Source organism: Poecilia reticulata, chromosome 7, assembly GCF_904066995.2.
Source record: "Poecilia reticulata chromosome 7, P_reticulata-male-v2, whole genome shotgun sequence".
Classification (NCBI taxonomy): Eukaryota; Metazoa; Chordata; class Actinopteri; order Cyprinodontiformes; family Poeciliidae; genus Poecilia; species Poecilia reticulata.
Window position 1 is genome coordinate 21,097,037 of NC_088836.1, and position 567,364 is coordinate 21,664,400.

Genomic DNA, 567,364 nt, shown 5'->3' on the forward strand with positions numbered 1-567,364 from the left:
GGGGAAAGGGGCAATCTTGGAAGAAAACCTGTTATAAGGTTGCAAAAGACTTGATATTAGGGCATCTTCCAGCTGAACTGAATGGCGCGGGTTTAGGTCAAAGCACATATATTTGTTGAAATGGCTCATTCAAAGTCAAGACAAATCCAAACGAGGATCAGTGGCATGACTTGATGTTCTTCACTCTGTCTGAGCTTGTGAAAGTTTGCAAAGAAGAATGCTCAAAATGTATCCTCTAGATGCGTCAAGCTGATATAAACATATTCACAAAGATTTCAGCTGTGATTTTAGCAAAACATGGCTGTGCTAATGACTATGCAATGAGACAGTGTGTATTTACAATACAGAAATATGCATTTTGAATAAATAAATAAAATAATAATAATAATAATAATAATAATAATAATAATAATAATAATAATAATACAAAAGGCTAAGAGTTGGCTCTTTTCCAGAGTGAGGAATTCTCTATAAGTTACTTCACCTTGCTCTTTTGATAAAAGTTGTACTGGAACAGTTTGCAATTTGTGTTTTTTGTGGGCAGTTCCATGTGATGAGAAGTTCAAACGAAACCCGATTAATCCGCGGAGTCGTGACTTGTAAAAGTTGCAAACCCCTGCACGCTCGTCCTATAGATAAGACTCAGGGAAAAAACAGGGTGATCTGGCGAGCGCTGAGTAGTGCAGTGAGTCTGATGCAGTGTGGGAGGGAGGGCAGCATTCAGCTGGGTAATTTCTCCCCATCAGAGAGACAATGTGACTGACTCCCATCTGTCTATTACTTCAAGTGGAACATTGTGGGCGGTTTTCCCAATCACACACACAAAGCAGGGGGGAGAAGGGGGCGTTTCATAAGCTAAATATGCATCCCAGACAATAAGCATTTGTTTAAAATTACATAACAAATTACTAGCTTCCATCACGGGTGCAGAGGATGTACTATAGTGAAACTGCAGATGGTACAAATGTGGCACAAAGAACATTAATGCATATTTTTACTTGCCGTTCCTACATTTTAGTCCCTTCTCTGCCCACTGAAAGCACGGTCTGCCCGACTGTTTCAGCACTCCCAAATCAAGTGGACAGCAAACATGAAAGTTGCCAAAAAGCATCTCTTCCCCATCTCACCCATTATCTGTTCCCAACACTTACAATGACGGCGTGCAATTCTGTAAATATTGGCGAATATTATATTTGTGTCAGCTTTTTCCTCGATCACAATGTCACATCTCGTGCCAAGTTTAGAATCTCGGTCGGCAACGTCTGCATCAGGTTTATTGATTAAAGGAATTGAAAACCATCACAACTGAATAAATACATGGTTTGCATGAAGAGCAAAAGTTTATATACTTGTCTCAGTTGAAAGCTTCAGATCATAAAACCTTGACTATAATCAAAATAAATGGAAAAAGGTTTTGAATTTATCAAGGGTAAAAAGTTACCCATACCAATGAGGTCCAGGGTGAAAATGTGATCCCCTCCTGGTAAATCATACATCAACTTTTTGAGAGTAGCCCTAAATCCCACTCAAGCCTGATCACTGACAGATAAGTTCAGTATAGAAACTACTTCCATAGCCTGCATAACAACAAGTATGCAAAAAGATTTCAAAATACAACAAATCATGTTCCGACCGAAAGAAGTTGTTCATCAGGAAAGGGTTATAAAGCGACTTCTAAGGCTGTTGGACAGAAGAGAATCACAGTGAGAACCATTACCCAGAATATTATATTAAACAGTATCCAGGATGTTGCTAACGAGCCCAGTATATCATCTCAGTTCATCATGTGCACTTTGATATGCAGCAGGACAACACAGCACCAAGTTCTTCTCAGAATGGCTAAAAATAGGTTTTGAGCCATATGTTATGTATCTAAACTCAGTTTCTTAATACGTCTCGTTTAATAGCCCAAATTTGGCTAAACTAAAATTAAAACTCCCTGTTAAGACTACTGCAAGCTTAGACTATTGAAGACTAGTTAAAACATACCACATAAGTCACATGAGTACACAAAAGAGAAAATTCTGCAACTTTATTTATAGTAAAAATACTTTAGATACATACAATCTGTACAGGAAATCTCAAGAACTTCAAAAAGTCTTCTAATGGAAAATAAAATTAAAAACCAAAACTAAAAGCAAAAACATGAGGAAAATATGACGACTGCACAAAAAGTGTGCATGTGCCAGGCTTTGTTTTTATTTTTTACATACAAAATAACAGATATTTTTTACTGTAAAAGGAAAAGCAACATTCATTTCGTTTGCTAAATTGTGTGGCAGATTTATTTTATTATTTTAAATGCTCCAGAAAATAAGGAGAACCATTTAAGTTCAGACCATTCTTTTAATAAAATCAGTCACTTTGCTAAATACTGTTAGGAAACAAATAAACAAAAATAACATAAAAATGTGTTTGCATGACAAATCCTTTTACTACAGTGTTCACACCATCAAGAGTTCATGTGAAATGGCACTGTTGTGTGTGGCGTGGTACAGATTTGCTGAAAATAAAAGCTGAAGGCAGGACCCTGAAGGTTTGAGGAAAATGTCAGGACTATTTGGTGATTAGTTAAGTCGGCCTGACCAAACAAGCAACCGAGAACAGCATAGCTTCAGTCTTCAGACTTCTAGTCTTGTGGATTTCAACCCTTTCATCTATAAACTCTTACCTGTGGCCAAACAGATGTTTACAAAGTGTTGAAGTTCATATGAAATGCTGAGGCTCATCGAAAGGCCATAAAAGTGAGAGCTTATGTTTTCTTTCACCACATCCTCGCCCGGATCTCATCGCTCACCCTGCAGCTCAAGTTTAGTTTTTTTTTTTCCTATAGAAAATTATATCATTTACAAGCATTTCTGTTCGTCCACACACTCACTGTGTTCAGTACAGTTTTAAGCTGGCAGTGCTCCAAGTAGATTACCCGCTGGTTTTCTCTTTTTGGGACTGATCCGCTGCAGATCAAACGTCTGTGAGGAGGAAATCGTGACATCTCCTCTGGATCTCTGCTCTTAAGATGCTGATGGCCCACATCCTCACTCGTTCAGGGATAAGATGATGTCATCCTCAAGGTCAGAGTTGTCCGAGCTGTCTGTTTGTTTGATAGACAAACACAGATTCAGAAATTGGGAATAGAGATTTTCTGCTGAGTAGGTTAGTGGGAGAGGGCAGAAAGTGCCAAAACGGCAAAAAAAAAAAACACGCCAGCTTAGCGAGATGACGTCGTGGTTTTTGTTTCCCTCTGCAAATTTTGCTTTACTTTGTTGAGTTTTGGAATAAACTCTTACTAAAACAGGAGTCTTCCGGCTGACCAGAGAGGAAGGAAACGACGAGCACTTTAGTTTTCCTCAATTAAAACTTTGCATACATTATTATAAACTAGCCAGAAAAGCCTTTTAAAGTTGGATAGTAAAGTAATTTTAATATTTCCGCAACTATGTTACCCTAAAGTGAGTCCTCTGAGATGAAAACTTAGTGATGCGGGACTATGGATCTTAAAGTAAATAGCTAATGTGTGTAATTCTCCAAAAAACAAGCTTTTCCCCTCATTAGCATGAAATACATGGCGAAAATCCTCCAAGCTTATTAACGTTTCTTTCTTATTGTAGTGTTTGCCGCATATGTTGGTTGTAATAGATCTTAATATTGACGGTTTACAAACCAAGGCTAATTTTTCTAGCAAGATTGGTAATTTTTTCTTACTTCTTGTTAAAACATATAATTCATGGAGGGCTCTAGAGAACCAGAGGGAGGCTTTTCCTGAAAACGTCTAAATTAATCCAAATTAACTGTCAACTATTACAGCAGCAGCACAGGGATTATAAAGCAACTGCTACTCTTTCAGATTAAGGGAAGAGCAATAGAGTTCGGCATTTCTGCATCTTTTTTGTTCCGTCAAGATCCAAATCCAATTTATACATGAAACAACTTAGGGCTGCACAGTGGCGCAGTTGGTAGAGCTGTTGTCTTGCAGCAAGAAGGGTTCTGGGTTTGATTCCCGGCCCCGGTCTTTCTGCATGTTCGCCCTGTGCATGCGTGGGTTTTCTCCGGGTACTCCAGTTTCCTCCCACACTCCAAAAACATGACAGTCAGGTTAATTGGCCCCTCCAAATTGTCCCTAGGTGTGAGTGTGTGTGTGCATGGTTGTGTGTCTCTGTGTTGCCCTGCGACAGACTGGTGGCCTGTCCAGGGAGAACCCTGCCTCTCGCCCGGTACGTTAGCTGGAGATGGGCACCAGCAACCCTCCCGGCCCCACTAAGGGACAAGGGTGTAAAGAAAATGGATGGATGGATGGATGGACAAATTTAAAAGTGGATGTACAATTATCCCAACATTTCAAAGACAGAGAAACCAAAACAGAAACAATGAAATAAAAATGAAAAATTAAAAGGAATATACCGACTTAAGGCCATTGGGAAAAGAAATGGTTTCAATTACCAATGGAATGGTTTTAAAAAGACTACAAGAGAAGCTGCCCGTCTAATATTCTACGACAAAATCCAAAGAAAAACAGACTTTCAGTATCTATTGATCGTTCCTCGCGGTCGTCCCCTTATAAAATCAAAATGAAAAATTAGAACAAGAGATTAGAAACAGCTAACTTTAAAGGTGGCTTACCGTTGTCGCCGTCTAGATCAACATCATTATCAGAGTCATCATCATCATCATTGTCGTCGTCATCGTCGTCGTCATCACCATCTTCGTCGTCGTCATCTCCGCCGTCGCCGTCATCTTCGAGAAGACGCGCAACCTCTTCATCCGAAGGAGAAAACTCGTCATTCCCATCGTCATCATCTTCGTCTTCGCCTCCGTTATCGTTCTCCAGCTCGGCGATGAGAGGATCCGTGTCGACGTCGTCGTCCGAGTCGTCGTCATCGTCGTCGTCTTCCTCCTGATCATCGTCCTCCTGAAAACACAGAAAGACAAAAGGTAATTTTTCCAGTGCGTGAAGAAGCAGAAGAGAAGCTGCTTGCAGATTACAACATAGTTAGAACCTGGTCTTCCTCATCCTCCTCCTCTTCCTCTGCAAGTCGCTGCCGCCCGACTTCGTAAAGTCGGCACACGGTGTCGGTGTTCACAGAGTCTTGGTTCTGCAGGACACGAGGATGAGGTTTATTTAAATAGTAACTTCTTGAGCTGTTTTATGAATAAAATATTAATCATCAATTATTTACCTCAATCACAGCGAGGTAGCAGTCTTTTGTATCTGTGCAAAGGTCAAATATATTCTTCTTGACATCAATTGTGGCTGAAAAAGAAAAAGAGCATGTAAATTTCCACAAATGTTACAAGAGGTCCAAAATATAAACATTGTACTGCAGTGATTGAGTAAAACCAACAAGTTTCACCAGGAAAACTGATTGACCATTAAAAAAAACAATTAAATTTTTAAAAATTGGGAAAGATCAGCAGATGTTAAAAAAAAAAAAAAGAGAGAGAGATCTTACCAATTGGTTTGTAATCTGTGGCATTGAAGGTCCTAAACGATGAACCAAATGGACTTTTCATTTGCATTTCCATCATATCATCTTCATCATCTGCTTGCAACATTGCTACAAACACAAAGAGCCACAGAGAGCAACGGTAAATGAATGAACAGAGAACGCTGGTGAGCCACATTTCTGGCTTCTGAGTGCCTGAAACGGTCAGGCAGCAGTCAGCTCCATCTCTGCATGCCTGCGCCTCTTCCAGTGAGGGGCCGCTATCCTGTGAAAAGGTGCTTATTTTTGATGCCAACATCAAGTAGTCTGCCTACATGGGTCAGACTTACAAGAGCTTCAAAATGCGCGTGCACACACGCACCTCTACAAGCTCTGTTCACACCTTTCCACAAATACACACAGTCTAGGTTAGCTTGATAATTACCAGTCTTTCAAACAGCCTCAACAATTTCACACGTGGACTGGGAGCAGAGTTGTACACTTCATGCCAAACACGCTTTTTACCCTTCCATCGTTAAATAACTTATGAATTTACCTCCGTAAATGACTGTGCCGCTATTGTTGAAGACTATCCTGCACTGGTCCAGAGCAGGAACCGTGTGGAGGAGGTGGAAGGTCCGCAGGTCCCACTGAGACGTGCGGTTAAGAAACATACCGTTTGTCTTCAACTGCGTCTGCTACAAGTTCAGCTACACTAAACAACGATCACGTGCCTCTTCATGTAACCATCTACTGGGAAATAACACTCTTAGTGGGATAAATATTTAATGCTAAGCAGTAAAATAAATACTCATTCATCAACTCATCACTGGAACAGCTTCGGATTCAATTACCAACGGAATTATTTAATATTGCGTTCACACCAGTGTCTCTAGTGTAAAGCAGGCAGTTATTGAGATCTGATAATGCTGCAAATCCTGTAATTTTTATTAAAAAAACAAAAATGTGCATCATCTTACTGCAGCAGCATATCGTCACAAGGAAAAATTTTGATGAACCCAACAGGGTGTATTTATTCACTGGGAAATGATTCATGTCAAAAAGCACATATTTTTATAAGAATTCATGGGTATCAAAATTTTTTAAAGTTTGTTTAATTTAGGATTTTTCCACAGCTTTTTATCAGTATAGATGTATTTTGCCCACAGCAATATTTTTTTTAAAGAAGAATCATATATAGGTTAAAGGATCTGAGAAGATCAGCATTTACCATCGTCTGAAAAGTGCATAAATAATAGATATGGGGGGAGCGGGGGAATTAAATGTAGTTACAAGTTCCACCTCATGCTTGTCATTCAGTGTCTGAAGGATACGATTTCTGTGTTGATGATGACCTCCTGGCCGTTGGGATGAAACACCCCACTGATGTTCATGTTGAACTTGTCAAACTTGTGGATGGCCTGAGCCGTGCGTACGTCCCACAGCACGCCGTCGTTCAGGACCAGGTCGTCTGTTGGGTTGAAGGTGGCGCAGTTCCTCTTGTAGTTGTTGGCCAGGTCTGGGTTGTTGAGAGTCAGAGTAACCTGACCCGTTTGTATGTCATAAATCTAGGAAAAAGGAACGCTTAAAGTGAAAACTGACGCTTCAACTTTGTAATGTGCGTCTTTATTTTAATATTGTGAGGCTATGTGGATAATATGTGAAATATACATACGCGTGCTACGTGTTCTTTTGTCCCTATGACACGGTCTTGTGAAAGCTTGCTGAACTCCACATAATGGTCACCCAGGAAGGAATGCCTGGATGCAAGGAGAGCAACATTTAATCTAAAACATAAAGAATAAGGCTGAGCACTTAAAATCATGTAGTGCCATAAAGTCGCTGCAGACTCCAAGAAGTGGTTTATCCGAGTTCAACCGTTTGAATAAATGAATCCAAGCGAAAGAGTTTCAGAGACTGAAGACGGTAGCTCTCGGGCTGTTAGTGTGCATAATTAAACAACATGTAGTGTGTCTGTTAGCTCCTTTTAACAGAATAAAGCTGCTGTTGCACTGAGAAGAGAGGATCCAGAAATAGAGGAACCAGGATAAAAGAGAGGGAAGTTAACTCTGCTGACTGACATTAATTATATGGTAATGATTTGGGCAATTTTAATCTCCATGAAAGTGCAAGTTCTTTTACGAGGAGCATATTCAACACACGGAGCTGGGAAATATACTTACTTCATGATGAACACAGATTTCATGCCCCACAGTGCAGAAAGAGGGTAACTCCACGAGGCTGAAGTTAAAAGCAGAGAACCATCCTAAAAATGGCAAAATATGATCAGATTTCACCAATAATTACTTTTATAGAACAAACGTGCATCTCAAAAAATAAGAAAATCTTCAAAAGTGTTTTTTCCCCAGTAATTCAATTCAGAAAGTGAAACACATTGAATATCCTTACTATACACAAAGTGATACACTTTTAAACATCAACACCAAATTAAAATCCAAAATTCAATTTCTTAAAAACAATTATTGTAATTTCCAGACTATAATTCATACTTTTCATAGTTTTTCTAGTTCTACGATTTATAATCGGGTGTGACTTATATGTATTTTTTCTTCTTCGTGAAGCCTTTTTTGACTGATGCATTAAATGTTGATTCACACTGACACACATGGACCAAGGAGTTACTCGCAGGTCAAAAGCAAGATGTCCAGAGCTGGAGGAACGGGTCAACAGATGGGTGGGAGGACTGAAGTGTCAGGTGGGGCTTATTAATGATGCAGTTGTATCTCTATGCCTTGGTAGTTGTCTAGGAGATGAAAATATATGGCTTTGCAGGTGGGGTTACCGTTTCATGCAACGTAACCTCATTACGTTTGCAAAAAAAAAACAAAAAACAAATCTAATTCCCATAAGCTGGGAGATCAATGGATAAGCTGCTTACAGACCAATGTAACATTTTTATAGCCAGTCATGATTTTGGGAGCCATGACATCCACTGGTCCACTGTTTTATCAAGTGCAACGTCAACTTGGCCATCTACCAGGAAACTTTAGGGGAATGCTTGCTGATGAACTTTCTGAAGATTTGATTTAGTTTTCCAGGAGGACTTGGCACCTGCGCTACAAGTACCAACACAGCTTTAGTGACATGAGATTTTTTAAGGTCTCAGTAGAGCCACCGGTTGGCTGCAAAAGCAGCTTTGACCATGCACTCAGTCCATACACTGTAAGCCTTATCCAATGTTCTCTAAATTCTTTCGTATGTAAGCCATAACTCCCAAATTAGCAGAAATAAATACTTCAAATATATCACACTGGATTTTTTTCAAACTGATCTACAAACATCAATCAATTTTTCAATTATATTTTACTTTCTTGAGCTATAGCCGTGTGACATCAGATTTCTCTACAGACCCGTGACGGCTCCAGGTGAGTGATCGCGGAGCTGTGACAGCTGTAGCTAGCTTCCTCCTGGCCTGTAAACACGTTGTAGAGCTTGAGCTGGCCCGTACAGGTCCCGAGCATCAGGAACCGCTCACGAGCTGAGAAGGCACAACACGTGAATCCGCTCTCGTCCTCATCCGCCTCCCTGAACACTGAGATGGGACGGAACCTGGACAAACACAGAAACGGAGAATGTCGAGAACGGACATGGAGGGGGGTCAGCGAGGAAAGAGGAATGACACCAACCTGCTGAATATGAGATGTCTGTCAAAGCATCCTCCGTCCACGCCTCCATATTTTGGGTATATAACTCTACGAGAATGGCGTGATGTGAAATTGACGGGCGCCTGTCGTCTTTGTTTGGGCTCAGGGCATTGGTGGGGGGTGAAAAGAGAGAAAGGTGGGCAGGTTGCGACAGGGTTTTTACAGCGGGCGTGCTGCTCCCTCAGATACTCTGTGATAATACTGTCCAAGGCAGGAGGAGAAGGTAAGTGTCTGTCAAACTGCTTCTTCATGGCTGGACTTTGGCTGAAAGCCCCATGATCAGACTTCTGTCGAAGCACTCGGTTCTTTTTGCAGTTTATGGCTCCGCACGGCGTCTGCCGATCACGAGAGAAAACGATGCGGCCGATCAACGGCGAGCCGTTGCTACAGTGTGGGGCAGACGTCGACGGCATGGCGCTAGAAGGCGGTCCAGCCGACTGTGATGTGGAGGGGCGTGATTGTGGATGGTTGGACGGCACGGTGGATGAGTGTGAGGGATGGTTTCCGTGTCGTGAGCCCACACCGTTGGCCAGCCGCGGAGTGCGGGGGAGCGTAGTAACGGGGGAGGCAGCAGGGGGAGGAGCAACAGCAGGGAAAGAGGAGGTTGAATGTGAACAGTGAGATGAATGTGAAAGGCATGTCATGGGCAGATCTGCCTCTTTTGTGAGTGTGTTTGCTGTGTCGTGCAGGCCTTTTGCCACAAGGTGGTTTCGTATGAGAAGCAGCAGCTCCTTCTCGGGGAAGGTGATCTTGGACTGAGCAACCACGTTGGCCCTCTGCAGCCACGCCAGAGACACGTCCGTACCGATCAACAATGGCTTCCCAGAGATCCTTTCCATCAGCTCCGCTGCAAACTTACAGAACTTGACATGTTCGCTGCGTTTGTCCTGGAGAACAGGCTCCTTCATGAGCTGCTGGATGTGTCCGCTACTGAACAAAGGCAGCTTGCTGATGATTTGTCTAACAGAGCTGGAGCGAGACAACCCCACCAGCGCTTTGCAGGCAAGAGCTCGGATCTGATCGGCATCTGTAATGGGCATCTTGACAGTCAGCAGGGACAGGAGCACCTAGAGGACAGACACAAAGTGTAAGTTTAAAGAAATGCCTGAAAGTGCTTTCTCATAAGGATATTGCTTAAAGGAGTTGGTAGCAGAAATCATAAGCTTTATCAACACTTAGAAAGGTAGCATGCTCTATATCTAACAGCTCAGAGAACAAACTAATTAAAAGCAAATAAACACTTCAACTTTATTGAAGTGTTTATTTGTACCTTCTACCATATGGGAAATGCAAAGATATTTCATTTTATAAAGCAAATCTTTTTTTTTTTTTGCTAATGAGACCCATTGGCAGATTTCATTTACTAATTAAGTGACCCCTAATGCAACTGATTACACTGGTTTTTCTTTAGGGGTGTCAGGGTAAAGGGGTAGAGCTTTCATATATATTTTTAAGTTATTTTGTAATTACTTTCTAATTTTAATGATAAGAATCTGGAAACATCAGAGATGTGTCAATACTTTAACAAAGCATTTATTCATAAAAGAAATGCAACATAGATGTCAGGTGAGCTTTAAATGTACCTTGATCCCGTTGTTGGACTGCACAACATTCCACATCTTGGTGAGCACGCTCTCGTTGGCCTTCGTCTGCTGCGGCAGGCGGCGACGGGGAGTCCCCGCGATAAATTTGCCAATGCTGGACATGCGTTTGTCCGGCGCACACACACAGTTGATGACGACCTGCAGAGCCGACTTCTGGATCTCTGCATCATTCACAAAGACTTCTCCCTCCGCCACAGCCAGGACTATACTCATGCCTAAGACAAAAAAATATATAAAATAAATAAATGTTCATGCACATTGCTACTTTTTTAAATAAAGAGATTTTTGTTAAAGGGCTAGAGTTGATTTTCTTACTATAATACAAAACACAGTTGCTTAGCAACCAACAGAATAAGGAAAATCTAAAAGAAAAAAAAAACTAAGATTACTGGCAAAACAAAAGTAAAACTCCCCTTTTGGCAACAAGGTTATAGCTAAGTGGCTTAGATTAAATCATCCTCTAGGGAAACTTACCAACAGTAGAAACGGTGGATCCTCCCTCATCCAGCACTGCAACAGGTTCAGACAACAACAGCTGCGTCTTTGGAACGACTGTGAGGATACTCAGGATGTCGAGGGCGTATCGTACTGTATCACTCCTACAAGAGCAGAAAGCACAACTCAAGACTCGCGTTCAAATACGTTTAGCGAACGTTTAATGGGACTTGTCAGTACCTGCCATAGTAGGTCCTCCAGTCACAAGCGATAGAAATGAGCTGCAGGAGAAGCTGGACACAAGACAGCTTGTGAAAGACCTCTGCTGGTTCCCAGTACAGTCTGAGTGGGCCGTATTCGATCAGAAACTCCATCATTTCCACCACCTGTTCACGGCTGTAGCTGACCGCCTGACGAGTGAGGCAAGCACACAGAATGCCAAATCAGAAACCATCTTCACAACTAAAGCAAATAAAAGGAGATGCGAAAAATTATTTTTATTCTGATGCACAAATATATCCTGTTTACCTTGTAATATGGTTGTGAGTGAATGGGGGCACCTCCCTCTGTGCGCTGCAGAGACTGCTTCACCTGCTCCACCTTGATTGCCAGATGGGCCTCGAAGTACCTGCGCAGAGCCATGCAGGTGTGCTTGGCTCTCTGCCTGCTGGAGAAAATCTCATCATCGCTCAGCAGCGCTCCCTGGTCCTCCGGATTCAGGATCTCCAGTGTGCTGATCTGAAAGCAGTTCGTCCATTCCAAACTTTAAATCTATTCATTTTGACATTGTATTGGCTGTTTAGATGTCAATATTTTCGTCACATGGCACAGATGAGTAGGTTTGCACAGTTACGATGAGGACAGAGGGGTTCTTTTGCTAACCAGATTGACGAGCCGTCTAAGTCCGTCCTGCTTGTCGAAAAGCTCGAGGACGGCCCGGAACGAAAAGGAGATGGAGAAAAACATGGTTGCGTGGCAGCAGCCTGATGCATGCGAGCACTCCAACAGCCACAGCGTGTAACCAACCACATCTGACAAGACGGAGTGGGGCAACATGCACACCTTGAGTGGAGAGAGCACAGTCCTGAATACAAATAAGGACAGCAACAAAGAAAATAATACACTGAACTCTGCAATACTGAGTAATGCTGTGCTGTTTGGATCTCTGTAGCATTTTTGACACGTATAATCGATATAAGAAAACAATACCACTTCAAAAATAACAATTTTAACAGCAACCAAAACATAACCACTTTGCGCTTGGCTCCTATCAGCCACAGGAGTATGGCTGCATAGTAAGAAAACATTCCTGAGCTTCTCAAAAGCTACTGACTCGCTCTGCCAAAATGCTGCATTGACAGAGATACTCCAAAATTAAGCTACTTCAATTTGAAACACTTCTGAGTGTGTGGTAATCTCCTTCATACCCTTTCCATTGCGTCCTGGTTATAGGCGAGGTAATAGAGGCACAGTGACACTCCTGTAGCAGCCATCGAAGGTCTCGGGATTTCCAGCAATTTCTGAACGCCTCCATGAGCAACAAACTCTGCAGCGAACTTCTTGTGTAATAGTAGCGAAGCCAGATACTGTAAGAAGGGAAACTGTTTGAGCTTAAGGAACATCACGCTGTTTGAGTAACAGGAAGAGTCAAAGAAAGAAAGGAAGATTTACCTTCAGAGCCTCAAAGGTCAGCTGGACATCATTGGTCTGCTTTAGGTCCATATAGTGCATGAGGAGCTCACGGGCTCCCATCTGCATAAACACTGCCAGAAGCTGCAAACCATAAAGGCATAAACAGCAATAGTTTGCCACACTTTAAAAATGTCCAAAAATGGTTTTAAGCAACATATAGTTAATTCCTTGAACCTAAACAATTATGTAGCTTAAATTATTCCTGTCATCTGAATTATCAAGATGGGAGGCTGACACCTGCTGGTGACTTTGCAGCATGACAGCAGATACATTCTCTGTCTATACAAAATTATTTTTACTAAATTTATATAAAATAATTAATTGTGCTCCACCATAAAGAGTATATATATTAAAGGTGATTTTGCTTCCATTCATGCATGCAAATACGACCTCACCTTTCAAACACTGATATTTATGCGTTAAGTGAAGAAGAACATGATAGTTTGGAACAAGCTGTAAAGTCCTATGCTCATATTTGAATGAGACCAACCTCCTGATACTCTCCTAGAGGTGTGAGATACTGCAGGATGAGCCTCTGCTCAATCTCTGGGGTCAAAGGGTCCAGATGGTAGTTGTTGCCAATAACCCAGGGACTCATCTCCGACCAGCTGCTGTTGGAAAGCTCGCTTAAGTTCCTTTCTGGTTCCGGCAGAGAGAAATTCAGCTTCTGTTTTGAGGTTCTGGCATTGTCTCTCTCCATCCTCCTCCGCAGGTAGCCGCTGCCATCAGACATGCCCGGGTGTGTCATTGAACCCGGGGCAGACATGGGCTTCATCATAGTTTTAACAGCTGAGCTGGCACGGCTGCTCGTCCTGTGAGGCGAGCTGAAACGGAATGACAGCTCGTTTTCAGGCTCGGCGCTTGTGAAGGGAACTTCGGCGTCTTCTTGCAGCCCCACTGCTTCCTTTTCGTCTGCATTTTTACATGGAGAGAAGGGCTTGTCTTCAAAGCCACCATCAACAGCCTCCTCATCTAAAGGCAGCAAAGGCTCGCCGAGAGTCTTCCTGGGGCTGGGTCGTTTGATTTCCCGTTTGTTCTCAGCATCCTTATCCTGAAGCTCACGCAACCTGTGCAGCATCAAAGGCACCTGTAAAAGTAAAGCACAAATAATAACCAAACCCACACTAATCCTTATGAACAAACTGTGGGGCAAAATATCATTTGTCTTTCACTATAAACTTCTGAATTATTCATCAATACAAAGTGACATAAGAGACTGGGGACACCCCCTACTGACCAAAACAGAGTTCTCCTCTCTGTAGTTGGCAGCAATGTCCTGGTTCTCCATGGCGCCCGCCAACAGGCCTGTGGCATAGATTCGTAGAGGCTGTTCAGCCTCCTGAGCCCACTTAAAAAGTCTTTCAACGATGCCCTCCTGAAAAACACGACACACGCAATATGGTGAATAATACATAAACCCAAGAAGATCAACACAATGAATCATAGAGAAAATACAAAGCACTATGTTAGATTGTATATGTGATGTTTGAAGTGTTTTTGTGAAATAACTAAACGACGATCCTCAAGACAGAGGATAGTGGATGACCCTCCATATATTCTCTATACAGAATGCAGCAATCTTGTAGATGACATGAAGGTCATCAAAGCAAGCAGTTTACAAGTTTCCATCAAATTCTTAAACAAAGCTGCTTAAATTAAATACAAACAGGAATAGCTCAAAGTGTTTGTGTATTGGATGTGTGTAATACATTTTATGTCTGATCCTCTATGTTTACTGCATAAAGAGGGGTCAGTGTACAACTCCAAGGTGAAAACAAGGGGGATAGATGGGTTCACAGTTATGAAGAATGGCAAAAAAATTAAAACTGGTTAATCAACATGCCATGATGTTCCTAAAAAACTTAGAAACACAGCGGAGTGCTGAATACAGTTATTTGCTTGTTTGTTTGTTTTTTATTACTGTTTATTGCAAATTGATGTGAAGTGAGATGATGTCATCTCTTGCAAGTTTGTGTTGTTGTAAAAGTATCAAAATGCACAGGTTACAATCCACAACACAATTTCCTGTGGGGACAATGAATTATGTTTTCATTTATTCTATAGTTGATACAAAAACTAAAAAACAAAGTCTGACATCAGTTTTGTACCAACTTTGATAAACAGCAATTTAAGATAACTTTCTCTAACCAGGTCTCCAATAAGCTGAATTAACATTAAGAAGTTGCTTTGATCCCAAGATCATAATCTTTAATTTTTCATAGAAATTCACAAATCTAGACAATAATCAAATCACAATAAATGGAATAAAAGGTAATGCAAAGCTTTCAGACACTAATATACAGTCAAATTATTTTTTATGTCTGCTTTTAAGACTTCTATTTAAATGTATTTTCCTAACTCGTTGAGGTAGTAAGTTAAAAGGAAAAGGGAAATGAAATAAAATGGTTCAACAGTCACAATTCTACAAAATGCGACTTTTCAAGCAAAATAAAGGCAGTAAAATACATTATTCTGGGGTCTGGCAAATCCTGGAATTCAACTATGGGAGTATGAATTAAAAGAATCAGAAGGGACAGTACTAAAAAGTATTAATGAAATTTATTGACTTTGATTGCTCTCAATCTCACCATCTAAAAATAGGCAAAAACACTGAAAACAGTATAAAAATTAAAAAGACTTATTTTTAGTTTCAGAGAACTGAAATGTTTAAAAGTTCAGCAAAATATGAAAAAAATACACCACAAACACACACAAACACACGCACACAGACACAATGAGGGTAGATGTACTTTACCTTTTCTTGAAAGACCACGGCTGTCTCCAGCCCAGGCATGATGTTCTGCAGCAGGCGACAAGCTGCTGCATTTAGAGAGAATTCTCTGCTGGTCATCACATAGCTGTTCACCAACTATTAAAGGAAACATTTACTTTGTTTTAAATTAACTTCTAACCATTATATTAAATGCAGTTAAATATGGCTCACTAAGACAACTCAAAACTACTGATTAATGCTTACTGTATTCATGAATTCATCATTTTTGAACAAGATCTTCAGAAGATGCCCTAACATGCCTTCTGGATCAGCTCTCCCTAGTGGCCAAGAGAGGTATGTCAAAAACATGCAGAATATTTAAATCTGTGGAGGACTTGCAGTTACAAAATCTGTTTTCCTCTTTCTCATACCAGGATGTCGATCGTCAAAAGGGTCAGGGTCCGCTTTGTGGTACTCTTCTGTCTCCTTTTCAACAAGCTCCGAGATTCTAAAGGTCAATAGAAGTCCACCTTAAACACTCTTAAAGACCCTTTGATTCATTCTAATAGTATTACAACTCATCACATACATCAGACACAAGCCTACTACTTACTTTGTGAGGATGTTGACCAGCTCCTGTGTGTTGCCTTGCTGCTCCCTCTCCCACTGTTCCAGCAGAGCAGTCAGCTCTGCCTTTGAGTCCACGGAGGCAGATGCTGACGCCATGGTGACGCAACCTGCAAGGATAAAATGTGCTCAAAACATGTAAAATACCAGGAATATGCATTTAAAGTGCATTGTACATTGCAGAAGAACAAAAATCAGGAAATAACTTTATTCCCATGTTATATTCTCTTTCTAGTTTCCAGGGATTTTTGGAAACTTTTTAGAAACAATCTACCCTACAACTGATAATTCAGGCTATAGTAAAAAGTAAATATTGAGCTAATTTGAGCTACAATGAAAATGTTGAATCTCCTTACTACCCGATGCCCTCAAAATCAGTTGCCTTATAACTCCCACTGTAATGGAAAAATCTCACATAGAACAAATAAAGAAAACACATGGGTTAGTTAATGAGTGGCTGGGAGGTTCAAAGATAACCAGCTCAATGATCCGCGCAAATTACAATGAGAAAAGGTAACCCAGCAGAAAACGTTGGACAAGCTTTCTTGTGGTTCCTGCTCTTTTCACATTTTCAAGAAATACCGTTTCACAATAGCTCATCTGCCGTGAAACTACCCCCTACTTTAATTTCCATAAAGGACGGAGATGCCCTTTTTCCGCTTGGCAGTTGAGACGGTCTCCATTCTTGGTCTCTGCACTTGTATTTTTGCATGCTTTTTTAAATCTCCTCTCACTTCCTGTTTTTGTCATGCATGTTGTCCCAGTGCTGAACATTTCTTATCAGGCATTACTGTTTTGACATAACCTGCTCAAAGTTCCTCTGCTGTTCTCTTAACAGTGATCTTGGTGGAGGTTTCTACTCAGCGCTACTCAGTTTGATGCTGAAAACGCGAAGGTTACATAAACACAACAGAACATGTTGACGGTCTCACGGGAAGTTCTGCCAGCTGATGTTTGCCAAAAACAGACGCAGCTGATCAGCTCTTCTGCTGCAGGTGCGGCAGTTCTCTTGGGAACACAACCGTCACATTTTTTGTCAATTTCGCCTCTTTTCTTAAAATATCAATTAAGTATACAATAATTATGAAACAACAGTCCCGATACTTGCCATGTATCTCTGTGTATTGTTTAATGAGGTATTGTTTATTTACAACGCAGCAGGCGGCTGGAAACGCCGCTCACTACTGCGATGTTTGGCTGCTTGAAAACTGGCTAAACAAGAGAGCTAACCTCATTATTGTTACAACCACACTTTCAAATCACAACTTTAACATTCCGTCACAGCTCTGTGACTCCTCGGAACGTGCATCTTATTTCATAGAATCTACAGAATATAAGGACCGGTCAAATCTGCCTGCAATGGCACATACACAGCATTACAAGGTACTAGCAAGAACCTGGCTATTTAGCCAGCATGCTAACTTTACCTCGTTTTTCCTCTCAGTTCTTGCTTGGTTTGCCAAAGTTACACCGAGACTCAAATCCACCGACACAAGCCCCAACTTAATTATGGTTTGCCGAATCTCAGCGCATCGATAGCCGTCTCTCAGGCACTGCTTTATTTATTTTTATTGTAGCTTTGAGTGCACGGTTTGTTAGCATTATAGCGAACACGTTCTTCGCGTCATATCACAGGCGACTGTCCACCGTTAATGACGAATAGTGATGGGAATTTCTGCACTTTTCCGAGAGCCGGCTCTTGTGGCTCGTCTCCCAAAGAAGAGCCGGTGTTCTTTCGGCTCCCAAAAGGCTCTTTATCATCGCCAGCCCCGTATTTCAGTATAACTTGGGAAATAGAGATGTTTTGCATGACAAATAATTTTTACATTCAATGAAGCCTTATACTTTCTTGATATTATGGATTTGTTCTGCGACAAAAGTACACATTACTTTTGTATATTTTAATCAAAAACAAATGAACATTGCAAACAAATCTAACAAAAACCCATAACATCATTCTTTTCTCTTTCATTTTCTCTCTCCACTCTCCACTCCTATGGTGTGCTGTTCATTGCACTGCTGCGTTTGCAACCCCGCCCCTCATAATGTATAACGGCTCTCAGTGAAGAGCCGGCTCTAATAGCCGAAACGTTCGCGACCGACCCATCACTAATGTCGACACAATGTTGCAAAAATAGCCTTCATTTTAATGCAAGAATTTTAATATAAGCGTCACAATATTTTCTTAGAAATAGAATTTTCATGTTGCATGAAATACATTGTTGTAAAATATTTGCATAATGTTTAATGGAAATAAATCTCTACATTTAGAATACAGGTGCCAGTGACTGTTAGAGCACATTTAAATTGATATTAAATGTAAATTACTTCATAAAGATCCATCGACTTACATAAATGCAAAGTAATACAGATTAAATCTTATTTTGTCTCCAATAATGTGGTGCTCTTTATTTATTTTACAACAAATTCTATCACAAACAAAAGTAGAAGATAATCTGTTAAATCCATCCAAACAACAAAACACAGACAACATAAAGATTAACATGCAATATGCCCATGAATTTGTACTTTGCTGGGGTGGAAAAAAGACAAAACAGATACTTTCCCAGCCTTTAGTTTTTAAATTGTCAGTGCACTTCATAGTTGTCTTTTTCTTAAATTGTCTCACTTTGTAATGTCAGCGCAGGAGGTTTCAAAACCTTTAAACTAGTAGCCATCATTAAGAGAAATAGTGTCATCACACATTTGTATCAACATTAATACTGTCTTCTACATGGTGCGCAGATAACAAAATGGTCCCTTTAACCTGGAAAAATTATGGACTTGTTAAATGACCAGACAGTTTTCCAGACTGCCTAATTTAAACTTTGATCAACTTTGACGGGGTGATGCAGCTGGTTCACAACTGCTGCCTCAGTTGACGCTTTTTCCAAATTATTTAGTTGACAACAGTAATTTGACTCCCTGTTCAAAAATGTATCTATGTTTTAAAAGATTTTGTAAATAGTTGATTTCTTACATTTGGTTATATAATCAGAATGCTATGTTAATCTCAGTTACATTACAGAGCAGCAGCAAGTAGCAGGATAGTCATCCGTATGAACTTTGTACTCATTTCCGTACACAAAGTAAATATACGTTTTTCCTTTCCATGTATAGGTGACCTTTGTGACGGGGATCAATTCAATGGTTTGACGCTGCAGACAAAAAACAAAACAAAAAAATGTGAACATTTTGCATGGTAACAAACCTCCATTGTGTGATAACATCTTTGAATACCTGTTGTAGGATACGTGATGTCCGTGAGAACTTGCCCTGATGATCCCCAACAAGTCGCTGTGCAGCCTGCACTATCGTAGGGTCTGGGAAGCCCATGACTGGATACACCTGTAGAGAGTATTAAATAAATATTGTTGAAGTGGTGTCACGGTTTAAGGGGCATGCACAGACATTTGTCAATGTAAGTGAAGGAAATACATTCAGTTATGCTTTGAGAGCTCCTGGTGGTTTCCATCACTGTCACACAGGATGCAGTTAGTCTCGTTGCGAGAAGCTGTTTGACAACTTGTTTTTCACAGTTTTGGGACAAGTTGCTGCATGCAGAAGATACATGACTTACATGGCCTTAGCTCTAAAAGGGTGCAGTATGTGTCTAATATTTAAAATTTTGTTGGCTTACCCTATAGACATACGGTTACGATAAAAATAAATAGTGCACTGTGGTGTCTATAGTGAAAAACGTATTTGCTCTGTTTCTTCTGCATTTGCCTGTTAACAGACTTCCATGTTCTAGAGCAAACTAATGTTATCAGTAACAAAAAAAAAAAAAAAAGAGAAAATACAAAATGTACAATTGCTGCAAAGCATTTGTGTTTATTTTACATTGCTGCGAAGGCATTTTGACGCACCCATTAATGTAGAATTATTTTCATTTAGCCAGTTTGAGGTAAGGTCATGTCACAGAAACGCAATTGGAAATAAGGCTGGACTTGGATGAGGCAACTCTAAAACATAAATTTTCTTTTAGCCATTCAGAGGTGAGTATATATATATATTTTTACATACATCGTATTTTCCGCACTATAAGGCGCACCTAAAAACCTTCAATTTCCTCAAAAGCTGACAGTGCGCCTTATAATCCGGTGTGCCTTATATATGGACCAATATTGAGCCACAACAGGTCTAGCACCTACGGTAAGCAGCCGCCAACTTCATTTTCGGCCGTAGAAGAAACAGCTCGTGGTGCATGCTGGGATAGTTGTCAGAACGCTGGTTTGTAATCTATTAATAAAGTTTGACTGACCTATCTACCTACCGACCGTCTAGAATCAGGTCGTCTGCAGGTCATTTAGCACCACGTTCTCCACGAACATGCTGTGCGTGAACGGAGAAGGGTGACCATCGTCCGGCCACGCCCCGGCCCAGTCGCAGAAGGCTCTCCTTGCAGACCCGAGTCGGACTGTTCTGTTGACATTCACTTTAGTTCAGCTCCATCTAGTGGATGCATAACGTAACTCCAGCCTCTACTCTAGCGTCTTTTCTGTGCGCCTTATAATGCGGTGCGCCTTATATATGAAAAAAGTTTTAAAATAGGCCATTCATTGAAGGTGCGCCTTATAATGCAGAAAATATGGTATCTATAATATATATATACATAAATATATATAAATAAAAAGTAAATAAGATAAAATAACCACTACATGCTTCTCAACTTTAACCAACTTAACCATGTCAGTATTATCATTTCCATCGAGTTAGTTCTGTACATATGCGTGTAACGAGGAAAGAGAAATAGAGGGGACCTCCAGCAAAAAAATAAAATAAAATGAGATAGATAGATAGATAGATAGATAGATAGATAGATAGATAGATAGATAGATAGATAGATAGATAGATAGATAGATAGATAGATAGATAGATAGATAGATAGATAGATAGATAGATAGATAGATAGATAGATAGATAGATAGATAGATAGATAGATAGATAGATAGATAGATAGATAGATAGATAGATAGATAGATAGATAGATAGATAGATAGATAGATAGATAGATAGATAGAAAAAGTAAACAAATGCTAATAATAGTAGTTAATCTTATATAGAGGGAAAGTTAGTTTGTCTTGAAAGCACAGGGAGTTAATAAGTTTTAATAGCTCTATAACAACATCCATCAATGAAAAGATTAATTTATATCAGGCAACAACTTCACCTCTTTCTAAGACCTAAATACATAATTTAGCCTTTTTTTTTTTTTTTTACAAAAACAAAATAAAAAGGAGAATTTACCAAGTACTGAGAGTCCCTGAAGAGCTCCTTGCCTGACACTTGACTGAGGTTTGACACCTGAAGACCGCTTGATTGTTCAACAACATAATTGTCAGAGTTGTTTGTCCTGCAAGCACAAACACAACTGATCATTTTACAGCATCTTCAGACACTGGAACCACCTCAGATAACTCCTTTTAATATAGAGGAGCCTTCTGTTGTAAGGTGACCAAGGCTGAGCTTGGTCACCTTACAAAGCTGCTTCTACATAGAATCTCATGTTTTTGGCTCTGAGCCCTGCTCCCTGTGAGGGTTAGAATACAAATGGATCAGGAAATCAAGAGCTTTGGTAGATAAACATGGTTAACAATACTCTACCATTTCACAGTGAGGCAGATGAAGACCAAAAGCTGCTGTTTTCCTTGACATGTGGTACATTGCTTTGATCCTTGCCCATGACATTGTGAACAACTGAAACAAAGCAGAAACTTTCAAAATACAAATGCAGCATTCAGCAGAGTTCTTTAAACATTCCCCATTGTCTTAAAGTCATTAGGAATAAAATGCATACTTTTCCCTCCCTCTTCCGCTGCAGTGATGACATCGATCATGTCCATGACGAAAACCAGATCCATTACACACCCAACACACTTTCTGTTGAAGAAAAAAAAAGGGAAGAGAGACACTCTCATGTTACATGATAAAAACTTCCAGTATTTCCTAACCGAGTAGAAAATACTTACATTACCAGAGCCTGCACAGTCTTTGCAAGGTTTTCTCCCCATTCCTACACAGTCATGGCAAGGCTAGAACAGCAGAATAAATTACACACTTGTCATTTAGAAACATACACCAGGTAGCATATATTCAGAATGACACTAGGTGGTGTAATAAAATATTCTTTTGATAATTAGTGAAACACCAAGTCAATCAGAGAAATGTGTATTTGTCTTTTAGGTATTTATTTAGACAATCAGATTAACTTCAAAATCGTCTCTCCTCAGAGGGCAAGCTAGAGACAGAAATAGGGAAGGAAGGAGAGGAAGAAGAAGTTAAACTTAACACATACAATTCTCTTTAATATCTTCTTCAGTCACATACACAGCAGCTCCGATCCAGCTCCCACATCTCAGGAAGTCTTTTTCTCAGGCTTCTTACAAAGAAACACCTATTGCCCTCACCCAAAACCCAGTTCAAAGAAGTTTTGCTAAAGAAGAAAAAACCTCCCTGAAACCTTTGTTACCATAAGACTAAAGAAGAATCCAAACTTAAAGAATTGTATAAAAATACATGTGTAATGATGTTTACAGGGAAAACAATTTTTTTCCCCATCATGCATGATTTGTGTAGCTTACCTTCATAGATGAGGTGTAGGGAACTTTCATTTTCTGTTCCCCGTCCACAAAAAAAGTCGGTGCTCTGGCCGGAAGGTCCCACGGTCCTGGAGGGTGCTGAACATAGGCGTCCACTGGCTGGCCTGATCAATATTAACCAATATAAACTGTCATATGGGTCAAAACATTATGAATTAACAAAATAAACAGCCCCGAGTACTTAATTAATAATCTGTATACTTTTACACTTTTTAAATTAACATGACAGAATGTCACATTGTGAGCTGCAAGAACCAACAGCAGGAATAGTGACAAGCATCTATGCATTTCCCACTGCTCTAATGGAAACTTGTGGTTGACCAAGTGTGGTTGGGCAAAAAGGCTTCTTCCTTGCTTCCTGTGTACGTGAACCACTTTTGTATTGTGTTTGTGTGGTGGTGGTGGTTTAGGTGTAGGCTGTTGATCCAACTGTCACAATCACCCTATTAATTTTTTTGAAGACATTAGAGGCAGAAACACACCGTTGTATGGCTCATGGCTCCACTCTGTAGACCTGGATTCAGTAAATGTTTCTAGGCGATACTGCAATAAAAAAAAAAAAAAAAAAGAGTAGTTCATGGAAGGAAAAATCTAATGAGCCACATCTGTTCACTTTTATTCAGTTCTCACAGCTTTTTTCAAAACATTTCTAAATTACAAACCCTCTTACCCTGTAAGTATTGAATGACTCCATGTTGATGATAACACCGTCCTTTACTGGCGCAGAACTGTAGCAACATTTGCTGGAAACATACAGGCTAAAGGCATCTCTGGCAGTATCTTCACTTATAGACGGGATACTGCAAGCAAGAAGCAATAATATGCAACATGTCACACATATTGGAATATCTACAAATTAACTAACAGCGGTCTTAAATATCCTAATCCTAATTAAAAGACGGGGCATGGTGTCAGCATTACCTCCAGTGTGGCTGTTCAGGTCCAGGTGAAGGCTGGGGGACTGGTTGAGCAGGCATGGGAGGTGGAAGAAACCCACCTGTAACAAAAATTAAAAGTCCTTTCAGTGAGGTTTCTTACTTTATTCAGGAAAAGAATATTTGACCTCAAGTGTTATTGTCCAAAACCTATTGTAAAGGAACAGTTTTCATCTATCTAGATTCTATTACCGTTTCTAAATCTCCAAAAGTGTTTGTGAATAAGCAGAAATGGATATTGTGAAATAATTGTGAAGCAACTTAGGAACCATTACTCTTCAGTGTTATTTCACTCCAAGTTATATCCAAGACTTTTATTGCTGAATATATTTAACTACCAGTAAATTCAATAATCGGGTCACATTGTAGTTTAATAGACTTTCTGCAGATTGCTTATTTTATACGAGTCACCACCAAAAAGGCAAACAGTAGAAAAAGCAGTAACATGTCCCATTTAATTTTTTGTTGTTGTTGCAATTATTAATGTGTGAAATTGGCAGGATAAGCCTCACTTCCTCCGTAATATTTGTCAAGAAAGTTTTGGACCGCTCCCTTCAGAGTGAATACAGTTGCTACCGTCTTTATCTTATCCTATCCCTCCCTCCGGTCTTGTCTGTCTGGACAAGATTAGCATTTTTCATTTGGTTAGTATAAATTTCCTAGAGTTTTCTCAGCAGTTATGTTGTTTTAATGTTAAACTGATGAAAAAAACAGCCATCTCTTTTTCTTTGCTCTGTTATTTTCTTTTGCTTTCTATTTATGCATTATCACCAGCAATTGAGACTATCATTCTTTTGATCTCTCTCTCTTTGTCTGTTCATAGAAGGTACACGTGACCCTTTCATTCTGTGTTTAACCATTTCTCTTTCCTAAACGTAGCCACTGTCATACCTTTTTGTGTGCTAGTGCTACCATGTCATTAACAATATTAAGCTTATTTGAAGTCAATACAATTGTATTGCTGGCTCAGAGCTTCTTAGTGTAATCACGTTTCTTTCCTAAACGGAACCTCAAAAAGAGTAATTGGCCTTTTAATTTGAAGGTATTTTTATTAACTCCTCTTGTAAAAAATTTGGAATTGAAGAAAGGTATTGGTATATTTGTACCAGATGTAATTGTGCTTATCGTGTGAAGTGCATTGACATAAAATTTCTTTTGACCTGGCACAAATTAAAAAAAACTTAAATCTTAATCATCTGTAATTAAACATATTGTGTTACTATGTACATCTTTTGTTGTTTTTACTTTAAAACTCTTGTTTATGAATTATGAACAATAAGTTAGTGGGTCGGTATATCTTACTGTACCTCCTCCCACCACCGTCCCTTCATATCCAGGCATGTTGTCAAACATGCCAGCCGGAGGAGCGCTGGGGCCCGGATGCTCCCCGACAGGTGGGGCAAGCATTGCTAAATCAAAAACAGGAACGACCAGTCCAGTCAGAAACAGACGCAAACTTTGAAATAAGATACATATTGTTGTTGCTTTTTAAGTTTTGTTTTTATGTAATACAATTCAACACAACAACACAGCAAAAGAGGAAGTCAGCTGGCCATTTAACCCATGTCAGCAAAAGTAATAGAGCTTGAGATTTTCAAATGAATACATGTTCCTTCATGTCAAAATCCTCAGATAATGTGACTTACCGTGCCCTTCGGTTATGGTGTTCATTCCTACAGATTTCTGAAACCCAAAGCCTGACTTATCTGAAGCTTCCAGGTTAATCTTAATCCCTCAGTCTAAATAAAAGTGAGAAACTCGAAGTTCTGAAATTTAAGCAACTGCAAAAACATGTTGCCACCCATCTCCAGATGTTACGTCGACCTAGGTTACTACGCGGAACTCACTCATACAAAAAAAAAAAAAAAAACTCGTCTTGTGCTCAGGGTGTAATAGAAATACAGGTTTGTAGGAGGTCATACCTGCTGGTCCCACTGCTGCTGGTATGTAACCTGGGTTGGCAACGCCGTGATTTTGATGCTGACCGTAGCTGAAACGCGTAGCGGTAAAACGAAAAGTTAAGAAGCTGTTTAACTTTTGCTCTAAATCGAAAGCATGAAGCGACCCTCACCTCGTTAAACGCTGATAATCCATTTTGCGAGAGCGCGGTGACAACTGGATTTTTGACCGATATTCTCTCTGGATTTCTTTTCCTGTCTCACCCAGCTGTCTGCTTGTTGGTTCCCCTCCTTTATTCGCCCCTAACTATTACTGCGGTAGTGACGGGACCTGATATCCGGATGCTTCGCAGGATCCGAAGTCTTTTTGAGTGGAGCTTGAAGCGAACGGATATATTTGGGTGGGATTTGTATTTTTTTTTGTTTGTTTGTTTGTTTGTTTGTTTGTTATTATTTTACTAATATATAGCTGTTTTAAGGGTTTATTTATGCTTTGGCAACTAGGTTTTTCCTTAAGAGACCGACAATAAAAAATAAATTGATTTTCATTTCAAAATAAAAGCTTTGACGTATGAGATTATGTGTATGTATTCGCATATTTGAAGTGATAAAATACAAAATAATAGGCAAATTAAAAAAAATTAAGATTTAGACAGCCCTCGACTTACCAGTTTAATATTATATTGGCATGGATTAACTATAGTCATTATTAAGCTAACATTATGCATGTAACAGAATTACTCGATTTACACGGTTTGTTTGAAAGAAAATTGTACAAAGTTGTTTTTGTTTTTTTTTTTTTGCATTTGATTGTGTCACACCGTGCAGCACTGCTCCGCTGCACGTTTCCAGCTGGTGTTATGCACAAAAATAACAGGTGTGGCAAACATGTAGTGTAGGTGTACGCTCATGCTGCGTTTTAAGACGTCTCAGACAAACACGGTCAACAACAGATTAAACAGTTGTAACGACCGAAAAAAGTACATATGGAGGAAGTGTGGGGGGCAGGGGACATTACATCTCCCTCGTACCCCTTACATCCATGTATTCTGTAGGGCCACGACCAGTTCGACATGGACACTGGCCCTTATCTAGCTGACCTGATCCAAATGAAGCTTCATGGGTTTATCTATCAGTAATACGTCCCGCAGCCGAAGCTGTGAACTAAAACCGTGATGTAACTGTTAATTTATCAGCCAGAAGAACCATTACGTGAGCGGCCCGAAGATTGCCGAATTCTCAACACAATCACGTGGCCACCCAAAAGCAGATGTGACGTCACCGGAAACGAAAGTTATGTTGACCTGTTACATTAATTAAAAAAAGACAATACACCGAATGAAGTCGAAATTCAAGTTCGTAGCTCATAACCTACCCGCTGTTCCTGCCGCGGCTGGCATGTAACCGGGATTGGCGATGCCATAATTCTTGTACTGCCCACCACTGAAATTAGAAAAGTGAAACTAAAATTTAAGCAACAGAGTACTGTGAAATAATAATAATAATAATAATAAAATACACAAACAATACTTGCCTCATTATAGGCTGAGACTCCATCTTTCGGTCCTATGTCCCGCAGCTGAAACAGGAAAAAAAATAAACCGCGTCCTAACAAGAGCTGTGACCTACTCCCGATGAGGAAATGTCAGACAGCTCATCGTCATGTGACAACAAAATGATTTACCTTTAATCACACCGCAAGACCGTTTCCCACAACTACCGCCCCTTAAATCTGACACAAAAAGAGGAACTTTTATAAAGCAAATCTGTGAAGTGAAAAGGTGCACATAGCAGTCTTCACATCTGATCAGGAAGTGTAAAGAACCATAGGTCGAAAGAGGCCGACAGGAAGATACATCTTAGAAATCCTTCTCTCAGTTAGTTAAATAAATAGTTTTAAATAGTTTGTTCTTGCAGATAAAAGATATCAAGCCAAATATATTGTTACAATTTGACAACAGGAAATTTCAGCAGCAGCTAAATTTCAGTGTAGTATCTCAGATGATTTTTTTGTTTTCTTTTGTTGTTTTTTTGTCCAGTGGTTTAGCCTGTGGGTCACCACATGGAAATTGAAAGTTATAAAATCAAAGCAATCTGCACATCTTCACACAATGACTGAACCAGGGGCTTCTCAACTAAAAGACATCAAACCCACAATACCAGAAAGAGCTGGAGCTCACACACCGATCAGTCTTCAGCTTTAAACTTCATGAAGACTAGAAAAGGTATGTCAGTTGCAACCAGGTCAAATTTTACATGCCCCATTAGCATGTCCAGATGATTGAAATGGCACTCTGTGAACCACTGTGTAATACTGATGAACTCTAAGGGGCTGATGATGATGCTGAAGTCTGTATCTGATCTGAAATGTATGATTCTGCCTAAATTAAAACGTTTTGTTTTGTTATTCTTCTGGGAGTCTGGAGAAACATTTGACCAGTTGTAGTTCAAAATCTTACATGTTTAAACTGCTCAGACATTCTGGATTGTATACTGAACACATTTTTGTAAACACAGTTTAAAATAATTCTTAGTGAAAACAGAGACAAAAATGTTTTTTCAATAACAGATACTATAAATAAGACTTTGGGATCTGTGGAAAATATATTTAGTGTTTTCAAAAGTATTATTGAAATCCAGTTTCACTAAATTAAATGAAGGTTTTTTTTTTCTTTGTATAGATGGGCTTTAGTGGGTTTTTGGATTAAGTTGTGTGGTGCACCTGTGAAACATCATTTCCAAAGCTAAAATTTTGTTAACACTTAATAAAAATATTAAAATTAGCTAAATTCAAAGTCATGCATCTATAATTATAAACTTCTTAATACCTTACATACTGCATGTTCACACCAATTATGTACCTTACAGCCATTGTTGAACAAAGCAAATAACACTGACACAGACAGTTGTGTGCATGTTAATTTACAATTAATTTTTCACTTAATATTGAGATTTCTTCTTACTAATTGCTATGATTAGTGTTCTCCAGACAGGACATTATGTTCCCACTGAACATACAGAACACTAACTGGCACAGACATTATGGTGACACAAATAAAGGGAAGTAGAGAAAGAACAAATGAATCTTTTATTGTGATGCAGGGAAGTTTTAATGGACTGTTAATGCCTAATTGAGAATGAATGAAACAGAAGTAAAAGCGAAAGACAGAAATCAAAAAATAAAAGTAAGAGTCTATTTAAAAACAACTAATACAATTTTAAATCAACACCTCTGAGTCTTTCAGATCCAACACTGGCTTGCAGTTGTTCATCCTGCAGACTTCCACAGGAGCCCACCACAGAGGAGGAACTTAACATGGAACTGAAATGTCCACTGGATGACTCACACGTTTACCTTCACAACCCAGACTGAGATTATTGTGTTAATTATGATAATCAGTAAGGAACTTCTAATTTGGCAATGTGAAATGCTGTGACAATTGTCACTGTTGTCAATTTCTTGGTCTTAGCTGAATGTATAACCGCCAATGGCTCACTTTGTATTGGTGCGCTGCTTTGGATCAGATGTTTGACGGATTAGGGATCAAAGCACGTCAGAGGACGGCCTCTCTAAAGACTAATTTGATGTAAAGCTAGTTGAGGTACTGACTGGCTCAATCAAACATAAACCAATCCATGATTATGTACCTGAACAATCTTACGATTTTAGCAGATTAGCTAAAGATGTTATTATCAGAGGTGAAACACAATATAGCTGTTTGACCGGAATGTTGATTGTCATGTCTGAAGAAAAAAAAAAAAGAAAAACAGGCACTGCTAAATATATTTCAGCTAATTGCAGCCCTACCTTTAGTTTAGTTTCATACATATGGTTTGAAAAATTATTTTAAAATGAAACGTCTATTTTACTTGTGCCGAAAAGAGTTTCCTGTTCTTCACAGAAAAATACATCACCCATAAGGCATTGCCAGATTTGCGGAAGTCCTTTTCTTTCTTTCCGCCGTCGCCGAAGTCCCTTTTGGATTTAGATCGGCGGGTGAGTTGAGAGAATCTAACTTAATCCTCATGAATTTCGCCATCATCTTGTTAACCCAATGTTGATAATTTGTTATTGACCTCCATCATTTACAGGATAGATCATATTAGCAGTAATATGATCGGTTTTGTGTTGAATTTGTCCATACGGAGTGAAGTGTTGCTGTTGAAGCGGCTGTCCGGCTAGCGCCCAGCCAAGGCCAACTTGTAGCATGGCTTATAGACAGCATAAAAATGTCGCCAAATTTAAACACTGTCGATTAAGTATTGTTATTCTGTTCATCTCATATATACAAAATGTTCAATAAAAGCAGTACGGCCTGCTACACAGCCGAGCAGTCCTTCGTTGTAGCTAGCATGCTAACGTAGATCAACACGTTTAATTTGACTCACTCCGATGGGAACGCACACTTAATGTGATTGTGAACGATTGTAGGTTCATAGTTTGAAAGCATTTTGCGTTTATCATAATTTATATTCTTAGTGCTTCTGCAGTGTGCTGTTTGCACACCGGTCAGTTAACGCTAATAGATGATCATATAAATATACACCTGTCCTGAGCTGACGTTTTATTCTAACCTTGCTTTGAATTGTTTGTCCACAGTCATCATGGCAGCCCTCAGGCCCCTAACAAAACCCAAGATTGTCAAGAAGAGAACCAAGAAGTTCATTCGCCATCAATCTGATAGATATGTCAAGATTAGGGTAAGTGTGGAAGGCAGGTCTTACACAATTTACAATTATCTCTCTTACTAAAGGTGAGATATAGTAAGTAAGTGAGATATATTCTTTTTTTTATTTTTTTTACGTCTGTTAACAGCAAAACTGGCGCAAGCCCAGAGGTATTGACAACAGGGTTCGCAGGAGGTTCAAGGGTCAGATGCTGATGCCCAACATTGGTTATGGTAGCAACAAGAAAACCAAGTTCATGCTGCCAACCGGGTTCAAGAAGTTCCTGGTGCACAATGTCAAGGAGCTGGAGGTTCTGATGATGAATAACAAGTAAGTTGATCCAGTTTACAAGCTTAGCTGAGAAATGGCAAGGGTTGTTCTGGAATTTTTTTCTTAATATATTAAGATAAACTTAAAGATTTTACAGTTTGTTTTGCACAAAAGCTTTACAAGGTTTGTTAACTAATAATTAGGGAATTTGTTACACAAACTTTATTGGGGCCTTTTCTGATAAGAGATGATGTTTTAAAGAAGTTGAGGCGGTATGAGATGGTCGTGATGATTTTTGGTAGAGGCACATATTGCAGGGAAGACTGACCGTCACAGCAAAACTCCGATTATCATGTCTGAAATGTAGTTTCTATCATTGCTGTGTTTTTATTGTTTTTTCTTATGGTCTCAGATCTTTTTCAAAAGGTTTAAATCAGTGCTGTACTAATAATGTATTTGTGCTATAAAAGTTTTAGAAATGTTTGTCTTAATTGAAACAAGACCTTATATAACTAGCAAAAAAATAAGCAAATCTAAGTTTATTTCAAACATAATAAAAATGATTAGCTTAAGTCTTACTTTTTAAAGTGTTCTCACATTGGAGTTGTCTGTTAGGTTTATAATGACCACAAACTTTGAGCAGTTTCTTTATGAGGAATAGGGAGAGTAAAAATACATTTTCATTTGTATATGGGAAGATAAAGTCGAGGACAAGTCACATGTCTGAACTCATCCAGATGTTTGCTTGAGAAGGTTCATCCAGATGTGAAAGTTCCTAATTTAGTTCCCATACCAGCATAGACAACGTTGGATTATATACATTGCATTCATATAGCACGAGTTCCCAATCCTACATGAATGCAATGTTTATTAATTGTTTGTAATGAAAGCATTGTCCAGCTCAAGATGGAATCCCTAATTTAGTGACATTGTCTTTATTTCACTTTAGTAAGCAATTTGAGAAATAATAAAAAAATATATATTAAATAATGTTATTATAATTTCCTTATTTATTGTTGTAGTTCCCTAAGCCAGATATTAAAACATTAATAACCACTGTTTATTTGGAAGTTCTGTAAATATCTGATTTGTCTCAATTTATGACAACTTATTGTGGAGCAACATCAGAACATGGTGTTGAAATATTGTCCTGATATTAGCCATTTGGCTTTACACCAGTTTGTTCTTTGCTGAAAGTTTCTCATTAGTATTTCAGCAGTAGATTGTCCTCGTCTTGCACTGTAATCCTCAGTGGTGTGTTTTCTGCTCCTGTAGGACTCACTGTGCTGAGATTGCCCACAACGTCTCTTCCAAGAACAGGAAGCTGATTGTGGAGAGAGCAGCTCAGCTGGCGATCAAGATCACCAACCCCAATGCCAGGCTCAGGAGCGAGGAGAACGAATAAACTGGTTGTTCATAATAAACTCTTTAAAATCAAAAATGGCTTCTGGATCTGTTGCCTTATTTCTTCTACTGCAGGCCTGTTTTGTGGGTTTGCAAGGCAAACAAAGTTTTAGACTAAATTATGCACATTCAGTTTGAAAAATTTTCTCTTAACTCAGGCTTGGATAATTCTTCAACTTTGGGTGACAAACACAAGCTGGTTCTGTGTGAATGTAAAAGCTCAGCTGTTAAAAATAACGGCTGCATTGCACATAGTAAGAGAGAGGTAGACTTGTGTGTGTGTGTGTGGCACAAGCTTTAAAGATAAGAATGGTTTGCTTTGGGCATAAACTAAATGGGTGAGTCAGGTTTATACTAAAAGGGACTTTATTTTTGAAACTTATGGTTTGCCAAAATTAAAGTCTCTTAGTCATTTATTTTATTAAAGGGCATGGTCACAAAAAATACAAGAAATAAAGACTTGAACTATTTTGATGTTTTTACTTTCTGAAATGTGTGACAAAAATATTTAACTTTTTTTTTCTTTTTTAGATTTTCCTGTAGTGTGTAGTGACAACAAGCTTAAGTTTTTACAATTTTTGGCAATCATAAATTGGTGCTCTTATTGCCTTTTAAAATTAGGACATATTTTTTGTTAATTTTTTTTAACCCAGCAGTGTGTGAAATGAGAAATGACACCTGACGCAACCTTTAATATCAGTCTTTATTTTTAGGGCAACTGTCACAATAGCGGCAACATGGTGCTTTATGTCAAATAAAACAGGAATGACAGCTACTGAGCTAAACGAGGCATCCTCGGAAGGAAAATTATTAAACATGGGTGATGTTATTTTAAGAATAACATCAGTAAAAAAAAGTAAAATTCATTTGCTTTTAAAAGCATCAATAGTCTGCCTCAGAAAGTGTTATTTTTCACATCTCGGAGACACTGGTGTTTTTAGCTCTTATTTGAGTCATTTGTCAGAGGGATTTGGATTGCTTGTGAAATAACAGATCTGAGAAATTTGTGGGACTCAGACGAGTAATTTGTCGGACAAGCTGTAATGACGGTACATTTGAAGGGTGAGCAAATCATAAAACCATTCACCATGTATGCCTGTTAGCTACTTTGATCTGTTGATTCTTTTACTCACATTTGACTTCAGGAAAATTTTAGACAAATGTAACTCAGGTAAATGCAACAGCCATTTTTTTCACATTCCTTTTATTAGGAGAGGAAAAAATGTTACCCAAACCAACCAATGCAAGAGTATTTTTTTTCTCTGTGCTACCTCAAAGTCTTCAATTGGTGGAGAGGGATAAACAGTGTAACTCCTGGAAAGTCCTTTGGTAGAAAGCTTATTACCGTCAAGATCCACTGAATATCTCCAAGATTGAGGGTTGTGTGTATCCTTGGATGACATTTGTTGCAGAAATTCACCATCAGATGGCATCTGTCCTGCATTTGCTCACTCAGACTGCGCATTGTTTTACAAGGTAGAACGCCGAGTCCCTGCAGAGAAGGTTTCCATTGCATCCTGGCAGGCAAGCTGTGCCCCACGGCCGTGAACTCTCTGCCATCTGCTCCTGCAAAGCTGACATTGCCAGAGATGTAAAAACACAACATTTAGTCCGCCGGTCGGCTTATAGCTGCTTAGGTTAGGAAGAAACAGACTCAGAAAGGCTGGGGGGTTGGGGGGGTGAAACGGAGCGTTGCCCTGTTTGAGAACCTGCACCTGTTTGTGGAAGACTCACCTGACGGGACTGGATGTTCTCCAGAAAAGGAAAGGAGAGCACGTGAGCAGCAGGGCAGGCACAGGCTGCAAAGCGAGGAGTAGGACAAAATCCTGTTTTTGTTGTTTTTGTTCAGAAAATGAACATGTCAGCAAGGGCAATGTTTGGAAAAGGGCACCTCGACCCCAAACAGCTTTCATTCGCCTTTCCTCAGACAGATTCCCTGAGGAAAGGCAGCCGGTGTGCTGGAGGAAGGAGGAGGATGTTCTCTTTTTCACTCAGATGTCGACTGGGCATCATCAGAGGGAGAACCAAAGGTAAAACAGATGAGGAAGCTTTACCTGTAGAAAATTGCTGTTAAATCACCACATAGATTTCACTAGATTGTGTGTATTTTCATAGATATTAATCAAAAATTGGTGACGTTTCTTTGCATGATTGTAACCTGGGATTTACCACTTAAAATGTTATTAGGTTGTTTTTGAATTTAAGGTGATTTTTTTACCCTGCCGTTTCCATCTGCATCTGGAGCTGACTGCCATAAGATGGCAGTGTGGTTGGTTTGATCAGGAGAAACCAGAGATTGCGTCAATCCTAACTAGAGCATCAATTCAAAGTAAAAATGTTAACTGATTACGGATGAATTATGCTACAGTATTTTTTCACCTCAGGTTTTACTATAGATTGAGTTTAATCAACTTGCTCTCTGAATCAATGCTATTTGTTCCTAGGGGATTTTTCTTTTCTTTTGTCCAACACTGTTTCATCTCACATTTCTTATTATACTGCAGGAAATTAATTAGTTTCGCTCAAAAAGCCTACACTCACACCCACTGTAAATGGGGTATTAAGGACAACAGCCTCTAAGGAAATTGTCTAGCTAATGTGTACTGTGTCCACTGGAACGTCTGCGAATTATGCTGCTAGTTCTTTGTGATCACTTACAAAATCTGTTAAAGGAAAAAAAAAAAAAAGTGGGACGACATATTTCCTCAGCGCACAATCTGAATTTGTTGGTGTTGCATCTTGTGCTGTCATCTAAAATCTCGGTAAGGACAGCACTTTGTCTGCACTGAACCAAAAAAAATGAGGCAGCGGAGGTTCAGAGGGGTCGCCCGTGGGGGTCAGGAAGCGGCAGGCGCTGGGACATGTGTGCATGACAAATGACCCCATCTGTGTTTGGGTTCGGAAGCGTCACTGGGTCGAGACTCACGAAGAGGTCCTCTAAACCTTCTCTCAATGTGGATGCTTTTGATCTTTACAAAGTTGCTCAGGTTTAAGTGTTGCATCTCTTCTCTTTAGGATATGATTTATTTACTTGCCCATAACTTCAATGTGAATCTGTCACCAGTGTGGCGGCTGCTCTGTACTTAAAATCAGTCTCTACTACTGCAAGGCATGCAGGCAGCTGTTCGGCACAGGAATTTTGCATATGCATGTGTGTGTGTGTGAGAGTGAAAGAGTGAGAGAGACACACACCAGGACTGTGAAGGTGCACGCTCTATAATGTGGGTACAGGATCTATGTGAGAAAAACGTGACACGGAGTCTGACAGTGAATGTGCAGGTGGTGTTAATTGTGCCGACAGTTAGGCGTTGTGGTGCGCGCGCCGTTGTGTCGTGTCTAATCTCAGTGTGTGAACTGTGCATGTGTGAGAGGGTGGGATTCAGGACTTGGTGGGATAAAGTGTGAGTTTGTGCGTGTCTGTGTGCAGAGGAGGAAAGGGGTAGGGAGGGGGAGTGACTATCGTGTGTGGCTGCCTCACTGAGCCCCTCTGGCAGAGAGGAAGAGAGGATGAGCAACCGCTGAGCAAGAGAGAGAGAAAGAGAGAGAGAGAAGGGTTATGTGTGTGAGCTCCTGTGAGTGTGTGAGCAGGGCATGAGAAAATCTCTGCCAAACCCACGAACCATTTGTAAGAATAGCTGGAAAAACGGGGCCACAGCGAGATGCCAAGAATAGGGCACAAGTCATCCCTCTCCCTGCTATGGCTTTTCACAAACATCTCAGCTGATCTCAGAGGTTCCACTGGTGAGGACTGCAAAGGATTCATCCTGCAAGTTTAAAAAGAAGAAGACTGGGAGACTGTTTGGAGGGGCGACATTAACCTTTCTCTTAACAAGCAGCATGGTTGAAGAAAATGTTGGAAGTGGAGAAGCAGAGATGTGTTCCGTGTCTCATGTGAGCGCCTGAGACCTGGACTCTCAGGTGAAACCTCAACTCTTTACACACTAAGCTGAAGATCAGCTTCCAGAGGAGCTGCAGCCATGCTGTGTGGTCTGAGGAGGGACACCAAGAACAGCATTGGTAAGAGGACCCCACTTTGATCTTTAGGGTCTGTAGGAGGTCACTGATCTGTGTTTTGTGAATGAGCATTCCTCTGCGTCTTTCCGTCCCGCTGCAACGCCTGGTCAGTGACTTTGATGGACTGGAACAGATTTAGATGTGAGAGGACTGGGCCACCAGCTCGGCATAACATCTTACTATGTGTAATTAGAGCAGAAATAGCAACATAAACCAGATATGGGGCCGCCCACTTTTAAAAATAAAGTTTTACATGTGAAAAAAGGATTATGATTTCAGTGTCATGTCTGGCTTCATATTTAACCCTCGTTCCTGTTAGATATGAGACGGATGTCACGCAGTGCCCTTATTCAAACCAGAAGTTAATTAGCTCTATTTATTTATAAAGGAGGGATCATGCTTCTGCTCAGCCTCTAATTATATAAGCATAACTCGATTCGGCTACAGACTGGCAGACAGATAGATCAGTGCGTTATGCATTGTTGTTGGGGTTGTGTGTAATCGACCCTGGCTCTCGGGGTTAGTGGTGGTTATTTTAAGCTGGAGGAGGATTGCTGGCCGACAGCTTGATGGTATAGTAACGTTCGGTCACGTGCAACTCCATTGGCTCAGTGCAACCCAGAGCTAATGCTGCCTTTTGACAGAGAGGACAGCTGCTGGATTGTCAGGGCCCCTGGGAGCCTACATGGTTACTCTGCTTTTGCCTTGCCTAAAGTGTTTGGGATGTGTCATTCACTTTGCGCGCGCGCACGTGTTCAAAATCAACTGTTTGAGCAAAGGATGTGGGGAAACAAGTGAAATACCATCACGGATGTGTGTGTTCTCTACATCACCATGAAATGTGAATGCAGTGGAGATATTTTTGTGGTTGAGGGCTGAGTCATGCAGCTGCTGCAGCGGCTAACGTTTTTTTTTTTTTTTTTTCAGTACTTGTAGTTTCACACAGCTGCCCGAAGGTTTCAGATCACTGAAGGTATGATGAAGGATCCATACCTCTCGGCTGTCTGAAGGTTTCAGCTTCAGCTGGACAGATGAAGACAGTCACTGTAGGCAGAGATAAAGGAGTGGACTTGATGTCCTCTGGCTCCTTTTTTCTAGGATTCAGGTTTGGCTGATGGACACAGAGAAGGGCTAGAAACACCCATAGTTTAGTTGATGTGGCATTTATTTTTTAAAACTGATGAACTCAGATTTAATGAGTATTCTTTAAAAAAATTAGTCGTTTCTGACCTCTTGGTTAGGTGACTGGGCTTCGACCTTGAACGTTACTCATGAAATTGTGCCCTCCAAAGGTATTCACGCCCTGATCTCATTACAGGTCTACGACAAAATGTGATTTTTTTTATAGAATTTTGCATAAAAGACTAAAACAAAGCAAAGCGATTGCTTTGAAGTCAAAGGTAAAGTAGAAAAAGTAGGAAAGATAGAAATCAGAAAGGTTTTAAGTTCAGATTGGATGGAAAGTGTCCGTGACCATCAGATTTCAAATCTTTTCACAGTTTCTTAATTGGATTTTAGTTGGGACTCCAGCACACGCTTTGAGCTAAATCATCCTTTGTATCTGTAGCAATGTGTTTAAATTGGTCATCCTGCTGGAAGGTGAACCTTTGCCCTGGTCTGTTGCAGCCAAACAGGTTTTCTTCTATTTAGCTCAACTCATCTTTAAATAAACCCAGAGCATCATTCGTGTCTCATCGGGATTAAAACATCCCCGCAGGGTGAGACTGCCACCGTCACTGTTTGTATCTTATTAGTTTTTTTTTTGTTGTTTTTGAATTTTTTTATTTAGTGGAGATGGTGTGTTGAGGCTTTATGTGCACTGTTAGTTTTCTATCTCATAAAGCATATTACACATTTTCCAACTGATCAATTTTGACCTCTTCTGAGAAGAAGAGCACTATTTTCTACATGTCTGCAGTGTGCTATCTATGGTTCAAACTTTAAAAATGACCTTTTATGACTTTCTTGCCATCCAGTTATAAGGAAGAGATTAGTGGAGTGCAAAACTAATAACTGTATTTCACTGCAGTTCCTCCAAAATTACAGTCAGCCTCATAGCTTCTTCTCTAGAGTAACATGCGGTCAGCAATTGTGCCATACTCTTCCTATTTTCAGAAAAAGGGTTCAAAGTTTGGGTTCTTCTATTAGAACCTGATCCTGCTTTAGCCTTTTCTACAACTTTATTCCTGTCTTCTATGTTCGTTGGTTTTTCTAGGATAACTTCATAGAAAAGCTATAAACTGAGATTAAATCAGTTTAAATATTGCGTGTTAGGGGACTTCTGATGTTAGTTGCTTCCTCTTGATTTTCTGCAGGGTATCAATGGGACGAAGAAGCAAATGAACACCAAATTCTTGACTTGAGTGTAAAAATATGTTGAAAACCATTTTCAACATATTTGAAAGTGTTGAAAATGGCTGAAAATGAAAATGTTCCTTTCATTGAACATTCATGCAGCTCTGTGTCAGTGGATGTAATGTGACAAAATCTGGAAAAGGCTTAAAGGGATATTAAGACTAAGCAAGACACTGTAAGTTATGAAAAAGGTTGTGTTTTAGACCTTTGACAGCATTGTAACTCGTGCTTACAGTCATTTGTTCCCTCTTTAAAATAAAAATCTGTCTAGGCTTTTCTTCAGGTGTGAAGAGTGATGTTTAATCCCTGCTGGACACCTGAAAAGGTTATCCATAGTGGACTGGATTACAGAAGCGCCAAGTCAGTTTCCTCAGCAGCGTGACTGATAATATGGTTTCATTTCTGTGTTCAGGCTCAGATGGCTGGGGACTGACTCTGCTAATTTGTGAACCTTGTCAGAAATGGGCCCCAGTACGGGTGAGAAGTGAACAAAAATCTGTTTCTCTGCTGAGCAGATTGAACATTTCGCTGCTTTCCATAGCAGCTGCTGTAAATGACATGCAAATGATCATTTTCTCCCCATCAGTCCATTAACTGCGTGCTGTTTCCATGCCCAAGTGGTTGCGTACTTCAGCTCTTCTGCAAATGTATTCTTGTTTTTGAATGAATGCCTTTAAAGACTTTTTTTTGTCTGAATCACTGCTGCAGTACTTTAACTCAGGTTAAAGTTCAGAACACTGAGGTGTGGGTTTCTGTCAGGAATAGGCAGTCATGCTTATTTGTCTTTCTGCTGCAGTCTTTGCATAACCTCCTACACCTCCCCGCTGTCTCCTCAGATGAAGGACCATACTCCAAGGGGAGCAAAGAGACAACTGACCAATCGCATTCCTCCCGGGGGCGAAGCCTTTCAGGTACATTACAGTCAAACCTTACTTTGTTTCATGTGCTGTCTGAGTCACAACCCTCTTGGGTTGACGTAGGGTCAAGAGGATAAAATCGCATGCAGTCTTTGTTGAAATTTGAATTATGTGCCTCCAGTGGTTTGCTTTGTCTTTTGATGTAATAAATGCTTAGATAAGTTGGAAAAAAAATGCACTTGTGGCATACCTGTCATGGTACTAAACTGCTGTTGGCATGATGGACAAAGGGGAGATTTACCAGCACAGCACAAAGTGGACCACAAGACAGAATGAGTTCTCTCGTGACACAATGAAAACACACATCAATTACAATTGTTATTTCTTTTTCTTTCTTCCCTTTTTTTATCAATGTAATAACAAAATTGGGCTTTAAAACTGACTTTAAATCATGACTAAAATAGGTCAAAACTGTTTACTTAATAAATTGTCAATGTTAAATAAATTATCAAGCTCTTGGCAGTTCTCAAATTAAGTAACCAAAACATAAGCTGAAACTCAGCATGTGGCAATACATAAAAACTAAAGGCAAAATGTTAAAGCAGAATCTAAAATCCCAGCAAGCTCAGTATTCTACTGCTTTCAGGAAAACGTTTTATGCAACAATTTAAAGTATAAGTCTCTTGTTTATGATGTAACATATGTTCCGTAATGGACGATTTGTTTAAATGTGTCTGACTTTTGCACTTTGCAACACCTCGGATCCTTTCTCTTTAAGAAATTTTGTTCTTTTCCTTGAAAGCTAAACCAAATCTTGGTCTTTCCATCACATAGTGATAGTTGGGTTTTTTGTTTTTAGCTCAAAGTGACAAAGAGCGTTATGTTCAGGTATATCTGTCTCTGTCTCAGCTACAAAAACAACATTGTCAATGAAGTCATCTGGTTTGTTCAAATAGTACTGCATATTAAACTATGCTATATCTTTTTTGTAAATAAGCAAGAGTTTTTGCTGCAACTTCTCCAAACAAGTTGTACTTGTTCAGTATTCTCTACTCGTACTGACATGAACTTAACATTAAACATCTTGTGCGGAGTTTTATTTGTATAGTGGATTGCAAAAAAAAATTCATACAGTTTCAAATTTTTACCATTTTAAAACTTTAAATTCATAACTTAAAGTTTTAAAACTTTAAGTTATGAAAGTTTTACTGAGATTTTATGTAATAGAACAAAGCAAAGTAAAACATAATTGTGAAGTGGAGTGAAAATGATACCTGGTTTCAAATATTTTCCACAAAGTATAAAATATGAGAAGTGTGACATGCTTCACACACATCTGGAACTGAAATAAGCTGGTGATGATGTTTGTAACAGAGTCAGACAATAAAAAAAATATTCAGAAGTTTTAGCAGCTCACAGAACATAGTGCAACTAAACATATTGATGTCCTGCCAGTTTTAGAAGATCCCCTGTTCCATTTGTGGATTCTAGTAATTGCATTGTTTCATACCATACTTTTTAGATAATTGGGTACCACATTTATCTAGTGTACATCGTAAGCAATAACCGTACAGAAGCTATAACCTTCTCTTCCCTTCTTGGTGTGGTGTTAAAGCATCACTATTGCTCCAAATCAACAAACTATGAAAATCTTTGGCTTTACAGCTTTGCTCACACCAAGTGTGGTATATCAATCCAGAGTACTTGGGGAGTAGCACCTTGTTGGTTTTATTATTCAAACAAAATCAGCATGACAGTTATTAGTTTTACAAATAAGCGTTTTTCTTAAAGAACTATGGACATACTTGCCACCTTGGTGTTCACCTACTTTTGCATTTGCGCGTTTTTTTTTTATTTTTAAGCTCCTTACTTTCCTTCAGATTTCCACATGATTCTCTTTGCGATGCGAAGAAACAAAGAGAAGACAAAGTAGCTGGAAACTGTTCCCCGTGGTTGTATCTTAGAAAACATTTTCCGAAAGATTCAGAAAAAAAAAAAGCCGTTCCATGCCTCACAGACAGGGCAGCTCTGTCAAGCAGAGGCTAATTCTTTCTGTGGGTCTGTGCCTGCGTCTGTATCTGTCAGCAGAGGAGTATCGAGGAGTGACCACAGTGGAGCTGATGAAAAGGGAAGGCAGCAGCCTTGGCCTCACCATCTCCGGAGGCTCTGATAAAGATGGCAAGCCTAGAGTGTCAAACCTACGGCCAGGTGGGCTGGCTGCCAGGTGAGATCTGTGCTCTGTGATGTGCTCTGAGCCTGGCAACGCCAGCAAACCGGTCAGGCATCCAGCTCTGCACACATGTTTTAATGGCTAAGAGCTGTGTCTAGATTGCTGCTATTCAGAATGTTTTATTAGCCTTCTTCTTATGCGAGACATTTCTTCACCTAAGACAAAAGCTGATATTCATTTGTCAATTAAGACATTTTACAAGGTGGTATGGTGGTTAAATCATTAATAAAGTATGACTAAGTTTTTTCAGTGCTAAAACAGCAGATGTTAGCCAGAGGGAACTTTTTAAAGTAAATAAGGTTCATTACCATCTGAACCTTATTGTTCAGATTATAATGAAATATTTTCCTCCCAGTAGCTTGATAAATTGCATCGTTTTCTGTGAACACAAAACAGAAAGATATTAAGATGTGATGTTTTCCAAAAGTCGTCAAGGCCAACAATACAAGCATGTACTTCCATGAACTGAAGTCTTGGATTTTCTCAGATATTCTTGTTTTCATCTGATGCATGAAATTTATATAGATTACAACAAGTCGTGTCTAGTCTAGCTCTTCATACAGCAAAAATCACACATGACTCTTTGGAGTCAGACATCTCCAGCAAACTATTCTGGACCAAACCTAACAGAACTTAGCATACATCAGAGCAAACATGCACACCTTTCAGAATCCTAAAAGCTCAAACATGACAAAGAAAAGATGTTACTACCAAAAAGTATTTAGACCAGGAGAGAGAAACAGATTAAATGCCATGCAGAGTGCAGACCTGCTCAGAGGCACCTACTAAGCACACATTTCCCATTGATAGCGTTTCATTTAAAGCATTAGAAAACTCATTTGATTATTGTTGCTCATTTAGAAAGTGCTGAAGACATTCACATTAAAACTACCTTTTAGTTTGGATTTCTTTTTCTATTTTATCTTGGACTTTAGATGTTGCAATTTTTAGCTGTACAAATAAAATTTACTTATTTACTGTTTTCAATTTTAATAAGTCCACAATACAGGTAACACAGATTTCTATATTAGAAATCCTAATCCAAGAATCTTCTAGCCTTCTGTATATACACTTAAGTAGCATGGAAACGATAAATGTTTTATTCAAAGCCTGTTACTTCTACCTTGTTTGTGGGTGGGGTGAGGGATGGTGTGTCATCCTGCATGACACTGATGTGAAGAAAAGAAAAAAAAACACCCTCAGTTCAGCAAGAATGACACAATCCTTTGAAAATGTCCTGGCCAAAATATGTCATTTCTTGTCATGTCTAAGGGACACTATGCTAATTCTGCCAAGCAGCTTGTCTTCACACAGCTGAGTTCACGCCTATGTGAAAGTACCCGCTAATTTAACGGGTGGGGACACGCTGGGTCAGAACGTCTACGTGTGTGACGGGACTGGATCATCGTGACCCTGCTAAGCTTTGGAGGCTTCTCTGTCTGCTGTCACGGCTGATTGACAGGAGCCCAAAGGGTGAGAAGGGCAAGAAGGGCAGGACATCTATTTGATTAATTAGCTCTCCAGTGAGCGGCGCGTTGACTCAGAATGTCAGACGTGAGACACCATATAGTCATCTCTGTCAGTGTCAAAGAGGGAGAGACTGTCAGTCATCTTACTTCCAAATCTGTGTTGCTTTCTACACAGGTGTCCTTCTATGTTTGCCTGAAGAGATGTTAAAAATCACATAACTGAGTTCCAGCTACAGCTCTGGTCATATGCTAACATAGACTCACCATAGGCATGAATAGTATATTCATTTTAAAAGCATCTTTTGATTTTTGGCATAATTCATGCTAGATTGGTGCCCATTTTTATGCTTATAAATGACAGAGTTGATTTAAATTGGCTGGTTTATAAATTGGGTTGAGATCGGGGCCATTCCAGAAGCTTAATGTTGGTCTAATTTGGCCATTCCAAAACCAATTAAGGTGTTAGGATAACCATCCTGTTGGAATACCAAAACATCTCCAAGTTTTAACCATACAACTGTTCCATTGAGGTGAACCTAAATAATTTGAAACCAGTGCCCTTCCTTATTCTGACACTTCCTTTGCGTGGTACACCTGCACAATTCTAACATAACAAGATCCAAAGCATGATGCTGCCAGCACCATGCCTAAGATTTGGTGCAATGCCTCATAGCCACGGTGATCTTGCAGCAGAACCTTCTTTCTTGGTTGGCACCCTCTTATTCCATTCTGGTGTTAAATTGACTTCAAGGCTGACATTGTTGTTTCCAGCATCTTTGAGTTAATGATAGAATGGTTCCTCGAAGATTTCCAGTTGTTCCTAAACATTCAAACCAATTTTATTTAATGTGGCTGTTTTGGTCAGCTGTTGGCCATTTTGGGATTTTAAAGTGGACGATTAACCCAAGCATATGTTAATAGCAGCTTTAAGTCATGCATTGTGGAGTAAAAGCTGGGCGTGTCTTGTATTGTCTTTAAATCAGAGGACTGGTTTGGTGGAATGATGGTAAACATTTGCTGGCATTTAATTAAATGTAGTCCAAATGTGCAGATGTGGACATTTTTGAGTTTGTGTAAATGTGATGTGCAGCTTTCTGCTTTCACCAGTGAGTAAAGGAAAGCTAGATGGCCTTAATAGTCTGTTGTGGCTCTTAACAGGAGCGACCAGCTGAATGTGGGCGACTACATCAAGTCAGTGAATGGCATCAACTTGTCAAAGCTCCGGCACGATGAAATCATTAGCCTACTGAAGAACATCGGGGAGCGAGTCGTCCTGGAAGTGGAGTATGAGCTGCCTGCATATGGTGAGAACAGAATGAATAAATAAATCTAGATGACAGCATAATGGAAAAAGTTGTTTTTTATATATTATTTTCAAAAGCAAGACTGGAGTATAAAATCCCTCTCACATGATTTTATGAATTTACAAGTAAAATCTGTTGAAATGGAAAAAAGGAGCACAAACAAACATTAACCTATGTACTGTATTCATTAAACTTAGCAAAATATGACAAGCACTTTCAAAAGAAAGAGTGACCCAAATCCCATCTTTGTCGCTGAGCAAAGATGAGATAAACATTTTCAGACCAACAAAACAAAACTAAACAGACTAGGAAATTATGCCTTTCTTTTAAAAGAAATCATCTTAATGTTTTGAGTCTGCAATAACTTTCCAATTCTACAAAAATCCAACTATATCCCCATTAAAATGCAGGTAAAAAAATATAATCATAATTAGAAAATATATATATTTTTTTCTTTTGGAAAACCTAATTTCAACTTGGAAATTGTTGCCCATGTGTGGGGAAGTCACACCAAAAAGTAAATTATTTTCTCTCGAAGCAACGCCATGTTGTCAATATCACACTCTTCAAACCAACACACAGATTTGACAGCTTTTAATTCCTTCTTCTCAAGTAAAATCTTTAAGAAACCATGAACATTGTACATTGTACAAACAAAATAAAATGATTTTCTAAGCATAACAGAATTCAAAACTCTTGAACAAGACCCAATCACACCATTCTGTTTGCAGACGTGGACATTTTCTGCTTCTATGTAAATCTTTCTTGATTTTCTCTTTCACTGCAGTCCAGAGTCCGTCGGGAGTCATAACTAAAACCATAGAGGTGTTTTTACACAAGGAGGGAAACAGTTTTGGCTTTGTCATGAGAGGTAAGCCAGTTGGATGCAGCTGTTTGCTTTTTCTTATTTTAAGAACTTTACAATGTCCAATACAACTTAGAACTTTTAGACTTATTTTCTCTTCCATTTTATAATATTTTCTTGGAATCTGTTTTGAAGGAGGTTTCCATGAAGACTGGCGAAGGTCTCGTCCTTTGGTGGTTACCGGTGTCCGGCCCGGGGGTCCAGCAGACAGGTCAGGATGTGCCTGATGATGTGCTTATTTATAAGGGTTGGTTGTGTTTCACCTGGTTTCTGGTGTGTGAGATTATCTGGGAGGTTTTGCATGGATGAGTCCATTAAAATTAAAGAATGTAAGCATTCATGTGTACAGAGGCATACAAGCTAATGACCATTTGACTAATTTTCTTGTTTTTATGCATTAAATCAAACGTCACAGTGTTCTTCACGTGGAATCTAGCGTTCATTATTAATGCGGCAATGAGTTTTAAAAAATCTTGCTGTGCATTTATATTGCAAAAGCCCAATTTTTCTTTCTCAAAGACTGCACAAAATTGTTGCTGCAACACATGAAGAGCATGTTTAACACAGAAAGGGCAGCGCTCATCCGGAGGCTAATGCAGCCTTGCACTTTTCTCTATGAAAAACTGAGAGCACCAAAACGGTGGAGCAAACATAATGCTGCATCAAAGCCTTTATGGCCATTTATCATGTTTATCCTTTGTCCCACCTGGGAGGAGATCCTCACTGCTTAATCATTCAGTGTGACTGCTGCGTATACGCTGCTGTGAGCATCATGGCCCGGTTTGGTAGGTTTTATTTTCCTTGTTTATGTTTGAGGGGTTTTTTGTGTTTGTTTTTTTTCCCAGAGAGGGCACGCTAAAGGCCGGAGACCGGGTTTTAAGCATAGACGGGATGCCTTTGAACAGAGAGAGGCATGCTGATGCGTTGACCATGCTGATGCAGAGCGGCCAGGAAGCTCTGTTCCTGATCGAGTATGACGTTTCTGTCATGGGTGAGTAATCACACACACGCACACACACACGCAAACACACGTAAACACACACATGCACACACACACACACATGCAGAGAGCATGTGGAGGCATGGTAGGGCAGCGTTTCTCTGAGGGCTTGGAACCGTTTGGGCGCGTGGATGATTGTTGGTGCTGGAGACGGCACCAGGGGAGCAACATGAACCTGAGTGCGCATTGATCATAATGGTACTAACAACACAGTTGGACTTTTGAAATTATCATAAATTCTTGATGATGACAAATTAATCAAAAGGCAATTTGAGAAACACTGAAAGCAGTGTATAAATCTGTGAATGCAGGTGTTGGTACACTTCCAAAAAACAGCTGACTGAAATGGGAGGGTAAAGACCGTGTTTGACATAGATACTCCAGAAAAGCAAATATATCATTTTAGCTTTTGATGATTTTCCAAAATGGATTTTATTCCTAATTTTCTTCTTTATACTGTAGGTTTTATTTGACTATTTTATTTCCTTATCCATCAGAGGAAAATCTTCTGGCTCACAAAACATCAAGATTTAGATTCATTCTGTATTTGCAAAAGGATAAAATGTACATGACAATTGGTTATCTTATCCTATTTTATTTCTTTGTCATGTTTCTTGTATATTAAGTCACCAATATGTCAGAATTTATCTTTTATTTTATTTGTGTTTATTATTTTACTTGAATTATTATTTTATTGTTAATTGTACTTTTAATTGAAAGCCCACAAATGTGTCATTTTATGATTTGTGGAAGATACAGAATTCAATAAATATTTTGAATTCTATTGCTTAAAACTTTTTTTTTTTTTATTGTCTGGAAAATTATTGAGTTTTGAAATAAAAAAAAGGCAGTTTTTTTTATGCTGAAACTCCAGTATGATTTTTGCTAAGCATTTGGTGTGACAATATGCTGCAATGCTTTGCTTTGCATCCTTTGCAAAGCTTCTGATGACTGGGATTCAGCTTGACATTTTTCATACAGGCATTCACTAGGCTGCCTCCAATCATCATTGTTCCAGCCATGGCGTAGGAAGCGGGGGGACATGTCCCCCCCAATATTGGAGAGAGTCACATTCGTCCCCCCCAATAATTTCACCTCAGTTGCGAAGAATTAAAAAAAATCTTCCACTCGCATGCTTTTATTTTGAAGGCGCACAACAGCGCATTAGCATAGCGCTTCCTCCCCTCTCTGAACGGCTCAGAGTAAAGGCAGCAGCAGACGGAGTCAGAGAAACTCCGTTTGAATGAGGTAAACGATCTGTCAGGAAGTTTGCCATCAATATCGCTCGTTTATAACATCTTGTTGTCAAGTTTATTTTCATATATAGAACTAAATTTTTTTGGTTAAGCGGTTTTAATTCTGGAATAGTCACATGTCCAGAATTTTACTGCTAACTTTGTTTAAAAGTTAGCTAGTCTAGTCACAATGATTTAGAATGAGACTGAAAAAGCAGCGAAATTAGATTTTTTATTATTTAAAGTGAGCAACACCTGATCATACTCGACCACTTAACGTGTATTTATATATTATATTATATTATTTTGATATTTAGGAGAACAGCAGTGCTAGAATGATGTTGAAGAAAGGTGAAGAAGCTCTGGTGCGGTCTTCATTTAGTTTATTGAAATATGTATGAACTGTTTTTAATTTTTAAATAAGCTAAATTATTTTATTATGAGAAGATCAGCCAGGTGGAGTTTCAGAGTGTGAAGATATAAAAATTATATTAATTAATTATATTAATTATATAAAAAAAATTATATTACAGGAGACAATAAGAAAAGTGCTTGAGGAGAGGTTTAAAAATAAGCTAGTGAAAATTTTTGCTACACATTAAATAGAGTTGAGATGTATAATAATACATCTGAAAATGAAGTCGTTTAAATTCTCATTCTGTATGATAAAAACATACTTTTTATATTTAGTTCACATTCTGACACTGTACATTACTGTAGTGTCTGTTGTAAATCCATGAATTCATGCAGGAACATCAGGCTGCAGAGAGTCAGAGGGAGGCAGAGACAGAAACACATCAGTAGATATTTCAGTTAAATGTTTGCTGCTGAAAATGACAGGAAAACAAACATTTAGGCTTTTTGCTTCAATGTTTTTTATGGATCATATTTGGTAAGTTACTGAATGCAGGGCTGGAAAGTGAGACTGAGTTAACAGTGAGGAGCTAAGGGTCTGTTAGACGTGAAAAGTATCCTTTTTATTTATTTTGTAAATCAAATTGTGGCACTGATGTAGAGAGTTGTTCAAGAAGAACAAAACTTGTTTTTTAGATTTTATTTTTGTTGGTCAAACTGCTGTATTGTGTTTAAAACTGCTGAATCCTATTTTATGAGCTGTTTTCTACTTTGGTTTTAGAAAGAGGTAGAACCATTTCAATTACCAGTCAATTTATATCAGTGTATTTTGACCAATAATCAAATGTCTTTTGACCAATAAGATATATCAAAATCTGTTAGCCTGTCTGTGCTACCAGAGTATTTAGCTTGCTAGTTGTGAGGCAAATGCTAAAGTGAGTGTTCATCCTGGAATCCTGATTATTGGATTGTAAATAGTAACGTGTTAGAATACTTGTTACTGAATCAAGGGTCAGATTAGAGTAACGCATTACTGATTTGTTGATGGCATAATTGTTTGACATTTCTGCTCAAAATATTTACTGATCTGTCAGGTTTCCGATATGCGTCACCCCCAATGACAAACTCGTTCCTACGCCCTTGCCTAAAACACTCTAAAAGGCAATACCTATTATTACTTACATTAGGTTTGTTTGCTTTACTCAAGTCTCACTAAATTGTTTATTCAACTCAAGTAATGTGAGCAATGTACATGTTTGGCCTGAGAAAAGTACAAGACTACATTATTTTGAGTAAACTGGATTTGACTATTTTTGTCACTGGAGTGAACGCTTCAGCTCAGTGGTGCGCATGCGCAGTAAAATGCGGGAAGATTCCATTGGAAGAAACAGGGCTTCTTTAAAGGTGAGTTATTTGTCTTCAGTATATTTTCATGTGCCATGTATGCCTTTACTACTCGCATATATGGTTACAGTTTAGTTTTTCTTTGAAAAGATGACGCATAAAAGTCTTTTCAGGCTAATATGCTAATGTTAGCATTGGCTCATGGGTCCAACATTAGCTAAAACTGCCACACCTTTTACTTGAGAGCCTTTAATGTTTTTGTCCATTGTTGTGGAAAAAAAACTTACCAAACACTGTTCAGGTAAAATCACTCAATCAGGTTTATTTATGAATTATGCACAATACAGAGAGATTGTAGGACAATCAATCATGAAGCAATTCTGGATGGAAAGCTCTGCCAGGCAGAGACGACACATGAGTCTTTTACACACATTAAAGTTAATTTTAAATTGACTTCTCTTATGTGTAGAAGAATGAAATTCTAAACTCTTAAACATCCTTAGGAGTCAAACAACTAAGAATGATCATAATTAAGCTACCCAATTTCATGTGTTTTCTAGGAAACCCAACAAAACAAAAAAATTACATTAGTGCAGTGAAGGTATAGATAAGTGTCCGTTCAAAACCCAACAAGAAAGCGCAGATTTTCCATCTGGAAAGTAGGTAAAGCGTAGAAACAGGAACACTGATCGCCTGCTCAGGAGGATTTGTTACCTCCTGTCATAAAAGTATAAATCTTCTCTCTCTGCTTCGGTCACTCGACAGTGGACCAGCAATAGTTCTTTGAGTGGAGAGCTTTTCAGAAACATCCAAACTAGCTGTTGCTCTGGACATTGTCCTCTTTGGTGTCAAAAGTTGAAGTACTTGATACTTGGTAGAGTGAAGTTTTGCTGCTCACCCTGGTGCTCTGTTGTTTCAGATTTAAAGTCGTGATCTAGATGGACATTACAGACAGGTCGTCCTTCACAGTGGTTGATGTGGATTCATGTTCCTTCCTTCTCGCCCCTCTCCCCCACTTGGTCTCGGCGTTGCTGCAGCCAAATCCTCCCCGGTCTCTTTACTCCGGCTTCCTGTCAGTCCAACTGGTTCTGGTGTCGGATCTTTGGGTTGTCCAGATCGTCCCTCAGGAAATGTCCATGTTGTCCACAGATGAAACAAGTGTCAACAGTTCAGAGTCGTCTTCTCTCACAGTTCTGAAGCATGTTTAGCTTTTCTTCCTCTACGCTGATACTGGACAGCAGACCAGCGGAGGTTGTTAAAGCTCAGTCTCACACAGTTTTCAGTCCAAATGCCCAACAGAAGACTGACAGTTGTCCCCTGGAGGTGATGGAGGTCTTTTCTGTCTTCTTGATCCTCCAGATCTTCTCAATCATTTTCATCGGCTGGTTTTGTTGGAGGGACATCATCTGGTCCATGGGAGGACAGATGGGAGGAGTTAAGGTCAGAGGTCAGATGCACCGCGTGAGGCTCAGACAGAGAGAAAGAGAAAAAGCAAATAGAAATCAATTAGGGTCTGTTTTGTCATTTTCCTTGTTGTTTTCTATACATATGAATCTTATTTTAACCTTTTACGTGATCATATAATTTTAGTCATTTATTATCCATCCAGTATTGCTCCTTTTTGTGGAACAGTTTGTCAGAGAAACCTGAGGGCTAATTGTTCCCAGATATGTCTAGTCTCCCTAATTACCCTCTGTGTATTTAAGCCCACCTGTTGTCCCTGTTCTTTGTCAGACACTTGTCGTATGTCGTTCGTTGTTGACCTTTAGTCAGTCTACTCAGTCTACTCAGTTGGACTGTTAAGTCCTGAGAGTCTGTACAATTAGTCGTCGTCAGTTGAACTGTTTGTCCTGAGTCGACATTAGGTCTAGTTCCAGCTGCTCTGTTGCTACCGGTATGAGCTTAGCCTCAGTTTCTGCCGTGCTGCAAGTTCCTGGACTGTTGTGAGCTTCTCATTATTAAATATTCATCATCATTCATCTATCTACACCCTGGGCTTCGTCTGCGTTTTCTCTCACCACCTCACCTCAACTTCAGTGTCTGAGTAGGACAGCCAGTGTCGGTCTCTGGATCATAACAAACAAAAAACATAACAATGAGAAATGGAGCGAAGGAATACATTTTTACTACAACTCTAACAAGCCTCAATTACTGAAATGTAGGGTTTCAGAGATATTAACACTTACATAATCATTTTTGGAGCTTGAATCTTCGAAGAATCCATGGAGGGATCGGGAGGTGGAGGTTAGGCTGACGACTGGAGATTCATCCTCAACCAGACTGGTTCTAATATAAACAAAAATGCAATAAAATGATTAAAACATGCTGCAAAAACTAAGAGATGAGTGTTTACACACAGATAAGCTTTCTCTGTCAGAGATCATGTTGCTGCAGTTTTATATTTGAATCAGCAGCCACAAAAAGTTATTTCGAAAGATTAGACACAAGACATTTACCGTTGGCAAATTTCGCAAAAGTTAAAATCTGAAGTTCACTTCGTGGCACTTGGTTACCAGTAAACACACTCATCTCTTAGCAACAGATTAGCAACAAAAATTGTTGTTCAAAAAACATAGGATTTCTTCTGCGCTCTCTCAGATGTTTACTTTATGGAACTTTATGGAACTTGGTTACCAGAAAACGCGATCATCTCTTAGCAACAGATTAACAGCGTAGCAACAAAAATTATTATTGATAAAAAAATATGTTTCTCCCGCTCTTTTGAAATACCACTTATTTTACACTAACAAGAATTGTGCAGTTGGTTAATTTTGCAGAAAAGGTAAATTTTTTTTGGCATTAATGGCAAATGTATTAAACACACATTCAACACAAAAGTAAAAATCTCGATTTATACTTCGTGGCAGTTCGTTACCAGAAAAAAACCCGCTTATCTCTTAAAACCAAATTAATAACAAGTAGTTTATAAAACAAAAGCTCTTTCGAAATAACGCTTACCTGATTAGATATAAGACATTTACCTTTGGCAAATTTTGAAAAGGTTAAAATCTGAAGTTCACTTCGTGGCACTTGGTTACCAGTAAACACACTCATCTCTTAGCAACAGATTAGCAACAAAAATTGTTATTGTTCAAAAAACATAGGATTTCTTCTGCGCTCTCTCAGATGTTTACTTTCTGGAACTTGGTTACCAGAAAACGCGATCATCTCTTAGCAACAGATTAACAGCGCAGCAACAAAAATTCTTATTGATAAAAATATAATGTTTTGTTTTGAAATACCACTTATTTTACACTAACAAGAATTGTGCGGTTGTGCACCTTAGCAACACATCTCTTAGCAACAGATTAGCAACAAAAATGGTTATTGTTCAAAAAACATAATATTTGTTCTCTTTTGAAATGGAGTGGAGCGGCAAAGTGAGAAAGATGGAAAAAAGAGAGCAAGGAAAAGCCAAAAACTGGACACATATTTTGTTCGTCGTCTTGGAGATGAAGCGGAGTTTTTTGTTGGCAGCGATTCAGACCCGCCAAAACTGCCAGCCCAGCCAGGGAGCCAGGATAGTTACATGTAGCAACTCTAATGTTAATCACAATGTGTGAGTTAACTGATTATAAACTGTACCAGCTCACCTGCCGAGCTTTCATCTCCTTTTGACTCTCCTGAAGGCTGAGTTATAGTCGCGGTTGTAACAGTTGGCGTTTTTGAGCCAAGACAGCGGTATGGCGTTTATAGTTAAGGTTTACATTGGAGCCGCCTGGGAGAGCAGCGCGCGTGATCCGCACCGAGTTGCAAAGATCCAGAGATGCACGAGGCGCTGCGACACGCTGCGCATGCGGCGGCGTCAGCTCGTGCCGCTGCGTGTCCGCTTCCACGCGCACAATGAACCGAGCTACGTGCTCATGATAAATTAAAACAAATTCAATAATTTCCATTGGCATGATTTATCACTTCTCTTTTTATTTCTCTTTCTTTCTACAAAAAACTGTATGATAAAAGCTTTCAGGTTGGTGCTTTGGTCTCAGCTAAACCTTTTTTTGAAGGACATTTTTATTTACAAAGACTTCAAAATTCATTTTTTTTGTCATTTGTTTATTTATTTTGGATATTTGAAATGGCTTCCAGTTGCAATGTTAAATGTTCATTATAATTTAAAGTTTACTGATCTTGTGTTCTTGCATTATAATTTTGCCATTAACATTTATTACTTTAAAATGGTCTAAAAACAACAATAATATTGTTTATCAAAAATCAAAATTTGTTATTGTGACAGGTCTACACACATATGATATATAGTGTAGTTAGTTTATTGCCATGGATGGCATAGTTACTTTGAAAGAGTAATTTGATCACTCAATGAAAAATTCATCCATCATCTAGAAAATGTGCATCTCTTTTCCCTCCATCGTTTACGTTTGTGTCGCTGGTGTTACATATGTAACTTATCTCCCCAAGGAAAAAGAAGAAAGCAACAATATGTGTTTTCTAAAAATAATCACAAATGCTTAACTTGGATACGTAATTTTAATCTGATTATTGGATTGTAAATACTAACACGTTAGATTACTCGTTACAAGGGGTCAGATTAGAGTAACACGTTGATGACACCATTGTTTGACATTTTTGCTCAAGCTATTTACGTATCTTTCAAGTTTTCGATATGTTTCCCCCCCAATGATAAACTTGTTCCTACACCCTTGGTTCCATCATTTTCTTGCTCTCATTTAGCCCTTTATCGTTACACTACCTCAGCCATTTTCTTAGAACTCCAAAAATGCTGAACCACATATGAGCTGAACAAGTTAATGTTGTTTTTATTTGACCATAGCGTAACCTTAGAATAGTCAGGAGACTTTTTTTTTTCTCGTCCTCTGTTTCAGTTATATCCTCATATTTGAAGGGTTTGTCTTGGACATGGTCTGCAGATGATGATGTTATGCAATGTTTAGTTTCTGATCTGTCGCAGAAACTTTGATTTCCTCTGACATGTCCAATGCTGAGTCTGTAGCCCTTTTCTGTCAGGTTTCCACAGCGACTTTATCCATATAAATACTCAGACAGCATCCAGTCTCTACTGTTGTTTTAGAAGGTCAGCCCCAGCAGTTCAGATTGGAGCTACCCTGATTTATAGCACACTGCTTTCTATTCCTGTGTTTTTAACTGATTTAGGCGAATTGTTACTCCTTCTTTTTAACAATTATTTTATTTGTTCAGTATATTCTGGTTTGGACACATGGAGAGAGGGATCTTAAAATAATTTGTTTTTGATTTTCCAGAGTTTGTGTTTTCTCTCATGCTCTCTGCTCTTCAGGTCAACCCACTGTTTGGTTTATAGGATTTAACTCTGGGGATTGAGATGGAGGAAAGTTGGCAACCTGTTTTTGATTCTGCTGCAAGATTCACAATGACACATTTAAGTTTTGTGGTACAGAACAACAACTAAAACTTAGTTAAAATACCCCAGGTGGTTCATTATTCAATGCATTTGGAAAGGAACCAGGCCCACAGAATTACAGATCCACCACCCTACTTAATATGGGATAATTATATGCTTTTCCATATAATTGTCCTTTACTTTATAGCTGACACACCTGGACTGTTTGTTCCTGAGAAGATATATCTCAGTTTCATCTGTCCAAATCACACGGTTCCAGGTAAAGCCCCAGGTGTGTTTAACAAACTCCTGATGTTTACTTTTCTGGTGATAGGACATCACAAATGTAACCCCCACTTCCCCCCAAACAACTGGTTGTCACTTTCTGCTGCAGTTCTCTAAGTTTGGTGATATATTAATATATTTTTAGTGTGAGAATTTGCTGCTGAAAAAATAAAGAAACGTTTCCTATAAAGGTTTTTACTTACTAGTTCCAGCTACTCTGGACGACGCCGTATGCTTCAAATACAATTTTTATAAGGTTTATTATCATTTTGCAACGTGATAAGATATCTTCTGCAAGCTGTTTGTGTCTGTATGTGTTTGTAAGGAAGCGTACACAAAAATGGCTGTTTCCATTAAACTTGTGGGAGGAACTAATTATTTCTAAAGCACTGAGTTCTGTTTGAAAAACAGAAATTATACGGAGAGTTTATGGCATGCGCTTTAATGTACTACATAATTTTACCTGGAATGTGCCTTTGTAACACCTTAAACTTGTTTCTTTATTTCTGCGTGTTCTGGTAAAATTAATACTGTGAAAGTGAGTAAAAACATGTTTAAATCAGTATAACAGCGAAGAGTGACCCCACTTTAATCGGTTCTGTTAAGCAGCAGAATATGCCACCACATACTAGAGCTCACAACATGACTAAAGGCCTAATTATAACCTCCATTTGGTCATGGTGACTAATTCTCAAGATCACGCTCTTTGCTCTGGTCTGTGCAAACTAGGACAGGTCACTAAGGATAGTTGGCACATATATTCTCCCTTTGCACAAAATTTAGGATTCAGACCTTCTGCTGGCAGATTAATTAAAGCGTGAAATCATTCCCAGCAATCATCATTCCTTTTTGTACTGAGTACAACAGTGATTTACTTGCAAAAGATTACTACTTATTATAAAGAAAATGTGACATGCCTTTGATTTGTAAGCAGTAGAATAGAAAAAACTGTGTCAAAACAGCAGAAGAGAAATTTTGTTGAAAAGTATTTCCTCATATATATGACCCCTCAGCAACACCAGGGTAAAGAAGCAGTCCAGTGTTTTGTAGCTTGGATGAAAATTGAAAATCTCCACCTGAATCTGAGCTTCGACAAACTTTCACAACCTGCTTTCCAACAAGCTGGAGAATGCTTCTTCATGAAGGTTAAATGTGGGATCCCACATTCTCTGGTTCACTTTATTACAGTCTTTGTAATAAATAAATAAAAAATACAGTAACACATCTTAAATTCATCCTGTGAAAATAATGTTTTTTTCATTTACTGACAAAGCTGCTAAAATGTAGTACATTTTGACCCCTAGCTCCCTAGAAGTCACTAAATATTATTCAGATAACTTATGTTTAGGCGTGGATTGTTAGGGGCCTTAATAACTCGTAACTGTAATCCACACAAGCTCTGAACTGTGATAAAAACACAAGCATTGTTTTTTATCACAGTTCAGATTGTAAACCATTTTCCTTTTTTGCTGAATCTAAATCAACTTTTATTTTCTTTGTGCTTATTTAGATTCAGTAGATCTGTGTAATGTTCTGCATGCTTGTGTTGTCTGTTCCAGAGGCAGTGCAGCAGGCCTCGGGCCCTCTGCTGGTGGAAATAGTGAAAGGTCCTTCTGCCAGCCTGGGGATCAGCCTCACAACCACAACGTACAGAAGCAAGCAAGTCATTGTTATCGACAAGATAAAGCCAGCAAGTGTGGCGGAAAGGTGAAGCAAATCTTCTGCATGTTCCTTCTATGCAAAGTGTCTCTTGACAAAGCAGACATCCAAATGGAGTCCGAGTCTTTGTCTCACTCTCAGATGTGGAGCGCTTCATGTGGGAGACATCCTGCTGTCCATAGACGGGACAAACACTGAGCACTGCTCCCTGATGGAGGCAACACAGCTGCTGGCCAGCACCTCGGAGAATCTCAAACTTGAGATTCTTCCAGCCAGTCAGAGTAGACTTCCCATCAGGCCACAAGACACAGGTATGCCCTGCGGGTCACAGAAACCCAAATTTATCGTTCGTTTGTTTTTGTTTTTTAAGAAAAAATGAAGAAAAAAAATAAAAGAAAAAAGATAAGATGTAAGCAAGAGCCTGCAGCTTCTAGTTATTTACCTCTATTTTTTTTACTGGTGGTATTAATAAATTTATCTGGAGTGTAAAATGTCAAAACATTCTGAAAAGAGTATGGCTACCCCGAGGTGAAACTCACTTAAGCAAATTCATGGCTGTATTCCAGCTACTTTTACAACTTTTCCTTTTTACTGTGGCCAGGTTTTTAGGAACATCTTTTTTTTTTCATTCTTGTAGAAAAGCAATATTTTAAAATTGGAAAGAAATTAAATAACCAAACAAGTTTCATACTTTCAAGAGTTTTATGTCTTCTGGCTCTAAAGTATAAAGATTTAAGAAAGACAAAAGGCGGTTTTGTAAAATCTGTCCTATTTTTAAGCGATTTATGATTTTCTTTGGTTTTGTCATGTTGTCATGTGCAAGTTTTCCCCCCAAATCCACGTCACCATGCATACAGTGACCACTCTGTTCTTTGCAGCGTAACATGCAGCATTAAAGGGTTTAGCTGTCTTTTTTTCAGGCTTTCTGAATCATCTTGACTGCGTGTTTTTTCTTTGGTATGCTCATGGCCCTTTGCTTTGCTTGCACACTTGCATGCTTATTATCAAACAACACACAGATAAGCTTTCTCTGTCAGAGATCATGTTGCTGCAGTTTTATATTTGAATCAGCAGCCACAAAAACTGCTGATGTGATGGATCACACTAGGGGAGAAAGCTAAAAGAAGGAAATAAAACCGTTGAACTCGTTCCCAGATTTTACTTCTTTCAATGTTTCAGCGTAAACATTAAAACTGAAATTTAATAATTTGCTGTTTTGAATATGATCAAATTTGTTTAAAAAAACTGTGATAGATTTTTAGGAGAATAACTTTTTTTATTTATTTATTTATTTATTTTTAAATTCATCTTACAAGATTACTTTTCCTTCACATTTCAGTTCTCCAGAACCGCTGTAAAAATTGGTATTTTGAGATCATCAAGTCTCAATAAAAACTATTAGACATTTTTTATATGCAAACCACATGTTTGGAAGACATCCCATTAGAAAACCCTTTTCTCTACTGTCACAAACGTAAACATGAATTTCCCCACTGTAGTTCTATCCTCACAGATAAGGAAAAGTACTTCATTCTCACTTCTAGGCATGGTGGAGGGTGTGTGATGCTTTGGGCTTCTGTGTCAAATGACAGGTTAAATTTTTCTATGATAAGTTTTTAAAAAAAATCTTTTACACATTTTTACTAGAGGAGCCAATAAATGAGAGAAACAAGCCATTCATTACTGCACGCAGATTAAAAAGATCTAACATCACTTGGAGCATGTGAGATGATAATATCAGCTTGAGCTTGTTTAGGTGGATGTTACGCTGTAGATATAACATCAGATAAAGGATTCACGTGGTTCTGTTGACAACCAGTATGGTAACAATGTAGGCATGTTTTCTGATATTCGCTTTCAGTAACTACTCATCGTTTAGCAAGTGTGCTTTTGGGATGAAACAATTTTCACAGCTCCTCTTCTCTTGGAGGAGGCATGATTATAAAATGCAATTTGTTTAATCTTCTCAGACGATTTAATGAGGCTGACTGAAAGATTAGAAGACATATCTTTCCACCCACTAAGACTGAAAGCAAAATATCTTGAAAAGAGTGCCCTAGGTGAGCTTAATTTAAGCTGGCAGAGTCGGGGCTTTTCAGGCTGATTTGAGCTACGTAGATCTTGGTTTCTTGAAAAGGCCCAGAGGTTCTGCTGCATGTAGTCTGAATACGTATGATTGGATTTAGCCAGGGTCCTCGAGTATTGCATGCATGCCAGGCGCCAGTCAGCAATCTCTCGATAAGATACTTCATCCATGCAAGCAAGCTGTCGGAGATTAGACTTTTCCAAACGAGGCGGCAAGGATGAATGTCAAATTTGTAACTGAATGACTGATAACAGCTGCCTGAATCTGGAAGGAGGGGGTAATTATTGGGGTGAGTGTCAGACAGTTGGTCAGCTCTTTTTTCCTTTGATCGCTTCATGAATGCAGCCTGCCAAAAATGCTCAGGTTTTCCACTTGTAAGATGAAACCATTTAACATGAACCAGACTCTAGAAATGTGAATTTAATCTGCACAGGGGGAATAAACACTGACACAAAGCACTTTTAGCACCGCCAATCAGACGCAGAGACATAAACTCTGCAGTAATACCAATCAGGCCTTCAGCTGTACTCAATCAAGGACGAGTTGCAATCCTCCAAGCAGTCAGTCAGCAGGACTTTCTGACTGTGTTCAGCATGCTTACTCCCTTTGTCAGAATGAAATGATCAAAAATGATCTTCAGTTTGAAATCGGCTCTGTGGAGCCTGGCCAGCAGAAGTAAGAATTGTTTAAAAATATTTCTGTGATTTGCCAAAAAAAAAAAAAAACTGTCTGAATGATCTGCAAATACATTAAGGTCCAGGATTCAATCAAAAGTGTCGGGTAAAACGCATTAAATATCAATTACTGGTTGCTGGCGTATCCTCCGGGCGGAGATTTAAATTTAGACATGAAAAGCAAATCGTGGTGGTTTCCAGTGGATTTGGATTTTTTTTTTTTAATTAGTCATCTTATTTTAATGATGCATGTGCTTCTTTTTGTTCTTGTTGCTGCAGTTAAAGTACAGAAAAGCAACCATCATCACTGGGACCAAAGCAGCAACTACTGCCATCCCCCACACGCCAGCCACAGCAAGACATGGAGCAGCCCGAGCCACCCACACAACCAGCAGGACCACTGCAAATGTAAGTTATCACTTGTGACAGCTCTGCTGCTGGCAGGGCCTCTTTCTTGGCTCTTTAACAGCCCAGTTATTAAAACATTTCTCCATGACTACCCAAATAATGGTCACAACCTTTTTACTTTTTCACTCCATTCTACTGCTGTAGTGATTATTTTTTTCTGTATTATTTTCTTTTTACTGCTGTATCAGCCCTTGTCTTTTGTTTCAGCAGCTGTGAGCGCCGGCTTCTCCCCTTCATCCACAGCCACCTCCGGCTTCAGCAGCCAAGGTAGCAACACTCTGCCCTGCCCCGTTGCCCCTGTTGCTCCCACCAGCCCCCGCAGCGCCACTGGGAGGAGAAGGAACAGGAAGAAGGACCACAAGAGTTCATGTAAGATAAATTATCTCCTTTGGTGCTACAATAAGAGACTGAGACTGCTAATTGTTTCAAAGCAAACTTAAAACTTGCGTTTTTGTGCTTTCAACTTGATGAAATGTAGTGATTTGAAAAAACATGCCCCATCGGCAGCAGTAATGGCCGATAAGTGTTTTTCTATCACTGTGAAGAGATTTCGGCCCAGTCTTTTTCAGAGAAATGTTTCATCCACATCGAAAATAAACTAAGTTCCTTCAAAACTTTATTTTTCCAGCACATTATTTTTTCTTAAGCCATCCATAGGTGAACTTCAATTTTGGATCATCATCCTGCAAAACAAATAAAATGCAGCTGAAGTTAAAATCAAAAACTGATGGCCAAATATTCTCCTTTAGGATTTTCTGGTCAAGTTCAGAATTCTTGATTCCATCAATTATGGAAAGCTGTTCTGGCTCTGAAGTTGCAAAGCAGTGTTATGCAGACAGCAGCAAACTGTCTGCATAACCTTCTGTTTCTGAAATTCTGTGTTAGTTTTGTGTCTGTGTTCAAACCCTTCAAAAAGTCCCACTTTTGTGGAGCAGAATGTTTTTCCAAAAGTCTTGGAGATCTTCTGGCAAATAATTAGAAAACGGCTCTTTGTGATCTGTTTGGGTCAATAATGGATGTTTTTTGAAGCACTTTGTGTCCTGTGTATGAAACATTCTCAACGCACAAGGATCGACTAACATATTTAAATCCAGGCCTGCATTTACAACACACACACACTCTCCTGTCAGTTTAGTAGACCATCTGCTAAAAGTGACGTAGTTTCATTTAATAGATCCTGCATGGAGTGAAATTCTAGTCAGCTGTCGGGTCTTATTAGTATATTTTGCAGTTCAGAGCCTTGAAGTGCTTACACCGAGGTGTAAAAATGGATTTATCTGAGTAACCTGAGCCTCGACTCGAATAGACTCAACTGATTGTTGACGTAAGCGTGACTGTGACTCATTCACTTCCTATTCCCATGCCACTGAGCCAGTGGGTGGTTGTCTGTTCTCCTCACCCTCTCAAACCATCTCCAAAGGTCCCTTCCTTTGCTCCATCTCTCTGCCGCATTTCCAGTGGTATCTCTACGTGACGTGTCCTCTCTCTGTCTCCCCTCTTCCTCAGTGTCCCTGTCCTCCAGCTCTGTTGGTCCTGGGGGGCAGATTTTCCACGTGGAAACGAGTGAAGTCCTCCTGAGGGGGGACCCACTAACTGGGTTTGGGATCCAGCTGCAGGGCGGCGTGTTTGCCACAGAAACGCTGTCTGCACCCCCGGTCATCCGCTTTATAGAGCCCGACAGCCCCGCAGAGAGGTAACCCAGTCAGACACCTAAACGGAAATCAGGCAGCAAACACGGTCACCTTTATCTGAAGGGCCTCAGTTTCTAATGGGGGAAGAAATTCACTCACTGTGTAACCGACAGTCGTTCAGCTGCGGGCGTTTAATTAGGACGTCGGCTGTCATGTATCTAGAGTGATCTGTCATTTTAAGTGCAACAAATTGAATCCCTGCCTTAGATTGTACATTAGTGGATGATCATTACTGGTGGAATGCAGCTAAAAGGAAATCTCTCTAACTGGAGTGATGGAGTTGTCCCAAACAAAAGTATGTTTATAAATGTAAAATATTTTAAATAATTCAGTGACTACTGCCAACAAAATGTAAAGTTTTGACGTACGGTTCCCTGTGGAAGTATTCATTCAACTTGTTCACGTTTTGTCAGTTTTAAACCACAACCTTGCATGCATTTTACAGACATTTTATTTATTAAACCAACACCAAGCTTTTGCAGTGGAGAGGTCAAAATTGATCACTGGTCTTCAATGTACTTGACAAATCTATGAAGTTTTTTTTCCCAGCACTTCCAAAAAAAGTGAAAAGGTATGATTACTTATGAAAGGCACTGCATGCAAATAATTTTGTCTCAGCCTTGCATATCACCGTTCAAGATGCCCAGCTCTGATTTGGCTTGCCTGGAGTAAAACACTTAAGCTCATGGAAAGTGGTGGGAATGTTGTTGTTGATGATAAATGCAGCTCAAGGGAAATTTGAGTTAATCACAGCCAGCTGAGGTCATTGACATATTGAGCAATAATACTGCAATTGGAAATGTTTTTTCTGACGCAAAATAACATTGTAATGCGAAACATTAGGTTAATAAATGTGTCATTCTTATTCTGCTGTTCCTTTTGTCAGAGGTTTTATATGCAGTGATGTGAGAAAACGGGTAGAACAAGAAAGGTGTAATTGGGAAATAGAATCAGATTCTATCAACAAAAAAAAGCATGTCTCTTATCCTAACTAAAATGTGACTTAAATGACATGCATTTCTTTTTATGTTTTTGTAAAGTTACTAGAAGCAAAAAGACATTTTAGTTTCTTGTTTCATTGTGTTTTCTCAAGGCTTTTGTGGCATTTGTAAGCACTAAGTGTCTCCTGCTGTTAGACCGAAGCCCAGAGCAAGCTTTAAGTTTTCCAAATCAAGCAGAGAAGTATTGTATGTGACTGAACAAACACACTGTCTTCATGCCTGTATGTCACAGCCTGCCTCGGGTGTTTCAGAGCTGCTCTGAGGACTTCTGCATTTAAAGATGTTTAAAGGAAAACGTGGCTGTATCAAATGCATATTCATATTGACCTCCAGGGAAGAAAAAAATCAAGCTTGTCTGAGTATTGAATAATTTAGTAATCTCATTACCTTTGCTTGGATTTGAAATTCCAATGTTTATGCTTTTGTCTTTTCTTGTAGGGAGTATTGGTCAGTTTGTGTAAACACAAACTGAACACATTTAACGGTATGAGCTGGAAAAACTATAGTTAAAGATAATATTTTTGTTCTGCGATTAGTGGTGGCCATTGAAGAAGTTTAATTTTCTGCCTCAACATTTTTGGCTTTAGTCAAATGTTTTGGATCACTCATCGACCCAATAGTGACTCGTGTTCACTTTTCTAATAAAGGCCAACATATTTTTAAACAGTTTTTAAGAGATTATTAGTCAATTCATTATTGTCTGTGTTAAATTGAAAAGAAACCCCCCCAAAAAACATGAAGTATAGAAATGCTTGTTGCATTTATTTTAAACTGATGATTTAGGGTACCAATAATTGCATCATCAGCAATTTAAATTTTTCTTTTTTTATATGTGTGATCCCAGAAATCTAATACATTTCAAATGTCCTGATCACCAAAGGGGAAGAGGGGTCACAGAATAAATCTGAAAGGACAACAGATGGCTGAAGGCATGGAAACATCTGCTACGTTTCATTTTTCCAGCTATGCTGCCAGCAGCTTCGCACTGTGAACACTGTTGGTCAGTGGTCATTTGTTAATATCAGGAAGTGTGGTCATGCAGGTTGACTCCCCTTGTCTTTACCGGGTTCTGTTTAAGGTTGGAGAAATGGTTCACTGAATAAATCAGTGATACATTAAACACAAAAAGGGGTTCTGATGCCTCGTCTTCATCGTCCTCCTGGTCGAAGGCAGAATGAGGCGTATTAAATCAGAAAGTGGCGCACGGTGCTGTGTAGTTAGCACACATCTTAAATGAGGCCAGTTTATAGAGTCTGTCCTACAAGACTAATGATGTGTGTGTGTCAGCAGCGCGGGGCCATGTCCCCCAGGTCCTGTAACATGATTAGTCCAGAAGCAGTTTGACATGAGTGACTAAAGTACAGCAGCCCTCTGTGATTTTAGTGCCTCAGCCTCCAGTGCAAGGTCAACGAGCTTCGGTTTTCAGTGAATTAATTTCAGTTGACAGCATTTAACGTTTCCCACACAGTTTGGGGTCTCTGTAATGGTGTCATCCTGTTTCTGCTCCCCACCTCCTCCAGACATCAGCGCTTCCTTGGTGAGATCCATTTGAAGCTGATGTAAAGATACCAGAAAGGTGTTCACGCCTGCTCTGTGGGACTCCATTTGACTTCATACTTTCTGCTTTTAGTAACTGCTCTGATGTGCAGGGCTGGAGCTGCAAGACCTAGTCTGCAATAAATTGATCTTCACCACAGTTTTGTATCTGCTGCTAAAATTCTTATCTTGTTGCTTTGATCGTGACGTTTATGTTGGTAGAGGTGAAGAAGAGGAAGGTTGGACTCTTTACTAGCTCTAAGCGAAGTAAATGAAACCCTAGCAGTTTTTAAAAATTCAATTCGTTTTGATTAACAAACTGATCGTGAAAACTCAGAATAGTGAGTCTTTTTTTGTCAACAGCAGAACACCAGAGGAACAGGCGGTCATGTAGTTCCTGTTGCTGCCACAAGAGGAAGACAAAATCTATGTAGAGGACACGTATAACTAACATGTTTAATTTGACTAATGTCTCAGAACATACTAAATGACATTAAATGGTGTGGACCTCAAGTCACCATGATGTACAATTTATGCATTTCATCTTTTTATGAATTGAAAATTATCTCTGCCTATTTACAAATATACCCGTTTTTGATATTTATAACTGCACTTTTTACATACTGCTATTAAATAATTTTCCATCCTCCTCTGTTTATTTTTAGTTTATTTCCTCATTCATCCTCATTTCTCAAAATTTACTATGTATTTTGTAGTGTATTTTATTTTAACATTTTTGTGTTTCATCTATTTTTATTGAAGTTTCTCTTTTTATTTTCATTTAATTATGCTCTATTTGATTTCTACATAGGCTTTTTTCCTGCTTTGTCTTTAACATATTTTTTTCTTCTATAACATTCATTTGATGTAATAAATACATATGTTTTTTTTGGTACATAGGTGTGGACTGTTGCAAGTTGGAGACAGAGTGTTGTCCATCAATGGGATCCCGACTGAAGATGGCACTCTGGAAGAAGCTCATCAGCTGCTCAGAGACTCTGCTCTGGCAAACAAAGTTACAGTGGAGGTTGAATTTGATGTTGCAGGTATAACCTACTGAAAAATGTTCACGATAAAACATAAAATCTTGTTAAACTTCACCTTTCTGTTTTTTTTGTTTTTGTTTGAATCCAAATTAGAGTCTGTTGTTCCAAGCAGTGGCACTTTCCACGTCAAACTACCAAAGCGGAGAGGAGTGGAGCTGGGCATCACCATCAGCGGTAGGTCTGAGGGACTGTCTGCAGGGGGCAGTGTTGCTCAAACACACTACATCACTTTCAAGTTGTGGAGTCTGAATTCCCTGATCCATAAAACTGAGATTTGTGAAAACATGGAGGCACATAGCTCATTACCTCTGAATAATGCTGGTCTGTACCAGTGTCCTTCATTAGGACACTGTTACAGACCAGTGTCCCAACAACAAAAAACAAAAGAGAAAGCCAAGTTGCCACAGAACGAAATGCAAAATTATTGATTTTTCAGAATCTTGTCTGTTTTGTGCTGCTACATGAAATAAAAAATTTTTCCCCATTTTTACCAGCAAGTAAGAAACCTGGCAAGCCCCTCATCATCTCTGACATCAGGAAAGGAAGCATAGCACACAGGTGGGTTCCATCATGCATATATTATATTTACATTTCCCCACAGTTGGATGCTGCGGGTCACATCAGAGACAACGTTGATCAAGGTTTACACTGACTCGCTCATGGACCAGATAAGATATGTCTGCTGTGTAACAGAGGCCTAATAGGATTGAGCCATCATAACTAGATCAGCAGGGCAGCTACATTTCAGGCAGGGTCGGGGTCGATTAGGTTTAGGGTGAGGTTACGGTCACCCCACAGATCCCACTGAGGCTAAGAGGATTCTGCTGATGCTGCCTCTGGTCCAGGTTAATGGTTGTGATCATCTTGCTCTTGGTTGTGTCTGCTAGAACAGGCACTCTGGAGCCTGGGGACCGGTTGCTGGCCATCGACTCTGTTCGCCTGGAGAACTGCACCATGGAGGACGCCATGCACATCCTGCAGCAGGCCGAAGACATGGTCAAACTGCGGATCCAGAAGGACGAGGACAACATTGGTACAAGGATCGCCCTCATAAAATATTAATGCTCAAAGTAAACAAAAAGAGCATTCCTCCAGTTCATGATACAAGATCTATGGCTGTGCAAAATGTCTTGACTTCATATTTCTACACAGTATAAAGCAACTTGCTGCCTTTAAAAAGCCCTATTTGGACAAAATGTTGGTGCAAAGGGCTGAACAGTTAAACAGGATCAAGAATAATGTAGCAATAGTTTAAAACCGATAATTTAGTTGATTCTACATACCAACGCAACGTAGTGTATAATTGTGAAGTGTATGAATAATCTGCATTTGTATTCAGCTCCCCTGTAACATTGTGATGCCTATACCTCATTGCAACAAACTTCAGAAATAACTTGATTAGAAAATATTTCACCCATGTGAAATTAAATCTTTAGTATAACACAATTGTTTTATGAAGGACTTTGTCACAGAGCCCAAGGAACAGAAGCAGATGGGTCAGGGATAAAGTCAGAAAATCATTGGCTTTTACAGTACCCTATTTAAACACAGAGCACTGTCTAAACCAACCCCCAAAAATAAAATGGAGGCTGCTACAACTGTAAATTTACAAAGACATGGCCATCATCAGGAGAAGCAGCTGACAGGACCATGGTAGTTTTGGAGGAGATGCACTGCTCAGTTGGGAAGAATCTCTCAATCAGACAACTGTCAGTTTTGTCATCCACAAATCAGACTTTGATGGAAGAAAATTGTTGTTGAAAAGAAGACTCATTTTCTGGCCTTCATGCAAAACCCCATGTTCAAAAACCAAAACTCATCATCCTGAAAACATCATCCCCTTGTTGACGTGAGGTGATGACGGCATCATGCTGAGGCTGCCTCCTTCAGCAGATGAAAGATGTTCAAGGCTTATGTGAAAATGTTGGCAGAGGTGGATTGATTTCACAATAAACGTTTAGCCTTGTATCTTTCTCCTACCCCCCCAAAAAATCAGTTCTGATCTTTGTGCTGCTCTCGCATAAAATCCCAACTAAAGACCCAATGTGGCTAAATGTGAAACTGCTCAAGGGGAATGAACACTTAAGCAAAGTACCGTATAATCAAGGTGTCAAGCTTTTGCTCCCACCTTTGGTCTTGGCACACTTTAAAGTATTTGGTGTAAAGGATTATAGTCAGGCTATTAAGGTTTACAAGCCTTGTTTGATAAGGATCTGTGCGTCTGTGTTTTATTACACATTTACAAGGAATTTATTACACATTTTATGCACCTGAGGGTATTGTGTGCTCTTTGCTGTAGATGAGCTGGAGATGTCAGGCTCCATAATCTACACGGTTGAGCTGAAGAGGTTTAACGGACCCCTGGGCATCACGATATCTGGCACAGAGGAACCTTTTGACCCTATCGTCATTTCTGGCCTTACCAAGAAAGGTCTGGCAGAAAGGTGAGCAAAGAGCAGGTGTAGGAACATGTGAAGCTTGTTTGCTGTTGCTGATGTTTTTTGTTTTGTTCTTTTTGATAACAAATGAGATGCTTGAACAATAGCTGGCTGGTTTCTTTCAACAACAAGAAGCCTCTTTGTTTCTGTGTCCGATCGCTGGCAGTCTGTCAGGATTCTCCAACCGGCTCTGTTGTCGCTGTCTGGTATAATCTCGTAACTCTTTCCCCTCTGCCTTCCTGTTCGTGCAGAACCGGGGCCATCCACATAGGAGACAGAGTTCTGGCTATCAACGGGGTCAGCCTTAAAGGGAAGCCTCTGAGCGAGGCCATCCATCTGCTGCAGATGGCCGGGGAGTCCGTCACCCTCAAAATCAAAAAACAAGCTGACCGTATATATCTCATTTTTTGAATTATTTGCTTTTCAGATGGAAACTGTTAAATTTTCAAATGACTAAAATGAAAAGTAATTTAAAAGGATTTAAAACAAAAAATAACTTGATTTGTGGGAAATTAAGATGTCTTGGAATATAAATCCCTTTGATTCTGTGTTTATGGAGGCCTATTTGGCATCTCATACGTTTCTGCTTGCGTGTCTCTATTTTTCAAAAATCTATTTCCAAAGTTAACTCTCAGGTTTTCAAAAATGACCCAACACGCCAAGATGTTGGCAAACAGACATGAATGGAAACAAAAGCAAACAAAACTGTTTAAAATTAATAATTTCAAAAGAATTATAAAGAAAATGATCTTACCCAAGTAATTGCGCTGCTTTTTACTCCCAGAGTCTGACTGTCGGCGGTCGGCGGACAGAGAAGGCGGCTTTCTGAGCGATCCAGAGGATGAACTAACAGACTCCCAAAAAACCAGCAAACTCTCAGAGGTCTACTCAGCCAATGTTCCCAGCATAGACTCGGCCATGAGCTCCTGGGACAGTGCGGCGTTTGATGCAGGCTACATTGGCCAAGGTGGGTGCTTGAGGACAGGACAGTGGAAAAATATTTACCCCAATATTAAATTCTTCTGCTTTTATTCTTCTAGGCCACACACACACACACATTTCAAGTCATCAAAGGAATTTAAATGTCAAAGATAATCTGAATAAACCCAAAAAGCAGCAGTTTTCAAAGAGAGCTTCAATCATTTATTATTGAATAATAAACTGTGATTATTTTTTTTAGTTTAGGCATTAATTTCATCAGTCACAACCAGGCCTGATCACCTCTAGACATGTAGAATTGACAAATTACTTAAACAGAACATGAAGCAGACTAAAAGATTTTGTTTGTTGGATATTGACATTTGTTTGATCTGAGACATTTATTTGCACAAAAGAGCAAAAATATAAAATCTGTAAGAAAAAGGGGGTGGGGGAAATCTAATTTTCTTTCAGGACTATATCTGCACAAAACATCTGATTTACTCCTAAATCCACTTGACTGGAGGCGCCCGAAGCACAGAAGTCACACCCCCTCCAGCTCTGGAGGTTTGGGACTGCAAGCAGGGCTGTACGATGGAGGATTCACTGAGGATGAGTGGGACAAGATACCTGGGTGAGTCCTGAGGGCCGAGGTTATGTTTCCAAGCAACTGAGAAGAAATGTCCTGTTCAACAACAATGTTCCAATTATTTTTATTCATTCATTTGCTCTCTATAAAAGCATTTCAGGTTTGTTCTTGTTGATGTTAAAACTTAATTGTAGCAGTGAAATGAGAAGGCTAAATATTGCTAAGCTTTCATAACTGTACTGCAAACTACGAATAAATATTTGTAAATCAAAAAATGCACTGAATGCTGTTCCACAGTTTGAAAAATGTGGACATTAGCAATGGGTTGTATGATATTTAAGCGACATCTGCAGTACCTGGAAGAAAGTTTATACCTTTAGGTTGTAGTTATCGCAATATAAGATGCACTGATATTGCTGTGTTGAATCGAATCAAATAAATATATTGCGTTTTACACTGGCAGTCTGTAGGAATCTTAAAGTTCCCTCATTGTCAACATCTGTGTTAACGTATCTTTAGGTGGTGATTTTTATGTTGTTGTTGTTTTTTTTATATACATATTTTCCTTTGTTTAAAAGATACAGTTCTGGCCACATCAGAAAAACCGGGAAATTTAATGCAAAGTTTTCAGTTCTTTCAGAAATAAACACACGCTATTTCATCTATTTGCAAAAATGCTCACTACTACAACCATTTAAAAACAATTTCAAATTTGTTTTTGTGCAACTGAACTCTTTATGCTTTCTCCCATATTTTAATAGTCTACACAGGTTCTGAATTAACTTTGGTTCGGTTGGTAGAGTCGTGGTGGTGAAGTTGTCTGAGTACTGCTTCCTCTTATTTACCTCCCTTCATTCAGGGAGGGCTTTTGATTCCAAGTTGTCTACTTATTTGCATACTAGTGCATCTTCTGGAGGTCACACAAGACTTGAGTGGCGAGTGAAATTTTCTCATGATTTCAAAGTAAAGGTTTGAAATCAGCCGAAGTAAACGGCCAGTTGCACAGATTATTTTTGACATGGGGTGAGGGTTTTTTTTTTTTAAATGGTGGTAATAGTGAAGACATGTGCTCTAAATCTTTACAATCAATTGAAATACACAAATTGAAATAATGACTTTAATTGGCTTGTAGCTTTGATTGTTTAACAGAGAACGGTAACTCTGATCAGAGCCGTATTCTTTGTCTAAACATGTTTTTTGTTGAGAGAGCTCTCTGCACCTGTTTTGTCATGTTGCGTGCATACACGTTGTGTGCTTTTCCAATCTGTCCTTTTTTTCTTCTTTCTCAGGTATTCTATCTCTGATCTGCTTTATTAACTGTTCGCAAGCTCTCTGGTGTCACAATCAGATGCCCTGTCATCCCTTATCCACACAAAATGCAAAAACATGTTCCTCTGAAAGCAACTAAAAGACTTAAGGATACATCTGCCTCATGTCTCCTCAAGCTTGACCCTTTTGAACTTGTTGCGTTTCTTTCCTGCTTTTTTTTTTTTTTTCCAAATCTAATCGGACTCCTTTCAGTCCCTTCCTGAGCCAATTTACAGTAAAAAAAAATCAACCTTTTTGTTTTTCCTTTAATGTTTGGGGCTCTCCAGTGCAGCAGCCAAAAGAAACTGCATTTCCCATGCTGCTTTTCTATGCAGCAGTCCCCTCCAGACTGTGCAGGGCTGCTCTTATGTTATGGTTCCTGCACTGTCATAGATTCGTCAGCCCCCCTCGCTGCCATGGCACGTTGAACAAAGACGACAGCTTCTGGTCCCAGGCTCTCCAGGACCTCGAGACCTGTGGCCAGTCTGGGATTCTCAGGGAACTGGAAGTAGGTGGCCTCCATCTGCTTTGTCCTTCTGATTCCTCGGGCTTATCCCAGCTTTAATGAACATGCCTGATGAAGCATTATGATAACCATCAGTGAGTAATCTCTTATTAAATCTGACAAGACAAGCCGGGCACCTGCTGCCAGATTGACCAAGGAAAGGTTTTACACAACGCCTCAGCTGCTAATCTGCATACTAGGCTACATTAGGAAATGCATGCATGCTTCCTTTATTTGTTTGTTTTTTGGTTTACTACATCGTATTGAAATAATTCCTGCCCATGTCGACTCTTCCAGGCCTCTATGACAGGGAGCACACTCAGTCTGTACCTGGAGGAGACCAAGACCAGTGAAGACTCAGTGTTGCGCTCTGAGATTAGTCCAATAAAGACGGAAGGAATCCACGGCAGGTCTAAAAACAAAAGCCTGAACATGTCGACAGGAGCCAGAGATGGATCATCCAGGGCCAAAGGGGACCCCTCTGACATTCTGTCCCCTTCATCCCTGGCACTGCAGAAGGTGAATTGAGGATGTGTGCCTCATCCACAGTTAAAGAAAAAGGCTTAATGGATGTTTACTTCTACAAAAAGGCTTCATAAGATGTGATAATACTGGAAATGTATCGTATAGCGCACTAACCCGAGTACTTTTATCAGCTGAATTTAAAACTTTGTTGGTAACACTTTATTTGAAGGGGGGTGAATAAGGCTGACATGACATAACACCTGTCATGAACATGAATAAGCCTTCATGAATATTTATGACTGTCATAAAGCGTCATTCAGTAAATTGACACTTTTAATACAAAGTTGACATTATTCAAAATGTTATGACAACTTGACATTGACCAAAAAATCATTACTGATATAAATTTGTTATAAAATTAGGCAACTTTGTTATTAAAGGTAAAGTTTAACCAGTAATGATTTCTTGGTTAATGTCAAGTTGTCATAACAAAGACATTTTGAATAATGTCAACTATGTATTAAAAGTGTCATAATTTACCGAATGACGCTTTATGACAAGTTATAAATATTCATGAAGGCTTATTCATGTTCATGTCGGGTGTTATGTCATGTTTATGACAGTGTCATGTCAGTCTTATTCACCCCCCTTCAAATAAAGTGTTGCCACATTGTCTTTAACAGAGTAACTATTGCCAGTATTAGACAATACAATAAATATAATTTTTTAAAAATCAGTTTATATGAATATTTAACAAGTACCCTATAAATTAGATTTTCTGCATTATGAACCAGGTCAAGTTCTGAATCTAAACATACTATGACCCAAGTCCCTCATGCTTTGAGGCCTAATATAAATAACTCGTACAGCACAGATGCTGGCTACAGAACATCACACGTCTGCCTCGTTTTTACACATTTTTCCAAACAGAAAACGGGGGAAGGGGCATGCAAACATGTTTCTGAGACGCTGCGCTGTGCACATGTTTTTTTGAGCCCACTTGCTGATTTCCACACAACCAAATGTTTTCAGCGTAGCGCCGTCTTAGACCCACTTGTCTCCTTTACTTCTTTTACAGTAACTGAACTATGTGAATTGCTGCCCTGTCTCCTCCCAATGACAGGACAGCAGGATCATCAGAATCAACAAATTATAGAAGCAAAGCAAACAGACTGGTATTACAAGAGAAGAGTCGTGATTATTAAAACATGTTCCATGATTTGGTTTGAGACGTTGCTGGGAAGGAAAAACATGAAACGGGAAGCAACCGTACAAATAAATAATGATGCTAAAGTAAAATGTGTTCGGATCAGAATGTCCCCATGATATGAAACAGTGCTCAACATCGCCATGCAAAATTCACAAGACACACGACAGAAAATGTTGCACCGGGCAACGGCTCACACACACAATGTTCACATTGATTATATTTTTTTAAAATGACAAACTGCTTTTAATATGGTTAAAAAAAATACATTTGCAGCTTCACTTGAAACTGCACACGATGCACCAGCAATTCTCTCTGACACACCTGTTGCTGCCTGACTTAGGTTATCTTTGGCTGGCAATAAAGAAACACATGACTGTCCTCCACTGAGTAATAATCTTATTTGGAGTTGATACAACTTTTCTCATGTCATGGAAAGTCATCTGAATGCCACCTTTGTAGCGGCTGTTTGATTGTGGATGAATCTGCCGTTCTTCCAAAACAAAACGCATAATTCGGAGGCATAAAGCCGTGGTTGCTCCAGCTGTTTAGTGTTTCCACATTGGCTAAAGACAACAAAGTGTTATTGTCAGTACAGGGTTACCATTTAGCCCAGTGTCCAGTGACGGGCAGTACACGGTCAAATTTGTTAAATTTAAACATTCCATACGGCTTCATATGCACGTGTGCAACTGTAATCGTTTCTTGTTTGCAGGTCTCTCTAAGGAAGGATCCTGAGAGCCACGACTTTGGTTTCAGTGTATCAGATGGGCTCTTGGAAAAAGGAGTTTATGTCAACATGATTAGGCCGGACGGCCCAGCTGAACAAGCTGGTCTGAAATCTTATGACCGGATACTTCAGGTACTGTTTCTCTTTGAACAGGTTAAAACTGAATGAGGGGGGAGAGGGAGCTGAAATAACTTGTTGCAGAGCTCATTAGAATAATCTGTATGCTCTGCCGACATACTTACTCAAATCATGTTGCTTTTAAAAGTAAACACTGCCCCATTAAACACAGAAGGGAAAAAAAGCACCAAAAATTGCTACAACCTGCGTGTTTGGTTGTGTAGGTGTGTGTGTGCACTTTAAACTATACTGAGAAACAGTTTCACTCTCTTTCAGCATTCTGTCATCTTCAGTAATATGCCTGTCGGCACATATTAACTCGGCACCATTTACTGTTTGTATCTCCATCCACGTCGTCAACAAGCCCGGTCCCACATAAAGCGGAGGTTCTCATCATTTGTGGTGTTTGCTTCTGCCACAAGCCGCTTTAGCGTTTTACATATATATGTTAAATGCATAATCAAATTGATAACTGAAAAACTCAAAGTTCTGATGTGAAACTCTGTTTTTTGCACTCTGAATATGTGCTACTAGTTTAAAAGGGTTTGAGAAGCACTGCGCTGAGCTTTAAATCCCAAAGAAACAACTAATGAGAAAAACTTCAGGTTTAACGGGTTAAACAAATGCAAAGTAGAATGTTAATTGGTGGCTGTGGTCTTCCAGGTGAACCGTGTGAGGACCAGGGACTTGGACTGTTGTCTCACTGTGCCTCTAATTATGGAGGCCGGAGACTGCCTGGATCTGGTCATTAGCAGGAATCCACTGGCAGCCGTTTACGTGGAGCTGCCCAACAACTGTGACGACCCCTCGAGCTCGCTTCTCTGCTTCGCCAACTACAGGACCAACAGCATCGCCCTGTGAACATCTCTCTCTCACTCAACGTTACACGACTGTTGCTTTCGGTCACTGCTGTGTTCAGATTATTTAGTTCTTTGGAGACTGAGGCTTCAGAACAGAGTCCCCCATCACTCCGTCCCTCCTGTCCTCCCCCGGCCCCCTCCTCGCCAGAGGCGCAGCCACATGGAGGGTTATATAACCGAAGAGTCATTGCTTCTGACGGGGGCCAGGACGTCAACGCACATGTCTTCACTCTGCAGGATCGCATGATGTGCACACTCACAGCTAAAGATCTAATATATTTTAACGTTCCTGTTGCCACTGGTTTCATCTTTCCACAAGGAATGCATTGGTTTATGTGCATGGAAAGCACTGACGTAGAGACACCAAGTGTTGGTGAGATCAAGGAACATTGCACTTATTTGAGTTATTTCAGCCATGAGTTGGCTCACTGCCTTGGTTTTCTGGCCTCTGCCCAGCACTGGCTGCCCTAAAAAGCGGATGAGCCCTCGGATAGTCCTGAGCACTCCCTGACACCTGTCGTCAACTTTATATTTTAATGCCACAAAAACACTTGAGGTCAATTGAACCCGTTTATGACACTTGAATTATGATTATGGTCTGAATTGTTTGTGTGCACAAATGATTTCTTTTAATGTTCACTTTTTTTTTTTTTCCCCCAATATTGGCTTCTGTCACACATTTACAAAGATGTGAATCATGTTAATTTTGCACATGTTCAAACACAGTTTACTTTTTTTAAGAGTTCAAATTCAATTTTCACAATTTGTCTGCACAATCTGCTCTTTCTAACATGAAACGCTAAGGATGCAAGCTGTATTCAAATCCTTATCATTTTCTATGTTACAGGGAACTTTGTGACAGTGCACTTTTTTAGTTTAAAAGTAGGATGTGGTAATTCATTCTTTTTGTAATAAAGCGAACGCACTGATCTGAAAGATTACGTTAAGTCATGTGGTGGCTGGTGTGAATATGTTGTTAGTGTCCCATTTGTAGCAGCCTCAGGCAAATTTATAGTTGGGTCAGCTTGTTTCAGACTTCTCATGCAATTTCATTCAATGTCGAGGCCCGTTTTAAAAGTCTTAGTATTGCAACTTTTTTGTAAACTGTAAAATTCATTATAGTGTGCAGTGTTTTTTTTTTTAAGGCCTATAATGTTTCAGGATCTTTGTGCAAGCTAACCTGAATGTGTTTCTGTACTTTTAGTTTTTTAATTCCAAATCTGTGAATTTGTATGTTTTGGTCAAAATGACCACTAATATTTATTGGATTTTAATTTGGCAAGCAGTAGTTCTTTTTTAATTTATTGTAATAAAGTTACAAAACTAATATGTGTCCAACTTTTAGAAAGTGTACTCTGTGACCCAATTATTCTGCAGAGCTGAACCGAATCAATTTTTCTTTTCTTTTTTTAGCCAAAAATGAATGTAATGATCTTTGTTCATGATTCAGTTATGTTTACCTACAGTGAAACAGTTTTGCAAGAAATATCCTTCAGTTGGCCAATTACAAGACAACTGTATTGGATTTATAACAAATGTAACCCACTTAAAACCAATTTAATATATTATAATCACAGTTGGATTCAGATGAAATTGAAATCATCCAGTCATAAATCTGTTAATTTAACACCAGTTGCCAAATCCTTTTTTCACTTGTATATTTCAGTCACATATCTCAGATTATTAAGTAATGAATATACACTTGAATCTAAAATGATTGGTTTGTAGCGTTTACAACTGTGAATTCAGTTGTAAATGTTAACTTTAAACATAAAAGCTTTAACCTTGGTGAAAGAAACTTTAAATTTTTTCTTGTACTGCAGTTACGGGGCAAGATGAGGCATATGCAGGACGACTCCAATACATTATGATTCATGTTCACAGTAAATTTGAACAGGATTAATTTGCGCAGCACCACATCCCTTCAAAGCATCTTTCAGAAGACTAAAGGAACAAAAGTAAACAAAATTGCATCAAAGACAACAAATGCACTGAAGTAATCTAGGATTTAATAATCGCATACAAAACATGCAAATTTCGTACAAACAGTTATGGAACAATGGAAGTGAACTAAGACAATCTTTAACCTTCATAGTAAAACTGCCCTACTAGTACAAGGTTTCTGCACAGCTCAGGTGTTTGGGGATTTGAATCAGAGCCAAAGAGCATAGAAACTAAAGACTGTCTTCTCACTTTTTCTTGTCATAGAAACACTCAGCAGGTTTATGTTGAGAACAAATGTCTAAATGCAGTGACACTGGTGTAACATGACCCATTAATCTAGTGGTGGTTAGGACTCTGGTAGCATTTGGATGAGCAGCAGCTCCTGAAAGGACTTTTTTTGAAGAAACCATTTGAGACACAATAATATAATTTAATGAAGGTGAACACACCCATAAACTTTTCTGTGTTTTTTGATGGGAACCCTGTGCTCTGGTGGTGGTTTTGATATTAATAGACTGATGTACCGTCTGAGATGGATTCAGGAATGTATGCCACTTGTTTGTTCACCCTCATTAACTCCTTTCAAGTACTGATATCGAGATCTTGTTTTAAAGCAGAAAAGGAAGAAGCAAACCACTTGCCTTTTCTGCTTTAAAACAGAGAGTAACTTCTGAAGCTGGTAAGTCTGACTTACCAGCTTCTTAAAATTATGGATACATATTTTGACTGACTGTGGCTATGTAATATATAAAAAAATACAGTTGTGTTAGTGTGTAGGAAGAAATGTTGCAATATTTGATCATCAGAGCTAGGGCGAGCATGTATACATGTTGAATAAAAGTGGTCCACTTTGTTTACTCAGATTAAAAACAGTCTTGGTTTATCAAGTAGAATCAGAACAAATTTAAGAAAATAATCAACAACCTCATCCCCTTTTCCAGGCTAACAATCAGAACGTCATGGCCAACTGTATAACACAGAAGTTTTAGATGCTTGAGATGACCCATTGCAGCTCTATAAGCAACAGTGTCTATGTTTCAAACAATATGTAATACAGAGTAAAGAAAGCTGCACACAAACAATCCAAGGAAAATATGTTTATTTTATCTACATAGACATGATGCAATATGCATCTTGGAGGGGATAACTTTGAGACAAAAAGAAATGCTTTGGTACATCAGAGTTTCCAAGTAGCAAAAGCAGCAAGAAAACGCAGTGGCTCTTGCACACGTTTGAGGAAAACTTTTTTTTTTTTTTTTTTTTAAGCTTTGTATCCAGTTGCATCAGCCAATCAGTTGTAATTATGTATTTTCAATGGGCAAAGGATGCAATTTATATGTCATTGTTGCACACTGAAGAGGTGCAGTAAAGATTCTAGATAGTCTATCCTGGAGAAACACATTTCAGTAGATTCTGTGATGATGTTCAGGTGATGCACAGTGAAAAATTGTCAGAAAAAGGCATATGTGAATTATTAACAGTTTCAATTCTAAAACACAAACACAGTTTAGCATCGCAGGTTACAATCCAGATGTCCTGCCAAGCAAACCTGCTACTGAAATCAGCAAAATGGAGATAACTGTCAGGTATTTTAGAATAAAAGTAACATGTCAAAACGGCGTCTTCTCAGATCCTACTAATGATTTTTTTTTAAATCTGAGTATTTGATATAGTCCTACTCCGTCCTGTCATTATTTTTAGCGGGCAGAAAACTAGATGCTCTGTGTCAAAGTTAATATCAAAACGTTAAAAGCTAGAAACATTTCCTCTTAAATAAGAGCAAATTCTACATTAAAGGTGATACGACATAAAGTGCAAAGAGAGGTTTCAATAAATGCACTGGGGCTGGACTAAGTAGTCACAGAGGCAGGACACACGTACTCTAAAAACACCTCTTCCCTTTCCTCTTCACTTTTTCTTTCTCAACTCTTTTTCTCTTTATTTTAAAAAATATTAGACTTTTTTTTTTTAGGCTGGATCTTTGTTTGAACGAGCCAAGGCCTTGTTTATCCTGTAACTGAGGAAGGAGTTTATGTCCCGTATTGTCTCTATTAGGATCTGAACAAATGAAGTCTGAGAGCATTTTGTACAAGGAATCACAATCACGCGTGAACGATTTAGATATTTTCAGTCATTTTTTCAGCTAATTGCCCACTTTGTTACTTGTGAGTCATTTCCTGTGCCTTCTTCGAATTCCTCATCTCCTCGGAATCTTCAGAAAAGTAGTAAACATTGAACAGGTTCTATTTAAAAATACTGCTTTAACTGAGATCAGTGCGAACTACAGCAACAACATTTGTAACATCAACAATATCAGTAGAGTAAAAAACAAATTACAAGAGAAAAACAATTATAACAATAAAATATATCTCTTTTTAATAGAAATCAAACCATGGTATCTCTAATACGAATATATTGGACAACGTAAACCTACCCTTATCAAAGTTAGCAAAATATAATAACACAGTAAGCACATCAATCGTATTCCTCTCACAGAGAGCGCTCACATCATTGTTTCTACAATGGTGTGGGTGGGCTTGATCAAGCCATTGTTCCCGTTCGGGTCCAGAGGCTGTGTCAGCTCGCTGCTCTTCAAATTGTACTCTTTCGGGCGAGAGCTCACGCCTGACTTTGCCGGGGCCGCCACTGCCTTGATCCTCTGGGGAGGGGGAAAAGGAAACGAGACATTAGGCTAATGGTCGTCAGAAACATGGGCCCCTTCAAGGCTCAAAGAGGCAGCTACTGAGTTTGAGACGTCAAACGTTTTTGGAAATTAAAGACTTGTTAGTTCAACACTGATCAAGACATTTTAATTTACCCAGACAACGATGGATACGTCTAAGAAGGTCTGTTTGAGATGAGTATCTAACAACAGAATGTGACTTCGGACCTATCTTACCTACTTATATTTGACTGATTCTCTTCCTAAAACCAAAGAGCCAGAGATGCAAAACATGTTGATTAAAATGATACTTTAAAATGATATGCGTAACTATGATTGATTTGCTATTGAAGCCAATCAATCAGTCTTGAATGTAACATATTGTAACTTTTGATAAGAAGTTTATATAAAAAGTTGCAACAAAGAAAACACAATCATGTGTTCACTTACAGCCTGCCATATTTGGGTCTCTGTCTAGCTTTTAGCTTTGTTAGAACTTTTTTCTGTCTTGTTTCAAACTCTGTTAATTTCTCTGATTATTAGTCATTTCCCCCCAACTTCCTTTGTTCAGGTCATGCACCCAACTGCATTACATGCTACTAATTAGTTGAACCTGATTCTCTTGTCACCTAGTCACCTTCCCAGCAGTTAAAAGCCAGTCAGTTTTGGTGTCTCTCTTTGCAAGACCCTTCCATTTCCCCTCAATGCCTTTTTTTAAACTCTGTTATCTATGATTCCTTGTTGCCTGACTACATCTTTTAAGCCAATATTAGACTGCCATTTTCTTGTTTCTTGTCTTGGATTCTATTCCACCGCATTTTATACCCAGATTCTGAAATGGGCTTTCCTTGAATTAAGCTTTCTATTAGTTTTCCATTGAGTTGAGGAAACTTTTGGATTTTGGAATCTGTTCAAAACCACTGCAGATGACATGTTGCTGTTCTTTGCACATACTGTACAGCAGTTGTTTGGAAATTATTCAAGCAGACTGATGAGTGACAGCTAATCTGACAGACTCTTTCATCCAGCGTCCTGTAATATCTCTCACAAAAAAGCAAATGGTTAATATCTGATAATATAGAGTTGCATCCTATGGATGTTAATATACCACTGTGAACAGTAATTAACAGTTTCAAATTACTGAAATCAGCTAAACCGTGGAGAGTCCATCTGATTAGCTGTTAGCGTTGTTCTACCACCCTGGAGAATTTTACACTTTCTACTTGTAGGTGACATCTTTCTACCTAAATTAAGAGAAATTTCAGTGCCCATAACTTCACAAAGTATCGCTTGAAAATATATATATATTTCCTTTACTATATTGTTGGAAGAAAAATATCAAGACAGCATATCCATAGTTTGGGGATATTCATAGCCTGTGGTGGTCAGGACCTGCAATAAGTGGATCTTAAAATAAGGTGAATCAATATTCTGTGATTGGGTGGAAGAATCTCCATATAAAGCCTGAAGTCTACTAGTGGCTAAAATTAAACAGACTGGTACTTTTGTAGCGTCAGCATCTGTAATGTTGTGAAGGGATAACAGCAAATTGCTACATAGCATATAAACTGCCTGATCAAGCTTGCTTATCGCCTGCTGACTCATGCTGACTGGCTACTCGTAATGCGGGTTAATCATTTCAAAATTCACCATGGAAATTTCCACTTAGGAATCAAAACATTGCCTTATGTTCTAACTATTACTATAAAATATGATGGGGCCAATATTTAGAAACGGAAAATGTTTTTAAACAAACTTAATAGAAGCTACAGTGATTGTCTTATGAGAAATTTAAAATGACATATTTTTACACTATTTCTTTAAAGTGTCACTTAGAAACTCAATCCGCTCACCTCTATGAGAGGTCCCTCTGACTGCAGGATCTTGATGACCATCACCATTGGGATGCAGATCATAGAGGCCAAAGCCAAACACCAGCCCAGGCCAATGGCCCACTCGGGATATTCGTACACCTTGTTGTAGGTCAGTGGTTTGTACTTTACCAGGGAGAAAACAAAGCAACCCTAAGAGAGAGAGAGAGAAAAAAAAAACATGCTGCCATAAGCAGAAGCTCTGTAGCCTGTCAACATCTGTAGATGAATCCACATGGTTGAAATGACGTAATATTTGTCTGTCTCACCATGCAGAGGACAGGAGTGATGATGGTCCAGCTCCATTTCATCCATGGGTTTGGTCTGTAGCCAATCATGTCCTCGACTGCATCGTAGAAATTATCAGCTCCTAAACGGTGCAAAGAAAAGGTAATAAGCCATGAACATGCTGTGTGTTTCTGCTAAATAACAAAACACCAGCTGACATTTCTGTGCATTGTTTCTGATCACAAAGTGACCTTCATGTCGACATGCAGAGATTAGCACATTTATGGACCCTTATCTCTGCTGTTTACTATAAACTGCAGCATCATTTTCCCTCTAGATAATGTTTTGAATATATAGGCTACAAACAGTCATGGGCTTGTCTCAGGAGGTTATCGGTTATCTTCTCAGGGTGAACTTGTAATGAAGCGGTGAAGTCACCTGGGATGAACTTACTGTCTTTGACCAGTGAGCTAAATGTGCTTGGTTGTGTTTACATTTTGTTGGGTAAAATTGTAATATCTTTTATTTGTTAATTTTATTAAATTTGTGTATCTTTGCGAAAGACTTAAAATTAAATATTATCAAATAAACCACTCTAAATTCCATAATTGAAGACGTTTTGTTAGACAAAGCAAAAAAAGTTGATCTTATCGTAACGTCCAGTAAAGTGAACAAATACACTAAAATACAACAATTACTTCAAAAGCATTTAAGTTAATAAAACATAGAGCACATTTTTATTTAGGCTGATTCCTATAACTGGACCATAAATTAATCACTCATTCACTTTTTTATAATTATTTGTTTGGCTCTTTGTTTTATTCAATATAAATAGTCTTTTTTGTTTGTTAAAATAAAGATTAAAGCAATTTATCTTAGAATAGCAGACATTTTAAGACGTGAATTGTAATGTGATTGGTGAAGTTGGAGTTTGAGTGTTCAACCTCTGAACTTGGAAGCAGATAACTTTGAAAAAAAAAGAAACATCATTTTCCCTCCAATGATACTGACAATTTGCTTGGTTTGGCATTTGTTTGTTTAATTTGGCATTAGAGATTCTTTATATTTAAATCCCAATGGACATTTTTGTATTTTGGTACTTTATGCCTTTTTTGAATGTTATGCAAAAGTTTTTTGCTATCATGTCTTTTGATTAAAAAAAAAAAAAGATTTTTCTATATGTAGTACAAAGCTTAGTGACAATGTTTGTGAGATTTAGTTTTTGTTAACAGAGAGGAAACTCTGAGGTGCTAGCCCCAGCCTAGAAGGGGTCCATCTTTATTCTCATTTCCACAGTCCTGCAGTTAATCTTACTTATTGCAGACATGTAAAACTCCCTCAACTTTTGTTAGCCATTAGGGAACTCCTTCCGGGCTTCTTAGCCGACTCCCGTAAATCAGTACATGAAATGATGCTGATACAGTCACTTCCACTTACCATAAACCCAGGCTACAGCAATGCATTCGAAGAATGCAACCCACAAAAGGCACACACCACTGGCTGCATAGTAGTCAAAGAGCTGAAACACATACATGCCACCCTGGAACAGACAAAAAGCAGCTTTAATTACCTCTTTGATATATGCAACGGGGCAAAAGGTCACAGAGATAAAAAGGGATGTAAAACCATATTGAGAGAGAAGTGGGGAGGTGGTGTTGAAAGTAGGACATGGGCACTTTGGCACCTAATCAATAGAGGGAGAGTTCAACAGGTGCTGGGATGTCATTGAAGCCCGTAAACCAGTACGGTGGAAAACAGCCCTCCAAATTTTTCCATTCACCCATGAAGTTTGTGAATCATCAACATAGCGGGAGGGAGGCCATATTTGGCTGCAACGATGCAGTGAGTAAGTAAGGATTGAGATACACATATTCTGTACATGACAAGTTAATAAAATGAGGAACCTGAAGCACAAGTCTGATCATTAGGCTGAAATAAAGATCGTCTCATCTAGTCTGCCAGTGGAAATACAATTTACTGTAATATTACATTTCCGTATGAATCAAAAAGAGTGCTTTTGATTTTGTTTTTTAATTACTTACCTATGATTTATTTATCATACACTCCTTCACTTTAAAAATCTTTACAAAATCATCTTCTAATAATAATTGTAAAACCTTTCTTGTCCAGTCTAACCAGTAACCATCTTCTACTATCTTACATAAGATACAACACAGTGAGCGAGTGTCGTAAATGAGAGACAATTTCATGTCTGAATGAAAAGAACAGGAACTGCTTTTATGCTGATAAGCTGTTTCTGATAAGAAACAAACTGATACGTTTTTTTTTGCGGCAACACAAGTATCTCAGCAGCGAGGCAGTAAGATGTCAGGTATAAATTAAGTTTTTGTTCTGAAACGACCCAAAGTCCTTTTATACCTTGTTCAGTGTTCTGTGTGGTCAATATTATCATGCTGCGGCAAAACTGAACCGATCTTTTGTGGGAAACCCATAACAGACCACAGTCTGCTTATGTCACTGAAAAATACACAGCAGCTTTCCTCTACTCCTGATTACAAGAGTAAAATATTTGTGAACGAGACTCACTATGAATCTAAGCGCGACTTGAGTCTTGACAGAATGAATCCGAGTTTTGAGACTGTTCACCGCAAGTCTAAGTCAACTCACTCGGGTCACCGTCTGTGGGATGACACTTACTTTCGTTACCATTGCGAGTCCAAGGAGATAGCTTATGAGACACATCCCTGCGATGAAGATCTCTCTGCGGTAACCCTTTCTAAGAACGGATGGATAGAGATCCACGATGGATGTGATCTGTCCTTCCACTTCAACAAACTGTTGGGACAAAGACTGCAATGAAGTTTTCAGCAAACACACAGATTAGAGGAACAAAGCTGTTGTTGTAGAGCTGTAATGACAGTTTAAACAAACTCCCCCCTGCAAACATGGTTTGCTACAAAGCATGTCAGGAGATAAGAACAATGGATCAGTGTCTCAGACCACTTGATTGCTGACTTTTCTGCTCCAGTGTGTCGTAAACTACTTATTATCTAAACAAAAATTCCCAGAGGGTCTTGATGCACAGAAAAACATAAAATCGGTGGAAAATACCAAACAAAACCCTGTTTGCAACAGTGGCATGAAAACACAATATGTAGCATTCAGAGCTGCAAATCTGCATGACGTCCACCCACAGACAGTCACACACAAACACACACTGGGCCCAATTCTCCTATGAAAATAGCTGCACTTGCATGAGCATTTACATGCACTCAAATTTAGAGCATCGGTCTGATCTCGCTCTTGGATGACCATGTGCAGGACTGACTTAGTACAGGAGTAGAATTACACTTGGAGGCAGGAAATGCGATACAGCTTGAGAAGCCCTCGGACACGCATTTGTGTTTTGTCAACTTGGATTATCTTGTCCTAATCAAAGCTCAGCCTTTGCATCAAATGTGGAAGATTCGAATGCCTGTCAACGGGAGGAGCTTTACAAACAATATGTCTGGTGGAAAAGGTTTGTCAAACTTGCATATATATTCATTGTATATGCGATCACATCAGTGTGTTAAAGCTGTTTTAATCCTTCCACGGTGAAGTTAAGCAGGGCAGCAAAGTGCATTTGTTGGAGGATCAGATATCTGAAACCTTAGCGTGTTAGATATGAATCAAAGAAACACTGTGTGCGATTTACACTTCGGTCCAGGATGAAACAAGCTACAGGACCTCAGAGGGGCAGGCGTTAAACTCTGGGCACCAAACCAGTTTAACATAATTATTCTGCTCACTGTCTCCAATGATTGCAAACACCCTGACCTGGCTGTCGAGGCCCAGCAGCAGCAGCATGATGAAGAACAGGATGGCCCACAGGGTTGGCAGTGGCATCATGGACACAGCCTTAGGGTAGGCAATGAAGGCCAAGCCAGGACCTGGAAGGAGAACAGAGTAGGGATGGGGAGAAGGGGGCAAAGGACAGGATTAACACTTCTATCTGATTACAGGCTGGACTAATTACATGACGATATTTCTCTCTGGAAATATGCATTTTCTTTGACCAAAAGCATTTAAAAAATATGGCCTCTAGCATCATTAAGAAAAAAATCATATGCAAAATAAGACAGTGCTTGCAGGGGCTCTCCATGTCAAAGTGTCCCCGACATGTTAATGTACATTAGCAACACAAGCCAGTTTTGTGTTTTATGCCTTACATTCTGCATAATTTTCAACACTGGTATCATGCAACAATTATCTAATGCATGCTTATTTTTAACCTCTTCTCACAGTCTAGCACATAAATTATTGACATTTATGACTTTCTGTGCAACATTCCTATGAGTCATGGTCTCTCCTGCAGGGTGTCATCACTGCTATTCAGTCTGAACATTAGTTCACCTTTGTTGCACTTGACATTTGTCATTTCCTGTGCTGCATGCTGGTACTTACTGTGAGCAATGGGAATGAGGAGAATCTGATAAGGCACAACTTAAATATACCACTTCAACAGCATGTTGTATTTAAAGCATCAGATACAGAGTCAGCAATTGAACCTCATTTGAACAGACAAGCAACAAGCACATATGTTTGCTTTCATTGCAAATTTTGTTCATGTGCTTTGATGTGTAGATTACAAAGAAATCACAAGATTATTCTCATCACTGGCAAAATTTGGTTGAATCTCAAAGCCAGTGTATTTAGGCGTAAACAACATCAAGCAAACTTTAACACATTACCTTTACAGCTCATATACTGTGCCTTGCAAAAGTACTTGGACAACTTGAATTCTTCACATTTTGTCTCGTTACCATCACGAACTTCAACGTATTTTATTGGCATTTAAAGAACAAATTAAACTGGAAATATGCATGTTTTGTCATGCAAATCTGAAAAGTGTAGTGTTGATTTGTAGTCAGCCTCTATGTCTCTCTCCTGTAAGTAAAGGGAGTTTAACTTTAAGATTTGCACGTATTGAGACTAAAACTTTGTGAAGTAGCTCAAGATCAGTCAGATTGCAGGAAGAGCATCAGTGAGCATCAATTTGAGACTGTAAAAACTGCAATTGTACTGCGTTAATTCCACCAGATTTTATTTAGGCGTATCACACTAAAATGTAATGATGCAGGCTGCTCTTCAAGTTTGTAAAAAATTTTAAAACTATGCATCCTTTTTTGTTCCACTTCACAGTTAAGCGCTATTTTGTGTTGGCCTGTAACATAAAATACCAATAAAACACGTGAAAAATTCACTGTTGTAAAGCCACAAGTTGTGAAAAAGTTCAAATTGTTTGGACGGTTTTGCGAGGCACTGTAGAAAATACAGGAAGACAGCAACAGATCCAGTAGCATCCACCTCATTAGATCCAAAGCACAATGAAAGAAATAGGTTTACGTAGCAGTGCTGCTGGTCCAAAAATATCAACCTGAGGGTGCAAGTTCCCATGAACAGCCAGATTCATTCAGTTCAGAGCCAATCTTCTTAGCAGTGTCCACTGGTCAGAAGGATATGGAGTTACTAAACTGCACAAGCAGGATTATTGTGGGACAAGCTGATGATGACGCTCCTTATTTGCAGCAGTTCATTGTGTAGCTTAAACACACAGCAGTTGACCAATGAGATGTTGTTTGTCCTCAGTAAACGGGGAACAAGCCATTTTATCTTTGAGGGTTTTATTCAAGGAGTGTGCAATTGCCGATACCTGTACTTTCTAGCGTCATTGTGTCCGAAGCTGTGACAAAACACTACGGATTACTCTCTTTTTTTTTCTCTCTCTCTCTCTCCTTTAAATTCGCCAAAGAATTTTCCATTTCCAATTGTCTAATTGTTTGGGTTTTTTTTCTTTCGGCAGCAGCGCCCACCATCACTGCTGCCATCACACTGGACCCTCGTACCTGACTCTGCCACATCGGCAATGTCCACCCCTTGCTCTTGTGCCATGAAGCCCAGGACGGAAAATATTGCGAAGCCAGACACAAAACTGGTACCACTGTTGAGGCCTCCCAGCAGCAAACAGTCCCTATGTCACACATATGTCATGGAGGTTGTTAATGAACACAGGTGGAACCGAAGTTCCCATTTTCTTTTCAAGCAACCGACTCTCTGACAGAGCGTCGCTGTCACTATCACAGTCCTGCTCCTCCCAGCAGAAACCCAGCTCACCTGTAGCAGTTGTATCTGTACTTGTTGTAGCTTCCCAGGGACGTCATGGCGCCCAGGCAGATCGCGTAGGAGAAAAAGATCTGGGTTCCCGCATCAATCCACACCTGATGGGACAGAAGAGATGTATGCCATTAATGCGATGGGAGGGTATAATGAAGTTCTCTTGGGTATCAAGATATGATTCCCCTAGAAGATTTTAATATAGACTTGTGTGCCACGCTCTGCTCCTAAGCAGCCAATTTGGTGATTTTAAAATGCTCTTTAATAGGATCTGTTGTCTTTTTTAGAGTAAAACCTTACACTTTTACTTTTTGCCCTAAACTTTGGTCATTTTTGAAACACAATAGGCAGTTGTGATTAGGTACCAGGATTACATAAAATAGCACAGTTCAAAGAAAACCTGTTGAGCTTTAGAAAGTCTTGGAACTACTGATGAATGTTATTTCAAAAAGATCATAAGAGAGTGTGGCTCCTTTAATGGATAATCCAAAGAAAACATTTTAGCACAGTACTGTCTGTTATTCTGTTACTTTCACTTCCTGCTTTTTTTCCAGCTGGTTTTCTTGTTATACTTGTTTACACCTTATCAAAATGTTTTGTTCTACTAAGAAATTTGCCCCTGTATTGTTCCTTTTCTATGCTGTTTTGTTAGAAAGATGTGTGCTGAAAACAAACCTCATTTTTGAACATTGGTTTGTTTGGACTTTGTTTGAAGTCATTGCTTGTTTGTGTGTTTCTTTTTCTTAAGTTTCATAATTGCTATGCCTATTTTTATGCCTGTTGTTGCTTCTGACAGCTAATTAAGTGGCGCATGTGCGCTGCTCTTGTCAATGCCCCCATGGGCACTGCCACTTCCCTGAATTTTAAATTTACAGGATCCAATCCAGAAAAAAAAAGTAAGACCGAATTTCAACATAGAAAGTGGTTGGGCCCTCGCCAGCCTCTAGTTCAGATTGAATACAGCTGCAGTACATAAAATACTGATCACTGTGGGAGTAAACTGTTTACATAACTAGCACCAACTCTTCTCGGGTGTGATGTCATCCCAGATCTGATATGAGAACTTCAAAGAGGAATCAAACGGTGCATAAAACCAAGAATGCCCCAATAGATTGTCCAGATATCAGAATCTTCCCTTGAATAACTCTCTTCTTTTGATTAGCTATCAGTATAATCAGTATAGTAATTTTTCACTTTTTAAAATACAAAAAACTGAAAACGTCCTCCATATTGGTTGATAAACATTGACTTTCAGTATGCACTGTGATGCACTTTTTGAGTTGAATGAAAATCAAATGGAGCTTAGAGCTTTGATCAATAAATATAAAAAAAAAATTATTTTGTATTTTTTCTTTTATTTATCATTGTCCTTGAAAAATAAGCTGCTGATCAAATCTAAATTGGCAGATTAGCCCTAGCAAAAGATATTCATACCTCTGAGGACGCATCAGACTAGAACATGTCTTATAATTTTGTTGCAATATATTTCTATTTGTTTCCAGTTTTTCTGCTAGGATGTAAGAGGAACTGCGAAAAAAAATAGTATAAGAATGTACAAATGTTTTCATTTCCTACTCTGTAAAAAAGGTTGCATTAACGTCCATCTCTGATTATAATGGGGTGTGTTTGGAACCTACCTCTGGATCCTGGAGACGGGTCACATCTGGGTAAAGATAAAACTTTATGCCCTCAGCTGCTCCGGGTAGGGTCACTCCACGCACAAGCAGGATGATTAGCATCACAAACGGGAACGTTGCTGTGACGTACACCACCTGCACAGGACAGAGACATTTTTTCTTGCTGAAAAATCTCTTCAAAAGACAGTCAGGTAAACAATTTTTAGCATACAGGGGCATGGATCATTCAAATATCTTATTTCAAGTTCCCTGATCCACTGTTTAACCCTTTATTTTTTTCTTTTACCTATGCCTCTGTGCCCTGTAATTAGCTCTTATGAAACTCTACACTTCCTCAACTGGTGTTTGGTCAAACAGTTTTATGGCTGTGCAATCTACTAAAGGATTTAGAGGCTCAAACAGCTCTTAAGTTAATAATTTTCCTCCTGTCCACCATAAATGTATTTCTTTCATCCAGACAGAATAGAAAACTGGACAAATCAGTAACACACATCTGTTTACACTGAAGCCTGACTGATGAAGAAGTAGTTTTCAGGACAACCTAAGGGTTGGTGTCTGATTGATCTTGTTCCCCAGCATGTTGTCTTTTTCCTTTATCAAAGCAACTGTGTTTTCTTGCTGGCAAGGGTACAAAAAACAAAGACCAAACAGCATCCAGGCAACACAATAACTATAGGAAGTGCGTCCACTTGCTTCAGCACTTACTTTCCCAGTGGACTTGACCCCTTTCCAGATACAGAAGAAGCAGATAACCCACACTGCCAGGAGACACAGGGCTAAGTCCCACTTTAGGGGCCCAATGTCCTCAATGCCGGTGGAGAGACTGAGGACGTTGCGTCTGCAGAGGAAACAAGGGTTCAGGACAGGTTAGCAGCAATCCAAGAGATGTGACACAGCAGGTGTTATTTTTAATAAACACTCAAGTATGTAGGTTAGAGTTAGAGGATATAACGAGAAGCTATAAGTAGAGGAAAGGATATCAAACAGGCACATGCCTGTGTTGTTCAGCAGCTCTAGCGTAGGAAACAACAGAGTGTAAAAGCCTTTGAAGCTGAAGCTCCTGTCATATTTAGAGGTGTGAGGAAGGAAATACAAAATCATATTTCATGGTGGGAATTTAGTGTAATTTGTTGCAGGTTTTAGCTTCATTTATGACAATATAGGGCTGAAAACCGAGAACGTTGCAGAACTACGTTGTGCAAGAAATGAGCCTGACCAAACATGTTTACGCAACAAAGATACAGAGGCAGTGTTACTTCAGTTTATTCACGTGCGTGTGCATGCGTGGGTGCGTGCGTGTGTGCCTGCTCAAGCTGAATACTCACTCCCAGAACTCGGTGACTGGGGAAGTAAAGTTAGTAATGTTGGCCGTCAGCCAGAGGGTCTTGTTCTTGCGGATCGTGTCCTCCACACAGTGTTCCGTGTTCCACGGCTGCTTGCATTTCGCCCATGGAAGCTCGGGCTGAAAGCACTGAAAGAGGTAGTAGAGTCCCCAGGCCAAGATCACGATGTAGTAGATGTTCAGAAGAGAGACGATCACGATAGAAGCGTAGCCGATACCTGCAGGATTTTCAAAGAAGCATTTCCTTATTTAAAAAAAACCTGCTGGGAAAAAATGGCACAGGATAAATCTGTGTTTTAAAGCAGCTTTTTTGGTACTTTGATATAGACAAAGAAAATGTGAGAAGTGTGAAATAAATATAGATACAGTTACTTCAGTAGAGTCCCCATTAGCTACTGATGGGGACTCTACTGTGTCTATTCTACTGAGTCCCCATCAGTAGCTAATGATGGGGACTAGCTTCAGAGCTAGGAAATAATAACTTTAGTCACAAACTTCTAATGAGATAAACACCTTCAGGTTTTTCACCATGAACCATTGACTGACTGTCATTTATCAAATGCTTTGTCGGCCATAAAATAAAGCAAATACTTAGAATAAGGAGCATACGTAATTCTCTAAGAAGGAGTTGTCCTTTCCAAGAAGTTACCTGTGTGTCTTGTTTTTTTTTGTTTTTTTTTTTACCTAAAGCCAACTTCACAACTTCTGGAATATTGCTGGAGAGTGTTTATTTATAATGCTGATCCAAACAATGATCTGTGATATCAAGAGGTGCAGCCGGATGAGCTTTATTTAAACTCCAGCAGCTGGCTGTAATAGCCAACTAAAAACGGAGGTAAATGTCCTCAGCTTGAATGGACTTTCAACTGTAGCGTCCTTGGTGTATTTCTGTTATTTTTAGATGACTTTGCTTCAAACCTGAACACTGAACTCCCCAACCAACCCCCCCCCACCCGACCCTATCTGTACTCATCCACCACTCTGGAGTATTTTTAAACTTATCTTCTCCGTCACCCCCACACCCACCTCCTCATTCCCGCATACCGATTGCAAACTGATGAATAAGTCTGTGCCGTGGCAGGTGTGCCTGCACTTGACTTTGTGTAGAGGAGCTGTGGGGGAAGAGAATCCTGGATTCCCAGTGTGCTTCGAAAAATAAAAACAGGAAACACCTGATTGCTTGCTTCAGTCTTTCTCCATCCGTAAGACACAGTGCTGTGAAGTTTTTTTTTTGTTTTTGTCTTTTTATGCAATGTCTCTCATGTGGACATGACTAACTGTGTCACAGCAGCTAATGGGGCGTGGTGTGCTGCTACTGCTTCTCTACAGCTGTCCCTCAAAGTTAAAAGGGGCCACATAAACGCAGCAAGAGGACAAACAGTGTGCACAAGGCACGTGGCAGTGTGAAATTCTCACAGTGTGACATCCGTGAGTAAAAATACCGCAAAATACAATTTTGCGTTTGTGCTCTTTGTAGTGAAACGCAAGTAAAGCAATCTGATAGTGACTGGCTAATTAGTTGGGTTATCTTCTCACGTAGCTGGCCTGCATTCAACAGGCAGGTTGCTTTTAGTGGGCGAAAAGTCATTTTAAGACAGTGTTCCTTTAATTTCCACCCCTTGAAATCAAAGTCTTCTTTCAGCCAGCTGACTCACCAACAGGTGGGGGAGGGGCCGCTGGATAAAATTGTCCTTTTCTGACATTGACAGAAGCTTAAACCTTAGAAGCAATGTGAAACCATTGTTTCCATTCTCGAATAATTTGATTAATCATTTCAACTGGGCTTCAGAAAATGCAGTATTTATGATTCTACCAACTGAAACTCCATTGACTTCTTGTTTTTTTGGTTACTTAGGATTGATCAGTCTCTGTTTTGTCCTTATTTAACCCAACTGTCCATCTCTCCACCTTAATTTCACAACCAGACAGAAAGCAATGTCGTCTTTTGTCTATTTAACACAAAGGATTGCTCAAGGATGCAAAGAGGAACAAGGGAAATTGAGCCAAGAAGATGCATCACATGAGACGACGGCTCTGCAAAGAAATGTTGTGATTTATTTAGCTAACAGTTCTAACTATAAACAACATCCGTCATGTTCAACTAACTGAATTTAATCTATGCTTTGAACATTAATATGGAGCAGCATTGAGAAAAAGGATGAAGAATGAGCGCAAGATGAGATTGTCCACATGTTATATTGTGGTCTTAGGTTAATTGCCTTTGGATCAGTGGTTCTTAATCTGGGTTCGATCGAATCCCAGGGGTTCGATGAATCGGTCTCACGGGTTCCGCGGAGCCTCTGTCGTGGAGGTAAAGACACACTTGTGTAAAGTCGTGATGACGCCCCGCTTTGCTATCGCTTAATGCAGAGGATCACGTTACATTGCTTAGCCAATCAGTGCTGCGGAGGAGCAAGGAGTTCCACTCTCAGCATGGATTTGAACTTGTGTCTTTAATTACTTCAGCAAAGCTCAGTTTTCACCAAATTCTGCAGCTTTCGGTGTACTTCTAAATCTGCTCCTTAGTCGCATCTTTTCGGGGCTGCTACTGCTTCTAGTGGTGTGGAGGTGGTAACACAACTAATATAATTACATTACTAAATCGGAATACCACAGTCTTTATTACTTATTATAAATTTTTCATTCTCTTAAGAATGTAGAGCTAATTAAATGATGTAAATAAAACCTTAAAGTGGTTCCAGTTTCTCTCGATGGCCAACCTGTTGAAACTGTGGCAAATTTTAAATACCTTGGGTCGTTCCTGGACAGTCAGCTCAACTTTGCTGAAAACACTGACTATATTTTGAAGAACTGTTCTCAGAGACTCTACCTTTTAAGAAGACTTAGTGATCTTAGGGTGACCCAACTGGACTTTAGTTGGGTCACCCCAATGTCTTGAATTTGGGGGGGAAAAAACATTTTTTTATTTATCACTACAGAAGAGATCAGTGAATGCGCATATGAAACTGGTGGGTTCGGTACCTCAAAAAAGGTTAAGAACCACTGCTTTAGAGGTTTCACACAAGACAACTTTAGGTAAAAAGTTGGATTCATATGAATGGATGTACTGAACCAATTTTTTGAATATCACTAGATAGCCAGCTAAAGGGACACATGTACATGATTGAGTTTTCTGTAGGTGTGGGTATGTTCATTTGTGTATTTGGACCAACCAGTAAAGATGGGGCAGAGCTTGGCCCAGCAGGTTATCCCCCCCTCAGAGGTGTACTGACCGAGTGCCACCTCCAAGAAAAACACAGGCAGCCCACCTCCGAAAAGGAAGATGAAGTAGGGGATGAGGAATGCACCTTGGAAAACAACGGGGGAATGATGTCAAAGTAAGCCATCTACATCATTACTTCTGATGAAACCCCCTAAAGTGCAACTTGCATCTGAACCTACCTCCACCATTTTTATAACAAAGATAAGGAAATCGCCACACGTTTCCTAATCCAACAAAGCCTCCGGCCACGGACAGGACAAAGTCGAGCTTACTGGCCCACTTCTCCCTCTGAGGAACTTTTCCTTCAGCCTCGTCCTCAGGTCGGGTGCCTGGGCTCTTTCCGGGTGAAGGTTTGAGGGTGTCCTTATGGAAGTCCTTTAGGCATTGGAGCTTCTCTTTTGATGCCATGCTGGGGAAAACGAAAGGAAAACATGCTAAACATGGAATCAATGAAAGGAGACTCAGAGGTGAGAGGGATAACAGCAGACAGGGAGCGGCATTAACACAGATAATACTGTTCCCTGAATGCCTTGCAGCATGCTGTGTGAGCACATGAGATGCAGAGTAATGCTGGTAATCTCTCTAATCTCAGAAACCAATGCATGAAGGTCATTCAGACGGAACATTGAGAAGTTTGAGACAGAACAAAAGCGAATCAGCAGAATATAATTTGGCCATCCTTCAAAAATAACACCATCTCACAATGAAACTGATCCAAAGCATTTTCTAGAATATTATTTAAGGTATTCAAGTCAGGATAATGTGAATGAGGGGAGGAAAAAAGACAGGCTTTTAGTACCTGGCCTGAACTTGAGGGGAAAATATCTCCTGCTCGCAATGAAATATTCCTCCCACATCCCCAAAGCAGTGGCTGCTTTCAGGAAGCTACTACGGCTTAAGTTCACTTTAGTGTTTACATTGTAAATCGCCTTTCCAAGAAAGACGAGCTTCGTTATTCCTGACCAGGGTGTCGGATTTCCCCACATGATCCTGACAAGGGAAAGAACCTCAACAAGAAGAGGCAAGACTGAAAATAACCAAAGTTCTCAGCTCGAGTAAGGAATAAAAGAGGGATGCAAAGGTTATATTCAAGGTTTCTTTAGAGAGAAACGAAGCAATGGAGACTTCCTTCTCTTTTGTCACAAATACAGAAGTCAGCAGAGCAACACTAAGTGCTTCCTCTTAACTCAATGTTTACCACCAAATGAATGTCAACTCCGGAAACTCAGACAAAAGAGCACATTCAGAAAAGAAAAGCAAAACAAGGAGATGATCCAACCATAAACTGATGATAACTTGAAGCTGCATTTCTATAAATAGCACAAAAAAATAACCATTCAGTCAAAAAGCAATTATCCCCCCTCTCATGAATGGACACTTTGACCAGAAAACCAGCTCTCACATTCCCACCGGGATCCCTGTGCCTCCTTGGTTAATTGGCACTGCGTTGCACTCCGTGTCCCGTCATTTTCAGGGATTTCTCCCTTTTTGTTGTGCATGACAAGTCAACTCGAACTGCTTTGCATTCTCAAACCTGCTTACGTAACTGGATCCGTTCTCGCACAGACTCTGCTTCTCATCCTGTTTGCTTTCCTCCTTATCCCTTTCTCTCCGTTTCCACTCGCCCTGCTCAGTGTGTACGCCTCCACCTGCCTGCTTGCCATTTGGAAGCTGTCAGAGAAACCTTAGTACAGGCCATCTCTGTCTGTGACTCAACTCAGATTTGATTCAGAAGCGGATTTTTTTTTTTTTTGGAGCGTACCAACAGAAAGACATTAAACTGCTTTAATTCTTTCTTTCAGTCAAAGACAAACTAAACATTTAACAAACAGCATGAACAATATAATTGAACTGCTTTTTAATTTAGGCTATTTTTAACTTATACAAGTAGGAAAATGAGCACATGCAGACTCAATAAAAATGCAAAAACTTACATTTCCTTCATGGCTGCGACTATGTATAGTGATCCTCTCTCTCAGCTGTCACCATTCCTCTGTACTGAATGCCTTTATGCACACATGGGTCACAAGAAGTGGAGCTGACAGCACAGCCCGCCCCTTGGCTAAAGACAATTAAATCCAAAGTAGAGATTGGACGCAGCCGTACTGTGACAGTCAACCCAGGTACCAACGTAGGAGACTGTAAATTTCCACTACTCCCTACCCTCAAACATATACACACACACACACACACACACACACATGCGCACACACACACACAGAGTGGTGGTGTGGAGGCTGGGTGAGTGAATGTCTCACAAACAGACACACATACACACACACTTCTTATTCATGTTGAAGACACAGAGGACATTTCAGAGGAGAAGAAGGGCCGAGCTGCTCCTTTACTGTGGGTGGGCTTTGATTTATGATCTGCTGTAAAAAAGAAAAAAAAGAGGATGCCCTGAGAGTTTGGGTATTTTCTGCATATTCTAACAAACAGAAACAGAAACACAAAACGTTCATATTAAACCCTTCCTTTACGAGGCACAGTTATAGCAATGTCAGTTTTTTTTTTCTTCTTTATCCGTGCTCTTGCGACATGTGTTATCTAGGAAATATAAACAAGGACTGTATCAACTTATAACAAAGCCTAATACGGTAATGTGTCCTCTCTGTTTGTCCATGGTTACTGCTCAGAGAGTTCACAATGGTTGTCTAAAGGCTGCTGACATGTAGCAGTCAGTTAACAGCTGAAAGATTCCTCTGCAGGCAAGGTTAAACAGGCGGCAAAAAATCAGCAGAAATTAAAGCTTAAACACCTCTAAATCAGTATGTGCCCAAGTCATGGCGTTACATTGTAGTGGAAAAGTATTTACCGCCTTTGAGCTTTTCCGGGGTTTTTTTTTTTCTCTTTAGTGCTTCAGATGATCAAGCAAGATTAAAATCAGAAAACACGAGTAAACACAAAATGCGGTTTTCAATTATGACTATTTAGCAACAACAAAAACCTGTTTATACATAATTTCTTTGTGATTTAGTAAATTGTTTTGGAAAGCTCAGGAAAACTTTACAAGTCCATCCAGGCCTGAATGTTGCCCGACCTGGAGCAGTGAAATACCTGTTGAGCAGAACTTGTCTTACACCATGAAATAGGATGAAGATCTTAAGATGCAACACATCATGTGAGGAGCTGTAAGAAATCCAAGGACAGATGGAAAATAAAAAGTCCTTGACATCTATCAATCTGGAGAGGCCATGGCCATTTTTAAGGCAGTGAACCACAGCGACGCTCATTATACACAAACGAAAAAAACTTGGCACAGAACCACTGCCACCAAGGTTTATGGGACTATTGCTTCTCTATACAGAACCAGGTTGATTTGAATATATTTATTCCTTTAGTAAATTAAATCATTTTTGAAACATTAAAATTATAATTCTTCTCAAAGGCTCAAGCTTCATAGGCTGGCCCCTGGGAACTATTTGTTACACACCTCCAGCTGAAAAAAATCCATCAAGCCTTGAGGGGTTTACCTGCTGGGGGAGCGGATTTGGGTTACCTGCCTGTCAATCATACAATGAACACACAAGACCAAACAGAGGCCGGAGAAGTAGGTTAAGAGTCCACCACTCATCATCACATATAAGCCGGTAAATGTCTTACTTCATCAGACCTACTTCCCTAAGGTGAACAAAACAAACGTTTATCTCTGTATTTATCACTTCTGGTTGTGAAACTACATCTGGAAAAACACAACCAATACTACTTATGTATTTCCTCCACATCATGGTCTGAAGTCTGAACACACTAAAACGGTCACAGCACATATTTCAAAAGGATCAAACACATTCAAGGACTGCTGTCTTATCAGGTATAAACACAGAGAAGCCTGGTTCAAAGGCCAAACCGGCGCTTTTTTCTTTTTTTTTTTTTATTGCTGAAACGTTTACTTAAGCTGGGCTTACTGAAAGGTTAAAGCATGTTAGTCTCTCAGCGGAAGTCCGACAGAAATGAAAATAAGGGTCCAGTAAAAGACAACAAAACTGTTGCCATCAGCACGAAAAACGCACATCCGCCTGCAGTCATAGCAATGCCCAGATCCGGTTGGAATGTCACACAGCAATGGGTTCAAAGACATTTTAAAACATTAAGCAGTTTTTAAAGTTATTTTTCGTATTCTAAGTTATACCCCACTGCTCATATGATGTTTCATTGTTTGCATATGAGACAGGACAAGAATCAATGAACACAAATATGAGGAGAAAATGCATGTGTTATTTATTAAAATGAGTCAAATTAAAATCATTCAGACACACAAGGTGACACATAAACTTTCACATTCATTTTGAAGTGAAGACATTGCACAAGTGAATGGAAACATTTACGTAGATCATTTGCATGGTGGGCCCGTCCACACTCTTCAGATCCACAATCATGTTCTGCCTTCCTTACAATGTAAACCTGCATTGTACATTTTAACACTGTAAACAGTGTTTTTATGAAGCGGCCAACCAATCGCCTGGAGTTTCTGTGGTTTCACCCACAGAGAACAAAAGACCTGTCAGCACGACAACTGCCTTCTGACGTTAGGGGGAAACAGGAAAGTGACTGGGAGGCAAAAAATGCAGGTTCAAGCACACTGTGCTTGTTTGTGCAACAAATCTCGAATCTAAAGTAGTTGGGCAATGCATGAAAGTTTATTTAACTTACAACAAGTTAGAATAGCAGGTAGATCCCCCCAAAAAAAAACATACATGATGAGGAAATTTATATTAATTTCCAAAGACAAACGTGCGGTCCACTTAGCCTCTGCTTCACAAAGCTACATAACTTTAGCAAAGTATTTGATTCTTGTTTACATAAGTAAGTTTTTGTTTCTCACCCTAAAATTCGACACAAATCCCAATTGAAACATTCAAGCATCATAAAAATGATTCAGTGTTTTATGTTGCGACATAAAACAGACATCCATTAAGCCATCGCAGTTTGTGAATCACTTTCACACGGCTTACTGATTCATGACTACAGGTGATTTTGTGTTGTGGAAACATAGCGATGTGGTTTTTCCTGCATACGCCACCTTGAGAGCTTTTAGGACGTAGGAGTCACTGAGTAATCTTTGACCTAGGACCAATGCATGCTAAGAGTATTTTCACCCCACATTTTCGAAAACCTAATTTAAATTCAGCAACTATGTTAAATTTCTTTCGGAACTCAGCAGAAACATCTATCGTATCCATTTGGGAGTGAATGTTTGCAGTAATGTCAACAGTATTGTAGGCACAAATATTTAAGTTTCTCTCTGGGTAAGTTAACTTCTTAAATCACCTTATTACTAGTTAGTCAACATCTGTATAATTTATTTTCAGTGTGTCACCAGGTAAGTCAGGAATAAAGCTGAAGAAAACCTTAAAAAGTATTTAAAAACAATGACTTACTTCATCATGAACATTTGTGGGGTTTAACATAAACAAAGATCCAAGGACAGTGAACAAAGCCGACTACTGTTGCTGCTTCAAGTCATGTGACTAGCACAACATTTTTCACTTGACCCATGCAGGAAGGATCCAGGGTTACCTACCTTCCTGAATTCTGATGTTTTAATGACCTTCTCTTATTTTGTACAACAAATCGTAAAAGAAACAAAAACATCCAAGGAGTCAGATATGGTTATTTCTCAACCAATGGTGGATTTACCAGGTCCAAGTCTTTCGTGATCAAACAGACACATTGTGGACAATGTTCAAAAGCAAGAAACTTAATTTATGTTTATTGCAACAAAAAAAGTGGAAATTTACAATTTACTAAAGCTGGCACCTGCCCTATATAGGCCAAAAACACTGATTCCTTTTAATGTCTTCACATAATCAAAAAGATCTAAGGGATTACTTTAAGTTTATCCCCAGTTCTGTTTGTTTAAACAATATTATAAAGAGAAAATCCGAATCCAAACAGTCCACTTATAAAGAGTCTATTATGTGTGAAACCAGACAGAATGTCGACCCAGCAGTGTCTCAGAGACACAAAAGCTCTGATTATTAGGCAAACATTAGAATGGAAGTTTATGAACTAAAATTAAAGAAAGAAAGTGTTAGGAGTCTACTTAGAGTCTGAGCCTATTAAAGAAGGTCAAAGTGTAACTCACCGAATCCCATGTACTCTGAGTCACTCTGTATGTGTCTCAACAAGATTTCTACTGGAAACTTTTGACTGAGTTTCATCAACTCAATAATTCCTTAAAATGAATTTTTGTGGTGAGTACATGTTGCGTAAATGTAATTCCTGTCAAACCTTTCCAGAAGTCTTGCAAACAGACATTGGTTCAAGGGTTTTCATTTTAGTGTACCAAAATCAGACCAAAGTTAACATTGTACCTTTCATCCTCAGCAGATTAAGTTAAAGGATGTATCTGTAGATTGTTCAGCAGTCCTCCTTTTTGTTTACATCTGAAGAGTTCGAGACCAGAGGTTGACTTGGGACAGATTTAGCTCGTCTGTTCTCAGAGGTCTGTCTAAGGGCAGAACAGTCACATGGTGACTCTGTAATCCTGTCTCACATGCAGACACCGTTGTTATCTCTTCAGAGCTGACGATGTTCGATGCCAGACATGCTGGTAAGCATGAGATCAAACCATCCACAAACACTGAAGAAGGAGGGAAAACAAGGGGTGGTTGACGAAGTAAAAATGTATTAGATCCGCATCTGATGGACACAACTTTTAAAGGCATCCGGAAGATCCCGGAATGCCGTGTTTCTGTGACGTAATGCAGGTTATCTTTACTAAGCTTTGTCAGAGAACCAACTGTCTTGGACAAAGCTGACTAATGCGACCACTGCTCGCTTGCTCGTCTTTGCCCTGGCTGCTAATGCTCAAGAGAGCATGTAAGGCTTAATCCCATATTACCGTGGCTATGTTAAGTGTAAGGCACTGACAGTGACACTTCCAAAGCAGAACCTAGAGGAAAGCAAAGAGATAAACAGCATACCAGCTTAATAAACATGAGCTTGAGTCAGGGTTAAAGAAATCTCACAGGGTTCTGGTGCTGAAAGGATGCGGCAGTAACATGATGGAACCCTCTCTTTTTAAAATACTGTTACATCTTTACAGGGTGAAAAACATACCCTATAACATTTCCATGGATGTTAGTGTTGAATTTAGTCTTTTCAAGTAGAATTTGTGGGTTGCTGTGTTGTTGCTATTGATTATGACTATTATTAAACTTCAACTTAAAAAATTGGGTGAAATGAAGTAAAAGTAGAGTTTACAAAATAAAATATGTTCTTTTAAGTTGTGCATCACCTGAATAAAATCATAATTTTTTTAAACAAGACTTTTAAAATATATATATCAGATATTTATTTAAACAGCAATAGAGATGATGCCATGATGACATTATTTGCAGCAGTTCTCTCCAAAAGTGATATTGTATATTTTATTTGACATTTGTCTTGCACAATTTTCTTACATGGATTAAAATTTTTGGCACAACTAAAATACAATTTATAACTTAATTCTACCTACATTAAATCAGCAAATATTAATGCTCCACCGATGGTTACAGAGTTCAAATAGCTCTCACACAACAACACGCTTTTTAGATTTTAGAACTATTTTTTATTGAGAAGTTAATATTTTCCTAACTCATGGCCCCATTACATTTGAAAAACTGAAAATTAAACATGAAGATGAACAAAAAGAAATTGATATTCTATATATGTATGTTACATACATCCACTGTGTCTTGCAGCAGAGCTCATACTATCAACTTTCTGTCTGGCCTCATGTAGTCATTTCCATCTGCTCTGGTATCTTATGAACGCTACATGTGAGCTACATAAAGAGGGTCACTGAGATGAACATGTTGTTGTGCAGGAGAACAGATGGTGTGAATGACACAACTCTGCATGATGTGTGCACGTCATCAGGGTACTATATGTGGTCGGGAGACTAAAACCAAGTCAGACGGAAGAAACTTATGGAAAAAGAAAAAAAAAATCAATGGAAAGAAAAAGCTCTCCTAGATGGAAACTAAAATGAAAAAAGCATTTAAACTTAGCAAGTAAGAAAATATGTGTTAACTCCATAACTTCTCAAGGACATTTTTTTTTTTCCCCCTTAAACGGTACCACATTTGCAAGTAAAAACATAGGTTGAAAAGCAGAGTTCTCGGACAATACCAAATAATTAATTGCGCTATCAGCTCTGGTTTGGTTTCATTTAGCGGAATGGATGATTAAAAAAACAAAGCATATTGGCAGTTTAACAATTCATTGGTTGGTACATCGCTGTGCTGCTTACTCTTCATCAAGCAGGACGCCCAAACTGATCGTTCAGGTGAATAGTAAGGTTGAGGTCAGGAAAACAAGCAGGTTCCATCATTGCTTCCATCACTGAATTCTGGAGGTAGCCTCTGATAAGACCTCTGTCTGCAAGGAGCAAGTGTTCACCTCTTTGGGAGTTTAGTCTTTAAGTGTGGAGTCATTATGTACTTAAATGGTTGAAGAATCTCATCTTGGTGCAACTCTGTATCGACATTCCCTCCAGTAATGACAAGCCTTGTTTTTCCAGTGAGGTATTGGGGGGGATTTGGAAAGTTTTCCACAGATAAAACCCACATCCTCAACTCTGCTGCATAATCCATAGTAAAACATGTATTTTTCTTGCAACTGCTGCCCTATTTCAGAGGAATCAAACAGACTTTCCAACTGTGCAAGATGTATTACCTTGAAACATTGTTACAAAAAGAAATAATGGAACAGATACAAATACAAATCCTTACTTTTCGTATTAAGAATATGACGTTTTCTATCTTTAACTCTAAAACTTTTCCCTCTGAAGTTTACTGTAGTTAGTCACAGGGTTATGACTCAAAGCCAAGAGATCATTCCCCTTGTTTTCTTCTTAAGGTAATGTATTAGACGCATTACAGGGGAGATAAATACGGGCCATTGTTCTCGGTGAAGAAAAGGCTTTTAAAAAGAAAATTACTGCTTGGATTAACATTGTATTTCAAAACACAACGGGCCATTAAGAACACATCTTCTTTTGTCTATGGTGGGAGGATCCACATACCATCATTACTGTTTTAAATTGTCTGTGAAGTTAAACCTTTACACATCACTGTGTTGTGGATAATACAATTACAAAGGGCAAAAAGGGGAATTTGATTAATCTCCTGTCAGAGTACTGGTTTTGGTGCCGTGCTGACTATGGAATCAGAGTCATGTTAAGGGAAAGCATAGTGTCATCTGGATGAGCTGGCAAAAGAAAGAAAAACAGGCTACCCCAGAGCACTGCTCTTAAGTACAGCCCTGCCTTCAGCTCCGTCTCAGTTTAGCATATTAGTAATGCTAATATGTTAATCAAGACAACCCAGCTAAATATCACTACAGGGCATTTGACCTTATGTAAAGATGAGCTGATGACAGGGTTAGAGTTTAAGCTTCAAATACCACTAAAGTCATAAGGATTATATTAATTAGGGTTGAAAGGAGTCAGCCATTCATCCAGCACTCAAATGTTCTTCATTAGGGCCACTAGGGCATACATTAGACTGCTTATGCAAGAGTGACTTAAACAACTGTAGAATATTTATCTAGATGTATAGTTTTACCAGTAAAGTGTTGTTAATTCATACGCTTTATATATAGTGCCGCTCCAAATTATAGAGTATAGGCGCATTTAAGTTGTAGAAACATCTTGACGATCATCAGTGAAAACATCTTCATTTTATGCTTCATGGTAAATTCTGTGAGTCATTACATAAATGTGATTTCTTGGTTTTCTACTTTTAATTCATTTGCAAAAACATTGTATAACTGGGTATTTGTTTGAAGAATTTAAAGGAAAGAGATTAACGCATTTTGGAATAATCTGTAACATAACAAAATGTGGACAACGTGAAGTGTGGGGAAAACTTTCCGGATGAATTATGAGTGTATAAAATCCAGGTACGCATGCTCTAACTACAAGTATTTATGAAGGAATACATTGAAATTAAGTTTATTTTGCCACCAGGTAGTATGAGAAGAAGAATGATGGCACTGCAGCAAAATGTTCAATGTGAAATTGTGCTTGGGGAAGCAGAACCATAAGACCTCGTCTTATGGTTTGCTGAGGTTTGAATACTGTTTCATTGAAGGTGCACTGCTCCCTATGAGAGAAAATAACACCTTCTATGGCATGCTTTGGATGTTTATGGTTCTAAATAATTCGTACACAAAATAAACTTTAAAACATCATCCTGTTCAAATTATTTTTTTTACATAGGATCATTGCAGATCCTTAGCAGAATATGACACTTCGTTCTGTACTATTTCTGCAGCTGCTGTTCACACATGCACTTACCAGCGGGTGATTCGGTGCTGAAAATGTGGTCTCACAGCTGGAAACTGGAACATCTGGGAAGAGTACAGAGAATGCTGCACATGATGTAGACAGTGTGTGGTGGATATCCCAGGCCTAGACAGTTCAAATCAGGGTTATTGTTGATGACAATACCAGATGCACTGGAATATCTCCACATCTGCAGCAAGCAAATGCAAAACAAAACTTAAGTCAGAGAGATACCAGTATGAAGGGCAAATTTACCTTCCTTCACAGTGCCTCAATACAGAGAAGAAAATACAAATAAATAAGAGAACTAAATCCAAAATGAGTGGAAAATACCAAAAGTATTGGGTCAGCCATCAAATGGTACAATTCAGGTGGCTGTGTACAATTACAGAGTGGTCAATGAATGCAAGGATCAACCAGCACTATGCATTGTCGCATTGGCTCAAGAACAGTGGGTAATTTTCCGTGAACCCTTTGAAGTTTGCAGCCAGTGCACAAAGCAAAGTCCAGTAATAGAGAGTTTGGTGTGGGAGAACAGGCCTGCGCATTGTCCTACTTTCAACTCTATAAAGCATCTCTGGGATGAGTTGAACTGGAGATAGAAAGTCAGCTCCGCTTGTCCAGCATCAGTGTCTGATCTCACAAATGCATTTCTGAAAGAAAGCTCAGATATTCCTATAAACACTCCTAAGCTTGGTGGAAAGCCTTCTTAGAAGAGGTGCAGCTGTTATAGCTACAAAGGTTTAAGTGACATCATTTTAAAGCCCATGGATTAAGAATGGGAAGTCATTCACCTTTATATGTGTGGGATGCAAACACATAATGTGAAGAACAAATGCATTACTGCTCTTTTTTTTTATCACTTACAGTGATAAAGGCTGCACTTCATGTCTAAAACAACTGAAGTGATTCTGTCAGCAATTAGTTTTCACACCTCGCTTGGCTCCTCTCAGCCTTGAGGTTTCTTTTGAAGTTGTGAAGTCTTTCAACATTGACTTTAAAACAGATTCTCCAAGGGAAACTGAACAACATCTAAAGCATAATGTCTGCTTGTCTGAAGCAGGATGCAGCAGTCCAGATTTTCCCACCCAAGAGTAAAAACAAAGTGAGTGGCTTAGCAACAACTGTAAAACATTTGTGGAGGAATCTCTGAGTGAAAACTAATTGGATTGCTTATTTCTTGTAAGCATTCAGCAGGCACAGGCTGGAAGCCAGCAGTTTTGTTTTCTATAGGATGGCGACAGTTTTGAACTTCACCGTAATTTGTCCTAACAGCTGCTCCGCTGCACTGCTGTGATTTGAGCTCATAACACAGGGGGCTCCATTAAGCTGATGTACAGCTTTGTTATTGCCTCCTAGAGTCTTTGGAATGAGCCTGATGGAGGCTACATGGGTGCAAGAGACAAAAATCTAGAGCAAATACGCAGACCAGCATGCATACCGATGTGAGCAAAGACATGCATGCAGTCACTTAATTACATCCTATCCTTCTTGTTGCAGTGAACTTGTGAAGATTGTGAATGACTGTGAAACGACTCCTTTCAGACAACATTCCCACGAGTCCAGAGTCCTGGCTGAATAAAACCCTGGTTCACAGAGCATGGTGAAGTCTTACATGCAGCCACTCTACTGAGAGGAAGCCCACAAGCTTTGAAAGAAGATAAAATAAGAAATGCTGCCATCTTCAGGCTTCCTATGGAACTCCTCCCTGAAGGTGAAGCTATGTTGCATCAAATCTCCTTTATTATTATTAACAGAAATGCACAAAGTTTTTGACTTTTTTCTTTGAATCAGAATTGTTATTTTGACTCTGCAAAAAAATGCAAACACAAATAAATTGCAACTTTAGCATCTAGTTCTTATTTTTAAAACTGATTAAAGTTAATTACATAATTCTTCCCTGAAAGAACAGTAGAAATAATTAAAAGCCTAAATTTAATTATGACAGTCATGCTGACAATTGTAAATAAACTTCTAACCAGTATAGTACGATGAATGTCTAAGAAACTACTAAAGAACGCGATTTAGTCATTTATGAAACCAAATAATACTTATGTGTGTAATGTAAGTTCTAATGCAAGACCTCAAGAAAATATTTTTACAACAGGAGATAACAAAAAAAAAAAATAGACAGCACTGTTCACAACTTTTATTTTATTTACTTGCTACACACATAAGGCAAAATGGGTTTGCTGGAAAAATAAGCTCCATGTTCAGCTGAAGCAAAGTGCAAGAGTGGATTAGAGGGTGATATGTGTAAAGATACCAGAGGGAATCCCATAGTTGAAGCAGTGAGGTGAAGGAGGGCCACAAAATACTTTCAAGTAACCACAAAACACAATTTAATAAAACAGAAGACTAAGAGGATTAGTAAAGGGAGGAAAGATATTTTTTTAACCACATTGTTCTGAAATGTGAGAATTAGAGCAGTACATGCTCTCCATGTTGCCTCTTTAAAGCATTAAAATATAATTTCTTGAAGTTTTACATGATACACATGAAAAACGTTAAATTAAATCTAGCTGCTGCAGATCATTTTAATTTCATGCATGAATAATGCAAAAGTATTCTGTTATTAATATGTCACCCTTCTTCTTCTTCACAGCCAATCTCAGAGTTTAATGTCAGTACAAACCAGATCACTTTCCTCTTGTTTGGTATGGACTTCCTTTGAAATGAGCTAAACTCCCCAACGACTACCTCCGTTCACATACGGTATAATCTGTGCCATACGCTGTAAATGAAATAGAACCTGTAAACATAAAGATGCATATGTTTTTCTTCTCACCTCACTAAAGATTCCCTCCAAACACGACCGTAACATTTCTGCACCAGATAGAGGAATCTGATGACCCCCGCTCAGCAGTCAATATTGATGCTGGAAAGCAGCTCCTCCAGAGCCTCCAGCTTCTGATTGGCCTCCTCGATGGCGCTGTACGTCTGCACGTTGCTGGCGATGTGGAAGCGGATGTCGTCCACCAGAGGGACAGAGTCCGTCTCCTGTCGCTCCTCCAGCGACGCGGCGTCCTCCTTTATCATCTCTGCAAACTCGTCCTTCTCCACCAGCTGTGGACAGAGGTGGCAGGTACACAGGCGTGAATGCATCTGGAGGAGGAACTGGATGTGTCTGACCTGAACATCTAGACCTGATCATCTAGAGCTGATCATCTAGAGCTGCGCCATAATGACATCACGTTTCTATTTTTATATTTTTCTGTTTTACCTCAAGTAATTTTAGATTCGTCATCATTTTATCTTTTTCTCAGTTCCTATAGTTGTGTGTTGCTAGCATAGCACGTTTGTTGATTGTAAAACTCCTGAATATTTTGGAGAATTTGTCTCTGTTCATTCCATTCAATACAGACATGAAACCTCCCAAAGCTTTCATATCCAAAAAGATTGAATGCAACACAACACAAATGGGGAGGGAGAAAAAAATGACCGTCAGCTACTTCAGACCTCGCTAAATGAATCAAGGAGTAAACATTAGAAACCACAGTCAGTAACACCCAGGTTTGAAATCACAGGTAGCTGAGCCACGATGAGGGTCACACAAAGACACCAACCCGCTCAATGATCTTTGCCATGAACTCAGTGCACTGATCCTCCAGCCGAGAAAGGCGGAAGAGCTTGGCTGTCTTCCACATGTGCAGGACGTTGTCCTCACAAATCGCCTTGGCGAGCGTCTTCCCGCAGAGACGCTTCAGCCCCGGCAGCAGGTACATGTCAGCCACGCACAGCACATCAAACACGCTGTCCATCGTCAGCTGGACGGGGAAGAAGAACCGATCAGCGTTAAAGATGAGCGCATTAAAAAAAAAGTGCTGACAATCCCGCTGAGTACAAAACATCACTGTTGTTTTGAGTAAGAACTCAATAAGCCCCAGACGTTTAATTATTTATCGTGGTGGTAATTTAATAAACGATTTTTAAACTTTTCAATTAATGCACTAAAACAGATACTTTTCCTGAAAAATAAAATCCTATGTAGAAAATGGCATTTCTACACTTATATTTGTCTGATAATAAAATTGGGTTGATGATTTAAAACGTTTAAGCCAGAATAAATGGATCATTCTTTTTCTCAACACTTTAAAAGCTTCCGACTGTGTTCACACACACCTCTGTGTCATCAGTGTAGATGTAATACATGACGTGAATAAAGACTTCATTTGAGATGTTGTGCAGCGTTATCACCGGGGTGCTGGGCTGCGACTGCAGCTGCTCGCCCTCGCTGAAGTGATCCTCCAGTAAGGCCTTAAAATAATCACTGCGCCCGCAGAAAAAAGCCTGAAGACACACATTATGAAAATCTGACATTAACAGAACAATAATTTTAAGGTTTGGATTCATGTTTGTGGGCTTTGAAATTCCTTACCTTGTGACATAAGAAATCAAAACCCTCCACTCTGAAACAGATATCAGGGTAAGTAGGGAACAGATCAACCCTGTTAAAGGGAAGTTCACCAAAACCAACCTGGGGCAAAAAGAAAGAAGAAGAAAGAACAGTATGTAGTAGTAGTTGTTCTGTGTTTAGCATCGGGATTTCACTGGGTTTAGCGTCTCACTCTTAGTTCAGTGGGCAGTGCACAGTCTGCTAACTGGGCCATCTCCTCTTGGAGCTGACAGGTGTGAGGCTCAAGGCTAAGAACTTTGACACAGGTTCCAGGCTTGTTGGACACTTCAAAATGGCAGGAGAAGAAAAATATTATAATTCCCTGTGAACCACAACAATCAAAGCTCCAGAGGAGAAAAATAGATAAATTAGCAATATGAATTATGAACTACACAATGCAGATATTAACTAGCAGTCTTACCAAATTCATAGACCTGTTTACATTTATTCTCCAGTTCTTCCATAAGGTCTGCCATCTTGCACTGCTTGGCGAGTCGCCTGCAGTCTTCCACCAGACTTATATCAATATCCATTCGTCCTGTAACATTAGAAAACAACTAATAGAGTTCACACTTTTTTGTTAGGCATTTTTTAAAATTAGTCTAAATAGAGTTAATGAGGTTGTTTTATATTTATTTCAGTCTCTATTTTCTTTTGTATTAAAATATAGCATAGATGAAAAAAAAAAAAAAACACTCACCGGTATAAAAATATTGAAGAATTGCTCCAAAGGCTGCAGGATTGATCTAAAATCAAAACAGTTTTTGTTCCAATTAAATAAAGTTTATTACTTGAATGAGACAAATTTATTTATTTAAGTAAAATTCTAAATTACCAAGGGATGTTTGAGGGTTATAAGATTCTTTCCTTTCCATTTTGTCTCAAACATTTCAGTGAAGTACTCTGAACGTGCGCTGAGAACACATCGGTGAGCTGCAAACATTTGTCCATGAACCAGGAACTTGACATCACTGTGCTGACCTTGCTCTAACAACCTGAAGGGAAACAGCAGGGATATGTTTTCTACTAAACTGTTTTATCTTTGCAAGCTTTAACAATATATTAGTGGGGTTTTTTTCCCCACAGTTAATACCCTAAAAAAGAGAAAATCTTCACACTTACATGTGTAGAAAATAGTTAAAATCATTGCGCTGCATGGCACGGACGCTGACGCACTTGTAATCTTTGAGGAGGCGTCTGATTGAGTCATTCAGGGAGCCATACACACATCTTTCACCATCGAATGTGTTGGCTTCACACTTGGCCCCTGGAAGTAAATCCACATAAAAAAAAAAAACAGAATCAAAATGTAGAATCCTTCAGCAAACATCCTTTTATTATGAAAATCTCACTTTATCCAGTGAAAATTCAATTTTACCACTAGCCAACAGGTACTGGACCAGCTCCTCGTGGCCACAGAGGCACGCATAATACCTGCAGGAAAAGCAGCTCTTTTTTTAGGATACTGTTATGATAATGCTTTGTAGTAAATAGCATTAGATTAACTGCAGGTCTGCAAACAACATACTTACAAAGGTGTGCTGTCCCATTTATCTCTCACATTGAGGTCCACATCCCTTTGTTCAACAAGGTACCTTAAAGAGAACCATAAAGCCTGATCTGTGAGCATATTCAATTTTCCAACAGTCCTTACCCTCCGTTTTAAGGGAGGGAGGGGCTTTATTTATAGGCAATAAAACAAAAGAATTTATGAAAAAAATGTATCTGAGACAAACAAAACAATACAATAAATGCAACAAAGCAATATTTCTTTGTATTTTGTTTGAAATGTCTATTTTTATTTGTACCACAATTCTGGAATTCATTTCTATAAATGTAATTTCTGTATAATTATTGTTATTATCATCATTATTATTACAGGTAATGGTCACATAGTTTATTTTTTAATGATGGTCTTTTTATATGGTTTACAGTATGGACTAATTTTATCAGGAGAAGGATTTAATATTCAGTTGTATTCAATTTTGTTTATTTTGTCTGGATTCTTTTAACATGGTCGCAAATAAAGTAGTTTCCAAACGACACTAGACAGTAAAGTAGTACTAAATCCATATTCCACACTTATTTTACCCATAAAGTAAAATTACACATTGAATAAAACAGTAATAGTGACTTAGCTGTGCACGTTTTTAGTATTCATCTGATGGGCGAAAATGTATTTCTAGTTATTTATAAAGCTCCTTAAAATAACCGAAGGTCCACAAAGTGCATAGACGATATCAAGAAATCGATACGTTACAGTTGAAATAGACAAATTAAGATAGTTAGAGTAGGACGTGCAAAACGCTTAAGCAAATAAATGTTTTAAGACAAAAACCGAAAATGTATCTTATAGAAAAGGACTTAGTGCTTTATGTCGCTGCAAAGTACATCAATAGCAATATTAAAGATTTTGACGTTAAATATTGCACACACAAACTCTGACCTACAAACGTTAGCCTGACAAGCTGGGTCATCGGCGCTAATGTTAGCAACCTTCCGCTTCTGCTTCCGAGCAAAACATCGTTTAACAGCAGTTAGCGGGACAGGACAGGGCTAATTATTACTTTTTATTTTATCGCACATCTATGTCAGGTGTCAGTCTGATGAAGCAGATGCTTGTGAAACAATGTTTATGCAAACCAAAACGACGTTAGCCGCTGGTTACCTGACTCTACAAATGTCGCCCTTTCTGCAACTACTAAACAAGTCGTACACATCCATGGCCGCCTCGGAGTTCTCGGTCCTCTGAAATGCATTGAGACGGCCTGTCTGCCGGACAGGTGGGTGATGGTTTGGTGTGGCTGCAGGTGGAGCTCGAAGGACGAAGAGAAAGTTGACAGTGTCTCACACCTTGTTGACAATTCGCCGCTGCAGCCTTTTCGAAGCCTCTGTGTTTTCGTTAAAGGGGCCAGTCACGTGACTACCAAGCTTACTTCAATTGACTTACGGAAATGTATTAACCCGAGAAGCCGAGACAATAACAAATGTGAGATGTGTAGTTAATTCTACGGTAATGTTACAAATGATTTCGAAATTATTGTACCTTTTTATTTAAATGCTAACACAATATTTTTTTGCGAGAGTTAATTTAACTTACCGAGTTTTTTTTTCTTTGTAATTTGGGAATATTCGAACTAACTTGTGTAGCTTGAATGCAGCACATGTCAATGCGTTCAATCATCCTCAAAACAAGATTTAAAAACACAATTGTGCAAAGACAAAAAGATATATTTATAAAATATTGGCTATTTATTGCTTAAATATATTTTCCTTTTTTATCTTTATTTTTTCTTGCTGTTTTGTAAACAATTACAACTGAAAGTGATCGGAACATTATGCTCAGCATTTTGTTTGGTGACTTACAGCAAAAGTGTTAACTTCAGCATGTTTTATGTGGCCAAAAGATGTCCCAGCAAACACATAAATTATTTCTATGTTTTACTTACAGTAAAGGAGCATGTTTAAAATAATTCATGGTCACTGGCAGCGGGAAGACTGTGTCAAGATTATCAAGAACATCAGGCAGTCTTAGAGAAAATCAGTCTTGGGAAATAATGGATGTTTCAGTATGACAATGATCCAAAGCGGTTGTCCTGTCTTAAATCTAACATAAAATCGGAGGAGGGAGCTTAGGGTGATGTCAAAGTGATCTGCAACTTCGAACACCTGAAGCTCATCACCAGAGATGAATGGATAAAACTACCAGTGAAAACATTCACAAAGCTAGTCAGCAATTATGAGAAATGTTTGGTTGCTGTAATAGTCATGGCTATCATAAAACTTTAAAGACATGACACTTTTTGCCCAAACGTGAATTAAAATATATTTGTATCTTTTGAGAGAGACTAGTTTCATTTAAAAATATGATTTTATTTATTTATTTATTTATTTATTTATTTATTTATTTATTTTTTGGTTTAATAATACTTTTAAATCTAAATCTGCCATAGGAATAATTTTGGGATTAACTGTATATTTCAACTTTGCAAGCCCAGTTTATGTTTTAATACTTTAAATCAAACACCCCGTGACATGTATTTACTTACAGTAAAGGCAATCTGGGAAGTACCTTTGTAAAGCCAGTTGAGCATTCTCTAAAAAGCACTGAACAGACAGCAAGCAAACACAGAATATAAAAGTAAAACATCTGAACAAAAATAATAAAGAATCAGAATAAAATACACTAAATAGCCAAAGAAAATTACAAACAATTTGCAAAAACCATTTGAACACATGTGTTCTGGCTACATACTAAATGAAACAGTGGTATTTGAAATCTTCTAGTCACTTCGTTCATTCAACTGAGGCAAGTTTCTTTTTCAGATAGGAGATCTGAAGCTGAAGCTTTTCTCGCTGCAGCAGGAGGATTTCTTTCTGCAAGCTCATCACTTCATCCTGCAAACTCCAGAGAATACAGGGAAAACATCACTGTGATTAGAAAATTGTGTTTTTATTTTTGCTTTTCAGTTCAAATGCATTTACTATTATTACTGGCTTTTATTATCATTTATACTATTAAGTCAAAGTTACCAAATGTATAATCAGTTTAATTTACTTTAATTTATGGGTTAGTCGTGGTCAGAAAATACGAAAAATATGATCAGTATGGCGACAGTGAAGTGCTGTCACATCTGACTGAACACAAAGGCTTGCTGTAGCAAAGAAATAGAAGCTTGTTAGGCAGCTCATTTAGTTCCTGGAAAGGCTGCGTGGAAGCAATGTAAAAAAGAAACACATCACCTTTACAATTAGTTTTCTTTGTTCATTTCTACGTAATAACCTGCGGCAGCAAGTTGATTGACAACTACACCATTTTCACAACAAGCTGAATCAATCGGCAGGCATAAGAGCCTGGTATGAAAGGCCCCACTTCAGTACAGAAGACACACAGAGTAAAAATAAACAATATGCATATTTTTACTGCAGTGCAAAAAAATTAAGAAAAGTTTTTTGACAGATGAGCAATAGTTCTTATTATGAGCAATGTCCTTTTGTTCTGCTCAACTTTTATCTTCTTTACAACATTTTGCGCCCAAAATAATCCCTTTCTTTTATGAAAGTTTTTTAAACAAGATAAGGTCTGATTCCCCGAGACTTTCAATTCTTTGATAAATCATGTTTCTTTGACTGAAATCATTCAAACATGGACCTAATCTAAACTATTTTTTTGCCTGCTTCATTGAGGGTATCCTATTCAAGAAGTTCAAGCAATAACTTTGAGTTTATAGCATATAATGTGTTTTTATTGCCCTCTCATTTTCTCTGTAGTCTTTAAGTTAAGTAAGGCTAAAGCATTTCCTTTAATAAATACACTTTCGCTTTAGGGAATACTTTTTGCTTAATCTTTGTATTTTTAGTAGACAGACGCAGAACCTGGAGGAACTGGCTTTTACAATCACTTTGGACCTGTGGCGTTACCTCCAGTCCTCACAGGCCAGTGTTTTTGTGTCTATTAAATTTAAGGGTTAATTTATATCCATTACATGTCATCACGTTCTGCAGGGAAATGTGAATAACCTATTCGGTGTGTAGAAGCGGAGAAACAACTAAACATACAGCACAGCTGCCCTCATTTGGACAATGTGATAACACAATGATCTACATCTATCCTCAAATTAATTAATGCAACAACAACAACTTTTAACTGAACACATCACAAGCCTAAATATTTTCCAAGTTAAAAGACACTCCCAAATTCCATGCATATTTGAACTGCAGCCTCGCCCTCAAGCACTACTGCAGAAGTTCAGAGGAAGCAATCATTAAGTAAATATTCATTTAACTTCAGTGACCTTCCTTTTAACACTTAGCAGTTGGAATAAATTACAATTAAATTGTTACCTGTTGCAGCTCTGCTAACTGATCCCGTAGCGTTTCCACGTCTTGCCAGCCAGAAAGGGGACGCACTGATTAATTTGACCTCAACCAGATAAGGAAATATTTAAAATGAAAATCTTTTCCTTTTAAATATTTCCTTATTTAAAAGCTTTTCCTTTTAAATATTTCCTTATTTAAAAGCTTTTCCTTTTAAATAAGTAAAAGCTTATTTAAACTCACCATATCTCACCATTTTATCTGTCAGGTTAAACTTTTTCTGGAAATTAAGGCCTTGGCAGAGTTTGGCACTGTGGTTGCCAGCAGATCATCTCCATACACAACGATCCTGCATAAGAAACAAGGTTTCTTAATTAAGCTTGGGGATTGAAGCTTGTGTTCCAAAGGTACAATGCCTTACTTATGTAAGCTCTGTAAAAATAAACCTTGCCTGTCGTAGGTGTGATTATTTGTTGTCGCTGAAGTTGTATCCACATCATCAGCAATTAGCCAGTGGAAATTTCTGTCACTGTGTATTTGAATGTTTTGCATTTGCTTGTCGGTGACAGAGGCACCGTCTGCTCTGAAGTCCCCCAGGATCATTACGTTCTAGAAGTAAAAGCAAATAGAACCATTTCTTGCAGAGCTCTATGAATTATTGATGCCCTCTGAAATTTACATTTTATCATATTACAAACACAAATTTCAGTGTGCTTATTGGTTGCTTTTGGTGATAGATCAATCTGAAGTAGTGCATTGTGAAGTGGAAGAAAAAGTGAGACACGCAACACAGAGATGAAAAGTGTGGAATGCTATGGTGATCAACCACCTGTCCTCTGATTACTTCACAGAATTTGACACATCAGTACTATGTGTACTGATGTGTCAAAATACATGGTGGATTTTGGTTTAAGGTTCTTGTCCCAGATATCTGACTCATTTTAAAAGCTTTTGCTGCCTCCGCCTCTTGTTTGTTTTCAGATTTGCCCTGGTTTAGTTACATTCACTTTTGTATCAACTCAAACCATCTCCCCTGTTCATGTTTAAGGAACATGTCCCCACAGCATGATGCTGACACTTAACAATATAAACTACTTCCTGCTCAATTTAGAGTAAAGTAAGTGGATTAACATAAATTCATACAGTGCTTTCTCGTTTATTGAAGACTCATTGAAACGAAACCCGAAGTTCGGGTCAGACTCAGTTAATAAATCTAAACTCTAACTATGCTGTGGCTAGCTGAGGCAAGTGAGCAGTGGGTTCGTTTTAACCGACCTCACCTGTTTGGCCTTTTCACAAAACAAATGGAATTTATTTATTTATTTATTTATTTATTTATTTATTTATTTAAGTTACATTTTTCTTGAGTTTTAGAGCTGTGTGCTACTTTGTCTGATACTATTACATCATAGAATTCCCAAAAAGTTTGTGGCTCACTGATGTGAGGTAAATCTCACATCAGTTAGCAGCACTGACATGATGTGGCAGAGTTTGTGTCAAATGAGCTCATGTTCTTGCATCGGTTTTCCATTTGTCTCTGACCATTAGGAAGACATCATACAGCTCATCCAGTTCTTTCTCCGAGTCCTGTGGTGTGGCACGAACTGGGATCAGCACCAAATCCTTCAGCACTGCAACAAATACGTAACATTCATGAAACTGCATGTGTGTGGCAGGAGAGAGCACAAACCTGACAAACCTGCTATTTCTCCCTTCTGTTAATACGGCAAAATAAATCTCCTTTACTCAAACAGGAGAGACAGACGCGGTCGTGCAGCCGTGACTCAGACAAGCAGCAGACTCCACACCGAGAGCATTAAATCTTGGAACTCTGACGCACAACGCTGCCTGTTTGTGTTAAAAGACGAGCTGCAGAAGCTGACCCGTGTTGTGAGGCTTGAAGTAGAGAACGTAAGGCTCCCTTGCAAATGCATCCACATTGTTCTCATGATTGTCTTCATACTGATAGGAGTCAATCAGATCCACCATGTCATCCCTGGAAGTTGAATAAAAATGTCTCGTTTAAACAGCTCTGTGTCGCGGCGCTGAAACAGTCGAGATGGCGACGGCATTTACCTGTGGAGAACCATAAACTGCTCCTTGTATCTGGTCCTTCCCAGGCGGGCGCTGAGCTGCAGGGCGTAGTGGTGGGACGTGTTCACCCTGAGACACCCTTAAAGGACGGCCGGTTATTTTTCTACTCTCAAAGGCTTAAAGTGAGTTTGGTTTAAAGGGCAAAAATAAAAACATACAGTCGCCTGTTCAGTTCTGCCAGGAACAGCTTGATGGAGGCCCCACTCACATCCACCACCTCCAGAATAACTATGATGTCATATCGAGACACGATCTATAAAAGGCGAAGACTTCTGTTACATTACAGGATCTACAGTGGAATTAAACATACTCGGGCTCTGACTAATGTGTGACATTGACAGTTTTTATTTCTTTCTTTGAAGGTCTTCATAAAGCATTGAAATGCTATCACTTAATTAGCTTGAAGGATTTTCATTTTCAGATTTAAGACAAGATTTAAAAGGCCCTTTGTAAACATAATTGTGATTATGTGATGAGTTGATCACAGGGTCCCTGCTGCCTGATAAAACACGTGGAGCTTCTGAAAGCAGCCATGTCTGATTTTTTTGTTACCTAAACAAGAGTTGACAGGACATCTACGTCTGAGACTTTAGTCACTCCAAACCTCTGTGTGTTGAATGAAGCAATCTTCATGTCTGACAAGAAAAAGGGAAACAGTTTTCTAAAACATACATTTAAAATTATGTTTTTGAATCCCTAACTTGGATTACCTCTGGTAATGTACACACACTATATAAATGTCCTATCCTCAGCAGCAGGCAGTACTGGTCTCCAGCATTAATTTGTATACAATCCCATGAGAAACCTATGTCTCTACTGTTTTTTTTTTTTCAAAGGTAGACGGATGATTGGTTTGTCACCATCACGAGGACAAGAGGGATAATTTGTACAGAGCCAGTACGTTTTGACAGCAAGTGGTCAGACAGGTTATATTGTTCAGTTGATGGTGATTAAGGTTGGTTAAATTCAAAGTCACTGTGCAAAGAAGAAATGGTAAAAAAGAAAGTAACCTCACCTTCCATCTTAAAATCTTCTCAGTGCTATTAAACTAAGTCTAGACAAGACAGTAAATGTCAGTTCACACAACTTCACATTTGACATTAGAGTACTTTGACCAAATCATCACCCATTCACCACCATGCTTCCTCACTGGTATTGCATTAACCCCATCTGTGTGACATATAGAAAACTGACAAAACCTCAGTTTTTATAGAGGTGCTTACTCTTCCTTTTGCCAATTGAATCAGCTGTATTTGACTAATATTACTTGGTTACGACTTCCTACTTAAATACTGTGAAAACAGGAGGCTGCGCTGCAGCTTTTCATTTTTAACAACACACAGTGCTGTCGAACAGCCTTTGCCCTTTACATATTTTTTTTGTTTTTCTTTTCCATTTCACTCAAGTGTTTCACATTATCAAATTATAATATATTATATTTTTATTATATTTTATAATATATTTTTGAAATTACATATAGATAACCCAAGTAACTACAAAATTTGGTTTTGGAATGATGGTTTTTATTTTTAATTTTATTTGATTTTAAATTTTTTGTAAAAGCTATCTAAATCAACCTTTGTAAAAATCGAATAGCTGTTTGTTAAATCATAAATTTCCTCTGATTGACCACATGATTGATTGATCTTTACTAAAGATAAGTAAGATATTATTTGAAGAGCTCTGATCAGATCTCAAGCCAGCCACATTAAAAAACTCGCCCTGAATTAAAAAAAAAAAAAAAAAAAAAGCAGATGAGAATTAAAGTCGTTGAGATCCTTCGGTAAGTTAGGATTACAAAGATGCTTCCAAAGCTTTTGGGTTTCATTGAACCGTAAGGAGAGCCGTTATCTACAAATAGAGAAACACCAAACAGTGGTGAGCACTCAGTGGATTGGTTGGCTGAATGTGACCTATTGAAACATTCTAGTGTGACACAAGAAATCACAGAAGCTGCCACATCCGCAACGTCATGAATGCATCTAATTACTGCCTTGCACAACTGATGATTTGCTCCTTGTTTCTGAATTGCAATGATTCTTTCCATATTTTTAAGGTAGTTTGCCTTCTGCACATACAAACTGGAATCTTACATATGAACCAGTCAAATTACCTCAAACAACACCTGGCCTTCAAATTCTAGACAATGACCATGCAGAAAATCCTCCCAAGGCCACATTCTATTCACTCATAATCCACGTTCAGAAAAGACACAAAGCCTGGGCTCAACAGCCATATAGTGGAGCTAAATGCTTTTATTTTGAAAGATAAACAAATGGAAGCATAAGAACTGAGAAACAACAAAAAATGCTGCCCGACTGCCATGGCAGGAACACATAAACAAAGGGGATCTGGCACAGTGCAACAGAACGTATGGACGTATAGTGAGGGAGATAATAACACGATGTGCGATAATAAGTACCTGAGAGCAGGGGGGAGGAGAGCAGGAAGCAAAACTTGTTGAGAAAAAACAACACAAACTGTAACAAGAACAAAGATCTGCAATGAACTGTTTCACAAAACAGGTCAAAACCACAAACTTCGTCACATTTTGGGAGGAACTGTCTGCGAGATCAACATATGAAGTGGAAGGAAAATACAATGTAGTTTTAAGACTTGTCTATACTATTATTCTTAAAGCAGTGCCTGCATTTTTGTCAGTACTTTGTAGAACCACTTTTAGTAGGGTATCTGCAAGTCTTTTGAGATATCAGTCTATCAACTTTCCTCATCTAGAAACTGAAATTGTTGTCCACTCCTCGGTGCAAAACAACTCGAGATTATCTTTAATTACTTAACCCTGCTTTAGTTTTCTCCACAACTTTATCCATGACTTGTTGTCGCTGTGCACTTTTGTCCTCATGAAGATGTTTTTCAGCAAAGTTCTCCAACTAACCTCTGAGGCCTTTATTTGCACGCGCATGTATGCTGACGTTAGGATTCACACAAAGTAATTCTAACCACAAACCTTGAGTTAGTGGATTTTATTTAGGGGTATCAGAATACACGACAGAAAACGTATCTGATGCATGTCGAGATTCGATATTATCACTAAGTATTTTGTAAAGAAAACACTTAACAAATCAATAGTGAAGAGAAAGAGCTTGAAGATGTTAAGATGCCGGAATTCCGAACAGGTTTAGGGTGGCGTGCGTGAGGGCTTCATTTTGCTTAAGCCATCAAAACTGAAAGGTGTGTCTGAAAGACGATGTGTCTTTCTGTGTCTTTTATCTTCGAACCATAACTGGATTTGTTGAAAGGGATACGTCAAGAACAGAAACACGACCTGCTATCAAATTCCCTTTTTGTTCAAAAGAAAGATGCTAGATAATTTTTTACAATATTATTTAATCATTTAATCACCCTTTTTGCAGTTTGCTGTTCACCACCTGATGTTCATAATAACATAACCTTCTTCATCTTTTTTTTTTCCAACAGATGCTTTCATATTTTTCTTATCTTTATAAATCTTAACACACTTAGTGCTTGCATCCAAAATACACTTCGAATGCATTTAAGATTCTAAAACCAGAGTTGATGAGCAAGATTAGATTACAGAGGAACAATTAGAAGGAAACATTTTTACAGCCGGGGTAGGTGGGAGTAAAACAAGTGGCAGATGTCTGACTGGTAAATCTGCATTCATGCAACTTCACAATCACACCACACCCAGGTCTTTGCTGTATAAAGTTGTGAAAACAGATAAATGTGCACAAGAGAGCTCCAGCACCTCCTGAACTGAGCACAACTTCCAACAGGAATCTCATCATGAGTGTAAGGATCAAGAAGAACAGGAAATCTGGACTTTATTTCTCCTCTGTAGGCTTCACCAGCAAGTCCATGGGATCCAACCCGGTTCGCAAATCCAGCACCACAAACAATGTGGTTCCCATTAAACCTGTCACCATAAACAAGAGCCTCCTTACTCCTCTGAAGACCGACATCGATCCTGAAGTCCAGGCTCGGCGTACACAGGAGAAGGAGCAAATTAAAGGTCTGAATGACCGCTTTGCATCACACATCAAAAAGGTAAGGGGGAAATTCTGCTAAAAAAAAAAAAAAAAATGTCTCCCATCAAAACCTGTTTACAGATTTTTAAAAAATCAGTTTCACCCTAAAAAAAAATCTGCAATCAATGACTGTTCCCTTGGGGGTATGACCAGGAGACTCATTTCTCTTAGCTACTCTTCAAAATGCGAAAGATGGGAGAACATGCCATCAGCGATGGTTACAATTAAAAAAAAAAAAAAAGTAACCCTGTTTTTCATTTTTACAAATCTGTAAGAATAACTTATTAACTTATAACCAATATTACAAGCCTCACAGCGGATATTTTAGAGTTCAAGAACAATCTTCCCGACTGGATGGATCTGCGTTGTGTTTCTGTTCCAGGTCCAACTGCTGGAGCAACAGAACAAGATGCTGGAAACCAAGTGGCAGCTCCTGCAGAGTCAGGCAGCCTCTTCCTCCAGTACTGAGATCATGTATAAAGCCTTCATCGCCAACCTGCAAAAACAGCTGGAAGGCCTCCACAGCGACGGCAAGCGTTTAGAGGCGGAGACGAGTACCTGGAATGTTGCGCTGGACAAATTCAAATCAAAGTGGGACATTTTTGTCTGTGAAGCAGATTTCAGTTGAAGAGATGTAAGATCAGCACAAGTCACAAGATATTTGTGGTTGTTTCAGGTATGAAGAAGAGACCAGCAAGAGGAGTGAGTCAGAGATTAGCTTTGTAGAACTCAAAAAGGTAAAAAATAAAAAAAAATCATGCAAATGAAAAAATATGACATTTTTCATTTTTATGTTTGTAAAAATTATAACATTTTTTTGGAAATTGCAAAACATTTCAAACACATATTACTGACTAAAAAGTCATTGTTTCTTGGGTCACCAGGATGTGGATGCAGCATTCAACTCTAAGGTGGAACTAGAAACCATGTTGTCAGAGCTTAATGAAGAATTCAACTTACACAAAGCTGTTCATGATGCTGTGCGTAACCTCACTTCTTAACTAGTGAAATTTATAGGGATGTGATTTTTACTGGGATTTTGTTTTATTTGTTTGTTCGTCTTTTTTTTATTTTCTTTTTTTTCAAATAAAAGGAGATGAGAGAGCTACTGGGCAGCCTGAAGGACACCTCCGTGGTGGTGGAGATGGACAACTCCCGCAGCCTTAACATGGACCAGATTGTGTCTGATGTTAAGGCTCACTATGAGGAAATTGCTGCTCAGAGCCGTGAAGAAACAGAACGTTGGTACAGGACAAAGGTGACAAAGAGACTTTTTTTTATTATTTCATTTTCTTTATGCTTTGGCAAACATTTGAGAAAAATATTAACATAATTTCAGAATTTGCACCACTAAAAATGGGAGTGGGGTGGTGGGATTAAAACTATCTTTAACATCAGTACATTTTTCTTTTTCAGTGTGGCATCATTTCTAAATTAGTTTGGAAATATTTGCTTTTAACAAAACCCATCACAATTACTGACACCCCTGACATCCATCCATCAATTTTCCTACACCCTTGTCCCTAGTGGGGTCAGGAGGGGTGCTGGTGTCTATCTCCAGTGAGACATTTCGGGCAAGAGGCAGGGTGAACCCTGGACAGGTCACCAATCCATCACAGAGACCCCTAACAATCTCTTTAAAATAAACTTGTGGTTGGAGCATTTTATCAATGGTTGGAGCATTTTCGGCACTCCACACACTGTGAGCAACTTCACTAAATGAAGAACAAACATGGAGCCAAAAATGCACAGTCTGTTAAAGTGATTATTTCTGTTTCAACACAGGTTTTGTCCTCTGATGTTAGTTTCTATCTGCTGAGCCTACAGAGATATGTGAAGGTCAAATAGACACAGTTAGCACTACATATTTTTCTCTGGAGTACTTTGCCCTGTTCTAACATACATATACATTACTTACTGTAGTAGATTAATATGTTTTTTTATATATAAAAATTAAATAATTTTGAAAACTGCTTTAATTTATTACTTTGTAAAAATGTTATTTGTTTGTATGAATATTTTTCTTTTTAGTCCTTAAAAATCCCAAACTTTGGTAACGTTTATTAGATAGACCTTTTTCCACTGGTGCTACTCATCTGATATGATAATTACTCTTTCCTTCTCTTCAATCTACGGCCCACGGATACCAGTTTGACCTGATGACAACCCAAGCAAACCAGTATGGTGCTGACCTGAACTCCACCAAGGTGGAAATAGCAGAAATGAACCGGCTGATCAGTCGCCTGCAGCATGAAATTGATGTTATAAAACCACAGGTGAGGAAGAGAGGACTGCTCTCTGTCTCTGTCTTAAATTTAAGGATCTAACTAATTTAAAAAGACTGCAAAACCAAACGCTGTCTGTCAGAGCTTTTAACCACCATATAGCATTACATATACGAAATCACACTTTTTTGTTTAATATTAATCCTTCGGAGGCAAATATTAAAGAACAACATGTCGTTTGCTAACAATAGAGACTGAAAAACACACGTTTACACCACTTTTCTATCTTGTACAGTGTGGCAGCATTCAGAACAGCATTAATGAGGTGGAATCAAATGGGGAACAAGCTGTGCTGAACGCTAAAAACCGCATCAAGGGCTTGGAGAAAGCTTTGATGGAAGCCAAACACGCCATGGCTAAGCAGATCAGGGAATACCAGGAACTTATGAACATCAAGCTGGCCCTGGATATCGAGATTTCCACTTATATGAAATTGATGGAAGGAGAGGAGGACAGGTGAGAGCTGCTAAAAATCTATCCATTTATAATTCATATCAGTAATTTATCTTTTATTTAATTTTGGATCTATTTTTATGTAGGTTTTCTTTGCACAAGATCCTACCTAAGCCAGAAATATATACATATTTTTTTTGTTGCTTAACTTATTATTTAAGAAATTATTCTCATGAAAACATGAACGTCAACATACTTCCAGTTTTTACCTTAGATTAACGTGTAATGCAATACTGCCCTCTTGTGGCGAAGATCATAGCACGTCGGCATGTCAAATTATGTTACTTCGTGGGGAAATTTGGGAAATGTCATCAACGATGTTATCATTATTTTTAATAATCGTTATCACAATTAAAAAATAATGCAAAGTCCTATACAATACACTTAAACATGTTTATGTGTGTGAACAAATGTAAGAAAACTGTGGAATGAGCACAATAACACTTGCTAGAGCAAGTCATTTCCCTCTGAACCAGGTGAAGGTTGCAGTTCTGTTTGATGTAGGGTGAATTGAGGAATACTGGGACATCAGCTGATTTAGACCAGGATGAGTAAAAATGCATTTAATCTTTAATGCCCATCATTTGCATACCTGTCTGCTTTTTCATCACCAGATTTGGACAGAAGACTGTGGTTAATATCCGCTCAGCACCCATCAGACATGTGAGCTCAGAACCCATCAAACATGTGAGCTCAGAACCCATCAAACTTGTGAGCTCAGAACCCATCAAACATGTGAGCTCAGAACCCATCAAACATGTGAGCTCAGAACCCATCAAACTTGTGAGCTCAGAACCCATCAAACATGTGAGCTCAGAACCCATCAAACTTGTGAGCTCAGAACCCATCAAACATGTGAGCTCAGAACCCACTCAAAGTGAGTATGAGGGCATCATAATGTGACTGCACTTTTCAACCATTTTTGACCTCTGAAAACATACTAGTAGACCTCTTATTTGTCTGTAATCTGCCTATTTTCTCTTTCTGAAAAAAAACCCCCAAAAACTAACAAAAAAACAAAAAACAAAGTCCCTCGAAGCAGCAATAAGTTATGTGTGTTTCACCTGTTTCAACATTCTCTTTCCGGGCAGCTAACCATCAGCGGCGGAGGTCAGGACCGATTCTCATCAAAGTGGTAGAGACCCATGACATCTCATACAACTAAAGCAGAACAGACTGCAGCGCACAGGCCACCCGCATCCCCAGTCTTTGTAACCCACACTGATAAATAACATCAGTGGAAAGAGTCGTCTGTATTTGTTTGTGTCTCATTGTGTGTCGAAACTCTGATCAACCTTCACAGCCTTGAAAATAGTTCGCCCTGAATTTTCCATCTGAAATAATGAAAGAATATAAACTTGCCCATGCTAAGGTCCACTGCCACCGTTTCCTTTTCATTGCTTACTGTGTGTGAAAAACATTAAACGAATTTAAAAAAAAACAATTCTGTGTGGAGTAGGTTGTTATATTTTACTTGCTCAGTTCATCAAAAAGAAAATGAAGCAAACCAGCTCAAATATTCAGTTTTTAGATGTTATTGTTGAATGAAATACATCAAATCACCATATCGACACCATAAATTCTTAATAAAATTAAAGCAAATCATAAGCATACCCCTCAAAATTGACTTCCCTTGAAGTCAACTTCCCTTGAATCCTCTGGATCTTGGACTCATCTATAGCGGGAACCACAACGAGAGGCTGTTAGTTGATGTCCACCTTGAAACCAGAGGGGCACCAGTTCACAAACTGGGTGATGTACTTGGTTTTGATGTTAGCAATGGCAGAAGTGACATTTTGGGGCACCACATGTGCCTGTTGTACCATGGAGACACACATGATTAACTCAACACACCTGTGCTATTGTTCAATCTGAATAATAGATTAAATACTATGAACACAAGCCTGGCCAGGAAACTACAATTCTCATTCACTTTCTGAAAAAAACACTGTTTTTAAGATTTACTTCTATAAACACCCCATATACAGAAGTAGAACTAACGGAGAGTGTGAAAGACCAAACCTCCTTAAGGTCCAAACGTGTAATTTATAAAGCAAGGGACTGGGGTTTCAGATAAGTATTTCAAGTTAATTTTCTTTTACACTCAATCTAGTAACACTAACGTTGTTTATAAATGGATTTATTTTTTACAGCTGACAATTTCAACATTAGAAGCAAAAAGAGAGAAAAGGTGCGTGTTGAAGTTCTTTGCTTGTAAACTAGCAGCGCATTACTGTCACTTACTGGTTTGGATTGAGGGAGAGTAAAAGAACATCCACCAACAAGACAGTTCCAAACTGCATAGAATGATCTACAGAGAGGGTCATCACGCCTGACCGCCGTCCAGGAGGCCGAGGGTCAGGAAAATGGACGTTTAAATTTCTGCAGACTCCGCTCATCCTCAATATAATGCGTTTATAGACTTTTCAGTAAGTTACTAAAACTTTAGCACCTTTCAAAATAAAAATCCCAAATGCTTCAACAAACAAAATAATAAATACACAAAACATTTTTAATCAAAAGGAGATTTAAAAAAAATATAAGTATGTGTTTATATTTTAACTATCCTAATCAAGGGTGTAGGAACAAGTTTATCATTGGGGGGGACACATATTGGAAACTTGAAAGATCCGTAAATAGCTTGAGCAAAAATGTCAAACAATGGTGTCATCAACGTGTTACTCTAATCTGACCCCTTGTAACAAGTAATCTAACGTGTTAGTATTTACAATCCAATAATCAGATTAAAATTACGTATCCAAGTTACGCATTTGTGATTATTTTTAGAAAACACATATTGTTGCTTTCTTCTTTTTCCTTGGGGATATAAGTTACATATGTAACACCAGCGACACAAACGTAAACGATGGAGGGAAAAGAGATGCACATTTTCTAGATGATGGATGAATTTTTCATTGAGTGATCAAATTACTCTTTCAAAGTAACTATGCCATCCATGGCAATAAACTAACTACACTATATATCATATGTGTGTAGACCTGTCACAATAACAAATTTTGATTTTTGATAAACAATATTATTGTTGTTTTTAGACCATTTTTAAGTAATAAATGTTAATGGCAAAATTATAATGCAAGAACACAATCTGAAAGATCAGTAAACTTTAAATTATAATGAACATTTAACACTGCAACTGGAAGCCATTTCAAATATCCAAAATAAATAAACAAATGACAAAAAAAATGAATTTTGAAGTCTTTGTAAATAAAAATTTCCTTCAAAAAAAGGTTTAGCTGAGACCAAAGCACCAACCTGAAAGCTTTTATCATACAGTTTTTTGTAGAAAGAAAGAGAAATAAAAAGAGAAGTGATAAATCATGCCAATGGAAATTATTGAATTTGTTTTAATTTATCATGAGCACGGAGCTCGGTTCATTGTGCGCGTTGAAGCGGACACGCAGCGGCACGAGCTGACGCCGCCGCATGCGCAGCGTGTCGCAGCGCCTCGTGCATCTCTGGATCTTTGCAACTCGGTGCGGATCACGCGCGCCGCTCTCCCAGGCGGCTCCAATGTAAACCTTAACTATAAACGCCATACCGCTGTCTTGGCTCAAAAACGCCAACTGTTACAACCGCGACTATAACTCAGCCTTCAGGAGAGTCAAAAGGAGATGAAAGCTCGGCGGGTGAGCTGGTACAGTTTATAATCAGTTAACTCACACATTGTGATTAACATTAGAGTTGCTACATGTAACTATCCTGGCTCCCTGGCTGGGCTGGCAGTTTTGGCGGGTCTGAATCGCTGCCAACAAAAAACTCCGCTTCATCTCCAAGACGACGAACAAAATATGTGTCCAGTTTTTGGCTTTTCCTTGCGCTCTTTTTTCCTCACTTTGCCGCTCCACTCCATTTCAAAAGAGAACAAATATTATGTTTTTTGAACAATAACCATTTTTCTTGCTAATCTGTTGCTAAGAGATGTGTTGCTAAGGTGCACAACCGCACAATTCTTGTTAGTGTAAAATAAGTGGTATTTCAAAACAAAACATTATATTTTTATCAATAAGAATTTTTGTTGCTACGCTGTTAATCTGTTGCTAAGAGATGATCGCTTTTTCTGGTAACCAAGTTCCAGAAAGTAAACATCTGAGAGAGCGCAGAAGAAATCCTATGTTTTTTGAACAATAACAATTTTTGTTGCTAATCTGTTGCTAAGAGATGAGTGTGTTTACTGGTAACCAAGTGCCACGAAGTGAACTTCAGATTTTAACTTTTGCAAAATTTGCCAACGGTAAATGTCTTATATCTAATCAGGTAAGCGTTATTTCGAAAGAGCTTTTGTTTTATAAACTACTTGTTATTAATTTGGTTTTAAGAGATAAGCGGGTTTTTTTCTGGTAACGAACTGCCACGAAGTATAAATCGAGATTTTTACTTTTGTGTTGAATGTGTGTTTAATACATTTGCCATTAATGCCAAAACAATAACTTTTCTGCAAAATTAACCAACTGCACAATTCTTCTTAGTGTAAAATAAGTTGTATTTCAAAAGAGCGGGAGAAACATTATATTTTTTTATCAATAATAATTTTTGTTGCTACGCTGTTAATCTGTTGCTAAGAGATGATCGCGTTTTCTGGTAACCAAGTTCCAGAAAGTAAACATCTGAGAGAGCGCAGAAGAAATCCTATGTTTTTTGAACAATAACAATTGCGTTTGCTAATCTGTTGCTAAGAGATGAGTGTGTTTACTGGTAACCAAGTGCCATGAAGTGACCTTCAGATTTTAACTTTTGCAAAATTTGCCAAAGGTAAATGTCTTGTATCTAATCAGGTAAGCGTTATTTCGAAAGAGCTTTTGTTTCATAAACTACTTGTTATTAATTCGGTTTTAAGAGATAAGCGGGTTTTTTTCTGGTAACGAACTGCCACGAAGTATAAATCGAGATTTTTACTTTTGTGTTGAATGTGTGTTTAATACATTTGCCATTAATCCATCCATCCATTTTCTTTCACCCTTGTCCCTCAGTGGGGTCGGGAGGGTTGCTGGTGCCCATCTCCAGCTAACGTTCCGGGCGAGAGGCGGGGTCACCCTGGACAGGTCCATTTGCCATTAATGACAAAATAAAATAACTTTTCTGCAAAATTAACCAACTGCACAATTCTTGTTAGTGTAAAATAAGTGGTATTTCAAAAGAGCGGGAGAAACATTATATTTTTTTATCAATAATAATTTTTGTTGCTACGCTGTTAATCTGTTGCTAAGAGATGATCGCGTTTTCTGGTAACCAAGTTCCAGAAAGTTCCATAAAGTAAACATCTGAGAGAGCGCAGAAGAAATCCTATGTTTTTTGAACAATAACAATTTTTGTTGCTAATCTGTTGCTAAGTGTAAAATTTAACTCTGTAGGGCAACACAGAGACACACAGGACACACACACTCACACCCAGTGGTGGAGAAAGTACTCAAAAAATTTACTTAAGTAAAAGTACAAATATACAGTCAAAAATGTACTCAAGTAAAAGTCAAAGTACCACATTTGTAATGTTCAGACCTGAGGACCCGAAATTTCAGTCAGACACAAAGTAAAAATCAATAAGGTCTTTATTGAGGACCAGGTATAGGGACGGGGAACCACGAGCAAGGAACAGGAACCTCTGAGGACAGAGAAACAGGTTAGAGGGTTGTAGGTAGGAGGGGAAGGCCAAAAGTCTGTAAGGGAAAAGATCACTAACCTTCCTGGTGTTGTGGGGGATGAGGGATCCAGGTAGCACAGTGGAAGAGACAAGTGGCACACCTAGGGAAGGACAGGACTGGGAGGCACAGGGTTTAGGACAGGCAGGACCAGACAAACGTATCTGAGGGTTGGGCGAAGAGCAGTGGTCAGGTCACGGAAAAAGGGTCCAGTACTAGCAGGCAATCTCAGGCAGACAATATCCAAGGGCGAGGCAGGAGGCAGAGGTCAAAAGGCAGAAACAGGGTCGAGACCAGAAAACAGAAGCCAGTGAAGAATCCGACGTGGGCAAGGCAAGGCAGGAAAATCCAAGGGTCAAAAATGTGTTCGTGATCGTGGTCAGGTCAGGAAGAACGCTGGATATCTACTCACTCGGTGGCTTTCAAAAATCTGGCACCGTCTGCCTGCCTGAGAGCTGAATATAACTGCTGGTGAACAGGTGGAAGGCATGAGTCTGATTGTGCTCCAGCGCAGCAGCATGCAGGTGAACCAGATGAGCTTGATGAGGAGTACAGAGGAGAGAAACATAGCAGGCAGACGGGCCAGAAACATGACAGTACCCCCTCCTAAGGTCCGGCTCCCGACGGACCCTTCGGCTGATCAGGATGGAGGCGATGAAAGTCCCTCAGGAGAGACTTATCGATGACAAAACGGCCGGGAATCCAGGACCGTTCCTCTGGTCCATATCCCTCCCAATCAACCAGGTACTGGACGCCACGTCCCCTTCTCCTGGACCGGAGGATGTGGCGCACTGTGTAGATGGGATCCCCATCCAGGAAGTGAGTGGGCGGGAGAGGTTTGGGGGCAGGCTCAAGACGAGGTAAGGTGTAGGGTTTAACCCGAGACACATGGAATGTGGGGTGGATCCTCATTGAACCGGGCAACTGTAGACGGACCGCCACTGGATTCACAACCTTGGAGATGGGGAAGGGACCAATGAAACGGGGTGCCAACTTCCGACTCTCCACCCGTAGGGGGAGATCCTTAGATGACAACCAGACCTTCTGGCCAACACGGTAGGTGGGTGCCTGGACACGGTGCCGATTAGCAGATCTGGACTGCACCTCTGACATTTTGATCATGGCCCTCCTGGCTTTCCTCCAGATCCGATGGCACCTCATAGCTGCAGCGTGAGCGGAGGGGACCTTAGCCTCCCTCTCTTGAACAGAGAACACCGGTGGCTGGAACCCATGGACAGTGTAGAAGGGCGAGAGACCAGTGGAGCTAGAGGGAAGAGCGTTCAAGGCATGTTCCACCCACGGTAGGTTGTGTGACCACCTGGTAGGGTCAGAATCACAAAGGATACGAAGCTTGGTTTCAATCTCTTGGTTAGCCCTCTCGGTCTGTCCATCAGTTTGGGGATGGAACCCAAACGACAAACTGACAGATATGCCAAGCATGGTGCAGAACTCCTTCCAGAACCGAGAGACGAATTGAGGTCCTCTGTCCGAGACAATGTCAGTGGGGAGCCCATGGAGGCGGAACACCTCCCGTGCCATAATCTCCCCATCTCCTTAGCAGAGGGGAGTTTCTTGAGGGGACCAGATGGACCATCTTAGAGAATCTGTCAATGACAGTTAATAAGACAATGAAACCATCAGAGCTGGGCAAACCTGTGACAAAGTCCATGGCGATGTGCGACCAAGGGCGGGATGGGATGGGAAGGGGCCGCAGTAACCCTGAGGGCGGGCGACGAGACGACTTTGCTTGGCAGCATTGATGACAGGCTGTAATGAACTCTCTAACGTCCTTGGTCATGGAGCCCCACCAGAAATAAGGCCGGACAATTTGTAAGGTCTTGCTGATGCCTGGATGGCAGAACAGGCGGGACTTATGGCAGAACTCGAGTACCTTGGGGACCAGCTGTTCTGGGACAAACAGCCTGTCGGGAGGGCACGAGGCTGGAACCAGAAGATCACGGGTAGCGTCCCTGACCTCCTTCTCCAGCTCCAACCTGGTCACAGACAGCCTCACCGAGTCTGGGAGGATAAACTCCTCTGCATAGGCGGCCCCCAACTCAGAGGATTCATGAATTCTGGACAAGGCGTCCGGTTTTATGTTCTTGGTCCCTGGCCTGTAAGAGAGCGCAAAATTAAACCGTCCAAAAAACAGAGCCCACCTTGCTTGTCTGGGGTTGAGTCGTCTAGCTGCCTTCAAGTACTCCAGGTTCTTGTGGTCGGTCCATACTAGGAATGGTTCTTTGGCCCCCTCCAGCCAATGTCTCCATTCCTCAAGGGCCAGCTTGACGGCCAAAAGCTCCCTGTCCCCCACATCATAGTTGCGTTCAGCACTGGATAAGGATCTAGAAATGAAGGCACAAGGATGAATACGACCATCAGCGGTTCTCTGACTTAGGACAGCTCCAACCCCAGTGCTGGAGGCGTCGACCTCCACAATAAATTGTCTCGCAGGGTCAGGGGACCGGAGAACCGGAGCAGAGGTGAACAGAGACTTGAGTCTGGAGAAAGCCTCCTCTGCCTGCTTGCTCCACATGAACTGGACCTTGGATGAGGTAATGGCATGAAGAGGAGATGCTACTTGGCTATAATTACGGATGAAACGACGGTAAAAGTTTGCAAATCCAAGAAATCTCTGTAACTGTTTGCGGTCAGTGGGAGTGGGCCATTCCGAGACTGCTGAGATCTTAGAGGGATCCATGATCACCTTGTTGGGAGAAATTATGTAGCCAAGAAAAGATGTGGTGGAGGTGTGGAACTCACATTTCTCTGCCTTTACAAAAAGATGATTCTGGAGAAGGCGAAGAAGAACCGACCGAACATGGTACTTGTGGGAATCCAGATCCTGAGAGTAGATAAGAATGTCATCAAGGTAAACAAATACAAAGTGCCCAACCATGTCCCTCAAGACGTCATTGACCAGAGCTTGGAAGACTGCTGGTGCATTGGATAGCCCAAAGGGCATGACCAGGTACTCGTAATGACCAGTGGGAGTGTTGAACGCGGTCTTCCACTCGTCTCCCTCCCTGATGCGAACAAGATGGTATGCATTGCGCAGGTCTAATTTAGTGAAAAACTTGGCCCCTTGGATCTGGTCAAAGGCAGAATTCATGAGGGGAAGGGGATACCGATTCTTAACGGTAATGCCATTAAGACCCCTGTAATCTATACAAGGCCTTAGAGAACCATCCTTCTTGCCAACAAAAAAAAACCCCGCACCAGCAGGAGAAGAGGACGGGCGAATGATACCCGCCTTGAGAGAATCCTGTACATACCTCCTCATGGCTTGGTTCTCGGGAGCAGACAGTGAATACAAACGCCCCTTGGGGGGTGATGTACCTGGAAGGAGGTCAATGGCACAATCATAGGGCCTATGGGGGGGGAGGGCTGTTGCCCGGGACTTGTTGAACACCTCCTTCAGATCGTGGTACTCAGGTGGCACTTTGGATAAGTCCGGGTAAGTTTCTTCGATGGCATTGTCTGGAAGGGAAGGGGTACAGGCAGAGAGCAAACAGGTAGCAGAGCAAGACCTTGACCAGCCCAAAATTTCCTTGGCCTGCCAGTCAATGTGAGGATTATGCTTGTTAAGCCATGAGGCCCCCAAAATGATGGGCAACTGTGGTGAGTGAATAATAACAAAAGTGATCTCCTCCTGATGATTACCCCCAAGCGTCAGGCTGACCTTCTCTGTGATGAGGTTTGACCGGCTAATATGATGTCCATCCAAAGCTAGAACATTATGGACTGATGAAGTGTGGAGGAGCTTGATGTTGAGGCCCCTGGCATAAGATTCATCCATGAACTCTGTATCAGCTCCGGAGTCAATGAAGACTGATACCTGGTGGGGAATGGAGGAGACCACAAGGTTAGCAGAGAAAGAAAATGATGAGGAGATGGACAACATGTTATGGCTCAGTAGAACTCCCCTATCCTCTACTGAGCCTGCCCTTTTAATGGACACTTGGCCGCCATGTGACCCTTGCCTCCACAATAAAAACATAAATTAAACTGCCTTCTGCGACAACGTTCCTCCATGGAGATCCTTGTTCTCCCCAACTGCATCGGCTCAGGATCTGGTGACTCTACTGAGGGGAAGGAGAAACTTGTGGATTCGGACCGAGAACCTGAGTGACCAAATGGGGTCGATGAAACCTCGTTGTGACGTCTCTCCCTTCTCCTCTCAGCGAGGCGAAGGTCTATCCTGGTTGCCAGATCCTCAAGGTCCTTGAGGGACTTGGGGTAATCTCGAGTGGCCAATTCATCCTTGATATTTTCATTAAGACCTTGCATAAACACATCCATTAATGCCTCTTGGTTCCAGCTACTGTCTGCAGATAACAGGTGAAAGTCAATGATGTAAGAGGCTACACTCTTACCCCCCTGTTTCAAGGATAGTAGCCCCCTAGCTGCCTCCCTCTCAGGGAGGATGGGGTCGAAAACCCTGATCAGTTCTTTAGAGAATGTAGAATAGGTCAAACAGGAATCTGATTCATTCTGCCATTCTGCTGTCCCCCACTGTTTAGCCTTACCGGACAGAAGTGAGATCACAAATGCCACTTTGGAGCGTTCAGTAGGGAAAGAGGAGGGCTGCAACTCAAAGTGTATCTCACACTGAGTGAGGAACACACGGCACTGGTCAGAGTCTCCTTTAAATAGCTCGGGAGGGGTCAGACGAGGCTCCTTGACCACAGCGGGCTGAACTGCAGGGGCTGGTTGGGGAGGTGTCTGTGGCTGTGCCTGGTCAGGAGGAGAAGACATGTTACGAAGCGTGGAAATGATTTCATTCATGCCGGTATTAAGGCGACTGATGGCACTCTCAACATTGCTGCGCCAATCTTGTGCTCACGAAGGGTCCATGTTTGGCCAGATTTTTCTGTAATGTTCAGACCTGAGGACCCGAAATTTCAGTCAGACACAAAGTAAAAATCAATAAGGTCTTTATTGAGGACCAGGTATAGGGACGGGGAACCACGAGCAAGGAACAGGAACCTCTGAGGACAGAGAAACAGGTTAGAGGGTTGTAGGTAGGAGGGGAAGGCCAAAAGTCTGTAAGGGAAAAGATCACTAACCTTCCTGGTGTTGTGGGGGATGAGGGATCCAGGTAGCACAGTGGAAGAGACAAGTGGCACACCTAGGGAAGGACAGGACTGGGAGGCACAGGGTTTAGGACAGGCAGGACCAGACAAACGTATCTGAGGGTTGGGCGAAGAGCAGTGGTCAGGTCACGGAAAAAGGGTCCAGTACTAGCAGGCAATCTCAGGCAGACAATATCCAAGGGCGAGGCAGGAGGCAGAGGTCAAAAGGCAGAAACAGGGTCGAGACCAGAAAACAGAAGCCAGTGAAGAATCCGACGTGGGCAAGGCAAGGCAGGAAAATCCAAGGGTCAAAAATGTGTTCGTGATCGTGGTCAGGTCAGGAAGAACGCTGGATATCTACTCACTCGGTGGCTTTCAAAAATCTGGCACCGTCTGCCTGCCTGAGAGCTGAATATAACTGCTGGTGAACAGGTGGAAGGCATGAGTCTGATTGTGCTCCAGCGCAGCAGCATGCAGGTGAACCAGATGAGCTTGATGAGGAGTACAGAGGAGAGAAACATAGCAGGCAGACGGGCCAGAAACATGACAACATTAACATTTTACTTAAGTAAAAGTAAAAAAGTACTGGCTTTTAAAAATACTTAAGTATTAAAAGTAAAAGTACTTGCTGAATATACATAACCTAATCGCTAATAGGTTAGCGATTAGTGTGCCGATAGTATTTAATTTTAATACATCAGAAATGTGTCATTGTAATAAACAATGCCACAGATTAAACATGTTCTTATTGTGTTTATTCTCTGTAACAGTTTAGACTTAGATATGCGATTCAATGAATCATAATTTCAGGGATGGAAACATCTCGTCTCCTGTCCTAACATAGCATGAACTTTATTAGTGACATTTATTTAGAAAGAAATCCAACTGAAAGGGGATGTAAAGAAGGTGCAGGCGGGCTGGAGGACATGCAACCAAGGAGCCATGTAGCAGAGTTGTAGTCAAGACCACCGAACCCAAGACCAAGACCAGCGTCCTGCGCTAAATGACACAATAAAATTAAGTTTACCAATCAAAATTGGTTCTCAGATTGATCTGAAAGATCCACATTCCCATAAGAACACCAAGATATTAAATAATTAGAGCTGACCAGTATCAATTAAAACTCATTTCATTCCGTTTTGCTTTCATCGCTATGCTACAATCCGCAGAGGTCTCCTGGTATCCCTATAAAAATAACGCCCTGGGCGGTTGCCCATATTGTTCATGCCAGAAACCTCAACTGCCTGTACCATTAAACCATGAAACATAGCAATTAACGGTAAACAACGTTCAACTATGAACACTGTCCAATGGTGCAAGAAGTAACCAAGCAGAAGGAGCACCGTGACTGTTCTCATCCTCCCTCCTGCTGCAACGTTTGCCACCATGACAGGAGACGAAATCAATCAATGAGCATGCTCTGCGTTCATACATTCAACTTTTACTTATTCTGCGAATAAATAAATGTGTGTATGTACACACACACACATACGTGTCGTGTCCTCAGTCTGTTTTCAGTCAACACCTCCACACAATAATTCAGTGCAGAGTGACAACTTTTTTTCATCGCAGATGCAACATGTGTCTCTGTACAGCTAGCTTTGGTAGCATCACGTCCACAGATCTTACCTTTCTTTAAGCTTTCCTTCCAAGTGACGCTAAAAGTTGGACCAAGTCCCACCGTCTGTGAAAGCGAAGCGCTGCTGATTTTACATGTTGCCATATCTATGATTTATGCAGCGCTATTATATAACTGACGATCAGACAAGACATCTCAGAGGAAACCACTGCGCATGTCTGGAGCTCCGCATGCAAGTAAAGGGGGAGGCGATGGGTGACAACAGACACTAAGTCACGTTATTGCTTGGATTTTACGGCGCCACCTTAAGTTCCTGAACTTCACATTTTAACGGACAAAAAGCTCAACGCGACTTGGATGTAACGAGTAACGAGACAGTTTTGTAGAAATGTAGTGAAGTAGAAAGTACAGATACTTACTGTAAAATGTAGTGGAGTAAAAGTAGAAAGTATCCATTATTAAATCTACTTAAGTAAAGTACAGATACACGAAAACTGTACTTAAGTACAGTAACGAAGTACTTGTACTTCGTTACTTCCCACCACTGCTCACACCTAGGGGCAATTTGGTGAGGCCAATTAACCTGACAGTCATGTTTTTGGACTGTGGGAGGAAACCGGAGTACCCGGAGAAAACCCATGCATGCACAGGCAACAGCTCTGTGCAGCCCATGTGTGTGTGTGTGTGTGTGTGTATATATATATATATATATATATAATTCAGTATTAATCATTATTTATTTGTGTTTGACATATGTCAAAATGTCAACTTGACTTCATATACTATCTGGTGAAACATACCATAGAAGCAAAAAAAAAAGTTGTTTTGTTATTCAATCTTATAACTGTATCTGTTATGCGTCTCAGATCACAAAGAAAAAAGCCAAATTAAGACGACTAAGGAGACAGAAAATGCAGAAACACTAGGGCTGGAAGACATTGTATGAGGCCATTTAGGAGTGTGTCCTAAAAAGAAACACATTACGAATCTGAACTAGATGAGTTCATATTCTTTGTGTCTCTAACAGTCAGTGAGTCAGTCTCAGTGAAACACAGAGGTAAATTTAAGAGATCCATTAACTTAATCACTTTTTAAGTTTTAAGTATTTTAAAGGAAAAACCGGAGCACCCGGAGAAAACCTATGCATTTATAGAGTGTCTCCAACACTTAGTGAGCGAGAGACAAAGGTAAATTTAAAAAAAAACAAATAGCCTAATCAGTTTAGGCTATTTTTCTCTCAATTTCCGTTACAAAAATCTTCCCGCTTGCCTGTTTAAAAGGCAGGCCGGCCTTTCAGGCTTCCTTTTGCTAGGGGGTTTTAAATTTTCTTGTGCTGTGAGGTTAAACTCTGACTTGAACTCTGACCTACAAGAAAAGATCTTCGATTATTAACTGGCTGTATTTGGGGTAGCTGTAATTTTTTTTTCTGGATCGGTGGTTGAGGTCTTAATTGTTTATTGTTGGTTTGTGTTTTGACCTTGCTGTCTTCTGTTGGTCCTTCCAAAGACTCGTTGCTCTCTGTGGAGTCCTTCAAATTCTCGTGTTTCATTTTCTCACCTATGTACAATTCTGTCACCTTAAGCACTTGGTCAGTGACTTTCATGTGATTTTCTTGCCTCTTCCTGTCTTTGGTTAGAACCTTAATCTGAGAATTTAAGGACTCGTTTTCTTTTTTCAGGTCTCTGCACTCAGCTTTTGTTTGGTCCAAACTTTCTCTTACAGCCACAGCCTCTCTCTGTGCCTCTCTCTGCTGCTCCACGAGTTCACTCACCTGCCGTTCTTGTCTCATCAGATGTCGCACTATTATCCTGTTTAGCTGTTTTTCCTCAGCTAACATGTTTTCTTCAGTTAAATCTATCCTTGCTTTAAACTTTTGCTCGTTTTTATCTATGGCTCCCTCCATAGAAGTTTTTGAAAGCTTAAGAATTTCATTTTTCTCCTCTGCCTCTTTCAACTGCTTTTCCAGAACTTCTACCTTCCCCTCAAGAAAGCTGCGCTTGTCTTTTTCTCTCATAATCTCATTCTTCATGATGATGTCGTCGATCTTTCGGGACATCTCAGATTCAAGTTTCTTCATTTCACTTTGATGCTTTTTAACCTTCACTTTGTATGCAGTGATTTCAGACATCATTTGCCTTTTTTCTTTCTCAGCCTTCTCAGCTTGCAGTTTTGAGACCGTCTCGAGGATTTCTAAAGAGGTTTCAAGCTCTTTGACTTTATCTCTGTAGTGTTTTACCTCGTGTTTTAGCTTTGGGATTTGCCGAGACTCCAGGTTTTTGTTTTGCTTGCGAAATGAGTTTAGCTCTTTGGCGATTGAATCAATATGCTCAATTTGTTTATGAGCTTTTTCCAAATCCTCCTTCTGTGTGTTCATACTCCGTAAATCGCATCTTTCTCTAAGCTTTTTTAAACAATCCATAACCAAGGTAACCAATTCATCTGAAGTCATTTCTTTAACTTGGGACTTGGTTAAAGAATCAGTGTCAGTTTGCGACATTTTGACTGTCCGACCGATAAAAAGCTACGAAGAAATGCTATGTTAAATCCAATATGGGAAAACCGTGCTGCTACTTTAGTTCTGCAAGGACATTCAAGGCATCTGTTTCTTATGACATCACAACACTTTGACATCATCTGATTACATCAGTGGAATAATGTAATGTATGCTATGTTGCTAGGCAACAGCAAAGCCAGCTCACTTTCCAGCCTCCTGGCTGTTTCTACTTTATTGTAGAAATAGCCAAATCTTGCAAGCACATATACTTTTTATACAGTATCTTGAATGACTAGGAGTCAGTGATTACACTAAGAGAAAGAATAACACGAGGTTACAGAATAACATGAACGTTACGTGACACAACAGGTGATTATTAGCAAATAAAGGAAGCCTAATAAACGGAATAACTGGAATTATTTTCAGGGTCTCAATCATTAAATAGATTAATGTCAAAAACCAACAGGACAAACTACTACAGAGCAGAGTAGCATTCTTTGTCTCAATCATTTTCACAGAGTTGAACAGAAGTTAAATTTCTTCAAGGTAACATCAAAGGTTGGGGTAATTAAAAAAATTATATATTACATTTGTGTAATAACATTTGGCCGTTCGAGGCTGCTTGCAGAATTGGAATATATTAATGATATATTCCAATTTTGTGTCCAAAATATAAATGCCAAATTTAATATTATTGTAAGTCAAAGTTGGATTATTTAATTTATTAGTCAGCAACCAATCATGAAGATCTTTCCAAAATTTAGATGCATAACTACAAGAAAAGAATAAATGTTGCAAAGTTCATTAACACTGCTAGTTCTTAGTCCATCATGTTTGATAAGAACTAATCAAGTTCTGTTCACACATGAATGAGATGAACCACAAAAGCATATTACAGAACCAAATTATCAACGACTCATATCAATGTAATGAGTACAATTTGGACCCAGGACGGGAACCACAACCCAAAGAAGGTTAAACGTTTCTAATTACAAAAAAACAAACAGAATTTTGTTGTTTGGCAATAGCATTTTAACACACACACATGCACACGCACGCACACACACACACACACACACACACACTTCTCCAATGATCAAATCTCGCCATCGGGTAAGGGGACGATGTCCGCAATCCAAAGCTCAGTAGTCAGGTAAACAGTCCAGGTCAGCAACAGGGCAGCCAGAACAAATCCAAAATCTATGGGGACAGTAATCAGGGTTCAGGTAAATGAATCCAGGACTAGGGTCAGAGCCAGAGGTAGATAATCTGACAGAGCAGACAAGAGTCAAGCAAAGGTGTATGCAGCTAAAGTGGTGACATCTTACACTGGCATTAAAAAAAGAACTTTGGCATTGAAAAATATCATTGTAAAATCAAACAATAAAAAATATTGTCATTGAATAAACAAACAGTGAAGATCCTGCAATACTCATTTTTACGCTGCATTTTTTTTTTTATGTGAACATTTTAATGCCACTAGAGATCAATAACAGAATACCAACACTAATACTAACAACAAAAGACTTCTGTAAACCTAATATGCCTTTCAAGAGAATAATTCATTGTTCCTTTGCTCCTCCTTGTCCAAATTATGGCTGCTGCTACCCATCATGCAATGCGCTCTGACATTGATTCTCAAGCTCCAAATTAATTTATTTATATAGAATACCTAATAAAAGGAGTTTTCTCAGTAGAGGTTTAAGACCTTTCACCTTATCTTATAATGACAATTACAAGACAACATTTTAAAATCGATTTGTTATTGTTTCACACATATATAGCTTATATGCTTACTTTTATACATGTACAAAATATTAATATGTTATATATATTAAATGTTATCAATTTAAGTCACAATAAATTTTGAAGGATTAGGAGGAAAAAGTAAAGCAAAGAGAACCAAATGGGTAAAATAACAGAGCAGCTCAAATGACAACTAGGGAGACAGAAGATCTAGAGTTGGGTGTTACATAAGTCCCTGTTCCAAATTACCTTCTAGTCACTTTTCTGGAATATCATCTGTTTGAAGATCCGATGTTGCTTCTGCCCTTGCAAGCCTTTGTCGCGCTTCTCCATAGTACTCTTTAGAAAATAATTTTAAAAAAGTATTAAAACACTGGTAAATCTCACGCTCCCATTTTCATTGACCAAACAAATGGCTAGTTGAGACCTAAACACCAGACTTAATGCTTGTCATGCAGTTTGCTTTTTTCAGTCAAACTATGACAGAATAAAACGCTTTAAAATATCACTTGCACAATAAAACAAACATGATTTTAAAATATTTACTACTATGCCTTCATTCCATTTACAAAAAAGCTTTTATGCCAAATATACTGAAACCACATGGGCCCCATTTCTGTCCCATTCCCAGTTAGCCCACAATAATGCTGAATAGAGTCTATACATTTAGCCCAAATGGGCTGACAATATGGGTCCCATTTTAGGTTAAACATATGGGCCTCATGTAGTTAGCCCAGACAAAACCCATGCCCATTCATCATTACCCATCTAGCCCACAACACGATTCAATGCAGTTTCATTTAAAAAAAAAAATGCACCTATGCAGCCAAGCCAGCTTGCATGGGATCCAGCCATGCATGCTGGATTAACTGGATGAGAAAGATTATTAAAAACCCATGTACACAGAATGAAAGCTAAGTAGTTACTCTTTATAAATAATGTAAGTGGTTTTATCGTGTCAAGATACTTTAAAAGTAAAAGCAACCTCTGCTAGCAACGTAGATTCATTAGTGAACCGATTTTATTCTGCCGCGTTGGCGCTCAAATTTACCGGTGGAAGCAGCAAACAAGATTGCGCCGCAGCGTATTTGAAAATGATGTGACCCAGAACAGTTTGAAATCGCTCTGCATCCAAATATTCTTACCTTAATGATGGCAGATGACTTATTGTGTGTGTGTTTTAACAATATCAAAAATAATTATCACCTAAAAGCAAAAAAAAAAGAAAAAAAGAAACAACTAATTAGGTCTCTTTTGGGGTACTACGGTCAACCATTACGAGCAACATATTTTTTAACTAGCGATTTAAAATCTCTCCCTAAAATTTGATACTATATAGACAAAACAGACAGAAGTGTACTTACAGATTATTTAGTAGAACGCCAGCCAACCTGCAGACTCCACGCCAACGGACTGATGAAGAGACTGCGATTTTGAAACCGCATATCCATCCGCAGTTAACAATTGTACGTTTTCCAAGAAACATAAGATTAATTTTGAGAGTGCTACAATGGTTTAACAATTGTAAAACCGATGTAGCACTCACGAACGTTCTCAATTAAAATAAATAAATATAGTCGTCCGTCCTTATTCAAATGTGGTTTGGAACTATTTTCTTTAGTGGATGTGTAAAGTGCCTACTTCAATTCACCAACCTTTATTGGCAACGGTGCCAGAGAAAAATGAACCAAAAGGTCAAAAAGATTATTGAAAAAAGATATAAAAATAATCATTAATAGAAATGTTACGTTTTTTTTATTTTATTTATGCTGACAACTTGGAAAATGTTTACAAATGAAAAAACAGATCCTCATAATTTTACTGTTGTCTTTCTCAATTGATGAGCTTTCTTTTATTTATTTTCTAAACATTTATTTATTTTAGTAATATTTTTCACGATGGTCTGATCTGAACTATTTCTCCAAATAAGAATTAAGTCCTGCTGTGAAAAAGCTGCAATAAACACTTTGGATGTCTGAACATCCAATTGATAATAAAATAAAATAAAATTAAATTACATTAAATTTAAAAAAGAAGCAAGGACCAAAGTCCACTCTGAACCATGATCTATTTTGAGTGAGCAGCAGAAGATTATGCACATTTAAAACAGATAATGTCGCAAAAACATTATAAGACATCTGGACTGTTCTAGTGTAGAATAATAAAAAGAAAAATGTTAGGAGTTCAAAGTGTAGCTTGAACAATACTGAACTGGTTTAAAAAATAAAGCATTGAAGCATATTTTGGTCTTCTGGAAGCCTAGTGTCATGTCGGTGTTAGTAAATGAGCCAGACACAGAAATCATGGAGTGAGCATGTTTTAGGTTCAAATACAATACCTCTTTATGACCTCCAAGACGAAGTCACCATCCAAGGACAGCTTTTCATTTTGTAGAAAGAAAAGCTGTACCTTTTATCAACTCCAATACAGGCCAGCTGAGTAACAATTTCCTTAACTAAAGGCCATCAATCTGACATCTCGGGTAATTTTTTTCAAAGTGTTTATAATCTTGCTCTTGCAGCTTTTGTTTTTGATATATAGTGAAAAGATTGTAAGTGACAGGGTTACCACAGTGTCTAATATGATTTTAAAAATGTATTCCCATTACCCCACATAAAAAGGACCAGGGTCTACTTTTTCCTGTCCAGGTCCAACTCATATAAAAATGGCCCATGGTTATCTCATGTGGGTTCAATGCGGTCAGCCCACATGGGCTTCCCATGTTGGGCCCATGATGCTGAAACTATACGGGCCCCACATAGTGTTGCCCATTTCTGTCCCATCCCCAGTTAGCCCACATAAAAAAGGAATGGGGCCTACATACCCATGCCCAGGTCCAACCCATGTATGGTCAGCCCATGTTTATCTCATGTGGGTTCAATCCGGTCAGCCCACATGGGCTTCCCATGTTGGGCCCATGATACTGAAACTACATGGACCCCAGATAGTGTTTCCCATTTCTGTCGCACCTCCAGTTAGCCCACAAGAAAAAGGAATGGGGCCTACATACCCATGCCCAGGTCCAACCCATGTACGGTCAGCCCATACTTATCTCATGTGGATTCAATACAGTCAGCCCACATGGGCTTCCCATGTGGGGCCCGTGATAGTGAAACTATAAGGGGCCTCAAAGAATGTTGCCCATCTCTGTTCCATCCCCAGTTAGCCCAATAAAAAAGGAATGGGGCCTATAAACCCATGCCAAGGTCCAACTCATGTACGGTCAGCCCATACTTATCTCATGTGGGTTCAATGCGGTCAGCCCACATGGGCTTCCCATGTTGGACCCATGATACTGAAACTATATGGGCCCCACATAGTGTTGCCCATTTCTGTCCCATTCACAGTTAACCCACATAAAAAAGGAATGGGGCCTACATACCCATACCCAGGTCCAACCCATGTACAGTCAGCCTATGCTTATCTCATGTGGGTTCAATGCGGTTAGCCCACATGGGCTTCCCATGTTTGACCCATGATGCTGAAACTACATGGGCCGCACATAGTGTTTCCCACTTCTATCCCATCCCCAGTTAGCCCACATAAAAAAGGAATGGGGCCTATAAACCCATGCCAAGGTCCAACCCATGTACAGTCAGCCCATACTTATCTCATGTGGGTTCAATGCGGTCAGCCCACATGGGCTTCCCATGTTGGACCCATGATACTGAAACTACTTGGGCCGCACATAGTGTTTCCCATTTCTATGCCATTCACAGTTAGCCCACATAAAAAAGGAATGGGGCCTACATACCCATGCCCAGGTCCAACCCATGTACGGTCAGCCCATACTTATCTCATGTGGGTCCAATGCAGTCAGCCCATGTGGGCTTCCCATGTGGGGCCCATGATACTGGAACCACATGGGCCCCACATAGTGTTTCCCCATTTCTGCCCCATTCACAGTTAGCCCACATAAAAAAAGGATTGGGGCCTACATACCCATGCCCAGGTCCAACCCATGTACGGTCAGCCCATGCTTATCTCATGTGGGTTCAACGCAGTCAGCCCATGTGGGCTTCCCATGTGGGGCCCATGATACTGGAACCACATGGGCCCCACATAGTGTTTCCCCATTTCTGCCCCATTCACAGTTAGCCCACATAAAAAAAGGATTGGGGCCTACATACCCATGCCCAGGTCCAACCCATGTACGGTCAGCCCATGCTTATCTCATGTGGGTTGAATGCGGTTAGCCCACATGGGCTTCCTATGTAGGGCCCATGATACTAAAACTACATGGGCCCCACATAGTATTTCCCATTTCTGCCCCATTCACAGTTAGCCCACATTACTGCTGAATGGGGCCCATACATTTAGCCCACATGGGCAAGCCCATGTGGGTCCCATTTTAGGTTACCATATCGGTCCCATACAGTTAGCCCAGATAAAACCCATGCCCACTCCTAACCCATGTAGCCCACATTAAACCCAAGTGGGGCCCACCCATGCGTGCTGGGTGGGTAAGAGATGAGTGTGTTTACTGGTAACCAAGTGCCACGAAGTGAACTTCAGATTTTTACCTTTGCGAAATTTGCCAACGGTAAATGTCTTGTATCTAATCAGGTAAGCGTTATTTCAAAAGAGCTTTCGAAATAACTTTTTGTGGCTGCTGATTCAAATATAAAACTGCAGCAACATGATCTCTGACAGAGAAAGCTTATCTGTGTGTAAACACTCATCTCTTAGCTTTTGCAGCATGTTTTAATCCTTTTATTGCATTTTTGTTTATATTAGAACCAGTCTGGTTGAGGATGAATCTCCAGTTGTCAGCCTAACCTCCACCTCCCGATCCCTCCATGGATTCTTCGAAGATTCAAGCTCCAAAAATGATTATGTAAGTGTTAATATCTCTGAAACCCTATATTTCTGTAATTGAGGCTTGTTGTTAGAGTTGTAGTAAAAATGTATTCCTTCGCTCCATTTCTCATTGTTATGTTTTTTGTTTATTATCCAGAGACCGACACTGGCTGTCCTACTCAGACACCGAAGACTATCCGATGCAGTAGAGGAGCATGTTGGTGTCTCTGGCCAAACATCACCAGCAGCCCAACAACCTGAAGACAATCTGCTAGTGAGTGGACATCTCTTTGGTGGAGTGCAGAGAGGAACTGTCTCTTATCAACAGAAACATAAACTGGATAAGAAATGATGGATCTGAATATCAGGTTGGTCTGTTATGTACTGTAATATCTGGCAATCTAGCTTTTAAAAGAAAATGTACTCTATTATATTACACGAACTGCATGCATTGATACAGTCTTTACTTTCTCCACCTTGTACTTTGAACAATTTTCATGCATATTGTATTGAAGAAAAATGTATTAAGCATGCTGCATTTTATATTGCACAGTTGATGTTAGACCGTTTAATAAGCAATTTGTGAATGAAAGCGACATGTGAAACATGCACATTATTCCACGTTGTAAAGTTTTGTAATTATGGTGCACATTTTGAAATAAATGCATTTGAGAAAATCATTGCCTCTTTATTAAATGTTTATTTTCCAAAGAATTTTTATAAGTTCAAACAATAAAATACCATTTAATAGTAATTACAAATAACTCATATGAAGTAAAAAAAAAAATACTCTGTGAGAGTTAATATTAAGATCTAACACTGAATTAGTGTTAGTAAGTGTTAAATTATTAACTCCAGCAGATTTGATATTTGACACTTTATAAGAGTTAAGGTACTAACTCTCCAAAACGAGTTAAATTAACACTTTCTGGTGTGAACCCATATAGACACTTTAAAAGTGTTGAAATCAAATCTGACAGTGTTAATCTGGGCCTGCTGGATTTGCTGTGTAGGTGAAACGCTAGTTAAAATCAAACCTACTTGGAGATACTCAGACAATGTATATATATATTTATTCATATTTATATAAATTCCCTTCTCACCCTTCCGCAGGTGGACTCTTTCATCCTCTGAGCTCGGGTCCTCTACCAGAGGCCTGGGAGCTTGAGGGTTCTGCGCAGTATCTTGGCTGTGCCTAGAACCTGACATTTTCGAACTGAAATGTCCGATGCTGTTCCTGGGATCTGTTTTAGCCACTGCTCCAGTTTGGGGGTGACTGCCCCGAGGGCCCCGATGACCACAGGCACTACCACAGGTCCCTGCGCTCCTCGGCCCTGTAGACGCAGGGTGAATCCTAGCAACCTGCGGCCTCTTTGCCGGGAGCACCGGACGCCACCTGATGGTGTAGACTCGCCGATTTCTGCCAGTATCGGTTTGGTAAATGCCAGGTTGCTGACAAATAAAACTTTCGTCATTAGGGATTTCTTTTCCTCTTATTGATTGGATGTTTTATTAACAGAATCATGGACAAGTGGTTTGGTGACTCTAGCATTTTTAATGAACTTGTACCGTGGAACTGCGTCTATTTTAATGCTTCAAGGATGTCAGGGTCCGGTGGAGGAATAGTGACTGTTTTTAAAAGCAGTTTTACTTGTAAACAGTTGCCTCTGGCCTCGTTTAGTAGCTTTGAGATCAGTCTATTTGAACTCGGCAGCTCTCACCCTGTGCTGTGGTCTATCGGCTACCGAAGTACAACAAAAACTTTATAAATGACTTTTCTGATTTCCTGGCTGATATCATGCCAAGGTATGACTGAGTTCTTCTCATTGTTGGTGATTTTAATATTCATGTCTGTCGTCCTACTTCACCTATGGCTCAGTCATTTATTAATGTTACCGATTCTTTTAATTTTGTGCAGTCTGTGACTGGTGCTACCCATGAGCATGGTCACAGTCTTGATCTGGTTTTATCTTATGGTCTACCAGTTTGTAATTTAGTGATTGGTGACTCATTATTTTCATACCATATGCCTGTTTTATTTGAGATAACGCTGTCCTGTGCTAAAGCTAAAGCATGCGCTGCAGCTCGGTTCCACCGTGTTGTTAACCCTTCTACTGCTAGTCAGTTTTCTTCTGTTTTTAATCAATTTATTGGTGTATGAAGTGCTTCATAAATAAAGTTGGTATGGGATGGTATGGTACTGTGGTCTTCACCTTCCAGGCCTTTTCCAGTTCCTCTCTGAGGCCCTGGTATTTCTCAATTTTCTCGTGCTCCTTTTTCCTGATGTTGTAGTCACTTGGTATTGCTACATCCACCACAACGGCTTTCCTCTGTTGTTTATCCACCACCACAATGTCCGGTTGGTTCGTCATTACCATTTTGTCTGTCTGGATCTGGAAGTCCCACAGGATCTTAGCTCAGTTATTCTCCACCACCTTTGGGGGTGTTCCCCACTTTGATCTTCCAGTCCATATTCTGCAGATGTTTCTGTACACTATGCCCGCTACTTGGTTATGTCGTTCCATGTACGCTTTCCCTGCCAGCATCTTGCACCCTGCTGTTATGTGCTGGACTGTCTCAGGGGCCTCCTTGCACAACCTACACCTTGGGTCTTGTCTGGTGTGGTAGATCTGAGCCTCTATTGCTCTGGTGTTTAGGGCCTGTTCCTGTGCAGCCAGGATGAGAGCCTCTGTGCTGTCCTTGAGTCCAGCTTTTTCCAACCAGTGGTAGGATTTCCTGATATCAGCCACTTCAGTTATTTGTCGGTGGTTCATCCCATGTAGGGGATTGTCCTCCCATGATGGTACCTCCAGAACCTCATCCTCTGTTCCCCATTGTCTGAGACATTTATTGAGCACATCGTCTGTTGAGACCTTGTCCTTGGTGTATTTATGGATCTTGGATGTTTCATCCTGGAGAGTGGCTCTCATACTCATTAGTCCTCTGCCTCTTTCCTTGCGGCAAGTCTCAGGGTGCTGGATCATCAACGCGAGCCATCCCGTCCTTCCAAACAGACTCCAGGATGGTGGCTCATGGGATCCTCCCGGTCAGAGCTGTCATGCACTCCCGCGACATCTGCCCCCGACCTGGAGTCAGTGAGGCACCTTCTGTGGGGGTGCAGCGCTGCTGTGGACCTGTGGGCTCCTTGCAATTCCCATACTTGCCAGCAAGGGAGGTTCTCGACACGCAGCTAGTGCTTCATGGAGATGTGGCTCACCCTAGCCATCATATGGACCTCCAGAAACTTGCTGGTAAGCAGGCGCAGGCAGATCCCCCCATCCCCCGTGGCTGTCATCCGAATGGTGGCAAAAAAAAGAAAAACATACAGAGCTACAGCTGGCGCGCCTGTAGCTCAAGGACACAGCCACAAAGAAGAATCGCCTGTGCCTCTTTGGACGAAGGAGCCGGCGCTCCACGGACAGAGGTCCCAGCAGCGGCGGCCTGGCTCTCCGGGTGAGGCAGGTGGGAAGGAGCAATGGGGGAGGAAAGCCCCTCTGAGCACCATCGCTGTTTGGAAGAACGGGATGGCTCCAAACTTCAACCAGACTGGCCACGGATACGACTCAAGAATGCAGCCACCAAAAGTCTCCTCCTCTACATGGAGGGCATCAAGCTGTACGCCAAGAGCGAACGAGACATCGACTCACTGATCCGCACCACCAGGACCTACAGCACTGACATTGAGATGTCATTCGGACTAGAGAAGTGTGGCGGATGATTACAAAGAGAGGGAAGGTCATCCACACAGAAGGGGTCTCACTCCCAGAAGGAACAATAGCAGACATTGAGGACAGTTACAAGTACCTGGGAATACCACAAGCAAATGGCAACCTGAATGAAGTCACAAGGAAAGGAGCCACAGCCAAATACCTCCAACGAATAAGGCAAGTCCTGAGAAGCCAGCTTAATGGCAAGAACAAGATCTGTGCAATAAACAGTTTAGGGCTGAAACGATTCCTAGAGTGATTCGAGTACCTCGATTATTAAAATTCCTCGAGGAAAATTGACCTGCCTCGAAGCTTCTTTAATTTATGTTTTATCATTTAGCGCACCGTGTTTCAGCCGGAACATTATTTGCGTTGAGCGGAGCTCTGACTTCCGCCTCTGAGTTGTTGACGGAAGCTACGTGTTAGCGGCATAACGTCCAATCTTCAAGTTCGGCCTGCGGGGATTTTACTGATTGGTGATAATTCCGGGTTTTCATCGTTTTTGTGAGACCAATAAACATCCTTAAACTGACCGGCGCGATGCCGGGAGTTCGGCAGCCTTTCTGCTCCGGAGCTGCTGGTTGAACGGCGGGAAGAAGCTGAGGAGGATTTATACAGGTGAGCGGAGAGACTGAACACGGCGGGCGGCTGAGGGTTGATGCTTACAGGGTAAGAGCAGCTTTACGGACGAACCGCACAATAAACTTATATCATCCCGGTCTGAACAAACGGGAGACAGAACACGGCTGGTAGAGGAGTTTCTGAACGGAGGAGCCGTAAATATCCCGTATCGCTCCCCCGGTCTACAAAAAAGTAACTGGTAGGGAAGCTCAAATGTGGAAAAAATAGACTGATGTTGATATCCGATAGTAACACTGGTGTTATGGAAGATTTACCAATATTTTATTTCATAATTGTTTTTATCCGATTACTCTATTAATCGTAAGAAAAATCTATAGATTACTCAATTACTAAAATAATTAATATAATAACAGCCCGAAAACAGTTATGCCTTACCAGTAATCAGAGACCCTGCAGGAATAATCAGCTGGCCAAAGGAAGAAATGAAGACCACCGATGTTAAGACACTCGGAAACTACTGACCATGCATGGAGGGTTTCACCCCAAATCCAGCATTCTGACTAAACACGATTCATAGGGAAGGTAAATAAGGCAGGTGATTCCTTGAGTTTTCTAAATTGAGCGAACCAAACCTTTTTGCAATCCTAAAGACCTTTATTGGAAATAAATGCCCTTCTTAGAGGACTAAGAGGCAGAGCGACCACAAAGTTGATTTGTTGGATTCTGTGAAGACGTTTGCAGTCTAAAAGCATATGCCACCCAATTCAAGAAGAATGGGTCTAAGTGGTTCCAGCACGCAATCTTCTCCTCAGGGTGAATTGTTTGGAATTAAATGCTGAACATAAATTTTTGTTATTAAATTACAGGCCTTAATATGTTTAATTTTTCTTTCGTGTGTTTGAATAAATAAATTTAATTTTTTTTTCTTAAAAGGATCAATCAATTAATTAATTTTATTTATTAGGGACTCTTTCATACTAAAAGCAGCTCTAAGTATCATGAAGTTGAGGTGAGGTGGTGAGAGAAAATGCAGACAAAGCCCAGGGTGTAGATAGATGAATGATGATGAATATTTAATGATGAGAAGCTCACAACAGTCCAGGAACTTGCAGCACGGCAGAAACTGAGGCTAAGCTCATACCGGTAGCAACAGAGCAGCTGGAACTAGAGCTAACGTTGACTCAGGACAAACAGTTCAACTGACGACGACTAATTGTACAGACTCTCAGGACTTAACAGTCCAACTGAGTAGACTGACTAAAGGTCAACAACGAACGACATACGACAAGTGTCTGACAAAGAACAAGGACAACAGGTGGGCTTAAATACACAGAGGGTAATTAGGGAGACTAGACATATCTGGGAACAATCAAGACGGCACAGAGGCTCACAGGGGAAAACAGATCCAGACACAGAAAAACCTCAAAACTAAATACACAGAAAAACAGATCCTCACACTAAGAGCTGTACGAACAATTAGCCCTCAGGTTTCTCTGACAAACTGTTCCACAAAAAGGAGCCGTAATACTGGATGGATAATAAATGACTAAAACTATATGATCATGTAAAAGGTTAAAATAATATTCATAAATATATACGTATAGAAAACAACAAGGAAAATGACAAAACAAACCCTAATTGATTTCTATTTGCTTTTTCTCTTTCTCTGTCTGAGCCTCACGTGGTGCATCTGACATTTGACCTCAACTCCTCCCATCTGTCCTCCCTCCCATGGACCAAATGATGTCCCTCCAACAAAACCAGCCGATGAAAATGATCGAGAAGATCTGGAGGATCAAGAAGACAGAAAAGACCTCCATCACCTCCAGGGGACAACTGTCAGTCTTCTGTTGGGCATTTGGACTGAAAACTGTGTGAGACTGAGCTTTAACAACCTCCGCTGGTCTGCTGTCCAGTATCAGCGTAGAGGAAGAAAAGCTACACATGCTTCAGAGCTGTGAGAGAAGACGACTCTGAACTGTTGACGCTTGTTTCATCTGTGGACAACATGGACATTTCCTGAGGGACAATCTGGACAACCCAAAAATCCAACACCAGAACCAGTTGGACTGACAGGAAGCCGGAGTAAAGAGACGGGGGAGGGTTTGGCTGCAGCAACGCAGAGGCCGAGTGGGGGAGAGGGGCAAGAAGGAAGGAACAACATGAATCCACATCAACCACTGTGAAGGTCGACCTGTCTGTAATGTCCATCTAGATCACGACTTTAAATCTGAAACAACAGAGCACCAGGGTGAGCAGCAAAACTTCACTCTACCAAGTATCAAGTACTTCAACTTTTGACACCAAAGAGGACAATGTCCAGAGCAACAGCTAGTTTGGATGTTTCTGAAAGGCTCTCCACTCAAAGAACTATTGCTGGTCCACTGACCAAAGCAGAGAGTGAAGATTTATACTTTTATGACAGGAGGTAACAAATCCTCCTGAGCAGGCGATCAGTGTTCCTGTTTCTACGCTTTACCTACTTTCCAGATGGAAAATCAGCGCTTTCTTGTTGGGTTTTGAACGGACACTTATCTATACCTTCACTGCACTAATGTAATATTTTTGTTTTGTTGGGTTTCCTAGAAAACACATGAAATTGGGTAGCTTAATTATAATCATTCTTAGTTGTTTGACTCCTAAGGATGTTTAAGAGTTTAGAAATTCATTCTTCTACACATAAGAGAAGTCAATTTAAAATTAACTTTAATGTGTGTAAAAGACTCATGTGTCGTCTCTGCCTGGCAGAGCTTTCCATCCAGAATTGCTTCATGATTGATTGTCCTACAATCTCTCTGTATTGTGCATAATTCATAAATAAACCTGATTGAGTGATTTTACCTGAACAGTGCTTGGCAAGTTTTTTTTCCACAACAATGGACAAAAATATTAAAGGCTCTCAAGTAAAAGGTGTGGCAGTTTTAGCTAATGTTGGACCCATGAGCCAATGCTAACATTAGCATATTAGCCTGAAAAGACTTTTATGCGTCATCTTTTCAAAGAAAAATTAACCTGTAACCATATATGCGAGTAGTAAAGGCATACATGGCACATGAAAATATACTGAAGACGAATAACTCACCTTTAAAGAAGCCCTGTTTCTTCCAATGGAATCTTCCCGCATTTTACTGCGCATGCGCACCACTGAGCTGAAGCATTCACTCCAGTGACAAAAATAGTCAAATCCAGTTTACTCAAAATAATGTAGTCTTGTACTTTTCTCAGGCCAAACATGTACATTGCTCACATTACTTGAGTTGAATAAACAATTTAGTGAGACTTGAGTAAAGCAAACAAACCTAATGTAAGTAATAATAAGTATTGCCTTTTAGAGTGTTTTAGGCAAGGGCGTAGGAACGAGTCTGTCATTGGGGGTGACGCATATCGGAAACCTGACAGATCAGTAAATATTTTGAGCAGAAATGTCAAACAATTATGCCATCAACACATCAGTAATGCGTTACTCTAATCTGACCCTTGATTCAGTAACAAGTATTCTAACACGTTACTATTTACAATCCAATAATCAGGATTCCAGGATGAACACTCACTTTAGCATTTGCCTCACAACTAGCAAGCTACATACTCTGGTAGCACAGACAGGCTAACAGATTTTGATATATCTTATTGGTCAAAAGACATTTGATTATTGGTCAAAATACACTGATATAAATTGACTGGTAATTGAAATGGTTCTACCTCTTTCTAAAACCAAAGTAGAAAACAGCTCATAAAATAGGATTCAGCAGTTTTAAACACAATACAGCAGTTTGACCAACAAAAATAAAATCTAAAGACCAAGTTTTGTTCTTTTTGAACATCTCTATACATAAGTCCAACAGTTTGATCTACAAAATAAAAATGATACTTTTCACTTCTAACAAACCTTTAGCTCCTCACTGTTAACTCAGTCTCACTTTCCAGCCCTACATTCAGTAACTTACCAAATATGATCCATAAAAAACATTGAAGCAAAAAGCCTAAATGTTTGTTTTCCTGTCATTTTCAGCAGCAAACATTTAACTGAAATATCTACTGATGTGTTTCTGTCTCTGCCTCCCTCTGACTCTCTGCAGCCTGATGTTCCTGCATGAATTCATGGATTTACAACAGACACTACAGTAATGTACAGTGTCAGAATGTGAACTAAATATAAAAAGTATGTTTTTATCATACAGAATGAGAATTTAAATGACTTCATTTTCAGATGTATTATTATACATCTCAACTCTATTTAATGTGGAGCAAAAATTTTCACTAATTTCTTTTAAAACCTTTCCTCCAGCACTTTTCTTATTTTCTCCTAACCATTACCCTTATAGTGTGGAAATAATTAAAAAAAACATTGAAACGTTGAAAGAAATCAACCTGACATCAGTCTTCACCTGTTCTCCTTTCTGGTTTTATTGAAATTAATATAATTTTACATCTTCACACTCGGGGCTGCACAGTGGCGCAGTTGGTAGAGCTGTTGCCTTGCAGCAAGAAGGTTCTGGGTTCAATTCCCGGCCCCGGTCTTTCTGCATGGAGTTTGCATGTTCTCCCTGTGCATGCGTGGGTTTTCTCCAGGTACTCTGGTTTCCTCCCATAGTCTAAAAACATGACTGTCAGGTTGATTGGCCTCTCCAACTTGCCCCTAGGTGTGAGTGTGTGTGTGCATGGTTGTGTGTCCTGTGTGTCTGTGTTGCCCTGCGACAGACTGGCGACCTGTCCAGGGTGTACCCCGCCTCTCGCCCGAAACGTTAGCTGGAGATGGGCACCAGCACCCCTCCCGACCCCACTGAGGGACAAGGGTGCAAGAAAATGGATGGATAATATAAATACATTTTAATGTATTGGTCGAGTATGATCAGGTGTTCCTCACTTTAAATAATAAAAAGGCTCATTTTGCTGCTGTTTCAGTCTCATTCTAAATAATTGACTAGACTAGCTAACTTTTAAACAAAGTTCCCAGTAAAATTTTGGACATTCCAGAATTAAAACAGCTTAATCAAAAAGATTTAGTTCTATATATGAAAATAAACTGACAACAAGATGTTATAAACAAGCGATATTCATGGCAACATTCCTAACAGAGTTTACCTCATTCTCTGCTGCTACCTTTACTCTGAGCCGTTCAGATAGGGGGTGGGGAGAAGGGGAGGAAGCGCTCTGCTGAATGCGCTGTTGTGCGCCTTCAAAATAAAAGCACGCCAGTGGAAGATTTTAAAATTCTTCGCAACTGCGGTGAAATTATTGGGGGGGACGAATGTGACTCTCTCCAATATTGGGACATGTCCCCCCCCGTCCCCTCTCCGCTTCCTACGCCTATGGCTGTTCTCCTAAATATCTAAATAATATAATATATAAATACACGTTAAGTGGTCGAGTATGATCAGGTGTTGCTCACTTTAAATAATAAAAAGGGTAATTTCGCTGCTTTTTCAGTCTCATTCTAAATCATTATGACTAGACTAGCTAACTTTTAAACAAAGTTAGCAGTAAAAGTTTGGACATGTGACTATTCCAGAATTAAAACAGCTTAACCAAAAAAAAATGTACTTCTCTATATGAAAATAAACTGACAACAAGATGTTAAAAACAGGCGATATTCATGGCAAACTTCCTGACAGATCGTTTACCTCATTCAAACGGAGTTTTTCTGACTCCTCTGCTGCTGCCTTTACTCTGAGCCGTTCAGAGAAGGGAGGACGCGCTATGCTAATGCGCTGTTACCTTCAAAATAAAAGCATGCGAGTGGAAGATTTTTTTAATTCTTCGCAACTGAGGTGAAATTATTGCGGGGGCGAATGTGACTCTCTCCAATATTGCGGGGGACATGTCCCCCCCGCTTCCTACGCCCATGATCCTAATTGAGAGCCAAGTCAAATTCCTTGTTTTTGTGCACAAATTTGGCAAATAAAGCTGATTCTCATTCTTCTACAAGTGAAGTATGACATCAGCTCTATTCAAATGAATCCCTCTTTGTTTCCCCCATTCGAAAGTAATACTAAAACACATTTTTATATTTTTCTTTTGCGTTTCTTTTAGTCTAAGCTCAACTGCTGAAATTGATTCACGCGTCCCGTATCATTTGTCCTTCTTCTCTTCCCTTAGCAACGGAAGGCTAATCACATGATCAGGTGGGGCTGCCGACGCTGTTGGAGTCGACCTGTGAAGAAAAAATCAACCTGTCAACAACACGTTCATTCTCGGACACATTTGTGATCATAAATGATCTCCCCCGGTGACTAACGGGTTAGTACGTGTTTATGTACGAGTTGAAGTTGTTCGTTTTCGTGCCTCTTTGCGCTGTGGGAGAAACAAAAAGCAAAGCAAAGGAATATTAGCCCTGTTATGCTAACATTTTACTGCTGTCTTTATATGATGATGAACATTAAAGTTAGACGCAATACCAGATTGAAAAGGGACAAATGGGTTGTTTTAAAAGTGAGTTAGAGGCCCAGGTATTGTATCTTGTATTACTACACGCTAAAAGATGCTGTTACCGTGAGGGATGAATAGTGATGGGGAGACAGAGCTACATTTAGCTAACTGATAGATGAAAGTACAATAAAAACCTCTGTCTTAAATACATGCATGCCTTTTTAAACTTGTATCGTTTTGAATATAAATTCATTTAAATCCTTACACCTCATTCATAAAACTGCTTCTATATGATTTTACAGTTGTAATTATCAGGAGACTTTAATTATGTTACATTTGAGACGGTTTTAAATCTGGACGGTTTTTTTGTACTTTTATTTAGCAGAGGTGGGTAATTAACTGCGTTTACTTGATTAACTCTTTGAAAAAGAAGCTTACGGCACAGTATTGTTTAACTTTTACTCGAGTAATAACATGATAAAGTATAGCTACTCTTAACTGAGTAAAACTTCTGCCTTCAATACCCACTGTAAGTAAATTCCCTTAAGGTTTAACATGCTTGCTTTGACCTGAAATGGACATTGAAACATGCATAACAGCAGAGGAGAACAGAGTCCCAGTACTTACAGAAATGTAAGAGTAGCACTACTTCATCATATTTTTACTCAAGTAAAAGTAAAAAGTCATTCAAGAAATTATTCATGTAAGAGTAAATAAAGTGTTCTGTAAAAAGGTTACTTACGTACTGAGTATCTGATCAGAACATCTGATTTCATATTTAAACATTTTGTCATCAGACGGACAAGAACTATAAAATTCTGGTCTTTTAAAGGGGGGGAGATATTATGTAAAATTGACTTTTTACATGCTGTGGTATTATTCCCTCATCAAAAACATTCCTGGAGTGTTGCTTTGATTCTTTCACGCATGTTTGAGGAATCCTTGAATCTCATTTGGGGTGCCTAAGAACACTTGCCCTCACAAAGCGCCGCCTATTTTCTCAAAATCTCAGACTGAACTTTTCAGAAAGTCAGCACCTAAAATTTTTCATGAGTGTGTGTTTCGGTTTGGCACCTCAGTTTGCTTTGTTTCTCTGCAGCTTCTGGATTTTCTCCGCTAATGTCGTTCTCCTGCTTCAGGTGTTATGGAGCTAACTGAAGGTAGAGTACAAACCCTGTGACATGTTGGCCCAAGCAGAATCATGGCACCTCGGACCTCCTCCTAAACATCACAAGCTCGTACTGTCGTCATGGCCTCCAGCTATGCGCCGCCGTTTGAGGGCACAGGTGAAGTAAAGGAGGGCTTTCTCTGCCCTCTGTGCCTGAAGGACCTCCAGTCTTTCTACCAACTCCAGGGTCACTATGAGGAGGAGCATTCAGGAGACGATCGGCATGTTCGAGGACAGCTCAAGAGTATGTACAGTAGCAGATAATCTTAGTGAAACTGTGTGAGTGAATGGTTTGAACTGATTTCAGTTGAATTTGGATCAATTTAGATTCCATATAACTGTGAATTATCAGAAGTTGTTATATAAAAACGGCATTCTCTGACAGCAATGCTTTTGAGTCCAGAATAATTTCAGTTGTTTTGTCTTTGTTTTTGTTCTTTTTTTGCTGTTTTCTATACAGTGTGGCAGAAAAAATGCTGAAATATGACCATTTCTGTCCCATTCAGATTTATTTTTTTCCCCTCTTTTATTGCTATGTAATTAGATTTGGTTCAGAAGGCAAAGAAAGCCAAAGACAAACTGTTGAAGAGGGATGGAGACGACCGACCAGACACCGGCAGTTATGAGTCCTTCTACTACGGTGGGGTCGACCCATACATGTGGGAACCTCAGGAACTGGGTAATACTCTACTTCTGTAACATTTAATATATATAAAAGTGCAAATAAAGCAAAAAATAAAGGGACAATACACAATTGTTTGAATTTGTTACATTTATTAAGTTTTTCTGCTTTTATTTTCAAACACAGGAGCAACTAGAAGTCACCTGGACCTGTTTAAGAAACACCGGGCAGCGCGCATCGATCATTATGTTATTGAAGTCAATAAGCTCATCATTAGACTGGAAAAGGTTTGCCCAATAAATATTGCAAATTGCATATTTTACTTCCTGCTCTTTTCAATTTAATAACGCAACTATTAACTATACAAAATCATGTTTCAGTTGACGGCGTTTGACCGAGCCAACGCAGATGCTGCTAAAATTAGAGGTCTGTCTCTTTAAACCTCCAAAATGCTGTGGGCTTTCTGTCAGTCTGAACTTGTGTAGCAAACAAAGGATTTTCCTCCTCTTGTGCAGCCATTGAGAAGTCTGTGGTGTCCTGGGTGAGTGACTCCGATGTCCCCTTCTGTCCCGATTGTGGAAACAAGTTCAACATCCGAAACAGACGCCACCACTGTCGGCTCTGTGGATCCATCATGTGCAGGAGGTGCATGGAGTTCGTTCCCCTGCCTTTGGCCCGTACGTAGCAACACTTTGAAAATCTGAAGTCGTGTCTTGGGTCTGTGCTTTTTGCTATCTTTCTTTACACATTTAAACAGAGAAGCTCATCAATGGCACCCGAGAAGCTCTGTGTGTGCCTGGAAGCCCCAGTCAGTCCCAGTCTCCTCCAGCAGTGGGCGGAGGCAGTGGGATGGGCTCCAGGAGGGGCAGCATCACCAGCTTGAGCAGCGTAGCGTCCATTTTGGAAGAAAAGGATGATGAGAAGATCCGCTGCTGTCACCACTGCATGGACACTCTGCTGAAGAGGCAGCAGAAGTTGGAAGAGAAGGATCACGTTCCAGATATAGTGAAACTTTATGAGGTAGGTGGAACCACTGGAGCGCAGCTGATTCTCTTTGAGTTCCTTCCTGCCATTCATCGTTTTCCTTTGAGGCTTCCTGCTCACAGTCCTTGTCTTCCTGTCAGAGACTGAGAATGTGCATGGAGAAGGTGGAGGAGAAGGCTCCAGAGTATATTCGAATGGCTGAATCCCTCAAGTAAGCCCCATTAGAAAGTATTAATAAAAGAAATGATAATTTATTTGAAAGAAATGTAGTCTCACTGAATTCTCACCCTATGCAATTATTTGTGTATTTTTTCTTTTACTTTAAATTTGCCAGCAAAAATTCCGCCTGCAGAAATTCGTTGTAAAAAATTAATTATCAAACTTGTCGCAGTCAGAGGTGCAACTCTTAATAGCTACAGTAACTAGCTACCTGTTTGTCACATAATCAAAGTAGCATAATTCAATTGGCTAAAAGCAGTTGGACTGATTGTTTTGGCTTGAGTCACTATAAAAATCAGAGCATTTGAAGACAAGTTTTTGCTGGTGAATTTCTGCAAGCTAAATTTTTTGCTGGTAAGTTTAAAATTGTAAAAAAAATCACCGGATAAACATTCTGTACCATTTACTGATACTTTTTCTTCCATACATTTGTGGCTTAATTTTATTCTGAAATGACGACGATCTACTTCCTCCTTTCAAAGCGCCGGAGAAACCACATACAATCTGGACACTGCTGGAGGACTGAGGCTGGAAGTGCAGAAATACTACGAACTCATTGATGCTCTAAGGTACGTGCTGTTCGTGACAGAGGGTTTTTACAGCTGAACCAACTGAGAGATTAAACTGAATTATTTTCCTCTCAGTAAGAAGATTTTAACACTGGGGACGAAAAGTGAGCCGCAGCCACACCCGAAGGCGCTCCAGCTACAGAGGATGATACGCTACACAGCCACGCTGTTTGTCCAGGTGATACAGGGTGGATTCACACCAGCTGTGTTTAGTAAACACGTGCATTCACACACGTTTACCTAGAACACGTGGATGCACAGTTGAGCTCCGATGCGCCTACAAACATAGGTCTCTCTCCAGTTGAAGTGAACTCTGGTGCGGTTCAGATGCATATGCGAATGCCAAATGGAACCTCCAAAAGCAGGAAGTAAAGTATAGTGCAGGGCATTCTGGGTAAATGTAACCTAAATAAACTTGTGTGTCTAGCTTTAGCGGGAGAATTGGCTTGTGGTTTTACCGATGACAAAGGAGAAATCCTAAAAACCCAATTTGTGTTTACATTTCGTGAAGAAGGACAATCTTGCTTCACTGAAGGAAACACTGAAGAGGTTTCCTTCAGCCTAATTGAACAGTCTACCAGACTATCGCCATAGCGAAGACTCTTTATGAATGGAAAACATTCACTCATTTTCATTTTATTTTTTGGTTGTTGTTTTTCCAGGAGAAGCTTTTGGGGCTGATGTCTTTACCCACTAAGGACAAATATGAAGAGCTGAAAGAGAAGAGGAAACAGGACCAAGAGAGACGACTCCAACAAGAGAGACAGGTAAGATTCTCCACCTACTCCTTTATTTCCTTTCTCTGGGATAACAAGCCGCTAAATATTAAATATCTCCCTGGACAACAGGTGGCCCAGGAGAGTCTGAAAAGGAGGCAGGAGTATGAGAAAAACCGCCCACCGGCTAATGGAGAGCTGCCGCAGGCCTCTAGAGCCCCCCGCATGACCAAGGCTGGCGGCTGGCTGCCCTCTGCTGACTCCGCTCACGCTCGCAGCGAGCTGGAAGACCCCCTCTTGCAGCAGATTGAAAACATTCAGTCATTCCTCCGTCAGGCGCGTGAAGCTCAACGGACAGATGAGGTCGCCATGTTGGAGGAGAACCTGCGTCAGCTGCAGGATGAGTATGACCAGCAGCAGACCAGCATGGCCATCGCTCTCTCCCAGAAACTGGCGCAGGAGGAGAGCTTGCAGCAAGGGGAGCTGCAGCGCCTGGAGGAGAGGGAGAGGGAGGGAAGGGAGCAGTGGGGCTCCACTTTTGTCTCCACGCAGCCGTCCTTCACCTGGGAGCCCTCTCTTGATATCAACCCAGCAGGAGATCACCAGGTGGAGTCGGGGGTGGAAACTACGGCAGAGATCCCGACTCTGAAAACCGAGGCCAGTCCATCAGCCGTCAGAGCCCTCTCCTCGCTCACACCTCTAGAGGATTCTCCTCCAAGACTAAGGAGCTTAGGGGGGCACATAACCCCGCCTAGTGGTGAAGGACAGAGCAGCACTTCCCTTAACCCTTTCGAAGAGGAGGACTCCACTCCCATTGAGGAGGATCCATCCAATCCCTTCTTTGAGGACATCAAGAAGGAAATTTCCAACGGCAAGAAGGAATACAACCCCTTTGAAGAAGACACAGACAGAGAGGACCAACAGGCAGAAACTGCACCGAGCAACCCGTTCGGGGAGGACGACACAGACGCAGGTAACCCCTTTATGGACGCCGCTGGGAACTCGCCCGAGGCCTCCACCAACCCCTTCGACGGGGACGTCGACGACGAAGCTCTGCCCGACGTGGACATGATAGAGGAAGAGCTGCTGCTCCAGCAGATCGACAACATCAGGGCGTACATCTTCGACGCCAAACTCAGCGGGCGACTCGACGAGGTTGAGCTCTTGTCAGAGAACCTCAAAGAGCTACAGCACACTCTGCAGGAGCAGAAGAAGAAGAGGCACTAACACACCCTGGCTCCGATCACCTGCTATTTACCAAGTTGTCTGAGGCTCGCACACTTTAGGAATGGTCAACCCTGTTTACTGCAGTTTGGATGAAGTCTGATCCATCACACGTTAATTAAAAATGTGTACCTAGAGTTACGGTCCCTAATTTTCTAACATCTTTTTAGATCATTTAGGGTTGCATAGGGCTGAGCTCAAACCCATGCATGAGCTTAAATTACAGAGTAAAAATGAATTTGTACAGGCACACTTACGGAGTTGTAACAATGCAAACACGAACAAAGGAAGACAGCAGAATGTTATTAGAATGAGTTGGATGATGTGGTTTAGTTCTTCAGGTGAAGCTGTGAACAAAGTCCAAAAGTTTTAACTCTGCCTCTGTGCATTTCCAACGGCGCCAAGAACAACACTGGGAGTGAAGGGTTAACTTTTAGGTCTGCAACTGTAAACGTCTTAAAATTAGAACCCAAACCCAATAGGTTTGTATTAAGAGTTAAAGGTGCATTACATCATAAAGTCATTTTTACGTGTACATGCTAAGAAATTTAAGCTTAGAACTGTTTTTTTTTCTACAATAACAGTGACAGAAATAGTTGGAAATTAAAATCTGCACTAATGATTTCTTTCTGTTAATCTAAACTCCAACTGTGTCTGAAAGTTTTGATCAAACGAATTAGATAAACTGCTTTTTATGCACTTTGCTTTAAGGGAAAAAAAAAATCATTTGTGATTCCACCTAAAGCCAACAAAGACAAAAAAAAAAAAAAATCCTGTCCTACTGTGACCCGACAGGGTGAGGTGATGTTTTGTTTCGTTTACGGTGAGCCTCGTGTGGCTGGACTCGTCTTCCCGCTCTCCCGGTGCATGTCATCGCTTTCGATTTTCAATCCAGAGTTTATCAGAACAGCTCACTCGTCCTGCGCGAACTTAACACAACAACACTGTTTAGCAAGGAACACTGTAGACGGCCGTTAATAAAGCGTCAGATGCTCAAGTCTCCGCGTCTAGAAATTATGATTATAGAAAAGTTAAGACACTTGTTAGATGTATGCTAACACTACATGAATGCCAGCAGTATTATGATCCAGGGCTGCTATGTTTGCTCCAACTTGAATTTGTTGTTGTGCTTTCCGTCAGGTTTTCCATTTTATTCACGTTCATCTGCTAAACTGTAACATCTGCAGATCATGAGAAACCTGTGGCAGAGATATTTTTGTGACGTTGTGAATTCCTTACATGTATGTTAGCAGTTGATTTTAGTTTTGAGGTAATTGCAACATGCCTACATTAAAACAAGGAACTGCACAATGATTCACAGCCATCACTTTCGTAAGAGGAAGTTTCTTCAACACAAATAAATTCATCTGTAACAATATTTTGTGATGGGTTTTCTGTTTTTTTGCTAACTTTGTTTCTAATCTCCTGGCAAGTAAAAAATGAAAATAAAAATTACATATGTAATTAATTAGAATGTCACTGGATGGGTTTTATTTCAGAAAAATTAGGTTTCAACATGAAACGGGTATAGACCCATCACAACCCAACTTGTGTGTTTTAAACATTCCTGCCAATAACACAAGATTCATTCTCTTAAAACATAAAAATAGAGAAATATTCAAGCTAACCCAATCATGGGGATTGCAGTTGAAATGAGCGCTCAGTAAATAGACATCCTCCACGTTGCTGGAAAGTCGGGTGGAAGGTAAAAGTGTAGTAGAATAACTTGCACAGAAATAATTAAAGCCTTGAGAGAATTGTGACGTAAAGAAAATTCAAGAGTCGGGGGAGATTGGAAAGGTGAGAACTTCAGCTGGAGTCAGAGCTAAATCTGTTTTTGTGGGAGTCACACCTGTACCAGAGAAAATGAGAAAAATGGACTGCTGCAGAGTGGTACAAACTAATCTTTAAACTTAATTTAAAAATCAAAGTCTAGAGAACACATGGAGAGGCACAGGGTCTCAAGATGCCTGAGGTTCAGTGTGAAATTTCCAAACTTGGTGATTTCAGAATCATGTTGGAACATTGTGCTTTTTCTAGTCCAAAAACTAGAAAGTACCAGGAAGTATTGCAACGCTTCGTGCTTCCCTCTACTGACAAGCTTTATGGAGACTCTGCAGGAAAGTTTAGAAACACCAGAATCAACAATGCAGAATAGCTGAAGGCCATTACTGTAATTTGACACAAATATCAGCATGTAGCAAACTTATGTTGGTCATAACTCTTATTTGAATTTGTGAAATAAATTCTTCTGATATCCTAATTTACAAAGATGCACATTATGACTAGATTAGATTAGATTGAAGGAGTTCTCTCAGAGCAGTGGAGAAATAACTTTGACATCACTAAATGAGTACAACAGAACAGCAGATGGGGGTTTCTTTGTTTCCAGGATTGGCAGGATGAGTCAATATGGATTATGCATGTGTCACACCATCACTTGCATACACGAGACTGAAAATCTTTGAGTGTAAAACTTTATCCCAGCAGTAACGCAAACATACATATTAACCTGCACAGAATTTCACATAAATTAGCTGTTGACAGTTGGATGTTAACATGTGCATTGATGAAAAAAGTCTGTGTGAAAATGGTGGAGCAGATCATCGTGTGTCAGTGCGATGCTGCAGCTTCTGGCTGGAGCATATGTCCTTTAATATAGCCATCACAGCCAGATAAATGTCCAGAGGAGATGGAAAAGTGAGCCGCTCGGCCTCTCAGTCCTGTGACTGTGCCATCTTGGCTCTGTATTTGCCCGTCATCTCCTTTGGCAGCGGCTTGGTGCTGGGACACGGCACTTGGCCCGCCACTTCACAGATGCACTCCCTCAGACAGTACTTCTTTGGGCCGAAGTTGGCAGGGTGGGATGCCTGCATCTCGGCTTGAGCTTCAGCATGCAGCACTTCACTACAGAGAGAGGAGAGGAGAGCAGAACAGCTGCATTAACAGGCTGCCTCAATATGAGTTGTTTTTTTTTTTGTCACGTCAGAGCTGAATATTAGCTTTTGTCAAGGCTGATAAACTGAGTGACGTGTGCTCTTGTCTTCCCCATCTTAAACAGTAAATACAAACATAAGATTATCACCCACTTCTCCAAAGCTCTCACGTGATCCATCTTAAATCTTCCCTTTAATATTAAAATATACATTTATATGAAGCCTTTCGTCTCATCTTCAGTGCTTGTTCACATCTGTAAATAAATACAAACTCATAGCAATTGCATGAACACCTTTGAGTGCCATAAAACACCATCCATACTTACTCTGATTTACCCAAAATCTTCTTAACATGCTGTGAAATTTGCTTGCAGTCCTTTCCCTCCACATCCACCAGGACTTGTTCACCATCATCTAAACAGAGACGGAGTCAACCTCAAAGTTAAGACGGCATCTAAAGCAATCCTTCACCAACATGAGAAATCACACACACACCCACCCAGGTAAAACTTCAGGAAGGGCGATGGTGTCATATTCTTGAACATCATTATTTGGACCCACGGATTCTTGTACTGAATCTGCGGGATGTTGAAGAACACAAACTTCCTGGAAGACATAAAAGAAAGAGTAAACATCTTAAAACTATGCAGGACCTTATATAAATTGTAATACTGCCGATGGATTAAACTATATGTGACTGCTGCAGTGTAATGTGGCTGTAAACCTAGTGCTTGTGTGATGCTAAGCCGTTAGCTCTGACCTTGCTCCCTCGCCGAGCTCTCCATGCGTGTTGTAATTCACGGTCATGATCTTCACCTTCTTCTTAAAGATGATGTCGCCCTTCTGGAGGTATTCCAGCGTCCTTCTGATCGGATACCTCCCTTTCATAGGCATGTTCACCTATTTACAAATCAATCTTATTTGGAAATCACACAAGCACACATACGCGGTGCTTGACGCAGTTTGATGACGTTCCGCTACGTCAGGTAAACACCTCGAGCTGACGGTACTTGTAGTTTTAATAAATTCGCAGTGACATCACTTATTTTCCCCTTTTCGTCATACATTTTGCCACCGTTCTTCAACTTCACTGTTCCAACTCACTTGAATCAAAATGCTAAATTGCCTCCTTAGCATATCAGCAGGTTTTGCACAGGTGTGTTGGAGAAGGTAAGCATCCAAAAGTTGCAGGGCTGTGGCAAATGACTTGAGTTGCAAACTCCTGGCTTATGAATACTTTTGCCAAATTAATCATACTTCTGAAACTTTCAATTAATACATTTTGCTGCAAGCATAAAAATAACATAAATCTCAAACTACTTCAAAGAACAACATCAGGCCTGTTGCATTAAATGAATAGATGTTTATTTTAGTTGAAATAAGAGGCATTGCTTCAGAGAAGCTGGCCTTCTACTGGAATGCAGAAACAAGAGTTCAAGTTGTTAACACATTTGATTTATATCAGTGAGGTAGAAATGTAGGGTTGTAACCATCTTGGGAAATAAATGTTTAAAATTCACCATTCAAACTTCTGGAGACAGAAAAAAAGAACAGAGTAGATTCACATAGTATCAAAAAAATGTTAACCAAATGATGCCACAAAAGAAGAATGATCTATGCATCTGGAATAGCTGCTAAAGCCACAACATTTAAATCAATATTTCACATACTGCATTTATTAAAATGTGCTTAAGCAATTTCTTCATGCATGACAATGCACTATAAAAATGACAACAATGCTCCTTATTAGGGCTCACAGAAAGATTATAAAACCCTGTTTAAAAACAACATGCGCTCATTTTAATGTCCGTTACATGTACAAATGTTGTTGTCATTTCATCACCGGTGCCGTTTTAGAAAGAGTCTTTTCAGGTTTAAAACCAAAACATTACAACTGATGTTCATGAGACACAAACCTGGCTGACTTATGTACATCCCCGTTACCATTCATGTTGCTGTGGATGTTTATTTAAACATATATGCAAGAGGGTAAAGCCAATGCATATCTCAATGCTGTATTCAAGACATGAATGCATTCAAGGCTGGCTTTCCACAGAATCTCATTGTTTTTCAATCAGGGATACCTGCCCAAAAAGTACTTTAAGTACACTTAGTATGCAACAAGCAAATTTGTTCAAAACAAATGAATGTTTTCAAAAAACATACAAAATATACAGTTTTAGTCAGCCCAAATGCAGTGGAACACCACAGAAGCTGATTAATGTGCAACAAAATACCAATGCAAACATAAAGTGTAGCATAGCTACACATTAGAAGGAGTTTTAAACCCAAAGCTTTTAAATAATCGTCTTTAAAACATTCTAAATTGATTGAAGACAAAGATAGACGTGAGTGTGTGTCTACAGAGCTGTAACACTGATGGGACAGAAGGACAAAACATAACTGATTGTCAATAAGGAAAAAAAGAGGAGGAGGTGATTGCACAGATTTTAAAAACAGCCCAAGTGTACCTTAATAAATGCATCCACATTCAAATACACCAAGAAATGTCCTTTATGGTTAAAAAAAAAAAGACAACAGCACTGCTCAGACCAAGGCCTTCTGCTAGGAAGCAGGTTCAAACACATTTTCTCTTAGAGGACCAGTTTAACTAAAAATAGTTTTGAAGATTACATCTCTGTGAGTAGGAAGCTCATTATCAACTCAGCAAGCCTGAGTGATGCAGGATACAAGAGTGTTAATATAAAACAGATGGAGCGGTAATTAAAATAGACAAAGACAAAGAAAGGAAGGAAGGAAGCTGGCAAAAAAAACACTAGGGATGCACTAATATGAACATATGAGCTAATATCAAAATCCGATCTTAATATAGCTTTTATGGCCAATAACTCATATATTTGCAGATATTACATACATCACATATATGTATTTCACTTTCCTTTCGACACCTTGAAAAAAAACAGCCACACCGCTGACTTCACCAGAGCTTCTCTGCTTCAGGTAAACTCATCACAATCCTGCGCTGCATCGCCATCATTGTCACATGACAAAGTTCCTCCCCTTCTCCTCCAGAAACAAATGGCAACAAGATGAAAATAAATCTTGTTGCCATTAGTTTTTTTGTTTGTTTGTTTGTTTTTTTAATCAGGTTAATGCTGATTAAATTAATAATGTTGACAGATACTGATGATAGCACCCAAAACAATTGCTGGGAATGTGAAGATTAGTGTGCATTTCGATCTCATATTCAAATGATCACTTATACTACAATGATGGAAAAAGAATGAGAACAATTAAAGGAATAAGGGTTAGTAATAACAGCTACAATTTTTCTCAGTATAGAGCAATAATATCACTTTATTTTCTGTTTTTCTAATATTATGCTGCCCGAGTGTCTTCTATGAGTTACCATGGTGATAGATCCAGGTCAGAAGTGAAACAGCTTCATCTTAAACTGAACCTGAAACTAAATTTACCTTGATACACCTGCTTCATAGTTCAGGCCAACGGTATGAACATGGCTGATCTGGGTGTAAGTGTCGTAAAATAAACAGAATAAGTTAAAAGGCCTCCATTTAGATTATACGTAACAACTGTGAGGCTTGTTAATTGGCTTTTGTTAAAATACTTGGACAAAAACATCAAAGAAATAAAAAACAAACATACAAAGCCAGTTTATATATATTTTGATGTGAAAGTGATTTTAAATTTCTTGGCTATTAGAGACGTTTGTGTTTGAGTCTGAAACTTTTGTCACAAACATGAAACGTACCGACTGCAGAAGTGCTGGCAGCAGAAAAAACCAAAACAATATGATCCTCCTGTAGGTTTACATAATCTGAAGTTTACATTTCAGGCTGTGTTTGGTATTTTATTTGACATTTTGGGATCGAAGGCTAGTACTCAATATTACACGCATTTGATCAACATCACAGAATGTAAGGCTTATTTAAACATTTGACAATGAGGATCAAAGTGCTCAATGAAATGTGAAGAAAATATTAAAATAGACAGTTGAGAAGTTACAGCTGACTGAATTTTTTTTTTTTTTTGCTCATGTAGTTAAGAGCGACTCACAGCATGAAGTGCAGAAAACATTCCTGGTCATCCTGGTTCTCCAATGCCATGTTACGCCAAATCCGGCAAGTAATGTTAGAAAACAAAGATTTGTAGTTCAACTACAGCCCTCTAGAGACCATGTACCTGAAAATGAGATTTACAAACTTAACTGACACTTTTTAGGTCCTTGGTGTGTTGTCATTCTGTCGAGTCCGAGTCCTGGCTGTTGTACTCCGCCGTCTCCATCTTGAGGATGTAGGGAATGATGCTGTCAATAGAGACGTTGCCTATCAAGCCAGTGAAGAAGAGTTCCTCTGTGATACTTGAGTTCATTAGACGAAGGGCAGGCAGACGTGTCAGGATGCGCGTTAGTCTGAGGGAAAAAAGATTATTTTAGTCAGATTTTGTCCAAAATCATCCCTGATGACTTATTTCAGTCAAAAATACCTGAACAATTTCTGCTTATATTCATGAAAGATTAGGTCAGAACCATACACAAGCATAAATACAGTACACCTGAAACCATGTCTGAGGTAACATTATTTATTCCCTTATGTTGACTCTCTTATTTTAAAATGGGAGCAATAATAATGACTGTAGTGAGGTTGTTTTTTGACATATTTCTATATTTTATACATCTATTTGAAAGTGAAGGTATGAAGAAGCCAGTCTGGTTCTGCTGAATGATTCTTGTTTGTTCTGAGTGACCAGATTCACTTTTAGTTTGTTTACTCTTGAAATAACTCATGCCATGAATTAATATCATTAACTGACCTGTATGTGTCTTCGGGATATGTTTTTTGCACATAGTCTTGCAGCTCCATGAGGGCTTTCTCTTGGAACTTCTCAACCTGGCCGCTGCTCTCCACACCTGGGTGATCTGATCATCAGAAAAAACAACAAAAAGAAAACAACTGAAATCTATAAAAAAAATAATAATAACCTGATTGTGTAGGTATTTTATATATAAAAAAATATGGTTTAAAGTAAGTTTCTTGTATTAAAGATAGTTCTCACCAGGACTGAACAACACAATAGCCTTAAGGTAGGCGTATTCGTAGCTGTCGGTCTCCAGCCGTGTCATGCTGTTACAAAACTCCTGGAACTTCCAGATGTGCTCCATCACCTGCTTCACCCTCTCTCCAGAAAGTTTGTCTGAAAAGAAAAAAAAAAGAAAAAAGGGAAACTTCTAACATTTCTGTATAGATCCCATGAAACAAATGTAATCATGGAGTTCAGCAGGGTCCTGGGCTTGGATTTCTAGATTTAATCTTATAATGTAAGGCTTTTGATGAGCAAAAAATGAGGTACACGGCTAAGCTTTTTGTATGAAGCCAGGTTAAGTTATTGTAAAGTTAGACAATTATGCAGATTTTACAAAAATAAAAGGTCTAAATGACTTGATTTTATACTTTGACATTCAGATAAATTTTACATGTTTTTTAAACTGCCCAAGTAGAAACAAGCTGTCAAATATTTACAGAAATAGGTTTCTGGGGCTTCCTGCTTTCATCTGGAAATGGTCACCAAAATAAAAAAATAAACAAAGTGATGCAAGACTTATGCATCTTCACAATAACCTAAAAAATGTGGAGTGAGTGTGGGCCACACTCATCTGGTAGAAATGATTGCATTATCTCTTCAGCATAGTATCAACTACCAAAGACCCCTGTTATTGACAAATGCATTTAAACAAGGCATGTAGCAGCAGGCAAACATCTATGACATGCAGGACAGTGGGGCCTGTGCAGCTAGGTTGGAGATCAATGTTACAGAAAATATTGCATCTTTCAGGCTTGTCATCACAGAAACAAACTTCCCAGAATATTAATGTTTTAAGCTGGCTGATAATCAGGGGCACACACTGTCATGTTCATACCTGGGGAATGGGGCACACTACACAACTCAGAGGCTAAGACATGCAATATGTTAGCATTTAGTGCAAGCAACAACAGCTACAATCTAATAAAAATGACATTTCTTTGCTCCTGTTTTCATGTTTGTGTCCTACTGTGAGATGATGACGGGGTCTTTGGTCCATACCGTCCTGGACGCTGCTTTGCAGATGGTTGATGATGGCAGCGAGGATGGTTGACAGGTTCATCACGTGAGCGCACTGAGCAAGACCCAGGATGAACAGCTCGTTCCAACAAGCTCGCACCAAGCTTGTATTTGCCTCCTGACTGGGAAATACATAAACATGTAAGACATACCACAAACAAACAGGAGGTGGCAGCATTGCAACATGACAGGGATAGTTGACAGGGAAACTTTTGTTGTGCAGATTTCTTTTTCTCCCCCACCCAAGTGCTGAGAATGCAGGAATGGAGCGTGCCCAGTGCATGGAGAGGAAGAGGAGTCTGGACGCCGACTCACAGATGTAGTGTACATTCAGATACTCGGGCATGGGGCTGGGCATGGTCAGCTGGAGCAAACAGAAACAGGAGCAAGAACATTAAAACCGGAGTTATGTTAAAATAACATAAGAAGTATGGCTGCTTGATTATCTTTGCAGTCGATTATTCTGTTGATTATTTTGACGATTAATTGATTAATCGCATTTTTAAAAATTAGCACATTCTGCAGATTTTTCATTTGTAATACGTTAAAAGGTGAATGTAAAAATATTTTCAAAGAAGGGTTTAATATTTTAAGGACATTTATACATTTTTTGTACAGTTTTGACTTAAATCCTGCACTGAATATGTTGTTCTTTCAGCAAATGTTTTGTTTTTTGGAGTATTTACATTGCAGTTAACAATTAATTGATTACTAAATTAGTTAATGATTATCTCAGTAATCAATCCATCGCGATTGATCAGTTCAGTCCTAATAAAAAGCGAAAAAATCAGTTTTGTTCTGATATCCTCCTGACTACCAGGAAAAATAATATTGTCCAATCACCATTTTTTTTAATCCCACAATCTTTGTAAGGTCATTGCTATAGATTAAGGTCTGAAAATATTTTTTTGGGAAAAAAAAAGTTATTATTTTTTAAATATGATGTGTCCACTATAGAGGACAATTTTTCAACTTTTAAAAACTACAATAAAATACAGTCAAAATAATTCATAGAATGTTTTAATATGCTGCTAAAAGACTTATTTAGAATATTCCAACTAAATTTTAAGCCAAAATTTGCACAATAAAAAGTTTTATGCACTTACTCTGTCTCTTCCCATAAAATGTGTTATTACTGATGAACGCCCTTTTTATGAATTAGAAAAAGGTACGTACAAAAGTCCCACCCCTGTGGTATCATTGAAAAGCCCTAAATGTCCTCTCCAGATACCAAAAGGAATTAATTCAGTAGAATGCAGAGGGTGGTTTAGAAATGTCCTCTACAGAGGACAAAAATGAACTACTGATAGTCAGGAGGATATAAACAATTAACCATTAAGAATCATTTCAAAAACCATGTATATGGTTCGACTCTTGCCTGGTGTCTACATCAGCAAAAAAAACAAACAAAAAAAAAAAAAACACGACATTGCCAGCCTACAGAAGAAGACATTTGTCATAATCTCAGAGTTTATTAAAGGTTTACATGCGTCCTCTTTTCCATCTCAGTGGCTTTAGAAGACTCCCTCCACTCACCTTGAAACCAACATGGCTGTCGGTGAGCAGCGGTCCCTCCACCTCAATGATGGGCGTCTCTTGGTCTCGTCCAATCAGCTGGATGGTAGTCCCACTGACACACTGCAACTTCTCAGCCAGGTTCTGTTCTGCCCCTGCTTCAGGTGGGTTGAAGACTTTGGCCAGAGTGTCAAAGGCACTGCATTGAAGTACACACACACCCACAACATCTTTAACTCAATTAAGAGCATAATCTATAGCAACAATTAATTAAAAAAAGAGAGATTTCCCTCATTTTAAACTACTAAATCTAATTACAACAAAACCATACAAATATTTCCTGAAGGACCTGAGATGAACACGTAGCTAAAATACTTTGAATATGACCAACTGACCGTGTTATCTCGCTTGCAGACTGCTCCTCCTGCTGGCTGTCGGAGGTATCACCATTGTTCAGGCTCTCTTTCAGGGAGTCGCTCAGGTTGGCAAGTGATGTCACAACATTGGCGAGCGTCCCCAGGTTTCCGTGCTCAGAATCCATCTTAAGCAAACACATAATTCTCACATTATGGCATCAACTTCAGCCAAAAGACATTGATGCTGGAAGTTATTCAAAGAAGCAGAGAACAGCGTGAGGCAGCAGAGCACCGTGTGTCTTTATGATCAGATGTACCTTGGAGTCTGTTGCCAACAGCAACGTCCCATCAGCCTGAATAACCGGCTGCTGGATATTAACCAGCATTCCCTGGTCCAGCAGGCTGGATCTGTACAATAATACAATGATAACTTGAGTAAATACAAAAAAGCAGTTTTCACATTATGACTTCATTTATTGCAAAGAATCGCTAAGAATATCCAAACCAACGTGGCTTTATGTAAAAAAGTAATTGCATGGAGGATTTGGATAGCTTTTGTTTCCTTATAAATAGAATGATCTCTTAGGTTATCATTGCTAATTAATTAATAATTGTTTAAACAAGACATAAAAAAGAGACATTGATAATTAACAAAATACTTGTTTGCAGCGCTCTATATGAACAGGTCTCATTTCTACTGACCTGGAACCATCTGTATCCGTATCAGATATAAAGGTTGGCGTAGCGATGAGTGGGCTGTTGAGATCCTTGCGGATGTAGATCTTCTGGGTGGAGGCAGCACAGTTGGAGTGTCTTTCTCGGGGAACAACGTCGATGGGTTTCCTCTCACTCTGGACAGCTAAACATTTACACCAAGCAGAATGTTGTTACTATTGTTTTTCTTTTTTGAGTAATACAACAGCTACTACTACTACAGATAATAATAATGACACATGACAAGTCAAGAAGAAATTGATCCTCAGATATTTTCAAGGCATAAATACAGTGAAAACAATTAAAGATCAACTGCAAAGAAAGTTAGTGCTTTTATCAGCAAAATGGCAAAAAGACCTGGTGGGCTCCTGCTTTAAAATGTCTTGGTGGTACCTTCACAACTAGGCATTTACTAATCACTCTCTTAGAAAGTATAAGTAAGAAGAAAACAATGTTGTTAAGGCTCCCTTAATCCAACTAATTACATTTGTTTAACTGAAACAATATTTAAGGGCTCAATCTGGATGCAAACTCACAATCAGTTTTCATCCCCATCTTAAGGCATTTTCTCAGCCGGCAAAACTGGCAGCGGTTGCGGTGATGTTTGTTGATGACACAGTCCTGCTTACTGCGACAGCTGTAGGTGAGATTTTTCCTCACGCTCCGCTTGAAGAAGCCTTTGCATCCCTCACAGCTGACAGCTCCATAGTGACGCCCTGAAAGCGCACAGAAGTGTTTGAGTCCTGGTGCCGACAGAGTGAAGCTGAACAGCCGAAAGGTAGAGTACCTGAAGCTTTGTCGCCACACACCACGCAATATTCCACTGGCTGAGATCGACTTAGATCTCCTGACTGTCCCAACAAACGCTCCATTGACACTGGATCTGTAACGATCTGAAGGGAAAAGGCAAAAGCAAACTCATATTTTACAAATTTCCCCTTTAAATGGTCCACATAAATTAAAAAAACAGTAAAAACATTCAAACAAAGGATGTGCCAGCAGATTTCTCAACATTATGGAGCAGGAGGGTATATAGTGGAACAAATGTACCTGTATCCTTCCCGGCATCAGGCTGTCTGCAGCTGTGAAGATGACCTGCTTCGAGTTGTGAGTCTCCGGTGAGGCCAGGATAACCTTGCTCGCCCCTGAGCTGTCGGCCGTTGTCAGGATGAACTGCTGCTTTGAAGCACTGGCCGGGTTCATCGCTGTCACGATCTGGATCTTCTGACCCGTCTGCTGGTCGGTTACAATCTGAAGAGTCCAGGGGCAGAAGAGGGAGGAAGAAAACCTGTGTGATTATTAATGTAAATAAGTAATAAAAGCATAGAGATATGTTACATGCAGTATCTGCATGGTATTGCACTGTTAATTCGATTACCTGTATTTGCTGTGGTGTTGTGGCAGGCTCTGCAGAGATGACCCGAAAGCACTGGGGAGACTCACCCATCACTGGATCTGATGGAGAGCATGACCCCTAACCCAGTTAAGCACAAATAATTTTTTGTCAGCTAGCAAACACAAAAATAATTCTTAAATCTGGAATTCATAGAAACATTATTTCCGTGGAAGTATAGACAAAAAGTATTGTGGAGTGTTATGGATTCATAACACTTTATGAATCCATTAAAAGAATTTGACTGTGTGATGTGAAACAAAACAGGAAGAAAGCCTTTTTCTGCACACTGACCTCTGCCTCATGCTCAGAGTCTGATTTCTGCTGAGAGAGCAGATTCAGGTTGGTCGCCATGATCATGTGGAGTCATTAGTGAGGTCTGCAGAGGAATGCAAGAGACTTTATTCAACAACAGGTTTATTTATTTTTTTATATAATCCAAACTAAACTAGGGTGTGACATATGGGTGTTTTATTTCATAAAGGCTGATAATAGTTTTGTTTTGAACTTGTTTCTGAGCGATCATTTAGACTAAATTACACCAGCTATGAGTTCCCCCAAAAAAGGTCAAATGTGAAACTGCAGCAGTTTTTTTGAAAGATACTGACCCACTTTGTGGCTATTCTGAACACATTCAGTACTAAAGCTCAAGGCGGCCAGGTTTGATTCTATTGGCTCATGAATATACAGGAGTATCCCTCTGCATCAAGAGACGATTGACATTTTGTTTTATTTTTTTTACCCTTAAAAGTCTTGATACAAACAGATGAAAACACAGAGTAACAAAGTAACCACTGCTGCTTTTGCAAGCATTTCTGATATATCAGGGGCCAATGGAACAAAACTCAAAGAATATCTTTGTGTAATTCACTTTCATACCCCTTTTAATTTATCCTCATTTGGTCACATCACAACCTCAAAGTTGGGGAAAAAACTGTATAGGATGCATGTCACCTAGAATAAATACTCATATAGTTATTATTACAGAGAAGATATTACAAATTCTTGCAGATGAGTAAAGGAAAAGCCATAGAGGTGGAGATATTTACTGAAGACTAGTTGTAATCCTCAAAAATCAATGTGAGGTTCACAACGCATTTCCACGTCTTATTAAGTACAAAAAATGTTCATCATTTGCGCCTTTCTGTAATCACATATTTTCATTTTTACACCTTTACATAACCTTTATTAGTCAGCGTTACTTTAACAAAGACTCCAGCTGCAGCTGATTAATGTACCTGCAGTGGTCCACAGGGAGGAGCGTGAGGCTTCATGTTGTTTACAGATTGGCTGAACAGTTTGTCCATCAGTAACTTCACTCCAAACACAAAACAGAACAAAATGGAGAAGCTGGCGTTTGGCCAACATAACCGCAGACGTTATAATTGGTATAATAAAACGTTTTTCTTAATAGGCAGTGGAGTGGGTGACATCTAATATTCTCATTGGAGATGGGGGGAAAAAAATCATCTTTTCCAAATAAATCTCTGACAGACATTTCCATCCACTCGTGTCAGCTGGATGGCAAAGGTAAAAGGGTCGAGTTCATCCGGTGTTAGCTGCCGCTGCTATAAACCAATGGTAGGCTATGCAGCAGCAGCTAGCGGGGTCTGCCTCTGAGATTCACAATGCAGGGAGCACAACAAATCAACAGCGTTGTCATGTAGTTAATAATCAGCTAAGGTGTCTGCGCCGACAGCCAGACTGCGCGCAATTTGTTTCTGTTCATCCCCGGAGTTATTAAAGCACCCGCGGCCGGACAGGAAGCTAAGCAGCTAGCTGCTGTTTGTGACCCAGCGCTGCTTCTTCATAGGGCTTTAATGCTTCCAGTCCAGGACTGACACTCACCTCAGAGGGCCGCCGCTCTCAGCTTTAAGGCGCTCGGTTGTTTTATAAAAAATAACAATTATTTTCTTCTGTTAAAGGTCATAGTTCGTGACCCCCGCACCAACAGCGCATTGATGATGATGATGATGATGATGATGTTTTTTTTTTCCCTCTTCTTCTTCCTCCTCCCTCTCAGTCCGCGTGCCTAAACCCCCCCACTCCAAACCTTAGCGCGAGCTAGACAGCGTTGACGTCATAATGTCTGGGGACTTGTCAAATTATGCGTATTAAAAAAATAACGAGATAAAAATAATTTCAATGTAGGTATTATTTAGCTTTCTTGATAGATTTCTGCGTGTCATTGTGTGCGTGAATGGTAATGACTTATTTCATTGTAAAGTGTCCCTGAGTGTCTTGATAAGCGCTATATAAATCTAATGACAATTTGTTTTGTTTTTTTTGTAAAATTAATGTATTTCACCTTGTCATGTTTTCTGGTTGTGATAAATTATGATTACATGAGTTACAGTTAATTATAATTTTTGTATGGTTTTGCACGCTTTAAAACTCAATCCGTATTCCCTTATGAGTTTAAGGACAATGGCCATCACAAAACCCTGACGTTGTTGGTATCTAAAACGGTGTGTGTGACTAAGGCGGTCTATAAAGCTAACTGAGTTACACCAGTTCTGTCAGGAGGAATGTGCCAGAACTCCAGCAAACTGTGAGAAGTTTGTGGAAGGAAACCTGAAAGGTTTGACCCACGTCATCCAGTTTAGAAGACAATCACCGATGCTAACCAAATTTGAAGAAGGTTACAAAACAATCTCTAAAACATTTTCTTGCTAGGTTTTCTGGCTGGCATTTAGCGAATAGAAATAATTTTTGGTAATTCTAAACAACCTAAAACCAGAGAAATTTGTTCAGATTTAACTTCAAAATGTGTATCTTTATATGGATTTTAACTGCATTCATCATGATCAAATATGCTCAGATTGTTTTTCTTAGAATTTTAACTTCAGCTTCCCAAAGGATTTAAATATTACACCAGATCAGTAAGAAAGAAAAACATTCTGTCTGTCTGTTTTTCCAAGTATGTACTATACTGTTTTGTACAGTATATACTTACTTGCTTGGGGCTCCTTTTTGCATAGATTTATGAAATGCATCACAGAATGGAAGCAATCACTCTGTGGTCCTGCTAAAGTGTTAAGGAAGCTCCGGTTACTTTGTCAATGGCTTTTAGCTCATCTACATTGCTGGATCTGGCGTATTTGATCTTCCTTTTAACAATACTCCATATATTTTCTATGGGAGTTTGGTCAGGTGAGTTTGCTGGAAATACAGGTCCTTCTCCAAAAATTAGCATATTGTGATAAAGTTCATTATTTTCCATAATGTAATGATAAAAATTAAACTGTCTTATATTTTAGATTCATTGCACACCAACTGAAATATTTCAAGTCTTTTATTGTTTTAATACTGATGATTTTGGCATACAGCTCATGAAAACCCAAAATCCCTGTCTCAAAAAATTAGCATATCATGAAAAGGTTCTCTGAACGAGCAGTTAACCTGATCATCTGAATCAACAAAGTAACTCTAAACACTTGCAAAAGATTCCTGAGGCTTTTAAAAACTCCCAGCCTGGTTCATTACTCAAAACCGCAATCATGGGTAAGACTGCGGACCTGACTGCTGTCCAGAAGGCCATCATTGACGCCCTCAAGCAAGAGGGTGAGACACAGAAAGAAATTTCTGAACCAATAGGCTGTTCGCAGGGTGTTGTATCAAGGCACCTCAGTGGGAAGGAAAAAGTGTGGCAGAAAACGCTGCACAACGAGAAGAGGTGACCGGACCCTGAGGAAGATTGTGGAGAAGGGCCAATTCCAGACATTGGGGGACCTGCGGAAGCAGTGGACCGAGTCTGGAGTAGAAACATCCAGAGCCACCGTTGCACAGGCGTGTGCAGGAAATGGGCTATAGGTGCCGCATTCCCCAGGTCAAGACACTTTTGAACCAGAAACAGCAGCAGAAGCGCCTGACCTGGGCTACAGAGAAGCAGCACTGGACTGTTGCTCAGTGGTCCAAAGTACTTTTTTCGGATGAAAGCAAATTTTGCATGTCATTCGGAAATCAAGGTGCCAGAGTCTGGAGGAAGACTGGGGAGAAGGAAATGCCAAAATGCCAGAAGTCCAGTGTCAAGTACCCACAGTCAGTGATGGTCTGGGGAGCCATGTCAGCTGCTGGCGTTGGTCCACTGTGTTTTATCAAGGGCAGGGTCAATGCAGCAGCTATCAGAAGATTTTGGAGCACTTCATGCTCCATCTGCTGAAAAACTTTATGGAGATGAAGATTTAATTTTTCAGCACGACCTGGCACCTGCTCACAGTGCCAAAACCACTGGTATTACTGACCATGTATTACTGTGCTCAGTTGGTCTGCCAACTCTCCTGACCTGAACCCCATAGAGAATCTGTGGGATATTGTGAAGAGAAAGTTAAGAGACGCAAGACCCAAAACTCTGGATGAGCTTAAGGCTGCCATCGAAGCATCCTGGGCCTCCATAACACCTCAGCAGTGCCACAGGATGATTGTCTCCATGCCACGTCGCCTTGAAGGCTGCAAAAGGATTCCTGACCAAGTATTGAGTGCATAACTGAACATAATTATTTGAAGGTTGACTTTTTCGGCATTAAAACACATTTCTTTTATTGGTCGAATGAAATATGCTAATTTTTTGAGACAGGGATTTTGGGTTTTCATGAGCTGTATGCCAAAATCATCAGTATTAAAACAATAAAAGACCTGAAATATTTCAGTTGGTGTGCAATGAATCTAAAATATATGACAGTTTAATTTTTATCATTACATTATGGAAAATAATGAACTTCATCACAATATGCTAATTTTTTGAGAAGGACCTGTATTTGTACTTTGTAAGTCTAGACAGGTGTCAAGTCCTGCTGGAAAATGAAAATTTGCATTTCTACAAAGCTTCTCAGTAGACACTAAAATTGATTACTAGGCTGTTCTAATTTTGGACTGCATAAACACAGTGGACTAAAACCAGCAGATCACATGGCTCCTCAAGTTACCAGACTGGAAACTTCAATGAAAACTGGAAACTCGACCAGCATGGATTCTAAACCTCTCCGCTCTTGCTACAGACAAAGCGCTGTTTGGACCACCGAGCACCAATTCAGTCCCATTTCTCCAAAGCTTCAATGAAACACTGCTGACCATCATCTTAACTGGCTTGCAACAGCCCATATCCTGTAATTGTCTGTCCAGGATGTGACCCTGTGTGTTTTCACAAGCAACGGCAGGTCATTTGTGGAAAGTGAGGACATTTTCTGGTCGTCATTTTTTATTTACTTATTTATTTCAATTGTACTGAGCTCTACCAGTAAGGTTTAGAGAGGTATGGTGTGCATTATGTTTCGGACATGTTTAGGAATAAACTTACAGTTTGGGAAAATGTCTGGGTATAAAGTTTGTATTTATTAGTTTTATTTATGTGTCAGATATGTCACAGCTGACACCAGCCCATTTTTAGGGTGACATGGTTGCATGCAATTATAATTATATTCTTCTTCTTCTTCTTCTTCTTCTTCTTCTTCTTCTTCTTCTTCTTATTATTATTATTATTATTATTATTATTATTATTGTAATTATTCTACATGTGTTCTTTATGTGTGTAGTGAAAGTTAAAAAGAAAAGATAAGTTATAAAGCCTTACAGATAGATTTAAGGATAAACATAAATGCTTACTAATTGAATAGAAATTTGAACGAGTACTTTTTTCATGAAATGTTTTCTTTCAAAGTTAGAAATCAACCATATGCAGTTTTTACCGATGCATTTCAAGTGGCCATCTTTTTTTGTCTTATAATGTAAAAAGATTTTGTTTGTGTTGAATTTCAAAGAATACAATGCAGTGGGTCCAACAAACCTACAATGGAGGAGTCCCCAAAATATAAACACCACACAAAGGTTAGTTTATTTTTCTAACTGCTTGGCTGTCATTAATTAACCACATGGGATGTATCACATTGGGTGCAATGTATCCTTAACGAGTTTTTTTTTTTTAATCGACTTTAATAACTTATCGGAATGGACGTTTAACCAAGGAGTTGACCTTGAAGGATGTTTTGAAACAAGAAAAACTGACAACCAATCTCTATTTATCATACTCAAAAATAGCCAGTAGGTGTCGCACAAAGTTCAGGTGTAAGGATGACAATAGGCGAACGCGAGACCTTCAGTCATATAATGCTTTATGAGTAATATCCGCATACTTTTTCATCAATCCATTTTTATTTATTTTTTCATCTTTTTATCGGTGTTTAATCCGCTTGATCTGCTTAATTCTAAGTGTTGTCTTTACCGGACTCCAAAAACGACCAGTAAACGTTGGATGGACGTTTTCTGAACCTTCAGTACATGATCGGATGGATATTAAAATATTATCAAAAACTGGGTTGGTGCGCCTCAGCAGGATATCGGACGTCCCATCAATTTGTGGGGGAGAAACACTGAAGCCGTTAAATCAGCGGACCGGTTCACAGATTTGCCATCGGCCGCGCTACCTGACCTCACAGCAATAAAAAACAGCAGTAGAATCTGCTGCGAGCCGCTGCCAGATCGACCGCTCCACTTGCGCATCTGCACATCCCCCCCAAATCAAAGACAGAAGGCTGCAGCAGAAACGAAAAGCTACCGGCGCTGCCGCAGAGAAAGGTGGAGGACAGTGCAGCGGACCCAGAGGTGAGGACACGCCGCAAGAGGAATGCGTCTTCAGTTGAAGCAACTATAGGACTGGAGGGGGGTGTGGGGGGGTGGCAGCGAGAGGACAGGGATATTTCCTTTGTTGTTGCTTGCAACACTAGCAGCAGCAGAGAAGGTGATGATGATGGTGATCATGGTCGGAAGGGGATGTTGCAAGCCCAGGTTAGGAAAGCGCGGAAACAGGACGGGGATCTTTCCGTCCCTGTGCGGGATCCTGGCGTGCGCCGCGGTGCTCGCGCTGCTCTTCCTGGACATCATTGAGACGTGGGTCACCTCGATGGGCATGAGCAGGGCGGTGGAGCCGCATGTCGCCATCGTCTCGCCCCAGAGCCTCCCCCCCTCCAAACCCGAGGAGTTCCTGCTCATGCCCAGCCCGCTGGTGTGCCAGCGCGCCAAGCCGTACCTCATCGCCATAGTGACCTCAGCACCTGCCAATCAGCGGGCTCGTCAGGCCATCAGAGACACCTGGGGCGGACAGGTGGAGGTGCGGGGCCTGCGGGTCATGACCCTCTTCATGGTGGGCGTGGCCTCTGACCCCGGCCTGGGAAAGCTGCTGATAGAAGAAGCCAGGGAGAAGGGGGACCTGATTCAGGGCCGGTTCTTGGACTCCTACTCCAACCTTACCCTGAAGACCCTGGCCATGCTGGGCTGGGCCCGCAGGTTCTGCCCTCAAGCTCACTTCTTGGCCAAAGTGGACGATGACGTCTTCTTCAATCCCAGCGTTCTTCTGCACTTCCTAAACAAAAGCCGGAACCCTTATGAGCAAGGGGACTTGTACCTGGGTAGAGTCCATCTCCACGTGGCCCCAAACCGCGACCCAGACAGCAAGCATTACCTCCCCTCAGGGGCCTACCCTTTGTCTGTGTTCCCCGACTATTGCAGCGGCACAGCCTACGTCTTTTCTCGCTCTGCATTGCTCAAAGTTGCCCTTGCAGCATCAGCATCGCCTCTGTCCACTCCTTTGCCTCCCGAGGATGTGTTTGTCGGCCTCTGCGCCTATGCTGCTGGAGTGCGGCCCTCACATTGCTCTCTCTTCTCCGGGGGTCCACCTGTGCCATACGGACGCTGCTGCTATCAAGCTATGGTGTCCGTCCACCAAATCACACCCAAGGAGATGCTGGACTACTGGAAAGATGTCCATTCATCCCCCACCTGCTCATGGCTGAGTCAGCGAGCTTCTCTGGGGATGTGCAAAGTCAGGGCGATGCTGGGCTCAGCCCTGGGCCTGGAGAAATGACCGTGACCGCTATTAGGAGGTTATAGGACTCACTGGCGCTCTGCCTCGCACAACTGTTCTACAAGCTGTGAATCTACCTGCACTGATAGCATTTAGGCTAAATGTCATCATTAGAGCTTTATTTTTATAAGAACATCGATTTTTTTTTTCTTTTCCTCCTCAGAAAACTGGATAATTTCAGATTTTCTAAGTCTTTGTCTCACAGCATCTAGCTTTGACAACATGCAGCTGAGAAACAAATATAAGCATGCTGCTTATATTGTACAACTGCTCACGATGAATGCACATGAGAAATGCTTTCAGACGCCGCCGTCTGAGTCCGATATCAAAACGCCAAGACAAGCAGTCTGTTACAAGCTGCTTTAATTTAGAACTTAGTCTAAAAGCCTAAATGCATGTTGCTATTGCAAAAAATAATAGCATTAGATTCAGTTCCATCAAACAACACAAATGAAGTTCACTGGAAAAATACTCCAAAATAGAAGTTTAATTTATAACATTTATTGTATGTATGACATTTAAATGGTGGCACTTAGCAGACTGATAAAAAAGTGAGGTTTAAATGATCAGTTCCAGTGACTGAAAAGTCATTCATCTGATAGTTGTCTCACAAATGAAGAGCGGCACTATGCTGTTAACGGTGAAATAATTTCACTAAGGATGCGCTACAATTTTGGTGTGCCTTGTTAATAAAAATAAATGTTTATTATGAACTGTAGGATGTATACATTTCCTGGGTGTTTTTCTTCTTTTTCCTCACTCAGGAAACGTATGAATCAAATTCTGGCACCAATAAACGATCACATGTGAGATGAAACTGGTCTGCGTATTTTCCTTTCATCCATTTTCTTTACACCCTTGTCCCTTAGTGGGGTCGGGAGGGTTGTTGGTGCCTATCTCCAGCTAACATTCTGGGCGAGAGGCGGGGTACACCCTGGACAGGTCGCCAGTCTGTCGCAGGGCAACACAGAGACACACAGGACACACAACCATGCACACACACACTCACACCTAGGGGCAAGTTGGAGAGGCCAATCAACCTGACAGTCATGTTTTTAGACTATGGGAGGAAACCAGAGTACCTGGAGAAAACCCACGCATGCACAGGGAGAACATGCAAACTCCATGCAGAAAGACCGGGGCCGGGAATTGAATCCAGAACCTTCTTGCTGCAAGGCAACAGCCCTACCAACTGCGCCACTGTGCAGCCCTATTTTCCTTTCAGTTTCTACAAATCAACAAGATCAAATAATGCTGAGTGATTCTGAAGATAAAGCTCCAGGTAACAACTTAACCGTGACCAGACTACGGATGGCATCAGTCGAGCTTAGAAAAATAGCTTCAGGACACATAATACCATGATTACCCAAAGGCATAAACCCTTTTGTAAATAATTAACTATAAATGCTTCTTTGCGTTCAGAATAAACAGTTCCCAGACAAATAACTCAGAAAATGCACTTAAGTTTCTTTATCAACATTTTGTTGTGGTGAGGTTAGCTCTACTGACTTATTCATTTCAAGTCTTTCATGCAGTTGTGGTCAAAAGTTATATAAATAGATACATATTAGTTTGGGCTTTTGTTGATCTATTTCCTCTGCTTCTTTTTCTTGGCTCACTTATTTTTTCCACATAGAGACAGGTTGATTTGGATAGCTTTTCTTCACTGAAATGAAAGTATTTATGGGGAAAGAAAGTATTCTTCCTTGCATTTACACAGGTTATATCTCTCAGACCAGATGCTGGTGCCTATCTCCAGCTAACGTTCTGGGCGAGAGGCGGGGTCACCCTGGACAGGTCGCCAGTCTGTCGCAGGGCAACAGAGACACACAACCATGCACACACACACTCACACCTAGGGACAATTTAGACAGACCAATTAACCTGACAGTCATGTTTTTGGACTTTGGGAGGAAGCCAGAGTACCCGGAGAAAACCCACGCATGCACAGGGCGAACATGCAAACTCCATGCAGAAAGACCCTGGGCTGGGAATCAAACCCAGGACCTTCTTGCTGCAAGGCAACAGCTCTACCAACTGCGCCACTGTGCAGCCCAGAAAAACAGAATAAACACATAAAATGTGAAGAAAGTTCTTCCTGGGTCTATTCTTCTGGGCATGTTTTTGAGAGAAAGTGGGGCTTTAAAACTTAAGAACACAGAGCCTTCTGCCAAGCATGCTGGTGGCGGCATTATGCTGTGATAGTCATTCACTATCTCTTATTTCACTGTAAGGTACATGGAATATGAAAAGAGACAGATGAACACTAAACACATATATATGTGTCAATGCTTGAATGTGTCATAGGCGCCAGACAGTGTTATTTTAAGAGTTCCGCTTTCAAAATCCCCACTATGTTAAAACTGTCAAGTGGTTTACCAGGACAAGTAAACCTACAAGTCGTTTACTTACAAGTAGTTAAACCTACAAGTAGTTTACTTGTAGGTTTTAATGAGAGGAAGCATTAACTGCCAATGTATAAAAAAATCAGCAACTCCCTAAAAGGGCAGAGATGATGAGAAACTACAATTTATACAACATAAGTTTGAAAGGTTTCCTTTCTATGAGCTTGCAGGCATGGTTCTGGTTCAGAACTGTACAGGAAATTACAATATGCAAAACTTATGACTCGTCTGTGCCAGATAAACATTCATTTACTGTAACTGATCCAAGCAGACGACTGTACAAGTTTTGCTTCCAAAGCATTTGACCAATGTGGTGAAACCTGTTAGATTACCCGTCAGAAGCCTTCCAAACTATAAAGACGTGGAATTCATCACCATAGACAGAAGTTCAAAATGTCAACATAGACATGCAAAAAAACAGTTCAGCTCTTATAAGGTTTTGAATACTAAAGACAAAAAAAGTTTTCAATTTGTCAATGATGAGGGTAGAAATGTTTTGTGACATGCAATATTTTTATAGCAAAACTTGAAAAGCAGCTATGCAATTTTGATACCGCCTACTTCAGAAGTTTCAAGTCTTTTAACATGACTGTCATTTCCTAACAGATACAAACTTATTTTAAACCTTCCAGAGGTGTGAATCATGTTGGACTCACCTGAAGCAGCTTACAATTTGATAATTTTCTGTCAAAAATCTAAAGGAAGTTTTAGGTATCTGTTTCATAATATTTAAACAGAATCCAAAAGGCATTTGTGAATTTAAATGGATTTACAGTATGATTTCCTTGAATGTCGTTATATTCTTGCATTTATTCCTTTAAATTGTCGTCAAGCAACTCTGCACAACAGTCTGCTCATTTTGTTTCTATGAAAATATTAAACAAATTATCTCAGCAAAAGAACCACAACTGACAAGGTCAAACATGCAGGGAAAGTTTTTATTAGTACTAAAAGAAGAATCTGGGTGACTGCTGCCATCCACCACATGATCACAAACAGGATGTGCTTTAGGCTACAGTCAATAAGTAGCGCAGACCAACCGGTGCTCTCAACATTGATTTCATGAACTGTTTCCCAACAGAACCCAGGCCAGATGTTGCACCATGTAGCTGCTCACAACACCAAGAACTTCTGCCTTCGATGTCCCCACAAACCACTGAGTCCTAAGAAAAAAAGTTTCAACGTGAAGGTCAAAGATCCCGCCCACAGAACTTCACTGCGTTTGAGTTGCACAAAGAGTCCTTTTCTATTTTTTGAATCTGTCCAGAGCAGATCTTTTTCCAGACAGTGCTGCTTTCTTCTCCTTCATCCTGTTTCGCTCTTCCTCCAGTTTCATTCTGTCCTCCACAGTTTGTCTGATAACGTCCTGCAACGGCCAGCAAGCAAACTGGATTATACACACGCTGGAGAACAAGTAGGTGGTTTTAATGACATGAACAACATCTACAAAAAAAAGGTGATCACAAAAATTATCCTTTGATAATGAACAAGAAATTTAATATTGTTTGATGGGTTCTGTTAGGTTAAGAGGAATAAGCCCCAGATTAAAATCCCCTTACCTCAGCTCCCAAACAAAAACAGATGTGATGGCTTTCTTTAACACAACGTAACACAGTAAAAAAGGACTTGGGACGCATCTAGATACAACAACCTTAAAAATATACCCACCTCTTCCTCTTTTTCTACATTTGTTGAATTACAATCACAAACTTCAGTGTCTTTCATTGAGATCAACACAAATCTCAATGATTTGTGTTGATCTGCATAATTGTGAAGTGGTAAGGAGCAAATATTTTATTTATTTCTAACATCTAAAAATCTGAAACGTGTGGCATGCATTTGTGTTCTCCCCCTTTACTCCTGTACCCCACAATTAAAAGTAGGTGCAACCAGCTGCACTCGGAAGTTGACATGCATGTCATTTAAATCTAGCTATTCTGGGGAAGTCTCAATAAAAACTTTCCACATTGTTACAGATTCCGTTTTCCACTGTTTGACCACTTATGTACATAGGTTGATGTTAAAAGTATAAAATGCCAGTAACTGTAAAGGGAGGAGGGAGACAACAGGAGACAGAACAAACAATGGAACGATATATTTAATTATGGAGGGGTAGTCAAAAACATAACAGCCAGAGCTGGAAAGCAATTTCCTTTTCACTTCACAACTATCCACTATTTTGTTGACCTATCATAAAATCCTGCAGAAATACTTCTTAACTGTAAAAATTGAGGAAATGTTACAGGGCCGACATTAAGGAACTGCTTACCCTCTGGTCCTCATGGGCCACTTTCCTCTTCCGCCTTTCAATACCAGCAGCAGAACTGCGACCTTTTTTCTTATGTTTCGGAACAAATTTCTCTTTGCCAAGTGGATCAAAGCCCTGAAAGAGAAGGCTTACACTTTTACAAACTGCACATTTTACACCTTCAGTGCAGCAAATCATAAATTTTTTTTTGTTAGACATGCATCAAAAAAAAAAAAAAGTCAACCAACTGACCAAAGCTTCGACTCTGTCTTGATGCCTCTGCTCAAAGGTAGCACGATCAACATGACCCAGCTCTGAGGGGTCCAGAGTAATGAGTTCAGGCTGAATCTTCTCCAGCAGAGCCTTGACCTCCCACTCCTGCCTCTGCTTTGCACTGCGGTATGGATTTGCATCCAGACCGTCAAAGTTAGGCTCACCAGCCCCTGTGATCGGAAAAATGGGCAAAAGCACAGTAAACAAACAACAATGACTTCAGAATTTTTTCTTTAAATAGAACAATATGTCTATTTGTATCCAAAATAAATAAACTACGATGCTATTGGTAAAAAATTATAAAGTTATTTTGTGCTGCAAAAGTGTTTCACGCTTCATCAGACTCCAAATAATCAAAGAAACAAGTGCAAAGTTTGGTCTTTACACTTTCTTATTGTCATTGAAACTTTGTACTAGAAAACTGCATACATGAAGGCAAACATCTTTGCTCATAAGAACCTAGGAGCATGAGCAATAGTGTTTTTGTCGTTTGACCACAGAGATTATGCAAAACCCCACTGCAATGCTACCAATACCCTTCTAAAAACAGATTTTAGGTTTCAAAAGCTTTCTGGTCAAATGTTTTAATACTTCCTGAGGCCTTTAGGGTGTTTGTGCATAAAAGCTCAAACACCGCAGAGGTTATGTTGAACTGAAAGCTACAAAGATCAGCTGACCTGGTACGAGCATGCTGGTGAAACCCTCTCCATGTCCAACTCCGAGGACATCCTCAAAGGGACAATAGCCAAGTCCCCAAACTGAACCTCGCACCCGGTGAGCCATGTAGGGTTTAGTGACTGGTGTGCTCCAAACATCCCTGTAAACCTGGAGGGAGAGACTAAAAAAAGTTACCAACATTCACTGGAAGGATTTATAGATTACTTCCTAAAACAAAAGAAAATTCAAGTTCTGAAAACATCCTGCTAAATAATCCTACTCCTCCAACAGGAAACAGAAATATTTAAACCAACTCCACCAACTGTGATAAGAGGAATCTTCAGATCTAGTAAAAATTATCCCAGCAGATTAATCATTACTATAACATCCTGCAACATGTAAAGAGATGTATAAACAAAGAGGAGGTGTGTATAATATTGACCAGGTGTGGAACAGAAAGTCATACAAAAATGCAAACTTGTGCACCAAATTCTTGTTTTAAGAAATTATTGTAGCAGTTTGGAAAAAGATTTTAATCCTGTAAAAACAGTTACAAAGCATCAATAAAGAAAAAAAAACTACTCTTGGCTCTGATTGGTTGCTTGTAGGAGCACTTTGAAGAGGCAAAGGAGCGACATTTATTCACAGATCATCTGTCTCTTCTATGCTGTCACAACACAGAGGCAGTTTTGACAAATATTTGAAAGCATTTCATTTATAAAAATTACACACTGCAGCTTTCACAGACCACTTCTTAAAACGCTGCCGTTTCCAACCCACATCAAGATAGTGAAGGCCCATTTCCTTGCACTCAGACCGCTATCTCTGCAGAGCTTTGCAGACAGTCACCTGAACAATGTCCCCTGTGGCTGCAGACAGCAGTCCTCTCTGGCTCAGAGACAAACATGAAGCTCCAGTAGGAAGGAAGTAGGACCTGAGAGGCTTGAAAGCTCGGATGTCAAAGACTTTCATTTTTTTATCCATTCCAGATGTAATCATGTATCTGCCGGAAGACACAAAAAAAAGCCCCGAAAGTCATCATGAAAGGTTGCTCTCTAAGCAAAGTTACAACATTACAGTGCAGATTAACATACTGATGGTGTAATAAAAAAAATCCAGACAGCACTCAACTGTCATCTTAGTTTTTTTGTGTGTTGTTGCTGAACAATTTTCACATTTGACAAATTGTTGGAGCAATAAAGGCAAAGCAAAAATACTTCTTTTTCTCTAAAGAGAGCTGTCAAATATAAATGATGAAGGAATAAACAAGTATTAAACACAAAAAGAAGGCATTTAAATGCCGTTTCTATCGCAGGTATTGTTACAAGCATTTACAAACTTTAATTAAAATTTTTTTCGACAAGAAATCAAACAACTTGCACGTGACTCACGTGCCAGTTTTATCCACAGTGACTGAACGGACGCCACCCTGGTGACAGAGCATTTTGACCAGGGCTTCTTTCTGATTGGGTGACCAAAGTGTAACTGTGCCGTTGGGGTGGCCGAGGTGGATGACAGCGTTGTGAGGGTTCTGGCACATCACATCAAGCCGGCCGGTCTTGGTGCAGATGGCTGCCACCTCCTTTCCAACGGACACATCCAAGTACTGCAGGAAGCTGGTTGCACTCTGCAGGCAAGAATGAACAAACTAGAATAATTTGTGGATAAATGGGTTCTAACCAATAAGAACATCCATTAGAGACCAATTCTGGCATAATAATGGGTAGGGGATGCATGAGAAAATTAATCTGAAGAATCACCTTGAAGGCAAAGTATTATGTATTTTAAAGACGTATTGTGCCATTTTATAGGACAATCAAGTAACTATGTTAGCAATCAGTTGTTTTGTTTTTTTTTTTCATAAAAATGATGTATCTGTATATATCAAGTATGACTTCAAAGAAGTTTGACTTGGTAATTTGACGCCACTTTAGAAGTTCTAAGGCACGATGATAAGTGATGCCAAGTGTGAGGAATCTACTGAATTCATGCAGCTCCACAGTGCATGAATTCACACGCTGCATGTTCAGAGAAAACATTTCTACCTCCACTTGGAGCAGGCCATTTGGATAACCATCTGGCCAGACATCTAGCCAGACATCTGGCCAGACACAGCCCCAGACACAGCGACGCTATAATTACATTTTTGAGCTGCGCTCAACTCTGGCTATCAGTGACAAAGCAGTTAAATTAATCTTATCATCACCTTTATCACAATCTCAAATCGTTGCACGAGCAAACAAAATTACCAAGACGAAGAAGTTCGGTTGCTCATAAAATAGCACAGCAGGACGTTTTATCACCCAAACTTTTATCCAATCAGATTGCTCTGAATGCTTGGTGCTCGCAAACGACTGTCACTGTGCTTGCATGCACAACACACTCTCCTGCTTCTCTTGTGTGTGGCAGAAAACACCAATCTTGACAAAAGTTAAACAAAAACAGACCGATGTCTCATCAAATCAGAATATCCCTTGTAATCACTGTATTGAAAATCAGTTTTATTCGGCAACTTTGTGCACACAAACAAGAACTTTGACTTCCGTTCTGACATCTGATGTGAGTCTAGCCCGAAGATTGAAATTCAATTATTATATATATAAAAAAATAAATAAAAACAAAAACAAAAACAGCGCTATCTTTTTTTATTAACTGGAATTAATTGTTGCTTGCTCTAATTTTTCTGCATGTGTTGCTATGGATACACCCGTTTCTTCTCTAATGTGTATATGAGGTGTATGAGTAGTGAGTACACAAGCATTATTGACAGGGCTAAGAACCTCCTCCTGGCTGATTGGTTGTTTCTGATCAAGGTTTGTACTTCTGCAGTTATCACCGGGAGATCCCAGAGGAGCTAGATTTTTTTCACAGATTATCCGTCTTATATGATACTGTCACTGCATAATGACAGTTTTAGCAAATATCTCAAAACATATTTTTATAAAAGTTACTCTCTGCTTACGCTTTAGCTGGTTCACCACAATTTAGCCAGCCACAAAAACTAAGGCTAGCTAGCAAGGCCACCAATGACGGTGGAAAAACGATTTTTTTCTGTAAAGGTAAGTTGTGTCTCCGCCATTAGCAAATTTAGAAGCGAGTACACAAGGTTGTTTGACAAAACTAACACACTCCTCCTGGCTGTGATTGATTGTTTTTGACCGGGTGTTGTGCATTTTTGTAGACTACAAAAGTCGCACTGGGAGGAGATTGGCTTTTTTCCCCCACAGATTATCTGTCTCATACCATACTGTCATGGCAGTTTTATTAAATATGTAAGAAACATATTTTGTAAAAACTACGTACTGCACTTGTAAGGAGGGAGAGGGCCGGGTATTGTGCAAAATCAACTTTTTTAAGCTTCGTGTTGTAATGTTATTGCATCATACCAAGAGTGTTGCTTTGAATCATTTCATGCACGTTTTATAAAGATTTGAGCCTCCCATGGCAGCTATTCGGGTGTGCCTAAACGCTTGTGGATAGGAAGCACTTATTCTCAGTCCTCATCTGACCTCCCACTCCACAGAGCACCCCTCCCCCACAAAGCGCCACCAGACTACTGTCAGCAGCAATTTGCAAGCACCTGGTGGAACAGCGTTTGTTGAGCTTATGCAAACTAAAATGTTCCTAAAGGATGTACAGCATTATGGGGAAGACTGTGGTGATGACGTGCTGAAGAAAAGGGTCGGAGGTTCCTAAAGAGACAGAATTTCAAGGCAACCATTCATCCTTTTGCTGTCACTTTACTGATGAGGTCTTTGTTTTATACTGTATCACTACGTCACTGTTCTGTAATCCTATTTCTCCGCTGTCCTTTCATGGTTCATGTGGCTCTGTAACTACCCTCAAGATGGATAAAGGATGTAAAAATGGTGGCTCAACTTCAACCACACCATTTAGTGGTAGAACCAATCAGCTTAAGCCATAAAGAACACGTGCAGATCCCTGTATGAACATATGAAGTACACATTCAAAAGTCAGAAGGAGACTTCTGACCACAATTGCCTGATTTGAGTTAATGAAACTCTTCAGTCAAAATTCAAGGACTCAAATTACTTTTTTCAACATTATATTCAAAACTCTGGCTTTGTTTAGACCTTGATTGGGAAACTGTCTTAATGGAATGAAGTGGAAATTTACAGTGTTCCTACACATTTTCTAGAACAAAACTTCATATATTTCCAGGCTGATTTTTTTATTCTAAGCATTCTAGTGTGCATAGCCTTATCACTGATTGTTTTTGAGAAAGGGGAGACTAAAAAAAGTCATAAATATAGCAACAAATTGGATAAGTTGAAACAGTGCTTCTTTAGTCCTGATCACAGCTACACTCACATCCTCCGTCAAGTCATCAACTCAGCCATGACTCTTCGCTCCGCCCACTTTGCTGGAATTTTCCAAAATTTGCCAAGGTCAGCGCTTAGCTTTCAGAGGGGTGTTAGTTACACTTTAAAGCACAATTTATTTTACTTTGGTGCCTTTATTCTAGTGACAGCCTAAATCCTGATAAGTAAATATTTAGGGTGGATGTAGTATACAAAATTCACGTTTTGCATGTTTTTTTGTTTTTGTTTTTTTACTTCCAGTTGGGTCTTAGCTGCTTCTAAAAACAGTGCTTACAAAAACCCCATCCCAGTCAGTTAATGTTTTTGATGTCTGCAAAGCTTAGTCAGCTGGTTTTACTGCTGTATGTGTTGTACAATGTATGCAGGAGAATCATCCAGAAACCACTGGCTGCATTTTTGTCGTTTGTACAGGAAGATCAACTTCTGCTTTTCAAAAATGTAAGGTTGAATAATTGTGCGTCTCCTTGTAGTCATTTTCATGTGCAAGTTTAAATGTTGAGTTGGGGGGCGTGGCCAGCAGCAGCACATCTGGATTTAAAGTGACAAGAGGCCCTAAAACAGCTCATTCTGAATGGGGCTCAAAATATCTAATACCTAAGAATGATTTTGAGCAAAGAAATTGACATACATGTTTTGTATAGCCTAGACTAGAGGTGTGCCGATCGATCGGTCACCGATCATAATCGGCCGATCTTTGTGAAAAAGTGCATGATCGGTGATCGCTGATCATTGGCTCTTGTTGCCGATACCGGTCACCTGCATCTCATTTCGCAGCCTGCATGTGCAGCTGGTCTCCTCTGTCCTTCACACTGCGCAAACGCGCAGCAACAAATACTAAGCGATGTGGAACTATAACGCACTGAGTGAATGCGGAAGTTTGCGTGTTGCGGCAGAAAATTGAAGCACGTCAAAATGCATCAACACAATGAAGCTAATACGACATAAAAACAATGCCATACTTGATGGAGTTTGGCTACATTGAGGCTCACTGCAGTAAAAAAGACATATGGAGGATCAGATAGCAGGTAAAGCAGGTAAAGCAGCGCACAGCTACAAACACTCACCCGGATTAGCATGACGGTCAGAAAGCTAAACAAATAACCTGGAAAATTATTTAAGTCTTCAAGCTGCGATGTAAGACGCTGGTTCTGATCTCGCTGTTGAACCGCTGCTACGCGCTACAGGTAGTAATGTTTCACAGACGGAGCTTCGCTTCTGCTCCACCTGGTAGTGACTCTCACACCGAACCTCTGTTTAAAGCTGCAGCATCTAACCTAAAAAAAATACATTTTACATACGTATTAAAACTTTCACTGTCCTAACATAAGACAGATAATCTCTAAAGAAATAATCGATCTCCTCCCTGTTCTGCATAATTACTCCGCTCAGTCAGAAACAGCCACTCAGAACTAGCAGTAATCAGCTAGCCGCAATGCTATCAGGAAGTTTTCATTCAGTAACTCTGGATTGTTTATTGTAATGGAACCTGTATTTGCCTTTGAATGTTAAGTTTTACACTTGAATTTTTTTGGCAATGTTGAGAGGTTTTATTTTGGCTCTTTGCATTATTTAGCCTCTTCAGAGCCTTCATATGTTATCAGTCTGTTAAAGATTGTACTGCTATTACAGATAGCAGTACAATTTGCAGAATGCCTGTTTTGTTTAGTTTTCTTATTGGAAAAAGTTATTAAAAACAAGTTTTTGTCTAAATTAAGGTGAATTCATGGTTCCTTTTTCCACATAATGTAACCGGTAGTGTTTATGATAAATTAAAAAAAATAATTATTATGTGATTGGTGTCGGTGATCGGTATCGGTGATCGGCCCTCATGGGTGATCGGTATCGGCAGGAAAAAACCTGATCGGCACATCTCTACTATAGACCATTCATAACCTGTTAGAGGAAGTAAAATAGGCCAGCTATAAGATAAAAGTTTGCTCTGGCAAATTAAAAATAAATCCACTACATTTATGAAGCTTTATTAGACTTTTCCTTTAGAAAATAGAAAAAGGAAAAACAAATCTCCATTGATCCAGACAAGGACCAACATATAACGCTTAAATAAATGATGGGCAAGAGGTTAAACTCACCGCTGTAGCCAGGAGAAAGTGGTACGGGAGGAACTGCATTCGTAAGACGTCGTTAAACTTACGAATGCAGTGCAGCTCTATCCCGTTAGAGTCGTAGATGTAGAGCCACTTCTTCTGAGCCACAGCAAACATGTGTTCAGTGTGGAGCCACCTAAGGAAGTGCAGACCAAACTCTGTAAGACTCAGAAACACACAATGTGAATATTCGTGCACAGTGCAAATGTTCTTGTTTTCCTTCTTTAAACTTACTTGACATCATTGACAGACTCCATGACGTTTAGTTCACACACGAGCTTCTTGGACTGCCAGTCTACACAAGCTACATGGCCTCTCCGTCCGCCCAGCAGCAGATGGCTGAAGCAAAAACAACATGACACCATGAACATTGATCGGGACGCGATCAGGACGAAGGAAGCATCATGACTTTCAAATTCCAACATGAAACCAAAAAGCTTTCTGAAAAAAAAAAGTATGCTAAATTTGATTTTTCAAAAAAAAAAAAAAAGATTTTTTTGTCCAGATGTTTCTCAGCATTTTTAAATAAAGTATAGTGTGCCAACCATAATCAAGTAGTCCAATCATAATTAATTTTATATGCAAAAAAAAAAGCATTTTCCAAATGTAAATTACATTTGTTTCTCTTGTGAGAGCTTTGAGGTGACAAATACAACAAACAAAATTTCAAAGTCGAACATGCTTGAGCTTTTAAAGCAGGCGTCATCTGTGTTTCATGATTAGTATGCTTGTGAACTAAAAAGATGCTGAGTTGCTTAGTTTAAAATCTCATGGTAGTGAAAGGAAAGAAGTGAATATGAATCATAAATACCTGCATGCTGACAACTAAATTGTCAGCAGCTCTTTTGTTACTGTACCTGTTCATGCAACATAAATCATGTCTCATAAATCATAAGCTCAACAGCGAGTATGCATGTCCATACTCACCGCCCTGTTCTGCTGTAATCCAGGCGATATGGACCAAACTGACACAGTTTAAGATTAAAATACTGTAAAGAGAGTTAAAAAAAAAACAAAAAAAAAAAACAAGAGTTAGCAGGAATCATCCTTTTTGCAAATATGGTTTGGTGCAATAAAATGTACTGTACAATGCAAATGGGCATGGCACATGGGCAGAATAATTTGTTTTACATTTTTATTTCTTACGTTTGTTTCATTCTATTTTATTTTGTTTTCTTTTTTCTTGACTGTCTTTTCTGTGTGTTCAAAATAAATAAATAAATAAATAAATAAATAAATAAATAAATAAATAATTAGTGTGAAAGTTGTGAAGAAGCATAAAAACACTTTATATTCTCATATGGCTAAATTTAATTCTTTAAATGCACTGCAATCTTAAATCATGTTCATTTCTGAATGTGAAGAAAGTAGAAATTACTCACTTGTCTTTTTGACATTTAACAGAGAAATAATGATAAACAGAACTGACCTAAAACAGGAAACATTTAGGTTAATTTAATACCAGACTGTGAGATAAAAAGGTTATGCTTTTTTATATAGAATATGCAAATATCTGGTTTTTAACTGTGTGACTAAAACCAGATACTCGGTTTTGTAGGCGTTTTGTTTGTGTGTAAAAAGTCTCTTTGCCATTGAAGTGTCAAGCTCTCCAGTGCCCCCTAGTGACTCTTAAACTAAAATGTTTACAGTATATTTTGGCATGATGGCAATTTATTATTTAAAATGTTTACTAATATTTTACCCAATTATTAAATCATTTCCTATTATTTAACTTTATTGAATAAAGTTAAATAGTCTTTTCGTAACAAGCATAATGGTTTGATGAGTTATGGTATATAAACAAATTATGGTTATCTACTACAAACTTCTACATATAAAAAAGAACTTTACTTCTGCAGTGTCTTTAGAGTAGTAGTTCATGTAAAGCCTTTGTACCTTTGCTCCAGATGTAATGTCCACAGCATCAGCGATATCCTCCTGTGAGATCATGCACGTATCCTCATCTTCATCTCCTTCTAAAAAGCTGACATCAGACAGAGAAATGGTTTAAAGTGAAATGGCTTCATATAGCTTTTTTTTTTTTTTTTTACAAAGTAGTGCATATTTTCTTCCAAGAAAATTACCCTGCGTCTTCTGGCAGCAGGAGGTCAAATCGAGCGGCTTGTTTCTGGGCCATTTCTGAAGCTTCCTCTGAGCGAGTGATGATGTCCTTCAGCTTGTAATGATGCTGATGAGGCTGAAACGACACCAGAGAAGTACAGAGATGAGGCACAAGGACAGCCAGCTGCACAATGTGGAATCAGTTTGTGCACAAAGGTGCTTACCTTCTGAATTTTGCCTTGAATTTTGCCTTTTCTCTTGAATTTCTCCAGCTTGTGTTTCGGGATAGGAGCAGGCCCATGGAAAGGGTCGGATTTCTGAAAGACAATTATTTACAAAGTTATAAAATTATGTCTTTATAAATTAAGACAAAATGGGAGGTACAAATGAAACAATAGCGTTTCAGGATGTTCAGTTAGGCATAATCTTTATTGTAAATTTCAATCACTAGCAGCTTTTTCCACGATATTTATGGGACAGTTGAGTAATAAACTGATGGCAACAGCCAGTCAGTAAAAAGATTATAATAACTTACTTAACTACTTTGCATGTATATTGCAAATTGATTGTTACTTGTATGCATTATGCAAATTGCAAAAAATTGCCTAGCTAAGTATTAGCTTATTACCTAAATACCATACACTCAGACAGTCTATGTCCGTAATATACACTTGTTTAATGTGACATAAATGACAAGAGATGATAAAGAGATGACTAAGAAACTTCAACAGACATCGGCTAGAAGCAACTTGTTCAATAAAACCTTGTTGCTGAGATAGAAATGTTACCAAGTCTCTCAGCTTAAATAATCCAGAAGCAGATTTGTCATTTAAAACGGCTTTTGTTCTTCAAAGTAAGCCCGTTAAACCAATAAATAAATAAAAAATATGGATAAACAACATATAGAGTAGGACCAGCAGAGATTGTCGACAGTTTTTTTTAAAGCAAACTTTAGAGATTTGGTTGTTATGGTTTGCATTTATTCAAAGTTGCTAGAAAGAAAAGTTCAGGCAACTAATTGCCTGTCACAATTTAGTGGACTGCCCTGTCCACTAAATTTTCCAGACCTTGTCCAACATTTGTGCCTGTCACAAGACAGGCAATTAGTTGTAAAGTTAATGAAGGCTAACTTAATAACGTAAACCTAATATGCAATAGATTTTAGCCCTGTTAAAATTATCTGAAGGCATCATTTCAGCCATCTATATGTCAGTCTGATTTGATAAGAAAAGCAGAATGTTTCCTCCAGAAAGGAATGGTGCTTGAAAATGTTTCTTGTAAACTCCAGTGACATAAAGAAGCCACTTCTTTCTAAGAAAGTATTAAATACTGACTTATATTCTGCAGGGATACGGTTGTTTAACCAACCAAACTATAAAAAGACTGAATGCAGATTCGGGCTTAAGTTGGAGATTCTGAACAATCAGAAGTAGTTTTTTTCCCCCTCTCGATAATACAGTTGTTTCATTTATTCCTGTTACTGCAAGAATGCAGAAGACCTTGAAGAGACATTTTTCTCCAATGAATCCCCTTCAGACTGTTTGGTGGCATCTAGGAAAAGGCTTGTCTGGAGAATCAAAGGTGGATGCGACCAGGAGTCCAGTGCAATGCCCATCCTGAACATGTCCTAAGACAAATATTGTCAAATATCCAGGAACAAGTTAGTATAAAGTTTTTTTCAAACACGATGGAGCTGCACTCAAAAAGCCAATGGAGTAAATCAAACAGACCAGACAACCTCAAAGACAGAGTTTAGCCCAGGAGATAGATCACCTTTATGACAGGGTAGAACGAGACAGGATTGATGAAGAAAAGAAGTCGCTGTTAATAAAAACCACTTTGCATAAACTTTACTGTATTCTCAACAAAAGGCATTAAAACCATGTAAACATCATCAAATGTTCCAACATTGAAGCAGCAAATGTGCTTCACACACAAAAAATTAAGTTTTTATTTAATGATGAAAATAACTATGTTTGGCTAACAAATAATTTAGCAGTTGTATTTAATCCTGGTAAACTTGACCTTCACCTGAAAAAAAAAAAAACTTTAAAGAAAAAACTTTTTAATAATGTCCTTTTGTTTAGTAAAGTTTGAAAATGATTGTTGAAATAAAAGCAACACCTTCACACGTCCATTCAATTTAATGAAAATCCTACCAGAGGCAGTGTAAAACTTTTAACACTGTTGTGATGGAAAACCTTAAGTGTTGTACCACCAACTTGAGCGCTGTTGCAGACCAGACATCCTCTCAGAGAGACATCACTCCCCGAGCAGCGCAAACATTGTAGTGTAATAGTTTGGAAGAGAGTAATTGGGTTTGAGAAAAACTGCCCTGTCCACTAAATTTTCCAGATCTTGTCCAACATTTTTGGGATGTACTGGACAAAAGCTTCGACTTACTTCACAGTCTACAGGACATGTTGCCAACATGTTAATACAAGAAACCACAGCACAGGAGGTACAAACAATTCTGGGTCTACTGCTTATGTTATTCTTCAGTATTAACTATTAATAATGTCACCTTCTGTAACAACAAAAACTATTTATTTGAAACATTTTTGCACACGTTGATGATAAAAGGATTCTAGATGGGCTGGATCTCGGTCAGTTTTTCATGCTCTTACCCCCGATATGACTTTCTTCCCACCGTCCGGCTGTTCATCTCGCTTCCTTTTCTTTTTTATTGGAGTCTGTTGCCTCTTCTGCTGCTCAGGTTGTCCTTCCGTTTTGTTGTCATCTTTCGTTTTGCCTTGTGCCCCCTGCCAGTAACGAACTGGACGCTGATGGAAATGACCAAAGAGCGGCAGTTTAACAGCATTAACTTACAACAACATACAGTTTAAAGCATTAATTTCAACACTGAAACGGGGCCGGCAGGGTGTAATTTGCTGCTATTGTGGGGTTTAATACAAAAAAACCCTCAAAGAATTCAAATTAATTCATACCTTTTTCTTTTTTTCCACGTGTGAAACATTCGCATCTGCCTCGCCGGGAGACGCCATGTTTGTTGTGTACGTTTTTGAAGTTCCGGTTGCGTCACTTCTGCTTCATCACTTCCGGATTTCTTGTTAATAATTTTTCTATTTCTTGATTTTTATTTATTTATTTTTTGGCACATTTTCGCAAATATATAATCCTTCGAATTAGAAGAGCAGAATATTGTAAATAAATTACATTCTTTATATTTTTTTACATTAGATCCTTGCCAAACTTACACCCTGCTTTACTTACACTCCACTATTCACAAATTAATGTTGCTTAGATTTCACATGATTGTCGTAAGGTTTTTTTTGTTGTAAACAACAAACCTTCTACATTGAAAAAATATTAATACTTTAAATATTTTAAATATTTAAAAGCAACACTATTATATTAATAGAATCTAATTATTTCATTTTTAAATGATTCTTTCATGGGTTGTGTTGTTGAAGAAGGGCCAAAATACAAATAAGAGCTTGAAAGTAGTATGGTGAATTGATAACTTTAATAATAAAAATGAAAAAAAAAAACCAAAGGCAAAGCACAGAGACAACAGGAAATGAAAGTAGCCAGGAAACAATGGGAAAACTAGTGAAAATAAATACAGAAGAGACATGACATCCTGACGTGGGAACAGGTGAGTGTAATCAGGAGGATGTTGAATAGCTGTGAGAAAGGATTGAGAGAAGTTAGCTTAACACAGATAACACACAGGAAAGTTAACTAAACAAAATGCCTAATACCATGATAAGAGGATAAACAAAAACACAAAAATAACAGAACACAATAAATAAGTAAGAAACTCAACACCTGGAATAAAGTATACCTTACTAACATAAATAACCCCAGAAAGGATCAGAAAACAAAAAATAGTTCCAGTATTGATTTAAATAAACTGCATTTGAGTTATGCTCAGTTTTTGTGAGAAAATAAAAAAAATTTAGTTTTTCATGCATTCTTCTAAATCTGAGCACATATTTATCTACCAAAAATTTAAGACATTTTATTGATCAAATGTCTACCTTAATATGTCAGAAGACATGAAGTTTTAAATGGCTTTTTCAGTTTGTGAACGTCACGTGTAACTGAGACAACATAAAGGTAAAAGTTCAAACATGTTGCAATAAGGAGTGGCTGGAAGTTGAAGCCTATTTAGGAAGAGCGACTATGCTAACAGTGAAGAGTTATGTAATTTGAAAAGCAGAGAACAGATCAGCTCTCCAGTACAAACAGGAAACTCCAGGAAGGAAAAGCAGACTGACTCCAGCTGCAGCATGTCTCTCGATTTCAGCAAGGTATGTGATTTCTTCCTGGTTTTCTTTGTTTTTCCTTCTGCGACTTCCTCTTTGAACATTGCAATCTTATGGAGTTCAACTCTTTTAAGCTCTTAGTGCTCTAGTGAAAAGAATGCTTATTTCAGGATGTTGCTTTAAATGCACACAGGACTGTGGGTGGATTCAATGGTTTCAGCAAAGAGTTGCTAATCCCACTCCATTCTTTTCTCAGTGCCTCTAGAGCTTTCACTAAACTATATAGCCTCAGGCGTTCTCACTGAATACTACACAAAACATTTGATCCAATTGCTTCCTTAAAAGAGTTCTTTTTTTTCTTTTGTAAAGTCTTGAGTTTCTAGCTCATAATGTGAATCTGACTCTTCCTCATCTTTAACTTTTACGGTTTGATGTCAGTTTTTACTTTCCTTTATCAAAGATGGATCTGTCTTCCCGGCCAAAGCTGTTTGATTTCCATGGAGTCGCAATGACTTCCATTTTCACAGAGAACTGGGAAAATGTCCAAAATTTTCAGGCCAGACCAGAAGATATACTAATAGCAACATATCCAAAAGCAGGCAAGTCTACATAATCTTTACATGTGTTTTATCAATCACAGATTTCTTTCTTTGTGTGCGTGTGTGTGGTGTGTGTGTGTGTGTGTGTGCACGTGCGTGCGTGCGTGTGTGTGTGTGTGTGTGTGTGTGTGTGTGTGTGTGTGTGTGTGTGTGTGTGTGTACATGTATGTGTGTGTGAGTCAAATTTAACAGCTGAGATCATTAATCATATCCACCTCTCTTTGTCTCCTCAGGGACCACATGGGTCTCCCAAATCCTTGACTTGCTGTATTTTGGCAAGACGTCTCCGGACCGTCTGACTTCACTCCCCATCTATGAGAGAGTGCCTTTTTTGGAGATGACAATCCCAAACTTGGTGACAGGTCAAAGAAAAGATGCATTCTTTATATATAATAGCCTCACTTTCAACTTCCAACTGCAGATAATAAAACATCGTAATCTGTAGGACTTGTTTGTTTGTCACTTCAGTTTGATGTTTTTAGTGTGTCTTATTTTTATTTTATTTTCTTTTAGCTTAGTTGGGCTTCCTATTTAGTGATGCTTTTATTTATACCGATGTTTTGCTGCATTCATTAGTTGTTTCCCAGGTGTTTCTTTGCAATGTCATCGACCTCCGACCTCCCAGTAATATCCTCCCCATTATAAGTAGCCCTTCTGGTTTTGCCAGTATTGTCAGATCAATCTGGTCTGCACTATGCTGTTTCAGCACAGATTTTATTCTTTTACCCCCCTGATCAGTTTACATTTTTACACATGGACTCTTGTTGTTATTGAATAGGCTTTTTGTTTTTGTTTCACTCCCTCCCGTCAGTGATTTGGTACTTCTCAATAGAAACCTGACAGAAAGGTTTAAGCAGCCCACACTGAGAAATTAGTGTAAAAGGCAAAGCAGCAGAAGAGGACATCTTTATGTTTGTATGCTTATACAGGAAAAGACCAAGCAGATAAGCTTCCTACCACCCCTCGACTCATCAAAACCCATTTTCCTGTGCAATTTGTGCCAAAGTCATTTTGGGAGCAGAACTGCCGGGTAATGTGGCTTCTCTGTTTGCATTGTCTTAACATGACCACAACAAGTTGAAATACTGAACAGTGCTGGTATTTATTTTCTCACAGCAATGGTAAATTATTTACAAACGTCTGTTTCTTTGGTAGATGATCTATGTAGCCCGCAATGCAAAAGACAACATGGTGTCTTATTACCACTTCGACTGCATGAACAATGCTCAACCTGCAGCTGGAGACTGGAACAGCTTTTTCCAGAGATTCATGGAGGGAGACAGTATGTATGAAATCATCGCCTTCTATGTGTTCATACTGTACTGACGTCCATATTGCAAGCCTTTCCGTCCGTGCATTCTATGTACCTGCAAAAGAGACGCCAAACATTGTTAAAAATAAAATATCAATATCTTGGGTTGGTTGAAAAGGTTGGGTATTAATCTGATGTAATTGGCATCCAGCATACAGATGACTATTTCCTTTTAATTCTATACATTTTTTTCCACAAGTTTTGTCTGTATTTGGCTTATTTTTATTCAATAAATGACAGAGTCATTTTTCTTACTTTAAGATGGTCTTATAAGTTCTTTAATTTAAAGAATGTGCATTTTCTTCTGGATGATATACACAATTCCTCCACCATAAACCTGTCTTCTACTGTTGATCTACCATCCAGTGGTGTTTGGCTCCTGGTATGACCATGTGAACAACTGGTGGAAGAAGAAGCAAACCCATTCAAACATCCACTACATGTTCTACGAAGATATGATTGAGGTAATTTGTTTAAATCTCTCACAGATTTCTCCTTATTTTACACCTAAGTGGTGATGAAGCACAGATGACTTCTGATCATGTTTGCAGGACACTGGACGGGAAATAGAGAAACTCTGCTCCTTTATCGGGTTGTCTCCCTCTGCTGAGGAGAAGGAAATGATCAGAACTGGAGTGCAGTTTGACAACATGAAAAGGAACAAGATGGCCAACTACTCCACACTGCCAGTCATGGATTTCAAGGTGTCTCCCTTCATGAGAAAAGGTTTGATGAATAAGTTCATGTTGTAAGAGATGTCAAAATCAACTTCCAAACACCAGTGCAATCAACTTATGCCTGTATTTCTGCAGGAAAAGTTGGTGACTGGAAGAATTACTTCACTGTGGCACAGAACGAAGAGTTTGATGCAGACTACAAGAGAAAGATGAAGGACCCTACCCTGCGTTTCCGCTGTGAACTCTGACGAAAAGAGATGACAAACATGACTGCAATGAAGAAAAATGGGACTTTTATTATTAAAGAGGAATAGTAATGTAACTTGGAAATGTAAAGAAAAAATGGACATAAGCCTATTTTGTACTAATTTTAAACAATATAATTATTTTGTAATATTTAAATAATAACCATCACATTTAATTTTTTAGATTTTAGAATGAATAAAAATATTACCTTTCCAAAGGAGAAGATGGCTATATTTTTTTCTATGTGACGTTAATATTTGTAATTAACTTCAAACAGATCTTATAACTATTACTGGGACTACTATTACTGGGACTCTTATTGTCATGCTGTTTTGGAAATTATGTACAATTATTCCATCAAAAAGAAAGTGATAAAATCTGTAGTTCTTATTATGTCTATTTTTAAAAATATTACTCGGCTCTTGATCATTTTACTTAAGAGCCACTTCTGCCTCGGGAGCCACAAGTTGAAGACCCGCTGATCTAGAATATGAAATTAAAAATGTTAAAACTATCATGTTTTTTTTTTTTAATATATAAATTTATGAAGTTTGAAAGACAACAAAACTCAAATTCAGTTTTGGTAAAACAATAATCAGACAAAACAGTTCTGTATTTGTTATAATCTAACAAAGTAGCTGCTTATTGAACTCATCAAAATCTCTAAGGAAAAACAACTTGTGCAAGATGAAGTTATCATGTTCAGTTATTCAAATTCAGGAAGTAGTTGGGACCAATACGGACAACTGTTGATTTAGTAAATTAACAGTATGAATTTAATCCTCAATGGTCAGTTCTTTCTATCACATTACACTTTCCTGTTCCTAAGTTGTCTACTGATCTGAGTCTTGGTATATGGCTGTGTGGGGTCTGTGAGAGTAAATGGGTGAACTTGGCTGTAGTGGGAAGTGATGTGACTGTTTATTCAGTTCATTTACAAAGAGGAAACCCCCACACCCCCATGGAATGCTAAGTAAGGAAACTGATGATGAAAGGTTTAAATACCGCTACTTTGGGAGAAACACAAGAAGCTAGAGAGACCACAATTAGAAATCTAAACATGAAAGAAAGGTGGATAAACTCCAACAAGGAAACATAAGAGAACAGTAAGAGCATGACAGGGTTGAAGAATGGGTCAAACAGCTAACAAAAAGATGACAGTGAACCTCAGAAAAGAGAATGACGGAAAAACGAGAAGCAAATCAAGGAAAGGGGAAGACAAATTATCAAATAAACTGTGATCTGCAAAGAAACAAAAAGCGAAAACCAAAATAAATGAATGAAAGAATAATACCAAACCACCACATGAATAAAAGCCTGAAGATTCATGGCAGAACTATTTCTTAAGCAAGAACATCAGACCTTGTTTGAGTCACCAAGACAACAAATGCTCTATTGAAACTGAGGAAGTTGTGCAAGATGTCACCCTGAATATTACACAACAAACTAATCACTTTAGTTCAGAAGATTCTCATATGACTACACAGTGAGAAATTGCCATTTTAACGAGGTAAGTTTGCCTTTATTCTACTTAAAGATGAACACATAATGTCATAGTGTAAATGAACTGATGAACAGGAATATCGAATGACAGCTTTGTAAACCAGCTGTGTGCTCAGAGATAAAAATCCGAAAGCTTGGGTCACACACTAAATTGACCATCTGGAGACTGTTTGAGAATGAGAATAACCAGACACTGCCAGCAACATAGTGCAAATGATCAGAAGACAGAGCAAATTTTAATTAGGTTTTATGTTACATTAACCACGTTCATCTGTTTAAATTAAATGAGTGTGGTTTAGAAATAGTCTAAATGAGAATGTTTAGAGTTTAGACATTAGTCTTTATTATCCCTGGGAGGACATTTGTTTTCATAAGATAGTACTGAGTCTTGAAAGACAAAGAAAGTGTAATTAATGAAATCATAATTTGAAACTGTGTATTGTAGTTACTCAGATTATTATTATTATTATTTTTTGTCTAATCTTAATATGATCATCCAAAACTGTTACTCGTGTGTTCAAGTTCTGGTTATTTGCTTATGTCTTTCCATTTTAATGTATTCCTTGTGTTGGTTCATTTTTTCTCATTGATTGTGCTTTGATCTAGTTTAGTGTTACTTTTTGTTTATGTCAACTTCAGGTTTTTCCCCCTAAATTCTCTCTGTTTTATCAATCTGTCACCTCTTTCCTCAGACTATCAACTTGCTGTCCTTCTCAGATGTTTCTAATCCCCTGATTTGCTTTTTTTCCTGCACTTTCATTCAGCTGCTTTCCTTTGTCATCTGATTAGCTATGGTCTCTTTGTCGCTTCTGCTTCTTGTTTAAATATTTTTCTGTCCTCACTGGCTCCTTCTGTGTAACTACTTGTATTCCTATGTGTCTTGCCCTATATGTTCCCTGCTGTTCTGTTGAACTCTAAGTGGTCTCTTTTAATCAAGCATTCCTTGACAATTTGGAAGTCTTGTTTGCACGTTGATCCTGCTTTAAACTTACAATACACAACAGAAACATTTAATAAGAATGACAAAAAAGCAACAGCAATATAAATTTGTAGACGAGCAAAAAACTTCTCACAGCATTATTTGCTTAACAGATGTTCTTAATTTTGGAGTTCTACTTTTTGAGGATGATCTTTCACTGCTGAATGTGGCCTGAAACATCTCTATTTATTTAAGACATAATGAGAATAAAATAAAGCTTTATTGGTATTCATAGATGGAATTGCCGCCTCGTCCAACTTTGTTTGACTTCCATGGAGTCTCCATGATCAAATACTTCACTGACAACTGGGAGAATATTCAGAGCTTCAAGGCAAGGCCAGATGATATTCTAATAGCTACTTACCCTAAAGCAGGTGAGCTCAAGTAGCTGCAATAATTACTTTGATTTCAATTTATTATATTTATGTTTTGTAATTTAAAATGTTTCCATCCCAGGAACCACATGGGTTTCCTACATCCTGGATCTTCTCTACTTTGGGGAAGCAGACTGTCGCTCTTCTATTCCCCTGCAAGAAAGAGTGCCTTTCCTGGAGATCAGTGTGCCTTCTCGGCCTAAAGGTTTAATCCTAGACGACACACACATTTGTACATCTTTTTGCATTATAATCCAATTGAATCTTTATTTTTGTGGGTTAAGGATCTGTTGTCAAAAGGATTTTTTTTTTTTTTTTTTTTATGAGCCAGGCTAAGCTGCTGAATCTAAACATGTCAAGTTGTGTATGTCATCAACTGCAATCGTATCCATCTCCCAAGGTAAAGATTTGGCAGACCAGCTCCCTACTGTTCCTCGTCTCATTAAAACCCATCTACCAGTCCAGTTTGTGCCAAAATCCTTCTGGGAGCAACGCAGCAGGGTAAAACGACGTGCACAATTCAGGAAACCAGCAGAAGAAATCTAAATTGTTTTTTTATGCTTTAACAGATTATATATGTGGCACGTAATGCAAAAGACAGCGCGGTTTCCTATTTCCATTTTGGACGTATGAACCGTGTTCTGCCAGAACCAGGGGACTGGAGCTGCTTTCTGCAGAACTTCATGCAGGGAAAGAGTAGGTACAACGTTAGAGAACCACAATGTTAGAGAGCCACTGTAGAATATATAATTTCCATCCAACATGTTCTTGGCAAACACCTTCTGTGCTTCCAGTGGTGTTTGGATCGTGGTATGAACATGTGAATACCTGGTGGGACCAGAAGCAGACTTATTCTAATCTTCACTACATGTTCTATGAAGACTTGATCGAGGTAAGGGGAGTTGTGCTTAAAATGGCAAGTAGGCCTGCAGTTTGAAATGGCCTCCTTTCCATTTCTGAAAGAACAGCTGGATTTCATGCTAATGCAGTGTTTCTCAACCCTGGTCCTCGCCGCCCCCCTGTCCTGCATGTTTTAGGTATTTCCATTCTGCCACACACCTGAATTGTACCTCTTGGTGATTTAACAAGTTTCTTCTGTACTTGATGGTCATGCAATCGTGGAATAGAGGCACATCTAAAACATGCAGAGCCGGGGGGTGGTGAGGACCAGGGTTGAAATACACTGTATTTCAACCCTGGTCCTCAGTCTTTTAACTCAGTCTTTTGATCCTGGTGTGTTGAACAATGGGCAAATCCTTTGATTAAAAATGACTTTGTAATTTTTTTCCCTTTTAATGTAATTCATGATTTGTCCTACACACAATTCTTGCAATAATTGTACTTGACTTCAGTTTCTTATTTTTAGCATGTTGTCTCTAATCATTTTTAGGACTCTGGACAGGAAATTCGCCGACTTTGTTCTTTTCTGGGCTTGTCTCCAACAGCTGAACAAAGGGAACTTGTCCAAGCTAAAGTGACATTTGACAATATGAAACAAAACAAAATAACCAACTTCTCCACTATCCCAATGATGAATCAAAGTGTATCTCCTTTCATGAGGAAAGGTCTGTAAAAAAAATTTTTTTTGAAGATCAGACATTTTCACTAGTTTTATCACTGATTCAACTCTTTATTTCCAGGAAGAGTAGGAGACTGGAAGAACCATTTCACCGTCTCCCAGAATGAACAGTTTGAAGAAGACTATAAGAACAAAATGAGGAATGCTGCTCTTGTCTTTCGCAATGAAATTTAAGGACCTTGTCTAAAGCCTCACATTGTTAGCACAGGAAGAAACTCCTGTGGAGTTTTCACCTTTTCTTAATGTACTTTGTTTTCTTTGCACTTGATGCTTCTGTTGTTGCACTTTAGGACTGAGTAAAATGAATGTGAAAGAGAATTTAAATTCTTTCCCCGTTTCTCCTTTGAGCCAAATAAACATCAGATAAACTGGAGACGTTTTCATACAATGTCTCAGAATTTAATGTTGCAAAAACCCCTGTCTGACGTGAATTCTCACATTGCTGCATATTAATTTGACATTTAAGTTTCAACTCTTAGCACAAAAGTTACTTGTGATTCTTAGTCTCTGTTTTTATTACTTTAATAAGATAATGAACCATTTCGACAATACTAGCACATTAACTCTTTATTTGCTTATTGTGAATATCTGATTTAGACAGATTATGCTTCCTTATGGTTAAAACGAGTTGTACCACAGAAAAATAAAAAGATGTCAGACTTATCAAAAAAAAAAAAGTGTGTTCATACCTAGCACAGTTCGGAACTTAAAAGGTAGTGATGGGTAGAAGAGGCGTCATGTATCGTTTCGACCCATATCAAAACAGTCGATACTGTGTCACTGAATTCTGATATCTGCTGGACATTAAAAATTCCTACAGGCAACGGAGTGATTTGATGACCTCGTCTATACAATAAGATTTAAGTCTTTGCATTTTATTGATATTATATATTGTATTATGTCATATCTTCAGTTAAATTTAAAATATATTTGGTATACAGTGAATAATAAATGTGAACATGTAAAGGGAAAATTTAAGTGAATGTGTTTGGAATGAGGATGCTTGTGCGCTGTTTTTTGTTTTTTTTGACAAAACTTCTCCTGCTGTAGGAAAAAAATGAAGTAAACACTACATTTACAGCGAACCCTTGTTTTTCACAAATTAATACTGTGCATTGAAACCAAATAACAAAACCTGTTTTCAGATCAGCGGATGTGCGTCTGCATCAATCGGGTCATTAAAGCGTCTCCTCCAAGCTGCCCCGCCAGATTCACAGCTGCAGAGCCATGGATCTCGTCAAACGCGCCTCCGGTCGTGTTCTGCGCTGCCTCTGGTCACAGTTTTTCCCCCAGCTGGCATTCAAAGCTTCAGTTTCCATCTCCTGAATGGCTAATCTGTATTAAATACCTTGACTTTATGGCACTCAGGTAGAGAAGAAGCGCGGAGACTGTTTTTTACCAATCGGTCAATCAGGACGCAAAACACTGGGGGAAAAAAATGCACAGAAAAATCTGCGAAGCAGCGATATCGTTAAAGGTGAACCGGGTTGTAGCGAGGGTTCACTGTATATGAAATAATTTATAAAAAGCAACTGAGTAATTTGTAGAATAGCTGTAAATCTGAGTTTATCTGGGTGTATTTGGGACTTCATTCTCATGCCTGGTCTCATAATGCCTCAACATTGAAAAGGTGGATTTATTTAAATAAGACAGTTTAGTCAAACATGCGACACTCAACCTGCAGAACATAATATGAAAGTAAACCAAGAGTCAATTTCAGCTGAATTTGGATTCATATAGATCAAGTAGAAACTGACAAGAACCGGATGAAACAACAAAAATGAAAACAAATGTATTTTTCAATATAAGATCAAAATGTGGTCCCACGCTGCGGGAACCTTTCGTTTGAGGCTGCTCCATAGTTGACGCGGTTCCGTAAAAGATCAAGAATTCCTTTGGGAAATGCTTTTGACAGCTTGACAGATTCGTTTCCTTATAAACACAGTGTGGCGCGTTAATGTCATTTCGAAACAGTTCCTCTATCGGTCACGTGACTTGCTGAAACCAATACGCGCACCGACACGGGGTTTGGTCTGTGGGCTTGACACATGCGCCGGACCCATCACTAGTAAAAGGTTAATCTTTGTCAACCACTGAAAAATAGATACTTGTGTCAAATCTTTGACATTTTTATGGTAAAATATTATTGAAGGCAGAATACCTTTGGACGCTGATACAACCACCTGAACTAAAAAGGACCGGTTCTAGATAAGGACCTAACTTTGCTTAGGAGCCACACAAGGACGAAACATTCAGGTCAGCTAACAAATTTATAATGCATTTTTAAAGGAGTTTAGATGCTTTGTAAGCACTACCAGGTTATTGCATTTTTCTTTTTAGTAATGTACATGTAATTTGATCGTCACAATTTGCTGCTGCTGGAAAGTGTTAATGTATAGTCTTAACAGCCATAATGTCAGAAGTGTTGCGTGTATATCCTAAATCAATTTCCATAAAGCCTCGTGTTTCTGTCACTGTTTATTGATGCAGAACTGTTCTGGCCAAAAATATTTTATTACTTTATAATACTTTTGCTTTATCTCTTCCAAAGTCCTCCACTTAAAACAGGATGGGACAGGAAGCAAAGCTGTTTCTTTTTTTACTGTCATTTTTATTGTTTTGTTTTTTGCATAGTGTCCTAGTATTATTTTCCTTAGCCTATTTTCTTTCAGCCTATTTTCTTTCAACATTTTATTTTCTTAAAAGAAATGTAAGCTGTGACTAGACACTTCTAGATATTTAAAACTTGTGAAAATCTTTACTTGGTCTCTTTTTGTCCTCTGTCGGAGCAACAACGGCTTTGCAGGTTGATGTTTGTTCAAAACATTCAGTTTGTACGGACTTCATTTGTTTGCATATTATAGAACATGTACTGTATCTTTTAAAACTCAGAGTGAATTCATGAAACTGAAACTGCTCATATTTTAATCCAATCTACTTTTTTATTTCACAAGTTGTGTAGCATTTCATTAAAAGCCGTTTTCCACCATCTTACTTGGTGAAGCAAATGTCTTAACATTTTTTTTTCCTGTTTTCAGGGCTTGGTCTGATTGTTTCCAGTGCTAGAACAAAGTTTGTTTGTTCCTGAAAGGTTTAAGACACACCCAGCAGATGGAGTTACCAGCTCGACCTACATTGTTCGACTTCAATGGAGTCTCCATGACCAAATACTTCACTGACAACTGGGATAATATACAGAGCTTCAAAGCAAAGCCAGATGATATTGTGTTGGTGAGCTATCCCAAAGCAGGTATTAGTCATAGTTTTATCTTTGTTTCAAAGTCCATTTGCTTTTGTGCTTAAGTTTGCAACATTTTATCTAAATGCTATGCGTTTTATGGCTCTAAGGAAACACATGGGTCTCCTACATCCTGGACCTTTTGTACTTCAGCCAAACATCACCTGACAGAGAGAACTCGGTGCCACTTCATGAAAGAGTGCCATTTCTGGAGATCAGCATACCAGGGTTTCCCTCTGGTATAGTTCTCTAAAACATGACTTAATATATAAATGAAATTCTAACTTATTTGTTTTGTTTTTGTTTTTATACAAAAAAATACATTCCTTTACCAGGAGTGGATGAACTGAATTCAATAAACAGCTTTCCACGCATTATCAAGACACACCTACCAGTCCAGTTTCTTCCCCAGTCCTTCTGGGAACAGAATTCCAAGGTTTGTTTATTCCAAATACTGAGCCGTCCATAGTTATCTTCTGGAAAAACAGGACACATAGTCTTTTCATTTATTATTTCACAAGATTGGAGCAAACAGGAAGAAGGATCTTTGACAATTTCGCTTTTCACAATCTCTTTCAGATCGTCCAAAATCCTGAGTCCTCTCCTATTCTAGCTTCTATTAATTGCAGCCAGGACTTTTTTTCTCTGACTTGTTTGAGTACTGCTGAGTATCGTTTCTGAGTTAATTTGACCTTTGTGATAGCTTTTTTTCCATAAAAATAAATTATACTGGATATTTCAAATAATTCATGATGCATCTAACAAGGTTCACAATGATATTGGAAGAAAAACAGAATAACAGGTTCCCCAACTAATCACATTTTTTTAGAATGGGTTTATGGGTAGTTTCCTAAAGTGACATCAGAAAGGGGAAACCCAATAGCAGAAGATCAAAAATACAACTTACTAGATTTGCCTTGAACAAATGTTCTGCAGTTAATTAAGGGGTTAATGTCCTCTGGGTCGAGTATAGGCTCTCGCTGCTTGTTGCTGAGAATCTTGAGGGGCAGCACTGCACTTTAACCCAACACAGAATCTCATTTTCTCATTTTAACTAGCTAGAAAGACCCACCTAGGGTAACATGTTCGTACTGCCGCTGCTGCTAACAAATTGGTACTTCTCCCTAATGATTTTTACTAACATGCGAGGACTATTTGTTGCTTAAAAGTTCAAAGAAAGTTCATCTGACTAAAGCAAACAACTCTACAGGCCCAGCAGAAATTAGAAATTATCTCTGCTGGGATAGCGGAACAGAAAATGGGTTTTTCCTTCCACACTTGCCAAACAATCAGTAGGTATGTACACAGCATTTAAAGATGTTACTTAGATTTGGTGGCCTCAAGAGGCTACTCATTGTTCAGTGAGTTTTATACTGCTTCCTACTTAAATGTACTCACACTAAAGTACCTTAAAATTAAAAACCTTCAGTTATTTTTAGTGATATTATGCTACCACAATCTAAATTTATTGCCAGACTCCCCTGCATATAATCTCTCTTAAATCTGAACTTTTAAAAATACAAATCTACATAATGTTTATCTGATTGCAGATCATCTATGTAGCCCGCAATGCAAAGGACACAGTTGTATCTTATTTTCATTTTGACCGCATGAATAAGGCCCAGCCAGAGCCTGGAGACTGGAACAGTTTTCTGCAGAGATTTGTGGATGGAAAAAGTGAGTAGCAAACTAATGGGAGGAGTAACTGAAAACACAAAGATAACTTTACTGCTTGTTATGTGACTTTCTGACTCCTTTCAGTGGTCTTTGGTTCCTGGAATGACCATGTGGGAGGCTGGTGGGAGAAGACAAAGACCAGATCTAACATCCTGTACTTGTTCTACGAGGATCTCATTGAGGTGGGTGGTGTGTCTATATGTTTCATTTTATCAGTTTGTAAATGCAAGCACAGCATAAGAGGGGCTTTTTCTGGTAGGATACTGAACGAGAAGTCAGCCGGATCTGCTCCTTTCTGGAACTGTCATCCAGCACGGATCTGAAGAAAGAAGTAACAGAAAAATCTCTCTTCAACAACATGAAACACAACAAGATGGCCAATGGCTCAGCCGATGAAGTCTTGGATTTCAAGATCTCACCTTTCATGCGCAAAGGTCAGCTGTATTTCCCCCCCACTGTTTGCAGTAAAAAAGTAATCAGTGAAGTAGAAATTAATACCACAATCATCATTTCTTCATTTTTCATTTTAGGAAAAGTTGGTGACTGGAAGAATCATTTCACTGTTAAACAGAATGAGCAGTTTGATGAAGACTATCAAAGGAAGATGAGAAATACTGATCTCCACTTTCGAACGGTTCTGTAACCGCCCAGTAACAGTATCACCACCGGACGCAAATAAAAACAATCATAAGAACTTAAGGATTTTAGGTTTTTATTTAAGTTCATATGTGAAAAGCAGCAGGAAATACATGAACAAAGAAGTTCAATGAGCAAAGTAAACAGACTGCACTGCACAGGGAACAATATATGTATTTTCTATGGCACATACTGCTTCACGGGACAACCCTGAGGGAGCTGGAGGAACCACAGTAGCCAATTAAACAAGTCCTCGTACAGTGAAATAATACCGGCTCATTGGAATGTCGACGGCAACAAAATACGCACCGCACTGTTAAAAAAAACTCAACAAGCATCTCACATCAGTAGGAGGTACTGCAGGTCAGACAAAAGTAATCAGAAAACGAGTGATGGATCATCTGCAAAGAGGAAAAAAGCATCAGGAACTAGACTTACTGACAATATCTCTAAATTCTTATTTGTCAAACAATACATACTGAAAATGCAGTGAGATCAAAAAATGGATTCAAAAGAATAAACAGACTATACACATGGCTCAACAAACATGTTTTGTATGGAGAGAAACAAAGCAAAAATCTACATCCAACAAATTTAGGTTATCTAGACACTTTATAAAACTTGCAATAATATAACAGTCCTTTCTATATCAAGTATCACCTCACAACTTCCTGTTCATCTCAACAGGTAAAATCATCTGCACAGCTCATGAGCAATATCTGTGCTCAGGTTGGAGTCTTGTTAGTTCAAGTTCACAAAGCCTGAAAGTATAAAGCACACTTCTTTACCCTGTAAGTTTAGTTCAAGATGCTAAAATTGATGCTGAAGAAAATAATTTATGTCTAAAAAATATGTTGTTTCGTTCACAAAGTTAAGAACATTTAGACTATAAGTATACGATTGTGAGCCAAAATCAAACTTTTAATTTATAAATCTGGTGTTATTTATACCCCAAAGTGACTGGACAGTTGCAACAGAACAGGGGTGCATTAAAAGCAACACACATTTTCAGGTTTAAACTGTGTAACATGTTTTTTTAGTACACTTCACTTGCAATAAATGACAAAAGTAGTCACATAATTTTCCATAGATAACTTTGCTATCTGGAATTATATAATCAACTAAACTTGGCTGTGTTTTATAGTAATCCGCATTGAATTGGTCTGTAAAGAACCGCATCTGCAGCTAATTGTAAAACTTGATTATGCCTGGTAATTTGGACTGACTTGAATATAAACTGGAAGAAACTTGACTTAATATACTTGGATATGGATTGGAGATCCTTTTTATGACCTTTGATGGGAATTGGTTCTTTATAAGTAAATTCCTGGGTTTACATGAGGCAGAAGGACTGCTGATGACTAACAAGTAGTATATTGGCTAACCTGAGTACATTTGACCCACTAATTTATGTATGCTGGCCCCTTTTAAATAAATTAGAAGTTCAATCTAATTAAAAAGATAGGAATTTATTGTCTTAGTGGCACTTCCAGTTACTGTGTTCTTAGTCTAACAAAGTTATCAATGTGTGTGTGTGTGTGTGTGTGCGTGTGTGTGCGCGCGTGTGTGTGTGTGTGTGTTTTGACATTATTTTTGCATCTGAGGAAGAATTGAAGGCAAATCCATCCGTCCTCCGACTTTCATCCATCAGTCAGTTTGGGGGCTAAAAATAGGCTCAGAATGGACACTTATGAAACATAAAAACTTTCTATCTGTGCAGAATTTTTTCTAAACTTGAAAAAGTATTATTTTTAAGGCAAATTTATTTGACTAAAATGTATTTTGCCGATACCTGTGAACTCAATTAAAAAAAAAAAGTCTGATCCACTCCAACCTGAGCTTTTAGAAATACCACTTAAGATTGTCCTTCACAGTAACAACTATGTTTCAAACACAACTTTATTAATGGACGCTAGAAAGGACAGTATTTACATTGTGACTTGTACATTTTATCTCTAAAAGATAGTAAAATACTTCAGTCTAAACAGTTAAGTGCTTTGTCACTGACTCGGGTCTAATAAGTGTTTTGAAGTTCAAGCCAAGCCAGTCCTTTGTGTTGCAGCCCTGCAAAGCTGTGCAGCATATAATTCAATACAACTGATCTGTTTAAAAATCTGATTCAGATTCTGCAAAAATGCACTCAAAGGCATTGATTATTAAATGGGTGGCATCCCACAAGCATTGCTCTGCAGCAGCCTAAGATAATAAAATGCATCAAACTCATGGGAATTCAATATGGTATCTTAAACAGCTACTATCCTCAGCAGCATGGGAGGCTTCTCTGGTTGTTGTTCACTGCCTGTAGCTTTATGTAACCAGCTTTAACTTATAAGACAAAACAAACGAGTACAACAGCGACAGCAAGATAAGAGCTTACACATAATCTGCTGCTGAGTCACCATGATACAAATGCTAAGACCCTAGAGAGAGAACAGCACAGGAACCAGTCATGATTATGTATGGCACATCTTTACATAACAAAAGAAGTTAGAAAAAAAATTAAATAAAATTTACAACCCATGATATGCTTAGGAATTCTTTCAAGGAAACAAATGGGACCGTTAACACTTAGTCACATTACAGGAAGTTGATCATTATAAACCACTTTATTAATTTCATATAACAAAAGGAAAATTACCACCTTCATCACTAATCTTGAGTACATCACACAGCTGCTAAAATGTTTCCTCGTCCAATCTAAGTCTGGTCCCAAAAAAGTTAAACTCAGAATTACGTGTAAGTGTGTTTTCACTTTGCAGCCCAGATCCTACTTTGTTGGACCCTCCTGTTTTACCCCGCAAGTGTGTTGCGTGCGTTTGTACTGCAGCGTATTAAACAACATTGTTCATTCTGATGCTGACAGGTTCAATGGAATAACACTAATTGAAATCTTCTTCATCCAGTATCTGGGAGAGAGGCTTAGGTCACAAAAAAGCTGGAATTTTCTGCAATACACGTTTAATAATTTTATCACAGCCACTACAAATTATAACTCATGAAAGCTGCTCTAAACTTTGTCAAAAAGTGCAACGGTGTCAAACTAAACAAGTCTTGTCTACTCAGACTTTACCCATATTTGGATCTGACCAGAAGAGAGGAAACCAAGCTGTACTTGGAAATTGGAATTTCAAGGTCAGTCGGAATAACAAGAATGTCTCCTAAAGTCGGAATTTCAACACTGAAAGTTGTAAGGCAAAGAGCAAACCTGCTGTGTGCATCCACACTGTAGCGGAAGTAACTGGTATAAACTTTGAACTAAGCACTTCTGGATGTATGCATCTTATTAACCCAGTGGTACAATAAGTGCTTTAACTTATCTACTTGTTAAAATGTTAGTATTGTGGTTCAGAAAAATAAAATATTGGTATATTATCAGCTTGCATTTCTAGTAGTAGATGTCACCAAAACAAATACTTAATAACTTTTGTTTTCCAACTTGCAACTAGAAAGCTCTGAACCTGGTTATGATTTCCTGCTCCGAGTTCCAGCTTCAAAGTCAGCTAGAACACCGGTGTATAGCCCGGTGTCCTATGTAGTTATTTCACAGTGGCTAAACTAACAAAAGAAAAAGAAAAATAATTCAAAACTAAAGATTGTAACCCATATTTTCAAAAACCTAAATCATTGAAGGAGTAAGAATAACACATGCTTAACAGCAGTCGCATGCCTAATTTCTATGTAACCTAAAAACAATTTGTAAAACACACATCACAGATTCAAGTGTTTGTCTCAAACCAGCTTTGTCTTTACAGATGAACAAATGCAGTCAGCGCTTGGTAGAAGTCATTTAATTTATCTTTCCGTTAAGATTAGCTGATTCTATTATAGTATTTGAATATAAGAAAACACTGATATACTCACTATGAGTTGCCATTTATCTATTTTTTTTCCTACCAGAGGATTTCTTTCTACTTTTTACCCTGCTGATAATGCTCTGGCTCTTGCAGTGGAAATGATGGGGGTGAAAAACAAACTGTCCTGGTTCCTGGAAAAGGTTCTTGCAGTGGAAACACAGCGTATGATAAAATTATGTGAGTGAAAAAAATGGAAAGAGCTGTGTGGGTAGTGTGTCAAACATGTCGTATCTCGCAGTTGCAGTAAAATCCATTCACCTGGTAAATTCTTGAAACAAAAGGACTTTAAAGATAAAGGTGATGATCTTAATACAAATCACCTACATTTTCTATTAAACTGGTTCTTATTTCTAAGCCAACTTGAGGAAGTCTGATCAGATCTCCTCTGCATTAATCTGAAACAAACGTGTGAAAATCTGAAATGCAGTCACTGGTCTTCATGTCCATTGTGTGGTTCAAAGGTCTATAATTTCACTGCTGACACTGGCAGAATCATCATGTCGTCTCACTTCCAGGTAACTGCGTGAACCAACGGGTCTCCCAGCTCTTGCTCGCGCCCTTTCAGAATCCGGGGTGATAAATGGCCGAGTGTCATCCACGCCATCCTCACCCAAATTCCCTGTAGATGTTCTGGAGGGGCGAAGCGACACTGGGCAAGACACTGATGAGGGAACGCTGACCATACCATTCCCAGCCCACCTGTGACCCTGGTGGGATGGCGTGGGTGGAGCAGTCACCTGCCTGCTGGGTACACTGCTGAGAATGCTACCCCCCAGAGGCATGGAAGACTCTGTTGGGGCTTCGCTGCTCTCAGAAAGCAGCTGAGGATCACTGTTCCTACGAAGCCAATGCTCCTGGCTGATCCCAGAGCCCGGAGAAGGAGTCTGGATTACAGGATGAAACAGGCTCCCTCCTGTGACCAAATGTTCTCTGTGCAGAGCCTCGTCAATGCTGCGAGTCAGGTCAATAGGGGAGGGTGGCCGCAGGTCAAATTCATAGAAAGACAGAGATGTATCTCTGTCCTGATCCAGGCTGCCACTCACTGAGCGATGTGGAGGTTGACCCAGAGTCTGCAGTCTCAGCAGGGAGCTGGTGGAATCCTCAGATATGCCTCGGTCCTCAGGGTGGCCCCCATGGTTACGTCCATAGTTACTGTCTTTGACCAAGCGCGGTTGGGCCATATTCTGCTCATGGTCCTGGTTCCTAATAAGACTCTTGCTGATATCAGCTCCAGGTCGCTCTTGTCCAGCCCAGTTGTTCGGCACGTCTCCTGGTCCTCCCGCTCCCCCTGTTCCTCCTCCCACACCATTACTTTCAGACTTTCTGCAGGGTTTACCTCTCAGACTTTGGACTATCTTAGACCAGCATGTGTGTCTTTGAGGGGAACCAACAGACTGACCAGGAGTTGGGGGATCCACTGTGCTGCCATCTTGCCCTCCTTCCTCCCTTGCCCGGCATGTGACGGGCCTCCAGAACACCCAGGATCCCATTAGTAGCAGGAAAAAACCCCAGGTTAGTTCCAGCAGCCGAGCCCAGAAATGCACCAACCACCATCCCCAGCTGAAACGCTTCCAGTCTCCTAACAGTCCATAGAGCCACAAGGTAGCGTGGACATGCAAACCGCAGCATAATGCTCCAAGAACTGCACAGACTGCCAGCACTCTTCCCAGAATCACTGCTGTTTTTTGGCTCCCTGTCCAGGTCTTCCTCCTGGCCTCAACAGGAACACTGTGATGGGGAAGAGCAGGGTAGCGTATACGTGGAAATACATAGCAAAGATAGCCCAAACAGATACCCAGACCCCAACATAGGGACAGGACCTGTAGAGTTACTGGTACTACAGGAGACAGAGCTGGAGACAACAGATCAGCAGCTAACAGTAGTGTACACTGCAACACAGTAAGCACAGCCACCAGAGGGGGGTGCTCTAAGGTTGGAGGTAACACACTGACTCCTGCCACCCTCAGTGCAAGAAGTACTAGGGACGCCTGGGCCCACACCAAGAGGTGAAGAGGCAGGTTGTAGAGGGCCGTAACTGCTGTGCGAGGGAAGATGCCTCGTGTCCTATAAGGGTCGAAGAAAAACAGAACTGCCCTGAGGCCTCCAGCCAGAAACAACAGAGCATTGGCAAGTCCAAGAGCCCCACGATGAGGGCAGTTCGCTCCAGGGGACAGAGTCAGGCCGAGGGCAGCTCCAGCAAACAGGAGCAGGAAGAGGCTTGCTGTGCCGTAGACATGCAGTTCCCAGGCAAAAGCCAAAGTGCGGCTCAACTCACCCCAATAAAGGAGTGTGCCATTCGTAGAGGGAATGACACTTGGAGATGGGGCTGGATTAAAAGTGGAGTGTGGAGCTTGCTGTGGATATCCCAACAGAACAGAGCGGTTCCTCTCGTTCTGATACGTGGGGCCAAATCTGGGTCGGATCACAGGAACAACACCGGTTGTAAGAAGTGAAGAGTCCCCTGAAAGGTAGAACATGCCTTTGATTAGTTTTTTTTTTTTTTATCACAACAGAGAAATGTTCAACTGTCTTAAAGTAGAAGAAATCAGTGAAAGAGCATGTAGTACCACTGAGATCCACTAGAGGGGTGCAGATCACCATCATAGAATAATACATCAGCGAATAGAAACTAAGATGCACTGCTAAAGGTCTGTAATGCAGTGCTTTCAGAAAGTATTCATACCCATTAGTTTTTACATTTTGTCACATCATTCCGACCACAAACTGCAGTGTTTTAAGATTTTTATGTGAGAGACCAAAGTAGTAAAAAACAAAAGCAACAGGAAAACAATTTTTTTTCAAATTACTTAAAACTCTGAATGGGGCTAAAACATGCATGTTATTATAATATTCATAAATGCACCCCATTGCTAGCAACCAGCTGAAGAATCCATCTAGTAAATACTGTAGATGTGGGTCATTTAATCGCAGAATAAATCCAGCTGTTATGTGTACGCCTTGGAGTTTTTTTGTTGTTGTTTTTTTAGAGAACATTAATGACCAAACAGCATTATGAAGACCAAGAAACACACTGGACAGGTAAAAAAGATAATGCTGTGGAAAAGGTGAACTAAATGCATAGAAGTAGGACTGTAAATAATGATTGTTTTAGTAATTATTTAATTGATTATTCAGACAGTTAATTGCTTAATCAGATTTTTAAGATTGGCAAACTGTTGATTTTTCTTTAAGCCTTTTTTTATACAATATTAGAAATGCAAATATTTTTTTACAGAAATTGAACCAGGTGAAGGCAAAACTTTGGCCCTAGAGAAGTTTTGGGTAGAACATATTTACAGATGAAGATTTTTTTTTCATATTAATAGTGAAATGTATAAATGTTTTGTGCAGTTTTCTTAATTACTGCTCTCAGTATGTTCTTTCAGCTAATTGGCTTTTTTTTAAGTCTATACTCCACTTAATGATTAATTGATTACTAAATTAGTTGACCATTATTTCAATAGATTGGGGTTGTAATGCCACAGAAGCTTAAGTAGTATGTATTCAGAGGTCTGTAAAGAAAGACAAACCATCAGTATACTGTAAAACCTATCTCTAAATGAATTTTAATGTATTTGCATCAACTAATTTTTTCCTACTTCTTGGTGAATATAGTGTTTATATCAGAAAACTATATTTGGTCAAATAAGAAAATTCCAAACCTTGACCATAGGTTGTCATTCTGAGCAAATAACCTTCAGGGCTTGTATGATGCACTAAAAACAACCACGGAGGTGGCCAGCTGGAATCACTGATGAATTAAATTTCTTTCTGAATTCATTTGGTCATTCTTGCTAGTAGGAATAGCTGAAATTCAGAGTAACTGTGTGGCTTAATTGATATTATACAATTAACAAGAACATATTTATTATGCAACACAGCACAGTGTCACAATAAATTTATATCAGACAAGCTCTGCACACATTCAGAGATTACCAGAATGCCACATGGGACAAATTTGCATCTCTCTGTTTATAATTTGCTCATTATGACTCAGGCTCCTGTTTGCACAGTGCTCATAACTTTATCCAACTGGAAGAACCTGGAAACACCCAAGTGTATTATGATCATATTTAGTGCTAAGATTTCTTCTAGTTTTCATTTTAAGGAAAAACACAGAGAATGTAGCCATGAGAAAGGTGATCTTATGAACTTTAAGCAATAGGATATCTGTCTTGATGGCTTCATTGTAAATCATCTTCAGCCATTTTTAACAATAAGATGATCAGTGGTAAAACTTTCAAACCTCTAGTCACTTCTAGTACTCTTTGCCAGCCAGAAGACCTCCATAAAACTGACAGAGTGATAAATGACTCACTCCCACATAGGTTTCACCCTTTTTGTTTCCTCCCTCCTTCCATTGACGCACTCCTGAGCCTCACAAAGTAAAAGCGCTTTGTATACACATCTCAGACACGCTTCTTTATTTACATAAAGGTATGTTTTACTTCCTTCAACATTTTTTCCCCAAACTGGGATGAGATCCAGACACATTCCAGATGTGCTGATCACATTGCACAGCTGGGCACACTTAGGCTTACCTCAACCCTTTTGTTTTCTCTTTAAAACTGGCACTTTCATCATATGTCAGGAAAGAAATAAAATATCAAATGACCCTGTTAAAAAACTAGTTACAGGTAGGAAAATTCACACAAAAGCTAATGCTATGTTATCATACTAAAGCATAGCAACGCATTGGTTGAAAGTAAAATATATATTTTTTTTTTTACCAAGATTGTTGTGACAACAGACTGAGAGGCTCTTTTGATCATAGTAATTCCATCCATTCAGCCTTAAAAAAGGCTGGAAAACTTTAGCTTATAAAATTTTGGTAGCATTCTGGACAAGGATATTTGAAGTCTCTCAACAAAGGATAAAATCTAAACTTGGTATAAGTCATATTAGTGTAAGCTCTTCTAACCTCATATCCTTTGGTATTAATTCCAGAAGTGGTTAAAATATTCCACTGGCAAATAGTACAGTCCTTCAGTAGGGTGGAAATGACATCAGTTTACATTGTTTATTGGTCTGTTAAATCGAACAGGACTTAATATAACTATGACTGTATACATCAGTTCTTTATCCTGTAGCAGACATTATCAGATTTACTTTTTATGGAATTGTCATGCTAATCAATGAGAAACAAACATTCTACCACATGTAAAGCATCCAAAAACATGGAAATAGACATTACACTGGTCTTGTGGTTATATATATTTTTAAGCAACATACACTTATGTCCAGTAAACTGTTAAGTGTGATATATTTTAAATGGAGAAATATATTTTTATGCATGCAGGTGTTAAGAATGTGCACTAGAAGTTATAAAGTTAGAGCTGCAGTTTAATTGTTCCTCCCATTTGAAGTCCTTTAAATAAAATAAAACTAACACAGCGGTGCCCCTCTCCCAACTTCACATTCTTATTCAGAAAAAAAAAACAGATACTCATTGTGTGAAAACTAAAGGAGTGTCACTCATCACAGCTCCTTAGAAATTACATTTGGCAAGCATGGCTGTTAAGAAGCAGGAAAACAAATGAGGTGGATTCTCAAGAACTGATTATGTCATTCGGGACATGTCACTGTGGAATACTGTCTCTGCTGCCCACATACTGTCATCGCTGTCATGACAGTGATGAAACCATTATGCAGCAACAGTCCTCAGTCAGAGGCCTCTTCAAATTTGTTGCAAGACTGACTGCTTCTGGAGATTCATCCTGCCCACAGCATCACCAATAATCCCAGCAAATCTTTGAAAATACTTGGATATGAGTTCCAATAACAATCAATTCCCCTTTCGGATAAATAAATTATTTTAGATTTTTTTTTATACTATAAATTTATAAATCTAAAAATAATGTAATGTTAAAAATTCTTTCAGCAAAATTAAATTCACTGGTAGTTGATATTGTTTGTGTTGCTATTATAACCATCTGGTTAGTTGGGATCAAAAAGCCCTTTCACTGGTACTTGGGGAGTCGGAAGCTGAAACGGTTTGGAAAAAATTGCTCTGAAGTAAACAGATGAGGGGAAGCTCTTTGTCAAAGTTACTGCATTGTACTGTTTGTCACTCGTGTATTGTGGTTACCGAGTAAAACATAAATACATCTCGTATAATGTTTAGTCATTTCATGCTCATCAGACAACCCCAAGTGCCTTGGACTAAACTGTGTTGTTCTTTTCACACTAAGCACTGCTGCTCTTACTTCCTAATATGGGTTTAAAAGGGAGACACTAACTTTGACTGAACTGAACTTCAAGCAAAAAAAAAAAAAAACAGCTGTAAAAATGATCGGCTAAGAAAAACGTGGTTATGTTACCAGTAATGCCTCCCTTTAAATGTGCTGTGACTGTCTCTTGAGCTCCATGTGTAATGTTCCTTTATTTATTTTTTACTGTCTCGCCTGCCTTCATCTTTTTCTCTCTGCATTTGGCTTTCATCCCCACTCTCTGTTCTTTATATACCTTTCTTCTCCCACACCTTCCCCCTCTCTGTCTACTTTCTCCTTTGCATTACTTCCTCTGAGACCCTATTTACTTCCCTCTTGCCCTTTTCCTTCAGTCCTACCCACCCACTTCCTCTCACCTCCTGCTCATACTTTAGTCGCTCACTTTGTTGACCCCAACTACAGCCCCCCTTTCTATGGAAAAATGTGTCTCCTTTTTCCTTTCCTTTGAAGCCTTTTCCAGTAAAAAAAAAAAAAAGGTTCCAGCTGTATAAATAATTATTTTCTGAATGATCAGAGGACAAAGGAAACTCTGAAAGTGGCTGTAACTCCAGAATACATAGATTCGTGTTTCTTACCTCTCGACGGCACAGTAGTTCTCGATGTATTTCTTCCTTTTTCTGCTGTTTTGACACTTTGAGTTGTAGCTGTCCAATCAGCCTCTGGAGTAAGTGGAAGACCAGTTGTAGATGTGTGGGTTTCTTGTTCTGTTGAACTGTTTGGATTCGGACCAGCTGGGCTTCTGTTTGTGACAGGTTGTGCTGCAGTCTGTGGCTTTTTATCAGCAGAGCTTGACGTGGGTTTGGGAGATGTCACAGCAGAGGAGCCCTGCTTTGGCTGAAGTTGGTCACTGGAAGGGTGATTTGCTGCAAGTGTACCTAAAAATGGAGGATAATATATTTTGAGACATTGAAGTGACATTTAATCCCAACTTCAAAAAGCTATGAAACTGTTACATGCATATGGTGATAGCGCATAACATTATGACTAGTGAAAGGTGAAGTAAAAAAAATGTTTTTTAATTGAAGATCTTCAGGTGTTTACCAAGTCTGCAGCATGGGCAGCCAGTGCTCACTTATGCTGAGTCAAGGTTGGCCAGCAGATGAACTGCTGTAGCTTAAATTGCTGAGATGCAAATTCTGGTAGAGAAAAGTGTCAGAATGCACATTCTGTTTCATGTGATATTGCAATTCCACCCCACAAACCAGTTGGGGTGAAATTAGTCTTCTATAATGACTCAGACCTCTGCTACTAATCAGTGAGGTGTTGATATCCTGAAATTCCCCAAATCCCAATTTAATCCAAACCTTCCTGAGGTGGGCAAACAAGTCTGATTCATGGAACTCCCACCTCACAATTTGAAGGACCTAAAGCAGGGGTGGGCAACTCCAGCCCTGGAGGGCTGGTCTCCTGAAACCTTTAGATGTTTCTCTACTTCAACACACCCGAGTCAAATAATGAGGTAATTAGCAGGACTCTGGAGCACTGGACTGCACTTAGGAGGTGATTCAGCTATTGGATTAAATGTGTTGGACCAGCCAGACATCTAAGAGTTGTAGGACACTGGCCCTCAAGGACCAGGATTGCCCACCCCTGACCTAAAGGATCCCTTGTTAACATCTAAGCAAGGGATCTAAGTCACAATTGATCAATTTTGTCTGATCAATTTTGATGCCTCAAGAGGCCAGAGATGTTTTGGCAGCAAATGGGGAACAATCATTAGACAGGTGGCCATAAAGATATGCTTCATAATTAAATATCTTACCAGTTAATTCCACAGCCTTAGGTGTTTGTTGTGTTACTGTAGAGGTTGCAGTGATGGTTGTCAACCAAAACAGGCGAGTCTCATCATTCTGATAATCCAGTGATGGCGTTTCTTCGTCCTTAACTTTGGAGGTCATGGTCTGTGCCTGTGGTCGATACTGAGCCATCTCCTCAGCAACTGTTGGCTGATGACCAGTTGATTTCTCCTCTGCCAGGGCTCTGCCTGATCCCAACCCTTGGGAATCAACATCCTCTGAGCGTTCGATTGATCTCTCTTCTGCAAGACTTGAATGGGAAGGCAAAGTGGGAAAAGGTGGAGATGTGGCAGCTTCTTCCCCTTTTAAAACCTTGATGAATGTTAAACTTGCTGTGTCAGTCCTGGGTCTTGGGACAGTTGGTTGGGTTGCAATTTGCCCCCTGGTAAAATTCTGTGGAGATTGCGTAAAAATTAAAGATGGGTTGAGCTGTGTCGTTGGATGGATCATCCGATGCCCCTGCTCCACTGCATTCAAAGCTGTAAACCTTTCCCGGATTGTTACTCTGATGGGAAGATCGGTGCGTCCTCTGGGAGGCAAAGAAGGCCAGAATCTAATTGTCTGCTTGGTAGGTGAAGGTGGGTTGCTAGGCAAGTTCAGAGTTGAGAAGGAAGAGGAGGAACCAATGATGGTCTGTGCACCGGATAAATGGAAGAAGAATAGGATCAAGGTATGGAACAGGAGCAGCTTGAGAGCCATATTCAGCAAGGAAGCAAAGTGAACCTTCAGGGAATTGGGGCTTATTTGTCACACCATTCTTCCGCTGTTGGGGAAAAGGAGAAAATAGTTAATAACTAAACAGAGATAATTACAGAATTAGGTTTAAAAAGACAGATCAGTTTTTAATTTATTTTATTAGAGTAATTTTAACCTTAGAAATGCACACAAAGAAAATGTCCTGCAAGTGGAATTGGGTGATCTTCAGTACGGTAAGCCGCGATTGATGACCGGCTGTTTAAAAGACAAACAGATCTTTTTCTGATGTGAGAGAGGGCATAATTTTCAGTAGGTGCCAGGAAGGCTGAAGAAAGGACAGCAATGTCACTCTGTTTTATCTTTATGAGCTTTTATTTTCTCATGGCACATAATGGATTTGGATATGTTGGTAGCCTTTTGGAGTGAAGATAAAAATTTACATTCTCAAACGGAGAGTGCAGTTTTGTAGTGCTAACCATGTTCCTTATGTATGTTGCTAAAAGTATTTTAAAAGTCACAATTGATCAATTTTGTCTTTGCAGGTTTGCAAGTTTCTCCTTTAACCTCCTTTTTATATGACTGGTCATTTTGGCCAAACATAATTCTGTTCTTTGTTTCTGAGAGCATTTGCAAATTGTAACATGGTTTGCTATGTTGCTTTAGGAGTGATGGTTCCACCTTATACCGAGTTGCCTTTCAGGCCATGTTGGGACAGGATTCATTTTATTATGAATGACAAAGCATCAGCCAAGCTCTTCCGAAGGGGTTTTGGTTTTTGGGTTGATACAAACATTTTGCGCTAAAACATGTTGACCTCTGGGATACACAACACGTCTCTCTCCAGAAAGCTGTAAAGGCCAGACATTTACATGGTGTTTATACTTCTGTAAGTTTGTTTGAACAGATGAAAGTGGCACCTCCAGCTATCTGAAACTTGTACTCAAGAATGAAACAGACTTGCGGAGGTCCAAAACATTCTTGATTTCTGTTCACCTGGTTGCTTTTCTTTCCAAAAAAACACACAAAAAAGCATAGTGTTTGGAGTGTTGTTTCAAAATACATCTATAAGGTTTGGGTGTACTTCTTAAAATTCTCTCACGTTATTCTGATATTTAGCAAGACAGGAAAAAATCTTGGTAATTCTTTCTGACTTAAAACAGGAAAAGGCCAAACTGGTCAGACCAGGAGAAAAAAATAATAAGGTCATGTAGCTTTTGTGTTTGTGAATATCTGGTTTCAACTTTCTGTGGTAAATCAAAATGACAGACCAAATCAAAAATGAAGGGAGTCACAGATGGTTTCAGTCAGTGACAGATGGGTACAATAACTTTTTTCCTCCTATCTGTGCCTTAAAAGGTTCTTTGGGAAAATATCAAAATTATTTCCTCCACATGTTTTCTCTGTGTTTGCTTCTAAGTAGGAGGGCTTATTTTACACGCTATCTGAGTCGTGATGCCAGAGGCTGTGAGGCTGACTGTCGTATATCAGAGAGCCAGGTGACATGCAACTCCCCCAGGCCCTTGAGGACTGTGCATTCTTAGAAGTGATCGAACCAAACAACTGCCAGTAAAATCCCGCAACACCCATCTTTTTGTTCTCCAACTTGCATAAATCTTTCTCTTTCACGTCAGTTTCTACCTATGACTCAGAGTGGGAGACAACCTTTGGGAACAGTGTCGCCACAAAGTAAAACTTCAGCTGAAAGGGAAGGGGAAGCTCAGAAAATAGAAATCAGTGGCTATGGGAGATTTTATTTCGCTGCGAATGAGTCACCATGCATCCATTCACATCCATGATGATTAGACCTCAGAAAAGTCACCGTAGTCACACACAAAGGCTTCCAAATATGCTTAAGGAAATCTGTGTGAGTGTATGGAAAATGTGTCTGGGAATGTGCAAGTGAGCATGCAGTTTATACATGCAAAAAAAAATCCAGTTTGAAATTCTCTACGCATGCTCAGGAAATCTAAATCTTGTGTTTAGCGAGCCTGTACAGTGGCGCACATGTATTCCTGTAAACATCAGTGTGTACAGGAATACAACTGTTAGAACATCTCACTCTCCACCCACTCACAGTAGCCTCAGTGTTTATTTTTTTCCTCTTTCAGCTACCTCTTCTTCTGTCTCTCTATTTTCAAAAATAAAATGCCACCCCTTCCCCCTCTCTTCTTCTACCTGGTTTTTCAGCTGCACAGCTTTGCATGGTAGATAACATCCAAATGATAGAGGCAGAAGCAAAATAACTGGAATGCAATGCCAGAATCTGCTGATGTGGAAGTGGTATTTTGAAAAGAGAAGAGAAAATACAGATAGAGAAGCACAGAAGGTGAAAGAGGCTTGATGTGGCTGATAGTAGAGGGCACAATGAGGCAAGCTGATGAAAGCGAGGAGACCGGCAATACAATTAAGACAGAGAGAAGTATGGAGGGATGCAAATATAGAACCGCTGATGGGGGAGTCTGAGAAGCTCGTTAATACAAAGTGACAGAAACAAAGGCAGATATTTCATAAAAGTAAGACATGGACACATGGAAACTACGCAGCAGGGTGAACTGGTTTGATCAGTTTGATCAGTCCAGGACATTATGCAAAAAGAGAGAAACTGCATCACAGTTCCATATGCAGGTGTGCATTCTCAACTTACTTCTTTGGTAATGGAGTATGTTACACTATTTCTACCTAAATGCAAATGATTTGAGTGTAAACATATGGTCAGTAATATGAGAATATGCTGAGACAAAGCAGAGATTGTTGAGAGAAACTCTTGGTTGCTATTTTTGAAATGTTGTCACAATTAATCAATCTCTTTTCCAGAAGCTAAAAACAGAGCAGAATGTTCTGGTCCACTGGACCAATACAAATAAGAGTGAATTTAGTTTCAGCTCATCCAAACAGTTTGAATTTGGGGGGAAAAAAGACAAATCATTTCAGTCAGGCACCACTAATCAACCTTCCTCATGTCTGCTTCAGTACGCTGTTGAGCAAACGTCGTTCATTCTCTTGACCCCGACACATCTGTGCACACTGCAGCCAGAATCCCTCAAACAGTGACTAAAATACGCACACACAGGCTGGCTCACAAATAGAAATTACGTTCCTCTGAGACTGTTCACAGGGGGGGACGGCAGATGGGTGCATGGCCCGAGTATTTTTATCTTTGTAAAGCCCAGAGGGTTCTCTGAGACTCTTCACTCTGAATTTAAAATGCATCATGGTGAGCATGTCGTCTGCATGCCATCACTCTTACTTGCACAATGCATGCCTTGTTTGATGCAGGAAATGCCCGTGGATAAAATCCAACTGTACAGTAGCAGGCAGCAATCTGGAGATTACTATAAACTCCTAGCCCACGGTATATCCTGGCTGTTATACAACCACATGAGTAAGTGCTGCAACAGCTGCTACTAATCAGTTAATCGTCGCAGCACTGATGTCATGTCTACACACTCTTGTTGTAATATGACGAGTGAATGCACAAACTTTCCATAAGAAACCTGGGAGGCATGTGTGTGTGCGTGTGTAGATGTGGGTGGGGCGCACACACAGTAATGTTTCTGCAGAGACTCCCTCCTACTTGCAAACATTCATTTTCTTTTTACCAGATTTCAGACAGGATGACAGAGTGTGAAGTTTCCATTGGTTTGAGTGATTCTATCTGTCTGTTGGCAGTCTGGGATCAGTCTTCTTAACTAAGACCGATCCAAATGCTTCTCATCAACAATTTGGTTTAGATTTATAGTGAAGGTTTGAGGACAACACAGCTTTCTTAGCACAGAGTACATGAAGTACCAACGCGAAGGACAGAAAGCCGAGTCATGGCTGGAATCTTGTTTACGTGGTAATTGATTGGATGGCTCCTGATTAAAATCTCAATTTTGCCAATTGCAGACAGCAATTTGGCAATTGCTTTGCACAGCTGCTGGTGCTTAGACCTCTACGACTTTCTGTCTCCTTCTGCTAAAGGTTCAGACTTGATTTTATGTGTCAAAGACCAGCAGTGTTTTGGTTCTGCTAGTGAAATTGGGAACATTGGAACTTTTTAAACTAAAAACATGTGTCTTGGGTTGATTGAAATGTAATTAATTTTTTTATCTAAACTGTCAGAAACATGTGGAGTGCAATGAAGTATGAAAGAAATGCAAATATAAACATTAAAAAAGGCAAGCCCAAACATGCAATTTTCATAAGTAGGTCATTTTCCAATAGTTCTGTTAGTTAATGGTCTCAGTCATCAGTGAAGAATAGAGATGTGCTAGTCAAGCTTTTCTTGGCTGATGCTAATTTCTGGTATTCTTTCAGGTGCCAGCTGGGATTTAGCAGGATACACCACAAAAAAGTAAAGAGTAAAATAAAAGTTACTGGTTCTTGATTTGAATATTTTGATTTTGTATAAAACAGAAAATTAAGGAATTCTAACCTTGTAGTGAAATAACTTGAAACATAATTACTTGGACTTGTTTTCTTATTTGTTGTAAAGGTGGTTCTAACAAGCTTAATAAGGAGGAAATTTTGCAACGTTAATTAAAGTAGAAAGAGTCCAAAGAGCATATATAAATATGACAAAAGAAGTGGTGAGAATCAGGCTACAGAAAGATGACTTTCTGCAGAAACGGGGCAGATAGGTAGAAGTTGAGGGGATTGTGAAAGATGATGTAATAACTATGTTGGGAATACAAAGACATAAACATATATGGAGCTAAATGTAGAGGGTCTCTGTCCTCTGTGGTGTATAACCATAAAGCATTACTGCTCAGCCATCAGCAAGCTGTGCAGATGTATAACTTGTTTGTACTTCGTCCTGACTGGAAACGTGGGTGGGTGTGTTAGGAAGTGAATGTATGTGAATATGTGGGTATGTGAGAAACAGGAAGAAAAGGGAAAGAAGGAGCATGTGTGGTTGTGTTGGAATGTGAGTCACGGGGGAGGTCCTTCCATTAACCGTTACAAAATTCCACACCTTGAAATAACACACGGTTTCCAAATAGCTCCCACTGTATCGCCTTACTACCAGTACAATAAAAAAAAAAAAAAAAAACATGCCCTTCACTATTTTGTTCAAGTTTCACTGTTAGATCTCGAGACATTTGAGCTCCTAACCTGAAAAATTGATTTTCCAGAAAGTTTTCCAGGTGAGGTCACAGAATATAAGTGTCAGACCAAACTGATCCATCTACCACCAGACGAGGAAGATTGTTAAGAAGGCCTCCCAGTGTGAGTGTGTGTGTGTAGGGAAGGTTGGGGGGAGTCAAAACGTCAGAAATCGACCACACAGGAGATGTTGAAAAGAGGCTCCAGAAACAGTTCCGCATGTTTTTGATCATTGATGGAGAGGATGTTGCAGTGAAAGGTGATGGACCCCAGAATATCTCTAAAGCTCATCGGGGAAGTGAGCCACTGATCAAAGGCTGCGACTGCAACCAGAATATTACAGATGCACCAATTGATCAGCCAAAGACCAGAATCAGCCAATTTTCCCTTGACCTATCATTATTGGATATGACTTCCACCATATCACTCTGAATTAAAGTGAAGTGGATCATTATCCACTTCATTTTAATAGAATTGTTTGACTTTGATAAAAATTTAATTACAGTTAACTGCTTCAATGCATAAAGGGGAATGCTTTAATTTTCTGTTTAACAAATTGTCTTCCCTCAAACAGGAGACCTGCAGACAATTTCTTTCTGTTTTATATGTTAAAGTTGTCAGCAAAATCACGTGACTGGAGAACCATGGAAAGAAGGTTCAGCACAAATTTTACAATCTTTTCAACCATGTTCGGACTGATGTTTTAATTAGCTGCCGCGCATTGCCAGAAACACACCCTGAAAGATAGCAAGTCTGCTGACTTTTTGAGACGGCTTTTGAATCCCACTAAGCCACAAAGACACTTTCAGGGAAATAAATTACAGGCATCACAAGTCATAAACCTTGCAGACTACAGAGAGTTAACCACAGCTCTGCTTGAACCCCAGACTCTCGTATTGTTGCAGCTGGACGCAATAAAATTATGTTGAGGTTGCAAACAACTTGTCAGTAAATGAACTGTTGGCTGATAAAGAGAAGTGATGAGCATCTTTAAAATGTATCAGACATAATAGAACTTGGAATAAAGGATATTTCTATTCTATTCTTTTATTTTCCACTGTCTTCTTTAGGGTTTTGTTTTTAGAGAGTTTGTTCCTGCGACGAAAAGTACTTTCTGTTCATCATGTCAGAATAAAAGCCTTTGAAACATTAGAAGACAGTGAAATTAATCATTTGTTTGATGCCAGAGCCTTAGTCATAGTCATAAGTCATCTTTTGTCATATTACTCCCTTTTCACTACTTCTTGAGTTGACTTCCTCATTATGACTTTATGTAAAATCTTACTTAAGATCTTCTAAAAGTTTTAGTGTCAGATTTGGGTTGTGGTGCTTTTCTTTAAATTAAGGTAATCTGTCAGAACTCTCCTAGATTGCAGTAGTCTGTAAAAGTTAAATTGACAATAAAATTATTGTGGGCATCTATCAAATATTAATAGCCTCACAATTCAACAAGAACATTTTAAAAATCCTTTTATTTTTCACAATTCCAAGAAAAAATTGGAAATAAACTAATCAAATAAAGAAATGAAAAAATGTGCCAACATTTTTTAAAATGTATCTGCAAGTGCAATGGTAAATAACACGCCCAATTCAGTTACTTATTTCATGGTTCCTCTTTGGCAATGTGCTATGACTTAGTTTAATCCTTCAGGTGTCTGAAAGGGAGTTTCCTTGGACTCCTACTTGTACCCTTTTCATCTGAGAAGAGATGGGCACATACATTTCCTTGTGTTTATTTTGGGTTAGTATTAATGAAGGAATACATTCAAATTTCATGTTTTAAATGGGAAGTATTTGTCCATAGCTTCGCTGTGTTTCAATTGTAATTTGACATGGCTATATTTCTGTGATCTGATTAATTTTTCAAATTGAAGTTCATTGAGCATGCAATATAAACTTGAACTTGAGCAATATACCTTTATTGAAATTGTGATTTCATTCCTTTATATTGTAATGAGTCAAATTCAGAAATGGCCAAAAGGTTTCAGATTCTAGCACTGTAACTGGTTAATTAGGTCCTATATATTTGACCCAATAGTGTAATTTGATCTGAACTATGATAATATTGATAATATTGGACTCACTGACTTTGATATTGACAGACTAAACTCTACGCTGAAATAATTAAATTAAGAAACTATTTGGCGATTTTCTATTTTTTGGCTGAAGTGTGTACTTTATGCTATATATACGTAGGTATACAATGATTTATTCATTTATGGAAATATGACACTTTTGATCCTCCACAATCTTCCACTGCTCAGTTTTATTAGCCAATAAATTCCAAGCCATTGTAGCTAAAAATAAACACTAACTTCGTGTAACCTAAAAATAAGAACAACAAACTTTGTTCTTCAGGACTTTACAGCTTTCATTGCACTTTGCGGGTAACAAATTAGTATCAGGATACCGTTAAGTATTAATGAGAGCAACGCCGTTACTGTCCTAACATCGATGGGGGCGCTTTTTGCGGCACAACAACGGGTGAAATTTGTCTTGTCCAGCCTTTCCCTGGCGCCCTTTAGGATGAAGATTGTGCGACTACTAATCAGGAAATCATAATAACAATAAAAAGCTGAAGCCTTTATCAACCACCACTAAATGAAACCCAGGTCAGTAGCGTGGGAACCTGAACCTGAACGGTGAGTCGGCCCGGCACAGGTAAAGGCAGCGTCACTACAGTATCAATGCGCAATGAATCCCCGCATAGCGGCTGCTACGCAACTGTCGGTGCCTGGAAGACGTACCTGCAGCGCTGTCCGGTCCGGATCCTTTCAGATGGCGTCTGTTGCGGCAGGCTGGGTAGGGGGGGGGACTAAGGCATTCTGTGATAATGGCAGAAAAATGTAGTCTTCCTCGTTTTATCCGAAGAATATAACCACCAGGGCTTCCTCTATGTCCAGCTATCTTCTACTATCGCTGCCTCTTCCCCTAACCACGAGCTACTGAAGGGATATACGCCCCCTCCGTCCTCTTCATCTCTCTCCACATCGCTCCCTCCCTCTCACTGTTTTTCCTCACAAGCGGATAAACACGACTGCTTTACCTACCAACCGGTCGCCTGACGCGGCTCTTACGCAACAGCGGGCGGATACTTCTTGACTGTCGTTTCATATCTACCTGTTCATACAATAGAACCGAGGGTACATATGATTGTCATCATCAAACTGAGCGTAGAAACCACAGTCCAGATTCTTAGCGGCGTTTCTTGGAATCTAAATTAAATTCGTGTTTTGAGTATTAAACCTGCACAGATACTTTATAGATGTAGATATTCCCCCGCTCCTCAAGGAAAAATATGCTCTGACAACAAAAGCACATCTGTGCAACGAATTAAAAAAAAATTAGCACTGTAGAAAAGAACATGGTGATTAAAAAATACAATAAAGAAAATGGCAGATTCATCTTTCTTTGTAATTGGGTTCTTGACATCATCAAAGGTTCAACAAAGTTGCTGCAGGTCAGTTTAAATCTTGCCAGTTTGTACCCATTTTGTGCCCACATCTTGCCATTTCATGGTGTTAGTCAGGGGTGAAAGTAGTTTTAAATTCTTGGGGGTACTATGAAAAAATTACCATAAAAATGTATGTATATATACTGCTCAAAAAAATAAAGGGAACACTTAAACAACACAATATAACTCCAAGTAAATCAAACTTCTATGAAATCAAACTGTCCACTTAGGAAGTAACACTGATTGACCGCCCCGCGATTTATTAACTGATTAAGTCGTGTTTCAGATTGTTCTTGAAAAACGAATCAGTCACGGCTAATTAGTGGGTGCTCTCACCGCTGCACAGTGAACCCACTGATGCTTTACAGCAGACAGCCGCTCCTCTCTCTTGCAGGTTGCGTAAACCCGCTAAATATTTTAGGGGTACGCAGTACCCCCTGACTTTCACCCCTGGTGTTAGTGCACAAGAAATTTTGTACCAATGCAATTAACCATTGTGTTATAATTAATTTCTCTTGATACTTAGATATTTTAACAACTCACATGATTGGATAATCATAAAAGGCTCAAATTTCCCCATTCATCCATTTTCTTACACCCTTTGTCAAAAAAAAGAAAGAAAGAGAAAAGAAGAAGAAAAACATGTATGTTGGCATACTGGTCACTCTAAAATGCAATGCACATGAGTGATGGTAGTGTGTCAAAAAATATACAGCCTTTATTTTTTATCAAGCAACCAACTCCAGCGGTTAGCGGTCAACAGACCAAGGTGCAGCACTCAATGATCCCTTTCGAACATGCTGTATTGAGGATTTTCTGATAAAACTGTGTGGAGTCAAGTTTTCTCGGCATGCTTTATCAGGACTTATCCAAAGTTTGTCAAAGACAAAATCTGATACATATTAATTGACCAGTTGCACCATTTCTGGGATTCCAAATATGCATTCCTCATAAATTAAGTTACATTGTTGAGTATCCAATTGCAGGAATAGCTGGGAAAAAGAGAAATTGAGAACTGTTGGTGATCAAGAGGAAGAAGCATTGATGAAAAACTTGCAAGATGTCAGAAGGGAACAAACAAATCCCAGCAAGTGACTAGAAAGAAGCAGCAGTATAAATACAGAGTGTGGCGAGTGTGGACAAAGAGCAATTAGGTCTAAACAGTTAAATGCTTTGTGACTATGTGGCCAGAGGAGCTGAGGAAAAATACGTACAGGACAGAATAGTAAAACAACCAAACATAAAACTCTAGAATCCAAAATACAAATAGAACAAACAGAATAACAGAAAATTCTAATTAAAAGTTCAATGGATCAAGACAGTTGTCTCAACATGACTGGAGATCTTTGAAAATGAAATTATGACAGTTCCAGTCTGCACTAATTCTCTTCTCAAACCACTGTAGAGGACTTTATTGTCACCAAACTAACTTGAAATCCATGCAGCATTTTCAGCTTAAAACATGCTGTTACCAATAAAGATGAGAAAACAATGGACTCAAATGAACTCCGATCATTTGCCAAATGTAAACATCACCAGGGGCTTGTAAATGTGACAGCTTGTTTGTTTTTGGTTGGAAGTTTTTGTCTTGACTAAATAAGAACAATTTATATCCAGCGGAGCCAGTCTTATTTCTAATGCCATGGATATGTGTGATAGTGTTGTGCAAATTAATGTTTGTAAGGGAAGGCACCCAATTTTGTTATAGTCTATGTATTTTTATTATACGTTTCACTATTATTATTATTATTATTATTATTATTATTATTATTATTATTATTATTATTATTATTGTAAGGATGTACTATGAAATAGCAAAGCAAATAGAAAGACTTACATTAGCATTTTGTTAAATTTTGACTAATTTAGCTGAAAACTCTAGCCAGTAGCTTGAACGAGGGATTGTTTGTGCCACAGGCACAAGGACAGTAAGATGAGTCCAGATGAAACAATACTCTCACTCTGCTGTGCTACGCCCCATTCCGGGAGTGTAGAGCGAGAACAAGCCACCTTGAGCCAAACTGAGAGAGTTTCCTCATGCTGCACCTTGGCTCAGAGCCACTCTGTCATGCTTCGTCTGAGTGTTTCTGTTTTTACAATAACTTCTACATTTTCTTGTCTGGACACGCTGAAGGCAGCAGCTTTGCTCTGATTAAGCCTTAAACGCAGACATCATCTGACAATGGCCGTGGGTGTGGATTCAGAACCAGACTACAAACAGGAATGATTCCCAGCTCCTAAAGTTCTCTTTTGTATTCTTCACTTTCATCAAACCGACTGGACCATCGAGCTGAGTCCTAAAATAACCTGGGTGGCTCAGAGGATTGTCTTAAGGCCATTAAATTACTACTGAGCCGGCCGGGGTCACTGGAGGCTTTGAGCAGGTGAAACAGGAACACCTTTGGATGGTAATCACATTATTGTCCATAGATTATGACTAACATTGTAGCCGCTTGACTAACAACACGCTGGCAATGGATTTAATGCCAGAAATGACTGTTAAGTTAAAAAATGCGAGAGACCTTTTTGTTTCGCTTTTTCTTTAAGAGAAAACTGTAACATGAGAAGAGTGTTGACAGCTGTAACAAGATTAGAGTAGCAGGGTGTTAAAGAGGGGGCTGGTTCTAATAAGAAGGAAATTGTCTAGAAGAGCTTACTTACAGGAGTTTTAAGGATTTTCAATACCATTAAGAAACATTTATTTAAAAAATTACATTTTGAAATGTATAATTTGAGGACTAATCACCCTGTGCAACAAAATAAAGCAGCGGTTATATCCAAAGAAAAATAAAGTCCTATAAATACCAAAAAATGGTTTATTTAAAGACGTGCTTTGTTTAATGCTTCCATTTGCTTTGGCACAAACTTTTAATCATGACTAATAAAACGCTAATAAGATTGTTCAATCTTTTATTGAGAGTTCAAGTTTTGATTTCAAGTTAATAAATTTGTATGTTTCTTCGTCTATCAGTCAGTGAAATTATTGAGCCTGCAGCATACTGACCTTTCCTCTTGGCATGATTCTCTTTCTCTTGCTATCCTAAAAATTTGAAGAATAAGATACCAATAGACACAGTGTTATTTCTCTAAGAGAAGTCTACATTATTCTGAAATCAAACAAGAATTGGGAAGGATTTACTACAGAAACCATCTGTATATATTGGATAAGAAGACAATCTTTTCATTGTAATTTTTCTGAAATTAAATCAGACATATCTTGTGTTTTGTTAAAGATACATCATGGTAAAATCCAGCAGCTTTGTATTTTGGAGTACCATCTTCAGAGGTATACCTATGATTTAGAATCCACTGTTGGTGATGAGAAAATTGGTTTATATTTCAAATATTTTTCCAACAAACGTATAGCTTGAGGAACGAAACACAAAATGTTTGGCCCAAGTAATAACATTTAAAGGTAAACCTGCTAATACAGAGAAAATGTATGTAAATTTCTGTTTTTAGAAACATTAATAAATCTTTGACATGTTCACTTATTTTTGTGGCACTTAGTTTACAGAACTAATTTTGGTTATTCTAACTGACGTAGAACAAAATAAGTTTAGTCTGATTAATCTTCAGACAGTGAGGACAAAAGGTACATGTGCATTTTTATTTGATGTGTGCATCTTGTTTCAACTGTATGTCTGTAACAGCTATATTTCAGAATTTGGTCTCCGTAATATTATTTTCCCACAGTTTAACCTATTTCAAATCATTTTACATCTTCTTGGCTACAACTCTTTAGTCATTCTGTTTGCTGTGGCTAGGCCTGAGGCCCCTTTATTTCTTGGGCTCAAAGAGTTAATTTGAACTGAATTTTAGCTGGTTCAAACGCAACCATCCTCCTTAAAAATATGAGCTATTGAGTTTTAATCCTTGGCTGAAAAGCGAGGGCCCCTTCAGGTGGCGTATATTATTATCTTTTTTGACAAAATAAGCCGCTTTTATTAAGAACAGCTTTGCTAGCGACCATCTACACACTTCAGAGTCAGAACAGTTTGAGATCTGAAAGATCCTTGGCAGCTCTGTGCTCTCAGTCTTTCACTTTGTGGTTTCCCTTCATCCTACGGAACAAAGCACCCCGTCTTTGGGCCCCAATGAGACCTCCATGTGGGGACCACCTCCCTGTTCTGTCATCACAGCTGCCTGTGGAAGTGTTAAATTTCACCACATCTAAGATGAACCCTTAAGGTTTTTGTCTGTCTTACAGTCATATGAAAACATCTGACACTGCTGTGTAAACAGACAACAGAAAACAGAGACTCGTCCTTTTATTGGTAGAGTGAGGTCACAGTTAGATTACTCACTAATCATTAATTGTGACATTTTTTCCCCATCTTATTGATAACTGCTGTGTCAGACTAAAAAAATAAATAAAGATTAGCTTTCCTTAAAGAAAAAAAAAACTTCCATTTGCACTTGAATGTAACATTTGCATTGTGAACAGAGTATTTTAACAACTTGAGGCCTGATAATACATCTTAATATTAACCTTAGTGATAAACAAATTAGGCAGAATATAATTGAATAAGTTTAAACTTCTTCCCACACAATTTTACATTTAACTTATGTTCTTAAAATACTGTGTTTTAGCAATAATAATAATAATAACAATAATAATAATAATATCCAAAATTTTCTGACGTATTTAGATTAGCTAATACATAAACACTAAACAAACATTTGATAGTAGTTTTAAAATATTTCTAGTATAGGCGTAGGAAGAGGCGGGGGGAACATGTCCCCGCCAATATTGGAGAGAGTCACATTCGTCCCCCCAATAATTTCACCTCAGTTGGGAGGAATTTTAAAATCTTATACTCGCATGCTTTTATTTTGAAGGCGCACAACAGCGCATTAGCAGAGCGCTTCCTCCCTTCTCTGAACGGCTCAGAGTAAAGGCAGCAGCAGACGGAGTCAGAGAAACTCCGTTTGAATGAGGTAAACGATCTGTCAGGAAGTTTGCCATCAATATCGCTCGTTTATAACATCTTGTTGTCAGTTTACTTTCATATATAGAACTAAATTTTTTGGTTAAGTTGTTTTAATTCTGGAATAGTCACATGTCCAAAATTTTACTGCTAACTTTGTTTAAAAGTTAGCTAGTCTAGTCACAATGATTTAGAATGAGACTGAAAAAGCAGCGAAATTAGCCTTTTTATTATTTAAAGTGAGCAACACCTGATCATACTCGACCATTTAACGTGTATTTATATATTATATTATATTATATTATATTATATTATATTATATTATATTATATTATATAATTTAGATATTTAGGAGAACAGGCTTGGTTTTAAAGGAAAGATGCAACAAAATGATTTTAAAAAAATCTTTAAAGCTTAAATAAAATACTTTTATCAAGTTAAACTATATTTTATGCATATAAAGCCTAACCTTTATCCATACTGCAAACCATAATAAATCTAAAAATAATTTTTTTTGAAAGGCCCTTTTTTGCATATGACCCACTTTCAAGAGAACTTCCCCCTGAACAGTGTATGGGTAACAGGTCCCATACATTTTAGGGTCCGCTACAACAAAACATCCAAGCTGTTGTCAGCTTCTGGAAATCTATGGAGATCTTTCCGTTTCATGGAGGCTCTGATTATAGTGCCTCCAAGTGTTTGTAGGCAGCAGCAACACTCATGTTAGAGAAAGTAAGCAGTAAGATGTCCTTTTCACTGAATCACCCCAGAGGTTACAACAAATGTCAAGACACACGTCTTACATAATGTATAGGCCACTGTTGTTTTGCTGTCCTTTGTGCCTTCACCAACATCACTGTCCCTACCTTCTGCACACACTGACCTATCCCTCCTTCTCTTTTTTTTATTTTTTATTTTTATCTTCACAGTGACTCTGCCTGAAGCAGAGACGCAGCTTCTGCCCAGCTGAAGTGGAGCGGGGATGAAAGCTGAGTCACATTCTCATTAACTCGCATGGCTGCACTCTGCTCCACAAAAATAAAACAGTCCTATGGATGTACGACACGCACATCCACAGATGAAACAGCCACACACATAGGCCTCCGCTTGCTCGAAGACACGTCAAAAAACATTTCTCACATTAGAGCCTGATGGCCGTGCAGATCTGAAAAGAGTCCTTATATGAAGGAAACTAAAAAGTAGCTCTGTCATTCCTTCACATGGACATCAAACCTCTTAGACGGCCATGCTGTCACCAGAGACAGTCACAGCAGCCCTGAGAACTGACAGCAGATAACTGCAACCCCTGCTATAAAAAGATCAGCTGACACAGTCTGAAAGTGCCTATAGATAAACATATGGACACCGAATCACTCAGCGAGGATGATTGTTTTTGAGCTAACAAACAGAAATACTACTCTGATCCAGGGAATGCTCTGCGGCATCCTGTGGGCATCTCCAACATGCCTTCAAACACCACAGATTGTTCTTACAGCGATTAGCCAAGGAAGCAGGCAGAGACAATTCATCCAATGAAAGTGTCAAAAAGCTGAATAAACCACATGGACTCTCTGTAATAATAGAGATCAATCTGTGCTGCCATCTAGAGGCCAATTTTAGCACTGTTAAAATTGGCCACATTTGAAAATGATTTAATTCTAGTCTGTTTCAAGAACTTTTTGAACATTTGAGTTGAGAACATTTCTTTAAATTTAATTCTGTTTATTTATAAAGTTCCTCTTTATAGAAAAAAAATAATAATCCAAGCATCCAGTTCATGTCTAAATACATAGAAATAGAAATTAATTTAATCCAATCATACAGACACATTCAAATACAGTGGCGTACATTCCATTTCAAAGCTAGTTATAATACAATAACATCAAAGACTTTGGAGCCTCTCCTCCGCATCGAGTAAGCAAATCGCAACAGTGGAAAAAAACAACCTGCTTCACAGGAAATAATGTCCCATGACCGACTGGACATTAAGAATAGCCGAAGCAGAACCCGCAGAAAACAAACAAAGAAACAAACAACAACAACAACATTTAACTTATGTTCTAATAATAATAAAACAATAAAATAATAATATAACATTTTCTGACGTATTTAGATTAGCTAATACATAAACACTAAACAAACATTTGATAGTAGTTTTAAAATATTTCTAGCATAGGCGTAGGAGAGGCGGGGGAACATGTCCCCCCAATATTGGAGAGAGTCACATTCGTCCCCCCCAATAATTTCACCTCAGTTGGGAGGAATTTTAAAATCTTCCACTCGCATGCTTTTATTTTGAAGGCGCACAACAGCGCATTAGCATAGCGCTTCCTCCCCTCTGAACGGCTCAGAGTAAAGGCAGCAGCAGACGGAGTCAGAGAACTCAGTTTGAATGAGGTAAACGATCTGTCAGGAAGTTTGCCATGAATATCGCTCGTTTATAACTTGTTGTCAGTTACTTTCATATAGAACTAAATTTTTGGTTAAGCTGTTTTAATTCTGGAATAGTCACAAATTTTACTGCTAACTTTGTTTAAAAGTTAGCTAGTCTAGTCACAATGATTTAGAATGAGACTGAAAAGCAGCGAAATTAGCCTTTTATTATTTAAAGTGAGCAACACCTGATCATAACAAATTAATTATATATTATATTATATATATTATATTATATTATAATTATATATTTAGATTTAGGAGAACAGGCTTGGTTTTAAAGGAAAGATGCAACAAAATGATTTTTAAAAATCTTTAAAGCTTAAATAAAATACTTTTATCAAGTTAACTATATTTTATGCATATAAAGCCTAACCTTTATGCATACTGCAAACCATAATAAATCTAAAATAAATTTTTTTGAAAGGCTCTTTTTTGCATATGACCACTTTCAAGAGAACTTCCCCTGAACAGTGTATGGGTAACAGGTACATTTTAGGGTCTGCTACAACAAAACATCAAGCTGTTGTCAGCTTCTGGAAATCTATGGAGATTTTCCGTTTCATGGAGGCTCTGATTATAGTGCTCCAAGTGTTTGTAGGCAGCAGCACACTCATGTTAGAGAAAGTAAGCAGTAAGATGTCCTTTTCACTGAATCACCAGAGGTTACAACAAATGTCAAGACACCGTCTTACATAAGTATAGGCCACTGTTGTTTTGCTGTCCTTTGTGCTTCACCAACATCATGTCCCTACTTCTGCACACACTGACCTATCCTCTTCTCTTTTTTTATTTTATTTTTATCTTCACAGTGACTGCTGAAGCAGACGCAGCTTCTGCCCAGCTGAAGTGGAGCGGGGATGAAGCTGAGTCACATTCTCATTAACTCGCATGGCTGCACTCTGCTCACAAAAATAAACAGTCCTATGGATGTACGACACGCACATCCACAGATGAAACAACACACATAGGCCTCCGCTTGCTCGAACACGTCAAAACATTTCTCACATTAGAGCCTGATGGCCGTGCAGATCTAAAAGAGTCCTTATATGAAGGAAACTAAAAAGTAGCTCTGTCATTCCTTCACATGGACATCAAACCTCTTAGACGGCCATGCTGTCACCAGAGACAGTCACAGCAGCCCAGAGAACTGACAGCAGATAACTGCAACCCTGCTAAAAGATCAGCTGACACAGTCTGAAGTGCCTGTAGATAACATATGGACACCGAATACTCAGCGAGGATGATTGTTTTTGAGCTAACAAACAGAAATACTACTCTGATCCAGGGAATGCTCTGCGGCATCCTGTGGGCATCTCCAACATGCTTCAAACACCACAGATTGTTCTTACAGCGATTAGCCAAGGAAGCAGGCAGAGACAATTCATCCAATGAAAGTGTCAAAAGCTGAATAAACCACATGGACTCTGTAATAATAGAGATCAATCTGTGCTGCCATCTAGAGGCCAATTTTAGCACTGTTAAAATTGCCACATTTGAAATGATTTAATTCTAGTCTGTTTCAAGACTTTTTGAACATTTGAGTTGAGAACATTTCTTTAAATTTATTCTGTTTTTTATAAAGTTCCTCTTTTAGAAAAAATAATATCCAAGCATCAGTTCATGTCTAAATACATAGAATGAAATTATTTAATCCAATATAGACACATTCAAATACAGTGGCGTACATTCAATAAGCTAGTTATAATCAAAGACTTGGAGCTCTCCTCCGCATCGAGTAGCAAATCGCAACAGTGGAAAAAACACCTGCTTCACAGGAAAGTCCCATGACCGACTGAAGCAGAACCCGCAGAAAACAAACAAAGAAACAAACAACAACAAAAAAATAAACAAACGTACTGATTCAGCTCTTTACATGGTAGAAAAGGCTGGAAACAAAAACGACATTAGAAATGTATTTTCGATCAATGGTATACAAGCTTTTCTGTTCAAGTGGATGAGACAAGTGGTTCAATATATACAGATCCATTCAATGAACTAGAATATCACTGAGAAGTTTATTTTTTGAGTAACTCCATTCACTAAGTGAAACACATTGTGTAGCTTAATTACACACAGACTGATGTTCTCAAGTCTTTATTCCTGTTAATTACGATGAAGCTAATGAAAATGCAACATTTGTGGTTCAAATATTATATTAAATCAATAGGTCTTAAAAAGCGTACCTTTATTCTGCTTACCTTAAATAAAAAAAAAACAATCAACCGGGCTTCCTTTGTAATTACTAGATTAAACATATTTTATTATCATAATAGTTTTGTCATTTATTTTAGTTTTTGAGTCCTGATTCCAACTTCAGGACTCACCATGTTGGACAATAAAATCAGTTCTAAAGACAGAAAACTCAAACATATTCCCACACAAAATGATTACAGCAAATACAGTATTTTTTTCCAGTGCTTTTTGTACTCTGTAGAAATAGTCTAGTGCAGCATTAATGAGCTTTACTGAGTTTGTGGCTCATAATGACCACACTTTTAATATTAAAATTTACAGGCTCATCATTTTTTAAATAACTATATTGTAAAACAATCCACACTGTATGCTTCCGTTTCATAGTTCTAAAGTCATAAAAGAGCACAAATTTTATAGTACTAACCCTCAGATTAAAAAAAAAAAGAGAGAGATCATATAACCATGAACCAATTTCCATGAAGTTCATGAACAATAATTCCAGTGCATGTCTGTCTTATCTGATCAAAGATCTGTGGTTTCACACCTCTTCTGTCTTGACGGACATCTTTGCCTTCTTCTCACGTTCCGACTTAGGTTTCCTCTTTATTTCATGTCCTTCAAATTCTCTTTTTATTTTTAGCCCCTCGCACTCTCCTTCGCGCTCTTCTTCGTTCTGTGGCTGCTTTAAACTGGTCATTTCTTTGAGATGCTGAAACTTCTTGAGGTCAGCACAGAATAAAACCTAAAAGAGGCAAATAAGTGGTAACAGCAAATCCACAGTGAAAGAGATGGAAACGTAGTGGATGATGATACTTACTGAATGGGCCCAACCTGCATATGGGCCCCACAGCTTTTTGAAAAAATCCCCTGCAGAGAAAAGGTTCATTAGATATTTTGTTTTTGTAGGAGGACAACTTTAACAAAGTGTGGAAAAACCAACCTATATCTCTGTGAACTTTTTCTGTGAGGGTCTTTTGTCCGTTACCAGAAGTGTACTTATAGTCCCGCTTAGCGATCTGCCAAACATGTGTGTCCACAGGAACGGCCTCACACTTATCCAGACACATCAGACAAACACAGTCTGCCACCTACAACAAATGCTATTATTACTTCATGTCTTAATATCTGCTCTCCAAGTTAATATCAATTAAATGTAAGGATCTAACATGTTTGCGTTCTGTCTTACTTTGGTGCCAACTCCAGGGAGGGTTCGGAGAGAATCACGGGCCTCCATATACGGGACGTTTCGTAAACCAACAAGCCACTGGGGCCCGTGCGTGTCCAGGATCTGCTTAGCGCTCTGCTGAAGGAACCGAGCCCTGTAGCCAAAGCCCAGATCCCTGAGACGTTCCTCTACACCACTGTCTGCAGATCACAAGAGCAGCATATATGAAATAAGAAACTGTGAAAAAGAAAAAGCTGCCGAAAAGGACATTATGAAATACTAAATGTGGGTACGACAGACAAAAAGCACCACAATAAAAAATACTGTTCAACAGTGGCTTGAAAAATTTGTTACACACCTTGTACTTTTACACAACACCTAACCCTAATTTCTTTTTTGGGAAACAAAACGTATACTTTTTTTCTGATTCATCTGCAAAATGAGAAGTGTTTAAAAATAATGTGATTGTGCGGGTGTAAAAAGACTTTGTCAATCCTGTAAAGGGCACGCAAATCCTAATGCAAAATTTTCACACACCTGCCAATGCGGACAGTGTCGGAAAGTCATGGTAGGAAGTTTGATCCAGCTGGCAGAGAGGGCTCCCCAGAGCCTGACACAATCTCTCCACCATGCCCTGAATACGCGAGATGTGGTTGTTGGAAGTGCAAATGAAGGAAAAAAGGCATTCTGTGGGGTCCTGACGCAACATCCGCACACCTGCAGAAACACCAAGCAGTACATTTTAGATCTGGTTCAATTCACTGTGAAACAGTACTATACATGCATGAACAAACACACTAACCTGTAAAGATGTCAGAAATCTTCTTGAAGTGAGAGTCTGCTGTACCCCACTCCTTGTATAGATCCCCCAGCTTCACGTGCAGCTGGAAGTAGTCTCTCAGCATCTCTGCTTCCACCTCAGAGTGGTGTGAGGCAGTGACAGACTCTGCCCTCAGAGAGTCTTCTGAGCTGTTTTCTCCACCAGCTCCACCCTGGTTTGTGTACACGTAGTACCAAAGAGTGTCTTCTGTTTGAGTCAGGGTCCAAACACGCCCCCCTATGACTCCAGTCCAGTGCCCATCAGCAGTTTCTCTCCAGCTGTGAATTAATTGAATGGAAAAACACAGGAATACGCGTATCTTCCGGTTCATTTAATGTTATGAGTTATCTGTAGACACTCACCGGAAAGTTTGTCCACAACCGAGGACGAGCTCCAGTCGCAGCTCCGACTTTGCGCATGGCAAAGATCGCCACAATTTAGCCCCTGAAGACAGCACCGCATGTTTCGCCATACTTGTTTGGAGCTAAAAGATGCCTTAACTGACCGATAAGCGATCTGTAGTAAAAACGCATTGATTTGTCGGCATGCAACCTGCAGAAAAATGAAAAGCGAATGTACACATAGCCATATGGTGGATTCACTCTTTACCCGTCAACCGGCAAAATCTCCGGGTGACTAGTTTCAAGGGAGGAGTTTCTATCCTAGATAGAGGTGGAAGCAGGTGGGAAATGGACTCACCCTAAATATTTGAAGACCACACACCGATGAGGCAATAAGATAAAAAGGCACACAATTACCACCAGTTGACTTAATAATTATTTGTTTACTATTTTGCTGCCCACAGCCCTGCTGTGACACGGACTCCCCTAGATCTCTCAAAGTTGTATATGATATATGGCACTAAAATCAGTAGCGGAGCCAGAGGGGGGGCCAGTGCCCCCCCTGTCATCTGATTGGCCCCGCCAATGGCCCCCTGATGATTGACATGTAACAGCACCAGGTCATTCCTGTACATTATTTGGAATCATTCTAAGTCAACCTAATATCTAAAGAAGAAAAACAATAATAAATATATAAAAAGAAAATGTATAAAACTTTATATAAGTCCATGTGACATAGATAAATAGATTTATATCAGGCGCTATACCAGCCTCCTTTATACTCATAAAAACAAGCTGAAATTGTTCTCCTGGATGTTTCAGTTACGCTGCGCTGTGGTGCAACTCAAATGCTAAAGCGCTTCATACCTGGTGGTGATGGTAAAACACCAATAAGTTATTTATTGATCCTCCGCAAAAAAGAGAAAAAAACCAAAGAGGGGCCGACAATGTTCGTAGTTTGGAGCAGAGGTTGCGCTAGAGTTTTTTCGTTGTCCGTCAAAGAAAAAAATCATTTTATTTCCAATTTGTAGTCATCAAACGACTACAAATTGTCATTTGATGACTATTTATATATATATATATATATATATATATATATATATATATATATATATATGTATGTGTGTGTGTGTGTGTGTGTGTGTGGTGTGTGTGTGTATGTATAATATATATATGTATATATATATATATATATATATATATATATATATATATATATATATATATATATATATGTGCACACACACATTTAAAATTTTGCCCCCCCAGAGGTAGTCCTGGCCCCCCCCTTGACCCCCCCAACTTTAAAAGTCTAGCTCCTCCACTGACTAAAATGCTAGCAGCAGTTGTCAGGAGCAAAACTATAATGTTACTTACAGCCAGTAATTGAACAAAGTTAACGAATATGATGAATATTATTATGAATTCTGGGCTCAGGTGGTGCACAGATATTTTGTATGCATTTTGGACCAGATTTTTCACAGCTTTGAGTTTGCTTAGATTGAGTGCCGGTTTCCTCGCCGGCTGATAAATGGAGCGGAGCCAGCTAAAGGAGCCATCAAAACTTTCACAGAGTTAACACAGAAAATGACGGACAGAAAATAAGTTACCCTGCGATGGAAATATTCACACATGTAAAAAATAAAATAGAAAAGAGCGCTTTTCTGTTTTAAAATGATCTCTCACGAAAATAAAATTTTATTATATTACAAGTTTCTGCTAAATAGTGACTGAACTATCAGTCTGATGCAACGTTACTCTAATTCTGGAAGTCCCTCCCTCGCTGATGTCAACAAACAGCTCATTGGTTATTAGGCTTACATAGCAAGCAAAGCTCATTCGTAATTGGTCAACTTCATGTGTGGGGTTTGTGCCCTATTGGCTAATAATTTTCTAGCGTAATATTTTTGGTTTGCGTTGGACAGGAAGTCTCTCTTTCGCTCTTCCTCTGAGGAGACAGACAGTGTGCGGCGGCGTTGTGTCTGCGTGGTCTCGATTTTTAAAGAGGACTAATGGCTGATACTTTGACACTTTTCACCTCGATTGGGCTCAGCGAGCAGAAAGCGAAGGAGACACTGAAAAATGAAGCTTTGAGTTCTGCACTAAAGGAGGGGATTATTCAGGTACGAGCTCACCGGTGCAGCTGGGATATGTCGCTGCACCGCAGACCAACTTTACTCATTTTGAAACTAACTAAGCAATAAACATCAAGCTTAACCCCTGTGTCTACAAATGGGGTCCAACCGACGGTACACACGTAAAACGTGTCATTTGCCACAGTCCTCGCACGCGCAAGGGTTAAATACCACTTTCGCTTTACATTTTGTATGGTTAAAGCTTATATTTTTCACATTATTTAATTTTGGTGGAGTCCTTTCTCTTTTTTCGACTGCTACTTTTAACTGTGACAGAGCTGGAGAAAAGGCAACAAATTTGATAAATTTTTTTAACAGGCTCAGCGTGTCAATGGGGCAAATGGAGTGGACAAAGCCATGGGCACTTTGCTGTACAGTATGGCTTCTCGCCTTAAAGACAACAAACGCCTGGTATTTCTGTCAGACTGCATCGCTCAGAGGAAAATCTGTACAGAACTACAGCTAGCAGGTAATTTCTCACAAAATTTGATATGTACGATGAAGGCAAAACCGAATAATAAACCTTAGGTTGATGTTGACTGCTTCCTCAGTTATGTTATCTATATTTTTTGCAGCTGCTTTAGACTTTGTCAAAAGTCATCCCGAGGATCCCATCAGTCAGAAAGAGTTTGATGAAGCATGTGGTGTAGGTGTAGTCATAACACCGGAGCAGATTGAGGATGCAGTAAGTGCATAATCTCCCACTGATCTGAAGCAAAATGCCTCACAAATACAGTCATGCACTCTTAGCTTTTTTGACATGTCATCACATTACATCCAACACAAACCATTGCATAGAAGCGGAAGTAAAAAAAAAAAAAATTCAAAGGTTTTTACAAATGAACTCCTGAAATTTGTAGTGTGTATTTGTGTTGAGCCTCTTCTAAATACACTCACAGGATCAATTACCTAAAAGGGTAATTTAATTAGAAAATATAGTCCATCCATGTGTAATTTAATTAAGTGACACATTAAGTGACATTTAATCTTGCAGCATTACAAAAACCCTAAACATGCAGCCAGCGTCACAAAGGATTTCAGTGAGTTAAAGCAAGTCGTCCTGACCGTCTGGACAAGAAAAAAAAGACAACAAAAAAAGAAACAAACAAAAAAAAATTTTTTTCTTGAATTGAACAGTTTGGTTAATTATCACAAATTACCATTCCAGTTTCTAAGACAGCATTTTGAAACTGGAATTGAGCACACAATTCTCAGAAGCATAGTTTGTACATGATGCACTATAAGTAAGCTAATAAAAAAATCACATCCTTACCTAGCAATATAATGGCAATCTCTGATCCGTCTCGTAAAATTGATTAAATCATAGTGGCAACACATGCTGCCTTACAGGCCACATTTATTGTCTTAGTGACTTCCAAAGCCTGTCGTTATCATTTCCTGTTCCTCAGTAGACTATTGTAGTAATTTTATTGCATTCATTAAAATGTCCTAGTTAAAGTCCAACTGATAGGAAACGTAATGCTTAGATACTTTCCATCCAGCCTCACTGAGCCTGAGCTGATTCACAAAGAGGAATGGTCTAAAACTTTAATCTAGCTGCGCAAAGCTGGAAGAGACACAACTCAGGAAAACTCAAATCTATAACTTGAGCAAAAAGTGATTTTTTTTTTTAACAAAGTTTTGTGACTGAGGACTAAATAAAAATGCATGCAACACTTTTAATATTTTTACTTACAAAACCATTTGAAAACTGTGTCTCAATACTTCCACTTTAGATTTACATGGTAAACAATTTACAAACACAATAGTTTGTGTTTTTTACTATTGCAAAGTGGTGTAAACCTCTCACTATGTGCACCGGCCATGGTGTGTTGACTGACAGTGGACTGTCGCGCAGGTTGAGTCTGTCATCAAGAAGCACAAGGAGCAGCTGCTGATGGAGAGGTATCGCTTCAACATGGGATTGCTAATGGGTATGATCTCACATTTGGTTGAATATTTTCACAGCCAATACAGCAGAACAGACAGGCAGAATGTCTTTTTATCTGTTGCAGGAGAAGCACGCTCAGCTCTGAAGTGGGCCGACGGGAAGGTGATCAAAAATGAGGTGGATGTGCAGGTATGCATGGAGGAGGAGAGGGTTTGCTTTAATTAAATACGAACAGGTGACATTACACATTACTTTTGATCTTAAAGGTCCTGCACCTGCTGGGACCCAAGACGGAGGCGGATCTAGAGAAGAAACCCAAGGTAAGAGAGCTGTTTCATATGTGAGGGAAAGTTTAAACTGCTCTCACCTGAGCTGCTTCCTGCTATGATTTCTGGTTCTGTGTAATCGCTGAATCCTTCATGCTTTGTTACGCAGGCACAGAAAGCAAAGGTGGCAGAGAATGACGTGAAGGCAAAGAAAGAGGAGGTGTCATTGAATGGTGAGCCGCAGCAAAGCAGACAAAAGTGCATTGAACTGTTTCTTATGTGAGCGTGTTTTTTTTGTTTGTTCATTTATTAAGGTGATGGAAATTTTGTGGAAGGAAGATCTCTAATGGAGCAGCTGAGAGGAGAAGCACTCAAGTTTCATAAAACAGGTGAGAGAAAAACTTAGCATTAAGATGAAGTAGCATCTTTTCTTGTTTTTGTTGTTCTTGTTGTCAACATTAGCATTAGTAAAATGCATGTCTCTTTTTTCAAGCTGTGACTGTATTATTGTACTTTAGTAGTCTGGACACTGCAATACAACAAACTGCACCAGGTCGAGATTGGATAAAATATTTTACTTTCTTTGATTGATAATAATTGATCATCTGCACAGAAAAGTCACATCTTCTTACACATTCACAGATTACATTTCTTAGAAACCAGTCAAATCTCTCTCTGGTGCATTAAGGTATTTTTCTGCATATTGGTAACATTAAACGATGTAACACAGGGTCATTTATTTATAGTCTGACCTTTTACTTTTATCGTTTTCAGGAGAAAACTACAAAACCGAGGGTTATGTTGTGACTCCAAAAACAATGGATCTCCTTCAGAAACACATTGAGTTCACAGGTGGACAGGTACAGAAAAGTTAAAATATCAACATAAAATGAAAAGTTTTCATATCAAATGATCTGAGTGACTGAGTTTTGCCTGCTTTAACTGCTTCAGATCCGTACCCGTTTTCCACCTGAACCCAACGGTATTCTTCACATTGGACATGCTAAAGCCATTAATTTCAACTTTGGTTACGCCAAGGTACATTTGCCTAATTTACAATCTGTTTATTATTTTCTGTGAAGAAGTTTTCTCTGAATCTAAGCTCTTTCTGCAGGCAAACGATGGGATTTGTTACCTAAGATATGATGACACCAATCCTGAGAAGGAGGAGGAGAAGTACTTCACTGCCATCAAGGACATGGTGGAGTGGCTGGGTGTGTTTAGTTGATGTTTTATCTGATTATAGTGTAAGCATGATGCATCCATCAGGATTCTTCCACCATCTGAAAAAGTCTGGAATGTGATTTAAGTGTTTTTCAGGTCTAAATAAGTATGATAAAAGAAAATTGATGTATGGAAAAACTTTAGACTTTCTAGACTTTATTCCCTATCTTGTTGCCTTCCGTCAACTTTTTGTTGTCAACCCTTCGTTTCGTCCCTGTTTGCTTCTTTGCCTCTCCTCCTGTTCATCAGTCCGTTTTTTTTCCCAGGTTCCATACTTAAAGGCCTGACCACAGTCACCTTTGTATTTTTTAATTGCTAAAAGTGACTCAGACCATGTGTAGTTGAGATCTGGAAAAGCAGGAGATTTTCAAATGAATATTATGTGCGATCCTTGTATTATAAAACCGGCTCCTAATCAGCGCAGCTGTACCTCACAGGTTACACGCCGTACGACGTCACGCACGCGTCGGACAACTTCCAGAAACTCTACGACCTCGCCGTTGATCTGATCCGCAGGTAAGCGGGGGTCGAGAACGTACACAGGGAGTTTGGTTTGACTGACGGCTGGATTTCTGATCATCCTGTCTGTCATCAGGGGCCATGCGTATGTGTGCCATCAGAAGGGTGAGGAGCTGAAAGGCCACAACGTTCCTCCATCCCCATGGAGGGACCGACCCGTCGAAGAGTCTCTGGTGTTGTTTGAGAGGATGAAGAAGGGCATGTTCGCCGAGGGAGAGGCCACGCTCCGAATGAAGATGGTCATGGAGGATGGGAAGATGGATCCTGTGGCATATAGAATCAAGTACACGCCTCATCACCGAACAGGAGACGAATGGTAAGAAACCATGTTTTAGTTTTTATTTCTTTAACTCAGTTTGAATCGATTAACTTTTTTGGTTCATCTTCCTCTTCAGGTGTATCTACCCCACCTATGACTACACCCACTGTCTGTGTGACTCTATTGAAAACATCACCCATTCTCTGTGTACCAAAGAGTTTCAAGCCAGGTATACCAAGGTGTTTGATCTGTATGTAACTGCTCTTGGCTTTGGTTTGAAGGCATCGGTTTGATCAAGTTTTTCTGCTTTTTCATAAACGTTTTTAGGCGTTCCTCGTATTACTGGCTGTGCAACGCTCTGGACTTGTACTGCCCCGTTCAGTGGGAATACGGCCGCTTGAACCTCACCTATACCGTTGTGTCGAAGAGGAAAATTATCAAACTTGTTGAGACTGGCGTGGTCAGGTGACGAAACAACTCTTTATTTATGTTAAGATTTAATTTATGGGGGGTTTTTTTCACTCTGGTTCTTACCGATCCCCTTAGGGGAAACAGAGGGAGTTTTTTTTCGTCCTTTCGCAATACATTTGCTCATACACCTTGGGATTTTTGTGTGTATAGTCACAGGGATAAAAACAATATCAGTTCAAATTGCAAACATATTGTGAAAGAAGGCAGGTTTTTATATCTTAAAAAAAAACTGCATGCCTTACAGACATTAATAAAATATTTTGCAGAAAAGAAGCTTTTACACAAATTGTCTTTGAACAAAAGACAAAATAGCAGATGGGTTCTAAAACCACCTGCCTTTAGAAAATCAGTTGGTATTTTCTGAAAATTACAAAAAGTTACTCTTCATTATTTAGGATGTGCTCTACATAACAAAATGTTAACAAACATTCTTAATAAAAATCTGCTGAGTGTTTAATTTGTTGAATTATTTAAGACTCGAGGCTTATGATATTGAAAGTTTTGGGTATAAATCACTTCAAACTACTATATTCTGGACTAATAGAGCAAACTCTGCATTACACTAAAAGCCTTGTGTTTGATTTTGGTTCCACATACACTTTGTTGATTTTTTTATTTATTTTTTTCCTTATACAGAGACTGGGACGACCCCAGACTCTTCACTCTGACTGCTTTGAGGAGAAGAGGTTTCCCTCCTGAGGCCATCAATAACTTCTGTGCACGCGTATGCAGAGTGGAGGGATTTTGATCTGCTGCACAGATTGACAATGATTTAAATGTAAAAGGAATATGCTGTCGTGTAATTGTAACTGCCTCTGTTTCAGGTTGGTGTAACCGTTTCCCAGACGACGACAGAACCTCATCTGCTGGAGTCGTGTGTGAGAGACGTCCTGAATGACACCGCTCCTCGTGCCATGGCGGTGCTGGAACCCCTCAAGGTCACCATAACAAACCTCCCCAAGGACACAAAGGTTTGTTAAATTACTTTGAAATAAAGAATACATGTGCTAAAGATTTAAAGGTTAAGTTTAACCTCACTGCAATGGACTGGCAACCCTGTCCAGGCTGTACCCCGCCTCTCGCCTGAAACATACGCTGGAGATAGGCACCAGCACCCTTCTGGACCCCCACTAGGGACAAAGGTGTAAGAAAAAGGGTGGAAGTTTAACCTCATTAAGTAATCAGATTGCTGTTGTCTTCACTCACAGATGGATGTAAGGGTACCAGACTTTCCTGCCAATGAATCCAAAGGCACCCACACCGTTCCATTTACACGCACAGTATTCATTGAACAGAGCGACTTCAGAGAGGTTAGAAGGATGATAAACAAAGAGCTCCAACAATATTTTTGTGGAAGTCTTTCATTGTGGACTTATTGATTATTTATTTATTTTTTTGCAGGTAATGGAGAAAGGTTACAAGCGTCTGACTCCAGAACAGCCGGTTGGCTTGAGACATGCGGGGTATGTCATCTCTGTCCAGAAAGTTATCAAGGTAAATGTCAAAGTTATTTCATCTAATATCACTGTGATACAAGAAATTCGAGAAACATTGAGTCAAAACCATTTTTAGGGAGTTAAAATTGTAAGAACGAGGTGAATCCATTTATGTTAAACCAGCCACAGGTTGCTGCTGGGACCATGGTGCCTCAGCTACATATTTAAACTGCATTAGTGCATGTTTTTCAATGCATTTTTAAGATAAGATATCTTTACCTATGTTATAAATCACATGGAATAACTAGATTTAAGGCACAATTTGTCTCAATTAAGTATGTATTAAGTTAAACATGAAATGATTAAGTGTAAAATTTAAAAGTAGAAACAAGCAAATATAGTTCCACACATACCCGTCATTCTGATTTTTACCAGTGTTTTTAGCTTCCAGGCAAACATTAGTTTTGGATAAATTGTTAAATCACCACATGGCGATGAAGTTATTACTCAATAAGTCATCTGATTCCTCTCTGCTTCTCAGGACTCTCAGGGTAAAGTGGTGGAGCTGGAAGTGACCTGCTGCAGCTCAGACACTGCAGAGAAACCAAAGGCTTTCATCCACTGGGTCAGCCAGCCGCTGGTGTGTGAAGTGCGTCTCTATGAAAGACTGTAAGTCAGAAACGACTGCCATCCACAACTAAACAACCTGTGATTAAAAACTCAACTGAGAAGTCTTGCCTGCTTTGCAGCTTCCTGCACAAGCACCCAGAGGATCTGTCGGAAGTGCCAGGTGGCTTCCTGAGTGACATCAACCCTGTAAGTCTTTGGCGAGACTTAAAAATGCATCTTCATCATTCAGTGGTTAAGCTTTGATTCAGGAAATACACTGGGCACTTTTTAGATTTATTCCAAACCATGTATACTTGTCTTTCTGATTCACAAATGCTACTTTGTGTTGGTCTTTCACATAAAATCCTACTGAAATTCAGTAAATGTTGTGCATGTGATAAGATTATATTTGTAGTAGGTCAAAGGATATGAATACTTTTACAAGTTTCAGGGGGTTTACTTGAAACTTATCTTCTCATACTGTCTTCTCCAGAATTCCCTACAGGTGATCAGCAGTGCCTTAGTGGATACCTCAGTGAAGGGAGCAAAAGCTTTGGATAAATTCCAGTTTGAGAGAGTCGGTTACTTCTCCCTGGACCCCGACAGCTCAGCTGATAAGGTACAGTTAAACTCAAATCAATTTTGAAATGCTTTATTTTTATCTAGCTAGCAGCTATTAATATAGGTCTTTTAGATCTATATTAAATGCATACACACTATAGTGGTAAGACATGCTGTAATGTGGTTTTTCTTTCCATTTCAGCTTGTTTTTAACAGAACTGTCACACTCAAAGAAGACCCAGGGAAGATCTGATTGATTTAAAAAAAAAAAGAGAAGCTGTGCTTATTCCCCGGAGCCTTCAGATACTCGACCACTGTGTTTGTATCACTTATATTGGAACATCAGCGAGGACACAGGCAGATCTGACTGAGACTGCTTTAAATGATATGCCTTTTCTTATTGCTTTTCTTATTTTCTATTCAGCTCTTCTCATGTATGTCTCATGTGACTGGTTCATAAGGAAAGCAGCAAACTCTGAGGCTGCTCTTTGGTCTGTCTTACGGTTTTACCAGTCAGTGTTAAGAGCCCCTTCAAGATTTGTGTGTCCTGCTTTTTTTGCTGCAGCAGTGACTACCTGTTATGTGGGTACCTGTAAGCAACTTTGATAAAAGGAAAAAAAGGACTTCCTGAGCAAATTTTATTATGACTGATGTTTTATGTTAAACATAAAACATCAGTCTCAGTCTCAAATGCCATATTTGATTTTTCTAACTGAGGTGGTACCATCCCATCTTGTGGTTTTTAAGACTCACAGGGGTCCTTTGTACAGCAAAAAATAAAATGAATATGACAAAACTGTCTGCATTTATGATGTAGTGAGCATGTTTCTCTGTACATGTAAATGGCCAGTAATACTGATGGTTCTTGAATATTTATACTTGCTAAAATGGTTAGATGTTAATGAAAAAGTGGGTTACCTTTTCACATTGTATTGCCCAAAGTACAATGAGAGACATTGTTTACTAATGCCAAGATAGGCTGAGCCTTTTTTCACTATAAAAGTAAACTTCAGACAGTGAACTTATAAATTCTTTAAGAAAAAAGCTTTTTGAGGGTGGAGTCAGACCTGGAAACATGAACAGTTCCAGTAAATGAGTAAGAGCTTTGCCTGCTGCAGAACAAATGACATTATTATTCCAGTGATTAATTTAGTCACGTTTTCAAAATCAGAAGTGATTACTAGAATAAACGATGAGGGCAAGCCCAGGTGATTATGTTATTTAGAGCTGTAGAGTAACTCGTACTGGTGTGTCTGACTTTTTTTTATTAAGTGCACCTAAATATTTAACTGTGTGATGTTCTGAGTTTAACAATAACGGCTACAATGTTTAACTCTGTAGTCTATATTGGCAACACAAATCATTGATAAAGTGTTTCTTTTAAAACCGTTTGAAGATATGAATGGAATAGGTTCACGGAGGCAGTGGTGGACCACCATGAAGACACCTGCTTTACATCACCACTTCTTCCAAGCTTATCTGAATCAGGACAATACTTTTAACTCAAGTCATCTGATTCTTCTCAGGACTCTTTTCAGGCAGCTCATGAACTCTGTACTCCTGGATAGATAAATGTAGCTAGTTTACCACTTTTTCGACCTTCATTCTCATTATAGCAGTACATAAAACCACACTATAGTATAACTACTACTGATGTAAACAATGATTCATCACATACGGCATCAGAATAACAGTTGTATGGACAGAGATACTTTTAAGATGAGATTTATATGAGCACAATAAGAGCTCATATAAAACCGTAAACATTAAACAACGTGGGATAACACCATGCCAGACTGACGTGCGTGGGAATTAACTCCCACCTGCCCAGAGCTTCGGAAGCCCCAACTAAATATTCGGTGCATCTCTCTGGCACCACCTTAAAAGATTCAGATGCCAGTGAGCCACTAGGAGCGTCTCTCTGGAAGAACTGTGTTTTAAGGTGGAACGATATCTGCACCATCCCGTCTGCTTTTCTGCTTGTACGAGTCGCCTTTAACAGATTACAATGCAACTGAAGATTCTCGCGATGTTACCTGTCAGAAATATCGCGATAGCACCCAGGAGTTACAAATCGGTAGCCTATTGGTTTGAGGACGCTGTTGTAAGATGGCGCCCAGCGGAATATGAGTCTGGTGGGAAAAAAAAGGAAAAACTACAGCTAACGGAAAAAGTAACCCATTAGGTAGCTGCTAAAAACATCAACAGTACTGCGCCGTCCAGCTTATTGGAGGAAAACCGTTGTGGACGACTAAAACTTCGAGCTGTTAGAGACAGGTAGCCAATATCCATGCTAATACTAGCCTGTTAGCTTTAAGGTAATCAGAGAAAAAACAGTAAAGCGCAACTGACGTAGGATGGTTTGTCAAGAGCTGATGTTTGAACACACCTTTAATCTATTGCGAACCAACTATTGTCATCTGAATGGTTGGATTTAACGCTCGTTTCCAACAACACAGTGATTGGCTTTATTTTGCAAACCACACGCGGCTAGTTAGCAATGCACCTGGCTAACCTAGCGCGTTGTGTAATCAACAGCTTAGTTAGGGGCTGTTCAGACAGGTAACAATAAACATTACAGTAACATAAATCCAGTTTTAAGCGTGCCCGTTTCATCCTGAGTATGTTGCCAACCCAAGACTGCTGCATTCGATTTGGAAAGTGACCGCGCTTTTGTCCCAGCTCGTTTACACTCAGCCGGAATTAACCCTTTCCTATTACAATCTCTCTCCGTGCAATCACCAGTCATTTAGCTTTGACTGCGTCCGACTGAAGCCGGTGTTGAATGATCTTAATGTAGTCATTTATTTTATTTATTATAATTTTAATTGAAATTCAAAATTTCGCTTTATATCTTTTGCTCCAGGTTTCCATCTCATCTAAGTGATAACAGTCTGCAGCTATGAATAATGCCATGGATAGCAGCAGCTCATATGAGGAGCTAGTGAGACAGAAAGCTCGGAGCATTCCTCAACATCGTATGAAGGAGTTCCTGGAGTCCTTGGCCAGTAAAGGTCCTGATGCTTTGCAGGAGTTCAGCCAACAAAGTGGAGACACTACAACCACCACTACAACAACTATGGTTTACCAACAAGAGACCAACTGCATCTATACAGACAGTACAGAAGTGGCTGGGTCGCTGTTGGAGCTGGCATGTCCGGTAAATGAAGTCTTTGTGTTACACCCCCCCCCCCCCAATGCAGACTCAAAAATGTGTGTTTTATATACATATAAATTGCATGCATATAAAGAATGCACATGATTAAACTTCAAACCAGATTATATAGGTTAGTGCGTCAACTATGTATTTTCATTATATCTGTGTGTACAATATTCATGTAACAATAATCTGGTTAAAATGCAGCATATGCTACATGTCATGAATTCAGAGTGCATTCATTATGAGTACACTAGCATGCAAATTGTGAATTGGTTGCATGCTTGGCTTCATGGCAATGGATGCACACACTTGACAGGGATAATACCCTGCAAGATTTTTTTAAGGTTATCAAAAGAGTTGGAAGCATCTTAATACTAGAATAGAAAAATGTGCTTTTATCACAACTGGTATATTTCTCCATGCTGTGAAGAAAAACGTTGCAATTCTGATTGACCATTATTGGGCAGCCGTAAAACATTATAAGAAACTTGAACATTTAATGGCTTTATCACAAACGAAAATGTCCTTTGTTTTTCTGTATCTTAATGAAAACTAAACAGAAGCCATCATTTTTTTAGGTTAGGTTTGAGATAACTTGGACAGTATTCTAAGGCCTTTACCTTCTTGTAGTTGATTCTTTTATGTAGAACGTCAGCATACTCCCTAACACCTCTTAAATTTAGTAAGTAAATTGTCAAAACTATCTTTTTACATTTTTGTCCTCCAACTTGCCAGAGCCCCGTTTCTTTCATAGTTTTTTTTTGAGAATTTCATTTATGCCTTTTATTATAGCGCTTTTAATTTACTGTGGTTCTTTATTTAAGAATATTATCTGTAGCTGTATCTGGTATCTGGGACTCCAGACGCAGTTGATGGGTACCGGTGGGCGAAGCGGCATGCAGCTCGGGTGGTCGCTGAGGAAAACACTTGGGCGTGGGAGGAGTTTGGAGAGGCCATGGAGACAGGCTTCCTCACGGCTTTGAGGCGATTCTGGTCCACCATCCGGCGTCTCAGGAGGGGGAAGCAGTGCAGCACCAACACTGTTTATAGTGGGGATGGTGCGCTGCTGACCTCAACTCGGGACATTGTGGGCCGGTGGGCGGAATACTTCGAAGACCTCCTCAATCCCACCAACATGCCTTTTGTTGAGGAAGCTGAGCCTGTGGACTCTTGGTTGGGCTCTCCAATCTCTGGGGATGAGGTCGCCAAGGTGGTCAAAAAGCTCCTCGGTGGCAGGGCCCCGGGGGTGGATGAGATCCGCCCGGAGTTCCTTAAGGCTCTGGATGTTGTAGGGTTGTGTTGGCTCACGCGACTCTGCAATATCGCATAGACATCGGGGGCAGTTCCCCTGGATTGGCAGACTGGGGTGGTGGTCCCGCTGTTCAAAAAGGGGGACTGGAGGGTGTGCTCCAATTACAGAGGGGTCACACTCTTAAGCCTCCCTGGTAAGGTCTATTCAGGGGTCCTGGAAAGGAGGGTCCATCGGATAGTCGAACCTCAGATTCAGGAAGAGCAGTGTGGTTGTCGTCCTGGTCGTGGAACACTGGACCAGCTCTACACCCTCAGCAGGGTCCTGGAGGGTGCATGGGAGTTCGCCCAACCAGTCTACATGTGTTTTGTGGACTTGGAGAAGGCATTCAACCGTGTCCCCAGGGGGGCCTTGTGAGGGGTTCTCCGGGAGTATGGGGTACCGGGCCCTTTGATACGGGCTGTCAGGTCCCTGTATGACCGGTGTCAGAGTCTGGACCGCATTGCCGGCAGTAAGTTGGGCTCGTTTCTGGTCAGAGTTGGACTCCGCCAAGGCTGCTCTTTGTCACCGATTCTGTTCATTACCTTCATGGACAGAATTTCTAGGCGCAGCCGAGGTGTTGAGGGGATCCGTTTTGGTGGCCTTAGGATCGCATCTCTGCTTTTTGCGGATGATGTGGTCCTGTTGGCTTCATCAGACCATGATCTGCAGCTCTCGCTGGAGCGGTTTGCGGCCGAGTGTGAAGCGGCCGGGATGAGGCTCAGTGCCTCCGAATCCGAAGCCATGGTCTTGAGCCGGAAAAGGGTAGAGTGCCTTCTCCGGGTCAGGGGAGTCGTCCTGCCTCAAGTGGAGGAGTTTAAGTATCTGGGGATCTTGTTCACGAATGAGGGAAGAAAGGAGCGGGAGATCGACAGGCGGATTGGGGCAGCGTCTGCCGTGAAGCGGGCGCTATACCGGTCCGTCGTGGTGAAGAGAGTGCCGAGTCAAAAAGCAAAGCTCTCGATTTATCGGTCGATCTACATTCCCACCCTCATGGTCATGAGCTTTGGGTCATGACCGAAAGAACGAGATCACGGATACAAGCGGCCGAAATGGGTTTCCTCCGCAGGGTGGCTGGGCTCTCCCTTAGAGATAGGGTGAGAAGCTCGGTCATCCGGGAGGGACTCAGAGTAGAGCCATTGCTCCTCCATGTCGAGAGAAGCCAGTTGAGGTGGCTCGGGCATCTGGTCAGGATGCCTCCTGGACGCCTCCATGGTCAGGTGTTCCGGGCACGTCCCACCGGGAGGAGGCCTCGGGGAAGACCCAGGACACGCTGGAGGGACTATGTCTCTCGGCTGGCCTGAGAACGCCTTGGGGTTCCCCTGGAGGAGCTGGAAGAAGTGGCTGGGGAGAGGGAAGTTTGGCCCTCCCTTCTGAAGCTGCTGCCCCCGCGACCCGACCCCGGATAAGCGGCAGAAAATGGATGGATGGATGGAACAGCTTTCTTTCTTGTATAAGAACTGTTCAGGACTCCGAAATATTAAAGACTCTCCTTTTGATTCAGGTGGAGCTTGATGTTACTACTACATCGTTTTATATCTGTTCCACGTGAATTTTATTTTCATCTCTACTAGTGAATTATGTTGGTGAATTATGTTGTATGTGTGTGTGCTCCTAAGTGACTTTGCAATTTAATTAGTTATTTATTCTTGATCGCTTCTTACTTTGAAGTATTTTAGTGGTGTTTGTTGTTTAAATACTGCAGTGCAGTAATTAAATCCTCTACAACTTTATTTGTTTAGCTCAGGGTTTTCAGATGAAGGGCAAGTTATTTTAAACTTTTAGGTGCCTTTCTAGTCCAGCACAGCCTTTTTAGTCCATCTCACCTGAATTAAATAGCTGAAAAATGTTTGCAATTTCATGCTATGTCAGATTGTACAGATTTCTGCTAATGACATTCGTATTTGATTCAGGTGTGTCGAAGCAGTCAGATGGCTCAGTTTTTGTTCACTCTGATTTCTAATGCGGAATACAAAATTACCAAAATGACTGCAATATATACATATGCAATTTTGTTTTGAGAGTGCTTCTTATAAAACTGAAAACCTTATCCTCTGTTGCAGGTTCAGGTGCAGGTCCAGCCACAGCAGCAGCAGATGCAGGACTCTGCATCGCAGCAGTCTGTTCAACAGAATGTAGAACAACAGATTGTGCAGGTCAGAATCTGAATTTTGTTAAGAAAAACATATTGTCATCTTATTCAGTTTGATAATATCATGTTTCCGCTTAATGTCCTGCTTATACTAATTGCACAGGTGCAAATTCAAGGCCAGCAACAGGGTCAGATGCTTGGCCAGGTTCTCCAGGTACCCGCTGGTTCCCATCAGCAGCTGCAGGGCATTACCACTGCACAGCTGATTCAACCTGGGGAACTGACAGAGGAACAGCAGCAACAGGTTTGTCCATAAACTATTGGTGCTGGAATGATGCACATAGCAAAACGAGGCAGTAAACAAGTTGGGACTTCATTCACACAGCAAGTCTTGATTCTCAATTCAATGTTTTTTTTTTTTCTTTTTCTTTTTTATGAATCTGAGTATTAGTATTTTTTCTTTGCTTTGTTTTTTTTTTCCCATAATGGCTAGAGCTATTGCAATGAGATCTTGTAATAGCACAGCAGTGTAAAACACAGTAGGGTACTAGAATTTTTTTTTTTTTTACTCATTATTACTTCTGACCTTGTGTTTCAGCTGCAAGCCCAGCTGGTGGCAGCTGTGGCAGGCGGGCAGCAGATCCAGATCCAGACGGTGGGGGCCCTGTCGCCCACTCAGCAGCAGGACGGAGTGGAGCGGAGGTTGATGGGAACCACGGTTGCTACATCCCAAGCAGCAGGGGTCCTGCAGCCAGCTAAAAAGCGTAAGGTGGACATGCCCATCACTGTGTCGTATGCCCTGCCTGGTCAGCAGGTAGCTACAGTCTTGGCGATCCCACAGGGTCAGGGGCAGCAGCAGAGCTACGTGTCGCTGCGGCCAGACCTCCTAACTGTAGACAGTTCCCACCTTTACAGTGCTACTGGTACGATCACCAGTCCCACAGGTGAGACCTGGACCATTCCTGTGTACTCTGCTCCTGCTGGGTCTGGGGGCCGTGAGCAGGTCACACACATTGCCATCCCCCAGGAAGCTTACGGGACGGTACAGGTGGCAGGGACAAACACTACAACAATGACCACAATGCCGACCCAGGTCACCATTGAAAGCGACAAGCTAAAAAGCCCCACTAGTCAAAGTCAGACTGTGCAGGCGGTTTCCAGCATAACGAGCTCCACCGGGATGTGCAACCAAGAGGAAGTGGTTCACACGCTGGCTGCAAACGCGCTCTTCCCCGCCCAGCTGATGAACGGAAACATCCACATTCCCGTGGCTGTGCAGGGCTACTCCAATGCCACACAATCCATTATCTGGGACCCCCAGCAGCAGGTGCTGCACACACAGGGGCTGACGGGGCAGGATGGACAGCCACTACAGGTAATTACACAGCATCCTTTCATCCTGCAGGTGTTTTATTTCAGCTCAGTGGAAGTTTTTATTTTTTTTGATTGGCTGTTTTCAGGGTCAGACGGTGGTCACAGAAGTAGATGGTCAAGGTCAGCAGCAAGTGCAGGTGCAGGAGCTGCTTCTGCCTGCAACGTTGAAGCCAGAGGAGGGGCTGGACGTGTGGCGACTCTGGGCTCAGAGGAAAAATGCAGAGCTGGACAAATCGGATCAGAACAAACTTGCTCCCATAGGCCGTGAGAGACCATGCATTTTACTTAGAGTTAAAGTGACAAACAATAATTGGTATGAACAACTTTTCCCCATTGTGGGACAGTAGAGGATTTTCTGTTCCTTTCTCAATTGGCATTTTTCCTTATGTGGTGCATCAGGACGTCAGGCGCTCCGTTTCCAGGAGGATCTGGTGTCGTGTGCGGTGGCTGAACTCTGCATGGGTCTATCTCTGATGACAGCAGAGGCTCGGGGGCTTGAAGGAGAATCATACGAGGCGGATGTTCTTTATTATGTATTTCTCTGCATACAAAAGGTCAGTTACACTCTTTCACCCCCAAAACTCTCCGTTGATCTGTAGCAAGTTTTAGTTAACACAGAAAAGAAATTCAGAGCTTTTAATTTGCATAGTTTACAGTTGAAGTTAGAAAAAATAATTATTTAGTTCCAATAATCTTAAAGCTAAATTTTACTGCCTTCCCAAACAGGAACTAAATGAAAGTTTCTAAAGTGGATGTTGACATTTTGATTGAACTCTAGGGCTTGTTTTATTTGCCCTGCTAAGAATCTCTGCATACAATAGACTGGGAGTTAATAGCACCATTGATGATCTGCTTCTCTCTCTTCCTCCTGCAGTATCTGTTTGATAACGGTCGAGTTGACGACATTTTCTCAGATCAGTACTATACTCGTTTCGCTCATTGTCTTCATCTAATCTTGGACCCCTGGAGGCCGTCGGTTCATCCTCTAGGTACACCCATATATTTATTTTTTTATTTTTTGAATTTGCTGTGTTGCTCTGCATAAATTCCCTACACATCACCTGTTCCTGCAAACCTTTACAATGAGTTCCAGCTGCAGGTGCAATAGTTTTCTAAACCTACCAGCTCTTCATATTCTGCTCTTTCCCTCTTTCCCCAGGATATGTTATTCCCAGTCATGTAACAGAGGAGATGCTGTGGGAGTGTAAACAGCTGGGAGCTCATTCTCCATCAACACTGCTCACAACTCTCATGTTCTTCAACACAAAGTGAGTTTCAAAGCCCTCCAGTATTCTGATGGTTCTGCAGACACTTTGCTAACAAAAAGGATTTTCTTCATTTAACGATGCATGATCAAATGTCGATCGGTTTGCATTCGTCTACTGCATATCTTTAGTAGTCTGCCTCACTGGTTGATGTTGCTCTGTTTTCCAGGTATTTCCACCTAAAAACAGTGGATCAGCATCTAAAATTGGCTTTTTCAAAGGTGTTGAGACACACCAGGAAGAGTCCCAACAATCCCAAAGACAAGAGCACCAGCATACGGTACCTGAAGTCAGCAGAGAGGTTCATAGGACAGAAAGGTAAGAGGATAAACAGATGTTAAAGTCCTTTTATAATTGCATAATATGATTCAATTCTGCTCAGCATTTCTCTGCTTCCATTCAGTCTGTTGACCAGTGGCCTTAAAAAAAATGTTAGTGGGATTTTCACTCTTTTTAAAAGTGCAGTAGTACTCTCTTCTAGACTGTGTAAAAATCCTGCTTATTATGTTTACTCATGTATGAGGTAATCAGTAGGCCTGTCACAATAAGCAATAGCTCAGTAATAAAATGCATGATAAATTAAAATAAGATCAAAAATGTCCATTTCCATGATTTATCGTTTTCTCTTTTTCTGGTAGAAGTAGTTTTTGGTAGAAAAACTTGTACTTGGGCTTTCTGATTAAAAACAAAAAGTCTTCAGTTGGGTGCTTTGGTCTCAACTTTTTTTGAAGGACAATTTTGTTTAGAGACTTCATATAAAAAATTTTTTTTGTTGCTGTTTTGTTTATTTCAGTTACATGAAATATCTTCAATTTCTTGTGTCAAATGTTCATTAGAAATGAAAATGTATTTATCTTTAAGAATGTATTCTTGCATTATAATGCCATTAACATTATATCACTTGAAAATGGTCTCAAAACAATATTATCGTTTATCGCAATAACTTCTGCGACAAACATGTGTATAGAGCTTTCTGATAAAATCCGAGTTGCATTTCTCCATGGAGAGTAACGATGACTGTTGTTACTTTTCGTTCAGTGACAGATGACATGTACTCGGAACAGCTGGAGGACCCTGAGAACCCGCTGCGCTGCCCTATCAAGCTCTATGATTTCTACCTCTTCAAATGGTAAATAGGAAGCGACTTCTTAATAAGATTTAGTTCCTCTTTGAGGAGCTGCTATTATTAAGTAAAATTACTAGTTGGTGTAATTGAAAGGGTGTGAAGATTCTGCAGTCTGCGCTGAAGTGTCTTAATTTGCAAGATTATTGCTGTTGGGAATTTAAAAAAAACAACCCAAAAAACATTGATGCTGAATAATCTAGCTTCGCCATCTTTTAGAATGAATATTTATTGGACCCTAAAGACCTGAACCTTATTTGGTCAGGACTTTTGCAAGGTCAGAAAAAGTAATCTCATTCTAGGTCTTAAAAAGTCTGAAATACAAACTCAAGTTTATGTCTTAAGTTCGCATGTTCTATCAGGAATGCAGCAATGGGGAAAATTGGGGCCAGTGTTTATCTGATGGTAATATAGCTGTTTTGGAGGATAATAGATATTTGAGATTGCATATTTTTTACTAATGTTAAAACACTGGAAAAATGGACTTTTCCAATATGTTAAGTGATCAACATCAGTTAATACCAATACACCGTCCACTCTTATGTTCAGTCATTAATTGTTTCCTTCAACTTCTAACATGTTGCTTTGAGAAACAGATATTTTACCTTCATCTCTGAGTTGTTGCTCTTGCTGAATGATTTTGGTTTATTATGTTGTTCCAAGGCTACAAATGCCGAGATGAATGAAAGCAATAAATTGCTGTCATTCAATGGAGCAATCAGCTGTCCATGCAGATTTCCTGAAAATGCCGCTCCTTAACCTCACTAGCATACATTTTAATTGTAGTTAATTAAAATGATGTTGTATTTTTTTTTTTTTTTAATTTCCCCATTTCCAGCACCTCCATCATGCAAAAGCGTCTTCAAACGTCAGTTCAAAATGTTTAATTTGAAATCATGGATATTAGTAGGTGACTAAGACCCATTGTCTATAATGATTATGTACCTAATTACATACCCTAAAAAGCTGTTTAAGGTACGTAGCCGTGTGTAAAGACACTTGAATCATGTGTTATGAAGTTATTTTTTACTTTCCACTTAGGTTTTGCAGAAACTCTGTTTGATTAAGGAAGTAGCTTACAGTAACTTAAAGACTCACCCAACACTCAAAGCCGGTGTTGGGAGAACCTAAATGACTTAACAAGAGATCCACCAATCAAACTTTCCCTGGCTGTTACAGATTGTGACTAGTACCATTTTTTTATTTTATTTTATGGAAATTATGCATGAGTAATAGGCAGGTTCCTCAAATGAGGTTCTGATTTTGTTACAACAGAAAGTGAATGGGTAACAAGGATATCTCTATTTATGCTCCGAAGTATAAATAACTATAACCTTTAATGTAACTGCATTCAAAAAGTGCATCAAAACAGACATTTAGAGGCGTAAGATGAGCGATTTTAGTTTAGATTTTTGATGAATGGGAAGAAAAATGTTTTTTTATTCCCTAATGTAACATGCAATTCTGAAAGATGGATAGTAATATATTAAATCAAGCCCTCCCTCCTCACCTCTTCCTACTAGGAACTGTTTTCTTTCAGTTTGTGTTAAGAAACTGACATTTTTGACATTTAAATAAGTACACCCATAAAATATCCTCACTCTTGTTACCGTTGTGTGTTTGTACAGTCCTCAGAGTGCTAAAGGCCGTAACGACACCTTCTACCTGACCCCGGAGCCGGTGGTGGCTCCAAACAGCCCCATTTGGTACTCGACACAACCAATCCCCCGGGAGCACCTGGAGCAGATGCTCGCCCGAATCCTTGTTGTCCGTGAAATCCAGGAAGCGCTTAACATGTCGGAGAGCATGCACTAGTTGGACCTGAATAGAAGTAAAAACAGAAGGGACTCCTCCTGTTTTTATCACCCAGCCTTTGATAGCTCGTCATGAGTAGTTTGCTCTTCTCACTCTCCTCGTTTTATTTTCTTTTGGGGTGGCATGTATCTGTTTATATCATGTGCCGGCCTACCTTGGACATAAACTGTAAATACACTTAAAAAATCAATATATAGGGAGATTAGTCTCATCGAGACAGTCCCCTTTTTTTGTCTTTGTTATGGCCAAAGGATGTAGAGTCTAATAATCTTTTAGTGGACCTAAACGCTAATTTAAAAGTTATTTTGACTGTTGGTTCACTTCACCAATAGTCTGATATAAATGTTAATTTTCTTACCTGTTTTAATCTGTAATATATTTCCAATTGTCACCATGGTTGGCCTACACTATGCTGCTTTTTCTTTCCCTATTTGTTGTTTTATTCCTTTGTCTGCCTTGATCACTGTTGAGTCTCACAGTGAATATCTCAGTGGCATCAGAACTGTATATTAAAAAAAAAAGACAAACTAGGTATGAAAAAGTCTTTAAGTTATATACATTTTCCTTTCTTATATCATTTTGTTTGGGTTGAGCCTACTTATTTGGAGATGCTGAGCTTTGAGATTACCTACTTAAGAGCACACTCTGTTGGAGCTTGGTGGTATTGAATCACATTAGTACTTAAATCCTCCATGGATTTGATTGCAACAGGCTGGCACCGCCTAATTTGCAGCTAATGGCACTTGCCACAGGATAAAGGTGTGGCGAAAGGAGGACTTGGACTCTGACGTCTGCTGAATTCTTTATCTCTTGAGGACGTCAAAAACACAAAGACTAAAGAGGGATCCAATGTATCATGTCCACTGTACTCCATGAAAGACTTAAAGTGGGTTAGCCCTACATGTTCTATAATGTATAGTACCAGTAGTTTCTCCATGAACTGCAATGTGATTCAGTCATTTAAGGAGAATGGCAGTGCCTGTGTGTTTTTCAAACATGACCTTTTTTGTACAGCCACTACACCGTGTGTCTGCCTTTCTGTTGTCACCTCTGCACCCTGATTGATAGTGTTGATTGTGTTACATGAAAGAAATGCACAGTGGACATTTTTTTTCCCCAACAGTTAATAAAATACATCTCAGCAGTCTTTGTCACCAATTAAGGTAAATAATTAGCTCTCTAGCCGCTCCCACCTGGAATCTTTGCTCATCATAAAAGGTTTTTTGTCAGTGACCTGATAAAAAGCCTCTGCCTGCAGTATTTTTATTTCATGCAGCCTCCTTTTCTCATGAATCAAGTGATTTGCAGAATAACAGGTTTAACCTGATGAATTATTCCCTCAGTTCTTCCTCATGGTTACAGTACAAACTGCTGTGTCTTTGTTGAGAGCATTTATCTGCATGTCAGGGCAGTTCTGTGCCTCCGGGGCCTCTCGTCACACTGCATACACAGCGTTGCAGCTTTAGTCATTGCCAACACTCGTATAAAGCAGCATCAAGAAGCCCCCACTCCCCCCCTTTTTTACATCCAATGAGATGGTCATCAGTTCTTCCATGCCTTTTTTCAGAAGATATCTTCAGGCGTTTTGTGAGTTTGGATTCATCTGTGATAAGGAGGGTATTAACCTCCTCAGTAGGTTCCCAGGTTTAAAAATCTGCTGCAGTGTGTTCTGGGGTTGGGCTGCTGGAGGTTTCTGTTGAGAGCTGTGTCGCCTCCTCCTCCGTGAGCTCTGAGGTTGATCGTTTTTGTGTTGGTTAGAACTCAAATCCGGGACTTGCATCTGTTGCCTGCTGAGAAAGGAGATGTCTCATTCAGTCCTCCTGGGTTGCCTCATAATACTGTCTTTCTGCGCACAGTGGGGACTTATTTCTACATCCCTACCTTGCTGATGCTCCTCCGCTCAGCCAGTGTAGCAGACAGTGATGAATAAATATGTACTGGTCCTGAATACACACAAAGGAATGAGCAGGTTATGAAATGGCTTTGTTTTGTTTGGATGGCATGAGTCAGTTAAGTACACAGTCTATAAGTAGCTCAATTATACCTCCCAGTAAGGTTAGTCATCAAAATGTTTGTTTTAAACTCTATACAGATTAATTTGTGCTATATTTCTGGTGGTTATTTAGTAATAACCTTTTGATGATTAGAACTTGTAGTTAATAAAATATTCGTTTTCTAATAACTTGAATGGGACAAAAGTCAGTAAAAACTAATTTTTGATGCATAGATGTCTGCCCACCAAAAAGTATATCTACATACAGTAAGGTTTATGCATAGTACTTAGTCTGGGTACTGTTTGCATAAATTGCTCGATCAGTCAAGTGTGGCATGGACTCAGCCTGTGGCATTGCTGAGGTCATAAGTAAGTCCAGCTTCTAACCTTCAGCTTATTTGGATTGTTTGGTCAAGTGTTTCTCTTCTTGACAATACTTGACAGATTCACTGTGGGATTCAGGTAAGAAAAGAAAAACTGGCCAATTGAGCGCATGGTCTTTGGCAGATGTGAAGTCCTGCTGGAAAATGAAATCGATATCCATAAAGCTTGTCTGCAGAGAGGCATTCCTTCTAAAAGTTTGTGGTACGTGATTGCATTGCATGTCACGTGGCTCCCTAAATATTCACCAATGTGGAAATTTTGCGATGTACCCAAAGCATCTTGGATTGTGTCTGTCTCCGCTCTTCCTCCAAACTGTTCGATTCTTGATCTCCTAAGCCAGTGTTTCTCAACCTTTTTCAGCCCAGCGCCCCCCAGCCTTTATCCAGGTCCCTCACCGCCCCCCCCCCCCAGCCTTTATCCAGGTCCCTCACCGCCCCCCCCCCAACCATTATCCAGGTCCCTCACCGCCCCCCCCAACCATTATCCAGGTCCCTCACCGCCCCCCCCAGCCTTTATCCAGGTCCCTCACCGCCCCCCCCAGCCTTTATCCAGGTCCCTCACCGCCCCCCCAGCCTTTATCCAGGTCCCTCACCGCCCCCCACCAAAGAATTTGCAGGCTACTTTGCACTGACCATTATTTTATCATTAATATTACTATCACTATTGTAGATGTTTTGATTTTTATGCTTGTTTCAGTATTTATCATCAAAAATAATTTCCCAGAGAACAAAAAAGTGATGGGAATAGAAATTAATTTCACAGGTGTCTAAGAAAAATGCAATGAACATTCAAGTTAAAATCTATAGGCCTAACAGCAGCCAATCAGAGTGGAAATAATATTCTTATTCTGTTCCATTTTTTAGTTGTTAAATATTCCACAAAATGACCAGATAAAAGATGTTCAACATGCCAGTTTAAACTTTGAACTATTTGCAAACGACTGAGCTCTGCAACATTAAACCATGGATAGAACTGTAACTACATTAATCATAGCTCTTCTTCTCTTCAGTGTTCCTCAGTTTCTGGTGGTGCAGCTCTGTGCTGCCTTCAGGAGAATGGGACATCAGAGTATCATCCATAAAATTTCACCCACATGGCATTTATTGTGCAAACCAGAGCTTTCAGTGGAAAAACAAAAGTTCCAGGTCCTTTTAATGCCATACAAATATGAGACAGAAACATGGATTATATCTTTATATAGACCTTTATATTGATTATAGATTAATAGTTCTACTGGACAGAAATTACAAAGAACAAATCTGGTTCTTATTCAAATCCTAATGAGTCAAATTGAAAGTGTCATGAAGTCATCAGCCTCATGACATCAACACTGATATGAAAAATAATATTGAAGAAATAAATATCCATCCATCCATTTTCTTACACCCTTGTCCCGCAGTGGGGTCGGGAGGGTTGCTGGTTCCTCTCCAGCTAGTGTACCGGACGAGAGGCGGGTCACCCTGGACAGGTCGCCAGTCTGTCGCAGGGCAACACAGAGACACACAACCATGCACACACACACTCACACCTAGGGGCAATCTGGAGAGGCCAATTAACCTGACAGTCATGTTTTTGGACTGTGGGAGGAAACCGGAGTACCTGGAGAAAACCCACGCATGCACAGGGAGAACATGCATACTCCATGCAGAAAGACCGGGACTGGGAATTGAACCCAGAACCTTCTTGCTGCAAGGTAACAACAGCCTTACCAACTGCGCCACTGTGCAGCCCCAGAAATAAATATATCAAATCTAATTAAAACATAAATAAGTGATGTTACTTACTGTTATGGTCTGTAAGATATATTTATTCTCAGTACTAGATGTGGTCTCAACAAACCCATGACATTTCAACATTATTTTACCTTTTATGTGGAAATAGTGTCTGTTTATTCTTGCCATTCAGTCCTCTGTATTAATTATTGCTCGAAAGGTCTTGCCATACCAGTTTATTCCTCTGTATTTACTTTAGTTCTTAGTTTATTCTTGCATTTTGTTCTTCATTCATTTCCATTTAGTTTCATTTGATTAGTTTTATCCTATCTTGGTTTATTGCTATGTCCACTTTAGTTTCTTTCCTGTTGCTAGATTTATTTTATCGTTTATTGACGCTCACCATCAGTAATATTCACTCATCACCTGCTGCGCCTCCGAATCAGCATGTGTTTCACATCATGTGTTGATTTTTTCACTGTTCAGCGTCGGATTCTCTGTTTTTATGCCATAATTCACATCTAGTTCGTCGCTCCGTTTTATGTCCCGCTTCTCCTGTTTCAGAGTTTTGCACAATGTGCGCGTCTTTTTTTTTTTTTAGCCCCTAAGGTGCAGGGCGGTCGGGAAGCGTATCGATGGGGAAAAGGCAGACTGACATAAACCTTTTAAAACAACGGAAACAATTTCTGGATTCTGATTATTGAAATTTAAAAGTGCTGTGTTGTTCTATTACCCCCGTTTCATGCCGGACCACTTACAGCACCGGTGTTAACGCTATAAAATGAACGCTCTCTATCGTGGTATCACCCATGGAGGGATTTCTTTATTTCTTTATTTAAATGTGTTCATTTTTCAGAGGGATACTCAGTGAGGGTGTCGTGATTTTAGCTACCAGTAGCAGGAGAACGGAGCTGCGCCAAGAAGCTAACAGAAGCTAACAAACACTGAATAGAAGAAGAAGAGCTGCCATCGATACAGTTGCAGCCAAGCATGTTTTAATGTTACACAATACAGTTTTAACAAGTTGCTCAAAGTCTAAACTGGCATTGTTGTGCATTTAAGGTGTAAAGTTTACCTTTAACCAAACGCCCCCCAAAGGCATCCCAGCGCCCCCCTTTTGTAAAAATGTCCACCAGCGCCCCCTGCCGTCCTCTGACGCCCCCTGAACCGCTATCCTAAGCCCAGGTAAGACCTCTCTTTCATTGTCTTTGGCTCAGGATTGATTTAACACAAGAAATGCAAAAGTAGCGATTTATGTCTCGGATATAATCTGTGTGATGCCTCTTGAAGCTCACTCAAGCTCACTCTAATGGGATTTGCATCACAGTCTGTTCAAGGCTGTAGTTATTACATCAGGCACAACTTCAGCGGAATAGCTGGTAAGTGAATAATAAAGGTGTTGCGGGGCTCAGTCAAAGCCTAATCTGAATGATACTTTCCATTTGCTGAACACCGTATATTGAAAGTTCCCAATATTTATAGAAAGTATTCTGTGGTATTAAGATTTTGACATGTTTACTACTCAGCCAGAGGTTTCTCTTGACCATCGCCTCTTGCTTGCTAAGATTAGGGGCTGTTGCTAAGGTAACAGCTTGACTCAATTGCCTTGGTTTCCTTGGATATCTTTTTGAGTTTGAACCTAACTAGAATCTGTTTAACTGGATATAAATTAGATCTGCTTGCCTTTTAAAATGTTTAGACAAGATGTTTGTTGTGAATTATCAAGTTATCGCTTTAAAATATCCTTATAGCTGTGTATTTAAGCGATGTTAAGTGTAGACTTACAAGTGTCTGGACCATCGAGATCCGATGCAGTCGCAGGTCCCTCACAGCACCTTTGATGTCAGGTGGGATCCCTCTCATACTCAGCTGCATCAGCCACAACAACGTCACAAACGTCCCGGACCGGCCGATGCCTGCACTGAACCACAGAAGCCGAGCAACAAAACTGTCAGAGTGAAACATAATTGATTCCAGACCTTATATTTTTTGAAGTAGAAGATGTTAAATCCAGAAGTCACACCTGCAGTGCACCACAGCTGGCCCCAAGCGAGGCAGAGCCTCCAAATGCTGCCGCACATGCTCAGTGAATTCACACAGAGAAAATGGGTTTGCGACACTCTGGTCCGGCCAGAACGGGTAGTAGTAATGTGTGATTATCCTGTCGTCTGGCAGGTCCCTCTGAAAAACAAACATTTGTTCTGCCTATAAAGTAAAACGAAATCAGTTTAAAGGGAAAAGGAAGAGCAGGCATTTCTCTTACCTGTCGCAGGTTAATGGTAGTAACAAAATAATCTGGACCCTGTTTCCGAGTCACTGTTGTTATTTGGAACAGCCCATGATAAACTGTCCCTTCCTCCAGAGACCAGTACTTTTCACACATTACCTGCACACACACAGGCACAGTGTTATGTCAAAACTTTGTTTTATTTCAATCAATCAATCAAGCCATCAATTTTAGCTATAAAGCACCCTTCCTGTTGGAGGCAGCACCCTGGAAACGCATAATAAAGGGTATTTCTAAACTGGGTTTGAACCATCCAAGGTCACAGTTGTCAAGTAAACTGAAACTGGTGGGATACCCCTTTTTCTCCCATCTCTCTAATAGGGCTGGTGGATATTAAAAGCGATGTACTTTCATCTTTTCTTCACTTCCCTGGACTAGCCAGGGAAATCATTGCTCATATTCTTTGCTTAATTTCTTAATAAAATAATAATCAAAATGCATTTTGATTCATTCTTGATTGACTCAGTGTTTCACCTTAGGTAAGACTTATTTCCTTAACAGCAGTCAATGATGTAACACAGTTGGAGCAAAAATTATGTGCACCCGTTTTAAGGTTCAATGGTCTTTTGCATCAGGAAGGAAATTTTAGAGCCAAAAAAAGAGACATAACTCAGTGAACCACGTAGCTTATTTTAATAACGGATAATACATTTTTAGTTGTCAGAATAACAAGTTTACTTTAGTTTTTAGGTTTAAAACATTTTTCTTCAGAGATTCAATTTTTAAAGAAAATTAAGTTAGAAAAGTACAGTTTGCAAAAAAATAAATAAAGCAGAAAAACTTAAGCATTCCTTACACCAGATGTGTCATTTTTTATGAAAATGTTGTGTATTGCAACATTTTCATGCCTGGGAAGCATCTTTTTAAATTATATTTGCATTTTAAAACATTCAATTATTTTGCTTTTTTGTCCAAAATTATTTGCATCTTTTATTCTTATTGATTAAGATCCACACACAACTCCAGAGTTGCAGGTTGCAGACTACTGCTTCAGTTTCCATGCTTCATGTTAAAGTTCATAAAGATAAAATTGGAAACAGACAAGTGTGGCTTGCTTAGAATAGTTTCCAAGGGTAAACTCTTCCGTGTAAAAATGAATTTGGCTCAAGTTTAAAACTAAGCCTAGTATAAAAGTACAACTTAAACCTGGGAAGCACACATGAGGGGTGATGATTTGGCCTTGTTTTGTACCTACAGGCGTGGGCTGGGTGCTTTAAGTTGACCATGATCTCCTCTGTATACCAAATATATTGTAGAGTCAAATCTGACTGATATTTTGGAAGGTTCAAATGGTGTTTTTTTTTTTTTTTTTTGCCTAGGAACCATTATAAAAGCCTAAAACAAATAATGTGGATCACAGATTGTTTTTGTCTGGGTCTTTCTTTTGCTCCTTCATGGTTGCAGAATTTGCAATCATGATAATGGTGCAACTTGTTAGCCTAATGTGAGTGGGTGGATTGAGTTAGGACAGAGGCAGGCAACCAGAAAACACAAGTAAGTGTTTCCTGAAATGATGCTGCTGCTGCTGAAAGAAACTAATCAGACCCTCCTTGTTTGTCCTGATACATAATTGCTCCCCCCAACAGAGTGTTTCAGGTTTGAGTTTCTGCTAAAATAACTAAGACCATGTTTTTGTTGATTTCTTTTTTTGTTTTTAACAAACAAACTGGGGTTTTCCTTATGTTTTTGAATTTGGGCATGGCTAAGTTAACCAGTTAGCATGTCCCTGAGGTAGAAGCAAACAAGCATCTCACTGTGTTCTTTTCTCTGAGAGCGGTCAACATGATGATTATGCTGACGTTTTGCTCCCAGACCATCCTCCAGAAGTCAGCTAAAGTGTTGGATATTGGACCTTGGGTGCAGATGAAGTCCCTCTCTGATCCACCACCCTAAATGCAGACAAACGGATACATAAAGAGATGATGGGGACCCCAGTGAAGATGAAGATGTGGGAAAAGTGACGCAAACAAAAACAAAGAATGAGGACAAGAGAGAGCTCTTACAGGGACAAAATTTGCGTTGATGTAATCAGAATTTGGGTTCTGGTTTTGAACTGAAAGCCTCACCCGACAGTGATCATCTGTAATAAGATGGAACAAAAAAAATAAATAAAACATGTCAAACATTTACAGACACGCTTATAGTAACTGGAAGTAACGTGAGATGCTGTCCACTCACATGGCAAAACGCAATGGTATCTGTTTTTTTCTCTGTTGGCCTCCAAGCTGCCTGCTCTACTGGGGAGATCTTTCCCAACATCATTCAGCTCCTGCTGAGAGTCAGCACCATAGAAACAGGTCATACACACTTTATAAACCATAGATCTGATGTATCATTTATCTTTGTAGTAGTTACCCTAAAGGCCTGTTTAAAGCCTCGGTTGTTATTGGATGCCAGTTTGCTGCATTGGAAATTAAAGTCCTGCAGAATCTGTGATCTTGAGAATGTCTCCATCCTTCAAAAAACAATTTTATTGCATTCAATTAAGTCTGGCAATATTTCCCCCAATCAGACTTAAGGATGAAAAATAAAATTCATACATCATTTATTTTTTATCATACTGAACGTCTTTTCCGCTAAAAACTATAAACTGGATGATATGTTTCTAATTGCAGAAAACATGAGTGCTTTATTTTGTTATTTTCTGTTCTTAAATCTACTTAAATTCCCTACTGCTGCCACATCTGCACCACATTTATGACTAAACCACGGTACTAACAAGAGTTTGTTTAAAATGGAATTTTTACATTTTACTGACATAATACATACGCTGAGAGCAGGAAACGATACAAAAAACAATACAAAAAAATACCCAAAACGTAACATTTTAAGAAAACATTTGGAACCCTAGTAAGATTGTTGTCAAGCTTACCTCACGTCTTTTCCTGAACACAGTCTTGTCCTTTAAGTATAAACTCAGTGGGGAGAGTTTAAAGCTCTGGATATGTCGTCAGTGCTGATCGTGTGAAAAATCCCAAAATTTCAAATGAAAAGAGTAAAAATTGATTATTTTTACAATTATGAGTCATTTGGCCGTCAATCAGAAGTACACCAGATAATAAAACATTATTTTTCTATGTTAAAATGAATAATCCAGTCCAAAGTAATACTCTCCTGTGGGAGCTTCATTTTGACAGAAAGCTTTTTTTTTGCAGGAGGAGCAAAACCAGACATTCAAAGAGAACAATTAGCTGACTACTCACCTGACAAGAAAGAAAACCTGCTCGATCAAGTTCCTAACCCCAGACATCAACCAGCAGAGCAGCTTGAGCGTGGTGTGGCTGCATCATGTTTGCGTCAGCCATCGGGCCCCAAAAACAGTCATTCACAAGGAGAGGACCGCGATCTGAGTCCGCCGCTCTTCTCAGGCTGTCTCAAAGTTCCCAGGTGGTGCATGGCAATGCTGCCTGAGGCACGATTATACGAAACATGGGTGGGGATGGTGGGCGGAGAGAGGAGCACAAAACATCAGGGGAGGGAAGGAGGTTTGTGAAAGCCTTGGCTCTTATTTGCACACGAAAAAGTCAATCCTTTCTGTCTAGCAAAGGGTTCTCATCAGTTCTAGGAAATCCCTAAACATCAACTTCCTTTGTTCTGGACAATTTGTATGGAAGATGCGTGATGAGTTTATGAATAGAAACATCACCGGTGTTAAAAAAAAAGAAACGTGTTGCAGTAAAATGAAACAATACAGATACATAGAATATTTTCCTGCAACATATTAGAACAATTCGCAGTAAAAGATACCCACATCATGATGCTGCCATCACCACGTCACACAATTCACGAGGAGAGCCCTGAAATCTTTCAGACGAACAATTGGAAATATTCCCCGTATTATGTTTTAATGGGTGTAAAGACTTTGCCTATCATTGTATATCATTTAACCATTTTTCCTTTAATACCCTTTTGTAAGTGAGTGCTTGCATTAATATACATATTTTTACCAGTTCTGTAATTTGGTGGATTCAAACTATTTAGTTTAACTTGAATCCAAATTCTGCTCCAAGGATGCTACAGCCAGTTATCAGATTTTTGACAAAGGGTCAAGGTTAAATTGGGAAGCCTAAAAAGCAAAAGTCAGTGGGAATTGTAAGGGGACAAATAATTTTGTACCCTTCATATTCTTGTACTCTTGATGAAGTTAAGAATATGCAGCAGAGTGAGTTGTTAGCTAATTTTCAGTTTCACACCCTAGTCCATAAGGTCATGACATAAAAAAAAGAGACATCAGTTTTAGGAGCCAATTAAACAAAATTTATTTACCTCAAAAATAACTTAAGAAACAAATATGCACACTTATGAACCAGTGGTGTACTTTGTGGATGTTTGTGAAATGGGGATGGCATAAAATGCTGTATGGCATAAAACATAAACCAAAATACAACCTGCATAGACCAAAGTAAAACCAGAGGGCTGCTTTCTAGGTAATGGGTTCTGCTTGAAAAGACCCGGAACACCGAGCCTGATAATTCTCAGTCAACACCTGACACCTGGGCACTCCCACCTCACAGTTAGGACTCCCGACAGGTTTGGTCTTGACATTATGCTAATCAAACAAAAGATTGAGTACACTACGCAATACTGTAGTGTTGAAGAACCTTTTTGTAGTTTTTACTGCCGATAAAATACGCTTGTAATTATTTTGTAGACATGTGCTTTGTGGAAATGTTCGTGGCACATGAAAAACAGCTGCAGTGTTGGGAGCTCCTTTCCAGAAGTTACTACAGAGAAACGCAAACCGGTCCAACAACATTCAGGAAGCAAACTACACCACCCTTATTCTCAGCCTCACGGTCACGCTGTGACAACGGAACAAAAACACATTAATCAAGTCAAACGACATGCTGATCATAGTGGACATGGTGGCGTGCCCTCTGCACAGTCCCCCACTTCTTGTTTCGCTTTTGATAAGCTCGTGTCACCGAAGCCTGGCTCTGATTGGGCAAGAGATGAAAAAGGAAGTAACAAGCGTCGAGTTATTTTCCTGCGTATAAAACGATAGAAAAAGCGAGGTGCGGGACACGAAGGGGAACTTTTTTTTTTTTTAAACTTGTTCAGGTGAAAGAAATGCCCTCCTTTGGTTAACTTATGGCGAGTGGAAGGTAGAGATAGATAAGTTTGACTTTTGCGATGGATTAATATGAGAAGTCACATTTTCTTCCTGCTCGGCTCGATTCCAGGGAAAAAAAAAAGTTTGGACTTGAGCTTAATGAGCCGCGAGCGTGCAGAAATGGACCATGCACGAGCTCTAGAAACACAGGAAAGCAAGGTAAATGAATTAATACATAAATACAGTGACGGGTACGCATTTAACTCTTAGCTTTGTTGGGTGTACACAGTGATGAAGCGTTTAAGGTTGTGGACCTGCCTTTACTCTTTAGAGTAATAATAAACGCGGTGGTTAATGGTTCTGTCAGGTCAGGACGTCAACAACTCTAATGGAGTATTGCTGTGCATGATGGGAAGGACAGTGTAATAAGGATCACACGAGGGCGCCAGTGAGCTTCATACACATCGATTACTAAAGGTGGAATGATTTCGTGATTAAAAACATTGGTAGAAATATCTAAAGCATACAAATACATTTGAAGTCGCTGACAAAATTCACATAAATGACGTGTGAGGTCTTTGCTCTTTAGTACTGCTTTAAAAATATAGTTTATCACATAATAGAACAAAATATTTATTTTAAATTAGTGTCACTGTTTGCATAATTGTTGGTATTTTGTTTTGTAGTTGAAAAAAAATAATAAAAACTTTATAATATTATTAATCTATTTATTTTTTATCATTTTGAGATCCCAGAAAATGTATTGATTTATTTTTAAGCTATTTATTTATATTTTTTAATCCAGTGTTTTCTCACTGGATTGTGTATCCCCAGTTCTTCATCTACTAAAATTGAATGATTTATGAACCTCTTTACTTTTTCATTGAACTGTGAATGTTATCTTAGTGTCAGAAAACGAAATGAAAAGTTTTTAACCTTTAAAGTTGAATGTTAAAGAAGTTTAAATGTGAAAACATTTTTAATCCATTTCCTATCAAAATGTTTCCTACCAGTTGTAATTTTTCATCTTCTACCTTCACAGGCTGACAAGAGGCTGACTGGCAGCACTGCTTCTCCCACCGAGGTACAGCCCGTTGACTCAAAATGACCTTTTTACACTAAACGATTCTGTAATTTTAGTATGTGTGAGGAATTATTTTATGTCTCAATACAGATTAAAAAGAGGCCAATCAGAAGAGTGAGAAGTCCATCTGCACCGAGAGCATGGCTATCCAGGTCTTACAAACCAAAGCTTGGAGGGAATGTCTACAAGCCTCGGTGAGGCTCAAAAATATATTTATCAAACTATTATATAATCTATAACGTATATATTTGTAACTAATTCAACCTAATTTCATTTAAACGTCTTCCATTATGCAGTATTCCAGGAGACCACCATTCATTTCACAAAGCTGGTTTCAGCGGTCAACACCACCACTACCTGAAGCAGCGGAATTACGTCCATCACAAGGATTACCCTCCACCTAAACCTTGGCTGCTCGCACTGAAGGAAAAGGAAAAGGAGAAGCAGAGGGAGAAAGAAAGGCCGAAGGAGAAAGAGAGAGAAAAGCAGCATCACGAGCAGAGGGAGTGCATTGAGAGAAGTTCACCTTCAAAACAAAACAGTAGGTTTATGTTTGTAGCGGACAAAATCAAAGTCACACACATCTCATACATTATATGTCACTGCAAAACCAAATGTATTAATCTGTTCATAAAATAGCCCATAATAGGCCCATTCAATAGTTCATACAAGAGATTCACAAATTTCCCAGTGATTCTAATGATCTTATTTTACCATGACCTTTTTTAGCATCAGTGAATGCATGACAAGGCTCTTCTGAATTGAAACTGTGTTTTCTACAAAGACATCTCAGTTGTTCACTCAAGCTACCAGCTGGGCCAGTAGGAAGACGATGTCAGCAAATAGCTGGAAGGCTGAACATGTTGCAGAATGGTTTCTGTGTTTTGTCTTCCACTGTCAGACATTTTAGAAATGTTTGAACTTCATAGTTATTGTAAGTTTTCTCATTTTGCAGCAAATGCATGAAGAAGCTGTCATTTACAGTTAATCATTTATGTTAATCACGTTAATTATAAAAATAAAGTAATAATAAAACTGGGCCGCACAGTGTCGCAGTTGATAGAAAGAGAGGCCAACTGCTGTTGCCTTGCAGCAAGAAGGTCCTGGGTTCGATTCCCGGCATGGGGTCTTTCTGCATGGAATTTGCATGTTCTCCCTGTGCACGCGTGGGTTCTCTCCGGGTACTTCGTCTTCCTCCCACAGTCCAAAAAACAGGACTGTCTGGTTACTTTGTTTCTCTACATTCTCCTTAGTGAGTGTGAGTGTGTGCATGCATGGTTGGTTATCCTGTCTGTCTCTATGTTGCCCTGCGATGGACTGGTGACCTGTCCAGAGTGTATCCCGTCTCTCACCTGAAACATTCGCTGGAGATAGGCACCATATGTATATATATTTATTATATAGCTGGAATGTATGTCCTATCATCAAATGCTATAATAGGAAACATCATAGCAATTACAATGTATTAAATCCTGGTACTCTTGGCCTGTTACAAACCATTATTTGGTGACTTACATTGGATGAAAAAAAAATTGTTCACTAAAACAGACCAATGTGACTAATTGCAGTATGATAGGTTACCACTAGATGGAAGTGTATTCAAGTTAAGGAATTTATCTTGTTTTCTTGAGCTCTTTGCACAACAAACATTTGGAGGCAGTTGCTTGTTGTATCTGCTGGTAGGTAGGTAGAAACTCTAGTAGCAGCAAATCAGAGTTACATAAAGCTGATCAGAAAGAAACATTTTCCTGCTCTCAGTGTATGTATTATGTCATCAATGAGCTGCTTGCTGGCCAGCTTTTTTCCTCCCTTTGAACAGTGTGGTGCTGCTTTTTTTTCCAGACACATCTGTTAAATTCTTAATATCTTTGTGGTCTGTTAGTGGTAGGAGTTCACAATTTATCAGTAGAGGGTGGTATGTTTCCATGGTTGTAACACTGAAAATCCACGTATCAGATTTTTGCTGGTATAAACTGGTGCTGAGTATCTTTATCTTCCCTTGCACACAGCCATTTTATTTGTGCGCACACTGCAGCACTGTGGAGGTGTGTGTTTGTGCATGTGTGAGTGTGGAGCAGGTTTTTTTTGTGTTCCTGAGTGATGGTGAGATGATGGTGACTCATCGCTGATTTGTGTGTATATGAGAGTGTGAAAGATGAAGAGAGGGAGAGATTTACCCGCAGAACATAATGAACCATAACAAAGCTACGGCTTTACATGGGAATACTGCATTCCAGCACTGCAAAGGCTGGCAGGTCATGCAAAAATCTGTATTGATCTCAGATCTCAACGGTGGAAAAAAATAACAAGAGGTGGAACATCGGTTCAATAAAAAAAACACTTGTAAATATGCAAGGTGTTTTATCTTTTTTAGTGTGGTGAAATCTCTCGCTGTGCCACTGAGCTGACCTTGTGGTTTGTGTGTCTTCCAGCTTCTAGGCCTGTCTTACCAAGGTCCACTTCCAGCAGAGACAAGGACATGCAGATCACTGTAAGTTCACAGTCAAAAAATCTGCTCCATCCTTAGATTCACTTAAAAATTTATATTAAAACCTTTAGAGACCCATCTTTAATTATTGCCATTTTTTTCCTTGCTAGATGTTTATCTAAATATGTTTTTTTTAACCACAGTTATTGATTTATTATTTGTTAGCATTAAATTAATAGAAGTTCTGATACAAAAAAGGTAAACTAAAAGCTTAAAAACTGAAGCCCAGCTAAAAAAGAAACATTAGGAGGTCTGTGAATATGAATGTTTTTAGCAAACATTCTTGTTATGGATAGTTTTATCCTCTGGTCCTTGGAACAGTGTCAAGAAAAAACACTGTTCACAGGATGTTCCGTAGACTTTTAAGTGACCTTTGTTATGTCCACTAAGTTAAATCTTCGTGGTTAAAACAAGTAAAAAATTACTGCAGAAAAAGTTTCTTAAAAGCTTACACATAACAGGAAAGTAAGGCTTCACAAAGAGCTCCATTTTGAAACTTGCAGATCATCTTTAGGAACATTTAGAGAAGACTCCATAAAGGTTCTCTTAAGGTTAGTGAAAGTTTTTTTTTTTTTTTTTTTACAATATAACATTTAGAAAGTATTTGGAGGACAATTCCTAATAGTTTCCACAAGATTCTTCTTTGAAATTCGGAACATTTAGAAGCAACATTCACTGAAAGTTCTCTAAAGATTAGAAGACTTGTAAGGTTTGAATGAATGTTCTCTGAAGATTTTACACCTTCAGAGAACATTCACTGATATCTCCCAGTAAAACATATCCTTAAAAATGATACTAAACTGTCAGTGAACATCCTTAAAAGTAAGGTTACTGTTTGCTGCTGGGCATTAAATGTGGCACATTTTGAAAGTTTTACTACACAATTTTTATAAATATTCTCATTCTTGGTTATAAAGTATTCTTAGGTTTGTGCGTGTTGAGGGTTTTATCTTTATTTTGATTTTACTTTATCAAATCAGAAATATAAAAGAGATTCTTACTTTAAACACCGGGATCAGCAAAAAATGAAAATGAATAGTTACCATTCATGTTGTAGCAAAGTATGTCATTAACTGATAAATATGATTGTTGATTGTTGTCATCATCATCAACCTGCTCTGAAAAATTCTTTCTTCTTTAAGCTAAAAAGCCTTTACATTTTGTAATTGTTAAATATTTATCCTTTCATATTGTTGTTAATTTATGCATCCAGCAAGCATCCATACATCATTAACAGATTCTTATTTTTTGTTCTCCAGACAGGAGTGTAGATCAGAGGTTTTTTTTTTTTAAGCTTTAATTGAAGCGGCTCAGGTGGCTGAAATCAAAGGATTGCATGGTTATCTTTGCTGATGTGAGCACAGCGTGGAGCGCAGCTGCACGTGATAAGCTGCAGCTGGTTGCTGCTTATAGTGAGGCTGAAATGATGAGAGCCAAGGCTTTTTTTTTTTAAAATACAAAGATATTTGATAACGTATATTTTTGAAGATATTGTTTTTCTTTTTCTAAAATGTCTCTTTTTAGAGGAAATGCACATGAGCAGGAATGGTTAATGGTTCCCTGGTTGAAAAAGTCAATGAGATTGCTTCACTGGCAAATCAAGATTGGAATTATACACATAACATCTGACTGATTCAATTAAACATTCAGATCTTGAAAGGCATCTGTAATCAAGTGCTCATTGGTTTGGTGGTTAGAAGTCCTCACATAATTAGATTTTTTTTCTGTTTTCACTATCAAGATCTGACATTCTTACTAGAAGATTTTAATGAGAAAATTTTTAGATGCAACAAATGCAGCTTCTAGTTGTAGAATATGTTTCCTAGTTTAATATTTATTAAAATATAAAACTTTTTTATTGCTTAACATTTTCTTCTTTTTTTTTTTTTTTACTTACTGCGTTGAGCTTATATTTGCTCATACATATGGTTTAATGTGCTGTCTCAGTTCTTTTTGGATTATGTTCTCAAATATGACTAAAATACAGACCTTTGGTTTAAAAAATAAGGTTCTTATCAAAGTTGCAATTAGAAATCCAGTGATATTTCCTTCACACCTATATAAGTTAAGGTGCTTTCGCACTGCACGGAACGGTACGGAACGGAACGGTTCCGAGCGTGTTCGCATTACAACTTGCGACAGGTACTACCCGGCCGCGTGTAACCACAAGAGCTGTGGTTCCAATCATGCCGGCCAAGCGGTTCTGCTTAGAACCAGCAGCTTATTGGCCGCTGGTTGTCATACAGTCAGACGTTGATTTTCCGTTGACAGCTGGGTCTGACTAAACTGTATTTTATTTTGTAAAGAGTGCTCTATTCAATATGTTTATTATTAGTTTTAATTAGCAGTGGATTCATCTCAATATAGTGCAATCACCTGGTCTAATGATGAGGTTTTTTTTTTCCTCTGCTTACTCGCTGATGAACGAGTGCAGCCGGCCGCTACATCGAAACCATCGTTTAGTTTCAAAAATAATGACGTCCGGTACCGCTTCGATGGCGCCCTCAGTGTAATGCGAACACAACAGAGCCGGAACCGTACCGTTCCGTGCAGTGCGAAAGCGGCTTTAGTTTTCAAATGATCTTCTTAAATCATTAATAAACCTTAATCAACCACATTTTCTGGGGAAATCCAAGTTGATTTTCATTTGTCAGAGCCCAGCCTGACTACTGCCTCGCCAGTTGAATAAAGAAGAAATCACTCAAATAGAACCCACTTCACAACATGAAGTAGGCCAGGAGCAGCTCAGCTGTTGACAGTTTTCTGGCCAATCACCGATTGCCCAATTAAAATGGGTCCGATTTTGATCGACAGTGAAATGTAGCAAGAATATTGCCGAGTTGGAAACTGTGGGGTGACTATTGTTAATTGCAAATGTGCAGACATGACCTTGTGAGTGGGTGGATTAGATTGGCTTCACATGTAAGTATTGGCTGATCACAGATTTCTCAACATTTAGGATATTAGGGCTATTTTATCTGCTGACTGATTTATTGGTGCACCCCATTTTTCATAACACTATAGTTTAGAATCTAACATAAAATTAAGTTAGCACAAGTCTATCTCAGTTTAGACTGAGGTAGAGTGTCCCTGCAAATATATTAAAGAACATGTAGTTTGTTGGTAGAGTTACACACTGGAAAGTGTGGGATTTAGTGTATTCACTTAACTTTAATTTAATTAAATATTAAATTATTTAAGAAATTGGATAATATACTATATGTGCATACTGATCACTGATAAGAGCATTCCATTTTGATCACTGAGTGATTTATTGGTTTATTTTTCATTATTTCATATTTTTCCTCTTTATCACTCTTGATTTATAAAAATTGTACACCCAAGAGAATCTTGTTCTCTTGATGAGTCTTTTCTGTTGCTATTCACGACAAATTAATAAGATAAAGATTCTGCTTATTGAATTTGCATATTGCAGTTCCTTTTATGGCCTGTAACTTTGTGAATATGAGGATGGGTTGATGAATTAGTCTTGTAATTTTTGCATGAGGAACACAAATGAACTACTTTCTTGGTAAAAGAAATCTGCTTCGAAGCATCATGCTATCTCAACATTCATGAGGAGGCGTTTTACAAAGGACTGCAATCAAAGCAGGCCTTTATGAATATGGTGTACAGTACTGGAACAAGATTCTTTGGACAGATGGAGCCAAGATGAAACCTGGACCAGAACCATCTGAGATGAAGAGTAAGGAGGACTGAAACGAGAGATTACGATCCAAGGATATAGTACATCATCTGTTTAACATGGTGAAGACTGAGAAACGCTTGGGACTTGAAAGAGCTGACAGTGGAGTTAGATGATCTGTATTTACAGATGATTTATCTGTTAGGAAAAGCATCCGAATTTATTTTCAGCTCAGATTCAGGAAAGTGGTGCAAAACTAAGAGGTTGGTTGTTCTCCTATCAAGCCCAATTTGGATAATTGTGGAGGTTTATATGTAAAACAGAATCATATGTGGATATTGATGCTATTACAGATTGTGTCTGTGCAATCTGCAGGTGGATCTCTTAGGTCGAGGTGGCCTGTGTTCTCAGAATTGGTTTGTTGAGTGCGAGGCGAGATGCAAAACAGAGACAATAATCATCTATTTTGAATGAAAGGCACAGCAAAAAGGCTGAATGAATGCAGTGCTTAGAGGAATGAGGAAAAGAGAAAAATGGAGGCTGGAGGAGTGTGTCTCATTGTTGAACCACCGTTAGTTGTCAATCAACTTTTAGTTAGTGACTGTACAGGATTTGCATCCAAATAATAAAAAGCCCTGTTTTTACAATTATTTTAGTTCATCCAATTAGTCTGGAATGCATAAAAATTGAGGCATTATGTAAAGCAAATATGTTTTCCTCAGTATTTCTGTCAGATACTACACTTAAGCTGATTGCCTAATTTAAAAATCCATTGTTTCCTGTGCACAAAAGCATAATTACATAAATAATTGCAAAATATTACCTGTCTTAATACTGTCCTGAAAGTTATTTTATTGCCTCAAAGAATAATAAGTCAATAAATACATGCATGTGTTATGAAGCTCTGTTCTTTGGCTGCCAATCATACCAACACTATTATATCTATAAATGTCTAATTATTGATTGTTATATATGTATTTTTTTTTGTAATTAGGGAGACAACCGCCAACCTGATGCTTATTTGGAAGTTGGAAAAAGTCAGTGTGACTCATTACATCTGGATTAACAGGTTGTTTGATTTACTTGAAAGTTATGGAAACATCCAGCTAACTTCACACCAGTCTAAGACCACCTTGCGAAGGCGAGCAGCAAAAAGGGCATGAACGCGTACGTGTAGTTGAGCTTCTGGTTGTGTTAAAAAATCTGAATTCCAGCTGCAGAAACCACCACTATGTGCCCCAGCATAATGCCTAATTATCTCTGTACATTTTCTGGCAATCCCAATAAATACTACACTTTACTGTATCACTTTGTTGCGTCTATGCCTTGAAGAAATATTGGTTTCCTTGTGATGCATTACAACCAGAAAAATCTGCGTTTGTTAGGATTTTATGATAAACATCAAAACAAAGTCGTCGAAAATGGTGAATTGAGAGAAAAGGGGAACACGGCTTGATTTTGCAACAGATTGCTGTTGATTTCAGGTCTGGAGTTTGACTGGACCATTCTAATATACGACTCTTAACTGAGATCTAACATTTTCCATGGTAGTTGAGTGAACCATGCCAGTCTCAAATCTTAAATCTTCTTCCAGTGTACCCTGTGTTTAGCCAGGTCTTTGTAGGTTTGCAGTTGTTCTATTTTCAGAAGATGGACTGAATAAACTCCATGAGACATTCTAACCCTTGGGCATTCTCTTAAAGACTAACCTACCCTAAACTTCTCCACAGTTTTATCTACAGCGTTCCTTTATATCATGTGACATTGTTTATTCACTAATGTTTTCTAACAAACCTCTGAAACCTTCCCAGATGACCTGGATTTATATTGAGACTAAATTACACAGATTGACTGCATTTAGAAATCAGATTACTTTTGAATATAACTAACTGCACAGAATTTTAAGGTATCAATAAAAATCTCATCAAAATACACAAATGTTTGTACTGAGACAAAATCTGAAAAGGGATAAGCAGTGTGAAAACCATTGTAATTTACAGTATGTCAGGCGAAATCTGCACTTTATTTTGCTGCAACGTTTCAGGATGCTCATTAGCACATCAATCATAAGCTGTATTTACAGGCACGATTTTGGCTAACAGTGAAATACCTAAAGCTTTGGTCCTGTCTGGCCTCTTTCTTTACAGGTTTTTCAAAACGAGCGAAACCAAAGCAGAGAGGGAGATCACAGAGAGCGAAGCAGAGATGGGGAGCTCCCTTTAACTGCGAGCCAGACGGCGGCACGAGACAGAGCCATCCAACAGAAGAGGAGAGAGATAGATGAGGTGGGGGGAGAGTGTAATTACACAAACAATTCACCCACGTGTCTTGGGAGAGGAATGGTTATAAAGTGATCGAGAAAGAGCAAAGATAAGAGAAGCGGGGATTAGAGGAAGAATGTCAGAGTGCAGATCTTAGGAAGCGCTGGGAGACATGAGACAGGCAACAAAAGATTTGTTTGCTGGTATAAACATTAATTTTGTAGTGCAGAGCCCGAGGCAACAGAAGTGTCATTATTGGCTTTTTTTTTTTTTTTGCCAAACCTGGCAACGAAGGCCTTGTTCACAGTTTAACATGACTGAGAGTGTTTTTCTTTCATGCTCTTTGTTTTCAAATCGATCAAAAAGAAGCATGACAGGCTCACCTGTCTCACAAGAGACTCCGCACGTGCTTTAATGTTGCCTTCAATGTGACAGACATCACATGAGGCTGTGCTCATCAGCTCTCTGTTTATGTCAGAGACTGTACTTGTGTTTCCACCCACTTGATGGAGAAGATGCTTTGGTTCCTTTTTTTTCATATCTCCATGGTTGCAGGGATATAGAAGCACTGCAGCAGTAAAATGTGAGGCTGGCGATGGATGCAAATGCAAAAATGTCCACAATAGTTGCTGCAAAGACTATTCTTGTGAACAGACTGCAGGATTATACTTTCAGTAATAATACATGAAGAAGAGAGTTTTGTTTTGGCAAAATAATTTAATTCATTTTTTTTTCATCTGTTTTTGTGTGTCCTCTAGCACTGGTTCCTTTGCCCTAAAGCCCTGAATATTTTTGCCTTTCAGGTTTACTCCCAGGAGTGTGAAATGTTCGGCCTTGTAGCAAAGATGCTAATTGCAAAGGATCCATCCCTGGAGCGTCCCATCCAGTCGTCGCTGCAGGAGAACCTCCGGGACATTGGCAAACGCTGTGTGGATGCCATGGAGAAATTTATTGAGGACTATGACTCCAGGGAACTTTTGCACTAATCACCCAGATTTATGTATCCTTTAGCGACAGAGATTCTCAGTGAGACTTTTTTTTTTGACATTTTGTCTGACGGGGTACATCTTTTTTTGATTTTGATATATATTTTTTTATGAGTAATGTTCTGACAGGTTATTAAATGCTGCCTGACATGTTTTAAGTTGTTTCCAGTCTAATTCTATTGGGAAGATTAAGATTTACTGCTGACCATTTTAATGTGATTGTAAAATAAATACACTGGTCATTTCGCTTGAAATGCATTAAAACTGGAGAACTGTGTCGGATGTAGTTTATTCTCATTTCTCTATTTTCATTATACTTTTATAGTTTCTTTGCTGCATTTAAGCTATTGCATGGGGTCAAATATTTTTAGAAACATTTTAGGTCATATCTAAAAGCAGGCAAATGGGTCAAATGGTGATCATCATACATGCAGCTCTTAGATAAGATGCAGTGCATCCGGAAAGTATTCACAACGCTTCACTTTTGCCATGTTACAACCTTATTCCATATTGCATTAAGTTAATTTCTTTCCTCAAAATTTCACAAAGATACCCCCAACATGGAAAAAAAGTTTCAGATTTATCTAAATTTAATAAAAACAGAAAATCAATCAAATTTACATAAGTAATCACATATTTTACTTAATATTTTGTTGATCCACCTTTTGCAGCAATTACAGCCTCAAGTTTTTTAAAAAAATATGATGCCACAAGTTTAGTACACATATCTTTAGGCAGTTTAGCCCGTTCTCTTCAGTACTTCATCAGTTTGGATAGGACCCGTCGATGAAGCCATTTCCGGATCTTCCCAGAGCGGTTTAATCAGCTACAAGTGTGGACTCTGGCTTGGCCTCTTCAGAACATTCACAAAGTGGTTCTGAAGCCACTTTTTTGAAATCTTGGCCATGTGTTTTTGGTCGTTGTCCTGCTGAAAAATGTCACCCCAGCTTGAGATCAAAAACACACTGATCTCAACCAGACATTCTGGTTTTTATCCAAAATGTCTCTGTACATTGCTGCATTCATCTTTCCCTCTAACCTGACTAGCTTATCAGTTCTTGTTGCTGCAAAATATCCCCACACTATGATGCTGCCACTACCATGCTTCACTGAAGTGATGGTGTTGATCGGGTGATGAGCTGTGCCTGGTTTCCTCCTAACATGACGCCTGGCATTCATACCAAAGAGTTCAATCTTTGTGTTACCAAATTAACGTTGTGTTGGTGCTAAATCTAAAGTTTAGAAAAACATCTTAAATGTTAAATGACTAGGATCAGTGTCGGGGACAAAGACATTTTGATTGAGACTTTCCTTCTTGTGAGCAATTCAGTTCCATGGGATGAATAGCTAAACTAAACTAAAATAAAATAAAACAAAACCACCTCAGGCTGGTAGACCTATAGTACTGTGTTTGGAACAATCATAGACATTGCGGTTGCTTTCACTTGCTTTGATATTTCATGTCAAAATATCTGTTTCCATACAGAGTGTTGATGATTTTTGTCACTCCATCACACCGAAGCACAAACAGAAAACCTTGCTTTGAGCAAAACAGTACAGTACAACTCGCGTTAGAGTTTCCTGGTTAAAGTACACTTTATTTTCGGTATGAGACAACAACAACAAAATTCACATGCAAGCCTCCCCATTTCTATGATGTTATACAAATAATGATTCTTTTGTTACAAAATATATAAATATTTAAGACAATATATACAAGACATTTACAGTACTTCATCTATTATTAAAGTGTATTACTATATATACATTTAGCAGGTATTTTTTGTAATATCATTATACTTATTGTTTGCATTAGTATTATTATTGTTAATATCATTATTATTCATATTACTATTTAATTATGCTTAACCATCTGTAAGTAAAACAAAGCATGTTGCAGAAAAGAAAACAGGACCATACCGGACGTTACTGTGCCTGAATGGGCAAGGAGCAGAGGCTGCCCGGCGCTCTGTCCTTGGTAAAGCATGGAGAGCTGGCTATGTAGTGCACAAGTTTCAATAGACTTATTTATTTATATTTTTTTTTTGTACAAGCTGATAACAGGGCTAGGAAGCCAACACTATATTCCAGCAGCATTTTGATTCCACAGAGGTAAACAATGACGTAGCTTGGAATCTAGCACATAGCTTTCACTATCCCAGCACAATTTCTTGTCGGTCCGTGTAGAAGAAGTCGGCTGCTCAGGGCTCGGTTCTCTGAGCTTGCAGAGCACTGCAGCTTTACTTTCCGTTTCAGACTAAAGAAATTGTTCAGATTCTCTGTAACATGAATACACTCACAGACAGACACGCACGTACACCATGTTATATACCTTGACCACGGCATATTAAGCAGTCCAATTCATTAGTGCTTCCTGGTGCCATCGTTGAGTTGGTCTCAGTCACTGTAAACATTCTTGTTGTGTAAGCCAGCTGAGCTTCCTCTTATGATTAGATCATTCTGTGTAGGTGTACACAACCATAACCCAGTGTAGAGTTGTGTAAGCTCGCAAGCCCAAAGAAATTGGCTTTTTTATCCCTCAAACCCTGCCAAACACAGAAACACACACACACACACACACCCTGAACACACTCTCAGCTGTCTTACTCTCACCTTCCCACTCATTCTGTTCCTCCTCTCAAGCACTTTCTTCTGTCTTCTTACCTTTCTAATTCCCTTCGCTCTTCTTCCCTTCCCTTCTCATTTCCTTGCTCTACATCTAGGAAATTATACAGTTTTTGCTCTTCCTCCTCTGTCGGCTGTGGAGCTGGCCATGAATCGGTCCGTGCAGAGGCCCGTGATGGGCCCCTATCCCAGACGGGCTGTAGCGGTGGCGCAGCTCATCGTTGTTGATGTAGCACAGCTGCACAGGCCGAGGGATTGGATCGCTCAGGTAATACCCCTCATCAGCCTCAGATTCAGAAGAAGAGGAGCAGCTGGAGCACCAGGGGTCAGCAGCTTCCATGTAGCCATCATTCCAGCACGGCCCACCCAGTCCCACTGGTTGCCAGCCAGCATTTTGCAGAGTAAGGTCAGAAGTGGTGCGCGGGCAAGGCCGGTGGGGCATCTGCCTGTGCCCGCCTGAGTCCACGCCATACAACTCCCGAGCAGCTTGACCGGAGGGGAAGCGGTCGTAATCCTCTTGTACGCGGCGATAGGGAAGCTCCACCATTTGACTCGGTCGGTCTGCCACTAGGTGCAAGGCATTGTCAGAGCGCGAGCGGCGGGACCGTTTGTGATGGCGACCACTGCGGTGGTGACCATTACCGTTAGTCCCACGGTGGTGTTTGTGGGGTCTCGGTTGTGGCTGCTGTTGCTGTGAAACAGACTCCTGGGCGTTTATGCGGCGGCGTGGCATCCTGTCACTCATGGGAGCCATCCGCAGGTTCCCACTGCTGCCCATCAACCCAACACGACCTTTGCCATCAAAGCCGATGTCTTGCGGGCCATCCCAGTACTGAAGTGGGTACCCGACTCTCAGGGGAGTGTACATGTTGTTGTTGTAAGGGCGAGAAGAGGACAGCGACTCTGTACTGTGGAATTGGACCGAGGAGCTGAGGGTACCCATGTTGCTCTTCTCCGACACATTTACGCCTGAGTCCTTACTCAGGTCAGGCATGGAGAACCTGGACAGATGCTCCTGGCGCTTGGTGGCCCCATCCAGAGAGTTACCTGTTAGGACAGGACATCAAGCATCATATTTTCCAGTCACAATATGAAGATACATTTCAATACCAAAGAGCAATATCAAAAAGTTAATTTACTTTAGCACAAAAGTGAAATTCATATATTGTGTCATCACATACAGAGTGATAAAGGTCAAGTATTTATTTCTGCCATTTTGATCAGACTATATTTTTTTTAGTTGCTTATAAAATTATTATATTACATAAGACCAATGAAAATGTTTTTTCTATTACAAAAAATTTCAGGCAACTTAAAAGTATGTCCTTGTCCTTTACATGATATATTTTCAGTACTTGGTTGAGGCTCCTATTGAATCGATGTGTCGGTGCAGCATGGCACGGAGGCCTGTAATTCTGCTGAGGTGTTAAGGAAACAAAGGTTGCTTAAACAACAACCTTTCCCTAGTCTACATTATCTGGATTCTGTGGCTCCCCACTGGAACTACTGACTCTGACCAAATACAATGCTAAATTTACTTTAATCTTCAAATAGGACTTTGGACCACTGAGGGACAGTCCAGTCCTTTTTCTCCAAACCTCCGTAAGCTGTTTCTGACAAATGACAATGGCTTAAAACAAAGGAATGTAGATGACTCCAGACACAGTCCATGCCTTGTGAATCTCATCCAAACTCTTCAATAGGATTTATTTTGCAATCCTGCCAAAGCTGCAGTTATCTTATCAGCATTATCTCCCACCACTTGTTTTTCTTTCACAAAAGTTTCCATTATTTTTGCTTTAATGTAGAGCACTGCATTTACAAGCTTCTCCTTTACCAGTTTTTACTTACCCTTATTATAGATGGATAATGATAAATAAATTTTTAATATTTTTATCTAATATTAACATTTTCAGAGAAACTCAATTCTAGGTAATTATTAGTTTTGAGCAATAAACACGTGAAATGTGCTTTTCTGTCTGTGCAACAAAACTATGTGATAAGAGTTCACTTTTTAATTCAGTTAATTAAATTGCATTTTCAGCGATGTTCTATTGAACTGTGATGCTGTGATCTACATAGGTCTAAGCCACGTTGTGCGATTCATTACCTGCAGTATTGGACATAGTAAGTGAGTCCATGGATCCACGAGGCGTCTGTTCTAGTGGAGTGAGGGGCTCGTTGAAGCTCATGGCGGTGATGTGGTTTCTCCTTGTCAGCGGGGGTCTGCCATCTCTCTGGAATCCATGAAGACTGGTACTCCTCTTGTCAGAGAAACCCTGATTCTGGCTGGACATCTCATTGAAGCTCATCTGGGTACGGAGCTTGTTGGGTCTGAACTCATCCTGGCTGTGATGGATCCAGTTCTCATTGAAGGAGTGGCCCCTCAGGGCAGCCATAGGGGTCCTCTTGGCATTGCCCTGCTCCTTCCCCCAAGAATCAGGCCTCTTGCCTGGGTTGGCAGGACTCTGGGCAGGTGGATGGGCATTTGTGTTGGGATTGTATCCCTGCCTGGCATTACACTGACCCAGCAGGTGTATGGACGCAGGGGTTGGGGAGGGATCCCTTTTAGGGCCCTCGTATGAAGCTGGGATGTAGGGTTCGTCCCTGCTCATCCACACTTGGTTAAGGCTTGGGGCTCGGCTCGGAGTGCGGCTTGGTGTACGGTTAGGTGTCCTGCTCGGAGTCTGACTGGATGAAAGGCTTAGTCGGTCCATAGGAACAGAAAGGGGATCAATTTCAGCAGACAGGCGGTCGGGCATGGGTGGAGGAGCTGACTGGCGGGGCTCTGTGCTCCGGCGATCCTGCTCAGCATTCCTGCGCTCCTTCTTGCCGATCTTGGTGCTGTGGCGGGATTCTCGAGAGCGAGCGCTTTGGAAAGCAGAATCAGAGGAGTCTGACTCCTCTGGATCCTGATGCATGGAAAGAAACCAGATTTGTTTGATTATAAAAATGCTTAAAGGAATGTGTTTAATGAAATTGTAGCTGCTTTCAGTTTTTCTTACCTGCCCAGCACTGCAGGACCGTGAGCAGAAGATCTGCCCCTGCTTTGGGAGGAATGGACGGCCCAGCAGGGAACGCTTACAGCGAGCGCAGCAGAAACATTCCTCAGTGGCATGCCAGTGCTGCCCATCATATGTCATCTGGCCTTGGTCAATTCCTTTAATCACAAAGGGGAAAAAAATCCTTTCGACCACATTCCAGAAATAAGCAGAACTACAATGTTGGTGAATGAGTATACCCAACGATTCCAATTTAACCAGCAGATTAACCTCTTCTTTCTTATTTTTATTTCCTGGAGTCAAACATTTGTGATTCTGTGCCCTTACATGATTGCTTGATTTCTAAGATAGCACGAATAAATTTCACAAGCGCTGCTCTCAGACTGGAGGAAGTAATCATCCTTCACAGCTCCCATCTGGTTACAGTTTGGGGGCACTCTCTGAAACCCACTCCTTCACTGTTATCCGGGGATGATAATAACCATCCACATCTCACCGCACTGGATCCGCCTCTCTGCAGCTGTGACCCATGAGGCTCGGAGCTGATACCAGCCACACATACATTCATTATGAGGCTGTTTGAGCTGCTGTATTGCAGTGTGGAATGTAAAACATGTACGTGTGTTTTGCCAACTGTACGTGTGTGTTGTTGCAGGTGCGCTGTACCTATGTGTTCTCCACAGGCGTCGCAGTACTCTGCATAAAGAGACTCGAAGCAGTTGCAGCAGTGTGGCCGTCCATCCTTCATGATGTAGCGCTGGCCCCCGAGGGTGGTCTCGCATTCGTAGCAGCAGAAGTGCTTCATGTGCCAGTGCCTTCCCTCTGCCTCAGTGCATTCATCGGCAAAGATTAGCTGTGTGGTTCAGATATTACAATAGTCAGCAAACACATGTGGTAAGAACACACACACACACACAAAAAAAACTTGGTCAGAACAGATGCTAATATTTCCTAAAATCCCATTGAGAGCGAGGCCCATGTTTGGGGTAATCTAGGATTTAACCAACAGGCTGTTGTTTTTGTTCGGTACTTTTTCTGCGAAGCCACTTCTAAGTATTCGTTTTACTCTTTGCCACACTAATATGTTTCGGACCATCAAACAAACAAAAGTAACTTGTGGAAATAGAAAACACGGGATTAGGTTTTAGGCTAACAAGTCACACATTTCCGTGTTCCATGTTTAAATGATGGTAGGCAGAAGTACACTTGTCTAGGCTGCAAAAAGCTGAATTATGATAAATATTTTCTTTATGTATTTTCCAGGTACATAGTTTCATTTTTATAGCTAATCTGGAGGAGCTGAGTGGGGAAAGCACAAGGGATGGATGCTCTGTGAGGAGGAAACGTGGCTGTAAACTGCAGCTTCAAGTGTGCAGTCTCCGCCTATTTGTGGAAATAGGTTGTGCACATCAACAACTTATCCAGAAAGTCACTAAGAACCCAAAACATCGAAAGCACTGCAGACTTTACTTTGCTCATTTAAGAGTCAACGTTCACCAATAAACAATTAGAAAAAAACTGGGTAAATTTGCATTCTTGGGAGATTTCCAAGGAGATATATATAAAAAAAAACAACTCAGCTGAACAAAAAGGAGATGAGGGCCTGTCTCACCTTTGTGAAATAAATGTCTTATGCTTTCTTTATTTGATATAAAAATTTGTGTGATTATCTGAAACATTTGATTGTAAAAAAACACGTGAGGGACAAGTACGTTTTACAACAGGTTGTACGTTGTACAATACTTTCTTGTCGTATCCTACATTTGTTTCTGCATTTTTCCTTTCTGAGGGCTTAAGAAAAGCAACTCATACACACTTGAACACTTCTGATGTAAGAAGAATAAGTTGCGACGATCAGATGTATTTTAACAGGATTTCTTTTTTTTGATGAAGAAAATGACATACCATCTGTGGGTGGGACTGTTAAAAAACAGGGATCCTGTCTGTTCTGAAAAATGATGATGACTAATATCATTCAATCAGAGTGAAAAGAGAATTAACAAGGTCAAGAAGTTTAAAGAGCTGAGAAGCATAAAGGCCTGTTGTGTGTTGTGTCTTGTGCTCACGGCAATCAAATCAATGACCAGATGGTCTACTCTCTGAAGACTGAGAATGCCCATCTGCTCATGTATATATGTATAAGAAAAATAGCAGGCAAAACCATATACATCAACCGCACTTGTATTACTCTTCATTTAAAATGCTCAGATTTGATATATTACCTTGCAAAGGTATTCACACCCTTTGAATTTCTGAGTATTTTATTGACCAGTGGCTCCCAACCCTGGGTTTTAAACCCTCCAATTCTACATGTTGTAGATGTGTCTCTTTTCCAGCTTCTGCAGAGGAGGTCATGGCTGCATGACCTTCTCTGCATGGCATTTAATGTTGCTAAAGCCTGTTAATCACCCATTCAATTCAGTCAGGTGTGTAGCCTCAGTGTGAGGGGGATTGAGGACCAGGGTCGGGAACAACTGGTGTAGACCAACACAAGGTAGCACAAATGATGATTTATCATTTCCTTTTATGTACAAAAGAAAAATTTATGGTATGCATCTCTACATTTTGCCTACTGGTTGATTTTATTTAGGTACTCCTAAATAAAATCAACCAAATAAAAATTATATTTTTATTATAAATAGTTCACATTACTGTAATTAATAAGTATGATAAACTCAGCTGTTCTTTATAGGCTTCAGATTGTTAGAGAACTTAAGTAAATAACACCAAAAAGACCAAAGAGCACTTTAGATAGTTGTAAAATTCTATATGAGATCAGGAGGGAGCGGAAGTACTTGAAAAGAACCCACTAATGCACAGGGTACAACATGCAAAATCCACTCAGAAAGACCCCATGCCAGGATTTAACCAGAGTCCTTCTTGCTGCATCGCAACACCACTCAACTGTAGCCTGCTTTCTGTCCTACAGATTTTCTTTTAAACGACATATTTGAAAACAAATCTTTGCTATGAAAACAACAAAAGCTGCCCTCTTAATAGATCATCTGGGTCACAATATGTTCAGGTAATTAACACAAGAGGACTTGACCAGACTTTGGCGAGGGGAAACTACATGCCTGGCATATTTAACAGAGCAACAGAGCCATCTTTTCTCTGTAAACTGGTTCAAAACCTTTCAGATTCTGTGTTGTTCAGGCTTTCCAATCCCAAAGGGCTTCAGGCCCAGTCAGGCGCACCTCATCACAGGCACAGCAGCGGGGTTTCAGCCTCTCAGAGTGGTGTCGGCCGCAGTAGATCTTCCCATCCTGAAGGAAGTAGATGAGATCCACCAGCAGCTCCTCACATGTACAGCAGACGAAGCAACCAGGGTGCCAACATTTTCCATGTCCCGCCCTAGCAGCAAAAACTACAATTTCCCCTCCGTTTATCTGACCTCCGCACTGATGGCGAGGAAGAGGATGAAGAGAGTGGAACAAGTAGATAAAAGGGGGAGATGGTAAGAGAAGGAAAAGAGAAATCAGGAAGTTGTCTCAAAAATATATATGCAGGTAAAAAAAAATTCAATAAAAGTCAAAATGAAGAGGAGTTCCCCTGTTTACCTTCTCACAGACCATCCCGGTCACGGTGAGGGGGAATGGACGGACATTCCCTCTGCCTAAGTTGTCTTTTTTCCGCTGGTTGCTGAAGATCTTAAGCTCTCGTTTCTCTTCCTCGTCCAGTGCGTTGCAGTAACGTACCTGAGACATCACAGCTCATCATCATCATGCAACATAAAAACTACAAATACCAGACATCTTCAACGTTCAAACATTAATGTCATTTCATGGCTGAAAGTGTATGTCACCTCATTGTCATGTGGGGGCAACTGGTGAAGCAGCTGCTTGATGCGGTATTTCTCTCCTGGGCTGTTTATGTATGGCACTTTCTCCTCTGGTAAAGAATTATAATACTGGTGCACCTAAAACAGAAAAAGTAAAAACATTTAAATTCCCAATTTAGTCTTGTCTGAAAGACAAGATTAATAACTATTATTTTTAACCATCTTGTAAGATGTCTGACCACTGAAACAAAGCACATGTTTATATTTGCTACATTATCCTTGGACCCCCAATAAAGTTAGACTCAAAGTTATCCTCCTTTCCTCTGTACTTGATTATCCATCACAGCATAAGTTATATATTAGCCAGGAGGCTCATGGATAACAGAGGAGAAGAACTGAGCTGCAGGTCAGAGACAGAACTGTAACTGAAGGACACTCCATAGTGGCCAATTTACATACATTTCTAATACAGTGTAAATTTTAAGTATTTCAAATCATAATAGGTATAGCAGAAAGAGCCTTAATGACAACTAATCTTAGCATATAATGGTATGCAAAAGGATTTGGAACTTTTTTCTATTTTCCCACATTAATAGCATGAACTTCAATGTATTTTAATGGAATTTTATCTGGCAGACTAACACAGCGGTACGCTATTTTGAAGGGGAAGAATGAATTGTCTCAACGTTAAGACAGTTTTAGAAACATAGTTTAGGCAATATTGTCAAGTTATAATAATTTTCTTCAACAGAAACAGGGAAGCTGGTCAGACTTGATGGGAAGATGGGTGGAGAGAAACATTCTGTGGTCAACCTAGTCGAGCTACTTAGAAGAAAATAAGAAAATATAAAACAAATAACAGTTTCTATATGCTTTTACAATGTATTTTCTAAATGTTAAACACAAATAAATTGTGTTTATGGAAAATGAAATCCTTTTCCTCCTACTTCACAATTATCCACCACTTATCAATGGTCTATCATACAAACCCTCTAGAAAGGACATTAAAGTTCAAGGGCACTGAATATGATGTGTTCGGTTCCATTGCTTTGAATTGAATGCAAAGCAGTTTACATGTTCTGCTTCATTTCATTAATTCATGCAACAAACTCATTTACATTACTCTGAAATTACATTTAAATGAATTTAGTATGCCCTTCATGCCAACAGGACCCGTTTATGTTTCTCCCTCAATGACTGTTATCCTTGGAGGTCAGCGTCTCGAGTTAAAAGTGTTTGGACAATGAGCTCTGTGCTCCTGCAGCTGCAGACTCAACCTAGAACAGAATGAGCTTCTTTAAACTTTTAACAGCTAATATTCACGTTGCTTAAAGCAAATCTCAGCGTACCCATACCCTCAGCATATCCGCTGCAGTTTGAATTCATCATGCAGCAGCACTCAGTGTCCTTGTCCTGAACCTCCCCTTGTATTTGCATGTTAGTTGGTGAAATAAAGAAAACGCTGATTGGTACTCAAGAGGTAAACACTTTTGGGATGGAAAGCAATCTTGTCGCTTGTCTGATTTTAGGCCAACCGGCCTCCGAATCAAAATTGTTTGTGCTCAGTCAAGTTTTTCAGATTAAGTTTACATAATCACTGGGGAGGAAAATTACTGTAAAAAGAAGGTGCCTTTCCCCTGCAAGGAGCAAAAGGTACTATACTATACTATACTATACTATACTATACTATACTATACTATACTATACTATACTATACTATACTATACTATACTATACTGTGCCATGCCACACTATACTATGCTATGCCATAATACACTATGCTATAGTATACCATACTATACTACGCTATACCACACCCTATCACACTACACTATACTACACCATACTATACTGTGCTATACTATTCTATGCTATGCTATACTATACTATGTTATACCATACTATTCTGTGCTGTTCTGTGCTATGCTATGCTATACTGTACCGTACCATTCTATACTGTACCACACTACACCACACCACACTATGCTGTACTGTACCACACTGTTCTATACTGTGTCATACTATACTATGCTATGCTGTACTGTACTATACTCTGGTATGCTGTAGTGAGCTATACTATATCATGCCATGCAATGTTATGTTATACTATGCCATGCTGTACTGTGCTACCCCATACTATACTATGCTATGCTATACTATACTATGCTGTACTGCGACATGCTATGCTTTACTGTGCCATACTATACTATAGTGTGTGATGCTATACTATGCTATACTGTGCTATGCTATGCTATGCTATACTGTACTATACGGTACCATGCAATAATGAAAAAGTAAGGTTTAAGAAGTAATGATTTCTTTTGCTCCTGCATAACCTCCATTCTCATGCTGGAGAACAAGTGATACACATACATAACTAAATTAAATCTTTTTTTTGTGCATCATTTAGTGATTAGTTTCATAAATAATTTATCATCGTAAAAATGCCTCATGTATTTTCCTTAGCAAAATCAATTCTAAATTAGCTTAATTTATTCTCCTAGCAGTGCGTGATTGATCTTCCTAATTTAATGTTTACACATAATGCTATAGTAATAATGAATAGTGTTCATTTCAGTTCTGATCTGTTTGCTTGTGACACTCAGAAACTATTTTGAGTGCACTAATACATGAATCAGGAAAAATTAATTATTTTTGTGTTAGAACAAACTTTCAGAGGATTTGCTTTTTTTTTCTCTGGATTCATCTTCTAATCTTAGCTGAATGATTTGAAAATGAATCAAATCATCTTCAAGTCCTGAAAATGATTTGTAGATGTTTTTTGAGGCAAAAACATGAAATATAAAATGCCTTGTAGTGGACATCTCAGGTTGACCTTTTACCTGCACTAACTGCTTTCTCCAAGTCATTTAAGGCTGACTTTAAAAGTTTTTTTGGTTTTTTTTTTTTATATTATCTTAAAACTTAAAAGGTTTAGAAATACTGTATCGGTTTCAATATAAAATATAAAAATGTAAAATCTGAGAATACAGACTCAATATTGAGATATTTTTTGACTTTTGTTTTAGAATAAAATAATGTTGTTTAGCACAACATAGTTCTCCAATTTATTGACTTTGCACCAAGATGTTGCGCTTACGTTACCCCAACTTGACTCCTGATTGGCTAATCAGCTCTTCCTGATGTCTACTCATCCAAAAGCAAGTGTGTTCTGACTCCGTCAGAGAAAAAATAATCCACCAATGAGCCTTTGTTTGGATTTCATGCTGCACAGTGTGTGACTACTTTGGTGCAAAGCTGTTAAAGAAACCATTTCCCCTCCACCCACCTCAGACGTGTGTGCCACGTCACTCAGTACTTTTATTTAGGAGCAATCCTGAAGCTAAAATGAGGAAGCACTAAGACATCCAATGACCTGGATAAGAACTAATCTGTGAGTCACAAACTGAATCAACAGCTGTCCTGAGAGCAAATCCGGTCTGTTCTTTGACTGAAAAACCAATGCTGGTGATGGAAGACCCAAACACAAGCAGGATGAAGGCAAAATCATGTTCAAAAAAACGTTCTTAAAATGAAAGGGTGAAGCTTACACACAGTGGAAATATAAGGGATCAAGAACATAGCAGGGAGGACAAAAGGATGTATAGCAAACCAAACTAAGAAGTACTTAAACTGTGGCAGTGGTTTCTGGACGAGAATCAGAAAGAAATGAATAAAAGACTGCAGCGATGGATCACAGGAGCATAGATCTTGAGGAACTTGAACTGAAAGTATCTATAGTAGAATAGTAAGTCAAAAAAATTTTTTTATGCCCTCCGTTTAATGAAATCACTAGTTAACAGATTTTAGTCTAGTTATAATAAATTTTATAATAAAATTGCTTGCTGATGAGAAACACCAGCTTCCTGCAACTCTAATAGGCTGATGGATGGATGGATGGATGGATGGATGGATGGATGGATGGATGGATGGATGGATGGATGGATGGATGGATGGATGGATGGATGGATGGATGGATGGATGGATTGGTGGATGGATGGATGGATGGATGGATGGATGGATGGATGGATGGATGGATGGATGGATGGATGGATGGATGGATGGATGGATGGATGGATTGGTGGATGGATGGATGGATGGATGGATGGATTCTTTACTACTTCCTGTATATTTTTTTTCATAACTTTTGTTGAATGATTCTTAATTTAAATAAATAAATCTTAAGCCTGAAAACTACACAAAACTGTTCTATAAAAATAAAACAACCCCTGATTCTTCTTTAAATATTTGATAAATATCACTTAATGCAAAGGTCAAGAAACAATCTTAAGATGGATTGATTTTAGAGAATGCGAATTTGATAGATTTTTGATGGACTGTGAGACAACATAGATTGCTTTATGAACCTTAATAAACCTAAGTCATCTCACGCAAGCTATTGTGTCTTTTAGTAATCAAATTATTATTAACCTAAAAGTTATGCTTGAGCAAAAGTCCAAAGTTGGGAAACAAAACCTTTTAGAAAGACAATCGGAACACAGCTGAATCCTAATGATAGATTCAGTGTAGACAAATTTGGGGATTTTGATTCCTGACAGCTCAATGAGCCTTAGCACATGATTATTTCCTTTTTTAATGGCATTGTATGGAGAGACACCAGAAGTGACAGGCTTAAAAATCATTACATTCAAGTGCATTAAAAGAGAAACAGGCAGCTTCAATTGCCTCCACCTCCTGCTGGATGACAGAGGCTGCAGCCTCTTTCAGCATCCTGTCAAGATGGCTGACTAGAGAAAATCACTGTTATCAGGCTTCCTGTCATCTGTTAACAGAGCCCTAGGTGGCCTGTTGTATTAGTGTCTTTCTCTTACGGAACAAAGACAACATGGTTTGTAGCTGAAACTGTTGAAGAAATGTATGCATGTTGATGTCACACAAAGCAAAAACTACAGACAAACTAAAGAGAAAAATAAAAACAAACTAAAGATGTAGAGATAGTTTCTACTAATTCAATTACCTTGGTCAGTCATGGCATTAAAAGGCTGTTAAGATGCAAATAGATACAAACAGGGAGCTGTAGAGTCTGCAAGCTCAGATAAACCAAATTGAATTTCCAATAAGATTCAAACCAACATTCACTGACTCCAATTACTTTAATTTCACTAAAATAAAGGACAGACTGAGCGCCGGCTAGCAAAAGTATAATTAAAATTTACCCACTAATGAAACATCACTATTACTTGTTTCATTCCTACAGCCGTGTTGAGACAATACAATTGATCAGAGCTGGAAAAAGTTGATTGGATCTCACATAATCAGGAGATAATGGATGGATGGATGGATGGATGGATGGATGGATGGATGGATGGATGGATGGATGGATGGATGGATGGATGGATGGATGATGGATGGATGGATGGATGGATGGATGGATGGATGGATGGATGGATGGATGGATGGATGGATGGATGGATGGATGGATGGATGGATGGATGGATGGATGGATGGATGGATGGATGGATGGATGGATGGATGGATGGACAGGCTGATAAAAATCCTCAAAGCAGTACAGCTTTACATTGAACTGTGGCTTCAATTCACTTTGTGCCCCTCAACCTAGAATTATTATTCTTAATAATTACTTACTTGTGATTTCTTATTCTTATTAAGTAACTTTTTAAAATGATGTTGAAGGGAGCTTGTGGAGTACATATTTTATTGCCAGATTTTCTTTTACTGAGCATATGACAATATAGTTATTTCTATGTTTAGCTATTTCTCCCTTGGCCACAGAGTGTGTTCTTTGACAATCTGGAACATCTTGAGGAAGTGATTTTTCCAACAATGGAACTTTGCGGGCACTTATTGCAGATCGCTTGGCTTCTCACAGAGTTGCCTATATTACAGAGCTCGCAATGGACCTTTTTTGACCATTACACAGTTTTTGCCATTTCAGGCTATCCTTTGATCCATTGTAGTGCTTTTCCATTTTCCTCCACCTCTTTCTGGTTTTGGTTTCCATTATAAAACATTGTAGATCATTTTCACTGAGCTGCCTATCATTACCCCCCTCTTCAATATTTTTTTTAATCAAAGTTCAATGTTCTTAACAATGTGTGAAATAGCCCATTTTATCCACTTTTTTCCCTTCAGACTATCACTTTGTCTGGCAATAAATTTTCCTACATATAAATTTGGTTTTTAACTTGTTAGCTGAAAAATGTCCCTTCAAGTATTTTTCAATAAAATGTCTGCTATTTCAGTCCCAGTGATTGAACCGGATGTCATCCTGCCCCTTTCTCTTCACACAAGGTGAAATAAAACAATCAGGATGTGTTTTTTTCTCTTTTGGTCGAACAATCCTGTCTACAGCTTCAGATTGTGAGGAAAGTGTTGCAAATTAGATAAACCAGATGAATAAATAATTTCCATTGCTTTGGCTTAATTAATATGGTCTGCGTGGTCAGAATGAAAAACAGCAGCAACTAATGAAGCACCAAGCGTAAAATGAAGCTTGAATATCACGGAGCTCATACCTGCTCAGGGTTGAGGCCTGGGGGAACCCAGGCGTACTCTTCCAGAGCACAACCGGAGTCATCGTCGGAGGTGGAGTTCCTCTGGAAGTCATACATCAGCTTGGTGATGGTCTTTTCCATCTCCAGAGACATGGCTGTCACAACATGCTCTTCCACACTCAACCGTTTAGTGGACACAGGTATTCCTGTGGAGGCAATAGACAGGAGCGTGTCACTCAAAAATTACAAAATAAATGCACCAGTGTGAGAAATGAGGTGGAAGACCTAAGACGTTTCTGCACTCCTCTCACCGTCGATGCTATGGTGACAGATATCGTCATGACTGGTCTTATTTGTGCCTCATTGTTTCGTCTATTCTCCCGTCTGCGATCACGTAACTCCTTCACCTTCTAATCTCAGAACATAAATTACTCCTGAAGGAGGATCAGGAAGAGAGGACACCAGCTCACAAAGACTCCAACAGCTCCTTGGGAAACCCTTTTCATCATGTTAAACTGGCATTTTACTGTATTAAAAAGAAAAAAAATCATTTACATGAGCTGTTTTAAAGTGATGGCTCTAAAATGTTTTCTTTCAGAAAAAGGCTCCTAACTTGACTTCTCTCGTCTTTTGTGACTGACTTTATCTCTTCTGCTAGTATCTGTGGTGGTAGGGACATAATTGTGAAATGTAAAGTTGAAAATGTCCTAAATTTATTAGGAAATAACTTAATTTAGTTTAGGCATATTTATTCTAATGTTTCCTTTTGTTTGGTTTTTCATCAAAAGTATTTACACCCCTTTAGCTTTTTCCTGTAATGTAACAATTACATACGTTTACGACTTATTTAAGGGTTTTATGCTACAAACAAAAGCAAAAGTCATAACTATGAAATGAAAGGTTTTCAAAAGGTTTGACAATTCAAAAGCTGGAAAGATGTATTTGTATTCTGACCCCTGGTTGTTTATAGTATATTTCTACCAACATTGCATACAAAAAACTGAGAGGTTATTTGATTCATCTTTGCAGTTCTGAACAGTAATTTATAAGTCTTGCCATATATTGTTGTATTTAGCTCTGAACTCTGAGTTATTTCGAACAAATAAATATGCTGCGATCTAAACCGTCATGTAGTGCTGGTTGTTTATTTAGAGTCTTTCTCCTGCTTGAAGGTGAACCTTTATCCCAGTCTCATGTCTTGTTTAACATCTATTAGTTTTTCTTCTATTATTATGCTGCGTCTAGCTCCTTCTATCTATCTATCCATCAACTCTGACCGGTTCTCCTGTCTGTGCTGAAGCATCAGCACAATATTATGTTTCCCCTCCATGTTTCAGGGATGAAAATGTGTGTTCAGGATGAGTTGCTGGGTTAATTTTCTAAAATAAGTAGGGTCTTCCATGTAAGACAAATAAAGGTTCTGGCAATTTGCGGACAGAACTTTTTTCAACAGTGGTATTTTTCCTTGTCACTCTTATACAAACACCAGATTTGGGGACTGTAATGCTGTGATAATTGATTTTTTTGTTTTTAAGTAAACAAAAGGCTTAAGATGTTGCAGACTGTGGTAAAAATACACTTCTATGCGGAAGAGGATCAAATGAAAAAAGCCTTGTCATTCACCATGCCATTTCTGCCTCCCTCACTAAATGTGCACAATCTGTGATTCCGTGGCAACATGAGACATTCTGATTGTGTTATAGCCTGTAAGTCGGCTTCAATTGGTGCCGTAATTAACCTGCAGACATAATATATTCAGTGCGAATGAATATATGGATATCATCAGGAAAAGAATCATTTGAAAGGCTGCAGATTTCTTTTTCTCAGCTGAAACAGATTAGGTGTTCACCATGTGTTACCATAGTGATGGCTCAAGATCCAAAGAAATACACCTTTTCAGCTCAAAGCCATTTTGGTTGAAAATATTACCTTAAAAATACTTCTTTCTGCACCCTTGAGATCAGAATCACAATGGCAGGTCCCAGATATAAACACATGCAGTCAGAAAGAGCAGGATTCAATCTAGATTCTTATTTGGAAATATATTTTAAGCTCTCCAACACAGATAAGGAGTAACATTTCCCTGGTTTCCATTGAGTTCCCACAAAAAAGGCTCATATCACCCCAAAATATAACCCTAAAACTTGGAGCACAATCTAATTTATCTTTAGATGATCAGTTTGCTTTTCTCCTCCTCCTTCTTTCTGTCTGAGAGGAGAACAGATGCACACATTACTGACTTATGAATAATTAACAGGAATAGGCATCGCCTCCACCACCAAAGTATGAAAACGACATGCAACTCATTTTCCAGGCAGCAGGAATATTTAGAGAACCAAGATCGAACACGAGATTGAGTCGTGTTTACATCTTGTTGGTTGTTAATTTAATAGCCGCTGAGTGGATAGGTATTAGAAGATCATTGGAATGAAAACGTAGCATCATCAGAATTATATATGACTTAACATTTGAAAGAGATCGTTTGACTTCAGGTTGTTGAATGTCATCGGAGAGCGCGATCAGGGATGTCAGTGCAGAAAACCCAGCAGCAGACGAGGCCTTTGTTATGTCTGCAGGTCACGTATCGAGGTCTTTGCAGTTCACTGACTGAAACAACAGCAGATGATGGCAGGTGAGAAACTGTGAACAGGGCCCGACATCCGCGAATCAAAAGGATTTCTCTCAAAACTAGCAGACAGCTCCTCTCTGTTATAGTTTCAGGCAATAACACTATTTCCTAAAGATTAGAAATCGGAGTGGGGGCTTGTAGGAGGGGCGGGGGGGGAGCGGCTTAAGCTGTGGCCAAGAAACAGAAGACATCTGAACAGACTGAGCCAGTGAGTCAGCCTCTATCCCAGCAGATCTAGATTTTCGTTATTTCTCTAAGATGAGGGTTGCTGATTTCTTTGTGAAGACAGATCGCAGGGGAGTAACCTTGAGCGTCTAGCCTGGCCTGAGGCTCTTTGTCATTAGTCCACAGAGACTGAGTGAGTGTTTCAGTCAGTTCAAACATGACTTACTGTGATGGCATGGAATGAGATCAGGGGTACAATACTGGAAAGCCTGAAATCAAGTACTAACTACACTCTGGCACTGACAATATCAGGGTGAAAATTGCATTTGTTTTGCATTATGGTGTGCTTCTGAGGCCAACTGATTCTCAACCCCTTTTCTCTTTATCTTTATCACAAGCTCATCTAGTTATACAAGAGGAATAAAGGTAACTTGCTACTATAACAGTCTTTCACCTATTTATCTGAGCTCTTAGAAATGATATTTATCTACATGTATTGTATCCTTTATCACTACCAGAAAAAAAGAACTATCCTTGGAAAAATAATAAACTCTAATTAACAAAAACTGATAGTACGAATGGGATTGTTAAATTGGAAGTTCAAACAAATTTTCCTTTATAACTTCTTGCTTCCTGTTAAGAAAAGGTTGTGTCTTTCCACTATCTCCATGTGCTTTCTAGGAAAGAAGATTACTGCAAAGTTAATTATCTCATTCAGTCTGCTGTGCTTATTTGATTATTACAATTTCAAGAAAATTACATTTAAATATAAGTTTGACCGCACTGAAAAAGGACTGAATTAAATTAAATATAACAGAATTTAGATCTGTCTCAGTTGTATTGGTTACATCTGATTATATGCTTGTTGAAATGGAAGAATTAATGGATGGGTAGATTGATAAATCTCAGCTAATAAATACCCACAACATTGCATAACTACAAACAATTGTCAATGGAGAAATGGTTGGTTATGGACAACACGATCATGGAGAAAATGTTGACGTTCAACAGACGTTCAAAAACTGGTTGTTGATGGAATAAACATCTCCAAACCTATTAATGGAATGTTATATGAAAGGAAAAAAAAAAGTGGTAGGAAATATGTTGCTTCGAAGGAATTGTGAAGCAAGGTTTAGTCAGTATTTTGGGTGAGATTTAAATTTTTGTTTACAGAGGAACTCAGCTCGGTTGTGAAGCTACAGTTAAGATCTCACAATTGTGCTTTGAACTTCAGAAATGATCTTCTCACTCTAACACACACTGCCCAAGCCAACAAAAGTCTGGAATAATAAAAAGATGAGTTAAACTTTGTGACACCAGCTATGTGTGCCGCCAGCAAAACACTTTAATGCTTCCATTAATCTGGATTTAATGAAACTCTAAACAAAATTCAAGTGTAGAGAGGTTAATGGATTGAAATGAATGCAATGTTCATCCTGTTTCTCTGTTGCATAGCCATAGCAAATTCACAGAGAAGGCTGTGGCATGTTCTCTGCAAACACTTTGTGGAGATGACAGCATCACTGTTTGCACCAGTGCTCAGATTAATGGTCCCCTTGCACTCCGCCTATTAAGATGTACTGTAAGTCTCCGCTGTGCATTGTTAAACAGAGACAGCTTCCGTGCCCGGCAGCTCCAAAGCAACGTGTCATCCTCACACTCAAACTTTTGACTGAACAGTCACATTGTACAGAAGGCCGCTGATGAGTGTGACTTTTTGACGTAATACACACTCGCAAGCACAACCGGTTTGTCACAAACACACTCCTCTGTTCTTACCCAGCAACTCACGCAGGGGGAGGCAAGTTGTGAAGTTCTGCTTCCTGGAGGGGGCTAAATTTGAGAGATTTTCTTTTTGACAGATGGATTATAACACTGAGGGGAAAAGAACAATATTGCACTTGTAAAGGTTTATTTATGGTGTTGCTCATGGAGTTGGAGTGAGATGTTGTTTGGTTTCCTGTTTGCTTTACTTCAGTGAATGAAAGTAACTACAGTTTTATATTTCAGAGGAAAAACAAGGTTTATACAGAAACTGACAAAGCTGGAAAGCATCCAGTGATTTCATGACTTATCAGTACAGTTTTACATTAGCTCACACAAGTTAATAAAATCACTTTATGGGATCTAATGAAATGAAAAGCTTTAGGCTTTAGGGTTTTGTGTTCAATTGAGTAACCTTTTGCAGGATTCTGTTACTTTTCTTGGACTTTTTCCCTTTGTTGCTTCTACAGCAGGAACTAAAAGCAAATCAGATAACTAGGGTTGAAAGTTACCCCAGAGGCTGCCCCACTATAGGAGTATTTTCTATGAGGATTATGAACCAAGGGTGAAGTTCTGTGATGGAAGGGTGTTGATTTTTTTTTTCTTGTTGAATATTCCTAATATTTTGATTCATCCACCCCTGTGTATAAACTCCTCAATACCCCCCTCACTCTATATGTTTAAATCCAGCCACTCATGTTCAAAATCAGTAATTTTCAGTGTTTTCTTTCACTCAAAAAAAAAAAATAAAATAAAATAATTTACCCATACTAGAAACTTTAATTAAATGAACTGTGTGAACTTTGGTTTTCTGATTTCAGAATCTGTAAAATGGGAGATAATAAGTCTAACGATGCAATGATCCTGTGATAATGTTAGAATATTTGCAATGCTTTTTATCCAATTGATTAAAAACACATTTAATAGATCGACAGTGTGAGTGAAGCAAACTAGTGAAGCAGCTGCATGGTTACGGTTTCCTCAAAACACATCTCAGTCTTTAATTTTTACATATCTCTGAATGATACTAATTTCCTGTGAGTTCGAAGCAATTTTAACTTATCTTCAAAGTGGAACCACTGTAAATTAAAGGCATTTTGCATTTAAATCTCAGCATAGAGTCAAGAATGTAGAAAACTGTGACCTGATGTCTCTATTTAGAAAAAGTGAAAACCAAAGTCTGCCTCAGTGAAGTTCATAATAAAGTTTAATAAACTTATGCCTTACCGTAAATATTTGGAGTGACTCTACATAAGTTAGAAAGTGTAGTGGTTGCAACAGAGTCATTGGCTACAGTTATATTTGTTGATGATCTTGTCTTTATTTTTCTGGCTGAACCTAGACTTTACCATTCTTCCCTGGACAGATTTTACTTGACATTCAAGACAAATTTCCACAAAGTCTGAAGCGACCTTACTTATTTTTTTGACCATACTAATGGAGTATTGTTTTGATTTCATTTAAATCTGCATTTGAGATGGACAACAACATGCGTATTCCAAGAACAGTGACATTGAAACAGCAAGACCTCTAAAGGGTATTGTTTTTTGGACCCCACAGTGGACGTTCACAACACTAACAGTTTTAAAAAAAAAGTTTCTGAGGAAAATGGTCACATTGTTGAAGTGTACAGTCAAGTCAAGGTTGTTTGTGTAACACATTTCAGCAACAAGGTAGATGCTAAATACCATCGTCAAATCAAGAGTAATCATTATCAAACATTGATTGAAGACTAAAATGAATCAACGTTCCAGTCATTATTAATCAAAGGCAGATCAAAAGCAATGAGGTTTTAGTCTTGATTTAAAGGAACTTAGTGCCTCAATATCTTTGCCATTTCTGAAAGTTTCTTCCAGATTTGTGGTGCATAAAACCTGAATGGTTCACACAACTTGTAACTTACAACTATAACACACTATCCCCCACAGATTTTACTCAAGGTCAGGCACGTGCAGAGGGGAGGGCTGGGGGTGCTTGAGCACCTGCCCTTTTAGTAATTTTTAATTATTATTATTTTTTTTTGGTATTATTATTTCCTAAGCCCTCTTCTGACACATAATAACATGTAGTAAAATTATTATTTTAATTATTATTTGTACAACATAATAAGCCAGTCACCTAGTTACCTTTGACCTTTTGCCCGTGATGCATGACGCAGTTGCCTCTCGCGCAGATAAAGCGGCTAACTGCGGAGCTCAACGTAGCGAACGTTCCAGATTACAGAACAGTTTTTAGTGAATTAAAAAAAACGTTTTTAGTGAATAAAGTGGAGTAGACTTGCTACTTGTCAGATGACGGAAAACGTTGAAGTATCGTTTCTGCTTCAGCTCGGAGTTGCGGTTTAAGCAGAGAGGTAATGAAATACAACAGACACTGACAGGCCTCTGCCTTTCTCTGAAGAACTAATGAGCAGGAGGAGACAGCCAGGTGAGGAGAAACTGTTCTTATTTATCGATTCAGTATTTCTATCATACAGACATTAGGCTGTTGTTGTTGTGCTATTAGCTAGCTGCTAGCTAACGACTTTGCTAGCAAAGCAAGATAACTAAAACTTTTTCCTTGTATGTTAATGACAGTATCGCTTATGCAATAGGGGCACATCGCCGTCCAAAACCGATCATCTCCATAATAGTATTATGTCTTCTAATTTCCTTTGCTGCATAACGTACATTTAATTTATTCCAGCGTTAGGTAAAAGTATCTTGAAGGAGAATAGCACTTTAAAAAAAGACCAACCAGGGTATTAATTTAGAATTAAAAATAACTCACCCTGAATTACCATGATAGATGTAATAAAAGTATGTAATAAAAGTGTATCATTAATGAAAGGGAAAAAACTCAATCCAGACTTTAAGTAAGTTTAGGGTCTGGTTCACAGCGTATGAAGTTATTTTTTTCCCCCAATTATTCAGTGGGAAAAAAAAATAACCTCAGTTAAGTAAAATAAAATTGTAATCAACTTTTGGAATTGCAATGATTTCTTTTTTAAAAACAAAATGTTTTGTTTAAATAACTTTTTCTAAATTAAATAACTCATTTTTGTCTCGTGAACTTAAAAAGTCATTTGCCAAACATAAACTTTTATTTGAAACATCAGAAATATTTTGTTGTAATTTTGGGCCCTGCCCACAACCTCATATGAAAAAAAAAGTTTTTTAAGTTAAACTCAGTAGGCTTTTCTCATGGTGACATGCATTAACAATTAAATTTTTGGTTTTGTTTTTCTCTTTTTTCTGCAGTTCCACATTAAAGTTTGATGCAGCTATGCTTTCCTGAATGGACCATCTTCATCTACACTGCAAGTGTAGCAAACAGGCAGCTCTGTTTTATAGATTACAGTACATCAAAAGGTTGCATTGTTCCCTTGCTCATATTTTTAATAGTGTAATTCTGTAAAGACAAAATATGTCTGGTGGTCTTGCTCTGATTTACACATCTTGCTAAATTGCGGGTTTCAATATGGCAATACTTTCTTATAATAAAATAGACCTGCAGAAAGAAATTACTAATAAAATATCTTACATATGCATAGTTGTATGCTTTATATAGAGATTTTCCTTAGCCTTGACTGTATATGTAGGCCTGTCACGATAACAAATTTTGCTGGACGATTAATTGTCTAAAAAATTATTGTGATAAACAATAATATTGTTTCAAGACCTTTTGACACTGATTTAATGGAAGTGACTGATAATACATGCGATTTCCTGATAGATACACTTTATTTTCAAAAGAACACGTAACACTGCAACTGATAAACTAAATAAACAAAACAACCAAAAACAAAAATAAATGGATTCTCAGTCTCCATTAACAAGAAACGTGCTTGAATTAAAACTAAACAACATAAAGCCAAAGTGGAAATAAATGCATTCAACCAAAAGAGTGCAGATTATAAAGTCTGTATACTATATTGCCCTTCAGTAATCAGGAGGTTAAACTAGAGAAAACGGGCACATCCGACTACCTAATTCAGTAGTTCAGACTACACCATTTTTTGCCCCTATTTTCTCCTTATGACAATCTTAGATGTTGGCCGATCTAAGATTATCGCTGGTGTTTTCGTAACCGATCATCCTGCAGTGTGTGGTGTGTTACGGTAGATCGTCGTGGCCGCTCCGATCTAAATCAGGGGTTTTTCCCGTCTGGGAGCTTAACGCAGACTGTTGAATGTGACAGGTAGCCAATCAGAAAGCGCGGATTCTCCTCCGTGCTTTCTGAGGGGAAATTACGGAGGGGAATCCCAAACAGCTGACACGGCGCAACCCGAAGTCCAGCGACATCGGATATGATTTGTACTATCATTAATGTTTATTAAACATTTCGTGCAAAGAATATAGAAATGACAAGGGGAGGAGTTGGAGAAAAATTGCTACCTCAGTTGATAAACCCGGTAAGTTTTCAGTTGTTCTTCGTTAACGTGACATAAATAGGTTATAATGATTTTCATTCAGTCAGGACTTTACGCTGACTCTATAGCCACATGCATCACTGGTAGATTCTAGTAAAACATTGATTAATGCCTGATTTTAAAATTAGTTAACTGGACTTGTAGCCGTTATTTTGTGCCCGTGTGGCTGGACACCACACGGCACGGCGATCCCGATCGAACCGCTATATCTAGGATTTCTGTCGGCTAAGGTGTGGTCTCTCTGGGTTTGAAAATGGGCCGACAACTCGTGTAATGTGCGCTGGACATTAGACTAAGGAAATGAGGAAGGGAGGGTCAGTGGAGAGCACCGGAGCTGAGCCTTTTTTTATTCAGTGTCATCAACAGAAAGAAAAAAGGCCGGAAGAGACGATAAAGACGATAATTAAAATGAGGTCGATAGGTTTAATTTGTCGTCCGATTAATTGATTTGTCGTTTATCGCGACAGGCCTATTATATGTCACAATTTTGCTATTTATCATTGTTTATTAAACTCTGAAAGATGAGAGGCTTTGTTCATATTCTGTCCTAAAATGCGGTTAGATGTGACCCCCTTTTTTTGAGCACTTGCCCCTTTAGTGGTCTCTGCATGGCCCTGCTCAACGTCAAACCTCTATGAACATGATGAGCAACTAAATCGATACAGCAATGGATTCTCAAAGGACTAAAGTAAACTTTGATAGCATTTAGAAGTTAGTGTCAGGCTCTATGTTTCTGTTCATGTTTATTGGTTTAGTGCACAAAATCAGTCGTGTTTAATTTGGATTTGCACGCTGACCATGACATGATCTTTTACTGTCACCTCCTCTTCTGCCATCCTCCTTAGTAGGGGTGGGAGAAGGCAAGAAGAAGCACGAAGAGAGATCATTAGAAGCAACAGCAGGCATTTAACAAAATGAGACGGCATCAAATAGACCTGACAAGTGGCACAGCTGCATTGCCAGCCTACTGCTGTATTTTATGATCTGTCAGATGTGCAGTAACGCTAATGGTGACAACTTATTTATGTACTTTTAATTTCATTTAAAGCATGAAATGATGCGTCACGGCCTTTTTATATGTCACAGCTGTCAAGAAGATTTCAACACAGTGGGACTTCATTCACCCCTCTCCTCTTCTCTAACTAAGCCATTTTTAAGGTGTTACACTCATATTAATCTCCAGGTATCAGGCGAGACAGAAAGCAGAGGAGACAATGAAGCAGAAAAAGAGAAAGTGTGAAACTGACACTTTTGTTTGTGAAAGGAGGAACATGTGGGATTTAGTGATATCTAGTGGCCAAGTTGTAGAATGCAAACAACTAAACTTGTTTCCCTCTAAGCTCAGAAGATAATGATCAAAAATGTTGAAAATTTTTTTGTATATAAGAACCTTCCTTGGAAATACTGCACTGTAAACAGCCATAGGCAAGGTGCCATACCACTGCAAGGAAGGTCCAGAAAAAAAAAAGAAACATCTCAATACCCTGAAGTGTTCATGTTTGACATTCATGTTGTGATTGGTGAAGTGTTGGGGCAACATGCTTCTGCTCTCCTGGTATCCTCCCATAACTGCTCTTCTTGAAAGGTCAAAAACAGGGCAAGCTGTCCTTTTCTTAAATGCTGTATGATGAATTCTGATGTTAATTTGAAAAAGAAGAAGGGCTGTGAGTATGTTTGTAATAACCTGGACTAGAGGTTCCTGAGTACCTTGACTACACATCATAATTATGTGACTTAAAATTGACTTTGTACTTACAAAGGAAAGAATCAGTTTCAGTAAAGCTTCTCATTGTTAAAATAAGAAATTAAAAAAGAAATCTTTTTGGCCACTTTTCAAAAAGTGCCTGATACCTTTAAAGATGCATTCAATTTGAGAAAAATCCAATTTTGTTTCCATACATCTGAATACTGATGAAAGCAATTTCTGTCAGGTGCAGCGACTTGTACTTGGAAGAGGAGACAGCTCATCTAAAGTGTTCTTAGTGAGGCAGCAGCCATCTAACCATCTAACTGTGGGTCAGCTGAAGAAAAAAAAAACCCTGTGAGCTACCATGGCAACCGATTGGTGTGCAAAGTCTTGAACAACAACCATCTACGAGTATCTGCAGAAATGTGTGACTTTATTGATGTAACACGAACGTACAAGCAAAGAAACAAACCTGAAAGTAATAGCTCTTATTTCTAGCCATCATCTCTGCTGAGAGAAAATTTCTTCTGAGCTTTTCTCCTCACATGTACAAGGACAGGGTTAAACAAAGGATAATGTACCTGCTGTAACCTTTTTTATTTTTATTTTTTTTACGGCTCACAGAGCCCAAATTGTCACTGAACCTGATATTTTTACCATCACTTTCATCTCCTTCCATTCAGACCAATTAGCAGAGCCTTCATTTACACACGAATTAAATGAGATTATTCAAAATCTCTTAGCCAGGAGAGGGCAGATATTCACAAGTATAATGTAATTTTCAGAGCAAAGAGAGGAGAACAAAATTCACAATAGCTAGAATTCCTCAGAGAGGGAATACACTTGGAAACATATGGTTTCTGTAAGAGAGAAGGACAGAACAAGAAATACTGCGAAACAACAGATAAAGGGCTGCGGATTTAGTGTTAAGAGCAACGCTGCTCCTTTTTTCACGTGTCATGCTTCACCCACCTCTCTCCTTCCTCCACCCATCCTCATGTGCCTCTGACAGGCTCTGTGTGGGTGTGCATAAGAGAAAGAGAAGGAGAGCGAATGATGGAGAGGAAAAGCTCTTATTTATGTAAAAGCTGACATGAGAGAAGGTGCTCAGCTGAAGCACAGAGCTGGACCGCGGCTTTATTAACTCTTAACATGCAGAACGCAGCCAGTAAACACTATGAAAACGTAATGCCAAACTAATATTTATTCTCTTTGTGCAGCGCAATAAGTATTCACAGTTCTTTTCTTCTTCTGAAAATGGTTGGGTTTAGTTTTTTTTTCTTTTTAAGAATTCTACAATAACCAGGGAATAATGACAATATGACTGCAGGTTTTGTTTATCTTTAAACAATACAAAGATTTAAATGTAAAAGATACATGAGTGATCAGACCTCTTGTTTTGACACTCAAAACCAGGTGTATCTGATCTCCACTGATCAGCCCTAAGATGTTTCTGCATCTCGACTGGAGTCCAGCTGTTGTAAATTCAATTGAATGAACTGATTTGAAATGAAGCACACTAGTCTATATAAGGTCTCATAGCAATAAAGGGAATTCAGAGGCCAAATTATGTTTGGGAAAGAAACAAATCTAGAAAGGGTTTGCAGCAGTCACCATTATTCACAAGCTGAAGCTTGGAACCACAAGGATCCTCCTGAGAGCTGACCAAACCTAGTAAAGCGAGAACAGAACAGTCCATTAAGGCCAATACATTCTCAGCAAAAACATTAAAATGTTTTCTCTCCTCCATGGCTGCCAGAACAAGAACATAGTTCTTTCTGGCAAAGACATGTGATACTTTACAAGAACTAAAGTTTCTGATTTATAGAAGTCTCTGGACGTCCTTTCCCAACATAGGCACACCAGAATCACATTTCTCAGACACCATGCATAAAACAATTCCTGCCCTGAAAACATGCTGGAAAAATAAGCTGCAAGCACTTCCAAAACAAGGCTACGAAGGACAGTTTTATGTCATTTTATTCTTCACCCCTTGGAAGACGAAACTCAGTTCTTTATCTTTTCAGGGCATGCACAGGCAGAACTCTAATGGTGCCTTGCTTAAATTTTTCCAAAACAAATCTTAGATAAGATGATTACAATAAAAGTTCCCTGGTTTTTATTTTAAAAATCTATATATTTATCTGTCTGTCTGTCTGTCTCTGTCCATCTATCCAGTCCAACATCTCTAAGCCTAACGTTGACCCAATAAACAGCCAAAATAAGAAAGGAGTGACTTCAAAGCAGACTGTGAATTTCCTGTGGTGGTCCAGTCAGAGATTACTCAAATCCAATTGAACATCTCTGAGAAGTCCTCTAAATGGGTGAACGCAACACTGCTCATTCAAGCTGACTGAGTTTGAGAGGATCCACAGAGAAGACAATGGGGGAAATACCAAAACAAAGCTCACAGACACAAAAGCAGGAATACCAGAGGTTGCGTTTGCTGTCAATCGTGGTTCAACAAAATATGAAGTCAGGGATTTGACTATTTAGAAAGCAATATACTAACAAATGTGGAGATATGTCTAAAACATGTTTTAGCTTTGTCATTATGTAGATCTCTGAGAGAAAAAGAAACTCCTCAAATTTATTTTAGAATGAGATTATAATGTAAGGAAATGGAAAGGCGTGTGGATATTTTCTGGAGGCACAGTACGCTCCCTCTATAGAGCGTGTCTTTAGTTTTAAAATTTCCTATTCACTGAAAAAGTGCCTTCCCTTATGAACAGGGAGATGGAGATTACTCTGGAATATTATTTATGTAATTAGACAGCTGCAATCTAAGACACTGGAGGTCTGAAACTGACTCCCTTTACACACAAATGCCAAACAAAAGGAGGACTCTAATTGTCTCAGCAGGTTCGGAGTTGTCAGCCACTGTCAGTGCTGTATGTAGGCAATTATGTAACAGTAAACAAACACTGAGTGAAGTTATTAGTCCAACATACAGTCATTAATCAGCCAACGCCTTTTACGGACTCGGCAGCAGGATTTTTCGCCAGCATTGCTTTTCCTGCGATTGTGAAGGCTGTCGGATCATTTATCATTCTGCACCAGAAAGCTGGGAGCAGATGCAACGTGTTCCTCTCCTTCACTCCTCTGGAGATAATGGAAGCTCTTCACAAATTTCAACAGCCTCTCTCCCGCTAAGAACCAGAACGTCCAGTAGTACAGTAGGAGGTCTAAAGGTTTCAGCTAAAACAATTTCCATATATCTGTCAGTGTTTGACACATCTTCCAAGAACCACAGGTTGGTTTAACTTAGCCATTTTAACAAAAGCCACTTAAAAAAAAAAGCAGAGTACTGCTTTAGTCAATCCAATTTTGGCCAAGTATATCCTCTAAGACCACTTTTGGTACATTTTGCTAGTACCAGGGTAGATTCTTCTTTTTTGCCATCAGAACTGCCTTTATCCTTCATGTTACAGATTCAGCAAGGTCCCAGAAACATTTTCTGGGTCAATATTAACATCAAAGCATCATGCAGCCGCGGCAGATGTGTCAGATGTGCGTCCATGGCTCAAATATCCTGTTTTACCACATCCTAAATGTGCTCTACTGGACTTAAATCTGGTGACTGTGTAGAATCAACACATTTTTTCTTTTCTATCATCTCAAGTCAGTTTGATCTTTGTCCTCTGAGATCAACAAGAGCTTCTCACTGAAAATTGTCTCATCTTTGGACCACTCTCTGTAAACCAGAGGGATGATCTTGTATTAAAATCCCCATAGATCAGCAGTTTGGCAACATTTATTCAAAGATGAAGTCACTTCAATCCCCTTTCTTCTCCATTGTGTTGCTGCCATGTGATTAGTTATTACACTATTTATGCAAACAAGTAGTTGAACAGGTGTATCTACAATAGTTTAGAATGAGACTAACTCAAAGTCTAACTCGTATGAGAAGACAAGAAATGTGAATTTCATTTTCAAAATGGTTTACGACAATATGTAGAATATTCGGGACATAATCATGCAGTTTATATCCAGCATGTAAAACCCCAGCGCACAGATGTTTGCCTCCAGAAGAGAGTATAGATAAAGCTTTGCCAACACAATCATGAAACAATCAGAGTCAAAATAGGAATCTGAGATAAAAAATAAAAACAACAAAAAACCCAACATCAAATCCATGTTTTGCATTTGGAAATCTGTTTAACTTAAGCAAATTTGCCTGCAGTATACAAGTGAAGCAGCTCTTTAATTGCTGAGTTGTTTTTTTTTTGTTTTTTTGTCAGCTTAGAAATGCTGCTTTCTTCTCGTTCAACATGCAAGACTTAGAGAAGGTTCATACATATCCAACTCACCCTCAGAGCACTTCTAATCAGTGCCATGTGCCCTTTCATGTCTAGAAAAAAGGAGCTGTGGCAGTGAGGCAGGATTTAGATTATAGTTTTGCTTTTACTAATTAAACTAATTCGCTTTGCCACCCTTTTTTAAATATTGCTTTCATCAGCCAACACTGGCACCCTTCATGCTGGCACCCGGAGTTACACTGGAACTAATTTGATGGCTCATCATCTCATTCCCTCGCTTACATAATCGACTGATGTAATCAATTTTACAGGACCGCAGACGGATGAAATCTGGTATCACCCTTTTTCACCTCGGCCAGTCTTCTGATGCAAATGAGTCAACGAGGACAGTTTGCCTTAGTGTTCTGCAGGGGCAAGTGTTTGATAACACTCCCAGCAACAAGCAAAACACAACAAGAAATAGGTTGGTGTGAGATTCTGATGGCATAACGTTCAATGAAAATAAAGCAGTTTAATGGTACCGCACTACAAAAAAAAAAAAAAGACCTTATTGATATTATTTATTCCAGAAATGAAACTCCTACCAATCCTTCACTATTTATTGTTATTTTGATGGGTACCAGTTATTTTTCCTCATTCTAATTTCCTACTCTTGCAGTTCTGGTTGTGCTGTACCCAAGCGTTTAAAGGTACAAAGTGAGCTGAACTGCTGTGGGCTATTTAACAAAAAATTAGACAACATAACAAGAGTATGTTTACAGTCACTTTGCTGGCTGATTATGCAAAGTAATTTTCTGTTATCTGCCCATAATGTTCTGTAAGGAAATGTGATTTTATGACTCCAATAAATACAACCTACAAGCAGGAGATAGTTCAAGGGGGTTTGATCCGCCGTTTTTCAGAAGATTTAATGGGACAAATAGGGTCCAGAAGCAAAATAAATGAAAAAAGAGGGTTTTATCAAATTTTCACAAAATTATTTATTCCTATATAACATAATTCAGTGAGCAAATTCATTTGGCTCAAAGGAGAATTTCCACATGTAAAAACAAAAAGCCAATATTAAAAAAGAACATGAGAACAGCAACCTTATTATCTGAAATGGGTAATATTCTCCCTTCATCTTTCAAAGATTAGCATAAAGGATTGTTTATTCATGGCAGCTTAATTTATTTTTTAACTACACTGATGCAGACAAGATCAGAGCTAAAGATGAAACTTAATCCATTCCTTAATTTATTCGTTCATTGTAATTTATAGGCCTTTAAATCACTGAGAGGACATTAGTGGCACATTTGTCTATTTTAAGGGAGTCATTCTCATTTGTAGGTTGAGAAAAGTGGTAAGTGAGTGAAACACCACAATGTAAATCACTAACGAATTATTTCCAATTAAAAAAAAGGACACAACTATATTACTTATTTCTGAAACCTGAAACCAAACCTGATATCTGCTCTCAGCATTGCTGTTATAATCTTTTTAATCTGTTTTCATTTTCCTAGCAGGGATGCAAGGATTTTCAGAGCGCACCTGCCGGGGTTTTGGTGGTCATGTTAAATTTAGATTCTTCAGCCACTTTTATCTTGTTTCCTCGTCTGTGGGAAATAATCCACTGATTGCAGGAATAATCCATCTTTAGCGCTCATAAACTGAAGCCACAGGTTAATCTTTGTGAGATTAGCAGTGGAGTCAGAAACAGCATAACAAATATGCATGTTGTTTTCATGTTCAAGCTTTGAAAGGACATCTTAGGAAGTGTGTAATTTTTGTGACAGACAAAAAATAAAAATAATTTAACTGAACTCATAGAAAGCAGAACTACTAGGAATAAGGTGGGTGCAGTTGTAATGTATTACACGTGTGATTTAAGCCATTGTATGATTATTTATCTCAGTAATTTTAAGAATAGAAAGAAAGCAAACCAACATGCAACACTTTTAGTACATGGGTAACAAATGGCTTGATTACAAGCCATTTGTTACTATAAAACTATAAAACAGGTTGTTTTTTTTCAACCTGCTGTAGCCTAACAAGAGTGATGGGTGGTTTTAAGTTTCCCTGTCCAGAAATATTTTTCAAACAACCCAAATTATCTTTTTAGTACATGAGGAAAAATTGTAGTAGCAGGCAGGGGAGCAGCAGTGCTACATTACTCTTTGCTACATATGGCTAGAGGAATTAGAGGAAACCTCGGGCACTTTCTCCATCTCAATAAAAGGACTGTAGGCTGTGTGGAGGGTATGTCCAGCTTGATTCCTCCAACCCTTCATGTCTGCAGATAAGCATCAAAGTTGTAATTTTCCTGTTGAAATACAATGGCGTGTTCTTTACCTAATGCTTAATAGCAACATTTGCACTTACTGATGGTGACAGAATAAAGCAGTGTTGACAGGACCCAAACAGTAACCCACTGCTCCACTGATGGTGGTGTGTCAGCCTCTCTGCTGGACCAACAGCAGCCCGAAATGTCAACCCTTGGCCTCTTTCCCCTCCCCTGCTGACCTCGCAGTTATTCTTGATTAATTATACAGGGATATAGGTACACACAAATATGCAAGCATTACCTGAACACAGGCTCAGGTTTTATTTATTTTTTTACTATTTTACACTTTCTCCCAGAGATGGATGACATTATTCCACACAGAAAGGAACCACTGTGACAGATTGTCTTCAGCTTCTACATCACATAATGGCACGATTGTTGGATGTATTGGAGTCGTCCTAGTTGAACAAATACCACAACCTCTCAAAAAGTCATTGAGATTCATGCACTGAAACAGGAATCCTTATTGACAGCAGAGTAAACAAATATAACTTCAGCTGGAAGAAGCGGCAGAAAAGTGTGTGTATTCTATATAGCAACAGTGAACACAATATAGTGAACTACAAATGTGCTTAAATGTATCAGTTTGGCTGTCATCCAGCCAACAAGCACCAGCTCTGTAAATACCACATTTTTCAACAATCTCCATCTCTAAGGTCTTTTTACAACAGTGGCAGTGTTTTGACTTCTTCTGCTTATTGTGTTATGTTATAGTGAGAAAAAAAGTAAACACAAAACAAATAAAAAATAAAATATCCATTCACCCTTTGCAATTGGTTGAAGATTATACTGTAATTGTAGTATAAGTTCTGTTTTTATCTAGCAGTTAAAGTTGGAAAACATACCATAATTGATTTTTTAGCCAAAAATGGCTTCTTTACATATTAAACTCAGAGATTCCCTAAGCACAAAAACAGTTTATTCATTATTGTATCTCATTAAATCAATACAACATAGTACTAATGACGCATTAGATATACTGTGCCATGTTGCCCCATTTTTAACAGCGATATAATTTGTTGTGCTGGGAGTTGTATCACAAACTGTTTGTTGGACTGGTTGATAACAATCCTCCTCTCCTCCCTCCTCGGCTCTTACTTTGTTCTGCCAACATTTGTGGTACTTGGTAGACTGAAGATATAACCCCTTACTGTACACTATGACCCTTACTGTACACTATGACAATGCAAACAATAATGCGCAAATACCTTCCGACTACTAGTCTGATCCACTGCCACCAACAAGCTTCAGTGGATCACAGGGAGGAATACTCGTCTTCCAGTTTCCTCCCCCACCTCATGCGGGCTCTTAATACCAAGTTGCTTAATGATCTGTGTATTTGTGTATGAATGTGTGCGGCTACCATAAAAGCTCTTTAAGTGGCCGGCATGAGTAAAAACTGCCACATAAGTTCAGCCCATTTGCTATGAAAAGACAGCCTACGTAGGATCAGTGGTACTTGTACCGCAGTTTGGAAACCATTACTCCACAGGATGAACCTTATAAAAGGCGGTCTTTCAAGCAAATTCTCTTCCTGCTTCTCTCCATCTTGTTTGTTAACCCGAACATGCAGAGAAGAGGAGGTGTTGATCAGTTGGCTCTTTGGAAAAATTATTATCAAGGACACTCATGAAAGCAGCCGCTGCGCTGAAGGCGAGTTAGAGATTCTAACAACACAACTGCTCATTAACTTAGCGGCCCTGATTGGCTGTCAGTTTCACCATCCATCCCAAGTTACACAACTCTTCGTTTCAGTAACAAACAGCTCTCTTGTAGCACCAATCAGCTCATAATCCAGTTATGAGGATTAAATTCTTACCGCAGCTTATTTGGATCAGGACTAACAAGAAATTAATTGAAAGGGGGTTGACCCTATAGGAATAAAGCTCTGCAGTTCAGCTGGCAGAACAGACTGAGGAAAAAGCTTGCAGTAAGTGGCAATGCTGGTGATATGAGTTGGAACATAACACAGTCGAACTGGTCGTCTGCATTACTCATCGAAAAGCTGCAAGGACATAATTTCCATGTGCTGATCTGGAATGTATATTCAACCAAATGAAAATCTTAAACCAAATAATCCACAAACAGTCTCTGAAACTCATCTCCTCTCTCTCTCTCTCTCACACACACACGCATACACACACACTACTATTCATATCCCTGATGTGCTAATTGCTGGAGGTGTGTTCCTGAAATCCAAAGTGGGACTCTCTTACCTACAGATGCACAAATTTTCACAAGGACCTGAAAAGCTACAATTAAAGGGTGACACATTTCTGCTCCTCTCCCACTGTGTGTGGGATGGCCTGAAATAGAATTGCAGGGTTTCAACAAGCAAAGCGCACTCCACTCTGCTGCACATGCAGGCACCATCCTGCAAGCTCGAGGAAGGAAATGGATGGTTGGTTTTGTAAGAACAGTTATTTTACCTAATCCTCTGCTTGGTGCAAGATCCGGTAATGCAACACGAGCATCTAGAGGCTAACACGGAGGAGAAAGTCCCCAGACTGGGCCAGTGCCTTCCAACTGGACTCCACATTCTCCCTCTACTTATCCTGAACCACAAACTCAGGCTAATTCCTGTTGCACGAGGCCATTTATATCACTTGCCCGGTAGTTTACTCTTCACTACCGGGACTCTTATTATTCCGGAGAGCCTTGCACGGCTGCTGGCGAGCGGGGTACATGTGTGCTATTTCTGTGCGTATTTATTTGTTTCTGAAGACGTGTGTTTGTGGTAATGTGCATGTGTGAGAATGTGAGCGGTAGAGAGGGAGCAGGAGAGAAAGAGACTGTTGCTATGCATTTTTAGACGTCCTCCCACTGGTCTCTTCACATGAAACATCGTGGCAGAGAGGAGCTGAACACATACATTTCTTTTTTTTTTTTTTTATTTTTTTATTTTTGATGTCCTGAAAGCTTTGGTAGAACATTAAGAGGTCGGGCACATTTCAGAGCTGCCTTGATTCAGTGAGAAAAAAAAAGGGGGCTTGAACCCCTTTATTGCTTCTTATTTTGGTGTACGGCTCAATTACTTTGATGGATTGCGGGGCTAGACGGGGGTGCGGAAAGACATCAGTGTGGCTTACTGAGCCGCATGTTGTCTTCCAATTTTACCTATGCTGAAGAGTCAGGTTATGTGGATTATTATGTAACTTGTGAATTATGCAATGATTTGACTGAAATGTATTTAACCTTTATTTTTTTCTTTTTACTATGTGAAAATGATGTATGAGTTTTTATAAATATGTAATTTATGTTTTGCCGTTCAAGCAATTTTTAGGAAGGCTTTTGAAATAGAGTGACTGAATACATAATTTGTCCATGTCCAGGCACTTTGCATCCATTATAAGTTTGTGGGAGTGCTTTTATGACTTGGTTGGATTTAATTTAATTAGTGCCTGCCATAGAAATAAATGAAAGGTAATTTGGTGCATAGACTGCATTGTCACCATTGCCCTGTATGGAACCTTACTCTGAATGGGTTCCTTATTGTCTTCCGGGCACTTTATTGTTGCTCAGACATAAAAGGGCACCCACACAGGGTCAAGATGTTGGCATCTTGAGTTTCCATGACAACATACTTCAATGAAAAACCCTGCCCAAAGTCTTATTGAATTAGGAGAAAGCAAGAAGACGAATAAAAACATTCCCTCACAGTGACATCATACTTCTGTCTAGAGTAGTCTAAGTTTTAATAATCCTTTTGATTTTCTTGAAGTCATTATTTAGGAAAATAACAACCCTCCTGAAGCTGGTCTGAAATGTCCTCTTGACCAAAAATCCACTGTTTTATTTCCTATATTTTGTAGAAATCTTCTTTCAGAAATGTGTCATTATTGTAGCAATTTCTTGAAGACAGCTTTCTCTGTAGGTTTCTGTGCAACACACACAGTCACATATTCCTACCCACAGGTGCTTGACCAATGTAGCAAACCGAACACCTGCTCCTCCATTTTAAATGTGGGGAAGCAAAATTGTTTTTCTGCTCCTCCATTTCAACAAACTTCTCAGTTAATTCTGATTGTACTTTTTAAAACAAGCAAGTAAAAGGCTGTCTTACTGAAATAGCTCTAAAGTAGTGCCAAATTTTATTCCTACCCTCCTCTACCTCAAAGTTGGTGCACTGATTAGCACTTTTGCCTCAGAGCTAGATCTTTGCTGCTTTAATTTGCATGGGATAACAATTTAGCTTCCCCATTCACTTCAAAAATATGAATGTTAGGTTAATTGGTGATATGCTAGCAATAAATCACCTGTAAGGTATATACATGAATGTACATACCTGACAAACATTCCAGGCTGGACTACATCTATTGCCAAACACGATCAACCAGGATCATAAAAGTATTTATCATTATTTCAAATTCATTAAAAATAATCTTTTTATATAGTTTCTATCCTTCCCACAGTGGAGATCTAATAAGTCACATAGCTCCTTTCTATAAGGCTTACATTAATCATAAACTAACAATTGTGATGTTGTTTGTGGCTGAATCCGATATGTGTATGCAATTTCAAAAGTCAAGTTAAACAACTGAATCTTTTTATTTTTTTGGACAGAGCTCTTTGTTACAACTCCTCCTCTTTTAGACATTAATTTTACAAAAAAACTCAATGTAAAGGTTTATAGTCATTTGATAACATATAAAAGGACTTATTGATTTTTTTTAATCAATATCAGTATTCATGTAGAAATATCAGGGATCTCCACAAGCCATTTTTTTCCAAGTCTCAAGTCTTCTTTAATGACTGAAATAAACATTTTCTCATCAAATCTGTGACACATAGTGAACCTCTAACCCTGAATCGACGTAGGTTAGGAATCCAAATTGGTACTATTTACCTCAGGGCGTCAAAACGACGCATGCAGAAAAAGTATATGTTAGCACTATATTTCTTGTATAGTATTTATGTTAAGAAAATTGAGTAGAAAATACTATTTTAAATGAAGTGACTAAAAAAAATGTTACATTGATAGAGGCCGTATACAAGGGATGGCTGTGTTTTTATTTAAAATCAATGGTTTTTACTGGGCGGCTGTGGTATTCAGTTAAAAAACATGAATATATGGATAATAATCAATTGTAAATAGCCCTGTGTGTCCCTGCATTGGCCCTCTGACGTGACCCACCACTCAGCAATTCCCCTTGTGAATCTAATCATGATTGAGGATAGAAAACAGGTGTAATAATGAAAATTGAAATCGTTTATGTTACAAGAGCGGCTCTGGTTACAAGTCTAACACCGGCAGAGGGCAAGGACCAGACTGCTCAGTTTGCAGAGACTCCTTTTCCATTACTGTGTCATGGACTGGGGTGTGGGAGACACGGAGCAGGACTGATGAAAGCTCTTCTGTCTCCCTTCACCTGTACAGAGAGCGTCTCAGGACAAGGCACAGTTAAGTTTCTTTTTCTCAGCTTTGGAGATGATTCTAACTCAAATTTAAAATGAACAACCAGATGAAAGCCTGAGAAAGTTCAGATGGATTCACATCATCATCAATTTTATTTTTAAATATAGAAATAAAATTGGTGCCGTGAAAATTAATTGGGTGATGTTGCATTTGCAAACGTGTTGTAGCCACATTCATTTTCTTTTTTTCTTCGTCTGTGTTCTCTAATGTTGCAAAAAGAATTTCATTTAAAGCTATCCACACCTAAACATAGTTTTACTATTGTTGCAAGGAAGCAAAAGTGAAAGAAAATATTCAAATTTAAAACTGTAAAGTAGTCACTTTCAAAGGTTTCATTCTTTTAGAAACTGAGAACCTTCACTAAAAAACAGTTCAAAGAAAAATATTTGCTCTGTTAATTTGTTAATATGTACTTAAGCAACCTCAAAAGAGCTTCTATGCAAGAAAAATCATGACTTAAGTCAAACTTAAGTTTGTCTCCCTTCTTGGATCACTATTTTTATGCTTTAATTATTTAGACATTGTAACAACTGGTATAAATTTGGGATAATAATATGGCATTCTGAAAATATGTATCAGATAATATGAAAAAAGTACTTCTATATCAGTCTGTTTAAAGTGGTACAGAAAAGCCTTTGGACCTTTCCATATCTTTTTCATTAGTGGCATTGTGTGTATTGCTTTCAGTTCCTGTGAGGTCTGTAAGTTTCTTCAAGCTCTGACAAAAGCTCACATACAAACAGCAGTGTCCATTCACTGCTAATGTGATGAAATAAAAAAATAAATAAAAATAGGTCATTTATTCCTGTGGCAAGTTAGAGAGGATTTTTGTGCTCTGACGTATTTGACTGCTGATAACTTGGCAGCACAGTGTGAATTTCACAGATCCAGTCCCTTATACAGAAATCTCAATATCTCACAATATTTTCTTTTTATAATCTTTCCTTACTGCCAACAGAATAGCCTCTAAACTTTTAAACTTTGCCCACTGATGTGAGCAAAAAAGATTATGTGTGTGCCTGGGATGAATTGGACAAGAGGGGCTTATGAAGAAACTTGCGATGCTTGAAATGCCGGTTCCTCATATTCTGTACATGCGCTGAGATTAAAACAAGAAAACTAGGAGGAATGTGCGTTTTTGTGTGAACTGGATAAGCTCTGTGTCTGGCACTGAACTCTGGGGTTTATAGAACAACCCACGTTCAAAAAAAGTGAAGAGAGTCGCCACTGAAGGCATGATTCATTTGACACCCTCTGTCATCAAAAACCAGTCCTTTTGTGAAGGCAGGCGACAAGAATCAACAATAGACCTGTAATGACTCATGACAGAGTTGTTTCAGAAGCAAACAAAGGCATAGCAACTGACAGTGACAGTACAAAGTGAGCAGACAATGAGATTGGACGTATCGATCAGATCTCTTTAGACAAGTCGAAGCTAAAGATTCTGAAAAGGAACAAATCACTTTTAGTACAAGGCTGCGGAAGGTTAACTGTGCATCTCTACAACTGGTAAACTGAACTTTTATGATACATTTCAAGCATCTGAATATTCCACAGATAAAAAAAACAACAACAAATCTTTATCATAAATAAACATATTGAGTCCTCTATTAAAATACTTAAATATAATGGTAGGCCCAAAAATATTCATATTTCTGGTAGATTTATTTTTATTCTACTAAGAAGTTTTTTCTAAAGGAAATGAAACTTGGATCTCTCCAAAGATAATACTACAATGCAAACCTTGCATAACACAACTGGTTGAAAATGCTAATTTTATAAGTGTTTCTATGTGGTTGGGTATTGGAAGAGAAGCTAAATGTGACTTGTTTGTTCAGTAGCCGACTGCAGGCTAGCTAATCAAACACTTAGCTATTGAGCTAATATCAGCTTGTTGTACTTTCTTGTTTTTCCCAAGTTATTTCCCCGTTAAAAATGTGTGGTTTAAAAGTCCTTGTCCAAGGCAAAGGTGTTCATATAACTGTCACTGTAGCAGTTAATTTATGAGTAAGGATGTCAGATTGTTGGCCATTGCATGCATGGCAATTTTCATATACTTTTTCGTGAGAAGTTAGACTTCTTCATGAACTCTGCTGTACAGATGATGCAACTTCGAGTACATTTATATCTTTTAAATTCTTCTGTGACTTTAGTAAAACTGCAGTGTGATGTAAGAAAAGTTCACTGGGGTCCATCAAGACAAACACTGGCTTTTCCAAAAGACTGAGCGCTATAATAAACTCAGTACAAGACCACAATAATCCCAATAAAAGGTGCAAAAACATGAAAAAAATGCCCTTTTCGGGTTGCAAAGAGAATATATTAGCTTCTTTGAGCCTAAAAGCTAATATAGTGAATAGCTCGAGCTGTAGACATTATTGCAAAACATAATTAGTTAATGAGAAAAACTTGGAGGCCATTAGAGCTGAGCTTCTGCAGCTGAAGGGCAACGACAAGATGTCGCACCTAAATGGGTTACAGAACAGCAGGGCTGAGTGTGTGTGCCTGTGTGTGTGTGTGTGTGTGTGCCTGTGCATGCGTGTGTGTGTGTGTGTGTGTGTGTGTGTGGGGGGGTGTGTATGCATGCGTGTGTGTGTGTTGGAGTGGTGGTCTGAGACACAGCTGAATATCAGGGAAAGAAAACGATGAAACCCAGTTATTTTGCTATACAGTCCGCTTCCATGCTTGAAGGAAAAATGGAGTCATCAGGCAGCTTAATAGACGGTAGATAACAGAGAAGGACTTAGTAAAAGACAAGATATAAAGAAAGAGATTATAGGAAAATATCATTCAAAAGATAAAAGGATAAAAAAAAAGTTGACGAGAGAAAGGGTCTAAGGAAAGATGTCCCAGTTCCTCTCTATACTACAAGTCAACATTAATCAGCCTTCATTTTCAAAGGTCTGAAATGTAAGAGCAGCTCCTCGACTGTCAGTCTGTCTAGGATAAAAGATCTACCAGAGATAAAACAGGCTTAAATCTTCACATAGCTATGTGTGTAATGAAACAAAATAATGAAACCAGATATTTACACAAAAGAATAAATACTAATGTTGAACATCATGCACTTTTCCTGTTTTAGACGAATTATCTTCACCAAATGTATTTATGTTTGGCGCAGTAATCAATAAGAGATTGATTTTGTTTCTATTATTTTTCATTCTGTCAAATGTTTACACACATTTCCTCAGTATTTGGTAGAATTGCATAAGACTTGTTGAAATGTTTTGGGCTTTTTACTTGCAGGAATTTTGGCCCATTCTTCCTGACAGAACTGGTGTCTTTTAGTCAGGCCCATTTTAAGCTGCGCTCACAAAATTTCAGCAGAACTGAGTTTGGAGCATTCTTTCTCTATGGTGTGATTTATTTTGTGAAGTGTACCGCTCCAACACAACATTCTACTTCCCCACCTTCCATATTTTCCTCAAAATGCAATTATGACCAATTTTTCCAATTTTAGTGTCATCAAAGCAAAGCTTTTGGTGTTATGGCTTCTACTTCTCTGAGTGGCCTTTCAGCCCACATTGTTACAGCTTCAACCTTACAAGGTGTTTTGCTTTTGTTCTAGGGTTGAGTCAAAACGTCAGACCAAAACAAAAGTTCTCACTGGGATACAGAAACTGTCTCCTTCCTAAACCCTTTGATGGATGAACATTCCTATGTTGTTTCAGTTAATGTATAATTGTTTGTACAAATTAATGTGGTGCCTTCATAAAACCAGAGTTGTGAACATCCACAGTCCTCTTCCATACATCTTGCCTGAATTTTTTGTTTTTGTGTTTTGCATGATGTCACAAAAGGAAGTGATGTGTTTGAGTCTGGTGTTGTCTTAGAATATATTCACAGCTGTGCATCCGTTTAACTCAACTGTTTTGACGCTTAAAAATCCATTTCTACTGCAGCGCATATACCTGACTTATTAGTTTTTTATCTATGCATTTTCTTAAACCAAATTTTACCAATTGACTCATCTAACAATGTGTTAAGAGTCCTTACCTGACACACTGCAGCTCCTAATTGCTTTTTAACCATGTTGTTCTTGTCCAGAGGCAGTAAATCTAGTCTAACATCTGTTCAGCGAAGCCTGTAATTCAACATAAAATGGCAAGCTCTGTATATGCTGTGGCATTAATAAGTGCTATTAAATCCAGCCTGTTAAAGTGTAGGAAGTACTTACTGTAGAGTCTCTATAGCTATTAGTGGATGACAGATCTTGTGTGAGCAACACGCTCCTGAGGCCATGCGAGACTCTGGACATTCTTAGCATGGGAGAGACTTATATGTTATAAAACCATTATCTTTAAACTTAAATTCAATTACTTTCTTAGCTCTCCCCTGATTCCCAAACTGATGACCAGCCTAACTCCTCATTCTCCGGCGCTTTTATGACCAAAATGTGACAGAAACCGAAGGTGCCAGCAACAAAACAACAAATACTCAGAAAAGCATTCAGGAACCTGGAAGGCAGAGAGTCAAACTAAACAATCACAGATCAAAACAAAGGGGTTATGTTTTATTTTGTCACCGGAGTGACCAGCAGGAAACTGAAACCTGTTCCTGTCAACGTTCAATCAGACCAGAGATGCTGTGTTGAAAGGTTTCCTCTTTAAACCGCAAGTTAGTGTCCCTATGCCATGCAGTTTAAGGCAGAAAAACGAGATTAAATTAGATGTTTTAGAGTAAAACAGAACATGGTAGAAATAGTTTTCTAGTTTTAGATTTAAATTCATGTGTAAAAACCAATTAGTTTAATTTGAATAGTTGTCCAATGACTGTTTTTTGGCAAAAATATTGAATAGTGTGCAAATGGAGAGCAAATATGCACAGGCTGGGTAGAAACAATAAGCAAAGCAGGAATTTTGAGAGCGAGAAAAAGGTGAATAAAGTCAGTGTGTAGGCTGTGTGTACCTCTCTATACTCTTTGCTTCCAGGGAGCCCTGAGGCCTGCAGCAGGAAGCTAGCTTGTATGGCGTGCAGTGAGACAAATATATCAAATTTTAAAGAGGCTTTTACTGTTTTCCTAACAAAAACATTGTTCGACCAACCCAATCAAGGCTAAAATTCACAAACTACATGCATCCAAACCTCTGATGATCACACTTATATGTCCAGGTTATCTGTTTTGTACCCTGAATATATTCAGATCACTAATCTCAGATACACAGAGCTGATCCAGACAGATAAACATACATGGTGACACTAATTTTGAATGACTTAAAATTATTTAAATCAGCTAAATAATAATATAATTTTTTTTGGTTCACTTTTTTAAATTAAAATTTGATTCTTGAGAATAGGGACAAAATGGGTTTTAATTTTCCCTTTTTTTGTTATTTCTCAACCTTATGTATGCAAATATGACAAATAATGTTTTGGAAATGTATAAATGCTAAGGTGCAGGCACCCAGTTGCAACATTTTTATTTTTTTTAAAATACATTTTAAAAAATGAACTTTGTCATCACCATCTGACAAAAATAAATATAAAATAATTTTAATGACCCTATTAGTGATATTTTTACTCATTTTACAGACAAATGCTTCTCAAGAAACAAAATAAATATTATTTAAAACAAAAAACAAGAAAAAGTCCATCTGATGGAGTTGACAGTGCATGACGGAGTTGACACAGAACTGAAGGTGGTGACAAACTAGTGAGTAAAATGAAAAACTTGATACATGTGAAGTAATGCAATTTATGTAAAATACATTAAAATGAATTAATTGCACATTTAAGTGAGATTTGACAACAATTTCACTGAAAGTCAGAAAAGCTCTGACAGAGTTGACAAAATGCCAAACTACCTCAATTAGTTGTATATGATGTTATTCTGTTATTCTGAAGGAGGCCATGTTGTAGCTCATCAGGTCCATGAAATCTTTACAATATACCAAAATTAAGCTTTTATTTCACAAAATTACAGTTTTGTAAATTGTCAGTTATGGTGTTGACACATCATGGTTGTGACAAAAAACTTAAGAATAAAACAGAAGAAAAAACTAAAGAATAACATATGCTAACCAGAGCTAGCTAGCCCTCTTAGCAAAGGAAGAGAAAGGAAGAGATCATGGGGTCCCCCAATAATGCCTGATTTTTTTACATTCTTTTCATGTCTAACGGTGTTGACAAAAACTAGGGACAAATTTCAATGGAGTTGGAAAATATATAAAAATGATTTTTGATTCAATTTATTGATACTTTTATAATTACTTATATGACTACTTATACTTAATTGTCATAATATATAATTTTAGTATTTCTTTAATTATTTTAAACTATATAATGTATTGAGTTCTGCTCCTGGACAAGGGCTTTTACAGGCATCATCCACTGACTACAATGTTTAAAATAAAAAATATTCAGCAAATACCTGGAAAATATACATTGTTGTGCTCACATGACCCAGGTTAGTTTAGTCAGATATTTGAAAAAAATATATTTTGTGTATATTTTATTCAAATTTTGTGCTTTATCCATAGGACCTGTTTTGCCCCTATTCTCAAGAATCACTGGATGTTGTTGTCAAGTGGCACTTTTGATGGCAAACACACTGCTTCCATGGAGCGCATGGAAAAATCTTTAAAAAAATAAATAATCAGAAATTGTAGGTGAAATCTCAATGACTGTAAAACCGTCTCATACCTTTTTAATCTAATGGGTAATAGAGTGGGTAATACAATGGATGAGAAACATTGTATTTTTATTGCGCTTTTGATGATCTCTGTGGTATAGAACCACACTCTTATTGCTGGTTTGTGACCACATGATAAAGCATAAGCTAATTAAGTTCTGGCCGCAAGTTAATATGCCATGAAAATGAGTCCACTAAACCCAGGCCAAACCTTTATAATATTTTCTCAACATGAATTTGAGTGTATAATACAAGAAAATGTGTGGTTTTAACATGACAAAATGTAAAATGTTCCATTGTATTTATACTTTTGGGAGGTCTTCTCCAGCACATAATGTTACAAAAAAATAGTTAATTTTTTTTGCCTTAAGCCATTCTTCAGGAATTTGACTTTGCATTCATATCAGGTATAAAGTGCAGCATCATAAAGTATCCAGGTATAAAGTGCAGCATCATAAACATATCAAATTAGTTTTGCTTCTAAGGAAGAACAGCAAAAAATAAAAAATAAACTGCCAATCTGAGTTATCTCATGAATGTTTCACATGCAAAATAAATGTTTTTTGAGGTCTATATCTGCAATAGCAATTAAGAAAATGGGGGGGTGGGGTGGGGGGGGGGGGAATTCAATCATCACTTTAAGAATAAAACTGAGAAATCTAAATAAAATATCATCAATGATTTCTATTCTTTGACATTTTCCCTCTTACTGGACAACAGAGATCATATTTCTTACAGATTACAGGGTTACCATATTAATTTGTAATAGCTATTGTTACGCTAATGGAGTAAAACATTTTTTTCTACTTTCAGTTCCTCCAGGCTCTTATAATAAAAAAATGCATTCATGCATGACTGATCTAATATGTTCACGTCCATCTTGGAGTTTTTAAATGTAAAGCGTGCCGCCTTTTGCAAGCATTCGAGAGTATGAAAATCCTTTACTCAGAGGCTCCCGTAATGATGCCATTAGAGTGAAGATGGAGTGAGTGTTGAACCTCGGGGCTCGGGCGCACGGCAGATGATTCCCCTTGAGTTCACTTTCCTCATATCCATCACCCAGTGAGGCCAACCCAACACCACAAGCCAACACCAACAGCGCCACCGGCAGAAGCAGCACGGCATTTACATCATGCTGTCTCTGTTCCCCCGGCAGTAATCCATACACCTGCAAAACGACGGCAGCCTCCATTTGTACCTGGATCTCTCTGAGGCCTGTAATTTCAGGGAAACAATCTTTCTCTGACTAAGCGTAAATTGAGGATATTTTCCCTCACTGATCCCTGTTGTAAGCTAGTCAGCACTTTGTGGGAGACAGAAAGATTGGCTAGAAACTGCTGCCATGGCACTGAAGGGACGTGCTGCTGTAAATCAAGTTTAAACCCCGGTCTGAACAAATCAGTATTCCTGTGTCCTCGTGATTTAATCGCGCTTTCTTATTTTTCTTTCGGCAACGTATGTACAGTGCTGCGAATAAGCATTTGACTCTAACAGATTTCTTCTGTTTCAGTTTTTTTGTGGTCAGAAAATCAAACAAATTTCAAAATAAGACAATAACCTGGTTAAGGAGAAAAATAAATTTTTTAAATTATGATTTCATTTTATAGGAGAAAAAAAAAGGTTGTTCAAAGCAGCCCTTTGTTATAAAGTAATTGCCCCCCTAATCCTAATAAATGGTTGTGAAACCCTTTGCAGGCAGCCTCTGCCATCCAGCATTTTTGACAACTGGCAAGGAGTCTTTTACCACGCTGTGAAGGAAATTGGCTCAATATATTTTGCAGAATTATTTTCAATTCAGCAACAGCAGAATATCCCTTTAAGTATGAATGGCCTGTTAAAGGTCATGCATTTCGGTTGGTTTAGATAAGACTTTGACAAGACTTTGGATAATTATTCTGCAGCATTATCTGCATAAGGCCACTTTAGCTTGACAGTCTCCTTATTAGCATAGTAGCTCCTAACATTACACTACCACTACCATGTTAAACTGTATGATGTTTTTTCCCCCCTCAAATTATATATGTTGTAAAATAAGTTTTTACAACTTTTACAACAATCAGAGCTCATCTTCCAGAGAGCTCTGATTTTGTCTTGTCAGTCCATAAAATATTTTTCCAAAGCTCTTTGAGATTATCAAGTATTTTTTAGAAAATGTTAGATGGGCTAACATATTCTAGTTTCTTCATTCTTCTAATCTGGGGGTAATCAGGGTCTTATGACACTTATTAAACCAAGCCAAATTTGGGGGAAATCATAATTCATGATTTGTCATGAAAATACAATGCTACTTTTCCAAAAGGGCTGAAAAATACTCTTGCATCTACTCAAATTATTCTTGTCTCAAATTATAAATTGTCTAATAAGTAGAAACATCATCAATCAGTGAGGTTACTTATACCTGCAATAACAGAGCTGAAAAGTAAATCAAAGTAAAACTGCCTTCAGATGACTGAAGTAAATTTATATGACAATAACTGTGGGATATTTAAAGTAAATCAATCTTTAAAGAACCAAAGTAAGTCAGGATGTTGATGTCAATAAGTCCTGAATAATGTCACAAACAAGGCCAAGGAGTAGCTTTGGGGACAATTACAGGAGTTTGGTAAGATCAAATCACAGTGCTGAAATCTCAGCACTACAATAAGCGGTAATGAGCAAGCTAATGATTGGTTTATTCTTACCAGTTTGGGGACTTTAGTTTAGCACTTGGGAGGACATTAGTCATCAGACAGGAAAGAGCCATGGGGAGCAATCCTACATCCACTTCAAAGGGAGCTTGATTGTGGTAACAAGTGGTTGCAGGATAAATATATTTCACCTTTCACTTCACATGGAAATCAAATCAGGTTGTCTGAACCTCTGACATTTAACAGAACACAATTCAACTAATTTCCTTTACTTCTACAAGTTATGTGGCTCGTTTTTATTTGCCAAGGTTAACAAATAGGTCACCCGCATAAGTTTCTGAAGTTTTATAATACCATTATTACCCATCTACTACCAACTGGGATACTTTAAACAAGATTCCAACTTGCTAATCTTCTTAAAAGTTAATGATATATAGAATAATACTTCTATTTTGTGTTTTGAATTTACTAATACTCACAGTACAAATGTTTTTTTTTAAAGGAAGACATAATACAGCTTTGAGTTATATAACTTCATATGTAACATATGAAGGCAACTTGGATTTTATTTAGGGACACCAGATTAAATGTTGCTAACCTAAGGCACGTTGTAATAATCAAAAGAGGCTCCCAATGGCCTTACTTACAGAAAATCTGATTTTACTTTTAAAATCTAATTTTAAAAGATTTTAAAAGTAAAATCTTTGTATGTCATCAGAAAACATACAGAACTAAACCAAAAACTGAGAATACCCCCAGAAGAAGCCACTTTGTCCAAAGTAGATATCTCCTCTTCCTCTGTATAACATTTAGCTGGACGACTAGTTTGTAATCAGACACGGGTTTCGAATCTACAGTTGCAGTATTTCTATACATTTTATTTGGATAACCAGAAGTAACTAGAACATCTTCCATCAGTGATGTTCAGAGGATCTTCCTTTACTTATGAGCAAACCAGGTACAGCATCACACTTGATGTCAGCCTTTCTATCTATCTGATGTGTTGTGTGAAGGCGGCCTGTGAGTTGAGTTCTTCTCTTAGATGACAGTGTGTGCTCTTTGTTCTAGCTGTGTCTTGTGACGGGTCTGCAGTGTGCTGGATGAGTCTGGAGCTGCGTCACCGCTGACTGTAATGGCAGAACACTGCAGGGAGGAAAAAACTACAGCATTCGACTTGTACCTTTCGTTCTCAAAAATTAGAAAGAACATTCTTACACAGATGGAAGACTGAATGAAATACTTTAAGATGTACAGATTTACAATGGTTATTCTACTCTACTTGTGACGGCTTTAACGTAACATTGTGAGTGTAATATCTGAAGGAAGTGTTTGTGTTAAGTAATCCTGTAATAGAAATGAACTGGAAAGACTGTGACTGCGTGATCGACAAACTGCTTGTAAACTGAAGATATAAACATCAAAAGCTCAATTTCCATGTAGCACGACTGAGTAAACGAAGGCGGTCCTTGTTATTATCTCCCCTGAGCACAAGTCTCCCATTTTAATTTTAAAAAGGCACAGCAGGACAAATTCTCGGCGTCCTGTTTGGAATTGACTGCAGCGCCACACAGGTTTCATTTTCCCACTCACCAACGTCTCTAAAAGGCAGCGCTTGAAGCTACTGTACAAACTATCACCAAGGCAACCGGAGCGCTTCATAAAAATATCACAAAACCAACAATACGACACAAAACAAGAAGGCCACTTCTGATCAATTCAGATGTGATCACAAAGGCAAATGGGTTTTTTCTGAACAAAACAAAGTTTCCATCTTTTTTACTGCAATACGGCACTCTGTCACATTTACTCTGTTTTATCAACCTCATCCACAAGAAAGGTCACAGCATATCTATTATTAAATGACTTGGCTGGGTATATTGCATTATTGATCAGTTCAGAACTACTTCTGAAAACACCCTCTGTGTCACTGACCCAGCTGTCATGTGCAGTATTGTAGAACCCCCACCCAAAATTTCGATTTTTTCATTTAATTTTGCTTTTGTTACCATATTTGCATGTTTTCAATTGTAAAACAAATGGTAAACGTTTGACAAAAACAATGTAAGTAAATACAACACGCAGTTTTCGAAAGATACTTTGATTTAGACAAAATAAGTCATCCAAACCAACTAGGCTTTATGTGAAAGGTAATTCACCATGTGTTAAATCTTGAATTACTTGTCATTAGCAGTTTTTATGGACAGATTACTTCAACCTCACTTTTCTCATACATGCCAGATTCCTGTGAAATTAAGAAATCACTGAAACAAAACCTGTCTGACTACAAGAAGTTGGCCAAAAGATTCCTAAAAGCAACTCATCTGGCCACAATCAAAAGAAATTCAACAACAGATCAGATACAAAGTAATAATGTTTATCTTGACTGGAGAGAGATAAAAAGTAATTGATGAGGCTTTTGCACTTCAACGAATCACACTAGTTGTGTTTCTATTGACCATATAATTGTGCAATTTGACATTTTGAAAATAAATTTGCTTAATGGAAACTCAACAACTATGAAAAAAACCCTTTATTGATAAACTCCCTTTGACATCTATCAATAAGACGTTTTATGTGGCCGTACCAAAATCAGTTTATCTCACAAAAGTGCAATGCAAGCACTTTTTTTGCATTACACAAGTCACATGATCAGCAACCAGATGATGCCAGTGGCACAAACCACAAAGAACAAAATAACACGATCATGGACTGGCATGTTTTAATGACTTATCACGTGAACAAACTAATTCATGTGTGATGTAATTTCTTATTTAATGGGGAATACCATCCATCCATCCATCCATCCATCCATCCATCCATCCATCCATCCATCCATCCATCCATCCATCCATCCATCCATCCATCCATCCATCCATCCATCCATCCATCCATCCATCCATCCATCCATCCATCCATCCATCCATCCATCCATCCATTTTCTTTACACCCTTGTCCCTTAGTGGGGTCTGGAGGGTTGCTGGTGGGGAATACCGCAATTGCAAAATAAATTTTTTTCAACAGTGGAATATTGACATTTTGTGCACATTTGTAATGGAAATACAGCTAGTGTGCAGTAATGGACCTTTATAAGTCTACCAGCATCCAAGAGAACATTAGTGACTTATCACAAAAGAACCCAGAACAACACTTGCCTTAGTTAAGGTGTTCATGTTTCAACAAAAAGAAAATCTTCGCAATAGGAGAAGTTGAGACCAAAATCCCTGCTGTCTATAAACAACATAACAGGCTCTCTAACATTTCCTAAAAAAAAAAGATCTCAATGTCTTGTTTTTAGGAAAATAATTTTGTTGACCAAGAAAAGAAAAGTGGAACTTTTTAGAGGGTGTGAATCCAGTAAAACTTACGCAGGTCACAGTAAAACACAGTGGTAGTGATGTGATGGCCTGATGATGACATGAACAACTCATAATTGATTAAGCCATTCTGATATCTCATAAAAAAATCCATAAAGGGAATATCAGACCCTAGGTTTTTGACCATAAATTCAATAGCGCCTTCATCATGATTCAATGATTCAAAGTACACAAGCAAGTGCGCCTGTGAAAGGCTCTAACAAAACCAAATTGATGTTTTGGAGTGGTCTAGTTAAAGTTTCAAGTTACAGCCAATAAAGATACTGCTAATACTTGAAACTTCCCATTAGTGGATTCCTCCTCATGAATCTAAAAGCTTCATTGTCTTTTATTATCACAGATGGTATTTGTTACTGCCAATACAGGTACAACCAGTTATTATGTTAAGTTACTTTTTCGCATATATAAAGGTTGCTTTTGACAGCTTTTTAAAAAATGAAATCATAATTTGAATAATGTGTTTTGTATTTACCCCATGTTACCTTTAATGATCTGAAATATCTGAGAGTGACAAAAGCAAAAGGAAGCAAATACTTTTCACAGCACAGTATGTATGAGTACTCCAAATTAGTCAGAATCATTAAAACCTACCAAACTTTTCAGAAATTGTTGGAGGACAGTTTCCGTAAGTGTAAAATAAGAATATTTTACATTTATTATTTCATTTGAATGAAATACAGTATTTCATTTTAATAGTACTCTGAGGTAACTGAACAAGCGGGTTTTGTGTTGTTGATGGGAGTTGTGTAACATCTGACTGAGCCACCTGAACTGTCAGCATATCAGGACCATAAAAGCAGCTCAGGAGCAAAAATGTACTGTGAAAGCACCGCATGGGGCAGAGCAAGCAGCAAGAGCTCAGAGACACCCGCCCACCCTTCCTGAATCAGCCGTTTCTGTGGCGACCGGAGCGGAGCGGAGAGGGGTGGAGGGAGGCGCGCGGCGAGATCGAGGAGACAAACATTTGAAAACCTGGTGGGAGAAACATGGAGGAGTGGATGGACTGATGTCGTGGAGGTGGTGGGGTGTTAAATTGAAGCGTGGGGGACCAGCGGGGAGCTAGGGTCGAGTCCTCAGCATCACAATCTGTGACAGATTGACAGTCAAAGGCAAACAACAGCAGCATTCAGTGAAAGACACAAACACCTCGGGGATTTATTTATTTTTTTCCTGTCAAAGGCGGCTCAGGCCATGGCCATGGCTCAGGGGGGTTAAATGTCTTTCTGTATAATCTCAAACAGCAATTTGCTTATTTTGAAAATCTTCACTTTGAAGAAATTACTAAGTGCTATAAATAATGGCAGCATGGGACTTACTTTCAGATTTCAAACAAAAGTGGACTCAACAAGTGGTATGTCACAGGAATCTGAAGTAAACACAGAGCTGCCATTAAACCCACTGAGATTACGCAGCAAACAACATGGAGGAAAAGGTGCTAAATCAGAGCACAGGTTTTTATCATGCGCGCAAACGAGTGCTATGACGCATAGAAAGTGTTAGTTTTTGACATACGTTCAAAAAAACAACCTTTTGTTTAAATTAGTTATTTAATAGTTGTTACATAATAGCCTCAGCAATGATTTTAGTCTTGTACCACCTTGTCTTCTGACTGTCAAAGCCACAGCAGTTAAGAATGACTGCAGAAGATCTCTTGCGCAGTTTGTACCAAAAGCTTCCACTAAGCTCAGGAAAAACAGTGAAAAACACAAAAGCCTGTGGCTCCTCCTGACAGTTGTCGCTAAACTCCACGCAGACCCACTGCGGGCTGCTCAATCTGCATTCCAGCAGATACTATAGTCTGCCTTAAGCACGGCAGCTGAGACGCCACTGTTTACATTGTGTTTTCTCGTGTTTGTCTGCTTCTGAGAAGCGGTGAGAGATCAGTGTGGGAGCCAGAACATGTTCCCTGTAAACCTAGTCACACACATGGATTCACACATGGTAAAAAATAAGGATGAAATATGATAAATTCAACTCAGGAAGGTGCAACACTTCCCTCCAAGTCTGAGCAGTCATGCACATGTGTAAAAAAAAAGAAAGAAAGAAAGAAAGAAAGAAACAACCACACCTGTCACATCAACGCGCACAACAAAGGTAGATACACCTCATCTCATAGCAAGTGTCAGCAGTCAATCGTGCAATTGGTTGCAAACAGTTAAAATCATCAGAAAATATATAAACAATAATAATGAATCGTCGCCTTAAGCAGCTCATTGTTTAAACCTGATTTCATCCCGACTTACCTGCTTGTGATGCTGATGTCAGACTCCTGGAGGTGTGTGAGAGTGTGTGTGTGTGTGTGAGAGAGAGAGAGACTGCTCAGACAGTGGCAGAAGTGCGCAGAGACTATGCTGAGTTGGTCACACCGGCATGGACCAGAAGACTGACTGGTTTCTGCTCTGCACCTCGCAGTTCACTCCTCTTCCCTCCGCGCCTCAGAGACAAACAGCAGCTCTTCCTCCGCTGCCTCTCCCTCCCTTCGCCTTTCACACAGACTGTGGAGCAGCAGCAAAGTGAAGGAAGGAAAGGAGGAAAGGTTGGGGGGCTGCAGATTCTCTGATCAGACTCTCTTCCTCCCTCTCCTGTAGGCAGTATCTCTCCCCAAGTATGGCTAAGGAAATGAAGTATTTGGGATCGGGGGGGATTTTAGAAGTGGTTTTATATATTAAGTTGCAGGTATTTGTGCTGTGTATAGTGATGCGAGAAACAGCGTGCTCCATCAACAACACTGCGCACCAGTGCTCATGCAGGCGTATGTGGGGGGTGTGAGTGGGGGGAGCTTCACTCCCACCTTCTGCTCCCCCTTTTCACAACCGCCTACCCATCCCTCTTCTTGCCAGCCCCACACCAGCCTGTTGAAATGAGTCATCAGCCGTCAGCCAATCAAACGGTGGCACACAGCTCGAAGATTAGAATAACAGGAGTATTTATGCACTCCCATAAGGAGATGAAAATGAAATGGAGAATTGTCCAGGAGGACCTGACATTCTTGGTGAAGTGATCGAAGCAAACAGTAGCAGACTTGTTTTAAATTAAGTGTGTCAGAGCTGCACTGTGAATGTAAATTAAATTTTAGTTTAATGTCATACCAGGTGAGCAACAATTGTTTTATTTGGTCAAACATTTCTTAAAACCGCATATTTACGTGTGACTCACTGGTATGTGATTCATTCAATCAAACCCTCAGCCACTTTTGAGTAAAACTTTGTCCTAACCCCCCATACATGCCCTAAAACCTGAAGGTAAATGACTAAACTGGGGCCTGTAATCTTAGGCTGCTGTGTGATTTAGACCTACGCAATAAATCACAGAGATGTGCGTGTGCTGGGAAGTAGGAGGTATTATTTAGAGCATAAAAAGAACCAGAAGTTAAATTTACTGCTTCCACTTAAACAGGGATTGATGAATGGGACTTGGTCTGAAACCCATTTTCTACCTGTTTAATGCTTCTCAGTCATGAGATTACAGTTCAATTTGTTCTCAATTGTTTTTTTTCCAGCTGTAAGAAGCAATTGTCAGATTTACATTCTGGTTGGTTCATTTGAAGAATAACAACAATAAAAAAAAATGTCATAGGTAGAAATGATGAAAAAAATAAATAAATAAATACTTGGGGATAGATGTCTTAACTTTCCAAAAAAAAAAAAAAAAAAAAAAAAAAAGTTTAAAAAATCCCAAAGCAAGAACATTGAAAACTGTCTTTAGAAGACAAAATAATATTCCAGTCAGTGGTAATGATGAACTATTTTTTCCAAATTTTATTTTTAACAATTCAAATAATTAAAACAAATCAAAAGGTAATATAATCATAATGCCTTCTATACACTAAAATCAAATTTAGTTCAATTAAATGCACCATCCATAATAGAGATGTGTGGAACAAAGAAAAAGCATAGAGCTGTTTAATTGGCCATAATGCATTAAGAAGCAGGATACAGTGTCCACAAAAGGTCACAGAGATAATACCTTGGTGGACGCTTTTTCATTATCTTTCAATAACCTCAGCGTTTTCTCTGAGATAAAGAGCAGACGCACTGGGTATCATGGTAGGCCACTGCTAATTAGGACTTTAGGGACTTTTTTTTTTTACACTCTTGGGTTTTGTCTGTTTGCTGTGTAAAATAAGTTATTTCTTATTTCTAATGTGAATGCAGAAAAATCTAACTTGGTGGCTGGCACATTTCCCCGTTGCAGCCACATGAATGCACAAATATAGATGTTCTGCACATGATGTCACAAAATAAAAATAATTGTTAACATCACTGGTTAGAATATTATGACTGTTTGAGACCCATTTATTTTGAGTCAAAACTTTAGGGATTTTGGTATGCCTGTGAAGTGTACAGTAAATTACACAATGACTGTAAGCTAATAACTATAATCCCTATAAGCTGTGGTGGCCTATTGTCAGGGACACATGTCTTCTGTCCAGCAAGAGAAACAATTTCAGCCTAAAGTGAGAGGGTGGGAACAAATATTAACAAGATCAATAACTGTGAACAGAACAGCAGGAAATGGAAAACATCAGAGGAGGAAAAAACAGAGGCGGTTTGTCTCCCGGGGGAAAGCTGCACTGTATCATTTTAAATAATTTCTTTGGTCACAGACTCAGAACGGCCTTGCAGTTCTATACAAATCAAGATGTACATCAACTGTTGCTCAGCAAAGCTATACACATACTTGGAAAATGTATTTTTTATTTTTTTTTATCCTCAGTTGATGCAGAGGGCGGGTCGGAATGTTCTATTTGTCATAGTTGTTACAGAGTCATTGCATGTTTATATTAACTTTGCAAAGCTCCACGTCTGCTCCGTGCAGTGGTTTGCAGAAACCAGGAGAAAATGTTAATGTCAGCCTTAAGGTAAAACTGAACAGAAATCAGAGCAAAGTGTTTTTTTTTAGTAACTATTCTATGTTGCTTGATTCAAATGTAATCCGTCGTAGAATCGCATCACTGCAGTCTGCAAGTGAACAAAAGTTTTGTGGTTCAGATTAGTTCCCTTAGATGTGTTTATTTTTATCAGCGCAGAGAAAATGTTTGCATTGTGTTGGATAAAATTAGCTATTGTTCCTATCAAGTCATTTGAGTAGAATACAGTGTAGAGTATGTGCATTGTGTCTAGTGTCTCAGAGATTTGGTGCTGTAATACCACAACACTTTTCATTATTTGAAAATGGTTTGTGGCAGAATAGGAAGTAATGTCAAACACACAATAAGGCAATGATAGAATGCTATTTATTTGAAACTCCATCGTCTAAAACACCTTTGCAACACTAGATATATGCACAATAGTACGATGGTGCATGCTGTTACATCTGAATAGAAGGGAACCAGAGTACTGTGATAAAACCTCTGTATGCATTAGGTAATACAAAAGCAAAATACTGCATGTTGTCAGCCTGTTTGCTGCACAGAAGAGGGAATTCTTTAAACAAAACTCTGCAAAGCATTGAGAAAAGACAACAAAATTGTTGTTTAATTTAATCCTCATTTTCAAAATATAAATTATTTGAGTTTACTTTAGAAAATATTTAGGAAGATTATTTCAATGAAATTTAAAGTATGAGCAGTACTGAAGTAATATAGAATACATAAGGCTTAAGGTTAAAAAACATGCAGAGCAAGATATTAGCCTTGAAGTCTGATGCAAAATTGCAGAAGGGCTCTGCTTATTCTACCACAACACAGGACCTTGTAAGTGCAGCTCTATCCAACAGATAGAGAAAGATGGCATGACAACCACATAATAACTGTGCTTGACATTTACATCGGAGACTTGAAAATATCAGCCGTGATGTGAAGACATTACTCATCCCTCCGGATTGCCTAATATTAATGGAGTATTGTTTCTTACATCTATGACATACAAAAACTTTTGTCAAGTAAATGTCTCAGAAAAATGTCAGGCAGTCTTAGATGTACCAGATTTTTATTTTTTTTATGTGTAAGCAGAAATAAAAAGCATTACATAATACAGAAATGTGTTTTAAAGCAGATCATTGCGCCACTCTTCATTAAAGCTAGAGGCACTCTTCTTTTGAAACGCTCTTGTTCACGATGTCTCAATTAGTGGCAATTGAAAACCCAAATTAGCACACTTGTATCAGTTACTTTGGCAGATTTATTAAACTATTAGCAGATTTATTTTGAATAATCTGTAATGTTGTTTCTGTGAGTTTTACTTTACAACAACATGACTTTAAAAAAAGAAGAAAAAATACATATCCAATGTGTGTGTGTGTGTTTTGAGGTGTTCAGTCTTGATGTGGGACTCCTCTCTCCTTGTCTCAGTTTTTCAACCAAAGAGGATGTTTTTCTTTTTTTTGCTCCCCTTGAGGAACACCAAGGCTGATACCATCTTAAAAGGGGAAAAGCTCTGTCCTACATCACTGCTTTCTGCTGGTGAGGAATGTCTCAGTGGCTCTGGAGGAGTGTGACACAAGGTTTTATCCCTTGGATCAGTGGGTGGTGACAGGAATGACATAGATGAAAGAAACGGACCCCCAGAAGGCTTTCTGTTTAAGGTGTGGGTTTGTAGGTGCCGGTGCCTGTTCCAGCAACACGTATGTGTGTACAATGTATATATATATATATGTATATATGCATTTTAAGAGAAATATTTGCATTTTAATGATCCATATTACTGGGTGACCACTGAGGTCATGAGGTCAATAGAGGAAGAATATAATGAGAATGATGGTGAAATGTTGCTACAATGTGTGTTATCCTGCTTCCTGTTTGATTTGAGCACACAGGTTTCTCAGTTTGATAAGTATGATTCTCCAGACTCTGTGTCAGCATGGGAACAAGGTACGAAAACAAAACGTTCTCTAAATGAGAAGCAATGCATATGACAGACTAAATATTATCAACAATTTAAAAAGAAAATATGCAAGTGTACCGGAAATAAAACAAAAGTTTAGGAAAAAATGACAATGAACTTCCATTTTCAGGATAAGAAAGTGTTAGGTATTTTCTGAAACCTACATGGAAAAAGAGAACCACAGACAACGTATATGAGTTTTTAGCCAAACTTCTGCAGAAGGAGAAAAACTCTGTCAACTGCTCCTCCGAGCCGTTCACAGAGCGTTCTGAAGATCTTTGGGTAGAGCTTGTCTTTTATTATCAAACTTCAAAGAGGGAGGAAAGGCAAGATAAACAGCAGAGGAAACAGCAGAGGTCGTAAAACATCGTACCCAAACACAGCAAAGGTCGTAAAACAATTTAACATCTGGCCTACGATCTGAGCCCGGCCCGTTTCAAATCTCGGTCAAACCGTTTCACATGAAGATAACAGGCAGCTGTGACCTCCAGGTCAGTTCACACATACAGTTTAAAGAAGAGAACACTTTAAACTGACTAACATTAGACTGAATATGAACTAAAGTAACAACAAAATGATAATACCAAAAAATCCCTATCAGAAAGACACCAACAAGATGAGTGATTAAACAAGTGAAGACTTTCTTTATTTTTGAAGAGACAAGAACAGATCCGAAAGAACCAGAAAACTGTTTTGATTAGCCTTGATTATCTCAGTAGCTCATCATTGTTTCATATACTGAGCAACATCTGTGCTCAAAATCCTAGAACAACAAACACATGGTTTGGTATTAAGAATAATAACAATGTAAACAGCTGCTTAGTGTAAAAGTAGAAATGTGTAAAGGTAAATGATACAGGGTTTGCCCAAAATGAAAAGAAAAAACACAATTTAAATCTGAGTTATTTTTCTTTTATACAGTTGTTAGATCCAGCAGCCAGCCCTCACTGTAAAGGATAAAAATTATATACTTTCAAACCCTGTAAAAAATGCTTACTGCTGTACTTTTTAATATGAGGTAATCTAAAACCCTAGAATTTAAATAGTGTAGGTCTTTTTTCATAACTACTGTACCACAACTATAAAAAAGAGTGTTTCTTTTTCTAAGGCAAGTTTACTTAGATGACAATCATGTAATAAACATTATCATTTGTTATATTACCTATGACAGAAACCTGCTTTTACTACTGATTGGAAAATATATATATATATTTGTTTGCTGAAACTGTTATAATCATTCCTGGGTACCAAAATGAGGACAAAAATAAACTAGCAAATAAATAAATAATATCCTTCCTCTATTCAGCTGAGACCAGCTGTAATTCACACTATGTTCAAAGGGTGAAAGGCCTGCCATTGCTATAGCAGAAAAATAAAACGAAAACACAGCACACATACAAAAATACTGGAAAAACACACATCTCCTTTGCGTAAAACAGACACGCTGTGCTCATCATGTGTTTGTTTGACTCTTCTTTTAATAGATGACCCTCAACATCACATAGTATGTTCCTGCCTGCTCTATTTTGTGGTGAGAAAATGTGAAAATTTACAAACTAAAATGGACTTGTGTCCCAGTGTCCCTTTTCCAATTACCGTACCAGTTTTCTATCCCTTGATAATTTCTAGGTGTGTGTCCTGGTGTTTTCTTCAAGCTAATAGCCAGAGGCGCATTTCTTTTCCAACAACTGCACAACTGTCAAACCACAGACAGATAAAGCAGACTTTACATTTCCAATGCAGGATTTCAGAAAAACAATGTTTTTAAGAAGTGTAATGTAATCGAGTCATTTTTATGAATAGCCTGTAAGTATAAACACGTGTCATATGTTGGACTTTGACCCTGTCCAGGATGTACCTTACCTCTCAACCAATCACTGATGGAGATAGGTGACAGCTCTTCCACAGCTTCCCATAAAGCTCAGGCAACTAGTTAGAAATTATTTCCAGGTCACTGTGCTTCCACCCCTTCGAGCCGCATGCATTGCTCAGTGTTAGAATTTTGCTTTTCTTTTTACAAAGACCTAGCACAAGTGAAGGAGCTTAAAGGGTTAATTCTGATATCTATTGATGCTGAAGACCATTAGGACATGAGCCATCGATCCCTGCTGGCTAAATACACAACTGCACAGCAACAATAAAAGACGAGACGAGTCGCTGAGGCCAGATAATCTACGTTTATGGGCCCAAAAGAAACACAGGATGGAAACTTCAGGTGAATCAGATTCCTTTTGCAGTAAAACGAAGAATGCATTTCCAATAATCAAAATAGATATTACACAAATTTCTTTTTGCTCTATGAATATTATCAAGCAACTAAATTGTATATGTATAGCACATTTCAGGAACAAGGATGTTCAAAGTGCTTTACATCATAAAAACACAAATATCAACAATTGAAACATGATATTTTTCCAAATGCAGTCATTGCACATCGAAATCTTGGTTAGCAAACAGGCGAGTGTTTAGATTTAAAGGAACTCAGTGTTTCGACTGTTTTACAATTTTCTGGAAGTTTGATCCAGATTTGTGGTGCACAGAAGCTGAATGCTTCTTCTCCATGTTTGGTTCTGGTTCTGGAAATGCAGAGGATACTAGTAGTTTCTTCTTACTTATCGATGTCTGTCCATTGTTTTCATTCATCTCCATGTTCACATTCCCTTTGAAACCTCGTGACTACTGATACATGCTTTATGCTACTCCAGGATATTTAGCTATCTCGTCTATATATGTCACACCAGTCTATGTATTAGCACACTCTGAAAAATAGTGATTCGATAACTTGAAATAAAATGTGTGTAATCAAGCAGATTCAGGATATTAAACAGGTTGTTTTCCACAGCTTGAAATTTTAAGAGCTAATGCTGTTTTCAGCAGAAAAAAACATCAGGTAGAGATATGTAATTCTGGGAAGCTACACTTGAAACAAATAATGGTGTATAAACCTCAACGGGTCTTTTTTTCCTCTCAAAAGCTCTGGTTGTCTAATCTACCGCTACTTTCATTGTAATTTAGACGTTTCAGTCTAACTATAACTGCAGCTGAATGATACTTCCCATAACTACTGATTTACAAAAAAAAAAAAAGAGAAAAACACAATGACTGAATTCTCAACATCGAACAGCCACATGTCATGTATTGTGTGTCCACAGACACCTTTAGAAAAACATTTGTGTGAGCCCTGAGGAGACCCTCTGCTTCTATATTTTACTTTACTATGGTTAAAAACAATGGCTTAAGACAATTGAAAACAGAATAGATTTCTATACCATAAGTTGCCACAAGTGCAGGATTATTATATATTTAACCAAGACACAGGCAAAAAAATAAATACATTCTGTAAATGTTTGAATTATTCTACAAGCCGTACAGCTCTATAAGCATAATTTATATTTCTATACAGTGCCGAATAATGTCTGCAGCAGAGTGCTGTAATAGAAGGAGCCACATCTGAGGATTAGATTGCTTATTTTATAATACAGCAATTTGGTTGTTAGCGAGGGCGATAAATCTTCTCTGATTGGTTCTCACATACAGAATGAGCTCCGAGACTGCAACTCAAAACCCTCCAATCCACTCGAGGCGCAATTCTGAGTGGAAAGGCCAACAAAATAAACATTTGTGCATTGTGCAACTGAACCTGTCTGTAGTTATGTTTACAGACTTTTCTATGCTTATGTAATTGATAAACTTGGCATAGTTTTATGGATATTTTATAAGGGACAAATGAAGATACCTTAGCTAATTCACCTGCCCTTAATCATTAAGGACTGGAAAAGTTTTCATTTATACAAAATTTATATTTTGTAAATAACCAGTTAAACTATTATATTACAAATTATATACTACTTATTAAATTCTATTGCAAAGTCATTTTTTTTTCTATAGAAGAAGAAGAACCATGATTTAGGAACTATGTAATTAACAAATAATGATTTTATCATTAATTAAAATAGAATATTGTATTCTGTATACAGTATTGTATGTTCAGACATCAATATAATTAAAACACCTCTGTAATGAACGATTAAAAAAAAATCAGTCATAAGAAAAGGCGGCAAACTCTGCGTTATGTTTTAGATTTAATTGACATTACTTTATAATTAAATAATCATTATCACTTTCAAAACATTTACTCAAGAGAGTGATAAGGTTAAGTGGATTACCAGTTTGTTCCCCAATTCATTTCTTTCTGGGTTTTTTTTTTTTTTTTTACATTTAATGCACCATAAATATTCATGAACTACTTTTCATTAGAATTAGAATTTATTCAAGGATTAATTAATTAATAGATAATTGTAATTTCTTTTTAGTCCCCGATTTGTGGACCTAATAAGTTCCTTATTTGTTCCCATATAACAAAGCTATTTCTGTGGCTCAGTTGTAGTGTTTCACACTCTTTGCTTTATAATAGGAGAGAGAAAATTGTAATACTAGTATGCTATTTATCTCATGTCTATGGCTGTCAGATATTAAAGCACCAAGTTACTTTACAAGTAGACAGATCAGGTTACCCTAACCTTGTTAGAGCAATTCTTCATTGGTCATTTTATATGGAATATACAAGTCCATTTTCTTTTCAGTTGGGTTGTTTTATGGTCCCATCTTGTTAATACCTCCTTTCACCACAAAGAACAGAACAATCCATAGCTCATATCTGTCAAACCAAACACGTCCTATTTTGAGAATGGCTTGAAAAGGAGACGAAAATTACATACAGTGTCATACAATCTGTCACAGACTATATCATTTCTTTTACCTTAGCTTATATTTTTGTTTTTGACAAATACTGTTTGAATGTTTCTAAATGTCAGTACTCACGACGAGATGAGATAATCTGAAGCTGAAGACTTTGTCAAAAATTGAAGCACAGATGTTTTATCAAGTTGCTGTTTTAGTTTAAAACTCCCTTTCTCATTTTATTTATTAAAGGGTCCGTTATTGTAATGTATTGTAGAAAATGAATCTAAGTCAGACTTCCAGTTCAGGCAGGAAGAGAACCAAGTTGGCCAGTCAGGGTGGGACCAAGTTCAAGTCTAAGAGACTATTACAATCTTTAAAATCTAAAAATGTTGCATAAATTCTTGTAATATATTTTTTAAACGTTTAAACCACTATCATACATGTAAAACAATTATGTGGAAGTCTACAGTCTAACTGGAGGTACGATACTATCTTTTGATAATAAACTAAACCGCACCACAGTTAATAAAAAAACTGTGCCATCCCTTTGTCACTACAATAAAGTTTATATTTGAATAACTATATAATTACTTATACAGTTCCCTTAGGTAAGGCTGAAGGAGCTCATGTTGAAGACAAATCAAAGAAACCAGCTTTCAGTTTTCTCTCTACCCCTTCTTCTTTTTTTAACATTGACATATGGAAAATATCATTCTCATGTCAGTGTGTTTGAGATCTTTCACTAATGTGAACAAAGTCATAACCAAAGGAATAGTGAACTGTTTTATATTCTTTCCTTATATCATTACATTTTAGTGTTGAGCCATTGAAATTATACACACAGACTCATCACAAATTGAACATAATGAATGAGCCCGCGTCTGTAGTTGAAGGCCCGTTGAAAGCCAGGATAAGGCACGAGTTGAGTCTGTGCTGCTGCCAAGAGCTGAGATGCTGGATTTTTGGAGTGTTTAACTGGGCAGAATGGCACATTGTAGGACCAAGAGATCAGCAGACATTAACACAGACATTAACACACTACTTGCCCAAAAATCTGTGACATACACGTGCACACGCACACGCGCACACACACAACCCTCCCCCCCCTCCACACACACACACACGCACGCACGCGCGCAGGGACGCACACACACGCACACACACCCACACACACATACGCAGCAGACAGTGACTAGCTCTTTCTCCTAAATCATCAAAAGAACGTTGTGGAGGTGTTGTGTCAGCTGGTTGTGAAAGAAATGGGAAAAAGAAAAAAAAAAAAACATTTAAGTACATTTAATGATTAATAATGTGGTTGACCACAATGTTGGGAATCCAAATTTGCAGCTATGTATTTATTAATATTTATAATTAAGAGTTTATTATTAATGAAATTATTATTACAGTTCAAGTTTCTTTAGTTGAATCCAGGCACCATCCAGTATCTTTGGAGTCATAAGTCAAACTTGTCAGTCTCCCATGAAGGGATCAACTAAGAATCACAGACAGAAGAAACTTTTCATACAACAAGCCATAATCACTGACACACTTATTTCTAATTAAGTTTTTATGAACAAAAATTTAATTATGAACAAAATAGCCCAACTTTGCAGCTCATTTACCCTATAAATAACCTTTTTTCTCTAACAATTGACATGCAGCCAACGACTGATGGAAAAGACAAATGTTTTGTCGTCGGCTGCAATAAATAACGTGTCCATGCACATTCACCCACTCACGTGGAACAGAATTACTTGGCCTTATTTTACTTTTCAATAGGAACATCCCAGTCACATTGCCAAATAAAATTGTAGCTTGTTATGCTCAGATGACAGGCATGTGTTGTGGGGGTGCCGTCAATTTCCTTAACCACAAAAGTTTTGACAGCGCTAAGCCCTTCCTCCTGGCTCTGATTGGTTGTTTCACACTAAGCTGTGTTTTTCTGCAGACAGCAGTAGGATCACATTGAGATCTAGATCAAATTTTAAATAACTTAATAGATCAAAACTGAACTAGGTCATGTCAAAGATTATTTAGCAAAGTTTGAAGTTCATGAAATCTTCAATTTATTTGTGAAAATACTCAAAAAAAAAAGTTAGTCAAACCTGAACAACAGCAGTAAACATTTATTAGATTGAACTTCAATCAGTTGTCACCCTCACAGAGAAGGCACTCTGCAATCGGTGGCTTTCAAACCCATGTAAAGAGTATCTGGAAATGAAAGCTGCATGACATCCTGGATATAATAAGCATCATCGACTCTGAGGCAGGTGATTGAACTATGTCACTAGTTCGTTTCACAAAAAATCTTCTGCTTCACTAATGGAGGTTTAGGACCTCTGATTTTATTGATAAATGTTAACCTTAACACATAAACAGGTTCACAGGATATTTGTGCTTTCCTACTCTGTCATCTGTCAACACGCTGTAGAAATGAATAATTTAGAAAGTCTTGCGTCAACACTGGACCATTTATAGCCATGAGTGCCTTTATGTTTGGACCTGGTGTCAGAGAGAAGCAAAGGTAACATAACAGTAGTCTCATGCTATTGACACACGGCAAGTACACAATGTACAAGCTGAGAAATATTATTAGATAAGTGAGTTATCAGAAACTGAAATGGAGGGAAAGAGGTCAGAGAAGTGAAAGTGTGGTAAGTGTGGTAGAAAAACAGAGCCAGAAGCAGGAGTTCTTATAACCAGCAACGCAAGTTCTTCAGATTTTATACCTTTTAACTAAATCAGAATAAAGATAAGAAAACTAATGCTAGTTTAATGAATGGAAATGAAGATCAGGGTCTCATCTTTGCTTTTTGAAAGTGCAGGCATAACAGGGATTCTGTGCCCAACTGGATTCAGTTTTTGAAACTTTTGGCTACAAAATTATTTAAAAAATGTGTGTGGTGGTAGAGTGAATGCTTCTGCCATGTTTTCCATGGTAACTTCAGAGTTTAGAGTCTAGTATGTAAATGAGAGCAGTTGTTTTATAAAATATTTTTGATGTCCAAAGATAACAGACAGACAGACAGAGAGAAAAATAAACTGTTTGAGTTAAATTTTATTAATTGGTTCAGAAAACTGACACCTAATTTCCACAGATCTACATAAAACATGTTGGCAGAGGTTTGGTCTATAAATCAAGGTCATATGAAGAGTTTTCTATAATATTCAAGGCGCCCAAGCAGATGGGGTGCAAAGCCTTTCTTGTCTATTCCCAGTCTCATCCCTCAGGAGCCTAATCCATCATCTTCTGCTCTGTCCTGGCCCCGCCTTCTCATTAGGAGGGACATGTTTGAAACTCTATCCCCCTCTTCACTTCTCGAAACTAGAAACAACACTTGACAAATTTAGAGAGTCAACTCCTCTGATGTGCTTTCTCGTTAAATGTTTTTATCGTCTCTTCCTCTCTGCTAATCATGTTGAATTACATCGACTTGGTAATTAATGGCTTCAAAATGTACAAGTATGCCAGCTCATGAAAAACTAATCTTTGGTGGAAAATTGGACTGAATTGTGGCAAGCTGCTGAACAGAGCTGCATAAGTAATATTGTGCTGCATGTTTAAGGTTGTTGTGTTCATGAGTGTCAGCTTATGATCCTGTGTTATGTTCAGACTTCCTTTGGTTCGTTTCACTTTCTTTCTTCTGCTTAGACCTGGTGTTAATTTAGTTGGAAGTTTCCAGTTTTTCTTTGTCACATCCTTGTTATTGTCGTCAGTTCTGCTCCTTCTGTTGTTATGTGTCGTTGTTTGAGGTTGGCATTGGATTTGTTTTATCAGTTTTTCCTGCCAAACTTGAAGTGGCCCAGTTATTTGCGTAGGTTCTGTTATAGCATCATTTCCATCACGACTAAAAAACATTTCGTCACGGAGATCAGAAAAAAAAAAATTATGAGATTAATGGCTGCAGGAAAAGCACCTGAGCAGATAGTCCAACTATTTTATAAAATATTTTTAAAAAGTTTTGGTTCAAGATTTTGAAAATAAGCACTTTTAACACTTTTGTTGGCAGTATGTTCTGTATAACTGTTGTTTATGCTTCATGACCAGAATGAAATTAAATAAATGTTTCATATAAAAGTTGTTATAGCTGTACTTTTATTATTTTATATCAGAAAGAAATACTGTTTGACTTCTGTTTTAAAAAAAACAAAGTCTTAGCAGCATGATATGGTAAAACTCAAGCGAATCATTCTTTGTCAATTTCCTACTGGCTCCTGCTCACTTTAGATAAAATAATATATGAATCTTAGTTTGGGTTTTGGCCACCATTTCCAAGACTTCTACAGTGCAGATCCCTGTTTGCTTTGGAGTCAAATTTGTAAAAGAAAAACGTCACCTGGTTACAACTGAATGGCAAAATGAAAACAAAAACAAAAAAAGAGAGAGAGAAAATGTCTACGGAAGCTTAAGATCATGGAGTCAGGGCAAAATTGGAGTAAAGCCTAAACAAAATGACAATTTAACAAGTCACAGTTTCCCTCAAAGTCCATAGTTTAGCCTATGAAAGATGAAAAATCATAAAAGGAATTTAGACAGGCCCAATGAATATGTGTGGCTTTGAAGCCGTTGTTGTGTGAACGTGTGCAGATGAGAACGTGGGAGGTGTCTTGTGTGTGGATCTGCATGTGTGTATCTGAAAGTGTTTGCTGATGAGGGGGACATTTGTGTGCTCAGTTTGAGGTTCATCCACCAGCATCTGGGATGGCTTTCTTGAAAAACCCTCCAACACTGCCAGCCAGCATCAGCCTGGCAGTGTAGTTACAGTCCCTCCACATGTGTAAAAATCAGTGCGTGTGTGTGTGCGTGTCAAACCGAAGCCATTACTCTTCACACTCTGCAGGATTTCAGTGCTCCGCACATGCACCCCGGATTCATCGCCTTAGCAACCAGTCGATTGAAAGATGATGAATCATGCCAAAGAGTGCTAATTTCTTTGCAGTTGTCAAACATGAACAATAGGTGGTATAAAGTAGCCACAGAAACGCTACTGTGTGTGTGTGTTTCAGCTTTGTGGGTAACCACGATGAAACAAAGGAGGAAAAAAGTCAAGGCAGGGTAAATCAAGGCTAATCAAGGAACGTGGCAACAGAAAGGAGCGGGGGCAACCCAGTGAATGTGGTTTATGCAGCTGTTATACATGTGATTACACACAAAGGGTTCAGCTAGGATGTAAAAATAGGTCCAAGTGCCAAGAATAGTTCGACCACGGAGGTTTCATGTGAGATCAGATGCTGCTGATGCAGAATGATGTGATTTCCTGCACTAAAGGAAACATTAACAACACCTCTGACCTCATCTCATCCGTACTTAAGAAGACTAAAAGGTCCAACATGTTTTTTCTGGAGAAAGATCAGCGTTTTTTGATTAGGGGGAGTGCCCAAGGGATCCCTTTAATACACAGTGTCACCACACGGTAATAGCAGCAGTGTGAAGGATACTGATTTAGAAACACAGACATGCATCAGATACAGAACAGCCATTGCTCAGCTGAGGCTCGGCATCCTTGACCATGTGAATAATGCATTAAAAAAGAGCCAGCTGGACAGCCACACGTAGCCTAGATGGGCTGGTACTAATTCAGCAACAAGATGCAAACATTGCCTCAGTTGATTCCTGTGGAATCGATAATGAAGCAGAATATGAACAGAGAATCGTAATGGGCAGTGCTGAAGGCAAACAGCGCCCACTGCTGGTATGTATGCAGAAGGTTGTGCAACAATGGATATGTTGATTTTCAAGACTTTATTTTCCAGATCTGAAGCAGAACAGGGACAGGCGCAACAATTTTCCAAATAGAGTTGAAATACATTCTGAAAAACAATGGATCATCAGTTTACCTCGAGGTAAAAAGTATAAACAGTAACAGTGACATCAGTGCTGTGTTTAACAAAAATTCTAATACACACCACGTCAAATTAGGTTTTCGGATTGTTTGCACAATTTTCAGAAAGTGTTGAACCTTTTTTAAGATCATTGTATGGAAATGCATACCTTATTACCCAGCTCTCTTTTTATCATGACAGTACAGGTCATTTTGTCTTGTAAAAGACAGAGCTCCTACGCCATTGATAAGTGTACAAAATGTTGTTTATTCACTAGAACTTTTAATGTACCCCTAATCAATTTATTTTAGCCTAAGCTTTGTGCTGTCCTTCAAGTTTTCCAAAACTCCTTGCTGATTCTGAGAAACTACTCCCAAGCTAAATAGAAGTTCAGCTCATTTCATTTCTTTGTAGGCTGAAAGAAAATCTGATCTGAAAATGTGATTATCAATACTTCCTCAGGAGCAAGTGAAACATCTTGTGGATGATTTGTTTATTTCAAAATGTACTGCATACAGCTTATATCAGTATGTTTTTTCATCCCCATGAAGGGCCTCTCTAAATGAAGGCCCCGATCTCAACATGGCTGCCTTGCGCTTCAAACTAAGCAACAGTAAAATCTGTCTGTTGACACTTCTGATAAGTTATATTTCATGAAACCAATTGACAAAATGTTTGGTAACATTTTATTTGAATGGGGTGTGCATAAGACTGACATGACATTGTCATAAACATGACATAACATCTGTCATGAACATAAAGCAGTCTTTATGAATGTTTATGACTGTTGTCATGAAGTGTCATTCGGTAAATAATGACACTTTTAATGCAAAGTTGCTCTAAAAGTTGCATTGAAAGTCCATTAAAAGTGCCAACTTTGCATTAAATTACCATGATTTACAAAATCAGGCAAAGTTGGCCTTTCAATGGACTTTCAATGCAACGTTTAGAGCAACTTTAAAAGTGTCATTATTTACCGAATGACACTTCATGACAACAGTCATAAACATTCCTAAAGAATTCTTTATGTTCATGACAGGTGTAATCTCATGTTTATGACAGCATCATGTCAGTCTTATGCACACCCCTTCAAATAAAGTGTTACCAAATGTTTTAAATGAAAGAATGTGAAAAAGGTAAGAGACTGTGATTTTACCACAGTTTGGAAACAATGGAATCAAATAATTTAGTCACTGATTAAAATACTTAATATAAATATTTAAATAAAGTAGGCCTGATTATTTTTGGGTGGCTGTGTAAATATTGTCTTTTTGTCTTTGCTTAAACGAGTATTTAAACAAAGTTAGAATAAATTATTTAAATCATGATCAATGATGATGAAATCATATTTTCCTTCGAACATAAAACTGATCTCAAGATGCTGGACATTGTCTAATGTTATTTTTGCTCTTACGGGCCTGATGATGTCTAACTCTGCGGTGTGAACTGTATGTGGGAGCTGGAGGTGCAGAATGTGCCATGTCCTGGTCACAGTGTTCCCTCCTCTCTACCGGTCACTCAGCAAGAGAGTTCCTGTGGGCAGAGTGAGAGAGCTTCACACTCTGCCCACTCGTTTGTCCTCTAAAAACCACAGTCATCTTTAACAGCCAGCCAGCCTGCGCCAACGTTTGTCAAAGTTTCTCCAGCAAAATATGGGTAAGATAAATTGTAGGTCTGAGTGAAGGACAACCCTAAATTTTCTCCCAAATATGAAAAAAAAGTGATACTGACATATCTGAGAAACTTGTGAATTCTGCCAGCTACATTGTTGTCAGTATTTACACAACTTTCTTCCAGATCTTGTAATGTTTTCAACTCAACTTTTACGGTCTTCTGTCAATTTACAGGTAATAAGATTGCATGTTAAAGGATTTTTAGTGGGATCATAATCATCCATTAAAATTCTATGAATTGAAAATTTCACATTGTTAAAGAACAGGTTAGTCCTCAGGAGATTACACAGTATTAACAAATGGAGAAAACAGTAAAGTGGTGAATGAAATAGATGTTCTATCAAAACTACTCTAAAAGCCTGAAAATATTCTGTGGACTGGCGAAAGAGGAATTTTGGAAGGTGTGAGACCTGGACACTTTTGGGACACAAGAAAAAAACAAATTCAGTTTTGTCCTTGTCAAAGTCCAGATTAACATCTAATTGAGAGGCAGTGCATGACCTTAACCAAGCTGTTCACGCTGCAAATCCCTCTGCTGTTGCTAAATTAAAACAATTTTGTAAAAACAGAAAATGTGTCAAAAATCCTGCACAAATTAAAAAGATTTGTTTCCTGTCATCACACTGGCACAATTAGGTTTAGAGTGGAATCACTTTTTAACATGAAGCCATAATGTTTGGTAATAAATTCTAAATCCTTGCAATTACTTTAACTTCCAGAGGGGGGCAGCAGAGCACCTCCTTCTCTGCATAACGTCTACGTTAACCTTCAAGGGTTTGTGGCTCTAAAGAAATCACAGATGCCAACTGCAGCTCCCACTAACATTAATATTAACATATATGAGGATATCAGTAATCCTCAACTCCAACTTTATTTTCCTTTGATAAAAACAACATTATCTAGCATTTAATGATTAAAAATTACTAATAGTTTGTTATTCTGCAGTGAAACAAAAGGTTCTCAAGAGGAAAATATTCAAGTCAGCAAGTTTACCTGGGGATCTGACTGTTCAGTCCTGAGAAAAGTTACACCTGAGAATCTTCCAGCCACTTTCACAGTTTGAATAGATTGAACCTTAAGATGCCCGACTTGCATCTGGACCAACAAATACAGGCTTCCAGGCCAAAGACCATTTACATGTCTGATGAAAGTGGAGATGTTTGCTCACATTGTTATATATTTTGAATTTACATTTTGGCAGTAATGTTAAACAAAAACCAGGATTTTAATTGTGAAAACAAGTTGTTTGTGGATAACTTTAGTGTGAGAACACAATCCAATACCCTTGTTTGTAACATGCTTAATGAAATATTTGTATTCGTGAAAGAGAAATCAGATTGACTAATATTTATCTTATGTCATATGTCCGTGTTGTTTTGACTGTGCATAATATTCAACAGCAGTTTTCTTCTCCAAATTTCTTACAGAGCACTTTGGTCAAAGTGAATTGTTTTAGAAGTTTATCGTGAATTAATTTGAATTGAGTTATGAAGACATGAGTTAAATTAGACTTCATTTGGTCTCTTGTTTTTGTGCTCGTGTTCTTTTTGTGTTTTATTTTTAAAGACCAGCAGAGACATTAAAAAATGAACAACCTTGAGGGCAAAACAGGCAAAGCGAAAAAGATAAATGCTTTATTTACGGTTTATCCTTTTATAAAAACAAGTTCACAAGCAGTTTTTATAACCTTTTAACTTTCCCATAAAGAAAGGAAACACGCGTTAAACAACCCAAGAAGAAAAACATAATAACAGGTGCCTTTCTGCAATTCTTCACATTCGCAAAAAGCAATTGGAATGCTTTTAGGGAGAGAGACTATTCAGTCTGGCATATTTCATATAGCAATCATTGCATCTGAGTATAAAATAGAGTTGTTTTTTTTTCTACAATCACAGTAACAGCTGACATATCAAGTATCAAATGCTCATTACACTATTTTAATATATTACCTGTTAGGTGTTGGTATTCAACGTCCCTGTACAGTTCTAAGTACATTTTCTTTACATTACCAATGAGCAAAGGATATTAATGTTTCTTGATAATTAATAAACATAAACAATAATTTTCTAAATAAAAAGAAATGGTTAACCAGTACGTAATCCAAGAATTACATTTTACAGTCAAAATATCTTTTTAGAGACATTGAACAAATATTTTAAAGAAGAGCAAAGCAAAGACGGTATATCGTCTTGAGAAGCTTGCATCCTACAAAGTGAGAGTGACCCTTTGCACCATTAAATCCATTACAAGCTTGTGAAAGGAATACAGTCATAAGCTCCAAATCTCTTTAATACAACACCCATTAGGAAAGTGCTGAGCTCTTTACCAACAGCTAAGATGCTCCAGCACTCAGCAACACTCTGGCCTCTGCTCTACATTCAGTGCAATACAGGGAAGCTCTGATAAGAGTCCGTTTGGTTTAGCTGAGTTCAATAACAACATGAACATATTTTGAAATGGTACAGAAAACAAAATATAGCTATTATCTAAAGATGACGCTTAATGTTTTTAGACGGTCACAACAGAAGGAGGTGAAATATCTCCCATTATATGATGCTATATTGTTATGTTATCATTATACTATAATAATATGATATAGGACAACCATTGGTGCAGTTAGTAGCACTGCCTGCTTGCAGCAAGAAGGTCCTGGGTTCAAATCTCACCCTAGGTTATTTTTGCACGTTGTCCCTGTACATGTTTGGGTTCTAAAATGTTCTTAGGTATAAGTGTGTATCTTTATAATTTTATAGTCTCTATTGATTAAGGGTGTTTCCTGATGCTGAAGACAGGCCTGAAGTCAGGCACAGCAACCTCCAAATTTTTGTTAATCACCAACTACAATGCCCTCAGCTTATCCAAAATGTTTAAAAAATCTCTAACAGGATTGTTTAAGAAAGTGAAAGTGGGGTTCTGACTTCCTTAGGGGTACATAATTATTGGGCAACAATTATAGTTCAGAATTATCACTACACAACAAAATAAAAAAATACACTTTTTCCCATCTTACTTTTATTATTTGTATCTGTTTAAGAGAGAATTATGAACACACAACTTAAAACTTCCCAAAAAACATAACAGACTTAAAAAATCAGTGGCTAATGTAGCCATGGTTCTTTGCTTCCATTCATGGAGTCTATGAGTTTACCGATCTGTTGATGACCAACTTTTTGTGCAACAGCAATCAGAGCCTCCCAGACACTGTTCAGAGAGGAGGACTGTTTGTCCACTAAAAGTCTCCTATTTGAAAACTACCTATTGCCATGTTTTTCATTTTTAACTCTTTTATTGGCTAGTCATGCATATGAGTACTTCAATGTATTAAGGAACATTGCCCTGCATAATAATCAGTCTTTTTTTAAAAAAAGATACAGACTTATTTCTGCATCTTGAAGAGTTGGTTTTGAGCCCATATTCAACCTGAAAAGGTCCAAAAGCACCTCATCTTTAGTAATACCAGCCCATACCAGGACCCTACCTCCACCTTGCTGGTATCTGACTCAACGTGGAGCTCTGTGCCTGTTACAGATCAAGCCACACAAGCATTAAGTCACTCTGTTTTCATCCATAAAACCTTTGAAGAATCTGTCTTCAGATATTTCTTGGCCCAGTCTAAACACTTCAACTGATGTGCCTTGTTCAAAAGTGGTCAGGTTTCAGTCTTGCTTACCCTGGTCACGTCTTGGAGCTCTGAATATCTTGTACTTCTAAGTATTCCAAGTAGGTTGCTGTTTTGAAATATAACAGAACTGGACGATAATGATTCCAGGTAGCTTCACACTTGATTTCAAATCCTTGGCAGGAAATTTGCACCTTTTTTGTCAACATGTTACAATCCTGTGGACTAATTGTAACAAAATGTCTGATGATTCTGTGATCACACGCAAATATCTTAGCAATTTCAAGTGAGTTGCACCCCTCTGAGAGACTTAGAGACAGTTTGATTTGGCACATTAAAAAGAGATACCTAATAATTATGCACACTTTGATATTGGGTGTTGACCTTCTTAGCCCAGACATTCCCTCATTACACAGATCCACATCACCTTAATACATTAAGTATTCAAATTTATCCAGCTATCCAGCTAGCCCTATTTTCTAGTAGTTAGAAAATAGGGATAAAAAAAATGATATGGTCAAAATTCTCACATATACTACAATTCCCCATTCAAATCAAACTCACTTCTGGGTGATTTCTTTGAAGCAAGTGCAGCATTCGGAATCAGCATAATTGGAAAGGATTTCAGAAACAAACAAGTAAATGCAACCATTTGCCAATGTTTGTATGTTTAATTATTATAATTTTTTTTTACATACATTTTTGAACAAATCTGCAAATTATTTTTACCAAACACATTAAAGATTTTTAGGAAATCGTCCATTTGGTGCTTAGGATGTATAATTTACTTTCCAGGGACAGGATATCTGAAGTGACAATTTAAATCATCATGTCAACTCAAACTGGTTGCTTACCATTTATTTCTGTGGACAATATAGTTGGTTTGCAATCAAGGTTTGTAGTAGGTATCTATTGAACAGCTCCAAGAAGGACATGAGCAGGTGTAATCTTAATATCTTGATGAGTTTTCAATTATGTTTGCAGTGACGGCTGGATTAGATATTAACTGTGGCCTAAATCAATTTGTGCTGACAGATTTGGAAACTGATAATCCACGATGGGCCTTTTAAAAGCCCAGCCGAGGCCACCAGATCCATTTGTAGCAAGGTCCATCTCCATCGTAATCTCAAACAGCCAGAAGAAACACCACCGAGGGGCTGAGAGCAACCACAAGCCGCAACCATGAACGGCACAGAGGGACCCTATTTTTATGTCCCTATGGTTAATACCACTGGTATTGTCCGGAGTCCTTATGAATATCCTCAGTACTACCTTGTCAGCCCAGCAGCCTACGCTTGTCTGGGTGCCTACATGTTTTTCCTCATTCTCGTCGGCTTCCCCATCAACTTCCTCACCCTCTATGTCACCATCGAACACAAGAAGCTGCGAACCCCTCTAAACTACATCCTGCTCAACCTTGCTGTGGCTGACCTTTTCATGGTGTTTGGAGGATTCACCACAACGATCTACACCTCTATGCATGGCTACTTTGTCCTCGGGCGCCTTGGCTGCAATCTGGAAGGATACTTTGCTACCCTGGGTGGTGAAATCGGTCTCTGGTCACTGGTTGTTCTGGCTGTTGAAAGGTGGCTGGTTGTCTGCAAGCCCATCAGCAACTTCCGCTTCAGTGAGAATCATGCTATTATGGGTCTGGTCTTCACCTGGATCATGGCCAATTCCTGTGCTGCCCCCCCTCTTCTCGGCTGGTCTCGTTACATCCCAGAGGGCATGCAGTGCTCATGCGGAGTCGACTACTATACCCGTGCGGAGGGCTTCAACAATGAGTCCTTTGTTGTCTACATGTTCATCTGTCACTTCCTCATTCCTCTTGTCGTTGTGTTCTTCTGCTACGGCCGTCTGCTCTGTGCCGTCAAGGAGGCTGCTGCCGCCCAGCAGGAGTCCGAGACCACCCAGAGAGCTGAGAGGGAAGTCACCCGCATGGTCGTTATCATGGTCATCGGCTTCCTGGTTTGCTGGATACCTTACGCCAGTGTGGCCTGGTACATCTTCACACATCAGGGCTCTGAGTTTGGACCTCTCTTTATGACCGTCCCAGCTTTCTTTGCCAAGTCAGCCTCCATCTACAACCCACTGATCTACATCTGCATGAACAAGCAGTTCCGCCACTGCATGATCACCACCTTGTGCTGCGGAAAGAATCCCTTCGAAGAGGAGGAGGGAGCATCCACCACTGCCTCCAAAACCGAGGCCTCCTCTGTGTCCTCCAGCTCCGTGTCTCCTGCATAAATGGAGCAACAGGCACAAGCTTCATAATCCACTATCCAAGAAGAAGACTTCCGCTCCCCCAGGGAAACGACTGAAGGCTAACGTCTACAGAAATAACTTCCTCTTTTTTATTTGTACAAACGACTTGGTTCAACCTAAAGACAGTTGCAGGAAAGGTCAGCCCATTACAGAGTTGTTCCTGTATGTACAGAATATCCAACTTACCAGTCTACGAGTATTTATTTCCTCAGAATAAAGGGGAAAAAATGTTATTCTCTATCAGTTGGATCCTATATGATACTGGCTTATTTTTGAATGTAGAGGCATGTAATCAAGGCAACGTAAAATAAATCGCACTTTGCAAATGACTCATCCTGTTTACGTTTTAATTATAACGGGTGGAAAAGTTCATATGACTGTAGTATATTTATTCAAATAAATAAATGTCAATGACCTATTCAAAATGCATTTATGTCTGGAGTCAATTTCTACTTATACTATTTTTAGCCTGCTTTGGTGATGTCAACCTCAGAAATATATTATATTAAATATTTAAATAACAATTAAAATATTCCTTATGTGGTGCCTCCAAAGCTAATATAATCTAATTTCAGTCTTAGGTCACATTGGATTTAGATCCTAGCAGAATAAAGGGATTAAGATACTAATCTTAACAAGGATACATATAAATATAAATGGACATGACACAACATGGTTTATCTGATTATGAACACTGCCTTAGAAATAAAAGGTTAATAAAGATTAAGGATTAATACTTATTTATATTACCAAAAGAGACCTTCAAACAAAGGTTATGAATATGGAGAAGTACAAATGGTGCACAGAAGAATATACTGATATAACTAAAATGATTTACCAGAAAACTAAAGAGTAAAGAATGGATCATAATTTAACAGTTTTAGACAAAGATAAAACTGAAATCATTACTAAAATATGAGCTCATTGCTCTGGGATTACACATGCGTAAATTATTTATTCATAGATTAATATTCTTTTTATTCCCTGCATGAATTTTCAACGAGAGGACTTAAAGTAAAACAGAACCTTCAGATCCAAAGAGTAATTGTGAGAATGAATCATTGCTTATCATTTTACAGTACAATTCAAATGTGGGAACTGCATAAAGTTTCTTCTTAAAACATTCTCTAACATAAACACTTATCATTCTATATATGATAAGTGTTGGGTATGATACATCCATTTGAAAGTAATTGTGATGCTTTCAGCAGCAGCAAAAAAAAACAAAAAAAAAAACAAATCACACACAAAAAAACTACAGAAATAGAAGAAAAGGGTTTTCAATGTCGAAGTAATTTCTTCTCAATGGGTTAGTTCTTCCAATAAGACAAATAGCACATTTCATGTTGAAATTTAATGTGTTTTCCTTTTTTTTACTGAAAGAGACAAAGAAAATCAAAAAGCTTCTCCTGGGACAAGCGGCTATGTAGAGAACTGAAATCCTTTTGAATTTGTATGCAAAACTTTATTTGATAATAAAAATAGCATCCACAGACTTCTTTTGATAGCTACATATACATTGTAATCCATCTGAAGGAAAAGAAGCTGGATAAGTCCACATCTACTTTTACTTTGACTAATGTTATGTATAGCTTCATGGGTCAAATAAAGCTATGGACAATGTAGTATTTATATATGCATAGTTATATAAAAAAAGATTGGCCCATATACATGTACTGCTTTTATCAACACAGAGACAGCATTATGTCTGGAGCACACTGCAAGAAATAATGCTTGAAGAACACAGACTGCATACAAGTGCTTTATAATACAAAGGCAGGCTAACCATAGAGAGATTCAAACCATTTGACAGCTGTTGATTGACCAAATACAGTCTTTCATTTTTAAAATGTCTTTATATACCTGACCCAGAGTAAATCAACATATTTACCATAAATTGTCAGGTCCATTTCAGAGATATAAACACAATATCACATTCCTCACTGCAGAGGTTCTTCATAAATTTCTGTTTTGTGCAAGAAAAAGGCAACATTTTATTCCTTGACAAGTTCCTAGTAGTTACATTGGGAGAGAAAATCTCTTTACAGGTGATGACCAACCTCCTGACTGTGACTCCCATTCTCTCTCTCTCCATCTCTCATTTTTTGTTTGGTTTTGTATTTTTATTGAATACAGTACCATAGTGACACCGGTGATGAAACAATGCATTTGTTGTGGTTCATCCAATATATAGTTCTAGTTTTCAAACAAAACATAAAACAGAATAATCACACAAAATCGAAACATGAAAAAGCAGCAGTCAGACTTCAGTGGCGTGACAGTGTGGCTCAGAGTGGCAGAAGTGGTTGTCTCGTCTACCAGGACTCACTGTACGTTACCGTGCCAACAAACCTCATCAATGTGTCAGGGCCCAGAGGATGGACAATGGGTGTAATAAATATGAGAACTGGGCTAGAAATAAGTGTTGGAGATTACTGTGTTTCGTTAGGCCTAACAAGGTTGTTACACTACATTTTAACTTACACATGCATCTTGCACAGGGATAATTAATGATTTATTTATTTATTTTTTTTGGCATATCTGAACAATCGTACTTTATGGCAGCTTCAGCTGGCAGTATGGCAAAAATGCAGACTTTTCTAAATTACTACACAGGATTTTTGAGAAATTTGGGAAACTCACTCTGTCATGAACAGATTCAGATGTAGTTGAAAGAGGCTGCTTCAGTTTAGAGAAGGGCAAAACTAGTCATTTGGTTTAAACAAAGTCTCAGGCCCCAGCTATACTACTCTAGATATTTTCAATGCTTTCGTCCTTTGTTAAAAAAAAGTCTATCCGTATTCAGTAGCACAACTTTTAAATGTTGCAATAACTGTGCTTCGCCAGCAGGTGGTGATAATACTAGCCTTAATGACAAATTTAAAATAATATTAATCCTGGTGAAAGTAGTGGGGTAAAAATTCTTTCAAATCAACTGCCGTCATATTTCCTTTCACTGAGTTTGTCCTTTGCCCTCAGATCTTCTTCAGCTTACATTTGAAGCTGAATGGGAGGAGAGTCTGGACAAATCAAGAGCAATGTGGGATTAATTACCCCACTGTTACAGTTTGTAGCACAGAAAGGAACAGCAAGCAATTACAAAGTCAAATTTTAAGTCACAATTTTGGTTAATCACCACATATCCAGTAAACACATTTATAGCACACATTGACTTTTTTTAATATATATTCTTCACTTTCTTTTACCAAAAACTCAACTCCAAAAACCTCTCTAGATATATTAAAAATTGATTGGAATGAATAGATCTACTGTGAGATATAAGGTTGAACACATTTGAAAAGGAAAAGCTGTAAAAATTAGTAAATATGTTAACTTCAGCCTTCTTTTGAAGAAAAGAAAAATTTAATTGGCTCTATTGATGCCGTGGTTTCTAACAAATAAATGTGTATCAGGTCTATGAAAAGTGTTTCTCTAGGTCATTGTTTCCAATATAATCTCCGGAGATCCAGTGGAGAGGAAGTTTTTGACAATCTTCGCTTTAGAGTGCTTTTTTATATGTTTTTTTAATTTTTTTTATCGGAAACTGTGGATGGTAGGTGGAAACACAGCAGAAAACATCTGTGTTAGTGTAGAAAGGGCCTCAGAGTCACTGAAAATAATAATATTGGCTGTCAAACAATGATGCAACACAAGTTGAAGTACAGCATGCTTACACTTCTACCTCAGCCCTTAAAGATTTAATTAAGCCCACCCAAGATGTGAGTGAAATTCAAAATAAATAGAGCAAAATTTGAAATTTCATATATTATTACTATTTATAATTTAACGCTCTAGTTTCACCATCCGATTTAAATGTAGAGCTTTGCTTTACTCCCACAGTTCTTGTGAACCATCAGTAGCTATAGTGTCAGTAATTCAGGAGCAAAAAGGACAACTAAAATCATTTCAAAAACAAGCTCAGGAATTAGGATTTACCACAAATGGAAGCATTATTCAGACCTCTGAAGGGAACAAATATTTAAAGTCAACAATGCCTACAAAAAGCAATATCACTGATTTCATATGCAGGCACATACAATACCTTTACTACAGTACAACAACCTCTGTTATGCTCAAAATAACAAGAACAATGACAACACAACCAGTATAAACTGATAGAGGGATTGTACTCCTGCTGTTTTTATAAATCTCTAGATGGGACCACAAGTAGTTTAGTCAATCAAATCAATTCATAAACAATTCAACCAAATAAAGAGTAAGAGTTAGTATTGTTACAAGTCCAATTCCAGTGTATGTTACGTAGTTTGCACGGACAGAGGAGAGAGCAGCGAGGGTACTCTTCCTCCCTCTAGATACTGAGGTCTTTAGAATTTTCTTTGTACAGCCTTCTCTTGGGCTCAGGGATCTGGTTTGAGCTGCGGCCTCCGGCGTTATTGATGGGTCCTGTCTTGTTGTAGGTAGCATTGTTGTGTGCAGCGTTGTTCTTCATCATGCTGTAGTAGTCCTTCAGTCTGGGCGCTGCTGCATAGTTCAGCTCATCCCGGCTATAGTTGCTGTCAGGGGAAGAGTCCCGCTCCGATCTGTATCGCCTCTCCATTGTCCCGTTCATCCGGTGCCTCTCCTCCTTCCTCTCCGAGGAAGAGTCTCTCAGAAGATTGCCATTCTTGGTAGCTTTCTCATACGCACGGCCTCTGGGGAGAGAATCCCCTCTGTTGTTGACGCGCTCCGGGGTGGACGACTCGCTCACTCGTCCAGCTAACTGGGACTCCTTGAGGAGCTTCCGTTCGGAGAGTTTCCGCTCAGGGGTGACAGAGAGGAACCCTCCATCATCGTATTCCTTCTCAGGTGTGTGGTCCCGGTGCGCACGCTCTGCCCTGCGGTCCATGGATTTCGCCCGCCGACGATCTGGAGACGAGTTGCGCTTCCTGGTGGGTGAGCGATCGAGGGAGCCACGACGGTGCATCTGAAACCTTCTATCCAGGGTAGAACTGCTGCTCGGGAGCTCTCGACCCCGCAGTTTTTCGGCAGCAGCAGCCTTCTTTCCAGAGTTGTCCTTCCTCAGAGTTTTCAGGAGCTTGGAGATACCACTCTCCGATTCAGACTTCTTGACTTTGCGGCCTCGGCTCTTCTTGTTGCCAGCGTTGCTGTCATTGCTGTTGTCGGGAGACTGCTGTCGGAGGGTACTTTGACTGTGACTGTTATTCCAGGTGTGATGATGATGGGGATTAAACTGCCGGCCGTGGAAGTCCATCAGATCCGAGCCAGCCCAGTCCCTGTTTTTGTCCATACCTCGGCCACGTGCAGCCTCCTCCAGGCGTGATGGTTTGTGAAGTTCTGGTGGATAACTGGACTCCAATGAGGTGTGGTATCGGCTTTTTGGTGGCAACGTTCTCACTTCCGGAGTGTTTTGTGCCCTGGGTGTGGGAGGGTGCCCGTCACTGCTGCCGTCTGCAGGAAAGGAAAAAGGGGAGAAGGATTTGATGAATGCAAATAGATTTGAGTTACATTTACCGTATCTTGCACAGATGACTTTTCTGTTACATTATGTGATTTCTTGCACTGGCACAACACAAATCAATGCAGCTATGAATATCATGCAAAGATGTGTTCTTTTAATATGCTGCTGGTTTTCCAAATAAAAAAGCAGCCTTTTCTAAATTTATATGTCAGATTCAAATTTCAATCTTTGCAAGAATAATAAAAAAAACACAAATCTTCTCTGGGACTTGAGTTTACCATACATGTTTAAACGGGTTACATCAGCAAAAGCAGGAGCAACACATCAGCAAGTGAAGGGCAGCGGTTATCAATGACACAGCAGGCACCTAGGAGGTCATTCCAAAACAGTATGACAAAGGCACACCAAAACAAACCAAAACCAAATTTAAAATGTGCATTTGGCTGAATGTCTGCCAAATAACACAGGTTGCTATGGCAGCAGCATGTGATGAGTGGTGGCATTAAAGTTAGTTCCATTAATAAAAAAAAAGGTTTTCTTTACGTGGCAGAAGGGTACGGTTTATATGGACTGACAGAAGCCACATAAATACAGTTTAATTCAAGCGTGACGAGACATAAAGTATGTCTACAGTGTAAACACATCCGCACACAAACACAAACAAAGTAGGATGCAGGTCAGGATGAGCTGGAAGGCTGTATAAGAACTCAAAGTGAGGAGAGGGGAGATGACAGGGAGCGTGAACTGGGACAGAGTTGTTGTTGTTGTTTTTTTTTTTTACTACAAACCGTTGTCTGATTTTGGCCCATTAGGTAGAAACAGGGCTCTCCCATCTTGTCATTCCTCAATGTACCAACAGCGAGATGAGGAGCCATCATCGCTGGAGAGAGGAGGAAGAGCCCAGCAACAAGAGACGATCAGAGAGAAGGAAGGAGGAGGCGAGAGAAGAAGACAAATAGAACAGACAAGCTGTTTTACAGTACATCCGTTGAGAGAAGAAGGGCTTTGGTGTGAAAGACAAAAATATTCTTCACTTCAATTTTTAAAAATGATTTTCAACAACATAAACGTCTGGATTAATATGAGAAATAATACAACAGTAGAGAGCAGAGCTACGAAGAGCAAAGGCACAATTGAACCTATGGAGCATCTTTACTGTACAGCTTCCTGTATAAAACCCACTATATATGTTTTAGTCATTCTTTTATCAATACAGATCTCCTCACTTATTGGCAATAAGTTAAAGGTAAAAAAGTAGTGACAATTTGTATTAAAGAAGAAGGTTAATCTAGACACACAGTTCAGGTGTGTCTAGATGAATTGATTTGTGAAAAAGTACTAATGCCCTTTGTTAAGCAAGGTGGAGAATCTGTGGTGCTGTGGGCATGTTTCATCTACGAAGGCTCAATGAGTGCATGGCAAAATAAACTAGAGATACAAGATGATCTTGATTTTAACATGAAATTTCAATAGTCTCATAGTCTCAGATCAACATTGCTTTTCGTTTTGTTTTTTAACGTAATGATCTAGAAAACATCCCAAATCAACACATAAAAGGCTTGGCAGAGACAAAATCCACCTTCTTTCATGGTCATCTAAGTCCTCAACCAAAAACTGAAGCTGAAGAGAAGAGTGCATAACAATTCTGGGCAGATCACTAAAGACCGCAAAAAGAAATGGCAAAATATTCCTAAAAAGCTGGATTATTCAAGTTTTCTGCATGGGGCCTATAGAATAAAGATGCATCTGTTCAAGGAAATACATATTCTATTCCGCTGAGTTTACTACATGAAAAAAAACAGATCAGACTTCTTTACTGGAAGAGGAGTAAAGCATCTGCTGCATGTTAACCTACCATATTCAGGTACAGATCCATCGCCTCTCTTCAGGACAAGCCGCGCCCTCCGACCTCCGTTCTTGATCAGTTCAATGGCTCGTGAATGCTTCATGTTCTTTGTGCTCTCACCGTTAATCTCCAGAATCTCATCTCCCACCTACAACAGAGAAGGTAAGTAACTGGGACAGCTAAGTGATAAAGTGGCCTCATAAATAATGCGAAAAGAGGAAATTTGGCCTGGCAAAATGTTCTTAGCAGAGAATCAGAGGGAACTTGTGAGTTTCATACCCTCATCTTGCCGTTTCTGACAGCAGACCCATCCTCGGCTAGTCTCAGCACGTAAAGGTCCATGTTGTACTCCCGGCCTCCTCTTAGGCTGAAACCAAATCCTTTGTTGTCCCTCTCCAGATCCACAGAATAGTACTCGGCATCCTGTGGTGTAAGAAAAAGTATATATCTATAAACAAGAAACACTAGGAAACAGTGACTTATTCATTGTTCTGAGGACAGCGAGGGACGAGTCCAGACCTCAGAACTAATCAAGTCGTGTTCCCCAAAAAAACCCTCAAAATGTCAATGGCAGTACAATACAGTGGAATGCATGAATAATTAATGAAGAAGTACATGTGAGCAGGGTACAGATCACCAAGCAAGGGCAGCACAAGGGCTGCACCCCAAAGTTTCCACACTCATCTAAAGTTTGCTTCAAACACAAGATTTCTATGTGAGAACATAATTAGACTAGTCAACAAAATGTAAGAGAAAAGTTCATACTAACGTGGTATAAGGTCTGTCACACATCATAACCTAATCATAACAGAACAGGTTTTTGTCTAAATATTGTATTGATTTGATATCACTACATTCCTTTCCATCATTTCTTTGATAAAAGCAAAACTCTTTCGGTTCATTAATAAGGGAACCAAAAGAATGACTGAGTTGACTTTGAAATGCCATCACTATGCGATGCAGTAACAAAGTCACACGTATGTTTTTCTGTGACATCAGTTGTACCGTTGTGCAAAACAATGGAATAACTGCTCTCACTTATCGGGCATTTTAACACCTGCAAATGTAAAAACTACAATCTATGTTTTGTTTGTGAATCCAAACAAATGAAAAAAAAAGTAGTTTAATTTATGTTGCTGCTAAATAAGAAATGAATCATGTCAGTTTCCCCTACAGCTCACTGCCAAGTCATTATGTGCACATTATGACTTTTTTTATAATGCAGCTAAAAGTCTTAGTCTTCATCTTATCCCTCCTACATCCATTTCTTGGTGTGTTACTGCCCCCTACTGATTAGTAAAATAAACTGTGGTTGAAAAGGTCCAAGAATATTTCTGTCTTCTTTTACCCAGTCCCTTTTTTAAATTACAGATGGACTACACAAAAGTTATGCTCTTCTCAAGAGACTCGCTGTTGTTGTCATAAATCAATTTGTGTTTGTTTAGGGAGATGACAATTCACACATTTCCTCACCACAAGAAAGATAAACATTATTTGAGTGTTAGATTGGCAAAATATTGCAAAACTAAACAAACGTACACAAAACCAATATAAAAACAGCACCCTTACAAATCAAATTAAACAGTTTATAACCAAAAATAGGTTATTTGGGCTTAGATACACTTTAACTAGTTTTAAATGTTTTTCCCAGAGCACTTAAATGATTCAACACATTTGTTATAATTTTAGGCAGAACGTAAACTACAACTTCATGTACATGTCTTAACATACATGACAATCGCAAGTATAAAATCAGTTAACTGCATTGAAAATACCGAGACACTTACCTGCATTTGAGTTTGTGAAGGAGGTGGTGGAGGAGCACCTTTTGACTTCGAATGATTCCTTTCAGAAGGAAAACAGACATATTTCACATGTGGCAATATATTTTATGCCACATTAAGCTTTTTTATTATTATTATTATTACATATGAAATTTGAAAATTTAAAATGTATCAGCACCTACCTTGACTCTGTGGTCTGAGGTGTGTGTGTGGTGGTGATGGTAGCTATTTTCTCTGCATTAGTCAGCAGAGAAGCATTGGAAGATTCTGAAAATAGGGGAAAAAGAAGTTAAATTAAGTGGGTGTTTTTATTAAATGCCTCAGCCCGGAGCAAAGTCTCGAAAAGGCACTGTGGTGAACCAAATACCACTGTCCAAAAGAGTTTCTTAAATCACCCTTAGGCAGCTGTATTGATCTGATGCTAACTGTGTGTGATGCTGTCATCTGCTGTTTTGCCCACTGACAAAACTGGACCCTTTTGCGTGGATCAGAAAACAACACAAATGTAACAAAAGGCTCTCTCTCATTGTTTTGTGTTATGACCAGCTTAAGATCAAACAATTTTAAAAAGCTACAGTCTAATAAGTGCCATACTTTCAGTTGGAAGGAGTATAGCTCTAGAGACCATCAGCCTGTTTCATTCTTCTTAGGCACCTTAGTCACTTTTCACTAATCTCCAAAAGGATTATGACTTCCTCGCTGTTCTGCAGAGATCAATCCAAGTCCCTCTTGGATTGTGTTTCTAGTATATGTATAGGTTTCACACTGATGGTGGCTCTTGTCACCACTTTTCACCACAATGAAAAGGAAAAGAAAAAAAAAAAGAAAAATATGACATGGCTATGTATTCTGGCCCTCTCTCCCTTATACACCTGCATAAAATCCAGTACAAGTCGTCTTTAGCTGTAATATGCACTCAGTTTATGATCAGCTGTTTTACATAGATTTGTTATAAACAATAGTGCACAAACAACATCCTGAACACCAAGAACAACTTCAGATAATTCAGGAATAATGATTAAAGTAGAGTTAGATTGTAAACTAAAAAAAGGAAGAACATTAGTCAGAGAAGGAGTCAGGACACCAATAGAGCAGCTCTAAACTAGTTACAGATATGAACTTCTCACGTAGGATAATATAGATAAAAGTGTATTCCTGTGTTTCAATGGCCTAGTCAAAGTTCAGACCAAAATCCAGTTGAGAATATGAAACCAGACTACAGAATAATAGTTCTCATACTGGCCCTCCATCCAGTCTGACTGTATTTAAACTGTTTTTCAAAGAACAGTGGACAAAGTCATCAGTCGTCTCTCCATGTGTGAATCTGGTAGATACAGACCTCAAAAGACCCGCAGCTGTAATTGCAGTGAATAACTGTTCTGAAAGAATCGACTCAGGTGGTCTTAATACAAAGCACATTTATCAAAAATTTATAAAAAATATTCCTTCTACTCCATAATTTTGTGCCACTTTGTGATGACGTATCACATATAAGTTTGTAGTTGTACATTGACAAAATGTTGTTATGTATAACAGGCGTCAAAACACCTGCAGGAAACACAGATTTGGGAAGTAGACTGCTTGTGCTGAGATATTGTGTTGTACTTAATAGTAAAAGTTGGTGAAATTAGCACCAGAAGAAAATGTGTTTAATGTGTTCAATCCAGAAACTAAATGAACAAAAAGCAGAGAAAAGGGAGAATTTACTTTGCTTTACTCCTACCTAGTGATTTTGCTTCTTACACAAGGCTCCACGCCCTGATAAAAAAAAAAAGTTCTCATGTCTGAGAAAAGCATCGGTGCCCTTTGCCTCCCACAACAACCATGAATAAGTCACATCGTGATGCATTATGAAACATCCATGTGATGTCGAAAGATGAGAGCCTTACCATCGCCCGGAATGATCCTGAGTGAGACGGTGTTGCCAGCCTCCTTGATCAGGTTGACAATGTCCGAGTGCGACTTGTTCGTGATGGAGCAACCGTTAACGGCCAGAATCCGGTCCCCGACCTTCAGCTTCCCGCAGCGGTCCGCCGGGCTGCCCTCTATGATGCGGCCTATTTTGTGGGGCATCGCCACACAAGCATTTCCAGCTTTTTATGTTAGATGTGTTTGTGTTTATGTATTTTATTTTTTCATGTTAAAAACAGTGTGCGGTATAGATTTGTTTGATAGAGATGATTATTTGTGTTGATTTGCATTTAGTGTAAGTGGGAAACGAGGAGAAAACATAGTGGAAGAAAGAAAAAGGAGGGTAGATTAATTATTCAAATCACCAAGTCCCAAATTCCCCAAATGAAACTATTGCAGTTTGCACACAAATTACAAATTCTTTTGTAAAAAAAAAAAAAACAGAAAATAAAAGTCAAGCTATAATTGATGTATTCCTTAATAAAAATGCAAAGGATTTCCTCTTGTCCCACAACTTGACATGTTAATTAAAGATCTGTGAATCTGATGTATCATTGGATCAATGGGTATTTATACAATCTGGTACCTGAGCTGTGGTACCTTGGCTGAGATAGTGATAATAATTTAAAGGGAAAGTTCAAAAGTTTTTATGTGAGCTTGTGTTAAAATATCATAGCAGCTCATATCTAACCCACCGTAACATCATAAGAAGTTAATTTCTAGAACTGTACTCCTCAGGACTTCTACTGTTTAAAAACAACTCTGATCTCATATATTTGCTTGAATAAGTCTGAATGTGACTATTTGTTGCTGCAGCTTTAATCAGATTAAAATAAACATATGGTTTCAACAGGTGTTTGTTTCAGAAGTACCCAAAGTGAAAAAGGATTATTTCTGTGATCAAATGATTATTTTCCATCTGTTACCAAAAGACAAGGCGTCAAGAGAAATGTGACTAAAGAATCTAAATTTAAAGCAAGCACCGAAAGTGAAAAAGTGTATTCTTTTATCTTTGTAAACAAAAGCTCACAGAGGAAAATCAGAGCTATTGTACCATCAGAGAAGAAATGTCCACCTAAAAAATGCTATCCCTACAGCTGAAAGCAGATAGATCAGACATAATTTTAGGTTTAAGAAATAGCAAGTAATAGCCATCTTTTCATTGCTAACAACATTGATAAACCAAAGCAAAAACAATACCACTTAAAAATTGCCAGTTCAGAATAACATGTGATCTAAATTCAAAAGCAGCAAGTTAATAGTAATATTCAATTTTATCTCTGTTCTCCATCCTTTGAAGTGGAGTTGATGAGTCAGTTCAATATTGGTATGTTCAATAATTTTATTATATTATCCAATTTTAAGTGCAAATGTTGATATTACCACATGCTTTAATCTGTATTTTGTGTAAGACACATGATCTGTTTTTTTTTAGGTTTGGTGGTCTGGAAGTTGTAAACAACAATTTGGGTTATAGATAAGATTGTGGATTTCTTGTGAGAAAGTGAAATACTCCACATATGATGCAAACTGCTTATAACCTTTTCACAGAACCTCACCATATTCTGAACTATCCCTTTAAGACTTTATGTGAGATTAGTCAGGTGGTCACTGAAAACATGACAGCACATTATTGAATCAAAATGAGTTCAGGACTCCTGACAGCAACTTAGGGAAAATCCCTGCTCTCTCCAGTTGTCCTCCTCCTGTTTCACTTTCTCCATCTCTCCTACCGCTTTCATTCAGCAATCTGTGCAGCATCCATATTAATTACATAACCTTTCTTCACATTCACCTCTCCTCTGCCTTGATTGAAAATGCACTTGTATGCTGTCACTTTATTTAAATAATGAGTTATGGGACGTTACAGGGCTTGACAAGGATTTAACACCCAATCTGCTAAGCACAACACCAGCTCTGGGTCATGGAGCGAGGGGATCAGCTGGGGGGGATGGGTTTTGATAGACTTAAGGGAAAATGGTTTTTGTCCGACACTTACAGGGAACTCAATCAGACGAAACTGCTTTTGTTTTTCGCAGAACTGACAGGCATTAAGAAATCCTGAAGGAACGCTCAGAGTAATGTCACTTGTTAAAAATGAATTCTTGATTTCAGCCCGTGTCCCACACGGTTACAACCCATTAGAGGAGCGAATGCAGGGCGCTATAGCAGCAGCCTTAGTCACGCTTAGCAATAAAGGAGGAGCAAAGACACTAAAACACAAAGGGGAAGAAGGAAAAACAGAAACCGTTTAAAGCCTGAAGAAGATCAGACAAGGTCGTTTTCCAGCACTGTCATTGTTAATAACACATTAATTCTAAAATTGCATTCTGGAAAGCAACACCATTAGCTCCTGGGATCAGTGGAACCTCCTCAGGACACTTAGTGTGGCTAGAGTATCGTCCAGTCTCGTCTTTCACCTATGACACATCGCATTACATCACCGTAAGAGCTAAATACACAAGGGTCCTTGATATGACATCTGTGTTCATCACTCAGAGCTTTATACTGAATTTGTTCAAGGACAGCTTGTGCAATTTCTCCTCAAAGCCTGACCGACTTTACTGAATGCATGTCTGGTGTGTTGCTGCGATGCATAAAACTTTAAGATTGCCATCGGTGGGATTGAGAATGTGGTGGAAATATTGGTGAGGGCCAGGAATGAGGAATACATCTTTTCATATGGGTGAGAGAGCAGCAGACTTTACTGAGTAAACACATTTCATAGACCTGTAATCACCTACCGAATGTGGTGCCAGCATCAGGCCGGGAGACGGACGACACAATCACAAAACCGAAACCTTCGTTTTCTCCCCGCTGGATCTCCACGTCGTAAGGCTGCAGAGAGGCCGGAATCACAGCGCTCCCGCTGCCGCCTCCACCGCCACTGCCTATGCCGCTGGTAGATCCACTGCCAGAACTGACTGTGTTCAGTGAGTTCTGACTCCCCTGAGGGGTCCGCTTGCCTTCTGTTAGGCTGGGAGCCTGGGTGCTGCTGTGGTGTGAGGAGGCCGGCGATGGGGGAACGTCACCTTCTCCCTTTGACACTGGGGATAAAGAGGGTGAGAGCACAGTGGTCAGATAAATGAACTAAGAAGCAACTGGCAACAATATGTTTACATAACACAAATGTGACCGTGCATGACACATAGATAGATGTACATGTTTAATGAAAAACTTTCATCACCTCCGTATCCGGGGGTCTTGCGTCTGACCGTGAGGTTGACATGACCCTGTTTGGCAGCCTGCTGCATCAGCTGAACCACCAGCTGGTGTGACTTTCCCACTACCGCGGTGCCGTCCACACAGATGAGCTCATCACCAGACCGCAAGCGGCCATCTTCATCTGCAGCCCCGTACTTCACTATGTGCCCAATGTAGATCTGGAGAAAGGCAGAAATGTTTCACTCAAGAGACCTTTTGCAAGTAAAATAGGAAGTTGAGAATCTCAATGTTCAGAAACCAATTAAAACAAGGAGTTTAGTTGAATTATTTCAGTGTGTTAATGTGTGAAAGGAGAATTTTCTTTGGATTCAATATTGCAGAGCTTCCACTTATGCCCTCCCTGCAAAGGACTGCTTAACTCAACAAGCTAACCTCCTCAGCCTAGGATATACCAATCTGCCGACTGAGCCCAGACTGCTCTGCTCTGGTCCATCATATCAAAGCAGACTTTCTGTTTGTGAAGTGTTTTTGGACCAATCAACAAACCAATTTCCTGAGAGGCAGGCTTGAAACTTTCTACCACTTTACTTTATCCAATTGCAAGCTTTCTGTCATTCTTCAACTTGCTTTCCCTTTCAAGACAAATATATGATGCACAACAGCACAAGGATCGGAGGATACGGCCTTTGCTTCTCCTAACAAGCTGTCTGTAAGGTTCTCTAGAGAGCAACAGCTCCAGATAGGGAGTGGGAGTAATTTGTTAAGACTTTGTGCTATTCTGGTGTAAAGGCAGACAGAACTGAAAAGACAGGGGGGGGAGAAAAACTAATGAAGCAAGCAGCCTCAAAGTGAGGAGCATTTGGAAAAGTATTGTTACTTTATGTAAGCATTTATCTACACACTTATCTATTAATTTGTAAGCATTTACAGTATATAATGAGATTTAAAGGTGAAGAGACACTTACAGGTTCCCCAGGCTCATTTCCTCCCAAAATGCGGAAGCCAAAACCAGTATCCTTTCGCCACAGGAAAATGTCTTGCTCCTGGCAATCTGGCACTGAAACATACATAAAAGAATCAGTGAGATGTCTCCTTATTGATCCATTATAAACCTAGAAGTTAACATGTTTACTGACTTCAACCAGTGCTTTGTAATCACTAAACCAGTGCGTCATTGTTCATTGTGTCTTGTCCTTTCTGTAAAGGCAATGCCATAGAAATATCCAACATACATGTGTGCTTTCCTATAGAGAGTACACCAGGCCCAGTACTTTTGTATTTAGTCCTTTCCTTCCTGGAGGAAGCCATTGAAGGAGTCTCAACTAACTCCCTTTAGCCTTTTTTTCTTTTTACATAGAAAGTACACAGTCTGTTTAAGAGCCTCTATACATTTGATATGTGTCTACTTCTCAACATTTTCACAGCCAAAGAAGTGGTATTGTCAATTTCTTCATATTTTTTTTTACTATTAATAATTTGAACATTATTTAAGTTTTAGGTTTTCATTACAACTTTTATTTCATCTCTTCTATTCTCACGTGTAATTTAGAAAGCTTTTTGCAAATGAACCATTGTTGGCCTTCTGTTTTACACCAAATCAACTTTTTTTATCGAAAGTCAAAATATACTTAATTCTATTTAAGAACTCATTGGTCAGTTTAGTAACATTATGGTTTTTGATTGGTTGCTTCTATCGTCTTGTGCATGTTCTGTTCAAGATGACCTCAATGAAAACCTAAAAACTCACCTGAGGGAGATGTGCCATTAATTTGTATTTACAACACAAATCTGAACTGCGCAGACTGATTCCTTTCTTCCTTTTCCTGTGTCTTCTCTGCTTTACATCTTACTCAAACATGTGCAGTGTCCTACACATTCGCATCTTGCCACAGAGTAAGCAGACTGTGGAGGAGGACGCAGGCAGTTCAGTGTCAGTCTGTTCAACCCACAGGGCCAGCATGCACAGGAGGCACGAGGCCTCTTTTAATACACCGCCTGCTGTCAGCACGGCTGCCTCTCGAGGCCGGCAGTGAACCCGAGTCCCTCGCCTTCTTCTAATGTGTGGTTAGTTTGGATTAAAGTCACTGCTAGGGTTCTAATTAACCCTCAGTTCACCTGTGAAGAGTAGTGATCAAAGCTTTGTGTATATATTTTAAAGAGAGAAGCAGCTGGACTTTCTCTTGGTTTCTTTAAGAGAACTTCATCGCTTTTCCATTTCCATGGGTCAGAACTAAGATAGCTTCTTGGTTGAGAAGTGAAAAGAGGTGGAGTATGACTTGGACAGGTCACCAATCCATCACAGGACACAAAATACACAAAACAGGACAAACACTCACAACAAAGGGCATGTAAGCAAAATCAATTAGCCTGGCAGTCAGGTCTTCGGACTGGAGGAGAAGGCTGGAGCAGCAGGAGGGAAAGCACTCTTTCACAGGGAGATACACAGCAAAAACAAGCAAACTCCATGAAGAAAGATCCCAGACTGAAGTTGACTGTGCAACCTTACTGAGAAAATAATAAATTAATTAATCTTTTAGTATTAGCAGGGACACATCTAAAATCCTGAGGGTTTGCTCCATTTGCCCTTACAACTTTCCTCAATTTTTGCTTTTTTTGACACACATTAGTGTTTAAGATGCAACGGGACACTGATGGAAATCATAATAGCATGTCCACCTCTAATTTCATCAACAAAAAAAAGAAAGCTTGGAATGGTCTAGTCAAAGTTCACACAGTGATTGAAATGCTGTGACATAACCTTACATTGGTTTTGACGCAAACACACTGCACACTATGGCAGAATTAAAACAATCCTGTAAAGACGGGACAACACTTGTATCCGTTTGTCCCTACTGACCGTGTCAATCATTTTCTTTTCATGAGAAACGTCAAAAAGAAGCCGAGCGGCTTTCTCTTTCTGCTCTTAGGATTCACCCTTCCATCACACTCTCCTTCACTGCAACAGTGATTTTCAAGTGCATACAGTGGACGCACAAATGCATCTGTTGACGAACTCGAGCAGTGTTTGCTGGGATGGGGCGGGACGAACAGCATGGAAATGGAGTCAGGAAATCTAGGGCTGTTAGTAATTCTGTTTTCCCTCTTTCTTGTTTCATTGTGTCTCCTCTTGCTCCCCAGCTGAATCAAAAAAGGGGCTGTAGCTTCTTCAGAGGTTACCAAACATATACACCAATCATCTGCAGCTTAAAGCAACCCTCTCAAGACCCAGTTAATATTTAATTAGCAGCAGTCCTAGTTTCTTCTTGCTGACATTCTTATTAAGCAACTCTGGAACATGCGGCTGGTGCACAACTAGCGCATCTGGCCAAGAACAGTAATTCGACAAGCCAACAACAAACTTGCCGCGCAGATCATCCCACTCCGATTACATAATGGCTTTTTGTTGCGACATGAAGCAGGATTTGAGAGTTTATAGCACTGCATACTTTTCTGACATATCACCCACAGTGGGTGAAGGTCTGAATGATTTAGATCACACAGACTCTCCTTCTCATCACAATTTCAGTGTTTCTCTATGAATATTGCAGGAACAAGCCATGGACTAGACGGGATATAAAAGAGCTTTATAGCTGCAATCTGAGGTATCAATTGTGGGGTTTTTTTAGTGTGCCATCTGACTAAACTTTTCAATGCATGAGATGTTCTCTTTTGCTTTGTCTGACAAGATTATGCTTTATCTTCCAACATGATGTGCATCCACCTTTGAATTTGTGACCTTTCATTTAAAAGATTTGTATGTCAGATTTTGAAGAGGAAGGTACTGACGGTGTGTGTAAATGTGGCAAATTAAAACACATTACAAGCCTTTTGATTAGCTTGCTCCCAAGGACACTTCTCCCTCTAGGCTGCTTTTGTCACAGAATCGGATGTGACGATGAGCAAAAGCTTGAAGCAAGCACAAAGAGCCCTAATATGCCACATGCACGTGCCTCAAATCTTTCAGATAAGTTTTCTTGTAGCTTTTCGTCTCAAACTCTAACAAGGTGCAGCAATGTGTGGTTGCTTTTAAGAAGAAACCTTCATGGAAGATTTATCATGCCTCCAACAGGACCAAAGAAATGTACTCACGTCGACTTTCATACATGCTCCTGGACTGGGCCCAGATCTTGAAAGGGTCTGGCTTCTTCTGGAGGGTGAGAGTGCCATCTGCGGGGTCCTGGGGGGGCAAGACCGGCAGAGGCTGTGTGGGAGCTGCTGGAGTTGGGACCACCGCCTCACTGGGCATGGCAGAGGGTGGGTGGCTAGGAGAGTCGGTGTGGGCGCTGCGATGGCTGCACACGCTGTGCTGGGAGCTGCTCTGACTGTCCTTTCTCTCCAACTGGTGCTGGATGGATGGGGAAAAAAAAGAGAGACGTCTTTGAGTGTAAAAGAACCAGGGGGCGGGAGGGGGATGAACTTATAGGCATAAGATTAAGAAATAGGGGAGAAAGAGGAGAAAAAGTAAGAAACAAATCAAAGACAGGAGTGAAAACAGAGGACACAGAGAGAAAGGAAGACCGTTCAAGGTCATCTTTTTTAGATATTGCTGTAGAACATTTCTCACTAAAAATGTCTACTGAGGTAAAAGGAGGGATGCCATGGTTTCCATGGATGCAGGACAAAGACAGGTTGAAATAAAGTGAAAGAGATGTTGCTTTTTTTCTGAATTTCATTTCTCTTTATTGCAGAAGATTACCTTTTTCTTCCATCTCCAGTACAGAAAAGCAACCAAGATGCAGAATTTACTCAGTGTCACTGCTATGCTTTAAAAGTTTGTTTTTTTTTCCTTTTTTCCGTGTGTTTATCCTCCACAGAAACTGGAGTATGTACAGATTACTATGTTAATATTTGTTGATCTGGCCTAAAAAACACTTTCTAGACAATAAGTCTTACTCAGAAAATTTGATTATGACAGTGAAATGGGGGCAGCTCTGACAACCGAATCACTCTTTATTTATTGTAACTAATAAGATGGGGCTTGAAATAGTGGAGAAGTTATTCCACTCATCACACTTTATGAGATGAAGGGTCAAATTCCCATAATGCTTCATAATGAGGACAACAGCCACACAAAATTGACTTTTCATTCAATCATGGGAGACTTGATAATGAGGCGGCGTAGCAGAGAGTCTCTCCTGCAAATGGGAGTTTACTGCAAGCATCTACGCAGATTCTGGACTGAAGGCAAAAAGGATGTTCTTGGCAAATGGAAAGTCACATGCAGCGTGACATTTCACTGACATAACACAGGGGAGAAATCTGGCTTTTCCTTGGACGAACACTAATGTGGAGTGACACTCAGCCATGGCCACTGTTGGCACTCGACCCCCACACAGAGTCTAGCCCCCTTCTCAGACTGCAACACCATGTGACCTGAAAAGGTAACTTCCATATCCCTGATGGATACCAAACTAATCCTAATCCTAATATCCAGTCAGGTCAGATGGATGCTTTGAATGTCAGTTAAGGGAGAGTGTTTCTTCTGTCTCAGTTGGAGAGAAATTAAGTTGTCCCTGACCTCTTCTACAGACACGGACAAAATCTGACACACACAAAAAATAAAGAATACAACTTTTAGTCATTGTTTCTGCCATGACCACTGGTGACACAGACATTGACACACTTGCTTAGCCTTCATGTATAATATTTCAGAAGGTGGCACATAGTCAAAGAGGGCTCTTTAAGCATTCCCGTTTGCACAGTATCTACATTGTCTAGCGTTCTCTTCAGTTCAGCTTAGGACTGGCATAGACATGTAAGAAGGCCGATTTTGAGTCAGGTGAACCACACTGACATTTGTTTGAGTAAATGTTTGGTCCATTCCACTGCTGACAGATCCATTAAACAAAAACCACTCATGTTTCTGTTTAATGGTAATATGCACCAAAACCCATTTCATTAATGTGCTGGTATTTTAAAGAGTTCATATTGTTCTGTACTTCAAAAAGGCCCAGAGTTTCATTGATTATCTACCATACGTGGGAATCAGATGGTCTTCAACATATTTGTTTGTGTGACAGAGACCACCTTAAAGAGCTTCGTCTTGTGTCACCAAAGAAAATGATTTATTTTAAAGTCCCAGCAGCTTTGAGGACACGCCGCATGTTGACGTTTGTGAAGGTAGGAGAGAAACAATTTTTTTTTGTGGCATCATTCATATAACTTCACATTTGGCTAATGCATATCACTCAAGAGTTGAAAAGAGGTCTTGATAACTCCACTGTACCATTCATTTCTCTAACATATTATATATTTTTTAATCTCTTTTACCATCCTGGTCACTGTGTAGTTTCAAAATAAGTAAGACCCTTCATGCAGTCTAGTGGCCATGAGCCTTTATTCCACGTCTTATTTGTACTCCAGGAAAACATAAATTTATAGATTGACAATTAGCTCCTGCAAACTCTGATCAACTTTGACAGAATTCATTGCACAAATTCTTAAATTGTCACTATCACTTTAATTGTGTCACCACTAATTTTGTTTAAAATAAGTGTTTTTTAGTAGTCACATGGTAATGACAAATGTCCTTAAATTAAAGGTGAAATTGACAATTGCCCTTGAAGAATTGCCTTGCTGATTCTCAGATTTTCTCCACCGCCTTTTTTGTGACAAACCTCAATTTTCGAGCATGACATTGTTTCTCCTCTTTCTCTCTGTCAGTGTTCCCTCTGTAACTGTGGGTGATCTGGGTGACTCACAGCTGTGTTTCCCTTCCTTACTCTCTTCCCTTTTTATCCCAATCTTCTCTTGTTGCCTCTTTCTCTGAGCTGTGGCTGTCTGCCCTCCTCAACAGCTGGTCACAGTTACACTACTCTGCCCAGGCTACGCTACGCTCAATCAGTCACAGAGTGGCAGCATTTCAGGAAGGGTGGGATGCTAAGACAAAGTAAAGAGGATATAAAACAAAGAAAAGTGACAGAAACAAGATCGGAGATTAAAAAATTAGGATCACACAAAGCTCGGCATAAAGCTTGGCTGGTAATAAAGAAGAGGCGAAGATTTCTGAAGCTTAAGATCTCAGTCACATCTCACAAGTCTCTGCCTTCTGTTCTTAAAATAGCACTTGTTTCAGTGAGGAGCGTGCAGTGATATGCACACAAAGAGGAGAGTTGAAGACAGTACTCACCACCAGCTTTGGGCTTCTCTTGGCTGGCACCACGCCTGCAAAACATCGACACAAAGACAGGGAGAGCATTAATGACCTGCGGTGCTCTTCCTCAGTCCCCTCTGGTCAGATCCTCCTCAGGACGAATGGATGAACCTTCAGGTTCGTGCTGCAGACTAGAAGGCGACTAGCCTGCTCCTTCTCCTCGTTCTGCCTCCTCTCCTCTCTCTAACTGAGCAACACACTGCGCCGGGCTGCTCGCTGATCTAAGTGATCTCCGCCCCCTTTTTCTGTATCCCGCTCCAGTCCGCGCTCCCAGCCGTGCTAACAGAGGAGCGTCACCAATCTGATTGCGTTACACAGGCTGGCCGATGCAGCAGGAGCAGCTACAGGTCTCTCTCACACCACTTCTCCAGGTGGAGTCTCAACTCTTACTTGCACTGAAGAAGCAACATAAAAAGGGAAAACCTGTCTGTGTGCATCTTCTGAGTGACTCCAGAGATGCTTCCTCCACTCCCAACTCCACTGCTTTGCTCAGGGCTTACATTGAGAAGCTGATCTTCTCCTTCTGCGCCCCTCTCCTTGCTGCTCCCTCCCCCCTTCTCTTCTACTGTTCACTGTGCCTCGCTGTGCCTGTATCTCTCTCTCCATCTCGCTCCTACAACATACTGTAAAGAGTAACCAAGAAGATCAATCTCATTTGTGCCTATAAAATATTAATGCTCTCAGCCAGATGTCAGGGGAGATGACAAGCAGCTTATCATTGTAGGGAATAACACACATGCCATTTAATCTTTCCAAATATCTCTCATTATTTAAGGTAAAGCATCTTCTACCTCAAATATTAGGTTTACTGAAATACAACCTGGCTGTTTAGCCCACACAGGACTCTTTCATCTTTTCCCAAGGCGACTCTACATCAAGCTTTTTTTCTTGGCACAGAACATGGAGACAAAAATAGACAAATGAATGCATGAACGACATGAGACGGGATAGGGAAGAGGGCTTGCCGTTTCCAAGGTGATCAGGTAGTTTTGTTTTGTTGAGCGGGGGGGAGGGGGTATAAACAGAACATCGTTTTAATATTAACTGTAGACCTTTCATATATTGCATCCTGCTTTGTCTTCATGTTTGCTATAAAGAAGTAGTTGCAGATTTTCTTTCCCCCGGGGGTGTACACCGAGTGTAGAGGGAATCTACCATTGACATCACTACACATCACGCAAACATCCATCCCAGGCTTCTTCTGCTGCATTGGCAAAAAAATCATTAAATGTTAAAACTCTCTGTTGCTGCAAAGCCCCTCTCCACTCAATTCATAATTTATTGCCATCTTTTTTTCTGTTGCACGTTCTCTCCATCTCTCAGATTATAGTGTGCCTCTTACTGGACCAAATGGATCAAGCTTAAAGCTTTTTTTTAATATATATATATATATATATATATATATATATATATATATTATTTTTCACAGGCCTAAATGATTGCAGATGTGCTTGTGGGTGTGGCTGACACAGGAAGGACGTCCATCACTGGGTCAAATGTCATGTCAATGTAATTGTTTCCTGTAACATCGACTGGTTATGTGACCCATACACTCTACACTTGACATAGTGGAAGGTCAAAGTAAAAGACACTCCTACAAGGCAAATATATAGTTGAAGAAGAAAACCTCAAGATCACAACAGTCAAGTCAAAAGAAGAAGAAATAGCTCAAGCAGGAAGTTAACAGCCAGACCAGTGAGGTGTTGTTTGTGAACATAAAGTTGAGAAAAAAAGCTTTTTTAGCAGCAGTTAATTCTTCTGCCTTTCCACAGATCACCTTATTAAATAAATCAATAACAACTGTAAGCAAAAGTTCTTCTAACATAATTATATTCCTTATACAGTATCTGCTTATTATATCTTAGCATTAGATTCATTTTCCTAGTTCCCCTGTTTATTTTCCCTCGTCCCCTGTGCCATTTTATTTCTTTCTCTACTCAGCCTGCCTTCTGCTCTCTTCCCTCACACCTACAACCCGTTAGTTATCAGCCTCCGTCTTTTGATCCAGAATTCATCCCTCACGGTATTTAAAAAGTTTGTAATTTTGAAATTGTAAGGTTTTTAAACTTTGGTATGTCTTTATACTGGTGTGTACAGTAACACTTACTGCAGAGATATGCCTTTTTAGGCTTGTTTGTTTTTCTAGAGATAACCATAGGGATGTTTTAAATAACGCACTTGTCAAAATGATTGTTGCTACGTAATCCAACACAGCCCTTACTGACTACGGAGTACATTACGGTGAAGTAAATATCAGTTTTATTCCCCATCTGTTCCCCAAAAAATGAAGATGATGTTCCACATTTTAACTTCCTGGGTTTCTAAAATTCAGTATTGCAGAAGAGGTGCTGGGATTCTTAGACATGATCTAAATCTAACAGTGGTGAAGAAGCAGAGCGGGTTCATGCTTTAGTGGCTGAATTTAATGTCAATCAAGCTGTAAATATAAGTTTTGAATGTAGGTTCAGCTGTCCCCCATCTTTGTTGCCTGGCTACAGAAACATTGACAATTGTTGGCACTACTAAGATGTGGAAAAGGGCCTAAAAGAAATAGTTATTATGGAGACTTAGTTGTAACCATAAGATGTCACGATTTAGAAAATTTGTCTTGCTTTATGTCGCATGTCTGGGTGTTTAAAGTCTTTTAATTATGGCTATGAATTACTTTAGATAGAAGGTGTAGATACTTTTCTGACTTACTAGAATAAAATTTCCATCTTGAAGAGAGACCTAGTATATCATATTCTAATACATCTATGCTTCCTTTGTCAATGCAAATATTGATTATTATAGACAACTGATAAAAAAAAATTCTGGACATTGATAAACTTTTAAAAGTGACAAACAAAAAAATAATAATTGCAAGACTACAACACCGAAATAAAAGATTGCAGGCTTTTGCAGGTTTACATGGGGAGTTGAACAGTGTGGAGTGAACTGCACTTTGAAAATGCAAGTACAAACAAACACAAACACACCCTGCAATGGAAATATTTTTTGAGAAATATTGTGGATAATAACTGGAGTTTAAACTATTGTGCAACTTATTCTGGTTCTACTAGAATGAGAAATGTAACGTCAAGCAGTTCTGCAGCCTAAGAAACTAAACAAAATACCAACAAAAAACAGAAAACTGGACACTTGCATAAAGGATTTTTAACCAAAGTAGTCACAAACCTGACAAGGCAAATGCGTGAAACGAAGACTGTTTAGAGACCAATGCTGTGTGGATCTATTTGTTGTAAAGGTAGGGAGAAAAACTACAAAAATATCTGCATTCATGCTGACGACAGAGGAGGATCCTCTGTATTTCACAAAATGAAAATGTTATTCGTAAAATAGTACAGAGGTGTGTCTGAAACACTAATGAATTATAGCATACACAGCATATAATTGTTTAGACAATGCTTTTGATGTAGCATAGAGTAAGGTTTATTTTTATAATGTTTTTTTTTTCCAGGAATTTATTACCATCTTTCAATTAATGTCAGAAAAAAAGATGAGACATAAGAGAGTATACCAGTCTCTCTTTATCTCTAAAAAACAAGTTTTCTATTTTAATTCATAGGTGACGAAAACATTAAATATTCAGGCCAAGCAACATATATATGTTTTGTGGGCACAAACGATGTACGCAGGTTTATCATTCTTTCGTCCTTTTCAAAGTGAATCTGCAGCAGCTTGAATGGACCTTACTCCTCTGAGCTGCTGAGGCTGTGGCCTTGGTGACTCCAAGCTGAGCCCACACGGATTGAGTGAATAGTCCTTCCTCCAGGTTTTCTATCAATTTTGTTAGAGAAAACAAAAAAAGTGAGTAATGCTTTGGTTTATTAAATAAAGCCTGTCAACCTTTGTCCTTGCTCTCCATACAAGATTGTCCCAGTATCCTGCTATCCTTTCCATTCATCTGCTCTAAATTATTTGGTCTTGTTAAGCTGTCGTAACAGTTCATTCCTCCACATTCATTTCCTCTTGATTTTATTCCCCTTCCTTTATTTTTTTATTTTCTCTCCTCTTTTTCTCCTTTTCTCTGGGGACAGAAGCACTCTGCAAGATTGTCATAGCAACAACGACGGAAGGCAAGATGGAGGAGTCATAGCTGGCCTGCCCTCCTTTACAGGGAAGCGCCTAAGTGGGTGAGAACACTTGATGCAATCTTTAATGTTGTAGGTGATGAAACAATTATTTAATAAAAAGAAACTACTCATAAATTATCATTATATTTTTAATGGAGAAAAAAAAATAATTTGAATGAAAATGTATCCATTTGCATTTTCTGCAATTAAATAATTTCTAAAGACATATTCAATAATATTAAAAAAACAAAAATTTTAAATAGATCAGCATTTTGAAAAGTGTTTATCTTTCAAAAGAAGTCAGCTAAGCTATACACATTAGCCTAATTAAATGTCATTGATTTGTAAAGGTACCATCTGGTGAAGTTAATCCAAAAAAGTGCACATAACTTCTGGTGTCTAAAACTAGTACTGTGCAAAAGATGTGAGAAAGAATTTATAGACTGTGATTAAAGCATAAAACAGAAACAAATAGTAGATTACTGATGCAGGCAATCGGGCGACCCCTTCAGGGCATAATGACCTGCAACCTCGATCTTTCACAGTAGCTCTGGCTAAAATGCAGATTTTAGCTATTTTTTCATGGAATAATTACTTTGAATGGCATTAAAAGTACCAGTAATGGTTTTAGAACTATTTTTTCTGAAGGTGGGTGCCTTAATTTGTATTTATTTTTTTAACAAATATCACCCTTGCATTATATAAAATGTATCCGTTCTCCTTTTGTGTTTTGTTTTTCTTTTTTCTTAAAACCTAAAGTCAGAGGTAAAATAATTTTTAGATTGACAATTTTTTAAATTGAATAGTTACAATATTCCCCATTGTAACTATTCATTAAAAACTAGAAGTTGTCTTTTTAAAAGGATGTAGTTCTTGTGAGGAAACTCCATCAGCAGCCAACTGAAACTGTTCTACACACTATAACGTAAGATCGGTCGGCATTTCATTTCTATTTTTGATTTATATGGCTGAGTTCTTAGTACTTAACTTTTTAACTCACTGTTTTTTTGTTGTTTTTTTTTTAACACAGCTACCCAGACATGATTGCAAAACATTCAGGCATCCCTGTTCCTTTATCGTTCCATGATCTATATCAGTTAGTCTTTTTTTTTTTTTTTTTTTTTTTTTGCAGAATAATAGAGCTCATGCTCTATTTGTATAAAGTTACGAAGTTCAGTTTAGAATGATGCCGTCAAAGTGACAAGGATAGACAGAAATGAATCACAGAGGATGTTTTTAATCTGCTCTGCTGTCAAGACAGAACACTTGATTTGAACCTTTGACAAAAATTCTTTAAATTAGGTGAAGTTCAGCTACTATAGCTTACCAAGTAGAGCTATAGTAGCATGTGCACCTCATATCATATTTTGTATACACAGCTGTCACCTAAAAAAAACAAAACAAAACAAAAACTTGCATTTTGTAGTCTTTTTTCCTCTTAAAAGCTGAGCCTGCTCACTCTGAGTCAGACAGCAGAGATTGATGAATCGCTGATAAACAGATTAGGGCTTTTTCTTCTCTCGGTGAAGCCTACCTTATTCCTCCTCCTCCCCCTGCTATCTGTCTCCTGTACATCTCCGAAACCAATCCTCTCATACACGCTTCCCTTTGGTGAACGTCCCGCTCTGCTCAGCAAATCTCACCCTCTCTCTTCTCTAATCCTCCACCTCCACTCCTTCAAAGCATGATCCCGGCTCCTCTTATTCCCATGCACTCCTCTTACAACTCTGTTTTTAGCTACAGTTGACCAACACACCAGCTCTGGAGTGAGGATAAACTCACAGATGCATCCTCAACCGCAAAGTCAAAATCTCATTGGCAGGAGCTTTCAGAGAGTTTCAATAAATACAGCAACAGTTTCTTCAACGATAAATCTATTATTTACAATTAGTTTTCTGCTCATGCAGTTTACCGTTACTACATATCTAAAGCTGCTGCCTCATCATGTATATTAGTGTATCTGAAAACACATTTTATGTAGGTCTAAACATGAAGAAATAAAATTTATTTTGTAAAGCATTAAATTGGTTTCCTAGAGTTGTCAAGTTATTGTGAAGGGAATTAATATGAAAACATATCTGAGTGCAATATCATGTACTTCCGGTATTCAGCATGATGAGGTGAGTGAATCTACAGACAAAGCATCTACATTACACAATGAGAGATCATTGCTGTGACTGCTGAGTAACTTTTGCATATGTTGTGCATATGTTCTCTGGCATCTCAGTCGCAACACTTGTGCCACATTACAAAAAAAAAAAAAAAAAAAAAAGAAGAGAAAAGACAGCCTGCTTTGGCTTCAGATCTATTCATAATCAGATTTGGCAGAATGTGTCGCAGGAGTGTGAATTACTTTAAACTGAGTAGTTTCTGCACATTACTGAAATACAAAAGCATAAGCAAGGACACAATAGTCTAACAGGAATTATTCAGTTACTTATATTTGTAAAGTAATTAAGCTAAGAGGAAAATGACATGTTTGGAAAAAAAGTATCCCAATAAAACTGAAAACTCTCCACTGCAATTTTTTTATTTAGTTCTTTATTATTGTGGGCACTAGCTGAATTTTTGCCTGATAATTACAGCACCTTATCAACTGAATCAACTGCTTTCACAATCTGTTTTGGACTTGATGGCTCTGCAGTTTTTCTGTCATTAGTATTACGCAGACCAGAATTGATGGAATTAGCATTAGCAATCCCATCAGTTCAATCCTTCAATCCAATAACTTTATCTACAAGTTATAGTTTGATCTATAATTTATAGACAAAGTACACATGGATAGGTTGGAAATTAAACATCTCTGAAAAACCCACAAAAAAAGGTCACTGAAAATTTGTACAAAATGCCCTGCCAGATTAGTTGCTTATTTCTTATATTTGAAATTGAAAGCATCCAAACAAACACTTGAAAATAGCAGTGTCTCCACCCCCACCTCCCGCTTACCCCTAGAAGGGTACTGTGTGTCCCTCATCACCTAGTCACTCACTTGAACACACAGTTATTACAGGTTGGTGTTAAAGCCAGCAGATATGATCTACAAACCTGCCAGTCACCCTGCCAGCTCCTGTGACTTCTGGAGCCTCCCACCCATTTATCCTCTCATTTATTCCCTCTCTGTGCTTTTGCCCTCAGAGCTTTTTTCTGTACTATTCATCTTCTCTCTCCTTCACACACACCCACACACAGAGGTTCGTAATGATGCTGACATTTAACACAATACAGCAGTTATTCCAGCAGCAGTGCACAAGGTCAACTCATTAGATCTCATAATTGATGTGTGGTGCATATCCCAAGCTGCCTTCAATACAGCAACCACGTGGTTAGAAATTTAACGTAGAGGAATCTGAGGAACCTTGCAAGCTTGTGTCTGTTTGAATACTTCATTCTTTAGCTCATGTTTTTTTTTTTCTTTTTTGACATCTTCTAGAGAAGAACAAGCATACTGATTGAACAGGCAAGAAGTACAGTTTGTAGAAACTCGGAGTCTATTTATAAGCCTGGAAATGAAGGCCTTTCCAAAAGCTCCATACGTTAAAGTGCCTTACCTCTTGAACGTTTTCACGTTCTCACGTTAGGGGCACAACTTTAACAATAGTGCATAATTGTTAAGTAGAAGAAAAAAAATAGGGAGTCTTTTTTTGTTTGTTTTACAAATAAAAGTCTGAAAAGTCTGAAAAGTGGAGCATGCATCCTGTATTCATCCCCTTGAGTCAATAGTTTTTTCAGAACCACCTTTTGCTGTTATTGAAGTTGAAAAACTTTCGAGATGTGGCTCAAAGCCTGAAGATCTTCTCTTTTTTTGCAGAATATTTCAAACTGCATTAGATTGGAAGGAGAGTATCTGTGAACATAAACTGATGAATCTTGCCACTAATTTTCAATTTGTTTGGACTTTGCTTAGGTCATTCTAACACATAAATACAGAATGCTTTTTTTTGAAAACCATCCACACAGCATGAGGGTGCTGCAACCATGTTTGCCGAGTTCTCTTTGAGCAAACTGCTAGTTAGGGTGGATTGCCATGCACTCCAATTTTGGAGGATGGACTAAGCAGTACTCTGTGAAATGCTCTAAACTTGGGATATTGTTGGTTTATTGTTTATAACATAAACCTGCTTTGAATTTCTCCACAAAATGTTTACTGTATTCTTTCATCTCCAGACCTCTAAGGTCTCCACAGAAGGACTTTATTAAATCTGTAGTAAGGTTAGACATAGGTTGACTCTATTTACTTAAAAGGAGCCTTGTGAAAGCTTGTGTTTGGATTTTATTTAAGCTTAACAGATTAAAATGTAATAAGCACAAATGCACACCCATTTTTAAGATCTTAACAAAATGAAAAAATGTTTTCTTTGGCTTCACAATTACAAAATGTGCTACTTTGTGTCGGCATATCACATATAATGTCAGCAAGATGAATTGCAGTTTGTGGCCGTAACATGGCAAAATGGAAAAAAAAGCTCAAGTACCGTGAATACTTTTGTAAGACACTATTATATGTGATTTCAATAATGAATATAACATGAACCATTATGTAGAAAGGACATTAATCCACACATGATGAAGACAAAGCTTGATCCACTTTACTTCATTTCAGGTAGTGATTAGGTGTGGAAACATGTGAAACACATCCAACTATCGCAGGGGCAGTTTAAGGTGACAAACATTTACCAGTGATCTACGAGCCTCTGACCTAATGTGCAGCAATTTTCTCCCCCTCATTCATCCATCTCGACTCTTTACCCATCCTCCCACTTTTTCTCACACTCCTATGCCCCCCACCCTCATCTCATCCTGCTGTCTCTGTACCGTTCCCCCTTTCATCCTATCCAGTCTGAGCGTTTTCATCCTGCAGCCCACTCTCTTTCTCTCTCTTCTCCATTTCATTGCGTCACTCTCTACTTGCCAACTATTCAGACAGTTGTCTATTCAGCAGATTAAACTATGTTCTCTTGTGCACTTCATCTCGCGGCATGTCATGTCAAAACTTCATTTCCTGCAGACATTCATCATCTTCATACACTGAGATGTCACACGTACCTCTTTGCACTAACATGGTGACTTCGCTGCCTCTCGGACATTTGCTGAGCAGATCCACCACTTGGTTGTGGCTCATATTCTGGACATTTCTCTTGTTGACCTCCATCAGGATGTCCCCCTCTTTCAGGCCACGGCACCGTGGATAGTCCACGATCTGCTTAACCCTCTGTCCGCCTCCCGTCAGACTGTCAGCAATGGTGAACCCAAAACCTTTGTCTCCCTTCTCCATGTGGATGGTGATCAGCTCTGGCTGGGTGGCAATGGCTGAAGCCAGGGTGACCACATCACTGGGGTAGCCGTGTGAACCGTTGGAGGCTACCTCGGCCAGGGGGCTGTGCGGCCGTGGTTCTCGCATTCCATTGATGGGTCCGGCCTGGTTGGTGGGTGCGTCAAAAGTCTCTTGTCCATTGACAATGATCGGCTCTTTGTCCAAGATCGCCACAGATGTCACTAGGCTGGTGTTGGGGTCATCGGGGTCAAACGGCAGCGGATAGCCGCGGCATAAGGATAGATCCACCATTGAGCCAATAGGGATGGACTGGAAAATCTTCACCACCTGTGCATGAGTGTAGCCCAGCACGATGGTGTCATTCACACTGACGATTACGTCGCCTGCAAAAAGGAAGACGGTATCTTCAGCAATGTTTCTATTGCCCAGTAAAAACTCATGTTACTGTTTGTTACATCTCCTATTAGTTACACAGTAGTGACATTTCAAAGGTAAGTTGTTCAAAAACACCTTTGTGGGTTTCTGAATGAAATTAGTGCCCTCTTTTGATGAAGGCTGTGTACTACACCTGTCTCCATTTTGCCATCCACAGCTGCAGGCCCGTCCAGCACCAGACTTTTGATCTGCAGGAACTCATCGGGCTCGTCACCTCCAACTACCGTGAAGCCGAATCCACGGCGGCTTTTCTTCAGCTTGGTATTGATGAAGGTTCCTTTCAGCTCTGCAGGATTTCTGGTGAAGAAGGGTTTCCCTCCTGGAGAAAGCAAACAACAACTCATAAACTCTGGGTCCAGAGAGCACAAAACTGCATATAATCAACAATAAATGACATAGGGAACACAAAGTATTTATGAAAGAAAATAGAAATTGACTACAATATGGAAGAAGAAGGAAGTTATGATTAAATATGAGTGGAAAAACATAAATGTATGGAAATGTGTAGTAGTGATGTTGGTTTAAAGAACTGAAGAAAAGCTCAAGGTAGCCATAATATACATAGATCCTGATAAGAATGGTAAAATTAAGATTAATTAAGAAAGAAAAAAGTATAAATATAAATAAATATGATAAAACAGCAATAAAACAAATAAGCATATACGATGATTTAAAATCCAATTAAAGAAAAAAATATATGTACAATATTCTACTGCCAGGATATACAATTTCATTTGCTGGACAAAACCAAGTAGCACAATAAGAAGTAACCTCTGTCACACAAGCCATGTTAGTAAAATCAAGTAGAAATATCTACAAGTGAGACTCACTCTTAACTCCAACCGGGCCAGGAGGTAGAGCTGGTGGGACTTGTGGGTCCCTGTAGGTCTCCAGGTGGTTTGGAGCATAGCTTGCCAGTGGCGCTGCTGCTGATGAGTGTTCCTCTATCCACTCTGCACACACATCGATCATTCCCACTTTAATCCCATACTTACCGTACGCGTGCTGAATTTATTTATATGCAACATGAACACACATAAACAGCACACAATAAACACAGAGCTTAAAGCAAACTCTGCATGTATCCATTTATTCAAGTAACTATTTCAAAAAGTATATGTATAGATTCATTATATGTAGAATTATTTCAAGTGCTTAACCAATTAATTTTGATGATTATGGCTTAAAGCTCAATTTTTTCTGAAAAATGTAAATGTAAATGTAAAAGTCCTCCTTTTAGATGAACGTAAATGTTGCATTTGATCTCACAGAAACAGGGAACATTTCAACAGTCAGCAATGCTTTGGGAATCACGGTACGTGGTATTGCTGGTCCAACGTGCTTTAATAAGTCCGAAGTTAGCACAGTTGTTAACAGGAAACGTAAGGCAACTTCATGCTGATTAATTTTCCCAGCAGGACGTGGCACCTGCCGAATCTTGACAAAAGTAGAAACTAAGTAGAGAGAAACTAAGTATCATAATCCAGAAGCAGATGAGAGTCACCAGAATCCACAGTGCAGATGAGCTGAGTGCTGCTGGTAAAGCAAAGTGAGTTTCTTCAACACCTCAGCAGAGCCACAGGCTAATCGCCTCCATCCCACACCTCATTGATGCAGGAATTCATACACTAGGAGACCTGACAGCGTAATGAGTGCACGTCCTGTAGAGTAAATGGATATATTTTTCAGTAGGTGGCCACTTTGGAATTAAACAAATGAAGTTTTGTTCTTATTTATTTTTTAAAACTTCTTTGTGGCACTAGTGGCTTTATTGGCATTTACCAGACAGAAAAGGTTCAAAGATCCCAGGTTGGGAATTGAACCCATGTCCACTACAACATTTTTCATCTCATTTTTTTCTATAAGCCATTATCATCAAAATAAACAAAAACAAAAATCACAAATGTCTCTTTTTGAATCCAATTATTGAAATTAGTGACCTTTTTGGTAATATTCTAATTTATATACAATAATTACTTTCATTATAACCAAAATTGTACAAAAAATGGAGAGATAAATAAAGGCATTTTACACAGGCATACACTAAAATTACATTCTTAGTGAATGTTAATTATAAGTACGAGTAGTATTCAGTTCAAACATCACAGTTTTACAACAACAGAGATAAAGTGAATATCCCCCCTTTGTTTATAATGATGTGATACTACGATGATCAAATACAAAATGGTATTTATGGCTAAAAAACACATAAATTAAAACCTGAACTTTAAAGACAACACCAGGACTTGGGCCAGCTTAATTTTGGTAAAACCACAAGTAGCAAATTTGGAAAACCTTTTTTTTTTTTTATTATTATTATTATTTGGACAGAACATCTTAAAAACAACAATAACAACAGCAACAACAACAACAAATAAAAAAACAGAACAATGAGGAATAATAAATTCTGGCCGAACTCCTGGCAAACACCAGACGAACAAGAAAGACATGACACTGACAGACATGAAGAAAGAAAGAAATGGGCAGGAAACGAACCTCGGATATACCGCTCACCTTCTGGAGGCTGCGGCGGTTGCTGCTGTTCCAGGATTTTTTGACGCCGCGCCTCCAATACTGGGTTCTCATACTGGGTCTTCCTGTTTATATGGCTTTGGAAAACAAACATAGGATAAAGAAAGAAATCACAGTGATATAAAACGTAATTGTGCCTGTAATGTCAGAAAAAAAAAAAAAAAACTTCTCCAATATGTTTTTATGGAAAAGAATGACCAGATTTGCAAGAGGACTTTAAAAGTGGCAGAACCCATGTTTGTCTTTATGAAGTGATGTGTCAATGAGGTGATTAACTTACTCTACATAATACACTCCATACACCGGGTCATCTATTCTCTCCCATCCTGGAGGCAGCTCTGGAATACAGAGAGCACACAGCATTAGACATAAACACTCCTTCCTCGGTCATTAGCACATATGAGATAAGACCAGGGGTTGGTCTACAGTGATTTTTGTCTTTCTTTCTGCTTCCAGCATAGTTTGTCAGAACATGTTTTTTTTTTTTAATCGAAGTTGAACTAGTCCAAAATATGTTCTCAAAATTACAACCAACAACAACAAATTAACTTTATAACCATTTTACTACTGCATTTTATGAGATCATAGCAAGAACAGATTGGACGCCAAGAACTCTTACAACTTTTAATGGATCCATGTTTTACTTTTATTAGATCAGTTAAATACATTCCATTTGTTTAAGAACCATTATGCTCTTTATGGCTACTATAATTATTTTCATTATAGTCAAAATTTTACAAAAATGGAGAGATAAAAAAGGTAGTTTACACAGGCATGAACATCGCAGAACAAATAAAGAGCTGGACAAATTATAGAAGATTTGCTTTACTTCAGGGTGAGCATCCTTCATTTGCTGATGTGACATTTTAAACTATGCTTAAAAGCTGTATGAGATGTTCAGCTGGAATTGTGCCAGTAGCTACTTAGTATTTTAAAAAATTGAGGTGCATATCTTCAAGGAACATAAAACCAAAAATTACTGAGTATGTGGGAAAATATTTGAACCCACTTGTACAATTTTTGAGATTCTGTGATTTTAATCAAAACCAGAATGAGTTAAACTAATTAATAATTTATTTTTTAACAACTTCAGTGTTGTGTTGTTTTAAGATTCAGCTGAAAGAATATTTGTTCAAATCAGTCGTCAAAAGTCCAACATCAATGTAGCATTCATTCAAATTATAAACATATGTAAACCTCTGACCCTGAAATTTCTTTAAAGGTTAACTTATTCCCATTTTTTCCCCTCAGTCTTTCTCGTTGGAGCACATTGTCCCGACCAGCTGCTCAAGTTTACCCCTGGTATGCACCTTATACTGACAAACAGTATAAGGTGCATACTGTTTGTCACCTGGTGTGACCACAGATATCTATTGTATCTGTGGTCACACCAGGTGATTCAAAATAATACATAAACTTAGCACACGAAGTAAGGAAATTTGTGTTTTGTTGATTTTTTCTTGGTAGTAAAAATGCTTCTTGATGTCAAGTTATATAACGGAGTGCGGAGGATTGAATGGTCTGCCTGCAGTCCATTACTTCCACAATGCTGAACACACCTGGGATCAGATTGAGCACGCTGTTTGTGCAAGACTAACCAACATGACCACATTAGATGACTTGTGACTTTCTACACCTGGTCTGATGTTCTGTTTAGCCATAACACCGTCCTGGAGGGAGCCATTGACTGAGACAATGCTGCCAACAGCTAAATGTTCTCTCTTTCCTGCTAGTAACTTTTTACTTTTCATTAACATAAGGAGTTCTGTGGTAGTTTTTCTGTTTCTTTTTTGCACATTCTGCTTTGTCTTCTCAAACCACCAGTTGGTTGTAGCAGATGGCTGATCGTACTGAGCCAGGTTCTGCTGGAAGTTTCTTTCTATTAAAGTGGAATTTCTCCTCTCCACCGTCACTGCATGCATGCACAGTATGAAGGATTACTTTAAAGTCCTCGACAGTGCAAGCAATTTTATATTGTCACTACATGGTTGTCCAGGAGGAGTGAATACTTCAAGTCAATGACTCAATGCAACCAGTTGGGTACCCTTGAATTGGAAAATGTTTTTCTTTGTCAAATTAAATTACAAACTAAACTTGACTGTGCATGAGGACACTGTACACAGCTGTTGTCTTCTAGTGACGCTAATACTTGTTAAATGCATAATCTGGTAATTTGTAAATGAGCTTTGTTTCTTCAAACATCCATATTCACCACCAAATAATCAGTAGCAGAATATGCAAAAAAAACTGCAGTTTTTCCATAAGTGCAACATTTATGGAATTTAAAACAGTTATGTATGGAACTAATACATTTCCTTACAATTGTGGCACTATTTAAGGTGACTTAAGTAGGTTTTTCATTTATATGGAAAGATTTATTACAACACGTATCAATACAACAAATAAATAAATCAATCAAACACAAATTTGCTTTTTGTGTGAAGTTTATACATCAAAACAATGTCTCGAAGAACAAAAATACATAAGGGAATAACAGATTACAAAAAAGACAAGAGTTTTGATGACTGCAATTTTTCTATTTAATCTACATGAATAAGGAAAAGAAATCATGTGTAATATGTTACAGTTTAAACACAAAATCATAAAACCGTACCTAGATCACTCTCCAGGTCTTCCGTATGTATCCCTTCTTCTCCAATATTGAAAGCAGGATGAAACACAGATGAAAAAAAATGAGGAATAGAAAAAAGTATGTATGGAAGAAAAAAAGTTGGTTAGGAATGGAGGAATCGAGAGTAAATAAGGAATGAGGTGACAATCCAGAGAAAGAAAAACAGGGGAACAGGAGACCCTTAGAACTGGGTTAACCTGAAATATTACAGCAGCCTTTTGGCAATCTGAAGAAGTGCTGTGTTTCCTTTTTATTTCACCACTTGATGGTGCAATTTCACAACGCTGCACATAACTCAAGTGTCATTTGGATTTCATAAAGCACTTCTTTATTGTTATGAAGGAATACGTCAGTTCCAATGACAGTAGCCTCATGAGAAATCTATGACACATTCCCAACACATGAAATGTTGCAAAAGAAACCAAATCAAAGCTCGAAAACATTATCAGAAATCAACAATGGCATCACTCAAAACACAAGAAGAGACCTACAACTGAGAGCCCATAATGTCTTTAAACCACTCCACAGAACTGTGCATAAACAATGTAATGCTCTAAATAATGTCTGGAGACTTACCATCATCATCACACTCTTCCAGAGGCCGGGGGGCTTTGTCTCTACACCGAGGATCCAGCCAAGATGTGGTCTTTGTGTTGTGGCTGAGAGGAAATAAACAACACAACACAATAATTCAGCAGCAAGCAGACAATCTGTCATAACAAAGCACAGCAGGGGCACCTGAACACATCAATAAAAATTAGACAAAAAAGAAAATATGTCAGCAAGTTTGCAGAGGACAGACGCCGCCTGCTGCAAACACGAAAGAACATTGGGGACACAGGCAAGGAAACCATAAACAACCTGATTTTTTTGTCTCTACTGCTAGGTGAAAGCAAATTGTAATTTAGTGATAGCAGAAATGAACATACAAGCTCTGAAAACACACAGCCATGTCCTGGTGGAGAGTCTTTGCCGTGCTGCAGAGGACAGAGAGGTGGAGGTAGTCAGGTAATCAGGATGTGATCTCCTTTTGAGATCGGGACATGCAGGGATTAACAGGAAAGCGCTTGCACCCAGGGGGCTGGGCAAGCCGACAAACCAAATCATTGTGAAAGACAGGCCAATAGGCCAACAAAAGCAGCAAAAGTGGAAATAAAACAGAGTGCAAACACATACAGCAGAGGCTAAAAAGAGAAAGACTTACTCAGGCACTGCCAAGGCTGCGTTCAACAGACACAACTTTTAAACCGTTCAAGATGTGAATACATACTCTATGAAGTACAGTTCCCCGTTCTCGGTGTAGGCCATCTCCCAGTTTTCGGGCAGCGGTCCCAGAGGGTCCTCTGGAGAGACTTGGGGCTCTGCAAGCGTCTGCTGCCCGCTCTCTGCAGTGGAAGTGGCTGCATTGTTCAGACCACAGGGTAGAGCATTATCACGCACGGGGTACGGCCGGAGGATGCCGCTGCGGCTCTCGTCCTGGTCGTTAGGGTTACCTGTGCACAACAAAGGAGAGGGGAACAGACTACGCACTAAGGATCCTGGGTGACACAATGAGCACGACACGGAACAAGAGAAACAGGAGAAAGAAAAAAAATCATAGTTTGTTTTGTGCATGCAAGATGGAAGAAACAGACATGCTCACTAATGTCATGCAACTTCAGTCACATCAAACTCCCAGAAATTCCCTTCCCCCAGTTTACCTCTAGATTATTGCTAGTGTAAGTAAAGGGGTAACAGGATATGTTAATTCCTACAGCAACAGTCCCTAACTCAATTTGACCCCCACCCATTTTGCCTCCCGAGCAGTAAGTGTTTTTCTATTTAGGCTAGACCAACCCCTTATTCCCACTTGCTTTCCCCATTTTGGCTAGATAAACTCCAACACTTCTCCTGGCCTTTCACTGGCTGCTCAAATGCAAATGCAACGCAAGCAGCCCGGCAGGGGGATAAACTGAGTGAAAAGATTTAAAGCATCAAAGAAGAAAGAAAATAAAAGCAGACGTCCCTCACACTCCAAACAGGTTGAAGACAAGCATGGGAAATACAGTCGTTTGCGAAAGTGTTTATACCCCTTGGTCTTTTAAGATTTTCTCCACATTACAGCGACAAATTTAATACCGGGATTGTATGGAATTTACTATGAAACAAAGTAGAGTATAATTATGAAGTGAACAAATAATATTTTCTACATGTAAAAACCTAATGGATTTGTGTTTCATTTGCACAGCATTTGCTGAATACATTCATATAAATTGCATTGACAGACAAACTTAATACTTTGTGTTGTCTGTCACATAAAATCCAAATAAACACAAAAAGTTTGTGGTTGCAACGTCATAAAATGCAAAAAAAAAGTTGAAAATTTAGGTTTTTAGCAGTTATCTTTGCAATTGATTGCAAGTTTCAGTCTGTAAAACATTAGACATTAAAAACTCTTCTGTTGCCAGGTGCAGAAATGCAACACATTTAGTCGACTTATTGTGTAAAATTTAGAAGAACACAAAGGTTGGGGCAGAATAAAATCAGAATGAATAAGGATGTGAGTGATGTGGTGTGGAATTCATCTCCACCACAACCTCCTCACAGGCAGATGGCAGTGTTGGGAGGAAAAGATTCTTCATCACAAAAACATGATGTAACTGCCAGACACCCATAATCCTACAACATAAGAGCAAACCACAAACATATGAACACAGACACTCTCCTTCTGCAGTACTCATCATGTTCTTGCACATATGCACTTAAAGGACATTCCAAAAGAAGCACGAGTTGTTTAGGAAACTCAGCAGAGATGGAGAACACTACACATGCAGAGACCAAGAGAGCCGAACAATCATGCACTTTGACAAACACAGAGAGACAGGAGGGGCGCAGCAATGCCCTCACCTGTAAAACTGTTGTTCATTTCCGTGGCCTGGTCGTCATCGTCATCGTCAGCAGGCACTACATGGACTTTTTGCATGTCATGGTAGGACTTGGTGCGCTTCGGGGTAGACGGATGGGAGTCCGCATCACTGAGAGTCACTGTCCCAATGATGGGCTGCCTTGGAGGCTTTGGGGTCCCATAATAGTTACCTAGGCAACAAGGAGCACATTAGCATGCTTGAGAGATGGAGAGGGAGAGGGAAGGGGATGAAGAGAAGAAGCCAGGGATAAAAACAGGCAGTGCAGGGGGACAAAGAAAAAGCAGCCAGGGGATCTGCACATAATCTTGTGTGGACAGTAAGAGGCACGAAGCCGAACTACAGTGTGACTACAATCCCGAGACATAAGCAGCTGGTGAGAAACCCAGTGTTCCCGCTTGTGTTATGTCTGTACTTTGAAAACTCTGAAACCATTGTGGCTCAACTTACAATATTTGGCTTGATCAAGCTGAAACTTAGGTTATTATTGTTATTGCCTTACAAATTTTATGAATTTTATGAATGATCAGACTGCCTCAACCATGTATGTGCATGCATGGCTGTCCTTTCATGGAAGCAGCCATGTGTGAGTTGATTGTGCAAACTTCAAAGAGAAAATCCTGCTAATTTATGATTTACTCAGTGGAAAGTAGTCAACATGTTTCAGACACTTTGATCTTTCACACATCTGTTGATGGGTGACATGATGGTTGCGTAGGCCAGAGATATTTACAAGTAATTTATCCAAATTCCTAGCCATGTCTCTAATGACTGAAATTCATATTTTCTAATCCAACATAATATTTGGCCACTTTGTTGGAGTGTCACTGCACTTTTTTCCCACAACTACTTTAGATTTATTTGACTAAGATCCTCAAGGACAGGAATTTTCAGTATTAGTATTAATGTTTGCCAGTACATAAATAGGGTTTTAAACTCTGGCTGTCATTTCAATATTAAATAGTGTCCCTTCGTTGACTATGAGGTAGAGTTATACTGGCTTACTCTGAACACTATTTATTTTAGTTTCGTTTAGTTAAAGCCAAATTAGTTGTTACAATGACTTGCACACAGAACCTGCCTGATGGTTGTAAATTTGGTCACCATTCGCTTCTGTGTTGCTACTTCACTGAATGAGACCACTGACTCTATTCAGTAGGATTAATCTCTCCCTGCCAAAAAAAAAAAAACACCCGATAAAGTACAACACGCAATGCTAATTTTAGGGTAGATTTTGCAAGACAACCACAGTTTTATCAGCAATGCTTTATTGCAAAGCTACACAGACTGATTATTTGCCCACGCCTAAGAAGCTTTGGTGCATCTGTTCCCAAAAAAATGTGGTATGAATAGAGCAGTATAAAAGGTAAAGGTAATTTTATTTATATAGCGCATTTTCAGCAACAAGGCAATACAAAGTGCTTTACAGGAATCAAAAGGAAATACAAACAAAATAACAAACTAAAGAAACAAGCAAAATAATAAGCAAAGGATGTATATGTAGTCTGATCAAAGATCTGTTGTACTGGTCCCGCCTGCTAATGTGTGGAGTGCCACAGACTCCTGTGGACAGGTATTTGACATTGTCTGTGTGAAAGAGAGTAACGTGCCAACACACAGCAGAGCCAGTGCCAAGCAGATTAATGTCGTAACATTTTCTCTCTCTCTCTCTTTCTCTCTCTCTCTCTCTCTCTCTCTCTCTCACTCTCATGCACACACACACAAACACACAAATCTGACTTAGCAGTGCATAACGCAAAGCCCAACAAACAATCAGCCATCCACATGTTTTACACACACAGGTTTGTGTCAGTCTGAGACTTAGCCTTGCACAACGCTGTCCTAATCAGAGTGAGAGGGGCAGATGTGGAGAGACCTGCTGTCTCCTGGATGAATCTCCCCCTCCCATCATGCACGGTCTAATCAGAATCAACTGGGTACACTGTCTTACAGCCTGCCTACATGCAGGAAAAAACTAAATATGATGGCTGCTATGCTCGCCCGATTTGTAGAGAATGAGGACACCTGCTCTGTCGTGAGTCACATGAAGTGCCACTTTTGATTTTTGTCATCATTCTCCTCACCTTCATATGTTCCTACTTCCAGTAGTGTGCCACTCTCCTCCAGTTGTAGGAAGTCCTCCACAGACAGGAAGTTGTAATCCAACCCTGGGACCTCTCCGTCTCGAGGGGGACGGGTTGTACCTGAGCAGAGGAGAAAATGCACATTTCTATCAATATGATTCTCAAATGACGATGAAAACAGAATTATTGTTTGAAGAACAACACGCTTCCTTAGCGCCTACAGCTGTGATAGTCTGTCGCTACATCCCAAGATTCCTTCAGCTGTCTGAGATGAGTGCGAGACACCAAAGGGGGGCTCTGAAATGAAGACGGTGTGATTGTAATTCAGCACCATCATTGGAAGCACACTGCCTGCGAATATTATGTCAAGAAATTAAATCAAGGATTGCATCTCGAGCAATCGCTTTGTCTCATGGGAAACTGCAGTCTGCCAAGGCCAGGTCCAAGAAAAAGGTCACCTTAAACAATGCACTCATGTTCATTCTGTAAATTTGCTCTTAAGAGTAAATGTATGGATTTACTATGAAAATTGTGGTTTTGTTCAAATCTGCTGATCTTGCCGTTATTGGATTAGCTTCAGTATGTAATAATTTCCATGGTGTTTTACTAATTTCACAGTTGGACCATAAACTAAATATAGACATAGATAGTAAACAGTAAATCCTTTCAACATTCTGATGAGACTTAGTCAAGATCACAGTTTCAAATTCTTTCTAAGGTTGTACTGGTTGAACAAGTAGTGATTAATAATTAGTGCTCTGTGGTAATTTGCAGGGCAGTCAGAACAATTTGTAGGTGAAAGTTGACACCAAACAGTGGAGACGGGGGATATTATGTCTCTCACATTGAAAAAAAACAAAAAAACAAAACAATGACAAGGCAGATGGTTCACATAAGTTGAATCTCATCTGTAGTCACATCAGTAGTGCTTAAAGGATCATAGAATACACACAGTTATGCATACTTTTCAAATAAACATTAGCTTTAATTCAGGCATACCACTGTTTGACAGCTTGAAGAAAAAAAACAGACATGCTGGGTTGATGACATTGTTAATTTAGAATAAAAAAAAAAAGTCTCTCCAAAAAAAAAAAACTTCCAGTTCTGATAACATATTCACACAAACACTGCATTACTGTTAAAGTTATTTCACCACCTTCAGCTTCCCTTGTGGCTTCCGTGATGCTGAAAATATATCTGATGGAATATACATCATTATATTTAACACAGGACGTCTGAGAATATGTTTATATATGGATGTGATCTACTAAACTGAGATGCTGTATTGGTTCCATCAATAAAATTATTTTAATGGCTGATGGGTAGATAATTTTAACACCTAATGTCACAAAAACCTTGCTATTCTGTATGACTGAAACATTTATGTAGTATTTTCGACAAAATTGATTGACACCATCAATTAAATATTTTGTGATTGAACTGTTGAAACTTTATATATGCAAATATATAAGCAATATGATATATAAGCAATATGATTTGCTTTATGTTTAGTAGGGGAACATGTCTATAACGTAAAATGTTTAAGAAAAAATAGGATTTGACAAAAAATAACATTTATCTTTTTAAAATAGAACAAATAGAATGGTGCAAACTCCATGATGATTGTATCTACTATGATTGTATTATTGTCCAAAATTTATTTAGATTTTTTTTCCTATAGTTGTGCAGCCTTAAGTTATACAAAAGGCTGCTCATAAGTTATACTAAAGACTGCTAGGATGTCACTATTCATCCTCAGAGTAGAAACACAGTATACAAAAATGAATCTTTCACACAGTGATGAATTCTTCTATCCACACAGCGCAGGAAGTTATTGAATGGTTTATTAGGCATGAATATATTGTGAATTATTCATCCAGAGGATTTTGAACTCATCAGATCTCCGATATGTCCCAATGGGGGACAATAGACAAATGTTTTAATAACAAAATCAAAACAACAACTGAAGAATTGTATTTATGAATGTGGTTTCTCGACCAGCAGATAAATGCCAATAGATGTCTAAGCCAAAGAGAACTAAATTTAACACAATTCTCACGTTTCATTAGCTGAATGAGTCTGGAACACATTTAACAAAATTGTATTAAGTAGTATTTTTGTTGTTTTTTTTTTTAGGTTTTGTGGATTCATATTGAAAACTGTTGTCAAAATGTTTCTCAAAAGCACACAAGTAGGCTATTTTATATAAACATGTCTAAACTTAGTCTAAATGGAAGAAAAAGACTCAACGATTTTTGAAACACCAAGTTCTCCAACCTTGAACATTTTGGATTGAGTGTGTGTAGATGAAGGATGAATTGCTGCTGTGCCAGGGCCAAGGGAGTTACTTTTGCCTTCGTGTCTCCATAACTAATGACTACCTCTCCATCTGGGGATGAAAGTTGAATACTCTGTACACAGTCTATAAATGCTCGTAAATGGCCAAATAACTGCAAGCAAAAACACCCAAAGAGTAGGCCAGGCTCCCATGCACTTGAAGCTACCTGAAGCTTTGCTGACATGTCACTAAGTGAATCTTAATTAGTGCAGACAAAGCAACTGCATAGTACAGTATGAAATTAAGTGATTTATTGTTGGGCCATTGCTGCAATATTCGCGTACCAATCCCATAGCAGTGACACATATGTGCAGTTTGCGTCTCTAAGTTTTAATGTCCACATCACTGTTTTTTTTGCATATGCAAAATATTTGCCGCAGGTCCCATTGGCTTCAGTGTGTAAAAAGAGTATGTTCTAGGACAATAGTGTAACAAATATATAAACATGTTAACCTGATGATGGTCTTAGAAGAGAAGTAAAAAAATTTGCAAAGCAATAAGGCTCTTTTTTGGGTTCAACCATTCTCACTATACAATTAAATAATATATTCTCCTCACTGTTGACAGACCACAGATGCATACAGACCATAATCTTATACTTGTTCTTATTTTTGTAAGGACAAGCTCACTAAGCCATCTCATGTCTGAATGTTTACCTTAGTCTTGCCAGTATGCCAGCTCACACTGCATCCCTGAAGGTACATCCAGTCCACAAAGCACCATATAATGAGCTAGCTTTTACTAAGCCCTGCTCCATCCCACACCTGCAGTGCTAAGAAAACACAGATATTCTATTTCTGTTCCTATATTTGGAAAATTATACAAAAGGTAAACTGGCAATAGATAATAGATAAACTGACATAGTGCTCAGACTGTGAACAGACACAAATCCCTCACACGAAGAAAACAACATGATAAATTATCTAACAGTCGGTTTACAGCAGCAGCACACAAGCCAAGCACTGCTTTGTATTCACCTCAGCAGAGAGAGATGAGATGAAAGTGAAGGTGTCTGGGAGTTTGAATCATAGGAATGGGAGGTCCCCTGATAAAAGACTTTTTGAAGCTCAGCGTGCTTTAAAAAGAATGTATTCTGTTATCGCAGTCATTTTCACCACAAACAGTGTCTCGGAGAGGCAGATTGATTCAAGTGTGCTAATATGAGAAGCTACTGGACAGTTACCCAGATAGCACACGATGTTAAATCAACGTTGAAAAATAGTTAAAATCGTTGATTTTTGGTTGAAGTCGACAAATGACGGTGGATCAACTATCAAACAACCATCCAATCAAACCGTTGAAACTGTGTCATTGAATCAATGTTGTTTGTGGTTGAAATTTGATGACATTTCTGATTAATCAACCATTAATCAGAAATGCCGAGGTCTGATTAATGGTTGATTTTTGGTTGAAGTTGACAAATGACGGTGGATCAACTATAAAACACACTCTAAAGAGAAAATAGTTGAACCAACTTAATTGAATTGCTAAGCAATTCAATTAAGTTTATCCAACTGAATTTATTAAATTTATCCAACTCAATATATTATAATCATCCAACTCAATTTGTCCCTCGCAGGAGGGAGCTGGAATTGAACCGTCAACCTTCCGACCACAAGACAACTGCTCTAACCACAGAGCCAAAGTGGCTTACCAAGGAATCTATCCCTGGTAAGCTTGAGTCATTGTGTCAGAAGAGGGATACAAATGTATCGAACTTAATTATTTCAAGTAAAGTCAAAGTGAATCCAGTGTGTTTCAGCACTGGTCCTTCAAGCCCTGCAAGTTTTAGGCATTTCCCTAATTCGGCACACATGATTTTAATTGATGTCTGATTAACAGGGTTTTGCTGCAATGAAAACACGCAGGTCAGTTTGCCTTGAGGACAAGGTTTGGGGAAGAACTCGTGATCTAAATGTTCAATCAATGTAAGCTGTTTTTTACACCCCTCTACACACACCCCTTTCCCCCCACCACCCACCTGGGCCCATCTACCCCTCAATCTCCTCCCCCTTTCCACTCTCCTCCCCTCCTCCTTGGGCTCTGGGTGAAACAATTTTAATTTTAGGTGAGGGTTTTAAATTTTCACATGTTATTTTGTTACAAGATTTTTTTGGCTCTAGTGGCCTTTATGATAGTTAATTGACAAGAAAGGGGGTAATGAGAAAAGGGGGAAGACATGCAGCAAGGGTTGCCAAGGCCGGGAATCAAACCTGCGACATCTGCGTCAAGGACTGGGTCAGGGGTGGACAACTCCAGGCCTCGAGGGTCTCCTGCAACTTTTAGATGTGTTTCTACTTCAACACACCTGAGTCAAATAATAAGGTCATTAGAACCTGACTGCACTGAGGAGGTGATTCAGCTATTGGATCCAGGTGTGTTCTACCAGGGAGACAACTAAGAGTTGCAGGACACCGGCCCTCGATAACCAGGATTGCCCACCCCTAAGGCCTCCATGTGTGCAATCTGTGCAGTTTGTTGCACCCCTCATCACCTTCTCGTCTCCCCCTACTCCCTCCCAAGACACCCACCTGCTCCTCCCAGCCTTCACCTCTTTACCCCCTCACATCTCTTCTTCCCTCCCCGCATCCTTGAGCTCTGGGTCAGAACATTTTATTACTAAGTGGGGGTTAACCATGTTTCAAATAACGCACTCACTACATGTTGAGAACAGTGGGTTGAGAACATTGGGTTGTGATTCCTTTATGTACATTTTCTTAAATGTCTGTAAATATTATTACCGACTGTGCATAATGTGTTGACACAAAAACATCTACAAGTCTCTACTAGGAGTTGTACAGTCTGACTCCCCCTTTTTACACGAGTGGTTTGTCCCAACCAAACAGCCATTTTGCTGCTGGTTTGTTTGCAACTGGCTTCTGAATTGAATTCTCCTCTGAGCAGTTTTATGGTAAGTTTTTCAATATTACATTGATCTTAAATGTGTTTATTGAAAAATAAGGGTATTGTTTTGTGCCCATAGTAACCCTGGTTATTTTGGGGCAAGACATATTTTTAATGAGGTCATGTCTCATTTTGTATTATTTTCATCCTGCCCACTGCTCCAGGCCTAAGTATGAAATCCTGCGAGATTTTGTGAGATTTGAGTTTTTAAAATAGGGCGGGTCTATTGTTTGATCTGGGAGAGCATGTGGTGGAGAAGGAAGTGTAAGGCTGGCTGCTCCAGGTGGGCTTTTAATTGTTGTGATAGCCATTTGATGAAAGTTTATTCTGTATAAATTATAAATTTTTCAACTACAGTACAAATCACCTTTTGCTGACTCTTGAGGACTGCAGTAAAACTGTCAAGAAGTGGCTTCATTACACGCCAGAATATGAGGAAGACATCGCAAGAAATCAAAGTGATGCCAACCAGAGTCTAAGTGGGGTTACCACAACTTGTACCGTTTCCCTGGTTCATACAGTACAAAGCTTAACCTCATGGACTCTGTTCTTCTGTGGACAATAGACTGTTATTCTGACAGTCAAAAAGGAGTCAAATATGTTTAAAGATCCGTCCCTCTTTTCTTAAATAAAATGTTATATCAGACCTATGTTGTCATTTTTAAACTTTTGTACACAGTTTATTATTGGCAGATCATGGGTAGTGTTTAACACCAGTGAAGAAACTTTTAGTGGCATGTTAGGTAGACCTATCAGACCTAAGAATGTACATAAATTCTTAGCTTTCATTCAATATGAAATCAACCCAAATCTGCATGTAGATCCACATTCAGATGATGGTTGAATCAATGTTGATTCCTAACTATTTCAATGTATAATCAACAGAAATGTGTGCAGATCCTTGTTCAGATGAAGGTTGAATCAACATTGATTCCTGACTGATTCAATGTAGAATCAACACAAATATGCATGCAGATCCACAGTCAAATGGGTGTTGAATCAACATTGAATTAATGTAAAATAAACACAAATGTGTGCAGAACCACATTCAGATGAAGGTTGAATCAATGTTGATTCCTAACTGATTCAATGCATCATCAACACAAATATGCATGTAAATTGACATACAAAGGATGGTTGAATCAACATTGATAAAATGTCAGTTATGGAAACCCTAACGTTGATTCAACATACAAGTCACCGACCACTTTCAATGTTGTTTCAATGTCAGCGTTCAACGTTGATTCAATGTTTCTGGCTGACATTGACTCAATGTTGTTTCAATCATTCTGTGCTATCTGCAGTGATGGCGCGACTATTTGGCATAATCGGTGGCCACAATAATCTGCAAACATCTCTATTTTTGGTCAGCAGATGATTTCATTGAATTTATCTTTCATTTACCTAAACATAAACAATAAATTTAACAAGGGTCACAAAATTTTCCCTCTAAGTTGCAGACCATGAGGAGAATCCCAAAGGTACAGTCAACAGTGGTACATTTGAATGGGTCTAACTATCTGAGTGCTGCATGGGAGTATTTAGAGTTTGCCAATGACAGTCAGAAGTTTGGATGGCGATAAAAATGCAATGCATGATGAGCAGCAGAATAGAAAACACCCTGGGTCAACTGATGAGCCATAAGAAAACAAACAACAAAAAACATTTTGGAAGTTGAATGCACTTTAAAGATAAAGTTGTCTGACTTCCTTTCTGCAGCCTTTTGCTTTGAATAACTGCTTAACATTTCTATGCACTCTTGATAAGTTAATGAGGTGTCAGCATGAATTAATGTGCAGACTTTGTGCATCCGAATACATTTACATCATATCGTTTTAATCACATCTAATTGTGTAGATAATGTTAACATCTAAATGAATCACATTTAAACAAGGCAAACTAATAAATAATACATACAGTTAATAAATGCAGGTCATTTGTAATTTACATGGATTCTAAAATCTCAATTATTACAATTTGAATAGGTTTGATAGCAAGCGACTATTTTCCCTTTGTAGAGGTACCACTTTCATTTCATTCACATTATATTTGACACCGTGAAACTTGATGTTCTTTTTGTTTTGTAATCTGGATTCTTATTTTCTAAAATTAAATAATGAAATTATCAATTACATATGTTGTATTCAACTGTTAAAATGTTTATTCCCCGTACCTGTAGTTTTATGAATTGAAAAACCTCAACACCTCAACTTTTACATATTTCTTTTGCACACAAGCAAGATGACACACAGCTGACCAGTCTTGCACTGTAATATGTGTAAATAAATATCATTACATCATCTAATGCTATCCTGCATAACAAAAACCCATAGCTTTGTAAAGATATTGTGAAAAATGTCCCTTAAGAGCAACAAATTATGTTTGCCAGAATCAAACAATTCAAGTTGGGTAGAGATTGTAATCCCAGCTGAATGACAGACAGTCAAAAACCAGAGAGAGCATCACTTGTTCCAGAAAACAACAGTAACAGTGGAGTCAGGCTCATCTCATCACTATCATTGTGATGAGTCAATAGAGAAACAATGACAGGCCACAGTCAGGCCTCGCTCTGATGTACTAACTTACTGTGACAGTCATCAATGCGTGTATTGTTCACTAACAGTTTGAGAAGTGTCTGTGTCTGGATGAATAGAAAATATAACACAAACGCACTTGATCTGTGGCGGTGCTGGAGCGTATGTCCTTTTGTGAACAAGTTCTGCCATCAGCATGAGCAGTGCTGCATTTTACACTGCTGCCACAGATGAACAACATGCTGCAGTTCTTATTTTTGACAGTGAATGCTGCTGTAGAGAAGATCTGTCTGAAATCAACAAGTGGTAGCTGGTTAAGAATCTAACCAGCTTCTTAACCAGTTTCTACAGTATGATGTTAACTCCATCATACAGTGGAGTTAACAGTATGATAACCAAATAATACTGTTAACTCCACAGTATGATCTAGCCTAGCGTTTGAAGTTTACAGAAGATTTCAAAACATGTACTCCTTTTGAGGTTATGATCAGCTGTGCACTTTCCCCCTATGAACAAACAAGCCCTCAGACTCTACCCTGCTGCATTCCAGTTTGGCAAGCGCCACATTCACTACCTGCAGAAATTTACAAAGCAGGATTGTACACAACAAAATGAAACAGAATCCCAAAAATGAGACAGAAATTTTATTTTCTTTAGGAGTTTATCTCCATAGTATTTGTGAAACTGTCAGTGAAACTATATGACTAAGGTCAAATATTTTGGTCTTTCTTCCTATGCGTTTCTCATAATATTCTCCATTTGTGGATCTTTCCTCCTGACAGTACTGGCGTGCCCGAGTCAGATTTGTAGGCCACTTTGTTCACACACCTTTATAGCGCTGCTCACTGATTTTCCATGGGACTGAAATTCAGATAATAGACTTTATCCATGAACCACTTTGAACTAATTTGGCACTTCACTTAGTATCCTTGTTCAATATGGAATAAGTGTCTCAATCAGTACTTCATGATGCCGTCTATTCAGTAATATACATCAGTACCTCCTACAAGTAAATATTTCTCTTTCTTTGATCTTCCCTGAATATTTGATAACCAAATCACTGCCGGGGAATCAGACCATCCCACCCATCTGCATGCCTCAAATAAGCTTTTGAAAAGGGGATTTTACATACTGCAAGTCAAGTGTAATGAAGTCAGCAGCTGTGACTGTTAAAAAAAAAAACATTTCTTTTTTTTGGCTGGGGTTAGTAATGCCTTATTAGTTGTGATGCTCATGTGGATGTTGCTTCTAAAACAGGAGGATGCTAAACAACTTTAGAAGCTCTCCAGGAACACATTGCCTTACAGTACAGATATTAAGTTCAAGAGGCTGCATGTCTTGTGCTTCCAGACTATAGCTTCACCACATACTATTCTGTCTCACTTGAGCCATCACAGACACTCTCTGTAGAGTGATGATCTAATCATTGGTCAAAAATCCTGCACATGTCTAAGGCTACACAAATTATCAGAAAAAGCACTCTCCCAGGGAATTTAATCTATTTATCTTTGTCTATTATTTTGTTAAGGTTGTTCAAGCTGTTGCTAGAGTTCACAAGTTTGCAAAAAAAAGCTGTGCATGATGGAATAAAATCCTTAAACGTATCACTGAAATGGCATTATACAGCATATAGAAATAAAGTCGGGAACAATGAAAAAATATTTATTCAAACAGAAATGTTTTTAATGAACACATTAATTTATATTGCAAGATGATGAAAAGGGATACCCAAGCTCACTATTAATCATGATGGAGAAAAAAAAAAATTAAATTAAATTTTACTGAAAACAATCTACAAGCATTTCCTGCTGAGCTGTTCCATTTAGGGCCACAAACCACAATTTATATAGAGGTCAATGTAAAGTGCTTTCGCTGCTAGAGCTCTGAAGTCCAGCATGTTTTGTGAAGTAAACAGTGAATCTTGTATCTGGGCAGAAGACTGCAGGGTTGTGTCTGTTAGTAGGAAGCAAATGATACTAAAAGGTATCATTTACAAAAGCTGTCTCTGGTACAGTCAGGAAAAGGTGCACCAATGGTGGCATCATGGTCATTTTGTTTAACACCTTATCAAACCAAAGAAACAGTTCTCTGAACCATCTGTCTCTGGCAATACAGCTGGATCTCAGCACTCCTGTAAACTTTGTTGCAAGACAACCGAGGTTGTCAGACACATGGGAATTTTTAGGTATAATATACAAAAGAAGAGGCAGCAAGAAGCAAAGGTAGTTGTGTGAAGTAAATGTAGCTGTGTGCATCAGTGACCAGGAACATTTGGTGAATATTTTAAAATAAGATAAAGCAACATGTTATATCCTGGTGACATTATTTCAGAGCAGTATGTCCTGGAAGCACCAACCAGTCAGTTATACATGAACTGCTGCAAAAACATAACAACATTTCTGGCTAAGATCAATTACTGGCCACATGCTGTGCATGACAACAGTAGTTTTCAACCTACTTTCTTTTTTGTTGTTCCTTTTATTTTACTATTATCTATTATTATACTATTAGTGCTGTTCATGTAATCATTATGTTTTAAATAATTCAGACAAAAAGACAACTGGCAAGTGCAAAGTAATATCAATACACATATGTACTTTCAAGAATATCGGAGTTCAGTCATCTGTTTGTGGATTGCTTTTACTTAAAGAATTATTTTACATTACCTTGAGCTTTTATGAAATATAAACAGGCCGGCCAAGGCAAAATAATCAATTTACTTCACTGTGTTATTGCAATGTTTGATGTTACCAATTCCAAGTCAGGCTGTATTATTAAAAAACACAATCTTTTTGCAAGTAAGAATTACCATTTCTGACTTTTGTAAACCGGGAATCATACACTTAGCAATGATGGTAGTGAACATCAGATTAGAAATCTCAAGGATGAAACACAACATAAATATTTTTACTGTAACAGGAACAGATGTCAAGTGCACATCAAACTCAGGAGGTTTTGTGTTGAACAGGATGCACAGCTTTGGTTTATTATTGTGTTTTCAGCTTCGAATAACTTAATATTTGTTTAATAAGAGAACATAAATATCTGTATTGTAATTTTAACACCAACAATTATTCAAAAAAATTATACTGATTGGGTGCAGAGGTCTATAAAAATATAAGAGGTAAATATAATGCCAAGAATTTTGCCAATCAAGGCACAAATTTTAGCAGCTTTTGGCAAACAAAACTTGACTAATTGCTAAAAAAATAAAATAAAATATGATGTATGTGACTATTCCCTGAGTTGGTTCCTTTTCAAAGGGAAATCTGCTGAAAGTACTTTAACACTTATAACTAAAGAAGTAAAATCACATATCCTGTAGATGCTGAACTTGTACCAATTTATTTAATTTTCAAAACAAACATCAAAGTTCTTGACAGAAACTCGAAAAGGAAATAAATTACCACTGATGCACTTTACTGAATGCAGTATCCACCTCCGTGCTTCTTACAAACACACAAGCTTCAACCAATATCTGAAATAAGTAACAGATGTAAAAATATTTTAAAAAGGATCAGAAAAAATTATAAATTACAATGATGATGTACTCAAATATCCCAACATCAAATTAAAACCTAAATTTGGTTAGATTTTATTGACTCCAATGTTGGCAAAGGCAGATTTTCTGTTTGAATTTCTGTCTGTTAAAAAAAATCTTACAACTTATTAGGGAATTACAGGCTCATTTTCTGTGTAGAAAATGCTGGGGCCTTTGTGTGTTGTTCCCTCAAACTGAAAGATTAGAGCCGGGAAAGATGAAGCTTCTGTCAACATCCCAGCAAGGTTCAGTTCAGCTGAAGTATTCAACAAACAAAGGGCTCTTTCATAGACAGCAGCTAGTGTTTAAACCAAAAAGAACCCACAGCACAAACCCAGATGAAAGTCGAAAGATTATTTTCATCAGTCAAATAAAAAGGGAAAAAGGCATATAATCTCTGCACATTTTTCAAGTCAAAACTGTAACTCAAGCTAGATTTAAAAATATAAACACAAAACTTCACTTTGGATTGTATGAAAGATACTTTTACATTGCTTATGGTTTAAATACAGAACATTTATTGGATGGATGGATGTATGGATGGACAGATGGGTAGATTGCAATTAGTGTGATAGACTAGTGGCCTGTTCAGGGTGTACACTGTCTTTTTCTCACTGTAAACAAATACCTAATATGTAAAAAAATAAATGAGACGTTATGATAAAAAACGTTTCTACGTATTTGAAGAGTCATTTCATCAAGTACTTTTTACTCTCATGTTATTGAGTAAGAATACCTATATCAGATTTTAGCTCAAGTCTCGATCCCAAAAGATTTTTGATACACAGTAGATATTATTTCTAGAATTGTAACAGTCAATGCGTCTCATCAGTTTAACAGAGAAGGAATAATTATTTTTACTCTATTTTACGTAAAAGTAATTTAATTTTGCAATTACTTTTTTTTTTTATTATAATACGTACTTACAGTAAAAACAGTATTTTTACTCTAGGCTATGAAAGACTGAGACTCTAATTTTAGAACAAGCCTAAGCTTAATTTCTAGTAGTTTAAGAGGCTTGTAACATAGTACTGCTTAGACTTCTATGGCCTAACTCTGTCTATTATGTGACAATTCTGATAGTAGAGTGGAAAAGGGCTGTGGGGGAAGTAAGATTTTTGAGTTCAGTTCATAATGAAGACATACTCCTGATTTCTGGATCTATTAAGCTGTTTAAGAAAATGTATTGAGATCCTCCCATGCCCTGTATCTATAATGCAAGAAAATAACCTTCCTTTTTGGTGGACTTTGCTTTTCAGTGAAATGCAGAAACATGTTTCACATTATTTGACGACTGTTGTTGTGCCACCTTTTCCCAACGTAGTAAGGAAGTAATTTAATATAGCTGACATATTCCAGGATTTATAGCAGGCAAATACAGGAGACGGTTTTGAGGTGTGGCAAGGTTAACATTACAAAACAGATGTTTTCCACGCATGATTGAGTTTGAAGCCTAAACATCAACATGAATCCATTCCTAGAGGCACAGAGGGAGATGTGACAGGGAGCATCTGCCAAATGGTGGAATAGCATAAAAAAGGAGATAGAGAGGAAGAAAGAGGATGAAGGAAGGACAGGCACATGACAGAAAACAAAAAAACAATCACCTAATGGACATGTGAAATCTCTGACTAACTCACACTTTCTACCCAAATGTCTCCTCTGAATGAAGAAATAAAAACTGAGGAGCAAAACATGCAAACGACCCCACTGGCTGCTTACGTGGCACTTACTCTGCTTTTCATGTCATTAGGTTATTGTGGGAATCAAATCCCACAATTTGAATGCGACACAAAAAAAATAAGTTGGGACATGTTTACAAATGTTCGCGTGAGTGCAGTATTGATCTGAGCACTGCTAAAAGGATAAAGGGTTTCAGGAGAGCCTGGCTTTGTCTCTGTCACGTCACCAACATTGTCTTTACAGTATGTCCATGTGTCTTCTTTACAGCTACCCCGTTTAAAGCTTTGCAAAAATAGTAACGCTAAAGCAAGTAGTCAAAATGGGGTCAGCAGATAGCCTGACAAATTTGCAGCACTTTGAGAGAAAAACTGCTCCTTTAAGTAAATTCAAATGTTTTTGTAGCTGCTTTTCTCTGTAATATCATTAAAGCAGATACAAATTATTTGCAATACTAATACACAAATGACAGCTTAACTATGGTATGGCTGCATTTCAATTCACCTATGTTGAAATACAACCATGTTCCTATCAACTCAGATCAGCTTCCCAGTCTCACCTGAAGGAAAGCACGTTTCCACAACATGATACCACCACCACCATGTTTCATGTTGGGGGTGTTATAAGCAATGCGACAGGCAGCGGTAGTTTTACCGCACACATAGCATGTAGGCCAATAAGTTCAACCATGGGCGGACAATGATCTAATCGAAGTATCCAGAGGGAAAACGTACACACGGGGACAACAGGGAAACTCCATAAGGACAAAAGAACCCTGGCCAGGATTTAAACCTAGGACCTTCTTGCTGCAACACAATAGTGCAACAAATTGTGCCACTGTGCCACTCTTCATTAACCCATTCATGTAAAATGAACATTTACACACACCTTGAATGATTTTCATATACGAGAAGGTTTTCAAATTAGCCAGAAGAGGAGAAGGGTGAAGGGGGTTAAGACTCAACTGCTGGAGCAACAACAATTGTTGTTAAAATACAACCATATAACAGGAAATATAACAGGATATAACAGGAAGGTACAACTGAGGTAAAGTTTGCATATCGTCCCCTTGGTTCTGTGTCCTAAATTTAGCCAATTGTACAGCATTTACAGTAAACACACGTTTTCAGGAATGCACAGCACAAAATCAACAGTCGTGGAGATAAAGACAAAAAAAGCAGAAGTGTAAACACACATAGAGAATACTGTAGTCTGTTAGGAGTGTGAACTATAAATATAAGGTTAGTAAGGATAGGATCTGTCCTCACTGGCAGTTCATAAAAAGCTTCAGAGGCAGGGGACCTGTGTCCCTCAAGCAGCCTGTTTGAGTGCTTGGTATGACCCACATCCTACCTCCTAATACTGGGCCACTTACATACTGTGACTGAACATGTACCATAAGCTGCAGGAACATCAGAACAGCCCTAAGATATTAATTACATACCTTGAAGTTGCACACAGAATGAAATAGGATCCCTACGGAGTAACTCAGGATGTGACTCTTGATAGCCATTTAACAGCTTCAGTTCAGAAACACACACACAAAAAATATTCAAATGGAAAATAAATAAAATTGCATTTAATAAAACTATAAGGACTGTATGAGATTAAAACTCCCAGCTCAAAACTAAATGATGTTTAGATAAAATATACACATTAGATTGCTTTAGTTTTTATCTGGACATTCTTCATACAAGATAACAATAAGAGGAAACACAAGAAATAAATCCTGACATACATGTTTAATCATATGCTTTAAAACTTACCTTTGAAATTGCACACACAAAGAAAAATATCTCTTTGTGTGTTAATTCTTTTATTTTATCACCAGAAAACAGGTATTTATCAAAGATAAACGTGATTTTACAAGTGTTGAACATATCCTTCATATAGCAGAAAGATAATTCACATTTCTTAAGCCTCTTAAGCTACAAGTTCACACAAGCTCAGCAGATTTAAACTGAGAGGTGAGCCATTATCTGAGGTGAGCCTGACAAAATATTGCATTACTGATGAATGCCATTAGTTAGCCAAACCAGACCAGTCAAATATATCCATATCATGAGATCATTTAAAATGTTCTGATGCATCAGTCATTCTAGCCAAGCCAAAAAGCATTTTTAAATAAAATGTCTGCATTCATTTTTTTGCAAGAATATTTAAATTAGTTCATGGAATTTATGAAAATGAACACAATGTTTTGCTACTACTTTATTAAATCTTTTTATGTAAAATCTCTTTCTAGTCATGCACCCTAAAAAATAATTTTATAATAATTTACAAAAATCATGCAAAGTTGGCACTTTTAATGGACTTTTAATGCAACTTTTAGAGCAACTTTGCATTAAAAGTGTCATTATTTACCGAATGACACTTCATGACAACTGTCAAACATTCATAAAGACTTCTTGATGTTCATGACAGGTGTTATGTCATGTTTATGACAGCATCATGTCAGTCTTATGCACACTCCTTCAAATAAAGTGTTAACATTAAATTGTATCCATACATATTAGCTTAACCAAAACATCCAACTAAGTTGAATTTAATTTTATTTCTAATGGTATAATGTAAAAAAAATCTATAGCACAAAAACAGCACCATATCTCAGTCCGTCACCTCATGGGACACACCAAATAGTAAAAGGCTGAACAGGTATGACTCTTCTGAAAAGGTTTATCTTTTAAAAATCAACATTGTAGCAATGCTTAGCTGTGGACAAGCATGGGAGAGATGAAACCAAAGTATAAACAACATTCATTCAAAATCATAACCTCTAGCAAACCTTCAAGCATGATGGTGATAGGTTCATTTTTGAGTTTGTTTCACTGAGACATGACTTTGGCACAGATGAAGCTTGTTTGATTAAAGGTATCAAGAAATAGACAGCAGAGTCACTTAACAGTAACAAACCTACTGTTAAGTGTTATTACAGATGAATGTCAAACCAGGCCAGTGAAACATATCCATACACACCATGGATATAATTTAACCCCTACGTTAGAAACAATTAAAGCAATTAAAGCTGCAGTGTGCAACTATTACAAAGAATAGTAACACACTACTTTTTACATATTTGTTAAAAATGTCACCACAACATAGTGACAGTTTCAACAAATATATAAAAAGCATATTATTATTATTTTTTTTTTACAAAGGTCACATAGTGCAGCTTTGAGTTTGAATACAGTCCCTGAATCTCATCTTAGAGGTAGAGCCTAATAAATTAGAATATTATCAAAAATATTTTAGGAAAATGTATTAAAAAGATAAAACACACAGTATGTACATCTACACAAAATTGTAAAGGAAAAATAAAAATAGGCTTTTTAATGAAGAAATGCTATGGGTTGTTTCTAACATGGACAACCTCCAAAAAAAGAGTAAGGCACAAAACAAGCTTTGCTAAAGAAGCTGATTTTAATGAATACTGTATCTAAAAATTGTAATGGAAAGTTGAGAGGAAGGAAAATGTGTGGACACAGAATAGAGACAACCACAGTTTTTATCTGCTTGTGAAGCAAAGCCCGTTAAGGCATTGAACAGAAATTTCAACGGTTTGGGCTAAGGTTAGAGCTGAAGTGAAGAGTACACTTCAGCACAACAAGAATCTCAAATGGAGGTCTTACTTCTTATTCAACATCCTAACTTTTCAGAAGAAATACAATTGTGCAATGCAGTTGGAAATTGAGGTCCCAGACTCTAGAGAAGGAGTTAAAGGACACAGAATCCAACTTGCTTGAGGTCCAGGATGAAGTTTCCACAGTCAGCGATGATTTCGGATGCAATGTCATGTGTGAGAGTGCTACAGCCATCTAGCATAAAATTTTAGAGCAGCTCATGCTTCCTTCTGCTGACAAGCTTTAAGGAGATGCTGATTTTATTCTCCAGTAAGACTTGGAATCTGCACACACTGCCAAAAGGACCAAATACCTGCTTTAATAACTCTAGTATATGTGCTCAAATGGCAGGTAAACTTAACTGACCTACATCCTTCTCTATAGATAATTATTGGAGTATTGTCAAAAGGAAAATGACAGACACCAGATCCAACAATTCAGATGACCTAAAAGTCACTATTACAGCAACCTGAGATTCCCAGACACCTCAGCAGAGCTGCAGGCTGATCATCAGTGCTGTCACCTCTGCCCGCTGGCGAGACCCGAGGAGCCTGTGGGGATTTATCTTATGAATATGTAAATATTTTTTATGCCCCACCAACTACAGAGGTACAGTAAAGGGCTCTCAATTGTGTTCTATTTTTTCTCCCTTTATCTTTTTAGACTTATGTTATGCAATGATGGCTCGAGTTTTATTTCGAAAGCAGGAAAATTATTTTCACTCTTGAACGACAATGGATGGGATGATTAGAGTTAAACTATTATTTCTATTTGCGTATGTGTTATACAAGTAAAATGAACATGTAAAAGGCTACAAATTATGAAATTGTGCATTGGATGTTCAATGCACCAAGTCAAAAATAATAACTTAACTAAGTGAGATCAATTTCTCCATTTGTTCCTTTTTACTAAGCTTCAATGGTGACAATGAAAGCTAATATTATATCTACTTTAACTGAGACAGAAACCTGTCCCTAATTTAAATACCAACAACAATCACATCCTTATATGTAGGTGAAATCTGCCCTCCAGAGTATTAACAATAGACATTGCGCTGACAGCACTATGTTGCCATCTGATACCCTTCATCGCCTTCCTGCTGTTGATGGTCTGGGGAGCTTCCACTTATTGTCTAACACTGACACACACACTTGCAGTCACACACAAACACATGCAACATCTGCTGTTTTTAACCCCCGCTGCTTTTTATGTGTGAGCATGGCAGGGAGTGCATACGAGAACAAGAACTGACCAGAGAGTGAGATTAACCTTAGATGAAGGGATTGGAACTAATGTAAGAAAATTGGTGTTTTCCTTACGAGGGGGAAAAAAAAGTCAAGCAGTTCTAGGTAAATAACAGAAACAGCAAGAGGTTTGCACTGGACAAACATTTTAGTGCGTAACTACACAGGAGTAACATGCTGTGTATTTAAAATAGGGCATTAAAATCATAACTCCAGCACACACCAGAATTTGTTTCCAGAATAAACAGAAGCTTTGCGATGATGCAAAACATGTGTTGTGAAAACAGAAAACAAACTGAAAATACGTGAACATCTTTGGGTAAGACAGCTGAACAGAAGCAGAGACGGCAAACAGCCGCAGAGGGAGTAAGCAGGGAACTCTCCTGGGCCTTTAAGCCAATTATCAGAGCTACATTGATTGTAGCAGCACTTTAAGGCCTCGTCTACACAAGCAGTCCCTTAATACACTGGTCAAGAGAAGAGAGCGTTTCAACCACAAATTATGCAAAGATGGCCAATTCCGCCCATTATGATGTCACGGGGACAAATCCTTTCAGACATGCTCATGTAAATATTATTTTTTTCAAATTGAAAGTTTTCAAATATGATAATATAAAAGCACTGGCCAAAAAAGGGGCTGGTTTATTGATTGCAGAGCAAACACAAGACATATTTGGAACAGATCAAGCACATTTTATGAAATAGTCACTAAAAAGATAAATAGCGGATTTACGGTAATACAAAAAAAGCATCTGAAGCCTGAAGTAGCCATTGGAGTTACAAATGTGAGTAATGAAGAAGAACCTGATTCACCTGGTGTTTGCACTTACCAAACTTCATTTATACCCTCCAAATTCAGGTGTAGGAGACAGATGGAGAGCTAAAGGGATAGTTTTGATTTTGTGGTCATTATCAGTATTACTTCCCTTACCAGAGTTTTTAGAGAAGTAAATAAATCATCACAGCAATAAAAAGTTAACTAGTTAGACAAAAGCCCCTGTTTTATCTGATTTTGCCAATTTAAAGCAATTCAAAATATCCCTATGAATGGGTCAGCCTGGCTAGCTGTTAGCTTTTCATCGTTGACATGATTTTTAGTTTTCTACAATCTCAATTAGTCAATTCAAGGCAAAGGAGCCACTAATAATAAAAAACTTAGAGAAAAATGAGATATCTCTCTTTAAGACTCAGATGTTGACTGAAGTTTCATGTAAAGTGAGAAAAACAAAGATCTGTGACCTGATTTGAACTCAAGACTCAAGACTTCACTTGAAGTTGTGCTCTTAAGACTTAAAACATGACTCATGTAACGGTGAAGGAAAATCCTAAGTTCATACATTGTTCTATTTTTGAGGTTGTTCAAATAAAAGTAACATGTGAAAAAAGTGGCATTATAAGATTATATTCAAAATAAATACACAGATAAATAAAATAAGTAAATGCTCCAACACGTATATATATCATATATTCTCCTGTGAAAATGTCAATTTAATAAGACAAAGGAGTACATGATTGGATGTAAAACATGCAGTAATGCAGTGTCAATGGTGGACTACACAGCATTCATTAAATGAGAAGATAAACTGGAAAAGATGACTTGTGGAAATCTTTTTGTTTGCTAACAGAGCTTCATATAGCAAAAAAATAATGATTTTCCCAGCACCAAGGCAATGGTTTTCTCTTTAAAAGCTGCATCTTATGACAAAAAATGCATTAAAAATTAATTTAAATCCACTTTGTACAAACTTTTGATTTACATGAAACCTTGACGGACCTTGGGATCTTACTAAATATTACACTTTGACAGCTTGGCTTCAATTAGTGCTCCCATACAACTTTAAAGGAAATGCTGGCCTATAATGATTTATGAAGAGAATAATGAGTGAATCAATGTAGTAGAGGCCCTTAGAAAATTATTAAGCAAATAGCCACTCCGCTCCAGATCCTGCCCATGGTTAAAGGTGCAGTTAGAAGCACACCGTGCTGAATTAGGCCCAGTTAACTAAAATGGGATTAGGGGAAGCTTCAACACCAATCTGTAATGCCTTATTGTGTTTCAAAACCTCTCTCTTACTACAATTTCTGGTGGCACAAAAACGTCTCTATGAACAGCGCATATAACTTTCAGTTTAACACATTTTCATAAATAAAAATCTGGAGTAAAATGAGGTTTAAGTCATTTTACTCTAATGAGTAAAATCTAAGCACTGCTATTGAGGACATATTACTCAGTCTTTATAAATGTAAAAAAAAAAAAAAATCACATAATAGTTATTATCTTGGAAGGAATACTTTAAATGAAAACACTGCATGTTTTCCTTACCCATCTGCCCCTTACACTCCAGCGCACCTGTTGTGTTATTTGTGGTCACTATTCTTGAAGGGAAAAGTCAGGATATTCAGTTGGTTGTAGTTTCCCATTTGAGCTGCAGCATCCTACAACCTGAACCAAGCTAAATTTCTTCTCCAGGTATCAATGCAACACATACAACAATATAAATGTTTTTGTCTGTCTGATAAACTCTTGTATACATTATTTTCTCTGTTATTGCATTTACGTTTTAAACAACAATACAACTACAAGTGTGTTGCATTTGAAATATGCCAGATAGTTAATTTGTCTACTCACTCAAGTAATTTTCCACAGGCGCTTAAAACCTTAGTAATTAAGCTAGAACTGCAGCTAGTGATTATGTTAGTAATCGCTAGTTATAAATAAAACTGACACATTCTGCAGATTTTTTTACTTACCACTTAAGCTTATATTACACAATATTAGAAATGTATATGAAAATGCAAATAAATAAATAATTCAATGCATAAATAAATATTTTCTTCCCTAAAATGTGATGTAGCATTTCTTTAGTAAATGTTTGAACATTTGTTGCAAAGGATGAATCTGCAGCTAAAAATACTGTAACACCAATGTGTGAAAAGCTCAACCCTTTCTGCTTGACTTAGCATCAACTTAATGTAGCGGGGATCAAATGATTATCTTTTTCAATTCACTGATTATTAATTGCACAACAAAAGGTGCTAAAAAATGTGATTTTTTTATTTTATTTTCTTTACAGAATTTGAACCAGGTGAAACTGAAACCATGCCACTTAAGGAGTTCTGGGTAAAACATATTTACACTATTTCTTGACATCAGTCCTGCACAGGGCACCAATGATAAGTTGAAAAATTAGACAGGATTGTCTGGTACTTTGTGGAATTGGTTGAAATCTTAATTAGCAGACCAGGGCTAATTTGTTTCATTTGACAATTATTAATCTAATCAAACAAAGGTCTGGAGTTCCTCAAGGCTCCATTTTCTGGCCATTTTTTTGTACATCTATTTGTTCCCTCCAACTATGTTTTCTTTCAGTGAAACCACGTTGATGAACAGTGATGAAGCCCATATCAAGAAGTTAATGAGTCAAAATTTCCACCAGCCTGATGCATAAAAATCAGAAGCTATTTTTTACAGTCACAAAATTATAAGATTAGATATCAGAACTCAACTGGACTAAAACAGCTGAAAAACAAATGAGGAAGAAACCTGCCATTATGGAACCAAATAACATTTGATCATGTAACTAAATCTGCTTACTACTCACTTAAAACATTGTCAGAGTATCTTATCGACAAAAGATACACACACACACACACACACACACACACACACACACACACACGCATCCACGCACACACGATGCATGCTTTTATTTTCTACATTATTTTTTAAATTATAATAATAATCAGGTGGTTGCAGCTCCCCCAAAGTCCTGGATCATATTACACTAGTCACCAGTCTTACACTAGTGTTAGTCTTTGTAATATTATACATTTTAAATATATGTCAGATTTATTGAGCAGGTGCGACCCTTAGACCTCTGAGGTTGTAGGATAACTGTTCCCTCTTGTGTTCTCAGGTTTGGAACTAATCAAAGCGAGGCATCATTTAGTTTCCATGCTCTTAAATTATGGAACAAACTCCCTGAAAGTCTAAGAGCAGCAGAAACCTTTGCCTATAGTTTAAATCAAGACTTAAACATATTGTTTACTTTACCAGATTAACTTGTAGACATATTCTTGCAAATGATTTTCTTGCTTTGAATTAAATTTTCTTTACATGTATTTTTTATTTTTGGAAAAGCACTTTGAATTGCCTTGTGTATGACTGCATACACTGGCCTAGACTAAAAGAAAAAAAAAAAAGTTTTTGAAATTGAGAAAAATGTTTCTCATCTTAAGTTGTTCAGCTGAATGTAATATGTTAAGATTTATTTCTGAGGTATTTTATTGGCACAATAATTTAAACATAACAAACATTACCCAGGTCTCTGATAAGGGAAAGTCTAGCATTCTTTCTCATGTAACCGGTTTTATATGTTTTGTTTTGTTTTTTACAAAATAGAACTCTAGCAGGTTCCTTGTTGTGATTCTTTGAATTTAAAGATGATGGAGTTGCCCATTAAAGAGGAGGGTGGAAAGGGAGAGAAAACCCAGATACAAAATGCTGCTACTGCCCAACATAACAGGCTATTCTTTCAGCTCGCGCCACAACACTCCTTACAGCTGAGTCCAGCCGCTATTCTCCTGCTGTTCTCACTGCTCCCTCCTTTCAATATGGGGGAAAAGAATGAGGGGGAGGGTGAAAATGAATAGTGGTCAAGCACATGCAATCTGAAGCATCGTTAGCTAGGAATCTTGTGCAACGACACAAAAGATACAAAGGCTTTTAATTTAACATCTTCATAGAAAAGACTATTTGTTGGGGAAATCTAAGGCTGAGAAGGAAGTAGAAGAGGGTTTCTCAAGGAGATACAAATGTAGGGTATATGGGGAGGAAAAATAAAGAAAAAGATGCTGCAGCAGGAGCTAATGACAGGGAAAAATGTCCTCCAACAGCAGGCGAGTGTGTCAACACATCAGGGTTTAAATTCAGCCCATCTAACCATCTCTGATGATGAGATCCCTCATCATCACAGAAGCACACAGCAACACATCGAAACATATGAATACTGAATCACAGTCTGCGTAAGCACCGATTCCAGCAGTCTCTACACCTGAATGTATTCCTGCATCTCTGTATCCGTATATTCTCCCCACCCACATCGCTACCAATCTAATTCCGGAAGCCAGGGCATCACTCCCATGAGAAGAAGCGAAATGTCAGAATTACCTCTAAAACGCCACTGCTTCTGCTCTCTTCCTCTCTGCACGCTAATCCACGGAATATTTCAAAACGATAAATCCGAGCAGGCTGACTCCGGCTTTTCCTTCCCCATCCAAAACCATCCATGGATCATGCAGCTGTCTTTCCACCGGTACGGGCTTCCAGTTTACAGGCTCATTCAGGCTGGTGGTGAGTCGGCAGCTGCCGTTTTTCTTCAAAGCTCCACAAGCAGAGCAAATTAGAGGTCCAGCCCAGCTTAGAGGCTAAGCCAATGTGTGCTATTCACACTCCGGTTCCTGTCTGAGGCCAATGGCTGCAGCTTCACAACCCCCTGCATACTCCCGCCCACTGCCTCCCTCCCTCCTACTCTGGTTCTCTTTCCTTCCTCTCCTCTGTCTTTTCCTTCATCTCCTACTTTCTTAGTCATAAATATAGACTCTTGACATTACCTAACACATGGTCTGTTTAGATAAACAATAAGCAGTGTGCAGGTCTCCACAATAATAGTTTAAAAATAAATAAATAAACAAATAAAAACCTCGAGGGGTGAGAGCAGGGTTAAAGAGGGGAGCAAAGGGCATAAAAAAAGGGGCTCACACAATAGACATGAACTGTGCAACAGATGGTAAGAAAAGGACAGTGCAAGACAACACAAGATACAAATTCCTATTAATCTAGTACTAAGCACTGAAAACTGGTGGCCAATGTCTGGCATTCACCACAATTTGTTGAAACCAGAGATTCAGAACCTGGTGCATAGTCGAAGAAAGCTTGCAATCAGAAAGTGCAGACCGGTAACTGCAAGAGCATAAGATGGTACCCAGACAGTCGCTGTATAAAACCCAAGACTTGTTAGAGAAGCAAGTCACACAATGAAATTTTATTTATTTGTCATCATTGTCAAATTGATCAAACTAAACAAAGTAAACTGCAAGGACATTGCTGAACTTAATCAATATATACAAGTTAGATGAAACTAAGAATGCTGGATGGTGTGGGGTTTTTTTTTAGGCAGATGCAATAAAATCTATACCGTAACCAGCTGCTTATACAGGCAAACTGATAAGATAGATACCCTAATGATTACTTGGGACTATTTCGGGACAAATAGCTCAATTTCAAAAACTGTCAAAACTATATTTAACACAGGTCATAATAAATGTAAATATATTTGTTTACTAATGAAAAACTAAGTCATACTCCTTGGAGATTTAGATGTAAACTGTTTCAACCAAAATTATTTGTTTTATTAGAAAACAAGATAGATATCTCTGAAAAGGTAATATATAAAATGTTTAAGGAGCATCAACTTTGAGATTTGAGATTTTTACTTTTTATTTAATTAAAAAATTGCATTTTGAAAAGTACTTGCATCCATCTCAACAATTAATGCAAAAGGCTTCATCAGCAGTACACCCATTCAGCCCTTCTTATAATCACTGAGCAGATTTCTGTAAGTTTCTTCTGGAACTATTTTTTTCTAGTGATGAGCGCCAACTCATCACTTAAATAAGAATTAAATCTTATAGCTTTTTATTATAGATTTAATTCAGTACTGGCTAGGCAGCTCGACTGTGTTTGGGCAATAAAACTTTTGATAAGAATTTTCCTTCAGATCACAAACTATTCATTTACAATCTGCAACAATGAAAGTATCAATTTAAATTTAAGTTGCACAATATAATAATTCTGCTCATAATCACATTTTTAATAAGTGCAACACTGAAATATCAAAGACTGCAAATAGGCAATGTTTAGTTATGTCAAGGGCCATACAAGCAGATTCTGAATGTGAAAAATATATTTGGCCTGTTGGATGGACTTTCACTGCTACCAATTATCATACTTAATGCATATATTAATGACTTTGGTGCTAAAGCTTATAAATAGAACTAAAATGATCTTTTTAATCAATATTGTTATTGTAATATTCAATAATAGCACCATATAGATTATCCTGATATTGTACAGCTCTATGTATCACAGATTGTCAAAGTGGGAATAATAGATCCATTTTGTTCTCACTATTAACCTTTAAGTCACTAGAAAAATCCCATTGAGATTAAAAAATGTCTTTTGCAACAGAATTCTGACCAAAAATGGCAGCAGCACAGAGAGTTTATAGAACTCTGCATACGGAGCAACCAAAACTACACAGGTATGCTTCTAGGCTCAGGTAAATCTAAAGTACTGATTGACTGATTCTGAAGGTAGGAATTTGGAGACGTAATCATTTTCCTTATACTAGACAATGATTAGCTTAAATCATCAGTTTTCCAAAATAACTGAAATGGTGCACAGTGAGCCTTAAAATAAGTCACTATTTTTATATCTGGAAAAGTTGATTACAACATGATTAAAACTTTTAAATGCAGATTCTCATTGGAACCAACTATAGGTTAGAAATAATCAACATAATCAGCAAGTGCTGTTTTTTCTCTTGGAAAAAAAGCTGTAAGTTAATCATAAAGCTGGTTTGCAGATTACCTAAGGTTCGCTTACAAATCTGGAGCATGGGGCGCTACACTTTTAATGTTTCCTTGATATTTTGTTAGCTCAGTATCTACTCAAAGCAAAAATAAATAAATCAAACTGTTCTCCTAAATCAAGCAGTAGTGCCACTGTAACGGTAGATTTTATTAGATCTGGCTTTAGTTTCAGCTTTTAGAGGTCAATGTGGAGCCCAAAAGGCCCCAAGAGAAAAAGAAAAAAAAAACTATTAATCAACAGGAGTGGGAGTGATTTAAACTCAGACACAGCAGCAACACGAACACAAATGTCAGCAAAGAAAGCTAAACCATATCTAATGAGGCAGCATCACTTCTCGCTTGGAGCCACTCAGGCTAGCTAAAATGCAAGTTAGCTGCTCATCCCTAGCACAGCATAAGCACATCCAAATCATCACAAGACCCTCACACTCAAGTCTGGACCATAACAGAGGATCTTTGTGCACTCAGTGAATTAAAGCACTTAATTTCTTCAACCTCCCAAGGAGGGCCATCAACAGCATCAACATTGACAGGCTAAAATAAAATTAGTTAAGGAAGCTAACAGTAAGAAAATGAACAGAGAGCAGAATTTAGCCCTATTTTAACGGTTTAATCAGTTAGATTAGCTCCCTTGCTGTATATTGAACTCACATTAGCTCAGGTCTGCTGTGAGTACGCAGGGGCTGCAGTCTGATGGTTTTTAGTTGACCCGAGTAACCGGGGAGAGCCTGTCAACCATCTACACATCCTCACTTGAGCATTAACGAGATCAAAGGACGATCATCCCAGAAACGCTTGACGAAGCACAGTGAATAAGGATGATCTATTACATCAACATTATTGTGAGCTACATTTTGTACGCATAATCACAGTGGGTCGGCATCAAGATTAATTAAGTTGATTTGCAGAAACTGGGGCGAGGGCGCAGTTTTGTCCTAAACTCCAGGTGCACAAGCACAGGAAGAGGTTGTGGAGGATTTACCTCCAAATACCTTTCAAGTGGGATAGGAAGAAGATTGGCAATATCAAAACAACATCAGAGACCACCGCCTCCATGGCAGGCTGCCAACTGACAAACCAACCTCACAGATGAAGAAAGAAAAAGGAAAATTTCTGTTTATAATGGCCAATATATATTCTGTGAATAATTTTAATAGTGGCAGGTGATGTTCCTTTGTGTATATATCTGAAAACGATTATAGATATTGCTCGACAATCACCCTATTCATAAAACATGAACCTCTCACACACACACACGTAAACACATACAGAGGAAGTCTGCACCTGTCTTCGTACACCATTGCTATGTAAAACACTGTTTGCCCAGCCTTTCTCTGCAAGCCAAAGTGCTTCTGTTTTTTTCACTGTTGACAGAGCAAACTGTGTGTTATTTGGTCACACGAGCAAAAATATGAACTGTGCATGTTTGAAAAGCAGGGGAACAGAAGCTGGGGCCCACTCATCCGTTACTAGAATGAATGGCCATCATTAGCATGAGGCTCCTCAGCAGCACCCTGCAATGCAGCGACACACAATGGCGAGTGCCACGCTTCCCCCTCAGAGAAGCCCTTTTGTTTGGGCAGCATCTGGACCTGACCTCCCTGCTTTCAAGGCTGATGACCCCCCCTCTCATGTCTTCCCTTCTTCTCTCCAATCTTAAAACCTTCCCTGCCTCTGCTTGCTAGCCCTTCTTCCAGCTAAGGAGAGCGGCCATGTCTTGCTTCTTGAAATGAATGTCTGTGTATTAGTGAAGCTTATACAAAGCCTGCAGGGTGAATCAGAAAATCAAAAAGGAAAAAGCACCAGGGCTATTGGCCATCTGTCCCTCTGGGTTGGACGTGCTTGCTCCGAGCGTGCATGCCCCCCCTTCATCTCCCCCCTCACATAATTCCCACCCCTACTCCCACCATTCCTGATTCCCTAGCCTATATACACACCATCAACCACACACACACACTCTGCCAATGCATACACCACAGCATGATGGTGGATGATGGCGAGAGCATCAGAAAGAAGAAAGAGAGAGAGAGAGAGAAGAATACAATAAGAAGCTGCCACTTGCCTGGATGCTGAAAAGAGCCTGGGGCCGGAAAAAAAAATCAACCAGTAATCCCTTACTTTGTGTGAGCAGCAAACAGAAATTTGTCTCCCACAATGATTTCCCCGAGATCGGCAATGGAGTGGAAAACAAGGAAGCGAGGGAGTGAAAGACAGCAAGAAGGGGAGGGGAGGATGAGAGTAAGAGAGAGAGAGAGAGAGAGAGAGAGCGGTGGTGATGAAGAGTAAGAACAGCAGAGGCAGGGAGACAGTGGGAGCAGCTAGAGTGTGACAGAGAGAGACGGAGAAAGGCAGCCGCCACCGCCGAGCCACAGGGACGCTGACACTCGCTTGGAGGATTTGATTTGAAGTGAAGAAGAGAGGAGAGCAACAGAGGGAGGGATCAGGTGGGGGGAGGGAGGACTGGTTCACTCTGTGGTTCAAACCCTGGGATAACGCAGAGATAACCCTCATCTACAAGCAGCAGCTGTAGACGTGAGAAGGAAATGAATCCCAAGAGAGAAAGAGAGAGAGACTTCCCTATCATTTGTGACATTTGCTACACATGATAACAATGGCCATCTGTAGCAACAAGCCAAAGAAAAGGAGAGGAGGGTGAGTGCTCTACTAGGATGTCCTTCATATAAGCACTACATTCATGGACATGCTTAGGCAAAATGACAACAACAAAAAAAAAGTATCTATATCAGCTGATGGTGCAGGGAAAAGCACCTGTTTGAGTCAAGCACTGCAAGAGAGAACAACAGATGCACTCAGGAGAGGGGGAGGAGACACAAAGAGTCGGAGACAAAGAAAACACAGGCCAGAGACGTGTGGCTTTTATTTGACTAGTTTTGTCATTCTGCCTTGTCATGCTAAAAACAAATTTGCATGTGTCTGGGTGTTTGAAGAAAAGAAAAGAAAAGACACAACAAAAACACTGATTGTAGGTCACCAAGAAAGGAAAAAGGGTTCAATGGAAAACAAATTTTGCAAAACAAAAAAAAAGAAAGATTGAGGTCAAGTTAAAGCACAAGAATAAAGAGAAACTCCATATAAGTCAATACAAGTTAAGATAATTCATTATACTTAATGTTGAAAGAGATAGGATCAGTTCTTTTTTAATCAAAAGAGATTTTCACAATTTTACTTGAATGTGTCTCGATAACCAAGAATGTCAATGAAAAGTTTATTTTAGCAATTCAATTCAAAACTCTTTAGATAGAGTACACCCTGATTCAGGTGTGGACAAGTAAGCTTCTAACGAACTGCGCTGGAAGAACAAACCTTATAAAATATCTTTCACATCTTCCGGTATTCATGCTGAAGAATCTGTTATATATAATTGTAAAGCCCAAAATGCCACTATTTGTTGCAGTTCTCCCTTAGTGACGTTTGGAGAAGCTTTTGATACCACCTACCATTCTCTCCACTGAAAGTACTCCTCCAGCTTTGACTCAGCTTGTTTTAAGCTTTTAATTACTTCTTGTGAATCTATGTTTGTTTTGGAAAGATTCTTGAGAAGGCCACTCACTGTGAATGTGTGCTATGAACATCAACTGAACTGAAAACTAAAATCATTGCTGTGATTATGGGCCAGTTTCTTGTCTTGAAGCAACATCCTAACTTATGAAGATCAAAATTCATCTGCCTGACTTAAGTAGGATGTTTTTTCATATTTCCCATTTTAAAGACGGTAAAAGAAAGAAAACTCAACAATATATTTTATATACGTTCGGTAAATGCGACATCAATTACAAATACACTCAGATGTTCTAAATGAAAGATAAAAATTCTTCTGTCGTATTCATTTAATATCAATTTTAGGAGGATCAAAAATTGTATTTCCAAAGATTTAGTTGAAAAAGTTTTTATTTCTAAATGTTCTACAACAATAACAGATTAATTTATTTTTAACAAGTTGTAGCAGGAGGGTCAATAAATGTGGCAGGTAATGTAAAAATATGGCAGAGTAAAAATCTGCCTGATAAAATTAAGTACTTTGCTAGTAGTTGCATTAAAAAGACACAAATTTGCTGTTTTCAGCTGACCCAACATCTTAAACCTCAAGAAACATAGCCAGAAAGAAAAAAATATTTGTTTATATTTAACCACAATAAAAGGTTTTTTATCTCAGTCATGTTTTACTTGAGGCTCTAACTCAGTCAAAATATTTTTTGATTTGATTTTTAATCATCAAAATATGAACTTGCTGGTGCTTTTATAACCAAAGTGACAAAGTTGTACCAAGCCATACTGCTGCAACCAAGAGAAAAATTCAACTGTTTAAGACATGTTTGACCGAAGACCCAGTAGTGAGATGTTTTTATGCAAAGTTATGCCGAACTAATAGAATTGAACAAAAATGTCAAAATTTGCACAGAAACATAAAGATAAAACACTAAATAACCTTTTTAGACAGCATATCGGTGCAAGTTTCATAAAAAAAACAAACAAAGAAAAAACTCTGATTTTTAGGGTCATATTTGAAGGAAAAAGGAACATTATTGTACCATCCCTACAATTTAATACAGTTTTGGGATGACACAAATACAATGTGTGTGCATTTTTTTATTTTTCAGTTTGATTTCCTTTACAATATTACGGTGAAGTTAGATATTAACCATTTCTTTCTGAAAGGCCCATTGACATTCTTTATAAGAATCTATTTGTTGTTCAGGCTAGGGATAACATAAATACTGCGAGGTAGAGTAAAACATCAACCTTTTTCATGGGAACACGACATAATGAAGTCCTGTCTAACAATTTACAGTATGTTTAAAAGTACAGAGTCCGCTCAGATGTCCAACAGCTCATTCAGAAACAAGAAAGCTGTAAACATGGATATTTAATAAGTAACAACTATCAAGTTGATTATTAAATGTTTCTTCTGTTAGATTTCTACAACCTTAATGAGCAGCAGGGACTGCTAATGTTCTCCAATTGTTTTCTTTTAAATTCTTCAAAATGAATTGCTTTCAAGACTACGTCCTGTTGACTCCACGGTTTCTCCTCAGCATGTAGGAAACTATCTGTCAAATTGCAACCTTTGCAAGAGGTTATCACATAATGTTTATCACATAATCAGGCAGGAATCTATTTTCAATATATCAGAACATCATAATCCGAGGCAGGGCACCGAGGGAGGCTCACACAGAGGCGGATTTAACAGTCACATGGCAGAGCGCAAAAGAAGCACAGAGACTGGAGAGTGAAAAAGCCTCGATCAAGAGCGAAAAAGAGAGTAAAACTGGATCTATTTGCTAACTATATTTTCCTAAGGTGCAGTCTTATCCAGATACATGCAAAACAGTAAACAAATCCTATTTTAAACCGAGAAGAGAACTGAGTTGATCACTTCATTTGCTTGGTTAGATCATAACAACTTGATTGGTTAGAACATTAAAACATTTGATTACTCATCCATCCATCCATCCATTTTCTTTACACCCTTGTCCCTCAGTGGGGTCGGGAGGATTGCTGGTGCCTATCTCCAGCCAACGTTCCGGGCGAGAGGCGGGGTTACACCCTGGACAGGTCGCCAGACTGTCGCAGGGCATTTGATTACTATGTTTACTAATTAATGCAACAATGGCAACATCAAAGGTCCAAAGAAATTAAGATGATCCTCAACCATCCTATCATGTTCATTTCTGAGGGAAAGCAGTAAAGTTCCTGGGTCAATTTGACATCGGACATTTTTTAATATGCAGTAGTGTCAAGAGTCCAAACGGTTCTCCCAAAACATTTTTGTATATCATCATTAACTCCATGACTAACAAATTCAGTCAATATTAAGTGCAATGATGTTCTTTACCTCTAAGAAATAAAAAAAGAATGAGAATAATTCAACTTGTTTTTCACTAAAATAAAACCATTTTGATTTTTTTAATGTCTACAAGGAAAATCTAGACTAAAAAAAAAAACAATGGTTATGCATGAAAATTATATTGTACCCTAATTCTTCTCTGGCGCTCCTAAAGCTATTGAGCTGCTTGGAAGACATATATTGCCAGAATGAGGACCCCCTCCACCCCCCCTCCAATATGCATTAAAATTTATTTTATCCAACCTCCATCTACTTCTCCCCTAAAACAGACCTTCTTTCTAGGTTAGTCATTTCAAGGAAGATTCTTTATTGAACTGGGCAAGAGTAGCTCAAAAGCTGACTTGATGTCTTTGGCACGAGTTACTACTGTACCAGTAGGCCCTTGTACTGTCTTTATTACATTTTCAGCCCAGAGTCTTCTTGGTGTGTACTTTACGTAATTTGTTTCATAATCAGAATCATCAGACTTAGAGCTGATCTCAATAGTGATGGCTGCAGCATACCTTCTCACAGTTTACTAATGAGGTAAAGAGAAAAGGAAAAGGGTGTGCACTTGTGTGTCTGAGCACCAATCCAGTTAAAACATTATCATGACACTAGTTTTATTTGCCTAAAAATGTATGCTGATTAACAAGGGGTGTGCTGACAAAAATCAACTTAGTCTAAAATAGCCCAAAAATCACTCACCTCACATCCCCGCATATAGAATCCAGGTTATATGTTGTATCACACAAGTAATCCTAACTGCTAACTCTTAAGGGGTAAAAGGCATCATATGGCTTTATAAGAGTTTGATGTTAAATCATAGCAGTCACAGTGTTGTTGGCATGCCAGTGGTTTTAGGCTGGGCCATAAATACTTTCTAAGCTGGAGGATATTAATCTGTTAATGTTGTTTTCTGGGAGTGCTTTTTCCCCAATGTTGGTGCTCTTATTAGTACTGAAATCTTTATTTTTCAGTGCAAGTGCTTTTACAAAAACGTCTATGTTTCATTCGGTTTTTGTTTTCATTTGTAAACTATCAGCATCAATGTTAGTTCATTCAGAGTTAAACTGCATTTTAAGGTGAGTGAGGATTTAGCATCGACTTAGCAAGTAAAACACTTAGAAGAATTCTAGAAAAAACACTGAGAATTACTGGACTTTTCACCCAGATCCAAGTATTAGACAGCTGGGGAGTCTGGCTGGTTTCTAAATATTTGGTTTAAAGCAACTCTTTATGTATTTAATCACTCGGCTTAAGGAACTGGTCCAGCTCTGTCAACAGGACAATGTTTTTATGGGTTGTATTAACAAAACTTTCAGGCAGTGCTTAGAAATTTTCCTTTTAAAGTACTAAAGATTATTTTTAGTGATGACAGCAAAATTAATCAGAACAAGATGATTTTTCGCTACAAAATTAAAGAATTGTATTTGAAAGACGGAGATGAAACGAATAGGAAAGAAGCCAAAGAAGCATAACAATGTGGAAATTATGATCATGCAATGCTAAATGATTTTCCTTCTCCACTCAGATGTTCTTGTTTAAGCATGATGTTAGGTATTTTACTCACAAGGCACAGCATGGCGATACAAATTGGCTCGGATAGTCTTCTGCAAGTCGTGGTCAGGTGACGTTTTCTGAAACCTCAAACTCAAGAAGTGCTTCAGATCCTTGTTGAGCTTGTGACCTGGAAAAAGGAATCAGAAAAAAAACCAACTGAAGTAAAAAAAAAAAAACTGATTAAGAAGGTATTTGGATAAAATGTTATTTTGCTAAAAGGTTACAGCAATGGACTGTAATACCGTAAGGCGCAAAGAATAGACGCTTCAGTTTGGGTTGCCAATTTGCTCCGTACTCTATTATTACACATCCACATCTGTAAAGAAGTGGTCCCGAGTACTTTATATAGCAGTCTGCCCCATCATTGTTTCACTCACACGGTGTTGGTGTTGCGATATTGTGCCCAACTGCTTTCTGGGTAACACAGACCAACCGACATGCTGCCGCTGCCGCCGCAGCCTCTGTCTCTCTTCCCCGACCCTCCGCCCCCCCTGGCTTTAAATGTATTATCAAACTTTATTAACAAACCAGTTTTTTGACAACTATCCCAGCATGCACCGCGCACTTCCTTTTTCTAAGGGGGAAAATGAAGGCGGCAGCTTCTTACCGTAGTTGCTAGACCTGTTGTGGCTCAATATTGGTCCATATATAAGGTGCACCGAATTATAAGGCGCACTGTCGGCTTTTGAGGAAATTGAAGGTTTTTAGGTGCGCCTTATAGTGCGGAAAATACGGAAATACAGTCAGATTTTTTTTTTATCCATTAGTGTCTGTAAGCAATTCTCTGTTCTTTGAACTTTTTGCACAAGTGCAAATAATGAAACTTTTTTTAAAGTTTGTATGACATATATGCTGTAATTCTTACAATATTAAACATTAAGATTTTTGCACACTCATCAAGATTCATGATTTTAGGAAAACATCAGAGCAGAACAAACAAAGCCCGAAAATGTGTCACTGCTAAGATTCCACATAAAACAAATAATCAAAAGAAACAAAAAAAACAATGTTCAGCGTTTGAGCCTCACATCAATGTATGCAACAGGATGGTTCACTCACTGGAACAGGTTGCAACGACTTACTAAAGGTTACTCTGATTGGATAAAACTGCACAGCACACCCAGAATTTATCCAATCGTATGTGTGTTTGCTGCTGACTGAGTTTGAACAGAGCTCTGGTGCTCACAATGGGGCCAGATGGCCAGAGCTCGCTCTCACGCCAGGGTCTCATTTAGGACCATTTAATGATCTCCAAATATATCACCATGTCTGCCAGAGCTGGCAGACAGTTCTTGGGGGAGGTGCCATGTCCCCTTGTCAGCCTTGGATCCCAGCAAAAGAGTTTCCTCTGGTGTCTGTGCTTCAGGATAACAGAGTCTGCTCAGCTTCCTCATTGGAAGGTTAGTGATGGCTTTCCAATTTCTAAAGTTCTCCTACCAAAGGAAAAATTGCATAACAGAAGAATATGTGCTTCTTTTTAATAATTTTTCTGCATTACAACCTTGAATCTATTTCAGTGGTATTTTGTATAATAGACAAAGTTGCACAAAATTATGGAGAAGGACAAGGACATTTCCATACAAATAAATCAGAAAATTGTGCCATGTATTTATAACATATCTCCCCAAGTCTATTTATTGAACAGATTTGGATTTTGCTTACTTACTTTCTTGCTTCCTTCACTGAGATGAACACAGTAAATTTTTGTAAACAACTAAGAAAAAATGCGCATCCATACGACAGGATGCAGCAACTCACTGTAGCACAGAAAGCACTTAGCCTGGCATGGGTTGGCAACAGAAGTGAACCAGTAATGAACATGAACGTCATTCACTTAACTGGTGATAAATGTAAGAAACGCTAGCTAGCTAGCCAGGATACTAGCTTGTTACTGGTACCCTCAACCATCTTGAGTCGCAGAAGGCATTGAAGAAGTCTGCATGTAACTCAAATTTTTACATGACAGAAACATCCAGGAAGAAAAAAAAAACCTAAATGGAATATACAAGATTAAATAGTCCTGGCCACCACGGTGTAAACAATAACAAAATCCTGGATGAGATTTAGCCAGAATTGCAAAAATCTGGTTCATCATTGGGTTCAAACTCAAATCTCCTCCTGCTTTGAAATATTTCTGCCCAGATGTCGAGACACTGCTTGGCATTCTACATTGCTACATTTTTCTATTCCTAAACACACTCTCTAACACACACACACACCCATACAGCCCACTGTGTGTAATTCAGTGCAAGCAAAGCACAGTCAGGTAATTGTTACCTAGCAACCAGCCAGTGCTGACGACCATGATTACGGTCCCTGCTAGGCAAGCAGAAGTCAAATTGTTAAAGGAAAAACAGATACAACAGCACTCTCTCTCGTTCCCTTCCGCTCTTTACTGCAAACATACACGCATAGTCACACACTTAATTAACATAAATAAACATCTCTATTATGTTTCTATAAGTGCATTCTCTGCTGCTTCCTTTTGATTTATACAACCCACACAGAAGTAAGGATATGTAGCTCATATGTTTGCATTTGTACTCATCTTCATGTCAGATTTGCTGGCTCAGACATTTTCCCAGAGATAAAGACCCTTGTCAGGAACGACCTCCTCCTGCAGGCACATACGGTGAGCATTGACTGGGCCGCCCAGGTGTCATGCTCCATCAATGAGAAAGTCATCAAATATTCAATATTAATGTGGATTAAGACTGTGGGGATCACATAATACAATCACCCCACTGTGTTGCGACTGTGTTTTTTTTTTTTTTTTGGTTGTGAAGATAAAGGCTTATTTAAAATCTGATCCATTTTCATCGCCCTTAGATATGCCTAAATATTAGTTTTAATTTGAATTTATTATAACACTTAACTTTACAAGTATCTTATAACTCCACCAGTATCTTATATGACACAGTCAGAACCAAAGAAATCCATGGCAGTCTAATCATCTGTTTTCCAAGTCCATCAGTGAGGATCCTGTTCCTGATATGATGATTTCTATTGATCTTCCCACAAGGAATACCAAAGGAATACTTGGGTGACACAGGTATGGCATTAATTAGCTCAAAAGTTGTGTTTAAAAAAGCCTTGGGAAGCTTATAAAGCAAATACATTATTGGTGCATTCCCAAATAGATGAAAAGCAAAAATCTGGTTCATCATTGGGTTCAATTTCCAGATGGTTAAAAGTGCCAGTTCAGCTGTTCAAAGAATTATGTGCCATTGTATGAACCATGGGAATCTCCAGCCTTTGTATTGCTTAGGGAGGAGGTGGATTCTGTGTCCCAGGGATTAACGTATTTTGGTGTGAAATGTGTGAATTAGAAGCAGAATGAGCACAACGCCTTGTGAAGATACTGCTGGCAAGAGAGTGCCATTCACAGTACTGTACCAACATGAAACGAGAGCCAACCCAGAGAGGAAGAAAACATTACTTCAAAACCAACATAAAAAAGGAAGGTGACAGTTTTTAGAAGCACACAAAGAGAAAGACATAAAATATACAGTATTATGGGGAAAGAAGTTAACGAATCGGAAAAATGTGGTCTTCTAAATAGACAACAGTGGTATGAAGTCAACAAAGAGGCCATCTTAAAGCTCAGATCCCAGATCCATAGAAGGTTTATGACCAGAGCTAAAAAGGTATGTGTGAAAGACAAGAGTTCTACCAGGAATGATGGATGAAAATTTCACCTATTAATAAAACTGTCAACTACCAAAAACTTGAGAAAGACTGCCCACAACATTTGACTCAAGTCAAAATATATAGTTTAAAATACAATTCTACCTATTACTTTGGCTAAAACACAATGTAATGTAAAGCTTGTGCAAAGCAATGAAAAAAAAAGAAACATGTATAATATCTGCAATGTTTTGTAAATTCAAATAATCCTGACTGAGCTGAAACAGAAAGAAGTTTACTCTGACAGTGAACAAAAAAAGAAAGTGTGTCTTTTTATACACTCTATGCAAACGTCTGGCTTAGTCCTGACACAGAACCCTGAGGGACTTCACTTGACAGGCTGATTGAATCTGACATGATCGGGTTGGCATGAACACTGAAGGCTTTGTTTGAAAGGTAAGACGTATAGCATTGAAAAGATGACCCAGATATCCTAATTAGATTTTTCAGCCTATTTATTAAGGCATTTTGATCAATGGTGTCAGAACTGAGGTACAATCTTACAAAAGTCTGCAGCCATCAATATCACTTGATATTCTATGTGGAAGAGCTTAGGATAATCTTGTTTGAAAATTGTGAACAAATTGGTGAGTTGTAGTATCAGATGTGAAGGGAAGTGATGGTTAAGTGTTTTTGACATATTTTCACATGTTTCTGAAAAGCAAGGCCGACACAAATCCATGTAATAATGTAAATTATTATTACATGTTAATTAAACTGGTGGGTTATTTCAATATGCTATGTTGAATGAGCAAGCAAAAAAAAAAAAAAAAAAACTTGTTAAAGTGAAATAGCCGTGTTTAACATTTTTGGTATTGGCAAGTAGAACAGTAGAACTGCAACAGAAAACAGAAAAATACAACAACGTTCAATTTCTAGCTTTGGTCCTTTAGTCAGTCAATGCATGTTTTATTTTTTTAAGTTTATCTTAAAACATAATATTCCTACAGAAGACTGTTCACGGAGAAAAGATGTGAAACCTGACAGGGGATTCATCTGTGTTCTCATAACACAATACTTTATAATGGAGGCTGACAATGAACTAAAAACTCTAAAATTCATCCATCAGAAGGCTATAATGCACCAGAGACATTAATGCATTGTGAGATGGTTCCTAAGAACTTAGATGTATTGAACTTAGATGCAGCAAGCTGGTGAAATACGGCATGTGGCAGGGATTGGTGCTTTTCAGGCTTGATGGTGCAGAATGGAGCTGTGTGAGGATGTGAGGCGGCTGTCCTCTTACAGATGTACATGATGAGAGAGAAAGAGAGAGAGGCATGGATTTAACCCAAATAGGAGTGGATTATACACATCCTCCATGCTTCCAGTCAGCATTACATAACCTTAAATCTAGTTATGCATCCCTGTCTCATTTTAGAAGAGGGGTTGGAGGGAGATGGGAGCTGAGTGCAATCAAACATCTGAACACAAACAGTTACACATTTCCTCCCACATAAACATGCTCAAAACGCATCCATGTGATGAAGCTGCGGTTTTAATTGGATGGGATTTCATAATGGTGGACAAAATTGACATTTTGACAGGATGTAAACAACAAAAAAGATGATTAGAAAGCAAGAGAGCTCAAGCATATGTGAGTAGCTGCCTCAAACATCAGCAGCTGCAGTCTGTAGTACCAAACAGCAGCTGTTCTCAAGTCATCGCTGCTGCCTGTCCATCATGACTGGAGAAATAAACCTGCACGTGACTGTATGTAAAAGAAACAGCTTAAACAGAAGTGGCTTTCATTTTGGTGAAACGTCCACATCTACATGTGCTTGCTGTGTGTGTAAAACTCTTTTCAGCTGCTAATTGGGATTCTTCTGCCGTCCTCAAGCTCAACACTGCCCTCTGTGTCTTTAAGCCTCATGACTGAGAGGTCTGCTTCATGTAGACGAGTATCTATGGCAACACGGAGCCAGCCAATGACAGTATCAAGCTGTGTGGTCATAATTGTGTGCTGCCCCCTAGTGGCTGAGTTCACTGTTAATTCAAAACCTAAACTTTCTGAGGTTTGAATGGAACAACAAGAAAGATGGATTCACTTGGAGTACATATGAAAATAAAATATTGCTTTAAGATGTTTATGAAAATGTTTCTTTTTGTTTTGCTTTTATTGGATTTACCTTTTAATATTTTTGATGAAAAAAAATGTGCATCTCAATAAATATGAATACTTTATTAATTTAACTCATAAAGTAAAAATCATAGAATATATTGATTCCTTGCACACAGAGTAATATATTTCAAAAAAAATTTTTGTTAATTTTAATGGCTTAAAGCTAAAGAAAACATAAAATTAGGTTTCTTCAAAAATGCCGTTGCATATACAGTAAGATCAATAAAGGACAATTTTAAACCCAGAAATATTTTTATTTTTTGTGGTCTGCCGACTTGACAGTTGTCCAGCAGACAGTCATTGAGAATAGGAGGGTAAGACACAGAAGGTTACTGCTGAAGCTGCTGGTTTTTCACAGAATGCTGAATCCAAGCACATTATGGACAGCCAAGTGGAAGAAAAAAAAAGTGTGGTAGAAAAAGTTACCCAAGTTACTGCAGCAGTGAAAGGGGTCATGAAGCAAAGCCTTTGTAAGAGGCTGACAGAGCTCCACAAGGCGTGGACTGCAGGTGGAGTCAGTGCTTCAATAGCTGCCACACAGACATATTAAGAACACACTCTGGTAACGCCTTTTTGGTCAGCAATGTTCTCTAACAAACCTCAAAGGCCTTTACAGAACAGATGGATTCATAATGATTAAATATATATTGATGCAATTTATTTATTAGGTGACTTTTGAAATGTATTGGTTTTATTGGATTTTATTTAGGGCCATGATTGTTAAGGTTTGCTAAGAGAACTTTGAAATCTTGTTTCTTATGGTTGAAAGAAAGAATAGTCATATTCATTTTCTTCTTTGTGAGTTCTTACAGTCTGTTCTTGACGCATTATCTTAGCATACCATGGATTCTACACATGGATCTAATCTCTATTCAAGACCTTCCAGGAGGTGAACTACAAATGCATACTACACCTTTCAGATTTTCCATTTAAAAAGTGTTATAATGCATGTATTCCTTGCATATATTGTGTTTTGCTGGGGTTTTTTATTTGTCAAATTTAGTGTCACATTCACTTTCCTGTATTTGACCTTCCCGACTGCCAGGTCTGGCTCAGGTTAGACTCTGGTTCAAATATTAGTAAAAGCAAAATTCAACCAGAATTTAAAGGCCCAGATATTTCACAAGCCTGTCTGTTATCACTTTCTGATTAGGTGGGCTCCTCAGTGTCTGTGTCCTTCAGTCCGTTGAGGGGCTTTGGGGATTAAAATCATAGCTTTTCTGTCACAGTTCACATGTACTAAACCTTTTATAAAACAAAACTCATCACACTTCATGTTCAAAGTTCCAAATAAGGACAAACGTTCAGAACAATGAGTGGTGAACAATCCCTTGTATTACATTTGTTTACTTTATGTTAGTTGTTTGTGGACACTTTAAATTTTTATGCATGATAACGTAAATAAATTAATAATTTCAGATTTATTTAGAATTGAATTGAATAAAATTATGATAAAACGTGATAATAAAAATGTATTAAGATTTAACCTAGTTATCAATCAGAGCTCATGAAGGAATCAATCATGTAAGTTTAGATCAATCTTTAAATAATACAAATAGTCAATTTAGTCTTGCATAATTATGCATTTTGTTCCAATTCTGAACATCGTTGCTCATTATATTTAACTGAGTACATTAGTTATTTTTGTAGCTATCCTTTCAAATCTGAACATTTATTTTTGACTTTTTTAATTTGATTGTCTATCAGTTTTTTTTTCTTTTTACAGCATGCTCATTTTATATGACAACAAGCTTAACCTTCACTGCTGTTTGAGGACAAATGTATACATATGAGCTCAAACCGAGAACAAAGAAAAGGAATTTCCTTCAGGGGACAAATAATATTGTATTTCCTTGGGCTGATTTCAAATAATAGGAACCGAGAAGGAACTGGAAATGCTGGTTCTTAAAACAGTAAATTCCATTGTTTTTGCAGCTTCCTTTGGTTCTCAGGACATCCTGTCAGTCTACACAGAACGCTACAGTTACAGATGAGAGCATTTAACTCTGCATTATCCAGTAATGTAAGGAGGGGCCGTCTGAGAGAGGTAAAGATCAAGATAGAGGCAGGAGGTGATTTAATCAAAAGCCGCTGTTCTCTCTGAAAGGCTTCACTCTGCACTCTCAGGCTGATAAAGTAGCTACAATCTCCTGCTATTACACAGTCGTTACTCAAACTGAGAGATTTTGTGACAGCTGATACAGAATATATGACAGTAATGATATTAAGCATGGTGGTTACTTATGTCAATTATAAATTAAATCTCTGTGTTTCTGTTAAACACATAGACCTGCTTGCACATACAAATTGTAGATAGAGGAGTGGTGTGTTCAGCATCACCTGCACACTCTCACCCCTAGCAGGCGCTGTCTTTGCTACTGTTTTAGAGCCCCACAATCAAGAGTTGAAATAATCACAGTGTGCCTCAGTATAAAGCTCTGGACCACATCTCTCCTGCCTCCTGCTATAATTACCTCTACGCAGCCACACCCAGAACGCCTTTCATGTTGTTTTCACAGAGATCCCTCTTTTACGTGAGGCTGGGGTGCATGTAGAAAACAGGCACGTTATCATCCGACATGCTCGTGTTCAGCAGAACTAAAAATTTCCTCTGCTCAAAATTGAAAATTAGCATACATTTGATGTTACTTCAAACAAAAATAAACATGAAATTGATGTTTTATTATCACAGAAAAGTTTGGACTTTTAAAGGCCAATTACCATCGTGTTTCAAAGCCAATTAAGTATGAAACACAATTGGTGTTTTTGTTCTTCAAAGTGAACAAGCAGTTTCCAAACACATTTTCTGACACAAAAGGAGCCTTCTGAGTAACACACTCAGATTCTGAAATGTATTTTCACGGATGGATGAACACATATTATCTGTAACGGCACCATCTTGAATCCAGTCACTGTCTATGATTGTAAACACAGAATGGATGACATGCACCGTTTTAATTGAATGGATGTGTGGCCACTTTTGTGCGACATGGAAAAGATTAAATGAACACTTTTACTAGGAAGAACATCTGTGCAGTGAAAGTGGAGAGCCACTGTGGATGTAAACAAGTTAAAAAGGATACATTTCATTCAGATTCCATAGACACTGTGAAGTAAGACTGCCAAGAGTCGGCACAAGACTGTTTGAAAACATTTTCTATGTATAATATAATAGTCAATAATAATTTGGGAGGGAAAGTATTTTTAAACTGATCAAGTTGGTCCAAAAGAAGTAGTAGTGAAAATGTCAGAATACATACAGAAAAAAATTATAAAGGCACAAGTTCAATTGAATATAAAATAAAACAAGTATCAACCCTTAAAGCTTTAAAGTGTATGGATAGTATCTAAAATTCACATCTCTTGAAAATAAGAAATAAAATTTAACAAAAACCTGATACGGCACCTGAGGGATGAATCTCTGTCAAACTTCCATTTACCACTCAGTGATGTTTCATTTGAAATTACCTCAACATAAGGGTCAATCTACAAGCAATGTTGAAGGTAGAAAACTGTGCATGACAAATCCTGAATACCTGGGCTACAAATTACATCTGTACGTTGAGGACATGATACTTTACAGTTGAAGATGAAAAAGAATCTGTTGTTTTCGACACAACCTCTTATTTTTAACAGATTAGGAACGGTTCTGGTTGCAGTGGTATGTTCAGGACAGTTCTGACCCGGTTCTGCTGTGCTGCTGAGTCAGTGTCAGCAAAGCACGATGGGAAAACATGTTTGATGGGAGAGTCGCAGACAAAAGCATCATCAGACAGACAGAAGCATACACAAAGGCAAGCGGAGGAAGTATGTTTCGCTCCAGTGCGCTGCATCTGTTCATTGCTAAATATATCCAAAGGAACCCAGGCTGTACAATCTCTTTTCTCCGTGTTACAAGCTGACTAGGCCAAATGTTAAAGGAAGAAAAAAGAAAGGCAAGAACAAAGAAGGCTAGTGCAGTTTTTAAAGACTTAAAGAAGCAGCACAAGCCTCTAGGTTGAATCATTTGGAAACCATCCTAAACAAACAGACAGAAATTAAACCAGACATAAAAGGAAACGTATTCGTGTCCAAAACAGCAATGCCAAACTCAACATCTTCCAAATACTGTAACAGGATCTCAATTTATAGCCACGGGGATTGCTTTAAAAAGTGTGGAAAAACAGCTCTTGCGCCATGTTTCCAAAGAAAATGCAAACAAAGACCTATTTTTACAGTGTCCATTGTGCTAATTTTTCTCCCAGGGTCAACACGTGCAAGAACACTGAAGCTTCCAGCAAGCTGAATCCTTCCTGTCACTGATGGAAAACATAGAGCTACAGCTGATGCGTGAGAGTGCCATCATTTTTTTAACTGGCTGCCTCTGTTAAATGTCACTGCCTGCCTGGCTGTCACACAGAAAAGGCCCTTCTGTCATTAAAGCACTCCTCTTCAGAGGTTCCGACGTCCACAAGCAATGAGAAGGAGAAGAGATCCACCTCCCCCTTCCCAAGCAATTCTTCTCTATGGAAAAACTTCTACCTTAGGCTTTAAAGTGTCGTCACCAGCTAACTAATATGATGAAACACAATAAAGACACGAGACATGATTATTATCCCATTACAGTTGAGCTATGGTTTATATGCATTTGGATGAAGGATGGAAAAGGAAGCATAGGTCCACAGGGGACACTAATTGTGGGTTGTGATCGAAGAAGATCTGAATGATGCTAATGCAGTTCGCAAACAAACCAGCGGAGTTAAAAGGCAAGTTAGTGGTAGTGCATATTTGAGGCCTGTATGTTGTTAAAACTATAATAACAGGATATGGAACACCCCGGTTAGGTAGTCGTTTGAAACGTGAAGTCATCCATCAGATATAAAGAGCTGTGTGCAAGGAGAGAACTAACAAACAAGAGACCAAATGGGGAATTTATTAAATCAATCTGTCATGTGAAGAGCCTTAGCATGCTGCCTAATTGAAGTTGAAATTGAATTTTGTCTTGGGAAAAAAAGCATTATTTTAGAATACCAACTAAGCAATATTGTTAGAAATAAAAAGCCAAAAAACCTTTGGGCCAAAAGAGACGGTAATAATTTATATGTATTTCCATACAGCTTAAAAGAGATGGAGCACAGACAGATGGAACAAAAATGAAAACCTGATTCACTTGTAGTGAAGCCCACATCTCAGTTTTCATCAAAATTGACTGCGACTAGAGTGAAAACACAATACACTGACATCTGGAAGGCAACACAGAGAAGACTGGAGAGAGAATCATAAAAAGCCAGGATTCTATTGAGTACAGATGCACTGATCAGACTTGGGGTGTATCCTGCATCTTGACCAATGACTGTCAAACAAATAGTAAACAATCTTATATTTAATGAAGTTAAAATACATCTTGGACAGGTGACATGGTGCCTCATCTGTCCAAGCTCTGTTGAGAAACTGCTTTCAAATATTTACTAAATCCCTAACAGGAGCCATTTCAACTTCACATGGATCCACAATTTCAGACTTAAGATTAATACACAAAGATATAATGTATATTCACATTCCTATGATGAACCCATAAAAAAGCAATCATCAGCTTAAAATATCTGTTCTTTAAAACGTAGAAAACCACAGATTTCCCTTTGTAGCTTGGAAGACATCTGATATGTCATTAAATGAGGAACACAGGCACAGACCATAAGAGGAGAAAGAACAGTGAGGTCATTTAAGAAGAGAAGGGGTCATTATGCTGCTGGAGCAGCAATCTGTAATGAGGAGTAGTTGTTACAATAGCATGAAAAACAAGATGAGTTTCTGTCTTTGTTTTGTACTTTCTACTTCATCTTTTCTCTAAGAATTGCCAAGAATCTTAATAAAAACCTCATCACACTGTAGTTTTCTTGTCTGAGGATTTCATTTTTGTATGAAAACAAAACTCCAGAATCTGGTACAGTAAGAAAACATTGCTAAGCATAATCCTTTTTATTATTCATTTCGGTTTTAGTTATACACATTAGCCCTGTTGGAATCCACAATTTAATCCTCATGAGGGACTTGTTCAAACAAATGTGGCAAACTAAAGTTGCTATGTATGTGGGACTTCAGCATTTACATAGTTTATCTAACTGATGCACAACAGTCGAAACAGTGACCCAATAATGTAAAAGTACATTAATACTTAATGTAAAACTTCAGTATGCAGACACTCTGTATGCACAAATGAAAACTCACTCATTTCATTGTGTCACATTCTGTGTTTTCTGAAGTATTCAGCCAACAACATACAAAATTACATATAAAAGGTTTTATATTCCACAGACACAGCTGCATTTTCTTTTTTACATTCTGACACCAAAAAACATATTTAGATGCACTAAGATAAGAAATGAAACGGCAGCTTTAACAAGATTCTTTTTGTAGGATTTAGTAACATCAAGCTTTTGTTATATTCACCAATACTTTTATAGTTATGGCTACATGAATGTTAAAATCGATTAATTATCCCCTTCCTTACATCCTACATACCAGTAGAAAGAAATCCACCCAATCAGCCAGTACACATCAAAATAAATGGCTCATTTCCAATGCTTACTGAGCCCTTTTCAAATCAGCAACCAGGACAAGATCCAACGGAGGAAAAGTGTATTTATTGTAACCAGAAACATTTACCTTGTGCTTTTTTTAAATTGTTCCTCTTGAAATTTCTATAAACAAGCCACAAGGAAGCTGCAAAATAGGAAACAGACTTTTTCACCAAACATTCAATACAAAGTTGAACCCCGAAGTAAACCAGAACACCACATAAGACCTACACAATCACTGGGAAAATGCAGACTGATTGACACTTTCCACAAGGGGAACAAGCCACAAAAGGTTGTTACTACAGAAGATGGTCAATCACAAATTTCTCTATCCAAGCATGTTAAAGGGGAATTATGGGAACGGAAAAAGACTGAGGTTCCTTTTTTGTTGCTTATAAGTAACACTATAAAGAAACTAAACCCTGAACCAACAGCAAATCACAGGCATCACAAAACTAAAATGCATCACTATGTGTGCAAGAAGTTTAAGAGAAAAGTTTCTCTTTTTCATTTGAATTACTGAAATGAATACATTTTTCAAAAATTTTACATTTTATTGAGATTAACCTGCATACGTGTACAACTAGCGCATGTCAACAAGGCATCTGGCAATTTGAACCACCCTTAAAGATGGCCACCAGCTTTAGGGTGGATCTGAGCAGTCATAAATTTCACTATAATGTGAAATTTGCAACTCTGACCACACTTGTCCAGAGCTGCATGTTTGTGTTGCTTTTTCTGTTATTTTCGCTCTCTTTTTTATGTATGTTTTAATTCTTTTTTCCCCATTGGCAACAATTGTTGCCTTGTATTAAAAACATTTTTACTGACATAAATAAGTTATCTTGCAAGATAAAATCCTTGGGGTAAAACAAGTCAACATCACAGTTAGTTATTCATTAGATGGTTGTAACACAGATTGCTGTTATCAAAATTGAAGGAAGCATTAAATCCACTCTGCTAAACTGAATGTGTTTATGTCAGTGAAACCATCTGATGCAAAGATGCACTATATAATACAAAAATAAAAAAGAATGCTTCATGCAAATGCTGTTTAGTCTTTATACAGGATTTCTTTTCCATTAAATAATCCCTCTTTCAAGTTTTGCCCTTGTCCTCTGTGTCGTTCCCACTTCCCCAAGACCCCCTACTCCCATCAAAACAGCCAGATGCTGCAAACTTCAGATAAACAGCTGCAGCTCGAGGTCAGTCCCTCCCCCAAAGAGCCAGAGGCATACAAACAGTCCCATCCCATGTGGTTATGTACTGTATATCAGTTGTAACTCTGACGAACAGCAGAAACAGAGACGTACCTTTCAACATCTTCTAACACTGCCTAAAAATACTTCTTTGCGCCTGCCCTTCTTTTTAAAAATCAGTCATCTGGAGATATTTTGGTCAGAATGCTCTATTTGCAGTGACAGAGTAGTGATTAAACACACTGATGTACTATCTACAACCTCAGACTGAATCTCTATATTAGGAACAGGGCTAAATATAAAATACTAGAATTCCTTTTTTCTCTCTATTTCAGAGAGCTCGATGCGTTTAAGTTGTTTTAGTTTGAGTATATAAAGGCACAAAACAGATATCGAGCCAGTTGAACAAGGTGTGTTTGAAAAGTCAAAACGAACAACAGCTACAGGAAAGCAGTTTTAATTATCGTAACTTTATGCCACAACAAATGAGAAATGCAAAATGACTATTAATTATAGAAATGAACCAAAGAAAAGACTTTTAGCTTGTATGAAGGCCTAAATGGAGCTAGATACTGGTTATCACCAGAACGGTACTTTAGTCTGATATGATAATCTTTATGAGATGTGTTCTCATCCTTTTGGAGTGTTTTAGGACACCTTTACAAATAGTGAATCAATTAAATAAAACACATTTTACTACATAAAGCAAGCTATGAAAAAAAAACCCCAAAAACTACCATGTTGTTTTCAATGAGAACCATTATTCACAGGCAAAGACAGCATGGAACAGTGGTTAGCTTTGCTAAGAGTGGTCGGCTTATTAAAATACACAAAAGAACCAAGATCATCATCTAAAGGCCCCACTTGCTTCAATTAGGGTCAGAGTTTGTGGTTTAAGGAGGAGTTGGGGAGCAATGGAAGAAACCATTAGCTTAGCCTTGTCTGTCATTCAAAACATTTCTGCAGTCAAGTCTGGTCTTTGTCATAGGATGTCATAGAAGATACCAAACAGATGGATTTTGCTGAGAGATGCATTCTTTATATTTCCTCTGTATTTCAAAATAAATAGATGCACGTTTGACTGAAACAGCTGCAAAACGCCACTGGTTTTTAAACCTCTTTACACCACTTCAGTCATTCAGTGCTGGGATCTTCTTTCCTTACACACTGTGGCTAATTGAGAACACCAGAAATGGAGCAGACTTCAAATATCTTAACAGTGACGAGAATAACAAATGGGGAAAGGTGGTTCCTGCAAAGCTGCTTTGATTTAGATAAGGCTTTCTTCCATCTGACGAAACCTGCATATTTATGACAGAGAATAGAGGAGTCAATGTGGACACTGGGACAAATCCCAAACACACTGTTACACAGAGTTAATAAGGGTGTTTGACTGTCTTTGCCTGTTTAGTCATCAGTCCTGTGGTGGGATTTCACTTTTTCACCCCACATTTAAGGTGAAAAAGGGGGAAAAGATCCTGCAGATCCAAAGTTGGCCCCTTTATATATATATATATATATATATATATATATATATATATATATTTATATACATACACACACACATATATTTGTTAACAGCACTACAAACATAACTTACACAAGGGTTTAAAAGAGGATTGAAAAAAATAACTATTTTTATACAATTATTAATATAATAAAATAATATCCTGTTTCAGAAACAATGCATCAGCTTCAAACTATAATTGTCAGTGAAGGTATTTTTCTTAGATTTGAACAAAACAATCCATATTGTTTTGTATGATGTTTTGTATCATCAAGATAAACAGGGTTAGGTCAAACACCATTTCTACCACAGGAGAAATAGTGTTTGCAGCAACAAGCTGCAGATTTTCTATCATTCTGTTGTGAAGATTGCAATCTCTTTTCCCCATCATCTGTTGGAGCAGCAGCATCAGAGCCAGGGACTTAAGCAACCTGATAACAAAGGTTGGTTTGGTATGGGGACTATTCTTTAACATCTGGGGATTATTGTCCAAAAAACTGATTATTCATGAAATCAAAAGAATCCAGCACAACCCTGTGCATCACTTCATAACACTGTTATACAACAAGACAAAGTCTTCAATCAGAGGCTTCTACAGATTCACTGTAATACAGGCTGCTATAGGAAATCCTTCCTGTCCACAGACTTCAGAATCTGCAGCTTTTTGGAGCAAACTACATAATGTGAGTTACAGCAACATTTCATTTGAATTTGTGGCACACTGGTTTAATTCCACCATTTAAATCAGGTGTGTTGTAATTTGTAATTATGTATCTTTTCATAATTGGAAACAAAACAAAGACAAGACCTGAAGTGATTAAACAATTCATAATATTTAAAACTCATGGAGTTGGATTTATTTGAGATGCACCGGAAGTATGAATAGAAGAGAATGAAAAAGGAGGTAAATTGAATGAGAAAAGATACATGTCCTAAAAGGTTATAACACAAAAGTGAGGGTAACTTAGCCTGGCCATTAACCCTGAGGAAGGAAGCGCTGACCAAGCTAAATTACTGACAATGAAGGTTGTGGGTTGTGGGTTTAATAATGAGCTAGCTCTGATGGGAAAACATCCCAATGAGAAGCATCAGTGCAGACAAACATAAACTGTTAAACATTATTCTTCACTTGAACAGATAGGTTACCATAACAACAATCTGATCAAATATCCACCAGACTAAATACACTTTGTTAGCAATCTATCAATGCTAATACAATAATTAATTTGAAAAATTATTGATTTTTTTCTCTCAGGTCTCAAACTGATTTTATGGTCTTCAATCAGCAGTATTATCTGGCCTGGACTCTGCAGCACAATTACTGTTTCACTATGCTATTTTAAACAAGTGGAAGCCCATGTAAGTGATCTGTGAGGTAGACATAAAGCTGAATCCACCATTTATTGTTTGTTTGTAGAGCCAATCAACAGATAATTCACCTTTCCATCTAAATTTTGCTAAGAAGGTTTCTGTATCACAGTTCACTTTTAACCGTTTTTTTCACTTCTCAACAAACTAGTCTATTTTATGTTCCTCTAAAACTGTTTTAGTCATTAAATCAACACTTCTTTATCTCGGATCACAATTATCATATCCATTGAAAGCAAAACTAAATAAAATCCTCAATAAAATTTCAAATGGATTTTACTGATAGCATGCTTTTTATTATCCAAAAGGCACACCAATCAGGCATAACATTACGCCAGCTGAACAAATTAGCACATACCATCTTTATCTTGGTAATTGTTATGGTGGTGTATGTTAGGCAGCAAGAGGATAGTTTTCAGAGTTGGTGTTCAGAAGCAGGAAAAAATGGGCCAGTTTTTAAATAGAACCAAACGAAAAGATTAGAAGTCCTTTAATATGCTTCACTAAATAAACAAACTGCGAAGAATCTGATCTGGACCAACTGAACACATTTTCTTTTAAACCATGTAGATGGCCGAGTGTATTTGCACATATTAGCAGGATGTAACATATGTACCAGATAAATAAACACTGCTGCAGATAATGTACACCCTATCAAGGAAATACTGTTTGTTGACATGTGGCCTTTTCAGCAGAATCATACGCTCTGGAACAAAGAAATGGTGAGAAACACAGCAACAACTTTGAACCACCACTGAACGTAAGTGGGACATGCTGGACAGGCACGTCAGATCCATGGAGGACACATCTCATTTTACAGAATTTAAAATGTTAAAAAAGGTGGCAAACATCTCGGCGCCAAATACCATAGCACATATTCTGGAAACTAGTCAGGGTCCAAATCTTGACAGATCTGGGTGGTTTCAGCAACAAAACAGAGAACCCCCCCTGGAGTAGTGGAGGTCATCAAGTTTTGCCTGATCAGTCTATTTGGATTAAATTAATTATTTTTAGTAGTATAAATAATAATAATAATAATAATAATAATAATGATAATAACACAATTTCACAACCTGAAACAGAACGTTTGCCTCTGTAGTTCACAAGGACACCATGCTTAAAAGTAGCAGAAGAAAATAACATATTAAACAACATTTTATCTTGCAACATCATCAACAAACTATTTAATAATATAGTATTTTACAACATAGTATCTACCTATGTTATATAAAAGCAGTCAAAATGGAATGAGACTTTTATGGCCACATTAAAGATCAGTAGTTAATTTATCTGCACTAGAAATGCTTTAATGTCCCCCTGCGCAGTTCTAACCTGACCAGTGTTTACAAAACCAAATCATAGATCACAGCCTAAGCTTTGTATACTGGAGCAGATATAACTAACAGTTCTCCGAGGACGTTCCAGAAAAAAGTGCCTCATGTCAGCTCGCATCATGCTCCTAAATTTCATCTCCAACTTTATGTGTATTTATTACAGCATTTCCTCCTCATGCTAGACTTTCTCTTCATCCTCTGCTTCCCTGCTATTTTTTTTCTCCATAAAGTAAGCCGTGATCCTGCCAGAGAAATGTAGACATTAGAGGCTTTTACAGTCTGAGCAAATTAATCTCTTGCAGCACTGTAGCAACAGCCTGGCAACTCATTAAATATTAACAAGCCATGTCCTGCCAATAGAAAGTCTTCACAGCCTCATGCACTTTTAACAGCATGAGTGGTGTGCTGTGTAAGAACAACAAGGGATAAGTAAAAGTAAAGTGGCTTTTCTGTAGCACTTACTGCGCCGTTGTGTGACATTAGCAACAATAACACACTGGCTGAAGCTGGGTTGTAACAGCCGAATGTTTTACATACAGTAAGCATGCTTACAGATTAAACAGCAGGCGGTGTAAACACTAGTCTCAGAATATCGGCTGATGATGGTGCATAAAATGTTTTACATACAGTTAGATCCTGCCAGGTCGGGTCAGCCTTAAGAGCTTATGAGTAACCTATAAATGTCAAGATTTAGAAGCTAAGAATAGGAGGTATAGCTTGAGATGAGAAATCCTTATGTGAACATTTTATGCTCACATAATGAGCGTCCTGAGGAGGATTAATAATACAAAATTACTTTAAAAAACAGTTTGAAGTTTGTGAGAACACTTTTATATTCATGATAAGGTGCCTGAAAACCACTACAAAAGACCCAAACTAAAACTAGAATTATGATTAATATGCATAAGAGGAAGTCTGTAATGATCTGAAATGTTCTCCAGATGTGAGACATTAGGAAGTTTGAGATTTACATGACTAGTTATAGCTAGTGACTTGTGAGTATCCTTAATATTCTTTCAACACCAAAATATTGCACATGAAGAAGTTTAAAAGCCTCTGAAAGCTGCACTTCTAAGATCTCACTAGTTCAGAATGTTTCACATGAATAAGTTTGTTGAATATCAGTCTTCAATCAGACAGCTGCAGTTGATCCAGAAAACTGCTCACGTTCTCAATAAAACTAGGAAAATAGAGGGCATCATTCCAGTTCTGAAGACCTTACACTTTCTCCCTGTAGCTCAGAGAATACACTTTACAGTGTAACTGACCTCCAAATCAACTTTTATTTTTTTACTTATAAACCATTTATTTAGGTTTCTATCTATATGTATACCATATAGATAGAAACCTATCTATATAGATAGGTACGAATATCAAAATTCGTACAGAATTTTGATATTCTGTACGAATATCAAAATTTGTACAGAACATACATATGTTCTGTACGAATTTTGATATTTTTTTTATGTAAAGTTGTTTAGTTAGCAGTTGAATTCTCCTATTGCTTACAATGATATGGCTTTATCTCATTCGGTACACTTCTTTGTCACACAGTTCGAGTATAAAAGCCTTTCAGAAACAACAAAGCCCAGAGGCCAATCAGGAGTTGGAATACGAGCATGGCCAAGGCGAGCATTGATAGATAGAATTGCTCAGCTTCACAAATATGTGAACTATTTGCAATGTGAACAGGGGTCTCCTCTGCTCTATCAGCGACAATATACTGCAGGACGGACAACTGTCAGACTGGCTGCGGGGCATGGGAAGAAGGAGATCACAGTAGCACTCACGGCCTTGCTCAGAACTGAGCAGGACGGCAGTTGAGCCGCACAGAGTTGACACCATAAAAGTCTCTAAAAACAGAAAAAATAAAAGTAAATAAATAAATCGCTAGATTTATCAGTTGTTGACATTCTGATATAAAGTCACTAGAGATATCTGGAAAGCCACAGTTTCGCTTACACCGCCCTGTCTCTTGGCTCCGCCCACTTTGCTGTAAGTTTTCAAAATTTGTCAGGGTCCGGGGTAGTGGTTTCATACAGGGGTTAATTACGCTTTAAAATACTTTTGTTAGTTTATAAATCAACAAACGGTGATATTTACAGGAACACAAATAGATTAACATTTTCAAATTAAAAATATTTGACCAATGCTTTTCATAAGGAATAGGCCTGTTAGTTGCACAACTAAAGTAATCCAGCTTCAGGCAAACAAATGCATGTAAACTCTGGCTTAATATTAACCTAGACCATCAATTTGTTCCAGTTTCAGGTCTACTAAAGCAGTGTTTTCCCAACCGTGGCCCTCAGGGCACACTGCCCTGCCTGTTTTAGATGTTTATCTGCTTCTCCACTCCTGATTCAGATGATTGCAATGCAGCAAAACCCTGTTAATCAGTAATGAGGGAAACATCTAAAACATGCAGGCACTGAAAAATGTACTTCAAAAATGAGGAAGACCATTAAGTGACTTATTATAATTGTGAGTAGACATGGGTGAATTTATTTGACAAGTAATGTTTTTAAAACAGTCATGTTCTTTCCTAGAGAGTAACAGAGACTAAGATAAATTGATTTCTGAGGCTCTACCCTAACTCAATATCTTCTCAGTTTTCACGAGGAATCGTTGGCTATCATAATAAAAGGTGAAGTAAGTCCATAAGTGTAAATCACTTTCAGTAAATTATTCATTTCATCCCCTCAGAGTCACAGTAAAACGTTCAGTTTTCTACCGTTTTTCCAACACTGAAATTCCATCTCGTCTGATGCTCATAAATCAAATAACATTTACCATCTCATCTTGAGAGCTGGCTGTTTTGTCCCATCTCATGACTTGAGCAAGGAGAGAGAAAAACCTTGTAGTATTCTCATCAAGTCTTAGACACAGCTTGTGTCAAAGACTTGACACAAGTCACAAGGCAGCTACTGCCTGCTTGCACTGTGACTGCAAGCAGGCAGTTACAGTGGCGACTAATATGCTTTCAGGAACAGGTCCGCTACAAAAAAGATCTAAAAAGGTTTTCATATAATCTACCTTAACTCAAAAACACCCCCCAAAGCTACTGATTTAACATAAAAACACCCGGAAGAAATTGCATACATCACTCAAATGTATCTAGTCTGAAAACGCTAAAATAATTGAAACAATGTCTCTATAGCTTTATCTACAGATCATTACAACCAGTCAAAATAAAATTTGGCTCGTGTCACTTTTCAAAGTCCAAGTGGAATTATCTTGTCTCCGTTTTTATTTTATCCACTGAAAGCCACCCCAATTATTTTCTTGCATTAGATACAATGATGATACAATGATGGAAGATCTCCATGGAAAATATTCAGTTAATGATTCCACTGAGCAACATGCATCCTTACATAAAACCCAGTCTCTATATAGGAACCTCATTGTTAAATATTAGGTAGGCTTGAGAGAAATGTTCCTAGGAAACTGAAAAATTTAGTTAAAATGGATAATTTCTCAATTCCTTACATCTTAACATTAGACAAAATTAATGTTAGCATTTGATTATTATTATTAACAGCGATAACAAATCTATTTTTTCCCATATGTCAATAATCCTATTATTAATTAATCCCTTCCCTTCAGGGTCAGCTTTTTAGTGACCCGAAGGTTGGGGTGCACTTTTAGTCGCCCTTAGCCAGGATAAATGCTTACACTCCTAAAATCTTGAATTATTAAAGGGATGCTGTTAAGAATCACTTCTCAAACTTCTCCCCTAGGAGTAAGGAAGATGATAAAAACCAAGAAAATTGTGTCATGAGTAAGGGGAAAAGGCAGACACAGCCAAGGATTGTTTGTGTAAATTCCACTCGGTATCATCAGTGAACGCCCCAACTCTCTGGAATCCACGGTATGCAAAGAGCTGGCCTGGTTTCCTTTATTTGAGTTTGGGTTCAAGGCGGGACTCAGGATGTCAAATCGACAATTGGTCACAAAGAAGAGAAAAACTGGATGAAAGCTTCCAAAGTAATTTAATGACTAAAGAAAAAGGTCAACAGTGGATCTTTTCAAACTTACATATTTTTACATTTTTGTGGGACCTTTCAGTTTAGAGAGCCCACACTGTTTATGTCAATAAGTGCACGCACCATGGAATGCTACCTGCTGCACAACTTTCACACCTCAATAAAAACCACGATACGTCAAAGGCAATAATAAAAGTTTCAACTGAAACTGATTTAATCATGATAAAGAAAAGGAGTCAACATGTTTCATAACACTCCCTCTTTGGACTTTAACCTGACTGTCATGAATTTGGCCTGTGTGAATACAATAAAAATTATTTGATTAAATGTGACAGCAGATATTCTATCATATTTTAAGTTAGCAATTCAAAAAATATATTCTATACATTTTTATTTAATTTTGATGTTTTCCCAAAATAAAGGAGTAATATTATTCAAAAAGAAAGCAATAAAAGACCATGTTTTTACTTTTTTTTTTTTCCTAGGGAATCTCACAGCAGTCCATTCCTAGAGGAGTGTCCTAGTGACGGAAAAGAAAATATAGTATGTGTCAGAAACTACCATTGCACCACAAAATCTTTGAAGATTGAGTAATAATAGTAGTTTGGTCATTTATTTTTGTCGATAACTCACACCCCATATTCAAAGCAATTTGTTTCAGAAAATATAAAAAAATGTAGTCTGAATCCTGAACAGAAGACTTCAACATAAAATCCATAAACCGATCAGGTGGCAGAACTATCTTATTTTCTGTGTATATAAACAAAGTCACAACTATGCAACCAATCTGAATATGTGGTCAAACTACAAACATGCAGCAAATCTCAAAATATTAAAGTCAGTACAACAAGGCCACACAACTCTACGTCGCTTTCCAGTCTGCATTTATCTTCCGAAGAAACACACCTGTGAGGCACCACAGCACTAAGCGGCCTACTTGCACACACTGATACCATTTCCACCTACAGCAGTCAGGTGGTGCAGGAAAATGTAACAAGAGCCACATCTGTTTGGAAAAGAAAGGGTAGCGATCACATCAGTCTCGCCGATCTGTCATCTGGTCTGGGACGGCTTGGATAGTTAAACCCTTCCTGGTTGTGCATGGGAGCCTCGCAGATTGCCAAGCACAAAGGAGGTCTTGTGAGCCGCTCATACAGTCAAAGCATATCCCCCTCCGTTAATTAGAGAAGGAAAATCTGCTGACTCATGCAAGAAACTGATGACAGATGGACAAGGATATCCTTTATGTCACTGCTCAGAGCTTTGCTGCTTTCTTGGGAAGCTTTTCAATTGAAGGAAAGAATATTTAGACAACTGCAAGTGGATACTAAAATAAAACAATGCTACAAGCTTGGTCTGGAAAAATGGTACAAAATCATGCAACAGTGTTAGTTCAACGTTTTGGAGACAGGTGGCGAAACTTCAGTTCCAGAGGTCAAATGTTCTTTGTGGACATGACATACAAAGACAAAGATGCTACACTGGCTGTAAACAGCAGTTATATAATGTGGTTAATGATTTTCCACCATAGGAGGCACTGCTTGCCTTATCAAACACAGCAAAAGTTCCTGTGAGAAACTCAATTTGAATAAGCACGACACGCCAGAAATGAAATACTGGAAACAGAAAGCCTAAGCAGTAAAGTAAAGCTGTTCAACAGACTTTTCAGCATATAATTAATCAAACTCTCTTTAAATAAAGGTCATCATTGATACAACAGGTTACCTTCATCTGTTTTTCTATTTGTCCTGGTAACTTGTTGTGAAATTCAGATTTAATCGAGATGACCTCTACAGTCATGAACAAGTTTCAACTCCCAGAAATCATATGGAGACTAATTCAATTTGTTTTAAATGCATTGTTCTTTAAGATTTTTATTTTTCTTGTTCTATCCCTGTATTTGGAATTTTTTTTATAAAATGTTGCCTTCCTTATGGAGTGTTCTGCCTTAAAGCAGTTGAACTCTCGTTATTACAAATCTTACAAAATTATTTCCACCAATAAGCAAGCATTGTTTCCTGCAGACATGTAGTACCACCCACTTCTTCAGAAAAACATTATGAAAATAACTGGGAGAGAGAGAGAGTCACAAGGCCGTAGATATGTACATAATTGAATAAGAATTAAAAATAAAAACTGGAGAAATAAACAGATACGGTTCTACAGTGTCACTGTGCATTTCTGCTTCAATTGTCTTGATTTTTTTGGTTGCTGGAAACCCAAACCAAATAATATTTGACCCTTTTGTGATGCAACTGACCCAAATACACACTAAGAAAATGTTTTAATCCTTTTCTTCAGAGCGCTTTTTACCAACTATATGCTTATAAAATTGTGCAGTGGAAACCCACACTTCCTTACCACACTGTGTTTTACAATCAGTGCACATTTTTCTAGTGGAAAAAAGGCACACATAGACCACAGGATAGTATCTTTAAGGCTGTGTTGCTCTCCCTCTGGGCATCTAACAGACAGATGCACATGCAGCAAGCTGGAAGCAATAGGTCAAGCTGCCTCAATACACAAGCAGGAACTGCACAATAATAACTACCCCCAGTTAGATGTGTCTTGCTGTGATGGGCAACAGTTTACCCTCACATCATGCAGCAAAAACCAAAAAAAAAAGTTTAAAGTTCCAAGCAAAACCCAGCTCTGAGCAGGCCATATATTGAAGGCAACATTCATAGATGTCACTAAAATTGACTGATACTTCGAAACGCATGCAACACCAGAAAATAAGATTAAAGCTTTTGGTCCAAATGACACAAACTGCACAATAACACATATTCTGTAACATGCTGTCAGCCACTGGAAGACAAATTTCCAGATACCCATGGTCTGTCTTAAATCACAAATCACTGCGGTGAATTGCTTCGACACAATTATTGCTTTAATAATGGAGTAAGTGGTCTAAGCTGTAACCCTTTAAGTACAACCCACTGTGGCTTTGGCAATGTTGAACAAATGAGAGCAGGATGACTGTCAGAGCAGCTTCATGTCAAAGCTTATTTACTCCAGGCTGCCATGGAGGGAGGAGCAGCAGCAGTAGCACTTCTCTGCTTCACTTACATCATAAATAGTTTGTAAATTATAATGCTGTGCTATTTGCAACAACGCAACCAAAAAACATATTCCCTAAGGATTTCACAGCTATTATGTGTGACTGCCTCTGGGCCAGGAAGAGCAATGAATTGCATGAGATACAATTCATTTAGATGCAATGCTACAAATTAGGATGAAGCAAGAGAATGAGGATTTGCAAGTGCACTAGAATAAATAAACTAAAAGCAAGTTAACATACAAGATGTTGCAACCAAAAATGTATGATGATGTAGTGTCAGTAACATCTGGAAATCTGTCATGGGATTCACAGAACAGATTGCTACAAAAATAATTTCAACAGGAATATGTGAAATGGTTATGCTTCTTGGCAGCAGAACAGCAACTAAGTAAAAACTTATACCTCACTCCTACCCGACAGAAAACATCAATGAGCTCTGTGAATGTAGTCGGGAGTAAGGAGGTTGGCTTCTCTTTCATACTTTTTCATTTGATACATTTTTGTCCCAAGAATACTAAATAATACAGAAGTCTTAAGCTTAAGGGCATGCTAATATCAGCAGTTTTCATTAAGACTGTAACCTTCCTTTGTAGCCATTACCAGGGAATGTTTTGCGACAATAAGTAGTTTTAGCTACTATTTTTTCCTCTGTGCCTGAGTCAAATGAAGATAAGTGATTGTTTTAGGTGAAATCCAAAAGAAGATCAGTATTTTCTTTTGTCTTACATTTCCAATGTCTTTGGCATTAGCTTAATGTGACTGCTGATTGAAATTAACTGCAAGTGAACTGATAAAGTTTAAGTGACTGAACAGATGATGTCTTCAGAAAATTGCTCTGTCTGTGACATTACTGTAGTGCAGTTAGACACTCACCAGTGAATCAGATTGGTTATGTGGGAAAAAGTGAGTCCTACATAGCAACTCCATGGCTCTTAACATAAAGCAGCCTATTCTGATTTAAAGAGTTATGCTTGTGCATGTCTCTGAACATTCTTGTAACAATGTTCAGCTGAAATAGAGAAGTAGTTGAACGCTGTAAAATTGAATTGCAACAAATTATAGTTTTTGTTGCAAGTTGCAAGTTTTGTTACTTGCAACTTTGTGATTCACAGGAATGATGGGCTTGTCACAAAGCACTTTTAAATCCCTCCATATGGTGCCAATTTATTAGATCTCAGACAGCATTTCTCCAGATTTTCTCAAACCCATTGTATAAATCTCTTAAATATGAGCTTTAGACTTTGTGGTCACTCATGTCCTCTTGGCTGGACATTGTGTTATGCAATGATGCCAGATATCAGCATTCCAGACATGACATCATCATTAATTGGAAACTTTAGGCCACATTCTGGGAAGTTTTTAAGTGCTGTTTTTTATTACCATTTATTGATTATGTCCATGGAAGGGATAATTACCTAATGAGCTACCTCCTTGAAGACATTTGAAGAAGAAGAGTTTTCAAAAGTTACATAAAACCAGTTAGATTGATTTATTTCTGTTTTGTTTCTTTGTTGTTTTAAATAGGACCTAGATCAAGGAGGGGCAATCCTAAGAGTTACAGGGCCACTGTCCTGCAACTCTTAGATGTCTTCCTGGTCCAACACACTTGAATCCAATAGCTGAATCACCTCCTAAGTGCAGTCAAGTTTTCCCAGAGTCCTGTTAATGACCTCATTATTTGACTCGGGTGTGTTGAAGTAGAGATACATCTAAAAATTGCAGGAGACCCTCCCTCAAGGCCTGGAGTTGCCCACCCTCGACCGAGATTATAAGCAATATATGAAACATATGTTTCCTAAATGCTAGGTGGCTTTTGATTTACATGTGTCACCAAAAGATTTGGTCCCCATCAAAACTTTCTGGAGGCGTCCCTGGATTCATGCCGGTGATTTTCACGTCAGGACTTACCTTGACGAACAGTTTTTAACCTGACAGGTCCTTTGCAGCAGTTGATTACAGTGTAAATGTCATAAAGAGGTAATCCAGACACTGACAGCCCCTCAACTTCAAGAAGCAGTTCTCCCTCAGACAATTTCCCGCCCTGATAAACCACAGCATCCTCTCTGATCTGCCCAATGTATGCAAACTCTCCATTCTCCGCTCCACCGTGCAGCTCCACGTTCAGCTCCCCATTCTCGTCCCGGATGACCGCGCACTCGTTCACTTTTGTTATCCAGTGGTTCTTCTTCTGAATGACTTTTGACATGGTGGTTAGGCTCCAAAGAAAACCGGTAAATTCCGAGGAGTGGAAAGAGAATGAGTCGATTCATAGCACGGAGGACATCCCACGCAAAAAAACTTCATGTCCTTTGAGTCCAACTTCGAACATGTTTACTCTTAAACTTGGACATGCTGCTCCTCGCTCACGAATACATCCTGCATGGATCAAAATCCAGACTTCGACAGCTTCTGTTGTTTCCGCATCTTTAGCAGCAGCACACGCTCTTATTCCTCGTAATTGGATCTAATCCCTCCCCGTAGAATTATTTCTAGATTTATCTCACAGTTCCGCCTCTTTCATTAGTATAACACAATGTTTGTTTTCCTTTTAAAACTTTCTGTTTTAGGGGGGAAATGAGGAAAGAACCTCTATCACTAAGCTTCTGTGTATGACAGCCAGCGGCGCCTTTAAGCAGGTAACGCTTCAAGTTCCCTCTGTGCCGAGGGGATGGAGAAACGGGGGGTGGGGGGAAGGCGCATGCGTCATGCTAAGACTCCACGAGGAAAACTCCAAGCCAACCCCCAAACCTGCCGGGTCCTGAAGCTCCTCCCGCCGGCCAGCTCTCGTTTCAGGGCGGATTACTGCGATCCGTGCGTTTAATCCTACGGGAACTCCGGCAGGCTGTTGTCCTGACCCGCAAAATATGGAAATGCGGACACCAAGCGCCTTCCTCTGTGCGCGCGAGCTGCTGCTTTATGGAGGTTGTTAAGGTGCAAACTCCAAACCCGCCCATTTAGTCCAGCACCGTCATGAAGTGAGTCATAAACAACAATTACTTGTCATCCGGGAAAGATAAGCTTCAGAGAACATCCAGAGAGCAACAGAGCAGTGGAACTCTAAATTATGAATTTTTTAAAGATAATTTATAAATTGGGTTTAATCAGAAAATTTTTGGTTTAGTCATTTAGAAATTTTTCACAGATTGTTTTGTTAAAATGTTTTGAAAGAGCAGATCTCTAAAAATAATTAAACTGATTGAAATGTAATATTTTTAACTTTTTTTTATTTGGTGCTCGTATTTGTTTAAACCTCACAAAATTTACCTTAAACACAATAATTTTAGCTAAAATTAAAGTGCAAAAATGTATCAAGTGGACATGTAAACACTTTACAAATAACATAATAATTATTTAAAAATATGAGATTTTACTGTTTTTCCCGGAACAAGACAGCTTTTTGCAGCGTCTCTCATTTGGCTGTCAATTTAAATTGATCAAACCAGCTTTTATTCAAGCAAACACATTTATCTTTGATATTCATTGATTAACATTCACTCCATTGCCTCACTATAATTAATTATTACTATGATTAACTTGGGCTGAACATCTTCACTTCTGATGGAGAGAAAGAAACTTAAAATCCACCCAATGCATAACTTAGTTAATGCATACAGCTGACATATCAGAATTTCACTATGACATTGTATCGCACATTTAATTTAAATTGAAGCAGAAGATGCATGAAAACTGCAGCTTGATGACCAGTCTTGCAGCAGCAGTTTGGACAATCTGTAAGCAGGAAACTGAGTCATGGCCTAATAAGGAATAAAGAGTCAGATCAGTCCAGTATGATGAAATTAAAGAATGAACAGTTGATTCTAACAGCTGATATGATGGCATTGGTGTATTTTGCAATAATGTCTCTGAAAATAGCTGTACGGAACAAAATAATTTTCTTTTTTTTTTTCAAAAAATATAAATGTTCTCGCTTGATATGTATAAAAGCTTAACTTTATAAATGTCCAATCGATCATCAACAGAGGAGGGCTAATGCTTCTTCACGGAAACCTTTCTCCACCGTGGAAGAACAGGATTAACCAAAGAGAGGAAATTATCCACAAACAAAGAGACAGGCATAGTACAGGCATGAATCACAGTTTCCTTTTCCCAACAGGTCTGAAAAACACACAGAGCTCTCAAGATTATTGAACCATTACAAACTTAATTTTTTTAATTTGAGTTTAAAATAGCCAAATTGTCCCTCCTGAAGACACAAAGTCTTGAAGTGGAGTTCAAATTTTAAAGGTCAATTCGGGTTTTTTCTGTTTTTCTTTTTCTGACCAGTCCAATTTAATTGTGGACAAAAAAGCATTCCTTGCCATTGGCAAGCAATATATGCAATTGAATTATCCAGAGCAGTGCAAATAACAAGTCTGTGTTGTCTGGACAGAGCCAGGAGGGATCAGGTGAGAAACACATGCCACTGCAAAGGAAAACAGGCTCTGTGTGTGCTTCCTGCCAGTTCAGATAAAGTACAGTAACTGGCACTCTACCACTGTGAGGGTGGTGACCTGGATAACAGAACATAAAATGAACCTTTCCATCCCATTTCACAGAGAACTTTTAGTATAATTCCACTCTGATCATTTTACACCTCCTGGGAAACTATTTCTGAGTTTATTTTTTATTCTTTTAAACATCAGATTTACATCAGGTTCATTTTGGCTCTATCTCTATGTCCAGCCTTTTTTTTTTACAACCTGCACGCCATTCTCTTATTTGCTCTTTGCTGCAAAGTGGGCTTTGTTGCCTGTCATGTCACATGACATTTTTGTTGAGCAAAAGTAATGGCTGCAGGCCAGTGAACGTCACACAAGTGCTGGACACTGATGTACTCTGACTGATGAGATGCAGACTCTTTCCAAGACAGAAGCCTGCTAAGACCTAAAAATTTAACATGCAAAAATTGCTCTCATCTTTCAAATTGCAATATTAAACAGAGATCTATGGCTTAATAATTAAAATTTAATAATTTATTAATTTTCTCTTTGAAAACTTGATTATTGCAAATACATAATTTATGTGTTAAGTTGATGTCTTTAGATGGAACAAGCTTTAAATTATGTAAACAGTAAAGAATATTAATGACAATAAAGAAAGAAAGAAAAAAAACATAACGAGAAACAATTGAAACACAAAAATATTTTACATTCACAAGAACATTTCCTTCAAATCAAACTCATAGTTTTAAAATAATAAAATAACTTAAAACATAAAACCTCTCTGCACATGCACACACTAAACATGTTGTCTAATTAATCAGATTCTTTTTTTTAAATCGACTGAAAACAGCAATTTTTTTCTTTAAAAAAAGGTCTGTCAGTTAATCCCTCCTAACATTGTTGGGAAATAGCTATCAGAAATTTGCTGTCATATAGCTGACATCCAAGAATCAATCAATTATTTATAGTCATTAATTAATGACTATAAATAATTTTTTATCATTTTAGTACCCCTCAACTTCAAAGATCAAAACAAGAACAAATATAATGTGACCAATAAATAATACATCTACTGTTCATACATTTTCATGTGATCCACAATACTACATTCAAGAGAGGAATGCTGTTCCTGAACCTCTTTGCTATAAAAAATGAGAAAATAACTCTGCACTCAGTGATACTTAAAGGCCGCTCTGCAGAAATGATTCTTAGATCAACAAATACAAAACATCAAGCACCGTATGACGAGGGCTCTGCTTGTTCTCATGAGCTGTGGTTATTGAGCGGCAACATTTCAGGAATGCCATCAGTTCACAGTATCAACACAGCAGGTAAATATTAACCAGCAAGTCAAACACTTGATTCTTATCATGCATGCTGCATTACAGCTTTCAGGGTGGTGACGAGCACAACACAGTCAAAGTGGTTTCACTGATTCTTATTATTCACTTTGAAACCATTTTTTATTTCTTGTGATTAGTCATTTATGAGTCTACTTCTAAATTGTGTAGAGGACATTTATGTAAAATGCGTATTACTATAATGTTTCATAAGTTGTGTCACATGCCATGAATGTGTACGTCATATTTAGATTGCATTTGTACAAAATACATATAAAACCTATTCAGCAAAGGTAAATCTGACTTTTAAGTTAATACATCATTGCTATTGTTCAAATCAAACAACAAAATATTTCTTAACTTTACTGGGCTGGTCTGTTTGTTTCACATATACAAGCCCCTTTGTGGTGTCATCAGCTACTATATAGCAGAAGAGAAAAGACAAAGTTTTAAAGAAATAAATGTAAATTGCTGATCATTTTCTACTTTCAAGTTAGTACATGAGGTATCTGCCAGCAGAGCTGTGAGCTGAGTCTTTCGAAAGGAAAGCGACTTCACTGAAATTTGATCTAATCTTGTGAGGAATGTGCCTGGAAAAACTAAAAAGAAGACTTTTTGTTGAAAACAGATACTCCCAGTAAAACAAAAAAAGACTAATTTTGTATTCATTGGTAGATTAACAAGTTGTGTTTTTCATTTGAATAAAACACATATTATAACAGCTATTAGTCATAAAACAGTATGCCTAGATTATTAAATGTTTCTTAAGCTTTTTATGTCAAAAGTGTGTTTTTATTTAACAAGAACTCTTATCGAGGAAGGATTTTCAATCTGACTTCCGATAAACTTCCACCAGTACTTAAATACAGATAGAGGAGAAAGGAAACAAGAAGACAAAAGACATAGAAATAGCTAAGTGCAAATAAAAAATGTGTCTATCCAAAGTAAATGTCTTTCATCTAGTGAAGTGATAAATGAACGCTCATCTATCCAGACTGACATGAAGAATCCAAAGGCTTATTGTTTGACAGTTTTGCCCCCACTACAGAGAAAAAACAGGCAAAGAAGTGTGAGAAACAAGATGACATATTAGCATTAAGCATGCTCGATTTTGGGAAAACATGCAGTTTCCTCACTTTTTCTTCATCCCTTTCTGTCAGCATGATGTTCTGACAACCCTCCAAGATGTCTAGCATCTCTGGCTATAGAACTTTCTCCATGGGGTTTGTATCTTCTCCCTGTGTAGGCATGTGTTTTCTCTGGGTTCTCCATCTTCCTCCCACAGTCCAAAAACATAGTTGCTAGGTTACATGATAACCTGTACTTAGGTGTGAGTGTGTGTGAATGGTTGTTTGTCCTGTGTTGCCTTACGATACCGATCAGTTCATAGTGTAGCTCAACCCTTGCCCAAAGGCAGCATAACAGAAAACTATGAAAACACTAACCTACAGTGAACTTTTCATTTTAAGCCATATTTCTGGTAAAACTGGCAAAATTAATGTACAGTTCATTTCAGCTCCTCTGGGAAATATTTGGGTTTTAACTCGTCCCTCGAGTTTATCCTTTGTCTGCCTACCATTATGAGAGGTCAGTTGTCTGACGCCTGCTTATGCATGTGATGAATATTATTTCAGTTCATTTGAATAACTTCAAAAAGACTTGAAGTTACTAATGCAAAAAAATGTCCACAAAACAACAGGTTGTTGAAATTCATTGTTCCTATCTGTCCAAACACAAAAATTTTTAATACTAAGCAACCTCCAAAAAGCTCACAACTAATACTTTTACAAACAAATGAAGACAAATATTTTCATTGTTTTTTTGAGAAACTTTGAGAAAGGTGTAATGGATGCATGTACAACTGAAAAAGGCTAGATGGCTGCATGTTGTACTAAATAATACAGTTACAAACTGAACATTCATATTTTATATGTCTCATTACACACAAGGTTTAAATTTTCTCTCTAAGCAAGTGGTATCAACTTTTTTTAGCTTTATATTATGTTATAATGTTATTATCAGTAAACACCTGGTAAAACTACTTGTCAGATCTTATCATAGAAACCTTTCATGAGCCATTTACAACCTTTCTCATAAGCGATGGCTCATGAGAAAGGTTGTAAATGGCATAATGAGAAGCATTCTTTTGATGCTGTCCTGAAGGCGACTTGTCAGAAATAGTACAAGCTTCTTAAAGACACAGAGGCCTAAATTCAAGGAAGAGTCAAATTTCTTTGAAGTCATGTGTGATATACACTGCATTTTTATAACACCTGAAGGTAACATACTGACTGTGCTATCAATTACACTATGAGCCTGGAAAATACACCTCTTTCAGCAAAACCCTCTCTTTACATTTTAATAAGAACAAATATAATTGTCATACCAGCAATGTACCACACGGTTTTATCAAATTAAATCTACCCACATACAGTCCTAAGCTTAATAAACCCACATATTAGAAACACAAAGTCATCAAAATTCTAATTATGCTGGGAAAAAAGGTTTAAGCAAATTTGCACGTTAAAAATCTGATCTGTTTGTGGAATACCATCAACCGGTAATTAAAACTTAGGCCATTCTTAAGCTTGGGAACCCTCTGAACTGCAAGTGTGGATAAGTGAGAGCCTCGATGACGAGGCAACATGAGTTAATTTGCAGTGGATGATGTGTTTTGGCCATCCAACCCCCACCGTTACATAAGAGATGCACGCTTGGCTGCCGGCGTAGAAAACAAGCCGTGTCCCCATGCATTGAGCTTTCCCCTTCACTGGTTCTTAACCATGCAGCACACAACAAGAGCAGACAGTGAGCAATATTGAATTATTCAAGCACAGAGAATGTTTCAGCAGAAGTGGGTTTTTTGTAAATAGTCTGAAAAATAGTGGAGAAAATCTGGATTATGTATTCAGGAAAATGTTAAATTGAGGTTTTTCACAGAAAGTTCATTTTTAATTAAATTTACAGATAATTCAATTCATTTACCTGCAATTCACTTTATTTATCTACTGTCAATTCATGTGTCAAGGCTCTCTACCAAAATGTGTATTTCAGCAGCTGTAAAATTCTAATCAGCCTCAATATATTGGTACAAAACTAACTTCTCTATCAATTCCATAATAGTTTAATCTAAGAAAATAAAAGAGAACATGTATATTCCAATTGATTGATTTGTTCTTAAAAAGTTGCAATTCAGTCTATGAAATTCATACTTTATTTAAATTAGTCAATAACATATGATTAATGGCATAAAGTATGCAACAAAGAAACTGCATCCGCATAATAATCTTATTTTCTCTTTTGATTTAAATTACAAATAAAACTCAGTTTCACCTCAGATTTCTTTTTTGAACAAGTTCTAAAACAAAAGCATCACATAAAAAAACATTAATTATTTTCTCTTCTCCTCTGTGAATATAATTATATATAAAAAATATTTACATAAAAATTTAAAACATTTCTTTATATTTTCTTTAGAAACTTGAAGTTTTTATAGCTAAGGTTGATTTTCTTGTGTAGCACAATAAAGATGTTCTATTTTATTTCAATAAGCTGTTATGTGTTTGTTATCAATTATTTAAAAAAATTATAAACTTCTTGTTCACTTAATGATTCACTGCTAACTAACTAACTAACTAACTAACTAACTAACTAACTAACTAACTAACTAACTAACTAACTAACTAACTAACTAACTAACTAACTAACTAACTAACTAACTAACTAACTGTTTTGCCACGAGACACCTTAAGAACTAAAAAGATTTTAAATCTATTGATCACACATACCTGACAGAAAATCTCTCTCCAGGTTTGAGTTTATTTATTGTTGCTTTGAAGCTTGTTTCAATTTCATATAGTTCAGTAAAAATGCTTTTTTGTATGTATTTTCAAGAGAAAATGTAGGATTGATAAGAACAGAACTGTAATTGAGTACAGGGTTAAATAATGCAGTTGAGATCTCACCAATCTAAACATTTTTAAACTACAGATAGCACCCTTGCTAAGAAAACAAAACAAAAAAAAAAACACCGAAAAATCCTTTCGATTGAGCTTTTATTCCCATTGGCAGGCAACACAAATTAGCAATAGAGATGGCATTTGTTGCACAAAAGACAGATAACTTTTTTTGTGTGCTATTAGACTCCAGCTTCCTCCCATAGTCCAAACCTGTGACTGTTAGGTTAACTGGCCTCAAATTGCCCATAGATGATTGTGTTTGCATTTTCATGGTTTTGTCCTTTGTGTTTCTGTTTGCCACCTCTTCCATACTGACCACTGGATTGTTGGGATAAACAGGTATAGACAGTTAATGGATGGAAACAAAAGGAAGAAAACTGTTTTCAGTGTAACGTTTTCTGAGTTTGTCTTGTAGATTTTGTGAGGCTGTCACTGTGAACAAAACACACAGGATATGTGGTGGGTTTGAAGAATGTGGATGCTTGAAATCCAGGAAGTCACAAAGCCAGGCAATTAGGGGAGGATGTCTTTCCTTTTTTTTTAATGAGGATATCCTCCACACATAATCACCAAAATGCCATGTGCTCCGCTCTTCTTTATTGTATCACACCAGGTTTATTTTAAGGCTTGGTGCCTTGTTTCCTTTCACTCTTTATTCTTTTACAAGTTGTTTTAAAGCAGACCACTCAAGAATCAGAGCAAGTCGGTATTACGGCCTTAATATTTCTGAAGTGTTCACAAACAAGTCTCAGTATTAACATCCCTGAATCTTTGTTATAAAATAATTCATATACTGACTTAGTGTTTGAAATACTCTTCTTCAGACTGCCATTGCGAACGTTCCCGTTATGTTTGAGTATTTTTTGTGTGTTTTGATGATTATCAGATTTTTTTAGACTTATCTGGCCTTCAGATATAAACAGTGGATTTTCACCATCACAGTCACGAAGGACTTGATTAGCCCACTCACAGATCAACCCATTGTCCACCAACCACCACAGTATCACTAACATTTCTTCAATCTTATCCACGGCTAATCATGTTTTTGAATTCTGCATAAACACAACTTGTTTCACAATAACTACTTATGACAGGATGCATGAGGGAAATCAGGTTTATTTATTTTGAAATTCATTCTTTCTCATTGATCAGCCCACTCCCTGTGTTCTGGCTTTCTTCAACAGAACAGAAAGTATGACCAAGTACAGCTCAGTTGTTTATTTGTTGTTGTCCTGTGATTAAGTAAATACCCATCTAGGGTTATTGTTGCATTTTATCCACTTCCCACTGATGACAGATGGATGGACACAAGGAGTACTGAGTAAGAAAAGAAAGAATCTCCAAAAGGACCTAAAACCCCAAGAAACATTTTGAAATCTGAATTTAAAGAATCCAGTTTCCTTGTCAGTACCAATCAATTTCTAATCCGGATTGATGATGGTTTCATATTAGCTATGTGTCACTCAAGAAGTATCTATTGATTTGCATAAGCTAAGAGCTATTGCGACCTTATTGAGTCAGTGCTTCTTGCTTGATTTCAGTGAGAGTATCTAAAAATAATCAGAAGAGATGTGCAAAAGCTGCAGAGAGACCAGGAATTGCCAATCTGGAACCTATGGACAACTCCATGTCCATTTCCAGCCCTTTCATTAATAAACACCTGGGCCCCACAATGAAATGTTGTCTGAGCAATGAAATTACAGAATATCTTATGAAACTATATATATGCTGCTGAAATGCTGTTTGTCTTTTGCAGCTTGTTCCACATAATGCTCTGCTTAGAGGATCTTTCTCTTAGCGTTGCTCTGACTGTCAGCAGACTGGGTAGCGTTTTTTTTTGACGTTCAGCTTTGAAGTGCAGAAAAATCGACTTCACAAAGCTTCGAGACGCTTTACTCTGTCATTTATTGAATCGCTTTAGCTTTACTACTGCCACAGCTGGGTGTCCTTTTATGACCGCTGACTGTAGTTGGCCTCTTTGCCTTCAAATGGTGAAGAAAGAACTATGAAATCATGCACACATGCTGAATTCCAGTTCAGAACACACATATGTAAATCATTATTAAACAGTATTTTTATTGCTTTTGTGCTAAATGTTATTATTCCCATTCTGCTGTGTGGTTGAATGCTCTTTGGCAGTTTCTCATCACTACGCATGAGGCAAATTATAATTTAAACCAATCCACAAACGTGAGGCTATCAACACACACATTGCTCTGTTACTTCTTCTCTGTTGTAATCAAATAAATCTAAACACACATTCTGCAGGAAACTAGAAGCTGTGGCACTTGATGTAATTTCTAAGTGCGTGCCAGATGTTTTCTATCTAGAACAAGAGTTTAGTGATGTCTCCTCGTCATTTAGCGGAGAATGTAAATCACAATTATTTTTTAATATTTAGTATGAAATCACTTTGTTCTCTCCAGCTTAAAATGTATTCATCAATTTTAACACAATTGAATTGTGTGCCATTATTCCTTTCTTTTGAAACCAGCAGAAGAACACATTAACCATATCTACAATCAAAAAGACATTGTGTCAATAAGCTTAACACCTTCAGAGATATAGCAAAAGTCAAATGAACTTACTTCATTTGATGTTATGCTGCTAAGGTGCAGTTAATATGTCTCAGTTTGCTTATTTTTAAAGGTCTGGGCCCAAAACCTCTCCTTGTTTAGTTATTGTTAGTGATTTTGGCCATCTATGTCATCACCATTTCATATGCATTTGAGGTCAGTGCCAATAATTGACCTTATCATTGTGGACCAGCTTTTTATGTATTTGAACTTTTTCAACATACACTCAATCAGATTTGCAGATACTGTTTTCAGTCAGCACTGCGTGTGTTGAAGATTAGGGTTAGTCAATTAGGGTTCAGTTTTTAATTAAAACGTAAGGATGTGTTTCAAGAAACCCTTTGTCTTACAGAACGACGGTCAGCAACAAGACAATCTTTTTCATCACTGTTGAAGCATTTTTGTTGGATAACAGACCCTTTTCATGTTTTCCCAGAAAGAATGAATAAGATCAAGCCTCTCAGTCCATGTGACTGGATGTCCGTCTGAGTCAGAGCAGGAGGAAAGACACTCTAATTTCTGTTCAGCTGAGTTTAAAGGCAGATGCTGACCTCTGGTGGTCGTGCGTATTTACCCTAACAGGTCTTGAAATAAATTGAGAAATACACTTTAAATTGGATACACCTGGAACAGTATGAAACATTCACAAAGCTCTTTGGGATGAATATGACATGGATGTGCATACAATATGTTTTTAATATGTCCTTTGGTCTCGATTTTTAAATTTTTGACCTCCCGTTGTGAAGACTGGCCCACACATTGTAACTCATATTGACTCCAGATGCAAATGTAGCCTAATTCAGAGTTCGTTGGATTTAAATTCAAAAACATTACTGAGAAGAAAATTACTATGATTACATTTTTTTATGTGCTGGATTTCACTAAATAAGTGAAAATAAATAAGTCAAAAACATGCAAACATTTTGTATTTTCTTACTTGGAGCAGCTGCTTAGAATTTGATGCTTTGTGACTTTGCAATTTAGGCATGTTTGTTTGAGAGAGTACTTCTCTTGAATCTCATTCAGCTGCTCTGCTTTGTATCTGTCATATCGTATAAGAGATTTAATCCATTTCAAGATTAGTGCATCTAATGTGTTTTTGTCCCCATACTACTTTGAGGTTTTGCTTGCTGCAACTATGGCAGCTTCTTTATTTTTCCTAATTTTTCACAAGTATCTCGGTGTTTAATTTCGGATGAGAAACACAGACGCCATCGACGTCGATCGCATGCAAAAATCAAAAAAGTTTGAAAATAAATAGATAAATAAATCACCACAGAAGCTCCAGGAGTTTCACGTTTCCCATGCCCACCAGTTGAGTGGGCTCACTGAAAAGGTGAGAGGCCATGCAGGAGTGACGCAAGGACAGTGTGGGATACAAACATGAGAGTGCTGATCTACCCGACCCGCTCAAGAGTCAAATGTGCGTGAGATTGAGCACGAGATATTTTTTATGAAGCCTGCTTGTCAATAAATATTTCTAAGTCTGCATCTGGATGTGTGTAATCTTTTCCAGCTCAAACTGTTTCATTGGTTCACTTTGACTGCTCTCATCTTGTTTCCAGCTTGGAAGATACTCAAAAAAAAACTCCCACAAAGATGATGAGTTGAAATTCACTATAAATCTCAATCTCGCTTTACACACACAAACTGTGATGTGTTATACTGAGGTACAGCAACACAACACAGTGAAAAATTGCATATTTGAATTGTAATTCTGTATTTTGATTTTGATCAAAATTATCAAACTCATAATGATTTTGATCAAAATACAGAAAAAAACCTGATACGACTGGTGAGCTTTTGAATTTAGTTTGTTCAATCAATACAATCTCCTTTTTGCTGCCTACGATGAAGTTTCCCCACACAAATTCTTTTGCATGTACTCCAAAAAATTCAGTGTTGGTCTCATCTGGCCAAAACTCCACAGATCTTTAAACACTCCTTCTTCTGGCTTTCTTTCAACATCTGCTTTCTTATTGTGAGTAATAACCACAATTCCTGCATTTATTTGATATAGGCCAGATTTGTGGAGTGCAGAACTAGTACTTTTATTATTTCTTTGTCAACAGATTTCCCCACTTGGGGATATGTTGAGCAGTGGATCCTTGCCACTTCTGTATTCAATTTTCCTAAGCTTTCATTTCTTAGTGAGTTTGCAGTTGCGCCATTTCCTTCCCATTTTCAATTACAAATATAACACTCAGTGAGATGTAAAAAACTTGGGATATTGTTTTGTAACATGACTCTACCTTCAACTTTTTCATAGAGTTCTCCTGTCCTCCTTTGTCTTCATGGTGTTTTCACTTTCTAGTGTTTTCTAATAAACCTCTGAGGCCTTTAAAAAGCAGTTGGACTTATACCACGATTACAAACAAGGTGAAATCTGACTGATTACAAATCCTTGTTTCTTTTCCTACAACTTCAGACTTATTCACTTCCTTTTTGTTTTTTTATCACAAATTATGTCACAATGTCGCAAAATGAGAAAAAAAAAGGAGTTTGAAACTTCTTGTAAGACATTGTTGGAATCCGTTTATTTATTTATTTACATTTCATTTAATCCATTATTTTGTGCAAGTACAAACATTAGCCACACTTAGCAGATGATTTGGTGCAGTGTAGCTGAACTGCTGCTTTTCTTTTAGTAGATTGTATGCTGAAAGAAATGTGGCTTTTTCTAAGACCCCTGGCTACAGGTTAATTTAGGAGCTGACCACAAGGCTCCCCGATGGCTGTCTGACCTGAACCCAGACGCTTCTTGAAGTGTATGGTCAGTCAAGTGTCAACACACTGTCAGGACAGATATTGTGGGATTCTTGTGGTTCAGCTCAGGCACTGAATAGCTCAGCGTAAAAACCTCATTGTGAGTGTGAGCACAGCAGCAAGACGTGCGTATGAAAGCACAGAACCCTGTCAATCCCCCTCCACTGGAAAATGGACTCAACATGGGCTCTGCCTCCTGCCAGCATTTTTTTTTTTATCAAAGACCGCGATCTGAACTTACACATGTGTATTGAGCTTCACCCTTTGCATGCTTTTTGTGAAAATGTGCAGTCTGTCAGTGATCAGTCTACTGGGAACTTTCATCAAATGGACATAGACATGTCAGTTTCAAGGATAATTGAAAAGTGAAGGAAAAGAGACAAACTGGATGAAAACTTATGACATCCTCTTTATTCATACCACTGATTCACTAACACAACTGTGTTAGAAACTTTTATGTTTTTAAATGCTCCATATTTGTAACATCAAAATACTCTTCAAGACCTTGTTTGTCGCAACAGTAAAAGTAAATAGACTTTAACACATCGTGTGCTCATTAACTACACCACAAAATACCAAGGAGGTTGCTTTAGTTGTGCTGGTTTTAATTAGGATGCAGAATTTAACCTTAGCTTACATTGTGTCCGGTTTTGGGTGTCAGATACAAAGCAGATTCTTTCTTCCAAGGTGTTTTTCATCAGGGTAATTAAAGTCTCAAATAGAAAAAAAAAAGAAATCAAACACAGGACTGAGCAATAAGGGCTTGTGAGCAAATAAAAACAAAAACACCGAGGTTATCCAGATCCAGCAGACACGTCCTCGGTGACCTCAGTGACCTGAGGGTGACCTCAGTGACTTAGTTGAGGTCACCCAGACCTCAGTGGGGAGTCAAACTGACCTTTCACTCTCAGGAAAAGATGAGCAGGCGACCCCTCAGTGGTAGGGTATGAACAGCCATTTAGCTTGAGCTTCTCTAGAGGTTGGGCTGAAGGTTGGTGAGATGGTATAAAGCCAAATATCTCTTCAGATGTCGGCCAGGCAGCCTGGCTGCAGAGGAGTAAGCTATTTTGACACAAGGTTTAAGTCATTTCAACAGATTCTTTGGCAACCTCTGACAGCACAATGACAAATTCATATTTTATTTTATTAAAGCTTTGTTCATTGTCACCGCAAGACAACATAAAATACACTGCTGAGACAAAGTTTGTTCTCCTGTTACAAATTTTTATTTATTTATTTTACTCTCTCTCTCTATGTTTCAGATCGTCATACACGTTTTTACCATCAGAAAAATAACCCGAGTAAATAAATAAAACACTTTAAATGACTAATGTTTTAAAAACTATATTCTACTCTCAAAAAGCAACCCAACATTCTGCAATCAAATCATTGACATCAGTCAGTCTGGAAAAGGTTACAAAACTATTCTTAAAACTTTGAGACTCTAGCAAACCAAAGTAGTGAGAACCATTATCCACAGACGGGGAAAACATGGAAAATGGATGGTGGACTTTCCCTGGAGTGGCCAGCCTAAAACATTACTTCAAGAGTGCATCATCCAGGAATTCACTAAAGAACACCATAAGCTCCACTAGACTTACTTGCCTCAGTTAAGATCAGCCTCATAATTCAACAATCAACAGACAGTGACAGCGGCTCTCGTGGGAGAGTTTGAGGCCAACAACATCAATGACCAAATATAAAATAAAAAACACACAAAAACATATTAACGATTTAAAAGACTTTTGGGGAAATATCTTGTAGACTGATGAGACAGAAGTGGAAAATGTATTTACATTTGGTGCAAAACAAACAGAGAATAAAAAATATTACATGCTGGTAGTAGAATAGAGCTGAGTGCATCTTTGTGGCTTAGTACCTGGAGAACTTGTGGTAATTTATGGAATTATGACTTCTTCTTTTTACCAGAAAATCCTGAAGAGAACAGTAGGCCAACAGTTTGAAAGCTGAAGCACAAGCAAACAATTATCCAAAGGACAGCAGCAAGTTAATTTCTGATTGGCTAAAGCAAATCAAAATGAAGATTTTGAGTGCCACTGTTAAAGTCTGAACTTAAACTTCAGCTCATGTCAGCTGCTTGTGGTCATCCTCCTAGTCATTATCCATATCTAACAAAAATTTTGACTGTCAGAGACAAAGAAGGACTGACAGGGTGGGGGCTCATCTGAAATAATGTGGCATTGCACAGATCTGCTGTGGTGATAAACAAGCTGTAGCAACAAGCAAAGCTTTCCATCTTTGTTCTGACACTCATGGTGATAAAACATTAATAGTTTTAAGAAAAAAAACACATAACAGCTGGTTCTGCAAATGACTCAGTTGTAAATGGGTTTTATACCCTCCCTCCCCACACACAGTTAAAGACGTTTGACTATCCACTGGGCCTTAAACTAAAACAACGTAATAAGCTTCTAGTAGATTTTTGATTGGTAAATAACATCCACTCAGTCTGTCTGGTCAGCTCACACCATCTTTCTTTCCTCTGGAGCTTCTCACAACCCCACAGTGAAGGTGTGTCAGCCACTGACGCCAGCAGTCTACAAAGCTGTGTATCCAAAGAGCCTTCCGTCCTCAGGGCAGGATGGTGAGAGTTTCCTCTGGGTTATGTTTATTACAAGAAGGGTTGTGAACCAGTGCAGAGGGATTGGATGGGGGGTAAAGTTTGTTTTCAAGAGGTCACATTGAGGAAAGCTCCAAACTGAGTGGCTACATGAGAGCACGGTTTGAGAGGATAGGCTATAAAAAGAGTCAAGGATCTGCGCACAACACAGAGACGCAGCTTTCACAACCTCGGATTACACAAACCAGGAACTTTAGAGTCAGAAAAAGCTAACATATAACGCCTACATAATTAGTCTGTTTTTGTCTGCCTGCTGTCAGAGAAGTCACCATGACTCCACTGCCAAATTTCTGGATGTATTTAGTTGCCCTATCTCTGGCAGTGAATTCCAGCCATGGCTTAAGAAGGTAGACATCTTGCTTTTTACAAGTCTCTCGCTCTGCTTATAGTAGTAGTACCAGCTGTACAGGTATACCAGGTGCAAAAGACATTTGAGAAGGAAAACATGCTGCAGCAAAAAAAAAGAGACAAAAACGAAGAATGACAGCTAAGCAAATGAAGACAGGACAACAAATGGGTTTTAGTGGTTTGCTGCTAAAACTTATGATCTGAGATGGATTAACATTTGTTTTTTATTCATTTTTTCTGGCTTGGCGTTTAGAGGAAAATATGTCTGGGCTTTCTTACAGTATGAGTGTCATACTGAGTCCGTGACCAGACACATGTGTCAGAAATTGAATAAATATTTCTCACAGAACTCAGAACCTTTCTTCTTAGACCACCTTAATTAGCTCTATTTGCATTAAATTTAGTTCAGTTTTTCCTTTCTCAAATTTTCCTCTTTTGCTTTCATGTCTCTAGAATTGCTCTCAAGAAGATGCCATCCATCAGAGAGACGCTACAGGAGATGGGAATTTCTGCAGAGCAAGTGTTGGATGAACTGGCCCAGATGAACACAGCCGACCCCAACAATGGGACAGTTCCCACACCTTTAACAAACTACTTGGATGTAAGACATTTTAACACCCATTTCCATGTGTTCTTGTGTGCATAGTCACCAACAATTCTGAAACATATAAAGCAAATATTTTTGTGTAAACAATTCTGCAGGTGACAGGAAATAAAGACGTGTTAAATTGAAGTCATATGGGTTTGCACTTTGACAAAAACAGACCTACGGCTTCAGGGTTAAAGAGGCCCAAAAATGTGAGCACTTTCCTCTCTGCTCTTTGGACCAATGCTAAAAGTGTCTTCTTAAGTAAAACTACAGATTAATTTAACTTTGAATTGGAGGTTCATTTAAGAGTTATTGTGTAATCTTTTATTACCCCTCCCCCCCAAAAACCTTGCTTATGGAAGAAAATACATGTGGAAAATATATTTTAAAAAAGCTCTTAGAAAGCCTCAGAAATACTGTCCTGTTTGTCTTTAAACAGACTCAGTACTTTGGAGAAATTAGTATCGGCTCCCCAGCCCAGATGTTCAACGTGGTGTTTGACACAGGTTCAGCCAACCTGTGGGTGCCCTCGCAGAGCTGCTCTCCTTTCTCAACAGCTTGCTGTAAGTTGCAGTGTGTTAAACTAGTATAACTGGACAGATAAAGTTCATGTACTGGGTTGAAATCTGGTAAAGTGTGAACCATTGTGGTGCAGTAAACTCTTATGTACAAGAATCCAGTTTGAGATGATTTGAAATTTGTAACGTTATCCTGAAAGTAGCCATCAGAACAGAAGTATACTATGGTTAAAACAGGAATGGATATTGCCAGCTACCATCCAATTTTGGTGAGTCATGTAGTCAAAGTTTCTGGAACCAATGTTCTTGTGAGCTAATGGTTTGGCCATTTATACTAAAAGGCAACAGAACAGGCTTCCTTTGTGAAGTGACCTGTGATTGTAAGTAGTGACAGTATAGTTGATAGGATCAGTGTGAAAGGACTTACCAGACCAGGTAGTTGGCATAACAACTGAGATTTTGTCTATTCTCTTTGTTTTGTGTATACCTTACCCTCTCTACTGGACACCAAGCTGAAGGTAGACACAAACATCTGAAGCTCATCAACATGGGATTGTTACTGAACTACTTGAATGGTTTCCACTATATATAAGCTTAATTAATTTTGTTCTAATGTTTGACATTTAAAATACATTTTGGATGTTTAGTCACTCACAACAGGTATGATTCTTCCCAATCCCACACTCATGTTGAGAATGGGACCGGATTTTCAATCAATTACGCCTCTGGAACTATCAGGGGATTTCTGAGCGAGGATGTTGTTGTGGTGAGTCAAAGTCTGGCACCAACAAATCAGAGTTACACCCATTTAACTTAAAGACATGCCCTTTGTATGCCATGTTACACCTTTCTGTCTTCTGTGTATTTGATCCCTGCAGGTCGGCGGTCTCCCCGTTGTTCAAGTGTTTGCTGAAGCCACCTCTCTGTCTGCCATGCCATTTATTTTTGCCAAGTTTGATGGAGTTCTGGGGATGGGCTATCCTAACGTGGCCATTGATGGCATTACTCCAGTGTTTGATCAAATTATGTCTCAGCACATCCTCAAAGAAGAAGTGTTTTCAATCTACTACAGCAGGTGTGTTCACAGATTTCCTCTGCACTTTATTATGCAAAGTAAAATCCTTATGACAGGGGAAACATGATTCCCAAGCTGGACAGGACTGTTCAATGTGCTTAACATGGCGGTTTTTTAAATAAATGGACATTTCACAAACTTGATATGTTATGAGTTTACAAAAAAATTATAATCAACATGCAGCTAAAAATGAGGATATCATAACCCCATCTCCGATTAAAATCCTGACCTCCATATCAACCATGTCTAATATAACAAAAAAAATCAGACATGGTTGGTACCTAATGCTCAATCTACTTGTTTGTGTGAAAAAAACTTGAATGTGTAGAGCAATAAAAGTGGCTTAAAACCAGGTTGTCACTTCATGTTAAATCTGATCCTCCACCCTCGGGAGGTGATCTGAGCAAAATGAAAAAAAAAATTACCTAATTTTATTAATTGTTCATATGAAATCACCAATAATAAGTACATTTCATTAACATTGCATTATTTATTGCCACCCCTGGTAAGGATGCTCAAAAAGCCTAAAAATAAACTTTGAGCAGCAGAATAATCTCTTGCAAAACAAATGCTGCTATTCTGTCACAGGGATCTTTGGGGATGTTTTTATCTTCCATGTCATCCTTCAAACCGTTCTTCCTGGTAAGGCAAATAGGGATCAATTTAATTACTTCCCTGACTGTAGATACAAACAATTTTATGAAAGTAACAGTTAATTCTAGCCTGGTTTATGAGGAGCAACAGACTTTCTCATAATGGATGTTCTGTTTTATTTGTACCCCAGGAAGGCAGGGAGTCATGGGTTAGATGTTCTGATACTAATGCTATCCAGGAATCCAGAAATGGAAATCCCTTTTGATCTGTCAGCTCTGCCAGGGATATAACTACAAAGAGTGACTTACTGGGCTGAACAGGGCTATCTACTTTATTAGAACCAGTTTGTGTTTTTGTTCCAGGGTCCAGTCACTTTTACGTCTCTGCCAGTTCTGTCAGCTGTTCTGTCTACCATAGATCACCAACAATTATTTCTGGCTTTTCGTGCTTGGAGGTTCATCACGTTAGATTCAGAAATTGATTAAATGAGCTGCTGTATTACTGGATTTAAAATCCCTACCATGACACGTTAAAGCCTGACTTGGAAGAAAAGAGTTCATATTGGCTTACGGTGAATTTTAAGATGTTCTTTGGACTCTATTACATTTACTTTATGGCATAATAAATGCCATAATAATAAACACGTGATTATTTTTTACCTGCCTCATTCTGCTACATAAGATTAATTTATCGCAATGATTGCTAGACAATGCTACAAAGGTGCCAATAATTTTAGTGTGTTGAATAAACGGTGTTGATATAGCGTAAAGGCTTACATCCTGTTAATAAAGATTTTCTCAGACTTCTTCACCATCTGGCTCACTGCTGTCCAAGATAGGAAGAAAGATAGATGGGAAATTCATGACTTTACTGCTTGTTGCATCAGAGCAACAGAATGCAATTCCAAAACAAACAAAAAGAAACTGAATTTAAAACACAACTTTGAACCCTTTATCTTTATAAAATCTCATAAAAAACAGACATAACAGCTTAGATCGCAGTCTTCTGCTTTTTAATGTCCTGTAAGGAAAAGGCGTGACATAAAAAGTCACATAACCTTTATGACACTGTCTGACATACAAAAAAATAAAAAATTCTTAAAAGCAGTAAAAAAAAAAAAACAGATTATTTTTCATTCTTCTGGCATTTTACAACTAGAAATATTTTTGGTAAGTTTCTGCAATATTGTTGTTGTCGTCTGCTTATACTGGATAAATAGGCCATAAATTAAAACTTCTGCTCTGAAATTGTTTTACTTTCCATTAATCATAAATCACCAAACCCACATTGTCAGAAGTGACAAGGAGAAATGAATAGCAAACCATGAAGTCTTCAGACTGTGAGCTTTAAACACTGACACATCATAAGGCATGGACCCCTGGGGCGTGGAGCAGCCTAATGGCATCCTAGTATCAAACTAACTGCAGACCCTACATCTGTGTTTGGAATTTTAAGTCTTGGTTGTTAATCTGGGTTTCTTTGTGCTTGTTTGCCTTCCCTTTGTAGTTACAAAATGTCTCTTTGTGGTAATTTTATATCTTGTCATAACAATGGTCGAACTTTGCAGTCATATTGTCACTGTTTCGGATCATTTCTCTGTTAGGTGTCAGTTTATATTTTTGTCTCGTGTCTCGTGACATCTTGCATTTTTTTATGATAGTTTAAGATCAACAGTGTCTTTGAAATGAGGGTCAAGGGCCCTATGAACCTTTGAACCCAGTGGCCTGTGCCCAGCAGGCCCATTTGTAAATCATTTCATATTTGTACATGTTTTTCAGGGACCCAAAACACTCCCCTGGTGGAGAGCTGCTCCTCGGGGGAACTGACCCAAACTACTACACTGGAAATTTTAATTATCTGGAAACAAGAGAGATGGGAAAATGGGAAGTCACCATGAAAGGGTGAGATATTTGCTGAAGACACGTGCAATATGGATGTGTTAGTATATATTTTTTTGCATGCAACCATTCAGAAATGACACGTTTTGTGTCTTGTTTGTGTAGGGTTGCTGTGGGGGTGGAGATGATGTTTTGTGCAGAGGGCTGCACAGCTGTGATCGACACAGGCTCCTCATACATCACAGGTCCGGCCTCCTCCGTCTCAATGCTGATGAAAACCATTGGAGCTCAGCTGGATGAAACTGGAGTAAGTCTCAAACTCATGGCAACAAAGTTTCCCATGAAAAATAATAGGCTACAAAATAAACTTTACCCGGCATTATCCTTCAAATACAGTATAAAGTCAACTGCGAAACTGTGAAGATGTTGCCTAGTGTCACGTTTCACCTGGGAGGCCAGGACTACTCTCTGACGCATGAAGATTATATAATATGGGTAAGATGGCAAATGATTGCTAATGTGTTGTGCAAAATCCTCCAAAGTAGAGCACAAAAAATGTCTTAAATAAAACAAACAAAAAATATATTTTTTGAAAATGGAAATATTAATTCTTGTCGAGCCTTGCAAAAGTACTCATAACTCTTAAAGTTGGTCTCATTAAAATTATGAACCCCCATGTTTTTTACTGTGATTTTATGGCAAAAGTAATTGTGTAGTCAAATGTCACCTAATTAATAAATAGCAAAGTTAATCTGAGTATCATTTTAAATCATTATAAATGTAGTTGTTCTGTTAAGGCCTCGGGTGTTTGTTATAAAACATTAATGAAAAAGAGCGACATTAAGACCAAGGAGCACAGCAATCAAGTCAAGTCAAGCTTAATGTCCCAGCTCAGACATTAATCTTATTGAACAGCCTGTGCAAGGAAAGCAACATTCAAAGGAGAAGCTAAGAGACCTGAAAAATTGTAGACTGCCAAGACTGTCAGCTTACGCAAGACTGGCGAGAAGAAAACAATTCTTAAAAAAACCCTGTTGGAAGTTCTTTTTGCAGTTTTTATTGGGCTAGCTGCAGAAGATCCGAGCCAAGGTGGGGGAGGGAAAACAACCTGAAGCATTCAGATAGAGCCACAGTATCTGAATGCTGAATGAATCAGAGCTGTGAGGATTTTCTGTATGAAAAAGCTGTCTAAAGGATTCATTGATGTCCAGGATACATTTGTTAGACATTTTTAAACATTTAGCACTGGTTTATTATATTATATTATAATATTTATTATTAGTCTACACCTATCGTTATAGCAATCACAGTTCGAAGGGGACGTCTGCATCGTCACCTTCAGGGGCTTGGATGTGCCACCGCCTACAGGTCCGATCTGGATTTTGGGAGCCAACTTCATTGCCCGATACTACACAGAGTTTGATCGTCGCAATAATCGTATAGGGTTTGCTGCGGCAGTCTGACAAGAACTTTAAGTTCAATTGTGTTCACCTTTCTCCCCACTTTACTTTTTTTTCCTGCTGTTTTCCATCTTTTTCTTGTCACCTTTAAGTGGGGGACAGACTTTCATCTGCTTACAAGATGAGTATTTTTTGAACAGCATTTACTAATGTTTTTCTCTTTTATTTGACTCATGTTGCACAATAAATTATAAAAAAAAGTAATTTTACTCTTGTTTATAAATAAATTAATGCTTTCTGTCTGTCACTCTGCTTGTTATAAAAACATATATATGTATATTTCCTATGAGAATAAAATTGCCGTGCAAGACATTATTCTTATTTGTTTCCATCTCAGTATAGTGCATGCATGTTGGGTACCAAGCTTATGCTGTAGTTGGAAACAGACACTGCAACATAGTTTATCTATGATATCAATGGTGGGTCAACATATTTATCATCATATAATGTCAATAACTTCCTGAAGGTGACAATAACCTATTGTGAAAATTTCTGTATGGTTTAGCAAAAAACAAAACAGGTTAGGCTTTCTTTCTGTCAGTTTGATTTCATAAGGTGTGAAGAAGCAAATTAAAATCAAAGGATTTATATTACAATGTAGGAGTTTTGATGTTTGGCCAGTTGGAGGTGTAAATTGAAGATGCGCTGCTCAAGTTTTTCTTTGCCAACAACATTTTCCAGTTTTCTTTGTGGCCTGACCTGCTGATATTTTTTTTTTCTAAGGTGTATAGCAAAAGAAAAAAAATCTGCTGTAGATTTTTTGAAAGATATAAAAGTGTTGAATTATACAACTTGCCAAGTTTATTTGAATTATTCCTTAAAGTGACGGTATTATGCAAAATGTACTTTTTTGAGTATTGTATCATGTTATAGCGTTATTCCCTCACCAAAAACATGTTGCTTTGATTTGTCCTTGAATCTCCCATGCAGCCGTTCATGGCTGCCTAATCGTTTGCTCATGCGCTGCCCTGGCGCTGAAGTGACTCGCATAGCTCCCCCCCCACAGAGCACCTCTACTGTGTTCAGCATCACCAGACTTTCAGCAACAGCAATTAGCAAACACCTGGTAGAACTGAGTGTCTGCTGAGATGTCATGCGAACAATAACTCTCCTAAAAACGGTTGTAAATAACATCAGTGGATGGCATGGAGAAGCATTGTTGTGATGTTGCAAAGGGTAGGAGGTTTTTAAAGAGACAGAGGCCAGTTTCAAGTTTTCAACTACAGCTATGATTGACAGTCAAAATTATTTTACATTGTTTTGATATACAACATTGTTTAAAACAACTGAAGGTAACAGAGTTAATCCCTTGAAAATGCATGGTCCCCATCCTTTATCAAAAATACAAAGCTTATGTCCCTTTGCATTAGTTTTGATGCATTTTTCAAACATCAGTATTTTTTTGTTGCTTTATCATCCTGCTGGTGAAACTCTTCTTCAAACCACTTGTGATTTAAAAAAAAAAAATAATAATAATAATAAAACACTTCATGTTTTTTGTAGACACCTCTCTGTGCAGTTTCTATCAGAAAATCAAACTGTTTTTGGTAAACTCTTGTCTTTTAAGAAAGAGGCTCATCATAAAACAAGCTGAATAATCAAAAACTTGCAAGCAAGCATGGATCTTTAAGGAAATCATTTGAGAACGTAATTGAACAATGGCAGGAATTTCCAGCCCAGATGACAGGGGGACATGATAAAACCATACAAATTACAACAGTACTTTCATTTATCACTTGCCCTTGTCAGATCTTTTTGTCCCATTTTCTCCAAACTCCCCAGGAAGTCCACTCTGTAGTGACAATAGAGAAGTAATGCGTCTTTGCTCCCATATCCTTGAATTGTCATCCTGGGAGTGTATCTGTTGAAAGTGCACCGTGAGGTGAGGGTGGACTCTGGCATTTAATCAAAAATCCAGCCAATGCGAAAACATCTCCCTCAGTATGAGTTAGCATAAGTACTCTGAGTGAAAACCTGTGCAAACAATCACTGACATAAACACAGCAGACAAAGAGTTGTCAGAAGACAGAGTTGCATAATCCATATTATTTCTAGCAGAATCATCCCGAAGCTGAAACTTATGTAGCACGTTATAAAGCAAAGCTCTACTCCTGCAATTGCGGTCTTTGAAACTGTATGCTACATATAATTGTTGCTGAACAATTTGAAAAAATCAAGATAGGCATGAATGTTTTAAATTCAAAGCAAGAACCCATAAAGCAAGCATTGTTCTTCAATAAAGCACAATTTTAATGCAATGGGATTTTATGTGCTAGCCCCACACAGATTATTGACATTTTAAATATTTATTTCTCATAAAAATGTTATTCCCTGAAGAACAGGCGAGAGAAAGACATTATTAAAAAGAAGTTATTGGATGCGTCACTGCTACACCATGCACACGACTTGTGACAGTGCCAAGAAGGGTTAGTGCAACCAACAATGTAACGATGTCCTGGGGTTCAATCAGAATAGTAAATGTTTTTGTTCCAAAATGGAATCAGCTTTTAAAGACATTAAATTTCTGAGTGTCTGAGGAAGGAAGATACTTAACGACACCAGTTTGTTCTATGTTTGGCTTCTAATCTGTGTCCTTCAAAAGGATGTGCAATCACTTCTAATTTTTGATTTAATCTGAAAATATCTAAGCTGTTGGACAAAACCCCCCCCCCAAAAAACAAAAATTAACACACAATGTATCAAGTACACAAGGGCCGCTTACTGCCAAACTGTATGGTTTTCCTACATGCCTAATCGAAGCACAGCTCTTGATTAACTAGCAATTATTCCTACCCTCATATACATTGCATGCTCTTGAATCAGGAACTACAACGAAGAAAAATAAGAAAAAAATACTTGAATAATTATGTACAGTATGAAACGTTCAGGTAAGTTTGGCTTATTGCACTGCTTCAAAAGTTAAAATCCTCAGCAGTGATCATAATTTCAAACAAGTTTGACTTTTGTGTGACCATATGATTGCTGAATGGGAGCTCGCTTCTTGTGGATGTATGAATAGATATCTGCCTTTCTTTTAAGGAGACAGATTTGCAACAACAGATCCATTTTTGAACACTTTGTTCCCCTAAATGCAACACTGCATGTTTAGTTTATTGCTGAATAGCTAACGGCTATTGTTTGATAACTGACTTCAATTGTTCTTATCTCAAAATATATTTTAGATAGTTTGCTTGCTGGCTCCCAAAGGGTGTCTTTTTGAAGAAAGTCACAGGACGATTCATTGCTTCTGGGAGTCTTGGTGACTCATGTTTTGCCAAAGCTCCAAAAGCCAATGCATGACTCTTCATGTTATCAATGATCTCTGATGCTTTTGGAAGAAATAAATTCATCCACTGGAAAAGATGTATTGCTCCATTGTCATGATCAGTGTTTCTATGTGTTTATTTTCTAGTTTCTGTGTGATCCTGTTCCCTGTTAGTCCTGTCTCTGCGTCTTTCCCCGTTGATTGTCTCCCAGGTGTGTCTCGTTCCCGTGATTGCCCCGTGTGTATTTAGTCTCCCCTGTTGTCTGTGTTCTTCGTCGGGTCCTTGTCAATTGAATGTCGATAGTTGTAGTCCTCGTCGATTCCTGGTCAAGAGTTTGTCTATGGTCCCTGTTGATTGTCTGTTTTATTTCCTCCGTCTCCGTGCTGCCAGTTTCCCTCGTGTTGTTCCCCGCTGTTCCTTGTTCCTGGTTTTTTCAATAAATACTTATATTTCTCGCTACATCCTGGGTCCTGCCTGCGTTTTCACTCACCGGAAACCACCGCCGCATGACAGAAGGACCCGACCAATACCGGTGAGCAAGGCATTCCATCATGGACCCAGCAGACCGTCGTTCCCTGTTAAGGGAGATCAGGAGATACGACGAGGAAATAAAGAAACCATATTCTCCGTTCAGTCGCCTCAACGCCGCCATACGGATGGTGATCCACCTAGATAGGTGGATCCAGTTCCTTCCTGGGTTGGGCTTAGAGGATTTTTACCAGGAGGTAAAACTGGAGCTGAAGACGGTAAAGGCTGTGCTGGCTGCGAGACCTAAGCCAGCTCCGTCTCTTCCCACAGCCTGCCCGTCTCCAGCCGCCACAGCCTGGTCGCCCTGTCCTGCGCCCGCTGCCGGCGTGCAGCCCCCCGAGCCTCCCGAGTCCGCCGCTGTCGCGGCCCCCGAGACCTCCCCCGGAGTTTCCCGCTGCCGGCGCGCAGCCGGCGGAGTTTCCCGCTGCCGGCGCGCAGCCGGCGGAGTTTCCCGCTGCCGGCGCGCAGCCGCCGGAGTTTCCCGCTGCCGCCACGGTCTGCCCGTCTCCAGTCGCCACAGTCCCGGTGGTGATGGGGTTTCAGGGGGCTAGACTGACTCCTGGTCGTCAGGCGGCACGGCTGGTGGCATGGCCTGCTCCGTCAGAGCCTTCAGTCGGCTGTCCTGCCGGTCAGCCGTCCGAGCCTGCCGCTGGAAGGCGTCACCATCGCTTTGGGCCGCCGGAGGTCCCGGTCCCGGGGAACCGAGACGACCGGATGAATCCCTGGTGGGGGACTCGTATGGCGATCTGCCCACCAGGTGTCGGACCACGGCGTCACCATCGCTCTGAGCCGCCGGAGGTCCCGGCCCCGGGGCATCGACGTCGCCGCCGCCCTCGACCACCGGATTTTCCCGCGTCCGCTGCCGGTGAGCAGCCGCCGGAGTCCGCTGCCGGTGTGCAGCTCCCCGAGCTTCCTGCGCCCGCTGCCGGTGTGCAGCTCCCCAAGCTCCCTAGCGTCCCTCCAGAGTCCCCTAGCGTCCCTCCAGAGTCCCCTAGCGTCCCTCCAGAGTCCCCTAGCGTCCCTCCAGAGTCCCCTAGTGTCCTTCCGCCCGAGCTCCCAGCTCCCGCAGCAGCCGGCGCTCCGCCCGAGACTCCGCCCGGCCGTCCTGCCGGTTCCCCGGCCTCTGCTCGGTCCGGGCCCCAGTCTCCAGCGCCCGCAGCAGCCGGCGCTCCGCCAGAGCTCCCAGCGCCCGCAGCAGCCGGCGCTCCGCCAGAGCTCTCCGAGTCCGCTGCCGGTGCGCAGCTCCCCGGCGCTCCGCCCGAGACTCCGCCCGGCCGTCCTGCCGGTTCCCCGGCCTCTGCTCCGCCCGGCCGTCCTGCCGGTTCCCCGGCCTCTGCTCCGCCCGGCCGTCCTGCCGGTTCCACGGCCTCTGCTCCGCCCGAGCCCACGGCCTCTGCTCCGCCCGAGCCCACGGCCTCTGCTCCGCCCGAACCCCAGTCTCCAGCGCCTGCAGCAGCCGGCGCTCCGACCGGCCCACCGCGGCTCAAGCTCCGCCTCCAGCGTCGCCGCCCGCCGCGGCTCAAGCTCCGCCTCCTGCGTCGCCGCCCGCCGCGGCTCAAGCTCCGCCTCCTGCGTCGCCGCCCGCCGGACCTCCCACGAGAGGTCTACCTCCTGTGCCGTGGTCGGCCCCCGGAGGGTTTTGCGGTGTTAGTTTCGTTTTGGATCTGTTTTTTGTTTTCTGGACTCTGGCCCTCCTACCGTCGCCCCTCCGCCCACCCTGTTGGGATCTGGTTTTTGTTTTCTGGACTCTGGCCCTCCTGCCGTCGCCCCTCCGCCCACCCTGTTGGGTTGTTTTTTGTTTTTTGGACTCTTTTTGTTGGGCGCCTGGTAGTCGCCCCTTGAGGAGGGGGTACTGTCATGATCCGTGTTTCTATGTGTTTATTTTCTAGTTTCTGTGTGATCCTGTTCCCTGTTAGTCCTGTCTCTGCGTCTTTCCCCGTTGATTGTCTCCCAGGTGTGTCTCGTTCCCGTGATTGCCCCGTGTGTATTTAGTCTCCCCTGTTGTCTGTGTTCTTCGTCGGGTCCTTGTCAATTGAATGTCGATAGTTGTAGTCCTCGTCGATTCCTGTCAATAGTTTGTCTATGGTCCCTGTTTGTCTGTTTATTTCCTCCGTCTCCGTGCTGCCAGTTTCCCTCGTGTTGTTCCCCGATGTTCCTGTTTTTTCAATAAATACTTATATTTCCCGCTACATCCTGGGTCCTGCCTGCGTTTCACTCACCGGAAACCACCGCCTCATGACACCATGGAGGGAACTAAATTGTTACTTTGAGATATTCTTGCTTATTTAAAGTTTAATTCTCTTTTTTTCTTAATTCGGGTCCATTCATGTACTTTTCCCTGCAGTTCTGATGGGATTTAGTTACGTCTGAGCACTGATCCTGGGAGAGTGGGAAGCTTTTATTTCATTATTGCATCTGTTTACCTGTGTGAAAACATGTATTAATTCAAACATATTTTAATGCAGCTGTCATCACACTGTACTCAGGATGACTTGAGTGACTACACAGAGTTGTGGTGAATAAGTGCTGGAGCATGTGCGAGAAAGTGGAAAAATAAACAAATCTTGCACGTATTACACATACCATGTGCAATCTTGCATACAACCATCGGATAAATGAAGCCTAATGTGGTGCAAGGTCTAAGACTTTATTTATTTTAATATCAGGGACAAACCTTCTGCACAAGCATATTTCAGTACACTCCATATTTATCTAAAACACAGCCAATGTTTGTTTAGAAAGTCCTCTCTCATTGCTTCTATTGTAACTTATCACAACATCTGGATCCAATACCATAATGTACTTTCACTGAATATTAGAAAACAAAATCACTTTGAAAAAAATATAATTTTTTAAAAGTTTGATAATTTGATTCAAGTGGTTTAAAAAAGAACTTAAAAGGAGTAAAGACGACTTCCGGTTTGGCGATGTAGAAGGAGGAAGCAGGGTGAAGGAGCTCCCGGCCAACTTTCCTTAAATTACCTTAAAACCGGAGTTATATACTTCTATCAAGCACCGGACTGACAGAAGCATTGTTCCTGTACCTTCGCGATGTTATAATGGCTAGCGATAATCCTAAACAACAAAAGCTTTCTACTTCATCCAGGCGAACGACTAGCCTAGCTAGCAAGGTAGCCTTAATGGCCGCGGCCTCCACCGACACCAAACCACCTGGCGAAAGTAAGTGCGGAGATCCTGTTTCCATGTCCCAACTGGTCACAGAACTATCTAAGCAGCGGAACAACTTTAAAGAGGATGTGGCCACATTAATTCAAGAGTCGATTCGGCCTCTACAAGCGTCGGTGGACGGACTGCGGGACGAAGTTGGCTCTTTTCAGGGCCGCCTTGTAGCAGCGGAAAGCCTGGCGGGCGATAACTTTCAACGCATTTGTGAAGCTGAAACTGTCGTTAAGACTCTCCAGACCCAAAACGCAATCTTGCTGGAACGCCTGGAAAACCTGGAAAATCGATCTCGCAGATCCAATCTACGCATACTTAACATACCTGAAGGCAGTGAAGACGGCCAAGATCCAACCAAGTTTATCTCCAAGTTGCTAAAGGATGCTATGGGGGACGACATATTTCCTTCTCCCCCGGAATTGGAGCGCGCGCACCGCACAGCTGGACCCAAGCCCGCAGCAGGACGACCACCGCGGCCCTTCATCCTTGCCTTCCACCGATACCGGGAAAAGGAAGCTGCTTTAAGATGGTCCAGGCAGCATGAAGTAAAGCATCAGGGAACCACCCTGAGAATATATCCAGATCTCAGCATCGCTCTTGCAAAGAAAAGGTCGGCATTCAACGACGTTAAAGTAGCTCTCCACCAGAGAGGTGTGTCGTTTCGTCTTCTTTTTCCTGCCCTTCTTAAAGTCACGTTTAAAGGAGAAACCCAGTGGTTTGAAACGCCGGAGGAAGCCCGGGCGTTCTACGACCGCTGCGTTGCAAAATAAACAAACACCTGATGGCAGACTTTATCTTCTGGAGGGCTGCGGGGTGCCCAGGACACAGCAAAGATGGAGAAGACGGAAAAAGAGGGCAAAATAATTCGGGAAAGAGGTAATGATGAGGAATTACTGAGTTATGGGTTGCACCTGCATACTCTGCATTGAATGACTGGACTAAACAATATTTCTGCTTCGAGTAGATGCACCGTTTTTCTCATAAGGGGCATACATCCACATATCTAATTATATAATAGTAGCTTATTGGTTTAAGTGTTTGTTGCCTTGTTCTATTCTAATGTCTGTTGTTGGCTCTCATAATTTAGTGAATTTTAGCCCGAAATCCACATTCATAATGGCGTTGGTTATTGTATAAGTGTCCCGTGGAGCCTTTATTACCCACTGTTTTATAGTTGCTGGTACTGTTTTAATTCATTGTACTAAGTGCGTAACTCCTGCACGCTAAGTTAATTGGGAACCTTCCAAAGTCAGTTTGGGACAGTGAGTGTGGCCTATCGGAAGACATACGAGGTGTTTAAAACCCTTTTAGTACTACAATTCTAAAGGTCCGCATGAGTATCTTTTTACATTTTTGGATGCTGCAGAGTCATTATTAGGAGCATTCCAATGTTCTTTACATCAATAAAATCCTTATAATCCCTATTTCCCAGGTTTGTATGCTATTAATCAATAATAACTGATTAAAATGCTTAAATGTGCAAAACAATCACAGGAACTCCATTCGTTTTATAGTTTTTTTACATATTTTTGTAAATATGAAAAATTTCCTAACTTTATTTTGGAAACTTGTCAATACAAAAAAGTTCCACACAAGCCTTCTAAACCAAAACACAATTTATTTGGAGTTTTTTCAAAGCTTAGTTTCAAAGTTACAGCCAATTTTCTAAAAACAAAAAAACGGGGAAAAAAAATCCTTTTATCAGTGCAATCAGAATAAAGTGCCCAAAACACATTGAAAAAAAAATATCCTTTTATCAGTGCAATCAGAATGTGCATCAACAGTAAAATAAAAAAATTGAAATGAAAGTGTCAGTCACTGTATATTGTTCATTGTTTGCAAAAATCACAATAACAAGTACTTGTATTATTGCTGTTTGTCCACATGACAAAATGTCATGAGAGCAAGGACTTTATGTTGTAGAATTCCTACTGGAGCTGTGGAAGTCCTTGTGGCAGTTCCTGTCCACAATAACACAGAGAGGAAGTTTGCAAGCTTCACACATGAAAGGAGTGCATTTTCCACAAAGCTTGCACTTTTTCCGCCCCTTTGTTGCCTTTTCTCCAACGGATGCCCCCTCAAAAATTGCAACAGGCAGGTGCCGATAGCTGGTAGTCGGAGCTGCTTGTGGCTCTTCTCCACACAGCCCTGTTGTCATTTGCTCCTGGAAGGCCTGATGTGTCAGAGGCCACTGCTCCAGCTGTGCACACATGTCTTTGTGAATCAGATAGCTGTTTGTCAAAGCTATATCTATGAAATGGTGCAGGACAGTCTTGTACCATTTTTTGCACTTCCGCCATGAAGTGTAGGAGCCAATCAACTGGTCAGATAAGTCCACTCCCCCCATGAACCGGTTGTAATCCTTCACAGCTGATGGCACTGGAACATACAAGACTTGATGCTGTCCTCCAGCCTTTCCCACTCGTCTGACTGCGTCTCCTTTGAAGGCCGTGTGCACAGTGGAACGCACACTGACCTCCCTCGTGTCCATCCACTTGATAAAAATGAGAGGTCCCTCTCTGAGCCTTCTGATGGACCCTCGTGGTGACTTTTTGGTCAGAGCATTCTTGTTTGTCTTTGGGACACCAACTCTTGAACTTCTGTACGTACCACACGCTCCAAACCCAAGCTTGTGAAGGTGGCAAAACAGTGCTGGGCTGGTGTAGAAGTTATCACAGTATATGTGATATCCAGATCCAAGATAGTCTTTGTTGATGAGTGACATCACAGCATCAAAGGACAGCCCCTTTCCAGTTTTTTGAGTGGACCTCCCAGTGTAAATATGAAAGTCTGTAGTGTAGCCTGTGGTGTCGGACAACACAAAAGGTTTGATCCCCCACTTTGTCGGCTTATATTTGATGCATTGTTTTAGCCCAATCTTGGCTTTGGTGGCTACCATTCTTTCATCCACACTAAGATTTTTCTGGGGGTGGTACACCGCTTTGCAGGCAACCTTCAAACTGTCATACAGGGGGCACAGTCTGTGCAGAGGGTCATATTCAGGTGTCCCTTTTTTGTCATTCTCTGCATCATCCTTTGGGTCACTCATGTGGACATTGGCATGGATGTTGATGAAACGATCTCTGGGCATTACTGTCCCTGGATATGAAACCCGAAATGCAGTGGTGGTTCTCCAAAAATCTTTCATTTGTGGTAGTTTCATCAGTCCCATGTACAGAGTAAGCCCAATGTATGCATACATTTCATCAGGTGTGACATCAGTCCAAATAAATTTTTTTCCAGCAGCTAAGTTTTTTGCTGCATTTTTGTTGGTGTTTGCACAGAGAGTCTTTATGGCAGCCTGGTCAAAATATAATTTGAATAGTTCTGATGGAGAGGGAATGTCATCATTTGAGAGGGGCAGCTGAACACCTGGTTTCCTCTTTGGACGGAAATTGAGTGGGGGATGTGGCAAATGATCAGGCTCCTTCTCTGTTTTCCACCCGACTTGAGTATCGGCCCGAGTTTCTGACCTTTTGCGTTTCCTTTTATTTGCTGGACCCTCCCGACTTCTTTTTCTTCCTCTACTTGCAACAGGCAAGTAGAGGAGGACAACAGTGTGGTCACTGTTGTCCTCTTCATCATCCTCATTCAGCTCCTCGTCTTTCTCCTCCACGCCATTGTCAGTACTGCACACAGACGTAACATTACAGATTAGTTAGATTCTTCAATCACATGTTTTGTCTTTTATATATATATATATATATATATATATATATAGAGAGAAAGAGAGAGACCACTTACATCTCATGAAGTTGATCGATCCCTTCAATGAAGTCCTCTTCCTCGTCATTGTCCGCCGTATCAGGGTCTGAAGAATACCTCTCATCTTCATTCTCGCCATTGCGAGCGGTGACGAGCTCCAAGACTTCGGCCGCAGAGTAAAATCTTCTTACTCCTTGTCTTCCCATAATTTTTTTTATTGTTTGCACCGTGTTTTCAAATAGATGCTGCGAAAAATATCGAGCACGTGCTTGCTTGCTAGCAAAAGCCGAGCCGAATAGCGCAAACACCTGCAGGAAACAACCTCATGGGAACCGGAAATTGCGTCCGTTGAGATTTGATGAAATGTCACGATATTTCATGCTGTCAACGTCAGAACAAGATATCCAACACAGGAAGGGATTGGCCACACCCGAGCAGATCTACAAATATAAGGATGGATGCCACGTCATGTTTGTTTTGCATCTTTGGGCCCATCCTTATTACTATAAATCTGTGAACTCGTCTGCGCGCACACTGCAACTCGGGGGGGATGTTTACGGTCGGAAAAGGAAGTGTAATTCTTACAGTTTTATATGCAAAAAATTTTTTGCTTTATCTTACGTGGTTCGAATTCTACCGGCATTTGAAAATATGAAGGGAACATCGGTCGCCGCCGATCCGGCCGCCAAGAACGAGTTAAGGGAAAGCAGTTGGCTTCATCAAGAGAAGCAAGGATACAGCTGGGGTGGGTTCTAATAAGGGTTGGGTTCAGTGCTGCTTTTTTCATTCATACAGCTGTTTTGTATTGTTTTTTCTACTTTATTTTTATCACAAGCTTGAACATTGTGGATAATGAAACCATGTACTGCCTGGTGGGGCTGTTGGGCCGGGACGGGTATAGGATCGGATTGTCATGGCTGACGTGTGTAACGGCGGTGTAAGAGGGGAGGCCTCAGCAGTTCGCTTTACTAGTTGGAACGTGAAGGGCATGAGAGGACCAGTGAAACGGGCTAAAATTTTTGCCCACCTTAAAAAACTAAAAACAGAAATAGCATTTCTACAGGAAACCCACTTGGTCTCTGCAGACCAAATAAAACTTAAGAAGCCTTGGGTGGGACAAGTTTACCATTCACAATTTAATACAAAAGCAAGAGGGACAGCAATATTAATACATAAAAATGTACAGTTTACGTTAAGCAAGTCCATATCAGACCCACAGGGCCGATATGTTATAGTATCTGGCTCCCTATATAATATTCAAGTTATACTTGCTTGCATTTATGCTCCCAACTGGGATGACCCCACTTTCATATCCAAGTTAATCTCTGCTTTACCAAGTATGAATTCTCACCGTTTGATATTGGGTGGTGACATAAACTGTGCAATGGATCCGACCCTAGACCGATCCAGTTCTAGATTGTCACCTCCATCAAAGATGGCTCAGGCTTTGGGAGTATTCATGAAGGAGGTGGGCTGCATAGATCCTTGGCGCTTTTTGTTTCCAGATAATAGGGAGTTTTCTTTCTTTTCACATGTCCACCAGTCATATTCAAGGATTGATTGTTTTTTTGTAGACAAAACTCTGCTGCCCTTTGTCAAGAAGACTGAATATTCTGCTATTGTAGAGTCTGATCATTCACCAGTAATATTGGACTTGGCCCTCCCACTTAATCAAACTCAGCGCCCCATCTGGAGATTTGACTCAACTTTGTTAGCAGATGAGAACTTTTGTGAATTGATTTCTACCGTCATAGATAATTTTTTGCTTGAAAGCAAATCAGACTCTATCACCCTCCATCCTGTGGGAAACATTGAAAGTGGTAATTAGAGGTGAAATAATATCTTACACTGCAACACGTAATAAAATTAGAAAAGCAAGGCAGGAACAACTTATGAGTTCTATGCTGGAGCTGGACCGTAGGCATTCAATGTCACCCTCCCCCGAGCTATATAAAGAGAGACTTTGTTTACAAATGCAATACAATCTTATATCAACGCAGGAGGTGGAACAATCCTTGCTTAGATCCCGAGGCTTTATATACGAGCACGGTGAGAGGGCGGGCCGCCTTCTGGCTCACCAACTCAAAAGTCGGTCGGCAGCTCAGCTCATATCACAGATCCAAAAGACCTCTGACGAGCAAACTGTTGATCCAGTTGAAATAAATCAAGTCTTTGAGAAATTTTATTTTGATCTATACTCATCACAATTCCCAGAGGATAAGTCAGACATGTATGATTTTCTAGATGGGTTGGATATTCCGGCTATAGATTCTGTTAAGAAGAGGGATATGGATAAGCCCCTCACTCTTATTGAAGTCATCAGTTCTATTTCAGCAATGCAGAGTGGCAAGGCCCCCGGACCAGACGGTTATCCAATCGAATTCTATAAAAAATTCTCATTCAAATTAGCACCTCTTTTACTTGAAATGTTTAACCATTCATTGGATCAGGGAACCTTGCCACAGACTCTTACAGAAGCTAGCATTATACTTTTACTAAAACATGGTAAAAATCCAACAGACTGCGCTTCCTACATGCCCATATCACTCCTAAATGGAGATGTTAAAATCTTAGCCAAACTTCTGGCTATGAGACTGGACACGGCCATGATGGACATAATCTCCTTGGATCAAACTGGGTTTATGAAGGGTCGTCACTCTTTTTCTAATATACGCAGGGAGACCCCTGAGGTTGTGGTCTCACTCGATGCAGAGAAGGCATTTGACCGGGTCGAGTGGCCCTACTTATTTACAGTATTGGCTAGGTTTGGGTTTGGGCCCAATTTTACATCATGGGTGCAACTGTTATATACGTCACCTAAGGCAAGTGTAATCACCAACAGAACAAGGTCTAAGCCCTTCTCTTTGTCCAGGGGTACTCGGCAGGGTTGTCCTCTCAGCCCGCTCCTCTTCGTTTTAGCTATTGAGCCACTTTCAATTATGCTTAAGACTTCACAGGGCTTTAAGGGTATTTATAGAGAACAACTGGAACATTGGCTGTCCTTATACGCAGATGACTTATTACTCTACATCTCGGTCCAGGTATCATCCATCCCCAACATTGTGAGCTTGTTGAACCGTTTTGGTAAATTTTCAGGATATAAGTTGAACTTCCTTATATCCTGAGTGAATGTTTTCCAATTAATAACCCTGCACTCCAAATTACAGAAACTCACTTGCCCTTCCCTCTCTCTAGAACAGGATTTAAATATTTGGGAATCAATGTGACGTGTTCTTTTTCGGATCTGTTGGAAAAAAACGTCACTCCTCTGCTCAATAATCTTAAACGCGACCTTCAGAAGTGGAGCGTCCTAAATTTATCCCTAGCTGGCAAAGTTGCATGTATTAAAATGAACATCTTGCCAGGATTTATGTATCTCTTTCAGAGTATTCCAATGTTTCTCACAAAATCATTCTTCAGACTTATTTATAAACAGCTGTCTTCGTTCATGTGGAGTAATAAACACCCCAGAATCAGTAGGCGTTTCCTTCAGAGACAAAGGGAAGTGGGGGGTTTGGCTCTACCTTACCTGTTGTATTATTACTGGGCAGCAAACCTACAAAAAGTAGTCTGTTTGCTCCAACAACCGGATGTTGACTGGTGCCAATTAGAACTGAATGCATGTTGGCCATCATCACTCCCTGCATTAATTACCTCAAAGCTCCCTCTCTCTCCTAAGAAACATTCTTCTTGTCCAGTTGTAATCTCCACTCTAAAAATATGGTCACAATTCAGACAACACTTTAATATGACAAACTTCTCTATCTACAGTCCCATATGTAATAATCATGTTTTCCTGCCATCCATGTTGGATCCTGTCTTTGCCCAATGGCAGAGAGCAGGCTTAAGTAAATTTAGTGACCTTTATATAAATGGTGTTTTCGCTACCTTTGATGCCATTTCCTCCAAATTCAGTTTACAGCATTCCTCCCTATTCCGATATCTCCAGATTCGAGACTTTGTTCGTAACATCAGTCCTTGCTTTCCCAACTTGCCTCCAAAGGGAGGAATGGACATCCTCTTGCAAACCCCTACACATTGTAGAGGTCTCATCTCCAAAATTTATAATAGCATCTCATCACTCAACGCAGTAAAGCTCGATGAGATCAGAGCAGAATGGTCAGAAGAACTTGGAATACACATCTCTGATGAGACTTGGGATCATGCATTGCATAGAGTTAATGGGTCAACATCATGCGCTCGACTTGGACTTATTCAGTTCAAGGTTCTTCATAGGATTCATTACAGCAGATCCAGACTCTCAAGAATTTATTCTACAGTCAGTGAAACCTGTGCTCGTTGCCATTTAGCTAAGGCGAATTTAACGCACATGTTCTGGTCCTGTAACAAACTGCGTAACTTCTGGTCAACAATTTTTCAGATCCTGTCTGAAGCTTTTGAAATGGACATCCAACCCAGTGCTGTATTGGCTATCTTTGGAGTTCCAGGGGAGGGTATATCATTAACACATGATTTTAAAAATGTACTGGCTTTTTCAACTCTCCTCGCCCGAAGAAGAATACTTTTAGCGTGGAAATCAAAGCACCCTCCCAAGGCTTCTCTCTGGTTGAAAGATCTGACCATGTTCCTTAAGTTAGAGAAGATCAAATTTTGTGTCAGAGGTTCGATCCGAAAATTTTATAAAACCTGGGCCCCTCTATTATTTTATTTTGAGAGCCTGGATGCCCTCCCTGGAGCCTGAGGGCCATGCAGATGCTGGCTCTGATGTGTGTGTGCCTGTGCCCAGGCCCAGCGGCCTCAATGGCTCCTTGTGGTTCTGGCTATTGACAGTGTTCGTCCACCTGTACACTTTTGAATGTCCGTGTCCTGACTCGGTTTGTGTACCCATGGTTGTATAGACGCACGTTTGCATGTTGCACACGTCTTGGAGTTGTCTCCCGGTTTCTTTGCTTGTGGCTTTTTTTTTTTTTTTTTTTTTCTCTTCTGGATTTTTCTTATTTTATTTATCTATTATTATTATTATTATTATTATTATTATTATTATTATTATTATTATTATTATTATTATTATTATTGTTTTATTTATTTATTTTTCTCTCTTTTTGTTGCAGCAGGATGGGGATAGTTAGGGAGGGGTAGGGGGAAAAAAAATGTCATGTTTGCTTTGTCCCTGTGGTTAATGCCCTGTTGTTGGATGTTTAAATTAAAGAAAAAAAAAAAAAAAAAAAGGAGTAAAGACAACAGCAGTAGTGATGCCAATCGTGCATCTGGTAAGTGTTAAAAGGTAATTTCCTATAGCTTTGGACTCCATCATTCAACAGCCAGAATGATCATTCACAGGTTTAGGGTTTTGGCGTTTTGGTGCCTAGCTAATTTTACCAAGGGTAGAATTTGATTCAAGTCAAATGAGAGCCCATCAATCTGAAGCATGAATATTGTCTGAAACTGGATAGTGCAACAGAACATTGAGCCAAAGTACACTGAAAAATCCACAACAGAATGCCACAAAAAGAAAAAGGTCTCCAGAAGCCTGGTCTCTACAGATTTGATCTTGATTAAAATGTTTTTGACAGGATCTTACGAGTAGTGCATAAACAAAAGCCCACAAACCTCAATGAACTAAAGCAAAGTTTTGAAAAATGCATAGTTCTGTGGTTATGGCAGAAAATACACAACAATGTATTCACAAAGTAACTTCATTTATCACTGTCATGTGGATATCTTAGCCTCCTGACTAAAAGGAGTTCCTTTTTGTCCTCTGTAGAGGACATTTGTAAACTTGAATATCTCCCACCCACTGCGTACTACTGAATTAATTCCTTTTGGTATCTACAGAGGACATTTAGAGCTTTTCAATGATACCAAATGTGAAGGGGTGGGGCTTTTGTACCCTCCTTTTTCTCATTCATAAAAATGGCATCCATCAGTGCAAGCACATTATATGCGAAGAGAAAAGCTAAGTGCATAAAACTTTTTATTGTGCAAATTTTGGTTTAACATTTTGTTGGCATATTCTAAATAAGTCTCTTAGCAGCATATTAAAACATTCTATGAATTATTTTGACTGTATTTTATTGTAGTATTTAAAAGTTGAAAAATTGTCCTCTGTAGTAGATATTTGTAAATATTTTCTGTTTTTTCTGTATCCATCCATCCATCCATCCATCCATCCATCCATCCATCCATCCATCCATCCATCCATCCATCCATCCATCCATCCATCCATCCATCCATCCATCCATCCATCCATCCATCCATCCATCCATCCATCCATCCATCCATCCATCCATCCATCCATCTTCTGTACACTCTTGTCCCTAGTGGGGTAGTGAGGGTTGCTGGTGCCTATCTCCAGCTAACGTTCCGGGCGAGAGGCGGGGTCACCCTGTACAGGTCGCCAGTCTGTCGCAGGGCAACACAGAGACACACAGGACTAACAACCATGCACACACACTCACACCTAGGGAGAATCCCAAAAGCAAATGTTGGAATTTCAAACATTTGTTGGATCCTGCAGCTTTGTGCAACCTCCAACTGATTTAAAGCTCAGCAGCAAATTCCTCACTGGCTTGAGTTCAAAATAAAACAGAGCTGGTGTTACACATTAAAATAACAGTTTTAAAAATGACACATGCTCACATCAAGTCACAGTGTTTTCTCGGAGTATTTATAGACGTTCAAGCCTTTATCCCACCCTGGTAAAATGTGCATGGAGAGCCATAAGACTATAATTTAAATAGTTCTTGCCCACCTTAGTTTGCCTGTTTCTGGTCTACATATGTGCCTCAACATTTGATTAACTGTTCTCCAGAGGTGGGCAGAAGACCAAAAAATTGTACTCAAGTAAGAACAGTAGCACTTCAACATGTTTTTACTCAAGTAACAGTAAAAACTGGCTGACTATGAAATTACACAAGAGTAAAGAAGCATTTGGTAAAAAATTGTACTCAAGTACTGAGTAACTGATCAAGTTATCAATTATTTAATATCTAAAAATTACACAATTAGTTGGCCCAAAATATAAAGTTCAGTGGAAATGTTGATATTTTAATGGCAAAATGATTTTTGTTCAAATAAGAATAGTGATTTTTTTTTATTGGAAAATAATTATTGTGATTCTTTAAAATTATTATAAAATTATTTGAGTAACAGTAAAAAGTTCAGCATAGTAAGAGTACTCTTAACAGCAGGCCCGTGCAGAGACCACTAAAGGGGCAGGTGGTCAAAAGAAAAAGGGCACATCTAACCGCATTATAGGACAGAATATTAACAAAGCCTCTCAGCTTTCAAAGTTTAATAAACAATGATAAATTACAAAATTGTGAGATATACAATCAAAGTTAAGGAGAATCTCTACATAGAGCACACAACTATGCCTATGCAAGATATGTTAGTAATTTCTTTCTGCAGGTCTATTTTGTTATAGGAAAGTATTGCAATATTCAAACCCGCAATTTAGCAAGATATGTAAATCAGAGCTAGACCATATTTTGTCTTTACATAATTACACTATTAAAAATATAAACAAGGGCACAATGCAACCTTTTAGTGTACTGTAATCTATAAAAAACAGAGCTGCCTGTTTGCTACACTTGCAGTGTAGATGAAGACGGTCCATTCAGGAAAGCAGAGCTGCATCAAACTTTAACGTGGAACTGCAGAAAAAAGAAAAAAACAAAAGCAAAATTGAATTGAATTGTTAATGCATGCCACCATGAGAAAAGCCTACTGAGTTTTGCTTAAAAAACTTTTTTAAACATTTAAATCACACATTTGTCTCATAAAGTGAATTTTTTTGGCAAAACAAACTTATTTGTGCATGTCAGAAATCTTTTCTTAATATTCTAAGGTTTTGTTTGTGACTCAAAGTTTTGCTTGTGATTCTCACATGACATCGGGGGCAGGGCCCAAAATCGCAATAAAATATTTCTGATGTGTGCAAATAAAAGTTTATGTTTGGCAAATAACTTTTTATGTTCACAAGACAAAAATTAGTTATTTAATTAAAAAGTTTTTTAAACAAAACAATTTGTTTTATAAAAAAGAAATCATTACAATTCCAAAGGTTTTGATTACAATTTTATTTTACTTAACTGAGGTTAGTTTCCCCCCCATTGAATAATTGAGAAAAACATTTAACTTCATACTCTGCGAACCAGACCCTAAACTTGAGTTTTTTTCCCCTTCATTAATGACAAATTTTTATTACATACATTATATCTATCATGGTAATTCAGGGTGAGTTATTTTAAATTCTAAATGAATATCCTTGTTGGACTTTTATTTAAGTGTTATTCTCCTTCAAGATACATTTACCTAACGCAATGTTTCTCAATTCCGGTCCTCATGCCCCCCTGACCTGCATGTTTTAGGTGTTTCCCTTCTGCCACACACCTGGATTGAATCTCTGGGTGATTAACAGGTTTCTGCAGTATTTGATGGTCATGCAATCATTTGAATCAGCTGTTCTGGAACAGAGGCACATCTAAAACATGCAGAGCAGGGGGGCCTGAGGACTGGAATTGAGAAGCACTGACCTAACGCCAGAATAAATGAAATGTACATTATGTAGCAAAGGAAATTAGGAGATCGGACATATATCCATTATGGTGTTGATCGGTTTTGGACGGGCGATGTGTTCCTATTGCATAAGCGATACTGAAGAATGACTGATATCATTAAAGATACAGGGGAGAAGCTTTTAAGTTATCTTGCTTTGCTAGCAAAGTCGTTAGCTGTCAGCTAGCTAATAGCACAACAACAACAGCCTAATGTCTGTATGATAGAAATACTGAATCGATAAATAAGAACAGTTTCTCCTCACCTGGCTGTCTCCTCCCGCTCATTAGTTCTTCAGAGAAAGGCAGAGGCCTGTCAGTGTCTGTTGTATTTCATTACCTCTCTGCTTAAACCGCGACTCCGTGCTGAAGCAGGAACAATACTTCAACGTTTTCCGTCATCTGACAAGTAGCAAGTCTACTCCACTTTATTCACTAAAAACGTTTTTTCTTTTATTTCACCAAAAACTGTTCTGTAATCTGGAACATTCGCTACGTTGAGCTCCAGTTAGCCGCCTTAACTCACTGCGCGAGAGGCAACTGCGTCATGCGTCACGGGCAAAAGGACAAAGGTAACAAGGTGTCCAGAGGGCGTATTATGTTGTACAAAAATAAAAATAAAATAATAATAATAATTTTAGTACATGTTATGTGTCACAAGAGGGCTTAGAAAATAATAATACAAAAAAATAAATAAATACAAATTTACCAAAAGGGCACTTGGGGGCAAGGAGCAAAAAGGGCAGGTGCTCAAGCACCCGCAGCGCCCCCCTCTGCACATGCCTGCTTAACAGTAAATTTGTGTTTCAAAAAGTTGCTCAAATATACACTGCTCAAAAAAATAAAGGGAACACTCAAATAACACATCCTAGATCTGAATGAATGAAATATTCTCATTGAATACTTTGTTCTGTACAAAGTTGAATGTGCTGACAACAAAATCACACAAAAATCATCAATGGAAATCAAATGTATTAACCAATGGAGGCCTGGATTTGGAGCCACACACAAAATTAAAGTGAAAAAACACACTACAGGCTGATCCAACTTTAATTTAATGTCCTTAAAACAAGTCAAAATGAGGCTCAGTATTATGTGTCGCCTCCACGTGCCTATATGACCTCCCTACAACGCCTGGGCATGCTCCTGATGAGGTGGCGGATGGTCTCCTGAGGGATCTCCTCCCAGACCTGGACTAAAGCATCCGCCAACTCCTGGTCTCATGCTACCACGAGTGTGAAAGCACCACCAACATTCAAAACTGACCAAAACATCAGCCAGACAGCATAGGTACTGAGAAGTGGTCTGTGGTCCCCACCTGCAGAACCACTCCTTTATTGAGTGTGTCTTGCTAATTGCCAACATAAAGTATTTTGGCTAATTGCCAAAATAAAGTACTTATTTTCAAAAAGTACTTTTTGAAAATAACATTTAAGCAAGTAATAAACATATTTTTCACTGCTGAGGTAATATTCTAATCCTCAATGCCATGTTTTCATTAAATGGAGTTAACTTGTTAATTTAGGTTCAGGAGCAGGACCACGCCTCAAACCACACCTCCAATTTCCTAAACAGCCCATATATACCCCGCTCGAGAGCCGTTCCACGCCTGTTACATAGTTCGTCAACCGACTACGTTGCTTGTCAACAAAAAAGTTCTACTCACAATGGAAGACGCTCTTTCTCTCCAGCCCGACCACTCCGACTCGGATGACCTCTTCGATCCGTCTCCAGCTGCCTCAACCTCTCCTCCCCAGGCCACAAAACAAGCCTCCGGCTCCAAACGCCTCCTCTCTGTGATCTTCAACCCTCAAACCCAGCTCCACTCCTTGCCGTCAGCAGCACCTCGTCCAGCCACGGTCCATCCTCCGACGTCACATTCACCCCGCGGCCGAGGGACATGCCGCGGGCCCAGCCGTCGACTTCGTTCTCCCGGTCCCAGACGGCATTCCCAAACGCTGCAGTTCCAGAATACCAACCCGGCTTCGTCTCCGCGACCCTCTCCAGGCGTCCTAACTCGCCAGCTCCTCAAAGGCTGGACCGTCGCCCGCCTCCACCGCTCATTAAAAGAAAAAGGAATCCCCTTCAGTCGCTCCGACAACAAATTGAGGCTCTTTCAATTGCTCTCCTCCTCAGGTCCACAGCAAACGTCAGGCCCGCCGTCATCCGAATTCCCTCGGACTTCCAGGTTTTTCTCCAGCATCCTCCTCCTCAGACGTCATCCGGCGAACGCCTTCGTGGGCGCACCCTCGCACCCGGCAACAGCTCCCCCTCGCGGGAGCCAGGTCGTATTACATCCTCCACCAAACGCACCCTGCCTAGCCGACCTCTCTCAGATGCTATCTTCGGCTATCGCTTCGCTGTCTTCACAGACTCCTCAAATCCCGCCATCTCATTCTTCTCTCCACTCCCCGTTCTCATCCTCAGCTCTCCCCACCTCCATAAACGCCACGACCTCTGGTTCTTCTCAAGCCACGGTAAACCAGCCCAGTATAGCGCAGCAGGATTTTCTTCCTCATTCCTCTCTTCACTCCCCTCTAACCTTTTTCCTTCCATTCCCTCTCTCTCAAATACCTTACCCCTGCCTCTCCCCCCTTCAAACACTCTCCCTAACGTTAATCATAATTTTAATCTCGCTACAGCAGTTCCTCCAGCTCAGTCATCCAATAACGTACCACGGCTCTCCCCCATTTCTCCTTCCCTTCACCAGCAAGTCACGAACAGTAATTACGCCGATCTAGCACTTCTCCTTCAACCTTCTCCGATCTGTTTTAGTCAACCTAGAGAAATCAATACAAACCAAGGTCCCATGCAACTTAGCAATTCTTTAAGTTCCCATTCCAAAGACCTCTCACCCGTCGAATTTGCACTCGCTTTTCTCTTTACAGAGACACAATTTGCGCAATCTTTCCAGACCGCAGAGCCGAATTCGACAACTATCTCTCCTTAGTTCTTGACATGGCCCTACGGTTCGGGGGCACCGGGTTTTATCAATTTCACATTCTCTTCGCCAACCAAGCAGCAGGTTGCTTGCAACAGTTCAACCTAGGCACTTACTGGGGTTCTCTTGATTCCGAATTATACTGCCGCATTTTCGCCGCCTGCGCTTCTCTCTCCTGCAATCTTTGCGGTGCTCCATCTCACCCAGCCACAGCCTGTACATCTATCATCCCTCTCTGCTCTCGCGCTTTTTCTACAGGTGAAAGCTCTCGAAACCGCTCTCAAGCATCACCCAGACAGGGATTTTGTTAACTTTCTCATTAACGGCTTCACTCACGGTTTCCACCCGGGCATAGAAATTATTCCAGATTCCACCTACCAATGTCACAATCTTCAATCCGCTCTATCAGATCCCGACACAGTCGACTCTCTCCTCACCGAAGTAGTTCAAAAAGGGTTCGTTATAGGCCCCTTTTCTAGGTCACCTTTCCCTACTTTCCGCATCAGCCCCATTGGCATCGCCACTCGCAAATATTCAGGTGTAAAAAAAAAAAAAAAAAAAAAGGCTAATCATAGATCTTTCAGCCCCTCACGGCTCTCGGTATCAATAGCATCATTCCGTTTCCCGACTTCTCCATGCAATACGCAACCATAGATCACGCCATTAAACTCATTCGGTCAGCAGGTCGCGGCGCCTGGCTCTCCAAAGCCGACATCACCAGCGCTTTCAAAGTTCTACCTATTCACCCCGACTTCTGGCGCTTCTTTGGCGTAGTTTGGAAAGGCGCCTTTTACTTCACCGTCCGCCTCACGTTCAGGTGCTGTCGCAGCCCCAAAATTTTCGATTCCCTGTCCGAAGCCCTCTGCTGGATCCTTATCAATACCTATAAACTCCCCTACGTCATACATCTTCTGGACGACTTCATGGTCGTCCCTCCTCCATCTTCCCCTCCTCGTTCCGGTCTTAACGCCCTAACTGGAGCCTTTTCCCAGCTGGGAATTCCCCTCTCAGAGGAGAAAACCGTCAGTCCGCGCACCTCTTTAGAGTTCCTAGGCATCACTCTGGACTCTTTATCTTTCCAAGCTTTCCCATCACCCGAAAAGATCAACCGAATCACCTTAATCCTGTCTAATTTCTTACTCGCCGACAAATGTTCTAAACAGCTGCTCTCTCTCCTCGACCATCTAAACTACGCTATTCGCATCATTCCGCAGGGAAAATCCTTCATCTCTCACCTCCTGTCTAAAGCGGCCAGCATTCCCTCCCTTCACGGTTCTCTCGCCATCGATCACTCCTGCAAATTAGAAATGAGTCTGTGGCACTACTTTCTTTCATCCTGGAACGGAATTTCTTTCTTCTACAACGATTTCCTCACCTACCCTGAAGACATACAACTCTTTACCGACGCAGCTCCCTCAATCGGTTTCGGCGGTTATTACAAAGGAAAATGGTTCGCCGACACATGGCCGCTCAAGTTTAAGTCTCTTCAGAACGCCTTGGGCTCTCCTTCTTCCGCTCTCTATGAACTTTACCCCATCGTCATCGCTGCGATCCTTTGGGGTCACGAATGGTCTAAAAAAAATCCATCCTCATTCATTCAGACAGCACGGCAGTAGTAGAAATCATAAATAAAGGCCGCTCTCGCTCCCCGAAATCATGCAGTTCATGCGCAGACTTACCTTAGTTTCTGCCCAACATCAGTTTCTCATTCAAGCCGCTCATATTCCCGGATCAAAAAACCGCATCGCTGACGCTCTCTCGTTTTTCCTTCCAGAAATTCAGACTCTTGGGCCCCAGATGCATAAGCACGTTCCACGCCGGTCCCTCCGTTTTCTTCAACCATATTCAACTGAGCCCTCCATTACCTGATCTCCACCGAGCTTCTCAAGAATTAATCCTCAGCAGCCTTTTTGTAGACAGGACCCTGGAGTCCACGTTCCTACTAGCTTTTTCGGCTTCCTCCGCTGTTCTGAATTCGCTCCAACTTCCTCCATCCATAATCCTCTCATTCATCCTTGCCTTTCAGATATTTCCATTCTCAGCCACGACACCATGATTTTTACTCTGCGGAAAAGTAAGACCGATCAGCTCGCCGTCTCTTGTGCCATCTATCTTTTCCGCCTCGATTCCTCCCTCAACCCATACGAGCCCATTTTCAATTATGTCCAGTCCCGATTCGCCGCTAACGGTTCTCCTCATGATCCTCTCTTCATTTCTGAACCAGGAAAACAAGCTTCTCGCTTCTGGCTCTCCCGCCATTTCCGCCAGGTCTTATCGTTATCAGGCATTTCACCCGATCATTACTCCGCCCATTCATTCCGCATCGGCGCAGCCTTGTCTGCATCTAGTCAGGGCGTCCCAGACCACACGATCCAAATCCTGGGTCGCTGATCCTCGCAAGCCTACCATTTGTACATTCGTAACAACCTTAAAGATTTATTCCAAGCTCACTCTCTCCTCAGCTGCATTTAATTTCTGACTCTTTTGGGGATCCTAAGCGAGCCGAGATAAACTCAAGATGTGTTTATCCCTGAAGACAAAGCCCCACTCGAGTCTTCACTTGCAGGCCCTCCATCACCATCATCATGATCACTGCTCGACTTCATCCAATTCACCCCTCCATCCCTTCATCCCTCCTTCCCTTCTCCCTCACCCCTCCTCACCTCCCTTCCTCTTATCCTCAATAAATATTTAAATCTGTATTCTGTCCATCGGTCCATGCTAGTGAACTAACTAAGAAATCATCACTAACTTAAATAAAAGCTTTTAAGGGTTTATCTGAGAGCTGAGTTACTGAAATATATTAACTTTTCATCAATACTCAGGGGAGCCCAAACGTCTTGACACCAAGATCTACATTTTCTCTCACCAGCTGGCTGAGATCTACCTCATGACGACGAAGATATAAAAATTGTAAATTAAACTCTATTGACTTATTTTATATGCAAATATACAAAGGTTATAGCAGACATATTAGGGTAATAGAAAACCTAATGTAGTTTCTTCCTTAGTGAGTTTCTGACACTGGGAGGAGGTTACTGGTTTCTCAGTCAGAAGCTGGATGCAAACCTGAGGCCAGCAGGTGTCAGTGAGTTATGGTAGATCTGAACTTTGGTTTGATGACCTCAATATGAGAAACTACAGACTGATAGGAGGAACCAAGGAGCTATGTTAGGTTAAAGCCACATCTTGTGAAGTTGGGATATTTTTGATGGGCTGCCCAAGATTCTTGTGTGGGCGTTTTGTTTAAATTCTTGTCAAATTTGGGGCTTAGAGTACTTTCTTTTAAGTCTTTTTTCCCCCTGATGGTTATAATTCACTACTAATAGATAAAGCGACACTGGAGTTCCTCCATCTTGCATGCCTCTATTTGAAAATTTAAGTTGAAACACATAATAAGACTGGGGATGTTGCATTATGTTAAGCTGGTGCACAGCCTGCCGGAAATTATTAGAGGAAGAAATAAAGGAATGCCAAGGACGTAATGTAATCATATGAATGGGCTGGAGAGGGAAACATCTAAAACTTGTGTGCCTGAGGATCCACATTGGGAAACTTTACATTACATGATTAAAAGGAACTGCGACAGACTGGCGACCTGTCCAGGGTGTACCCCGCCTCTCGCCCGAAACGTTGGCTGGAGATGGGCACCAGCACCCCTCCCGACCCCACTGAGGGAAAAAGGGTGCAAGAAAATGGATGGATGGATGGATGGATGGATGAATGGATTAAAAGGAACATAAAACAGGAACATAAAAAAGAGAAAAAAAACTTTACATTGCAACTGCAAAGTAAGGGAAAGTGATGACAGGTTACAAAGCAAAACAACACTCCAAGTTGTTCCAGTTGTTTTAAGTCAAAGGTAATGCAAAACAACTGGGGTTTTCACCTTGACTTAAAGGAGCTCATAGTTTAAGCATTTTTCAGCTGCAAACTCCACACCTGTCTACAATAACCTCATTACCTACTTCTTGCCAATTGCCAAAAAAAAAATCAAGAAGAAGAGTTAAAGAAATATCAGGCAGCTGCCTTTCTTGGCCTTTACTTTCTGAACCCACAGTGTTACCTCTGAGCGGTTATTTTCTTCTCTTTGTTGTGAAAGCCAGTTTTTGCTTTCTATTATCCTGCTCCAGTTTACTCCTTGTGATTTCTCCACATCTGAGGTTGAATAAGACAGCTGGTTCCCTCAACTATCTCTTTGAGTCAGATCTCCTCTCTCACTACATTGTCATCTACTACAGCTCCATCTTCCTCAAATTCATCTTCCTGCTCAGTCTCTAATCATCTCTGTTAAACACCATCAAGGTCTCTGTTCCGCTTCCAGTGAAATCTGCTATGAAATACAAACATTCGCCAGGTTCTATACACCACCATGTTTTGGCACAATTGTTAACTCTCCTCTCCACCTCAGGAACCCATCTATTCTCTAAAAAAAATTATTTTCTTATTACTTCACTTTTTAGCAAACTGACAAAATTTCCGTGTTCATAACTGGCCTAAAACATGAAACGTCTATCCCAATTTAATGTCAGCATAAACAAAAGTCTGAATTTTCTTTTTTACATACAGGTCCTTCTAAAAGAAATTAGCATATTGTGATAAAGTTCATTATTTTCCATAATGTAATGATAAAAATTAAACTGTCTTATATTTTAGATTCATTGCACACCAACTGAAATATTTCAGGTCTTTTATTGTTTTAATACTGATGATTTTGGCATACAGCTCATGAAAACCCAAAATCCCTGTCTCAAAAAATTAGCATATCATGAAAAGGTTCTCTGAACGAGCAGTTAACCTGATCATCTGAATCAACAAAGTAACTCTAAACACCTGCAAAAGATTCCTGAGGCTTTTAAAAACTCCCAGCCTGGTTGATTACTCAAAACCACAATCATGGGTAAGACGGCTGACCTGACTGCTGTTCAGAAGGCCATCATTGACGCCCTCAAGCAAGAGGGTGAGACACAGAAAGAAATTTCTGAACCAATAGGCTGTTCCCAGTGTTGTATCAAGGCACCTCAGTGGGAAGGAAAAAGTGTGGCAGAAAACGCTGCACAACGAGAAGAGGTGACCGGACCCTGAGGAAGCTTGTGGAGAAGGGCCGATTCCAGATCTTGGGGGACCTGCGGAAGCAGTGGACTGAGTCTGGAGTAGAAACATCCAGAGCCACCGTGTGCAGGAAATGGGCTACAGGTGCCACATTCTCCAGGTCAAGCCACTTTTGAACCAGAAACAGCGCGGCAGAAGCGCCTGACCTGGGCTACAGAGAAGCAGCACTGGACTGTTGCTCAGTGGTCCAAAGTACTTTTTTCGGATGAAAGCAAATTTTGCATGTCATTCTGAAATCAAGGTGCCAGAGTCTGGAGGAAGACTGGGGAGAAGGAAATGCCAAAATGCCAGAAGTCCAGTGTCAAGTACCCACAGTCAGTGATGGTCTGGGGAGCCATGTCAGCTGCTGGCGTTGGTCCACTGTGTGTTTTATCAAGGGCAGGGTCAATGCAGCAGCTATCAGGAGGTTTTGGAGCACTTCATGCTCCATCTGGTAAAAAGCTTTATGGAGATGAAGATTTCATTTTTCAACACATCCTGGCACCTGCTCACAGTGCCAAAACCACTGACCATGGTATTGCTGTGCTCAATTGGCCTGTCAACTCTCCTGACCTGAACCCCATAGAGAATCTGTGGGATATTGTGAATAGAAAGTTAAGAGACGCAAGACCCAATACTCTGGATGAGAGAGTGAGCGTCGCTCCTTCACCCTGATGTTCCTTCCCTCGGGGGGGAGGATGCAGGCGGGCGCCAATCTATGTTTACGCATCCACCTAAATAATGTGTAGTTGCGCCACTGCCTCCATGCCACGCCGCCTTGAAGGCTGCAAAAGGATTCCTGACCAAGTATTGAGTGCATAACTGAACATAATTATTTGAAGGTTGACTTTTTCGGCATTAAAACACTTTTCTTTTATTGGTCGAATTAAATATGCTAATTTTTTGAGACAGGGATTTTGGGTTTTTATGAGCTGTATGCCAAAATCATCAGTATTAAAACAATAAAAGACCTGAAATATTTCAGTTGGTGTGTAATGAATATAAAATATATGACAGTTTAATTTTTATCATTACATTATGGAAAATAATGAACTTTATCGCAATATGCAAATATTTTGAGAAGGACCTGTATTATACGTTGATATGAGGTTTTAAATGTATGACAGCCGGCACTGAAATGCTGTAGTGTGGACACAACTACAACAACATGAGGATAAATCCCAGAAGGAATGTGATTTATCCTCCAGCAATTCAGGATGAATTTAGGACCTTTTTCAAACATGGACCACTGCTGATCTGCTAATGTGAAAACATTTCGACTCTTTAAAGCCAACCTAAAGCACAAACATTTGTAAGGGTTGGAGCATAAACTCTAGGTGTTTCCACCTAATGTAAATGTCAAACATGCACTTTCCTATGCAGAATAATATTTGCTTAAATTACTGCCAATGCCAAGTACTCAGTGAAGCGTGTTCTATACGACTCCTTGGTTATTTGTTTAATCAAACCTCATTGATTTCCCACTCCCCCCCCCAATTTACACCAATTAAGTGCTCCTTTTGGTAATCGCACACATATGGGCTGGAGACTTCCCCTTTGAGATCAGATTTACTCAGGGGTCGGAAGTTGTTTCTCTCTGATTTGTTATGTTGAAGAAAATATAATGAATTAAGCTTCCTCTTGTGCAAATGATGGACTCTGATGTTGTAAAAAGGTAGGATTGTTTTATTATCTGAAAGCCCAGTTCAATCAGTAATATTGTTTGATTAGCCAGGTTTTAATTTTGTTTTACAAAATATATGTTAAATGCTACTTTATGTAAACTGAATTTGCAATGCAAAAAACAATGGTACATAAGAACCATGGGCAATGCTTCTTTAATTTCTAAATCCTGATTTTAAACTTTAATAAGACTCAAAAGAATAAAGGTTAAAAACATAATAAATCAATAACGGATGCTTCAAACAGTTAATCTGAAATATCCCTTAGTTAAATGCACAGGATAAAAAATGTCGCTTTTATCTCGTTTTCTTTTATTTTTCAGTATTACATGTTAGTTTTAAAATCTATTAATACCTACACTTATTTAATGAGTCATTAAAAAGCTCTTTTAAGTAGTAGATAACATCCACCTGAAAGTCACTAAAGGAGGGCGCTTTTGTTTTTTATTCTTTACGTATTCGTTTCCTTCTAACAACAAATCCACACAATGATACTTGAATTGCGGTGTAAAAAGAAAAACGTTTTAGTGTTATGTGTGCAAAGAGAGCAGAGCAGTGAGAAAAGGTGGGAGGTCTTTAAGAAGGTTGTCTGTCAGCTGAAACAGTCAGTCTCAGTTTGAACTCACTCAAAGGAGGAGGAGCACATCAGGCAAAGCTTTGAAGACCAGCGCCACATGAAGAAGTGTCAGATTTACTTAAGAAGAAATTCCTTTCTGTGGAGTGGAAGTGGATATATGAGAAAGATCTCTCTGCTTCAATGTGTGTGACAGAGGAGTTTGGTGTTTTCCATTGCCAAACACGTACCAGATGACCAACCCTGTGTCAACAGTGAGTCAGAGCAAAGCTAAGGTAGGTGAGAACTTTTTACTATATGGTTAAAAAGAGAAAAAAAACAGTCTGCTGCTTTGTAATCATCTATTTAAAATAATCAATGCTTGATTGTGCAGTTAACCAACATAAATGTATTTTAATACACATGGTGACAACAAATCATGTGATAAGTTATATTTGCATCATGTGCCACCACATTTGCCACACACCAGTCACATTTATGGTTCTATTAGATTACATTAATTTGATTATGTATCATCATCAGTCATTAACTGGGCTTCAGATAATGGTGAGACAATGCAGGATTTATGCTCACATTACCAGTTCTGTTACAAGGGAATTGATCTTTTGACTTGTCTGCTTCAGATATCAAGGTGAATAATTTTACCATTGTTTTAGAGCAAAAACTTTGTTAGCATGAAGCTTTCCCCTTTCCTTCTGCCTTTTTGTATTATAGCATGAAATCAACCCAGAAGGCAGCTCTGTGTTACATCCAGAACAGAAAAAAACATTAAAGCAATCCCTCTCATTTCTGCAGCTTTCAAAGAAAGTATTTTGTTTCCTGATTAATATCAGAAGTTGCGCATAAAGCGAAGCCCGTCTCATTTCAGTGCTTTTTTCACATCTGTGTTGAGGTGTGGAGTAATTATCCCGTTGAAAGAAACATCTGAACAATTTACATGAATGGTCACTTTTAAAAGCAACCGAGTATAACCGAGTATAGATTTTTTTTTTCTTTCTAAGGTGGAAAGAATGATGCTTATCACTGTGTTTAAGTCCATCCAGAGTTTAAGTCCATCTGGAGCCCATTTCACTGTTACGGATTCCAAAAGGTGTGCCGTAGTAGGCATCATGAGCTACAGGAGGAGACAGAGTGCTCCTCTCACTAGCCAACCTTCTGTGGCATAAAGAAAAAATATGACCATTAGTCAGATTTATCTCTAAGTTCTCTCAAGGTCAGGCTCAAACATCAGGTACTTCTGACCATATGTAATCCCGGTGCGTACCCCAGTTGAACAGTTGCAGCAGTAGAGACGCTTTTTTTATTTTGACTTTCTCTGATCAGCTCCTCTCCTCTGTGCTGCTGTTTTGGTGGAAAGGCTAGAACTGGTCCCGCTCCAGTTGTGAAAAATGTTGCAGCAGTAGAAATTCTACTGAAGTTTGCTCTAGTTTTTTTTTCTTTATGTAAAATGATTTACAAGTCAAGTGAAAGTCAATGAGGTTGAGTGGGAAAATAAGTGAGGGAAAATGGCAGACCGCACAAGATTTTATTGAGCAATTTCACCATTTAAATTGTAGGTGTTTAATGCTCGTTTTTCGAATACAGAAGCTCAGAATGAGTGCTTGAGTGAAACTAAACTCAGGTTTACAAGCTCTGGATTTGACTTGCATTGAGGATAATCTTCAGTTTTGTCAGTTGCAGGTAAAGTGTCTGTGTGTGCTTATGTTCCTGAGTTTCCCTCTGTCAATGGCAGAGGTACCTGGTCCATGCAGGCACTCAATCACTAGAGAACACCTGCTGATAGTCAGGCACCTGGTAGGTGTTAAAGCAACATCAAACAGATCAGATCAAATATCTCTGGCTGAAATCCTCCTGTTGTTATTTCTACAGATGGACAACCAGTTGAGAAGTGGGTGTTCAATAACCTACACATTCATAGAACAGAGAACTCTGGTAAGATGACATTTGTCCAAAGCAGATTGTTTTGTACAAAACGTGAACTTAAAAAAATAAATTAAATAAAATAACTCCTCTGAATCTGCTGATTTTCTTTTCCTTCCTTGCAGAGCAAATGTTGCTTTGTGAAAGCTGCTTTGCCCTGGATACTGGAGCTGTTAACCACCCATTTCAAGTACAGTCGGGGCTCAATAAGTGACGCCTATGTTCAGTCCCTGAGGGCGCTTATCCTCAACATGTATTCCCAGAGATGCGTGCCTCAGATTAATGAAGAGGTGGAGGTGAATGTGTGCTTCTGAATAAAGATAAATTTAAATAAATATTGTGAGAGCTGTCCAAGCTCTCTTAAAAGATCGTTCCTGCTTTGTCGGAAAGGAAAAAACAATAAGGTTTGTTTCTCGTAATGTGCCGCAGGATAAGCCAGAGAGCTTTGAGGCGGTCTACCGAGGGTCTCCATTGGAAGCTTTGCAGAGAGTTTCAGAGGTGTTGTCTGTTTACTGGGAACTGGTGACAACCAGTGACTCACCGGTTGACTGGAGATGCCAGAAGGAATACTCAGAAAGCTTCGGCTCCTCGACAGAGCTACCCGCAGGTTCAACCGTTCAATATTTTACAGGTGTGAAACTCAAACTTCTGGAATGTTGTGTGATGAATAATGCAGATGTCTGGGAAGGCTGTGATCACACATCCTGTCAACATTTCCACAGACAGTTATGATTGGAACTCAGCGAAGGCTTCGCAGAAAAAACCAGTCAGGGATGTGTACAAGTTTGGCTTCATCGTTGCGTCCGTCAGCGGGGGACTGGTGCTCATTCTTACGCTCTACTGTCTCATCGCCCACAAGGTATCAGCATGTTTCTTATGAGCTTCAGAATTCACATGTGCACTATTAAGGCTTGCCAGTGCATTCCATTACTATTGTTAAAATAAAACAAAAAACAGCCATTGGCAGCTTGGTTACCCTTACTGTGGTTTTACTTTGTGCATAAAAGTCAGACCTACAGTACTTCATTTCTCATAAGAAAGCAGGGGGCAGGCTTTTTTGAGCAAACAAAATCACCAAAGGCAGATGTGTGTAATTATGCTCCTTCTCCCTAATACTTTGCACGAGTTGAACAATTCTCTTTCGTTTCCAAATGTGTTGCTTTCTCAGCTCTTGATATTCTTTCAGACATAAAAGGAGAGTGGGGTTATCATTGGAGTTTCAGGAACCAATACAGTACAAGTTGTTAAAAAGACCGGGTTGGAGATTAACCCTTTGGTGTCCCAACTCAAAAAATAATCATCAGAAAATTCTATGCTTTACAGATTGATCTCATCATCAAATTCTTTTGACAAAACATGAATCTGAAAAATTGATATTGATGCAGTATTAAGTTTGTTTTTGATTCATTATGAGCACAAATGAGAAACTGAAATGATGCTACATCTTTATGTACATTATGTGAGGTTATATCACAACTGATAAACATGTTTTGCCTCCATTTTTTTTTTTTTTTGTGAAAGGAACCCCGATTTCTGTGTTTTGATATCTGTGATTCACCTTCTAATTTTACTTCTTTACATCTCTAAAATTGATTAGAAACAATCTTGACCACTCAGTCGTTTTGAACTTTTAAAGAAACATGGATTTTGTCTCCACCTTTGTCCCTTTGTTCCCTGCAACGGCTACAGTTTTTTTTTTTTTCTGGTTGTGAATGCTCAGGGTATTTTAGCATAGCCACCAATGACAGCTGATAAATGGTTTTCCTGTAACGGTAAGTTATTTTACCGCCAATTGCACATTTAGCAGTGAGTACATGATATTGAGGCCTTGTCCACATGTAGCCAGATAAACCAAATCGATTTTTATGCAATTTGGACTTTCGTTCACATGTAACATCCGTTTTATAGCTAAGAATATTGATTGATAATAAAACTTTGGACTTCACAGATTATCTATCCCATAACAAATCTGCCATGACATGGTGACAGTTTTAGCAAACATGTAAGAAAACGTGTTCTTTATAAAAGTTACATACTGAAGCTTTAATGAAATTTAGTTAACCTAGAGAAGCCACACATGATTTTGCTTCTTTGGAGCAACAAGAACTACTTCACACAGGACTGAATCTCCTTCCATAAAAATGAAAAAATTCTAACCAAAAAAGGAAAAAAGACAAGTCGGTCATTTTGTGTAATTGCTGACAAAGCTGCTCTTTTCTGTTTATTAACCAAATAAAATGTCAGTGATCATGTAGAGAAACCATTGGTTTACTTCTGATACATATAATTGTATATTGGAGATTGCTGGCATAGTGGAGGAAATGGCATTAAGGGCCCGATTCTGAGCCAGAACTTTGATTAGTTCTGGAAAGTTCTTGAGTACAACAGGCATTTTGTTGCATGTTTTGGTTGGCATGGAGTCAAAGTGACTAAAGTATTTGCCCCCTTGCAGATTTATCATGTTTTTTACTTTGTTTTACTTACATGTTACAGAAAAACAAACAAATGTAAGTGCCAGAGAAAGATAACCTGAGTTAAAAAAAGATTTTTTAGATAGTTGTTTCATTTACTAAGGGAAAACCACTAATTAAACCAACTAGTGTTGTTTTATTTTATTGCCTTTGTTAAATCATTAATTAACTGACATTAACCTCCTTTTTGAGTTCAGTATCACTAGTCACAACAAGCTCTGATTACAGTCAGACCTAAAATCAAGAAATTAAATTAATAGAAGCCATGTGACAGCATGAAGAAGGGAAAAATTTCTCAAAATGCAACACATCATTCCTGATCTAAATGAGAACCAATGACGAGCAAAGTCACATTTGTCAGTCTACAAATTGTTATAAAACATTTCTAAGGCTTTGAGACTGCAGTGAACCACAGTAAAGACTTTGTACAAAAAAAATAAAATAAAATATATAAATATATATATAAAATAATATATATATATATATATATATATATATATATATATATATATATTAGAGATGTGTCGATCAGGTTTTTTCCTGCCGATCACATAATTTTTTAAAATTTTTTTTATCATAAACATTACCAGTTACATTATGTGGAAAAAGGAACCATGAATTCAACTTAATTTAGACAAAAAATTGTTAATAACTTTTTCCAAGAAGAAAACTAAACAACAGGCATTCTGCAAATTGTACTGCTATCAATAATACTATCTTTAACAGACTGATAACATATGAAGGCTCTGAAGAGGCTAAATAATGCAAAGAGCCAAAATAAAACCTCTCAACATTGCCAAAAAAATTCAAGTATAAAACTTAGCATTCAAAGGCAAATACAGGTTTCATTACAATAAACAATCCAGAGTTACTGAATGAAAACGTCCTGATAGCATGGCGGCTAGCTGATTACTGCTAGTTCTGAGTGGCTGTTTCTGACTGAGCGAAGTAATTATGCAGAACAGGGAGGAGATCGATTATTTTTTTTGAGATTATCTGTCTTATGTTAGGACAGTGAAAGTTTTAATACGTATGTAAAATTAAATTTTTTAGGTTAGATGCTGCAGCTTTAAACAGAGGTTCGGTGTGAGAGTCACTACCAGGTGGAGCAGAAGCGAAGCTCCGTCTGTGAAATATTACTACCTGTAGCGCGTAGCAGCGGTTCAACAGCGAGAACAGAACCAGCGTCTTACATCGCAGCTTGAAGACTTAAATAATTTTGTGGGTTATTTGTTTAGCTTTCTGACCGTCATGCTAATCCGGGTGAGTGTTTGTAGCTGTGCGCTGCTTTACCTGCTATCTGATCCTCCGTATGTCTTTTTTACTGCAGTGAGCCTCAATGTAGCCAAACTCCGTCAAGTATGGCATTGTTTTTATGCCATATTAGCTTCGTTGTGTTGATGCATTTTGACGTGCTTCACCCCACGTGCTTCAATTTTCCGCCTAAACACGCAAACGTCTCCATTCACTCAGTGCGTTATAGTTACACATCGCTTAGTATTTGTTGCTGCGCGTTTGCGCAGAGTGAAGGACAGAGGAGACCAGCTGCACAGGCAGGCTGCAAAATGAGATGCAGGTGATCGGTATCGGCAACAAGAACCAATGATCGCCAATCACCGATCATGCACTTTTTCACGAAAATCGGCCCGATTATGATCGGTGACCGATCGATCAGCACACCTCTAATATATATATATTAGAGGTGTGCTGATCGATCGATCCATGATTTTATATACATATATATATATATATATATATATAAACATGGAATAATAGTAAACCCTTTCTGATGTGGCTGGCCTAAAATCAATCCAAGATTGCTTGCAAATCTCATCCAGAAAGTCACAAATGGAAAACATCCTCAAATTTCAAGGCTTCACTTGCCTCATGATTCAACAATGAAATAGAAATAGCATTTAAGGGGTTAACAAATGACATCATTCTGCTAGAAGTGCTTTTTTTATTACTCAGGTTATCTTCACTTGCAACTAAAAGTAGTTTGAGAATCTGAAACATTTAAGTATGACAACAAGCATAAAACGAAGAAAGTTGTGGGTGAGAATAATGTTCTCACGTTTCTGTAATTTCTGAAAACAGCATGCAGGGCAGGCTTAAGGCATAAGCAAACTAAGCAGCCACTTAGGACCCCAGGGCCACTAAGGGGCCCACTCAGTGGAGCTGATTTTTTTAATTTTTATTTTTGTTTTAGTAATAAGTTATATGTCATTATATTATCAAAGACACACAATTTCACTATGAAGTGATTTGTTTTTACAATAATATACATTTGATCATGTATATATATTTAATATGTATTAAATATATTAAAAAATGCTCTTCGGGGCCCCCTGGTGGCCGCGGTAAGTACCGCACACTTCGCCGGTAATATGAGATGCCGTGCAACGTCAGTCAGAAGTAAACAGAAGTTTATGCTAGCTCCAGTCAGAAGTTAAGTAAGGAAAACAATGTCTCAAAAACATTGTTTTGGGAAGGAGAAAAGAAAGAGGAAGAATAGAAAAAAGCTAAGATAAAGGTTTGTTTTAATGTGCCTTGGTAATGTAATGTAAAAGGTTTGTAAAGCTGCCAATAGGAAATTAGCTTGATAGCAACCTGGAACAGTCCAATTCAACAGCCAAACATTTACGCTAGCGTCTTTGTGTTTGTGTGAAACTGAGTTTTAACTTTAAATGAGTTGATCCTCCTGCTTGGCTGTGTATATTTCTGAGGTATTTTTGGCTTCAAAACACCGTGTTTGATAACGTTTGATAACAATAATTAAAACTTCTCAATGTTTGACATTGTCTAGCAAAATGTTTTTACGTCAGGCTACATAGCTGCTACATCGATTAGCTACTCTATGCTGTATATGGGGATATGTTGTTTGCTGCTGAGCTTAATCATTTTGTGACTAAAACATTAGTTTTACATCAACTTCTAAGTTATGTGAAACTTCTTTTAAAATCATTTGAAGGCTCAGAATCAACCCGGTACTGGTAACGGTCCACATTCCAGGGCAGAAAGACTCGCCTGGTATAAATAAAAATTTTAGCTATTGGAGTTACGCTTAAGAGAAATTAATTTAATCAAAGAATGTTATAAATATGTGTGTAAGGCTGCACTGATTACAGTTTTCTGGCCGATCCCTGGTTACCGATCTTTAAAAAGCATGACCTGCCGATTTTGATTTTTTCTGATATACATTTTTTTTTGGCTGAAATGTTGCTAAATATAGCAAGGAAGTCACCGAGTTGGCAACAGTGGGGTGAATATTGTTAACTGCAGACGTGTAGACCTGACCTGGTGGTCCGATAAGATGGGCTTCAGATGTAAGTATCGACCCATCACGATCCCCCAAAATTAAGGAAATTTGGCGCCCAGAAATCAACTGGTCAATAAATCAGTTGGCCAATAAATGTGTCCTATATTTTACATGTAAATAATGTAAACAGCACTGCCAGAGATGCAATAAGTTTATAGCAGGTGTGTGAATGATCTAATGATCGGACTGCTGATTGCAGCCAGTCCACATTCTTAGCAGAACTAGAGGGCCCCATAACCAAATTTCACTTAGGGCCTCATGGAGGCTTGGGCCAGCCCTGACAGCATGTGTGTGTAGCAACAATGGTGCTTACATCAATCTCATTTTGTGATACCGGCATGTTCTTTTTAAGCACACACATGGATTTGACCGCTGTACTTATCTCGGGAGACTTGCCAAACATCGATATCCGGTTCTCACGCAACAATTGTCATGCTCCTTTCAATAAAATCAGAGAACAATCTTCCTGAAGGTGATGATAAAAAACAGGATAAAAGTACACCCCAGAAATCCCAAAGGTATTTTGAAAAACCAAAACCTATCAACCTATCAATCCTGTTAGATCTTTACACGAACCGTGTGCTTTGAGCTTTGTGCGTACAAAAAAGGATGGACGCATCCTTTTTTGTACGATCTTTTTTAGATCACAGCATGCTGTGATCTAAAAAAGTATGCACCTGAGTCGTAACTTGGTGGTTGTAACAATGCATTCCATCTGTAGTATCAGCGTGTTACCTGTTTTTCCTCTGTGAGGGCAATGTCTGTCCTAACAGAACATTTAAAAATACTTACTCCCTCTCACTTCTTGTTGTAATTTTGCTGTCTTGACCCAGACAATAATGCTTGTTAGCAGTGATGGATTATATTTTTGGGAATTTGTGGCTGTTTTTGAGTATACTCACAACAGGCCTATTGTGTTTATCGCAAATACCCCATGATGGGATAAAATGCTGTCAGGATATTGATAGAAATACCTACCAGGACTCCTGTGGTTCTTTACAAGCTGAAGGGAACAGCAAGACAGTGGATTGAGATAAAAGAGAACTGCTCAAATGAAAATACTTCCTTTCAAGCTTTTATAGGGGTTGACAAATAGATGTTGTAATTTAGAAGAAACATTTTCTTCTTCCCCTCTTTTGTAGAGTTTATAACAGTCCAGCAGAGTCTTGTGGTATGGTGGGAAAAAATCAGGCAAATAGCTCTTCCATCGTCATCTCAGGCATTTATCTGTGCACTCTTGAGTTTTTTTTTGACTTGAGTTCCTTCCCTTGCTGCTGCAATTAGATGAATTCATGCTCTCACTGATATTGTTTGGCATGCTCTCTTTATGAAACAGTTTCGATTATGCTTAATGGATTTGTTTTTGTTTTTCCTGTCTAAAAGGATTAGCAATGTTAACCACTATTTGTGGAAAGGAATTTGCTCTTTGATGACAAATATTACTGAATACTAATAGGACGATTCTCCAGTGAGAAAAGGGATGGGAACATTCTCTTCCAACCATGATTTGATTGACTCATTGGCCAAGCCCTAAACTGCAGGTACACAGAGCAGGCAGCACGAGAAGGCATGCGGGACTCATTTCTCTTCTGGGAAGTATCAATTGTTCAAACTGATTGTTTAAAGTGGAATGGCATACCATAGAGGAGTGAGCAATTTGCACATAATAGTGGTGTTAAAATTGTGATTGTTACGAGGCTCTACTGTTTTTCTGCATGTACATTACACTTATTTACTCTAGTAAATGTGCAAAGTAAATATTTTAGGACTGAATGACTTAAAGGGGTTTTCTTAATCTTACAGCTTGTACACCACAAATCAAATGTAACATTTCACTCCTGTTGTTTCTCAATATATGTAATGACACCTTTTGCAAATTTAGCATTTAATTATTTATTGGTTTATTAATTCATCAGTTATGCTTGTACTTGGCAATGAGGAAGGCAGAATTCACTGATCACAAGCTTTTAATTTAGGTTAGACAATGGGTATGTTGTACTTGAAGCTAAAACAATTTATATGGGCTGAATTTAGGTAGTTAGAGACAGATGCAAAAGTTGTAAACATGCAAGATATTGTATTGGATTCGAAAGAACAAGGCCTGACCAAATTATGTTTGTATTTTTCAGTCAATCTAATGAGCTGTAATCAGTGTTCAAAAAATTTGGAAGTCAAACAACAGATGCAGTCCCTAACCAAGGGGTTTCAAGTTACAGTTAACTGTGGAAATTTGTTCTCAAATGCAATGCACCATAGCCAACGGACAACTGTGAATACTTGTTAGATCAATATTTGAAAGTCCGCTTGCATTGGTTGGATATTTGAAACCCTTCATGGCATTAGAGCAACACAGATGTCTACATGAAGCCACAGCCTCAGATGACCCCTGAGCAACAAAGCGCGGTTTATTTTGATGATAAAATTCTTCAGATTGAGACGCAGCCAGCAGAAAACCTAATTTAATTGCAGCAATAATCATGTAATGTGATGATTTTATATTGCTAATTAACTAGTCTAAGTACAAGACACTGTTGATTTGTTTTTTGAGAGACATTTTCAAAGATTGACCCTGTTTTGTCTCTAGAAGACTTATTTTTGAACATCATAGATGGATAGTATGGATTGATAGATAGATGGAAGAATACAATATTCGTCCATAGATAGATAGATATTGCAAATTACTTAACTTGTGGACATATTTGCAGATACAACTCATGCCCTCAGTTGAAGTGTTTCCAGAAAAAAAATATTTTTGAAACGTCTCCTCCCCCTTTAACATAAAAATGACTGGGGGTACCCTCCACTACTCCAGCACAAATGTACAAATCACATACATACGTACATCAACATGTTCTTATTCAAATCGACCCCATATCAAACCAAGAGTTCAACGTCTGTCAAAAAAATGGTGTGGCGCAATCTTGCTCACCTTAAATCCATGACCTTGAAAGTTTTATCAAGTTTTTCAAATTATCTGTTCCTTTGGTCAAATGTTATTACAGTAAATGCACAAAAAGTGGAACAGCAAAAGTTCCGCTTAAAGTGGATAATTCCTCACATGTGGAAGACTATTCTTAGGTTTGAAGTTGTGTGCTCTTAAAGTCTTTTGTTCGTCTTCAGAATCTCTTTAGTGTTTATTCCTGCCGCATGTGGCTAAGATACGTTGTCATACAAGCTGTGCCTAAGCATTGACTTCTTGCACACTGATCAAAATCATCTGTGTTTGCAGTGAGAATGCTTGGCTATTGGACAGCAGGGTAGCTAAAATGCGCAGAAAGTAGCCACAGTTGTAAACAACAGAGTTATTTTTCAAACCACTGCAGCCAGCGTGTCTTTGTGGGGACGTGTGGATCAGTGAGCACAATTAACAGTCATTTTTGAGATGTCAAATTACATATTCAAGTAATCTTGGTCAAGTTAAATAAATAAGGAACATATCTGGTTCTTGGTAACAATAATAGCCTAACTTTTACTTGGCGTTTAAACAAACTGAACCTTGTGGGATTAAGGTTCCACATGATGTTGTTGTTAATTCTGTTTGTCTTTTTGGCATAATTGTAATCCATGTAACGCCACCACACCCCTTGACTTTGTACATATTTTACTTATTTTAAAAATGACTCAAGTATTTTAATCAAGTATCCTGTAATGATTTGACAAGAAACATTTTTTGTTTGTAATTGCCAAAAGCTTGTTAGTCCAGTGTTTCATATGTACTCACACTCTTGACCCAACATTGTTTTTTTTGTTTTGGGCCTTGGGCAGCAATCACAGCTTAAGCCTTCTTGGCTGTGTCTTTATAAGCTCAGCACACTGGTTTGAGAAATTTCTGCCCTTTTTCTCAGCAGATCCTATAAAGCTCAGTCAGTTTGGATGGGAAGTGAAAGTAAATTGTTTTTTTTTAGGTGTTCTCAGAAACAGTTATTTGGATTTAAGTCTGGGTTCTGGCTGCACCACTCAACTAGATTCACAGACTCTTTTGCTATCTTGACTGAGTGCTTCAGGTCTCTATCACGTTGGAAGATAAATTACCTCTAGCCTGCGTTTTCTCCTCCTGTTTTTACAAATAATTGCTCTGTAATTGGCTCAACATATTCTGTATGCAGCCTAGATGAAAATAATAGATGCTATATAACATTAAGTTTCGTTTATATTTGTCCAAAAATAAAAAGTTATTTATTTAAATCTCATCAAACCTGATAACATTGTTGCTCCTGGACTTTCCAAGGACTCACTTACAAGTGAATAAGGATACAAACAGAAGAACCGTTTTTTCTCAGTCGCTTTGGTGCATTTCTCAGAACAGAATTGAAATTCTCAAACCTACTTGCTCAGTCTTCAATTTGTCACTTGTACACATCAAAAAAGCAATTTTATGTTCATTTTATCAAGTTGCACATGCTTTTGTGTAATGTGTAAGTGATTATGTATGATCATCTGCTTTTTCCTACATTTTCAATTGCTTTTGTCATGTTGATCAAAATGTATTATACTGGTCTCTGTTGAACAGACTCGACCTTCACAACAGCATAATTTCATTGTATAAGTCTTAACATGCAAAATGCCTGAACAGATTGTCATAATATGTCTATCATATTTCTAGACATTTTTATTAAACCTTTTTCTAAATCCGTCCTGAACTGGTAAATTGCTCCCAGGTGATTCCTGAGTTTCTCCAGCCTAGGTAAATGTGTGAAGCATTAGATCAACCAATGATCAACCAGTTTTCTGAAATAGACTGAAGGTGCATCAACTGGTAAGCATATCGTGAATAAAGCCAGAAAACAACACAATGTTACATTTCTGACAGTGGAAGGACAAGGACTTGGACGGAGTCAACAGCCAGAGAGAAGAAGAAAAGGAAGAGGAGTGACGCTGTGGCGAAGGAGCTAAGAGGCGAAACTGAGGAAGAGGCTGAAGATATCGTGCCAGTTTCAATCTCTCCAATATCATCAGGCAATGGTGTGAGAGTCGCAACAAGATTCTAATGGATTTCCTTTTACCGTACTCTTCATTCCTTAACCCAACTGATTAATTTTCTCAGCATGGAGATGGAAGGTGTAGAAAGACTGGACAGTAATTCCCACAGCAATGAATCTCTTTAAGGAGATTTTTTTTTACGTACGTTCCTTCCTATTGCTACTTCTGTTTTGTTTTTTTATTATTTTTATTTTGCTCTCCTTTCTGTATCACAATTCCATAGTTTGTCAACAAATTACATCATAAATATGAATCTTGGATCTCCCATCATAATGTACAATTCTTGTCATCAAAGCTTTAGCCATAGTTTACACCAAAGTATCCCTCCAGAGTACTACGCCACATTGACAACATGACTTATCAATTTGACTAATCAATTTGATTAGCCCAAACTCAATGAAACAAGGACTTGACATTGTGAAGCACTGACATGTTCATTGATAAAGATATTTAATTTAAGGATTTTGAGAAAGACACTGGATTTTGCAGGTAGTCCAGGCTGTTTTGCTGTTTGTACAAATTGTTGTGAGAAATGCACTTACTGTTTCCAAATGTTCAAAATGATTTGAGAAATGCACCAATGCAACTGAGAAAAACAGTAAAAGATTTTGATCCATCCTTACTACAGTGTAGTTTTCCTGCTCTGACTTTGTCCAAATCTTTCTCTTTCTTACTGTTTATTCAATGTCGCATGCTGTTTTTATTTTTTATTATGTAAAGCACCTTGAAATGCCTCGCTGCTGAAATGTGCCATACAAATAAAATTTGATTGATTGATAATGAAATTGAAATTCAATAAAATGATTTGTGTTTCTTGTTCTTGTTTCTAGTTTTCTCTAATTATGCATATTTGTCTAATAACATGAAATCTTTTCTTTCCAAAACAGAAAAGTTACTGCCATTGTGGATCAAGATTAGACACAAACGTAAAGTAAGGACATGCAATAAGTCAAAACAAAAGTCATGCTGTTTTCTCACAAATGCAAAAGTGATACTAACGTGCAAACTCTCTGATTAAAGCATCGACCAACAGGATATAGAGATGGAACCACAGTGATGTGAGTATTCATCAGATATTGTATGTTTTTGCATACAGTCAAACATATAAAGCTGAACACGTGTAATAATGGCATTGTTTTCATTCTTCTTCTCTCTCTTCAGACATCGAGGAGCCCACCACTGCATTAGCAACCACCGTACTTGGGAAGCTGTACATTTTGTCCAATCCAAGTTTTCATGTCCCTATATGTGTGATGTATTCAGCTTACCAGTTTAATCAGAAGCTTAGATTTGACCAAAAACAAAAACGGATGTTTTTTAGAGCTGTGTATATTGAGCATTATGTGTTGCAGGTGTCTTTTTCAGGTTAACTAATTTCTTTTGTTTTTACTGTGGCATTTTCTTCCCTCTCTATTTGTGCTCAATTAACCAAGTGTTTGTGATGTTGTTCTCATAAGTTATTTATTTCCATAAGTCTACTCAATCACTGTAATAATAATAGTAATAAAAACATAACTATGAGTAGCAGACTTAATTGATTCAGCCCGTGCTTTGAGCTACCAGTTTATATCTAAGTTTTATTAAAGGATCTCCATAACTTCACAGACAGCATCTTCTCTGGAAAGCACTGAAGTTCCGATAAGATAACGCGTAATGTTCAGTGTAAATAAATCTTCTCATGTCTGTTTTAAGCAAGTTCTCACTAAATATTTGTATATCAAAATTTATTGCCATACTGGACTGCTGTGCAGATTCAACAGAAACTCTGGTCAATAAACTGTTATTGATCACTTCCTCTGAGTTTTTCCTACTGGAAGAAAGTGACGGAATGAATGAAATATGCACAAACTATTCACTGTGGCAGTTTTACAAGGGATGTATTCACATCATACCACATGTCATGTGGTAGGAATAACATCCTGCCACAGTTTATTCATAAGTGTATCATATTTATTCATTAATACGTAGTAATTGATAACATGACACTACACTGCTGAAAAAGGATGCCGTCTGTCATGATTTCAACTCATGTTTATCAAGTGATGGTCACGCCTTATGTTTTATAATAACTTGCATAACGCCTGACTTTGGGAAATCTGCTTCTTATAAAGTGAAACCTCTGTTAGTGTCTCAGAGAAGCCCATCAGTAAAAACTGTGAAAATATTTCCACATGTGATCAAGTGCATGTGTGTTGGCCTCGCTGTTGTATTTTAAGTATCTGTGTAGGAAGCAGATGAGGATGAAAGGGAAAAGAGAAAACAAAAAACAACACAGCATTTGTAGACTGAAATACAACATGATCTCCAACAAACATATTCTCTGGAGCTACCGCTTTTCCTTTTGCAAATCATTCTGCAGTGGCAGTGATCTTTTTATCCAAAGACGTTGCTCCATTACTGAACAGGGAAAGTATTTTTCTAATTCAGTGTATGGTCTCTTCTTTGGGGGATTAAAAGCAGCTGTGGAGTAATAGACTGCAAGATGAAAAGACAAGTTCTCTTCAGCAATAATTATGTGGGAACTGCCTAACAAGACTGTCAGAAGGGACCCTACCCTGTGTTTTTTTTTCTTAACTTTCTCAGCTTTTTCCTCCTTTTAACGTCCGAAAACACAAAGTTTCCATCTCAGAAATATTGTTCCAAAGCATTTTCTGAGCTGTTACTTAGTAAAAATCAGATTGGAAATCAAAGCAACAACTGAGATTATGTCCACACAATGCAGGTCTTAATGCTTTCTTAGTGTGGTTGTTTACATTATAGTGGTAATGTGACTTCAATCATGTTCCAGCATGAAATGTCTAGAAAAGTGGTGAAGGGATGCACATGTGCAGAAGGAGACGTATCACACTCAACCATTGAGCTTACAAAAGTAATAAGATGTAAATAATAGCGTAATAATGTTATTTGTTGTATGATAGTAAATGAGGATGTCACCATGTGTGCCTTGCCTCTGAAGCTGTGCAAGTGGAAGGTAACATTTCTTTTTTTTTTTTCTTCTGTCAAGATAGCTCAACAATGTCTGCTCAAATGTTTGTTACCTTGAAGCACATGTAAGTAGGGCTGTCCGGGGTGTTATGTGAATAAATTCCTGCCTCTTAAATCTGTCACATCAAATCTGTCATGGCTTAAGAGCGAGAAGAAATTAGACATGACCGTTCAGAAACATATCCAGTTTAGGAGCACGTGAAATTTCCCTATGCCTGATTTGAGAAAATCTGATTTGTGGCGTAGAGCCAGGTCATAAAAAGATCAAATAGAGGTAAAGTATGGGAAAATATTGTTGGATTTGTTTCAGTTTTGGCGGTGTGACTATCGATTTAGATTTTCACTTGTAAGACTCAAGTCTAGAAAGTAAGTGAAGATCCTTTCAGCAAATAAATAATGTCTTACCTGAGTTAAGGTAGTGTATGCAAACACCTTGTTACCATGGTGACTTATTGAATACCCATGGTTCCTCTGTAGTCTCTCTGAAAACTACATGTCATTCAGAGAAGTTAAGACAGATTCCAGGCAGATAATAGAAATAATTAAAATCATTAATATTTTGTTTAGCATTTAAAATGCAATTATTTTAAATGATTATTCGTCAAATTTTCTAAAACAAGGCATTGCCCTAAGGGGTGGGTAGTGACTAGTTATATTTCCTCGGTTACATTTGCTTGAGTAACCTGTCAGTTCTGCAGAGCAAAACAGGAAGGTAGGTGTCAAGGATGATAGATGAAGAATATTCCCAAGACGTAATGGGTTAACCAGCGAAGATGGTTTTCCAGGAAGTCCTCAAAGAACTCAAACTCAGCAACTTTGTGTCCTATTTGACCTCACAGAATGAGGAAATTACAGAGCTGAGCTTAATAGTAAAATACCCTTTCTTGTGTATACAAGTGCTTGATAAATCACTTGTATAGTGTATAGTGCTTTATCAAGTCCAGACAACAAGATTCAATCATTTACCCATTCACACACTGACGGTGGTAAATTACATTTCAGCCACAGCTGACCTGGGTCCTTTGAGCAAGCAGTTGAGCCCAAAAACTGAGACATATGAAGCAGGGATTTGAACTGACAACTCCTACCTAGTAGGCCACTGTCACAGTAGTCAAAGTAGTACACTCATTTTGTACTACTGTGACTGTTGGATTACTGGGATCATGCATGTATGATTGGATTAAAATTACTTTATTTCTGGTATAGTTCCTTGATACAGCGTGTTATGAATTGGTGCAATATAAATAAACTGAAGTGAATTGATTCTTCACGCAACACACAATGGAAACAGGAGGGATCCTGTGTTCATAATCCAACACTTGAAAGTAAAATACCTTGGAAGGACGTTTTATATCCAAAATGTTCTTCCAAAATTTCGGATCTCTCAGAAGAAGTGAATCAAAGTGCCTTTATCCCCACATTTAGCACATATGTCTGGAATATTAGTATCAGATGTGTTCAATAATGCTAGAATAAGATATTGTCTCATTAGCCATATGTATTGGATTAGCTTAAATCGAGCATTAATAGATTGTGTCTGGACTTTCAGACTCAGTCTTTGTGCCATTCCTCCACACATATATGTTATGTTTATACTGACTTGAAAAGCTGTAGGTTGTGAAAAAAAAAAAGATTTGCAATATGACTCTTTGAGAAGTGATGTAGTTTCCCTTATGTATAATTTTATCCTTTAAAATACAATAACTTTATATTTTTATCTGCCTGATTACAGACTATGTTTGTAACGGCGAAGTACTTGAGTAGCAAGTACTTTGCTGTGCAAAAACAGACATTAAATACATATAGAATCAAACAAAATATGTGAAGTAGATTGTAAATAATAAATTCTTGTACTCATGTTAGAACTAATAATTCTGAAATGTAACAAACAGTAGTATGGTAATATAAAACCAGCATAAAATTATTTTTAAAAAATTGTCTGTTGTCCCTTGTGTACAATTAACGTTAAAAGTTTGAATTGACAGAATGGACTTAATAGTAGGGATTTATGTCAGACAAAATCCCTTTCGTATTTACTTCCTGTCTTGACTGTAAGGTCAGCCAGTGGTGGCTTCGTTTATTAGCAGGCTGGATCCAAAGGGACTGGATCTGGGTCCAGCTGGGAAGGAATTGCTGAGCAAGGACATCTGTGAAACCTGTGGGAAGAAGGAGGGGGTTGCTGCAGCCCCCGCTGTTCATTGAGAAGAGTAAGAACATGCGTTTACTAGTCTCCAAAAGTTTCCAGCAATATCAGAGACTGTTGTTGCAAAAATTCGCGTGACAGGTGGACGGAGCCTGGTGCTGCAAGGTTGGAGACCTTATCCTGTTAGGCGACGGGGCATGGATAATACCTGTGTTAAACGGACGGCGGAGTCTGGCATCGACAGGCGCTTAAATTCCGTAACAAAAGTATGTTTTTATCTTTTTTTTAATCTTTTTATTATCTTTTTTTTCAAAATCTCTTTCTCTTTCTTACTGTTTATTCAATGTCACATGTTGTTTTTATTTTGTTTTTTAATTATGTAAAGCACCTTAAAATGCCTTGCTGCTGAAATGTGCTATGCAAATAAAATTGATTGATTGATTGATTGATTGATTGATTGATTGATTGATTGATTGATTGATTGATTGATTGATTGATTGATTGATTGATTGATTGATTGTTGAAACTGCTGCAAATGAAGTAATGATGAATTCACCAATTGGCAACAGTGGTTTAGCTTTTGATAGAATGCAAATGCATATAAATCAGGAGATATCATGAAGTGAAAAGTGAAATATGGTGAAGTAATATAACAAAGAATTATTGTTCTTGTTTAATGATTATTATGTTTTGTGATTATTTAGAAATGTATTATTAATTGCCGTGATTCCAGGTAAAATAATTTTTATTTATTACTGGAATCTAGCAAAAAAAAAATTAACAAAAAGTCACAGTCACAGACCAGAGCTCTGACAGCAATTTATTTTTACAGTAAAGTGTGTTTGATTTATCAGCATAATCCATTTATACATTGTGTGGATTTAAGGGCCCAAATGATTCTGTTCATGATTTTTGTAGCTTTATAATAAGATGTCACACCAACGGATTTCTGTATGAAATGACCCCTTTTAATAATATCAGATATCTTGTTCCTAAGGCTTTAAATTGTGTTTAAAGTTTAGAGACACTCAAAAGTATCTACATTAAAAAATGACAAGCTTTCCACAGAAGTATAAAACCTAAGATTAAATTAAACGTCATTATGCTATTCACTATTCTTTAACATAGAAAGTACTCCTCTGTTCTTCTGTTCCTTTTTTCTGTATATGCTCTGAAACTACTTTGAATAGCAACACTAAACTTAATGCATACTTTGATCAAAATAGAAATGATGTGATTGAATTGAATTGAAACTCCTTTATTGGTAAGGGCTTTGAGATGACATGTGTTGTGACTTAGCACTATATATATAAACTTAATCAAATTGAATTTATCTTCACTGTCCCAAACAGACGTCAGACGAACACGAAAGGTTAAAATGACAACTTAGCTTCTTGAAGTGGATTGTAAAATCAGAAGCAACGGTCTGTCACCCAGATGATAGCTTTGGCAACGTGTCCCACAAAGAACCATCTTCATTCAGATCTATTAATACCAACAAAGATGGTAGTTTCACAGCACCACTGGTTTACTCTTCCAGCTAGAAAAGAGTGGTGGGTCACACCCAAATATGGATCAGAAAACTGAGTATCGCACCGCTGACAAAGTCAGGGTGTTGTGGGAATACTAACACCATAAATTCTGCCTCTCCTTTTTGGTGAAGGCAACAGAAATGTGTTTTCTGAAAATGTAGTTAGAAAATGGGCCAAACATTCAATCAACAAGCTCAGCAAAAACTGGAAGCATTCCTGGTTAAATGGTATTATTTTAGAAAAAGTTTGCATTTTAGAAGGGCTTCAACAACCAGAAGCAGAAGTCTGGATGAAACATCACACACAAACTGGAATGAAGTTTGAAAAACAATAAATCGCTTAACTAGAACAATGTCCACACCACATGAAACAGATCAGAATCACTGTGTGCATCTTCAACATTCAGCATGATTTTGCTGGTAAAAGGAATTAAATCTGAATCCCTTTTGTCCCCCTCTCTCCTCATGTTTAACCCTAGCTGTGTGTTTTGCACATGCATGGGGAGGGTTAAAGCATAGCAGTTGTTTCACTGATGGGGGGAGGGTAAAAGGACGCCCCATTCTTGGCCCTAACAACTGAGACTTTTGTGGGGCACACTTCAAAACGAAGGACTGCATAGACTGATGGTTTTCCACTAAACATTCCAAATACAGATATATGAACTCAATGTTTTATACCAGATTACAGGATGGATTTAAAGTAATTTATTAAATATAAATGTATGTGTACATACAATTAACATGAAGGTCTAAAAGTGAAATAAAAGCCTAAAAGTGAAAGATCTGTTCAGTAAAATATGCAGTCTATAATTTTTAAAGCATGGAATATAGTAATTTTCCAACTGAATGCTTATTCTGGAGTAGGAAGGGAAATCCCCACCAGGAACTACTTTCACCAACTACTACTGTTATACACTCCTGACTAAAGGGAGAGAACAGAGTTAATAAGATGAAGACAAGAAAGCTCCTTATGCTGACTATTAGTTCCACCCAGAGTGTGAGACTGTGGGCTAAGAGGAAGGCGGGAGGTGAAGCAAACTATCAACATTACTATCCAGGACAAAACAGTAAATATCCTGAAATTCAACTGGAGCATAACCAAAAAATTGACAAACTGTTAAATAAATGCCTCAAGTAGCACAAACTTGGACTGCAGGACGAAACCGAGTGGAAACAAGCCTTTGAATCGCAATTCAATGGCTTGGCAAAGTGAATTACTATGAGGACTAAAGGAAAGCACAGAGATACAAAATCATGGCACTACTGGAACAAATACTCAGCACAAGAGCAATAGAGGTCTGTTCGGGACAACGATGCTTCTGACACAGTCCAACACAAAATAAGCAACCAGACACTGTGGAAGAAAAAACGAGCAGATCTGATAACCATAGTGGTCTCAAGGGACAACCTCAAGAAGAAGAAACATGAGAGTAATACCAAATGGCTCAAAGAGGAAATGGAGAAGTTGTGGAGAGTCAAGGCCTCAGTAGTCAATAGCGTGTTTCAGGCTGTGACCCTGAGCCATGGGCAGGGACTGCAGCAGATTCCTGGAGCGACCTCTGAAACCAGATTCTAGAAGAGCACAGTCCTGGGAATAGCTACGATACTGCCCCGAAAAGTGACACAATTAAATTTATTCACATTCTTATCAGGCTCCCATAAAAGAAATATGATTCCTTTGTGATGCAAAGTAAAAGGAAAATAAAACACCTGCAGCCCACTGTCACACTTGAATAGAAAAACAAGCAATGGAATACCTTCAGACATAGACTGGCCTCCCCAGGTCAGGCACTGTCAAAACAGCTTGAAAGTCATGGGAGCAAGTGTGGAAAAACAAAACAGTTCTTGGTGGAATTTGTTGCTGCTAAAAAACTGGATACAACACCAGACCTGGTCTAGAACGTTCTTTTCTATGTGTACAACACAAAATGAATGACTCAACTGAGGTAAATCTGCTTAGAACAGTCCTGGTTTAATCACAAATTTTAAAAAGACATAAAATAAAAAAAATCAATTAAAAGACTTTATTGTTATCAAGTGTAACATTTGCTTTCAACATCTCATGCATATACACCATTCCTAAGTTTTAACTTTATAAAACGATGTTAAAACCAGATCATGTGGGCTTCAAAGTAAATATTTAGATGCATATTAACTAAAGTCAGTTCAAAATGATATAGCGACCAAGTGCATACATTTTGGAATAAAAGATTTTATATGAACTGTACAACCAGCAAAGTGATTAAGTGAGAAAAAAACGTCTTCAAGAAGAACAACAAAGCGTTGCTTGATGTGAAGTTTTATGGCATTCCACATGGTGGAGGCAAAGATCCAAACTAAATCTTCTACAAATGATTGACAGTTTGATGCTGATTAAAATTTTCTTCATCAGCAATTGTGTAATTGCGTGTAAAAGCGTTGGTTTGGCATAAGCTAGTAACTTAGATTGTAATATTTCTAAAGAAAGTCCATCAGCTCTCTCATGACTTTCTGACTGCCATCTGGATATTAGATTATGCAACACTGGTATTTCCTGTTGACTAACACTGGAATTACGGAATCACTGAATTGTTAATAAATTAACTGTTTGATAAAACATTTCTTGATCAATGACGTGTAACAGTAAGAGAGTATGAGTTAGAGATGACGAAAATAAATCATGAAAGAACAGCAAGTTCTAAACATTAACAGAAGAAACCAGTCGCAAACAGTAGGCAGCCTCAACAGGAATGTCTCTGGCGCTGATTTTATTGGCATCCAAACGCAGCACTCTCAGCCTGGAGAAGTTTGTTCCGTCGATCGTGTCACAGAAACTGCTCAGGGAAAACTCTGAAAGGGGAGAGAAATGGGGAAACAGGTTATAAACATGAACACATAAAAGAACTGCCAAACCAACCACAAGAAAATTGGAATCGGAATCAGAAACACTAAAAAAAAAAAAAAAAAAAAGCATGTTATTGCCTGCACCTCGTGGATTATGCCTGGCTTCAAGGACTGTGTTTGGGTCGCATTCCTGTATTCATACCAAATTATGCAGGCACATAAATAAAATTATCTCCATGATTCAGAATAGATTAGTTTGACCCAGTCAGGTCCATACTGGTTAGGTTTAGTTGCATCTACATCATTATTAACTATGCTTGCTCAGTGTGGCTTGTTTTGTGGATGTTGTCAGATTAAAAGTGATAAAAGACAGAAATGCAAGAAATGACCCTGTTGTTTTTCAGCATGTCGAATCACTTTTTGATACCGCTGCAATAAATAGGACAGACACATTTTAAAAGTAGTACCGCAGGACTTGTTCATTGTCAGTTTTATGATCTGTAGTTTTTTTATGTTTTTTTGGCTTTATGTTTTGATTGTGTTTGACTCTGTTGCAAACAACAATTACAGACCCCAGCGATTGGAAGGTAAATGATTTATTGAAGAGAGGAAATGTTTGAAAGACTTTTCTGAAAGAGGGAAAAGAGGGACCGGATCTACACTGGAAGACAGAGAGGTTGTTAGTGGGCGGGATCTACAGTAGAACTAGTTTTGCAGAAGAAGGAATCAGGGTTTATAAACTTTATAAAGAAGGGAAACGATCGAGGAGGGGCGCGGTGCATCCAAAGATCTGGTGCTTGGCTGCTTGCTGGATCAATTGTCAAAAGTCAATTGTGATGATCAGTTTGCTCTTGTTTCGTTAATAGGAGAGGATGGACCGTTGGAGGGTGGACAGGCAGTTGAGCAAAGGAGGTGAGCCACAGATGGGTGACCTGAACAGGAGCAGCAAGGAGAACAAGAGAGAGAGACCCCGGGAGAGGAAATCCACAGGGTGAAGCTGAGGATCTAGGATGAACACTGACGACTAAACTGTGATGAAGGAGGAGATTGAGGGTAAGTTTTCAAGGAGAATCAATTGTGAGAGCAGACTACGCAGTAATTATCACAAGTAGTAGTTAACCATCTGGTTTCTGTCTCTGAGAAGCCACTCCTCTAAGTACTGCTCCTTGATGACAGTAATGCACGCCACCTGGAAGCTACACCTGCTGAACACACCCTGGAAAGGTGGAGGAGAGAGCAGAAACCCAACAAGCAGCACACCAGTCTGCGGATACGATAGTTTATTTATATTGTTTGATTTACCGGTATACCACATTATTTTTAAAATCTTAATTTGCTACACCAATTAGGTAACGTCGATGTGGCTGTCCGCAGCTGGGTGACGCCTCTTGTTCTTATCATCTGACTGACTTAATTAGCCATCACCTTCATAACAACATGTTGGGGACTTTGTGTTTTAACTGACAAAAACAGCTAGAAATATATATATATATATATAAAGCGCACTTTTAAATTGATCCGATTTTGACCAGTATCCTAAGCAGAACATTTTTGCTTAAATGGCATTACCCTCTGAGATTGTTTGTAAAATATAAGTCAACTTTCATGTTTCAAACTTTAGCACTTAACATACACAATTCCAGTGAAGCAGGTAGAATAACAGGTGATTGTTCTGCTTTCACAGTCTCTGATGCGAAAAGATCCCTGATAAAGAAATGAAATGTCATACTGCAAAAGTTTTATCTGCTCGTTACACCGGGTTGAATGAGGATTTGGCAACATTAAACGCTCATATTATCACAGTTTTATATGCAACAGTGACATAACAAAATCATACAACATGCTACATGTTGATATATTACAACTAAGTTTTCTCTAAAGCAGTGGTTCTTAACCTGGGTTCGATCGAACCCCAGGGGTTCGGTGAGTCGGTCTCAGGGGTTCGGCGGAGCCTCTGCCGTGGAGGTAAAGACACACTTGTGTAAAGTCGTGACGATGCGCCCCGCTTTGCCATCACTTGCTCCAGAGGATCACGTTACATTGCTTAGCTAATCAGAGCTGCGGAGGAGCTCTTGGAATAAGAAGGGTTCGGTGAATGCGCATATGCAACTGGGGGGTTCAGTACCTCAAAAAAGGTTAAGAACCACTGCTCTAAAGGATGACATACCAGTCTCCTCTCCTGTCAGCCAGTGCATTGTGCTTTCAGAATGTAAACAAAAAGATTTAATTGCTCTATTTGCATATCCTATTGGTTTTTGAACTTTAAACTGGAACGCGGCTAAATTGAATTTAAATTTTGTGCAAAGCACTTTGAATTGTCTTTTGTCTGAATTCTGTGATATAAATACACAATTCTGCAATTTGCACAGCAAGTTCTCAAAATATCTGCAGCATTTCTCTTTATAAAAAGCAAAGATCAATGAGCTTGACACAAAATATTATTGGGTGTTGCTGCTTTTTAGCTCTATATCACAATTAATCAACTTAAATTGGGTCATTTTCATGTGTCAAATTGGGTCATTTTCATGGTATGTGATTTTCTGGATCACATACCAGTGATTCAGTTTAAGAACTGACCTCTAGGTAAGCCTTCCCACCTGCTCTTATTTTCTCATTCTATTGAAAACTGTTATTCACTTATGTGGGAAGGGTTATGGTTTCTGATCTACTTTTATGCAACATAAAAGTATTATTGTTCTTTAAATATTTGACAGTGTGTAACCCGGTAAACAATAATAACTTTGTGTATATGCACTTTCTTGTGCATCTGGTCCTACTGTATCAGCGACATGCTTGCCATTACACAAGTACATTATGAATAATTACCATAAAAAGTTTTACAATGGATATTTAAGCTCTGGAATTATGGCTTCAACATACAGTTAGGCAGTTGCATGCCAAGCTGTGAACATGTGTATATTTGCTGTTTAGTTGGGGGAATTTTAATAAAGAACTCAATGCCCCTTTTCCACCGGCCCGCCCGGCTCGGCTCCGCTCGCTTTTCTTGTGTTTCCACCGGCCTTTTCAATGGGGCTGGCACTGCTTTTTTGGGTCCTGCTTCAGAGCAGGGTCAGCAGGGCCAGGCCGGGTTTGGTAGGTGACGCAAGCTTCGCTGCTGTTCACTGATTGGCCGAGGGCGTGGTCAGAAGAGCAGGCGAAGAGAAGAAAAAGGAAGGCGCAACATTTGAAACTCGCTGCAACACGGAAGTGATGGAAGATACAAGCAAGCCGTGAACTAAAAGATGCCGGCTTTTTTATTTGCTTCGGATTTCAATATTCAGTGGCAGCTTGATGGAGCCGTGAGGAATGAGTCGTTTTTGTCACTGTAGTGGTGAGAATGGAAAGCCTTGTTAGCCGCCTCGGAGTGAACACCGACTCAGACGCAACTAACGCCGCTGCTGCTCTCCAGCCAGGTGAGCAGTTTGTAGATATATCTGTCTGGTTTTTTACTACATTTAAGGTTGCATACATACAGTCATGGAAGACATTTAAAACACACAGCCTGCTGTATTTTTATTGCTCAAACACAACATGCGCATTTTCTGAAGACACTCAGTTGCACATTACAGTTATAAATAACTCAATATTGTACAGCCTGTTACTGTCATTTGTTTATCTTTGTGTGAATCTATGAGCTTCGATTGTTTCTCATTTTTCTGTTGCATCTGAGTTTCCCCCATTGTGAGATAATAAAACATGTCATATGACATCCTATTGTAAAATGGCTAGATATCACTTCTCTAATCAAATTGTTATGAATTATTAACTGTAGAATGAACAATAAACCTGAAGAAAACGATAGTGGTATTTTATCCATGGCTGTCTGCCTGCATAGGTCTAAAACTCACAAGTAATTGCATTTTGTCTTTAATTTACACAACTATTCCAGTTATTTAATTCTGGCTGGATAGTTAAAAAAAAAGTGTTGTATGTATAGCAACATGTCTGTTTTAAATAATTCCTTATGTGTATGTAATGTCCACATTAGTAACTGTTATTTATCTACATTTATGTGCTATAAGCTTTAACATCTGATTACCAGGGAGCAGAAGGAGAGCAACATGGCTGACATGATGGAGAACCGTCAGAACACCTGGATCTCCTTCAGGAGGAAGCAGCTACCAGCAGAGATGGCAGAGCAACAAGGAGAGTTGAGACAAACAAAAGAAAAGAAAAAAAAAGTTGTTGTGTCTCAGTGAACAAAGTCTCTTTATTTCTGCTCACTCCACACATTATTGTACTTACTGTAGTTTATATCAAGCTCCTAATACAATCCTCCCAAAATATGAGGAGCTTAGGCCAGAGTGAAAATAACATTATATTATATACATATTTTATTGAAGCCGAGCCGGGCCGAGCCGAGCCGGGTTGGCCGGTGGAAAAGGGGCATTTGACTCACATTCAGAACCTCAATATGGAAGACCAAAGCTGCCATAATCAAGAACAGGTGCAAACTGCCTTACAGGACTACAGGGATATCCCTGGTTGGGTTAATGGGCTGGTAGTTTAGAATGTGGAGGTGCAGTCTCACTCACCCCTTAGTAATGCATTAACTGATGCAATGAACTTGTAAACACATGGATGAGTGCTCCAGGGCCAATCAGCTGACAATGAAGTGCGGAGACTAGAAAAACATGTCCCATAAAGCTGGGGCTACGAAAACAAATTGTTTCTGGGACTCAAGGCTTTTTGAGGCCTTCATCAAATATATGTATATATATATAACTCTTACATACTGCTGCTTTAAGCCTGTGATACATTCATGTTTATAGTTATGTGATTGTCAGATCTTAGTTTGTGCTTTATTTGGAAAGTCCATTTTCATTAGTGTTCTACGTATCTGCTGTTTTCTCTGTCACTTCTGTTTCTGGGGTTCTTTGTAATCATTCACTGCGACAGACTGGCAACCTGTCCAGGGTATAACCCCGCCTCTCGCCCGGAACATTAGCTGGAGATAGGCACCAGCAACCCTCCCGACCCCACTAAGGGACAAGGGTGTAAAGAAAATGGATGGATGTTATCATTCGTCTTCATTTTTTGAGTCCTTTAAATGTTATGCTGTTTTTGTTTGAACAGTATTTAGGCTTCTCTCCAGTCATTTTCTCTCTTTTGATTCCCTCTGTGTGGTCTATTTTCTCTCAGCTGTTTTTACTTTTTAAACTTGTCTGGCCTGTTTTTGATTCCAGTAAGCACTTTCCTCCATATTAATCTCGCTCTAGTTCTGTGACTCTGTGAAATTTCTGACTTTGAGTTTTGTTATTGATCTAATATTTTTGCATTTATGCTGCTATGCCTGCATTTTGGTCTCTATACACAGCTACTGATGACACCCCATTAGCTCTAGATCTGTTTTGCTGGAAAAACTCCCACAATCTTTGCTGACTCATTTCCAGCTCTGCACCAAGACACATTGTTAGATCTGAGTTTTCATGGAGAAACATTTTGGCTGCAGCTCTCCTACTCCTTCCCATTCCACCTCTTCCCCTTCACTTTTTGTCTTTAATCCAAAGTTTCTAATGAATAGGCTGTCCCAGTTATATTTGAGGAGTGTAGGGCCAGTGGGAATGGGTTTACAGTCCTTGAAAAAGAACATGTCATGTTGTATTTTTGTTGAATGCATCCAAATGCAGCAGGCGGTAGCGTCAAATTTAGTGGAAAAAAAGTAAACAAACTTACAAAAAAATCTCAGGGAGTAGGAACTGTTTGAGGAAGCATAATAGGTCACCTTTAAAGAATTGTCTCTGGTTAAAAGTGACTACACATATTAATATAAATAAAATTAACACTAGTGTCATTAAAATTGCCAATAAAACTTTTGTTTCACTTTGTTACTTTACGATTTAAAGAAGTGTACGTACCTTTGATCTTATTGGCTTGCAGGTAGAGGTTTTCCAGGTTCCTACTAACAAGAGGGATCTTCTCCAGTTGGTTGAAGGACAGGTCAAGCTCAACGAGTGTGCTGGTGTTGAAAACATTGGAGGGAAGTCCTTTATCAGTCAAACTGTTGTGACTCAAGCGGACAAATTGCAGATTGGGATACATGGTAAGAAAACCAGCTGGGACACTCTTTATGTTGTTATGGTCCAGGTAGAGCTGTTGTAGTTCTTTGGGAAAGCTGTCAGGAATTTTCATCAGCTTGTTTTTGCTCATGTCCAGCATCATAAGAGATTTTAGTCCCATTAACCCACCTTCTACCTTTTCTATGTCATTTCCCTGAAGTTGAAGGGTGGTGAGGTTGGACATGGACTCAAATAAGTTGGGGGAGAAGTTTGTGATTTTGTTGTAGGAAAGTCGCAGGTCGGTGAGGGATCTTGGTAAGTTACGAGGCACATGGGTCAGTTCATTGTTATCCAGGTAGAGTCGAACCAGGCTTCCCAGCTCGACAAAGACACTGTCGCTGATTTTCTCCGAGCTGAGCTGGTTATGTGACAAAATCACCCACACCAGGTTGGTGGCGTTGTCGAACACTCCATCCTGAATGCCTGTGATTTGGTTATGCTGCAGGTAGACATACTTTATGTGTGATGGAACATAGGGAATGTGCTGCAGGTTGCGGCTGTGACAGTACATAGCTGTGGGGTAGGCCGTTGGACAATCACACTCCAGGGGGCAATCGACAGCCTCAGACTTCCAGCCTGCATTCTGCCTCCGGCCTCGCAGTTGGGACAGCCACTGGAAGGGGCTGTATTCCTGGGTGACGTTCACATCCACCATTTCCATCAAGAGGATGAACACCAATGCCCGCATAATCACTTAAGGAAAGGTAAAGAATATTTTAAAGATAAATACACACGATTCATTCCAATGTTACTGCAGTATACCTACCAGTTTCTTGCTGCCTCCTTGTTATCCACCTCTCTGGTTCCCCAGTCTGAATGAGTGGAATATGTTGCCTGCCTAAAATAAATACCACCAGCCACCCCCTCTGCAGCTGTGGCCCCAACCATTTTGTTTCATTACCACACATACCTTTTTTCCGCTTTCATGTAACCTACATAACAACCTATACCCTGCAGCAACGTAAGTATTAGTACCATCTGTGAGCTGGTTGTGACATCTGCTTTTCAACCTCCTTGTTTTCCATCACAGTTTCAAACCTTATCATTAGCCGATCCACTGAAAGTATGTCTTGCCATTAACTCTTGTGTCATATAGGTTATGAAGACGTTGGGGCCTCAGATATTGAATGTTTAATCAACTACAAAAGATGTGATAGTCATAGTTATTTAAAATACAATCACGTTGTTTCTGCATGCTTTTAAGTACACTACAATTGGTATATGTCAACAAAGTATGCTAATTTTTGCTGTTTGTCCAAGAACATCACCATTGCCTATTTCTTCTGAATGCTTCAAGGTCTGTTTTCAACAAGTACAGTATTCAAGTCATGGAGAAGTTCAGCATATGCTTTTGCTGGTGCCTGGATACATCAGAGAACCATTACAGTCCTGTAAACTGCGATTCAGAAAAAGCCCCCCAACTTATATCCTCCTCTGGGGTAGGAAAATTGGATGCAGAGTTCAAGTGATTATGTGAATTCTTTGTGAATCTCCTTTCCAGGCCACACTGAGGAAGCAAAGACGACATGCTGATTTAAGAATCAGCTTTGATAAAAAAGGCAATGGATCTTAATGAGCTCTAAACTACAATGAAAACAGAAAAATTCCCTCAATTTCATTTGGAGGGCGAAAAATTAAGCTGTCAGAATACTATGTCATGCCACTTTGTCATTATTTGTTTGTCCAATAACACTTTCCAATTGTATGCTTTGGCACATGCTAGCCTGTGGGCAGGAAGTGTTTGAAGAAAAGCAATTGTTTTTCTCATTAATTTGGGAAAGATTATGAATCCATTTTCAAACACTTCAGGGCCCATCATTCTACACTAATGAAAATGTATTTACAAAGAAATAAGAACATGTCAAACTACATATTCCAAAACATACACTTTTAAGATGGCTGTCATTATCTTTTGTATAGCTTTTGGTGCAGATGTAAATTTAAAACTTTGAGGTTTTATTTGGAAGGCAGGTTTTTTTCCCCATATGACTTCCTGGAAATTTTAAGCATTTAAACAGAGAATAAATAGTAATATTATAATTGAAGTGTGTCACAGTTAGGAAAGCACCCTGCAGGTCTGGGCTAGGCCACTGAAATTAACTAACTTTCTCACATTAGATATTTGCCTCCTATCTGCCTAAAAATGTTACAGTATTGTTAAAATTTGAATTTAAATTATAATCTTTGAGGCTAATTGAACCCAGGAAGAACATTTAGAATCATTATATTTTTCTTACAACATTCAGTTTAACAAAGTCAGTTCTAACAGCTTGATGTAACTTATTTTGAAAATTAATAAGGAAGCCTACAATATTTGCATACCTAAAATCATAAAAATGTTTATGTTTAAAGTGGGTAAACATTAGTGGACAAATTGCTTGGTACATTAAACTATGCAACAACAAACACATTAATGTTATCCATTAATAGCTGCTGTCTTTAGTTACATGAATATAAAACACATATTTAACAAGAAGGTACCACTGTTGAAAAGCGAATCATAGAAAGCCAGACTAGAATTTGCCACAGTGCATATTGACAAGCCACAAAGCTACTGGGAAAATGTCCTCTGGATCAATTAAACAAAACTTTAGCACGTTTAGCATGGCTTTTTGGCAAAGCACATCATCATAGACACAAAAGTGAAGCATACCAAGCAAAGAACCAGACGTGAAATAGAAGCTTGGTTTTCAACTCAAGACTATCAAGGTGTCCTGGACAGATGTTGCCTAGTGATTATGGGTCTTTCATCACGATGGTGACTGAAAAAGAACAGCTAAAAACACCCAAGAATTGCTAAGAGCAATAACATTGGACTTTTTTAACTGGATTGTAGGAGCCCTGATCTAAAACATATTGAGCATGTGGTAGGAGCTGAAACATGACATCTGGAGAAGGCACCGATTAAACTTGAGACAACTGGAGCAGTTTACCCTTGGGAATTGCTCCAGTTGTCATGAAAAATGGGTCCAAATACCTATAGACATGTGCAGAAGCCTCATTAATGTTTACAGAAATCATTTGCAGTGATTCCCTCAAAAGATTGCACAACAACATATTAAGGGACTAGTATAATTTTCGTCCAGGCCTGCATGTTTCATTAGTTGTTTTTTTTTGTTTGTTTGTGTATGATTTTGTCATGATTGGTGGTTTGGTGAGGTGAGGGAAGACGCAGGCAGACCCAGGATGAAATTGAATGATGGGTTAATGATGAATAATCCACAAAAGAACAGAATCCAAACAGGTTGCACAGGGAGCAACGGGGAAGACAGAGATGCACACACGACGAGGATCCGACAGCAGACAAAGACAACAGATGGGAGGGTAATCAAAGAAACGACACAGCTGGGAACAATCAACAGGGAAGACAGAGACTCAGGGTAACAGACTAATAAACACAGAAAAACCTCAAAATAAATACACAGAAAACACAGATCACAACAGTACCCGCCCTCAAGGGCAGCTACCAGATGCCCAAACCAAACCAAAAGTCCAAACACAACAACGGTGGGTGGAGCTGGACAGAGGGCTAGAGTCCACAGCAAAACAAAAACAGTCATTAAGAGAGAAAAATTAATAGCACCCTTCTAGTGCATTGAACAGTTTTTATGCATGTTTCAAGTAAAAGAAAAAAACCCTAAATTTTCTCTTTTGGTCAGAGGATGGGAACTTAAAATTTGCCTTTACCAATTAATGCACCATAAATAGAGGCCAGAAAATTTTATTTGATAATTAACAGATTAACAACAGATCAATCTTATTAAAGTAAATTTAATTCAGATCAAAATTAGTATAATTGAAATGTATGTTCAGCTGGATATATTTAAGTTTAGCATGGTATTTTTAAAATAGTGTAGGTCTTTAGTCACCTGCTTTAAGCATGCGCAGTGATAGTGGAGGATGAATTTGTCTTAACAGCAAAATTACCTTCTAAAAACAACACATAAATATATCCATATAAGTTCAATGAAGCCTTTAGTCAGTGGCTTGCAAAAGTGTACCTCCCACTATTGACTTCCACTAAACATTTCTCGGTGCATCTGTTAAAAGTACTAGAGATTATTTTTGGCACAGATCTTACCTCATAAATGTGCTACAGAAAAATTATGGGATCAATGTGACTTTTAGAGCGCAGGTGCATGTATCCTGGGTCGATTTCCCCCTCTGGGATTGAAGGGTTTTTAGTTTTCAGCCAGAATATGCAGACTTCTTTCCAACTGTAAAAAGCACAATGTTCAGAGATGGCACTACATGTGGGTTATATGCTGATTTGTTGATTAATCAGTTCTCTGATTAATCAACCTTTCAGCTGGAAATCATTATTTCTGAAAGAGATCTTGAAGCTACCTGAAATGATGTGTGGTCTTGCTTTTCATCCAAAGGAGTGGACTTTCTCATAAATTATCCCAAGAACCTTGCTGAAAAGAATGAAAGGTGAGATCAAAATGCCCTCTAAAGGGAACTGCATGGTGTTCATCTGTAGTTAACTGTGCCACACTAAATAAGTGATGAGGCAGCTTGAAAATCAGAACACAGAAGTTTTGGATCTGTATCCGTGAAACCTCAATAACAGGCTGTGTTTATGTCTCAAATAGCTGATGGGGAATCTGGCGGCCAACTTTTTGTGATGAGTTCCAGGCACTAATAAGACAAGAATGGATCCCCATCAGACTTTTTCTCTAAGGAGGATATTCAACAAGCCCGAGTGAATAGCGGTTATGAAACTGAAGGTCTATCACTGAAAATATTAACTCTTTTGATAAGTTTTATGTATCTGCCAGTAAAAGCCTTTGAAACTAATTAAGTGTTTTCATTTTTCTTCTTCAAAAATATTAAATGTCAAAGCCACAGAACACATCACCTATCTCATGAAGTAATTCAGTAGCAGCTGGTCACTGTCAAGCCAAGCAGATGGAAACAAACTGTTTCTAAGTCTATCTCTTCTTTGACAATATAGAGCTTATTTTGTGAAGCTTTTATTGAGTAATATTTCATTTAGAACCCCCACACATATTTATGGTGCACAGTGTGAATGCTTCAACTAGACAACTACATAAAACATAGAACATGTTGATTACACCCATAAACACTGTGGCAGAAGCCAATAGCAAGTCCAAAATACCCTCTAAAATCCAGAGAGCAGACCTTTACTATGAAGATGTATCACTAGATTAAGACATCAAGCTAAACTGCATAGAAGTAACTTCAAAAATAAAGTTGATTAGATATGATTAGGTACAAAATAAACTGGTTTAGCAGCTGCTGTCCTGCAGCAACAAGGCCAGGAATAAGGTGACTTGTCTTTCTGCTGTGGCTCAGTCTCAAGTTGCCTTGCAATCCCAAAAAATTTGTGGTTTATGGCAAGAAAAGCATGACATAATTCAATCTTTTTCCTGTAACTTTTTTCTGCTCCTTTGTTTACAGACTAACACATTATTAGCTCTTTATCTAGTCTTGTAGTCAACTTGCAGTGGGCTGCTTTAAAACTTTTACTTTGGTAACTTTCAAGAAACACTCACCAGTAACGTTAATGTGCTCAACTTACTAGTACTGGGTTAGACCTCCTTTTGCCTTAAAATTAATAGATTCCACGTGGTATTTTAAAAATTATTTTAGTCCACGTTAAACACAATAGCATAGTTGCTGCATGTTTGTACATATCTATGAACCCATAGCAGCCCAACAATCTTAGGTTGTTGAAACTCATCAGATCTGGCAATGTTTTCCCAATCTGCTGTTTTCCATCTTGGCTCAAATTTAGTGGCTCAGATTCCTGTTCTCAGCTGAGTGGTATGCATTGTGGTTTTATGGGGCTTCAAGATCTTTGTCCTCACCTCGGCTGTTTACTAGATATTTTCTCCTATCCAGACTTCTTACTCTAAAAACATCCCAGTGTATAAAAATCCACCGGCAACTTATAAAGTTATACTCACACTGATTTAGCAAAGTAATTGTTTTCACCTTGCAGCAATATCTTTCATAAATGGTCGATGTGAGAGTTTTCCCATCAGTCTCAATATCTTTGCACAAACTCCTCAAATAGTTATGTGTTCATTTTATTCATTCCTGTTCATCCAAATTTGTGTTTTGGTGAAAAAACAAGGCAAGCGAAAAACATTAGAAGAGAAATCCTGGAATAAAACTCAAAATGAACATTAAGTGTAACTGGTCTAACTTAAACAAAAGTTATTTTAATGTCTCTGTCTCTGCAAATTGATCACATAATTTGGAAATGGTAACACTTAGTGCTGTCAGTCACAATCTCATGTGGCATTGCTCTATCCCTTTTTCCCCGTTAGCAGATCCTGTTGTGAATGCTCAGGCTAGTTAGCATATCCACCAACGACGGCAAATAAACAGTTTTTTTGTATTGGTAAGTTGTTTATTCGCCATTAGAACATTGAGCACATTGAGTCTCAAGACCTCCTCGTGGCTCTTGTTTGCTGTTTTTCATCTGGAGCGGTGCAGAGCAGCTCAGGCAGGAGGTGAAGGAGCTCAATCTTTTTACAGATTATCTGTCTCATAACATACTGGAACAACATAGTGATAGTTTTAACAAATATGTTTGAAAAAAAATTATTTATAAAAGTTACGTACTGCAGCATTAATAGATAGAAGTCATTTTCTCTGATTAATCAACCTTTCAGCTGGAAATCATTATTTCTGAAAGAGATCTTGAAGCTACCTGAAATGATGTGTGGTCTTACTTTTCATCCAAAGGAGTGGACTTTCTCATAAATTATCCCAAGAACCTTGCTGAAAAGAATGAAAGGTGAGATCAAAATGCCCTCTAAAGGGAACTGCATGGTGTTCATCTGTAGTTAACTGTGCCACACTAAATAAGTGATGAGGCAGCTTGAAAATCAGAACACAGAAGTTTTGGATCTGTATCCGTGAAACCTCAATAACAGGCTGTGTTTATGTCTCAAATAGCTGATGGGGAATCTGGCGGCCAACTTTTTGTGATGAGTTCCAGGCACTAATAAGACAAGAATGGATCCCCATCAGACTTTTTCTCTAAGGAGGATATTCAACAAGCCCGAGTGAATAGCGGTTATGAAACTGAAGGTCTATCACTGAAAATATTAACTCTTTTGATAAGTTTTATGTATCTGCCAGTAAAAGCCTTTGAAACTAATTAAGTGTTTTCATTTTTCTTCTTCAAAAATATTAAATGTCAAAGCCACAGAACACATCACCTATCTCATGAAGTAATTCAGTAGCAGCTGCTCACTGTCAAGCCAAGCAGATGGAAACAAACTGTTTCTAAGTCTCTCTTCTTTGACAATATAGAGCTTATTTTGTGAAGCTTTTATTGAGTAATCCATTTAGAACCCCCACACATATTTATGGTGCACAGTGTGAATGCTTCAACTAGACAACTACATAAAACATAGAACATGTTGATTACACCCATAAACACTGTGGCAAAGGAATTATGTCTCTCTTATACTTGACTGTGCCGTCTTTGGCATCTGTTACTTCCTTTGCAACAGTGAATCCAAAGACCATGCCTATTTGTAGCACTTAGGGTAATAGTACAACCTAGAAAAATACAGTACAGGAGGTATTTTCTCCTGTACTGTACTTTATACAATTCTATAAAGAATTGTCTTGTACTATATTTACAGTAAATTACTGGCAGCAGAGTTGCCATCAATTCTTGTTATTTGAAGGTGTTATTACAGCACTACTGTTTTAATGGATTTGGGTGATAATAGTGTACTACTGTATTTTATTGCACTTATAGAAGGTTACTGGCAGCTGGATTGCCAGTAATTTTCCATTATCTATAGCATCCTTACTGCACTGCTTACAGTTTATGACTGTAGCAATGCAATGTATAAAAATTAGGTTTTGCACAGTCTCTAATATTTTCTCATATTCTTTAAATTGTTTTTATTTGCATCGCATTAACGATCAGTTACATTACAGGAAACAACAGATTTTCACTGTATTTTTTCCAGAATTTTGTTAACTGTGTGATCAACGCACAATGAACACTGAAAAGCATACATTTATTTTTGAACCTATCTGCGAGTGCTTGGTTTACATAAAGACTGTTTCATCCGAGATGGAGCTTCTTACCTTTGAATGAGATTTGAATCAGCAGTGACAATGAGTACTATGTAGGGACAAGCAGCAACTCCTCCTGCTGCAGAATCACAAGAACAATCACAAAAAAGATAAGATTTTGTTCTTGTGTGGCCCAAAGTAAATACAGTTAAATATTTAAAAACTAAGGTGTTGTTTCAGCCTTTGTCTGTCCATCCATTCTTACTTCCTTTCTTTCTTCCTTTCTTCTGTAAAACCATCCATCCATTCATGCAGATTGTATCATAAAGGTGTCCAAGGAACCCCACACTCAACCCCTAGTCATGTCAAAGAGTAGGCTAAATTTAGCTGCTTGTATCTGGGATCCTGCTCCTTCAGTCATGACAATAGACCCGAGTATATTCACAAAGTTTAGGGAACAGCAGATAGCTAAATCCTGGAAATACATACGGCCCCATCTTTGTTCAAACACTATATTGTAATATACACAATGGACTGCTGATTTTCCATGAATATTTTGGAACTGTGTTCCACAGAAAAATCCATGCATAGAGGGATCTATTAATACTGAACTGAATTGTCACAATAGAGTCAGAATCTAGATGAACTTGTAGATTAGAGTTTTGGTGTATTTCTTTCTTGATCATGAGTCACGACAGACCAGAGGAATAAAGTCCTTAAAACAACAGACGAAGCATCAATTCCCCTGCACCTCTAGGTCCAATCTGCCATAAATTGGGAAGAAAAACACCCAAATATTTTATTTTAGGGCTGAACAATAAAACAATAACAATATCTATCGCAATAGATACATGATCAATAACAATAGATAATACGCCTGGTAAAATATTCAATAATTTCCCTGGACTCAAACCAGAACCGCACAGCATTCTGGGGGATGAGCAGAGAAAATACTTCAGTCACTCAGCCCCTTACAACCACCCAAGTAAGGCTGGTGGTCACTCATTCTTCGGTTACCTAGCAACAATTTGCTGAGTAACTTGCACAGCAGCAGTTCAAGGCTTTGCCACCATGTCTCATAACTGCTTAAAAATAAATAGTAGTGTGGAGTGAAACTGTCAATAAAACATGAACGGTCGCACCGCCATTTTAGTAGTATTTCAGATATTTAAAACAGAAAACTAATCAATAATTGATATTGACCGATCTGAAACGTCTTTCAGCCACATCGTCTACCCCTACTTAAACTCTTTCACTTTAGGCTAAAACTGCTCTCCAAGCTGCAGGGAGCAGCTTTATTTTGACTAAGAACTGTGGGGTCAGAGGAGCTCAATTGCATCCAGTCTGTGAACTACTCCCATGCACATCAATGGGGCCATGTTCCAAAGATGTGAACAGAGTCACATCTTTGAGTGATGAGATGAGATTTATCTTCCCAAACCTCATGTACTCCCTTGATGCCCTGACCAGGAACACCCCAAACAGGACCAGTGACCAGGGGTAGTGCTGCCTACTACTAGTGCCTCAGGGGAGACGGTTGTAAGCCTAAATCTAGAGCCATAAAACAAATGTAAACATTTAGCTTATCTGTCTCTCCTACTAAAAGCTAATCTGATAAATTCTATTATTTTGTTACTTTACAGGCATTGTTAAAAGGAAATGCTAGATAAAGCATTTAATTGTCTAATCTCACAGGAGACCAAATGAGTTGTTTGTGCTGTAAATTATGTTATTTAAGAAGATCTTTGGATATTTCTGACATGAGTGCTTAGCAGCTCACATGTCTATCCTCCTTAAGTCAAACTCAGCCTTTTGGGACCACTTGTGAAAAACAATGTGCTGTACCTCTCAAAACAGGCAAATCAAAACCATGTGTTGTTTTTCTGGCTCCTAAATCTAAATCCAGCCAATTGTGGTAACAAAAAAGGTTATGTAATTAGACAAATTATATTTCTTTTCAATTTTTTTCTCTTACTATATAAAGTATCACCACAAATGTAAACAAAAGTACCCTTTACATTTTATGCATTTTCAGTCACTAATGGCCACATGCATGATACTCTGCACAGAAACTGGCATCTCTCCTTCTCTGTGTAGTTGAAATCTTTCACATAATAAACTGTCTCTCCAAACAGCTAAGCATGGATGGCTAGGGTCCTATTTGTAAATAATGAATATACTTGCATAGAAATGAAACACTTAAAAAATCTGTCTGTTGAGTTTAAACATTTAAATGCCAGAAAATACTTGTCACCAAAAACAGAAAGAAAAATTCAGCAATTATTTATGTCTGAGAATAATGAGGAATCCACTTCAACACCTCTGGCATTAGATCTAAATCTAATTTCTTCCTGTCTCTTACTGCAAGTAGTTGGAAACATATGAGACATTTGTTCACTTTCATTGAAAATCACAGCTTGATACTTTCTGCGAATTGTTGTGAACATGTGACAAAAGGCAGGCGGGCTAAAAGCATGATGGTTGTTCATTCTGCTTACAGCAAGTATATTGAACTTCGAGAGACTTTGTCCCTCATCATGTATTTACACAGACTGCAAATAACCGAATTGGGTGAGATAAGAATGAAGACACGCTCTGTGTGTGAAAAATGAATGTCATTTTATGACCACTGATGGACCAGTTTTCTAGTCCACTTAAAAGAAAACAATCTTCACAACATAATGCCACCATTGCTATGTTTGAGCACGACAATGGTGTGTTCAGGGTGAACTGCTGTTGTATAAGTATGAATAAATGCTGTGATTATGGATTATTTCTAATTGTAAGTATTATTTGGAAGATGTTTGTTCTGTGTGAATCTGTTGCTATTTAAAATATTTTATCACTATTTTAATTTTTAAAATAGCACAATTTGTACATACCTTTATATTTTATCTATTTAATGACACCAGGTTTATTTAAATCAGATGTTTTGATCAGGCACTCAAATACTTTTTTATTCTAATTGAGTAATTTCTTGGATGGCTGTTTTGCTTTTATTTTTTTATTTTTTTTACTTTGTTGGGTACAAATATGTTGAAGTAGTGCAGTGTAGAAGGATACAAGTTTTGGGTACTTATTTACTCTCCTCGCCGTGTATCAGAAAAAGTAAGAAGCGTCTGATTGCGCGGAACTCATGTTCCTCTCTAAAGTCGCGATAGATGTTCCAGACGGAAACAAATAAGCGTCGGACCGAAAAGCACTTGATCGCTGCAAAGCTATTTAGAAACAGTGGAAACATGTTGCTGTGGGAGAAATATGCAGCTGTAATGAATGTTTGTTGACGTATTAAACCACAAAGGTTTCATGGTGGATGCGGTGAAGTAGTCGCTGTAAAGATTTAATTTGCGAAAAGATGTTTGCCAAACCGTTTCGTGTCAAATCCAACACTGTACTCAAAGGATCAGACAGGTTAGTCAGTGCTGCTGACACCACAAACACGATATTTCTTAGAGCAATGTGTTTAAAATAGACCCCACAATTTCTTTAAAATTATTAATTGACGTGTCTATTAAGCAAATGTGTTCTTCCAAACTTCTAGTTTTTGTGTGTGTGTCTGTGTGTGTTTTGTCCGTTATTAATTTTAACGCTTTAAGTGTTATTCTCTAGGCTCTAGAATAGTCTTCAATCGTTAAAATTATTGATTAAAAGCTATTTAATGCGACTAAGAAAATGAAATTAACTCAGAAAAATCTTCCTCCACACTGCATGTAGGAGAAAGTTGAAAGCTGACCTTTCAGCTGCATTTCCATCCCTTTCTGATGATAAGCTGTCTGAGCTCGTCCCCAACAAAGAAGAAATTAATGTTGTGAAGATTTATGCACACAAAGGAGAAGCTGTGACTCTTTATGTTCTTCATAAAAACCCTATCTTCTTTGAAGTGGAGAAACGACTATATCCTACAGGTATTAAAAAATAAATAAGGCATAATGTAAACAGAAACTAAAGCATGATGAATGTGCTCAGAATGTTGATTTCTCTTATCTTTCAGTGTATGTTCTGTGGCGACACCCTTCTCTCCTACCAGTATTCAGAACATGGGCTCCTGTGCTTCAGAAGTTGATTGGAGGGGCCGGTAAGTTTCCCTTTTCAGCATGACATATGTTGTGTCTCTGCTTGTCTCGGTTGTAATGAAAATGATGTGCTTCTCCACAGATCTCATGCTGCCAGGTGTGGTGATGCCTTCATGCGGGCTTCCAGATGTAAAACAAGGGTCCTGCTGTGCTGTTTTGATTGTGAATAATAGGTGCGGCACAGATAAAAAAAAAATGCAGATGCTTTCTTTCACCACACTCAATGATATAATTGTGCTCTGCTTGGTGTTGGCAGGGCTCCTGTTGCTGTTGGAAAAGCTGCAGTATCAAGCACGGAGATGCAGAGCTCGGGTATGAAAGGGAGAGGAGTGTGTGTTCTTCACACGTACATGGATTACCTCTGGTGAGGAACTTAAAGCTTTTTCATAAGAGATAAACCAATCAGGCGTTTACGAGTTGGTGTTGATTTTTGTTTTTCATTTCAGTAAGCTTTATTTGACTTCCTTGAAAGTCACAGTGATATTATTGCTCTTTTTTATTTATTAATACCCCCATTTGTGGGGACTTTATTTAGTGTCACTACATGCAAATGCATCCTTGTAGATGGATACAGTTCAAAATTTGTATTTATTTTACAGGGCGTTTGGAGATAAATCAAATCCTCCCTCTTTACCAGATGAGGATGATGAAATAGAAGATACAAATGGAGAGAAATGCGAAGTTAGCGAGAAAGAAGAACATAGAGATGACGATGATGATGATGATTATGATCATCATCATTTTGGAACGTGTGCAGAGGAGCAGCAGAGCTTTGGTGAAATCGTTACAGATCAAGCCTGTTGTGGTTTTGAGGAGCTGAACCTCACTGAGAAGACGGAGGAAGACAAGGTGGAGAGTAGCAATGAAAAAGGCGAGGAGAACCAGGACGAGCAGAAAACTCCTCAAGGTAGCAAGCATAAATAAATGCATTTTGTCTACGAATGGATAAAAACGTCCCACTTTTGATAGGTTCAAAGCTTCACCTGTAGATGAAGATTTTATTTTTGATGTTAGAAAAATAACATGAGACAGAAAACGTTTTATACCCTGATCCTACAGAGGAAATGGACGCCCTGCTGCTGCAGTGCTTCCTGCATGCTCTGAAGAGCAAGATTAAGAAGTCAGAGCTCCCTCTGCTGACTAGCACATTTCTCCGGAACCACATGTTCACCTGCTGGTAAGGTCTTCACCAATCTGTTCAAACCTGCTGAAAACAAATTTAAGTTAGTACTCCTGAGTGCATCCTCTTTTTTTTCCAGCCCTAGCGGAAAGCAACTGGATATCAAGAAATCCAGCTATAAAAAGGTACAAAATATCCCCAGAATAGGACTAAGCCGAAGCTATATTACACTCTTATCGGCATGTATAATTTGCACCTTTTCAACAGCTGTCCAAGTTTCTACAAGTCATGCAACAGCAGCATAATCTTATTCAAGTGAAAGAACTCACCAAGGGTGTGGAGAGCATTGTGGCAGTAGACTGGAAAAATCAACAGTGAGTTGATTGCTGCTTATCTCTTTTTTTTTTCCTTTTTTTTTGGTTTAATTTCTTTTCTGAAAGCCTCACACATTTAACTCTGCTCGTCGCTCTTTGAATTACTAAAACATTTTTCAGACTGCGGTCCTTCAGCATTCCAGAGGAGGCAGGTGTTGAAGAAACGGCGGTGCTGAGTGGAGAAGGAGAAGCCCTGTACCACCCTCCAGAGATCACTACTCTGTACTCTGTCTCTGCTCGGTTGGAGCCACTGTTTTTGGATGCAAATAAGAGGTGTGTGTGTGTGTCCACTTTGAAGTTTCCTCACCCCCAGGCTCCTCACGCAGGCTGATGTTTGCATGGTTCAGGCAGCAGGTGGCCATCACAGCAAGAGCTGGAGCCGGTGTTTACTTTGAGGAGATACTGCAGCACCGCAGCAGGGACAGTGTCCGGGGTTTGCTTAAACTGACCTTACCCTCTCCTCTCTCTTGTGAAGGGATAAGTTAATATTCCCTAGGTGAAAGTCAAATCAATATTAGTCTTCTGCACACCCCAAGATCATCCTTTTTGTTTTGCTTTTCTTTTAGTGTGACACCATATACTTTTTTTCTTTTATTTCCATTTTCAAGAAAACATAAAGCTGTATATCTACAAAGAAATTTGACAAATGTACTTTTTTGTTATTCTTGGAACATGCACTAAAGCAGATGAAGCAGACTTTGAAATACTTTATGTCAATAGTTAACTTTCTTAAAAAAGTATTTTAAGTTTTAGGAACAACCAGATTTAAGGCAAAGAATTTGAGCTCAGAGTGTAATGGCTCTGGTCCAGACATTTGCATGTTGTCACCATGGACTTGAACCTATAGAAGCCAAATTAATTTGTGACTTAAGTATGGTTGGAGTCATGACCAAGAAGCTTAATGTTAGCCCACTTTAACCAAACACAGGTTGATATGTGTCTCAGGTTATTCTCCTTGTTTCACCCATCTGACCCAAGTAGTCACAAACAATCCACCAAGCTGCTGAAACGCTATTTGTCTTTACTGAAGGATGTTTAAAACCAGCATTGATAGAGATCAGATTGTAGAAGCAAGAAAATAGTCAGTGCCACAAAATTGACTCCTAAACACAACTGCTGTTCACATGAACTAAATGCCATCGGGAAAAGTGTTTTATGGTCAGAAGGGACAATGGTTCATCTGTTTGGCCTTAAAGACAAAAAGGAATGTTTGAAGAAATCCAGATTACGCTTTTAAACCTTTAAGCATTGCACTAGCTTCTGAGCATGGTGGTGGCAGCGTCATGCTTTGGGGCTGGACATGGTGGGATGTTCCAGCAGGAACATGATATTATGCTTCAAGAACAAAAACTAATCATGTGTTGGAAGATTTGTGACATTTTCACTCTGATGTAAAGATTGACGTGTGCTTGTTTAGGAAAGGGACGACGATGCTTCCTGCTGATGTCAGAAGTATAATCACTGAATATGTGAAGAAGAATGAGCTGGTGGATGAGAATAATAAAAAGTAAGTGGATGTTTAACAATTCTTCTAATTTGCAAACTACAGCAATTATTGCCTCAACAATTAGGAGACACCACAAAAATTAACATTAGTAGCAATGTCTTATTTTAAGTAAATATTGTTTCACATCAGTATATCTTGGTCTGTCTTCACATTTAAAAAAATAAGCCCTAAAATAAGACTCCCTTCGTTGTTTTTTTTAGAACTGTGGTTAAAATTTCCACCTTCACGGCTAAGTAAATTTAGTACTGAGAACATGTGATGCCGTAAAAAGTTCTTCTTGTCAAGCTGTGAAAGCCAGCGATTCTCAAGATGTTCTAAAATAAGACTATAATTGCAAATAAAAGAAATCGAATCAAATCTATTAGCAACTCACCAGAGGAAACCAGGCCACATTTTCCTTGTTTAGAGCTAACAGCTCCTTTTTTCTTTCCACCAGTTATGTGACTATAAACCCGATTCTGTGTGACTGCTTACTGGAGAAATCAGAATACCAGGAGATAGAGTCTCTCAAATGGGATGACCTTTTTAGCAGGTAAAAAAAATGTAAAGAATATGAATGAATGTCATCATACTCTGCTTGTGGCTTCATATTTACATTATTTTGTCATTTTTCCAGCTGTTTTTAACTGCACACTCCAGTGGTTGTTAAGTTGACGATGGTATAGAAACGCCAATTTAAAACAGATTTTTAATACAGAAGTGTTTACCTACTAAAATACTTGTTTAGGTTGGTAAGATGCTTCTGACTCTGTGTATGGCTCAGAAATAGAAATGTTCCCAGAAAAAGAAATGTTTCCTTCCACTAAATTTTCTGTTCACATGAAAACCAAGAACGTGGGAGGGGGACACAATACTTGTCGCAGTAGTTTTTATTCAATATCATCTTCTTCACAGGACATTGGGAAGAATGCAAGAGTGTTATCAGGTTGTGTTTCCTGGACAAGCGGCAACAGTAAAGAAGGGCCACATTGAGCCAATAGACATCTCTGTGGCTTCTCGAGGTTCTAATAAGAAGGTGACAAAACTTTTCCTAACTTAACAGTTGTAGCTCTAGATATTTGCAAGTAAAATTTCCTTTTTGTCAGGTTTTGATTTTTAAGCTATTGCATCAGGACAGAAGTGACCTAATCCCAGGTCCAATCACAGATTAGGGTGTGAGTTATATAGGAATATATACATTAACACTTTTTAAAGGCTGACTCAACTGGGTATAACAGATATTGAATAATTTATATTTTTGAATATGACTTCATGTCAGATTGTTGTTCCGAACCTACATCCCATGTATGTCTGAAAACCAATCCGAAACTAGTGGATATTTTTACTTTGTGGAGCGTTTTATCTTAAAACGTCAAACTTTTCAGAACCTTTATAAGATAAAGAAAATGCCTTCAAATAATTCAAAATTATCTGGGCTGTTTTTTTTTTTTACTTGTTGTTTATTTACATCTGTAGGTGACTCTAATAAAGAATTTGGAAGTGTATGGTTTGGATCCTGCAGTAGTCGCCACTGCTCTGCAGCACAGAGTCCAGGCCAGCGCTGTCTTACAGATCCTCCCTGGAGCTAAAGACAGAGTCCTGGTCCAGATCCAAGGAAACCAGGTGCATCAGGTTGGGAACCTGTTGCTTGGTAAGAACCCTTCTTCTTCTTTCTTTTTTTTTGGTAATATATTTATTTGAACGAACGGAGTTATGATTTCCCTTCGCTAATTCAATTTCAGATCGTTATCAGATTCCTCGCAAGTATATCCAGGGCCTGGACAAAGCTCCCAAGGGTGGGAAAAAGAAGTAAAATTGGACTTTGCTGGGCCAGCATTTTATCGCACTTAAAGCTGTTATCATGAAGTTTAATTAAATTGCATCCACTATTCCTTCCTGACATTAGGTTCAACTTATTTTTCTGTTAGGTTTTGGCTGCAGTCTGGACTAAGGAATCCAAGTTAGAACTAATTGATGAGTTCAGCTATGCCAGATAACATTTTGTTGTTGTAGCAAGATTATTAACAGCTGATGGCAAAACACATGTGGTGTAAAACTTATTGCAAACTTCTTGTTTGAAATGTTTATTTTTTTAATGTATTTTGGAACTTCTGAGGCCCTAAACACAGTTATGTTTGTAAGTGTAAAACCATTTAGTAAGTAGGTAAAGTAAATTTATGTAGCACTTGTCACTGGTAAAATCACAATTTACTTCAGTAAAAGAGTATACACATTAAAACACAAATAAATTAAATATGACAAAAAAGTAAAACCAAAACAATATTTATGTTAAGTAAAAGCACAATTAAATAACAATGTCTTCATTTTGCTTGTTTTTTTTATAAATCGAGATTCTCAAACAATAAAAAAAAGAAGAAATCTCATCAAGTTTTACACCTGGTTCTTTGGCCTTGGGGTAGATTTTAGCTTGATGCCTTAAGGAGTCGAGTTGGCGTGTGTGGCTCCGACAATTCATTAACTAAGAAAGGAGCTTGATAGACAAAGTCTGAATTTTAACGTGTTCAGGTGACCTCTTTAAAGACGTTGAAACAAGACTGATGTGAGCTTTTCTGTTTGTTATTTATAAGAGCCTTGCTGCAGAGTTTTTGACGATAAGAGACTTTTTTGTTAAAACATGTGAAATGTATTAGTCTGGAGAGAAAATAAAAATCTCAAGTAATCATCTCCTATTTCCTGTTTTGACCACCAACTTGGAAATATTTCTCAAATAGCAAAACAGTTTCAGAAGATTTGTTCTGAATAGCCTTTAAAGCTGTAGTGGGTAACCTTTATTCCTTTATATACATTTTTTTTTTTTTGTTAAATCTGTCACTATGGTATTTTGACAGTACTTAATAGAAAAAGAAAACAGTTGATCAAATTTTCCACATCACAATCTTTTATGCTCATCTTTGGGAAAAAATGTTTCATGAGGAAAGACAAAACCTAAAAACTTTTTTTTTTTTTTTTTTTTGCCACCCGAGTTTTAAAGCTGAAAGAAAAAGAACATTTGGTCAGTCTTAGAAAATGGGTCTTCAAAAAAGTATTTTCCTCCTTGCCTTTCAGGGCTTTTGTTTCGTAGTTTTAAAAACAATAAAATATGTATATATATTTTTTTCTTCTCACTTCACTATTATTCAATGCGTTACAATAATAGAACCAATGCATGTTTAGTAAATTTTTTTTTAAAATTGTTTTCCCCACAAAGTTCTGTGCTTCCTGTGTTGATAGATTGTCGAGAGCGATCACTTTATTAAGAAAAATAAGGTGGTTGGTTCTCTTTAAATGTAATTATTGGTAATACAAGAAAAAAAAAAAAACATAATTTCAGTTTGGACCTAGTGTTTGTCAAGTCCGATCTTTGTGTTTGTTTGCTCGGGTTCTGGAAACCGCCTGCAGGAAATTAAATCAGCATGTTTAGAGTCCAAGACCAAACATTGTAGGAACATGCCAGCATGGGTAGTATGGAGGTTTAGCCATTATCCGGCTTTTAAATAAAGGGACAAAGTGAATAAAAGAGTAATAAAATGTTTTATAGATTGATACAAGGCTTTGTGTCTGAGAAAAACAAAGACATAATCAGAGAATGACCTCTGGGATATTCCATCTGTTCCGTGACGCCTATAAACGCCTATAAAGTGCGTCTGTAAAACCTCTTTTCAGATTAGTGTTGAACTCTCATATGGTGAAACTTTTTCAAATCTTGATAACTATTGCTTTACAGTAAAAATACACTTTCCTGATACAAGCCAAGAACTCCCGCCTGAACTTGGGCTGGGTGCACAGCCTGGTGCCGATGTCTGCCGCGATGTTTACCGCTAGTTCATAATCATCGCGATCCCACATGTACGTGTCAGTGGTGCGGAGGATGATTTGAGTTGTAGCGCGGGTGATGGACAGCATCACAAAACTCATGGATACGGTCACCAAAAGAAGCACAGACTTTCTCTTCTGGGAGCGAAGGAGAGGTCTGACTTTCCCGGAAGTTGCATCTGCAGAGCTGTGAACTCTGCTACTGAGAGAAATGAGACGCAGGGTCAGTCCGTTCAGACTCAAGATTACGACAAAGGGGAGAATGTAGGCCTGCAGTGTCTGCAGCCAAACCAGGGTATGGATAAACTGAGTCGGGACCTCTTGTTTGTAGACGCATGAGGTGTGGTTGTTTTCCTGGATCGAAGTGTTGGACCAAAAGTAAGGAACGGCAGAAAGGATTGCTGAAGACAAAAGCTGTGACAACTTTCCACACAGCGCACGTCTGCGCACAAACGTACGTCGAAGCGTGGCTGGTGGTTCGTAGTTTTAAGAACAAAAAAATATGTATAAATATTTGGTGCAGTCCCTCAGGTGCACCACGGCTCAAAACTCCAAAACGGCTCCCGCTGGTGGTACTTCAGAAAAAGCTCAAGAACCACAATGAAGATCAGGATGAGGTTCTCCGCCACTGAGATTGCCATTAGATAGTATGAGTTGGACATGGAGAGCATGCAGCTCCTCTTCCAGATGACCAGGAAGGTGATGGTGTTGGCTGAGGAAAATAACTAGATCAGTGGAGGAAACATAGCTGACATTTCCCCGACCAGATCATATAAGTCAAATAGGAATTATGCATGTTGGAGTGAAATCAGTCAGCAGCTCTTAACATTTACTTACATGGGATCCCGGCTGTTGCCAGAGCAGGATAAAAGAGCTCTTGCAGTTTCACCATCCAATGGCTGTTTGAGCTCATGTCTTCTCACCCCACAGAAGCTGCAGTATGTGGAAGCTGGAGGATCAGTATTCATTTCAGCCTCAGGCAGCAGACAACCACTCCCACTTCACCTTATTATAAAAATCATAACAGTGGGTAAACAATCTGTACTTCTGTGAGGCTCTGATGACCAAGCTGTCCTTCTGCGACAGCAATAAGGAAATCCTCAAGACATTTATTTAAAGAAATAAGTGACAAAGCTTTGCAACACAAATTACTGTTTACCAAATATTGTGTGGCTACATAATGCAAAACTGTTTTAGACGTAAAAGTTTAATATTCACCCAAATAGATTTGAGAATATGCCAATTTTAAAAGGTTGCTAGATTATTAAAATCTTTACCTGACAGTTCCTTACAGATATATATATATATATATATATATATATATATATATATATATATATATATATATATACCATGAACATTTGAATACATCATGTTAGTTCAGTGACTGTTCCCCTGCATTCACAACATAGACTTCATTTCATCAGTTGTCCAGCTCATTGAGTTCGCATCACTAGAAAGGCTCCAGGAGCCCGAGGCACCTCGATTGGATTAGCCCGCACTTTCTCCAGACCTTAATCCCGTAAAAACTCTCTGGGATCAGTTGAGTCGCCAAGCAGTGACTCATAACTCTGTTCCCCACAACCTCAACGACCTGAAGGCGGCTCTACTGGAAGAGCGGGACGCAAAGCCTCAGCAGACAATAAGTCTTCTTGTGAACAGCAGGAGACGTCAATCTGTAATTGATGCTCAAAGGAACACGACACGTTACTGAGACGCTGCCATTTTTAGTCATGGCATATCCTCCACTGCTGTTGGCTTTTGTTTCAGTACAGTGTGTCAGCTGAGGAAATCATTGCATGCTTCAATTTAAATGCAGTGTTTTCACAATATAATATCCTAAGGATTGAAGTGAGTATGCTAACCGAGTTCACAGTATTACACAGAACAATTTTTTTTTCAAATGCTTTTATTTCTCCTCATTGGAAGTTGCATGTTTTTCTGTGTTTTCTGTTGTTTACTGATTATTTTATTTATGTACAAGCTGTGCATTGCATTTCAATTGTAAAATCATAATAAATCTTTTGCTGGGAAAGAAAGAACAGCCAAGAAGACGCAGGGCTTTGTGCATGAGTTATTTATATGGAAGGTATTCATCTTCAAAGTTATTTTAGGCAGTTTGTACAAATTTATATTATAGGGAGAGGACAGTCTGTGAAAACTTTCAATATCCAGAGTGCTGTCTGCATCATAAATCATGTTTATCTGTTAATATGGAGGTCTAAGAGCATATTCTGCCAGATATTTAAAATAACACAAACCGTATTATGTTCATCCATCAATTTGTTTTAAACATCATAAGAATATAATTTTAATTATATTTAAAGAAATTCTCGCCAAAGAGCCCTCCAAAATAAACTGAAAATAAAATGAATGAGCACTTCCCAATAATCAATAATCATAAGATGCCTATGTGTCTGTCTGAGTTGGTAAAAGATAAAAATGGTGGCATGTAAGGAGTGGGGAAAACCTCTTCAAACGCACCAACCTTCATGTCTGAGAAGATGCTTCGCTGCTGTCAATACTTGGCTAAATGATCTACTCTCTGCTAAGAGAGAAGACTCATCTGGAACAGATTTCATGTCTGACTGAATCATCATGGTCATCTAATAATTCACACCCTGTGTCATCTTCCAAGGCTGCTCACAGCAGTCTGGTTCAACTTAGTACAGCGAGAGTTCCTTCTCCTCTCTGCGGCAGCCCACTGGAGAGACATCCCAGTTTACTGATGCTCTGCCAACAGCCTCATGCACAAAAAACAAAAACACTGGGGGGTCCAAAGACTGCATATGCTATCAGGAGAAAGATGATGATTTTTATTAAGGTACACTTAGTTCTGGATGACCCTATGTTTAATGTCAGAGTGTATGGCGCAACCTTGTGGCAGCTTGTATCATCTCATCAGTCTGACCTCAAACACACCACCAGTCTTTCTTCAGCTTTTTAGATTAAGATTTACAAAGACTTTAATTTATATAAGTTATCTTGTATATTTACAATGAAATATGTCTAAAAATATATAATAAATGTAGTGTTTAGTCACATTAAAATCACAAACCAATGTCTTAATTTTATATGACAGACACAAAGAAGCACCTAATGTACAGCAAAGTTCTTTCAAAATTTCTTACAGGTTAACATAGGAAAAGTGTGCCAAGCATTTGTATTCATCCTCCCCTTAAACAGTACTTTGTATAATCAGCTTTATCTGTAGGACCACAAGTATTTAGTTGTTCTTATCCAAATTTAAAATAAGCTGAAGGATAAATGGAAAGATCCTCAGAGTCCTCTCATAGAGTCCTCCTTTAAGAGTGCAGCTGCTAAGAATTACCCTGAGCAAGGAGATTACAGAAATTCCTTTCTGGAAGCTGTGATTGGTTGATACACGAAACAAAATAACATACAAAAAAAAATACATGCCCCTGTAGGTAATTGATAGAAATTGTATAATCTAGACTGGATAAAGAAAAGTGTCATGATGGTGAAACGTTCCAAAATTAGGTTAATTGGCCAACATAATAAACTTGTTTGATTCATTTTTATTATGATTTG

The 567,364-nt window shown here is 38.9% G+C and overlaps 29 protein-coding genes, 4 long non-coding RNA genes and 2 pseudogenes across 71 annotated transcripts; 18 read left to right on the plus strand and 17 right to left on the minus strand.

Annotated features, from left to right (window-relative positions):
- Nucleotides 1–2,017: 2,017 nt before the first annotated feature.
- Nucleotides 2,018–17,816, minus strand: dcaf1 (ddb1 and cul4 associated factor 1). The gene is made up of 25 exons (XM_008413956.3): nucleotides 17,584–17,816; nucleotides 16,143–16,266; nucleotides 15,961–16,037; nucleotides 15,794–15,867; nucleotides 15,572–15,685; nucleotides 14,054–14,191; nucleotides 13,307–13,903; nucleotides 12,796–12,897; nucleotides 12,552–12,710; nucleotides 12,007–12,186; nucleotides 11,653–11,862; nucleotides 11,365–11,534; nucleotides 11,164–11,288; nucleotides 10,669–10,904; nucleotides 9,068–10,152; nucleotides 8,792–8,990; nucleotides 7,604–7,686; nucleotides 7,096–7,180; nucleotides 6,755–6,988; nucleotides 5,977–6,070; nucleotides 5,448–5,552; nucleotides 5,175–5,248; nucleotides 4,995–5,090; nucleotides 4,618–4,906; nucleotides 2,018–3,091 (listed from the first exon to the last, which is right to left on the minus strand). The coding sequence occupies exons 2-25, from the start codon at nucleotides 16,253–16,255 to the stop codon at nucleotides 3,036–3,038; spliced, it is 4,695 nt and encodes a 1,564-aa protein (XP_008412178.1). The 5' UTR covers nucleotides 16,256–16,266; nucleotides 17,584–17,816; the 3' UTR covers nucleotides 2,018–3,035.
- A 466-nt stretch (nucleotides 17,817–18,282) lies between these two features.
- On the minus strand, nucleotides 18,283–27,502 carry ssuh2rs1 (ssu-2 homolog, related sequence 1). Of its 4 annotated transcripts, XM_081609082.1 has the most exons (14): nucleotides 27,276–27,502; nucleotides 27,126–27,170; nucleotides 26,967–27,034; nucleotides 25,001–25,102; nucleotides 23,680–23,755; nucleotides 23,429–23,558; nucleotides 23,241–23,301; nucleotides 22,741–22,862; nucleotides 22,129–22,191; nucleotides 21,957–22,039; nucleotides 21,764–21,856; nucleotides 21,407–21,512; nucleotides 19,397–19,504; nucleotides 18,283–19,314 (listed from the first exon to the last, which is right to left on the minus strand). In XM_081609082.1, the coding sequence occupies exons 2-14, from the start codon at nucleotides 27,146–27,148 to the stop codon at nucleotides 19,174–19,176; spliced, it is 1,176 nt and encodes a 391-aa protein (XP_081465208.1). In that variant the 5' UTR covers nucleotides 27,149–27,170; nucleotides 27,276–27,502; the 3' UTR covers nucleotides 18,283–19,173. The 4 variants fall into 4 exon arrangements, with proteins under 4 accessions (XP_081465208.1, XP_081465207.1, XP_081465206.1 ...); XM_081609081.1 differs by having other exon boundaries at nucleotides 27,126–27,501; XM_081609080.1 differs by lacking the exons at nucleotides 26,967–27,034; nucleotides 27,126–27,170; nucleotides 27,276–27,502 and adding exons at nucleotides 25,616–25,683; nucleotides 25,765–26,924.
- Nucleotides 27,503–29,475: 1,973 nt separating this feature from the next.
- Nucleotides 29,476–31,970, plus strand: rpl32 (ribosomal protein L32). The gene is made up of 4 exons (XM_008413961.2): nucleotides 29,476–29,588; nucleotides 30,192–30,292; nucleotides 30,408–30,589; nucleotides 31,805–31,970. The coding sequence occupies exons 2-4, from the start codon at nucleotides 30,197–30,199 to the stop codon at nucleotides 31,932–31,934; spliced, it is 408 nt and encodes a 135-aa protein (XP_008412183.1). The 5' UTR covers nucleotides 29,476–29,588; nucleotides 30,192–30,196; the 3' UTR covers nucleotides 31,935–31,970.
- A 1,459-nt stretch (nucleotides 31,971–33,429) lies between these two features.
- Nucleotides 33,430–75,145, plus strand: LOC103467517 (glutamate receptor-interacting protein 2-like). Of its 6 annotated transcripts, none has more exons than XM_008413962.3 (24): nucleotides 33,437–33,963; nucleotides 39,139–39,213; nucleotides 41,245–41,383; nucleotides 44,017–44,162; nucleotides 44,950–45,033; nucleotides 45,163–45,238; nucleotides 45,873–46,018; nucleotides 56,140–56,287; nucleotides 56,381–56,550; nucleotides 59,279–59,407; nucleotides 59,615–59,776; nucleotides 60,914–61,100; nucleotides 64,536–64,681; nucleotides 64,775–64,855; nucleotides 65,176–65,239; nucleotides 65,569–65,714; nucleotides 66,981–67,125; nucleotides 67,371–67,510; nucleotides 67,904–68,086; nucleotides 68,512–68,671; nucleotides 70,328–70,442; nucleotides 70,737–70,958; nucleotides 72,827–72,973; nucleotides 73,622–75,145. In XM_008413962.3, exons 1-24 carry the CDS (start codon nucleotides 33,786–33,788, stop codon nucleotides 73,817–73,819), a joined length of 3,387 nt encoding a protein of 1,128 aa, XP_008412184.1. In that variant the 5' UTR covers nucleotides 33,437–33,785; the 3' UTR covers nucleotides 73,820–75,145. The 6 variants fall into 6 exon arrangements, with proteins under 6 accessions (XP_008412189.1, XP_008412184.1, XP_008412186.1 ...); XM_008413964.3 differs by having other exon boundaries at nucleotides 41,248–41,383; XM_008413963.3 differs by having other exon boundaries at nucleotides 33,439–33,963; nucleotides 59,618–59,776.
- Nucleotides 49,263–52,668, minus strand: LOC145552255 (uncharacterized). 3 transcript variants are annotated; one of them, XR_014088235.1, is made up of 3 exons: nucleotides 52,554–52,668; nucleotides 51,147–51,246; nucleotides 49,263–51,026 (listed from the first exon to the last, which is right to left on the minus strand). It is a non-coding gene; the product is annotated as an uncharacterized LOC145552255 (long non-coding RNA). The 3 variants fall into 3 exon arrangements; XR_014088234.1 differs by lacking the exon at nucleotides 52,554–52,668 and adding an exon at nucleotides 51,919–52,428; XR_014088236.1 differs by lacking the exon at nucleotides 52,554–52,668 and adding an exon at nucleotides 51,417–51,552.
- A 1,699-nt stretch (nucleotides 75,146–76,844) lies between the features above and the next one.
- On the minus strand, nucleotides 76,845–94,981 carry LOC103467518 (sodium- and chloride-dependent taurine transporter). 2 transcript variants are annotated; one of them, XM_008413968.3, is made up of 14 exons: nucleotides 94,777–94,981; nucleotides 93,022–93,251; nucleotides 92,793–92,927; nucleotides 89,603–89,837; nucleotides 88,983–89,115; nucleotides 88,278–88,412; nucleotides 86,641–86,744; nucleotides 86,373–86,497; nucleotides 84,304–84,416; nucleotides 83,182–83,319; nucleotides 81,961–82,063; nucleotides 80,565–80,665; nucleotides 80,278–80,448; nucleotides 76,845–78,421 (listed from the first exon to the last, which is right to left on the minus strand). In XM_008413968.3, exons 1-14 carry the CDS (start codon nucleotides 94,785–94,787, stop codon nucleotides 78,266–78,268), a joined length of 1,890 nt encoding a protein of 629 aa, XP_008412190.1. In that variant the 5' UTR covers nucleotides 94,788–94,981; the 3' UTR covers nucleotides 76,845–78,265. The 2 variants fall into 2 exon arrangements, with proteins under 2 accessions (XP_008412190.1, XP_017161256.1); XM_017305767.2 differs by lacking the exon at nucleotides 94,777–94,981 and adding an exon at nucleotides 94,245–94,385.
- Nucleotides 83,593–87,978, plus strand: LOC145552256 (uncharacterized). Its single transcript, XR_014088237.1, has 2 exons — nucleotides 83,593–84,004; nucleotides 86,330–87,978. It is a non-coding gene; the product is annotated as an uncharacterized LOC145552256 (long non-coding RNA).
- Nucleotides 94,982–105,255: 10,274 nt separating the features above from the next.
- abtb1 (ankyrin repeat and BTB (POZ) domain containing 1) lies at nucleotides 105,256–110,437 on the minus strand. Of its 2 annotated transcripts, XM_008413969.3 has the most exons (12): nucleotides 110,186–110,437; nucleotides 109,050–109,112; nucleotides 108,896–108,951; nucleotides 108,640–108,784; nucleotides 108,353–108,512; nucleotides 108,218–108,263; nucleotides 107,939–108,055; nucleotides 107,690–107,802; nucleotides 107,500–107,598; nucleotides 107,244–107,411; nucleotides 106,688–106,888; nucleotides 105,256–106,187 (listed from the first exon to the last, which is right to left on the minus strand). In XM_008413969.3, exons 1-12 carry the CDS (start codon nucleotides 110,239–110,241, stop codon nucleotides 105,981–105,983), a joined length of 1,431 nt encoding a protein of 476 aa, XP_008412191.1. In that variant the 5' UTR covers nucleotides 110,242–110,437; the 3' UTR covers nucleotides 105,256–105,980. The 2 variants fall into 2 exon arrangements, with proteins under 2 accessions (XP_008412191.1, XP_008412192.1); XM_008413970.2 differs by lacking the exons at nucleotides 109,050–109,112; nucleotides 110,186–110,437 and having other exon boundaries at nucleotides 108,870–108,951.
- Nucleotides 110,438–111,698: 1,261 nt separating this feature from the next.
- Nucleotides 111,699–116,254, minus strand: LOC103467521 (deoxyribonuclease-1-like 1; annotated as a pseudogene).
- Nucleotides 116,255–118,999: 2,745 nt separating this feature from the next.
- Nucleotides 119,000–123,620, plus strand: LOC103467522 (keratin, type II cytoskeletal 8-like). The gene is made up of 9 exons (XM_008413971.2): nucleotides 119,000–119,457; nucleotides 119,821–120,029; nucleotides 120,115–120,175; nucleotides 120,323–120,418; nucleotides 120,532–120,696; nucleotides 121,589–121,714; nucleotides 121,959–122,179; nucleotides 122,791–123,053; nucleotides 123,268–123,620. Exons 1-9 carry the CDS (start codon nucleotides 119,197–119,199, stop codon nucleotides 123,339–123,341), a joined length of 1,476 nt encoding a protein of 491 aa, XP_008412193.2. The 5' UTR covers nucleotides 119,000–119,196; the 3' UTR covers nucleotides 123,342–123,620.
- Nucleotides 123,621–127,722: 4,102 nt separating this feature from the next.
- On the minus strand, nucleotides 127,723–128,428 carry LOC145552257 (uncharacterized). The gene is made up of 2 exons (XR_014088239.1): nucleotides 127,872–128,428; nucleotides 127,723–127,793 (listed from the first exon to the last, which is right to left on the minus strand). It is a non-coding gene; the product is annotated as an uncharacterized LOC145552257 (long non-coding RNA).
- A 4,303-nt stretch (nucleotides 128,429–132,731) lies between these two features.
- Nucleotides 132,732–140,823, minus strand: LOC103461617 (uncharacterized). The gene is made up of 6 exons (XM_081608520.1): nucleotides 140,086–140,823; nucleotides 139,867–139,927; nucleotides 138,971–139,060; nucleotides 135,835–138,175; nucleotides 132,897–132,958; nucleotides 132,732–132,818 (listed from the first exon to the last, which is right to left on the minus strand). Exons 4-6 carry the CDS (start codon nucleotides 136,976–136,978, stop codon nucleotides 132,732–132,734), a joined length of 1,293 nt encoding a protein of 430 aa, XP_081464646.1. The 5' UTR covers nucleotides 136,979–138,175; nucleotides 138,971–139,060; nucleotides 139,867–139,927; nucleotides 140,086–140,823.
- A 13,083-nt stretch (nucleotides 140,824–153,906) lies between these two features.
- On the plus strand, nucleotides 153,907–161,056 carry rbsn (rabenosyn, RAB effector). Its single transcript, XM_008413974.3, has 12 exons — nucleotides 153,907–154,047; nucleotides 155,316–155,588; nucleotides 155,889–156,023; nucleotides 156,153–156,253; nucleotides 156,347–156,392; nucleotides 156,482–156,643; nucleotides 156,724–156,986; nucleotides 157,091–157,161; nucleotides 157,652–157,738; nucleotides 157,814–157,916; nucleotides 158,401–158,505; nucleotides 158,587–161,056. Exons 2-12 carry the CDS (start codon nucleotides 155,426–155,428, stop codon nucleotides 159,679–159,681), a joined length of 2,331 nt encoding a protein of 776 aa, XP_008412196.1. The 5' UTR covers nucleotides 153,907–154,047; nucleotides 155,316–155,425; the 3' UTR covers nucleotides 159,682–161,056.
- A 1,085-nt stretch (nucleotides 161,057–162,141) lies between these two features.
- Nucleotides 162,142–163,613, minus strand: mrps25 (mitochondrial ribosomal protein S25). The gene is made up of 4 exons (XM_008413975.3): nucleotides 163,375–163,613; nucleotides 163,114–163,220; nucleotides 162,941–163,028; nucleotides 162,142–162,585 (listed from the first exon to the last, which is right to left on the minus strand). Exons 1-4 carry the CDS (start codon nucleotides 163,506–163,508, stop codon nucleotides 162,396–162,398), a joined length of 519 nt encoding a protein of 172 aa, XP_008412197.1. The 5' UTR covers nucleotides 163,509–163,613; the 3' UTR covers nucleotides 162,142–162,395.
- Nucleotides 163,614–163,957: 344 nt separating this feature from the next.
- nr2c2 (nuclear receptor subfamily 2, group C, member 2) lies at nucleotides 163,958–174,725 on the minus strand. 4 transcript variants are annotated; one of them, XM_008413978.3, is made up of 15 exons: nucleotides 174,522–174,723; nucleotides 172,968–173,052; nucleotides 172,659–172,754; nucleotides 172,331–172,531; nucleotides 172,068–172,173; nucleotides 171,817–171,996; nucleotides 171,269–171,425; nucleotides 170,884–170,974; nucleotides 170,606–170,751; nucleotides 170,232–170,409; nucleotides 168,938–169,059; nucleotides 168,678–168,817; nucleotides 167,652–167,789; nucleotides 167,409–167,514; nucleotides 163,958–167,007 (listed from the first exon to the last, which is right to left on the minus strand). In XM_008413978.3, exons 2-15 carry the CDS (start codon nucleotides 173,031–173,033, stop codon nucleotides 166,833–166,835), a joined length of 1,902 nt encoding a protein of 633 aa, XP_008412200.1. In that variant the 5' UTR covers nucleotides 173,034–173,052; nucleotides 174,522–174,723; the 3' UTR covers nucleotides 163,958–166,832. The 4 variants fall into 4 exon arrangements, 3 of the variants coding, with proteins under 3 accessions (XP_008412200.1, XP_008412198.1, XP_008412199.1); XM_008413976.3 differs by having other exon boundaries at nucleotides 168,678–169,059; nucleotides 174,522–174,724; XM_008413977.2 differs by lacking the exon at nucleotides 174,522–174,723 and having other exon boundaries at nucleotides 168,678–169,059; nucleotides 172,659–172,735; nucleotides 172,968–173,058.
- Nucleotides 174,726–178,628: 3,903 nt separating this feature from the next.
- On the plus strand, nucleotides 178,629–181,345 carry b3galt4 (UDP-Gal:betaGlcNAc beta 1,3-galactosyltransferase, polypeptide 4). Its single transcript, XM_008413980.3, has one exon. It carries the CDS (start codon nucleotides 179,410–179,412, stop codon nucleotides 180,526–180,528), a length of 1,119 nt encoding a protein of 372 aa, XP_008412202.1. The 5' UTR covers nucleotides 178,629–179,409; the 3' UTR covers nucleotides 180,529–181,345.
- A 2,512-nt stretch (nucleotides 181,346–183,857) lies between these two features.
- Nucleotides 183,858–197,688, minus strand: wdr46 (WD repeat domain 46). Its single transcript, XM_008413981.2, has 14 exons — nucleotides 197,569–197,688; nucleotides 197,248–197,403; nucleotides 194,845–194,937; nucleotides 194,644–194,756; nucleotides 194,456–194,543; nucleotides 193,487–193,548; nucleotides 192,794–192,898; nucleotides 192,545–192,695; nucleotides 187,503–187,738; nucleotides 186,961–187,114; nucleotides 186,132–186,279; nucleotides 185,434–185,624; nucleotides 185,203–185,316; nucleotides 183,858–184,299 (listed from the first exon to the last, which is right to left on the minus strand). Exons 1-14 carry the CDS (start codon nucleotides 197,623–197,625, stop codon nucleotides 184,180–184,182), a joined length of 1,788 nt encoding a protein of 595 aa, XP_008412203.1. The 5' UTR covers nucleotides 197,626–197,688; the 3' UTR covers nucleotides 183,858–184,179.
- Nucleotides 197,689–198,746: 1,058 nt separating this feature from the next.
- Nucleotides 198,747–202,200, plus strand: LOC103467937 (cytosolic sulfotransferase 2-like). Of its 2 annotated transcripts, none has more exons than XM_017306001.2 (8): nucleotides 198,747–198,897; nucleotides 199,313–199,451; nucleotides 199,685–199,813; nucleotides 200,381–200,481; nucleotides 200,607–200,733; nucleotides 201,130–201,227; nucleotides 201,315–201,489; nucleotides 201,576–202,200. In XM_017306001.2, exons 1-8 carry the CDS (start codon nucleotides 198,877–198,879, stop codon nucleotides 201,686–201,688), a joined length of 903 nt encoding a protein of 300 aa, XP_017161490.1. In that variant the 5' UTR covers nucleotides 198,747–198,876; the 3' UTR covers nucleotides 201,689–202,200. The 2 variants fall into 2 exon arrangements, with proteins under 2 accessions (XP_017161490.1, XP_081465210.1); XM_081609084.1 differs by having other exon boundaries at nucleotides 198,771–198,897; nucleotides 199,291–199,451.
- A 763-nt stretch (nucleotides 202,201–202,963) lies between these two features.
- LOC103467530 (cytosolic sulfotransferase 3-like) lies at nucleotides 202,964–208,046 on the plus strand. The gene is made up of 8 exons (XM_008413984.3): nucleotides 202,964–203,196; nucleotides 204,404–204,542; nucleotides 204,625–204,747; nucleotides 204,943–205,043; nucleotides 205,112–205,238; nucleotides 205,337–205,434; nucleotides 205,933–206,107; nucleotides 206,183–208,046. Exons 2-8 carry the CDS (start codon nucleotides 204,404–204,406, stop codon nucleotides 206,293–206,295), a joined length of 876 nt encoding a protein of 291 aa, XP_008412206.1. The 5' UTR covers nucleotides 202,964–203,196; the 3' UTR covers nucleotides 206,296–208,046.
- Nucleotides 208,047–208,166: 120 nt separating this feature from the next.
- On the plus strand, nucleotides 208,167–211,735 carry LOC108166443 (cytosolic sulfotransferase 2-like). Its single transcript, XM_017305837.2, has 8 exons — nucleotides 208,167–208,377; nucleotides 209,160–209,371; nucleotides 209,470–209,598; nucleotides 209,695–209,795; nucleotides 210,910–211,036; nucleotides 211,121–211,218; nucleotides 211,296–211,470; nucleotides 211,567–211,735. Exons 2-8 carry the CDS (start codon nucleotides 209,233–209,235, stop codon nucleotides 211,677–211,679), a joined length of 882 nt encoding a protein of 293 aa, XP_017161326.2. The 5' UTR covers nucleotides 208,167–208,377; nucleotides 209,160–209,232; the 3' UTR covers nucleotides 211,680–211,735.
- Nucleotides 211,732–232,628, minus strand: LOC103467529 (uncharacterized). Of its 2 annotated transcripts, none has more exons than XM_008413982.3 (4): nucleotides 232,084–232,628; nucleotides 223,519–224,315; nucleotides 222,332–222,631; nucleotides 211,732–217,987 (listed from the first exon to the last, which is right to left on the minus strand). In XM_008413982.3, the coding sequence occupies exons 2-4, from the start codon at nucleotides 224,249–224,251 to the stop codon at nucleotides 215,982–215,984; spliced, it is 3,039 nt and encodes a 1,012-aa protein (XP_008412204.2). In that variant the 5' UTR covers nucleotides 224,252–224,315; nucleotides 232,084–232,628; the 3' UTR covers nucleotides 211,732–215,981. The 2 variants fall into 2 exon arrangements, with proteins under 2 accessions (XP_008412204.2, XP_008412205.2); XM_008413983.3 differs by having other exon boundaries at nucleotides 222,332–222,619; nucleotides 232,084–232,627.
- Nucleotides 232,629–233,432: 804 nt separating this feature from the next.
- On the plus strand, nucleotides 233,433–243,863 carry LOC145552258 (uncharacterized). The gene is made up of 3 exons (XR_014088240.1): nucleotides 233,433–235,198; nucleotides 238,651–238,778; nucleotides 243,554–243,863. It is a non-coding gene; the product is annotated as an uncharacterized LOC145552258 (long non-coding RNA).
- On the minus strand, nucleotides 241,958–245,179 carry ogg1 (8-oxoguanine DNA glycosylase). Its single transcript, XM_008413986.3, has 7 exons — nucleotides 244,698–245,179; nucleotides 244,318–244,613; nucleotides 244,053–244,232; nucleotides 243,537–243,715; nucleotides 243,291–243,438; nucleotides 243,168–243,217; nucleotides 241,958–243,092 (listed from the first exon to the last, which is right to left on the minus strand). Exons 1-7 carry the CDS (start codon nucleotides 244,805–244,807, stop codon nucleotides 242,889–242,891), a joined length of 1,167 nt encoding a protein of 388 aa, XP_008412208.2. The 5' UTR covers nucleotides 244,808–245,179; the 3' UTR covers nucleotides 241,958–242,888.
- A 1,417-nt stretch (nucleotides 245,180–246,596) lies between these two features.
- Nucleotides 246,597–254,856, plus strand: qars1 (glutaminyl-tRNA synthetase 1). Its single transcript, XM_008413987.3, has 23 exons — nucleotides 246,597–246,799; nucleotides 247,130–247,280; nucleotides 247,387–247,496; nucleotides 248,670–248,745; nucleotides 248,827–248,891; nucleotides 248,969–249,022; nucleotides 249,138–249,201; nucleotides 249,283–249,357; nucleotides 249,743–249,828; nucleotides 249,920–250,006; nucleotides 250,083–250,182; nucleotides 250,630–250,708; nucleotides 250,788–251,027; nucleotides 251,107–251,199; nucleotides 251,298–251,435; nucleotides 252,078–252,165; nucleotides 252,266–252,412; nucleotides 252,650–252,751; nucleotides 252,843–252,935; nucleotides 253,419–253,546; nucleotides 253,627–253,693; nucleotides 253,980–254,105; nucleotides 254,250–254,856. The coding sequence occupies exons 1-23, from the start codon at nucleotides 246,689–246,691 to the stop codon at nucleotides 254,298–254,300; spliced, it is 2,331 nt and encodes a 776-aa protein (XP_008412209.1). The 5' UTR covers nucleotides 246,597–246,688; the 3' UTR covers nucleotides 254,301–254,856.
- A 1,261-nt stretch (nucleotides 254,857–256,117) lies between these two features.
- Nucleotides 256,118–267,308, plus strand: LOC103461127 (transcriptional regulator QRICH1-like). Of its 2 annotated transcripts, none has more exons than XM_081609086.1 (12): nucleotides 256,118–256,324; nucleotides 256,914–257,207; nucleotides 260,559–260,651; nucleotides 260,751–260,891; nucleotides 261,186–261,962; nucleotides 262,048–262,225; nucleotides 262,361–262,515; nucleotides 262,836–262,950; nucleotides 263,121–263,229; nucleotides 263,396–263,544; nucleotides 264,265–264,355; nucleotides 265,978–267,308. In XM_081609086.1, exons 2-12 carry the CDS (start codon nucleotides 256,950–256,952, stop codon nucleotides 266,162–266,164), a joined length of 2,253 nt encoding a protein of 750 aa, XP_081465212.1. In that variant the 5' UTR covers nucleotides 256,118–256,324; nucleotides 256,914–256,949; the 3' UTR covers nucleotides 266,165–267,308. The 2 variants fall into 2 exon arrangements, with proteins under 2 accessions (XP_081465212.1, XP_081465213.1); XM_081609087.1 differs by having other exon boundaries at nucleotides 256,128–256,232.
- Nucleotides 267,309–267,413: 105 nt separating this feature from the next.
- On the minus strand, nucleotides 267,414–277,380 carry LOC103467534 (receptor-type tyrosine-protein phosphatase O-like). 4 transcript variants are annotated; one of them, XM_081609090.1, is made up of 11 exons: nucleotides 275,744–277,380; nucleotides 275,413–275,496; nucleotides 274,896–274,995; nucleotides 274,719–274,809; nucleotides 274,544–274,620; nucleotides 274,295–274,429; nucleotides 272,517–272,639; nucleotides 272,277–272,434; nucleotides 272,039–272,174; nucleotides 268,046–268,107; nucleotides 267,414–267,954 (listed from the first exon to the last, which is right to left on the minus strand). In XM_081609090.1, the coding sequence occupies exons 3-11, from the start codon at nucleotides 274,992–274,994 to the stop codon at nucleotides 267,741–267,743; spliced, it is 1,095 nt and encodes a 364-aa protein (XP_081465216.1). In that variant the 5' UTR covers nucleotide 274,995; nucleotides 275,413–275,496; nucleotides 275,744–277,380; the 3' UTR covers nucleotides 267,414–267,740. The 4 variants fall into 4 exon arrangements, with proteins under 4 accessions (XP_081465216.1, XP_081465217.1, XP_081465214.1 ...); XM_081609091.1 differs by having other exon boundaries at nucleotides 267,414–267,951; nucleotides 274,719–274,812; XM_081609088.1 differs by having other exon boundaries at nucleotides 274,719–274,812.
- Nucleotides 277,381–277,488: 108 nt separating this feature from the next.
- Nucleotides 277,489–288,335, plus strand: LOC103467535 (uncharacterized). The gene is made up of 7 exons (XM_008413990.3): nucleotides 277,489–277,812; nucleotides 278,636–278,677; nucleotides 278,768–278,871; nucleotides 278,974–279,218; nucleotides 281,110–281,168; nucleotides 286,959–287,096; nucleotides 287,876–288,335. The coding sequence occupies exons 1-7, from the start codon at nucleotides 277,684–277,686 to the stop codon at nucleotides 288,056–288,058; spliced, it is 900 nt and encodes a 299-aa protein (XP_008412212.1). The 5' UTR covers nucleotides 277,489–277,683; the 3' UTR covers nucleotides 288,059–288,335.
- A 1,294-nt stretch (nucleotides 288,336–289,629) lies between these two features.
- LOC103467536 (prickle-like protein 2) lies at nucleotides 289,630–342,016 on the minus strand. Of its 2 annotated transcripts, none has more exons than XM_008413991.3 (9): nucleotides 341,472–342,016; nucleotides 303,964–304,148; nucleotides 297,491–297,604; nucleotides 297,246–297,383; nucleotides 296,883–297,086; nucleotides 294,352–294,538; nucleotides 293,689–293,843; nucleotides 292,794–293,595; nucleotides 289,630–291,730 (listed from the first exon to the last, which is right to left on the minus strand). In XM_008413991.3, exons 2-9 carry the CDS (start codon nucleotides 304,093–304,095, stop codon nucleotides 290,778–290,780), a joined length of 2,685 nt encoding a protein of 894 aa, XP_008412213.1. In that variant the 5' UTR covers nucleotides 304,096–304,148; nucleotides 341,472–342,016; the 3' UTR covers nucleotides 289,630–290,777. The 2 variants fall into 2 exon arrangements, with proteins under 2 accessions (XP_008412213.1, XP_081465211.1); XM_081609085.1 differs by lacking the exon at nucleotides 341,472–342,016 and adding an exon at nucleotides 304,254–306,638.
- A 20,933-nt stretch (nucleotides 342,017–362,949) lies between these two features.
- LOC103467538 (rhodopsin) lies at nucleotides 362,950–364,542 on the plus strand. The gene is given in 1 exon segment (NM_001312652.1): nucleotides 362,950–364,542. A coding segment is annotated over 1 exon segment (1,065 nt). The 5' UTR covers nucleotides 362,950–363,032; the 3' UTR covers nucleotides 364,098–364,542.
- A 1,016-nt stretch (nucleotides 364,543–365,558) lies between these two features.
- LOC103467539 (membrane-associated guanylate kinase, WW and PDZ domain-containing protein 1-like) lies at nucleotides 365,559–465,711 on the minus strand. Of its 14 annotated transcripts, XM_008414007.3 has the most exons (25): nucleotides 464,976–465,711; nucleotides 438,260–438,376; nucleotides 405,328–405,447; nucleotides 403,227–403,415; nucleotides 401,611–401,878; nucleotides 401,270–401,317; nucleotides 400,917–400,999; nucleotides 400,323–400,361; nucleotides 397,989–398,046; nucleotides 397,673–397,785; nucleotides 396,007–396,129; nucleotides 395,310–395,495; nucleotides 394,513–395,124; nucleotides 385,370–385,404; nucleotides 382,330–382,585; nucleotides 379,206–379,297; nucleotides 378,263–378,458; nucleotides 377,820–378,122; nucleotides 375,054–375,257; nucleotides 373,347–373,431; nucleotides 373,168–373,225; nucleotides 371,660–371,803; nucleotides 371,390–371,528; nucleotides 370,323–370,414; nucleotides 369,332–369,524 (listed from the first exon to the last, which is right to left on the minus strand). In XM_008414007.3, exons 1-25 carry the CDS (start codon nucleotides 465,271–465,273, stop codon nucleotides 369,468–369,470), a joined length of 3,915 nt encoding a protein of 1,304 aa, XP_008412229.2. In that variant the 5' UTR covers nucleotides 465,274–465,711; the 3' UTR covers nucleotides 369,332–369,467. The 14 variants fall into 14 exon arrangements, with proteins under 14 accessions (XP_008412216.2, XP_008412217.2, XP_008412215.2 ...); XM_008413994.3 differs by lacking the exon at nucleotides 370,323–370,414 and having other exon boundaries at nucleotides 365,559–369,524; nucleotides 400,323–400,358; nucleotides 464,976–465,708; XM_008413995.3 differs by lacking the exon at nucleotides 370,323–370,414 and having other exon boundaries at nucleotides 365,559–369,524; nucleotides 397,691–397,785; nucleotides 464,976–465,708.
- A 14,973-nt stretch (nucleotides 465,712–480,684) lies between these two features.
- On the plus strand, nucleotides 480,685–488,612 carry ren (renin). Its single transcript, XM_008414012.3, has 9 exons — nucleotides 480,685–481,138; nucleotides 481,593–481,740; nucleotides 482,168–482,291; nucleotides 482,894–483,012; nucleotides 483,125–483,321; nucleotides 485,694–485,816; nucleotides 485,919–486,060; nucleotides 486,150–486,248; nucleotides 487,055–488,612. The coding sequence occupies exons 1-9, from the start codon at nucleotides 481,062–481,064 to the stop codon at nucleotides 487,214–487,216; spliced, it is 1,191 nt and encodes a 396-aa protein (XP_008412234.2). The 5' UTR covers nucleotides 480,685–481,061; the 3' UTR covers nucleotides 487,217–488,612.
- A 19,466-nt stretch (nucleotides 488,613–508,078) lies between these two features.
- On the plus strand, nucleotides 508,079–511,205 carry LOC145552120 (uncharacterized; annotated as a pseudogene).
- A 5,520-nt stretch (nucleotides 511,206–516,725) lies between these two features.
- Nucleotides 516,726–531,182, plus strand: csf1b (colony stimulating factor 1b (macrophage)). 2 transcript variants are annotated; one of them, XM_008414015.3, is made up of 9 exons: nucleotides 516,726–516,974; nucleotides 518,374–518,493; nucleotides 518,569–518,631; nucleotides 518,745–518,915; nucleotides 519,049–519,250; nucleotides 519,342–519,478; nucleotides 530,277–530,320; nucleotides 530,410–530,447; nucleotides 530,551–531,182. In XM_008414015.3, exons 1-8 carry the CDS (start codon nucleotides 516,933–516,935, stop codon nucleotides 530,444–530,446), a joined length of 816 nt encoding a protein of 271 aa, XP_008412237.2. In that variant the 5' UTR covers nucleotides 516,726–516,932; the 3' UTR covers nucleotide 530,447; nucleotides 530,551–531,182. The 2 variants fall into 2 exon arrangements, with proteins under 2 accessions (XP_008412237.2, XP_017161517.2); XM_017306028.2 differs by having other exon boundaries at nucleotides 518,380–518,493.
- Nucleotides 531,183–537,999: 6,817 nt separating this feature from the next.
- On the minus strand, nucleotides 538,000–549,412 carry fmodb (fibromodulin b). Of its 3 annotated transcripts, XM_081609095.1 has the most exons (4): nucleotides 549,278–549,412; nucleotides 549,012–549,147; nucleotides 544,730–545,623; nucleotides 538,000–538,877 (listed from the first exon to the last, which is right to left on the minus strand). In XM_081609095.1, the coding sequence occupies exons 3-4, from the start codon at nucleotides 545,616–545,618 to the stop codon at nucleotides 538,726–538,728; spliced, it is 1,041 nt and encodes a 346-aa protein (XP_081465221.1). In that variant the 5' UTR covers nucleotides 545,619–545,623; nucleotides 549,012–549,147; nucleotides 549,278–549,412; the 3' UTR covers nucleotides 538,000–538,725. The 3 variants fall into 3 exon arrangements, with proteins under 3 accessions (XP_081465221.1, XP_008412238.2, XP_008412239.2); XM_008414016.3 differs by lacking the exons at nucleotides 549,012–549,147; nucleotides 549,278–549,412 and adding an exon at nucleotides 545,697–545,822; XM_008414017.3 differs by lacking the exons at nucleotides 549,012–549,147; nucleotides 549,278–549,412 and having other exon boundaries at nucleotides 544,730–545,782.
- A 6,570-nt stretch (nucleotides 549,413–555,982) lies between these two features.
- Nucleotides 555,983–562,682, plus strand: eif2d (eukaryotic translation initiation factor 2D). The gene is made up of 15 exons (XM_008414018.3): nucleotides 555,983–556,357; nucleotides 556,661–556,851; nucleotides 556,938–557,021; nucleotides 557,102–557,192; nucleotides 557,276–557,383; nucleotides 557,619–557,926; nucleotides 558,079–558,196; nucleotides 558,279–558,324; nucleotides 558,407–558,513; nucleotides 558,634–558,786; nucleotides 559,931–560,020; nucleotides 560,457–560,552; nucleotides 560,915–561,035; nucleotides 561,476–561,650; nucleotides 561,742–562,682. Exons 1-15 carry the CDS (start codon nucleotides 556,302–556,304, stop codon nucleotides 561,810–561,812), a joined length of 1,815 nt encoding a protein of 604 aa, XP_008412240.2. The 5' UTR covers nucleotides 555,983–556,301; the 3' UTR covers nucleotides 561,813–562,682.
- Nucleotides 562,683–567,364: the final 4,682 nt, after the last annotated feature.

Coding starts and splice junctions, on each gene's coding strand:
- dcaf1 (XM_008413956.3), bottom strand. CDS start 16,255: ATGGCGTCAGCATCTGCCTCCGTGGACTCAAAGGCAGAGCTGACTGCT. Junction 7,181..7,603: donor AAATCTGTGTTCATCATGAA/GTAAGTATATTT, acceptor CCTTGCATCCAG/GCATTCCTTCCTGGGTGACC. Junction 4,907..4,994: donor AGGAGGATGAGGAAGACCAG/GTTCTAACTATG, acceptor CTGTGTTTTCAG/GAGGACGATGATCAGGAGGA.
- ssuh2rs1 (XM_081609082.1), bottom strand. CDS start 27,148: ATGGAGTCTCAGCCTATAATGAG. Junction 25,103..26,966: donor AGCCGCGGCAGGAACAGCGG/GTAGGTTATGAG, acceptor TTTTTGATTTAG/CAATGCTTGCCCCACCTGTC. Junction 19,315..19,396: donor CATCACGTATCCTACAACAG/GTATTCAAAGAT, acceptor TTTTGTCTGCAG/CGTCAAACCATTGAATTGAT.
- rpl32 (XM_008413961.2), top strand. CDS start 30,197: ATGGCAGCCCTCAGGCCCCTAACAAAACCCAAGATTGTCAAGAAGAGA. Junction 30,293..30,407: donor ATAGATATGTCAAGATTAGG/GTAAGTGTGGAA, acceptor GTCTGTTAACAG/CAAAACTGGCGCAAGCCCAG. Junction 30,590..31,804: donor GTTCTGATGATGAATAACAA/GTAAGTTGATCC, acceptor CTGCTCCTGTAG/GACTCACTGTGCTGAGATTG.
- LOC103467517 (XM_008413962.3), top strand. CDS start 33,786: ATGAACATGTCAGCAAGGGCAATGTTTGGAAAAGGGCACCTCGACCCC. Junction 41,384..44,016: donor CCAGGTGGGCTGGCTGCCAG/GTGAGATCTGTG, acceptor GGCTCTTAACAG/GAGCGACCAGCTGAATGTGG. Junction 44,163..44,949: donor GTATGAGCTGCCTGCATATG/GTGAGAACAGAA, acceptor CTTTCACTGCAG/TCCAGAGTCCGTCGGGAGTC.
- LOC103467518 (XM_008413968.3), bottom strand. Junction 89,116..89,602: donor CCAGTCACCGAGTTCTGGGA/GTGAGTATTCAG, acceptor TTTCCTCTGCAG/ACGCAACGTCCTCAGTCTCT. Junction 78,422..80,277: donor CAGAGGGACCTCTCATAGAG/GTGAGCGGATTG, acceptor CCCCCTCCCCAG/AGGATCAAGGCAGTGGCGGC.
- abtb1 (XM_008413969.3), bottom strand. CDS start 110,241: ATGGATGTGTACGACTTGTTTAGTAGTTGCAGAAAGGGCGACATTTGT. Junction 107,599..107,689: donor CACTGCCCACTGAACTAAGA/GTGAGACGCTAA, acceptor TTTTTGCCCCAG/GTTGGTTTTGGTGAACTTCC. Junction 107,412..107,499: donor TTGATTTCTTATGTCACAAG/GTAAGGAATTTC, acceptor GTGTGTCTTCAG/GCTTTTTTCTGCGGGCGCAG.
- LOC103467522 (XM_008413971.2), top strand. CDS start 119,197: ATGAGTGTAAGGATCAAGAAGAACAGGAAATCTGGACTTTATTTCTCC. Junction 121,715..121,958: donor TTGATGTTATAAAACCACAG/GTGAGGAAGAGA, acceptor TATCTTGTACAG/TGTGGCAGCATTCAGAACAG. Junction 123,054..123,267: donor GAGCTCAGAACCCACTCAAA/GTGAGTATGAGG, acceptor CTTTCCGGGCAG/CTAACCATCAGCGGCGGAGG.
- LOC103461617 (XM_081608520.1), bottom strand. CDS start 136,978: ATGTCGCAAACTGACACTGATTCTTTAACCAAGTCCCAAGTTAAAGAA. Junction 132,959..135,834: donor TCTTGTAGGTCAGAGTTCAA/GTCAGAGTTTAA, acceptor GTCCTTCCCTAG/GTGTGCCACTTGTCTCTTCC. Junction 132,819..132,896: donor TCCCCCACAACACCAGGAAG/GTTAGTGATCTT, acceptor CTCTGTCCTCAG/AGGTTCCTGTTCCTTGCTCG.
- rbsn (XM_008413974.3), top strand. CDS start 155,426: ATGGCCTCCAGCTATGCGCCGCCGTTTGAGGGCACAGGTGAAGTAAAG. Junction 157,739..157,813: donor GAACTCATTGATGCTCTAAG/GTACGTGCTGTT, acceptor TTTTCCTCTCAG/TAAGAAGATTTTAACACTGG. Junction 158,506..158,586: donor GACTCCAACAAGAGAGACAG/GTAAGATTCTCC, acceptor CCTGGACAACAG/GTGGCCCAGGAGAGTCTGAA.
- mrps25 (XM_008413975.3), bottom strand. CDS start 163,508: ATGCCTATGAAAGGGAGGTATCCGATCAGAAGGACGCTGGAATACCTC. Junction 163,221..163,374: donor GAGCTCGGCGAGGGAGCAAG/GTCAGAGCTAAC, acceptor TATGTCTTCCAG/GAAGTTTGTGTTCTTCAACA. Junction 162,586..162,940: donor AAGATTTTGGGTAAATCAGA/GTAAGTATGGAT, acceptor CTCTCTCTGTAG/TGAAGTGCTGCATGCTGAAG.
- nr2c2 (XM_008413976.3), bottom strand. CDS start 173,033: ATGATCATGGCGACCAACCTGAATCTGCTCTCTCAGCAGAAATCAGAC. Junction 172,532..172,658: donor CAACACCACAGCAAATACAG/GTAATCGAATTA, acceptor TGGACTCTTCAG/ATTGTAACCGACCAGCAGAC. Junction 170,975..171,268: donor ACGGATACAGATGGTTCCAG/GTCAGTAGAAAT, acceptor ATTATTGTACAG/ATCCAGCCTGCTGGACCAGG.
- b3galt4 (XM_008413980.3), top strand. CDS start 179,410: ATGATGATGGTGATCATGGTCGGAAGGGGATGTTGCAAGCCCAGGTTA.
- wdr46 (XM_008413981.2), bottom strand. CDS start 197,625: ATGGCGTCTCCCGGCGAGGCAGATGCGAATGTTTCACACGTGGAAAAA. Junction 193,549..194,455: donor ACATTACATCTGGAGCAAAG/GTACAAAGGCTT, acceptor CTCTCTTTACAG/TATTTTAATCTTAAACTGTG. Junction 187,115..187,502: donor ACTGTGGATAAAACTGGCAC/GTGAGTCACGTG, acceptor GTCTTCCGGCAG/ATACATGATTACATCTGGAA.
- LOC103467937 (XM_017306001.2), top strand. CDS start 198,877: ATGTCTCTCGATTTCAGCAAG. Junction 198,898..199,312: donor TGTCTCTCGATTTCAGCAAG/GTATGTGATTTC, acceptor CCTTTATCAAAG/ATGGATCTGTCTTCCCGGCC. Junction 201,490..201,575: donor GTCTCCCTTCATGAGAAAAG/GTTTGATGAATA, acceptor GTATTTCTGCAG/GAAAAGTTGGTGACTGGAAG.
- LOC103467530 (XM_008413984.3), top strand. CDS start 204,404: ATGGAATTGCCGCCTCGTCCAACTTTGTTTGACTTCCATGGAGTCTCC. Junction 204,748..204,942: donor TGTGCCTTCTCGGCCTAAAG/GTTTAATCCTAG, acceptor CCATCTCCCAAG/GTAAAGATTTGGCAGACCAG. Junction 205,044..205,111: donor TCTGGGAGCAACGCAGCAGG/GTAAAACGACGT, acceptor ATGCTTTAACAG/ATTATATATGTGGCACGTAA.
- LOC108166443 (XM_017305837.2), top strand. CDS start 209,233: ATGGAGTTACCAGCTCGACCTACATTGTTCGACTTCAATGGAGTCTCC. Junction 209,599..209,694: donor CATACCAGGGTTTCCCTCTG/GTATAGTTCTCT, acceptor TTCCTTTACCAG/GAGTGGATGAACTGAATTCA. Junction 211,471..211,566: donor CTCACCTTTCATGCGCAAAG/GTCAGCTGTATT, acceptor TTTTCATTTTAG/GAAAAGTTGGTGACTGGAAG.
- LOC103467529 (XM_008413982.3), bottom strand. CDS start 224,251: ATGGCTCTCAAGCTGCTCCTGTTCCATACCTTGATCCTATTCTTCTTC. Junction 222,632..223,518: donor TAAGGCTGTGGAATTAACTG/GTAAGATATTTA, acceptor CTCCATTTTTAG/GTACACTTGCAGCAAATCAC. Junction 217,988..222,331: donor AACTACTGTGCCGTCGAGAG/GTAAGAAACACG, acceptor TCTACCTTTCAG/GGGACTCTTCACTTCTTACA.
- ogg1 (XM_008413986.3), bottom strand. CDS start 244,807: ATGGCGAAACATGCGGTGCTGTCTTCAGGGGCTAAATTGTGGCGATCT. Junction 243,439..243,536: donor TCCCTGGAGTTGGCACCAAA/GTAAGACAGAAC, acceptor CATTTGTTGTAG/GTGGCAGACTGTGTTTGTCT. Junction 243,218..243,290: donor AAAAGTTCACAGAGATATAG/GTTGGTTTTTCC, acceptor TTTTCTCTGCAG/GGGATTTTTTCAAAAAGCTG.
- qars1 (XM_008413987.3), top strand. CDS start 246,689: ATGGCTGATACTTTGACACTTTTCACCTCGATTGGGCTCAGCGAGCAG. Junction 246,800..247,129: donor TAAAGGAGGGGATTATTCAG/GTACGAGCTCAC, acceptor TTTTTTTAACAG/GCTCAGCGTGTCAATGGGGC. Junction 249,829..249,919: donor TTGAGTTCACAGGTGGACAG/GTACAGAAAAGT, acceptor TAACTGCTTCAG/ATCCGTACCCGTTTTCCACC.
- LOC103461127 (XM_081609086.1), top strand. CDS start 256,950: ATGAATAATGCCATGGATAGCAGCAGCTCATATGAGGAGCTAGTGAGA. Junction 260,892..261,185: donor CAGAGGAACAGCAGCAACAG/GTTTGTCCATAA, acceptor CTTGTGTTTCAG/CTGCAAGCCCAGCTGGTGGC. Junction 263,545..264,264: donor GAGGTTCATAGGACAGAAAG/GTAAGAGGATAA, acceptor CTTTTCGTTCAG/TGACAGATGACATGTACTCG.
- LOC103467534 (XM_081609088.1), bottom strand. CDS start 274,994: ATGGAGACATTCTCAAGATCACAGATTCTGCAGGACTTTAATTTCCAA. Junction 268,108..272,038: donor TCTCGATGGTCCAGACACTT/GTAAGTCTACAC, acceptor GTGTGTATTCAG/GACCAGTACATATTTATTCA. Junction 267,955..268,045: donor AGCGGAGGAGCATCAGCAAG/GTAGGGATGTAG, acceptor CTCCTTTCTCAG/CAGGCAACAGATGCAAGTCC.
- LOC103467535 (XM_008413990.3), top strand. CDS start 277,684: ATGAGAAGTCACATTTTCTTCCTGCTCGGCTCGATTCCAGGGAAAAAA. Junction 277,813..278,635: donor TAGAAACACAGGAAAGCAAG/GTAAATGAATTA, acceptor CTACCTTCACAG/GCTGACAAGAGGCTGACTGG. Junction 278,678..278,767: donor GCACTGCTTCTCCCACCGAG/GTACAGCCCGTT, acceptor GTCTCAATACAG/ATTAAAAAGAGGCCAATCAG.
- LOC103467536 (XM_008413991.3), bottom strand. CDS start 304,095: ATGTCTCTGGAGATGGAAAAGACCATCACCAAGCTGATGTATGACTTC. Junction 297,605..303,963: donor CAGGCCTCAACCCTGAGCAG/GTATGAGCTCCG, acceptor TTTCTGTTTTAG/GTGCACCAGTATTATAATTC. Junction 293,596..293,688: donor GGTCCTGCAGTGCTGGGCAG/GTAAGAAAAACT, acceptor TCCATGCATCAG/GATCCAGAGGAGTCAGACTC.
- LOC103467539 (XM_008413993.3), bottom strand. CDS start 465,273: ATGTCAAAAGTCATTCAGAAGAAGAACCACTGGATAACAAAAGTGAAC. Junction 401,000..401,269: donor GCTGTGTGTTTTCAGAGCTT/GTATGTTCATTT, acceptor ATTTCCTCTCAG/CCACAACACAAAGACCACAT. Junction 371,529..371,659: donor TCAGAAACGGCAAGATGAGG/GTATGAAACTCA, acceptor TCTCTGTTGTAG/GTGGGAGATGAGATTCTGGA.
- ren (XM_008414012.3), top strand. CDS start 481,062: ATGACTCCACTGCCAAATTTCTGGATGTATTTAGTTGCCCTATCTCTG. Junction 482,292..482,893: donor TCCTTTCTCAACAGCTTGCT/GTAAGTTGCAGT, acceptor TTGGATGTTTAG/TCACTCACAACAGGTATGAT. Junction 483,013..483,124: donor TGAGCGAGGATGTTGTTGTG/GTGAGTCAAAGT, acceptor TGATCCCTGCAG/GTCGGCGGTCTCCCCGTTGT.
- csf1b (XM_008414015.3), top strand. CDS start 516,933: ATGACCAACCCTGTGTCAACAGTGAGTCAGAGCAAAGCTAAG. Junction 518,916..519,048: donor AGATTAATGAAGAGGTGGAG/GTGAATGTGTGC, acceptor AATGTGCCGCAG/GATAAGCCAGAGAGCTTTGA. Junction 519,479..530,276: donor ACTGTCTCATCGCCCACAAG/GTATCAGCATGT, acceptor TTTCCAAAACAG/AAAAGTTACTGCCATTGTGG.
- fmodb (XM_081609095.1), bottom strand. CDS start 545,618: ATGCGGGCATTGGTGTTCATCCTCTTGATGGAAATGGTGGATGTGAAC. Junction 538,878..544,729: donor GCAAGCCAATAAGATCAAAG/GTACGTACACTT, acceptor CTCCCCTTTCAG/AGTTTTCCCTGAGCAGTTTC.
- eif2d (XM_008414018.3), top strand. CDS start 556,302: ATGTTTGCCAAACCGTTTCGTGTCAAATCCAACACTGTACTCAAAGGA. Junction 558,197..558,278: donor AACCACATGTTCACCTGCTG/GTAAGGTCTTCA, acceptor TTTTTTTTCCAG/CCCTAGCGGAAAGCAACTGG. Junction 558,787..559,930: donor TTTTTGGATGCAAATAAGAG/GTGTGTGTGTGT, acceptor GTGCTTGTTTAG/GAAAGGGACGACGATGCTTC.